This window comes from Tursiops truncatus, chromosome 14, assembly GCF_011762595.2.
Source record: "Tursiops truncatus isolate mTurTru1 chromosome 14, mTurTru1.mat.Y, whole genome shotgun sequence".
NCBI lineage: Eukaryota > Metazoa > Chordata > Mammalia > Artiodactyla > Delphinidae > Tursiops > Tursiops truncatus.
The window spans coordinates 81471630-81944508 of NC_047047.1; the positions used below are offsets into that span (position 1 = coordinate 81471630).

At 49.2% G+C, this 472879-nt stretch overlaps 5 protein-coding genes, 6 long non-coding RNA genes and 1 other non-coding gene across 46 annotated transcripts; 7 read left to right on the forward strand and 5 right to left on the reverse strand.

The window, feature by feature from the left end:
* Positions 1-9875: 9875 nt before the first annotated feature.
* Positions 9876-9948, forward strand: TRNAE-CUC (transfer RNA glutamic acid (anticodon CUC)). The gene has a single exon. It is a non-coding gene; the product is annotated as a tRNA-Glu (tRNA).
* An 8007-nt stretch (positions 9949-17955) lies between these two features.
* Positions 17956-22422, forward strand: LOC109551233 (uncharacterized). Its single transcript, XR_012325817.1, has 4 exons — positions 17956-18286; positions 18492-18562; positions 18926-19051; positions 21486-22422. It is a non-coding gene; the product is annotated as an uncharacterized lncRNA (long non-coding RNA).
* A 3924-nt stretch (positions 22423-26346) lies between these two features.
* LOC117307812 (uncharacterized) lies at positions 26347-32890 on the reverse strand. 3 transcript variants are annotated; one of them, XR_012325818.1, is made up of 3 exons: positions 32779-32890; positions 31258-32333; positions 26347-30926 (listed from the first exon to the last, which is right to left on the reverse strand). It is a non-coding gene; the product is annotated as an uncharacterized lncRNA (long non-coding RNA). The 3 variants fall into 3 exon arrangements; XR_012325819.1 differs by lacking the exon at positions 32779-32890 and having other exon boundaries at positions 31258-31327; positions 32207-32316; XR_012325820.1 differs by lacking the exon at positions 32779-32890 and having other exon boundaries at positions 26347-27267; positions 28312-30926; positions 31258-32171.
* Positions 32891-111784: 78894 nt separating this feature from the next.
* On the reverse strand, positions 111785-134431 carry RRM2 (ribonucleotide reductase regulatory subunit M2). 9 transcript variants are annotated; one of them, XM_073791594.1, is made up of 13 exons: positions 134298-134431; positions 134138-134212; positions 133636-133782; positions 133250-133366; positions 132644-132777; positions 130917-131011; positions 130668-130801; positions 129371-129475; positions 129173-129286; positions 117935-118033; positions 117330-117499; positions 114602-114778; positions 111785-111806 (listed from the first exon to the last, which is right to left on the reverse strand). In XM_073791594.1, exons 1-13 carry the CDS (start codon positions 134403-134405, stop codon positions 111800-111802), a joined length of 1482 nt encoding a protein of 493 aa, XP_073647695.1. In that variant the 5' UTR covers positions 134406-134431; the 3' UTR covers positions 111785-111799. The 9 variants fall into 9 exon arrangements, with proteins under 9 accessions (XP_073647695.1, XP_073647698.1, XP_073647696.1 ...); XM_073791592.1 differs by lacking the exon at positions 111785-111806 and adding an exon at positions 114349-114479; XM_073791593.1 differs by lacking the exon at positions 111785-111806 and adding an exon at positions 114422-114479 and having other exon boundaries at positions 133636-133779.
* A 166-nt stretch (positions 134432-134597) lies between these two features.
* Positions 134598-137110, forward strand: LOC109551212 (uncharacterized). Of its 2 annotated transcripts, none has more exons than XR_012325822.1 (2): positions 134598-134904; positions 135534-137110. It is a non-coding gene; the product is annotated as an uncharacterized lncRNA (long non-coding RNA). The 2 variants fall into 2 exon arrangements; XR_002177946.3 differs by having other exon boundaries at positions 136536-137110.
* An 18800-nt stretch (positions 137111-155910) lies between these two features.
* On the forward strand, positions 155911-181952 carry CYS1 (cystin 1). 3 transcript variants are annotated; one of them, XM_073791599.1, is made up of 3 exons: positions 155911-156803; positions 174378-174430; positions 177744-179048. In XM_073791599.1, exons 1-3 carry the CDS (start codon positions 156471-156473, stop codon positions 178075-178077), a joined length of 720 nt encoding a protein of 239 aa, XP_073647700.1. In that variant the 5' UTR covers positions 155911-156470; the 3' UTR covers positions 178078-179048. The 3 variants fall into 3 exon arrangements, with proteins under 3 accessions (XP_073647700.1, XP_073647701.1, XP_033693918.1); XM_073791600.1 differs by lacking the exon at positions 177744-179048 and adding an exon at positions 176585-177730 and having other exon boundaries at positions 155916-156803; XM_033838027.2 differs by lacking the exon at positions 177744-179048 and adding an exon at positions 179061-181952 and having other exon boundaries at positions 156165-156803.
* Positions 181953-185751: 3799 nt separating this feature from the next.
* On the reverse strand, positions 185752-195734 carry KLF11 (KLF transcription factor 11). 3 transcript variants are annotated; one of them, XM_019943293.3, is made up of 4 exons: positions 195526-195734; positions 193662-193931; positions 191420-192380; positions 185752-188388 (listed from the first exon to the last, which is right to left on the reverse strand). In XM_019943293.3, the coding sequence occupies exons 1-4, from the start codon at positions 195565-195567 to the stop codon at positions 188108-188110; spliced, it is 1554 nt and encodes a 517-aa protein (XP_019798852.2). In that variant the 5' UTR covers positions 195568-195734; the 3' UTR covers positions 185752-188107. The 3 variants fall into 3 exon arrangements, 2 of the variants coding, with proteins under 2 accessions (XP_019798852.2, XP_019798853.2); XM_019943294.3 differs by lacking the exon at positions 195526-195734 and adding an exon at positions 194875-194998; XR_002177947.3 differs by having other exon boundaries at positions 188275-188388; positions 191314-192380.
* Positions 195735-231414: 35680 nt separating this feature from the next.
* Positions 231415-277462, reverse strand: GRHL1 (grainyhead like transcription factor 1). 5 transcript variants are annotated; one of them, XM_019943295.3, is made up of 16 exons: positions 277300-277458; positions 273888-274074; positions 271307-271377; positions 269048-269438; positions 267926-268002; positions 266322-266478; positions 266025-266136; positions 264958-265052; positions 246218-246376; positions 241904-241991; positions 240530-240669; positions 239415-239452; positions 237231-237322; positions 236808-236893; positions 234252-234316; positions 231415-233073 (listed from the first exon to the last, which is right to left on the reverse strand). In XM_019943295.3, exons 1-16 carry the CDS (start codon positions 277317-277319, stop codon positions 232959-232961), a joined length of 1893 nt encoding a protein of 630 aa, XP_019798854.2. In that variant the 5' UTR covers positions 277320-277458; the 3' UTR covers positions 231415-232958. The 5 variants fall into 5 exon arrangements, 4 of the variants coding, with proteins under 4 accessions (XP_019798854.2, XP_019798855.2, XP_033693919.1 ...); XM_019943296.3 differs by having other exon boundaries at positions 241940-241991; positions 277300-277457; XM_033838028.2 differs by lacking the exon at positions 277300-277458 and adding an exon at positions 276736-277091 and having other exon boundaries at positions 273888-274028.
* Positions 277463-279280: 1818 nt separating this feature from the next.
* TAF1B (TATA-box binding protein associated factor, RNA polymerase I subunit B) lies at positions 279281-351907 on the reverse strand. Of its 10 annotated transcripts, XM_073791735.1 has the most exons (16): positions 351687-351894; positions 350208-350306; positions 346585-346672; positions 344308-344405; positions 342504-342599; positions 339557-339710; positions 333584-333740; positions 323635-323734; positions 311011-311158; positions 306218-306395; positions 305603-305649; positions 302993-303083; positions 298944-299014; positions 298170-298392; positions 280281-286881; positions 279281-279467 (listed from the first exon to the last, which is right to left on the reverse strand). In XM_073791735.1, the coding sequence occupies exons 1-15, from the start codon at positions 351702-351704 to the stop codon at positions 286863-286865; spliced, it is 1587 nt and encodes a 528-aa protein (XP_073647836.1). In that variant the 5' UTR covers positions 351705-351894; the 3' UTR covers positions 279281-279467; positions 280281-286862. The 10 variants fall into 10 exon arrangements, with proteins under 10 accessions (XP_073647836.1, XP_073647835.1, XP_019798856.2 ...); XM_073791734.1 differs by lacking the exons at positions 279281-279467; positions 280281-286881 and adding an exon at positions 292448-293055 and having other exon boundaries at positions 351687-351895; XM_019943297.3 differs by lacking the exons at positions 279281-279467; positions 280281-286881 and adding an exon at positions 292448-293142 and having other exon boundaries at positions 351687-351890.
* On the forward strand, positions 287151-298445 carry LOC141276375 (uncharacterized). The gene is made up of 2 exons (XR_012325866.1): positions 287151-287856; positions 294920-298445. It is a non-coding gene; the product is annotated as an uncharacterized lncRNA (long non-coding RNA).
* A 22-nt stretch (positions 351908-351929) lies between the features above and the next one.
* On the forward strand, positions 351930-472344 carry LOC109551213 (uncharacterized). Of its 6 annotated transcripts, none has more exons than XR_012325862.1 (5): positions 351930-352142; positions 422495-422769; positions 423355-423416; positions 427879-460559; positions 463881-472344. It is a non-coding gene; the product is annotated as an uncharacterized lncRNA (long non-coding RNA). The 6 variants fall into 6 exon arrangements; XR_012325861.1 differs by having other exon boundaries at positions 427879-457575; positions 457918-472344; XR_012325859.1 differs by having other exon boundaries at positions 351944-352142; positions 427879-472344.
* On the forward strand, positions 377893-405963 carry LOC141276374 (uncharacterized). Of its 2 annotated transcripts, XR_012325865.1 has the most exons (3): positions 377898-378872; positions 383120-405505; positions 405862-405963. It is a non-coding gene; the product is annotated as an uncharacterized lncRNA (long non-coding RNA). The 2 variants fall into 2 exon arrangements; XR_012325864.1 differs by lacking the exon at positions 405862-405963 and having other exon boundaries at positions 377893-378872; positions 383120-402938.
* Positions 472345-472879: the final 535 nt, after the last annotated feature.

The window sequence follows — 472879 nt, forward strand, 5'->3', positions numbered from 1 at the left end:
CGTCTCCAGGGGAGAACTCAAATCCTCCCTCAAATCCTCCCCCACAAAAGCACAGTAAGTGAATTCCCACTACACAGGAGGCTGCACAGAGAAATGGTGATGGGCAGCTTTGGGGGGAATTGGCTGGGAGCTGGCAGAGAAGGTGGTCTGATCCCAGACCCCTCTCTCTGCAGACAAATGATGGAACTAAACCTGCAGGGAGTTTGTCTCCTAGGGCCCTGCTTCAAGCATTAAGTGCGGTAATGACCGTTAGCAGGGGCAGTGCTGGGCTGTGATGACGTCATCGGGATCCAGCTCTGGCACCCAAGGGCTCCGTCTTTCCTTCTCAGCAGAGACCAGTGGCCAAGGTCATTGCCTAGGCTTCTGGTAGCATATCCACGCAGAGGGTAGGGTTACAGCTGAGCTGCCCTGACTCAGATGCCCAGCCCAGGCCTATCAGCCTGGGGTAGTGGGGGCAGGTTATGTTCTGCTGTGGTCACACTTAGGACCCTACTTCTCACTCAGGGTGCAGTTCAGTGCAGGTCGGGGGCCATGGAGAAGAGTCCATACAGGCACTCAGGAACCCTAGCCCTTCCATCTAGAGAGTCCACCACCCTCCTTCAGGGCTTCTGAGGCCTCCACTGGCCCCTCGGCTACCAGCCAGCAATGAGAGAAGAGAGAGCGCCAGCCGGGGGTCTCGGGGGTCCTCAGGAGCCAGCCCTGGAGGAGGCACACAGCACATCCGCCGCATTCACTGATCGGAATTAACCACCTGGTCCCACCTGAATGCACGGGGTCTGGGAATTACAGTCTCCTGTGTGCCCAGAAGAAAAACAGTCACTTTGGTGAGCTCATTGCAAAGTCTCTGCTACAAAATCGGAACACAATTTGAAGCTCAGTTACAGGGCCACAGATGTCCACCAGAGCACGGTAATCACTGTCATCAAGGTCTGAGCTGTGACCACCTACGACGACACACAAAACCCGCTCAGAAGAGGCTCACAGAGCAGGTGACATTCTTTCTGGGTCTGGAAAGATGAGGAGGGGAGAATAGAGCCAGGGGAGAAGCAGAGGCTGGAGGATGAAAAAGCCCTGGGAAGGCACAGAAGCAGACGGGGCGCATTCCTGGACTCCCCCGCCTTTGCCCAGGCTCTTCTCTCCCACAGCATGGCTTCCCCTTTTCTCCCCACCAATCTGGCACCTACCCGTCCCTTGAGGCTCAGTTCAGCTCCCACCTGGCCCTCCATCTCTCAGCTCAGATGTACTTCTCCCTTCTCTGAACTTCTAAGGAATGCATGTTCTCCCTCAGGTGAGATAAAACCAAGAATCTTCCTTTCTGTGTCTGCAGCTCCTTCAATACCCCTTATGAAGCTTCGTGGAGAGCATGCAGTGGTCACTCAGTAAGCACATGTGGGGCTTCCCTGGTGGTGCTGTGGTTAAGAATCCGCCTGCCAATGCAGGGAACACGGGTTCGTGCCCTGGTCCCACATGCCGCAGAGCAACTAAGCCCGGGAGCCACAACTACTGAGCCTGTGCTCTAGAACCCGCGAGCCACGACTACTGAAGCCCACGCGCCTAGAGCCCGTGGTGCTCTACAACAAGAGAAGCCACCGCAATGAGAAGCCTGCGTACCACAACGAAGAGTAGACCCCGCTCACCGCAACTAGAGAAAGCCCGCGCGCAGCAACAAAGACCCAACGCAGTCAAAAATAAATAAATTTAATAAATAAATTTAAAAAAATAATAAATAAGCACATGTGGATTTAATCAATAGAGCAAGAAATTCAGAGTAGCGTGTTACGTTAGTTTCCTGGGGCTTCGGTAACAAAGTACCACAAACTGGCTGGCTTAAACTACAGATATTTATTGTCTCATAGCCTGGAGGCTGAGTGTCCAAGATCAAGGTGTCGGCTGGGTCGATTCCTTCTGGGGGCCGTGAGGGAGAGTCTTTTCAGGCCCCTCCCCGAGCTTCTGTAGCCTCGGGTATTTCTTGGCTCACAGGTGGCTGCCTTCTCCTTGTATCTTCATGTCAGCTTTCCTCTGTGTGCGTCTGTCTCTGTGTCCAAATTCCCCCTTTTCATAACGACACCAGTCATCGAATTAGAGCCCACCTTCATGACCCCACTTTAATCAACTGCAAAGACCCTATTTCCAAATAAGGTCACGTTCACAGGTACCAGGGGTGAGGACATCAACATCTTCACAGGGGAACAATTCAACGCATAACGGGTGTCATACGACTTGTTTTCCATATGATAGCTGTGAAAACAGGAATGACTCTGATTATTCTTAATAATATCTGACTTTTATGATTTTTTTTTAATTGAAGGGTAGTTGATTTACAATGCTGTGTTTCAGGTACACAGGATAGTGATTCAGATATATATACATATTCTTTTTCAGATTCTTTTCCCTTATAGGTTATTACAAAATACTTCCCTTTTTGTTATCCTTTCTAAAATCTCCTTGGAGATGAAGATTACCATTCACATTCTGCATGAGACAGATATTAAATATTTTCATCTATTTGATTTTTTATGTACAAATTTTGTTTTTAGTCTGTCTTCTTTTTATTTATTTAATTTATTGGAGTATAGTTGATTTACAATGTTTCAGGTGTACAGCAAAGTGATTGTTTTTTATATATATATATATATATATATATATATATATCCTTTTTCAGATTCTTTTCCCTTATAGATTATTACAAAATATTGAGTATAGTTCCCTGTGCTATAGGTAAGGGTTAGGGATAGGGTTAGGGTTAGGGAACGGGTACTGTTTAGGGTACAGGTTAGGGTACACAACGGGTACTTTGTCCCTTTGGTCCTTGTTGGTTATCTATTTTATGTATAGTAGTGTGCATATGTTAATCCCAAACTCCTAATCTATCCCTCCCCACCCCCTTTCCCCTTTGGTAACCGTAAGTTTGTTTTCTATGTCTGGGGTATGATGTTGTTTTGGAAGCACTAACATCTAACATTCTTGAGATCGTTTCCCCCGCATTTTACAGGTGAGGACACTTCTGCTTGGAGAAATGAGGTGTGTAAGGTTGCATATTAGAATCAGTGACAGCCAGGTTTAAAACCAGACTCAGTGTCACTGTGCTGGGTCCACACAGGCATCAGAAAAAATACTATTTAAAAAAACTATCTGTACTACTTTGCTGAACTTGAGTGTGTATCTTACTAGGGAGGTCCTTTCAAATAGATGAAGTTCTAGCTCACAAACCCCTGCTCCGGAATGTTTGAGAAGGTGGAGGCCCGCTTGTTTCCGGGTCCTCTTTTTATTGTCACTGTTTCGTTGGTAACTACAGTGTGGCTGCCAGGAACAGAGCGGGCGACGGTGGCCCCTCTGGCTGCCCGCCCTTCTCCTGACCCCAGAAGCTCAGGCAAAGGAAACAGGCAGAGAACTGGCTGGCAGCACCGACAGTAAGAATCACTGGACCTGCCTCTGGTTAGTGGATGCTCAGAGGTGGGGAAATTGAACCATTTAGCCCATCTTGCTTAGCCCTGAGGTCCACCAGTGTTTGTGGCGGCCCCCAAAGATGATGCTGTGGTCCATGGGTCACCCAGGGAATGTGACTCAGGGGCACGTTCTGATGGATCCCCCTTTCCCCATCATCCTTGCAAGCTCCGGGGGGGTCAAGATAAACCAGGTTTCTGATTTCCTAATTTGTAAAATGTGGATATTAATGTCTCCCCTGCACTAAGAGAGGCAAATGTGTGTACAAGGGCCTATGGTATGAGAGAAACTCAATAAATGATCAGTACGTTACCTTCATCAGCACCAACATCATCATCACATCAAAGGCGAGCTGACTCAGAACAAAGGTATAAAGAAAATCATCGCAGTGAGTCTGTCAGGAGACCTGGGTTCCGGTCCCAGCTCCGACAGGTTTTAGCTGTGTTGCTTGGACAAGAACAGCTACCCTCTCTGAGCTGTTTCCTCACGAGTGCTCTGCCTTCAGGTGGCTACAGGGAGAGCTGCATTCAGATGCACCTCGGAATGGGAATGCCTTTGTCCTGTGTTGCAGTGCAGACCAAGGACCGAGGGTGTTGATCTTAAAGCGGTGGCTCGCAAGGATAGGCGGGCGGGTTGCTCTAGAGCCTCCAGGGCAGATGCATGTTGTTGATTTGCAGAGCAAGATGGGCCAGGGCGTGTGTCCATGCACAGCACGGCTGTGGATAACATGGTTACCCAGTGCAGGAGGAGGCATCGGGGCAGCAGCCTGCCAGCCCCCGCAAGCCGAAGCCCCCAGCCCAGGGCTCTGCCCGCCAGGCCTGACATCTTTTCCATGTCAGTGAATGAAGTGGCGAGCAGCCCAGAGTCTGTCTGGCTGCATAAGGCTCCCTCGAAAGGACAAAACCCAAAGCCAAACACAAACAGTGGCTTGACCACTGTTTCAAACCAGTTCATACTGGAAAAGGCTGCTTGCCTTTCCAGCTCTGCTCCTGATGGCTTCTTTTCTGGGAAATAGAGCTCCTGGTGCCTGAGAAATTGGTACATGCCCTGAGCAGGACAATAGGTGTGTGCCTGCAACAGTTCCACAGCTACTGTGGGGTGCAAGGAACAGCCTGCAGTCCTGTACCTTCTTGCAGCCAACAGTGTCCAAATCCCAACAGAAAGACAGCACAAGCCACAGACGCAGGCACAATTTTAAAAGTAAAACCACACAGATGAAATTAATTTTAATGATACATTTTATTTAATCCAATCTATAAAAACTATTACTTCAACATGTAATCAATCTAAAAATTATGAATGAGACATTTTGCATTCTTTTTATTTCATACTAAGTCTTTGAAATTCAGCGTGTGTTCTGTACTTACAGCACATCTCAGTTCGGATTAGATGCGATTCAAGGGCCTAATAGTCTTTTCAACAAATGGTACTGGAACAACTAGATAGTCACTTGAAAAAGAATGAAGTTGGGCCCCTACCTCACACCATTTACAAAAATTTAACTCAGAATGGATCAAAGACCTAAATGTAAGAGCTAAAACTATAAAACTCTTAGAAGGAAACTAAGCATAACTCTTTTTGACTGTGGATCAGGCAATGGTTTCTTAGCTATGACCCCAAAACACAGGCAACCAAAGAAAAAACTGACAAGTTAGACATCAAAATTAAAAACTTTTGTGCTTCACTGGCGAGCCGCAACTAAGGAGCCCACCTGCCGCAACTAAGACCCGGCGCAACCAAACAGACAAATAAATAAATAGAACTTTTGTGCTTCAAAGGACACTCTCAATAACGTGAAGAGACAACCCACAAAATGGAACAAGATATTTGCAACTTAAATATCTAAGGAACTTTTATTTAGGATATATAAAGAACACTTACAACTCAACAATAAAAAGACAACCCAATTTAAAAATGGAAAAGGACTTGAATGGACGTTTCTCCAAGGAAGATATATGCAGGGCCAATAAGCATACACCAGGAAAAGATGATCAAGGGATTTCCCTGGTGGTCCAGTGGCTAAGACTCCACGATCCCAATGCAGGGGGACCGGGTTCGATCCCTGGTCAGGGAACTAGATCCCACATGCTGCAACTAAAGGTCCCACATGCCGCAACTAAGACACAGCACAGCCAAATAAATAAATATTAAAGAAAAGAAAAAGATGATCAACATCATTAGTCATCAGGGAAATACAAATCAACACCTCGGTGAGATTACTCCACACCCAGTAGGGTTGCTATTGTCAAAAAGATGGACAATAGCAAGTGTTGGTGGGATGGGGACAACCTGGAATCTCCGTCCACTGCCGGTTGGTGGGGAGCAGATACAAAACGGTGTGATGGCTGTGGCGTCTGGCACGTCTTCAAAAAGTTAAACACAGAGTGACCACGTGACCCAGCAGTTCTACCCCTGGGTATATACACAAGAGACTTGAAAACATATGTCTACCCCAAAACTTGTGCATGAATGTTCGTAGCAACACTATTCATAACATCTACAAAGTAGAAATAACCCAAAGTCCACCTACTGAGGAATGGATAAACAAAATGTGGTCTTGGGAATTCCCTCGTGGTCCAGTGGTTAGGATTCTTCGGTCTCACTGCTGAGGTCCCAGGTTCAATCCCTGGTCAGGGAACTAAGATCCCACAAGCCGTGCAGTGCAGCACGGCCAAAAAAAGGAAAAAAGGAAAATGTGGTCTAACCATAATAGTGGAATATCATTCAGCCCTACAGAGAGATGAAGTACTGATACATGCTACAGCATATTGAACCTTGAGAACATCGTGCTGAGTGAAAGGAGCTACACAAAGTGTCCAGAACAAGCAAAGCCACAGAGACTGACAGTAGATTAGTGGTTGCCAGAGTCTGAGACTTGAGGAAAATGGAGGAAGACTGACCGCCAGTGGGCGCGGGGTTTCTTTCTGGAATTAGACAGGGAAGATGGCTGTGCAGCCTTGTGAGTATACTTGCAACCACTGAACTGTACACTTGAAAAGTAAACTTTTAAAAATCAGAGAGGAAGATATTTGCCCCAAATTATATAGATAATAACATCGAGGTGGGAGCTAGACTCTGTCCTGGACTCCTACGTAAGAGTTTTTCCCTGCAGCTTCACATGACCTGTGGGGCTACAGTTTTTTTTTTTTTTTTTAGTATTGCAAGAACATGACATTAAAAGAAACTTGAAGGGCAAAATCCTTTTATAAAGTGAAAAAGGAATTGCACAGAAGACATAATCCGAGTGGCCAATAAGCATGAAAGATGTCCAGCCTCCTCAGCAGCTGAGACAAAATAAAGCAACCACGAGAGAGATAGGGTTACTCCTTACCAGTACCAAGTAGTGAAGAGGATGTGAGTAAGGGACGCAAGTACATGGAGGGGAAATTGCGACAATCGCTTTGGAGGGCAATTTGGCAACATCTAGTAAAGCAGAGAGGCAAATACCGTTCCGTCCAGCAATTGTCGCCCCCTCCGGTTATCCACCCCAAGAAAACCTCTGTGCAGAAGCCAGAAGTCCATGTGCAAGAACATCACCGCAACAAAGGAGGAGTGAAAATTGAAAGCAGCCTCAATGTCCCACAGTCAGCGAATGAGTAAATAAATCACTTTATAGTCACACGATGGGCTCCTATAAACCGCAGTTAAAATCAACCAACTAGATGTATCTGAATTAACGTAGACAGATCTAAAACACAGCACTGAATTTTTTAAAAAGGCAAGGAATGGAAACTCCATGGTATGTTACTGTTTAGGTTTATTTAAAACATACGATACAATGTATATCTGTGTAAATATATACAAATATAGCAAAAGTATCGAAATGGACTGAAAAAGAATGTCACTAATTCATGTTAAGCATTGTTTCTGGAACAGGGCAGGGTGGGAAAAAGACTGGAGTGGTGGAAGGGGGCCTCACTGATACCTGACGTACATTATTTCTAAAAATATGAAGGGAATCCTCTGGCGGTCCAGTGGTTAGGGCTCTGCACTTCCACTGCAGGGGGCACGGGTTTGATCTTAGTCGGGGAACTAAGATCCCTCAGGCTTTGCAGCATGGCCAAAAAAAAAAAAGAAGCCACTATGTCCTGACAGCCACTCTGTTGTGGATGCATATGTATCTGATATTCTCTGTACTTACCTGTATTTTATCTTATTTTTTTTTTTTTTTTTTGCGACGCCACGTGGCATGCGGGATCTTAGTTGAACCTGTGCCCCCTGCAGCGGAAGCATGGAGTCTTAACCACTGGAGCGCCAGGGAAGTCCCAGTACTTACCTGTATTTTAAATAGTTCTCATTAAAAAGTAACATGAATAGTATCCCTTGACCCACATTTTATTTGATGTTAAGTCTCCAGTTCTGATCTATGGTAAAGTCCGGCTAATCTAAAAGTCAAAGTGCCAGGAACCTCAACTTTTTGGAATGCAACCCTCAAACCAAGGGAAGGGCCCTTGGCATGGTGGAGACAGTTGTTATGAAGCCCAGGTGCCAAATTGTATAGAAGCTTCAGCCTTAGTTGGCAAAATAAAGCAGGCTATTAGAAACAATTCTCACAACAGAGGAATGTGAGTAGCTCAGAAGGATGTTAAAATTTCATGTCTTTCGAGCAGGGTCAAAGTCACCGTAAAGCTCAAAATTAAGGAAGGGCCGGGACAGGAGGAGGCACTGCCAAAGTCAGGGTGTGCAAAGACAGCCCCTATGAGGGGAAGCTTAAGAGACAGTGAGAGAAGGCGTCTGATGCCACAGCCTCCCCGGGGAGGGGGTGTAGGAGGGGCTGTCCAGAGGGATCCAGGAGGAGAAGCGCACGGAAGGTCCAGCAGAAGCAGAGCAGACAGCTTCCTTGACAACTCATGGCCCTGCCCCCAAGATCAGGCCTCTGCTGTTCTGAGAGCTTCAGGGCCCACAGAGCCAGGCATCTGCCCCAAGAGGGACGTAAGATCTTGCTAGGCAAGGGCAAGCCGCTCGCACGCCCCTGAGTTGCCCTGAGGATACCAGCCAGAACTCGCGGTATCGTGGCTGCTGTGATGCACCTCCCAGACTCCCCATCAGACCCAAGACACGCACACCTCAGCTGCTGGGAGTGTTGGCTACTAATGGCTCTCGGCTCATCCCTCCCTGGGAACCGCCTTGAGTGAAAAGAGCTGCTTGGCCTAAGGTTCACCGCTCCCCAGGGACAGCCCACATCCAGTAACTGTTAGCTTGGGGACACAGCTCAGGACGTCTCTGAAGGTCTCCCCAGCCTCAGAGCTCCCTGTGAGGATGGCTGAGGCTCTGCTGTAGCTGCTTCATTCTGTGTCTCTTGCTTCCTGCAGAGGTGTGTCCCCAAGGGCACTCCCTCATAAACCTCCTGCCTGAAGATCTCACCTCCAAATCTGTTTCCCAGGGAACAATCAAAGACACAGGATATCTAACAATGGTCTGAAGTTATCAAAAACATGTCACATACAATGTGTTTAGGAGCCTCTATCTGAGACTGTGTAATACATCTATATTCAATTCTGCATTAGAATCAGCTGCAAATAATAAAGGCCCAAGAAATACTGGCTTCAGCAAAGTAAACATTTCATTTTTTCTCTTATAAAAGTAGACCAGGGCAAAACTAATCTATAGGACAGAAAGGAGATAGAGTAGGTATATGGAGGAAGGGGGTGGGGATTGACCACAAAAAGGTACAAGGAAACATTTGGGGGTAACGGGGATATATATATGTATCTTGATTGGGATGGTGGTTGCATGGGTATATACATACATCAAACCTCATTGAACTGTACACTTAAAATGGGTGCAATTTATTTTATGTAAATTATAACTCAATAAAGTTGAGAAACCCAGAGACAGGAAATAGCCCAAAGACAGGAAGTCTGGGATTAAAATTGTCCAGGTGACTGGGACTTGGTCTTCTATTTTTGTGTTTTTCCTCCTTGCATCATCTTTAGTCTCAAAGTCCCCTCATGGCCCAGAATGGCTGCAAAAGCTCCAACACTTACATACTTTTTCTAGGCAGAAGGATGGAAAAAGGGAAAAGAGGCATCTCCCTCCTTTCTAAAGAGAAAGTAAGTGCCACGCAACACTTCTGCTCACATCTCACTGGCCAGAACTTTGTTATAGCTACACCTTCCAATAAGGAAGCTGGAAAATGTGGAGTCCTTCAATGAGATCTTTGCAGCTCCAAATAAATTTGAGATCCTGTAGTTAAGGAACAGGAAGAGGATGACTGTTGGGGCAATTCTCACAATATCTTAGAAAGATTTCCATGAAAAAGCAGTTGAAATAAAAAATACTTTGTATACTTTAAAGGGAGAGCGTCAAGATGGAATATTGACTGGGGGCAGGGGGTGGGGGGTCTTAGGGCTTTTCCAGTGAAAGGAAATGTCAAAGAAAAAAAAAAGAAAGAAAGAAAGAAAAGAAATGTCAACGTCAGCACAGGGAACTCCCTGGTGGTCCAGTGGTTAGGACTCTGCACTCTCACTGCCGATGGCCCAGGTTCAACCCCTGGTCAGGGAACTAAGATCCCACAAGCCGTGCGGCATGGCAGAAAAAAAGGAAAGAAAGAAAGAAAAAGTCAGCATACATTCGTATCTACACTGTTAAGACAGGTTTAGGATCTGCAAAGATCTAACCTCCAATGTAAAGGCATCTTATTTTCTTGGTAGATTCGTGGTTTCCTAGGGCTGGAGGCTGTGTTGGAGTGAAATGGGCAGGTGTCTGCTAAAGGGTTTCTTTTTGGGGTGATAAAAATGTTCTAAAATTGGTCCTGGCGATGGGCTAACCCAGGCTGACTGGGCAGCGTCCTGTCCTGACTTGGGGAGAACATGGCTCCTTCTCTGTCCGCTGTCTCTGGAGTTCAGACCAGCTGCCAACAGAACCCCCAGCATTACCCCCAGCCTCTCAGGCGCGTGGTCTAGAGGCTCACGGGAGGCTCCAGGGGTACAGGGTCTGAAATAATCCCCCCACCAATGCCCCCATGTGTCAGTTACAGGTGTGGGGAGGTGGAGGCAGGCCTGGGCCATGCCCTGAGCCTCGGGCAGCTCCAGAACCTGGGTCTCCGGACCCACCCAGCCCTCCGTTGGTCCGACACGCACTGCGCCTCCGCCTCCCAGAGCAGGAGCTCTCAGCATCATTGTCTTCAGGTGGAGGGGGGCCAGGACGTCAGCGAGAAAAGGGAGCTGGAAGCGCTTTGCGGACAGTACAGCACCTGGCTTTGTCGTTCCTCTTTCGGGGTTGAGGCTGCAGTGGTGCTGGGCATTGCTCTGGGAGCGGGGGGATCTGCTGGATCGCTTCAGGGGCTCTTCTCACCTCCTCCACCTTTCCGGGAGGCTGTCCAGATTTGCCAGAAAAGACCGTCAGCTCAGAGGGAGCAGAGCACTGAGCTCACCGACCCTCTGCAGCCCCGGACGAGGGCAGAGGCAAGCAAGGGCCGGGCCTGCCTGTGCGGAAGTCAGGTGAGGCCCTGACAGGCCTGCTCTCGGAAGGGACTCCCCGTCAGAGATGTGCATTTGGGTGAGAATATACAGGGTAGGGACCTTCCCCACAGGGTTTGTGCCCAAGACCTCCATCTTCTGATCTCAGTGATGAGACACTGAGCCCTGCAAGCCGTCCTCACCACCGGCTGCTCCTGCGGCAGGACCCCTCGGCCAGCCCGGCCAGCCTTCCCTGCCCAAGAGTCCACCCAGCGCCTGATCAAAGTGGAGACGGCTGAGGAATCGGGGCCCACCGCAAGTCGGCAGGCCCCTAACAGCAGAAGTCGGCCTCCCCTCTCCCTGGCCTCCTCCGATCGGCCAGGCTGCACAGGCCACCCTGGGATCCCTCCTGCATCCCCACAGGCAACCTTGCCCACGCCACCCCCGCTGGGAAGGCCCTTCTCACCTTCTGCACTTATTTTACGCACTTTTCACCCTTCAGGCTCATCTCAAAGCTCAACTGTGGCCTCCCTGAGCGCCCTCCAGCCCTGCACTGCTCCCTCACAGCACTGTGGCGGGGCTGCACGATGATGGGTTACCTGCCGGCACGGCCCAACCTGTGAGCACGCTAAGGGGCATGGGGCAGCCCCAGCCCAGTAAACACGCAGTGACAAGTGAGGGTTGGGGCCTCGCCAGGCCCTGCAGGGGTCGGTGGGTTGGCTTGTCCGCAGCTGGCAAGGCCACGTGAACCCAGGCTGCTGGGAACCCTGGGGAGCAAAGGGCCAAGCGGTCACCACAGCCCGGGCAGCCACCTTCCTCCTGCCCACACCAGCCAGGGCCCAGAGTGACTCAGCACTGGAGGCAGGCTTCCTACCGAGAGCGCCACCGCTTCTGCCGGCTGGGCAGCCAGCAGGGAGCTCGGTGCCCGCCAGCGCCTGGGGCTGGTGTGTCTGAGGGGCCCCCCCGGACCAGAGGTCAGACCTTGAGACTTGGGCTTCTGATAATCCATTTGCAGCTGTGTAGCCTTGGGCATGTCGCACAACCTCTCCGAGCCTGGGTTTCTTCATCTCTGAGAAGCAGGGATTGGAACCCAGCGTTCCTCCCTCCGAAGCTGATTCAAGAATTAAATGTGACCCTGTGCTTCGTGACCACCTGGAGGGGTGGGATAGGGAGGGTGGGAGGGAGACGCAAGAGGGAGGAGATATGGGGATATATGTGTGTGTATGGCTGATTCACTTGCTGTAAAGCAGAAACTAACACACCATTGTAAAGCAATTATACTCCAATAAAGATGTTAAAAAAATGTAGTATTCATGATTAATGATAAAAAGGAAAAAAAAGATAAAGCAATATCACTTGTCAAAATAAATAAATAAATAAAATTTTTTAAAAATAAAGTGACCCTGAAAGTCCCGCCCCTTGTCTGCAGGCCCCGCCCTTTCTTACCTCTCTGGGCTGTTCCTGCTCTTAGTTGTGCAGACACCTCCTCCCAGCTCAATGTCCCCGCAGGAGGTCTGGCCCTGCAGCTCCCCTCTCCGTGTTGGCAGTCGAGGCACACATGGTGGCTCTCTGTGTGCTCCCCACTCTCTGCCCTGTGAAGTCTTTGCAGGGTTCCCCGGGGACAGCCCAGAGAGGTGCTCAGCAAGTTTTCCTTCTTGCAAGAGAAGCACAGTAGTGACGATGGAAAAGCAACGGACCACAGGTCCCCGCTTGAAGCTCAGACACAAACACACATTTCTGCCCATGCTGTGCGCCCCGAGGCAGCTCCCTCACCCCTCGGGACGCCAGTCTCCAGCCTCAGAAGCCAGGTTGTCTGTCTGGGCTTCACCACAGGCTGTCAAGCGGAGTGAATGAGTCCGCCCGCGGGAAGTGCTCCGTATGACGGAAGCTTCCAGATGTTAGCGCAGCTGGGATGGGACAGGTCATGAAGGTCACACGTGATCTGCTTCCCTGCAGACGTCTTGGGGTACAATCTGCTGTGGCTGGTGGTCATATTTTCCAAAAATCAGGACACCCAGACTGACGGTGGGGAAGGATGCTCATCCCGGAGGACCTGGGTCCCGGGGCTGCCGCGGGTGTGTCAGCCAGGAGTGCAGGTTGGGAGGGAGGCTGTACAGCCCCCCATGGAGCCTGGGGAGGCATCGTCCTGAGAGCTGCGCCTGTTTTCAGCTGGCTGCCTAGGGTCAGTTAACATACGCCAGAGGACACGGTGTGTCCTTGTGCTCAACCTGGCACCTGCACCAGCCTCTGACAGAGAAACGTCACAGGCCTCAGGTCCCCACACCCTAATGGCAGAGGGCCTGGAGAATTGTGTGGGGAGTCTCCACTCAGCCCCCTGTGGCTCAGAGCTCCAGAGGTATGGGAGCCCGGGGCTTCCTGAAGGGGCTGCCTCGGGGCGTCTTCTATCTCCAAGCTCTCCCTTTTCCCTGGAGTGCTGAACCACGCCCTCTCCTGCCACCCCGCTTCTATGCCTCAACACCTGGGTGATGGAGAGGTGCCTGGGGACCCTTCCCCCCTTCTCTGCAGGGCCAGCTGCCACCCTTGCCCTGGAGTCACTGGGGCCCTGAGCACCCTTCTAGCCAGCACTACCTCTGCTCTGTGACTTGGGTCTTTTGCTCAGACTCCCCCACAAGGAGTGCTGAGGGCGGAAAACATCTTATTCCCCACTGCATCCCAGGCTCATTTGGGGGGCCCAGACAACAAATGTCTGCCTGATGTGAGACAGGAAATAAACGTACAGCTTGGTTTGAAATGGAAACTACAATTTTTTTTCCTCTTAGTTTTCTTTGTTGCTTAAAAAGGATCCAGCGTTAAACGCACCTCCCAGGAGAAAAACGCAAATATTTTCCTTTACACCCAGGAAGTACATGGAAGTTAAGCTAGCCTGGCCTTTGCAGAAAGGATCTAACCGAAAGAAAAAGAGAGAGCACTTTGGGGGCGGAAGAATAAAGAGGGTGAGGGTGGAAGAGGAGAGAAGGGGTGCCGTGCCCCCAACTTCTCAGGCTGGGAGCTGGTCCTACCAGCAAGGTTCCATTTTGGAGCGGTGAGAAGGGATGAACAGCTGCTTGGGAGGGGCTGTGAGTGGGCCTTGAGAAAGGCCACTTGGGGGCAAAACTGGGGGCGGGGGGTCCAGCAGCTGGCCATGGAGTGAACCCTCATTGAACAAACCCCTCCCCACAGGCTGGTACTTACAGAAGCCTCCCCGTGATGCCCAGGATACCAGCAGCCAAAGAGGGGGCCTGGGGGCCAGCAGGGCTGGGCCGATGATGGGAAGCCTCTGAGCTGGGTGGTACTTGGTGACACCCTTTAATAACTGAATCAATGGGGAAAGGGTGGATTCCCTGGCAGTCCAGAGGTTAGGACTCTGAGCTTTCACTGCCGTGGCCCCTGTTCAATCCCTGGTTGGGGAACTAAGATGCTGTAAGCAACACAGCGTGGCCAAAAAAAAAAAAAGAATAGTGGGGAAAGGGTGGTGCAGAGAGTTGGACGTGCAAGCCCTTGGGAGGCAGCCCAAGGCTCTGTTCGCTTCAAGGTCATGGCCATGACACCCCGTCTTCCCCTACCTTTCCCAGCTCCTCTGCCAGACCATCTGGGCCCGAGGACGTCCCCCACCGGGTGTGAGGTTGAGAACCCACAGAGAGAGGGGGCCATGAGCCCTCGCTGCCCTCACTCTACATGGATAGCTCCCTCCTCCCCTGCTGCTCCCTCCCTGCGGGAGGCTGCGGCCCCGGACTCACTCGGCCCCTCCTGGGGATGCTTACACTGTGGGCTCTGGGGCCAGGCACCCAGTCAGCGGCTGTGCGGGAAGCAAAGGTGAATCCGACTTGCTGCTCATAGTTTTGGGCACAAAGCTGGCCTGTTAGTCTGCTCTAAGTGCGTCTAGGAAAAGCGCCTGTGTTCTTTCTACTCACAGACTATTCTGAACACATATGTTGGTTTTCCCATCAAGTAACTCTACAACCCCAGCTGGGTGCCCTCCAGCTCAATTCTGACACTGTCCTCGGAAGAGAGGGACAGATCCCACAGGGTGAGGGCCCAGCCTGACGAGACTACTCCCCACCCTCTTCAGATGCCAGTCGCAAGTCCAGTTTGTCATCTGTGCTTCTGGGCCAACTGCCTGTAGGTTGGAGATTCCCATGACCCCTCCTCAGCTTTGATTAATTTGCTAGAGTGGCTCACAGAGCTCAGGAAAACCGTTTCCTTACTAGATTACCAGTTCATTAGCAAAGGATATAACTGCGGAGCAGCCAGGGCAACCCGGGCATCGGGCAGGAGCTTCCCTGCCCCTTCCAGAGGTGCCACCCTCTGGAAGCTCCACTACGAAGTTCTCCAAACCCTGTACTTTGAGGATTTTCATGGACTTCATGATTGATTAAATCATTGGCCATTGGTGATGGGACTCACTCTCCAGCCCCGCCCCCCTCAGGTCTCCCCTGGGGGCTTTCCAAAGTCACTTCAGTAACATAAACTCAGCGGTTGAAAGGGGCTTATTATGAATAACAAAAGATACCTTCATCTCTCCCACGTTTAGGAAATTCCAAAGGTTTTAGGAGCTCTGTGGCAGGAAGTGGGAGGCGGGGCTGAAGATGAAATATACTTTTCTTATTCAAAATCACAAGTTGCCATAACAAAATACCACAGACTGGGTGACTTAAACGACAGACATTAATTTCTCACAGTTCTGGGGGCTCGAAGTCTGAGATCAGGGTGCTGGGAGATTTGGTTTCAGTGAGGAAATTCTCCCTAAAGCTCCCCAAGGGACCAGAGCATGCACCCTGGGTCAGGGGAGCTCCCTGTTGACGGATCTGCACCAATGGGAGGTGAGGGGGTTTGCAGAGGCATCGCCTTCCTTTGTCTCTGGGCTCTGCCTGGCACCTGGGGAGCCACTGCTGCCTCCTTACTGCCCCTTGGGGAAGAACGGTCCTCTCATTTCTGGTGTTTCCTCACCCTCACAGCCCTCGGCTTTCACTTCCCAAATAAAGAGGCAGCTCTTCAATCTTTGCCCCGTGCCCCGACTCCTAGAGCCTGCGGCTAAGGCACGCGCTGCCCCTGTTCCTGCATCCAAAGGCAGGAGGGAATCGGGGGGTGGGGGTGGGGTGATTCTGAGCCGTGTGTGTGTGAGGCACAGAAAGTGCCCAGGAGACTTTCCCGGAGGGAGGGCAGACGTGAGGGGGTGGCTGTCACTCCCACCCTGGATGGCCGACCTCTAAACTTCCCTGACAGAACAACCACACCCTGTGGTCGGTGTCAGAAGTAGTCAGCTCGGGCTGCTGTCACAAAACACCATGGCATGGGTGGCTCACACCACACACATCTGTTTCTCACACTTCTGGAGGCTGGGAAGTCCAAGGTCGTTATGTCAGCAGGTTTGGCTCTTGGTGAGAGCCCTCTTCCTGGCTTGCAGGTGGCCCCCTTCTCCCTGTGTCCTCACATGGTGGAGGGAGAGAGGGTGGGAGAGGAGAAGGGAGAGGAAGAGGACTTGGGTCTCTCTTCCTCTTCTTATAAAGCACTAATTCCCTTCTTGAGGGCTCCACCCTCATGACCTAATCAACTCCCAACCCCATCCCCCACCCCCACCCCCGCCAGATACCATCACAGTGGAGACTGAGGCTTCAACATACGAAGTTCAGGGGACCAGGCATTCAGTCCATAACAAGCTCACAGCAAACCCAATTGTAATGGATAATCACCCTCTACTATCCCCAATCTGAAAATAAAACGATAACAACAAATCCTTTCTAGAATTCCATGCTCTTCTCCATGTACTGCCCTCCTTCTCTTTCATTTCTGTTTCAACTGTGTTGTAATTTGAAAGGACTCATGGTCTCCACCCATGCACTCATGCATCTCCCATTTCCTTTTGCTCCTGGTTCAAGGTGGCATTGACCTCCACCTGAGGCCTCATGCCCAAACGTGGCCGTCATCTGTGATCCATCCCTCTCTCTTACCTCCTCTATCCAGTCCACCACCAAGTCCCCATGGTCCAGCTTCCAGAATATTCCTTGCATCTGTCTGCCTCTCTCCATTCCCATGACCACTGCCAGCATCTCCCACTTGGCCTTCAGGAAGAGCTTCTTCTCCATAGAAACACTCTCTCTCCAAGCTTTCTGGAGCAGTGCTGTTTTAGTTTATCAAAAAGTGGGCTCAGGGGCTTCCCTGGTGCGCAGTGGTTGAGAGTCCGCCTGCCGATGCAGGGGACACGGGTTCGTGCCCCGGTCCGGGAAGATCCCACATGCCGCGGAGCGGCTGGGCCCATGAGCCATGGCCGCTGAGCCTGTGCGTCCAGAGCCTGTGCTCTGCAACGGGAGAGGCCACAACAGTGAGAGGCCCGCATACAGCAAAAAAAAAAAAAAAAAAAAGATAATAGTAATAAATATCTGCTATTTTTTTCTTCCTAGAATCTACCCTATTCAACTGGCAACAGTATCTGAAACTTTCCTGGGGAAAATGAATCCTTTATAAATCAGCAGCGTGGTTACTGTGGGACGTGACCCTGCCCAGGTTCGATGCATCACACTTTCCCCGCCCAGAGAGACTGGTTCCGAGGTTGGTGCCTGAACCGGATCAGGCCAATTAGTCAATGTACTGGAACCCTTCAGAAAGAGAAGCTATGTGTCTCAGAGTTACGGCTGGTCGGATTGAAACTAGAGCTGCTGAATGGCATTTTATTACCACGTGTGGAGCGTCTGTATGAAAGTGAACCCTAGAGGGAAGGGAGCTAGACCGAGGGATGGAGGGAGTCGGAATCCTGACAGCATCATCTGAGTCTTGGAATCGAGCCATGCTTGGGCTTTTCAGTTACGTGTATCAGTCAGTACTAATCCTTTTTCTTGATACATTATTAGTTCTTCATTATTTTCATTATTATATATTATGTCTTATTAAGTCTTAATAAATAAAAGTTGTTCTTCAGCCTAAAAAAAAATTCAAACATATCTTAACATTTTTAACTTAAATCATATAGAAGTACATTCATCAGTCAACTGTGATGACGGGGCAAAGCCTCCTCTGAGCCTGGGTCACGTGGTTGGAGCACGAGTGGCTCTTCTCACACAGGCGGCCCCCACACCGCACTACTCATGACTCCTACTTCCTGTTTCTTTAAAATCTGAAAAACACTGAAAAGCATTTGTGAAACAACCTGAGTGCAGGCTCCGTTTAGATTGTTCTTCTTTTTTCTGTCGTTCTTTTCCCTGTGTGTGCTGGTTATCTACTGCTATGTAAGACATCCCTTCAGTACTTAGTGCTCGGAAGCAATGAGAATCGTTCATTCTGTCTCAGTGTCTGCGACCAGCAATTCAGGAGCAACTGGATTATTCACGTGTTGACTGGAAAAAAAAAAAACCTGAAAGTTTCGACTTACGTTTTATTTGGGGAACTTACTAAGGACCATAGCCCGGGAGACAGCCTCTCAGAGAATTCTGAAGGATGGTGCCAAAGAGGTAAGGAAGGAGCCAGGACATATAAGAGATTTTTATTGTTAAAAAAAAAAAAAAGAAAAGAAAAAAGTAATCAAAAGATTGCTGCTAATTGCAAAAAAAAACAAACATCTTGAGTTAATGATTGTAGTGCTTTTCTATGTATGGGCAGGTGCAAGAGTCAGGGCTCATTGAAATTATTCCTTTCATATGCATCTTAACTATCTAGGGCCAGTATCCTATTTTTCTCCATCCCGAATTCCCACCAGGGTGCACCGTTGGCTGATGGCTTGATGGAAGGTAATGTTCTTTTTATTTTTAATTAATTAATTAATTTATTTTTGGCTGCGTTGGGTCTTTGTTTCTGCGCGCGGGCTTTCTCTGGTTGCGGCGAACGGGGGCTACTCTTCATTGCGCTGTGTGGGCTTCTCATTCTCATGGCTTCTCTTGTTGCGGAGCATGGGCTTTAGGCACGTGGGCTTCAGTAGTTGTGGCACACGGGCTTAGTTGCTCCACAGCATGTGGGATCTTCCCAGACCAGGGCTGGAACCTGTGTCCCCTGCATTGGCAGGCGGATTCTTAACCACTGAGCCACTAGGGAAGTCCCAAGGTAACGTTCTTTGTTAACTGAAATGGCAGGCAACGTGTTTTTCATCCACACAGGTCTGCTCAAGTTTTCTCATGAGGCTGCTGCCAGACGGCGGGCAGGGCTGCCCTCACGAGAAGGTTTGGGGTGCTGCAGCGTCCACGTCCGCATCTGCTCCCTCACGGGGCTGGTGCCGGCTGGCGGTAGGAGGCCTCACCTCCTCTCCGTGTGGGCCTCTCCAAGAGGCTTGCGTGTCCTTATGGTGTGACGGCTTCCTCCAGAACAACTGACCCAAGGGAACCAGGCAGAAGCTGCAATCCCTTCTGTGACCTCACCTCAGAAGGCACTGAGTGTCACCGCAGTCTCTCAGCCTCACGCAGCAGTCTTGATTCAGTGTGGGGGAGGCTTACACAAGGTGTGAACGCCAAGGGGCCTCCTGGAGACTGGCTACGGCACCAAGCTTAATTCAACAGCAATCTATTTAAGGCAGCTCACCTAGAATTAATCATTCTCAAAGAATTTAATTTAGCATTCAGAGAAACAACTCTTTAAATCCACATTTTATCATTTTATGTATGCTTAATAACAAGCATAACTGACATAAGCGGATTTGGGGATGTAACAGACTGACGGGGGGACAGGTACGAACGGCCGTAGCAGCCCGATGACGCAGGCACACCAGGAAGGTGCTGCCCACTGGAGATGCTGCCAGTGGGCATCACCTGGAGCTGCAGAGCATCAGTTAAATGGAGCCTAATGTACTGTCAGGTGCCCCCGGAACCTTCGAGAGGGTTGAAGAGTCTGTGTGCCCAGGCCCACTCTTCATTTCTTCCATGAACCTAGGAGCTGTAGAAAGTGTGTATTTGGTTTAAGAAAAGTTTAGTTCCCTCCAATAAGCATTCCCTGAATACCTAGACATCCAGGCACTGATGGTGAGATGAATTCCTCTGCAGGGAAGTCACCATCCACAGCAGGAGATGTCAAGGTAAAGAAAGCACTTCAACATGGTGCTCGCTGACACGGAGGGAATCGGGGAGGCGGGAGAGCATAGGGGGTATGTTAGTCTCCTGGGGCTGCCATGGCAAATGGGGGGGAGCCTAATCAATAGAAATGGAGGCCAGAGGTCTGAGATGAAGGTGTCGGTGGGGGTGCATTCTCCCGAGTGTCCCCCTTTGGCTTGTAGTTGGCCGTCTTCTCCCCGTGTCCTCATGGGGTCGTCCCTCTGTCTGAGTTCTCTGTGACCTCATCTTCTCTTCTTATAAGGACACCAATCATGTTGGATTGGGGCCCATTCACACAACCTCATTTCACCCTAATTACCTCTTTCAGGCCCTTTCTCCAAATACAGTCACGTTCTGAGTTACTGGGGGTTAGGACTTGACAGTATGAATTTGGAAGGGACACGATTCAACCCTACCAGGGAGGGAAGGGCAGCCACTCCAAACTGAGAGCCTCAAATGGGCTCTGAGAGCAGGCACTGCCTCAGCTGTGTCCTGACAGATGCATAGGGGTTTTCCTGGCAAAGAGGGGGCGGGCTGGGGACATGAGCTCTGCGTGGACAGTAGGAGGAGAGGGGGGCCACAGCCATTCAGTGGGGAGTGTGGGGTTGAGCAGGAGAAGCCCTCTTTATTTTATTTTATTTTTTTTATATTATTTTTTTGGGCCGCACCCCGTGGCACACGGAACTTCCCCGACCAGGGATCGAACCCACAGCCCCTGTGGAGTCTTAACCACTGGACCGCCAGGGAAGTCCGTTTTTTTTTGTTGTTGTTGTTGGTTGTAAGCCCTCCTTATTTTAGACTGGGTCCCTGGGCCCCCTCCCCCCAGCCCTACCTTCTCCTTCTCAGGGCTCAGCTCTGGGGAAAGAGGGCTGAGGGTCCCCCACTCAGAGCCCAGCCTGAACCAGTGCTGCCACTGTTGCCTGGAGGGAGTCTCTAGTGTGTAATGTGGCCTTGAGCGTGGAAAGTTAACTCAGTTGGAAAGAGTAAAAGGAAGTTGGAAAAAAAAATGTTAACTCAACCACAGGCATGATAAAGAGATGGTGAGGTCACTAAGGCTTTTGGAAAATATGAATCTGCCCGACAGTCTGAAGGAAAAAGAGAAAAGCAGGGCCAGGCGAGTCCCTCCCCTGCCTGTGTGTGCAGCCCAGGGGGCGTGTGTGGTCTGGCCCTGCGGGACGCTGTCCTCCTTGGAAGAACCTTCCCCATCCGGCTGTGGTCTCCTCGGGCCAGCTTTGCTGCAGTTGGGCGTTTGACTCCAATTCCTGGGAAGGAGAAGGCGGGTCATACATGATCCTTCTGACCTAAGTCTCACAACAGAAGGAAGTGCTCCCAGGAAGCAGAGGGAGTGTAGGGACACACACACACACACACACACACACACACACACACACACACGCTTCCCACTCAGCGGGATACCAGGTTTGCAATATCTGGTTTGGGGTGTTTTGGGCAGGGCTGGCCCGATAAGGCTCCTGGCTGGCCTGAGGAAGCGGAGCGGTACCAGGTGGAGCCAGGCAGCCTTGAGGGCTTGGTCCCTGGGCACCTTCCTCAGGCAGAAGCCCTTAGAAACCTGGGTGAGGTCCCCCCGTGGGAGGCTTCAGACCCCACAGCAGACTCCAGCCCTCTCATTTCACAGCTGGTGGACTGAGGCCCTGGAAGAAGAAAGGACGTGCCCAAGGTCACCCAGCCGGTCAGCCACAGCACCTTCCATCCTCGGCCCTCCGTGCCCGTGTGTCCAGCCCTGCGTGCCCAAGGACCCTGGGGGTACAGAGTGGCTGGCACGGGCTGGGCTCAACCACCCCAGGAGCTGACAGGGTGGGATCCTTCTCGCTGCCAGACCTGACCCAGCTCCACCTGCTTGGGAACAGGACTGAGGACCAGCAGAGAGGAACGCCTCTGGCCTGCCTTCCGCCCTCACTCCCTCTCCACCTTTCAAAGTCAGAAAACCTGGCTCATCTGACATATGCTGGAGCTGGGGGCCAGAAAGAGGCCGGCACCTGGGCGCTTCCCGCAATAGGTGTGCGTGTGCGTGTGCGTGTGCGTGTGCATAAGAAACCACTCCCTGCCTGCCAGTGACACAGCTTCTGTAGTTTTGGCTTCTTGTTGGTGACACGCCCCTGATGCCCAGGGAGCAACGTGAACGGTGATGAAGCCGGTATTTGCAGTGTTTACAGCTTCGAAGCCACGCTCCCCTCCCCACGTTTGGCCTCCTCTTGGGTCCTGCTGCCTCTGGAGCACGCTGGATTTCCCTTTCCCCCCGGCAGGGAGGGGAGATGGGAGTCCAGAGGAACAATGTGATTTGCCCAGAGCCACGCGGGCCTGGTGCTGCAGAGCCTGCCACGAGCCCTGTCTCCTGCTCCAAGTTCAGAGCTGTCTGCAGCATCCCCACCTGACACCTCAGTAGCTTCCATGCTCTGCAGGGCTGGCTCTAGACCAGCATTCTCAAACTTTGTGGTGAGCTATTTGTCTCACCTTCCACTCTTAAAAATTGTAGAGGACGCCAGAGATACTCTGTGTATGGGGTTATATTTATCAATATATTGTAATCGAAATTAAAACTTCCAAATTTCAGAGATATTTTTATTAATTCACTTAAAAATAATAAGTCCTTTACATCATAACATTTTACATGAAAAAAACCCCTATATTTTCTAAAATAAAGCAAATTTAGTAAGAAGAGTGGCAGGCATTCTTTTACATTGTTTGCAAATATCTTTAACGTCTGGCTTGATCGAGGATTTACATACCTGCTTCTGCATTTATTATAATAGTGCCCACATCTGGAAAACTCTGCTGTACCTTCAGAAGCGAACTAGAACAATGAAAGCAAATAATGTCTTACTATTATTACGGAAATAGTTTTGATCTGCAGATCCTTTGAAAAGGTCTTGGGGAACCCCTGGGGTGCCCTTGGATCACACTTTGAGAACCGCTGCACTGCACACTCTGAGGTACGGTTTGCCTCATGCGTCATCTTCATTCACTACATCTCCTTGATTCTAAGCTGCCCCCCAACCCCCAGCCACACACACACGATAATATGTGTGAAATTCTAATGAATCTTGTCATTGCATCTGGTCTATCCCCTCCCCTCATGCTCTTTTGCAATTGCAGGTACATCTTTTAACAGGTGGCCTCTTTGAATCAGGGGCATGTATTATAATAATCATTGGCAGGAGACTCTGCAGACTGCTCTCAGCACAAGGGCTGGCACACTTAGCTGGCACGTAAACGGAGCCCAGGCTGAGGTGGGCACTGGGGCAGAGGTGGAGGTAGAGTCCTGATCTGGCCAGTGTGCACACCGGCAGCAGGAGCCGTCCGGCCCCAGCCTGGCTTCACCGCCTGCCCAGGACGCCTCTGCCCCCACCGCCCCTCCAGGGTGTGTGTTCTGTCCGGGGACCAAGCTGCTGCACTAAGTGTCTAGGAGTCTGCCTTCCCACCTGGCTGGGGGCATCTGGAGGGAGGCGGAGTATCTTTTCCATCCTTAGAGCTCAGGTCCTGGCACCGAGCCTCCTCTCAGACGTAGGAGAAAGGAGGCTGCCAGGTTCCGCCCCGACAGCTAGGGAAACTTTAGTTCCCACAGACCCATTCCCGGGAGCAGATGGAGGGCAGAGGCAGCAGAGGGATTGGTTCACGCAGGGCAGCTGTTGAAGGGCAAAGCCAGGGTGTAACCCAACACAGAGGGGAGCTCTCTTCTGGCAGCTCCTCCAGCCTCTAGAGATAAGCTGATGGTGCCAGCAGGCAGGGAGCCTCGCTCCACACAGAGGTGTTGTTTGGAAATCCTGCTGAGTTTAGGCAAGTCAGGAAGCTGATGGCTCCGGGGACGTGCAGGGGTGTCCTCCGCCAGGCAAGTGCCCTCGGGTCGCGCTGAACGGGCCCCTCCCTGCCCTGGATGCAGCCCCGCCTTCTCAGAGTCACTGGGGAGTTCTTCTCATGCGTGCGGTCTCCGGGGCCCCAGCTTGGTGCTCAACACAGCGCTTGGCACCTAATAAGGGTTTTGGGAACTGAATATTTCAAAGGCACCAGGAGACGTGTATTGAAAGGATCTGCAAGGTGACTTAGTTGCCCAGCGACTGTTTCATCTGGACCAGGAATAGTGGCAAGGGCGCTGACACACGTGGGGTTTTCTATCCTGGGTTTTCTTCAAATGGAGCCCACTGGGTACTTGTAGCTGAGGCAGCTAGAATGTTCAGGGATTCTCGGCAAATCTGAGCTAAATTCTTCCTCCAGAGGAGGTGACCAAGTGAGGAAGGCCCTGAAAGCCCAGAGGGCCGAGTCCTGGGCAAGGCCGGCACCTCTAGTGTGTGTATGTGCAGGGGGTGGTGGGATTAGGGGCAACCCCGGCTCTTCTGAGCCTGTCAGGCTTTTGTGTGGCCCAGGACCCCACAAGCATCCATGTCTTAATCCCTGAAACCTACAAACGTTATCTTCTATGAAGAAACGGTTCTGCGTAGGTCACCCCTCCACTTAAAGATCTGCCATCGTTCCCCACTGTCCCCAGAATAAAGGTCACATTCTCTGGACTTGAAATCTCAGACTACTGTACAAAGTCTCTCCTCTGTTCAGAGCCTCCTGAGAGGTCTTCCCCAGGTTTGTCACCTCTGCTCCTTGTACCACTAATGGCCTCAACTCTCGCCAATGCATCCACGTAGACACAAGCTGAGATGTCCCTAAGACCACCCAGACCATCCCTTCACACATTTCCTGCCCCCCCAGTCTTCCCTGCCTGGGTTCCCCCAAGCCCCAAACCTGGTGTGGGACAGGCCAAAAACCAAGTCTGTTGCCTCTTCTTCCTGGACACACAGTTTGGACTGTGTTTCCCAGGCTCCCTTGCAGCTAGGTGTGGACATGCGATGGAGACGGAGCCCAGGGAACTTGGGTGGAAGTGATCTATGGATCTTCTAGTCCTGGCCCATAAAACCCTCCCCCTCCTCTCCCTCCTTTTTCTTCTAGTGGGTAGAGGGCAGGGCAACCCCCAGGGTGACCCTGGGGAGCCATGTGTCGTACAGGGTGGCTCTACAAGAGGGAAGAAGCCTGGATCCCTAAGTCTCTGCTTGCAGCTAGCTGCCTATGACACCCAGATTGAAGCCCTGCTTGAGCAGGATGTAAGCTCTGCTGTGCTGAGCTGCTGAGATGTGTGAGCTGACTTTCCTTATCTGGGCACCTGGCTTCCTTCTGAACACTCCCTCTGCCTCATCTCCGATCAGAGAGAAACCAATCCTTATCCTTTCAAAGCGCTAGATGTCTCCTGATTTACTCTCTGTGTGTCCTCTTTTTACTAGTTCCAGCCTCAGTGACTCCATCCCCAACGGTCTCCAGTTTTGACACGAGAGCCCCCACTCCCACTTTTCCCCATGTTGCTATCAGTGCCACCTGCCCATCTGCTGGGGGGACCACGTCACGCCCCTCCTTAAAGCCCATGAGGGATTTCCATTGCCTTTGGGACAAACTCCAGACCCCTCCCCCTGGCCTGAGGCCCCTCTGTGATCTGCGGGCTGCCTGCCTCTCCTGTCTGTCTCCTGCCTCATTGCCTCACCACACCGCCAAGGCTGGGCTGCAGCCACTCACCTCCCTGAGCAGAGGTCTGCCTCACGCTTGCGGACAGTGGTTCCCTCTGCCTGAAATGCCCCTCCGCGCACACTCGGGGCTCAGTGTGTGTGCCTCGCTCCAGAAAGGCCTTTCCTGGCCACTCCAGGCTGCACTGTCTCCTCTGAGCTCCACAGCCCGTGTTCACGCCCCTTGGTGGCCTTTGTGCCACGGGAGCCATTAGTTGCCTTCCTGTCTGTAGAGGATGTCCGTGGGGTTTTGTCTGCCCAGCACCCTTTTCCAACTGGGGAGGTGCCCGTTTTCCTGATATTGCAGTTAGTTCTGGGGTGTGTCTGTCAGAGTGTCTGAACCTCTCCCTGGCCCTGGGATGGGTTTGTCACCTAGACCTGACCCATCACCGTGGGACGGCTGTGTCCACATGGTCAGTGCATGAGTGGCCCCAACCCTACCCACCTACATTCATGCTTTTGCCATGTGACTTCGTGGTTTCTCCCATCACATGAATCCTTTGGGTTTGGCCGTGTGTCTTAGTCTGTTCGTGCTGCTACAACAGAGATACTGTAGACCAGTGGCTTATAGACAACAGAAATTTATTTCTCACAGCTCTGTAACCTCACATGGAGGAAGGGATCTCTCTGGGCACTAACCCCATTCACGAGGACTCCACCTTCATCACCTAAGCACCTCCCAAAGACCCCACCTCCTACTACCATCACCCTGAAGGTTAGAACTGGTGGTGGTAGCCAGGGTTACTTTCTTCCTGCTCACCTTTCCCCTCCATTAGGACGGAGACCTCTACCTTGTCCAGAGGGACCCACGGTCCCAGTTTGCATGGGACTGTCCCAGTTTGAGCATTAAAAGTCTTGAGTCCCGCTGAATCCCTCGGTCCCGGGCAAACCAGGATGGTGGTTGCTTTGGTCAGCCCGTGACACATACATATATCGATATAGTAGACACTCAACAAATATTTATTGCATGAACACATAAATGCCATTCAGTTAAATTTAATACCATCTGATCTAACAGACGCACAGATACATAACAATGTGGCCTGAGTTGCAGTCTGCAAAACTCCTTTCTGTTAACGGCCGTGACCTGATCTCCTCCTGTTCCTGGAAGGCGGTTTCGGGGATGGAGAGGTAGGTATCCCTCATAAGGAAACCAAGGCCACTGATGCCTACTTCCCAGCTCAGAGAATCTAAAAGTCAAAGCGGTTCCCCGAGGCCAGCATGGTGGTGGCGACCCCAGGAGGAGGGTGAGGCCTCGACGGAAGTGTGAATCTCCCAGTCCAGGCCCTTCCTCTCTTCCTGTGCAGTTGCCTCTCCCAGGGCCTGCTCAGACCTCTGCTGTCCTTTTTCACACGAAGGTACATGTTAGTTACATTTCGTCCTCACGTTTCTTGAAAGCATTTTGACAGAGCGTGAGGTGGGAGTGGGTGCCAGAGGAAACGGCAGCCCTGCACGCTGGAGGGGAGCCAGGGGGGAGTTCAAAGTGCCGAGGGAGGTGGCGGGAACACGCATCTCACAAGTGTGAACATGACTTGTTCCCAGCCGCGTGTGCTCGTGCGCCAGGAATGTAAGTTCTGTTTTGTTTTGTTTTGGTTTTTCGTAAGTTCTGGTTTTGGTGCCAAGAGAGCTCCAAGTACAGCCCGGCCAATTCAGCTTTCATCAGAGACTAAACTGCTTCCCCTCCCTGCAAACTATGAACTCACTCACTGTGATGACGAAACCGTAGGGGCAGCAACTGTAGTCATCCCATTGGACGGAGCCTCCCTCGTTTCCAGAAGAGCAGACAAAACCTCCCTGACCACGTATCAGTCCTTCCTGGTTTGCAGAGAATCAGCCCCAGGTAGCAAGAGGGTCGCCATCTTCCTAGACACAGAGGAAAGTAAGATCCATCTTTGTACTCTGGGGGGAATATTCCGGATATCCCCCGCAGGCTGTGACGTTCCGTGAGTCCATTACACCAGCGCGCACCCGACACAAGCTTCTAAGAAGCTATTATTGGCTGGGTGTCTGGGGGCCCTGGCTCAGCACAGAAACATCGTGAGGGACTCTGGGAAGCAGTGGGAAGACCCAGAGGGGGTGAGAACAGGGTGGCCACTGAAAGGGTCTGCAGCAGAATTCTGCCCTCCCTTCTGTGCCCCTCCCCCACTGCCTCCTTCAGGACTTGGGTAGCCAGGCTCGTTTCACCGTCCTTCCCTCTCTGTTGTCACTCCATGATGTCCCCATGCGGTGTGCATCCGGTAAGGCTAAGTTGTATTGTGTGTCACTGGCCATATCTTTTCACTGTTTTGCTTTGGCCACACCTGATAAGATGTGTTTGCTGATGGGAGGGTGCAAGGCAGGACCCAGCAAATAAGGAATAAGAAGTAGAAGGTGGCAGAAGTGTTGGCGAGGACCATGGGGTGGGGAGCGCGGGGAGGGATGGAGGAGATGATGCGGGTGGTGACATAACGCTCAGGGCTCAGGGAGTTCTAGCTCAGCCAGCAGATGGAGTCAAACAGGTCTGCCCTTGGCTTTGCGGATCTGGGCCTGTGATGACGTGTCCATTGCAGACTCCAGCACATTTACGTACCCCAGCTACAGAATCAGTCACTGCCCAGCCCACAGCCTGGCTCAGTCCATCCCTTGTCAAATGCTACACGTGATCATAAAACATCTTCTAGGAAGAACATGTTTCCACTTGGGGCCTTTGGAACGACAGCGTGAGGGGAGCCTAACTTCAGAGCCTGGGAGCTTGCTGCCTTGGCGGTTAGGGGTGTGGGCGCGGAGGAGAGTGAGCGCCGGGCGTGCAGAGCCCACGCCGGGAGACACCGCAGATCAGACCACCTTCCTGCCGTTCACTTCCTGGTAATGGCCCAAGGCTGGCGGGTCCCCAAGGGCTCCTCGCCTTGGAACCCACCGTGTGCTCACCCCTTGGAGAGCCACGTTTGGGGAGAACGGGCTGAACGTTGAGCTGCCACAAAGCACATCTCTGTGATCGGGCTCCGGAGGCGCCGCCCGGCAAGCTGTCAGCGGAGCTCAGAGTGCTGGCCCATGATGCGGGTCGCCATGGCAACCTTGCCCCACACCTGGGAGCTGCCCTGTGGTCCCAGCCACGGCATGGAGTGATGGGGCAAACCCTGCAGGGGCGAGGACAGCAGATCCCCTAGGATGGGGTACAGGGGCAAGGACCCGTCTGAGGAGCGGGAAGGGCCACCTCTGCGTCTTCACCAGGCCCCGGCTCCAGCCCAGTTGCCTTGAGAGCCAAGTGCCTCTCCTGGAACCCAGAGGCTGATGGGGGAGTCTGCTCTACCAGGGTAGGGCCAGTTTTACAGAGGGAATGTGGGCTCTGGTCCGGTGATGGGGGTGCTGACAGGTGCTTCTGAACTCCTGTGTGTAACCATGGTGTGGCCTCCTGCTGGGGGGCTGTGGCCAGCTCTGTCACTAATTCCCAAGAAACGTGCTCACCTGGCTAGGGTGAAGGTTACTTCTTTTTCCTTAGAAGCAAAACAAGGTAGCACCGTATGCAGAAGAATTTATCCTTTCTAGTGACATCTCTGACTCATCCCCCCGTCCCCTGCACACCCCAACAGGGCCTGGGTGCCCTGGAACCCCCGCTCCTCCCAGCACTTACCTGGCAGAGCCCACACAGCTGTGGGCCTCTCCCACCCCATCAGCCTCCACCCATCCCGACACAATCCATCCTCCCACAAGCACCTTGTCCAGGGGACCTTGAAGGGGGCCAGACTGGGAGTCAGACAGCCCCAAGCTACATCCTGCTTCCTAGCGTGGTCACCGGAAGAGATTCCTTAGTTTCCTCAGCCTCAGTTTTCTCATCCATGAAGTGGGCTAACAGTAACGAGGCCTTGGTGCCAGGTGCACAGTGGGTGATGGTCCGCTGAGCAGGAATCTCGGTTCTGAAGCCGTGACAAGAGGGAAGGGCCAGTTCCGTCAGCCACCCCACCTCCACCTACCTTCCCTGAGCCTCTGTTTCCCTGTCAGCAGACGAAGGTTACACGCCAGCGTCTGTGTCCAGGGTGACCAGGGGACCACAAGAGACGATTCGCAGAGCCCTGAGCCAGCCAGCACTCGGGAGGGGCTGCCATGTGTCAGAGAACGGCATTCTCTGCCCAACCAAGCAGCCCCGTCATATATCTCTCAGAACTCAGCTAACGTTCCCAGCCCACATCCGCTCAGGCTTCAGGGGAGAGGAAACTCAGGGCGTCTGCTCCAAAAAGCCCCCGAACCCCTGACCTGGGAGCCCTTCCAGGCAGTGGCCTCCATGCTGCCACCTCCATTTCTCCTGCCGCCCAGGGTGGGGAGACATCCGAGAGAGTAGAAGTGGCTGCAGGATCGGCCTCAGGGACGGGGGGACAGGGCAGATACCAGGTATGACCTGGCTGTCTCCTGCTGGGGTGGCCGTGATGAACATGAGGGTGTCAAGGACAGAGGTCGGGAGCAAGGGCACAGAACCTGCAGCACCCAGGGGGAGTCCCTGGCTTGTTCCACCAGGACAGAACCTCATTCCCCACCCCGGGCGCCGCAGGACTACATGGGCACACAGGCAAAACTCCCACCCGCAGGTGCACGCCACACACGTACACACCACACACACCGCACACACCGCACACACACACACCATACACGTACACACCACACACACATCACACAACACACCACATCGTGCACACACACACACCGCACACACACACCACACACGTACACGCCACACACACATCACACAACACACCTCATCGTGCACACACACACATCACACACCGCGCACACACACACGTACCACACATGCACACACAGCCCAGCAAACAGCTCCCTGCTGGAGAATTTTTCAAGAAAAACCGGACAGTTCCTCACTCTCCTCCCGGGTCTGATCGGCGCCGCAGCCCAGCTGGTGTTAGGGCTGTTGGCAGGTGGCTGGGGGATGCCCGGCTCCCCGCAGCACGGCTGTAACTCACCCATTGCAGTTGGCAGCGGCCCTGCCCGTTAAGAGAGAGGAAAGCCATCCTGGAGGCCGGCTGCAGAGTCGGCATGGCCGGGACGGGGGGTGCGGGGTGTCCAGAGGCCACTCCGAGCCCACGCCCCACCCTGCCGGGACAGCGGCCCCCTGCCCGGCGAGGCTCCAGCCAAGTGCTCATCAGGCCTCAGGGGCTCTGCTAAGGCCCGGCTGAGCCGGGAAGGGGCCCAGAAAGCAGAGGGTTTCCAGGGGGTTCAAAACGCAGGCTGGCACCAGGGAGGGAGGAAGCAGGCTCCCTTCAGGCCGGGGTGGCCACCGGAGGGCAGGTGGGGGTGTCAGGACCGCCTCTTCCCGGGACTTGCGGTACAGATGCCGGGCGCTCCCCGCAGCCCTCTCTTTCCTTGTTCTAGACGCCACCTTCTCAGGAGGGCTTCCCCGACCGACCCCACCTGACACACCCAACTGCTCCCTCACCCCACCCTGTCCATCGCCTCGTAGCTACAGTCACAGCATGTCATCACTTGTGCGCCATCGGGGCAGAGCGCTTAGACCCTGCCAGGCCCTCAGTGAACATCTGTGGGAGCGGGGGGAGGAATGGGGAAAAAAGTGGGTGAGAAAACAAAGGAAGAAGAAAACCACCTGTCCAGTCCCTTCCTGCATCTGGAAGCTGCTGGGGCTCCTCAACCAGCATCTGGTCACAAGTGTGGGAGAAACGGCGCTAGTCCTTCTGGAGCCCGAGGCTGCTGTCGGTGGGGACAGGGCCCAGTCCTTGGAGCGGTAACGGAGGTGCCCCGCCCCCTTTCCTTGGCACGGGGACAGTGACACCTCTCACTCAGAGCAAGCAGCTTTCTGACAACCCTTTCTTCCCACTGCCAACAGGCACTGCCCCCAAGTCCCTGACTTACTGGCTTCTGGAGCTCAGCGAGGAGGGAGGGCAGGCAGCTCCCTGGCAGCGCTGAACCCTCATCTGGCCACCTGTAAAGGGTGCACAGGCTGAACAGGCAAGGCAGGTCCTGTCGCTCCTTTGCTTGAAACCCTCTGGCGGCTCTCATCTTGCTCAGACCAAACTCCCTGCCGTGGCCAACTCGGCCTGCCAGGCCCGGCCCCTGCTTGGACTTCACCCCTAACACCCGCCCCCTGTTCGTGCGGCTCCAGGCTCTCTGTGCCTCGAACTCTCCCAGCACGGCCTCCTCAGGGCCTTTGCACGTGCTGTTCCTTCTGCGGCAGTGCCTTTCCCAGATGTGCTCACCTCCAGCCTGTCTCTACTCAGAGGACCTCCTTCCACCCCACATAGGTTAGCAACAAAGCCCACCCCACCCCCCTTAGCCTGCTTTATTTTCTACTTAGCCCTTTTATCACCTGACATTATATTGTTATTTGTTTATGTACTTTCTGTCCCCTCCCTCAAATGCAAGTGCTCAGGGGGCAGGGTTTATGTCTGTTTTGCTCATTGCGGAATCCCTATCTCCCACTAGAACTGTCCTGGCGTGTAACAGGTGCCCAACCAATATCTATTAGTAGAACAAAGAGCAGAAACTGTCTACGCAGCAGAGTACTTGGCATATCAAAGGTGATCAATAGATGCTCTGGCTGGGACCTGCACATACGGTTGCCAGATATAGCAAGTAAAAACACAGAATCCAGCATCACTTGGGACACATACAAAAAAATTATTTGGTGTTTATCTGAAATTCAGATTGAACTGGATGTCCTCTATTTTATCTGGCCACCCAACCCGCATAGCCCCCTGCTCTGACTCTGTCTCCTTGCCTTTCTCTCCCTGTGGCCAGTGACCCGCGGTGCCCGTGGCCCAGCGCTGAGAGGCTCTGAATTTCCCCACCGGGACAACCACACCTGAAGAGCAGCGTCCGCAGAGGAGGTGCTGGGAATCGTGGTGTCGGGCCTGCTCTCTGGGGCCTCACGCCCGGGGGGCTTATGTCCTGCACCCAGCCCTGCAGCTGTCGCCAGCATCATCACCCTGCTTGGAATGTGGGATGCCAGATGCTCGGTTAGAGCCTTCGAGATCAGAGTGTGATGAAGCCACTGGTAGGAAAATCCTGGAAGTTGACCTGGAAGGGACCCCTCAGCCCTCCTCCCTGGGGAGCAGAATGTGGTGGCCACCCTGGAAACCTCGCAAGGCCTTTGAGGGGACTGTCCCCACATTACACTCCCTCCCTGCCCTCGCCATCACCAGGGGCTGAGGTCTCCACGTCATCAAGGGTGATGTGCTTCTCCACTAAGGATGGACACCAGACCTCTTCTCCCTCCACGAGTACCCCGCCCCCCCCCCCGGGCTGTTTCTCTGTGACCGGGACCACCCCGTGGGCCTCAGGGCTCTGACACCCTCCCCCAGGCCTCTGCAGCAGCCAGGACTGTGCAGAAAGACTCAGAAGACCTGACTCAAAGCCCACTTGCACCTGACTCACCTTTAAGCCAGTTAAGCCTGCAGAGTCCTGGGCCCACGCAGACTTCCTGGATCTGAATCCCTGGGGCTGGTGCCCAGAATGCCCCAGGGACGGTCACGCACACTAGAGTCAGGGAACCTCCAAGCAGGGGAATAGTAGCCAAAGGTAACAGGTGGATAAGGTGCCCAAGGCCAAGGCCACTTCCTCTGAGAAGCCCTCCAGGGCCCTCCCTGGACAGACCTCCCTCCTGGTTACCAGCGCCCTCGGGGCCTCTCCTCCCATGACTGCCTTGGGTCTGGCTCATTGCTGAGCTTCTTTCTCCACTAGACTGTGATCCCCGGCCAGGGTCTGTCTGGCTTCTGCCTCTCCTTGGCACCAGCGTGGAGTCGGATAGGTGGCTTGTGGGATCAACAAATGGACCAAGCACCTCAGCAGCCTGTCGGTCACTCTCCCCAGGTCCCGGGTGGGAGAGCAGCTTTGGGCACCCAGGAGTGGCCAAGCTCGAGTGTATTCACCACTACGGGAACAGCAGGACCAGTACTTCCCGTATCTTCTCGGAGCCAAGCGGGCAAAGCCCGGCCTTGGAGCTCAGCCCAGCTTCCATCAGCCTGTCCAAGCCCGGCGGGGCTGTCCTAGGCCCATGGGACACCTCTCACCAGGGCTCTGCCCCAAATCAGGGTTGGGAAAGCCCTTCTGTCCCCAGAGGGCGGGTGAGGACGTGTTCTCTCCAGCAGCTGAGAGCAGCCCTCTCGTGCCAGCACATAGGGAGGGCAACGCCCCAGAGACCTGCAGAGAAATAGCCGGAACCCCTCCAACCAGTCCTGAAATGGCTACACCTAGGCTTCTATTACGTCTCCTTGTTCGTTCTATGAAATGGCTCTCCCCTTTAGCATTCATTTTTGTATTTGAATTTGTATTAGGAAATATTTCAAATAGAGACCAGTACAGTGAACTAACTTTATCATGAAACTCAACATTGTTTTGTTACTTTCAGTGAAAATCACCCCAATACAGCTCCAGATCGTACAGCCCAGAGGGGGGAAGAGAGCTCCCCTCCATCTTCCCCCGCTTTTCTCTTCTCTCCTCCACCTCCCTGCCCCTCCCCCAGAGCCCCAGAGCCGGGCTTTCTGGTGGGTCTGAGCCCACGGGGTCTGGGGTCCTAGGCGGGTGCTCGGGGCCCACAGGAGTCCTCTCCACTCGTCTCCTGGTCTCTCCCATGTGTAGTTCCCAGGGGCAGGGCCCCAGCCGCAGGAGGAGGACATCACACAGGGCTCAGAGCCTGCACCAGACCTGGGGAGTCTGCCTGGAGACTCCTGGGCTTGTTCCCCAGCGGCAGCATTTAGGGAGTGTTCGGTGGGCTCGTGTCCCAGATAAGGAAGCCGAGGCCCAGCCCCGAGGCCTGACGCCCAGCCCTCTCCCCCGCCAGGTGAACTGCTCACCAAGGCCGGGCCCACGTGGGCTCCTGAAGAGGGGCCGACTCAGGGGAGGTTTTGCGGACAAAGCAGGAGGTGAAAGACCGAGGCTGGGGCTTCAGCTGGAGGGGCGAGACCATCTGGGCTCAGATCCAGAGGCAGCAGTCGTGTGCGGAGGGCAGGGAGGGAGCCCCGGGGCACAGCTCGAAGCTCGGGAAGAAGCAGGACCGCTGAGCCCAGCGCTGGCCTGACCCCCAGTCGGGATGCTGTCTGTGAAATGGGGCTGCTAACTGGGCTGTTGTGAGAACCGTAGGATACTCAAGCCAAAGCCCAGCCCGGTGCAGCATGTAGTAAGTGCTTAACGACAAGCACTCGCACGGCCATGGCGGCCGTGTGTCTGAGAGCCCTGCGCATCCCTCGGCCTCCCCCACGCCCCCCCCCCCATCGCCCACTCCACGCCCTCCCACCCCTCCCACACGCTCGGGCCTCCCCTGGAGGGTCCAGCCCGGTTTCTCTCTCCTCCTCTGGAAACGTGGCTCTCACGTCACTCCACGCACGGGTCAATATTAATAAGGAAAGTAACCACCGAGGTTCGTGAGGCACCTCAGATGCCAGGCTGTGTGATAAGCACTCTGTAACCACGAGGGACCGAGGGGGCGACCCCTCCATGCCCCACGCAGCCCCTCTCCTTCAGGGGGCAGTGAGCGGTGGCCCGGCCCCGGGGGTCCTTCCTACTGCTGGGCTTCTTGGAGGGTCGGTTGGGCCCACACTGTTGTCGCGGCTCGGGTACTGCCCTGTGCGTGGCCGTGGACACGTCACTGCCCACTGTGGGCAGTTTTCCTGTCTGTAGGATGAGGGATGTGGTGGAACAGGTGCTCCTTGGGGCCCCTCCAGGCCCACACCATCTGATTCTGCGACTAAAATAATGACAATCGCACAAGTGCTTCCCTTGCCTATTGGAGCCTCGTTTTCACCACTTCCATTAAGACATGCACATATTTTTAACATCCTCCAGTGCCCTCAATTTGCTTTCTCATTTTCATCCTCATTTCTATTGCCCCCTGGGACTTGGGACCTAATTTTAGTGAAGACCAATTGCAGTTTCTCAGGCTGCCCCTCTGGACACCCACCTCTGCAAAGCAGGCCTTCCTGCTGCCTGGCTCTGCGGCAGGGGCATCCAGGCTTGGCCGGGCGGGGGCTGGGTGCCTGGGAAGGAGTCGCTCAGCTCACTGCCACGCGGAGGCCTGTCTGGCGAACGCTGGCCTCAGCGTCCTTCTAAAGGGCTCAGAGCTGCGTGAGGCCCGAGCGGTCTCTGCTTCAACCCTCTCCCCTGCGGCGGGGGACCCAAGGCTCAGGCAGCGGCTTGTATAACCTGGCGAGGATTCGGCTAAAATCCATCCCACAGTTCAGCACCAAGGAGAGAGAAAGGCTCGTGGGGTCACTCCCTGTACGCATATGACAGCGATCAATGGCAACGCGTCAGATCTGCCGCTGGTAATGCTGCACTTGAATCTGAGTCTCTCAGGTACCCAAGGTCGAGTCAGAGGTGCCCTTGGTTGCCCTTGTGGCTGACAAGATCCCCGTGCCCCAAGAAGAGGCCACCTGAGTGGACGCGAAGACGCTTGCGGGGGTGGAGGGTTAAGCGGCTGCCCGCGCGGGAGGGTTCTGAGGGCACTGGTTGCATCAAGTGGCCAGTTGGGCTTGAATGTGGATTTGCTCGCCCACCGTCTACGCTCCCCCCGGTGCCCCTGTGAGCCCCGCCCCTGGCTCCAAGGCTCCCCAGCTCCAGGCTCACGGGTCCCTGGGCTTTCCCCACCTTCCTCCCAGCCCTGTTCCAGCATCTTTAGTGGCTGCGGGCCAGAGCCCCTTCCTTCTGCCCTTGCGCCTCTGCCGCCTTCCCTCCACTTTACCGGCTGCACACGTGGGCCTGGGCATCCCAGGGTGGCGACACGACCACCTTGTTTGCTGCGACGACCCCGAGGCTCAGGGAAGTTAGGGGAACGTGCTGCAGGCCCCCGGCCTCGCCTGGCCGCGAGGTGGAGGTTAGGGGCATGTGGGTGAGGGTGGGTGTGCGTGTGCGCTGTTCTCAGCCAGGCCCAGCGCTGCCCGGGTCCCTACAGGGCTGTGGAACCTGCCTGCGTGTGAGTCGAGGGCACCCAAGGGGACTATTCCTCAAGGGTGGGCTTTCTGTCTCTGTTAGCTACTTCCCCCCAGAAAGGCCATCCTCAGGGCAGGGCACGCTGCCACCTCTGACCCCTCCTTCCTGCAGGCCCCCGACAGCTTGGGGGTGAGTCTAGGCATGTGGGTGCCTTCCTGGTCCCCAGCATCGAGCCCGGCCCACCTCTGATTCGCCCCCCGTGTCGGGGTCCCCTTGCCTCCCCAGCAGGGGCAGGGCACCCAGTAGGTGGTCAGGGATTCCCATGAAAGGAAACAGAAGGAGGCTCCGAAGGGCTCCCCCCGCCAGCCGGGCCCAGGGCCATCACGCCCGGGCACCTGCAGAAAGGGCCGAGAGCCCCCCTCCCAGGGGACCCCTCACATGGACTCACACACATGGCGAGAGGAGAGCGCAATGGAGAATTCTGCCTGTGGCTTTTCCTCCCCATCACCTCCTCCCGGAGCTCTGGCCATTTCTCACAGCTCAGCCGCCTGATTGCTCAGGGCCTGTGAAAGCCTCTTAGATCTTCCGGGACCTCCCCTTTGCTACTGCTTCCCTTCCATCTGAAGGAGAATTGGGTTGGTGTGGAAAATGCAGCCTGAGCACCTTGGGGTGGTGGTGGGGAAGCCCTGGAGGCACTGCCTCTCCCTTCCCCCCGCCCCGCCCCCTAGCGTGGCCCAGGAGGCCACACCCTGCTTCCCGGGGTTGACTGGACACCCTGCACAGGGCGAGGCCAAGGAGGAAGGGGGCTCTATGGGGCTTTATGGGAACAGACCAGAGATGTCTCATCAGGCAGCTGCACTGTCCAGCAAACTGTGCCCCAGTGGAGGGCTGTAGAAAGCCCTGGTCCCAAGGCCTGGGTGGGGCTGCCACAGGAGCTGGGGCTCCGTCCTGCCTCCCACTGGTCCAGAGCACCAGGCCGTTTGACCTTCCTCTGCAAGGCAGGCGATGGAAGAGGCCGGCAAAGCAGCCCCGAGGAAATCCGGACACTCAGGCCTCTCTTGGGCTCAGGGCCGATGAGGGAGCCTTGGGAAAACCAAGGCCAACAATACAGTCCAGGCTGGGAGGATGCCAGGGCGGACACGGCCACTAATTCAACACCCACCAGAGCCCATCTCCGTTACTGACCCAGCCACAGACATACACGTCCAAGACAGCAGAACTTCTCGATGGCCCTGCCACCAAGTCTGGGAGATCCCGGGCAAGCAATCACCGACCTGAGCCTCAGTTCTCTCACCAGCAGAGAGGGGGGTGGAATTAGATGACCTCAAACATCTGAGATGCCACAGCTCTCACCCACTCTGTGTTCACACGGAGATGGGAGAGAGGAGCTCTCATTTCCGGGGAGGGGCAGTGGGCTTGGCTCCCATGTCTGTTTTCATTGCTTCACCCGGTGTTCACGTACAGCTCTACCTCCCAGCAGCACAGGTGAAGAAGAGCCGATGAATGAGGCAGTGTGTGGCCAGGCTGTGTCCACCTGCCGTGCTGTCCAGGGGGATAGAGAGCTTTGCCACTGGTGCCGTTTAGAGTCCTGCTTCTAAGGACTGGCCTCCTGCCTCTCCCAGAACATTGAGAGATGCTACAGCTGCAGGAACTGGAGCCATTAGGATCTAGAGACCACCTTGACCTCTCTGTGCCCTTCCCATAGAGGGGCCCAGAGAAGGAGATACCTTCCCGAAGGTCAGGGGCAAGGTATGTGAGAGCCAAGTCTCAGACAGGATGGTTTCCTCCATCCCGATATCCTGCCAAGGGCCCTTGAACTTGTTCTGAGAACCAGGGGCAGCCTTGAGAGGAGCCCAGCCAAGGGGGCGGGCAGCAGAGCAGCCCCTGTGTACACAGAGGAAGAGCAGGCATAAAAACATCAAGGTCGGGATTTCCCTGGTGGCGCAGTGATTAAGAATCCGCCTGCCAATGCAGGGGACACGGGTTCGAGCCTTGGTCCGGGAAGATCCCACGTGCCGCGGAGCAACTAAGCCTGTGCGCCACAACTACTGAGCCTGAGCTCTAGAGCCCGTGAGCCACAACTACTGAGCCCACGAGCCACAACTACTGAAGCCCACGTGCCTAGAGCCCGTGCTTCACACAAGACAAGCCACCGCAGTGAGAAGCCCGAGCACCACAACGAAGAGTAGCCCCCGCTGGCCACAGCTAGAGAAAAGCCCGCACTCAGCAACAAAGACCCAACGTAGCCAAAAATAAATAAATTTATATTAAAAAAAAAATCAGGGCTTCTCTGGTGGCGCAGCGGTTGAGAGTCCGCCTGCCGATGCAGGGGACATGGGTTCATGTCCCGGTCCGGGAAGATCCCACATGCCACGGAGCGGCTGGGCCCGTGAGCCATGGCCACTGAGCCTGCGCGTCCAGAGCCTGTGCTCCGCAACGGGAGAGGCCACAACAGTGAGAGGCCCATGTATCGAAAAAAGAAAAAAAAAATCAGGGTCAAGTGCTCGGCACAGGCTGATGGAGGAGGGATGCAGCCCCAGCTCTGCCCAGCACCAGATGGGTGACCTTGGGCAAGGAAACACTCTTGCTTGTAACGTGGGAGGAGACCAAAATCTTTAAACAGTACAACTGTATAAAGCCTGGCACAGGGCCTGGCACACAGACAGAGTGCAGTAAACACTTCTGTTGTGTCAATCAGGGACTGTGCCCGGGGCCTAAGAGGGCAGCCAGCCGGTTCCCGAACATTCACTGTAGTCAGCTCTTCCTCCAAAAGGCGGCGAGGGAGGGTGAGTTCTGGGTGGGGTCACAGGGCTGACCGTTCCTCGTGCTGCTGTGGGCGCCTAGCAGCACTTTATGCCGGGGAAGCTGCAGCCCACACGTCCCAGCACCTCCCAGCCTGGTGTCCAGCGCGCAGGGATGGCTGCAGGAAGGCACGCGGAGGCCTGGGTGTTTTCAGAGATCTGTGTGCAACGCCCACGCCCATCACCTGATGCTGCAGCCCACAGAAACAGAGAACGGCGCAAGAGGACGGGCTGGACCTCCTTTTACATCACACAAGGTCTCCAGCGCCCTCGCCGTTCCTTTCCTTCTGGAGGCAGGAGATATGACATCTTCTGCAATCAGATCAGTCAGCTGCACAGGCCCTGGCGGGCTGGCAACATTATCTACGAAGAGAATTGTCTGCGTATTTGGGGAATAGAACTAAAAAGCACTTGATTTGATAAATGTCACCCGCCGGAGGCATTTTCAGAAATGCATGCAGCCGCAGCAGTTTTCCAACCACAAACGATGTTGGAGAAAGCCGGCGTCCTGCTGCCTTGTAAATAATGGCTTGTACTTTTCCAGGACACTCCTGGGGATCTGTCCCAGAGCCATGTGTGACTCACCCGCACCCACGTCAGCCCATCATCTGAGCTCAGCCAGGGGCCAAGCCATCCACAGGACTCTTCCTGTTTGTGAACCTTGTTCTCTGTGGACTTGGGACCAACCACTTTCCACAACAGACAGAGTCTTGGGTTCCATTACACCCCCAACAGGCTTGGGCTGCAACCTGAGGGGCTCTCCCTTCCTTTCCCCAGCACCCCCTGGACCTAGAACATCTGTCTGGTGGTCCATCAGTGCTATGGGACCATGAGTGAGTTGGACATGACTGCAAAGGAGGGAGGAGAGTGGTACCTGGTGATGTCTGGCTGACTGGGCTGGGGGTCCTAGAGCTTGGCATCTGGATGAAGACGGGTCCCCAGTGGTGAGGGATGGAGGGTGAAGACGGATTCCCCTTACTGGTAAGGGTTGGGGATGGATGGGGATGCGTCCCCAGGGGTGAGGGATTGGAAGGGGGGGTGAGGACATATCCCTCCAATGGTGAGGGATGGGGGTGGTGCAGATGGGTCCCCAGTGGTGAGGGATGAGGGCAGGTCAGGACCAGATGGACCGTATTGATATCTTTAGACAGAGCTGTCCCTGGAGAATGCCCAGTGGGGGGCATTTGCTGAGATGCCTGCCTATGGACTCTGGGGTAGCTGTGGGAAGCAGGTGGCTAGAGCTGCAGGAAGCCTGGTGGGGGGAGGGGGGAGGAGAAGAGGAAGGGGTAGAGGGGAGGGCGGTGGTAAGAGCCGTGCACATCCAGTACTGGAAAAGGCCAGACTGAGAGCAACCCAGCTGAAGGAGAGCCAGGGGCAGCTGACCACCTGGGAAGAGAACCCATCTTCCCCTTTCCCACCCCCCCGATTCTACAGGGTGGCTGTGATGCCCCGTTTAGGCTGAACCCTTTCAAATCAACTGGGATGTAGTAGAAACTGTCATGACCCTCGTTTCAGACCATGAAATTTAGAATCCAACGGGGTATGTTTGAGAGCAAATGAGCATGCTCTTTTTTTTTTTTTTTTAATTTATTTGATTTATTTATTTTTGGCTGCGTTGGGTCTTCGTTGCTGCACACGGGCTTTCTCTAGTTGCGGTGAGCAGGGATCACTCCTCGCTGCGGTGCGCGGGCCTCTCCTTGCGGTGGCTTCTTTTGTTGCGGAGCACGGGCTTCAGTAGTTGTGGCTCGCGAGCTCTAGAGCGCAGGCTCAGTAGTTGTGGCGCACGGGCTTAGTTGCTCCGTGGCATGTGGGATCTTCCCTGATCAGGTCTCGAACCCGAGTCTCCTGCATTGGCAGGCGGATTCTTAACCACTGTGCCACCAGGGAAGACCCAAAGAGGGTGCTCTTAATTGTTGTCCTGGGTGACAGACATACACCAGAATGTCCAAGACAGCAGGTATGTGCCTGCCCTGTTCTAGAAGACCTGGTCTAACACCGACATGGCAATGGCCGGCTGTGTGTCCCTGAGCACAGCACCTGATCGCTCCAGACCTCAGTCTTCTCGTGTGTGAAATAGGTACAGTAGGGCGTCATTCGTGGGTGTCTGAGGGCGAAATGAGAGAACAGATGTGGCTTTAATCTGGAAACATTACAGCTCTAATCAGAAGTCCCAAGGCACTGCCATGTCCTCATGAGCAGGTGCTCCCAGGCGGTAAGGACTGGAAGGTGATTATGGGACGATTTTCCTACCCTTTCGGGAACGGTCCTGGGATGAAAGGGGAGGACATTTCTGAGGACGGGGGGCCGTGAGGAGCCCTTTGGAAAATGTTCGCGTTCCCCTGAGGAACCCCATCCCATCACAGCTCTCAGGACACCCCCAACAGTCCTGCTGGTACCTCCCCACTGCAGACAAGGAAACTCAGCCCCCAAGAGATCACAAGGCTGGCCTGCAGCCCCACAGCTGGAATGCAGACCTTCAGAGGCGCTTCAAGGCCTACAAACTCCACCCACGACCCCAGACACTGGGAATTACCGAGCAATTCCTGCAAGCCGGCCACTAGCTAAATGTCTCAGGGACTGGCCCATTTGACCCTAAGAGGAGGCATCACATTCTCCATTTTCAGAGGGGGAATCAAAGGCTCCCCCAGAGTTGACTCCCAGCTCCAGGGTCCAGTGGAACTAGAACCCTCTTCCACCAGACTCCACAGCCCACAGCCTCCCGCTAGGACATTTCCAGGAAAGTTGACTGGGCCTGGCCTGGAGCCCAGCTGACAGGAAGCAGCCAGAGGGACGCCTACGTGGATCGGAGTTTGATAAAACGAAGTCTGCAGGCCCTGCTGCCTGGGTTGGAGAGTCCCTCCCCTTCCCTGGGGAGACCTGGGGGCCTGGCTCCTACCTGCAAGGGTGGGGCTCAGTTGGATCCATCAGGGAAAGGTGTCTCTCATCCTGGCACAGCTGGCCTTGCCCCTCCTGTGGTAAGAGCCACTTCCCACCCCCATCTCTGCTCGTCCAGGTGGCTCCTGAGCTCACCCGCATGGGGGGAGGGGCCCCATGACTGGGGGCAGCGGCTTCGGGCTCCCCAGGGCGGCGACCCCAGCTCAGTCAGAAGCTTGGGTTCCGACTCTGCCTTTCACACCGTCGTGTTCTTGCTGCAACTCCTTTTCCTTGGGGTGAGTGTTCAGCCCCCCACGCACACTCGCTCAGTTGCCTTTATCGTGTCCCACCTTTTTCCATAACACGGATCACCTTATGTGTTTATCACGCCCCTTGTTCAGTCTCTGTCCCGCTCTCCATGGCGCTGTGAGCCCCTGGGGTTGGGGAGCCCATCCCTGGCATTTTGTAGGGATCTGAAGACGCTCGTCAGAGGCCTGTGTAGAGCTCCAGTCAAGGGCACCCCACCATCTGCGCACAGGCGGGCACACCCCTTCTCGGCCAGGGGCGGGTGGGGGGAGGCCTTGCACACCTTCCCTCCCTGGCACCCCACTTTAGTCATGACGCTCCCTTCGCCCATGGCCCTTGCAGCTTCCTGGGCTGAGCGTGGTCACATCTGTTTAATGTGCTGCTCTTTGCAAAGAAAGCTCCACCCCAATTGCCCTCATTTGATCTCCTGCAAGGAAGGCCTCAGCACGCCTTCTGGACAGACGAGAATGCTGGGCCTGGGAGACCCGCTGGCCGGCCTGGTCCGGGCAGAGCCACGATGCGGGTCCCACCCCAGGTTCCTGGCTCCCACTGCAGGGTCACTGCAAGCTGCGCATCCTCAGAGCCCCAGCGCCGCTCACCACCCCGAGGAGCCCTTCCAGCACCAGGCCCTGGCGTGCCACAGGAGCTCCTCAGTTAGCGCGAAAGCCGTCCCCTGTGCCCGTCCTGCCTCTCCCTTCCAGAATCGCGCGGCACACGGACAGGGCCCCCGTCGGCAGAGCCTGAAGACAAGCTCTCACGACCTCCTCAAGCATCCCTTCTCCAGCCTGAAATCTTCCCAGTTCCTTTAGCTTGTTCCCTGTGACCTGGTTTTCCGTTTGGTTTGCCTGCCGGACGTGAATAAGCGGGTATTTCTGGTCTTTTAGGAAGGGCCCAGAGACTCCAGTAAAACTGCCTCACGACAAGAGGGACAGCCTCAATCCGCGAGCCAAATGTATGATACTCAAGATTCAGACACCTACCTCCAAACTGCAATGTTTGGAGAGAGACGGTTTCTTCTGAGCTGGGGTGGGGTGTGGCGGTGGGACTGCTGGGGACCGTCTCGCCCCCCCTCACGTGAGAACTCTTGTGCAGAGTAACCCGCAACTGAGGGACGAGTTCTCTGAGGCATCTTCTGAGTGCTGGATACAGCCATACCTGCATGACACATTGTGAGCCCATCAGTCACTATTGGTGTATTCACTGATTGGTCAACCACTGATTTTGCTTCAGCCGGTGAAAGTGTTTTCTGTCACCTGCAACCCAAAGCTCCTTGACTGGGACGGCTTTGTGAGCACAAAGTATCCTATGGTGGCACCTTAAAAACTGGGGTCCTGACAACGCCTAAGCTTATGGTACTTATAAAATAATTATAATCGTGTATATTATAATTCATATTAATTAATAATATAAATTTAAAACAAGCTAAGCCACCAATCCAGAGTCATAGAAAAGGTCTGAGGCCATGTTTATCCACATGCTTGGGAACAATTAATATTAATTAGGAAAGAAATAAACTGACATCTAGTAAGGACCCCCCACTTTCTGTGTTCCAGGCACTGGGCCAGGCCCTTTCACATGCTTTATTTCATCTCCCCAACAGCTGTGAGGCAGTGTGTTACTTGCGATAACTCTAGCTGCTGTGACAAATAGACCGCAAATGAATGATGGCTTGATAACCACAGAGGTCTGCAAAGAGGCTGGGAAGTGTATCCAGGAAGACGAGGACAGGGGCCTGGGAACAGCCTGCAGTGTCTCCTACAACAATGTCACCTGCTCCAACATGAACAGTGAGAGACTTGGCTGGTGAGGGACGGAGTCAGGATCTGGACTCGAGTCTGTCTGACCCTATGGGTCACTCACTCGCCCTTCCCCCTGCTGCCCGAATCGGTGATTGGGAGAGCAGCAGGGGTCTTCTTGTGGGCTTACAGTCCCATGGGGAAACCCTAAACACTGGGAGGACGATTCCCAATGGAATATAACAGAGTGGGACGGGTCAAACAATGAGAGGTCAGAGGGTGAGGCCGTGCTGGGCTGGTTGGCCAGTGCTGCGTGGAGGAGGGATGGCGGCCTCGAGCTCATGCAGGGCATGAAATAAGCGCCCAGCAGGTGCCTGAGCTGGGCTCTGAAGGGATAACCTCCGTCTTACATCTGTGAATAATTCCAGAGGTAGGAAGGAGGAAGGAGGATTGGCCTTGATATTAATGGGGGTGCAGCTCTTTCCTGGGAGCGACTGCCTGTTAATGGTCAGGACTCCGTTTCCCCAGCCAAGTCTCCCACCTCGATCAGGTCACTGCAAAGAGGGAGATGGAGCCGGTCCCACCCAGACCTTTGAGGTTCTGCCAATGAGAAGGGGCAAAAGCATCCTAAATGGTGGGCTCCTGAATTGCTCCCCGAATCCTCCCGCCCTCAGAGCCCCCCATCCTTCCTGTGCATACTGCCCCTCCGAGCCTACAGTCACAGCCTTGGGGCTTCCTTGCAGGAAGCCTGAGACAGGGACCCTGGAGCCCACACTTCAGAGGCAGCGTGGTGTCCAGACCCACTGTTTGGGATGCTAGCGATCTCCTCCCCTCTCTGAGTGCATCTGCTGGAAAGGAAAACATGTGATTCCAGCCTGAGCTGTCGGCAGGGGCAAAGTTGTAACCGCAGCCCTTCCCCCCCACCCCACCCCCGCCACCAAGGGCAGAGGCCCAGGGAGGGGCAGGGCTCGCCCAAGGTCAGCAGGGAGGTTAACAAACAAGTGTGTTTGTGCTTCCCAAAGGTGTGCCCCCCAGCTGCCCGCCGGAGTTTCCGCGGTGAGATAAGAGCCAGTTAAGTCTTGGTAAACAACGGGCTTGGAGTCAGGGCTGGTCTGTGGCACGAACACACTTTCTTCAGCGAAGGAGCAGCCTCTTCTGCTCCCCAGACAGACCCCAGCGCTGCTCTGGGCAGCGAGCCGGGCCTGGACTGGACGGAGTTGGTCCATCCACCTGGTCCCCTGGGAGTGAGCGGCTCTCAAAAGAAGGTTCCAGTCTTGGCTCTCAGCCTTGGCTGGGCATTAAAATCTCCGGGGAAGACGAGGAGGTGTTGGTGCACAGGCCCTGGTCCCAGAGATTCTGATTTAGTTGGTTTGTAGTGCTGCCCAGGCAACTGACTTAAAAGACCCCAGGCAACTCCACATGTGAGCCCGGGCCGAGCCCCCCTGAGCTAGATGAGGAAGGCCTCAGGCTGCCGGAGCCCCGTCGCTGTAAACGGGCCAGACACCCCACGTGCAGCGCTCCCGATATCCGCGGTGTCGACGCTCCCACCCAGGTACCACATTTGAACAACCAGCTCGCAAAACCCCTCCAATCAAACTGGGCTCTGCCGCACGGTCTCATCACCCCAGGGCACTTGTACAACGACCTCTCCTGGCCGGCACGCGGCACAACAAGAAGGGAAACTTCCAGGCTGTCAAAACAGAAAGTCAGAAAGCCTGTGTCCTAAAGTGAGATCCGATGTTTAAAAAAAGGGAGACAGAAAGTAAAAAGTTTCCTGACAATGGAAGACAAGAGGACACACCAGGGGACGCGTCAGGGTCATCTAGTGCTGGGGCAGAGCAGCTCAGCTGGAAAGCAGGTGGACGGCTCAGCACAGCCAGTGACGTCCCGGTGGTGCCTGGGGTCGCAGGAGGAGGGGGGCAAGTTAAGATGATGGGTTTTGGGGGTTTTATTGGAATTTTTGAATTTTATTTTATTTATTATTTATACAGCAGGTTCTTATTAGTTATCCATTTTATACATATTAGTGTCTACGTGTCAATCCCAATCTCCCAGTTCATCCCTCCACCAGCTCCCCCCACTTTCCCCCCTTGGTGTCCATACGTTTGTTCTCTACATCTGTGTCTCTATTTCTGCCCTGCAAACCGGTTCTAAGATGATGGGTTTGAGGAAAGAGTCTCAGGAGACAAAACAGCTACGTTCTGGAAGGCACTCACGATGCCTGCAGGCTCCCAGGCCAGCGGGAGGTCACGGGGGCCGATGCCCTGCACACGCGTGCTGTGTCTTCAGGTCCTGTTCCTCCCCATAGACAGTTAACAGTTCCTGATGGGTTTCTGGCTGTTAAAATTGGCACCTTGACTGGATTTTTGCTGGGAGGGAGCAACTGAACCTGCGGGTGAGGGGACGGGAGAGGCAGGAGAGGACGAGGCAGGAGCTGGGGCTGGTTGGGCGATGCCGCCAGGAAGCTTGATCTCGGAGTCCTGCTCCAACCCTCTGGAAGAGGAGCTCTGGTGGCCTGCCTGTGACAAAGTGACAACAGTGTTTGTGGGGTGACTCTCCTAAAGCCAAGTGTGTCCCATGTAAAGTTCTGGCCTTGGTGCTGAGGTGCACACATGTGTCCTTTCTTTCACGAAGCGATGGGAGACTGGATTGCTGCTGCTTATTTTTAAATGTCTTCCCTTGATGTAGTGAGAAATGGGTGCCTCTCTGTGGGTCCTACCTGGCTGGGAGGGGGGGTACCATGGGTGGGAATTCCAGAGCCTCAAAACGCTGGATGTGGGTCAACTCCCTCATTTACCGGCAGGATGACTGAGGGGTAGAGGAGAGGGGGTGGCTTGCTCAAGGTCACACAGAGAAGTCCTCGCAGTCTGGAATTCGGGGTCAAGAACATAGGGCGACCCCAGGCTCTGGCTCCTCCAGCCCTGAGACCTCCCTGGTGCCTGGGCACTGTATCAGATTCCACAGGCTGCTGTGACCAATGACCACCGACAGAGTGGCTTAAGACAACACACGTTTATTCCGTGAGGGCTCTGGAAGGTGGGAATCTGAAGTCGGCTGGCAGGCTGTGCCCCTCCTGGGGGCTCCAAGGAAAAATCCACTTCCTGGCCTCCAGCTTCCAGTGTCTGTCCTGATCTTGGCTCACACCCCTGCATCACTCTGACCTCTGCTTCTGTCCTCACATCTCTGTCTCTGGCTCTGACCCTCCTGCCCTCTCTTTTCTGTAAGATATTACTTTGGACCCACCTGGATAATCCAAGATAGTCCTCCCCTCCTTAATGTAATCACACCTGCAAAGTCCCTTTCACCATGTCAGGTAACACTTGCAGGTTTTAAGGATGTTGATGTGGATACATTGTGGGGGGGGGTGTTATGGGTTGAATTATGTCTCCCCCAAAGATACATTCATCCTACAGTGATAGTTGGAGACTTCAATATCCTACTCTCGATAAAGAATAGAGCAACCATACAGAAGATAAGTAAGGAAACAGGGGACTTGAACAATCAAATAAACCAGATAGGTCTAACAGACATATATAAAGCACTGTACCCAACAACAGTAGAACACACATTCTTCTCAAGGGCATACGGGACATTCTCCAGGATAGACCATAGGCCAGGCCACGTATTAAGTCTCAGTGGATTTTAAAAGATAAATATTATACAAAGTATCTTCTCTGACCACAAGAGGATGAAGTTAGAAGTCAAAAACACAAAGAAAACTGGAAAATTCACGAATTTGTGGAAATTAAATAACAGTCTTAAACAACTAATGAGTCAAACAAGAAATCATAAAGGCAATTAGAAAATACTTAGAGACAAATGAAAACAAAAACACAACATATCAAAACCTACAGAACACAGTGAAAACAGTGCTAAGGGAGATATTTGTAGCTATAAACACTTACTGTAGAGCAGAAGAAAGGTCTCAAATCAACAACCTGAATTTACAACTTAAGGAACTAGAAAAAAGAAGAACAAACTGAACCCAAAGCTAGCAAAAGAAATAATAAAGATTAGAGCAGAGATAAGCAAAGTAGAGAATAGAAAAAGTTGGATGGCCTGCACAAAATGTACAAATTTCTAGAAACACAAAACCTACTAAGACTGAGTAACAAAGAAAATATGAATAGATCTATAAGTAGCAAGGAGATTGAATCAGTAGTAAAAAATTTAAGATCCAGGGCTTCCCTGGTGGCGCAGTGGTTGAGAGTCCGCCTGCCGATGCAGGGGGCACGGGTTCGTGCCCCGGTCCGGGAAGATCCCACATGCCGCGGAGCGGCTGGGCCCGTGAGCCATGGCCGCTGAGCCTGCGCGTCCAGAGCCTGTGCTCCGCAACGGGAGAGGCCACAGCAGTGAGAGGCCCGCGTACCGCAAAAAAAAAAAAAAAAAAATTTAAAATCCAACCAAAAAAGCCCTGGACCTGATGGCTTCCCTGGTGAATTCTATCAAATACTTAGAGAACAGCAATCTTTCTCAAACTTTCCTCAAAAATTGAAGAGGAGGGAACACTGTGGCCAGCATTGCCCTGACACCAAAGCCAGACAAAAACACCAAAGTCAGACAAAAACAATACAAGAAAAGATATCCCTTATGAACACTGATGCAAAAATCCTCCACAAAATACCAGAAAACAGAATTGAGCAGTATATTAAAAGGACCACAAGTGGGATTTATCCTAGAATGCAAGGATTGTTCAACGTACAAAAATCCATCAATGTGACATCTCACATTAACAGAATGAAGGGAAAAAAGACGTGTGACCATCTCAACTGATGCAGAAAAAACATTTGACAAAATTCAACACTCAGTAAACACTCAGTAAACCAGGAATAGAAGTTTCATGATAAAAATGCTTAATAAACTAGGAATAGAAGAAAACTACTTCAGCATAATGAAAGCCATACATGGAAAATCCACAGCGAACACCATATGCTCAATAGTGGAAGACGGAAAGCTCTTCCTGTAAGGTCAGGAACAGAGCAAGGAACTTCTACCACTTCTATTAAATATAGTACTAGAAGTTCTATCCAGAGAGACTAGGCAAAAAAAAAGAAAGAAAAGGCCTCTAAAATGGAAAGGAAGGAGTAAAATTATCTCTGTTCGATGATACGATCCTAAATGTATAAAACTCTAAATATTTCACAAAAAACTGTTAGAACGATTTAAACAAATTCAGCAAAGTAGCAGGACACAAAATCAACACGTAAAACAGTTGTGTTTCTATACAGTCCAAAGAGGAAATTAAGAAAACAGGTGTGTGTGCTTAACTCTGTGACGAGGGCCCAGCTTCTGGGGGACACCCACCCGCTGAGGTCAGAGGCAACAAGGACTGAAGTGTGTTTCAGTCCATCCTCATGGACTCCAGCTCGTGTTCCAGGGTTCCAGCTTATTCGTGTTCTCTCTGCCTGACATCCCACTTCCCTCCCACCTTTTTGTCCTGGGGACTCCAGCATCATCAGGTGAAGATAAGAGCCTTACAGAGACTGCTTAACCATCTTCCAGAGTTGCGCAAGGTCAAATCCTTACGATGAATCTCTTCGTATACATACACACACATGCACGCCCACCACATGCACACATACTACCTACATAGCCCCCCACATGCTTCTTACACACAGGCATGCATACTGCATATCTACTGCCCCTACCTATATGCACGCATGCATACCACATGCATAGGTGGTTCTGCTTCTCCCATTGACCCTGACTGACACACCTGGGGATAGTTTTAAAATTCCAAGCCCAGGTATCACCCCAGACCAATTAAACCCCAACCTCTGAGGTGAGACCCAGACATCAGTATCCTTGAAGCCCCACAGATGATTCCAGTATGTAGAAACCACTGGCTAATCTACAGAGACCCCAGGCTACAGCCCCAGAGCCTTCTGGGAGCTCAGATTGGGCCCAGGAAGGGAGAACCCTTCCCCTTACTGAAAGTTCACAAGATTGGGTTCACTGGGCAGACTCAGAGGACAAAGCCTCAGGCATCCCGGGCCTGCTCTCCTGTGGCTTCTGTTTTCATTGTAACAACTTTTGTTATTAATCTGTAATCAAAATCTCAATTCCCCCATCACCTTGGTGGGCTAGTTCACCCACTGAAACAGTAGTGACCAGGGTCCTGGGCGGCAGACAGCCCTGTTTACCCAGAGGCCGTCCAAGCCAGGTGTAGAATAGCTGGGCTTTCTCCGAAGGGTCTCGGGGTCGAGGTGAAGGGTGGTCTTGGGGTGTGGCCCAGTGGTGCACTGCCTGCTCTCACACCTGCTGGGGCTTCCAGCATGGCCCCAGAACCAGGTGATTCATCTTTACGGATCCTGCAAGAGCCTTCTGACATATATGCGTACCTATGCCCCAGTTAGCTCCTATGTACAACAGACATATGTACATTTGTGTACCAAAAATATGCACTGGGATGTTCTTAGCAGCACTATTTGTATTGGCAAGAAGTGAAATGACCCAAATGCCCCTCAGAAATAGAACAGAAGAATGGATGAATAAACAGCAGTACAATCAAGCATACAACGAAATACGCTACAGAGATGAGACAGAGTAAACTGCAGCCACGTGCAATGAAGTAGAGGAATCCCGCAAACGCATGCAGGTGAGAGTCCAGACAGAGGAGATGAACACGTAGAAAGAATACACACCGTGTGATTCCACTTAAGTTTGAAAAACAGGTAAAACTAAGCTAATGCGCTAGAAGTAAGGATAGGGGCTACTCCTGCCCATCTGAAAAAGAAAAAAGAAAAGAAAGAGTCCATGGTGAAAGAATCGAAGAGCGATCCAGAGGCCTGGCATTAAGGAAAGAGAGAGAGAGGCAGAGGGCCAGGACAAGACACACACCATTATTTCCCCAGCAGAGGCACCAATGATGGCTGTCGCAGGAGGGGGATGAGAGGCCAGAGGCTGTCCTGGAGAGTCATCTCGTGCTCAAGCTCACCTTCCACAGAGTACGCCTGTCTCGCCCCAAATCCCTCCAAGCATCTCTTTCACCAGTTTCCACTTGGCTCGTTGGAATATGTGCTCTGGAAGCCTTAGCCACCAATAAGCTGCTGGTCTACCATGAGGCCGCCATGTTGTAAGGAAGCCCAAACTCACCTGTGTGGAGGGACCCTGGGACTTCAAGAAAAGAGAGATGCCTGGTCAGCCCCGAAGGCCTTCAGCCCCTCGGCATGTCTGACTGAAGCCACATGAGAGCCTTTCAGCTGGACTCTTCCCAAATTCCTAACACATAGAAACCACGAGAGATAATAAAATGATTGGTGGTGCTTTGGGCCACTACGTTTTGGGGTGATTTCTTACGGAGCAGTAAATTTCTTACTGGAATACCTTGTTGAGTGACTTGTAGAATGCTGGCAGAAACCCCAAGTCAGAGGGCTTTGGGCAAAAGAGAACACTGGGGTGTGAGCCCTCTAGGGGCCAGATCCCACTGATGAAGGTCGGGGGTCAGAGCTGTGCTGCCGTGGGGGTCACTGCTGCTCCAGCACTGTCTGCCAGGCAAGGTGGCCCAGTGAGCAGTGAGCTGCCTCAGGGGAGGGCCCCGCGAGTCCTCACTGGGCAGAGGGGACGGGGCAGTAGCCAAGGGCTGAGGGCAGGTGATGGAGTCCGAGAGGGGCACCTGCACACAGCCCCACTCACTCTGTAAAGGGAGGTGAACAGCCGCGGTCCAAAATCGACCCGTGAAACCGCAGGAAGTCAGTGGACTCTGCAGCCCTGGAGAAGCTCAGGAGCAGATGAGATTTTAATATTTCAGAAGTTTCTGGGTCACAGCTGAAATGTTGTACCGGAGGCCTGCAAAATGCAGGGCCATACTGAACATCACCCAGCTATATACTCCAGAGGCACAGATGAGGCCGTGGGGCCGGACTCAGCAGCAGCCCCCTGACCTTCATGGGGGGGATGCCTAGGGGGTGACCCAGGGTCTGGCAAACCTGATTGGGTACCGGCCATCCTCACCTGGAGTGGAGCAGTGGCGATGGGAGTGGGGGGCTGCGGCCTCAGCCCGGGGCCTCCCGGCAAGACGGCTGGGCTGCGGACAAGGGGGGTTTGGCCTTGGAACAAAACAGCGGCCGGCAACCGCAGGGAGAGGCGAGGGGCGCAGGAGAGGTGGATCAAGCTCCTGGGGACCAGGCCTGCCACGCTATGCCATGTTCAGACACTTAGGCTTCAAACAGAAAATTGACTTAAAAACAAAAAGCAACCTCTTAATGTAGTAGAGAGAGAAGAAGACACAATGCAATGAAGTCGGACAGGCCCCCGGGGCATCTCAGGAGGAGCCATGGAAGATTCCAGGCGTCCTCCTTCACTCCCGCTCCTTTGAGGGAAGGCGCTCACAGTGAGAGAACTGAGAGACCGCGGGCCCCTAACACCACCTGGGGGCCGGGGGCCAAGCTTTGGGGTCAGGCAGGCTGCGCATGGATCTGACCAATCTGGACTCCGTCCTTTAAGCTTTGCCCAAGTTACTTAACCTCTCTGGGTGCAGCGTAGGGAGGGGGGTGGTGAACCCTCCCCCAGAGTTCTGAAAACTGAGTGGCCCTGATGGGGTGGGTGTGGCCACAGCCCCAACACGGGGAAAGACTCACAGCTCGGTGGGCATCCACTTTGGAAATTCAAAGCTAAGGGAAATTACGTTTTTTCGTCTTTCTTTCTTTCTTTCTTTCTTTCTTTTTGGCTGCATTGGGTCCTCGTTGCTGCGCGCGGGCTTTTCTCTAGTTGCTGCGAGCGGGGGCTGCTCTTTGTTGCGGTGCTCGGGCTTCTCACTGTGGTGACTTCTCTTGTTGTGGAGCACAGGCTCTAGGCGGGCGGGCTCCAGTAGTTGCAGCACGCAGACTCAGCAGTTGTGGCTCACGGGCTCAGTAGTTGTGGCTCGCGGGCTCTAGAGCGCAGGCTCAGGAGTTGTGGCACACGGGCTTAGTTGCTCCGCGGCTTGTGGGATCTTCCCGGACCAGGGCTCGAACCCGTGTCCCCTGCATTGGCAGACAGATTCTCGACCACTGCACCACCAGGGAAGTCCCTCAGGGAAATTATCTTTTAATTCAGACCACATTCTGGATTTTAGACACCACTTGTCTAGTCATCACGCGTGTTCTTCCCTCTTTGCTGAGTCAGACAAAGCTGAGGTCTGACTTACCGTGTGACTCGTGTGGCCTGAGCCTGCACCTCACCTGGCCTGGGGTCAGAGCTCCCCCCTGGACCGGAGCCCCTGCTCTCTCCCTCCAGCCCAGAACCTGCGATGGTGACACACTGTCTGTCTCCCCGGTGGCATCCAGAAGGGTCTGAGGTCAGACGTGGGCACAGAGCTTAGCACAGGGAATGCAGAGAAAGTGTTCGTAGAAGGAAGGAAAGAGGGGGGAGAAAGGAAGGAGGAAGGAGGGCGCTGAGGGGGCCTCAGTCATGGCTTCTTCATTCCCCTGCTGGCTTCCGGCAACTCGGCGTCAGCCTGGCTGCCCCCCAGCCCCACCCCAGGATGCTGTCAGCCGGCGTCCAGAGCCCTGAGAGGCTGTGCCTGGTTCTCTCTTTTCTTCTTTAGTTTTTTGGCCACCGCCGCAAGGAGTGCAGGATCGCAGTCCCCCGACAAGCGATCAAACCCGCGTCCCTGGCAGTAGAAGTGCGGAGTCCTAACCACTGGACCGCCAGGGAAGTCCCTGGTCCCAGATGTTTTCAAAGACCAGCACAGCCCCTCTCAGACCCAGCTACCCCTCCTTGCTCTGACCCTTCACCCACTCTTGACCTACTCTCAAGGCCTTCAGAATCCCTCAAACAGGGTCTGGGGAAGGAAACCCACCGAGAAGGCGTCTTGGAACATCAGACAGGCCTGGGTGAGCATCTCACTCGGCCATTTACCAGCTGCCACACCTGCCTCCGGGTGTGTGGTGCCCAGAGCCCGGCCTGGGACCTCAGACGGTCACCTGTCCTCTCTGGGCCTCAGTGGGCTCATCTGTAAAGTGAGGATAACATTCCCTGCCTCTACCCACCTCGGAGGGGCCTCAAAGATCACTATCAATAGCTGCCCCTCCCCATTACCCAGGACGTCCAAAGTTTACGGCACAGTTGTAAATGGGGAACTGCACTGATTCTCCCCTCGTCTCCAGTGCGTGGCCTCTCAAATGTGCAGAACTGGTTAAAATGCAGATTCCGGTTCAGCAGGTCTGGGGTGGGGCCTGAGCTGCTGCATTTCTCACAGCACCCGGTGATGCCGCGAGAGCTCTCTGACCGCAAAGCTGTAGAGAGAGGTCGTCCTGGCCCCATTTCCCCGGGGAGGGGCCTCCGTCTCCCTGACACGTGCCCTGTGCCCCTTGGCGCGTTTGCTTGGGGTGCAAACTAGCCTTAAATTCAGTCCTTACAGCCCGACCACGCCCCTGGCAGCCAGGTGCATGGGTGTCTGCTTAATGAACACTTGGGTATCTCTTGGGATCACAACCTCCCACCTCTGATTAATGGACACTTGAGTATTTCTTGGGGTGACGACCTGCAACCTCTGAGAGGATGCCTGAGCGTCTGGCTCCCCAGCACTGCAGCTGGGACACATCATTTCCCAATTCAAAGGCCAGCTGAGACAGGTGCCACCAGGGCTCTGGGCTGGTCACAGCAGGAACAGGCAGCGGGCAGCTGGTGACCACGTCTTCCTCAATGGACTGAGGTCACCTCCACTCAGCAGCTGAAGGACTTCACGAAGATCAGAGGAGATGACGGTGTCCATGAAAGGGGGTAGACAGTTGGGGCTCAAGTTCCTACTTGGCCACTGACTAGCTGAAGACATCAATGGGGTCCGACCTTCTGGTTCTCGGTAGCTAGACAAGGACAATAACATCTACTTGCAGCCTAGCTGTTGAGCATGAAACTACCCAGTGAATCTAAGGGGCCCAGCATGGTACCTGACCCGGGGGAAGCTTGAGACACAGAGCTGAGCCCATTCCTTCCTGCCTGCTGGACCAGGACCACCTACCCTACAGCCCCCTGCACAGGCTTCCATCATCCTTGGTACTTTGCCATCACCAGCCTCGTGGGGTTGGCCACCCAAGGGTGCTTTATTTCCCCACGGGCACTGTGATGACTACAAGAGGGGCTGGCAAAGCCTTCTTCTCCACCAGCTAGGCCTCCCCGGGGCATGCCACAGCAAGGCCACCTTTATTAAATGCTTCTCCACTCAATTAGGGTTTTCTATGGAGCAGAACATTTTATTAAAAGACCTGAAGGTAAATTATTACCAACCACTAATGATTATATTTAAAAGGGCAATACATAATTTAGAACAAGGTTTAAAGAAGTTAAAATACCTAGTGTATTTTTAGTTGGAACACTTTTGGTTGCTAACAACAGGAGCCCAGCGGCATCTAGTTACAGCAGAAAAGGGAATTTATCGGCTCGGGAAGGGCGGGGGGCAGGGGGGCCTTGGGATTCAGACTCAGCTGGATCAGGGGCTCAGATGAGCGGCATGTTTGGGTTGGTCTTCCTCTGTCAACGGCTCTCCTGGCAGCTGCTTCCGTTCTTCGTGATGGCAAAGGTATTGCCAGCCCTTCACTCAGCACCTCAGCCACCCCAAGGGAGAGACGGGCCTCGGTCCCGCCAGCCCCACATTGGGTCCCTGCCATCCTGACCCAGGAAGCAGAGGCTCTCGGTGGCCAGACCTGCTTCCGTGCCCACTTCTGGAACACCTCAGGGCCAGGGGGAATGGGGTCCGCTCGGAACAGGAACAGGACATAAGGACTTCGAGTGGGTGAGGGACCGGTCCCCGAAGAAGAGCGGGTTCTGGTACGGTCGAGCCAGGACGCTTTTAGCAGCTCTCCCCTCTCCTCGCCCCAGCACGGGATCTGTGTCGGGCACGGGTCAATGCAGTGGCTTTGCTCGTACTCAACCCAATTCCTGGAAGCCGAGGGAACGTGTGAAACCTCTCCAGGTCTCCCTGGTTTGTGAAGACAAGGTCATCAGCTCTGCTGACCCCAGCCCTGGAGGATGGCGCAGGCCGGGCTGGCGGCCAGTCGACCCTCGGCCAGCTTGTCAACGCTCCCCATCCGGCCTCTTCCCCAAGAGCCTCCATCTGTGTCACCAGCGCTGGCTCCGCTCAGCCACCCCTGTGACACCGGCTTCTACTGGAAACTTGCTTGACTGTGTCTCAGGAGGAGTCAGTCGTTTTCATCCCTTTAGAGCCACTGAGAATTGACCCACCACTGTTGTACTCCTGGGCCCGGAGCCGCATTTCCCTGAGTGAGACGATTCCCAGCACGCGGATCTGTCCTGAGGCAGAGGTGGAGGGAGCGACCCACGCCACCCTGACCTTTCTCCCATACTCAGGGCCCTTCATGGTTCGCAGCCCCCGTCCCGTCCCATCCACCGTATCTCTAGCTCCCCTCGTCGTGCCTGTCTGTGTCCCGCCGTTTTATGGAGGGTGAAAGGCGCATCACTGAGGCGCAAAGTCTCTAAACCCCACAGCCGTGGGCGGGGTGATCTCCGCCCTGGAACCAGTCGCATCGGGGTAGGGGTGTGGTCCGTACTGGTGACCAACTGGGTGATGGGTTTCTTGACCCTCTCTGAGCCTCGCGTGGAAAATCAGGACATTCCTGTGTGGCTATGAAGATGAAATTGAGTTATTGACTGGGAACGTGTGGCATAAACTGTAAAGAGCTGTGCCCCTGAAAGCGGTCATCACCAGCTTCGATGTCATCGTCCTGAGTAACAGGCCCCCCCTCAGAGGGAGGCCACAGGTGACAGCCAGCCAGCCTCTGACCTGCCAGCGAAGCCAGTGTCTCCGGAGACAGAACACACGATGGGCCCCGATTCACCCCGAGCTGACTGTTAAATTCCTGTGGGAAAAGACCTGAGCCGTGACCCCCGGAACAAAACCAACACAGCCGGCCGGCAGCTGTTCTTGAGTTCACGAAAATAAGTGCTTCAGGGCACCTCGCAGCAAGAGCAGAACACAGTCATTACTGGAAATGACAGACGCCGGCTGACTGAGTGCATTCTTCTCAGCCAAACCTGAAATTACTGCGCTATTAATGGGGGCCTAATGGGAAAGGCACAAATACCCCGCAGAGAGCCCCACCGTGGCCCCAACGGCAGGCAGAGCCCGCCGGACCGCACGGCCTGGTGCCTCCTTGCCTGCGCCGTCTCCTGGGGTCTGGGGTCGCCCAGAGAGGGCCGTGTCCTGGGTCTCACAGGCAGCAAATGCGAGATCAGGTGCCGTCAATGCTTGCTGGATTATTAATGAATTAATCTGTCCTCACTGCCAAATTTGCTACTAGGACCTGTGGTCCCCTGCTCCCACCCCCCATGTGGCTTCGGGGGAAATGGGCTACTGCCTAGCTGCTGTGTTTCCCCAGCAGGTCTGTGCTCTCAGATCCCCACCTGAGCACTGCTGCATTTGTGCAATATATCTAACATAAAACTGACTATTTCCAGATTTTTAAGTGCCCATTTCAGTGGCATTAAGTGCATTCATATTGTTGTGCCATCACCACCATCTATTTCCAGAATTTTTTTTAAATAAATTTATTTATTTTAGTTATTTTTAGCCGCATCGGGTGTTCGTTGCTGCGCACGGGCTTTCTCTAGTTACGGCGAGTGGGGGCTACTCTTGTTGCGGTGCACGGGCTTCTCACTGCGGTGGCTTCTCTTGTCGCGGAGCACGGGCTCTAGGCTCGCCAGCTCAGTAGTTATGGTTCGCCAGCTCAGTAGTTGTGGCTCGCGGGCTCTAGAGCACAGGCTCAGTAGTCGTGGCGCACGGGCTTAGTTGCTCCGCGGCACGTGGGATCCTCCCGGACCAGGGCTCAAACCCACGTCCCCTGCACTGGCAGGCAGGTTCTTAACCACTGTGCCACCAGGGAAACCCCTATTTCCAGGATTTTATCTTCCCAAACAGAACTTCTCGCATTAAACAACTCCCCATCTTCCCCTCACTCTGGCCCCTGGCAACCTCCTTTCTACTTTCTGTCTCTATTGAAGACGACTACTCTAGGTTCCCCACAGAAGTAGAATCATACAGTATTTGTGTTTTCATAACTGGCTTATTTCACTTAGCATGATGTCCTCGAGGTTCATCCAAGTTGTAGCAAGCATCAGGATTTTCTTCCTTTTTATGACTGAATAATATTCCATGTTTACTGTTTACCCCTTCATCCACTGGTGGACATTGGGGTTGCTTCTACCTTTTGGCTGTTGTGAATGATGCTGCTATGAACACAGGTGTGCGAATATCCATCCCAGTCTCTGCTTTCATTTCTTCGAGGTATGTATTCAGAAGTGGGAGGGTTGGATCCTATGCTAGCTCTATATTTAACTTTTTGAGGACCCACCCTACTCTTTCCCACAGCAGCTGCACCCGTTTACATTCCCATCAGCACAAAGGTTCTGGTTTCTCCACATCCTGGCCAACGCTCATTATTTTCCCTTGTTTGATGATAGCCATCCTAGAGGGTGTGAGATGGTATTTCACTGTTTTAAGACCGGCCTACATGCCTTTCTTCTGTTGGACCAAAATCCTGGGGCAAGACCCCTCCACACCCAGTGGGGCGCCTGCCACGGGGGTGGCCATTTGCGGCAGTGAGGGTCCATGCTGAGTCCAGCTCTGCCGCCGCCGCCTCTTCCCCACCGGCCCCCGCCTCTGACTCCAGACACTGGCTTCCTTCCCCGGCGTTTCCAGAGGAGCAGCCTGGCATTCCCCCGGCTCATACAAGCCACAATTTGCTCTTCAAATTGCCAAACTGTTTACCAACAGCAGACCTTCCTTTGTACTCTGCTGATCTGCAAAACCAGTAATTATCCCAAGCCCGGCTGCCTCACCCTGATGTGAACAATGGCTTAATAGGAAAATCAGCACAAACAGCTCAGAGGCCCAATAACTGTCCTCCGCTGAAGCCCACACCTGACCCAGCGTGGCCTCAGCCCTGCCACAGGGAAGCAGGAGGCTGTGCTCAAGGTTCCTCGAGGAGAGGCTTGGCTCCTTGCGGTGAAGACAGGCTCCCTCTGAAGGAAAATGCAGCTCATCACGTGGTACTAAGCCCTTCCAAAGGCTGGAGCTCGGGCCTTCTAAAGGCTGGTGCCCTGACGACAATGCCTATAGGCCCCTTGGCTGGCTGGAAGTACAGGGAGCATGGCCAGAGTCCCAGCCAGACGGACTGGGATGGGGTCCTATCCACATTACTTCTCAGCTGCGTGACCTTAAACGAGTCACTTGGCCTCTCAGGGTTTCAATTTCCTCACCTATGAAACAGAGACAGTAAGTGTACCCCTCTCCTAGGCTTCCGTGAGATCTCATCAGAGAAATTATCCACAAATAGCTTCTGCTGCAGCGGACACGTGCGTCAAGCAGGAGACAGATGGAGGTGGGTTCGAACCCCAGCTTTGCCACCCACTGGCTCTGGGATGCTGGGTCCTAAACGTCTCTGTGCCTCAATTTCCTCTTCTGGAAACAGGAAGACAACACCCACTTCACCGCATTTGTGCAAGGATTACATGAGTTGCTGGGCACGAAGGCCAAGTACATGGTGGCTGTGCAGCACCCCTGAGGGGTCGTTCTGGGAGATGCCTCGGCCCCCAACACCCTTACGGAAGAGGGTCAGTGCTCAGCAAGGCTCACCTCCTAAGTAGGAGCCCCTGGGGTGATGGCAGGCGGATGTCCAAGGCCGCGTCCAGTGCCGGCGCTCCTCAGTGTGACCATCTTGCAAGTTGCCATGAGGCCCGGGTCCTCGGAGAAGCGTTGCTGAAGGAGAGGCTGCCTGGGGCCAGCAGGCGGGGCTGGGATCCCGCACAGAGGGGCCAGCACGGCAGGTACAGCCGGCTCCAGGCCACACAGCCAGAGCCACCCTTCCCATCAGGACGGCCTCCTCCTGCACTGCAGGGTCCTGTCGCCTCACCCTGGCAGGGGGTGGCACTCCCAGGGGAGAGAAGCCGGATCTGGAAGAACCATGCTGACGTGGGTGCCCGGCTTCAGACCTGGAAGGCACGGGGCTGACTTGTTAGGGCCTGAGGCACAGGGTGGGTGAAAGTAAGAGACGGTCCCCCTAGCGAGCTCCCAGTCTAGCCGGGGAGGCAAACCCAGACTGATGATGACAGGAAAGGATAATTTGGGGTCTGATGGGACAGGGGAGCAGAGGGGACAGGGAGAGCCTTGCCCCAGCCTAGCGCTCCGAGGGGCTTCCTGGGGGAGGATGTGGAAGGAACTAAAAGCAAATTAAAAGAAGGGCCAGGACTTCCCTGGTGGCGCAGTGGTTGAGGGTCCGCCTGCCGATGCAGGGGACACGGGTTCGTGCCCCGGTCCGGGAAGATCCCACGTGCCGCGGAGCGGTTGGGCCCGTGAGCCATGGCCGCTAAGCCTGCGCGTCCGGAGCCTGTGCTCCGCAACGGGAGAGGCCACAACAGTGAGAGGCCCGCGTGCCGCGAAGAAAAAAAAAAAAAGTTATTGAGATAAAGCTTTGAAAGATACAAGAAAGCAAAATACTTAGTAGGGGTGTATTTCAGAGAAACAAAAACGTCCTAAGCTTAAGCCTGAACATTGCTTTAAAAATGTTTAACAAGACTCTAAATAGCCCAATCTGTCACCGGTGAGCGTATTTAAATGTTGCGTATTTAAAAAAAAAAAAAACAAGAAGAAGGGCCAGAGCGCGAGGGGCATTTCATGGGATGGTCAGGCATTTGATGAGCTTTTCTCAGACCCAGTCAGTGTCCAGCCAAGGCCCAGAGAGACTCAGAGACTGCTGGGCCCTCGGCCTGCCTCGTGGACTCTCCAGGTCGCCAGATGGAGGCTGTGGACGTGTAAGGAACCTAGGACTCCTGGGGAAGCTGCCCCAGCACCACGGGGCCGAAAGTTGAGGGGACCGGGGTTGAGTTGTGTGAAGGTCAAACCTTCCCGGAGAGTCGCATCACGGCTCTGGGCCCCGGGGTGGAACTGGGCGGTCACAGGCCAGATACGTGGCTGCAGCTGGGCTCTTCCTTCTGGCGCACCCGTCTCTCGGCGTCACCGGGCTCAGAGCAGAGCATGCTGATTGACTCTTGGTCCCAGCTGCCATGGAGACCCGAGCAGAGGGACGCTCCGTTTTCCTGCAGAATTGTGTCGCCATTCGATCATTTGTCTGCTGTGTAGGGATTTGCCTGCTTGCAGGCCTGGGAGATTCCAGAACTTCCCTTTCATCTGCATTTCCACCCCTTGCAGGGCTCCTGGTGGGCAGTGCCAGCCCCCCACTGCAACCCCATGCCCAGGGGTCCAGCTTCAAAGAAGGGTGAGCAGTAGAGGGAGCAGGGCCCCTCTCTGGGAGGCAGGGGCTCAAAAAACTACCATGATTCATCACGCCCGAACATGAACCGTCATAAATAATGGAACACATTCGGACATGGTGATTCAGTGTGTCAAAATATAGAAAGGCCATTTAGTATTGGTGACAAAATTAGATGAAAGGCTTCACTCCTTCAGATGAAGCAGCAGACCGAATGGTGCCAAGAAAGAACACAGAGCTGCACCTCCAAATGCTCTAAATGAAAATGTGAGTTTCCCCAACAACCCAACGGGGTGACCATCCCAGTCTGCTCTGCTCTCACACAGGGTAGTAGACGGGCACGCACCCAGGAAACCTCCCGTGATCGAAATGCACGTTAGAAGAGCAACTGTTTCTCCAGGAAATAGTTAAGAGCTGGAGGACTTCCCTGGTGGTGCAGTGGTTAAGAATCCACTTGCCAATGCAGGGGACACGTGTTCGAGCCCTGGTCCGCGTGCCGCAGAGCAACTAAGCCCATGTGCCACAACTACTGAGCCTGCGCTCTAGAGCCCACGAGCCACAACTACTGAAGCCCGTGCACCTAGAGCCCGTGCTCCGCAACAAGAGAAGCCACCGCAATGAGAACCTCGCGCACCACAATGAAGAGCAGCCCCCGCTCGCTGCAACTAGAGAAAGCCCATGCACAGCAATGAAGACCCAACACAGCCAAAAAAAATTTAATTAATTAATTAAGTTTTTAAAAAAAGAGTTAAGAGCTGGAGTGTTTTACAATAGCCAAGACATGGAAACAACCTAAGTGTCCATCGACAGACGAATGGATAAAGATGTGGTACATATATACAATGGAACACTACTCAGCCATAAAAAAGAATGAAATAATGCCATTTGCAGCAACATGGATGCAACTAGAGATTATCATTCTCAGTGGAAGTAAGTCAGAAAGAGAAAAATACCATAAGATATCACATATGTGGAATAAAAAATATGACACAAATGAACTTATCTATGAAAGAGAAACAGAATCATGGACATAGAGAGCAGAATGGTGGTTGCCAAGGGAAAGGGCGTTGGGGGAGGGATTGAGTGGGAGGCTGGGGTCAGCAGATGTAAGCTTTTATATATAGAATGGATAAACAGCAAGGTCCTCCTGTATAGCACAGAGAACTCTATTCAATATCCTATGATAAACTGTAATAGAAAAAATATTTTTAAAAAGCATGCATATATATATATATATATACAACTGAATCATTTTACTGTACAGCAATAATTAACACAACATTGTAAATCAACTATACTTCAAAAAAACTAATAATATAAAACAAAAAAGAGCTGGAGTGTTTCAGAGTCTCAATACCACACTCTTTTCCTTGCAGGAATTTAAATAATTTAAATGTTTTCTATAAAAGCATTTTAAAATCACATTCTAGAAAAAGTAAACTGACTGATCAAAACTCACCAAAAACAAAAACAAACCCCAAAACTCACCAAAACAGACCTGCCTCTCATTTGCACGTTCAAGCCACAAGTCTAAAGCCACAAGCCGAGGAGCCTCTATCACTTTTGGCCTCGTGTTGCAATGTTGCTCTAAGCTAAGCAGGGTTTAAGCAAAAGAAGTACTACCCCACCCCCAAGCCCTCTGAGCTAAAGCATCCTCAAAGCAGCCATGCCTCTGATGCTTTGTGAGCCACAGCCTTCCTCATCACCTGGGCAGCGTGTGTGCAGTTACTGTCAGAACAGACCAGTGCACGGTCCCGAAATGAGGGTTTTATCCTATTCAGTTTGCACTGGGAAATTTGCACTGGGAAAGAAATACTGGTATTCACCTCAGAACTGCATTCTCTTTTTTAACAAAAAAAAATTATTTATTTTATTATTTATTTGGCTGTGCCAGGTCTTAGTTGCGGCACGTGGGGTCCTTAGTTGTGGCATACAAACTCTTAGTTGCAGCACGCATGTTGGATCTAGTTCCCTGACCAGGGATCGAACCCGGGCCTCCTGCATTGGGAGCATGGAGTCTTAACCACTGCACCACCAGGGAAGTCCCAGAACAGGTTTCTTCACCACAAGATTTCTCTGAACTAATCCCATGAGATGTAACACCCACACGTGTGCATGCACACTCATGCACGTGCTCACGCGTGCACACACACACACCGATAAATATATCTGAGATATACTACATAGAATACCTCTCTCCTGGCAATTTACAATGCATATTAACATTTTAAAGGCCCTGAAATGTGCTGCAATAAGGAAACGTGATTAACTTTGCTTAACCTAACGTTTCACGAATTTAATTAACCAAGGAAACCTTTTTTTTTTAATTATCAAGACCTATTAATATATGGAGACGCCCACATGTCACAGAACACATTCGGAAGTGCTCATATATAGATAAGGAAAATCGTGTCTTTGCATTGGCTGTTCTTTTTTCCCCCAGAGAACTTTCCCAGTAACACTTGAGGGAGGTGGAGAGGTCTTACAACCTTCCTCTGACAGATGAGGAAACCAGAGCTCAAAGAAAATAAGTAAGTTATCCCAGGTTGCTCAGAAATAGATGACTTCTTAGAGAATTTAACAGAGGTTTTGATTATATACACATGTACTGTCCGGCACGAAATTGTTCCCCAGCTCATAGGACTACATGGAAATGTCCTGCTGGCCAGTCTGGGTCTCTGTTCTCTTCTCTCCTCTCTTCCCGTGTGGTTCCTTGTCTCCCTGACTTGTGGTGTCTCTGGGGGATCATTATCTGTGCACCGAAAGGGCCCTGGCCTCTTCCCACACAGCGAGGGGCTCTCTTTCCCCTTGGGGCCCAAATGCAAAGTGCATCTTCCCACCAAGAGGAACTGCATCTTCCTGGGCCTCTTGGCAAAGAGGCCTCGTGGGAACCAGCCCTACCCTGGGTACCCAGGGTTGAACTCCACACATGAGCAAAGACTAAGAAGTTTCTGTGTTGAGTGATAAGGACCTGAAGCTCAAGCTGTGTGTCCTGGTGAGCAGAGAGCTGTGGAGACATGTCCTGGACCAGGATACCACCTTCTGCCACTAAGGTCATGGGTGTTCTTCAGTCTCCAAGACGGGACGAGCCAGGACGGCCGCCAGCACGCCTGCATTTAGATGCACAGCCCCTCCCAAGAATGCCAAACTCATGGCTAGAATTCCTCAAGGGAGGTGCTGCCTCCCTGTTCTCTGCCCTCCTTTCGGGGGCCCACCCTCTGGGAAATAGGAATTAGTGCCTGCACCCTCCCCAGGCCAGCATCCCAGGTCGCCAGCCTAGGGTCCCTCACCAGAACCACTCACCAGATCAAGAAATAAAACCTTAACCAGAACCCCCAGAACTCCCCTTGTGCCCCTTTCCGAGGGTGACGAATGCTCTCCTTATCTCTAATAGGACAGATCAGTGTGGCCCGTTTTTGAACTTGAATGCAATCATCCACATTGTCGCATGCAGCTGTAGTTCACTGGTTCTCATTCTGTGGAGTGTTCCATCATATGAAGACACAACTTACCTGTTCACCTGTTGGTGAACACTGGATCACTTCCAGTCCTGGGCTATCAGGACTGGAAGTGATGGGATCACTTCCAGTCCTGGGCTATCAGGACTGTGAGCATTCCTGCACACGTGTTTTGGTGAACTTGGGTATGCATAGGTGTTGAATGTATACCCAGGAGTCGTCTTGCTGCCTCATAGTGGGTGTTTATATCCAGCTAGACTTATGTTGCCAGAAACTCCCACCAGCAATTCAGGAGAGTTGCGATTGCTCCACATCTTTTCTGCACTTGGAATTGTCGGCTTTTTAACCTCAGCCATTCTCACGGGTGTGTAGCAGTATCTCACTGTGGTTTTCATTTATATTTCCCTGTGACTAACAAAGTTGAGTGCACTTATAGGTTTATTACACATGTGGATATGCTCTTTTGTAAAGTGTTCAAATTTTTCTATTGGGTTGTCTGTCTTATTTATTTGAAGGAGTTCTTCATGTATTCTAAATTCAAGTCTTAGGTTAAACATACGTATGGCAAATTTCTTCTTCCATTCTGTGGTTTGCTTTGTGTCTTTTGTTCAACAGATATTCTTAAATTTAATGTAGTCCAATTTGGGACTTCTCTGGTGGTCTAGTGGGTAAGACTCTGCACTCCCAATGCAGGGGGCCCGTGTTCGATCTCTGGTCGGGGAACTAGATCCCACGTGCATGCTGCAACTAGGAAGCCCGCACGCCACAACTAAGAGTCCGTGTACTGCAACTAAGACCCAGCACAGCCAAAATAAATAAATGAATATTTTTTTAAAAAATTTAACGTAGTCCAATTTATCACCGTTTCTTTTATGGTTAGTGATTTTTGTGTCAAGATATTTGCGTACCCCAAGACCATGAAGATATTCTCCTATATTCTTTTCTAGAAACTTTTTGTTTTGCTTTGAAAATGTATATCTATTGATACAACCCTTCTGGAACTGGCATTTGTGTATGGCAAGAAGTAGTGATCAAAATTCACTTTTTCCTGTATGGATATCCAATTACCCCAACACCTTTTATTGAAAAGATCATCCTTACTTCCCACTGCACTAGGCTTTCATCTTTGTGAAAAATCAAGTTGACACTATGTGTGTAAGTCTGTGTCTGGATTCTCTGTTCTGCCCCATTGATCTATTTGTCTATCCTTGGCAATTACCACGCTGCCTTAATTGCTGTGGCATCATAATAAATCTTGGAGTCTGGTAGTATAAATCCTCTGGTTTTGTTTTTCCTCTTTAAGATTGTCTAATTTTTCTTGGTCCATTGCATTTAGAATCAACACACACACACAGCCCCACACACACACCCCTTCCTCAGCTCTGTGCTTTAGATCTATTCCCGTTGCTTTGTGAACATCGTGTCTGTAACCTGTAACTGTTGCATGGTGTACGTGTCAATCACTGGCCAGTCAGGGAAGAGAAACCTCACTAAATATTTCAAGCAAAGAGGAAATTAATTCAAGAAGCTCATGACAAAGGTGTGGGAACCGAGAAAAGGGGAGGGGATGTGACCTAGAGATCAGGGAGCTGCTACTCCTTCTAGGCTGGAAGCGCGGAGCAGGCAGGGGTGCTACACAGAGACAAAGCGAGAGAGTGGCATGGACATATACACACCACCAAACGTAAAATAGATAGCGAGTGGGAAGCAGCCGCATAGCACAGGGAGAGCAGCTCGGTGCTTTGTGACCACCTAGAGGGGTGGGATAGAGAGGATAGGAGGGATGCTCAAGAGGGAGGGGATATGGGGACATATGTATACTTATAGCTGATTCACTTTGTTATACAGCAGAAACTAACCCACCATTGTAAAGCAATTATACTCCAATAAAGATGTAAAAAAAAAGGAAACGTCAGCCCCGGGCTAGGGTCATGGCCAAGCTCGTCCTGCTGCTGCTGGACCCCGGCGACTACTGCCCCAGATCCACGAACAGGAGCAGACGGGCTTACACCGTTGCCACTGTCACAGTTGCGTGTGTCCCCACAAAATGTGTGGAAATCCTGACCCCCAGTCCCTGAGAATGTGACCTTATTTGGAAATAGGGTCATCACAGATGTGATTAGTTAGGGTGCGGTCAGGCTGGAGTCAGGTGGGTGCTACTCCCATAGGAGAAACTTGGACACAGACACACGCTGGGAGAGTGCCATGTGAAGACGAAGGTCGAGATTGGGATGATGCTTCTACAAGTCAAAGACCGCCAAAGATGGCAGCAAACCCCCAGATGCCAGGGGGAGCCCTGAAGCAGATTCTCCTTCCCATCCCCAGGAGGCACCAACCCTGCCTAGACTTCCCACCTGCAGAGCTATGAGACAGTAAATGTTGTGTAAGCCACCCAGTCTGTGCTACTCTGTTACGGCAGCCCCAGCTAACTAATACACCCACCTTCTAATCTGGTGCCAGGGCCTCCTGTTGGCTGACTCTTGTCAGAGCCCAGCTGGCCAGGGAGCCTACGACATGTGGCTGACAGGCTTCCAGCCCCGTGGCACAGAGAGGGAAGAAGGCCAAGTGCAATAGACGAACATCTAGCCAAGTGTGCATCCTCCAGGTGTCGCCTGGCCATCTACCCCTGTGACGGACACCAGGTGGCCACCACCAGCACTGTGATGGACACCCTCCGACACAAGGGTCTCTGTAAGGACGTGGGGACTTATGTCAAGGTGCAGAATATCTGTAATGCTGCTTCTGCAAGGCGACCTTCGAAGCCGCTCCTGACCTGGCCCCTGCTTCTCCCTGGCCTCCTCTGCTCCCACTCAGCTGCAGCCACGCTCACCCTCCTTCCCTGTCTCAGGGCCTTTGCACTTGCTGTTCCTTCTCCCAACTAAAGGGACCACCTCACTATGCATCTAAAACACCTCCCTCCTTGTTCATTCTCCCCCCCTGCTTTGCTTTCTTCATCCCACTTACCAATATCCAAAATGACAATAGATTTACTCACTGATTCTAGGATCAATCATGACAGAATCTTGTCTGACTGGTTCGTTGCTGTGTCCCCAGACCCCAGAATATAGGTCCTGGAACATATAGCAGGTGCTCAATAAATATTTGTTGAATGAATAAACACTGTGTCTTCCCCATACCATGAAACAGAGCAGGTTCACCCAGGTATGGACTGAAGGATAAAGCTGGCTCTGAGCAGGCCTGGCCTTGGGGGTCACCGGGCCGCCCCAGAGCTTGCCAGCCTTCCCTGGGCCTCTGATCTCCTACTCAAAGCAGCTCTGCCCACATCCCCTGCCTATCCTCCCAGTGGATGGGGCAAGACCAGAGTTGGGGAGACCAGGCTGGCAATCAGGCCAGAGAAGAGACAGGTCTGAGTCGACAAGATACAGTGGGTGGGAGAGAAGGTCTCAGGTGGGAGAGGTGTCAGGGGGCTTGAATGCCCCGCATCAAGTATGATGTTTGGGTTTCTGGCCTGGCACCAGGGGGGCTAGATCCTGAGATGGGGCTGCATCAGGAGGCGCAGTTGGCTGGAGGTGAGCTGAGTTTGGGGGCCTGGGGGACTCTGATGCAGAGACATCAAACAGGTCGTTGGAAATACAGCTCTGCAGCTCAGGGGAGATTAAGGTTGCAGGTGAACCTACGAAAACCATATTTTTGTTTCACCAAAATTAAATATTAAAGCAGCTCATGAAACAAAGAGTGAATCAACCACCCTTTACACATCTTAAATTAACGAAGACAAGGACCGCGTAATTACCTTCCATGTCAGACTCCGTCTCCCCAAGGGGTCAGTGAGAGTCTTGTGAGAAGAATTAGGCTTGGTTGCAAGCAACATGTGTACAGGAAGCATATTTTTTGTGTGTCTGTCCGTCTACCCAGATGTTCACTGACTTAATGATTTTATGGCTCAGAATTGTTTATTCCTGCCTCCTGGGTCTCACCACAGTCCCAGCAACATCAAGAATGTACACCTTCCAAATGGGAAAGGCCTCTGTTGATCTTTATTTAACCTGCCTGGCAGGGCTGAGCACCTCCCTTTCCCAGTCCTGTAGGGGCTGAGCGCTCTCTGCTCTGCTTGGATAACCTCAAAACCCAAACCCCTGCCATCCGCCCACTTACTCTCCCCGTGACATCCTTTATCTCCCCCAGGCTTCACTGCAGAAAGCCACGACTCCGGCTCTGCTAAGTTCTGCTCCCTTTCTTTTCCCAGTTCCCAATTCTTTCGTTTTCCAATTATTTCCTTCCACACCGACTCACAATTCACTTATACAAGAATGGTTGGATGTGAAGAAGAACCTGCATATTCTCGAATTTCACATAAGGGAGATTGCAGGATGGAATTCATAAATTCAACAATTATTTGGGGAATGTTTACTATGTGTCCACTCTTGCATTAGTCCTAGAGATATACTGATGGGCAAAAAAGAGGGAGCTTTTTACCTACTGGAACTTAAAGTCCAGTGGGGAAACCAGACCATAATTAATTACACAAACAAGTATGAAGTTGCTCCTGGGACAAGTGTCATAGACGAGGGTACTGTGGTTCTACGAGTGCATTCAATGCTGGAGAGTGGACCTCATCAGGGAGATCAAGGCAGACTTCCTGGAGGAAGTGCCAACTGAACAGAGATCTGAAGGATGAGTGTCATTAACTAGGCAGGAAAGGAAGCGAAGGACCCTCTTTGTAGTGGGAACACAGTGGCAACAGCCCATGTGGGCAAAACAGAGGTCACACATGAGGGACCCCCTAGAGAGTCCAGAGGGGCTCAGGCAGAGGCAGGGGGAAGGCAGGGGTGAGTCTGAGAAGCAGGCAGGCACCAGACTACACAGACCTTCTCTCACCTGTTAAAGACTTTTGCTTTTATCTCAAGAGTAACAGGATGCCCATCAGAAAAGTTACAAACAACAAATGCTGGAGAGGGTGCAGAGAAAAGGGAATCCTCTTGCACTGTTGGTGGGAATGTAAATTGATACAGCCACTATGGAGAACAGTATGGAGGGTCCTTAAAAAACTAAAAATAGAATTACTATATGACCCAGAATTCCCACTGCTGGTCACACTGAGAAAACCATAATTCAAAAAGATACATGCACCCCAGTGTTCATTGCAGCACTATTTACAGTAGCCAGGTCATGAAAGCAACCTAAATGCCCATCGACAGATGAATGGATAAAGAAGATGTGGTACATATATACAATGGAATATTACTCAGCCATAAAAAGGAACGAAATTGGGTCATTTGCAGAGACATGGATGGATCAGAGATTGTCATACAGAGTGAAGTAAGTCAGAAAGAGAAAAACAAATGTCGTATATTAATGCATATATGTGGAACCTAGAAAAATGGTACAGATGAACCGGTCTGCAGAGCAGAAATAGAGACACAGATGTAGAGAACAAACGTATGGACACCAAGTGGGGAAAGTGGCGGGGGGGGGGGGTGGTGGTGTGATGAATTGGGAGATTGGGATTGACATATATACACTAATATGTATAAAATGGTTAACTAATAAGAACCTGCTGTATTAAAAAATAAATAATATTCAAAAATTAAAAAAAAAAAAGTAACAGGATGCCAATTCATGTTTGACACAGAGGGGAGACAATGTCAGATTTGCATTTCAAAGAGATCACCCAGGCTGCAGAGAACAAATCAGAGGCGGACGTCTGGGTGTTGGAAGGCTGGGTGCTGGAAGGCTGGGTGCTGGAAGGCTGGGTGCAGCAGGTTAGCACAACACGGCAGCTTGGCAGCATGGAGGTGGGGCGAGGGGAAGTGGATGTATTTAAGAGATGCTTGGGAGGCAAAGATGACTGGATCTGGGGGAGGCGAAGGAGAAGGGGACCTCTGATGATTTCTGTTTCTGGCCTGTGTAATTATAGTCATCATTCACTGGGGCAGAAAACCCCAGAGGAGGCCCAGCTGAGGGGCAGTTAGGAGTGCAGTTTTGGACACACTGAGTTGACTTTGAGACACAGCCGTTCTGAAGGCTCCTCTTCCTGACATGTACTTTTTTTTTTTTTTTGCGGTACGCGGGCCTCTCACTGTTGTGGCCTCTCCCGTTACGGAGCACAGGCTCCGGACGCGCAGGCTCAGCGGCCATGGCTCATGGGCCCAGCCGCTCCGTGGCATGTGGGATCTTCCTGGACCGGGGCACGAACCCGTGTCCCCTGCATCGGCAGGCGGACTCCCAACCACTGTGCCACCAGGGAAGCCCCCTGACATACATGTTTTAGTGAAGGGCTCTTTGTAACACCTGCTCTCAGCTTTTATCTGCAAGTGGCTTGAGTGGGCCCTCATCCTTGGGGACTATTTTGGCCTGGTACAGGGTTCAAATTGGCCTTAATTTCCTTTAAGCACCATGCCTTCTATTTTTTTTTATAGATCTTTATTGGAGTATAATTGCTTCACAATACTGTGTTAGTTTCTGCTGTACAGCAAAATGAATCAGCCGTATGCATACATACATCCCCACATCCCCTCCCTCTTGAGCCTCCCTCCCACCCTCCCTATCCCACCCCTCTAGGTGGTCACACAGCACTGAGCTGATCTCCCTGTGCTATGCGGCTGCTTCCCACTGGCTATCTAATTTACATTTGGTAGTGTACATATGTCCATGCCGCTCTCTCACTTCATCCCAGCTTACCCTTCCCCCTCCCCGTGTCCTCAAGTCCGTTCTCTATGTCTGCGTCTTTATACCTGCAAGATACTCAACATCACTAACTATTAGAGAAACGCAAATCAAAACCACAATGAGTTATCACCTCACACCAGTCAGAATGGCCATCATCAAAAAATCTACAAACAATAAATGCTGGAGAGGTTGTGGAGAAAAGGGAACCCTCCTGCACTGTTGGGGGGAATGTAAATTGATACAGCCACTATGGAGAACAGTATGGAGGTTCCTTAAAAAACTAAAAATAGAATTACCATAGGACCCAGTAATTCCACTCTTGGGCATATACCCTGAGAAAACCATAATTCAAAAAGAGACATGAACCACGATGTTCATTGCAGCACTATTTACAATAGCCAGGAGATGGAAGCAAACTAAATGTCCATCGACAGATGAATGGATAAAGAAGATGTGGCACCATGCCTTCTATTTTTGCGGTTAAGAAGTCAGCTGATCTACGTGTCATCCTCTGAAGGCAATCTGCTTTGTCACACTGCTTTTAAAATCTCGTCTTTGGTGTTCTGTAGTTTCATTGTGATGTATCTAGGTGTGGACTTCTGTTTATTTATTCTCTTTGGAAATTGTTTTTGTTTTGTTTTCTTTGCCTGGGCTTTGCAAAGTTTAAAAATCCCCAGGTATTTCTAACCTGCAGGCGTGTTTAGTAAACACTGGAGTAGAAAAAAACCATCCTCCAACCCAAATGTGGCAGAGAAGAAATTGGGGAATTGTTATAGCTCGTGAATCTGATGATTGGTGTCCTTCTCTGAGAACTGCTTCTCCCCCATTCTCTGTGTTATCTCCTTCTGGAATTCCAGTTAGTGATTTATGAGACCTTCTCACGTTACCAGTCACCATGTCTTTTTACCTCTCTTTTGTATTTTTCATGTACTACATTCTAACTCTCCCCTTTCACGTATCTTTTATGGCTGAGTAGCATTCCGATCTATTCCAATCCAGGTCTATTCTTTCACATATTAATAGATGTTCAGGTTGTTTATATTTTTAATTATCACGAATAAAACTGTTATGAACAATCTTAAGTAAGTCATTTTTATGAACATGTTTTCATTTCTCGTGGATAAATTTCTAGAAGTAGGATTTTTGGGTCAACGGGTTGGATGTGTGCTTAATTTTATAGGACTCTCCCAAACTGTTGTTTGGTTTTCATCCAGCATCTGGGCCATAAGCTTTCTTCAGACCTCCAAACTCCCAGGTTCCTGAAAATGGAAGGTACACACCTCTCTTCTCATTCCCCAGAAAGCTAGGACCAAAAAAGTAAAGTAACAGACCCCTCTCCTCACCTTCACGTCCCCCAGAGTCCATGTGCACAGGAAGAAGAGGAAAGATAAGCACTAAAGTCCGTGCAAGATCTCAGTGAGCTGCACTTTTGTGTCTGCAAGTGATGAGAAAACTCTGGGTTTGCCCAAAATGCTGTTCAGAGCTGGGAAAGGCAGATTAAACAGAACATATGGGGCAGTGACGGCAGATACCGCAAACCCGATTTCATGTTCGCTCCTCTGGTTTAGACTGTCAGATGCTCATCAGTACAGAGCCTCCTCCTCCATGCTCTCTCCTCACTTCCCTCCCCTGCCATCTAGGCCTCTGATGCCTGGCTACCAGCCTGAACTTGTTGGGACAAAAGCCAAGACTGAGGAGAAGCAGAGAGACCAGAAGGGAAGGCAGAGCAAAGGAGCCGTGGAGAGGGGGTCTGATTAAAGAAGTTCGCTGGTCTACAAGCAGCGGGCACGGGGCTGCTTCTAACTGCTAGATCTGCCCTGGCTCAGGCTATACCTCAACGCTGTCAGCTGAAAAAAAATGCGCAACTTAAAAGTTGAGAATTATGTTTTATTCGGTGGACAAAACTGAGGACTTAATCCCGGGACACAGCATCTCAGATAACTCGGAGGGACAGATCCGAAGAGGTAAGGGAGAAGCCAGGATACAGAGGAGTTTTTGCAACAAAGACCAGGTAGCCGGAGGGATATCAGGAGTTAACAGATTACTGTTAATTAAAGGAAACCAGACATCTCAAGTTAAGGAATTTAGCACTTTTCTGTGTATGGGAAGCTGCAGGAGCCTGGGCTCATTGAAATCGTTCCTTTGGTGTGCACCTCAGCTATCGGGGCCAGTGTCCTGTGTTTTCTCATCCTGAGTTCCATCAGGGCTCACCATTGGGCCGGCTGTAGTGGCCGATGGCCGCAACATCCTTTGTTTACTGGTATGGCAGGTGGCATTTTTAGTTCACAACCCCCAGGACCGTTCCTCTTTCTCTAGGATACCACGGGGTCCTCGCAAGGTCTGCAACTGTTGGTCTCGCAATGCCTGTGGACGTTAGTGGCACATGTGACATCTCTGAGCTCATCAGGAGAGGCCGTGGGCTCCATTTCCAGTGCCATCTGCCCTGGAGGAGGAAAGATTCAGGGTCTGACTTCCTGCCACAGACGGAGTATCTGCATTACCACTCAGGACCATTGCATTAATGGTAATTAAGCAAATTAGCCGTTGCAGGCATGTTCACAAAGCCAGCAGACTCAATGGGGCGCGATCCATTAGAATCCTGTCCCTAATGGTCCCTGCGGCTCCTCAGAGAACGAATCCCTGCACCCAGACCAAGTTGGAAATGGTGCACACAGGGCTGGCGGGGAGGCTGCAAGCTGCCCAGGCATCTGCCAGAGCCTTGGCTGGCTACCTCGCTTACCCGCCAGTTCCTCTCACTCTGCCCTATTGTTTTCTGTGTGCCTCTACCTGGAGTCTCCTACAATGTTCTCTTCACCTGGCTAATGCCTTTTTATCCTTTAACACTTGCCCTGGAACCACCTCCTCCAGGAAGCCTTCTCTGATTCTGCAGGCTAGATGAGGGCCCCTCTTGCCTCCATCACTGGTCAGTCTCCCCTAGAGGCTGGGCTCTGTTGCCAGAGGAGGAGGCCAGATCCCAGATGGAAGACATCCACCCCCGCTTGTCTCGGCCACAGGAGGTTGTACCAGGGTTCTAGGGGTGCAAGCACACAGAAACCCACTCTGGCTACCTTTAGAATCCCTGGAAGGGTGAGCAGCGTCAGCTACGACAGGAGCAGAGTGCTCCGGGCATCCAGATGGGGACACTAATGCCTGGCCTCTCAGGACGCACCTGACGGGAGGGAGCATCTCCTATTTGGAGTCTTTGTGTCCCTGGAGGACCAGCCTAACGGGTCTGACCTGGGCCACGTGCTCCATGCCCTCGACCAGGGCTGAGCAGGGCTCCATGGCTGGCAGACCCTTGTATGTATTACTGATGCTTCATTCACTCCTCACAAACAATCTGTGAGTAGATACCACTGTTGTCCCCCATGTTACAGTTGGGGAAACTGAGGCAGGGGGCAGTGGTGACCATCAGGAAAGGAGAGCTGCCAGGCTGGCCCCCCGGCCCCCAGGCTTATGGAATAAGTACATGTGTGTTGAATGAGTGAGCGACTGCTTTAGAAAACCACACGGAGTTGGCTTCTCCAGAGCCAACCTGCTTCCCCAGCCAGGTGTGGGCGGGCGTTTGGCCCTTTCTGATGGATGGGTGATATTTTCTGGGGCAGTGACAGGATGCACACCTGTCATCGCTGAGGTAATTACTTCTCCCTCGCTGGCCTTTCGGCCAAGCTGCCGCCCTGAAAAGCCATCGCTCTTTCTCGGGCATTCTCAGCAAGAGGCAAAGGAAAGCTTAGGAAAAGGGGAGGTGGAAAATCTGTGCTGCCTTTCATCGTCGGGAAGGGAGGCCGAAGCTTCAGAAAATGGGACAGAGACTGAGGCCAGAGGCTGCGTTACGCAGACGTGGACCTCAGAGGCCGGAAGAGAGGCATTGGGTCCGGAGCACAGGTCGGGCGGACCTGGAGCAGAGCCAGAGCAGAAGGCAGAGCCCCCTGGGCGGGGAGGGCCCTCCCTCCCCACCTTCTCTTTATTTCTGGAGCTCGCTGAGCTGTTCCCCTGCATCCCGAGCTTCTTCTCAGGCAGCTGAAAGGCCGATGGCGGGGTCAGTGCTGGAGAGAGTGGGTGGGAGTGGCGGTCCTGGGGAGTGTGGTCATCGAGCACATGCTTTCCTGGGGACCCCAGTTCTGTCAGTACCACTCTATCAGCCTGTGGCCTCGGTGGGACCCTGGCCTTGGATCCCATTCGGGCCCCCAGCCCTGGTTGGTCCTCCCTGCTCCGGGCATCCTTCACTCCTCCCGGCCTCCTGGCTCTGTAGTCCAGCCCGGCTCATCCCCCTGTGTGGTCATTGCCAAGTACTTGTCTGCCCAACCTCTGCCCCAGCCTGTGAACATCTCGGCCCAAGGCTGTGGGCTGTTCATTCGTGGACCCTCAGCGCCCGCACGGGGCTCGGCCCAGTGAGGCCTGGCTGGGTGGGATAATGGTCGGTTCCGGATTCCTCAAACCCCACTGGGCAGCCAGGGTACCATGGCGGGGGTCCTGGGCTGGCCGTCTTACCTCTGGTCAAGGTTTCCTGAGTTTCCACCCCCAGGAATGGCTCCAGGCCCCTCTCCCCCAGTGGCTGGTTGCTGCAGAAACGGCCTCACAGAGGGGCCCTGGGGCTCCTGTCTGTCTGTGCCGATCACTGACATGGCTGCTTCCTAGGAATAAACCCAGTTCTTTGCAAGGAGCCAGGAGAGACACGGAAGGAAGGAAAGGGGCTGCTCAGAGACCTCATCTTACTGACAACGCCAGAGGCTGGCCATCCACGGGGGACCGCGACCCACCCAGGCCCCCTCCTGGCCGCCTCTCCCAACCCCAGCCCTCCGCCCTCTCGAGGGTCTGTCCGCGGGCCCTACTGCTTGTGCCTCCGTTGAGGACACGGGTCCAGACGCAGCAAGGGTCCTGCCCATGCGATGTGGTGTTAGAGGAAAAGCCTCAGGGCGATGTCTGTAGCAGGAATTTGCATTTTACAAGGGACTTTTAAAAATGGAAAAGAACTTAAAATTCTAAGAAATTAACTTCCAGTGGTTACCTTCCAAGGGGAAGGCAGGGACAGGGCCCTCAACACCTGTAAGAACACAGCCATTTCTGTCTCGCCCTTTCCTGAACCTGTCCCTATACACACCAGCTTCTGGTCACTGGTGCAGGCCGCACACAGTCGTGGTCACTGGTGGTGCCCTCTGACCTGCCCCTCCCCCACTGACCCCGGCTTCGGAAAGGCACCTCTGATCACACAGTTGAGGAAGCAGAATCCAAAGGGTGTGCCTCCCTAGACTTCTCCCTCTCCTCCACTCTGCAGAGCCCTCCATCACCACTTCCTGCTGATCTCATTTCCAGTATCTCTCAGATCCACCCTTTTTCCCCACATGCACCCCCAGCACGGCCATTCTGGTCCACATGTACCTTCAGTTTTCAGCCGGGCTTCTCCTCCTGGACTCCTCACATCCTCTCTGGCCCCCTTCTAATCTATTCTCCAGGCTCTGGCTACAGCAATGTTGACTGGGATTGTGTTGGATATATAGACCACTTTGGAAAGAATGGATACCATAAAAATATTGTTTTCCAATTCATGAACACAATATGGTTCTCCATTTATTTAGGTCTTCTTTAATTTTGTTCATGAGTGTTTTATAGTTTCCAACATACAAATCCTACTCATTCTTTGTTAGATTTACACCCAATTATTGATATTTCATGTTTTGGGAAACCATTGTAAATAGTGTTTTATTCAATTTTTAATTATTCATGGCTAGTACATTGAAATAGAAATGATTTAAAATTTTTATTTTAAAATAATTATAGATTCATAAAAATTTGCAAAGATAGTACAGAGAGGTCCCGTGGACCCTTCACCCACCTTTCTCCAATGACTACGTCTTATATAACTATAGTACACTATCAAAACTAGGAAACTGACACTGGTACAACTTGTGTGTATAGGTCTATGGCATTTTATCACATATGTAGAGTCATATAGTTACCACTCTCAAGATACAGAATGAAACACAATTGATTTTTGTATATTGACTTTCTATCTTGCAACTTTGTTAAACTCACTTATTAGTTCTAGTCAAAGGCACTTTTTGTAGATTACTTAGGATTTTTTACAAAGATAATCATGTGATCTGTGAATAGAAAGTTTTATTTTGTCCTTTCCAGTGTGGATGATGTTTTTCTTGCCCTATTGCATTGGCTAGAACCTCCAGTTTAATGCTGAACAGGAGTGATGAGAGCCAGCATCCTAGTCTTGTCTTGCTCTTGATCCTGGAGCAAAGCAGTCAGTCTTTCATCGTTAAGTATCATGTTAGCTGTGGGGTTTTTGTAGGTGCTCTTTATCAGATTGTGGAAGTTCCCTTCTATTCCTAATTTGCTGAGAGTATTTATCATGAATTATTGTTCAATTTTGCCAGATACTTCTTCTGCATCTATGAGATGATCATATGGTTTTCTTCTTTAGTCTGATGATATCACAGATTACACTGAACTATTTTCAGTGATATTGAGAAAGCACAAATATAATCATGGCATGGCCCTCTTTAAGTGTTCAAACCATCTAATAGCTTCCCATTGCTCCTAGGATAAAATCAAAATCCTTAACGCAATGAATCAATTACAAATATATGTGCCTATGAGAAGCACATATCTAACTAATTGTTTAAATAATATAGCCATTTAACAATAGCACATAATAAGTCTGTAGTTCCAGGGCTGGTTCAGCCACTCAACAACAGCAGTTCACCAGGTTGGCATCTCTGTCTTGCCCTCATGGTTGCAAGATGGTTGCAGCAGCTCCAGGCATCACTTTCTAGCACAGTTGTGTCCAAAACTGGAAGGAAGGATGGAAACAAAAGGATTTTCCTCATATCATCTCTGTTTTGATCAATCAAGAAAATTATTTTCTACAACTTCCTTAGCAGATTTTCCCTAATATCTCATTGGCCAGACCAGGTCACCTACTTATCTCTAAACCAATCACCTGGCACAGGACTACCATGATGGCCTTAGACCAACCACAGTTCATCCCCTGGACCTGAGTATGTTGCTATTGGACAAAGTCAGGGAGAAAGGAGATTGCATTTGGGGAGTGGCCAATGTGTCCACCATACTAGTCCACCCAAGTCTCTGCACGACATGGCTTCTCCCTCACTTCACATCCTCCGTCTCCAGATAAATATTATTCCTTCTGGAATACTCTTCCTCCCACACCCGTTCACCCAGCTGAAGGTAACTCACCCTCCAGGTCTTACTCAAGGTGTCTCTGCTCCCATTGACTTCCCAGCTGAGTCAAGTTCTCCCCCCAAATCGCCTCTGCCAGCCCTCCTACATTCACAGCACCCACCGTAGCCTGGACTCAACATTCCCTTGGACTCCTCCTGCCCTATCCCCTCTCAGAGTCCCTGCTCACCCTCTTCCTTCCCCCCATATCCAACTTTCCACCTCCAAATCCCACCCATCCTTCTAGGACCATCTGCACGCTGCCTCTTCCATGCAGACCTCCTCAACCCTTGCAGCTACAGTTCCTATCTTCCTCCTTCGTGCCCACCTGGCAAATGTCCCTTGAATTGCAGCTATTTTAGTGCAGGCCTGTCATACTGGCAAGTTCCCTGGGAGCCCATACCATGTCTCATTCCTCTCTGTAGCCCCCGCCATTGCCACAAGTGCCTTTCCCACTGTCGGCCTCAGCAGGTGGGTGGAGGCTGAAGGATTAGAAATAGATTGCAGATTGAAACAGTTACCACCACCGCCATCCCCTTGTGAGGGTTTCTGGTGGGCCGCAGGCTTCACAGACATCAGCTCTAATCCTCCCCACGGACAATGGTGTAAGGGGCAATGTTATCCCCACTCCCATGTTGAAGACCGATGCCAAGAGGTTAAATAAATAACTCTCCCAGAGGCACACATGGGGTAGAACCAGAGCTTGAACTCAGGTGTATTGCCCTGACTCTAAGGCCGGGGTTTTCCCCACCACTCCAGGGAGGCAGGGAGGAAAGGGAGGAGGTGGGTCTGTGACTGAGGCAGACAGAGGAGGGCACCGGGTGGGGGAGGGGGGACACAAAGACCAGAGTCTGGACATCAGCCCCAGCCCCTGAGCAGGAGCCCTTGCTGTCCCTCCTCCAGGTGGAGGTGATCAGGAGAGAAAGCACTTGGGCCATAAGCATGAGCTCGGGCCAGAGCCACGCTGGGCACGGGGAGAAAGCCGTGGTCCTCGCCTACAAAGGTCCGCGGTTGGATGGGGACCTGAATCCAAAACTATAAACGATGAAGCAGGACAAAGAGGTGTGCTGCTCGCTCCAGGAGCTGCGGGAGGACGTGGCTCCCTGGACGTCACTGGAAGCGGCTGCTCTGCGTGCGGCAGTGTCCACCCTCATCCACGCACACCTGCCGGGCCAGCCTCACAGCACCCAGGAGCAGCAATCGTCGTTTCTGTTCCACAGATGAGCAAGCTGAGGCCCAGGCAGGATGAGGACTTTGCCCCAAGACTCAAGGAGTTGGACCCAGGTCTGCCTTTCCCTCAGAGACCTCTCTGCCCCTTCCCCAGGCAGACTTACTCCAGACTGATTCTAGAAGCTGGCCCCGGGCCGTGTCCATCCAGGGAGCTGGCAGCCTCCTCTTCGTAGCTTTTCCAGCTCTCTTGGTTACAATCCCAAGTGATTGGCCACCATACATCTCTCTCTTCTTTTCAAAGATGACTCATAAGATGAAATGAGGCATTTTGGAGTAAATGATGAAGGGACTGAATTATTCAAACTCCTCCAGATTCTGAAATGACTTTAATGTGTTTATGTTTTGCATTAAGCACTGAAATGGGCTGAAGGGGTCACAGGATTTATCTTAATTTGGGCAATGCCTCTTCATTGCACACTTCAGGGCAGGACCAGCTGTGAGGTAAATGTCTAGAGGACATCGAAAGCAGTGCCCACTTCCCTGCTAATTGCCCCTGTGCCTTTCTTCCCGGTTGGGTTGACAACTCTGGCTTTGTTGTTGCAATCCCATGTTTGCCCTGATAAAACCCAGCTCCGTCCCTCTGTCGGAAAGGGTGTGCTTTGCAACTGCTGACTGCTCTGCTGAGATCGTGAAGCCCCAGGTCTGTTGCTGCCCATGCAGAACTGCCCACTGAGGGCGCGTGACTTGTGTAACCTGAACGTGGGTATAAAGAAGAAGACAGAACTGTTGTGTCCATGACTCACAGGGCCCTCGAGGTCCCTGGCACGTAGTAGGCACTCAGTAATGTCTGCTGGAAGAATAGTCTTGGAGCTGGACAGAGTTCCCCTGCCCCGAGTGGGGAGGACAGGTGTGCTCAGCCTGCGTTCTGAAGAGCCTACATGAGGGGAGCAGCAGAGAGCAGGGAGCCATGAGGCATGTTGGGGTGCCCGGTGTCTAGCCCTGGGGGGACCTGGCACCACCCCAGACCAACAGGAGGGAGAAGCCCCTGCCTGGAAGCAGCTCTGAGTAGGAGGGAGCATGGAACATTCCAGCCTCTGTCCCCTGAACTTGCATCTCTGACCAGGGCTTCCCACCAGCCCAGTCCAATGGGCGCTGGGGGACAGGTGAGTCATTACCAAGTCCATTCAGTCCAGCCTCCAAGACCCAGACCGGCAGAGAAGAGCAGAGAACGGACGGGAGAGAGCTGGCTAAAGAAGAAAGGGGCCTGGGCGAGTCCAAAACCTGACACCTCTGGCTGAACCTCCACTGGAGCCTCTGGAAGTCTAAGGGCTGTCAGAGCAGAGAAGGGAGTCCAGGGCAGGTCTGCATAAGAGGGACAGCACTGCGGGTATGGGGAGCACGGGGACAGAGGCCAAGAGGCTGTTCCCCCTCACGCAGGAGGACGCAGGCCATCGGTGGGAGGGGTCTTTGAGTTGGAAGTAAGTCATAGAGGAAGGACCAGGGACTGTGAAGTTGGGTTCGGGGTCTGAATGCACCACCTCTGGGCACTTCCTGCCAGGGTGGAAGCAACTCCCACAGGACGGACCCCAGACAGGCTCCATCACCCTCTCAGGCTTCCCCTGCTGAGCGGGTAGAACTGCGGAGACCAGTCCCCAGGGGCCAGAGGAGGGGGCCAGCTCTTTGGGTCTCTCCCACTTCGGCTTGGGCTTCCTCAGGTTGCTCCTACACTGGAAAGGCTAAAAACCTTGGCCACGAGCGGGCAAACCTAGGGGCCAGACAAGGACACCTCCACCCCGAGTGGTAGGGTTTCCCGAAGCGTGTTCCCCAGACCTGCAGTACCACACGTTGCTGTAGGGAGAGGGGATTCTGCAGTCACGTAAGTTTGAGAAGCACCGCCTACTCTGCTGCTGCCTGAGTGTCACAAATTTCCCGGCCCACTAAAGGTTGTGATAAGTCCTGCAAGGGGCCGGGGGCAGGGGGGCCCATTAAACTGCGTCGAGCTCAGGTTTTCACAGACATACTTGGCCACAGAAACTTTTCATCACAGAGCATCTATGCATACTTTGGGCACTGCTGCTCGAAGGAGCCCTGGGCTGAAGAGGAGCCTTTGAGCATCTAAATCCTTATCGCCCCGGCATTTGTCTCCCTTGTGTCATCCCCGAGCCTTTAGCAAAGACCCACTTACAGAATCTGGCCAGACTTGGCCTCGCAGTGAGGCTCATGGGGAGGAGATGTCTCCGTGCCTGCGTACAGGCTAAAGGGCTACCGAGGCCAGATTATAGGCAACAGCGTTTGTCAAGGCGTGGGGAAGGTGAATCTCCAGGGAATGATTAGAAAGGAGACAAGAAGCCAGCTGCCTCTCCCACGTGGACAGCCTCCGTCCTCCACAAGCCCAGCGTCTGGGTTACTTGTACTGCACAAGGAGGGTGTTATCCTGGAGGGTGGTCCATGGTCCGACTGGAGGGAATGTCGCTCTGGCTTCTTCTAGGGTCCTGCTCCCCCATTTTCATCAAGGGGTCCACCCAGACTGGCCCACCACCTGGGCAGGGATGAGGGGTCAGCCCCTGAGCCAGGCCCAGTTAAGGCCTTCTGGGACAGGGGCCCCAAAGCCATCTTTGTGGGCTCTGCCTCTTTGCCCCCCGGCTGGCAGACGGGCCAGGGTGGGATGGGAAGCAACCCCTGGGTCCTGGGAAGGAGCAGTGACTTGGGGTCTGGGCTCCAGCCACTGCGATTGTAGAGGAAGGGGGTGCCGTCCCCCAGTCTGGAATTCCCTATCCTCCCCTCCCCCTGCAGTAGGAATGGCACCTGCTTTGTGCTTCTCACTCCTTCCTCCCAAGGACCCCCATTAGAGATGGAGGGAGGGGTCGTGTACCAAGTGGCATGCTGGCTCCAGCTCGTGCATGTGGCTCCGAAGACGGAGCTCTTCTCCATGGCGCTCCCTGCCCCCCTTCACACGGTCAGGGCTTCAGTCAGCCCACTGCCTGCCCACTCTGCCTGGGGCGTCCACAGGATGGGACAAATGAGAGAAGCTCCGCTGAACAGCCCATCCTAGCCTCCCACCCTCCCTTCTTCTGAGCGGTTTCAGGGAGCTGCGGCTTCAGGGAGCTCTGTTTCACATAGACGCCTGCCTACTCCATCCTGTTCTCTTGGGGTCCACCTCCAGGTGTGTCCACCCTGGCCTTAATGAGATCCTCTGAGGATGCAGTTTTCAGGCCTGACAGTGCTATGCAGATTCCTCAGGGGTCAGGGGGTCATACAAGGTCATTTCTGCCATTCTCCTGCCTCTGCATTGTGGGGCCTCCACGCCAAGGGTGTGTCCTGCCTGCCCCTCCTCTGTCAGCACTAAGGTCCCCATCCCACACGCAGTCCCAGGCTGAGGGGGAAACAGGAGCCCCGCACGCCAACAGTAGCCGGGCCCTGGAAGTTCCGGGGGGTCCCACACCCAGGCCTGGGGAGAGCCATGGCCTCCTATCTATCCCCAAGTGCCCTGGCTTCCTGTTTGCCTTCCAGACCTGCCATAGACGCCTGGTCAGTGGGACCAGGGCTGGACACTGGTTCTAAGCCCCAGCTGTGGGCTGCTCCCTGCACAGTGTACGTGACCTGGGTCTCCCCAGTGCTCAGATGCCCCGAAGCCAAGAAGGCCCCATTCCCTCTCTCCTGGCCCCCTGCACAGTGTGAGAATCAGCCTTCCCTTTGTGGGCAGTGACCCCACCTCTGCCCATGCACCCAGCCAACAGCACCCCTCCCTGCTCTGCTCAGGCCATCTCGGGCTCAGCCTGTCTGGGTCTAGCTCACTGTCTACCCAACGCCACCAGCATGTCACAGGCCATGACGCTAAGCCCCCATCACTGACAACGATTGCTATGGCACTAAGACCTCTTACAGATATGATCTTATTAATCTTCCACAGCGGCATGGAAGGTTCAGAGAGGTTAAGGAATATGCCTGAGGTCACACAGCTCATAAATGGTAGAACCCAAGGTTCAGCTTTGATCAAGGCGACTCTGTCCTGGAGAGCCTCAGCGCTCTGTTGAGAGCTTACCCCACAGGGCTGACAAGCATAGGCAGCGTCTCAACGGATGGAAATCCAGCCATGGTACTGCCTTCTTTGCCCTCAAGCACAGCTGGGAAAGAACGCGGAGGGCAATGCCAGGGTCCTATGAGGCAGACTGCTCACCTCACAATGCCTTGTGTACAAGGGAAACCCAGTGGTTTGTTCTTTGCAAAGAAATGTCAGAATTACTTTCTCTCCACTTAGAAACAGCCCTCATGGTCATGGGTGGGTGGCCACAGTGCTGCTCTACATCAGCCCTGCTGATGCTCTGTCTGAAGACTTGGAGGTGCTTCTCTCCCGAAGCCCCTCTAAAGGTAAGGGGTGGGGGCGTGGAGATTTATCAGACCCGGTCCTGCCTTCAGGAAGCCCCTGTGGTGTGCCCAAGCCTCAAGCCAGATGTTTAAAATCATCTCATTTAATCCTCACCCTGGGAAGTCAGCACCTGCACTCTCTGGACACAAGTGAGAAAATGGGATCAGAGAGGGTGAGGGCCTGCCCAGGGTCACACAGCCTGGGACTGCTCTTCTCATACTGCTGCCTCCGAGTGGAGAGGGCGGACGGCAGGGGCTGTGCTGTGCTGGGAGCTGCACAACGGCCCCAAGGATGCTTGTCACCAGCCACCAAGGTTGCGCTTGCAGGCTCCTGTTCCAACGGGGGTCATGGGCCCCCAGCCAATCCGAGCGGACGCTGAAGTCCTGGAACATGACAGATTCATAGTGGGCACCCTTGTCCCTCCTTGCCCTTCCTGACAAGGTCACCTTCAGCCTCTGGTCTCCCGTTTACCGGCTGAGTCATTCCTCCCTCCTCCGGGACTGCCCCTCACACCCCTCTCCCGTCTCAGCCCGCTCTTCCGCCTGACCTTTCCAGCCTGCGGAATCCAGCCATCTGACCATCCCGGGGGTGGGCACTGCGGTCGGAGGGGGCCGCCCGCTTGTGCCCACCTTGGGAGACACCCCAAAAAGGCTCTCTCACACAGAGAGTGAGGGGCGTGCGCCCCAGAGCGGTGCCTGGGTTTGAGTCTCGTCCCATCGCCTTGGGCACCGCTTCCTCATGTGAGGAGTAGGCTTGTCCCCTGTGGACCCTCCCTCAGCTCAGACGAGAGCAGACGGTGTCTGGGGTGGGAGCAGTCCTCAGGGACAAAGGAGTAGATCCCAGATCAGTGGTTCTCACACTTGAGGGGGCACCGTATCCCCTAGAAGAAGCATCAGAACAGACCACTGGGTGCCGCCCCGCCGGAGTTTCTGACTCAGTGGGTCTGGGGTGAGGCCTGAGAAGTTTCATTTCTAACAAGATCCCAGGGGCTGAGATGCTGCTCCAGGAACCCTGCTTTGAGAACCGCTGCAACAGGGAGTGTTGGGGCCCCCTCTCCCTTCTCCATCCCCGAATGTCTTCACGGAGCCGCCGGGAGAGCAATGAGGTGGGCAGGGGGCTGACGTTTGTCAAGCCCCTGTGATGTGGCTGGCCCACAGTTCAGCCCATTTAATCTTCAGGAGAAACTGAGGAGGTGGGTGTTACCATCCCCATTTTACAGACAGAAACCGCTCAGAGAGGTGAAGTGACTCGCCTGGGGTCACACAGACACACAGGGGTCCAGAGCCCCTGCCTTTCCCGCCCTCCCAGTGACCCTCCACCCCGGCGACCTGGGACACACAGAGACAGCCTCGGGGCACCCGTGTCTCCCAAGACACAGATCCAGCTTCAGAGAAAGCCTTTCTCTCCGACCACTTTAGGCTCTGTTGTTTCCTGCAAGTCTCAGATGACTGGGATTGAGAGGAATCTATGGCTGCATTTTACTCTCCCCTCTGAGGATTGTCGAAATCCAGGCAGGAAGGGAAGAAAGTGTCCATGCCCGGCTGCAGCCGCCAGGTCGAGGAGCTGCGGTCCCAAAGACGGAGCTGTGCGCGGCGGGTTTCTATGACAACCAAGCTGCAGTTGTCCATAATTATAATTACCTTCAGAGTTGATCATTCTCCTGGACCCTTCCTGGGAAGGGAAGAGGCCGCACTCAACAGCAGTGGGAAGCAGGGAACGTTGATTATCTGAGCCTCTGGGTCACTCCTGGTTTGGGAGCCTTCAGGGAACGGGACTCCAGGGGGACAAGCCATGCAAGACCGGGGAGCACCACTGAGCTGGGTAAGGACCTCCCAGGGGTGGGCTGCCTGCGGGCCTTGTCAGGGGCCCTGCCACCCAGCACCACATCTACCTCCTCCGAGCTCCCCTCAGGGGTTCTGGGAGCTGGGGGCAGAGTTGTGGGCTCTGGAGCCCCTGGGTCCTTGCTCTGGGCCTGCGTGACCTGGTGTCAGAGCACAGCCTCGCTGGGACCTGAGAACACAGAGCACAGGAAACAGGTCCCCAAGCCCCTGAGGAGGTGGGGTGGCCCAAGGTGAGGAGAGGGGTAGCGGCCAAGGTCAGCCAATCCCCCTGACCCTATCCTGCCTCATTCAGGGCACAAGAAATAAAAATGAAGGCTGGGGACTTCCCTGGCAGTCCAGTGGTTAAGACCCTGCGCTTCCACTGCAGGGGCTGCCGATTTGATCCCCGGTCAGGGAGCTAAGATCCCACCTACCACGCAGCGTGGCCAAAAAACAAACAAACAAAACAACAACAAAAATGTATTTGAAGAGGGCTTCCCTGGTGGCGCAGTGGTTGAGAGTCCGCCTGCCGATTCAGGGGACACGGGTTCGTGCCCCGGTCCGGGAAGATCCCACATGCCGCAGAGCGGCTGGGCCCGTGAGCCATGGCCGCTGAGCCTGCGCGTCCGGAGCCTGTGCTCCGCAACGGGAGACGCCACAGCAGTGAGAGGCCTGCGTACCGCAAAACAAAAAAAAACAAAAAAAAAATGTACTTGAAGAAAATGTGTTACCAAAAGAGAGGAAATCATATGCCATGTTCAGCAGCAGGTACAGCTGAGCAGAAGAGGGTGACACATTAAAAGAAAAAAAAAAAATGAAGGCTGGTGTTTGTTGAGCCAGGCCGCAGGCTGAGCCCCTCAGGTGTATCTGACCCCAAGAAACCTCTCGACTGTCATCAGACCCACTGGGCAGGTGAGCAACTGAGGCCCGAGTGTGGGAGTGGAGTCCGGGCAGCCTGATCTCAGTGCCTGCTCCCCTGGACCCTGAGCCCCCCTTTAACTGTCATACACATTGGGGTTCACCCTGGCTTCAGTTAGGAAAAAAGACTCTGCTTCCAAAAACAATTGGAAAACCACTGTTATGGTCCAACGTCCCTACTTTACAGAGAGGGAAACTGAGGCTCTGGGAGGGGAAGTGACCTATCCAAGATCACACAGTGCTCGTTGATACATCAAAAGGCCAGTCATCGATTCTAACGACTTACACCTTTACAGTGATTCATGACCAATAGGATTTTTTAATTTAATTTTTTAGTGAAGTATAGTTGCTACATACAATATTATATGTTACAGGTGTACAATATAGTGATTCGCAGTTTTTAAAAGTTATACTCCATTTATAGTTATTATAAAATATAGGCTATATTCCCCGTGCTGTACAAATATCCTTGTAGCTTATTTTATACCTAAGAGTTTGTACCTCTTAATCCTCTACCCCTCCATGGCTCCCCCTTCCCTCTCCCCACTGGTAACCACTAGTTTGTTCTCTGTATCTGTGAGTCTGCTTTTTGTTTGTTATATTCACTATATGTTGTATTTTTAATTGTAGGAGTTGTCGTTTTGTTTTGTTTTGTTTTTGGCCGCCCTGCCATGCAGGATACCAGTTCCCCGACCGGGGATCGAACCCTCACCCTCTGCCGTGGAAGCGCTGAGTCCCAACCACTAGACCACCAGGGAAGTCCCCTAACTGTAGGATTTTTAAATATAAGGTTATGAAGATTTCTGCCAAGTTTAGGCTGACTCTTCTTCACTTGACTTCATAACAACAGTCAGGGTGTGTTGAACTTGTCTCTGTCCAGCTCCCCACGGCTTCAGCTCGAGAGAACTTAATCCGAGACAGAGGATGGAGGGAAGAGTCAGCTCGGCACCGGCTGGGCTGCCTGCCCCCCAAGAAGGTGGCACTGAGAGTCAGGGTGGAGGAAGACAGGTTAGGGGAGACTGGGGAGGACCGACAGGGGAGGTCGAGGGGTGAGGGAGAGGAGACAAAGGGACAGAGAGAAGAGGTGGAAAGGCAAGGAAGGGAGACTCCAGGACATAGAAACTGTATTTGTAGGAATTTCTCATCCTCAAGAAAATAGCCAAGGATATTTTTTTAATGTGTCCAGTCTACTCGAGAATATCGTCAATCATATTCACAGATGAAATGATAGCAGTGGAATGACTTCACGATAACCCAGATTTGGGAGAGGAGAGAACGGATGGATGGGATACAGATGAGACGGGACTGGTCATCACTGAGCTCTGTTGAAATGCACACGGTGCGCTGGGCTCATCATACTATCCTCTCTATCTGTGTGTGTGTTTGAAATTTCCCATGATAAAAAGAAGCTTTTTAAAAGTACGTAGTCAATATAGTGCAAACTTTTTTTCATGAATAGATTTTTGCATATAGTTTTCTTTATAAGAGTAGATTAATAAACTGGTGCTCTCAGCTGTCCCCACTCAGCTTCTCCTCTGTCCCTCCCCGAGTTTTCCCCTCCTTCCTGTCTCTCTGTCTCTCCCCTTCCCTCCCTCCCTCTCTCTCCGTCTCTGTCTCTCTGTCGTCCAGGAGGCAGCAGTAGCATACTGATTCTCCTCTTTCCTCCCCGAGTTTTCCCCTCCTTCCTGTCTCTCTGTCTCTCCCCTTCCCTCCCTCCCTCTCTCTCCGTCTCTGTCTCTCTGTCGCCCAGGAGGCAGCAGTAGCATACTCATTCTCCTCTTTCCTCCCCGAGTTTTCCCCTCCTTCCTGTCTCTCTGTCTCTCCCCTCCCCCCCCCCTCCGTCTCTGTCTCTCTGTCGTCCAGGAGGCAGCAGTAGCATATACTCATTCTCCTCTTTCCTCCAAAATACTTATTAAAATACTGGCACGAAGGAAAAATAAAAATTAGTCAAACAAAACACCACAGGAGCCTTCCAAATCCATGCTATCCTGGCCGATTTGCTACAAACATTCCAAGTTTAACGACTTGGCCATTTGTCCAGTGGGTTCAGGTGAGCCCCCTCGGGGCACACTGGCCACTCCAGTGCTGGTTCTTACGGCAGAGACAGGGCTGACCCTGAGCTTCTTTCTGGAGGCCTGTGCTATCCTGACAACCACAGATGCTACGAAGCAAAGTCGAGTTGCCATTAATATTACTTGGGAACGTCTCCTCCCTTCCTGGCTTGGCTTCCGCATCTGTCAAAGAAGTGGGAGATGGTCACTAAGCCCCTCCCAGCCCCGGGATGTGACGTCACCTGGGCTAACCTTCTTGCAGGGATAGTTGGCGTTACTTGGCTGGGGGTCCATTCTGGGAGAAAGAGAGCTCAGGGCTCCCCTTCTGGCCCTTCCCAGCCCACTGCACGGGGCCACGGAGAGAAATGGGAGGCTGGAGGGGCTGCACAGAGGCCTCAGCCCTCGCCAGGCTGGTGCCGCAAGACCAACCCTCCTTTCAACTCAGCCCTTCTGTCTGGGCCCCTCTCACTCCCATCGGCTTTGGGCCACAGGAGCAGCAGAACATTCCCGAGTGTGAGCCTCTGAGGTGAGGTGACCAGCTGTCCCAGTTTGCCCAGACTGAGGGGTTCCCATGACAGTGGACTTTCAGTGCTAAAGCCAGGACAGTCCCGGTCAACCTAGGCAAGCTGGTCACCCACAGCAGGTAGGTTGGCTACGAAATTGTTAGTGAAGAGGAATACTGGAAGGGAAGGAAGTTTAAGTTTTGTCGTGACTGTCCAGGTTTGGGAGATGAGGAAAGTGGAGGTTGTTTATGAACTGCAAGTCCTGTGATGAAAATAGCAAAACACCAGGCCTGTGCTGGTCAGCGAGACCCAATCACAAGAAGGTTTGCCTTCCTGTTGTTGCTAAACGTTGTCTGAGCCAGAAAAGGCAGCAGAGCCAATAGGAAGAATCCTGCTTCTCTGAGTCAAGCAGCCAATGAGAACCAGGGTCCTTCTCTGCCTGTGGAACAAGAAAAGTGACTTAACCAGGGCCGGGCGAGAGCAAGGCCACCCTGACCCAGAGGGGGCTGCCACCATCGACTCTGCCTGGATGCCCGCCTCTGCCCCTCCAGCTTCCAGAGGCCACGGTCTGAGGCCACATTAGTCCCATCCATCCCAAGGGCGCCCGCCAGGACCTGAAATCCTTGGGCCCAGACATGGAATGCCAAGGTGGTGGGGAGCTGGCACTGTGCCCGTCTCTGCCCACTATACTCAAAACACAGCCCTCGCTCACTTTTTTTTTTTTTTTTGCGGCACGTGGGCCTCTCACTGCTGTGGCCTCTCCCGTTATGGAGCACAGGCTGCGGACACGCAGGCTCAGTGGCCATGGCTCACGGGCCCAGCCGCTCCGCGGCATGTGGGATCTTCCCGGACCGGGGCACGAACCCGTGTCCCCTGCATCAGCAGGCGGACTCTCAATCACTGCGCCACCAGGGAAGCCCCCCTCGCTCACTTTTGAAAGAACCTGCATTTGAGTGGTTACATGAAGGCCTATCTTCTGTCATAAAGACTGGGTAATTCATACAGTTCCCTCCAATTCTTTGTTATCACCACTTCCTTTTTCCCCTGGAAAACAGGAATGCATAGGTGGTGAGTTGCTTGATCTTCTCAAATTAAGTGGACCCTGGTCAAAATGTATGACCAATGATGGCCAAAACACCAAACTTATGAATTGCTTATTTTTGTGGTAGATTAAAACAGACTCCATGGTATCCCTGTAGTAACACTGCCCACCCAGATGTCGTTGTGACTTCAGGGTGGGAAAGAAGTTGCAGGTGGCACAGAGGCACGTAACATGAGCCCACCAACTGTACCTATAAGGGTGGAGTCTGGCAACTGGGAGCCATGGTGGGACTGGGACAAAACCTGAACCATGGATCCAGAGGGAGGGACAGACATGAAAATGAATCACTCGATGCCAAAAAAAGATCTCATGGAAAGCAAGCTGTGGCACCCATCAAACGTGAGCACAAACCCAGCTCAAATCACAGTGAAAATTAGAAAATATTTTGAATGGAATAATAAACTCCTACAGAGCAAAACGTGTGGGATGTATCTACAGCAGCACTCAGAGGGAAATTCCTAGCCTTAAATGCAGAAAGGCAGAAGGATCGAAAAGTAATGAACTCAGATCCATCCCTAGAAGTTACAAAAGGAACAGAAAAATAAATCCAAAGAAAGTAGAAGAAAAGAATAAAAATAGGGCTTCCCTGGCGGCGCAGTGGTTAAGAATCCGCCTGCCAATGCAGGGGACACGAGTTCGAGCCCTGGTCCAGGAGGATCCCACATGCCACGGAGCAACTAAGCCCGTGCACCACAACTGCTGAGCCTGTGCTCTAGAGTCTGCGAGCCACAACTACTGAGCCCACATGCCACAGCTACTGAAGCTTGCGTGCCTACAGCCCGTGCTCTGCAGCAGGAGAAGCCACCACAATAAGAAGCCCAAGGACGGCAATGAAGAGCAGCCCCCTCTCGCCACAACTAGAGAAAGCCCGCGCGCAGCAATGAAGACCCAATGCAGCCAAAAATAAAAATAAATAAATAAGTAAATAAATCTTAAATAAATTAATTAAATAAAATTAAAAGAATAAAAACACAAATTAAGAAATAAACAGAATCAACGAAACTTAAAGTTGGCTTCTTGAAGAGACTGAACAAATGAATAAACTCCTACTGAGAATGATCAAGAAGAAAAGGAATGGCAGCTCCTGCCATCAAGCAGACAAATTGCAAGTCTGCCTCTTACTAGCTATGTGTCTTTGGGTGAGTTAATTAACCTCTCTAAGCCTGCTTCTTCATCTTAAAATTGAGAAGTATAATATCTGCCTCACCAGCTACTATGAGAGTTCAAGGTGATAATGTGTCCAAGTGTCCTGCAGGCATTAGAAACTAAATAAATCGTAGTAGTTATTGTCATGGTGGTGATGGTGGTGGTAAAAGTTCTATCGGAGCCCCAAAGTGCTGCAGGGAGATGGTGGATGAAGGACGACTTCCTGTTCTGTGAGGAGTCAGAGAGGAGGGATTTCCAGGCTAAGCCTCTGAGGATAGGAGTTTAGTAGAAGAGGGAGGCCCACCCAGGCTAAGAGCACAGTGGGCAGGACGCTGGAGGCCTCGAGGCCTGAGGCTGGTCACTTCCCCTTAAAATCCAGCTGGAGGGGAGGAAGGGCCACGCAACAGGGCCAAATCACTTCCGAGGACGGCTGCGTGAAGCACTGGGCTGACATTTGAGGCCAATGTTGAAAACACAAATGGGCCTGGCTCACGGGCTTCATGCATTATGCAGCAGGGGTAAATAATGAATAACTTGGAATTTTCTTGTTAACCATTTGGTTACTGATGTCTCTCCAGGACCTTGAAAATGGTCTTCCCCAGCCTGTCTCTAGAGTTAAGAGAATGATTTCATCATAATTCTCTCAGGCTAACTGAGACATTCTCACGTCTCCACTGAGACATTTTCTGCTAGAAGCAAGGGGGCAAGTTTTCAACAGACCAAGTCAGCTTCTCCCAGAGGAAAGTTCTTATGGGATTCTGTTCGCTTTCTCAAAGGGCTTCGTCTGTACAACAGGTGACACACACTCTACATTTTCCCAGGTCAAGAGAACTGGGTGAGTCTGGAGCTGGACATGTTAGCTGTAAACCTCATGGGTCCTGCCTCTGGGAGAAAAAGAAATCAACACACTGTGTCCTCTGCCCAAGGGGGGTCATCAGTGGGGACCCTCTCAGAGGGAGGCTGAGGGGGTGAAGCACCTCCCTCGCCTGAAGAGATGTCTCCAGACCTGGATTAGACAGAGAGAGGCTCTGATCCCCCAAAATGAGGGATTGCGGGGTGGTCCCCAGAGGTCTCATAATAAAGACTTCAGGGTCACAGAAAAATTTCCCATTCGAATATGTTCTCAGCAGAGTCACCTATGTACCCTGGGCTCCTCTAAAACTAGTCACGAGGAGACAGCCATCTGACCCAGCAATTGCACCCCTGTGTGAATTTATGTTCACACAAAAATCTGCACCCAGATGTTCACAGAAGCTTCATTTGCAACAGGCAAAACCTGGAAATGACTGGATGTCCTTTAAAGGGTTAATGGTAAGCACACCGCGGCAGATCCCTGCCACCAACACCCAATGGATGCAGCAATCTGGGCGGATCCCCAGAGAGCCATGCTGGGTGCAAAAAGCAGATCCCCAGAGGTTTCGTACTGCTTCAGTCCATTTACCTACATTCTTATGATGACAGAAGTGTGAAGATGGAGAACAGATTAGTGGTTGTCAGAGAGGTGGGGGGAGGGGACTGGTGGGAGGGAGGGGCGTGAGGTTATGAAAGCACAGCTGGAGGGATCCAGGGTCGTAACTGTGGTGCTGGAGCCACAAACCTACACAGGTGGTAAAAATTCATAGAACTAAAGAAACACGCACACACACAAGTACAGATAAAACTGGGGAAATCAGGGCTTCCCTGGTGGCGCAGTGGTTGAGGGTCCGCCTGCCGATGCAGGGGACACGGGTTCGTGCCCCGGTCCCGGGAAGATCCCACATGCCGCGGAGCAGCTGGGCCCGTGAGCCATGGCCGCTGAGCCTGCGCGTCCGGAGCCTGTGCTCCGCAACGGGAGAGGCCGCAACAGTGAGAGGCCCGCGTACCGCAACACAGTCTAGTGCTGTACACACATTCGTGAGTCTTCCTGATGGGATGATGAGCAAAAGAAGCCAAACACAAAGCCCACAGACCGTAGGCTCATTTAACTGAAGTTCAAGAACAGGCGAAACTCTTCTACGGTGACGCATCACGATAGTGTTGGAGGCAGTGGAAGGGTTGCCCAGGCAGGGCCTGCGGGGCCTCTGAGCACGCGCAGTGCTCTATGTCCTGGTCAGGGTTGGGGATACACGGGTGTGTATGTTTATAAAACTTTATCGAACTACACACAAGATTTGTGCAGTCCGCTGTGTGTTACACTTCAAATAAACACTTTTAAATAAGAGAAAAACACTTACGCCTTGATTAAAGAACAGAAGGCAGCACTGCGGATGCTGGCGGAGCTCTGTGTTTATGTTTGGGTTACGGGCATATTTTCCTCTGTACCTAATTCTCTCTCCTCCCACAGTAGGGGTGCTCGGGGGCCTCCATCACCTCCCTCCTCACTCTCCTTCTCTACCTGAGATTCTGGGTGAAAATCCAAGGTGCCCCAGGGGTTTGTGCTGGTGGGAAGGGCTGCGCCCCTTGAGTGAGGGGCCTGCGCTGGGCGTGGCCTCTGCCCAAAGGAGGAGGGGAGGGCGGGGGCTTCAGAGTGGAGCGCTGGAGCTGGGCCACCCTGCACACAGAGGGAAGGGCCCAGGGTGCTCCCAGGGGACTCGCTGACCCGGGTACCAGCTTTCGGCAGCAAGGACAGGTCAGCATTAGCCACTAGCGAGCATGTTGGGGATGCAGAGGGGAGAAGCGGACCCTCGAAAGAGGAAGGAAGGGAAGGAAGGGGATCAAAGGGGAGGGAGAGAGGGGGGAGGAAGGATTGGAGTCACACACTGCCTCACCCCTAGAGCCCAGGTGGCTCTCCCCGTGCCCCTGGAGGGGGAGAGGGGGGAGGAAGGATTGGAGTCACACACTGCCTCACCCCTAGAGCCCAGGTGGCTCTCCCCGTGCCCCTGGAGGGGGAGAGGCTACTACTACTGTTCTCCCTGTTTCGCAGATGAGGAAACTGAGCACAGAGAGTTTAAGTCATCAGACTCAGGACTTAACTCTAGTAAGTGGTAGAGCTGGCTTTAAACCCAGGCAGCCCGAAGGGCCCTGCACCTGCTTTAACGCTCGCTGTCGCCATCTTGAAATCCTTAATAATTTTTGAACACGGGGCCGCACATTTCATTTGGCAAACTACGTCTCCAGTCCTGGGTGCAGTCACAAAGCAAACACCCCAAGTGCCTCCTTGTCACGGGCTGACATTCTAGAGGCCGTGCCGGCGACTCAGAAGAAAGAAGGCAGGGGTCCTGACCTCAGCACAGGGAGTGAGCATCTGCTGGTCTGGCCAGAAGGGCCAGGGAAAGGGCACAGATTGTCCTTTAAAGCTCGAGAGGCATAACTCAATTCTTTCTACAATTTCATTACTGGAAAAAATCTATCGGCCCCAGGAGCACTCCACTCACAAAACTGAACTAAAAACAAAAGGACGTTCCCTGTGTCTTCCTCAGGCTCCGGGTTGAGCCGGGTTCCCATCTGTCGCTGACAAGCAGGGGAAGCAGAGCCCCTCTCCTGCTCTCACCCACCCTGGTTCCTCCGGTCCTGGAAGACGCTAGAGGAGGGGGGAAAGCAGGGCCCCAAGGGAACCAGTGTGGTGACGGCCTGCGTTCCTCACCTCTGACCCTCCAGAATGGCATGACAGAGGGGTCGGCTTCCCCACTTACAGCAGAGAGACTGTAAGCCACTTGTCCAAGGCCGCACGGCCAGTGAGTGGTCGCATCAGGATCTAACCCAGGTTCGTCTGGCTCCAGAACTCAGGCCCCATTAGCTCAGCTTGCCTCTCTCTCAATATAGTCACACTGGAGGACATTTTCATCCCTCAAAGGAGCCGTGATGCTTAGCTTCGGGCCTTGGCGCCTAACCTGGAGCAGCGTGGCTCCCCGTAGCCACAGCCCCGGCCCTCCGCCAGGCCTCCTTCCGAGCCGGCAGGCACCCTGCAGCAGGACTTTCTCCTGAGCTCTCCAGGCCCCAGCAGGCTAGGGACACCCTCGGAGCCTCCTGTGCCCTCCTCTCATCCGAAGTCCACAGGCCCAGGCTTCTGTTCTGTTTGCCACCAAGAGTCCGTGTCCGGTCGGAGCCTGACACGCAGGTGACACAACTTTCTTTAATGAGGAAAACTAGTTGAGTGATGGTGGCCTTGGGGAAGTGTCCGTGACCGCTCCTGCCTCTGACTAGCTGACCTGCTCCGATCCCCAGGCGATGGGAATGTCCTCCAGGGACCCGGGACGTCACGACATTGTTCCGGACAAGATGCCCAGGATGGCTCCTCCGTGGCTCCCGAATCGCCCCTCTGCTCAGGCCTGTCAGCGTCACAGGCCACATCTGGAGAGCCCTGGTGCCAGCCTGTGCCTGCCCAGCCCCTGCCCACTTCACGGACAGGCGCATCTTTAAGACCATTTGTAAAAATGCCAAATCCGGCAAAAGGGGCTTGGGGGCCAGACTGGAAGCGAGACCACGGAGGCCACAGAGCACACGGATCGCAGCTTCCCCATTCAGAGTCGCCGGGCCCGCCGGTTTCCGTTCCCGCTTCAGGGCATCTTCCCTGTAGAGAGCTGTTTCCACGCTTTCCCGAGCTCTATTCTGTACTGCCTCCCGTGGTCCCTTCCACAGCCCTGGGGGAGACAGGACTGAGGTTCTCTGTGGAGAAGGCCAGTCAGGCACGTGTGAGCCGTGGAGGGGCTGGGCCTCATGCCCCACTGCAGCCCCTGCAGACTCTCCGCCCGGGCTCTGAGCCCGCTGGAGGCCCACACAGATCTGCTCAGGACACAGGGTGCTCTAGGTGACCTCTTTTCCCCTGATGAGGCCTGGGCCCCGCATCTCAGAGCAGCCTGTGGTCCTCGGGTACAGCCTGTGGCTAGGGGGACTATTTAATGGAGGCTGTCTCTCCTGGTCTCTCACTTCGCACTGGCTTTTGGGAACACCTTCCTTCTGGCATCTGGTTTCTAATCAGGCGTTCATCTCCTGTGCTTTCAAGGGGCCATAGATGGGAGGGAGCACTCTCTCTGCTGCTCAGAGGCACGTGGCAGACTCACTATTCCTTCCAGCAGGAAGGCAGGCTGGAGGGAAGGAGAAGGGAGAGAAGAGAGAGAGACCCAGGCCTTAAATGACCCACCTCACAGCAGGGCCTGTGTCTGTCCCAATTACAGGCCCAAATTGACTGCAGTCACTGAGGGTAGCTGAGCTAATCAACCGCCCAGACGTCTCCTTGCATCTCTCTCTCTCTCTCTCTCTCTCTCTCTCTCTCTCTCTCTCTCTCTCACACACACACACACACACACCCCAGACAGGGAAACAAGACTGACAACACAGGCCATCCAGCTCCCCCTCCCGGCATCAGTGACTCATACTGAAACTCCCCCTCTGGTTCCAGCGCCCACGGGCTGGGCTGGGGGCTGCCTGCTTCCCCTCCCGGCTGAGATCAAAGCCAGTGAAGGAATCATTCAGCAACCTGGCCACGCGGCCCCTTTTTGGGAGGGAGGACGTGTGTTTCCGATCAGCCAGCCGACTCCCTGATCATGATACATTCACGTGCTCTATGTCGCAGCCACCTGCTCGGCCTCCAAAACAAATTCCAGGTCCCAGCCAAGGAGGAAATGTGATCGTTAACTGGGAAAAGTGCAGATGGGTCATTCTGGAAGGTGGAAAGAGTGGCAAGGGGTCCCGGCAGGCGCAGAAAATCCCAGCCGGGGAGTCTGGGGGGTTCCTGAGCCCCCCTTAGAGCCGGGAAGCCTGCAGAGAAAGGCAGTCCTCACCCCTTCCCGCCCGGAATTCTGTCTGAGCCTGGGACTCAGGGCGCTCGCCTCCTGAGGGATCAGGGGGGCTCCCGTGTCCCGTGGGAGAGAGCTGGGCTGGCAGCCTGTAGGGCGGGGCTGCGGCCGCTCCCCTGGTCTCACTTACTTTGGGTTACACTCAGCAGGGGTGGGGGGCACCCAATATCTGTCAACTGGATGTTAGCCAAGGCCCCGAGGGGCCTCAGGAGCTGGGAAAAACTGACTCGCATCTCTCTCTTCTCCCGAAGTTCAAGGCTTCAGACCCCCGGGCCCTCCAGGATCCTGCTTCCATCTCTCAGGAATCCAGGTGCGAAACTCAGCTCAGAGAACTTGAACTTCAAGCTCATCTACACAGCCTTCAGGAGCCACTGGACATCAAGGGCACTCTGGAAAAGGGCATGTGCACCAGGGCCATGCCAGCAAGGTTCAAAACAGCAGCACACAGCGCCAGTCTCAGCATGTCCTCTGCTGGGAAGGCCTTGGTCTCCGCTCTCCCTCGCCCCAGCCTGGACCACCCACAGTGTGCTACTGTCTCTGCCACAAAAACCAGACCCGTCACATGCAGAGCATTTTTCCGTCTTCTCTCTTGAGAAGGGACATTAGGCCTCCACGGGGCATACGAGGGCATCCTTGGGAACAAAGACAGTGCCTTTCTTAAGAGGAATCCTGGACCCAACAGTTAATCTAATACATCTTTCCCTCTTGCTGCATATGTACAACTATACCTAAAAAGGGGGCTTCGACTTGAGAATTTATAAAGAGAATTCAGCGTCATGGGCCCGGAAGGCTGACTGCTTACTAGAATGAAACAGATAAACAGGTACAGAAAGAAGTCTTTTCGGAGTTTCCGTTACCTGACTACAGACAGATGCTTCTGGGAGGGATGCTGCCGTAAATCCCTTCCCTGGGGGAGTTTTCCCTCCAGAAGAAGACAGGAGACCACCTGCATAAACAAGCATCAAGCTGTCTTATCCCTTAAAGCCTGTAGGTCTTTCCTAAATAAACTCATTTTTCCTTTCTGCCCCTCCCCTTCCCCTAATCAGTTAGGTGTATAAACCCCTACCTCCAGCCGCTTCTTTCGTGGGCTTATATGCCTGTGAATATAGCTATCTTTTCTCCTGTTCATCTGTCCATTGTCAGTTAAATTCGCAGGCCCCAACCACCGAACCCAAACCCGTAGAGTGAGTTTTTCCTCCCAACCGTTCGATGTGTTGCTTTCAGAGCTGTCTCCAAGAAAACCCCGGAGACAGTTCCTCTGGGCGAACAGACGTTTGGCCAAGGGGCTTAGTAAACGCGCAGAAACAGGGCTTCGGGTGGGAAGAGAAATCAGAACAGCCACAATCATCCTCAATTTGGAAAATGGGAGTGGGCAGGCCATAAACGCAGTACACTGGGAGGGAGCACACTGCCTCTGGGGCCGGGACGCTGGCCCTGATCCCGCCTCTCCCATCTCTGTCCAGCCTCACGCAGCAGCCAGACAGCCTGCCTTCTCCCGTCCCAGCCTGCACGGCTGGGCCCTGCCTTCCCCCACAACGCACAGCCGGCCTTGCTCTGCTGTGGCCTGGGGACCTGGGTGGCCTGGGGACATCGGGTGGACTCTGGTGGCAGCCATGTCTCCCCGACCACCAGCCCCGCCCTGTCGCACTCCCCCAGCCTCCCGCCCAAGCTCTCGGCTTCCATTCTGCATCCAGTTCCTCCAAGAGGCAGGAAAAGCCAAGGGAAAGAGGACATCCGCAGCGGCTGGGTCTTGTGTTGGCTACGTACAGCTCGTCAGTGGAGGAGATCAGCAAGGCGGGACCACTGCCTTCGCGGCCTGGTTTGCACCCTATCCCCTGAACACAAGCCCACAGACACACACCGCTGGCCAGGAGGACTCCACACCCTGCCCTGCCCGGTCTTGCGACCACCTGCGCAGGGCGCGCGCACTTACTTTTTGGGGCCTGGGTACGGAGGAGGTGTCTGTCTGGCCCCCTGGAGCCAGCAGGGCCAGTAGGTATCTGGCAGCTGGGGTCCAGGAGCAAAGGGGAGCGGGGATGCCTAGGGAAGACTCCTCCCAACCCAGCTGAGGGATCCATTCACAGCCAGTCATTCGTTTCTCACTCACTTGCTAATTCATTCCTTAATTTGTCTACCCTTTCCTCTAACGATCATTTGCTGAGCGCATACTACTGGGGCAGACCTGGGAAAACCAAGGCAAGTGAGACTCAGTGGTGATGGGCACAGTGGAGGGACCTGCCCGTAACCAAGTTCACAGCCAGGGAGATGCTCCAGGGGAGCTGAAGGCAAGGCCGGAGAGCAGAGACTTCACAGGGGAGGTGGAACCTGAGCCCTGCTTGAAAGAGGCTGTGACAGGCCTCCCTGACAGGTGTCAATACACGTGCACCAGACAGAATTTTACAGCCGGCTCGTGAAGGCACAGCTCTCATTCCTGCTGACGTCGGCCCCCAGCAAAGGGAGAGGTGTTCCTCGTGCAGTCCCAGGTAAGCCATCCTCCCCCAAATATCCAGGCCTCACGGGTGGGAAAGGCCTGGACTCTGGGCAAACAGCCTCCTCCTAACCAAGTGCGCGTGGGAAATGCTCAGAGCGCTACGGGGTGCAGCGCGCACTCCGCCAGGGTTTGGAAGATAACACACAACAGCAAGGTACGTCTCCCAGCCCCACAGGGCAGGAGTGTGGCGGTGGACAGGCCTGGGCTCCAGGTCAGCAGGGTGAGCCTTGGTCCTCAGCATCTCCTAGCAGGCTTCAGTTTCTTCAGCTGTAAAATGGGATCATAATTATCTAGCTCTTGGAGCAGTTTGGAGGATTAAAGGAGACCAAACATTTCACCCACTTGCCACGCAGTGAGCGGATGTGTCCCTGACCCTCGCCAACCCCAAGACAGAGGCCCTGAATGGTCACAGCCTGGTGTCCAGGGAGGGACAGAGCCTGTTAGGAGCCAGTGGCTGACACAGGTTAGCAGGGTAGCAGGAGCCTGGGGGGTGGGCAGGGGGGGAATGCAGCTGCGCGGGGGGGAAGAAGGAGAGCAGGGCCAAGGAGAGGGGTAGCAGCCCGCACCTCGGGGCTCCGACCAGACCCCGCTGCCACGCACCGCCCGTGCCTCTCTCCCCGGCCAGCCGCTCTGTCTCCGGGTCTCACTACCCACCCTCAGCTCTGCAAGCAAGGCCTGGTTAATTTAGAGGAGCAATTTTCGTCAATTAGATGAAGTGTAAAATGACTGTTCTGCTCTGCTTGGGAAATGGGGCTTGCCATCCTTAAGGCTTTATTGAAAAGGCATTAAGACAGAATTGTGTTGCCGGCAGGTAAGCAGCGGGGAGGGGCCGTGGAGAGGCTTGGGTGGACAGAGCTCCCCAAGCAGGGCTCCGTCTTCTCCAGGCCACCCCGCTACGCAGCCCACAGGTGGAAGGACCGCCAGGCCCCCGAGCCAGCCCCGCTGCCTTTGCTCCCTCCTCGCTGCCCACTGCCCTTCCCATCTTCAGACACTGCGGACTGTGGAAGGGCTTCTGTACTCGAGTCCAGCAACAGGGAAGGAGAAACCACAAGGCCCACGGCCCATGGCCCATAGTGAACACTGCCCCAACCATGCACCGAGTCCAATGGGTCACGTGCATCTTGGCCAGGCCTCTTCGGGGGAAGAATCCTCCCTGACATCGTCACCATCCCTCATACGTTGTGTTTTCAGCTCTGTCGCCACCCTGGTCACCCAGGAGAGGACACTAGTCATATAACCATGAGGGCCTGTTGGCACAGTGCTGTTTGCAGAGCTTGCTTCAAACCATTATTTCACGTAGGCGTTACACTATTTATCTCTCTTGGGTCCTAAACGAGGGGCTGGGGTCAGGAACAGTGGGTCCCCTGCGTGGTGTTGGCAGCCCAGTTAGCTTTGCACATGCTTTTCCCCAGATGGAACAGGGTCCTGGGGACATCAGCTATGGGGCTGTGAACCCACAGGCACCACCACTTGGTCTCAGCCCTGCTCCCCGCGGAAAACTTCATCCCACAGGATTCCATGAAGGTGCTCGCTGGGAAACGTGTATGGCGAGCTCCAAAATTTCCCCCAAAGTGTTGAGATTAAGGTAACCAGAAGAGTAAAGTGGCTGCCCTCCGAGTGGGGAAAACACAAGGCGTTTTATTCAAGGAGCAGCGAAAGGATAAAGGAATAAAACGAGGAAGCTTCCTCCCGTGGCTGGGGCAGCCTGTCCCCACGCGCCTGGGTGAAAGAGCTGAGGCTGGTGTAGCAGCTTCATTCTCACCCCTGGGGACCAGGGGAGTGGCTGTGAGGGCCAGAGGACCCCCGCAGGGCCCGGGGCTCCTCACAGCAGGCCTGGGTCACCTCTAGGGCCGGTTTGCTGGCCACACTCACATCTGTCCCCTCAGTCCCTGCATTTGGACATAGCCCTGAGGGTCTGTCTCTTCTCTCCAGGGGTGGTATTCAAAACAGTTAACAACTGATGTGGTCCAGCATAGACCAAGAGAACGGATGTCAGCCTGCTGGCCTTGCCCGTGAGCACTGGCTGACCCTGAGCCCTGATTCTCTCATTCAGCCACGTGGGAATAGATTCATCCCCACACTGCCTGCTGGCACACGTGGATCTTACAGTGTGACCCCGAGCCATCAAATAATAATGATGATGATGTTAAAATTTATCGAGCACTTACTAAGCGTCAGCCCCTGTTCTGAGTACAGCAACGAGTTTAATCCCCATAACTCACCTATGAAGCGGGTGTGATCTAGTTATCTCTTCTGAGAAACAAGGAAACTGGGGATCAAAGTGATTATCACACACTCAGTGAGGGGTGGAACCTGGATGCAGACTCAGGCGTCCAACCACAACGCTGGTGCTCTAACACTCTGTTGCTTCTCTTGGACTCCATTCAAAAAAGGTAGAAAAGCACATCCTCTATTCTGAAACACTGTCTAAATAGCTACACACTCACACAAGCTTTCATTACAGGGAAAACGAGTTTGCATGGACTCTTGTTTCCAGATGTAGTGGCTGCAACAACGAGCATTCATCACCCACTGGGTGTCAGGTCACTGCGTACGACAACGTATCTAGCTAAGAAATGGCTCAGAGAGGCTAAGGAACGTCCCTAATGCCACAGAGCTAGAAGAGGCAAAGCTGAGATTTAAACTGTCACCTCTCTGACTTGGAAGCTTAGTGACGCACTCGCTTTATTTGTTTTTTTAATTTTTGAATGTTATTTATTTTTTTATACAACAGGTTCTTATTAGTCATCAATTTTATACACATCAGTGTGTACATGTCAATCCCAATCGCCCAAGGCACTCGCTTTAGAATTAGAAATTTTCCTCTGGTCCAGGCAGAAGACTGGGAGGGGGAGGGGAGGGAGAGGACACAGCAGCTAGCCGGGAAGTGGCCACAGGACCAGGGTTTGCGCTTGGCTACGGGAGCCCTCTCCTCAGGCCCTTCCGGCACCGTCTGCCCTGGACCCTGCAGCTCCCACCTGCCGTTTCCATGATGGATGCGCTCCATCTGGTCCTTTTGCACAGCGCTTGTTTTGCAGTCTCAGGGAAACTGAGACCCCAGGGACTCAGTGACTTGCCCAAGACCGCACAATCAACCCCAGCAGTCTGAGGTGAGCGCTCCCCAGCTCTCCCCGTCCTGGCCTGGCCTCTGCTCCCGCCTGATGGGTGAACCCAGCCCTCGGAGGCAGGTGGGCAGACGCCCTGCTTTTTTCCTATCTCCTCTCCCAATTCTGTGCCCTTTGGTTCCCCCGGGAACAGGCTGACATTCACCGTGATTAGCTCGCTTCCCCCCTCTACCCACAGCCAAGAGCTAATTGTCCTGATTTCCTTCCAAGAACGGTCTCTCTGAATAGCCTTCACAGGCACAATTAGGCAGGTTCGGCCTGGCTTTCACACTCCAGTTCTGAAAAAAAAATCAAATCAGCCGGGAAGCCGAGGCTCTCGGAAGTTCTCTGAGAGCTCCTTTGTGTGGGGAACAAAGAGCACACACAATTACCTGCTTAGCTGAGAAGTACTGGACCCCAGAGCCCTGCTTGTAGGAGAGCAGGTCCTGCTGGCTCTCCCCGGCCAGGACCCCACCTCTCGCCCGTTGGCGGCTGTTCCTGGGAGCAGCGGGCCGAGCGCACCTGCCTCTGGGATGTGCCGGCCTGGGGGTGGCGATGCCCCAAGGCCCCCTCCCTCGTCAGGCCTGGGCAGCTGCAGCCACAGGCCATTAGTCAGGGCCTAAAGAACCCCAGTCATGAAATGCTGGAGCCCAGATGCCTCACTGTAAAGATGGAGTCCCCGCCGTCAGAGAGGAGAGACGTCCTGCCCAAGGTCATGCGGCAAGTCCAAGCAGAGCCTCCACTCGGAAACAAGTCTCCCTGCAGGTGTGCTTGCCTCATGCTGACCAAACAGCTGGTTTGAGATACACAGTCATCTTGGCCAGAAAAAAGTAAAGGCTTCCAGCCAGCTAAAGAGCATCGTTTTTCCCCACTAAACTGGCGCACGCATCCAATTGTTGACAGGCCGCGGAAACTGTTGCCAGAACTTTCCGTGGGGACACAGAGGGGGTCCTTTATCTCCATGTGGAGAAACCAAGATCCAGAAGGAGCTAGTTCATCTCAGACAGCCAATAAATGGCAGAGCCAAGACTCATCCTGTGTCCCCTGCTTCCTGGACCAGGGCTCACATCTGGTATCAGTCACCCCTGTCCCCCAAACGCTGTGTCTGCAATCCTAACAAAACAGCAGCCTGGTTGACTCAGAGAGCCCATGCCGTTGAAAGGGCGAGTCCGTACCATCCCATTAACCAACAACTTTGTAGGCCCAGCAGCTTGAGGGAGACCAGTCCGAGCGAGGGATTTCCGGCTGTCATTCGGCTCCTTTTTGAACCGTGTACCTGGGTAAGTTCCTCAGCTCTTCGCACCTCTGTCCCTCATCTGTAAAATGGAGATGGCGCTGCCCACCTCACAGGGCCAGGAAAGCGCCTGGGCCAGGCTGCTACATGGTAGGCATGCAGTGAGGGTCCTGCCCTCGTGTGTTTGGGAAATGCCCCAACCTGTACCTTTCTGTGGCCAGTAAAGGCTCTGAGCAGTCCTGCAGGAAAGAAGCCTGTTGAACCGTTTCACTCCAGTGAAGTCTAAATCTCATTCCTCCTGGAGCTGTTTTTTCTGGTTGCACTAGTAAAATCCTGATTTGGAAAACATCACTCCAAGCCCACCTGACTGTGAGATCCTCATGGAAAGACCCTGAGTCTGATCTCAGTATCACCAGCACAGAGGCTGGCTTGGGGCTGTTTGTGGAACTGAATAGGAGAAAAGCCCCAAGGAGGGCAGCCTCAGTCTCCTGAGGATTACAGACAGGAGTAGACACTAGGCAAACACTGCCCGTCAAGGCGAAGGAAGAAACAAGGAATTCGGTGTGCCTCCCTGCCACTGAAGGGCAAGGAGCGAGGAAGAGCGAGCTGTTGCCGCGGCCCCTGGGATCCCTCGGGTGTTGCAGTGTCCTCCTGGGGTCCCTCGGGTGTTGCAGTGTCCTCCTGGGGTCCCTCGGGTGTTGCAGTGTCCTCCTGGGGTCCCTCGGGTGTTGCAGTGTCCTGCTGGGGTCTCTTGGGTGTTGCAGTGTCCTCCTGGGGTCCCTCAGGTGTTGCTTCCGCCCCCTGGGGTCTCTCAGGGCTGAGCAAGAGACAGTCGGGAAGCCTTTGCTCATTGTCTCGGCACCCAGAGCAACCACAGCTCACAGCTCTTCAAACACTCAAGCCTGAACTAAGGAATCACCACTCACCAGGGAAGTGGTTCTGTCCTATTTGGAGCCACAGAACCCTTTGAAAATGTCACCTGCTCCCCCTCACCTCTTAGCACCAGATGTCACTAAAAAGTAGCACCAGAGTTGATCCCCATTTGAAACTGACCTGCATCGCTTGGCCCAAGAGTGTGATATAAATGACAAATTCATGGAAGAAGCCCAGAAGCCCAGAAGCCCAGAAGCCCAGAAGCCCAGAAGCTGCCCCATCCAAGGGGCTAAGGTCTCCACCGGGCGGGCCCCCAGGGGCACTGCTCTTTATGGGTCACTGTTCTAATTCCTAGTGGCTTCTCCGGAGGTGAAGGTGCTGGAGAGGGGCCTGCCCGGGTTGGGTCCCAGTGGCTTCAGCTTGGTCACAGCTGGCTGACCTGGTGCTGGAGGAGGCTGCTTCTGGAAGCACCCGCCATGCCCTCTGCTGGGAGCAGCCAGGCCTGCTCAGAGCAAAGCCTGGGGCCCCAACTCCAGTCACATGCTAATCTGGTTGTTATTTGAATTTAAATGAGCCTGATAGTTCAAGAGGCCCTATTACTCCAGACACAGAAAATGAAATTAGTGAGGAGCTCCCACGAGTGTGTACTAATCTCATCCTCTGGATAAGAGAATTTAGAGGAGGGAGGGCGCCAGATCCCAGGGCTGAGTCTAAACTGATCTGCTTAATCCTCGCCCAGATTACGGCAGCGAGGGGACAGAGGTGGCTCGGACACAAGCCCCCCCACGTCCCAAAGCTCGGGAGAGAGGAGGCGGGAAAGATACAGCCAAGACCCCTCCTTCACTCTCCCATTCCCCAGTGGTGGAAATGATGCCGTGGGATGTTGTAAAGTTCACAGATTCAAATCCTGAGTTGGCCACTTACAAGCTCATGACCTTGAACCATAAAGATGATGAGCAAGGGCTTCCCTGGTGGCGCAGTGGTTGAGAGTCCGCCTGCCGATGCAGGGGACACGGGTTCGTGCCCCGGTCCGGGGAGATCCCACGTGCCGCGGAGCAGCTGGGCCCGTGAGCCATGGCCGCTGAGCCTGCGCGTCCGGAGCCTGTGCTCCGCAACGGGAGAGGCCACAGCAGTGAGAGGCCCGCATACCGCAAAAAAAAAAAAAGATGACAAGCAAGTTTATTAAGCCCTTGTCTGTGCCAGGACTATGCTGACTGCTTTGTGTATATCACGTACTCATTCTCTCAACCACCTGCTGAGATCTACTGTTGCCAATTCGCAGATGGGGAAACTGAGTCCAGAGAAGGTAAATGACCTGGAAGCTCTGGGCCTTGAATCTCCTATTCATCTATAAAGTCAAGGTAATCCCCCGTCTCCAAGGATTAACTGTGGTAACATTTATGGAAACGGCCAGCACAGTATTTGACACAAGACGACAGGCAATAATGTCCTTTTCTGAAATGCATCCATGCATTCATTCATTTATCTCTTCGTAATTCGTGCACTCCTTTATTTAAAGTAAAAGGGCCAGCCATGGTGCTGAGATGCCAACAGCAGGCCCTCCGTTAGGCCAGGGCATTGCGGGTCCCGTTAACACACGTGTGTTCAACTTCACCACCCCCGCACCGACCACGTCAAGCTAGTCCCTGCAGAGTAAGGAGTAAAACTGAGCCATCAGCCCCCTCTACCAGGATTATTCATAATTCTAAAAATGGAAACAGCACAAATGCTAATCAGGAGTAGAATGAATCAACTGTGGTGTATCCGTACAATGGAATACTCTCTACAGCAACAAAAAGGATGGGCTACAGATACACAGAAACGTGGATGAGTCCCATAAACGTGACACTGGGCCGAAGAAGACATATGCCAGATCAAATGCCCTGTGATTCCATTCATATTCAGTACCAGGCCAGGCAAGACCCATCTCAGATGACAGAGCCAGGACGTGGCCACGCCTGTGTGTTGAGGCCACAGGGGCTGGGAGGGGCTTCCTTTTCCCTGATCCCAGAGCCAGCTCCCCAGTGCGTTCCCTTCGTGGAAAGGCATCCAGCGGGGCTCTTAAGCCATGTGCACCTTTCTGTATTACAAAATCTGGCTTAAAAAATGTGTATTAGACCCTACACGCAGGGAGGTGCTGTATGATAGTGAGATGCCTGCGCGCGGCAGTCAGGAGGGTCAGGACTGGAAGGTGAGTGTCCGGGACACTGGGGGAGCCAGGAGATGAGGCAGAGAGGAGGGAAAGGCTCAGCCCGGTGCCTGCAGGTGTTCGGAGGTCCAGAAGGGAAGAGGACCCAGCAGAGGGGACAGAGAAGGGGGCCAGCGATGCTGGGGGGAGCCCCGAAGGCCATGGAAGCCTCTGGGAGCAGGTACAGCAGAAGTCACGGAAGATGAGGACCGAGGGCCCGTATGTATCTCGCAATGTGAAGGTCACGTGATAAGAGCATTTCAGAGGTGAAGAGGGGACAAATGCCGGATTGAAGCCAGCTGCAGAGAAAACGGAGGCAAGAAGGGGGACAAGACCCAGTGGATGCTACTGTCTGCCCAGGCTCAGCTCAATGCCGCCACCTCCAGGAAGCCTTCCCCTATGGCCCTCTTCCTCTCAAGGCCATGCCACTTTACAGTCACTTATGGCTGTCCCCACTATGTGAGCTGGGTGCTCCCCGAGAGCAGGGACTGTCTCTTTGTCACCCCTGTGTCCTAGCACACGACAGGCTCTTCAGAAACCTTAGCGCCACTCTCTCCCTCTTCAGATCACAGAAGGAAATTCTGAGACTTTCCCAAAACTCTGTTCTCCCGTGTAATGAATCATTCCTCCCCAAACAACTGTTTCTGTATTGCTGTGCGAAGATTATCAGAATAATGATGAGACCTAATATCGCATTAATTTGGTTGCAAATTATTTGTACTGTCACAGTCATTAACTGAGCGATTGCAATTTTGTTTTAATTTAATCTAGCTCCTTGTGCATTCTGTCAAAACCTCCAAAGAGAATGTAACCCAGAACCTCGTTTCAGAACAGACTAAATGTCAAATTTATAGAACGTATGGAGATCCACCTGCAGTGCCCACCCTCTGGAGTGAGGAAACCCAGAAACAGCAGGCAGACAGGTAAGACCAGGGCAGGACCAACACTCCCTGCCTCTCACCCAAGAAACTGGTTCTCTGGCCCCCTCAGTCTCTCTAGACCCCAAGGGCCTCGAGGGCAAGAATTGGGTGGGATTCACCTCCCTCTCCCTCACAGGGCTCAGGGCAACATCCTGCATACAGCAGGTCTGTGCTCAAAAAGTGCTGGAAAAGCAGCCCAGGTATGAAGGAAGGAATGACTCAGCCCCCAGCAGCACTTATTTTCAGCCCACAGGAGGGACAACCAAGAGAACGTGTGTAAATAGAACCCACGTCCCCTGCATCCAGCTCACATCATGACCCCCGCCCCAGCCCAGGCTGCAGAGGCTTGGGAAAAGCTGGGGTGACAAGAATTCATCTGGCTTTTCACCACTGGGCTTCACAATCTTTGTGTTTGAACCAAACATAACCTCTTGCTTGCCAAGTGGCTGGTGGCTGACACTGCTACTGTCCTCCAAGAGCCTCCTGAGGTGGCATTTACCCCTCAGCTGACCCAGCTCACTGCTGTGCCAGAACCAGAGCACAGATTGGCTTGCAGGGAAGACTCACATTAGCCAGACTCATAAGACTGATGTATAAACCAAGAAGCCTTTTTTTTTTTTTTTTACTGACTCGAGCAACTGAGGTGTGACAAGGACTGGGCTACTTTCTCCCAGAGATGCAATATTCCCAGTCCTCTCTCTGGACAGGGTCACAGGGCCCGGGGGTCTCACGGCACCCGGCATAGCGCCCTCACCTGCTCGCTGCAATGGTGTGGGCTTCCCGGCCCTCCAGCTGCTGAAGCTCAGGCTCCACCTCCTATCGTTGTGGCCAAGACCACTGCCCATTCCCTTTTTACTTCTCTTCCACTGCAGCCCCTCACCCTGGGGCTTTGGGGGAAATCCCAGCACAGGTAATGGGGTGAGCTCAGAAACTCCCCTCCCTTCATTCCATTGTTGCCTCCAGAATCCAGAACCGTCCCTCATACGTAGCCAAGGCTCAGTGAATAGTACTGAATGAGTGGATGGATGACCTGGCCAGGCTTTTGCCCCTCCCTCCTCTGTTCCTGCAGGTGAGCACTTCCCAGGAGGCAAGCAGACCTGGGGGGCTGTCCCCCAGCACTCCAAATGACTCAGATGCACCACATCCCAGAGGAAACACGGCTGGTCCCCCACCACCAAGAACCACGCAGCGGGCTTGCCCCTTCCTTTGCTCACAGCATTCACTCAGCTTCCTTTAGGTCCTACAGGCCTGGGAGCTGTTCTCCCTCTAAGAAGACTGTGCATAATAGACCGACTTGGAATTTAGCTTTGAGAGCAGCTGTATTTCCAAGGTCTAGACGGGCTCCTTGGGGTGCCTTCCGGGCTCTTCCCATAGACCCAGGCAGACCCCGGCCAGAGGAATCGAGTCCTTGGAGAGCAGTGTGGAATGGGGGCTTTGGATTCAGCTGATCTGGTTTAGAACACGACCTGTGTGACTTTGGACAAGTTGAACAACCTCTCTGGGCTGCAGCCTCCTTACCCTTAAAGCAGAGCCAATGAGAACTTGATGGCATAATTACACCTCCCTGGGGGCCAGTGGGAGTCACGTAACCCTGACTCAGCATCACTCCCCCAGCTGGGTGTCTCTGGCTCTGGGAGAGCTCTTTGCAGTGTCCTGGAGGAAATTCCACGCGTTGGGGAGGGCCGGAAGGAAGAGAGCAGGTGTCACCCAGGGCAGGCCCAATGGCTCCTGGTTCGTGGCTCTGGGGCTGCTCCCAGTCAAATGAAAATCAGAGGCGTTGAGGCAGAAAGGAGACACTTTGGCTTGAAATAGAAGAGGGGAGGGAATAAGAAAAAGTGGAGGAAAACTCCAGAACCCGACTGCTGTGTGGCGTGGGAGACCAGATATCCTGCCCTACTCTTGCTTTACAGTAAGGAAACCACGGCCGGGCAGTAAGGGCCTGAGCTAGGGACACATCCAGTTCAGTCTGTTTCCAGCCCGTGCCCTCTCCACTTCTCTGGGTCGACTCGTAGGTGACCAGCTGGGTGGACAGAGAGACTGAGTTCCTTCTGTCTGCAGAATAAAGACTCAGAGAGAAGAAAACCCAGCCCGGGAAGTCTCACACGGCTAGGCTGCAATTTAACACATGACACTCAGATATGCCAAATATTTAGTCTATTTATTTCTCTGTAATTTATCTTACATTTTCACAAGACTCCACCCCGTTGGAGAATGTAAACGTGCCAATTAAAGAAATCCCAGTGGAATGGGGCCTTGTAACTCAAACACAGCAGAGGAGCCGGCATATCCCACTTCTCCTTTCAGAAAATGCATAAAAGAGAGCCATATGTAAAACAAAACGAAACAAAACAAAAAACCTTACCTTACACCATAGACAAAATTAACTAAAAAAATGGATCATGGGGGACTTCCCTGGCGGTCCAGTGGTTAGGACTTGGCGCTTCCATTGCCGGGGGCACAGGTTCAATCCCTGGTTGGGGAACTAAGATCCTACACGCCTCACAGCGTGGCCAAAAAAGAAAAAAAAAAAAAAAAAAAAAAGGATCATGGGCCTAAAGGTAAGAGCTAAAACCACCAAGCTTCTAGAAGAAAACACAGGAGAAAATCTTCATGATCTTAGCATGGGAAGAATTTCTTAAACAAGACACAAAAAACACAGACTATAAAAGAAAAAAAGAAAAGAAAGAAAGAAGTTCAACTTCACCAAAATTAAAAAACTTTGATTTTCAAGACACTGTGGAGAAAATGAAAAGGGAAGGCACAGACTGGAAAAAATACTCACAAATCATATATCTAACAAAGGACTGGTATCTAGAACATAAATAACCCTTACAACTTAATAAGACGAGGCGTTTGAATAGCAAATTAGCAAAGATGTGCAAAGTCATCAGTCATTATTGAAACATACATTAAAACTATGGGGGAGGGGCTTCCCTGGTGGTGCAGTGGTTGAGAATCTGCCTGCCAATGCAGGAGACACGGGTTCGAACCCTGGTCTGGGAGGATCCCCCATGCCGTGGAGCGACGAGGCCCCGTGAGCCACAACTACTGAGCCTGCGCGTCTGGAGCCTGTGCTCCGCAACAAGAGAGGCCACGATAGTGAGAGGCCCACGCACCGTGATGAAGAGTGGCCCCCGCTTGCCGCAACTAGAGAAAGCCCTCGCACAGAAACGAAGACCCAACACAGCCAAAAATAAATTAATTAATTTAAAAAATAATAATAATAAAATAAAACTATGGGGGATACACTTGACCCCCACTTAGGACGGTTAAAATTAAGAAGACTGGCCACTAGCTCTAGTTGTCAACGAGAACTCTCACATTGCTCTCCGCGCTCAGGGGCATGTAGAAGGGCCAGTCACTTTGGAAAACACTTTGCCAGTTCCTTAAAACTTAAACATACACCTACCACATCACCAGCCATTCTGCATCTGCGTTATTTGCCCAAGAGGAAGGAAAGCATCCATGAAACACTTCTACGTGAATGTTTGTAGCAGCTTTATTCATAAAAGCCCCAAATGTCCATCGACAGGTGACCAGATAAATACATGTGGTACGTCCATACGACGCAATACTACCCAGTAATATAAAGGAATGAACCCTGGTTGTACACAACTGGGTGAATTTCAAAATAGTTATGGTAGGTGAAAGAAGCCAGTCGAAAAAGAAATCAAGGGCTTCCTTGAGCGTCCAGTGGTTGACTCCAATGCTTCCACTGCAGGGGGCGCAGGTTCAATCCCTGGTCAGGGATGTCACGCAGGGTGGCCAAAAGAGAAATAAATTTTTTTAAATTCAAAAAACCAATCAGCTATCAGGTTCTATTTATATACATTTCTAGAAAATGCAAACGAACCTACACTGGCAGAAAGCGGACCAGTGGCTGCCTGGGGACAGGCTGAGGGTAAGAAAGAGCCTGAGGGAGAAATTACAGAAGGGCGTGAGGAAACTGGAGGTGACGGAGATGGTAACCAGCTGGACTTCGGTGATGGTTTCCTGGGTGTGTACATGTGTCCAAACTTATTAAATAGTACACATTAAATATGCACAGCTTACTGTATGTCGAGAGTACCTTAATAAAGCTAGGGAAAAACAGGAAAATAAAATCACTCCAACTAACAAGGAGAAAATCTCAAATTCCAAAACGCAGAAACAATGTAAAACATTCTCTAATCACAGGGCAATAAAACTAAAAATGTATGACAAAGCCTGGGGGGAAAAAGCTGCCATCTTGAGGGAGGAAAGTTCTGCTAGCTCGTGAGTCAAAGAAGCCCAAACCCAAACTGCAGAATATGTGGAAATAATGATAAGGAAAACACCCCATACCAGATCCAGCTAAAATAGTTCTCACAGGAAAAGTGGTTTTAAAAACTTACATTTAAATAAGCAAACCAAAAAAAAGGAAATAAATTATGTATCCAAAGTAGGAAATAAGAAAAACAAAATCAACCTAAGTAGAAGGAAAGAATACATACAAAAGTGAAAGTAATGGATTAGAAAAGCAATGCCCAGGAATGTCCTTACTCCACCTGGTGGGTGCAAAGCCCCTGCACTGCCCCCCTCCCCCTTCCCCTCTGGGCTCACCGGACACCTCAGGGTCTGCTCCATTCCTATGCCACCCCAGCTCTCCAGCACTCCAAACCTGGCCCACCTGGGGACAGGGATGGGCGATGAGCACACACCTGGGGATGGGGGGGATGAGCACACACCTGGGGGTGGTGTGTGGGATGGACGAGCTCACAGGGCTGCAAGGTCTGGGCTACCAGGCCTGCAGAAGAGGGTCCTTCTCGTGCACCAGCTGAATGGACCACCCAGCAGAGGGCAGACACAAAGTCCACTCATAACGCTTCCCTGCCCTCAAGAGCAGTGGTCCCCAGCCCTTACTGCACATTATGATTGCCAGGGAGCTTTAAATATGCCCAAGCCCTTCCCCCAGACATTCGGATTTAATCGACTTTGGTCATCTAGTTGCAAAAACCAGGAGCAAGGGGGGAGAGGAAGCTCAGGACACAGAAAGGAAGGTGGGCATGGGAGCCCCTCTGGAGTTCAAATCCCCTCTGCCTCTACCAGCTGTGTGGCCTCAGGCCAATACCTTGCCCTCCCTGAGCCTTAGTGTTTTCAAATGTAAGAAGTGTCCCTCCCAGATGACGGGTGGGGATCAGCGATATTCAGCTCAGCACAGGTACCGAGGAGTGTGTGACAAGGGGCCGCTGTCATCATCATCTCCACCTCGGCTGCCTCTGATTCCTGCAAGCCGACTGGGCTCCAGGACCAGCTGCCACATCCGGGGATTCAGATGAGCCAGAGAGGGAGAAGCCGGCCGTGTAGACAGGGCTGCCTTGGATCCACAGCTCCAGCCTCTGGGAGACTATTCTGGTTCCATTTCAGAATGCCTGGCTCCTGGCTCAATGGGCTTTGTCCCAAAGATGTAATTTCTATTTTGATTCCACTCGACATTTAATGAAATGACTTTCAGACACCACGCAGCGTGTCTGAGTTATGAAACCACATCTTCTGGATCCCCAACGCGGCACAATAACAGGCCCCCTCTTGTTGCTTCGGGAGCTGCCCCACGTCTCCTGTCTCCTGAGGGGGATGTGCTGAGCCCGGGGAATCAAGGCGGTGTGCACGCCCTGGGGCCCAGAGCCTGCCGTGCAGAACCTTCGCTCGGTCTGCCCAGGGCCCAGCCCTGTGCCCCTGCCACTCCCCAGCTGGACTCCTGCCCCCGTCTCCCTCTCGCCAATCCAGTGCCGTTCAAACTGCACATCAAAAACATTCAGGGAGGCAGGAAATCGATGGGGAGAGCTGCAAGCAGCATTGTCAGAAAAACAAATGAAAGAGAAGAGGATAGAAAACGCTGGAATGTATCAGGCGTGGTAAGAGTGACTGCTGCTTCACGACACGCTGGCTGTGGGGTGGACACCAGGCCCCTGTGACGTGAACGAAAGACTGAAAGGTGCGGCTCTCGTCCATGACCCTCAACCTGCCTGAAATGCACACCTGAGCGTGTCACTCCCCAGCTAGAACTCAGCGGGTTTAGGGAGACTTCAGGTCCCTCAGCATGACACCAAAAGCCCCCCTCATCCCACCCCCACCCCCACTAGAGAAAAGGAGCAGCCGGCCTGCCCATGCCCCCAACAGGACTCAAGGTCAGGACCCAGTGGGCAGGGCGTGACATCACGGGCGTCTCCTAGGTGATCGGGAGTTTGTTGGGGATCACGGAAGGGCCGGAATCATAAGGTCACTCACGTGTTTGGAACGAGGAAGCTGCGGGGCTCACAAGCCGACTGCTTGAGAAGGCAGGTGGCTGTCTGCAGCTGGAGCCCAGCCTCGAGGCCCCAGAAACCTCTAGAACCACAGGGATACCAAATGCTACTCTGCCAACAGCTTCATAAAGCTCGGTTCCCACCACATCCTGTGAACATCCGGACGAGCACAGGTTCCAAAGAAAATTGAGAAAGCAATACATTATGCACTAACAAGTAGATGTGAGATACATTGTGCACTAACAAGTAGGTGTGGGACCTCGTCACTGACCTTTGAGGAACCCAAGGCCTCGGGGGCTCGCTGCTTCTCCATCCCCCCTGCATCCACAGAAGGGAGCACAGCCCGGCCCAGAGCTTGGGGACGCTTGTGGAAGGAAGTCCACCACGGTTCAGGTGTCCGGCTCTAAAGACCTGAAGCTCCGGGTCATAGGACGGTCTCCACAAGGTCCTGTGAATGCAGGGGAGGGATGGCCGTAATATCCACCTAGCACCTGCAGTCACCGTTAGCGGGAAGGGAATGGGGAGTGGAGACAGCGACCACCCCCTCCAGGGCCAGCGCCTCTGCAACCATTATCTCGATTAATCCCCACTAGTGTGCCACTCACCGCCCCACTGCCCTGCTACTGGGTCACAGACAGCGGCTTCCCCCAGGTCAGTCACTCACTAGCTCCTTCATTGATTTATTCATTCAATAAACATTTGAGAGAATCCAGAGTGCCAGGCCTGTGCCAGTGCTGGCTGATGATACCGTGGACACATTAGTCCCCATCCCTACCCTCAGGGGACTCAACACCCATGGGATGGGGAGGTCACAAAAGGGACAGACAGATCCAATTCTGTATTATAAACACTCACAGCCACACGAACACAGCCCCACTGTGTCTGGGTAGCGCCCTGAGAAAGTAACCTGGAGGTTGAACCCCGAAAAAGCAGAAGTTGGACAGGTGGTGAGATCCAGGCACAGGTGGGAAAGCCCTAAGGCTCAGTGCTGGTCAGGCAGGGTGGCACGGTGAAGCCAGCAGGTGCCTTGGCTCCCGCGGGGTGAGGGCAAGGGGGACCCATCATGTGATTTGCTTTCTAAGAGATCATCTGCAGGCTATGTGGATAACGGATTGGAGGAGGGCAAAGTGCGGAAAGGCAGCCTGACCGAGTGTGGCCAGAACCCAGGTGAGACGGCCAGAACCCAGGTGAGACGGCCAGCCGTGATCTCCACTAGGACGGGCTGCCTGGGAGCATCTGGGAGCGGATCCGCAGGATGGGGCCGAGGCGGGTGCGGGTGAGGGAGAAGGGAGGGTGGGAGGCTCCCCCTCCTGGCCACATGAGGAAAGGCAGATCCCCCAGCTTGGGGATTTCTGACCTGGAGAGTTGTGGGTGCCGTTCGCAGAGCCAGGAAACGGCAGATGGTGAGCGTCTTGGGGGTGTAGTTTGGGGAGTGTCGGTGCGACACCCAGGTGGAGAAGCTTACTTGAATAACTCAACCTGCGTCGAGGTGAGAGTTTCGATTCCACAGACAGGTGTGGAGAGACCCTGGGGGAAAACCCTGCAGGAGAGAGAGAGAGAGAGAGAGAGAGAGAGAGAGAGAGAGAGAGAGAGAGAGAGAGAGAGAGAGAGAGAGAGAGAGAGCGCAGGGGGAGGGGGGGAATGGGGGAGGCAAAGGGAGGACTGAGAAACAGCCTCCAGAGCGGAGCCCAGAGGACACAGGTGAGAACTGAAGGGGCCACAAGGGGGCAGCACGACAGACGTGAAGGTTCAGAGCAGCTGAACCAGGCTGCCCCAGGCTCAAATACCAGCTCCTCCCCTTACTGGCTGTGTGACCTTGGGCAAGTGACTTAACCTCTCTGCGCCTCCGGTCCCTCGCTTGTAAAGGGATAGTGTGAGGAGTGAATAAGTCAGTATATGAAAAGTGCTTAGAATAGTGCATGGTGAGCAACATAGAAACGTTAGGGAAAAGAAAACAAAGGTCCTGGTGTCTAGGGAACGCAGTGTCAGGGTTGAGGTGGGGAGGAAGCCAGACAACACGACCCAAGAAGGATAAAGAAACCCAGACTGGGATCTGGGAAAACTCCGAGGGGCTCAGGCCCTGCACCGGACCCCTGCCTGGTGTTCTGGCAGTGCCGGCTGACAGGTCATGAAGGCTGACCCTTCCTCTGTCCTCCCCCCACCCCAGGTAAAACCACTCAGGCCCAAACTGCTGCTCCCCAGGAACGTGGATTCTCAGACCCCAAACACGCTGGGGCCCACGGGGTGGGGGAGGCGCGTGGCTGTCCACAGTTCCCTCCGGTTCACTCCGCTGAAGGCCCGACGGGCCACGAGGCCCCTTCTGACCACACGCCGAACAGCAGAGGCTGGAGGAGCTGGGCCTGGACCAGGTGGGGGCAGAGGTGCCCTTGCAGGGGGACAGACTCTCCACTGCATCCCCAGGAATAGGCGGGGGGCACCCACAGACGGCGGAAGCAGGAAAGCAGCCCAGGGAGCGGGCGCAGGCCTCGCGCTCTTCACAGCCACCCTGTCCCTCTGCCCTCGGGACCCGGCGCACCTCTCTCAGCCTCACCCACGACGCCCCCCTGGCCGCCCTGGCCCCCCTCCTCCTTTGCTGGAAGCGCCCCTTTTTCCAGTCTCGTGGGACAGTCCTTGCCCTCTCCTCTCCTCGTCGACACGCACTTCCTGGGGTTCACTCGTCCCATGACTTCAAAGACCCCCGCGGTGCTGTGTCCAGCTTAGGCCTCTTCCCTGGACTCCAGTCCCTTGTTCTCACCTGCCTGTCCAGCACGTGCCTGCGTACCTAGCAGGCATCTCAAGGGTAACCTGCCCAGGACAGGCCTCTCGTGTGTGTCTCCAAGTGCTCTGCTCTGGCACCCTCCTTCACTACCCTCTCACACCCACAGGCAGCCCCTGAGCTAATCCCATCTGCTCTGTCTTCAAAATCCAGGCAGAACTTGGCCGTGCCCGCCACCTTCCCTGCTGCCCTCCCCGAGCCGGGCACATTGCCGTCACCTCACCTGGGCAGGTGCAACAGCCTCTGAGCGAGTCTCCTGCTTCCACTGGACATCCTGGCTGATGCCTGACACACAGGAACAAGAGTGCTCCTTTTAAAATGGAAGGAGGACTTCCCTGGTGGTCCAGTGGTTAAGACTCCGTGTTTCCACTGCAGGGGGCACGTGTTCAATCCCTGTCAAGGAACTAAGATCCTGCATGCCGCACGGCCCAGCCAAATAGACAGATAGATAGACAGATAGATAGATAAAATGGAAGGCTAATCCCCCGCTTCCCATGCTTCTCATCCCTAAAACAAAAGCCAAACTCTTTACCTTGGCCTACAAGGACCCACGAGACCCTCCACGCACACACACAAACCCCACTGATCTGACCCCGTCTCCCAACCCTCAGGCTGCTCTGATCACACGAAGACAACGGAGGTTCCTGCCTCAGGGCCTTTGCACTTGCCTGGTGGTTGCTGGAAACACGCTTTCTTCCTTTAACCATGTGGTCTGTCCCCCACTTCCTCCTCTAGTTCCTCGGAGAGCCCTTCCCTGACGGCACACAACAAAGAGCACGTGCCCCGCCCCCGCCCGCGCCCCCAGGGCACCGCTACGGCCTGACTTACCGCACATCCCTGAGTGGTTGGCCTTGTCTCCCCAGCAGCACACACTCTCCACAAGGGCCTGGGCCTCATCTGCTTTGTGCTTGCTTGTCTCCCCAGCGCCTGCAGCCCAGGGGAGACATAGTAGGCCTGGAATTAATGGCCTTCCCGCCCCACGCCTCACCCCTCCCCCCGACTGCTATGTCTGCCTCGCCTGTGCTCAGTGTCTGTGACCTTGGAACAGCACCCCCACCCCTGGCCCCCTGCTCTTTCCTTCCCAAGAGCACGTAGGGGGTTCTTCTGCTCCCTACTCTCTCCCTCCCTGTAGCCAATTACACGTCCTCCCTGTGACCCTGGAGCACAAGACCCTTAACCCCATGCCCCCTTGACTCGAGACCACACGCAGACAGCAGGCTTGCTCCACTCAAGGATTCAGCTTCCACCTGCCTCTGCTGGCAGCAACCAGGGATGCGAAGGAGACGGGTCCTGCCCGGGGGGAGCTGACAGTCTCCCTGGAGAGGCCACATGAACAAAGGGACGTCATCCTAGCACAGCCCACGACACCTGTCACTGAGCGTGGCTGGCTGGCACTAGCTCTCCGAAGCCCTGTGGAGGACACAGTCGGGGGTGGAGGTGGGGGAACAGAGGGCCCAACACCCCACCTGAAGTCCGGGCCCTGACATCTGCGGACTGAACCCCTCTGAGCTCGGCCTGTACACAGCGGAGCGGGACTTAGCTGGGCTCAGTTCTCTGAACTGAAAAGGGCTTCGAGCTGACCCCTGGCCAGCCCTTACCACAGAAGCCACTGACTCCTGGTTCCCAGCCAGATCCCGAGCCTTCTAAGTAGCATGCAGAGATCACTGCAGAGGAGTGGGTGCACACACTAGTCACCAGCGTGGCCCAGCAAGTGGCATGACATCCACGGGATGCAGCCCCAGCTCGTCGGCCTCCACATGCCTGGCGCTTCCAGCTGCAACTCCAGGGCTGGGTCCAGCACCCCAGGCTCGGGGCCCACCCCTCTGCCTTGAGCTCCTCCCGGGGCTGAACAGCCATCCACCTGGTAGGTGCTGCCCTAGTTGCTGCAACTACTCTTCAACATTCATTAGAGGAAAACTGAAACAGAAAAACAGAATAGAAAGGAAAACTGCCCTCCCTCCCACCACCCTGATTTCATTTTTCCGTTTGTGATACCGCCCGTCTTTATCCAGATGTACGTGTATTTCTTTATCATTTATATCACTGTAACCAAAGTATACTTATAATTTTATGTTCTGCTATTTCATTTCCCATTACTCTGGAGGCAGCTTTCCATGTTGCCACAGAGCCTTCATGTCTACCATTTATAATGACTAGTTAGCATTCTACTGAGTAGATAGCCTGTAATTTATTTTAACCATTTCCCTCTGCTTGACACTTAGGCAATTTCCAGCTCCAACTCTAATGGGAGACAGAAGGCAGAGTCCCCTGTTAGAGATTTCAAAATGAATGGGATGATTCAGCCGTGTAGCGAGCATTCGTGGAGAACCTTCTACCTTCTACCTGTAGAGGACACAGAGGAAGCAAGTCACGGGGCCCTGCATCCACACCCCACACACAGGCACGACCACAAACCCGCAGTCAGTCAGCGATCCCCTCACCAACCTGGTCCGTCCCCCTCCGGATGGCTCCACATACTTCCACGGCTCCCCATGACCGCCAGGGCAAGCAGAACCTCCTTAGCCTGGTGCCCCAGGGCCTGCCCTACCCCCCCTTTCAAGCTCCTCTCTTCTCTCCCACCAGGTGGTTCATGCACCACCCCTGTCATCACCTCCCCCATCTCCCCAGACCCAGTTACGCTCTCCTGCTTCAGGGCTTTGCAAACCCTTGTCACCCCTTCTTCCCCCTGCCTGGCCCACCCCTAGACGATCTAAGGTGCCACTCAGCATCCCCTGGTCCGTGAAACCTTTCCTGGCTCCCCAGGGCCTGGCCTCCTCCTCTGAGCCCCGCAACGCCTGGGCTGACCTCTGCCTCGGCACTTAGCATCTCGCACCCGTGGTGTGCTGGAAAAGGTAACAATCGGCTCTCTGGGTGGGGAGCCCGAATTGTAGCATTGATCAGTTTCCATGCTGTAAATACCAAAGCTGATTCTGAGCCACCAAAGTGATGTCACTGGTCATGGAATTGGAAAGAGATGCCCAGTAACGTGCTGTTATGCAGTTATTTCCACCAGACAGATATAAACAGCCCGAGCAGCATGGATGATAGTAACAGGTAGTAAGACTTTTGAATGTTTATCATATTCCGCTTTAATCTAATTTATCTAATTATAAGTTTATGTAATTTAGTTTTTAGTAATGGCTTTAATTAACAACTAGCTCAGTGTTATGGGTTGAATTGAGCACTGCCCCCAAATTTATATGCTGAAGTCCCAACCCCCAATACCTCAGAAGTAATTAAGGTTAAATAAGATCATAAGGATGGCCCTGACCCAATCTGACTGGCATCCTTTGAAGAAGAGATTAAGGGCTTCCGTGGCGGCGCAGTGGTTGAGAGTCCGCCTGCCGATGCAGGGGGCGCGGGTTCGTGCCCCGGTCCGGGAAGATCCCACATGCCGCAGAGCGGCTGGGCCCGTGAGCCATGGCCGCTGAGCCTGCGCATCCGGAGCCTGTGCTCCGCAACGGAAGAGGCCACAACAGTGAGAGGCCCGCGTACCACAAAAAAAAAAAAAAAAAAAGAGATTAAGACACACACATAGACCGAGGGTTGACCACGTGAGGACACAGTATGGAGGTGGCCATCCACAAGCCAAGAAGAGAAGCCTCAGGAGAAGCCAAACCTGCTGACACCCCGATCTCGGACTTCCAGCCTCCAGAGCTGGGAGAAAATAAGCGTCTGTTGTGTAAGCTGCCCAGTCTGTGGTACTTCGTTATGGCGGCCCTAGCAAGCTAATACACTCCCAAAATCCCTGAAAATTTAATAACCAGCTCGAGTGGGTACTTGCTGGCTCCAGCCCACCACTACTGACCATCTACCACTTTCCCGTTTCCTGACTCGACTGTAGATCCCTCAAGAGCAAGGTCCTGTCTCACTCAGAGGACGTCAAATGCTTTCTCGATAGGGCCAAAGAGAAAATATTTCAGCCCTACACACCATGCAGCCTCTGTCGCAATACATAAACCAGTAATGTGGCCATGTGCCAGTGGAACCATCCAGGGGTGCTGAAATGCGGATTCACATAATCTCCATGCATTATGAAATATTCTTTTGATACATTCTTCAACATTTTTAGCTCAGAGTCTGTAAAAACAGGCAGCAAACCAGATTTGGCCCCGGGGCCTGGTTTTCTGACCCCTGGCCTTCGGAACGTCCCTCCCCCAGCAGAGGGAGGAGGGCTTGGTTAATGTTTGATGATCCAGGGAGTGTTGGAATGAAGGCCCACCAGCCAGCTCGCAGGCTTGGCATTTCAGTCGGCCAAGTTCCCTTCCAGGCAATGTCAGGAATCTTTTTTTTTTTAATGCAGAATGTTTTTCTAATATGCCAAGGGAAGAAGAGCTTTCTGAAACGTAAATCAAATCTGTCTCTGCGAGGCAGACCCATTCCCTCTTTGCTGCGTCTAATATTCTAAATGATGTCTTAGAAAGAAAATGCAGTGCCTTTTCCATTAATAACTTCTGTTTACCGAGCGTCTCAAAAATGTGCCAAATCAAACCGGTGGAGACAGAACTATGGATCATTGGTTCCCAAGGCTGGGGGTTGGAGGGGAAACCCGAGGGACTGCTGTTGGGTATGGGGTCTCTTTATAAAGTGGGTTGTGGTGATGGTTCCACAAGTCTGTAGTAGCCTAAAAACCATTGACACTGTATCTCCATAAAGCTGTTTAAAAAATACACCAGGCACTATAGTTACCGAGTTCTCACGGTGACAATTTCTAAAACCAGTCTTTGCTGCCACTGTCCCTGCAGTGACAGAAACAGGCTCGCCGAGGTGAGGAAATGCAGCTCAGCAACTGCAATCCCTGTGGGATTGGCCCAAGGCAGGCTGGAGCAGACCAGGGCGCCCATCCGCAAGCCTTCTGAGGCAGGAGCACGTCCTGGGGTCCTGCAGGAGAGGCTGCCCACCCCAAGGGGAAGGAGGGAAGGCACAGCCAGACCTCACACAGGCAGCCATGCCTCCAGACGCTTTCTGGAAACAGCTGGAACCTCGCCATTTTCCACCTCCAAGGTCACTCACTGCTCCCACTCACCTTGTTACTAAGTCCGTGAGTGCCCGGCTCTCTCCTCAGCCTTCCTGGTGCAGTGCAGGGCGCGTCGCTGCAACCTTACTTGGGAGACTTGGGTAGAAGCCAGCCGGCAGTGGTTCCCTGGGTCCAAAGCCTGGGCTGTTGATGAACTTCTCTGATTTACAGACAAAACAGGGGAGGCTCCTGCCCAGGCAGACCACAGGGCCACGGGGACAAGGAGAGGGCAGAGAGTAGCCTCCGCACCGCGCCAGGCACACAGGGAAAGCAGGACCAGGGGATCGAGGACACAGTCCCCTGGACAAGGTGCCTCCTCGAAGCGCCTCCGCGGGACCGGGGCGGAGGCCTGGGTGCCTCATAAAGGGGAACAAGAGCTCCCAACTAGTAAAGGGACAAGAGGGTGGCCATGGGGCCAGGACACCTGAGTTCAGGTCGGCCACTGTTTATCCATATCCACGTGCTTTCCCCAGCAAGGCATGTGACCTCCCTGTGCCTCCAGGCCACATCTGTAAGATGGGTCTAATCCTCGCTGCCCCAGGGTGGTGTGGATCAAATGAACTCAGGGCTGTGAGTTGTTGTGAATTCATTGGCTTACTTAAGTGAATAGTTTGGGGTGTGGACTTCAAGTATGGCTGGATCCAGAAAATGAAGTCATGAGGACTCTGTTTCTCTGTAAATCAGCCCTCTTTTCCCGTGTGTGGGACCCACTGTGCATACAGGCCTACTTCATGGCTGAGGGGTGGCTGCAGCAGCCCCAGATTCTCTGTACCCTAAACTCCAGGGCCGGGGAAAACAGGACCGCCCCTAGTCCAAACCAAACTCGAGTCCTAAGCCTGGCTCTGGTTGGCAGTAACCAGTTCCTCCGTGCAGGCAGTCTGGAACTCCACTGGCTGTGGTCAAGGTACTTTTGATTGTGGGCAACAGGGGTCAGTCTGGCAGGAAGAGGGGGTAGCGAGCCTTTCCAAGGCCCTACCCACTCCCGAAGCAGATTCCATCTTCCTAGAGCCGGGAGGGACGGCAACTCCCCTCCCCATTCTCCACCTGATTCAGAGGGTGCAGAGTTACAGGCCTTCTCTGGGTCTCAGGCAACCTCGGGCAGGTCCTTTGAATCCTCAGGTCAAGCACACCCAGCAAGGCTCAGCCCCAACGCCCAAACTAAGAGGGTCTTGGTCTCCATAGCCACGTGTGTCCAGCACCAGCCCCGCATGTCTCTTCACATGCTACCATCAGGGCCTCAAGCCCTCAGCTGGTTTGTCCCCAGGTCAGTGCGGCCAAATTGCAAAACTCACACCGCTCACATCACGAGCGGCCACTAGGTCACACCTGCCCAGCCCACACTGGTCCCAGAACCTCGCTCTGAGGTACCACCTGGACACGGGAGGGTGAGGCATCCTTGGACTTGGATTGTGAAGACGAGTCAATTCTGGGAAATTGCATTACTACCTTGACATTGTCCATTCCATAAAAAACCCCATTCTACGCTCCACATCTGACCTTCAGATAATTACTTCAGCTACACCCCTTCAGGTCACTAACTCATCAGCTGTGTCTAATCTTACTAAGCAGGATATTTTCTAAAGCTCTAAGAGCTTGAATTCCAGTAGTGTTGTATTCCTAGACATTCTAGCTGGTTCTTTTTAAAAATCTGCCTATTCTTTATAGTTCTGTTCTTTGGGGTTTGATTCTTTTTTAACATCTTTACTGGAGTATAATTACTTTACAATGGTGTTAGTTTCTGCTTTATAACAAAGTGAATCAGCTATACATATACATATATCCCCATATCTCCTCCCTCCCACCCCTCTAGGTGCCTCTCTCACTTCGTCCCAGTATACCCTTCCCCCTCCCCATGTCAAGTCCATTCTCTAGGTCTGCGTCTTTACTCCTGTCCTGCCCCTGGGTTCTTCAGAACCATGTTTTTTTTTTAGATTCCATATATATGTGTTAGCACACATATACGTTACACACATATATATATAGCACACATATACGTTATATATATATAACGGTATTTGTTTTTCTCCTTCTGACTTCATTTTCTTTGATCACACATTATCTTATGCACGTAAGTTCTTGAGATTCTTATACCCATTGTTCCTACAATCATGTGGTCTGTTTCCCTGCACGTTTTGTAACGTGGGAATCATGCGCAGTTTGGTTGGGAGTATGTATCTCTCGTGAGTTCCTAGACCCCAAGTCTGAGAGGCACAGGCTTACGTAGGGTTTTGATTTTTTCAGAGCCCAGAAACATGAACACCCTCAGCCTCTCCCCCAGGGCCGGTGGGATTATTTCTTAAGTCTCCATTTCATCCAGGATCCTGCTTTGTGCAACTCTTTTGGTTCTAACTCCCCCTAGTACAGATTAATCCCTCCCTCCAAACCCAAGGGTGTTTGGTCCTTCATCCTCTGATTTCTCTAAGGGCTGCTCCAAGCACAGGTTCCCACCCAGCACCTGTGGATCCCCCTTTCTCAGGAGGTCATTGCCCATCTAACGTTTGTGGCTTCTCACTGGGAGGCGTCTGGAACGGGAGGCTTTAGGGCGCCTCAGCCCACCATCTTGCTGGACCACTCTAGTCTTTAGAACCAAGCTGAGGAGGTTGTGGTTACTGAATCCACTCCAGGGAATGACAAGGCGACATCACTGATGGTGTTCTTTCCCAAGTGCCCAGAGAGTACAACACCAGGAGGGGAAGCCTCCTCTACAGAAGGGGATAGGGTTGGGTGACGGGGGGTCCTATCAAAGTCTTCTCTGGTTTGAATCGGCCAAGCCATGCAATCCTGTAGCCTCAAAGCTGCAGCCACTCACTGAGGGGCTGGGACTGTCTTGCTCTGCAGAGTTAAACCATTATCAGGATCTCCGGAAGCTCGCTGGCCAGATGGCATTTGCAAATACCCATCTAGTTCCGGCTTTGCACAGAGCCCGTCTCCAGGCTGGATCCCAGGCCAGGCAGTGCCCAGCAGGCAAAGGCAGCCTCTCACAGCTCTGCTATGGGCAGCCGGACTTGGCCACACCACGTGAGCACAGCCCCAGGGCTCAGGTGTGATGAAATGTGCCTCCTGCGTAAGTGCCAAGGCTCTATGCATCTGAAGCCCAAATCAGGAAGCGCATCCAGTTGAAACTGCGAAGTGGGATCCAGGCACTGGCTTTTTAAAGCCTGTGAATGACTGCAGTGCACACCCGGAGCTGAAAACCACTGGTCTGAACTGTGTAGGAGTCCATCCCAATCTCAAATGTCTGAGAACCTCCCAAAGGGAACTTGTTAAAATTGTGGGCTCCCTAGTTTCACCCCAAGATTGATTCAGCAGGTATGGGATGGGGCCCCTGAGCCTTTAATACCAGAGGCAATTCAGACTCAGTGGTCTGACCACACTAACTCTGACGCAGGCCCCTCCAAGTGAAGTACGGAGATGTGTCTGAGAAAGGCCACGGGCAGCTGGCACAGGTGGATGGATGGCAAGAAAAAACACGACCCTGGGCTGCCCACTGGGAGGCTGTTCTAACAGTTGATGATCCTTAGAGCACGGCTGCCTGGAAAGTACCCAATGGTGCGACCAACCCAACACTATGAATCAAATAATAAAGGCACGGAGTGCCCTTGGGGTGCAAAGGCAAAGCTGCCCACGAGACTCCTCCAGGACACAGCACACTTCTACCCAAGACACGATCCAGCCCCAAATACCAGCTCAAATTAATCACATCCACCAGCCACTCCCTGAGGGCCGATCCTTGGAGGCTGCGTGCTCCCTGAGATAGGGAGCGGCTAAAACTTGTGCCTTCTAAGGGAACATTCTCCTTCATAGAAGAAACAGAGGACTCTTTTTTTTTTTCTTCTTTTTTTCTTTTGCGGTAGGCAGGCCTCTCACCGTTGTGGCCTCTCCCGCTGCGGAGCACAGGCTCCGGATGCGCAGGCTCAGCGGCCATGGCTCACGGGCCCAGCCGCTCCGCGGCATGTGGGATCTTCCCAGACCGGGGCATGAACCCGTGTCCCCTGCGTCGGCAGGCGGACCCTCAACCACTGCACCACCAGGGAAGCCCCAAGAGGAGGACTCTTAATGCAACAGCGCAGGAAGGCAGGAGCACAACAATCAGTAAGATTCACCCCCAATCCCCACCTCTACCACGGAAAAGGAATGTCACCACGCGGCTCCTAAAGGTTCCCACCCACTTAGCATTCCCTGCGGTGCCTTCCCTGGTTTGGCTCCGAACTACATCGCCATCTAACACCAGGATTTACTTATGCATCCAGCTTCCTCCTCGAGTAAACCTAAACCGCACAGGGTGGCTGCGTCCTCGGTCCCACCTGACAGAGAACAGTGCCCAGCAAGACAGCTGCTGTTCGCTCAATGAGTAACTGCATGTCTGAAGTGATGACACACAATGAATAATTTGCTAATTTGGGAATGGACAGGTGAAGGTGGGTGGGATAGCCCCAGGAAAGGGCATTTATAGACAAGAGGGACCAACCCGAGCCCCTATAGGTCAGTTTGTGGCAGATGCTCTGGGGCATCATCTTTCAAGTGAACCTGCTTCCCACATACTTGGGCCAGGACAGGCATGAGGAAAGTCCCCTCCCCAGAACTGCTAAAAGCAAATGAACTCCTGTTCAGTATTTATGAAAACTTCCTGGCTTTTTCTTCCTGAATTGAAATGCAAATTTTATCAAGGAACTGACATGAGAACGGTTTTATTTAAATCATTGACACTTGTGCAGTACTCAATATCAGGACTTTGAAATGCTTTAGACAAAAAGTTTCCCTTTAAACAGATTAAAAAACCGAGTCTTAGTTGGCAGAAGCTAGTGCTTGTATCACACAGCTAATGGGAGGTAGAATCCGAAAATCTGCTTCCAAGTGCCACCTGTACCTGACAACGCCAAAGTGTTTATTTTTGTGTTGCACAAGTGTAAGAACCATAAAATCTAGATTAACTTTATAACAATAATTTAAAAGGTAGAAAAGGGTCCCATATTACAGAAATTTTTAAATTGACTATTTTACCATTTATATTAATACAATAAATGAAGAAAACTGACAGAACAGGCCAGTGGTCAGCCAACACACAACACAATATGTTAACAAACGTGGCCAAAGGATCGGTGTGTGTCATGCATTACCTTCCACGTAACATCTTTTTTGGAGGGGGAGGGAACATAAAGGCAGATTGATTCAAACTAGCCCTATTAAATATATCTATTAAGTCCATACTTTCTTCTGAAATTAATATTTGAGTGGAACATGTATTAATTATTCACAGAACACTAGCTTTCTACTGAAGTTTAAGAATCCAGTAGATGATGTTCACATTTAGGCAAATCCTAGGAGCAATTGCACTGAACAATATTCACTCAATCAATTATGAACTGCAAAATAATACTGGGTAACTATTTCAAAGTATGAACTACAGGGCTTCCCTGGTGGCGCAGTGGTTGAGAGTCCGCCTGCCGATGCAGGGGACACGGGTTCGTGCCCCGGTCCGGATCTCACATGCCGCGGAGCGGCTGGGCCCGTGAGCCATGGCCGCTGGGCCTGCGCGTCCGGAGCCTGTGCTCCACAACGGGGGAGGCCACAGCAGTGAGATGCCCGCGTATTGCAAAGAAAGAAAGGAAAAGAGGAAAAAAAAAAAAAAAAAGTATGAACTACAGATATGATATAAAAAAAATATAGCAGAACAACTTTCTAACTTGAAAGTAAAGTACAAATGGTTAGGTCAACAGTACCTACTTACACACAAATTAAACAAAATCAGAATAAACACTCAACTTTTAGGAGAAGCAATTTCAGTCCTGGTTTTACCACTCAATAGGAGAAAGATCTTACGTGGGTCCTTTCATTCAAGGATAATTTGAAAACCAATTTACGAAGTTAATATCTTGGATCCCAGCTAGGAAAACTCTTCAAGGATCTTTCATACTAACTTGAAGTTGAGGGACATACAATTTGAGAAATTAAATGATACCGCCCCTCAGGCACACCCAGGTTGCCCACAGTGAGTCCGGATCACACTTCAGTTCCTAATGACCTAAGAGTCTCCTTTCTCCACATCTCTTATCCCGTGATACTCAACGTGGGCTACAGAACACAGAACCAGCCTGTGTTCTCTGTGGCACCACCTGGCTGATACTGATACCTAAGTGTGCACAGGATTGAGTTCAAGAGCTCTTCAATTCATCAAAGGAAAGAAAGAATAAAAACGACACCCTTAGTTTACACAGGCTTAACCTACTTTGATCACCTAGTAAACCTTGAATTGGCTGTTAGTGGTAAACAGAAAACTTTTGTATTTGGTGTAGAAACCAACAAATGTAGGTTAAATCAAGCCTTCACCCTGACAGTACAAACTATGTTTATTTGTGTGTAAAGTGCCAGTTTTATATACAAATCATAAGTAAACTTTAAAATCTGCTTTAAAATCTGAAGCAGTGTGTCTGATGTCTTCCTACTGCCTCGTGGTAGTAACTATCTAATCCTGCTGGATCAAACTCACTTGACTCCCCACACTTTGAGGCCAAGGAAGGTGCTGTTAAGAGCCAGGGTGAAGTCACGTACAGCCAGCCTGCTTGCAAACGCCAAACATGGACAAGATCTTTCGTAAGAATCCGAGTAGCTTCTGTCTACGCTTTCAATCTAGGTGACCCCACTAGCATTAACAGGATTGATTTTGAGGTAGCTACACAGTTTTAAACATGCCATTAATGAACTTTATGGGCGATTTATGGTGTAGCTGGTTAATACAGTTCAAGTAGCTGATTTTCTTCTCTTTTGATGAGAAGGAAAAGAAGAAAAATCAGCAAACTAAGAGCACATCTTCAGTTCACTTAGAAGTCAGCATCCAAGGTAAAGGAATTCTCTGTCGGACTGGACATCACTCCCATCCTCTGATACTCGCCTACTCTCTTCTCAAAGAAGTTAGTCTTCCCTTCCAGTGAAATATTCTCCATAAAGTCAAATGGATTTTCTACTCTGAAAACCTGAAAAGGTTCACAGCAAAACATAAATACGGAACACCAGTTTCAGAAAGAACCAGAGGGCTACCCACAATACTTTACCTTGCTAAAACCCAGCTCCAGCATAAGTCTGTCTGCCACGAATTCGATGTACTGCTTCATCAAAGTGCAATTCATTCCAATGAGCTTCACTGGCAGGGCCTCCGTGAGGAACTCCTAGGGACCAGAACACAGCTTCTCAATTAAACAGAAGTATCAAGAGGTCTTCTAGCAAGCACAAGGCCTCCACGCGCCACCCACCTGTTCTATCCTAACTGCATTGACGATGATATCTTTAACTCTCTGCTCCGAAGGTTTGTGTAGCAGGTGTTTGAACATCAGGCAGGCAAAGTCACAGTGTAAACCCTAGAAGAAAAGGTTTAAGGTCACTATCAAACCAGCAGACTTCTAGCATTAACGTGGAATAGGAAACTGCTTTATGCTGGTCTGTATTCTCCTTATACATCTTGCGTGGCCAGACTAAGAAGGGAAGATGTGGAAGGGAAGATGACTCAGCTGCTGTGTCACCTAGGCAGGCTCAGTCCCACCCAGGGGCCTTAGGGCTGCCCCCTAGAGGACAGCAGGCCAGGTCTGGTCCTCGCTGCTCTGTGTGGTGGCAAAGGACTGGGCAGAACTTGCACTCAGAGCATTCTTTCTAGAGCCCTGAGCTCTACTGTCGCCACTATTCCCAGCAGGAAAGGCAAAACTCTGACTAGGCTAGTTAGTTTTTAGATTTAAAACCTAATGTCTGGGAAATCGGGAATGCAATTTCGAGTGAATCAAGTCTGCAAGTCTTAGTGCATTAAATCCCAGGGCTGGGCTTCCCTGGTGGCGCAGTGGTTAAGAATCCACCTGCCAACGCAGGGGACGCAGGCTCGAGCCCTGGTCTGGGAAGATCCCACACGCTGCAGAGCAGCTAAGCCCGTGTGCCACAACTACTTAGCCTGCGCTCTAGAGCCCGGGAGCCACACTAAAGCCCGCGCGCCTAGAGCCCGTGCTCCGCAACAAGAGAAGCCACCACAGTGAGAAGCCCGCGCACCGCAACGAAGAGTAGCCCCCGCTCGCCGCAACTAGAGAAAGCCTGCATGCAGCAATGAAGACCCAATGCAGCCAAAAATAAATAAATTAAATTAAAAAAAAAATCCCATTGCTGGTGGGACTTAACACTGGAACATCTGGGCACCTTCACTTTTCCTTCTGCACTTTAATCCAAGTGCATTCAAAGACATATACTGGATCAGAATAGATTCACTGAGACGCTCACCAACTAACTTTGAAGTACAATAGGATCACACAGAAGACCAGGTAGAAATAATAAAACTTCCCTTAAAAAAAAATCCCATCACCTATAGAGCAATACCTATGTATATTGAGAATATGAGTAAAATAATTTCAGCAAATTATCTAAAGTATTTCTTTCTCTGCCAAGCATGTATATGGTTGAAGCCACTTGTTCAATGTGCATTTAAGGCAATCTGACATCTGGGGTTCCCTCCAGTGAACACAGGGTTGTAGGTGTTTGGGGTGCAGGTCAGCCTGTCATCTGAACTAGACTCACCTCGTCTCTGCTAATAAGTTCATTGGAAAATGTGAGGCCGGGCATCAGTCCTCGTTTTTTGAGCCAGAATATCGATGCAAAAGAACCAGAAAAGAAGATTCCTTCCACTGCAGCAAAGGCTACGACACGTTCTCCTAGAGTTAACGCCAAAATATTTCTAGTGAGTATCTGTTTGTGTTCATAGGAACAAACCAGTAACATCACTTAGAAAACGAAGCTCAGGGGTAAGGAGGGCCAAGGTATCCTTACCATACGTAGCCTCTTTGTCCCCAATCCAGCACAAGGCCCAATCTGCCTTCTTCTTTACACAAGGCATTGTCTCAATGGCGTTGAAGAGAAATTCCCTGTAGGCACACAGAGCATCAACAATTCCAGCAGAGACCTCCTATCCTAAGCTTCTGGGTAAGAGCATTGGGACCAAGGCCAATTTGGGATTCAAACCGAAATGTTTTCTTTTTACTTGTTTGCTTTTTCCTCCAGTGTTTTCAAAAATCTCAACATTCATTTGGTTTATGTTAATACAAATTTAGGCATCCATTCGTTCACACTGAGCCCCAAGATCTACTAACATGAAAACTCAGTCTATTACACCAAGAGCATTTATTGGCTTAATTATTTCAAGTCCAGGTCATGACAAGGTTCAAAGGCCCTACCTTTAACTTTGAAGAACTATAAAATCTTAACTGCTAGGACTGTTTAAGCTATGCTGACCATTATCTCCCTAAATAGATGCCCACACTCTTATCATTGTGCTAATTAGTTGGGCCACAAATGCCACAAGTATATAATAAAGCAATTAAAGCCAATAAACTAAACAACCTGAGATTGCTTCCAGCTATAATTCTATGCTACAATGTTGATCCCAGGCCAGAAAAGCAAATCGATTGGCCCTACACTTACCTGGTCTTATTACTCTCTTCCTCCCCATTCCCACCTTGGGAGTCTACAGATTCCCCAGTCCAGCCTTGTCCTTCCCAGATGACCTTGTTTTCTGAAGCCAAGGTCATCAGGCCATTGGGTTCCTTTCATTCTCTTTCCATGTCAACCTGGGTCTCGCCTCTCCCTGGCTTTCAAAACTCAACCACCAGGCCGTCCTGATCCTACCTGTTCTGGTAATGTATCCCCATCATGCCCCTACCTTTACTTTCTTTGTTCATTTCTGTCTACAAACATGTTCAAATCTTTTTACCCCCAATGAATCGCCTCAATCCGGCTAGGCTTGCAAGTCACTACTCATTTTCCCTCTTCACTTTCTTCCAAGTCATCTACAAGAGGCTACTCTTCAGCTTCACCACTTCTGTTCTACACAGGCTCTTGTCCTGAAGCTGACCTTAGTATCTAGACTACTCAAACGCCCATTTCTAACTCTCCCATCCTTTCCAGTCAATCTTGAAAATGTGAAATAGGCCCGAGGCTACCTATATTTCTCCTCTATTATCCTCCAATATAAACTATAATTTCAGGCAAACAGCTGTGTGCCTAAGTTAATCTCATGGTTCACAGCTGCCTCTGCACTATCATGTAATTCCTCTACTTATACTCCTAGGTCTTATTTTCTATATTATGTTACAGCCCCTTACGAGGCAAGTTTTATGTTTTACTTTGCATCCTCCACCCTTTCCACCCTGCCCCAGGCTCAAGTTGTATGTTGACAGCTTTGCCAGACGTGAAAACTATCAGACCTAGGTTTTAGGGCATCAGACACAGCCTCTAGGGATGTTTTTTAGAAGGCATTAGGTTGGACGTTCAGCACTATATTTCCACCTCTAGAAAATGGAGTAACCTCATAACTTTGTTTTTAAGTGACTGGCTAGTAAAGTGAATTTAGGCCTCTTCTTCAGAGCAGACAGGACCATGGGTGCTAGGAATTTCTTTGACTTGGTCATTTTAGAGTCATTCTTCTATCCCTGTACGATCTCAAAAAGTAACAATTGGTAATCCTAAATATGTTGGCATATCACCACCCAAATACTCACCTTTCTTTGGAATCTTTAATGTAAGTGTCAATGAGGAGACTATACATTTCAGAATGTATGTTTTCCATGGCAATTTGGAAGCCATAGAAACAACGGGCTTCCGTAATCTGAACTTCTTGGCTAAACCGCTCCACCTAGTGGTAAAACACAAAGGTCAGTTTAAGGAAAATCTACCAGCAGCAACTCAAGTCAATGAACACTGGTTGCGTCACACTTCCTCTTTTGTATCATCATAAGGTAGAAATAGCAATTCATTCTTTTTAATTCATCGCAAGGAGGATGCACTCAACAAGACATATATGCAACCAAATTATTAAAACAGCAAAGCCACAAAAAGGAGAGCAAATAGATAGCTACCAGGGCTGTAGATCTATTACTACCACTGAACATCGTCTTTGAGCTTCTCTACAGTTGGGGGAAAAAATACCGTAAGGACGAAATAACTGCAAAGTATAGTATAGAACAGGAAATGCCATGGAATATAAATACTAGCTTACAGATATATACACATTCAGTGTGGAAAAATTTAAAAGACGAAAAAAGAAAATTATTAGTTCTCTTAAGTCTTGAAATGCATAAAAGTAGACTTTATTTTTGGAAACTCACCAAGTTTTCATTTACTATGCCATCACTTGCTGCAAAGAAAGCCAGAACATGCGAAATGAAATATCTCTCCTCAGGCTTCAGGGCTTCCCAGTGCTGAATGTCCTTGGAAAGGTCCACCTGGAGTACAGAAGTTCACAAGGGGTTCAAACGTGCAGGACCTCACACATATGCGTAATTCTTCAACTTTAAGTGTACTAGTATCGCTTGATTAATATACCCCTCACGCACTTTGCCAGGGAGAACATCTAATATCCTCCCTCTGTGGGCAAGCATTCCCAAGAGGAACACGAGGAAAGTTATAACCGGCACTGCAGGGGTCTTCCTCTAGAGTTAGGGGCAATGCTTCCAACTGCCTTTTAAGTCTCCTAGCTCCTGAATCCGATTACCTCCTCAGCTGTCCAAAAGGAAGCCTCAGCTTTCTTATACATCTGCCAGATATCATGGTATTCGATAGGAAAGATGACAAAGCGGCGGGGGTTTTCTTTCAGAAGTGGTTCCTCCTCCACACTGGGGGCAGATAGCTTAGGGTTCTGCTGGGGGAGAAAGGATGGCAAATGTTAAGTATAGGGCGAACCACGAAACTGTCTTTTTTTTTTAAGCAAAGTATGTCCAATTATCGGGAATTTCATGCGGTTTAATGTATGTCGCTTGTCACACATGGGTTCTGTACATAACAGAGCAGGACTATAGTAGAGACATAATGGGAAAATGTCCAGATGTGTAAAGTAGTAAATGATCGGGAAGAGACTTTGGCGGGAAAGCAGCGCGGGCCCGGGAGGGGGTAGGGTTTGCGAGGAGACAATGAGGCTTTGGCGCCAAGAGCAGGCTCCTCCTGCACCGCCTGCCTGCAGCGCCCCCTCGCCGGGCGCCCCCAGCCCGCCTACTCACTGGCTCGGCGGGCTCCTGGAAGATCCTCCTCGCGGTCTTGCTGGCCAGCACGCGGGTCCCGCTGAGGGACGGGGGCTGCAGGGAGACGCGTGGTGAGAGGCCTGCCCGCGTCCTTCAGGACCCCGCCGCCCTGTCCCGCCCCTCGCCCCTGCGCGCTCACAGTGTTCTCCTTGTCCGCCAGGCTGAGCCCCTTCATGGGCGAGAGCTGGAGGGGATGCTGCTGCTGCGGGTCAGCGATGGTGGCGAGAGGGACACGGACGGAGAGCATGGCTGCGTACGACTCGTCAAGATGGGGCTGCGCGCAGGTACTGGAAGCCCCTTCCCCGCGGCGCCGGAAATTTAAAGCATCCCTCACAGGAGAGCGCCGTGGGCGTGGCCGTTTCCCATTGGATGGATGCCGGCCGCTGGCCACGCCTCCCGCAGCAGATTCCGGAGCCGCGCGCGGACGCCGGTTGCCCTGCTCTCCTGGGAGCCTCGGGACCTACCCCTCCCAGACCTCTGTGGGCCGCAGGCTGGGCTGGGGGCGTCACCGCCCATATCCCTGAGAGCCCCATAGGACAAAGTCTGCAGGCCCTGCGCGCTCCGGTGGCCCTGGCGCGCGCGGGCACTCGCTCGTACCGGAAAGGTTTGGGATTGAATGAAGCAACGCGATTGGAGCCCGCCCGCCGGAGAGCGGGAGAGGATTCCCCACCCCGCCGAGCCCCACCTCTCTGAAAATGTCTCTTGAACCCGTTTCGCGGTTCCGGGTAAATGGTTTTGCAAATGAGGTTGGTGCAAATGCCAGTACAAAGCCCCTGGCTGCGAGGGAACGTGGCTGCGGCGACTTAGATACGTGTAGCTGGGCGGGGGTGCAAGCAGGGTCCCTGAGGTCGGGCAAATGTGTGGGGTGGTCGGTGGTGAACGTACCGTCCAAACGGTTAGGGGCGCGGACTGCTGAGTCACTAGGACACGTCATCTGACAAAGATTTGGTGCCCTCGTCGGTAAATTGGGCCTCGTAGCCATACCTGACCTGTGGGATTACTAATAAAATGAAAGGATTAAATGAGATAATTCACGTAAAATGCGAACTTTTCAAACTTTCAAGTTAATAACAGAGAGAGGGCCTTTGGTGCAGTTTCCCCCTGAAATCGTGTCTGCTGTCGGACTCCTGTCCTCTATGTCGACATTGTTTTAAAAATTGCAAACTGGGCAAATGTCGACATTGTTTTAAAAATTGCAAACTGAGCAAAAATTCCTGAGAAAAAGTTCAGAGAATGATTGAAGAACTGGGAATTCATTTACTGCTTATTGGGCATCAAAGAGCCTAAAGGGGGGGGTTGAAAACCTCCATTCGGATGAGGGTGGAGACATGAACTTAGTAACAGTTCTCATTTTACTTCGTACGCGGTCTTTCAGATTTGCCAGAGACGTCTGCTCTGCATCTGGCAAAACGCCAAAAATGATTGAAGAGAAAGAAGTGTTAAGATCCAGGAAAAAAAAAGATTAACCAGGAAAAGCTCCAACAGCTGTACACAGTCAGGGCTGTCTCTGAGTGAGACTGGACTTTTTACAATGTCTTTTCTATATAATACTTTAAAGAGGTGGGGGGTAGAGAAGATACCCTCCCCACAGAGGTCTATTTCTCTTAAAGTACTGTGTTTAAAGTATCCTCTAGCCTCAGAAGAAAGATCAATGACCATCACATCTCTTAGACAAAGCAACAACTAAAACTTTAGTCTGTCATTTGTTTTAAAGCAACTCGCAGACATTGTCAATTTCCCCGTCAGCATGCACCTCCAGAAAATGGATACTTTTATTGAAGACGTGATAATGGCTTTATCAGCCATAAAACTAACAAAACTATCAGTGATTCCTTGGTATCCGCTAATACCTAATAAACATCCAGTTTCGGGTAATCAATATCCGACGTACTCCTTTTGGTTGCTGTCCCAGGCACCGTGTACTTTTCAGCTCCTGCTATACTCTTTATGTACAGGAACTGTAAAGTATAACTCTGTGAGCTAGCCAGAAGCTATTACTTCATTTTCGGTTGAACTGCCACGAGGCGGGGGGGGGGGGGGGGGAAGCCACCATCCTCCCCCTCACCGCCTCCCACCTCTGAGTCATTCGGGCATGTCCCGTCCTCCCCCTACATCGGGTTTTTACTTCACAAAGGAGGAAGCAGGGGCAGAAGTCTACGTGGTTCTGCCGAGCGGTCACGCCGGGAGGAGACAGCCAGGTCGGGGTTCTGGTCTGCAGTTCCCCCTCTTTTTGCCTGGGTACCTGAGACGCAAAGGGCCCGGGCGGACCAGGCGGACCAGTCCGGGGGAGGGAGGACCCTCCCCGCAGCGGCCTAGCGCCAAGCCCTGGGATCCGCCTGCGATCTTCTCCTTTTCCTTTCGGCGCGCGTTTTGACAGCTACTCCGCTACTGGTCCGCGAGACAGAGACTCCGCCCCCAACTTCAGAGAGGCTGCGCTCTTCCAAGGCTGTGGGATCCTACGCCGAGCCACCGCAAGCTCCGCCACCGCAAGCTCCGCCCCCGCTTCCGCAGCCCGCGCTCCGGCCGCCACGCCCCCAGCAGTCGCAATTTTACCGTCTCGCGAGGGTGTGTGCGGTGGCCTCTACGGGGCCCCTCACCCCACACCAGGCGGCGTCACTGAGGCCCGGGGAGCCCAAGTGATTTTTCCCAAAGCCACTCATCCCTCTATATACCTGACATCGTGCTGGGGACTGTCACAATAATACTAATGATAACTCCACAGCCACTGGGCAACTGGACCACTGGACCAGGTTCTCTCCCAACGTTTTATTAAGAATATTTTAAACATACAGAAAAATGGAAAGAAGTCTACAGTGTTCACCCACCACCTAGGATTCAACGGTTGTTTCCCTTCCGCCATATTTGCTTTATCCCTCTTTACGGGTGTGTGAGGCTTTTGTTTTTTCTGGATCTTTTTTTTTAAATAAATTTATTTGATTTATTTATTTTTTATTTTTGGTTGCGTTGGGTGTTCGTTGCTGCATGCGGGCTTCTCATTGCCGTGGCTTCTCTTGTTGCAGAGCACGGGCTCTAGATCGCGGGCTCGGTAGTTCTGACGCACGGGCTCAGTTGCTCCGTGGCATGTGGGATCTTCCCGGATCAGGGCTCGAACTCATGTCGCCTGCATTGGCAGGCGAATTCTTAACCACTGCACCACCAGGGAAGCCCTTTTCTGGATCATTTGAACCTGGGTTGTAGATATGACACTTCACCCCGAGATATTGCAGTGTATTGCACAAGTAGCTCCTAAAAATAAGGACATTCTCTAACATAACCACAGTACCATATTCAGACCTAAGAAAACTAACATTATTTCTCTAATATCACTTAATATCTCGTCCATAATCAAATCTCCCCTGTCATTTCAAATATGGCTTTTAATTTGGTTTGTTCATTTTTGATGCAGGATCCTATTAAACGCATGCACTACATTTGGTTATTGTGCCTTTTTAGTCTCTTATTTTTTTAATACAGTTCTTGAATTTGTCACAGTTTTATTTGCCTTGGGGCATTCTTTTTTTTGGATGCGTTGGGTCTTCGTTGCTGTGCAGGCTTTCTCTAGTTGCGACGAGCGGGGGCTACTCTTCATTGTGGTGCGCCAGCTTCTCATCGCGGTGGCTTCTCTTGCTGCGGAGCACAGGATCTAGGCTCTTGGGCTTCAGTAGTTGTAGCTCACAGGCTCAGTAGTTGTGACTTGCGAGCTCTAGAGCGCAGCCTCAGTAGTTGTGGTGCGCGGGCTTAGTTGCTCTGTGGCATGTGGGATCTTCCCGGACCAGGGATCAAACCCATGTCCCCTACATTGGCAGACAGATTCTTAACCACTGCGCCACCAGGGAAGTCCTTTTTTAGTCTCTTTTAATTCAAACAACTACTCCATTTTTTCCCCCATGAGGTTGACTTTTCAAAGTTCAGGCCAGTTTTCTTGTAGAATGTCCCACATTCTACATTTGCCTAATGTGTCTTCACAGTGTCACTTAATTTGTTCTGTTAATCCCTGTTTTTACTGTAAACTGAAAGTTAGATCTAAAGGCTTTATTAGATTTAGCTTATCTTTTTTTTGTACATAAGCTAAAAACTACCATTTGAACCATTTTCAAGCATGCAGTTCAGTCGTATTAAGCACATATACAGCCTTATGCAACCATCACCACCATCCGTCTCCAGAACTTTTATCATCCCATTAAACACTAGTTCCCCATTCCTCCCTCCCATCAACTTCTTGTAAAAACCATTCTACTTTCTGTCTATGTGAATCTGAGTACCTCGTACAAGTGCGATCTTACATTATTTGTCCTTTTGTGTCTGACTTTTTTCACATAGCATAATGTCTTCAGCATTCATCCATGTTGTAGCTTGTGTCAGAATTTCATTCCTTTTTAAGGCTGGATAATATTCCACTGTGTGGATATCCCACAGTTTGTTTATAAGATTTCCTTTCTGCAATCCGTCAGCCCCTTCCCTCCATGGAGTTCTTTTGTTTCCCAACTACTAGGAAGCAAGGTCAACCCTCCTCTGAACTGAGCTACTCCCTGTGTGACTCCAGAGCACCTCCTTCTTCTTTCTGAACTTGACATTCCACTTTCAGACCTTCAGGATGCTCAGAGTTCTCCGTTAAGGAAAAAGGGTGCAGGTTCTAGACCCAGGCTGCCTGCATGTGCATCCCAGCTTACCCACTGGCTAATTTCCCCAGTTGTAAAACAGGCATAATAACAGCATCTAGAACCTACTTCATAGGGTGGTTGTGAGGATTAAATCGAGTTATTACGTGTAAAATACTCATGAAAGTTCCTGGAACATCGAAAGCAACGGGTAAATATTAGTTGCCATTATAATTTGTCCAACCAGCCCTCTGTAACACGTATGCAGGCCATCTCCAGTTTTTCACTATTATAAACAATGCTGCGGGAATTCCATGGCGGTCCAATGGTTAGGACTCCACGCTCTTACTGCCAACGGCTGGGGTTCAATCCCCAGTCGGGGAACTAAGATCCCACAAGCCGCGCGGTGCAGCCGAACAGACAAACCAAAAACAGTGCTGCAATGGACATCTCTGTGTTTCCTAGAAGCAGAGTTACTGGGTCCAAAGGTGTAAACATTTAGAACTTGGATAGGTACCATCAAGTTGCGTGTTAGAATGCTGGCCAGTCTCCACTCTCGCTGGCAGTGTCTAGGAGTGGCCCTTTCTCTGTATCCTGGCCGTTAATCTTTATGGATGGAAGCTCACACTTCCTTGCCTTAATCTGAATGTATGTGATTATTAGTGAGATTGAATATGGACATATGGACATTTATAGTTCTTCTCTGAATTTCCTGATATTGATCTATGTATTGATTGAGCTATTTATTTTCATAGTCATTTTTAAGAGCTCTATACGTTTTGGATGGTACCTCTTTTTCTATTATACATGTTGCAGTTATGTTTCCTGGTTTTTCATTTGTGTCTTTTTTCTGTCTTTTTTTTTTTTAGATTATAACTTTTTATTTTGAAAGAGTTTAAGACACACAAGAAGTTGCAAAATTAGTACAGAGAGTTCCGGTGAACCTTTCACCAAGGTTCCCTTCGTAACTTACACAACCGTGTGCATTGTTTAAATCAGGAAGCTGACATTCATTCAATCCTATTAAGTTAATTATCAACCTTATTTGGATTTCACCAGTTCCTACCCATACTCGTGTGTGCGTGCGTGCGTGCGTGCGTGCGTGTGTGTGTGTGTGTATACACATGGTTCTTGGAAATACTATCACATATGTAGATTTGAGTTCATCACCAGAAGGAAACTCCCTGTGCTAGTCCTTAACACTTATACCCTCCCACGACCCTGACTCCTGGGAACCACCCGCCTGGTCTCCATTCCCACAATTTTGTCATTTAGAGAATATCATGTAAATGGAATCCCGGTGTGTACCCTTTGAGATTGGCTTTTTTTCACTCAACATAGTTCCCTTAAGATGACCCAGGTTGCCGAGTGGGTCAGTAGTTTGTTCCTTTTCATTGCCGAGTGGTGTCCATGGTATGCATGTGCCACTTGGTGCAGGACATCTGGGTCTTCTCCAGATTTTGGCTAGGACGGATCAAGCTGTTAGGAATGTTTGCATACAGGTTTTGGTGTGAACATTCGTTTTTATTTCTCTAGGAAAAATACGCCAGGGTGTCATTGCTGCATCATGTGGCGAGGGGATATTTAACTTTACAAGAAACTGAAACTGTCTGGCAGAGTGGTTGTACCATTTGCATCCTCACCAGCGATGAACGAGAGCGCCAATCGCTCCCCTTCCTCGCAAACCTCTGGTATTATCAGTGTTTTGTTATTTTAGCCGTTCTAATAGGCGTTTAGCATTATCTTATCAGAGCTTTATTTTCCTTATGGCTAATGATATTGAACATCTTTTCATGTGCATTTATTTTCAGTCCTTGTCTCCTTCTCATGGTTGATTTCTAATTCAGTGGTTCTCGTCTAGGGGTGATTTGAACCCGCAGGGGACATCAGCAATGTCTGGGGACATTTTTGGTTCTTTTCTTCCTGTTGAGTTTAGAGAGGTGTTTTTTTTTTTCTATGTATGTCCTTCGTTGGATATATGGTTTGCAGATATTTTCTCCCAGTCTGTGGCTTGTCCATGTATCGTTTAATATCATTTATGGTGTCTATTACCATTCAGAAATTTACAAATTTTTCTGTGGTAGAACTGTTAAAGTTTTCCTTTTCGAAAGGTTTCTGGTTTTGCTGTCCTGCTCAAACACCATATAAAGATACATTTTCTCATATAACATTGATAGCTTATTTTTTATACTTGAATCTCTGATTTGCTGAATAAGGTTGAGACCAAGCTCTACTTTTTTTCTTTAATTGATAGCTAATTGTTCCAGTATCCTTATCGAATAATCCATTTATCCTTTCTATTCTAATTTTAAATATATCTTTATCCTTTAGAGTACAATACTAAATTTCCATATGTACATGGTCTATTTCTGGATTCTCAGTTATGTTTCACTGATCTATCACAGCGCTGCTCCATATTCTTCTCTTTTTTTTGATTTATTTATTTAATTAATTTATTTTTGGCTGCATTGGGTCTTCGTTGCTGCGCGCGGGCTTCCACTAGTTGCAGGAGGCGGGGGGCTACTCTTCATTGTGGTGCGCGGGCTTCTCATTGAGGTGGCTTCTCTTGTTGCAGAGCAGGGGCTCTAGGCGTGTGGTCTTCAGTAGTTGTGGCATGCGGGCTCAGTAGTTGTGGCTCGTGGGCTCTAGAGCGCAGGCTCAGTAGTTGTGGCGCACGGGCTTAGTTGCTCCGCGGCATGTGGGATCTTCCTGGACCAGGGCTTGAACCCGTGTCCCCTGCATTGGCAGGCAGATTCTAAACCACTGCGCCAACCAGGGAAGACCCTGTCTAGGTGAATCTTACAATTTATTTGTCAAGTTCCAAATTAAAACCACTAATGGAATTTAAAAATTGTAATTGCATTGATTTTATAGATTATTTGGGGGATGATAATATCTTAGTGCGTCTTCCTGTTCATAAACATAGTATACTCCTTCATTAAGGTTGTGTTCAATGACCACCAGTAGAGTTTTATAATATTCTTCTTGTAGGTTTTGCATATTTCTTGTAGGGTTTAATTCTCCGTATCTTTATAGCTTAGTTCATGGTCCTTCTTTCTGTCCTGAGGCCATTACAACCTGACTCCCACTTAGAGCTGTTGCAGTAGCTGGTCTCAGGGCCTGAGATGCCCTTTCTCGCAGCCTCTTTCATGGCTGACTCACTCTTCTCATTCAGATATCAGCCTCCTGTCACCTGCTCGGTCACGCTGTAACACACCACCCTATTTCAATGTTTTACACAGTACTTGTCAGTCTCTGAATTTTTTCCTTTTAAAATGTAAGCTCACGAGAGCCAGGACCCAGTGAGCTGTGTTTACTGCTGCATCCCCAGCGCGGGATCCCAGTATGTTCTTGATAAATATTCATTGAATGAATGACAGGAGAGTGAATCAAGTGAGTCTATGATCTGGGCTTCACTTCACTCTCTTTACCCAGCAGTATCTGTTGATGTTTGACACACATTTTTACAATAAATTTTAATATTTTCCCAGATCACAGAGAGTTTTTATAAGTTGAATTTAATCAAAAATTCTTTTGACATCTGCCAATAAAATGGTATGACTTTTCTCCGTAAATTTATTGATGCAGTTGCTTCATTGCATCCTGGAATGATATTAATGATAATAGCCAACTCATACACAGCATTTACTATACACCAGGACTGTCCTAAGCACGTTAAAAATATATTTATTTCTTTAGGCTGCACCTGTTCTTAGTTGCGGCGTGCGGACTCCTTAGTTGCAGCATGTGGACTCTCAGTTGCGGCATGTGAGATCTAGTTCCCCGACCAGGGATCGAACCTGGGCTCCCAGCATTGGGAGCTCGGATTCTTGCCCACTGGACCACCAGGGAAGCCACCTAAGCACTTTCTGCATTTACTTATTTTAACTCATAACAACCCCATGAAGTAGGTACATCATCATCCCCCTTTTACATATGAAGAAAGTGAAACAGACGGATTAAGTAACTGACCCAAAATCAAGCTGGTGAAGCCACGTTTGAACGTCCATGTCTTATTCCTGAATCTGTGCTTTTAACTACAAAGTTAGTCTGTATCTGTCATGGTCTTTTATTCTTTTATTACTCTACTAGAACCAGTAGGATTATTTAGATTATCGCATCATTCATAAATAAAATTGTTAGTTTTTTATTATGTTCTCTATTCTCACGTAGTCTGGAATCCAAGTAGTTTCATTAGAATAAAATAAGAATTTTAACATGTTTTCTTTGCTCTGATATAGTTTAAATGATCTGTCTTTGGTAAGTTTGATAGAATTTACCTGTAAAAACTATCAAGGATTATCACCTTTTTTTGGGCAGAGGGAGCTAAATATTTGACAACTTTTTCACTTCCTTCTATGGGGTGAATAGATTCAGTGTTTCTATCTGCACCTCAGTTAGGGGTCAGTTGAGAATAACAGAAACTACTATAGCCAATTTAAGCAGAAAAGGATTTACTAGAGGGAATTAGTGCTTATAAAATTATTGGAAGGGCTGGAGGGGTGGGCGCCAGGGGCAACTCCCAGAACGCTATAGAACTCCCCACGGGAGCTTCCACCAGTGCCTTGGTCAGCAGACTGGTATGAGGAAGCCAGTGCCCAATTGCAGGGTTCTGGTCCACACTACTTGTCACCAGCTGGATGCGCTATGCCCTTCCTCTTGACACCCATGTAGCTATAAACTGCTATCTTTTACTTTGAACTTTGTATTTGGGAATAATTTTAGATTTACGGAAAAATTGCAAAGATGTTACAGAAAGTTCCTGTATTGACATCTATTTAGCTTCCCCTAATATTAACATCTTACGATTATTAAAAGTAAAAAATTAATGTTGGCACCAAACTATTAACTACAGACTTTATTCAGATTCCATTAGATTTCTCACTAATGTCCTTTCTCTGTTCCAGGATCCAATCCAGGATCCCCCACTGCATTTAGCAATTTTTTAAAATGAAATCAGTAACGCCCTTGCGCATTCTTTTGAGTATCCTTTGGGCAAATCCCACAGGTTTTAGTAGGTAGTGATCTCATTTTTGCACTTTTCTAAATAGTCTGAATTTTTGGTTTTGATTTCCACCTTGATCTGAGTTACATAGAACGTCAAAAATGTTCATAATCCATGTTGGTTTGATTTCAGTTTGGGCTATCTTTTAATTTCCACTCTCTGTTTTTATTGCATTGTGATCAGAAAATGTGGCATGTTTTTCTCTCTCATTAAAAAAATGTTGTTAAGCATGGAGACTAATCTAATTTTTTGAACAATTGCCATATTGTTTCCCACATTGGCTGCATCACTTTACATTCCCACCAGGAGTGCACAAGGGTTCCAGTTTCTCTACCTCCTCACCAACATTTGTTATTTTATGTTTTTTAGAAAAAAATAACCGTTGTGGCTTTGATGTACATTTCCATCATTAACGTTTATAGGAGTATTTTAATAGGTGGACAGTGTAGAGTTTGGAATAAAACTGATACTATTATCTGCTGCATATCACATAACCCTACTTAGTGAAAAAGGTTGAGAAAGTTCAACAGGAGACCAGATTCATCTGAGGTGGGACATTGAAACGGAGGCGCCGTGACGTTAGTGCACGGCCTTTGGAGCCAGACACACCCAGGTGGATCCTGCCTGCCACATCCTAGCTGTGTAACTGAGCAAGTTGCTTTTTCAGCAAGCTTTACCTCCCTCATCTGTGAAATGGGGATTCGTGCTGTGGTAGGATGTTGTGCGGCTTGAGTGAGAATTCATGGCAGATTTAATACAGTGCTTGGCACGTTGCGATCCTCAATAAATGGTAGCTGTTATGATCATTGTGAGCTTTGCTCCAGGGGTTTCCAAGACCCCACCCCATACCCCCCATCCAAAAGCTCCACCGCCGTGTTGCTTCAGGAGACCCAGCAGAGGTGTCGCTGTTCTCTCTCTGCCTGTGCCTGATGGGAAGCTTATCTTGGCCCAGCCCCGTGCGGTGCAGGGAGATTAGACAGGTTGGTGGCTGGGCCTGGCAGATGCACATTTTTAAAAACCTGCAGAATCACATTTAGGGTGGGTTGACACACCCCAAAGTGGCAAGAAAATGTTCCAGGAAGTAGAGGGACAGGATGAGGTCATGGAGCGAGTGTGGACAGGGGGCCAAGATGCCTGGGTTCCACACTCAGCGCTGGTCCTGACGCACTTTGCCCTCATCTGTCTCGTCCCACACAGAGCAGAAGTGCAAGTCCTTCCGAGGCCCACAAGGCTCGTGAGGTTTAAGCGGGTCAGCTCCCCACCTGTCCTCCTTGCCCTTGAGGATGTGGGAGACGGACATGACCTTGGTAATTTCTAGTCTCTTGACCCATTCAGGAATGGCGACCATCTCAGACCTTCCTAAGGAAGCCCGATTTCAGGCTGATCGTGGGGGGCAGCGGGAGGGCGAAGAGAAGCTCTGACTTCTGCTGCATTTGGAGCTTGGAGAATTAAGTCTGAGGCTCTTGGGAGCACAGAGTGGGAAGTGGAATCTACGTAGAGGAAAGCAGAACAGAGATGGAGCGGGAGACTGTTAGTTAGAACTCTTCTGGCTGCAAGTGATCGACACTTAAGCATAAAGGGTGTTACTGGTTTATGTGCCTGAACAGTCCGGAGTAGACGTCCCGCCGTGTCTGCCCCCAGCACCTGCGGCGCCATCAGCTTGGCCCCGCCTTTGTCCTCCAGCCCGTCTCTGGGGCGGTCATTTGGCCGAGCCCCTGCCCCCCCCATGTCGGCTGAATTCCTGAGCACCTTCCTATGGGTGGCAGCCCCACCTTTCTCTCCCCCCTGCCCCTCCTAAGACAAGGATGTGTGGGTGAGACCCTCCAGCTCTGCTTTGACACAGGAAACTATTCAAGGAGCGCTCAAAACAGTGCAGGAAAGGTCTAAACACCACTTAATGTTAGCTTGAACAGAAAAAAAATTCAACTGATATTTAGTTCTTTAAAATCTGAACTTTTGGGCTTCCCTGGTGGCGCAGTGGTTGAGAGTCCGCCTGCCGATGCAGGGGGCACGGGTTCGTGCCCCGGTCCAGGAAGATCCCACATGCCGCGGAGCGTCTGGGCCCGTGAGCCGTGGCCACTGAGCCTGCGCGTCCGGAGCCTGTGCTCCGCAACGGGAGAGGCCACAACAGTGAGAGGCCCGCGTACCGCAAAGAATAAATAAATAAAATAAAATAAGCCTCCCTGCAATAATAGGGAGACTGGGGGCGGATATGAGCCATGCAGCCTTCTGGAAGAACGACGCAGACACAGTCAGTGGAAAGGCCCTGAGGTGCGTGTGTGTCTGGTTGAGGCCGAGCAAGGACTCCAGCGAGGCTGGAGAGAGATAAGAAAGGGCAGTGGAGGTAGTCAAAAGTGGCCAGATTCTAGATATGTAGTTGGAAGGCAGAACTAAGGGAATCTCTGGTGGTTTGAAGGTGGGATGTGGGAGAAGAGGAGTCAAGGAGGACCTGAGTGGAGTAACTGAGTGGCTGGAATAATAAAGAATTTAGAATGATGCTGCAGCATCAGGAAGAGGCCAGCTGTTCTCTTCTCTGTAGCCCACAGCCTCTGTGGACCTGTGCCCAGTGGTCTGGGTGGCATGCCTGTGCCAGAGTTATAGGGGTAAAGACAGAAGGCAGTATGACAAAACTATTTCACAGTGTACCAAGATATGGAAGCCAGCACCTCCTTTTATTTCCATGAAGGAAAGTACACAATGCTTTAAACTTTTTATTTTGAAATACTTTTAGGCTTATAGAAGATAGTACAGAGTGTCCATACTGCACACAGCTCCCCCTACTGTTAACATGTGGCATAACCACAGCACAGCTACAAAAATAAGACACTAACTTTGGCACAATACTGCTAAAAACTGCAGACTTTACTCACATTTCCCGAGTTTTCCCCCTACTGTTGTTTTTGTGATACAGGATCCCTCCCTGTGTTTTGTTGTCATGTCTCCTTACTCTCCTCCAATCTGAGACAGTTTCTCGGTCTCCTTGGCAGTTGCCAGGCAGCTCTCTCCTTTCTCCTTGGGCCCCAGGTCTGGGCAGGAGTCTGGGGCCGGGGTGAAGCTCTGGCCGCCCACCCAGGGAGCCTGCCCAAGAGAGGAGCAGCCCAAGCTGGGTCTCTCCTTGGCCTGGGCCACTGCACTGGTTCGCAGCTCACTGGAGCTCCTAGCCCAGGGACCACCGATCCACTATCCCAGTGGACCACGGCCACTTCTGATCAACAGAGCTGGGCCTGGGAGGCAGCAAAATGTCCCCCTTCTGTTGCCTGTTTCCTCAACAGAGCACAGATGGTTAAGGAAAGGGTGGCCCCTCCTGAACTCTGTCAGGATCAAAACACTGACTCTGAAATTTGCCCTGAAGCTGAAGAACACTGCAGCCAGTAAGGAGAGGCCCGTCTGCTCCTCCGCGACCCTCCCACCCTCCTCACACCCTCGCCCCCTTTCGCCCGACCAGGGACCCAGACTTCCGCAGTGTGCAGCCAGAGAGTGAGCTGCTGGAGGTACAGTTTGGAGTTAAGACCACAGTGATGCTGCTGGCACTGTTCAAGTCAGGAAGAGGCTGATGGCCCAGTTACCATGGCAACCAAAGTTTGCTTTCAGGGCAGCTGGTGTTCAGCACTTATTTGTTGTTTTTGTGTGTGGGGGGGTTGCACTTTAAAAAAAATTATTTTATTTTTGGCCGCGTTGGGTCTTCGTTGCTGCGTGCGGCTTTTCTCTGGTTGCGGCAAGTGGGGGCCACTCCTCGTTGCAGTGCATGGGCTTCTTATTGCGGTGTCTTCTCTTACTGTGGAGCACGGGCTCCAGGCGCACGGGCTTTAGGCTCGCGGGCTTCAGTAGTTGTGGTATGCGGGCTCAGTAGTTGTGGCGCACGGGCTTAGTTGCTCCGAGGCATGTGGGCTCTTCCCGGACCAGGGCTCAAACCCCTTGTCCCCTGCATTGGCAGGTGGATTCTTAACCACTGCTCCACCAGGGAAGCCCCGCGTATAGCACTTTTTTTTTTTTTTTTTTTTTTGGCGGTACGCGGGCCTCTCACTGTTGTGGCCTCTCCCGTTGCGGAGCACAGGCTCCGGACGCGCAGGCTCAGCGGCCATGGCTCATGGGCCCAGCCGATCCGCGGCATGCGGGATCTTCCCAGACCGGGGCACGAACCCGTGTCCCCTGCCTCGGCAGGCGGACTCTCAACCACTATGCCACCAGGGAAGCCCGATAGCACTTTCTGATCACTTACTTTGTGCCCTCTCCTTGTGTGTGTGTGTGTTTTTAATTTATTTATTTTTGGCTGTGTTGGGTCTTCGATGCTGAGCGCAGGCTTTCTCTAGTCGCGTCCAGCGGGACTACTCTTCATTGAGGTGTGCAGGCTTCTCATTGCCGTGGCTTCTCTTGTTGTGGAGCACGGGCTCTAGGCGCGTGGGCTTCAGTAGTTGTGGCTCACGGGCTCAGTAGTTGTGGCTTGCGGGCTCTAGCGCGCAGGCTCAGTAGTTGTGGCGCATGGGCATAGTTGCTCCGCGGCATGTGGGATCTTCCCGGACCAGGGCTCGAACCCGTGTCTCCTGCATTGGCAGGCAGATTCTTAACCACTGCGCCACCAGGGAAGCCCTGCTCCTCTTTCAAAACCCAGCTCTGGTGTTTCCTCCGTGATGCTTTATTGCCCTCTCCTAGGCTTCTTAACTCACGTAAATTGTCTTTCCTCTGATTTTGTACCTATTTCACATTTCTCTCTTTACTTTAATTGTTCAACACAGCTGTCTCTCTCGCTGGTCCCTGAGCTCCTGGAAGGCAGGGATTATGGATCATTTATTTGTATACTCCCCAAATTTACCATATGGTAAGTGCTTTGCAAATGTTTGTAGAGTTGAATTAAATTACATCTACATACAAGGGGTGTATCCTTGTTCAAACAGATTGAGTTTCTTTTCTGATGATTTCATTTTGGTATAAGTTTGCTTTCAGTTTAAATAATCAAAACATATTTGGATAAGTATTCTTTTTTTTTTTTTTTTTTTTGGGGTATGCGGGCGTCTCACTGTTGTGGCCTCTCCCGTTGCGGAGCACAGGCTCCGGACGCGCAGGCTCAGCGGCCATGGCTCACGGGCCCAGCCGCTCCGCGGGGCATATGGGATCTTCCTGGACTGGGGCACGAACCCGTATCCCCTGCATCGGCAGGCGGACTCTCAACCACTGCGCCACCAGGGAAGCCCATGGATAAGTATTCTTGAGTGGATCAAAAATAACTTTTAATATATTCCTAGTGTTGATACTTGCAAAAAATCGAAAAGATTTTTATTTGTATAAAAAAGATTTTTATTTGGGGCTTCCCTGGTGGCACAGTGGTTGAGAGTCTGCCTGCCGATGCAGGGGACATGGGTTTGTGCCCCGGTCCAGGAGGATCCCACATGCCGCGGAGCGGCTGGTCCCGTGAGCCATGGCCGCTGAGCCTGCGCGTCCGGACCCTGTGCTCCGCAACGGGAGAGGCCACAACAGTGAGACGCCCGCATACCGAAAAAAGATTTTTAAAAAGATTTTTATTTGTATCCAAATAAGAGAGTGAAGAAGGAAGGGAAATGCTCTTCATATTTTATCTGTAAGGAAAAAACACAATCTAGAAGTAGAAAAGTAAAGGTGACTTTCAGATCTAGTTTCTGGTTCATACACAAGAAGGAATTTAAACATTGGGAAGGCTGATTTGTCTAGAAGAACTTTTTTACTTTGGGTTTCGTAACTCAGCAATCTCACCTGGGGGCTCAGGTGAGCATACTGAGACAGGAATAAGTTACTAAAAATTGTAGGTGGTTAATATTAACTTCCTTTTCTTTAATGAATAAACCCTGTCATCCAGGACTAATGGGTGAAACTCAGAGCAATTTCAACTAAACCAGGGCTCCACACACTTTCTGTAAAGGGCCAGATGGTACATGTTTTAGGCTTCATAGGACAAATGGTCTCCAGGGATTGAACCCTCACCCTTGGCAGTGAAAGTGCACAGTCCTAACCACTGGACCTCCAGGGAACTCCCTTTTTTTTTTTGACAAATGGGCTCTGAAGCAACTACTCAAACCTTCATACACTAGAAATGTTAACTTTCTGAGAAATGTAGGAAAGTAAATTTGCTTCTTTTATTACTCAGAGATTTTATGTGGCTTATTGTATTGGTAAGGGTCTCAGAGAAATAGAACCAATAGGATACGTATAGAGATGCATATAAGAGGAGACTTATTCCAGGAATTGGCTGACAGGGTTAGAGAGGCTGAGAAGTCCCACAATCTGCCGTCTGCAGGCTGGAGACCCAGGAAAGCCGGTGATGTAATCCAGTCTAAGGCCTGAGAATGAGGATGGCTGACATCCAAGGGCAGGAGAAGACTATGTTGCAGCTCAAGAAGAGAGCAAGAATTCTCCCTTCCCCACCTTTTTGTCCTCTTCAGGCCCTCAACCACGTCGGTGAGGGCCTCTGCTTTACTGAGTCCAGAATCAAATGCTAATCTCTTCTGGAAACACCCTCCCAGACACACCCAGAAATAATGTTGTGCCGGCAATCTGGGCATCCCTTAGCTCTGTCAAGTTGACGCATAAAATTAACCACACATCTACCATTAAAGTAACTTTTACTAAAAAAAAAAATACGAATATATTTAAGACTAACCTTATTATTAAACTTATTCATGTTTAAAATACCCAGTGAGATAGAGTAGGGTGGTCTTTGAAAACTGCAAACCTGACTCTCTTACTCTCCAGGGCCCCGCATGGTTCACAGAATCGAGTGTCACTGTCTTTACCGTGGAGTATCAGCGAGGGTAGGCTGGATTATGCCACAGTAGGAAACGCACCCAGCAGAACTCGCTTGGGACAGCCAAGGTTTAGTTCTTACCCAGGCTCCACGTCCATCATGAGCTGGCCCCTCCAGGACCCTGGCTGACAGAGCTGCCGCCATCTTTAACACAGCCAGTCACTGAGGGGCTCTTTCAGCAAGATTGATTGCTCTAGTTCAGAAGAGACACACTCACTTTTGCTCATGAGTTATTGGCCAGAGATTGCTCCAGGACCACCCAATCCCCAGGGGGGAAGTACATCCCTCCCACACATCCGGGAAGGAATGTTCACAGAGCAGCGCTCACGACCGTCAGACGCGGGGTTCCAGATCCGTCATGGTATTTCTCCAGCTTCTTTTCCCATCTGTGACAGGACTAGTTTGTAAGAACATGATTAGGACTTTGTGTTTTGATCCTCTGTGTGTGTGTGTGTGTGTGTGTGTGTGTGTGTGTGTGTGTACAGGGATTGGGAGAAATTCTCTGGCAAGAGAGTGTAAAAAGGTCAGTTTAGAATGAAGCCGTTACCTTAATCACTGAACTACTTAAAGTTCTGGGTCAATAGTGTCAGAGGAACCAGCGGGGCCTTGGTGAGCCCATGCTGCCCTTCGTCTAGGGGGATACAGCTCTGCTCTACAGGGACAGCTTGGTGAATGGAGCGTGGGTAGACTGCAGCCTCGACTTGCTGTTTGGTCAGATACTTTTGTGCAGTGAGCAACCTGTACAACCCTACATGTAGGGCGACCTACTCATCCAGTTGAAAGTCCCATGACCTGGGAATACCCCCAGACCCAGGCAAGCAGGAATGGTTGGTCACCCTACCTGCATGGTAGCCCTGGGTACCAGAGTAGTAGTTCCTTATACTCAGAGGTCCGTTCGTCTATTCTACTAGGTTTCTCATTTATCTGGGCATAGCTAGCGTAATGAAAAGACTCTGGGTTTGAGTCCCAGCTCTGCTACTTACTAGCTTTGAGATCTTCGGTAGTTCCCCCGCTCTCCCGAGCCTCAGCTTTGCGTCCGTAAAATGGAGGAAGTTAACATCCACACCAGAAGGATGTGTTGAGCGGCTCCTTCAATGAGTTACAGCCTGTAAGGGAACCAGGGCAGCTTCTCAAGAAACGGTAGTTGATGGCACTGAGGAAGAAGGTACATTCCAGAGGACAAGAGATCCTTCCCAGCAGGAGGACTTGTGCAAACAGCTCACAGGCATTCATCAGGAACAGCTGTGAGCAGACTAGGACTTTAACTCCACTTTACAAGTTAAAGAGCTGCGAACAAAAGAGTCAAGAGACAACGTTTAACCTGAGCTTTAAGCGGAGACCTCCGTACCTTCAGCTGATTATCTCACTAGTTAATTCTTAGGTCTCCAGCGAGAAGTGGGGCTGTGAGTATCTTCCCAGCTCTCTGGAACCATAGGCTGTTTCTGTGCAGAACTGACCATCCAAACAGGGCAGTTTCCACATTGCAGAGTTGCCATTCATGGTGAGGATGTTTGAGCTTAAAGTTCGACATTTCGTGTATGTTACACACTCTTTTTTAGCCAGTGGTATTGCAAAGGTTAGCTTCTGTGATAAACAGAGCATGTTAATGGCCACATGTGCACAGGCTTCATTGCCCCCTCCTCACCATTGCCCTCTCCCCTCTCCCCTCCTGCTACACAATTTCCTCGGGGTGATAAATAACCCTAACAAAGCCTGGAATCTGAGTATGCTTTGAGTAGCCTCCACATCTCCAACTCAAAACTGTGCGTTCATGGAAAGAACACTCAGCCTATGGCTTCTGTGCAGCGGCTCTGCAAGGAGAAGAGAACGGGTTCTTCAAGGCCAGCAGCCATGGATACTGTACTGCACAGTCACGATGCCTGCCCTGTCCACAGCCCCTGGGAAGGACAGTCTTTCCACACAAGCCATCACCACAGCTCAGTGGGCAGGTGTGAGCACCTGAACCTGGAGGAACGCAACTCCAGAGCGGCCAGCAAACACCCCGTGCACACACAGCTCCCCACTCCAAGTAAAAACTCAGCAGGAAAAGTCTTATTCACACAGTAGCAGAGTAAGCCACACCAGCGACCTGGTCCTTTCTCCTTACGCGTGAACGGGGTGGGGGATGACGCACTGTCCGTAGGAAGAGTCCCAGACCTCATCTGTCAGAAGGCTGACTCCCGTTTCCTCTCCAGCCCCTGACATCATAGCTTAGGTTGTAATTTCTCTTCCTGTTTCATCTGGCAGCTCTCTACTGTCAGCTTTCCGTCTTCCAGAAGTGTGTTGAAATCTCTCATTTGTGATTTTCTCTCCCCTTTACAGCTCCTTCCCCGTCCCTTTTTTCTTTTCTGAACTTCCTTTTTTAAACTTCAATATCTTAATTTTAGGGGGGTCTCAAGTAACACGAGAAGCAAACTCTGCCTGATCTGTCATTTTGAACCAGAAGCCCGTAGATGTTTCTCTAAGCAGTGAGAACTGGTCAGCTAATGGAAAGTCCGCATCACAAATCCCACTTTCCATCTTTTGTTCAAACGGGGTATAAGTCATCCACGTTTACCGCATAGGGTGAGAATCTTTTACAATGTTATAGAATGGGCCAAATCAATCATGATGTAAACATGCCAACTCTGAGGACTTAAGATACGTTATTTCTTTTCTTTTTAAAAAAATTTTTAATTTTTGGCTGCATTGGGTCTTTGTTGCTGCATGCAGGCTTCCTCTAGTAGTGGCAAGCGGGGGCATCTCCTTGCGGTGGCTTCTCTTGTTGTGGAGCATGGGCTCTAGGCTCAGTAGTTGCGGCATGCAGGGCCTAGAGCGCAGGCTCAGTAATTGTGGTGCACGGGCTTAGTTGCTCCGCAGCATGTGGGATCTTCCTGGACCGGGGATCGAACCCATGTCCCCTGCATTGGCAGGCGGATTCTTAACGACTGCGCCACCAGGGAAGTCCAAGTTATGTTATTTCTGAATAAATCTTGCAAAGGAGTTCTGTAACTCATTAATAGTCCTTAATGAATGGTGTTGACTCTCCTTTACAACTTCTCCCACCCCTCTCAGTGGTGAAGCCATGAAACCAAATGCAAAAGCTTGGAACTTTGCAAGAAGAAATAGCAATTATATGAGATGCTGCTCTCAAAAGGTATGAAGGTATCAGCAATAATTGATAGCACTGTGGCTCTCTCAAGTTACTGATTAAGCATTAAAAATAGAAACATGGCTTGCCTACATTTCAAATGCTATCTCATTTCTCATCTGAATACAAACACTATCCTTCTGCATATTCATAATGACGGGCACCTATACACTATCTCTCTCCTATGTAATAGCTAGTGATGGGTCAGGGATGGTGGGAAATCATAGAGGTTCTGAGCAGAGAGATCTATAGGGTTCCTGAGGAAGGGCACTTGAGTGGGGCTTTGCAAGGGGGGCAGGGGTTGCCCGCCCACTGCAATGAGGGTGGTCCTCAGGCTGCGGTAAGGAAAGGACCTGCTTCATCTCCAGATGCCAGGCTAGTCCTATTGCCAAGGGAAACATCACTCAGGACACATCTCCTGCCAAAAGTATCAACAACTGTAGTTCTCTCGCAAAGTTTAATTTATTCATTGCAGGATGTTCTTTTCCAGGAGTTTAAGCAGACAGCTCCCACCCTGGGCCTCATCTTCCACCACCCTCACCAGCCACCACCCCAGTCACTGCATAAAGAAGTCCTTTAGCTGGAGAAGTGTGGCTGCCAGTATGGCTGCTTCCTTAAGAGGGATCAGACCCCATTTTCAAGGTCCCAATATTCCCGGGACTTTGCCAACCCTTTGGGACAAAGAGATTCTTGTTTATTTCTAGAGATGATCTTAGGTGGCATTGGTCACGTGGGAAAACTCAGGTTGTTTGCTTGTCATGGGAAGCTTCTAATAAAAGTAGTCTGGGTTTTTAGCACAAGTAGATGGAAGCCAGGTCCCCAAATGTAGCTGATTTTAAACGCACTCTTAGAGTGGAAAGAACAGAGGCTTTGGCCGATACACTCACTGAAGCTGAGTGAGCCAGACACGTCTGGGGAAAACAGGGTTGGAATCAAGAGCGGTCAGAAAAATCAGTTGCCCAGGGAGGTGAACACAGGGAGCTCTGGATATATTTAAACTGTGAGTCACATGACTAGACTCTACTTACGCAGTAGTAAAACATGTTTTCCTTTAAATGATTAAACTTAGTTGAACTTAGTACAAGAAAGATTTCTTTTCGCTGTGAATGTTTTTCTACCAGGTTTAAAGAGTTTCAAGATGAGATTTGTTTTCTTAAAAAGAAAACATATCAATAGCTTCCAAACTAGACACATCTGTGGAATCAGAACACCCAAATGACACCAAATAATGTATTTGGCCCATCTCCTGCATCTGGATGGTTAAGACAGCACATCAAAAAAAGGTAAAAACAAAAATAAAGAGGAGTTACAAATACTTCCTTCGTCTCTTGATAATAAAACAAATGGATATAGACTTGAAGCCCATGTTTATTCCATTGTCTTGGGCATAAAGCTTTCAATGCCTACTCCTGAAGTGATAAAATAGTAAAATTTCAAGTCTATGATAGGGAAAGTTTAGCCAAAATTTGATTTTAACAATTATTCTGCAATCCCATCTGGATTCAGGTTAATGTCAAGATGTCAGTTAAACCCAGGATGTTTGAGTTGTCTTGCTTTGGAAAGGTTAGATTTTTTTAAGTAAGTGAGGAAGGGAGAGAAAGAAGTCAAGTCTTAAAATGCAAAAGCACAACCAACAATAACACCACCGGGTTTGAATTAGACAGCTTCGGCCTTTTTCTTATTTGGGGGTTGGTTCACTTAAAAATAATAAACGTTTTTCTTTCTTTCTTTTTTACTATCCAATGACCAAAAGCTAGAATTAATTACGATCAGTACCTACTGGCTTTTTCCTTGGGGAGAGAATGCTTTTTCTGTCTCCTTTCAAATTTTTTCTTTCCCCAAAGTAGTTACTTTTTTAATGAGGCTCGGCATTCAAGCACCACATCTCCTTTGGGGCAGGAGGAGAGGGACGGGAAACCCAGGGCCCACCCCTGCCTGCTGCCGGCTCCCTTGCGGAAACGCTGCAGCTGGGAGTCCGGCCCGGGAGAATCGCCCCCTTCCCTCCTTCTGTCCTGTCTTAGGTCGCACGAGGAAGCAGGGCAGAAATTGAAGGGTGGGATGCCCGGCACCTTCATCATCTTACTCCATCCTCAGAGGTATTTTTACCGTCCGGCCCCTTCCCCCAACTTAACATGTGAGGAACAGGAGGCTGGGAGAGGTGAAGTCCCCATCGCGCTCTAAGCTCGGGAGGGGCCGGGCTGTGGAGTCACCTCCGCACTCATCACCACCCCACGCAGGCCGGTCTGGGCGTGTTGCAGGAGCCCCAGTGCTTTCAGTTCTTCCAGGCGGCGGGGACCTGGAGTGTCGGGGAGCCAGAGCCTGGAGGGCTGACCCCGCAAGGAGAGGCGGGGCCCGAGGCGGGCCGGAGGGAGGAGGAAGGAGTCGGAGGAGGAGGGGACGCCGCGCCCCAGTGCCGTCGCCATCCAGTGCCCGGATACCCGGCCCTCGCTCCCCGCCCCCGGCCGCCGGCTCCCCGAGAGCCCTCACCCGCGGCTCTCGGCCCCCACCTCCAGGCCGGGCTCAGCACCCCAGCCCCGGTCGCGCCCCCTCCCACGTTCCCCTGTCCCGGGATCTAGTGCCCCCACCGCGACACCACGCCCCACGTTCCGCACACCGGTGGCTTCGCCCCTCCCCCAGGCCCGGCTCGCGTACCCCCGCCCCCAGTCGCGTCCCAGACCCGGGATCTCCCCCTCCCCCCGCTCACGCCCGGCCCGGGTCCGCACCCCCGGCCCGGCCGCGCCCCGGCCCGCGTCCCCGCCCCCGGGCCGCGTTCCGGCGGCGCCACAGGCCTGCTAGGCGGGCGCGCCATGGGCAGCGGCAGCAGCCGGAGCGGCCGCGCCCTGAGGCGGCTGCGCAGCCCCGACAGCCGGCCGGCGGGGCCCGGCGGGGCAACCCCGGAGGGCGGGACGGGGCCGCCAGTCTCGGTGACGGCGGCGGCGGCGGCCCGGGAGGAGGCCTGGGAGGCGGCGGCGGAGGGGGCGGCCGGCCCCGGCCCCGGCCCCGCGGCGCCCCCCGACGGCGGGGACGAGACGCTTCGCCTGCTGGACCAGCTGCTGGCCGAGTCGGCGGCCTGGGGCCCCGGGGAGCTGGCCCCGCGAGGCCCGGCGCGGCCCCGACCCGCAACCGGCACCGGGAGCCCGGTGAGTGTCGGAGCCCGCGGAGTCGGTGGGGCAGCTGCGCCGGTTCCTGCCCCGGAGCCCCCTCCCCGCCGGCCCGCACGCCGCGCCCTGTCCCTCCGGGGCCCCCGCCCTGTTGCCCTGTCCCCCAGCCCCCGCGGCCCTCCCGCCGCGCTCTCCCTGCTCGCCCCCTTCCCCTCTCTGCCTCCTCTGGGTGCTGGTCTCACTGCCTCCAATTTGGGGGGTGACAGTGCTGTGCTGGCAGCAGCCTTAAAAGGCAGGGAGACAGACATCCCTTAGCAGAAATGCATCTCCCAGGCTTGCTTCTGGCCAGAGCTTGCCTTTTTTTCCTTTTGGAACTGCGGCTCCTTCCAGCCTAGGTAGGGGCTGGCCAGCGGGGCTGCTTTCTTCTCAGGTACCTCCCCCTTGGCCATTCCCCGGGCACTGTCGGAGGAGGATGCTAAGAGGTGGGACCGGTAGCCAAACAGTTTACAAAGGCCCTTCGCGTCAGACACATCAGGATCTTTGCCTTGTGGTCAAGCAGTTTGCATACTACTGGCTATTTTTGAGATGCTGTGCAATTTCTTTTTGGCTTCCCAATTCTCTCTTCCAGAACACTTGTAATAACATCCCCGCTGTTCTAGAAAAACAATAAAAGTGAGCACTCTCGCATGGCAACAGCCTTCACTCCAGCAGAGCTGAATGAACAAGATCTGTGATATCAGCTCCTGGGCTTGAGGAGGATGTCCAAGGCAGTTCCCCCCTTCCCCGGAGTCCTGCAGGCTTTGCTTAACAACTGCTGGGACCAGAGGGAGGTGTCTTCCGGGGCAGCCACCAAGCAGTGGAATCCTGGAAGCTCCTCAGTGAGGTGGGGAGGGGTGGGTGGAAAGGACTGGGCCAACCTGGGCACTGCAGGGTCTTCCTCCCCTGTCCTCCTGCCCAGCCCCTGCTGCCCTCCCAAAGTGAGCTGCAGCAAGTGGGACCCAATTATATAACAAGATTCCTTTAAGATTACATCAGAGTTCCATTATATAACCCTCAAAATGGATAAACAGTTGAGAAATTTTGGGGGAAATTCTGAGATGGCATGGAAGCAATCTTTTAGGGATCAGTTGTCAAGTGCTTTGGAAACTTCAGAAGCGAAAATGGAAAGAAAACAGAGAGAATGGATTTCCCTCCCCCGTCCCCACCCCCATTCGTTGAGTATCACAGCAACTCCTAGGGTGCATGGGCTGCCTTACTCATTCTTTCAGTCATTTCTCAGGTATTGCTTGAGCACTTACTGTGTGCCGGGCATCGCTCTGGGTGCTAGAGATGAACACTGATGGCACGCAGTCCTTGCCCTCAAGAAGTTGACAGTGTAATGGGGGAGAGGGATCTGCAAACAAAAAGTAGAATACCTGTGGGCAGCCTGTAGAGAGAGTCCACAGGAGGAGCAACTGGTCCTCTGGAGAAGTCAGGTCGGCATACCAGCAGGACAGCACTTGAGCTGGATCTGGAAGGGTCTGTGGCCCTAGCCAGGCAAACAAGCAGCAAAGGGCATTTGGGCAGAGAGAAGCCTGCGAGCAAAGGCAGTGCCGGCCGGGGCATAGGGTACCCAGGGTGTGGGTGGGAGCACGGGAGTTGAAGAGGTTGGGAAGGGTGAATGCCAGGCTACGGACATGTCACGCTAGGAGTATTCCCTGCTGAGGAGTTTGGACTTTACCGTAAAAGCCGTGGGTATCTTTGAAGGACTAAGGGGAGTGACATTTTGTGTCTTAGGAAGGTTGGACCAACAGCCATGGGGAGGATGAACCGGGCAGAGTAAGGACTAGGGGCAGGATGTCCAACTGGGGCTGCTTCAGCGGTCCAGACGGGCAGGTGCTGAGGGCAGGTGCTGAGGGCAGCAGCGCAGTGCGAGGACTGAAGGGGATGGAGTTGAGAGACTAGGAGGTGAAGGCAGCCCGCTGGGGTCGCTCTTTTGGGTGCGGATTGTTTGTAGCTTCTGTACCATAGATGTTTCTTTTTTTTTTTTTCTTGCGGTACGCGGGCCTCTCACTGTCGTGGCCTCTCCCGTTGCGGAGCACAGGCTCCGGACGCGCAGGCTCAGCGGCCACAGCTCACGGGCCCAGCCGCTCCACGGCATGCGGGATCTTCCCGGACCGGGGCACGAACCCGTGTCCCCTGCATCGGCAGGCGGACTCTCAACCACTGCGCCACCAGGGAAGCCCCTAACCATGGAGTTTTTCTGCTCTTATTGTGTATATGTTCCAAATCAAGGTAAATTTTTCCCTTACATTTTGGTAGAAGCAACTTTCAGTTAAATATTTTTTTTTTGTCTGTGAACCATAATACTTTGTAATGAAACACTAGGTAAGAGGATTTTCACTCTGGATTGTAAATTTAGGAAAAATTATGGGCAAATTTGAGGTAAGACACAAATGTGAAGGATACAGTAGTCTCTCTGCACTGGGGCTGTGTTACAAATCCCCATGTCCAAGAAACAGGATCTCAGGGAGAAAATGGGTTGAATGAGGCCAAGGCCGCTGGGGAACCCGTGACAGTCTGTGTGTGGATTTACATTCACTGAAATACAACTACTGAGACACTTCCCCAAATAAAGAGCATTTCCATGACATTCCTAGTTTCCAGTCCAGTTCCATAAACTCTTGGTACCAGTACATGTCAGCTAGAAAGAAGTCTTTCCCTTCATGCAGTTTTAAGTTTGGGTGCGTGTTCACTGCAGAGACACGCATGAGATGTTCGGTTTCCTGTCAGATGACGTGCACAGTAAAGAAGGGGAAGGAGGATTACGTCCGTTGGGCACCTGTTCTGTGTTAAGGACTAAATTAGGTACTTCCTGGTCATTGTCCCACGTTCCCCTCTTCAAACAGCCTTTTAGATAAATAGTGCTTTCGATTTTACAAACAAGGCCATCTCAGTCCCAGGAGATTGATAACATACCCAAAGCCACACAGCCAGTAAGTGGGGGTAGCAGAGTTTGTAGCAGGCCTGCCGGGCTCCAGCCCCTCCGTAGACAACCTGGAATGTTCCATGCCTTTTCCATTTTCCAGATGTCCAAGTCACAAGGCAGATCCCGCACTTCCAGTGCTCTGCTCGCAGTGGCACTAATGCCTGGCCCGTTTTTCTTTACGATTTTTTTTTAACGTTCAGTAATCCCTAGCATTCCCCAAGCAAACTCATCAAGAACCTGTATTTTGTCTGATAAAAGTACCACCCATCTTGCCCTCATAATATCCCCTGAATGTTACTTTCGGCAGCCTCCTTATTCATTCAGATGTTTAGGTGCTTAGGGGTCATACAGTTTTTACTAAAAGTTGTGAGACTCCCAATTATTCACTTAGTACATCTGTCACCAGCATCCTTTTACTTGAGCATTTTCATGAGCCCCTGCGTGTAAGCATGTTGCTGGTTGCACGGGGGCAGAAGCAGAAGAACAAAGAGGCAAAAGACTCAGAAAGAGTCCTTTCCCCATCCTGTATCAGGTTTGATTCCTGTGAAACAGAGGGCTTTGCAGTTCACTTACAGTCACTCGGAAATTGTTCAGATGTTGTAATGCAGCTGCTATTTATTCAGGCTATTCTAACAGCCGGCTCCTTACATCCATTGCTTTGCTTAATCCTCATCAGAATAAGTTCCTGCCAAATTGGTGTCGCCTCCCCGCAACTTCGTGTCGGAGGGGAGTGTACAAGGCCCAGAGAGGTAGTTCACTTGGCCAGTATCGTGCAGTTTGAAAGAGCCAGTCAGAGTCGTTCTGACTATACCTCTGTAGAGCACTGTGTATACTGGAATTTTAACTGAGTGAATTTGCCATCAGGAGGGATTCTCACTTGTTCCCTGATTCCTCTGGTGCTCAGTTTTTCTCTGAGATAGGTCTCCATACCCCGGCTTCTGTGATTGTGTACAAGATGTGTTCCAGTCTCTAAAGATGTGTTCAGCCCAGAAAAGGTTATGCTTACTTTTAAGTGTTTGTTTTTGAAGTTAGAATAGGTAATATACATGCACGTGAGAAAAAAAAATTGTTCTTGGTTGTTCTCTGCAATAAAATACTTAAAATGATCTTATTCATGAGAGATGTGGGTTTTTTTAAAAAAATATTTTATTCATTTATTTATTTAGGCTGCGCCAGGTCTTAGTTGTGGCATGTGGCTCATAGTTGTGGCATGTGGGCTTCTTAGTTGCGGCATGCATGCGGGATCTAGTTCCCTGACCAGAGATCGAACCTGGGCCCCCTGCATTGGAAGTGCAGAGTCTTACCTACTGGACCACCAAGGAAGTCCCACATGAGAGGTTTTAAATAAAAAGATAAGCCCTATATTAGCTTCACTCTACAATTGTAAAGGAATATATGCTCATTGCAGAAAAATTGGAAAACAGAAAAAATATATAATAAAAAAATATAGAGAAAAGGAAATAAAGATTGCTCATAGGGCTTCCCTGGTGGTGCAGTGGTTAAGAATCCACCTGCCAACACAGGGGACATGGGTTCGATCCCTGGTCCGGGAAGATCCCACATGCCACGGAGCAACTAAGCCCGTGCACCACAACTACTGAGCCCGCGCGCCTAGAGCCCATGCTCCACGACAAGAGAAGCCACCGCAATGAGAAGCCCACGCACCACAGCGAAGAGTAGCCCCTGCTCGCTGCAACTAGAGAAAGCCCACGCGCAGCAACAAAGACCCAACGCAGCCAAAAATAAATAAAAAAATAAAGTTCCCTTAAAAAAAAAGAGCGTAGTGTAGATATACAATTTATAGCATCCTTTTATTTAGCATTATAGTATAAGCATTTCTCCCATCATAATGTCTTCATAATTTGCCCCCCATCCAGAAGTAGTGTTATTTAATTAATCTCTTATTGTGAGACATTCAGGCTGTTTCCAGGTAGATTTTTTTGTTTGTTTATTTTTTGCCAATATTGAGAACCTTTTGTTTTTGGCCATGCCGCGTCGTGGCTTGCATGACCTTAGTTCCCCGATCAGGGATTGAACCGTGCCCCCTGCAATGGGAGCGTGTAGTCCTAACCACTGGACCACCAGAGAATTCCCGTAATGTTGAGAATCTGAAGAAAATTGTATAGGCAAAGACCATACTGCATCATTAACAGATTAAAATGTTTCCCACTATACTCTTTAACTTACCAGCTGTCACCTGTTTTCATTTCTTTTGTTCTTTTTTTTTTTTACATCTTTATTGGAGTATAATTGCTTTACAATGGTGTGTTAGTTTCTGCTTTATAACAAAGTGAATCAGTTATACATATACATATGTTCCCATATCTCTTCCCTCTTGCGTCTCCCTCCCTCCCACCCTCCCTACCCCACCCCTCTAGGTGGTCACAAAGCACCGAGCTGATCTCCCTGTGCTATGCGGCTGCTTCCCACTAGCTATCTATTTTACGTTTGGTAGTGTATATATGTCCATGCCACTCTCTCACTTTGTCACAGCTTTTAAAGATATATATCATTGAATTATAACAGTCTTAAAATTTTTTTACGTAATCGATCTCATAAGCGGCTTTTCATGCTGTTGCATGATATTCTTCATTATTATTTTAATGATTGCAAAATATTTCATCAAGTTCACGTACTTTAATTCACTAAAGCATCTATTACTGTTCTAGACTAATTTTCAACTTGTTCCTGGGCAGTCTTAGGTGCCCAAGGCAGAATTCCTTTCCCAAAGTCAGAAGAACTTCAAAATCAACAGTATTTTAGTGAGATATTGAAACTGAAAACTATTTAGGGTGGGAGAATTATGTGTGAAAATCTAAGGGTTTGGATTTGTCTTGTATTAAGTTATTTAATCAAATTGTGATTTTTTAAAAAAATGCAGCAGTATCTCTCTCAATCAGTGGTCTATTAATTAGAAAAATGTACCATCTAATATTGGTGTATCCATTCAACGTTTATTTTTTGAGCACCTACGTGTGCCAGGTACTGTTCTAGGTGCTGGTTATACATAAGTGAACTAAACAGACAAAACCTTCACTAACCTTCGGTCATGGAAGTCCAACAGTGCACAAAGTAAAGTACAAAGAACAAAACAGCAGTAGGGGCTGGGGAGAGCAGGAGTGGTGGCCTGGTGCCCGGGCAGAGAACAGGGAGCCTTGTGGCCACCGGAAGGCCTTGGCTTTTTTGGGGGGGTAGGGGGTGGGATCATACCGGTGCCCCCTGCATTGGGAGTGCAGAATCTTAACCACTGGACCACCAGGGAAGTCCCAGGCCTTGGCTTTTACTTTGAATGAGGTAGGGAAGGCTGGAGGAATTCTGAACAGCGGATGGCATGATCTGGTTTGTTTGAAGGCTCACCCTGGCTGCCCTGTTGAAGACAGCCTGGGCTGGGATGGAGGGGCCAAAGCTGGGAGCAGAGCTGGGAAGCTTTTGCAGGAATCCAAGTGAGAAGAGGGATTGGTCTGGACTAGAGTGGTAGTGAGTGAGCTGGGAAGGACCGGTTGGCATATGGACCTAGATTAGAACTAGAGACAGCCCGTTTACTAATGGATTGGCTGTGGGTTGTGTGAGAAAGGAGTCAGAGGACCCCAAAGTGTTTGGCTTGAGCAGCTAGAAGGACGTAGTTGCCATTAACTGACATGGGAAATGTGGAAGGGGCAGGGTTTGAATGTTGTGAATCAGGAAGTTGTTTTAGAATATGTTGAATTTGAGATGCGTGCTAGGCATCTACACAGAGAGATCAATTGAAAAGATCTTTGTAAGAGTTTGGCGTTCAGGGGAGAGGCTGGCTTTGGACTTATAAATTTGGCGGCCGTTAAAACATAGAAGGGTTGAGATTAGATCAGCCCACCAGTAATACTGAGGTCGGCTCACACCTGAGTGTGTGCCAGGTACTGCTCTGGGTGTTTATGTGTGTGACCTGTGTTCAGAGGTAGAGAAGATGAGGGGACATCCTAAAGGGAAGAAAACCAAGAGGATGCAGGTCTGGAAGCCAAGGGAGGCAAGTATGTCAAGGAGGAGGTAGTGACCAGCTCTTGTAAACGCTGCTCGATGGGACGAGTGAGGTGAAGTCTGAGAGCTGACCATGGAAGCTGGCGGCTTGGAGGTCCCTGGTGCCTTGGCCAGTGCCGTTTCAGTGGAGCGGTGCGGGAAGCCTGATGGGCTGGCCTTCATGGAGGCAGGGAACTGGAGAGTAGCCAAGGCTTTCAGGAAGGTTCTTTTTACAGTGCAGTGTTGGTGGGTAGCCATAAAGATGGCTCCATTAGGACACTGAATTAACCGTAAACTCTCAGTCCCAGAATGGGCTAGATAAAAGAAGTTTGGGGGATTAAACGTGCTAGTGAAATTCAAGGGTACCCTTAAAGAGGATATTCTGATTCAGTCTAATAGATATAAATTCAGTGTTTCTACTACCAGGTGATGATAATTCGTACTCCCCACCGCCACCTAATAAATCTTAGTCACTCAAGATCTAGGGAAGATCATTGTCTGTCTTCCAGGCTGAATGACTCCACTGTCCACCGTTTTTGCAAATGCACTTTTGCATTTTGCTCTAGCGAAGGAGGACCAGGGTGCCTCTTTCTTGTCTTTCACCGTCAGCCAGGGATTCCCAGTAATCCTGGCTCACAGCTGCTGTGGGATGTGAAGGTGAAAACAGGCATCAAAATGGTTCCGTGGCCGGAAAGCAGATCCGCCAGAGGACTTTGAAAGTGACGGATACTCTAATGGACTTCTGGCAAAAAGCCACTATTTTGAAGACAGTTACCATCTGTCCGCTTTCAGATCTCTCGCAAAGAACACAAATTTAAGTGGCAGTAAGTGGCATTTGATCAACCTAGGAGTCATAGGAGAGTAAAGCGCAGTGCGGACCCCCAAGGCTCATACCGTGTTGGGGGAGGGCTGTGAAGTGAGCGTTCCTCATGGAAGCCCTGGAGTGGAGGTAAGTAGGAATTATTACATACAAGGAGTTGAATAATCCCATCCAAGGCAGAAGTCTTCGCGTCCAAGAAGACCTGACATCTGAGTTGGTTGTGAAGGATCGGTAGAATTTTCCAGCCGTCAGTAAAGGAGGGAGCATTCCATAAAGAGCGAGCAGCATGTAGAAGAACCCAGAGGGACCAAGTGCTTTAGGAGAACAGCATGTTGTCCATAATGGCTGGACAGCAAGGTGATGATGGCTGGACGGAGCGCAAAAGACAACGAGATCGGTTTGGGTCATGATTTCACAACCTTCTAGGCTAAAGGGTTGAACTTTATCCTGTAGGCAACAGGGAGCTAGTGGAAATTTTGTGTTTTTTATTTTTAAATGATTATTTAAAAAATCAGAATAGGTAATATACACGCACATGAGAGAAAATGTAACAGGTACACTGAAAAGAAAGTTTCCCCTCCACCCTGTCCCCCACTCTCTCCAGTTCACTTCTCCAGAGACGCCCACCTTATCAAGTCCTTGTGTCTCCTCCCCAGCCTCTGTTTAGAAAGACAAGGGGTGGCAGGAGGGCGGAGGATGAGAGGCGATGGCGCGGGAAGCAGGGTGCCCAGGTGGGAGATTCTGCAGAAATCCAGGTAAGGGGCGATGCGAGAAGGCGAGGTGCACACTGGTTGTGGGAGCAAGGGACGGCAGGCTGCCGCAGAGGCAGCCGGGTTTCCTGCTGGTGTCATAGCGTCGACAGCCATGCTCAGTGTTGTGCAAGTGGCTTTGGGGTGTGAGGCAGACAAGTTCGTGGGCCGCCAGAAGCTCAGGTCCACTGTACAAGGTGGTTGGAGCTGGCACGTAACTCTGTGAACTTCAGCATCTAGATGGGGCGACGAGGGAGAGCATGTGGGTGGGAGGAGAAGAGTCCTGAGCTGGAGCCCTGGAGAACTCCAGGAGCCGGAGGAAGACGCTTCCTCTCAGGAGATGTACGGAAACAGCCAGATCTAAAAGTGTTTAGAAGCGCTTGCCTGGAGATGGGGTCAGAGGTGTGACCCCAGAGGGCTCCCTCCCTCCGTGGTTCCGGGATGTGGGCTTCGTCCATGGTGGGAAGCCTGACCGTAGTGAAGGTTGGAAGCGGGGTCTCCCGCGCCTTGCCTGAGGCCGGGCCCCAGCGGCTGGTGCCGAGTGCTGGTGCGGGGAGGTGGGGGAGCGAGGTGGCTTGGGCGTCACCGCAGCGTCTCAGTGAGGCGCTGAGGAGGGCTTCCTTGCCCAGGAGCTTCGGGCTCCCCCAGCGCCTGGGACGAGCCCTCGCTGGACTCCGGTGCGGACGGTCAGCAGTGGTTTTTGCAGACGGAGATCCTCAGCACCTGCGTGCTAGGAAGGCGGCCTCCAGCCCAAGGCTACCATTCAGGTTCCCAGCAGACTCGGCCGCTTCGGTTCCTTCGCAGTTGGAGAATCACAGATTGCTGGAGCTGAAGGGACCTTAGAGACCACCAAGGCTACCTTCTCATTCACATCCCAGGCCTTTGGGTCCCAGCAGGGTGATTGCCCAAATCCCCAGCAGGACCAGGATCCACGCCAGGTCATCTGCCTCCGGGGGTGAGGATCCGGCTGCCCGTGTGAAAATGCGTTTGCAGGTGCTTCATAAGGTGTTATAACGCTGTAGATACGTAATTTATCGTTATTTTCCTTCAGTCCCACCCTTTACCTTCTCCAGGTCTCCCCGGCCTTTTGTCTCTGGAAGCACTTTACTGAAGCAAGGCCTGGTGAGGGGAGGTGGGCGCGCTAGGACTGGTGGCTTCAGAGTCAGAGCCTCCTTTTGCAGAAGTCCTTTGTCACTTTAGGAACGCAAAGCAGCCCTCCCAGCAGAGTCCACTGGGCCTGCAGCGTGTGCTGCCTGGGAAGCCATGAAGTGGAGCCGTGTGGGGACAGTAGCGCCCCCGGGGGTGAGAGGACTGAACCCGACTGGGAGAGTGCTGAAACCTGCCGAGGCCGGGAGATTCGGTACCGGGAGACCGAGTTCACTCTTCTCTCCACTGCAGGTGTTAACATTTCCATAATGAAGCATAAGCAAACCTGGGCTCCACAGAAGGACAGTTCTTAGAGAGGAAGGGGGAAGTCTACTGATAAAACACAACAGGCTCGTCGTGCAGCGTGAAAGAAGCCAGGCAAAGAAGGGTGCATGCTGTCCGACCCCATGTCTTTAGGCTTCTAGAGAGGCACACGGGTGTGCGGTGACAGGGGCCGACTAGTGGCCGCCTGGAGATGGGAGGGCGGAGGAGGGAAGCAGGGAGCATCACCGGGGGTGACGGATGTGGTTCAACAGTGGACACACCTGTCAAACCTGTCAGATTGTATTCTGCAGATGCCTGCAGCTTGTTCCAGGTCAACTATATATATTATTGATATGGGTACTTTAAGAGTTAAGGGGAGAACTCTTTAAACAGAAGAAGCAGGATACACATATTGTTAAATAAAATATTCAGTGGGTTTTCTAAAGATTAACCACTGATACTTCCCTTTTTTTCAAAAAACCCTAGTTGTAAGAGTCAGAGGAGACTTTTTTTTTAATTAATTAATTTATTGATTTTTGTCTGCGTTGGTCCTCATTGGTGCACACAGGCTTTCTCTAGTTGCGGTGTGCGGGCTTTGTTGTGGAGCACGGGCTCTAGGTGCGCAGGCTTCAGTAGTTGCGGCTCGCGGGCTCTAGAGCGCAGGCTCAGTAGTTGCGGCGCACGGGCTCAGTTGCTCCGCGGCATGTGGGATCTTCCTGGACCAGGGCTCGAACCTGTGTCCCCTGCATTGGCAGGCGGATTCTTAACCACTGCGCCACCAGGGAAGTCCCAGAGAAGACTTTAAGAAATCATCTTACTGAGTTCTTCCTCAGATGTTTTCTGCTTCTGGTGTGAGTTTTTCAAAGCCCCCCTAGGATCTCGAGTGATGACACATCACATCCTGCGTTCAGCCGGGTTCCCACGGCCCCAGTCCAGCCGCCATGGCCTCCCCGGGGTCCCGATGTGGCCTACCGAGCAGGAGGGGCAGGCTTCCTGCTGGCTGGGAGCTTGTGTCTGCACTAGGCCTGGAGCAGCCGCCAGGGGCTGCTGTGTCTTTGCTTTTCACAAGCTCCCGAGCTGCTTCAGCAAGTTGGATCTTCTGGGAGGCCTGCCTAACACATTTTGCGTCTGAGAAAGTCAAGTTAAAGGCTTAAACTGACGAGAGGAAGAACCACACGTTCAAACCACAGAGAGAAACACAGGTAAAGAAATGAAAGATATAACAAAGCTGAGCTGTCAGGGAAATTAGAAAAGAAAGAGTATGGCCTTCTGTGCGAGTGCAGGCTTGGGGCGTCCAGTCCACGTACCTGATGCGCCACATCATCGCGGCCCTGCAGCTGGCAGTGTGTCCCCGTTAGTAGTGAGTAGAGCAGCGCAGAGAAGTGGAAACTGGCTGACGATGCAAATGTTTGATTCCGATTTCTTGCTCCCTCACTCAGTTGCCCTCCTGATGGGAGAAACCATATATGTAACAACTCTTACAAAACCTGGTGATGAGAGGAAAAGCCCCAGCAGGTGATGGCAAAAGCTGGTTCCAGCAGAAATGGACAAGAGGGAACTAGGGCCCCTATTGGATGACTTCATAAAAAATAGCTGAAGGGTAGTTGAGTAAAAGGATTACTTTACTTCTCTGTTGTCCCTGAGAAAATAACCAGCCTCAGTGGCTGAAAACTGCAGGGAGGAAGATTGGTGTCAATATTATACGAGAGAACTTTCTCATGTGCCCAAGAGAATTGAAAGGAGGGTCTCAAAGAGATATCTGTGCACCCGTGTTCATAGGAGCGTTGTTCACAATAGCCAAAAAGTGGAAGCCCCCCAAGTGTCCCTTGTTGGATGAATGGATAAACACAGCGTGGTATACACGTACAGTGGAATATTATTCAGCCTTAAAAAGGAACGAGGTTCTGGCACGTGCTACAACGTGGATGAACCTCGAGGACATTACGCTGAGTGAACTGAGCCAGGCAGAAGAGGGCGAATACTGTATGATTCCACTCAGGTGAGTTGCTAAAGGACCCATTTCTATCGGACAGGAAGTACAGTGGTGGTTGCTGGGGTTTGGGGGATGAGAGTTGTTGTTTAATGTGGACAGGGGTTCAGTTCTGCAAGATGAAGTTTGCGAGATTGGTTAATGTACTTCACTCTACGGAACTGTACGCTTACAAATGGTTAAGATGGTAAACTTCAGGTTAAGATGGTTTAAGGTGTGTGTATTTTACCACAATTAATTTTTTTTTGAATAAAAAAAATTAAAAAGAATTTTCAGCTAGTCTGAGCTGCCTGAGCAGGAATGGGCTGCTTCAGGAGGTGGTGGAGGTGAGTGCGTGTGTGTACGTGTGCACGCACACGTGTGCGTGCCTGTGTGACTTGCCCTCCTCTCTCTCATCTTCGTCGCCCCTCCCTACCCTCTGTCCCTCTTCCCATTGTGAATTCCTTGCTGACTTGGGAGTCATCTCCTCTTCATCTTTACACTCCCCAAAGGCACGAATATTCAAAGGAATATGCAGGGAATACTGAGTCCCCGGGGCAAGATCACTAGCCATAGCAGACACTAGCCGGCCCCACAGGTACCCCTGGGAGGAAGTTGTGCACCTTCGCTGCGCAGCCCACCTCCGCGTGGAGAGAGCGCCAGGCAGGCAGGACAGGCTCTTCTGGCCAATGCGTGGGGGTGGCTGTAGTGGCAGGTGGCTGCCGCGGCCCATGCCACAGGGCTTGTGTGGCCAATGCATGGGGGTGGCTGTAGTGGCAGGCGGCTGCCGCGGCCCATGCCACAGGGCCTGTGTGGCAGGACACACCCAGGCTTGCTTCTGCTAACCACCACTAACGAACATCTCCCAAGAAACACATCAGAACTAGGTTCTCAGGGAAGCGTATGCTGTCCTGGAACCTCTCAGGCCTTGAACACCAAGGTCTTCCCTGCGCTCTCCTCCTCACGCCTTCAGGTTCTCTTCTAGCAGGGCTGTGTCAGAGGCTACTCTGGGCTGGACGTTGGGTCAGATGTTCGTAATGGTGTTTACTGGTCGCTTACAGGATAGGCATTGTACTAAGGATGAGACAGAAGAGAAAGAGACAGATTATCTTTCATATCTCTGCAGCCCTGAAGGCTAAGTACCTGTTACACAAATGAGTAAACTGAGGGTTAAACTGATTGCACAAAGTTTATAGCCCCCAGTCTGTGCTCTTATCATTTTGCTCATTGTTAACATGTCTAAGACTTAACTTCTCTGGTGACATTGCACCTCAAAAGTATAGGGTGTGGGTCTCCACAGCAGCTGACAGAGCACTGGGCACACTGGGGTACTGATGATTGATTAATCCCTGGCGATTGATTAATCCCTGGGATTAAGCCTCAATAGGAAGATGGAGGGGGACTTTAAAAACGAATTTGGAGAGAATGTAAGCAGATTCCTGTAGGGGCAAAAGCCCAGTTCTGCCTATTGGTGGTGTAGGATTATGTGCACAGGGAGCACCGTGGGAAGGAAGCTCATCCTGCTCTACTGTTAAAAGGAAAAAACAAAACCTTTAAAACTCCCCAATGTCTGCAGACTACGTCAGAATAAGACTCTTGATTAATCATTTATTTAGGATTAGTATCTCTCTCCCATTTGTTTGTCTTTTTGTGTTGCTTCCAGAGAGACTCTCTCAGTTTGACCTTCCGGGTAACTGAGCTTCTCTTCAGCTGTGTCTAATTTACTCTTCAGAACACCTCCTGAGGTTTTACTTCCTTCCATCGTAGATGGCATTTCCAAAATCTCTAGCTGGTTATCTTGCACAACAGCTTATTCTTGTTTGGCTGAGACTGAATCATTCTCCTTTTAAAGTCACGTTCAGTCTGCTCGAATCACTTTTTTCTCAGGTTTAATTCTTTGAACTGATGAGTTTGGTTCCTGCCTCCACGTGTCACAGAGGAGGGTCAGGATATGCTCCTGGTGAGTGTGGCCATCGTTAGTGGTCTGGGAACAGTTTCCTGTGCTTCCTGGTGTCAGCGGCTGCCCATGCTACCCCCCCCTCCTGTCCCAGTCTGGGGGATGCACCTCTGTGCCCTGTCATTTGCACAAGCAGGCCCCTCCTCTCTGACCCTTGCCCCAAGGCCCTCTCCTGCTCTGGTGTCTGTCTCCTCTGAACTTGGAGCCCCCAAAGCTGCTGCTTTGTCCAGCAGCCCCCTCCTGTGTGTGCTGTGGTTTCCTCCATCGATCTAACCCAGTCTGTCTTCCAACAACCCCTACTACCGGGCTTCCCTGGTGGCACAGTGGCTAATAATCTGCCTGCTATGCAGGGGACACGGGTTTGAGCCCTGGTCCAGGAAGATCCCACATGCCACAGAGCAACTAAGCCTGGTCACCACAACTACTGAGCCTGCACTCTAGAGCCCATGAGCCACAACTACTGAAGCCCGTGTGCCTAGAGCCCATGCTCCTCAACAAGAGAAGCCACTGCAATGAGAAGCCTGTGCACTGCAATGAAGAGTAGCCCCCGATCGCCGCAACTAGAGAAAGGCTGCGTCCAGCAATGAAAACCCAATGCAGCCAAAAAATAAATAAATTTATATATATATAAAAAAGAATATGCCTGCCAATGCAGGGGACATGGGTTCGAGCCCTGGTCTGGGAAGATTCCACATGCCACAGAGCAACTAAGCCTGTGTGCCACAACTACTGAGCCTGTGCTCTAGAGCCTGTGAGCCACAACTACTGAGCCTGCTCGCTTAGAGCCTGTGCTCTGCAACAAGAGAAGCCACTGCAATGAGAAGCTTGTGCACCACAATGAAGAGTAGCCCCCGCTCGCCGCCACTGGAGAAAGCCCGTGTGCAGCAACAGAGACCCAACACAGCCAAAAATAAATAAAAATTTAAAAATTTATATAAAAAAAAGCTCTACTACTTTCTAGTCTTGCAGTACTGTTAGAGATTTGTGAGTTGTTTTGTTTGGTTTGTTTTGTTTTTTGCTTATGGCCTTTTCTGTCATTTCTAAGGATTTGGGATGAAAGCGGGAAGCGGGCCTGCATGTTTGGTTTACCATTGTAATCACGGCTTCTGATGACCCGTGCACTTGTAGTCCACACCTCGGTGTCTGGCATTGGATTTTTCTCTAGTTGTGTCATCACGCTAGTTTTTTTCTGCCCAGCTGTGAGCTGCTCTGGGCAAGGACCATATCCTGTATGGATAATAGAACATGGCGCACAACAGGGCACATGGACTTGATGAATGCTTATTCACGACCTCTGACGACTCCGTGTATTTGCATATGCAAATATGTTCCTTATCTGAAGTGCCCTTCCCCTCTTTTCCACCTGGTAAACCCCTACTCTTTCAAAACTCCAGCTAAAATGTCACTCTTGCCACTCTTCTTGGAAACCTCCCATGGTGTTTTTCCCATTCAGAGTTGGTTTCCCCTCCTCTCCCAGCCCTTTATAACTCGGCTACATAATTTATCACATAGCATCGCATTGCATTTTTATGAGACTCTCCCCGTGAACTGTGAGCTCCTTGAAGACTGGGTTCTTGACAGTCGTGGCCTGTCCTGGGGGGCACTGCTCGTGCCAATGGGAGATCTTGTGCACAAAGCAGGCTGACGTCTGGCTGGGCCATGGCCTTGCTCAGCTTCATGGGTCAAAGGCTGGTGTCCACAGTGCCCTCAAGTGCCTTATGCTGGGAACACAGTATGGAAGGTTATTCAGACCCCTCTGCTGCTGAAAATAATATACTGGATATAATTAATGTAGTAAGAGTGTCTTTGAAACATTAAGTGGCTGGTGAGATAGTGAGGAATTACCAGCCCAGATCCAAGAAAGGCAGAATCAGAGATGCAAATAAGACGTTGGGCTGCATGTGCCTCAGGTGAACTTGAGCTTTGGGGCTGATGGTGTCCAGCAGTAAAGGGAACAGAATTTAGGGCCCAATGAAAGTTATAGTAGATCCTTCCCTCATCAATCCAGGACCTTCGGGGGACGGCAAGGAAAAGTATCACAGCACAGAACAGTGAAGGAGGGAAGAAGAGCCACAATCTAGCTGCCTCTTCAGGTTTGCAGCCCCAGTTCCCATCACCCAGGTGGTCCAAAATGCCTGAATGCATGGATTTAATTTCAAGTGGCCCCAGACCAGGAGTGCCCCCTGGTGCCCGGACAGAGCAAGCTCATGTCCTCTCTGGAGGAAGGCATGTTCCTCTCAGGACAGAGACCACCCACAAAGTGTTTTCAAGGCTAATGAGCATCAAACAAGAAAAAATAACCAACCAACCAGAGAACCAAGTGAACACTAGAAGAAACAAAGACAACAAAAATAGACCAATGAAGACTTCAGTTGTTTTTTTGGATTACCAGACACAGATTATAATCAACTATGTTTATTTTATCTTATTTAAGGGAAATACCTTTGAAGGACCAGGACCTCTAGAAAGTGACCTAGCATATTTTAAAAAGAACCAGATAGAACTTGAAGAAATGAAAAATACAATAAACAAAATTAAAGATTCTGATGGTTTGGGTTAACAGGAAATTAGACAGAGATGAAGAGAAGATCAGTGCCCTGGAAGACAGAACTGAAGAAATGACCTACACAGAGAGACCAGGATCTGATAAAGGACAACTTGAGAAAAAGCCACAGCAAACCTAATATTACATTTGAAATAATGAAAACTTTTCCTTTCAATAAAGGAACAAGGCAGAGATGCCTGTTATCATTTCTTTTCAAGGTAGTACTGGAGGTCCTAGCCAGTGCAGAAGGGCTAGGTGAAAAGTGTGTTTCCCTTCTGGGACCAGAAGGGAAAAAATCAAATGGCCATTTTTCTCAGATAATGTGAACAGGAAGAAAGACAGTCCAAAAGCATCTACAAATAAGTTATTAGGACTAATAAGAGAGTTTAGTAAGACTGGTGAACACAAAATGTATATATTTCAATCATATATCTGCGGAAACAAACAGGAAGAAAATAAAATTTTATTTAAAAAAGGATAATATCAAGTATCTAGAAATTGGTCTAAAAAGAGATATCTATGACCTCTACAGGGAAAATAAGACTTCTTAAAAGACATTAAAGAAATCCTAAATGAATGGAGAGGTGTTCCTTGTTTTTAAACTGGAAGACTTGTTATTATAGATATCAAGTCTGCCTAAAATGATCTGTATATTAATTCAACCCCAACAAAATCCCCAAGGGGGACAAACTGACTGCAGTACACATATAAGGAGGTGCAAAGAACCGGGAAGAGTCCAGGCTTATTCTAAAGCTGTGGTAACTGAGACGGGGTGGTGCCGGCACAGGACAGGCATGGACCATTGGAAGAGTTTGCAGACAGACACGTGCGACGTCTGTGCACCCTTGACTGAGAACAGAGAAGGCACAGCTGAGCAGCAGGGCAGGCTGCCGGGCAGTGCTTACATGGACGTCAGGACTTCGACTCCTGGCGTGAGAGATGGGGACATGCTGGCCGTTAGCTGCCGGGGAGGTGGGGAGTCTCTTGGTGTGAGCTGTGTAGGTCACTCCCCTCTCCCAGCCTCAGCTTCCCACATGCAAAATAGGCGGATGGAACTAGACAGCAGGGGAGCCTTTCCACTTTCCAGCTCTGGTTTATTCAGCCCTGGGTTGAATGTGGTGGCCGTCTGTCAGCACAAAGCCAGGGCAAAGACAGGCTGCACCACTGCCAACCTTCTGATGCCTCCTCCTTTTGTCTTTCTCAAGGTGTCCCCGAAATGGAGCACTGAAGACCACCCAGAGAGCAGCAGTGTCTCTGAGTAAGTACAGGGGCGGGGGCGGGGGGGGGAAGCACATCTCCACCAGAGTCACAGCCACCCTACCCCCCGCCCTCCCCACGCCTCTGCATCCCCGGCCCTGGCCCCGCCCATTCACTCAGAAGCTATTTGCAGTGGCTCATCTGTAAGTGAGGCACAGTCCTTGGCCTTCAGGAGTTTCCAGCCTAGAAGGATGGCAGGTGGGTCCCCCGTGATCCCATTACAGCGTTAGAAGGAAAACACATTTAAAACCCCTGGAAAGTGTCATCTGAGGACCCCAGGCCCAGAGACCAGGCCTTCTCTGTCTGCACGGCCCTGGGCTGTGGGAGGATTCCAGGGCCCCAGGAGCAGCCAGCACCGGGAAGCTGTGCGGGGGTGACCTTGGGCCTCTGGCTCATCGTGCCCTTGGCTTTCTCGTCTCTAATTGGCTCACGGTGATCGGCCCTGGGTCACTGGGAGGTAGGTGAGTGTGATGCTCAAGACCAGAGATGTGAAAATTCTGGCTCAACAGCTATTTTTATTACCAATTCCAAACGGCTCAGGGCCAGAACTTTGCCAGGTTCCCTTATTTAACAAACATTTGAGGAGACCTTCTCCCGAAGATTGGGGTCTCTTCACACGGGCTCAAGGGAGGTCTGAAAGGGGACAGAACTGCCGAGGGCTCGTGGAGGAGCTGATGTTTAAGTGGCTCGCAGGACACGTATTTTCACCAAGGAGAGAGGGCAGGTGCGTTCCAGGTGGTGGGCTCCACAAGCAAGACACAGGTCTGAACAGGACACCACGCACAGGCTGGTGACATTTAGCACAGGGTCTGGGGGGAGAAGGAGGGCCTTGAAGGCCAAGCTGAAACCGTGGGCCACTGCTGTCCAGTCAGAGGACGCTGGGGTCAGCTCTGGGAGCTGGGACTCCACCGTGGCCGCGGAGGTGAAGCAGTGAGCACATGAACACGGGCTCCGCCCCTTGCCAAGGCCAGCGCTTCACGCAGCAGAGAGGAGCATCCCTCCCGGTCCCCCCTCACAGGCCCTGCTCTTCACTTGTTTTGCAAACCGTCACAGGCTCCGCTTAGCACAGCTGCCTCCAGGTGGGCTCAGCGCCCCCGTGCACTCCCGTGCTGGACTGGGCGCTGTGTCTCGCTGCAGTGACCGGGCGCCAGGGCCGCCTCTGCTCCGCTGACCTGGACGCCCGAGCACGTGGCGCGGCTGAGGACCTGGGCCCGGAGCGGTGCCAATGGAGCTCCGTCCCGCCTGCATATTTCTACTGATTGTAAAGATAACTGGCAGTGACTTTCTTAAGTTTTCATCACCCCAGGGACTTTAGGAGGATTAAGTTCTGCCTCGAACAAATTAGCTGTTTCTTCTTATTTTTAAATGAATAGGTCCCTTCACCTCACATGCAAACTCCAGGACATCCCTCACTAGGAGTACTTCATTCATTCATTCATTCACTCCCTCAATATACTTTAGTGGGAGGGTCCTGAGTGCCACGCTAGGCCCTGGACTCCAGGCTGGGTGGGTCCCAGGCTGGTCCTGGCTCACTGGCGGCAGAGGGGAGAGCGTCATGAAGGTGAGATCAGGGCTGTGCCTCCCAGGAGCAGGCTCTGAAGCCATACAGGCCTGCCCCAGGGTCTGGACTGGCAGTAGCCGCCCTCCTCTGTTCCCCAAACTTGGGCTCCCCTGTCTGTAGGGGAACCTCTCTGAGGAGGGAGCGGCGGGTGTCCTGCCACCACGTCCACTGTGGCCTCTCACTGCCAGCGGCCGGCCCTGGGCTCCTCCACACAGCCAGTGTGCGCCTCCCTCCCCGCCCCCCAGACTGGGCGCACACAGAGCGCAGCCCACAGCACCCTCCTCTCCTGGTTCCTGCAGCGCCCACCCTTCCAGCCACAGACAAGCCCACCGTCCCCTTCTCCACCACCAGAACCCCTCAAAGCAGCGCTTCAGGGAGAAGTGTCCTAATGCATGCAGTTTACTTTGAAATGCATCCAGAAATCAGATAAAGTAATAGACATGGGATAAAGTAAACCCAGCAAAATGTAGCAGAAAAGTATTTACTTAATTTTTGAATCCACGATTTCAACTTTTCGGTATGCTTGAAAGTCTTCGTAATAAAAGGTTGAAGAGGAAAATCCTCCCAAACTCAGTTCAAATATCTCCTCCTCAGAGACTCTCACCCTCCCCTCCCTCCGTGTCGACCTGATGAGTCTCCCTCCTTCAGCAGTGCCGGCTCCAGTTCACACCACACCTGTACGTGTAATGCAGCGGGTACCTGTGACAGCCTGTCTTACCTCTTCACTCTCAGCCGCATCTCTGGGCCCTCACAGCACCAGGCCCAGAGCGGGTGCTTCACAGATGCAGCTGAAGGGAACGTTTGGTGTGAACCTGGGCCTGTGGGCCTTGACCCCCAGTCCTGACCATCCTCGATGTCGGCCACGCCCTTTCCCCAGGGTTGGGGTGTGGAAGCAACAGAGCTGAGCCAGCCGGGCTGGCTTTGAGGACAGGGCTGGGCTGGCCTGACCTGAAGTCTGTGAGGATCCGGTAGCAGAAGCCTAGGGCCTGTGGAGGGGAAACAGGGATTCAGGAGCCTTCTGTCTGCAGCTGCTGCTGAAATTTGCTCATTATTTATTCTGTAAATGCTTGTGGGATGCCTACTATAAGCCAGGCCTAGGCCAGGCACCCCGTTTTCCTAATGAGTAAACAGATGCAAGGTATGATTTGCCCATGGTCAAAGGGCCAGTAAATTCTAGACCCAACAGACAGTATAAATGACTCACCTCATTTTGCATGTGGCTCTGTAGCCCAATTATAATTGATTTGCTCTCTCTGGGGAAGAGTAATGGGTTTTTGTTTTGCATGACTTTAGGAATCTCTGACATAGTGAATTATAATTTAAACAAAGATTCAATTCTTGACTCCTCAGTCCCTCTAGGAACCATCTCTCCCTTTTAATGTCGTGCTCCCCTCCCCCAAGTAGGGGGAGACCCCACCTCGGTCTTCAGGCCCCCGGGCCGGCAGCCCCACGGCCGCTGGTGGACAGTGTTGCCCACCAGACAGGCTAGGATGGCGTGAGGCCGAGTGGAGCCCTGGCTGCTGGGGCTGCAACACCTCCTGTCGGCCTCCCCATCAGCCTCCCCTGCTGGCCTCCCTGTCAGCCTCCCCTGCCGGCCTCCCCCGTCAGCCTCCCCTGCCGGCCTCCTCATCAGCCTCCCCCACCAGCCTCCCCATCAGCCTCCCCTGCCGGCCTCCCCTGCCAGCCTCCCCTGCTAGCCTCCCCTGCCGGCCCTGCCTCCTCACCCCCTTTCTCCCCCATGTCCCAACTGCAGGGAGCGTCGGGCGCCTAGAGAGAAAGCCCTTGCTGAGCTGTGGGACCGGGTGAGGACGGTCTGTAGCCAGGTCACCATGGGACCGTGGGCAAGGCATTTCTCCCCCATCCACAGAGAGGGGGCTGGCCTGGGTGACCCCAGAGGGCTGTGCGGGAGGCACGTGTCATCTCTGGGCTTGGGGAAGTGGAGTCCCGCCGTTAGACCCTCATCCTTGCTGTTCAGCGCTGGGGGCCTGTTAGGCGGCACACACCCTGAGGTGACAGTCAAGTGGCCCAGAGCCCAGCTCCTGCCCTGCATTCCGGGACAGCAGACAGGGCCCTGGAGGCCGCTCTGAACATGTCAGGAGTGTGACGGCAGTGATCAGGTGGGCCTTAGAGATCATCCAGCCCAGCCCCCCAGCTCACATGGCCGCACGTCTCTGGCTGGCAGGTGGGAGCTCAAGGTCCCTTAGCTGGCAGTGGGCAGCTCTGGCCTAACTCCTCCTTCAGAGGTAGCCCCTCAGGCTGGCAGCACCCAGTTCGGCCCAGGTTTCACACCCTCCCACCTGTCAAAGGTGCTGAAGGGGGCAAGGCCATGGCCAGGCACAGGTGGACACCGCCGTGGGACAGCCTGCAGGACAGGGAAGTCGGGGGCACAACAGAGTCCAGAAAGCCGGAGAGGGGGTGGGCAGCCGGATCCAGGCCGGTGGGAACCACTTCCAGGGGCCCAGGTGGCAGGATGAGGATCCGAGATTTGGTCACTTAATACACTGCCCAGCAGGTTGGGGGAGTGGCCAGGATCCTGACGCCCAATCCTGTCCCAGCGTGGCAGCTCCTGTGAGACACCCCCGCCCACCCAAGGGGCAGGCACAGGGCGTGAGTCAGGCCGATGGATAGTCAAGACACAGCTCACCTTTGCTGAGGGCTGGGCAGGGTGCAAAATTCAGTGTCACACGCTGTCCATGCATTAGCTCATTTATGCCTCAGAATGAATTTAAGAATACAGCTCTATTTTAGAGAAAATTATCACTGAGCTAGTAACTGGCAGAGCTGGGATTCAAGCTGGGTCTTCCCATCCCCGGGCCCTCACCCTTAAGCATCAGAGGCACTGGCTTCCTCACAGCGTAAGGTCTTGGGTAACATTGGGGAGATGAAACCAGAGAATCAGGCAGGGGCCTGCTGATGGAAGAGGTTGAGGAGGTGTTCCCGGGGCAGAGGTTTTCAGTTTTAGTTTTAGGATGGATCAGAATTCCATACAGGGGCCACCGTGGTTGTCCAGTAGAGATGTGGAGTTTGAAGGTAACATCTTGTTTCCCATGTCCATGTTTCTCACCCACAGAGCCCCAGGCAGCTGCCACAGGAGGCCTGAGAGGCAGTCAGCCATCACATACGACTACTCTGAGGAGGAGCTGATGGCCAGCATCGAGCAGGAATACTGCTGCTAAGGCTGGTGCTGCAGCAGCCCCGTGGTCAGCCAGCGGCCAGCGCGCCATTCCTCCCAGCCCCAGCCCCAGCCGACTGGGTCTCTTAGGAACCTAGGCTGGGTGCACACATCCCCCTGCCCTGCCCAGGGCTCTAGCTGGAGCTTAGCCACCTCCAACATGCAGTTACTCCCAGACCTTTCACAACTGCCCTCTTCAAATCCATATTCAGACAGTCCTGAACGTGGCCGGCAGCTGGCCATCATGCTTGCTGGCAAGAGGTGATCGGCTGTGCAGATCCAGGGCACAAGGAAGGCACAGGTGCTGCCCCACAGGTGCGTGGGCAGGTGACCTGCCGGATACCTGCCCCTCCTCTCAGTCTCTGGGGAGATCCGTCTACAAGGTTCTCCTGGGTCTTGAAATGCTTCCCCTTTCTGAAGGCCCACTTGCCACCTGCTCCGAAGAAGCCACTTTACTGAGCGTGGCTCAGACTGGACACTTTGCGAACTCTAACACACGTCCCAGAGGGCCCCAAGGAGGTTCCGCTCTGGAGGGCACACCCAGGAGGTATGCCTTAGCGAGCTGGAGGGAGTCACCCTCTGTTCTGCAAATGAGTCGCCTGGAGATGTTATTGAAATGCAGATTCTGATTCTGTGGGTCTCCAGCAGGGCCTGAGAGTCTGCGTTGTTTCTAACCAGTTCCCAGGCGATACCCAGGCTGCTGGATCCCAGCCATGCCTGGAGTAGCAGGGACCTTGTCTGAGCTTTAGGCCTGGCTGACTCTTCCTTCCCTGGTGCTGGAGGCTGCCCAGAGCCACGACCCACCCACCTCCCCAAAGAGAGGCCTGTGCCCCTGCAGTGGGTGCGGTGGGACAGGAGCCAGAGACCCCGGTTCTGATCCTCGCTCTTGCACTAACTTGCGGTCACTTCCCCCCTCTGGTCCTCAGTGAGTCCTGGAGGCACGCCCCGTCCCCCAGCTCTGACCATCAGGGATCACACAATCCCAGGCTTCCTCAGTCTCTCGTCCCCGTCCCCTGGGGGCACGGGACTGCCTTCCCTGCTGAGGGTGACCACTGGCCACACCTGGAAAGGGTCTTTAGGGCTGCCGGCTCTTCCCACCTGGAAGAAGGTAGAAAATCACAGCAGTGAGGCCAGGAGAGCCTTAGAACATTCCCAGCTGACTGATGAGAAAGCTGACACCCTGTGAATCAGGCAGGGCCTGGAGGCAAGTGCTTCTTGCACTAGACGTGCACAGAGGGCCTGCTGGGTGCCGAGTGCGGCCCCAGGCCTTCTCTTGGTCGCTGGGTGTTGCTTCTGAGCCCCAGCCTTCTGCTGTGGAGCTGAGTGTGGAACCTGCTCATGAAGGGGAGGGGGAGGAATGTGGCTGAAATAGAGGCAGGAAGAAAAACATCTCCATGTCGAAGGTGACAATGACACATCGATGTCTGGAAAAGTCTCAGTGCCACACGTGTCTCCTGGCTTCTGTGGTGGCGAGTTCCTCTGAGATGCTACAAAGCCCAGGGATTTAGAAAACACGCTCCGTTCCCAGCTCTGAGAAATGCTGTGCCTGTCCTCCTGGGGAAGAAGCCAGGCCACGGCCCTCCTTCTGCCCCTCGCACGAGTTCTCAAAGGGGCCCCGCCTGGCTCAGGTTCCCTCTCCTCACCTAAGGTGAGCTTTTCCAAGACACTCCCCTTTGATGTTCTGAAGTCTCAGAGCCACTTCTCACTGGGCTGCCATCCAGTGAGATAGCACCACTGGGTGGACGCCCCTGGGGAATTTCTGTTCAACCCCCCCACTCTTTCTCACCTTATGAGCCCCTGCTGCTGTGAGCCCGGCCCTCTGCTGGATGCCAGGGTTCGTGTAGCAAGATCTGGTCTCCACTAGTGAGGACATGCTGTTTCTAGAGGTGCACCTGTAAACATGGACTCACGGCTGTCAAAGAACTGTAGCCAAAAGCCCTCTGAAGATCTAGCCTCTGTGGATTGGGGATGTGGTTCTTTTTCTGGGCTGGCGATAGTTAGTCAGGAGAAAAGCCTTCTTGGTTGCTTTTGAGAGGACAAATAACGTTTGAGGCTCGGACGTCCTGCGCTCTCCCAGGAAGGAAACGATGTAAAACCAGACCTTTGGGGTGGTGACACCTGGACCCCCGGCACCAAATCAGACCTTAACAGGTGGGCGGGGCTCAATTTTCTGGTGTGATGAAACCCCTCTGGAAACAAAAAGCTGCCTTTTCTGTGACGTGTGAACCCTGGGAAGGAGCAGTGACACATTTTAAGTCCTCAAGAGGTGGATGACATCCGATGGACACCCTGTGGAGCTGGTGCCCCAGGGTGTGCACATGAGACGGAAAAAGCGTGTGGTTTCGTGTGGCACTGAGGGCACCCGGCTGCGCTTTCAAGGTCCAAACCACCAAAATCAGGGGCCTGTGGTCGGCTGTCAAGAGTGGCACCACGTGGCAGCAAGGCGTCCACACAGCAGGGTGTCCGCTTGGACTGGGTGTCTCTGTCCCTGGAAAGTGGCGGCTACAAAGACCCCAGCCTGGGATAACTAAGCCCGAGAGGTTTAGGACTATTTTCAGGGAAGGGGAGAAACTGTAGAGGGAGGGGCTGACTTTTCTACTAATCTGGTGAGGAGAGGATTTGAGTGAAAAATAAAAACAACATGACCTTAGTAGCACAGGTTACAGACATGTTACTTTTTTTTTTTTTTTAATTTATCCAACATCTACTTGAAGAGGGCGGGCTCCAGGCCAGGCCCTGTGCCAGGTGGGCCCTGGGGGATAAAATAAAGATGTGATGCGAGTGAGCAGAGTGAGGTGGGAAGAGCCGTTGCTGTCGGGGTTCCAGCATCCTCGCTGCTCCCCGTCCTTGGGCAGCTTGGGTGATGGGGACTGGGCTCCCCGGGGAGGCCCTGAAGCTTCTCCCTGCCCAACGGCGCCTCTTCCTCCGCCCCGGTCACTGGGAAGCCTGAGGGACAAACGGCCGTGCGCTGGGACCCCGCGGAGCCACGCGGATGAGAGGTGGGCGGGTCGCGGGGGTGCCGAGCCCGCGGGCGTCGCGTGGAGGGAGCTGGGGGCGGGCTCCCACCCGGGTCTGCAGACACTCAAGGGGACCCTGGCTTCGAGCCCGGCCCCATGCCGGCAGGAATCTTCCCGGCAGAGGGGCTTCTGAGGGTTCCCGGAGCGGTTTCTGCGGATTGGGTCCCCCGCGCGGGGAGCCGAGCTCGGGTGCGCCCCCTCGAGGCCGACCGCAGGCCCGCAGGCCCCCAGGCCCGGCGGGCGGGCTGCGCGGCTGCTGAAGCCCGGGTCCCGGGTTCTTCGGGAGCTCAGAGGTGCGTGTGCGGACTTGCTGCCCCGCTGTGGCCTTTTGGTAGGGGTGTCTCTCAGAAGAACCGCCTGGGCACCACCTGTCACAGCTCGCGTAATTCCCACACGCAGAGCCATCTCCCTGGGTTCCAACATCCAGCCAGGTGGGCACGGGGTCTGGGAGCGCGCACACTGAGCCCGAGGCCCCGCCAACGTCCTGACCCACCGCGTGCGCCTTCTATGCTCTCTCCGAGCGCCTTATCCGCTAGGGCGGCCCTCTAACCACGTCGGGTGGCCCTCTGAGAAGTGGTACAAGAGACGGCTCCTCAGCCCAGAGATGGACACACGCCACCCCCACCCCTCCCCCGCGCACAGGACTCGCCTCGGTTTCAGGCTGTTCTCCTCCCCCCAGGCGCCACGTCTGGAGATCTCCAGGGTTTTCTGGGCCGTCCTCTCTTTCTTGGCAGTCTGCCCCTCACCCCCAATGCCTTGGCATCCCTGGACCCTCAGCTCCATCTCCTCGACTCAGGGACTCCTCTGGGTCCCTGCTGAGTTCCTGTCCCTGCACCACAATCTGGAAACCTCCTCAAGGCAGCAAATCTGGGCAGTCACAAGATTCACTTATTTCCTGTCTTTCAGGGTCACTGTCTTTCATGACCTAAGGTCCAGCTCCTGGAAAACTCTCATTTGATACCTTTTGTCTGGATTTTTTGGGTGTGAGGGTATATTTGTTTCCTGTTACTCCATCATGGGCAGAAGTGGAATTCATATTACTATCACTTTAATGTTTAAACTGTCACAACTTGGCCAGTGGGAGCCCCTGTGCCGTTTAGCACAGTCCCTGACACTCTTGATGGCAGCCGGCAACACAGGAATACTCTAAGCCCATCCTGTTATTTCTGGGCCCTAGCTCCCTTTGATAGAAAACTAAGGTTTTCTTCCACGTACAAAGTAGAAGTGCCAGACCCTGAGACAGGCACACTACCTGCTGTCTCTACCTAGTCTTCACTATAAATAAGCAGTCTAAAGGTAGAGTACCTTTCTCAGCAACACAGAGCTAGATGGAGTCAGACCTGCACCCAGGCCTGCCTCAGGCCAAATCAACACCACCTACCAAAGCAGCCTGCCAGGAGTCTGGTAGACCTTCCCAGGCCCTCTTCCCTGGACTCCTTCAGGACTAGGGGTTCTGCCCGCTCCAGTAGGAACTTGCCATATTTTACTGAACATTGCAAGTCTAATCTACCTGCTAAAATGTAAGCTGCCCTGTGATAGAAATCACATCACATCACATCCATCCATCCATCCATCTATACCCCTACCCACCCATCCACAAGTCTTGTGGGACCCACAAGACTTACAATCAAATTCAATAAAACTGGCAAGTTCTTCCGAGTGGTTAGAACCTCTAGTCTTGAAGGAGTCCAAAGAAGGGGAGCCCTGGGAAGGCTCCCAGAGGCTACCACCAGAGCTGGGCGGTGAGAGCTTAGCTGCCACTGCCCCACCTTGTCATCATCTCACTCTGCCTGTGCATCTCCTCCCCCAGCACCACTGGACTTGTAGCAACCTGTTTCTTTTTTTTTTTTAAACACAGTCTTCTTTTTTAAAATTAAATTATAGTCTACAATATTATATTAGTTTCAAGTGTACAACATAGTGATTTGATATTTTTCTACATTGCGTAAAGCTGACCCCGGTAAGTCTAATTACCGTCTGTCACCATAGAAAGTTATTATGGTATTATTGACTATATTCCTTATGCTGTACCTTACATCCCTGTGACGTTTATTTTATAACTTGTTTCTTCCTTATCATCTTTGCTTGTTGACCAGTTTGTCTGCTGAGATGAGAACATGCTGGGGAGAGGAAACCTGTTTGCAGAGCCAGCTCTGGGCAATTCTGGGACGACTAGGCTTCCTACAGAGTGGTGAGAGGCTTTTGAGAACGAGCCTCCCTAACTTAGCAGGGACTGAGTGTGTCTCACCCCCCTGGGGTGTGGTGTCCTTGGTGCCCGGACTTCCTCCCAGGATGGGGCCTGGGTGTTAGCAACATGTCTGAAGTCCTTAATTTAAGAAGTCCCTAAACAAAGAGGCAGGTTGACAGCAAAGGAACAGTGGATGTTACAGCCAGAAAGTAAAATCTTGGTGGCACAAAGGGAGGAGAGCAGGTACAGAGTCACAGAGTTGAGGCTAACAGGTGTGTGGCCGGCACCTAGGCGCAAAGGGGCTTGGAGTTGGAGAGACTTTTCTAAGTGTATTGCTAAATGCAAAGCACATTGATCCTTTACCGCCTCCCCACACACCTGCACATACACACACGCACACACGCATAACCGGGACTAGCGTGGCTTATGGAGTCACATTCCAGAATGGTTGGCTTGGGAAGGCAGTCAGTCAACAGGGTAGTGACAGACTGGCTGTGGAGCGGGAAAGGAGCCCAGGGCGCCTCCAAGGTTTTGCACCTGAACAGCTAGAAGGATGGACTCCTTGTCCTTTTTAAAGGCAGCGGGGTCACTGTGAGAAAAGCAAGTGTGGAGGAGATGGGGAGTTCAGTCGTCTCAAGTTTGGGATGCTGGTTAGACAGGTGTCAAGCAGAGAGCTGGACACAGGAATTTGAAGCCAGGTGTGGAGCGTAAAGGAGAGACATACATGCGGGGCTCTTCATGGTAGAGAAGTTATTTTTATCTAAGTGCCAAGGCTGGAAAAGATCACCAAGGTTGTGAGGGGAATAGAAGAGGGGTCAGGGAGAGGAGGGGGACCGGCGAAGGAGCAGCGAGGTAAGAGGAGAGCAGCACGGTGCGGCCTGCAGGGGAACCCACCAACCCTGTCCAGTGCCGTTCACAGACAAGCACGACGGGCACCAGGACCTGAGCCCACGCCAATGCCTGGCCACACCCACGAGGCCTCCCCTCGCGGGACATGGATGCACAGCCCCAGCAGAGCGGGCTTGAGAGAGAACGTACTCCAGGGGCAGGAGCGGAGACTGTGGCTCCCTGATGTACCTTTAAAGCCTGGGCTGGGGGTGGGGGAAGGGAGGGAAGAGGCTGCCTCCCATACTCCCCTCTTGACACACGGAGGGCATGAGGATGAGGGTCATGGGTTACCCAGCAGCCATGGTCCTCTACTGCCAAGACCGGTCCTGACGTCAAATTGGCCAACACAGAAGCTGCTCCTTCACACATTTCTTTCACAAAGGACCCTCCAAAGAAGCCAAAGGGTGCCCTGAAAGTAGAACAGAACCCAAGAAAACAAAGAGGAGGGTCAGGCACTGGGTACACCGGAGTGCAGTTGAATGACACAGGGCACAAGTCCAGTTTGCAAATCAAAAAAGTTTTATATGATCCAAAGAAAAAAGTTACATCACACATATTCATTTAAATAATAAGTCAAAGTCTGTTACATAAAACATAATTCTGAAACATTTAACATTTTATTAACTACTTGAAAGGCTCAAAGTCAAAAAAGATCAAGCAAAACTGCTCAGGCAGTAAAGTGCACTGGGGGACGTGCCGCCCGCGCCCTCCTCCGATGCCCGGGCCGCAGCGGAAGGACTCCACGCTGAACACGCACCGCGGGGTTCTGGTTCTCACGTTGCATTTTTCAGATGAAGCTGTTTCCCAATTTACAATCTTTCAATCACAGAGGGCCAAAAATGTTGTTTACAGAAGGTATTTCAAAGTCTAATCAGGAAATGGAAGTGTAAATCAAAACTTTTTTTTTTTTTAACACATCTATCCTTTAGCAACAACACTGCTCAGAGAATGAAGTTCTAGGTGACAAGCAACCAAATACTCAAAGACGTTGTATTATCTACCAGAACTTTAGCAGGACTAACATCACTTTGTATAATTAAAAATATCCAGATTTAATGCCACTTACAGCATACACAAAGAAATGTTTATGCTGATTTAAGATATAAGTGCAAGAAAGAACTGGGTGGTGGGGAATCACGAACTATAGACATTTAATTCTGGTTCTCTTCCAACTGTAGCATGTCTCATGACCAGTAGGAATACTCAATTACAGAAGTCTCCAAAGACACGGAAGCCTACTAAACACACAGCCGGCGCTTACAGAACTGTATGTCAATTAGCAGTTGATACTTCATGGGTATCAAGTAACATACAATGAATGACCAGGCAAGCGTTATTAGACTAAAAAGACCTGAACACAAAACCTGATATTTATTCAATATTTCACCTTACCGTCATTTTAATAAAGGTAAATGCAAATAAATAAGAGGCAAAGACAAAAATCTAAATACACACGGCACAATAAAAACCTTCCCAGGCTCGAAGGGCAGAGCAACATCACTGTGTTCCTTACATGCACTCTCTTGCCTGGATTCCCAACGCTGCCCAACCAAAGCAGTCTCAGCAGCTTCCTGGACACCTGGACACTGGGGCACAGTCTCTGTAATGCTAGGACCTGTGCTCACAGCTTCAAAGTGATGCCCATGGTCTATTCTCTAGCCAGACTGCAAAATACCCCATTCCAAGTAATTTTCTGTTTGATCAAAACAATTTCTTTCAAACAAAATGAATGAAAGGACAGCTTGGTAGTATTACTGCCGCTTAGTGTAACTTGCATTTCCCGTCGTTCTTAATACTTAATAAATAAAGGAATCAGAACACTGGAGCTGGACCATACGCATGTCCGCTTCACCTTACATAAGCTTTACTTTGGTGGAAAGTTCCTCCAACTACTAAGGACATCTTTTTCTCTAAGTTACTCTACCCACAAAACACTTGGATAAGGCCACAGCAAAAGAAGTCAAACTGACAACTGACAAAGCAGCTGGGTTTGAGTGCTTACATTTTCTTTTTTGGGGGTTTGAGGTACAAACAGGAGACTCTGAATGGTCTGCTCTCAGCAGAGTACAGACACTCAGACCCTACATCAGCTCTCTGCTCACCGGGTATCTACCGAGTATTTTACGTTAATCTCTGGGGTACATTCTTCACAAGTCACACCATGGACACAGGTGACTAAGGTCTACTTAATGAAAATTTTAATTCCTTGGGCTACAGCCTTAAAGAAATAGTTGTCTGGAATTTCCCTTGGAAATGTTATGAAGAAGCTGACTGCGAAGTTTTTCCCCCCCATTTCTTTAAGAGGCCCCTATTCAACCAGTTCTGATTCTAAAAAATTCTTAGATCTAAAAGGCCTGATTACAAAGTTGTAAAGTTTTTTTGTCTGAATAATGTGCCAACTTTACTAAAAGTAGGGTTATTATAAAAACATCGTTAAACATTGAAAAGAAGATTGTAAAATCATCTATATAGAAATTGGTAATTTGAGAACCAACAATATAAATTTTTTTTAATAAAAAACAGTATAAAAATTAGTAACGTGTCTCATTTCTACAAAATAGGAGTAGGAAGGTTGTAAAAAAATCCAGATTTTGTAAAATTTATTGCCGAAATGTTTGTTTGAATGCTGGTGATTTAGATTATCAAATTTTCTTCCATTTTCCTTAAAACAACTTCTGAAACTACAAAAGATATTGAACAGGGTTCCCCACCAAAAAAGACAAGTTAACATACTTTCATCAGAACCAGCTCCCCTAGCCCTCAAGACAATTTCTTTTGGAGAGAAAACCATCACTTCCATTCCTGAAAAAAGGCTTTGAAAAATTCCCATCCACAACTCCCTGGAGGACCTTTCATGCAGAGGCTGGCAGGTGCACCAGCGGGCTCCCAGGGTTCTCTGCTGAGGCAATTCTGTTCAGTTTGCCAACCTCCGCCTGCCAGCCAGGGATCTTCTTGGTGGTCATATGGCGCCGGGCATGCTTTGTCAAGTGGTCGCTGCGCATGAAACGCCGATCACACACTGGGCATACAAACTTCTTCTCCCCAGTGTGAGTTCTGCGGTGGCGAGAGAGTTCATCTGAACGAGCAAATTTTTTATCACAGCCATCCCAGCTACAGGTGAAAGGTTTCTCTCCTGAGAGATAAGAAAACACAAAGTAAAGGAAACATAAATCCGCAGCACCTTATTGGACAGGTTAATTCATGTCGTTTTACAACTGTATTCGTCGAAACCTAAGCAGCAAGTAATATCCTATCATTCTGGTATCAGGTTATGTGGAAGTCAAGAAATCGTCCAAGATGCATTTCTTCCTGCCACACCTAAGATGTAATATGTCAGGGCCCAAAGACATCAAACTAATCTAATCCTTCTAAAGATATTTTTAAATAAAAATAAATCTTTGACTGTGAACTTGGGGTAGGAGGTAAATTGTTGAAAGGAATGACTCCTTCCCTCTCTGGAAGCTGCACATATAAAAAAAAAATCCCTCCTAGCACCTGCAAGACTTCTCAGAATCATTAATTCCATCTTCATATTTGTTATTACACTGACAAAGAGGTTAATTGCAGAACAGGTTAGAATTCTAACAGCTACCTTCTTGTTGTTACAAGCTTCAAGCATCTGTCATTCACTCAAAGTTTCAGAGCACCCGGCAGGTGTCCTGCCCATACTGTGTCTTCCTGGAGGTACAGGGGTGAGTGGGAAGCCCTTGTCCGCAGAATCCTGGGCCTTTCCAGCCAGCAGGAATGCTCCGTCTCCTGCATCCTGAAGCCCTGATCTTGACCAGGTTGTGACCACCATAGACCGCTTGTGCAACCTTGTGAAGGGATTTGATAAATGCTGTTGCGTGCTATCATGTGACCTACCTTCCCGAAGGTTTACGACTTGTCTAGTTCATCCATCTATGTACAGTTTAACCCCCGGCACAGCACTTTGTATGACAGGTGGTGAATAAATGGTTTTGAATGAATGAGTGTTGGAGAGAGATCAACTAAATATCTGATGTTTTTCAAAGCTGATTTAAAAGGAAAATTCATTATCACAGTGATGCTGTGATGGATTTCAAAGACCCCATGTTGAAAGCATAAGGTTACCTGTTCCCAGGAAACTACCACCAGTGCTGGCAGCATACCAGAAGGCCAGATGTTGGACAGAGAACCACCACCCTTTGGCGTGGGATTTACAAAGTGCCCTATGTTTTCAGCATGTCAAAAATGTAGCCTTTGCTCACTCGACCGTATCCTAATTAAACAAATTTTCATGTTGGTACAGTGAAAAACTATCTTATCTAAGGTAAACCTATCCAAGATTTCTATTTCTTATAAAAACTCCAATTTAGTGTTTATGAAATAACACAAGAATTTGATTCTTCAGAACCTTTATGGTTACTTAAATGTAAGTACTTTGGGAAACCTGAAAAGAGCTTGTATGATCACCTTAGTTTCCTACCAAGGGAAGCTGACTGAATAAACAGTAAAACCTCATTCCACTGCGCTTCCCCACATGTGGAATCTGTGTTTGGATGTGATCTGAAGTTCACCTCAGCAGTCTCAGTGAAAAGCAGGGCTTGCCAAGTCAATGAGCCCCTTAGGGGTGCCCATTCACACCGATACAGCCATGACAGCAACCCTGCATCACCAATGACTAGCGTCAGGCTCTTGGGACAGACACCAAGAGTCTATATCCAGTGAGATCAGACACCTATGTACGTAACTAAAAATACAAAGGGAGAATAAGGTGAAAAACACAACAAACCACCAGGGTCAAATAAAGAAGGAGAGATCAGGGAAGAGTTCTAAGAACTAACTTTGGGATGGCCCTTAAAGGGTTTTCAGTAAGTAGAGACAGGCAGAGGGCAGAGGGTGAAGGGCAGAAATGTGGAACTGGAGAGAGACAGTAAAGGCAGAGAGGCAAGTTCTTCACAGGCCAGGTTTGGGGCCTTAGCCCGGAAGCACACAGCCCCTTCCGCAGTGTGGAGGACAGCAGGGCTCCTTCCGTAAGGCCCGCCTTCCAGATGCGGCTTCATTCTGCAAGCGGGAGCTGCCACGATTGGAGTTCTAATGTGTTAATTAGAAACCACTCTACCAGGAAAGCATTTCAAAGTAAAGTACTATGACAACTCCCTCCAATTCAGCCTTTCCTAAACTGTATTTCACAATTCACTGCTGTCCCCCAGGCCACTAGCCGGCATCTGGGGTTCCACGATCAAGACAGCTTACGAAGCACACCTTTACTGCAGAACCTGCGTCCTGTTAACTGGGCTTATTATATATACATATGTGTGTGAACCTTTGAAAGGTGAGTTTAACAAGCAGACTATTTAACCACAGGACCCTTGAAAACAAAACAAGTGACACTAACTCAAAGAACAAGAGTGTCACAGAACACCTGAGACGTTCTGCCCTAATCAACTACAGCAGAAGTTCTACCTACCAGGCAACCTCACACCTCCGCTAAACATGGTAGCCACCAGCCCCATGTAGCTATATAAACGCAACCTTAATGAAAACGTTAAACTTCGGTTCCTCAGACACACTGTTCACATTTCAAGTCCACGTGGCTAGTGGCTACCCTCCTAATGGACAGAGAACATTTCCATCACTGCCGAAAACTCTACTGGATCTGACAGGACAATGAAGAGATCATTAAGTCATTTTAGTTAGTTTCTTGTGTGAGTCCTTCTGAATTAAAACCACATATTGCCAAAAATAAAAAAACAATATTCCTTTAAAGTTCAAATATTCTAGAATTCAAACTTTTCCATACTTTGGAGAGCTCTTTCCCCATAGTAAGCCTAAGTAAGTCACACTGATGTTTATTGAACGTGAATGGACACTTTCTAAAATGCAAAGAAAGAATGTCTACTGCAATGTGAAGAGAAAGAGGGAATGTGAGCCTCACCCTAAAAGCCTCTCAATCACAGGTTCACAATCACAGAACTATATTACATTTTAGCTACTGGGGTGACCAGATACCATGTTCCAGGAAAACCACTGACAGCTGTACTAACGTTCACCCCAAGACTATGAAGGCTTTTCAGAACCAAAGAAAGATGGTCACCTTCTCCAGCGGTTCTCAGCTTCGCTCCCACTCAAAGGCGGCTGGACGTGTGTTTCCCGATCACGGGATCCGACATTCCCTATGCCCTACCTGCTTCAGTTCTCACCTGTGTGAGTGCGAAGATGAGCCTTGAGGTGGGAACTTTTGAAGTAGGTTTTCTGGCAGCCTGGGAAGTTGCAAACATAGTTCCTCCTTCGGGAAAAGTCTACCTGAGGGGCGCAGTTCTGACTGGATGCAATAAACACTGGAGCAGGGGCAAGGGGCAGTAACTTGGTATTCCCAACAGCCATTCCACTCGACGAACACGTGGCAGGCTGCAGGAGGGCCCCCTGGGGCAGAACCAACATCACAGTTCCCTGAGGCACAGACGGTCCCACGAACACAGGCTGGGGCACTGGAGCAGCGTGGGGTAAGATGGGTTTGACAGTCCCTGCAGACACTTGGGGAGATGGCTTCAAAAAAGCTGATAACATGCCACTTTGTCCAGTCACAGGGATCATTTGGCAAAGGACAGGGGGACTAGGAATGGGGACAGAAATCAGAGGGGTGGCTTTCCTTGGCAAGTCATTTTCATAATTCTTTGGTGAGCAGGTCTGAATTGCAACGGGCCACCCTGCCTGCTGGTCTTTGGTGGGGCTCAGGCCACTGGACTTGTGCAAACAAGGCTGACAGGACGCTGAGTTAGCGCTGAGCACACTGTCTGTGAGGTGTGTGTCCTGCACAGCTTCAACGTGCCCCAAAAACTGCGCTTCTCCTTCCGCGCTGGCCGAAAGTTGGTGTGCTTGAGTCTGGGTGGTAGGAACGTGGGCAGCAGCAGGACTCCCCCCAGTGTGGCAAATGACACTTGTCACCGTGGCTCTGCAGTGAGGGCTGACAGCCGGCTCCAGCAGCTCTGCCTTCAAAGCAGGCAGGGCGCTCTCTGCCCTCCTGCTCAGCACTCCGGCTGCCCCAGTAGAGGCTGGGGCGACAGCCACGACCACAGGTGCTTTGGAATCAGTTACTTGGGAAGGAACAACTGTCCCTGTTGACGGCTCCAGGAGGTCAGGGCTCTGAGGAGGAGTCATGCACTTTAAAAAAAAAAAAGAAAAAAGTACTGTGTGAAAAGGTTGTTTTGGTTAAATTTTAAGGAACTTACTTTGATCATGTTGTCCCCAAGGTCTTTACAAAGAAGTATCTAGAAAAGACTGGTCAAAGTCTGCTCCCAATCACACCCAGTGAATATAAAAGCTGCATGAGACACTTTACTTTCTAGCTTTCTCTCCCTTTCCCGACCTCTCTCAAACCCGTCCATCTGCTCGGTTATGAGGACGCCAGCGCCATTCCTGGCCTCGCACAGCTACTGAAATGAACAATTTGCATATTAGAGCTGCAAATGAGAAATCAAACTTATATTCAAGATGAAAGCTTTACACAATAATTTTAGATTCTCAAAAATTTTTTAAAAATCTCGGTGGTAATCATTTAACACACACATATCCAATCAATCACACACGTATCCTGTGCCTATTGGATGAGAGGTAAAACCTGTCAGAATGACCCATAAAAGGCCCTGCTCTAACCAGGGGTTCTGCCTATAGTGAGCCTCTGTAACACCTCCCCCACCACTCCCACTTATCTTCAGCCTCTCAGTGGACGATCCCAACGCTGTGACGTGCTCTGGGCAGCCAGGCCCACTACCTGTACAATCCTCTCCACTACCCCCAAGTCCCTTCTCATCCCTCTCTCTCCAAGTCGGTTTTCCACACTCTCCTTCCAGGGCAGGCTTCCAGCCCAGGACAATTAGATTATAATTTTCAGTTTTGTTAGCAATTGACAGCTCTCGACTTCTCCAAGTTGCGAAGCAGTTTTCCCCAGTAACTTCAGAGCTGTAGCAAGTTAAGAAAACCAAAACCAAAACCAGTGCTTGACTACACCCAACTCACCCAAGAAAGAAGCTGGCTGCCACAGGGTGGCAGAGGCCAGGGTCTCAACGCAGCTAACAAAAGCTGTCCAGTGCCAAAGCACAGGCTTTCCCCAGCTGTGGCAGCGGATCCTGACCCTGGCCTGGGGTATCTGGGGAATCTAAGCCTCCACCCTCAGTTCCCCAGGGAAATGAGTACATTTTGCTTTCTCCCATTAATCTGTACGTTTCAGCCTATGGACATTTTCACCCCGTGGCTGCAAGCTATGATCAATCAATGGAAAGCATATTTTCAAGAGATAAAAGAAGTTTTCACCCTTAGGACCCATACAGGGGAGGGTATGAACTTGCTTGCCAGCATCGGGTGAATCTCCCCAGGAGCTCTTCAGCATGTTTACTGAAGGTACTCCAGCCATTGCACAAATCGCTCCTCTCCCCCTCCTCTTACCAGAGTTGATAAAGAATGGAAGTCCTTTGGTAACTCGGGTGTGGCTGCGTCCACGTGCACAATGGTGAAAACATCCCCAGAGTCAGAGACAGGTGTGAGGGGTCTTATCTTTAACAAGTCCCCTTTCTGGGATCTCTGACCCCAGGAGCTCATACAAACAAGAGCCTCGACAGCTTCCATGTCGTTCTGCTCCAAGATGCTGCACGTAGACCTCTCGCTGTCGTGCCGCTTCCTCTCCAGGATTGACTCGCATATGTCCATGATGTCAACCTAAAGTCGACACAACACAGTGGCTGAGTCCCTGGAAACACAGGGAGGGGGGGACCGGGACAGCACGGGGACGCGCACACCAGAAGCCTGCCCCGCCCCCGGCAGCACGCGCACGCGCTCTGGCTTCCAGGGAAGGATGCCTGCCGAGCGCCGAGGACCACTCGCTCCGAGCCAGCGTTCTGCAGCGGCGGGTGGGGGGCAGTGGGGGGAGGAGGAGGAATGGACTCGGTCCGCCAGCGGCTTCCACGGAAAATCCTGACTGTTAACAAAGGTTATTAAGCTAGCTTCTCCTTCGGGAAATGATTAATAACACTTCCAGAGGTGTGAGCTGCAGTAGCTAGTACCAAACTGTCCCCGGGGGAGGAGGAAAAGACACTGATGGCTGAGGTTGGGTAAGATGACAGCGCAGCCCTTCTGAGTCGGCGAAGCCACCAGAGCGTCCCCACAGACGCATCTGCGACAACCCCGGAGGCTCCACACCAGTGAGGCCGTCACTCAGCAGAGCCCTGGGCGGGAGAGCCTGCACTGGCTCAGCCCCGGTCCCCACACCCAGGAGCACCGATTCACGCCACAAGGCCAGCGCGGGGAGAGGAAGAAAGTGTAAGATGTGCCACAAGCCCGGGCCCCGAGGACTTTCCAGCGCAGCAGACCGTCTCTTGTCAAGCAAGAGCGGGGCGGGAAGCGACTGAATGATCTCTTCGCAGAGAAATTCTACATCTACTAAGATACACACTTCCACTCAGTTTGCCTAAACATCCAACCTGTCCTGCCCAGGTGTCCCCCAAAGCACACAGGCAACGCCGCCGCCTTTACAAACGCCGCTCTAGCCCCGCTTCTGCCCGCAGCCCGGGCCTCGGAACGAACTGCGAAGTCACAGACGTGCAGGCTACCGCCTGCTTCGCCCACAGGCGGGCAGGGACAGGGCGGCGCGGGGCTCCCACACCTCTCTCTCGGCCTCTCAGCGGTCCGCGCGGCTCGACTAGGTTCCAGGTCCAACCAGCGAACTCCTCGCAGCCCTCAGGTCCCGACTGGAGCCCGCCAGGGTTGAGGCGCCGGGGCCCGCCCCCCGCCCCGTGCAGCCTTCCCGCCGGCCTTTTCCCCGCCCCTTGCCCCGCCCCCACGTTCCCACAGCCCTTGCCCCGCCCCCACCTTCCCGCCAGCCGTTGCCCCGCCCCCTCGCCCTCTCCACCGCCCGTGCGCCGCGTTCCCACAGTCCTTGCCCCTTCGCCGGCGCCCCGCCCCCGCCGCCCGCGTGCCGCGTTCCCGCCAGCCGCGCCCCACCCAACGGCCACCTCCTCAGGGCCTGGTGATGTCATGGCTGGAAATAGCCCCGCACCTGAAGCCGGCGGGGCGGGGCCGCTGCGGGAGCGGTAGACAAAGCTGCGCAGAGAGCAGCGCGAGGCACACGCCCACTTCCCGCCCCTCCCGGCGCGGCCTCGTGCGGCCACCGCCCCTCTCGACTCCCGAAGCCGCCCGTGCTCCTAACGGTGCGCGCGCGGTTATGCCCCGCGCGCCTCTGGCCTCCTCCGCGCCCTGGGCCCGCACTGGCAGCGCGTCCCCGCCTCGCCCCTCGCTCCAATGGGAGGCCACTCACCGCGCGTGCGTCGCCCGAGCCCGCGGAGGCCGGCGTGTGCATGGTGCCGGCGGCCCGGAGGCAACAAGGCGGCCGCGCGGCGGGAGTTCAGTACAGCAGCTGCCGCACGTGCACGGCGGGCGGCGGCGACCCGGAGCTCCAGCGGCCGGCGTGCGCCTCCGCCCGCCCGCGCGGCTCTGCCCTGGCGCGGCCCTCGCGGTGCGGGAGGGGCGGGGCGGCTGGGGAGGGAGCGGCCGCAGGGGCGGAGCGCGGAAGCAAACCAAAATACACCACGCCCCGACGGGGCGGGGCCTGGAGGGCGCCAGCCAATGCGCACCTAGCCCGTGCGCCGCCGGCCAATGGGCGCCGCGGGGAGCCGCGTGATCAGAGCCTGGCAGCGGCGTGATCGGGCAGGGCGGGATGCTGCATGTATTTTGGTGGCGGCGAGGGGGCGGAGCTTGAGGCCCTGGAAAGTAGGGGAAAGGTCGCGGCGGCGGCGGCGGCCACGGCGGCGGCGCGGCCGGCGGGGACCACGCAGCTGCGGCCGGGGAACTCCCCGAGCGTGTTGGGACGGCTGGGAGGAGGATTACGCTTAAAGGGGCCACCGCCCGCAGCCTCCCGGAGCGCAGGTCCCCATGAAGTGAATCCGTCCAGAAGAGGCGGCTCACCTGGAGACCTCAACCCAGATTTTGCTTTCTTGTTTTTTAATTGGTATTAATCTACTGTCGCTCTTAGGAGTGCATCCCTGGCCTGGAAGAGTTTTGAAAGCTGGCTAGCTCCAGGTGACATCGCCTGCATCTGCTGCTTACCGCAGCTTCTAGGCCTGTGTCTGCCGCTGACCCCGGTCCCCAGGCAGTTCTGGGCTGCAGTTTCCGCTTAGCTCAGTGGGGGTGGGGGGCAAGACGGGTGCCCACCCGAGAGGCTCCTGGTGAAACCCATTCTTCCCAGGCCAGGTGTAAGCGTCACTCCCTATGGGAAGTCCTCAGGCCTGAATGAGAGCGATGCCTAGGACACCTTTTTTTCCCCCCAGTACTTCGGTTGCCTGTTTCTCAGGGTGCGGTTTATCCAGTTCTGCAGCTCCAGGTTCCTGAAGTGCAGGCTGTGTTTATGTGCACCCTCACAACCTGCAGCGAGGCATGAGACAGCCCTTCATCCATCCACGTGGCCCACATTTGCTGGGTTTCGATATGGCTCGGCACAGCGCACGGTGCAGAGGCCACAGTGCGGAAGCCTTGACCCTAAAAGCTAAGAACAGGTGAAAGTAGCGGATCCCTGCACTGTGGGGATTGGCTCTGAGCAAAAGAAGCTCTGGGCCCAAGGAACAGGCCATCAGAGCACCAGGCCCTCCCCCTTAAACTGATAAGGAAGCAGGTGGGACCCAGGGCTCTGGCCAGCTTGTTCCTCAACAGGCCTGCTCTGTTGGGCAGAGGGAGCATAGGCTGACCTGCAGCTTCTCTCCATTTCATCTTCTTCAGATCCTTCGCAGTACCTTTCATGGCCTGTAACTTCTGTTTCTTCGGTTATTTGTTAATTGTCTCTCCACCAGAAGGAACCCTCCCAAGGTTAGGGACCTTGTTTAATTCACTGTGAACCCCCAGTGCCTGGCTCGCTGCAAGTACGCAGTAACCACTGGTTGAATGAGTGAATGAAGGCCAGCACCACCTGGCCTGCCCAGTTGGACATGCTGCAGACCCCTCTACTTCAATATCCTTGAAACTCAACTTCCATTCTACCCCAGTCCAGGTTTCTCACCTCCAGAAGGGCACCACCAGATACCTCATTCCTTCACCCAGAAATCTGAGAGTCACCTTTGACCCTTCCTTTTCCTGCACTTGCTTCCTTCTGCCAATTACTTTGTGTTGTTCTTCCTAAATCTCTCTCAAACTCTTAACTTCTCTCCATCACCTACTCCTGCTCTGGTCCAAGCCACCATCTTCTCTCACCTGAATTATTTCGCTGCTTCCCAACGGGTCCCCCTACCTCTGGCTTCGTCACCTGTAATCTGTGCCTCATCTCACTGCCACAATGATCTTCTAGAAGTAGAGATGGTACCGAACCCAAACCCTCAGTTTGGAATCCAAACAGCTATGGGACTGAAACTTACTCCTTAGGTGGGAATCCATGAGTCTTCGTAACCAGGCCCCAGCCAGTGCGTGCTGCATCATTCTGGCCAGTTCCCCAAATCCCTTTCCCTCCTGCCCCCATTGCCTCCGTACGGAACCCTGTGCTGCCCACATCAGGTCAGATCACTGTCTTCTGCTTTGTACGTGGCGTTCCTTCTGTGTGGAACACCACAACCCTTCTCCACTTTTACACTGTAAGACTGCAGTGTGACTCCTCAGCAAAGCGCTTCCTGACCCCCGAACAGCAGGATGACTCAGCCAAGTGCTAAGTGCAGGGTTTTGGCGTCACACCCGGATGCAAATCCCAGCTCTGCCAATGTGGCCAGGCCATGTGGCCAGCTATGTCTCTGCAGAATAGGAGGTGGCATCGACTCTCCAGGAGTCTGGAGCACAAGCTTCTCTCACCTCCAGCTCAGTTTCTGCTCCCTGGACAGCAGGAATACCTGGAAACTTGGGCAGCAGGCTGGCTCGGGGCTCTTCAAGCGTTAAGGCCCTACCCTTCCTGCATCGGTCCATGTGACAGAGAGACAGGTCTTCGCTTATGCGTGTCCCTTCTCTCTTCTTCCCCACCTCTACCCAGATATGGCTTCTCCATGAAGCCTTTCTCCCCCGCACCCCCCCCCCCGCCTCTCTCTCTCTCTCTCTCTCTCTCTCTCTCTCTCTCTCTCGCTCTCGCTCTCGCTCTCGCTCTGTCTCTCTCTCTCTCTCTTACACACACACACACACCGGTCTGTGGTTGCTGCCAAACCCCAGATGCTGGTCCTGCCTATAGTCAGTGGATATTGACATGTTTATAAACTGAAGACAGTTACAAGTCGTTGACACAGAGCCATCCCCGAGGCCCTCATTGGCACCAGGCCCCACAGACCCTCAGGCAGAGCGCGGTCCAGCAGGCAGACTGGGCCTCGACACAGATAACTCCTGGATAAAGTAGAGCATGATGCCCCCAGCTAGACGGCCACCACTTTCTCGTGGGTCCTCCCGGAGAGTCTGTGTATATGGAAAAAATACTTTTACACAGAAGGCAGTGTTCTGTGCACCTTCTGCATCTTGCTAGCTGATTTCACAACATGTCTTGGAGCCTGTTGCAAATCAGTACAAAAAGGTCACCCTCGTGATTTATCACGGTTAGATGCTATTCTGTTATATGGACGTGTTGTACTTTATTTAACCACTCCTGCTTAAATCACTGGGGTATTTAGACTATTTCCAGTTTGCCAGGACATCATGTCCATTCATTGTTTGCCCACATGCAAAAATAACTACAAGATTACTTCCTAGAATTGGAATTGCTGGAAATGCTCTTGCATTTCTTTTCCTTTTCCCTTTTTTTCCCTTTTGATAAATTTTATCAAAGTATACCATAGATATAGGGAAGTGCAAAAACTTAGGTGTACAACTCGGTGAATTTTCACAAGGCAAGCACACTTGTGTCACCAGCATGGAGATCAAGAAACAGAGTATTAGCAGAATACTAGAAGCCCCCTCCCTAACCCCATCCAGGATAATCCCTATCATGACTTCTAACACCATAGGATGTTTTTGCATGTATTGAAACTTGTACAAAGAGTATCATATGGTTTGTTCTCTGTTGGGTCTGCCATGGAGTTACATGTAGTTGAAGATCATTTATTCTTGTTGATATAAAATACAGCACAGTGTCCATCTATTCTCCTGTCGATGGACATCAGGACTTTCCAGTCTGGGGCTATTATGAGTAAAGCAGCTATGAAAATTCTGATACGTGGGTATGTGCATTTTTAATTGAGGAAAATTGTCAAATTGCCCTCCAAACATGCTTTTGTGTCCATTTACCCCATGAACAGTGAACTGCAAAGCCAGTCCCCTCTCCCTTCACTAATACTGAACCATCTGGAATTTTTGACCTCTACCAAGCTCAGTGGAAAAAATGAGAACTCATAACAGTAGATTGCATTTCTTTGGTGGGGTTTCCTTGAGAGTTTTTCATGTATTTGAAAGCCATCGTGATTTCGGTTTCTGTGAACTCTGAAGGAATTTTAAATGACAGTACGGGAACTTGAGCGTGTTTGTACACTGAAGTGAAGGGCTCAGAGGAGGAAAACGAGTGACGCAAGAGGGAGAGGGAAGGGAAGGAGGTTGGGGAGTGGTGTCGGGAAGGCTGGGAGAGCACATAACAGGGAGGCCGGCCCTGGGCGGGAGGAAGGACCTGCTTCATCAGAGAACAGGGGAAGAAAGAGAAGGTGGCTGGGGAGTCAGGAAGATTCTGGGATGCAGAGGAGAGACGGCCAGGGTGATGACCTGTGATCTACCTTCTTGGTGACGTTAGGAGCCATCTGCTGGGGAGGGGGCCCTAGTGAGATGAGAAAGGTTTGGAACAGACTCAGCGGGAAACGTGTTAAGGACTCAGCCAGGGAGAGCGACAGCAGTTGCCCACTGCACTGAGGACCCAGTTAGGATGCTGGAGTGACCCTGGACAGGGTATTGGGTTGGTGTCCGAGCTCCTGGTATTAAAGTGCTGGATCACCTGGGCAGGTCTCTTTGTCATCTTTGAGCCTGTTTCCTGACCTGCAAAATAATCAGTCGTGAATTGTGATCAAGTTAGCTTTCAAGGTTTTGTTATGAATGAGAAAAATAAGGGCAAAGAATACATTTCTTCCTATAGTTAAGCCCAGTTTGCAGACCCTCACTTACTCAGAGAGCGTATCCTCCTATTTTTTCTTGTTACAGTGTCACGTCTTTTAGGAAGCGATGGTGATAGCAGATGGTACATCATACTCTAAGTTGTGAGAACAAAACACTGGCAACCCTATGGCAGCCCCTCAAACTTGTCCTGAAATTTTATGGTCAGTGAAATGCCCAAATCTGGGAATCTCTGTACTAGATGTTTTCGGAGGTCCATTCCATCTTGGATAACCGTGGTTCCACAAGGGTCGTTCCCTTTCCACGTTGAACTTGGAGGAGCTGATTTCAAGGCCTAGTCAGAAACAGATGGTTGGCGTGACTCCGCTTCACTCTGCCTGGGCCTGGCAGCTGCCGAGAGGCAGGGACCCACAGCGGGCAGGCAGGCTCTTTCCTCTGACCCTCAGCATCCCCTCTCCAGGTGGCACACTGGCCAGCCCGGGTTTTGCCAGCTCTTGAGTGTTTCAGCCTTTGGCCAGAGCCCAGCTGTGGAGCTAAGAGGAACAAAGCGAGTCTAGAGGCTGCCTTCCCTGCCCCGACTGCTGCCAGGGTGGGTGGGAGGGCCAGGGAGAGCTGGCTTGGGAGGGGAGAGCTGGCTGCTGGCAAGGCCTGGGTCCGGCCCATCCTTCCTGCCTTTCTCTTTCGCTGGGCTGAGCTCACTGTCTGGAAGCCACACAAGGACCGGAACATGGTGTAAACTGACTAGCTGCTTGACCAGCAGGCTGGTTGACTAAACGACCTAATCAATGATTGATTAGTGGATGGATTAATGAATCACCGACCCACCAACCCCCCTGTTGGATGACTGATCCACCAACCTGACAGCAGGCATCCGTCACTCCTAACACCCTCAGTTTCTTCATCTGTAAAATGGGGTAGTAACTGAGGACTAGAGAGATGAAGCAGCCCTGGCTGGCACAGGTGGAGCCAGGCTCCATCTCTCAGACCCACGTCCAGTGCATCTTTCTCCCAACCATCTCCTCCTGGAAAACAGGCACTAAGAGCACGTGTGAGTCCTGTGAATGGACCTGGGTGGTGGCGGGGGCCTTGGCAGCTCCCACGAGACACAAAGGGGAAGGTCAGCTCCTCCCTCTACACACACACACACACACACACACACACACACACCCACCCACCCCTTCATGGTGGCTGCGGCTGCCTCGTGGCTGCTGTGCTCTGCCTTCTCTCTGTGTGTCCCCAGGCCAGGGCACGACCTCTCTGTGTATTGCATCTTCAGACCTTCTAAGAGGGAGAACCGGGCTGTGTGTATGTCAGGTCCCCAGGCCCGGGGTAGAGGGGCCTCCAACTTGCAACATTTGCCAAAGGAAAGCTTGGGATGCGGATGTGGGCGTAGTGGGCCCCTGGAGGCTTCTCGGAGGGGATGGGTGCTCAGTGGGGCCTTGAGAGCCTGGGCAGGACAGCCTGTGGTGCTGTGGGGAAGGAGAGCCCTGCTGTGTGCTTGGTGCTAGGGGACCATGGAGGGACCAGACCAGCCCCTCCCCTTTGGTCCCACCATTCGGCAGGAGAGACTGACCTACAAACGAGGGAATGTACTGTCCACAGTGGCCACACTGGAGGCGCAGGTGCGGGGGGAGCAGAGGGGACCTGACTCCCTCTGCCTGCGGAGCTGGCGGGAGGGCCGTCTGGGACCATTTCTGCAGGAGATGTCATTGGAGCTGGTGTTAAGGGACAAGTGGGAGGTAGCCGTCCAGGGAGCGGAGGTGACATTTCAGTGTTGACGACACACCTCATTCACCTGTGCCTAGGCAGCGGGTGCCTGATAGGTGGAAATAAGCCTGGGGAGAGACCTGGGAGGAGAGCAGCCAGTCCAGCGGTTCTCACACTTGAGCAGCATTAGAACCCCCTGCAGGCTGCGTCAAAACAGACTGCTAGGTCCAGCCCGGCGCGTCTGACACAGCAGGTCTCCAAGGGGGTCAGAGAGTTTTCATTTCTAACACGTTCCCAGATGGCGTTGCTGCCACCGGTCCAGGGAGCAAGCTGCGAGAAGTACTCATCTAGTCCGTCCTCCTCTTTTTGTGGGAAGAGAAACAGACCCAGAGGAGGGGAACGACTCATCCAAATCACTCTCAAACGACCAGAACCCACGCCTCCGGGCTCAGTGCCCTCCACCACATTGTGAGGCCCCCTGGAGGACACCCCAGGGCCACTGTCCTGAGAACAGCCCCAGAAGCAAGCCCTCAGAGGCCAGTGCGGTGTTGGGCAACAGCACCAAGTACCTGCTGGCCTAGGCGGGCAGCCTTCCAAGTGTCCGCGTGGCCGCCCAGGCTGTCCGCCTGGCCAATGGCCTGTACCTGGAGGTGCTGCCAGCCCGGCTTCCCCAGTGACCCAGTGCGGTGCTGGCACCAGCCCAGGCGGGCAGCAGGGCCAGCGGGCGGCAGCTCGAGGTGCTGGCAGAGTGGCCGGTGGAGAAGCGTCTCGCAGGGGGACTTGCACGGGCCCTGCAGGGCCTGAGCTGGGACCTGCCAGGACGCCAGCTCCTCACGCCTGGCCTCTGGGGAGCGCCAGGCCGAGCCTTGGTTGGGCTGCATTGCCCCGGTGGTCCCAAGCTGGCCTGACTCAGCATAGGAATGGATTTTAAACCCTCGAAGGAGGTACCAGCTCCCAGCTCAGAGCTGAGCACAGCAGAACCAGGGGGCATCGCCCCGCTTCCCTCGGGTGGGCTGGTCCCGCTGCCCGCTGCTTCCTGGGTACCAGGGGCTCCTGGGTGGTGGCCCTTGCTCCCCGGCTCCCTCTCTGCCCTGAAGCCCCTCGTCTTCCCCATGAAGCCCCCGTCCCAGGTGCAGTCATTGCCCCTCCCTCCTCGGTGTCCCCGTGCGGCATCTCTACAGTGACGTTTGTTATATTTACCATTTGTTTATTTACCCTTCTGTCTCTACCCTCAACTGGGAGCTCTGACCTCAGAGCAGGCCCGTGTTGATTGGGCCAAGAAATGAGTGAACTGCTTAGCCAGGATGAGTTTAGAAAATGCCTCATGCCCTGATTTGTCCGGAGCCCCTGCCTGGACACCCTTCTGGCTCCGTGTCACTCATGGATCCCCGCTGGGTCCCTCGGGTCACTCGCTAGGCTGCCACCCCATCGTGGGCTCTGAGAGAGGTAGTTTGCTCGGGCTCACGATTTGGGAGCCATCTTCACTGCCCTTCTCTCTCCCTCCTGCCGGGCAGGGACGCTGAGAGGTGGGAACCTCCTTGCCAGGAGCGACGCCTCTGCTGGTGCCGCCACCCCGGGGGCCTCGCGGAGACTTGGGGCAGTAAGCCAGCAGGACCTGGCCCCTGTGCTTAGCTCCCCCAAGCGGGTGTGGACAACAGCAGCTCTGGCTTTTGCTCTTTCTGTTGCAAGGCAAGCAAGTTGATGGTGAAGCCCGGCACCCTGCCGGCCACCAGGGAGAGATAGGTGTGACACAGTTCCTGGCCTCACGGACTCTGCTCACTACCTGTGTGACCTTAGGCAGGCTGCTTAGCCTCTCTGAGCCCCAGTTTCCTCTTCTGTAAAATGGGGATGGTAATAACATCTACTTACGGGAATGTTGTGGGGATTAAATGAGATGATGCTCACACAAATACTGAGAGGTGCCTGCCGCGTAACTACTCGTAAATGATGACTAGGAAAGCTGTCCAGTGATAGGGAGGCTCACAAGGAAAGCAGTGATAACGGTATAGTTTGGTAAGTGCAACGAGAGCGGAAAGCACAGCAGGCTGTGGAAATATGGGGGGTGGGGAGCTGTCTTAGCCACTCAGCTCAACTGGAAGGAGGAGACCTGATGAAGATCTTAAAGCGGAGATCATTAAAATGCATTGTAAGTAAGCAAATGGCAGAGAAGAGACAATTCTCCCCCAAGAAGAATCCCAAATGACATGCAGAGATAACCCCCTCCAGGGACTGGAGCCTAAATCTTCTCCCCCAGAGTAGGAACTGGATGTAGTGACTCACTTCTAACACATACAGTATGGAAAGGGCAATAGAAACTTCACAGTGGAGAGAGCGGGCAGACATGATCAGGTGACGGGGGCTAACCTCACTGTGATAAGTCGTATTGACATTACAGGCCCCCGAGGTGAGGCGAGGTGGCCACTTCCCGTCTGTCATTCTTTCCTTGATTCCACAACCCCAGTCTAACCATGAGCATCCTCAGACAAACTCTGATTGAAAGATGCTCTACAAAATGCTTCACAGGACCCTTCAAAAAGGGTCAGGGAGAGACGGGGGACCATCACAGATCGGAGGAGACTAGGGGGACACGAGGACTAAATGCACCGCGAAATCCAGGATGGGATCCGGAAGTAATGAAAGGGCATTTGTGGGCAAACCGGTGAAATCTGAATAAAGTCTGCGGTTTAGTCTGTCGTGTTGTCCCGATGTTGATTTCTTCATTCTGACAAATGAACCACGGTTATGTAAGACGCTAACCTTAGCGGAAGCTGGGTGGAGGGCGTACCGGAACTCTCTGTACTATCTGCAGGTTTTCAGTAAATCTAAAATTATTACAAAGTAAGAAAAATTTTTTAAAAATAATTCACTATAAGAGATGAATCAGAGCAGGTTTTCCAGATAGCACAGGTGTGTGTGCACCTGTGCACATGTAGGTAAGGGAGTAGTGCATACCTGGCCAAGCGGGCCAGAGGGGAAAGCATGGAGTTTTGGGTAACTGTGAGTGTGGCTGGATCCGAGAGGGAGGGAGTCCTGGGAGGCTGGAGGAAGGCGGGGGCCGCTGCGGGGGGGCTTCTGTCAACCACGCTGAGGAACCTGGGTTTCCAGGAAAGGGGATGTACCACGCAGAGCTGACACCCCAATTCTTAGCGAGACCGACGCCTTGTTTGCCCAACAGCAATCTCCATCCACAGTACTGTCCGTGGCTGTTCCCAGACCCTCAGCGCTCCCGAGCCCCCCTGTTCCTTATGACTCAGCTAGAATAGCTTCAAGTGCTCACGTGCAGCCCTCATCCAGCTGGAAATCTGCATCCTTTCCAGTATCACCAGGGATCCCCCGAGGGCTCCATCTCTCCCAGGCACCTCTGGCTCTCAGACCTGTTTGTACCAATTTCTCCTCCTCTTCTCATCTCTTGGGCACGGACTCCCCTTGGACAAGCCCCTGTCCATCACGGCCAAATGTGTGGACGCCTTGAGCGAAGGTCACGCTGAAGGAGGCGGGATAAACAATGACAACATGAAACGGAACATCCCTGTTACAAAAGCCCAAGTCCTCTGTCCTCCAGGGATTGTTCTCCATGTGCCGTGCCCCCCTCTTCTCTCGTCCCCGGCTCCCTCAACCCCACTCCGTTAACTCCGTCCCACCCCCAACCCAGAGTGGTCAGGCCTTGGGGACTCTCTCTCCACACCAGTGACCCACGCGTAGGTGGCTCTCCTCCAAGAACAGCTCTGCAGCCAGCTCTGGGACTGGCCGTGTTTTCTCCCTCTACACCAATAGTGAATGGGAATACGTGTTAGGATTGTGATAAATGCAGGGATGCCCTGCAAGGGACGAGCTCCCCAACCTGAGATGTGCCCAAGCCGGAAAGGGCAGAAATCCATCAGGGGTGTGGAGTGATTCCTGCCGAGGGTACACTGGCTGCTGGGGCCCCACGGCCAGTCCTGAGATTCTGGGGGCTTGGGCAGCTCCTCCCAGGACCCCACAGTATCACAGGCCTCCAGACTGTGTGACCGCACCTGGCAGCCCATTCTCATATAGGGCATTAGCCTTCTCACCAGGAAGTCCCTCCTCAGCCCTTGCCTGAGTTGGCCGTGCTATCTGTCATTAGCTAGGTACCACAAGTCCCTGGGATGCAGTTTTAGCTTGATACCCCCATTCCAGCATATATACCAACCCGATAAATGCAGAGCCTGCCAGGGAATCATTCTGAAGCTCATGGCCCCTCATCAGGCGTCTACCAAGATGGCAGCCCCACACACAGGCTGGCCGAGGGTCCGGGAGAAAGACTCAAATTCCTCGTCTTTGGCAAATGCCCTCCGTCTTCTCTCGCCCGTATTCATCAGCAGAATTGCTTCCCAATCCTCTCTGGTGCTGGGAAGCCGCTTTGACTGGCTCAGGCAGGGGTTGACCCCCAGGGAAGGGAGCCTCAGCAGGAAGTCCTCACTCATCACACCAGCCGCCCTCCAGCGCCTTCCTTGCACTCCCACTTCCGGACTGCGTGCAGCACGCCCGTCTGCTCTTTGCCTTCCGGGCTCCTTTAACGGGGCTTCCTGGGGCCTCGGGCCCTGCAGGCGGCTGGACGCCCCGGCACTTGGGCTCAGGAGGAGACTTGAGGAGCCGTGGTAGCTGCCAGGTGACGAGGCACCTCACCTTCTGCGGGAAGACGGCTTCCCAGGGGCAGGTCCCCCAGCCTGGGCAGCGATTACGGACCCAGGGAGGCTTGACTCTCTCCCAGTGGGAACCTCTGACCTCTGATTTGTCTGATCTCAAGGCTTGACCCCAGATCTCGGGCCACCTGAGTTAAGAGTCGGCACACATGAGCCGTCATGATGCTCCCTTACACACATATTTACAGAGCACTTTTCCCTCCATTTTCTCCTGTGGTCACCCGGGCGGCGACCATTACCTTCCTAGGAGGTCAGTTTCTTCAACTCTAAAATGGGTGCAATCATACCTCCTTAGCGGGGTTGTGTTAAGAATTGGAGGTGAGGGGCTTCCCCGGTGGCGCAGTGGTTGAGAGTTCGCCTGCCGATGCAGGGGACACCGGTTCGCGCCCCGGTCCTGGAGGATCCCACGTGCCGTGGAGCTGCTGGGCCCGTGGGCTATGGCTCCTGAGCCTGCGTATCGGGAGCCTGTGCTCCGCGGTGGGAGGGGACACAGCAGTGAGAGGCCCGCGTACAGCAAAAAAAAAAAAAAAAAAAAAAAAGAATTGCAGGTGATATTCCACAAAACATGGCCCTTATAGGCAGTCAAATTATCCCCATCCCGAGCAGGTAATTTTTTTGGCTTGGTTGGGCCCAGCCTTGCCCTCATGTCAGAACCAGCTTGTGAGTTTGGGGGTGGGAGAGCTTCTTATTCTATGCCTGAGGGAGAAGGGGGCAGCTGGGAACCTCACACTGGGATGGCACCCATCACCCCGGATGTGGGACCCCCAGGAACCTTGGCAGGGACAGGGGCTAGAGTCCCACAGGGCTGGGGGAAGCACCTCCGGAACGCTGGTGTAGGAAACAAAGCCACTGAGTTTGCACCGCCTGGCTGGTGGGCCGGCCTCAGCTGGGGTGGTCCCAGGGCACGCTCAGAGGGCACCCCATCCTGCAGCCAGGCCCTCGAGCATTTTCGGACACACACACGTTGCTGCTCAGCCTTTTCAGAGCGGGGCTTGGAGACCCTTCAGTCTCCCCACCTTCTGGCTTCCTGGTTCACAGAGCTCTGGGCGGCGAAAGAAGGGAGGGACGAGGGTGTCACAGGCCCAGCACATGCTTCGGGGTGGAGGCATGTGGGAAGGGGTGCTGGAAGCTCCTGGTCCCACAGGGCCCACTGAGGGCTTTGTCTGGTACCCCGAGAGCAGGAAACGCCCCGCCCTGGGGAAGATCTCTCCCCAGCCTGTGGGTGGGCCTGGCCTGCTTCCCCTGCAGAGGGACACACCCAGGCTGTTGGCCGCCACTGGGGAGGGGGGGCAGTGGTCATGGTGAGTCAGGCTCCTTTTGGCCTCAGCCTCAGTTTCCCCTTCTTGGGTATGAGAGGACCTTGCTGGTATGGTGGTAACGGACCGGCAGAAGCACAGATCAAAGAGCCCAACCAGGCTCTCTGGGTTCCAGCAAACGTCAGCTGGGCTGCAGATGCCATGGCAGTTCAGATCAGGGATTGGGGTTGGGGCGCATTTGTTCCCAAGCCTGCCCCATTCATGTGTAGGTCCCACTCCTCATTTAGAGGGCACGAAAGGGTTAAATGACCGTCACCCCCATCCAGAAAGTGGACGTGTTATTCACTAATTCATTTCAGCAGACCCTTCCTGATGGCCAGCCCTGAGCTGGTCCCAGGTTCCAGAGACAGTGAGCCTTTCCTGCCCTCTGAGAGTCCACAGTCTGGGGCACGATGGGGATTGGGGGGACACATAGGTGACCAGGCACTGGAGTCTGGGCCAGAGGAACTGCACGGGGAAGGGGGAGCCCAGGGTAGATACGCACTTCATCCTAGGGTCAGAACCCTGCCTCATGGCCATATTTGAGCTGAGCTTCAAGGAGGAAAGAAAAAAGGAAGCGTAAAGGAGTGTGTGTGTGTGTGTGTGTGTGTGTGTGTGTGTGTGTGGATCATGAAAGCCTGGAACATGAGGGGCTGGGGGGAACTGGTCTCCGGTTCCCACACACAGACAGGTGGCAGTTGGGAACTCATTTGAAAGACCAGATTATCAAGGGCCTTGCAGGCTATGCTAAAGGGTTTGCATTTTATTCTGAGAGTGGAGAGCAGGCATTGATAGGACTTACAGGAACAGGCAATCCCATTTGCATTTTAGGACCATGCCTCTCACTATGGTGTGGAGAGCAGACTGACAGGTGCAAGGCTGGGGGCTGGGGGTCCCATCTGTGGCCACTGCAGTCGTTCCCTGCTGCAGAGAAAAAATGCGGGTCTTTTAGTTTTCTATACTGAGTGACAAATTACCACAAACTTGGAGGCTTAAAACAACACACTTTTTTTTTTTTTTTTTTTTTGGCGGTACACGGGCCTCTCACTGTTGTGGCCTCTCCCATTGCGGAGCACAGGCTCCGGACGCGCAGGCTCAGCGGCCATGGCTCACGGGGCCCAGCCGCTCCGCGGCATGTGGGATCTTCCCAGACTGGGGCGCGAACCCGTGTCCCCTGCATCGGCAGGCGGACTCTCAGCCACTGCGCCACCAGGGAAGCGCAACGCACATTTTTTAAAAATCTCAGTTTCCATGAGATAATAAAAGAGGAGTCTGGACACAGCTTAGCTGGGGCTTCTGCTCTTTGGGGTCTCGTTAATCTGCAGTCAAGGCGGCATCTGGGCTGTGTTCTCATGTGGAGGCTCAACTGGGGCAGAACCTGCTTCTATGGTCTCTCAGGTTGTTGGCAGAATTCCTTCCCTTGCGGCTCCATGACTGAGGGCCAGACTTCCTACTGGCTGTCAGCTTAGGTCCTGGAGGCCGCACTTAGGTGCTGGAGGCCGTGCTTAGGTCCTGGAGGCCGCCTACATTTCCCTGCCATAGGCAGCACAGCATGGCAGCCCTTTCTTCCACGCCGGCAGGACAGACACTCTCTCTGGTCAGACAAGACAGTCTTCTATGGGGGCTGGGGTGGGAATGTAGTCATCAGAATGACCTCATCTTTGGCGTATCCCATTGGCTAGAAGCAAGCCATGGGTCCTACCCATGCTCAAGGAGAGGGGCTTAAACAGGGCATAAGGCCAGTGTGAGAGATCATGCGGGCCATCTTAGAACTCTGCTGCCCCAGGGGCCTCCTTCTGTTTACTTGTATTCACACCCTTCAGTACCTATGGAAACCTAAAAAGAAGATTTTATATCCAAACCCACGCACCTAGCTGGCCCTCTTGGCTGGTCAGGGGCCTGGAGCTCTCCTCCCTCCCCACAAATATCCTGGGGAGTTTAGAGGCTGCAAAGCAGTTGCACAAAGCTCTTTCTCTCACATGTCTGCTCCTCTCCAGGAATTTACCTGAGGGTTGAAAGGCCTCATCAGAAAAATGTGACCAAGATCTGACCAGCCCCTCTCCCACCAAGTGGCAACAACAGCCAATCATAATTCTGCATTCCTCAGGACACAGTGATTGGTTAAAGGGTAGTATGTGGCATAAGCCAGACCAATAAGGCTTCTTCTGGGACTTGGGCTGGGGCTGGTAGGAATCACCGTTCCTTCCTCTCCAGGGTGGCTATGAGGATGTGCTGGGGCCATAGAACTACCCCTGTGCAGGGAGTCTGTCAGCAGCAGGAGAGATGGGCCAAAACAGACGGAGAAGCAGAGATGACCTAATTAGTGCCCTGATGACTCATTTGAGGCCTGGATGTCAGCAGACTTCCTAACTGTGTAAGCAGGTAAATTCCCCCTCCTTTTCTTTTTTCCTTTAGTTGAGTTGGGATTTCTGACCCTTGTAACTGAAAAAGTGTCCCAGAATTAAATCTCTTAAATTTCCCAGTGAGTATCCCTCGCTGCGGTCCAGCTGGGGGCAGGGGGAGCTGGGCTTGGAGCCTTCTCTGAAGGACTTCCCAAAAGACAGCAGCAGGCTAGTGACATGAGGGTGGTTTCACCGTGGGAAGCCTCTAACACGTTGTGGGAAAGGCTGTCAGTCCCTTTAGGAAAGTGTGTGGAGACTGGGACCATGCTCTTCAGCTATCTTTTTGAAAAAACCAACTTTAAGGTGTAATTTCTGCTCAAGGGGCTACATCCATTTAAAGTGTACAGTTCGGTGAGTATGTATTCAAGACACAACATTTCACCACCCCCAAACTTCCCTGTCCACCTTTGCAGTGAATTTCTCCCTTTGTCTGGGCCCCTGGCAACCAGCGGTCTGCCTTTTGTCACGATAGAAATTCACGTAAATGGAAACGCACAGCATGTATTCTTTTACATCTGGTTCCTTTTGCTTAGCACAATGTTTTTGATATTCATCCATGTTGGTGAATATATTGATATTAGTAATTTGGGCTTTTTTGTTTTCTGCTGAATAGTACACCATTGTATGGACGTACCACATTTTATTTATCCATTCACATTTGGGTTGTTTCCAGTTTTGGGTGTTTAGGAATAAAGCTGCTGTGAATATCACGTTCAAGTCATTGTGTGGATGTATGCTTTCATTTCTCTTGGGTAGAACCTAGGAACGGAATCGCTGGGCCACATGGTAAATGTGTTTAACTTTATAGGATTCTGCCAAACTGTGTTTCCAAATGGTTCCGCCTTTTTACACTCCCAACAGCATCGTGTGAGAGCCTCAATTGCTCCACAACTTCACCAACCTGTGATATTGTCAGGCTTTTTAATTCTGGCTGTCCAGAGGGACTGAAGTCACGTACTAGTGTGGTTTTCATGGGTATTTCCTGGTGACTAGTGATGCTGAGCATTTCTTCATGTGTTTATCGGTCCTTTGCACATCTTTTGTGAGGTGTCTGGTTGAATCTTTGGCCAGTTTGTGTTTGTTGGGTTGTCAGGACCATATTTTCAATGTCAAAGCCACCTTCTGTGTGTTTCCATGCTGAGGAGACTTGACGCACCGATTGTGTCTATGTGTGTCCTCAAGTGTGGACACACACGCACACACACACCTCAATTCTTTTCAACAGTGTGAGAGGAGTCTGACTTCCATTTCAGCCTCATTTCGGCTGTGCCGTGAAAGGACACGCAAAGGGCAGGTAAGATGTCCTCCATTTTATGGTTGGAGAACCCGAAGCCAGACAGACCAAGGTCACGACGTCAGTGACACAAACCTGAGTTTCTGAGCTTTAGGGCGATGACCCTCTGAGACACCTTCTGTGGCCTCCTTCAGAGAAGCCTTGCCACCGTCCAGGTTCTTGAAATTCAAATCCACGCCCTGCAACTACTCTCAATGTTAACCAGACATCAGGGTGGAAGGAGGGACCCACATCCCTCCTCTTCACCCCAATGTCTCTGTCTGCCCCCAAACTACCCAAGTGGCGTCTTTGCTGCTTTTCTACCTCTGATCTCAGCACCCAGCAGAGGCCTTTCCCGTCAGCACTTGCTGCAAGCCCTCCCCTTCCCCTCCCCGCTCCAGGTTCAAGTCCTCCCTGACGCCGAGTGTCGCCCTCTGCCCACCTGCAGCTTGGAGGGCTGGACCCGGCTCCTTCTCCGCTGGCCTCCGTCCACACCCAACGAGTAGTGCAGGGTCAGCCTTGCACCTGTACGTCCCTCTCAGCGTCCCCTTTCTTCCCTCCAGTCCTCCCACCTCCCAGCTCAAGGAGGTTCAAGATGGCGGCTCTGGGCCCATCGCCGGGGGGCGGGCTGCACCCAGATGTAGCCCGGGAGCCTTTCCCAAGCTCTGGATTCAGAAATCCCGAGCCCTCTCTCGAGGGAGGAGAAAGGATTCAGGGCACAAAGCGTTCATGGAGATAAGGCTTTTCTGCAGCGCTGTCTGCAGCCGCAGCACTGGGACTGCAGATCCCCTCGGGTACCCTGGGGGCAGCCCCTGCCTTACGCTCGCCTGTTTCACCCCCAGCAAGAGGGGGCACCCCTGCCTCGGCTGAGGGGCTGAGACGAGGGTCTTCTGCTATTGAGGGTCACACTCATGGTACAGGATTCTGAGCACCCCTAGTGTATCATGCAGCGTTCCACCAGAGAAGCAGAACCAGTAGGATATGTGTGTGTGTGTGTGTGTGTGTGTGTGTGTGTGTGTGTGTATGTGTATATATATGGATGTGTATGTGTGTGTATATATATATTGCAGAAGCCAATTCCTTGCAATAAATCTCTATGTATATATGATTTCCATATATAATATATATTATATAATATGTATTATATAATATATATTGTATAAGATTACACGTGTATCTGGGGAGAGAGCGAGAGAGAGAGATTTATCACAAGGAACTGACGTGCACATTTGTGAGGGCTGCTTAGGCGGGTCAGAAATCCGTAGCGCAGGCAGCAGGCTGGAGCCTCCTGGGCAGGACCGACGCTGCAGCCACGGGTGCAATTTCTTCGTCTTCAAGGAGACCTCAGCTTTGCTATTAAGGCCTTTCGCCGGTTGGATGAGACTCTCCCACGTTATCAAGGGTGACCTCCTTTACTTAGAGTCACCTGACTGTAGACATTAGCCGCGTGGACAAAACCCCTTCACAGCTACCCCCTAGGGTAGTGTTGACTGAATAACTGGTGATGAGAGCCGGGCCAAGCTGACACGTGAAACTAACCATCACACCCAGGGGCCGAGAGCTGCTGAGGTCCTGATGGCAAAGAGCAAGTCTCAGCCCTTGCTGTCCTTGCCTCTCCGCCTTTGGGCTGCTGTGTGTGTGCGTGCGCGTGTGCGTGCGTGTTGGCCGGTGGGTGGCGGGGCCGTCTGGAGCCACAGGGCAGGCTCCCCAGTCCCCAGGGCTTCACTCAGATGCATGCCCTCCGCTCCTACAGGGCTCAGGACTCGGTTGAAGGACTCCCCAGGGGCTGAGCTAAGGGCTGGTGCTCAGAACCCATCTCCTCTGGCCGGCCCTTGCCCTGGCCTTAGGGCAACGCCTTAGCCCGGCACACACAGCCTGGCTGCCGCCTCTGCAGGCCTTCACCTGCCCACATCGGAGACGAGGGGCCCCAGTTCTCCTGCCGAGGGCCCTGCTTCCACATGGCAAAGGCAAAGAAGAGGAGGCGGGTGTGTGCGTGACTCCAAATTCTTTCCGCCACCTGCTGCCCTGAAGGTAAGGCTGAGCCCGGAACTCTGAGTGCCTGTGAAAAAAATGCTTCTAGCCACACATGTCACCTGCCTTGAGCTCACTCACCACCGACCTCTGCGGGTTGTCACGTGCTGGAGGGAGGAGAGCTGTGGTGGCCTGAGCCGGCTCGCACCCTGACTCTGCACGTCCCCTCCAGCCCATGTTTAGTGGTGTCACGTTGTAGCTTGAAATCAGCCGTGATGAGAACACTGACACCACAGAGATCGGAAAAACACTACAGATTAGCCCCCCACCCTTGCCCAGAGAGCTGCTTGTTAAACACTTACCAGCACAGCACTGGAGAGACCCAGAGGGAAGGCTGGGATGCAGGGCAGGGGCGTTAGTTATCTGTCATCGAGTAAAGCGCTCCCACCCCCCGCGAAAACCGCAGTGGCTTAAAATGACAGTGGTTTATTCTTTCTCACGATTCTGCTGGTTGAGGCCGTGGCTACCCCGCTTCCCGAGTTGGCCAGCCTCACTCTGGCAGCTGCATTCAGGCCTTCCTCTCCAGCAGGATGGCCTGACTTCCCTACAGCATGGCGACTGGGTTGCAGGAGCGCAGAGGCTGCCAGGTCTCTCGAGGTCTAGGCCTGGGACTGGCCCAGCTTCACTTCTGGCCCCTTCTGTTGGCCAAATGAGCCCCCAGACTTGTCCAGATTCAGTGTGGGACGGACTCAGAAGGTCCTGAACACGGGGAGGTGCGGATCCCTGGGGTGTCAACCGGAGGGGATGAGAAAAGTGGGACTCACCCATGATGGGGAATCAGGGTTTCTAGAGAGTACACCTCGCAGCGCCCGCCTGGGTCCTGAACGACGTTGCACCAAGCACAAGGCCCGGGGGCTTTGCAGCCACCACCCCACTGGGTGCTCCCAGTAGCCCCGGAGACAGGCGGGACCAGCCCCTGTTTACAGACAGGAGGCTGAGGTTCAGAAAGGTTCAGACACTTGCTCCCGGTCTCTGCTTCTCAGAGGCCGAAGCTGGTCTGGGAGATTGAGGAAGAGATTCCTGCTCCAGACGCCTCTTAGATGGTGTGATTCTGTGACACTGGGTCTCTGAAGGAGTGACAGCCATTTAGAGGGTCTTCCCTGGACGATAAGAAGAGGAACCTCTCACGGAAGAGAGAGCAAACCCTGCTTCCCCCAAGTCAAATATCGTTCTCCCGACTCCTGTCGTTGGACTGTTGGCTCAGAGGGGGTTGGCCTCTGCCTCTTGTCCCACCTCCTCACATGCACAGCACAGCAGAGTGAGTGCTGTGACGTGAGGTCCCTGGCTGTGCGGGTCCCGATGGGTGCCTGATGCCCCAACATCCTGGCTTGCCCGTCCACACCACTGGGGCCTTAACGCAGAGGAACAGGCATTGTGCCCTTGAAAGCCACCCGCCCCACCTGGATCTCAGTTTCCCCAGCTTTCAAATGAGATATTGAACTTGCAGATCTCTCAGAGCTGCCCCATCTCCACACCAGGTGTTCGAGCCAGGCTCCAGAGACCCACGTGTCCACCTACACTTGGCCGAGTCTTGGCTCCTGGAGAATCTCTCAGGGCTTTTATCCCTGACTCTGGATAACCCTTCCTTTTTTTTTTTTTTACAAAAGTGTGGTTACAATTGGTACAACAGATGTCACTGGAATCCTGCCCTGTGCCGGGCACTGAGGATAGGAAGGTGGATAGGACATGATTCGTTGGGGAGAAGGCATGAAAGCACATATTACAACATAAGAGAGTAAGTATGGAGGGAGTGTAAGTCTGTACAAAGTCAAATGTAGAAAAGTCATTTGGCAACATGTATCAGGAACCTCAAAATGTTTATACCTTTTGAGCCAATCATTCCACTCGTGGGAATCTAACTTGAGGGCCTAATCATCAACAGGGGAGAACAAAATGCTTATTGCAGCATTAAGTAGAAATTGAAAATAACCTAAATATTCAGCAACAGAGAACAGGTTAATTGGACCATGTCACAGACATTTAACGAAATATTTCACAGTCATCAAAAATGGATGTTACAGGGCTTCCCTGGTGGCGCAGTGGAGAGTCCGCCTGCCGATGCAGGGGACACGGGTTCGTGCCCCAGTCCAGGAGGATCACACATGCCGCGGGGCGGCTGGGCCCGTGAGCCGTGGCCGCTGAGCCTGCGCGTCCAGAGCCTGCACGTCCGGGGCCTGTGCTCCGCGACGGGAGAGGCCACAACTGCGTACCGCAAAAAAAAAAAAAATACAAAACAGTATGTTACAAAGAATTTTCAGAAAATGCTATTTTGAAATGACCTCAACTGGAAAATGCAAAACAGAATTGAGGAGCCAAGGTTTGAGCTACGTTTAGGAGAAGAGAAAAAGAGAATTCAAAAAGAAGAAACTTACTAGAACACTAACAGTGATCACATTTGGGTAATGGGATGATTTAATGGGTGATTTTAAAAACTATTTTATTTCCCAACTATCTTTTAAGTTTAATTTTCCCCAGTTTTATTGAGATACAGTTGACATCCAACCATCTTTTAAAGCTCAATTCAAAAGGAATCTCCTCCGTGAAGCCTTCCATAATTCCCCCAGGAACAGGTGATCTCTCTAACCCCCCGAGAATTTGTTGTGCCTCTCTGCTGGCATCTACCATCTGCGCAGTTCTCACGTCTGTCTTCACCCAGGCTGAACTTCTCAGGGATGTGGTTGTGTAGCCCACATCTCTGGGTCCCAGTGCCTGGCTCCAGGCCTGTCCACACTGTGTACTTACTGGCCATCTTGATCTACTTGGGTTCTGGCTGGCTCTAATGCCTGAGGTCCTCTTTCTTTTGCTTCTGAGGACTCCTTTTCAATATTAACATTTTTATGGCAACTGTATCATCTATCAGTGGGGAAATACATAAGGACAAAAAGTATTGCCTGCTTGCCCCATGAATTCACCAGGGCTCCTTATTGGCTGACTTTTCTCCTGGTTATGATTCACGTTTCCCTGCCTTATCACATGTCTAATCATTTTTGGTTGGATGCTGGACATTGTGAACTACATTGCTGAGAGTCTGAATTGTGTTGTCTTCCTTTAAAGATTACCGAGCTTTGTTTTAGCAGCTAGTTACATTTTTTTGCAGGTTAGTTTTATCCTTTCAAGACTTGTTTTCAGGCTTTTAGTCTAGAGCAGCCCTTACTCCAGGGCTAGTGTCTTTCTACACTGAAAGTGCTGTTTTTTCACCAGGAGCTGGAGGAGGGTGAGAAGATGACAGTCAAAGGGCACAGGGAATGTTTTTGGGTGACAGAAGTGTTTTATATCTTGATTGTAGTGTGATTACATGCCTGTATGCATTTGTCAAAACTCAGAACTGTACACCTAAAAGTGGTGAATTATACTATATGTAAATGATACCGCACTAACCTAAATTTTAAAAGATGGTCGCTTCTCTGAGGTCACCACTGGATACCTAGTGTGTTTGGCAAGGTCTTATCACTCTGATGTCCCCATTACAGGGTGTCTTCTGGAGTCTCCCTCCACTTACCGCTCCCAGGAGGCTCTTTGACAGCTGCCCGGCACCTGTGCAGCTTAGTATTTGCTCCAAAAACTCAAGGGGACGCCCACACAACCTTCTGGGGCTCCTCCTATGCATAATTCTTGGCTGAAGTCTCTTCTCTGTTTTTCTGAGACCCCATAAATTCTAGCCACCTCAGCTGCCCTGAACTCCAGCCTCTGTTGTCTCTGTCTGGTGAGACCACCACTCTCTGGGCCTCACTTCCTGTGTGTGGTATAGAAAGTGCCTGGGCTGGCTCCAGGCAGAGGAGCTGCCCTCATGTGTGTCCTTCTCTGGGGACCACTGCTCTGCAGTGTCATCCAGTGCATGAAAACAGTTGCTTCATATAGTCTGCCCAGTTTTCTAGTTGTTTATGGTGGGAAGGTAAGTCTGATACCTGTTACCTCTTATGGCTGGAGCCGGAAAAGAGTAGTACTCTTTTTCTTTTTTTTTTTTAAGTTACTCATTTATCTATTTATTGGCCGCGTTGGGTCTTCACTGCGGCACGCAGGCTTTCTCTAGTTGCGGCGAACAGGGGCTGCTCTTCGTTGTGGTGCACGGGCTTCTCTTGCTGCAGAGCACGGGCTCTAGGTGTGCGGGCTTCAGTAGTCGTGGCACATGGGCTCAGTAGTTGTGGCTCACGGACTCTAGAGCGCAGGCTCAGTAGTTGCGGCACACAGGCTTAGCTGCTCCGCGGCATGTGGGATCTTCCCGGACCGGGGCACGAACCCGTGTCCCCTGCATCAGCAGGTGAACTCTCAACCACTGCGCCACCAGGAAAGCCCTGGGTTTCTGTTTTATTCCTCACCAGTGCACATGCATACACTCCCCACTCTGTGCTCCATGAACGATCCAGAATGTCCCATGCTCGTCCCCTCTGCCCAGAACGCTGACCCTCCCCCCACCACACACATTTACTCATCCTTCAGCTTCTGTTGAGATGCCCCGGGCCAGGGCCCATCAGTGTGCTCCTGTGTCTCCCTGTGCACCCCGGTAACATCTTGTTTGCCTCCCCCATAGCCTGAGAGGCCTGAAAGCAGGTTCGACCACCTTGGTCCCTGCTACATTCTTATGTGCTGGGCCTGTTCAGCCTCTGTTGAGCAAAGGCGTGAGGCAGCCCAACACGTGCACACACCCCCCAACATGAGTGCAGACACGCACGCATGCGCACACGCACGTGATTCGTGCGGTCTCCAGGCCCTGCCCTGCTGCTCATGGATGCCCAGGCCCCTGGCCGTGCTTCCCGCCCTGTGTGAGGTGCAGCTCCGTAGGGGAACGGCCCAGGCTCCTGGGTCCCTGTGCCCTCAGATCCTTTTGCCATCCGTCCCCTGGGTCCCAGCAACCCCTGGGTCCCAGCAACCACTGGGGAAGCCAGCCAACCCTCTCAGTGTGGCTGCGTACACAGCCTTTTCTCCCTGAGCAGAGGCCGGGGCACAGTGGGAAGTGCAGAGAAAGGCTGTGCGTTTGATGTTTTGGTTCTTCCAGGAAATCAGAGCCACCTTCCCAGAAGGCCACCTGGCCCTGAGCCTGCCGCCCAGGGCCCTGCTCTGGGGGAGGGATGTCGTGTGCGAGGGCTGCTGCCTGGACAGGCCGGAGGGACTGTCCTGCTGCCTTCCCTCCGACAGGAAGGTTTGTTCAGGTAAAGCTGTGTTCCACCAGCTACCAGTCATGGAGCCCCTCTCACGGGTGTCCCCCACCATCTTGTCTGTGTCTGGATTTCATCACAGCCTTCACAGCCCTGCCTCTGGCCTTAGTATGTCCTGTCTCTGGTCCAGCTGGACCCAGAATCCTGTCTCTGTAGCCCAGAGCGGGTTTGCAGCTCCCCTGCTCAAAGCCCCTCAGTGGCTCCACCTCCCTCCGGGCCAGTTCCAAACACACACAGCAGCAGAGTGAGAAATTCAAGTCCCAGGCCTGGGTCTGCGCCCTCGGGGTGTCCTGGGAAGCCACTGGGAAGGTGCCCACATCAGTGGGAGGGGCCCAGGGCCGAGGGGTGGACATGTGCCCAGCCCTTCCCATGGAAGGACACCCTTTAAGGGGGAGGCAGGCGGCTCCATCACTCTGTCCCTCCAGGTCTGCAGCCTGAGCCCCCGCTTGAGGCACTCCCAGCAAAGCCCGGCCGCTCCGAAGCAGGCCCGGCTCTCTGCCCACGTTCTCCATGTCTCCTCCCAGGGAGCTCCTGCCCAGCCTGCATGGTCCAGAATCACCGTCACCTCCTCTGTGAAGGCCTCCCAGATCACAGCCTCCAGGCCTCCCCACACAGCTTCTACCTCTCTAGACTCCGGTTAACTCCCCACCTTTCTGAGAGTCCTGGGATGGGGTCATGGGGGATGTGGGTATGTAGGGCCACCCTGCATCCCATCCTTCCAGAAACCCTGCCTCCAGGAATCCCTGGGTAGGAAGTCACAGAGGGGGACGGCTTGTCTTCCGCTGCGGAGGCCCAGGCTCACCTCCCTGCTCTTGCAGTGGCCAGGCCCTGGCAGTGACCTTGGTTTAGCCTTCACCCTGAGCGAGGCCCAGAGGGGAACTGGGGCCCAGTGCAGGGCCCTGCAGCCACCAGTGACGGGGTGGGTGGAGGACGTGTCCTGGGACGCTGTGGGTGTGGCCTTAGCTGTGGTTCTTTCCTGTTTCCCATGGTTTCCCAGCTCTCTGACTAAGTTAGAGTATTTTCCGTTGCTTGCAACCAGGACGCCTGCTGAGATGCCAGAATCCCCGCACCCAGCACTGTGCCCAGGGTGAGGTCAGAGCCCAAGAAAGTTAGCCTCCTCCTCCCTCTGCCTCCAGACGGGCACACCACCTGCAGGCAAACCTCCCTGGGGCAGGAACAGCACGGCTGAAAGTGTCCCGGGAAACAGGCTGGCTTGGCACAGTTCCCTCAGGAATTCCTGAGCGGCCCCAGGCGGCCCGGCCCACAGCACCTCTTCCCAGAGTCAGAGGCCAGGCCACTGGCAAACCCACCAGGCCACCCACCCTCCACAGGCACACGCACACGCGCACATCTGTCACGGCCGCGCCTCACCTGCGTAAGGCGGTAGGTGCCACTTGAGACCCTGCCCTCCCAGCACTCTCATTGCAGGGGTGCTCGAGCACCCCCAGTTTCAGGGCTGCCTTCAGTGGGGTTCTCTGACTACGCTGGACCCAGATTTCTCTCCCAGTCTTCTCATCCCTCCAACCCCTTTTGTCCCTTGGGGTTACACACCTCTCCTGTCCCCCCCATGAGGCCTTCATTGATTTGGTCACAGTTCTGTCCTCCCCCCTACAGGCCCCTCTCCCAGGCTCACCCACAGCTCTCTGTCCAGAATCTGACAGCATCCTTAGAGAGATGCTCTCTGCAGACGCCCTCTCCAGCGCGCTGGCTTTGTCCACACTGGCAAGGTGAAACGAGTACCCCCAGGATGGAGAAGCCCCTGAGCAGACGACGTCAGACTACTTGAGGAAGACGCTAGGCCGGAGAATTCTCTGAGATGTCTCTGAGACGGATGATGCCCGCTCTGGGCCTCCGCTGGGCACCACTCCCCACCCGTGCTCCACGGACTGCCCCCCCACCCTCTCAGTCTGGCGGACGCCCTCTTCGCCCCACACCCACTCTAGGCCGCTGTGTCCCCCAGCCAGGTACCAATGCCTACCTTGCTCTGCCTCCCCGAAGCTTTGGACCAAATTGTTAGGAAAGGGAGCGAAGAGCAGAGGAGGGGAGGGGAAGAGCTGTGGTTTCTTAACAGGAGGTGGGGGCAGGCGCTTGGAGCCGGGACGGGACGTCCTAACAGCATCCCTGGCTCACAGACTCTGAGCCAGCTCAGCACCCTCTCCATTTCACACACGTCCGCGAAGCTGGTTTTATCACGGCTCCTGTTTTCAAACTGCAGAAACTGAAGCTCAGGAAAGGTTCAGTGACCATGCCGTCGCACAGCAGAGAAGCGCAGCAGCTAGGCATCGGCCCCGTGGGTGTTTCTGTGTGCCTGGGACACCTCTATAAGTACCACTGGATTCCGTTTCTCACCTGTCCCAGGCCCCCAGCTCTGGGTCCTCCTCCCCTCGCACCATGTCCTTTCAAGCTCTAGATAAGAAGGGCTCGCTCAGGGACTGCAGTCACCTCCCTGCAGCCTGGGAGCCCCCAGGGGCTGTCCCTGCAGGGACAGGAAGGCAGGGGGCAGCCCACCCAGGAGCTGGGCAGCTGCAGGCAGACCAGAGCTTGCCCGGAGACGCAGGAAGGGTGCAGGCCCGGGGGATGCCACTTCCCAGTTCGCTAAGTCCCCACGACTCTCCCAGGAGCAGGTCCCCGACTCTGGGTGCCCCTGCCCAGGCAGTCAGCAAGCAGCGGGGGAGAAGCACTTTCCCAGAGCAGAGGACAAGGGTGAGCAGGGGGAGCACCGACGTCCTCAGGCTTCCATGTGGACGGGGCTCCCTCCCATGATGCTGCCGCCCTCTCTAGATGCCGGGAGTAGCCAAGGTGACCTCCCCACATTCCCGCCCAACCGGTGAGCTGCACGGTGCAGGGCGCAGGGTCGAGGCTGGCCCAGCGCCCTCCGGGAAGCGGCTTCTGCCCCTCGTGCAGGCGTGACGGGGTTGCAACCGAATCCCTCCTGCCTCCCCCAGCCCCGCTCTGTGCTCCAGGGTCCAGGCAGGGTGTGGAGCTGGGGTCACCAGGCCCAGTTTGTCTGGCCCTTGCTTACCTCTCGGTGCCTCTGTTTCCCCATCTGCGCCTCCAGCTGTGGTTCGGGCAGACCTGTGCTCACACCCGGGCCCTGCTGCCCCGTGGTGGCTCTGTGACAAAGCCCCTTGTCCCCGTGTTGTCACGGGCCTGATGGGAAGAGAACAGCTGTCTGCCTCTGTCCTGAGGGCTGTGTCTGGAGTGTGAGGGCTGAGGGAGCTCAGTGGGGCTGGGACCCTGGGCGGGGGAGCCGAGAGCCGGCCTGGGGGAGTGTTCAGGGAACTAAAAGCGGACGACAGAGGCTCGAGCCACAGGGAGGCTCCCAGGCGGAGGACCACCCACAGCGTGGGCAGCGCGAGAAGGTGGGTCACTGAGCCCCGCCCCCAGGGCGGATGCCCACGGGAGCAGGACGTCTGGGGCGGGGGCGGGAAGGAGCCTGACAGTGGTGGGGCGGGCCCTGGGCCGGGCCGGGGCACTGGGCGTGGCCCCAGCCTTGCAGCCAGAGGCCCGGCCCTCTGCGGGGCCAGAGGTCTTCCCCTGCTCCGTCGGGCGGCCTTCAGGCCGGAGCGATGAGAGGGGAGGAGCGGATGGCCTGGGAGGCCCTGTGCCAGCCGCATGTGACTCCTGTCAACTGCAGGGGCCTGGAATCATCCGGAGGCCAGAGCGGGAAGTGGGGGAAAGGTCGGAGCGTCGCTCCAGCGGCGGCCGTGCGCCAGGGCCCGCGGGAGGAGGGCGGCCGGCGGCCAGCTGGGCCTGAGACACCCACGGGCCGGCGCCTGCCTGGCTGCCGGCCGGCCCGGGAAGGCGGCACAAAGCTCGTGGAGGCCCGGCGCGCTCGGTGGGCGGAGGCCCCGCTGCGGCCGCCTCCCCGTCCTGCCCCTGACCGGGGCTTCTGCAGCCTCGGGCCTGGCTTCCCAAAGGGAGGGCTTCCTGGGAACGGAGGGCCAGGTGCCGGGGCGGCGGCCCAGGGGATCTGGTGGGTGTGAGGCCCCGCAGAGCTAACTGTCCCTCCGCACCGGAGGCAGAGGCTCTCGGAGGAGACACGAGGACTGAGAGGAGAGAGGTGGACGGGGGTCAGCTTCGGAGTTTCCTCCCTCGGCGAGGCCTGCCCACGCCAGGCCATAGGTGGGAAACAGGCAGCCCGTGGGGCACCTGTCCAGGCATCCCGCCCTTTCGGATCCACCGACCTCACCCGAGATGCCCCCGAACTGTCTGTCCGAGCACGGAGCATCCCACCGAGGGGCGCCGCCAGCCACCTTCCCGGGCCTCCAGGGTTGAACATTCAGGTTGTTTCCAGATTCTTGCTGAGTTTGTTTCAAGCAGCGGATGTTGAAGCCCGGCTCCTGCTAAGTGCTTCCCAGGGCCCGTCCGAGAGCCTCCCTGCTCCTGACAGAGGCAGTTGTACGAACAGGATCAAGGGGTGGGGCTGGGGTGCAGCGCCTGGGCGGAGAGCAGCAGTGGAGCTGCTGGGGGAGACCCGGGCGGACCCGGCCCTGGCCTGGGGAGCTCCGGCTCAGCTGAAGGGCGTGTAGATATCCACCAGGTAAAGGGGAAGCGGCCAGTCGCGGGAAGGCATGCGGGCCAGGGGAGCAGCAGGGGCAGAGGCCCAGGGGCTGGAGCGGGAGGGGAGAGGGGGGCCCACGTCCACGGGGACCTGGCCGGTGGCCTGTGACTTCGGGAGACGCACCTTAGCGTCAGCTCTGGATGCCGGTGGACGGGAGCTGTGGGGGTGGGGGGAGAAGGGAGAAAATGGTTTTCAGGTAGTATCTACTACCAGTAACTCACGTAGTCGTTACATTAAAAAAAAACGAGGTAGAATTCATATAACAAACTGGCCCCATTTAAAGGGTACAGTTTGATAAGTTTTGGCTATGTATACACCCATGAAACCATGGCCACAGTGAAGAGGACAAACGTCTCCATCACTCCCAAAGCTCCCTTGTGCCCTTTGTACCTCACCCACCCCTCCCTGCCCCCATCCAACCTCAAGCATCACTGACTTTTCTGGCTCTGTGGATTAGTTGGCATTTTCTAGGTTTCTGTGAATGGAGTCATATAATATGGTTTTTCTTTTTTTTTTGGTCATCTTCTTTAACTTGGCATAATTATTTTGAGATTTACCCATGTTTCTGGGTGTGTCTATAGCTTTTTCTTTTTACTGCAGAGTAGTGTCCTGTTGTATTCTTCGGCTCTAAGGGAGTCTTGAAAATCCAAAACCCACAGCCGCGATGACAGCCAGCAGCCACCGCAGGGGGCAGAGAGGAGCTGGAGCTCCTTCAGAGCCCCTTTCCCAGAGAACCGTTATCATCTGGCCTACCTGGGGGTTCCCTGGAAGACCCTGCTCGCAAAGCTCTGTGTATCTGACCCAACTCAGAGCCCAGCCAGTGCAAAAACTTCTTCCCCGAGGGTACTTGTCGAGAATATCTGGATGGAATTGTCCAATTTCACAGCTGCCTGAGAAGCCGGATGACAGTGGGGCAGACAAAGGCCAACCAAAAGGCTTACGGGGAAAAACTGGGCCATGACAAGGCATAGGTGCTTTGAAAGGCTCCCGGGAGCCTGGAAGGCCAGGCACAGTCTAGGGCTGTGTGCACACCCAGAAGAGACCTGAGGGGGCCCTGAGCCCTCGCCTCGGGCTGAGCTGGAGGGCTAAGGCAGAGTTGTGAGCAGCGGGACTGAGCGGGGACGCTGCACCCCAGCATCCACACTGAGCCCCTCCGCAAAGACTAGGCGATTCACTGGTTCCAGCCGTTTCAGGAAATCTCTGACCGTCGGTCAACCACTGAACTAAGTGAGCAGAGATTTCAGTGTCCATGCTCAACGTGCAATGCAGGCTCTACAGAATTAGTTCAGAAATGTCACCGAACTGACAACAACAACAAACCCTGGGAAGGCAGGAGAGTCTGATTTCCAGAGTAGCTGTGCTGCCTTATCTAAAATGTTCGGTTTCAACAAAACAAATTACAAGACGTGAGAAGAAATAAGAAAGTATGACTCATAAAGAGGCAAAAGACCCAACCAATAGAAACTGTCCCTGAGGAATCCCAGATATTGGACTTATTGGACAGAGGTGTTCAATCAATTATTTTAAATGTGTTCACAGACCTACAGGAAACCATGTCTAAAGAACGAAAAGCAAGAGGATGACGCCTCACTGGACGGCAGCCCTCGTGCTGTGGGCTCGCTCAGGGTCACCCACACTGCCCCCCAACCTGCGCCCTCTGAGGGCTGCCCGGAGATGGCTGCCCTTGGAAATCTGGGCTGGGGGGCACCAGACACCCCTCAAGGCCCCCATCCAACCCAGAGGGAGTGGGAAGGGAAGTAGCAGGCCAGCCAGCCTCCGAGGAAGCAGCTGGTTCAGCCTGAGGGGGCATCCTGCCTGTTTCTACTGAGCTGGGCACACCAGGCTTGGAGGACAGACTCCACGTGAATAAAAATGGGAAATGGGAGTCAGCTATTGGGAGCAGGGTGGACACTGAAGGGGACATGGCTGTCTTCAGACAGCGGCGCCATGCGGCTCTGGGGAGGGCTGAGGGATGGCCGGCTCTGTCTGCTGCTGTGTGATGTGGGACGGGCCGCCGAGCCTCTCTGAGCCTGTTTGTTTCTCTGTGAAGTGGATCATGAACCCCTCTCCTCCCACCTCACGGCGTTGCCTTGAGAATCAAAGGCAGACTGACTGTAAGGGCGGATTCCTCCTCTCTCTTGGCTTCTCCCCCAGGACCCTCCTGGAGAGGAGCTACTGTCCCTGGGGCACCTTCTCTTTCTGGAACCACACCCCTCAGCCTGCGTGGCCTGCAGGATGTTTGCCTGCTCTTATCACAGCCCGCATGCAAACAGACGTGGGGAGCTCCATGTGGGCGCCTGGTAACTGGGCCATCTGTGCCAGCTGCCAGGCTTACCTCGGGCTCCATCTGCGGCCACGGGGCAAGGAGGCCACGGCCTCCACGTGGTCCAGCAGGACGTGGACATGGGAGGGTGAGGCTGGGGGACAATCTGGCTTGCTGCAAGTCCGGGAACCGCAGCAGAGAGAGCTGACTGGCCTCAGGTCCCAGGAGGCCGAGAGGGCTGTGTCCACCTGGACCACCCTTCCTGCACGGCTGAGCCCAAGATCTGGGCGCACAGGCCACCTTGGGATAGGGTCACCCCAACACTGCCCAGGGATGGGGAGCCAGGACAGGCGGTCCACGCACGCCCAAAGGGTCACTCTTCAGCCTTGGCTTTGGGTGTGCAGCCAGGAGGGGAGGGCGGGCTGGGTTCTGGCCGGCTGCGCGTTCTCGGGCACCTCAGGCCTGAAGGAGAGCAGGTCTGTGCATTTGTGCGGGAAAAACATTTCTTTATTAGGACTTTATTTTTTTAGAACAGTTTTAGGTTTACAGCAAAATCGGAAGTGCAGAGATATTCCATGTATTACCCCCCTGCCTTCACACATGCACAGCCTCCCTCCCCCGTTATCAACATCCCTCGCCAGAGTGGGACGTTCGTCACAGTTGATGAGCCTCTGTGCTACCTCATCATCACCCAAAGCCCACAGTCTGTATTAGGGTCACTCTGGGTGTTGCGCGTTCTGTGGGCTTGGACACCATATACTAACATGTCGATGTGTATCCATCATTATTGTATCATACAGAATGTTTTCACCATCCTAAACATCCTCCGTGTTCTGCTTATTCGCCCCTCCCCCCTGGCAAACACTGATATTTTTACTGTTCCCTATTGTTTTGTTCTTTCCAGAATGTCCTATAGGTGAAACCATGCAGGATGTAGCCTTTTCAGATTGACATCTTTCGCTTAGTGATACGCATTTAAGTTCCCTCCGTGTCTTTTCGTGGCTTGGGAGCTCATTGCTTTTTAGCTCTGAATAACACTCTGTTGTCTGGATGCATCACAAGTGATTTACCCACTCACCTACTGAAGGGCATCTGGGTTGCTCCAAGCTTCCAAGTTTGGGCAATAATGAATTAAGCCGCTATAAACATCCATGTGCAGGTTTTTGTGTGGATACAAATTTTCACCTCCTTCGGGTAAATACCAAGGAGCGTGATTCCTGGATCATGTATATGGTAAGAATATGGTTTTGTGAGAAAATGCCAACCTGTCTTCCAAAGCGGCTGCACCATCCTGCATCCCCACCAGCAACGTCTGGGCGTTCCTGTCGCTGCACATCGTCGCCGGCATCTGGTGCCGTCAGTGTTCTGGATTTGGGCCATTCCAATAGGTGTGTGGCGGTATTTCTTGGTGGTTTTAATTTGCATCTCCTTGATGACGGATGACGTGGAGCATCTTTTCATATGCGTATTTGCCACCTGTGTATCTTCTTCGGTGAAATGTCTGTTAAGGTCTTTGGCTTCTTTTTTTAATTGGGTCGTTTGTTTTCTTATTATTGAGTTTCTAAAGTTCTTTGGAAACTGTATTTTGGATAACAGTCCTTTATCAGATGTGTTTTTTGCAAATATTTTCTTGCAGCCTGTGGCTTGTCTTCTCATTCTCGTGACATTGTCTTTTGCAGAGCCAAAGTTTGTAACTTCAATGAAGTCTAGCTTATCAATTATTTCTCTAATGGAGCATACCTAAAAATTCATCATCATACTCAAGGTCATCTAGGTTTTCTCCTGTGTTATCTTCTAGGAATGTTATAGTTTTGTATAATATTTTACATTTAGGCCTCTGATCCATTTTTGTGGTGTGTGTGTTTTTTTTTTTTTTTTTTTTTTTTTTTTGCGGTATGCGTGCCTCTCACTGCTGTGGCCTCTCCCGTTGCGGAGCACAGGCTCCGGACGCGCAGGCTCAGCGGCCATGGCTCACGGGCCCAGCCGCTCGGCGGCACGTGCGATCTTCCCGGACCAGGGCACGAACCCGCGTCCCCTGCATCGGCAGGCGGACTCTCAACCACTGCGCCACCAGGGAAGCCCCTGTGGTCCATTTTTAACTAATTTTTGTGAAGGCTTTAAGTCTGTGTCTAGATCATTTTGGGGGAGAGCTTCTGTACCCATTCTAGGGGGTAACATGTGAACTACTCTTGGCACTTTGCTGCCCTCCTTTAAGGTGGCCCAGGCACAGCAGTCTGCGTGATAAACAACCTGGTGAGTTTTAAGCTTTTGGGACCAGAAGGGATCATGCCTCACCCCTGAAGAGGGCTGTTTACAGGGAGAGGCCTCTCCTCCGGCCTAAATAGCCGGCCACCTGGAACCCTCAAGTATTTTCTCTTCCCATGATTCCCCTGGTCAGTGGTTGAGTTCTTAACATATGGGAAGGAAGGGAGGGAGGGCGGGAGGGAGGGAGGATGGAAGGGGAGGGAGGGAGGATGGAAGGGGAGGGAGGGAGGATGGAAGGGGAGGGAGGGAGGATGGAAGGGGAGGGAGGGAGGAAAGCCTCAAAGGAAATAGGGAGTAAAAAAACAATCATGTTGCACTATTTTAGTTTTTATCAGCTACGATTTTCCTGAAAATTAAGCGTGCTGTTTTTCAGCGGGGCCATGCAACGAATGGAGAGGTGACCAGGTGTGACTGTGTAACTCGCTCTCCGGCCTCAGAGTCTCCTGATGCCAGGGGCTGGTGTGAACTCGTGTGAGCAGGCTTTGGACTTAATTTTCTATAAAGAGAAAGAGGAGACCACGCACAGAAAGGAGTAGAGGCCAGAAGGAAAACTCCACCCAGATCGTTGAAATCATCTTCCTTCAAGTACACAATGAAACCCGAACACACATGCGTGCTGGTTGGAAACATTTTCGGGAAAGTCCAATTTTCTTCCCTAATCTCTGCAAGAAAACCCACCCACCCACCAGAGGCATTACCCTCCTAGAAGCCTGCCTAGCCTTCCTCAGCCTTTTATCCCTGAAAGAGAGTACGGCAGAACTCCTCAAGGAGAGTAAAATTGAGGACGGAGCCTCCAAAGGAGGAAAGAAATTAAGCTGCTGGTGACATCAAGGTCCAGGACCAGGCTGGGCCACCTTTCAGCTTCGAAAGCAACACATTTCCTTTACTGTTTAACCAGCTTGGAGAGTTTCTGATATTTGCGACCCAAACTTTCTAGCTGATATACCCGTCACGAAAGCCAAAGTAATTTAGAAGGTTTTCTTTAACGTTGAATGTCCGAGACAGAGAGAGAAAAGGGCAATTAGGTCATCGGTTACCTTGAAAAGAGCATTTGCGGTGGACACAGCATGTGACAGTGGCAAGAAACGGAGGCTTGGGGTTGGACGTACCGCTGTCTCTCCCTAGCAGTGTGATCTCCTGAGCCTCCTCTGTGAAATGGGGCGCCATCCCCCCTCACTGGTCCTGTGAGGATTAAAGGACATCATCAAGCACCCGGCACAGAGCTCCACAGGCGGTGTGGCAGGGACAGAAGTCGGGCTGCCCCGGGCTGAGTGCGTAAGAAGTGAGGAAGCGGGACAACAAACAGATTACTCCTCCGAGGAAGTAAACACACAGTTCACAGAACAAACAGCCGCTGAACACGAAGTTACGCTCACCTGCACTCAAGAGGCGCACAAATTAAAGCAGTGAGATGCTGAGAAAACAGACTCACGCTCAGTGGGCAGGAATGTAATCGGTTTACTCTGGGTGACAGTTTTACAGTCTCTACAGAATGTTTACAGACCATAGCCTCTGACTCAGTATTCTTCTGCTAAGAACTCATCCTGCAATTCTACCTCACAAGTATGTAAGGACAGACCTGCCCGCAGGTTCTTCTGCAGCAATGTTTGTAATGGCAAAATCTTGGCCTAAATGTCCATCAGCGGGTACTGATCAGATGATGGTTATTTATATAATGGAACACAAGGCAGTCATTAAAAAGAACTCACGTCTAAAGAACAGTGATAGTGTTTTTGTGAAAACGTCTGCAAAAAAATAGTACGACCCTACCTGCAAAACAGTACACCTGAGTTTGCTTCGAGGACTCGTGTGGTCTTAGAAAAATGATCGGTGGTTCTCTCCGAGGTGTGGGATTGGGGTGGCAGGAAATTCATCCCTCAGAGAGATTCTCTCATGGAGCTCCATTCATTCTAATGGCTTATGTTTTTTTCTTAGCCATGTGTTACATTTATAAAATTTTTTAAAATTTGGCTGAAAGATTTGAAGGGGGTGACGGCTAAAGGAGTTCAGGGCCAAGGGTGTGTGTGTCAGACAGAAGCGACCCGAACAGAGAGGGAACAGTCTGCGGGCCTGTTACTCACACCTGCCACGACGCCCTTGGCGAGGGGGAGGCGGAGGGGAGGCGTGGGTTCAAGGCCTGATGATGCCCCCTACCAGCCTATATTTGCTGTATCCCGGTGGCCAACATCTGCGGGTGAGATGCCACACGGCTGATACCGGACGACACTAACGTGCCACCTCCACAGGGTGAGCAGAGGACAGCCATGTCGAATGAGGGCACGCTTGGTGGCCCCGAGCAGGTGTGGTCCGGCCCTCCACACCTGCGGCCGCGTTCGCCTTCTCCTGCGACCCCTTCCCCACGATGGCCTCAGTGGCTCTGCCTTCCTGACTGCCGCCAGGTTAAGCGAACGACCCCCACTCTATCCCTACAGGTCCAGGTCCAGCCTTGCTCAGCTCTGAGTTTCTAACTTCTAAACCATCTCCCTGATGGTGTCTTGCAAGGGATGGGGCTCGTCAAGGGCACCAGCTTGGCACTTGATCGTTGCAAAATCAGTTACTGAGCGCCTGCCACGTGACCAGCACCAGGCTGGGTGCCAGCGATCCAGGGAGATGAGAGGCAGTTTTGGGTCACAATGTGCCGTAGGAGTGCAGGGCTAGGCGACCCGGGCACGTCCACTGTGGAGACTGGGGAAGCCTCTCGCCTCCAGGGCAAAGCCAAGCTCTGAGGCAAAAGAAAGAGCTAGTGACCAAGGGAGAAAGAAACCCAGAGGCGGGAAGGCAGGGGGTGTGAGGGGACCGGGCAGAGGAGTCTAGGAAGGCCCCGCAGGAAGAGGACATGTGGGCCTCAGCCCCCAGGCTCTGGAGCCGCTGGGTGACCAGGAGCGGAGTCCGCGCCGCAGAAGTTCTGACGCGTGGCCCAAGGATTAGAGTGCAAGGTGCACAGATATTGCAGGACATCTATCAGGGAGTTTACTTCCTTCACGTGATCATGTGTTCACTAGAAATATATTTTAGTGTCTATCACATTTAGGCCCTAGATTACCTGCATATGCTTACAATAGCCGTTTGACTTAGAAATTCTGATGAACTGAGACATTACTGGTAGATTTTTATTCCTTTTTTGTGGCTGCACTGCACAGCTTATGAGATCTTAGTTCCCCGACCAGGGATGGAACCCCGGCCCTCAGCAGTGAAAGCACCAAGTCCTAACCACTGGACAACCAGGGAATAGACGTTTTCTGTTAAGCTTTTAAAAACCAAGAACACTAAGGTATTAGGTCTGAAAGCGTTTCTCTTAAGCTTTTGTGGTTAAATTTTGGAAGTAGGTGAAAACTAATTCAGGGCCCCCTCAGTTAACAATTACTCGGATCATTTCAGACCCGTCTAAGGAAAAATTAAGAGGAAGGAAGAGACCCAGATATACATGTTGGGAAATAAGGAGAAAATGCTAAGGTGATTCTTTTCAGCTCTACTATTTTAAGATCTCAGATTTTGCTTTACTGACTAATGAAAAGAAAAAGTCAAACTGAATAACAGGAAATGACATATTACGAAATAGACATATAAAATTTAATCCCTTTGGTTTAACATACATCTTCAATTGTACAATTAAAAACAAGACAAAATCGATCCCATAAAACAAAACATAAAATGTTGTTTATATGACCCGTGTCCCATAATATCTTATCTTAGAAAACCAGCAATTTAGTTCACATACTTCATTAGAATATTTTAAGGTAAGAATGTAACTATCAAACCTACTTATACAAATAACCTACCTCCCTGAGCCTAAAGGTACCTGCGGTTTTAGTTCCGTTACAAAATTACACTTTTTAGGATTTTTATGTATTTCAACGTGTGTACAAAACGTTCCCCTGCCATAGTAACACAGTCTCATAAATTCATGAATGCTTTCTAGAACTGTTAGCACACTAGACAACTAAAGCTTGAAGGTTCCGGAACATGATACAACAGAAGTCATTTCTCATAACAGGAAGATCAGGAAGAACTCCGTCTTGAGTTGTGTCACCGGTTCACAGTAATCACAGTACGTGTTACGATTACTGTGTTTATTCCCTCTGTCAGGTCCACCTGACTGATACTAGCAGACACAGCAGTCATGAGCTGCAGCAGTGTTTTTTCCTTTACTTCATTTGTTAATCAGGGCTGACATCCACATAATAACATTTGCAAGAGCAAACAGAATCTCTGTCGTTTGAGAAGGTTTTGCTATGCTACCGAATGACTGCTGTGTTTGGGAAAACGCAAAGAAAGCGTCGGAGTGGGTTCCACTAAGCGCAGTATGCTATCTGCTGGGTGTAGGTGATCGAAAATAACTTATCCTCTCGTCTCAAGAAAGTCTTTAAGGTAGCCCTTATCACATCTCTTCACTATATGTACACGGACACCGCATGTATATATTATCTATTTATATAAGACAGGTATGTACACATTTACAGACACGGGCCTTCAAGACGTATTGCACTTACACACACGCAGCTTTAGCTTTCACGGACGCACACTGTAACCGTTTAGGTTCTTCATGAGAGAGGCAGTTGATATGTTGGAGAGAGTTGCAAAGGAAGACTTCGGTAACTTGCCCTATTGGAGTAAACATTTACTGGGGAATGAGAGGCCGAGGGAGAAAGGGCGCACCTGGTCCTCTTGGGGTGCCGCGCCCGTAACCTGAGGCGGTCACAGTTACACCGAGTCTGAGGTGCACTAGTGAGCAGGGCCCACTAGCACTGAAGAGACAATATTTTTATAAATAACGTAGCAGATACCTTAAGGTTCCCAGGTGATCTAGTAAATCTTGGAACAAAGTTTTCACTTTTAATGCTAAGTATTTATATCAGAAAATTCAAACATCGTGGTACATGCTTTCTCCGTCATCTGAAAAACGCCAATGCAATACAGTCAATGCTATCTCCAAGCCAAACGCAGCTCCATCTCCAACTGGAAAGGAACCCCCCTTCCACTGACATCCACCCACGTTCGGAAGGTGGCCGACCGGGGAACCTGCGGCTTGCCAACCCAAAGGCCCACGTGACAGCTTCCCTGAGCTCGCTGGGAGTCGTGGGCCGGGGCGCCCTCAGATCTCGGTGAGGGTGAGTTTGTACAGCCCCCCGGCCTCTTCGATCTGCAGCTGGAAGGTGTCTTCGTTGGAGTAATGCTTCACGATGTTGTCGTCCATGTTCACCAGGATCCTGCAAGAGGGGAGCCGAGACAGACCCACTCAGTGCTGCCCGCTCTGCTGGCAGGCCCAGCCCTCACCGTCAGCTCTGCCCCTTCCTAGCTAGGATGAGGGAGGCGACTGCCGAAACCTCCCTATGCCTCCCCCTCCTCATCTGCGAAACGGCTATTAACAGTAGTGCCCACCTTGTAAGATTACTGTCGGGATTAAACGAGGGACTCAAGTAAAACGCTTGCCACGCAGGGCATGTGATAAAGAAAACACACTAGCTTAGCTATTGTTATTATTTCAGCATGCAGTAATCATTCAATAAACAGCATTTATTATAATGAACAAAATAAGCCTACAGAGGAGCACTTCATTGGTCCAGCTTTCGAAAGCACATCAGTAAGATGAACCTACATGACCTGAAGCCAGGGCTCCCTGACAAATTATCTTCCCTTTAATTTAATTACCCTTAAGCTTTAGCTGAACTACTACTATCAAGTCCCACCGTTCCCACTAGGCCCATCTAGAAAATTCCATTTGCTTTAGAATTCAGCCAAAAAATTCTTATCCTATACCCTGCTTACCCATGCCACACAGCACAGACGCTTAAGTAAAACAGTACTAAAAATACTAACTTCTGGACAAAGAAGCAACATTCTGCCATTGAAAACATGATCCAGGGCAGGAGGATGGAGTGGGAAGGGCAAAGGTTTTGCAGTCGTCAAAACAGAGCTTGAGTCATGGCCTCAGCGCTAACTCACCACCTGCTCTTGGACAAGCCTCTCAGGCTCTCTGGGCCTCGGCTGCCTCGTCTAAAAACTATGAGTAGTAGCGCCTGTCTTAGGGTAACATGAGAATTAAATTACACACCAAGCGCCCAGCCCAGTGCCTGACTCACGACAGGGCTCAATAAACGGGGTAGCGATTGTCATCCTTAGTAAATTTCATCACGTGCTCTGGAATTTGGAGCCACTGCGCTGCAGCCAAGCATGGGAAGAACAAAGTCTCTACTTGAAAAACAACCATAAAAATGTCCTAGAAAAGTAAATCAACTTTATGGGATAATTTAGTAAGAAAAAATACATTCTTGCATTGATGCTTCTATAACTGGTTCTTGACTGGGCACAAATGCACGTGAATAACATGAACGTTATATAATATTAACACTATTTAGAGGTACTAAGAATGCCCGTCACTGCTCACCCTTTTTTACACTTCTTGAATATTTTCCCAATCTTGTCTTGGGGAACATCATATTTGTCTGAGATCTGAAAAAGTAAAAGAAAAATAATCACAAAATGCTGTTTTCATGGCTTGAAAAAACAAACAATATATATATTAATATAGTGGTTCAGACACTCCACTTTCCATTTCTCACAAATGCACATGCAAAGACACAGATGAGAGCCCGTCTGTATCCTGGGGAGGGGTGTTACCTGCCTTTGGAGAAAGCTGGAATCGGGTGTTTGTTATTTCTCGCGAGATTACAGATGTCAGAAGTCTATTATATGGCCATAGTTTTTTTTTAAATTAATACCTCACAGAGCAGTTTTACGTTTCTAGAGAAACTGAGCGGGAAGCACAGAGCTGCTCGCTGCCCCCCATACCCGTGTGCTGCACTTGCTGTGTGTGATTGAGCCGACACTGCGGCGACTCAGTCGCCATTAGGAACTGAAGTCCACCATCCACTCGGGTTCCCTCTCTGAGCTGTACGTCCACGGGTTTTGACAAGCGTACAATGACACACATCCACCTTGTCACAGGTACTTTAATCAGCACATAAAGGCCTCGCTTTGGAGTCAGACACACCGAAGGGGGATCAGTTCTGACTCACCCTCCACTGGCAGGTGACCTTTCTAACCCTCAGCCTCCTCTTATCTCACCTCGCCCACCCCAGGACTGCTGTGGGATTAAAACGTGTCCAGCACAAAGCAGGAGTTAATTTCGGGGACAGAATTATGAGAAGGAAAGAAATGATTTCACATCCCACAGCCCAGAAGGAACACCAAGGGCCCGATCACAGCAAGGCCTGCACCTCTGCCAGGGCTTCCCAGAGCCTCTCCAGAGGGCAGCGAGGCTCCGGCCAACGTGTGGCCCCTCCTCCCTTCATGACCAATGGGTGGTCCACAGAGTGTGATGAAATCAGTACGGTACAAACTTTGGAGGTTTTCCTCTCAGGGCACAGGCGCTATCTGTACAGGAAGGGGATGGATTACTACAGGACAAACAGCTGATTCAGTCCAGATCAAACGCCTTATCTGCACTGCTGTGCAGACCACTCCCACACTGGGGTCACTGCCCACCCGGCCTCAATCTGAAGAGCACAGCTCCAGGGGGCCCTGAAAACGGGGCCTCAGAAGACCAACCTTCAGATCACTTTCAATCTAACAAAAATACACATTTCAAACCAAACCCAAGCTCCCATCATACAAACAAGTTCATTTCTTTTCTGTATCACTGGATAGTAATTCTTTGTATATTTATGTAATCCCCGCCCAGGAGATGCAAGACTGTAATGAATTCCTCATGAGTTGTGAACAAGTTATATTTGGCATAGTGAGTCTTTTTTTCACATTCTCCTCTCCCCATAATCAAGAGTTTGCGTGATTCTTAAGAAGGGCCGTCAGAAGACAAGGTAAGCCAGAGGGACCCAGGAGAAATCGCAGGAAGCAGAGGGCTACGGGTGGCAGGAACGGGCTAAGAGGCGCTGTGAACGCCGAGCTCCCTGAGGGGCTGAGCGATAGCGCCCCCAGCCTCTGTCCCGCTGCCCTGCTTTAGTTTTCTCCATCGCATTTACCAGTACCTGGCAAATTACACAGTAATGTCTTCATTTACGTTACTGTCTCTATCTTCCGAACTAGAATCTAAGCTCCATTTGGCACTGTCACGTACCCTTCTAACTCCAGGGCCCCAGAACGGTGCCTGGCACAAAGCAGGCCCTTAACAAATGTTTCTTAAATGAATCCAACACACTGCAGTAGTCAGGGGTGGGGGGGGGGGTGGGAGAAACCTATCTCCAGCCCAGTTATGGGCGTGTTTCGAGCTCAAAGATCCCCATGATTTACAGGGCCCGAGGTTGATAAATATCAAGACACGGTGCTGATTCCTTGAATTTCACCCTGGGGCAAAGCCAAGATCAGCGTGGCACCCTCCTCACATCTCTCTCTGATGTCTTAAGGGCAGGCTGGGGTCAGTTTGCTGTGGGCCCTTTGCTGGGATCCTGCAGGAGGGGCTGTGGTTGTCTCTGGTCACACGTCTACATTTTCATGAATAGGCTGAGTAAGATCTTGACACAAGTTCGGTCACGCCCCAGATCAGGAGTTTCAAAGGCAGACCAAGGAGCCACTGTTTTACACGTGAAGTTTTTAAGATTTTATTCACTAGAATTAACTTTTGCCGGCTTCTAAGTCGTTTAAGTGGCAATCTCCCTTTAACCAAGTCTATGAAAATTAAACCATTCCATAGGTCATCACAAATTCACTCAATTCAGAGGATTAGACATTGCTGAGTGATTGCTGTCTACGAACCAGTGCGCTGGGTGCAGCCGTCTGAGGTGGGGACAGCCCTGCAGCCGCTGAGGACCTTGGGACGTGGGGTAAAACGTGGCACGTGCTGCAGCCACAGACAGGGCGCTGGGACTCAGGAAAGGCTTCAGTACCACACACAAATCCGGACATTCTGGTAAGGTTTGTTCCAATCAAATTCTATGTAAGTTTCTTTTTACTTTTTAAAGAGGACCACAAAGTTCCTCTTACTTACAGCTTCCATCAGGCCTTTCAAAGACGGAGTCTTGAGCATCAGGGCATCGAAGACTTCTTCCGACTCCTTTCGCACATAGAGCAGCACTGACCCCCAATTGGGAATAAGGAGGGAAAAAGAAAAGTGCACTTCATTGACAGGAGCAAAATAAGAGAAAAGACCGTGGGTATTGGCTAAAATAAAAGGAGATGTCCATATCAAGGACAGCAAACACGAACCGATATGAAATCTGTCTTAAGGAACACAGCTTTCAGCTTCTTTTAACTCTGCTGGAGGGCCCAGCTCAAGCCAGGAGCTGGTCTGACGGAGGAACACCCAAGGAAGTCAACACTGATGAGATCTGTTTGAGCAGTGTATGCTTTTGACAAATTCAGAGCTCACTTCCCACTGAAAACTCCCACGAGGAAATGTAAACCAACGCACCTCTCTTTGGTTCTTCTACCCGGCTCAGCTTAGCAGGAGGAGGGATCACAAAATCGTCTTCCGAGCCATAAGGTCCCCTTTTCAAGTTAGACCTGCAGGTGATCCGAAGTATGCAATTAGTGACTTCACCTTAAATCACTTGCAGAAACAAAAGGAGTTTGGGGGTGTATCGCTGAATCTTAGATTTAAAATGACCTTCGTTCTCTATCTGGTCCAGCTTCCTTATTTTGTGGATGAAAATCTGAGGCCCAAGGAAAGATGCCAAGTGAACCAGGCTCGCACTACTGAATGGCAGAGCTGGGACTATACTCACTCAGGCACCTGCCAGACACCCTGGCTGTTCTTACACGGCTCAAGCTGCCGGTGTGGGAACGCAGTTTCTTTTCAGGAAAACACTTATGAAGGAGGTGGGATCTGAGACATACATGAAGGTGGTAACAGAGGAGAGGGCATGTCAAAAAAGGGAGGAAGTGTGAGCGGGAAAATGCAAAGCCAGGCTGGCTGAAACAGAATGTTCCAGAAGAAGATAAATCTAATCTGGAAAATCTTGATCATTCAGCTCTGAGGAATTCTAGATTTTATGTTGCAGTTATCAGGGAATCTGAAAGTTCTGTGAGACAAGAATGCTGTAATCAGTGTGTGGTAGAGATTGGAGGGGACTCCAGGACCTACAAGCAGAAGAACCAGTTGGAGGACTTTGGAGACAATCGTAGCATAAAACTCCAAAGGGTTAAAATACAGCAGTGTCAGCGGAAATACAAAGGGGAAATGTTTACAGTACGTTTGGAGAAAGAAGTGAAAAGATCAGAGTGATTGGCTTTCAAAGTTATGCGGTGTTCAATGTTGTGAGGTTCAGAGTAGGTGAGCAAGAAAATAGTAAAAAACACTGAAAATGAAATAAGTGTTTGCTTCTGAGCAGAATCATCACTTCAAGAATAGAGGCTGGCCCTTAAGATACTCCGTCTCAGCTTCCGGCACGTAACAGGCCTCCGACGAAAGCACCCGCAGGATTTATGTCTGAGAACACAATGAGTTAAAGAGGCAGAGAGAAGGCCTGTGGCCAATTCGGGTGGGCACGGGGAGCCAGGATGGCCCAAAGAGGGGGACTGGACCCTCAACATGGTAGAGTGCTGAGCGGGAGGGCTGCTGGTGTGGGCCAAGGAGGGTGCCCCCAGGTGCGGGGAGCGGCAACACCTCAACAGCAACAAGCACACCCAGAGGCCGCCTCTGGGTTTCTAAAGCCCAGTCTCCACAAAGAACCAGGGCTTCTTGGAGAAGAGGCTGATTTGAGGGCCGGAGAAGGGAAAACGCAAGTGCCTGGAACACACTCTGCCTGAAAGTGAGGAAGTGCTCAAGCAGTGAGGACAGGAGGGTCGTGTCAAAGGGATCCAGGGGCAAGCTTGAGGGACCCCGTAGCCCCGGGACAGTGTGAGCAGAAACCGCGAGTCCGTGCTGACATAAACATGTAAATGAAGAAATGCAAAGTGGGGCAAGGAATGAGATATTTACAAAGCTATAAAGCACCTCCCCTCAAAACACTTACTACAAAAGGAGAAGAGCAACTCCACAGTGAGAAGCCTGGTAGACACCGCCTGAATCAAGCGATCAGAGCGAACGTCACCAGCCGCAGGGTGCCCTGGAAGTGTGTGCCCCCGACGGGACACACTGAGAGCAGGGCCTTGCCTGTGACGTTCCCGCCAAGACGCATCATCTACCCCAACCAAGAAGAAACGAAGGACAGACCCAGACAGAGGGATGTCCTGCAGAACAACGGGTCTGTAACCTTCAGAGGTATTAGCTCAGGAAAGTCAAGGAGAGATTGAGGCCGTTCCAGATTGAAGGAGATTAAGGAGACAGGACAACTAAATACACTGTGGGAGTCTGAACTGGACCTTTTCTTGCCATAAAGGATATCACTGGAACAACTGGCAAAGCCTGGATGGGAACATGGACTGGATGGTACTAAGGTCTCAATGTCAATATCCTGACTTCTTTACACAGGAGAACATCCTCATTTGTGGAAACATACACCAAAGTATTTAGGAATGATGCATGGGTCACTGGGTCCGCAACTTACTCTCAAATGGCTCAGGAAAAAATGAGTTCTTTGTATTATAATTATTCTATATGTTTGAGATTGTTTCAAAATACAAAGAATTTGCTAAAACAAAACATAAATCTTACCCTTCACCCTCCAATTCTTCTGAGGCAATGGGAAGGACCTAAGACCAAAAAAAAAAAAAGATTGCTTTTCAAGAATATGCTAAAATACTTTAGACCTTAAATGAATTATTCCTAAAATGAAAATAATTTTGAATGTGACCAATCTCATACAAAACCTTCTAGCCTTATTTTTCAATGCCCAGATTCTTGGGGATGTCCTGAACTCCTCTAACTCAGGGGTTGGCAAACTATAGCCCACGAGACAAGCCTGGCCCCGTGCCTGCTTATTATTGGCACACGGCCACACCCATTCATGGCGCAGCCTTTACGGTGCTTCTGAGCCCACAGTGGCACAGGTGAGTGGTCACAACAGAGACCGTCTGACCCCCAGAAGCCTACAATGTTTATTATTTGGCCCTTTACAGCACAAGACTGCTGACCCCTGCTCACCCCAAAGCTTCTCATTAGAAACTGAAGACACTGGCAGTGACTTTCCTGAAGAATTCTGAAAACTCATCTGTCTGTAGGAATCTGCGTACAAAGCGCATGGCAGATGTCTTTGGGGTATTTCTCTGAGCTCAGCTTGGCGGGCACGCTCCACTCCACCCAGTTCCTACCTCCACTGAGTTTCTGCTCCAAGCAAAGCTGACTGCGTATTTGTTAAATTTCACATTAGCCGCCCAAACACAGCCAAACATGTGCCAATGATGATCCCCTAACTTAAACCACAGGGAGAGCCCTCAGATGTTCTTTATTCCATTAAGGATCCCACCCCAGGCATTCCACTGGCTTTTCCCTCCTGTCCAGACCCATGTAAGTTAAATTCACAGGATCACTGACTCAAGCTCCAAATTCTGTTACTATTCCAGTATCCTTTAAATGAGATAAGATACAAATAGATAAATCCACCCAGAATTAACTTGCCAGGTCTTGTACTGGGGTTCCACCAACAACGCTTACACATACTTGACCGCACGGACATCATGTTGCCCAAACCGAACACTCCAAAGAGCTGACACCTAACACTGGCCAGACCTCACGACGTTTTGGCTTCTGTTTGCCATGAACGATGCCAAAGCCTTTCTTTCTGCGGAGTTTCACTTCCTTGCAGCCACCCTGGGATCCTGGTTACCTACGTGAGCGCCCCGCTGAAGGTTGGCGAAGTGCACGTCAGGAATGAAGAGGACAGGCTGCGTGTCGAGATCAATGAAGGGCTTGAAAACCGTGATATCCATTCGTTTGTGAGAGGGAAGCAGCGGTACTTTGACATCAGAAACTTAAAAAAAAAAAATGGGGACACCACAGTCAACAGCTTACATACGCAGACTGGAGGCAGGCCACAGAGCATTTCCCTCACTGTTTAAGAAACTTAAATTGTAGAAGAATATCAAATACAGGTCATGCTGCCTGAACTGAGAAAAATCACAGCTTATGTGAAGGAATAGGTTGTTTGTATTTGCACTAAAATCAACTGCGCATCTCAGGAGAGAAAAAGCCATCTTTAAGCACACACAGACACACAACCTGAGATCCAGAACAGAGGCAAAGCATGCTGAGTTTCTGCCTGAAAGGCTAAAACTTATGATTGTATAAATATAATTTGGAAGTAATTTCACCCCCGCTCTCCTCATTAGATAATTTGTTCTGACAGCGATGTACGCTTGAATTCAGAACACGAACCTCAACTTCAGACCCTCATCTTCAGAACCGAACCTCGGGGAGGTTGAGAGTCAGCATGACTATCTAACTCTTATTAATTGAATTACAGACTCCATCAGCCCCCACCCTGCGGTGCTTAGTGACGAGCTTTCCTAGCCAGTTAGCTGCTCTCTGAAGTGACGTCGTGAGGCTGCAGCGTGATGCCAGCGAGAGAACCCTGACTGTTGCACTCAGGCCACGTCTGCTGGGCGCCAGACACGAAGAGGACAGGCGCGGCCGCCCGCACACTGTGGATGAAGCGCTGCCTGCACACAGCAGCTTCCTTTTTTTTTTTTCCTTTTAGCTGAAAGCTACAGGATTTTGTGAACATGAATGCTGGTCACATTAAAAAAGAAAAAGAAAAAAAGCTTTCCCAGTGCCATGTCCAAACAGAAGCCCTACAGATTCTGCAAATGTCAGAATACTCAACATAAGACCACCACACTCATTTGGAATGAAGACAACCTGAATTCCAAAGAGTGTTATTCTTAAAAACCTAGACAAGTTCCAATTTCATCATGAGCTATTCGGGCGGACTGTGTGTTATTTTTCAGGACTGGAGCCAGCAACCTGAACCAGAACTGACAGGCAAAATCGTCTGAACTCTGGAGAAACTCAGGAATCCTTCCTGCAGTTCCCCAGAAAATGACTTAGTTCAGCCCTCACCTGTCCTTGTACCTGGTTAAAGGAAGCAAAGCTACCACCTCACAGCAGTAAAGAATATCCACTACTCTATCTTCTGCTTGAAGCCTTCAAGTCACTGTTCTGAACGGAAAAGGTCCAAAATGCTTGGTGAAAACACTTCTACTTACAGGCATTCAACTGGGAGCTGGGGTCAGTACACTTGCCTTTTCTTTTGCTTTGTTTTCGTTCTTCATCCCTGATTTTCCGTTCAGCTCCCTAGGTCAAGAGAAGACAAGACACGGTGCTGTTTATCTGATCCTCTTGAAAATATTTAACTCTTATCCTGACCTATGGGGGGAAAATATCTCCTCTTTGGACATAAGCTGCATTGCTTATTATACTCATGAAGCTTATCACAGTAGTTTCCTCTAAAAAGCCCATTCTTAAAACTATTTTTAACTATATGAAATCACAGGAAAACACTTATTCAAAAAACAAACAAATAGGGCTTCCCTGGTGGCGCAGTGGTTGAGAGTTCGCCTGCCGATGCAGAGGACCCGGGTTCGTGCCCCGGTCCGGGAAGATCCCACATGCCGTGGAGCGGCTGGGCCCGTGACCCATGGCCGCTGAGCCTGCACGTCCGGAGCCTGTACTCCGTAACAGGAGAGGCCACAACAGTGAGAGGCCCGCATACCGCAAAAAAACAAAACAAAACAAAACAAATAGAGCAAAATTCCCCTCAACAATGGACGTGGCCAGGTTAAATGGAAAGTTAAGAAAATCCATTAATGTACCACACACTGGCTTCAAAGACAAGTGACTTTTCTCGTTGTCTATTAACAAGAAAATGAACGAAAAAACACAAGTTAACCCTGCTTTGAGTGTACTTTCCTGTATGGGCAATGTGGTCACCGAAAACTGATTTTGTCCAAGGACTTGGCATCTACTAAGTGACAGATAGGACCACCTGTGACTCACAAAAGCAAACATTTAACTAGAAATCTGCAGTCACCTAAGAGAGAAAAAGCATGCTCCCAGGCCTACAAAGAGGACATAGGTACACAGTGTGCTCCAACCACCCAGAGAACGGCACTGCCACACAGCTGAACCCACAAGCCTGTTAGTAACAAGCACGACCTGAAAGTAAGCAAGCAAGTGCAATAAAAACAAAACTATTCGTTAGTCATTTTGCTTGACCTACTGGCATTTTTTCTGGATGACGTAGGTTTCTTTACAAAGTTATTCAGGTATGAACTTACTTGACTTAAGGTGACTTACTTTTCTGTAAATAAATTCCCTAATAGCAAAGAGAGGCAGTAAAAATCATCCCACTGATTTTGGCACTATTGTACAACAAAACCACATTTTAAAATACGGAATACAAAACCCCCTTCTGCCTTTTAGAAGGTGTTGCTCCACTAATGTACCAATAAACATACAACCTGCTTATCAACATTGCTACGTGATACTGACGCAAACATCACCTCCCTGACGGAGGAGAACAGGCAGACATCACCAGTCTCCTCGAGTTACCGACTGGAGTTGGTCGGTATCTCTCAGGTCCTTCTAACAGTCTAACGATAACTTCATGTAGATGGTAAGTTATATTCCCTAAAAGGAAGTTTTACAAAACAGGACACTTTCCTCCTTATTTATCAGCTACATCTACAAAGAATGAGAAGGGGCTTTTGCTTCCACTCAAGATTTACCCTCTGCTCAGAAACAACTGGCAGAACGACAAAGTGCATGAAACAAGGATTCTGAAGGCCCCAGCCACCAGGCAACAAAGAAGAGCAATTCCCTAGAAACGGGAAACCAGTGAGGCGAGACCCCCAGGTGCTGAGCACCCTCCAGAGTTTCCAGGCTGCGGCCCAGGGAGCCAGATTCCTCGGAAGGCAGAGGCGAAGCAGAGAGATCAAGGCGGCAGGCAAAGTGGCAAAGAGGAAAGCTGGGAGAGAAAGAACCCTGGATGTCTTCAGAGGGCCCCACACACTCAGCAGAGCACCGAGAGCGCACGGTGTGAGGAAGCCACCCACAGTCGGGGAGCAGAAAACATATGAAAAGACTAGGCCAGGGCCAGAAGCAGCGCCCGATGCCAGCGATCAGGCTGGAAAAACGGATAATTCACGGGCACTGGGTAGAAGAGCCAGGAAGAGCTCGCCTCAGCCGTGGGGAAGAACGGCCTGACACTGAGCGCTGCTCCAGACACGCCCAGCAGCCGGCAAACGGGACACCTGGGAAGGTCAGCCTGTTTCCAAGGAACTTCACTAGATCTCAGGACAAGGCTCAAGAAGATGCACAGGATGACAGAAACATCCAGCACCCAACAAGGTGAAACTCACACGTCTGGTGTCCAGTGAGATGCCAGGCATGCGGGGAGGCCGGAGACCAAGAGTGAGGAGGATGTGACCAAAGCACTGAAACAGCCCAGAACTGACACGGAAACCAGACATGAACACGGTCACCGGGGCCTCAGTCCACGTGTTCAAAAGCCAGTGGACGGCTTCCCTGGTGGCGCAGTGGTTGAGAGTCCGCCTGCCGGTGCAGGGGACACGGCTTCAAGCCCTGGCCCGGGAAGATCCCACATGCCGCGGAGCAGCTAAGCCCGTGCGCCACAACTACTGAGCCTGTGCTCCAGAGCCCGCAAGCCACAACTACTGAGCCCGCGTGCTGCAACTACTGAAGCCCACGTGCCTAGAGCCCGTGCTCCACAACAAGAGAAGCCACCGCAATGAGAAGCCCGCGCACTGCAAAGTAGAGTAGCCCCCGCTTGCTGCAACTAGAGAAAGCCCGGGCGCAGCAACGAAGACCCAATGCAGCCATAAATAAATAAATAAAAGAAACAGCAGATGTCAGAAAACATCTTAAACGGATAAAACTTTAATTTCTCCCTAGATTTTTAAAGAAAGAACATGGACATCGCAATAGTTTGTCTTTTGGCTAAAAAGAAGAATGTGGTATGAAGGAAAGAGATGTGACTTAGGGTCAGAAATCCCTGCTCTACAGCAGATGTAACTTGTCATTTGTAAAATGCAGCGCATGTTAAAGCACTGCGGTGGGTAGACTAACGCCCCTCAAAGCTGTCCACGTCTGAACCCTCGAACCTGTGACTCTGTCAGCTTACACAGCAAAGGAGAAGGAGGCTGCTCCCCAGCTGACTTTAAGGCAGCAAGAGTCTCCTGGGGCACCTGCGTGAGCCCAATCTAATCACAAGGGTCCTCAACAGCAGGCGAGCCAGAGGAGCACGTGTGAGGATGGCTCTGAAGATGGAAGGGGCCATGAGCCAAGGAACGCGGGCGGCCTCTGGAAAGCAGAGAAGCAAGGAAACAGGTTCTCCCCTAGAGACTCCAGAAAGGAATCAGTCTTCCAACACCTTGATTTTAGCCCAGTAAGGCTTGGGTCAGACTTCTGACCTACAGAACTGTAAGATGATGGATGTGTGTAGTTTTGAGCCACTAAGTTCGTGGTAATTTGTTAACAGCAGCAGAGGACTAATACACCTAGCACATTATCAGGCACATGGCCAGTACTCGGTAAACATCGCTGAGCCTGGGTGTTTGAGGGAGTCCTCTGGGCCTGGAGGGCCTCAGGCTCATCCACGTAGGGCCGCATGCTTGCTCTGTGCACCCAGAACACAGGCCAGGATACCAGACCCCTGATGGCAAATACACTGCCAGTTTCCTAGTACCTTCTAAAAATCTTAATAACAGAGAGGTTTTAATAGGATGAAAAGAGGAGACGGGCAAAAACAATACAGTCCGATATTTCCGAGTGGGGAAAGTCAGAGTCTTCTTCAATCTTAGTTCAGCAGACGGCTCCGCCCCATTCTTGAGGATACCACTGTCTCCAAACCCCAAACCAGCATGGGCCTATAGCTTCTCTCTGGATTTAATCCAGCTGAGCCCCTCGCTCTGCACCTGGCAAAAGTGCACATCTCTTCTCCAGAAAAAAGGGCGTCATACCAGAGAACAGAAATGACACTGACATCATTTGGGCCTGTGCTCTCTCTTCCTGCCTACCTGCTGCTGTCAAGAAGAATCTGCAGCTCACTTTCTCCTACCTTAGTGAGCTGGCTGACAACTTGCCAAACAGCCTGGAGGGAGGTGAGCCAGTGATAACACAGGCGCAGAGTCCTCAGACCCAGAGCTCAGGAAGAGCTCCAACACTGCAGCCGTGGCCTGCAGGTCCCCGTAAGCTGAGGGGCCACCAAGGATTGGGTGCAGCTGGCATGAGTCCCTGTGTGCCACCCTATCGGACACGCCTGAGAAAATAAATGTGCTCATCGACCCCTCCAGTTTTTCAGTCAAAAGGAGATAATTTTTCTCCCCTATATAATGTGATTTTGCGTGGCTAAAACATGAATTGCTTATTTAAAATAAGCTATTTTATATTATCAGCAATACATTCTTATTGAACTTAAGCAGCTCCTGGTCTTTTCCTGTGAGGAAGGGTGCCCCTTGCACGCTGTATTCTAAGTGTCCCTGCCGAGTCGGCAGCCTTACCTTGTCACAGAAGACTTTTATCTGGCAGTACGCCCGATGCACAGGCTTGTTGCTGCGGTTGTTATAGCTATAGGTGTCGATCTGAATGTTCAGAGGCAACCCCTTCACACCTTTCTGAGAAGAGAAATCTGTGCTTAAGCAGTTCACGGAGATGAAAACCTGCAAAGCAAAGAAAAGGTTCTGTAAGCACCAGGCACTGATGGTCAACCTCTGCACAGCTTGTAAAAACAGTAATGTCACCGAACCTATCCAGATATGTTCTAAATGAGAGCTCAGCTTCTTGTTTAAAAGATTTTTTAAAGAGGTAACAAAGGGTTTATTTTAAAACCACCTTTGGTCATAAGAATGCAGACCTTAAAGGGAAAAGACAGACAGCAGCTTTGACCCCCTGCCAGTTCTCCCCCAGAACACTTATTTAGTATCACACGGTGGGGCTGAGGCTGGCTGTCTTTCTTGATGTCATTTTTGAATGTTCCAAATGGTACACATTCTCTTTGCAGCTGTGTTAGAGCTTGCAACAAACTCTTTGGGGATCCGCCTGTCTTTATGTCTACACCACCTCCTAGGATGACCTGTAACATCTATGTCCAAATATTCTGGAATTTAGGTAACTGTTCCTTAGAGAGACCCAGGTGAACCTTGTACAGATCACGAACACGCTCCATTCCCCACGCCCCCGCCCCGCCCCGTGTTTGTGATCCTGGATTTTAAGCTCTCCACGCTTGGTCATAGGTTTTTGAGCTCCCCGTCAATGCTTTAGTTTTAGAATTTATTTCTGATGCATGAGCACCACATAGTGGGTATTATTGGAATTACAGTTTTTAAAACCGGTTGGCACATTTCAAAGACCCTAGACCCTTACTCTGGATTCCTGCCAGACCTGCACGAGGTGACAACCCTGAAGCCCTAACAACCAAGAACAGATCCGCCACAGTCGTGCGGGGCGCCGCTGGCTGAAGCAAGACCCAGAGAGGGAGGGAGACGTTGCAGTCAGCACAGGGGGGAAAACCTGTAAGAAGGTAAGATAAGAGAGCACAGAGTGGGAACAGAGGGTAAGGAGAAAAACATTCTAGCCACAGGACAAAGAACGCTCTCCAGAAGGTATGCAAAATGCTGAACCAGGGTTTCTATTCTTGTTCTAGTCTATATACTGTTTTTAAGTAGGAAGAGACCAAAACATCCTAAAAAGACTGAGAACTTTTCCAAATCCCTCACTCGCCCCCCCGCCACCCCCGCTCAGCCCTGTCCGCCCTCTCAAGCCGAGGACGCGCTGGCAGCGTGGCCCTGCTTCCCCTCTGTCCTTGTCCCTCTTCCTGCTCCTGTCCCCTCCTGTCCCGGTCCAGTCCCCTCCACAGCTCCTCTCTGCTGCTCTCCATCTAAAGGTCCGACTCAAGGCCCTGCTCCCAGACTGTCTGCATTCAGCCCGCACTGTGACACGGAGCCGACAGCACTGAGCTGTCGTGCTGGGCATGCACCTTACACACGTGACCTGGTGTCGTCAGCACAGCCTGGAGGGCCTGTTATCCTCTGTTTACAGGTGAGGCCTGGAGAGACTTTTTAAACTGTCCCCAGGGTAGAAAGCAAAGGGCTGGGATTCATATAAAAGACTTTCCCCCTTCACTCCTGGCTGCCTCTGTTTCCCAAACCAACTTTTTATCCTATAGACAAATCACTTGGCTTTTCTTTACTACCTGGAATGGTTTGCCATTTTTATATGTGTATGTTTTATGTCCCTGACTAGATCGTAAATACTCAGCAGGCTGGGTCCATTTCTCCACTTGACACGGTTCCTGATCTAGGACTGCCTTATCTTACCTATGATTTTTTCTTTTCATTTAAGTAATTTTCAGCAAATAAGCAAATTGCTCTAATTTTTTAAATACATAAATCTAGATATGTAGGCAAAAGTGGCACACATGAATTTCAAATCCACTACAGAAACTTCGTGCTTTGACTTTATATCTTTTCCTATACGTTTTTTAAAAACCGTTTCATATATAATCCATAAATCAAAGTTAAAAAGATAGTCTATGGAATAGATGAAAGAAGGACAAACAGAAAGGCAGACAGAAAGACAATAGTTCACGCAAACAACTGAGCACATAAAGTAACCAAACCACCACATTTTTCATTTTACAACTAAATGGAAAATCTGAAATTTTCTCCATCATTCCAGGCCACCCGGCTCGATTCCTAACTCAAAAACAGGTGCCTGGGAAAGTTACACTTTACCCTCAACAATTCCAGGAAGTCTCTGACCCAAAGTGGTATTCCCTTTACAAGAGGATTTCATGGTAATCCAACCTAAAACCTAACCTGCCCTTGCTTCCCAGTGTCAAGTTTCTATTCAAAGCAGAAAAATAAGCAGGAGCCAGATCCCAGGATCAGTATAAACACGGAGCCTTCAGAAAGGCATTACTCTCACTGTTATTCATGATCACTTACAATTGCTTTCTTATGGACATGCTTCTCCTATTTTCATATCAACTCTTTCTAAACCTGGCGGTGTTCTAAATGTGTCAGAGAACGGGTACGGGGTCCCTAACTCAGCATTAAAAAAGTGCCACCTTCTCTAGCTAAACACACAAACATACCAGTGAACAGTGAACGGGCTGTGCGGTATCTAGGCCAGGGACACGAGGTACAGCAACGGTGGGCTGAAGCCCTGCAGGAGAAAAATGGGGGCGGCACAAGAACAAGCCGGACGGTCACAGGGACAGCTGGCCCTGAGGGGGACACCAAAGGCTGGCAAGGGTGCAAGATGCCTGATATATGTTCCAGCAAGAGGTAATGTGGTCAGCAGGAAAGGCTTTGGTCTGAGAAGGAAAACGCCTAAGTTTTGGTCCCAGCTCTGTCACTAACTGTGCTGTGATGCGGGCAAGGGTCCCCCACTGTCAAACACAGGGTTGGATTAGACAACGATCTCTAGATGACTTTTAACTGCAGTCCCAGCATACTTACACTGAAAGATGATGAATCCTATATCCCTACTCTGTATTTCTAGTGACAATAATTTTGTGTAATACGTTGATCAATCAACTTTTTACAAATCATGTTCTTTTAAGAGTACCATGTGAAGTTGCCACTTAAAGTTATCTACTAGCTACCTGTATAAAATTAAGAATCTTACAAAGCAGTGGTTCTCGAAATGTGGCCGGAGCATAATCCTGCCTGGGAGCTCGAGTGCTTCACACCCTGACTCACCTGGAATCCCCGGGCTGTCAGCCTGTACCAGAGACGGTGACGGTGAGGCCACGTCTACAGTTCCTGCTCCCACGCCTGGGGTGGGTTTCGGGCTCGAGAACTGTCTTAGGTCCTCCCTGGGTAATTCTCATGATCGGCCAGGATAGAAACCACTGCCGTCAAGTAATTAATCTTCTATGTACTTACACACTTTGAGCGATCAAAGATCTCCTTTGGCTCCAAAACTCTGAGGTTATTAAAACGAGTCCCAATATATGGTTTCCTTTCTTGAAAGAGTTCCGATGTGCTTACATGTATTTATATGTATCCCATCAGGTTCTTTTTAATTAAAAAAAATTTTTTTACAGAGGTACAGCCCTATCAAATAAGAATAATATTCATTTAATCAAAGGAAAGATAAAGATGAAAGCATCTGCTCAACTTTGCTATTCAACAAGGTCGTGTAAATTCTCAAGAACTCCTACTTTAGAAGACAGAGACCAGGAAAAAACCTATTAAAAGCCTGTCAGACTTCACTTCTTATGTTTAGCCCTCACAGGACGTTTGATTTTCATGGGGGTTGACGTGTATGGATGGACTGTGTGTTCGGGTGTGAGACTGGCCGGTGGCGTCGTGCCTGCAGAGGACAGATACAACGTTCAAGCAGCCATTCCTGTTCCTGGGGCCTGGTACACAGCACACGCTCAGCACACAGGTTTTTAGCAAGAGGAGGAAGATGCCGAGGGAGCAGTGAACAAACATGACCAAGAAGAAGTTCAATGCGGACACCTAAAACAGCTTTCTCGTATCTATCTACATCAGCAGTGGGTCACCTTTTTCTGCAAAGGGGCCTGATGGAGTTTTCGCCTTTGTGGGCCATGCAACCACCCAACTCCGCAGTAACGGTGCGAAAGCCGCCACAGAAGATACGTGAACAGATGTGGGTGGTGGTATCTTGAAAAATCATTATTCACATAAACAGGCCCCTGGCTGGCCAGGGCCTGAGAGCTGCAGTTTGCTGACCCCCCGAGCTACACCATTCTCTAAGCTGCCGGGATAGTAACTGATCCTTACGACATCACAATGTGGTAAAAACAGCGAGGAAGCACTACCCCCGCTTTTTGTAGTTCAGTATTTCCACTCTCCCCACAGGTGACCTCCTGAGAAGATACCCGCTATGGACTTCCCATTAGTGTGACCTTCACCCACACACCCACACTCTTGATCAATGCAGCCCACGCTCGTGGACGGACTACACTAAGTTCTGCTGGAGAAGCTCAGTCAGTGTCTGTGGATCTTTATTTAGGAAGGTGACAATCTTTAATCAGCAGCACCCAAAAGAGGGAGAGAGCAAGTGTAGGACACGAGGCAGAGCTGTGCTCTGGGCCCTGGGGCAGCAACACGGCGGATGTCTTCTGCTCCTCACCGTGTTAACACCTGGACTGGGTTCTACCTTGGACAACAGGCCAAGTCACCCAACTCTGGATAAAACAAATGTTCAGACCATACTCATTGTGCAGAGAAATATTTTCTATAATGAGATTACAGAAAAACTCCAATATCACCTACAGAAGGTGGGAAAGAGGTGAAAAGGAAGATGGATTATTACACATCCAACTCCTCTTCTATACAATACACGTGTGTGTGCATCCACACACACAGCCACACACACATACACACTTAAAACGCCTTATTTCTGAAGTCTGAGAGTAGGCTGAAAGATACACAACCTTCCTTCTCTAGAATGACATAAATAAAGATCTTTAAGAACTCAAGTAATGACCTTTTCTCTGTTTTCATACTTCCTTGCCACTTATTTGGAGAAAAAGTTTGATTTTATTCAAATAATTGGAACAAATCTCAAAAGATGAGCAACTAGTGTTCCCACCTAAAATCACTAGAGAGAAAAAAAAACTAACCACAAAAAACCCTGCTCAACAGGTGGAAAGATGCTCGGCAAGATTCCTCTTTCAACGTCCAGCCCATTTTTCTAAGACAGTTCCTCATTCTTGGCCAAGAATTCACGCACTTAGAACTTCTCAAAAAATTTAATTTTGTTTTCATGCACTTAGAATTTTTCAAAAGATTTAATCTTGTTTTCAAACCTCAGTTTGAAAATGAGAAAAAAACAACAGAATAAAGACTTACATTATCAAAGGAGTAACTTGTATAGATTTTTTTCATTCCAAATGTTTATAAGCACAGAACCAACAAGAAATCAGATCTTGAACTAATTTATGATGATTTTTCCAGGAAGCATTATGGCAGCCGCACAATACTGTTCACCAGCCAGCTGCTGTGTCCACTGTTACTCCTCAAATGGAAAGAAAAGGAGAAGAAAGACACAGGGAACTAGTCTGCTCAAAACACAGGTCACCATCAGCAGTTCATTTCCCAGTCGTAGAGTGAAAGCAACTGAGAACAAATTTTATAAACCCTCAAGTCGCCTGTTCTTTGGGGGCTTTACCATCAATACCACAAACCAGGGCACAATTCCAGAAAACGTATGGAGTCTCTAGTCTAAAGGGAGTAGTCAGATGTATGAGCTTTGACAAGTGAGTTTCATTTGTGGGGAGATATTCTAGAAATAATTTTTCACCCACCTAATTCACAGCAAGAAAGCATTAACAATGCACTTGGAATTCATCAGGAAGAAGTTACAAAAATTATAAGCAGGTGAGTCAGAAGCTAAATGATGAAACTGACTAACTTAAATACACTAGGATAATTTTCATAAATAAAAAGGCGGTTCCTTTTCAAAAAGTTACCACAACAGTAATACTCATTCTATATTATTATTCCTGTACAAGAACCTGACAGCCAAATAATATAGTTTTAATTTTTTTCCCCACTGAGAGATTTAGGTGGAATTTTACACATTATTATAACATTGCTTCTAAAATGGTGAAAATCATTTCCTTTGACTTCCACAATATGGTTTTCTCAATGAGTGGAATAAAAAATTTCAAAATGTGAACCTTTAGATTCACTAAGAACATTATATGAACCACTCTTATGACAGTTTGGATAAAGTTTTCTTTTTAATTAAGTTTTTTTAAGGGATAAAGTTTTCTTTTTAAGGGCTCTGATGTTTACACTACAATAGAGTAACAAAGCATAATGCTCATACGAGGGAGAGGCCACAGGCGTTCAGCCACATAATGTCACCTCAGTGACCGGGACAACCAAGTCATAAGCAACCTGCAGTGCTTCTCCAGAGTCTGAAGGAAGGGACCCAAATTCTTAAGGCCCTCCAAAACCCAGCTCCAAACTCCCATTCTAGCTTCACACCTGCTTTACAGGAATTTTTACACACACTTTGGGGATCTTTATTTTCTCTGCCCCTCAATTTAAAGTAAATTTTATTCCATTCTCTACTGACATCTCTCTTATAAATAAAGACCTAGTAACAGCTGATATAACTTCTCTGAGATGCGTTCTCTAACTACCCCAAAAGAATTACAACCCTGTTTTACTATCTATCACATTGTAGTAAGTAGCCTTGCCCCCAGCACCCTGTGGCCCTACTGTGAGCTTCTATTTCAGGCCAAGGGCCTGGTATCCACACCCCCGTCACCTCTACTGAACACTTGGTCACTCTGTCACACTGTGATTATAAGTGCTCTAAGCCCCTTGATGGCAGGAATTATGTGTGACCCATTTTAAAAATTTCTTCCAGTGTTTAGTATATTTTTTGTATTCTCCTAATGCCTATTACTACTAAATGGTACTGAATTAAAAGCTGGTAATGAGAGATAGAAAAACCATAGGTATATAAAAATCCAGCTATTAACTCCAAATCTTAATTTAACAAGCTTCAAATCCTCACAAAACTTTAAATACACACAACAGTGCTCCCCCTCAAAAAAAAACAAATGAAAAGACTCGACAAAAAAAAAAGAGCTAATATAAATTTACATAAATTAACCCTTCTTTCTTCTGGCCTCTAGGAGAGCGCCCTTTAAACAGTAAAATGGCTACAGATCAGGAAAAGAAATGAAAAAAGAGAGGCTGCTTCCCTGACATTAGGCAATCACCAAACACCAGTATCACCACAGAATCTTAATCACTCATTCTTACTCAACAATTTTCAGTCGCTCACCACTGCCTATGTAATAGACTAAATTCCTCAGCAGTCAAATGCCGTATGTGATGCAATCCGCCTTTCCAGCCATATTTTCCACCACCTAGAGCAGCACTTCTCAAATGTGAATAATACACGTATCCTTTTTAAAAGAGGAAAAAAAGTTCCTCAACCCCTAAAAACATATCCAGTCCTAGTCTGAGAAATACGACTCTATTCAAACAGCTACATAATGTTTGATCACACAGCACCCTAAGGATTCACCTGGACTTTATCTATCTCAAACCTAACACCTAAGCACAAACACTAGCACTGAAGCCTCCTGGCAGCAACTGGCACCAGAATATACTTGTGATTTTAAAAGTCTAATCACTGAATTGAAAATGCAAAGAAATTCCAACCCCAATATACTTGGTCCACAGTCCCAAGGGTTTGAGACGAATCATTTACAGGGAGACGTCCAAGGTCCTCACTAGGTGCACCACAGGGCCTTCAGGATCTGGTCGCCCACTTGCCTTGGATGTCCAGCCCCGATCTGAGCTCTGTACTCACACACATCCAGTTTATAGGCTCGTTCTGGGCTCTGAATGCTCAGTTAGTTCTTGTCCTTTAGGACCCACTCAAGTGTCACCCTTGAGAAACCTTCTCTGATCTTCCTATTCCAAGGTAAGTTCTATTCCTCTGTGTTTACTTTTATCACTGTAAGTACTAGAATGGCAATCTTCTCCACTAAATTTTGAATTTCCTGAGAACTGGGCCACGTCCCACTCACCTTTACATTCCCAAGGCATCCTTGCAGTGCCTGGCCAATAAGAAATACGTGTTCACTGAATGAAGGACCCCAAATTCATAAACTCCAGCCAAATAAAACTACATGCTGCTATGATCTCTGAGTTCCATTTACTGTACTCTTGCAGTGTACTGACTCTTTGGCCCTCAAAACAACCTATGAAATTGGTTCTACTCTGACCCCATTTCACAGATGAAGTTTAGAGGTTAGGTAACTTGCTGCCCAAGTTCACAGGTTATTTATGATCACATCCTTCCTCCAAGCAGATGTGAACACCTAGGTCATCTTGGTAGAACTGAGGATAACAAGCAGCTCTTTATACATACTGGACATTAAATAAATATTTGTTGAATGAATAATTAAATGGACTCTATATACCCCCCCAATTTGGAAAAGGTTATGGAATTTAGAGGCTCACTGATGTATATATAGAGACAGACAGGTAAGTTCTAGGGCAGAGATAAATTCACATAGGGAGCCATGAGGTAATTTTCTACAGCATCTATTCACGTTTATACTTTAAAACATTACCTACAGTGACCATCTTTCCATTACAGAAACTACAGGTACCTAACAGTCTGTATTTGATAACTAAGCATGTTATCCCTTCATTGTAGCTTTGTGTCATATTGACAGGTGTGGTAACATCTACAACTTTCCTCCAAGATTAGAGTGTTGCCGCAGACAAATCCCAATGTTGCTTCCTGCACTGCAATGTCTGGGCCTCAATGTGTCACAGCACCTCTGCAGACTAAGTAAGGTGTTCCAGGTGCCTCGTTTCCACTTAAATTCACAACAGCTACTCTGTGGGGGAAAAATAAGGAAGAAAAAAGGTCCCACCAAACAGCCTTTGCAAAAATATTCTGCGGCTGCAGTCTCTCAAAGCATGGTGCCCAGTGCCATCTCTTCCATAAAGCCTTTGACTCCCTTAGCTGAAGGCACCCCTTTGCCCTGGAAATCTAAAGAGCATTTTAAAACCTCACTTAAGACCTGTATCATCACACAGAGAGTGTCACCTCTTTTGAGGACAGGCTTTCTGCTTGCATCGTCTTTTATTCCCTCCCTTATTGCCTGCAAAAAGAAGCACAGTGAATAATTTGCTGAATGAATGAACGTACAGCTGAGAAAGTCAACTCTCTGCAGCATGACTTCTAGCCGGTCCTTTCACACAGGAGCAATTGATAACTAGCCTGCAGAGAATTTCCTGGAAGGACGTTAGAAATGAGTTAAATTGATCAATAATGACTGAAAAAAATTTTCAAGGGAGAATGGTGTTTTGCTCTTTTAAGTCAGATTATATACAACAGACTTTTGGAAAAGTGTCAGCCTACAGAGCTGAGAGCATGCCTGATTACCCTGTGTCAAAATTACACGTGTGCACCGTGTATTATGGTGCACATTCAGATAGTTCAAGTGAGTTCTAATTGCTTGGTAAATATACGCAAGAAAAGAGAAAAGATCTAATAGAAGGAAGAAAAGAAAAAAGGAAAATGGGCTGATTTAACTATGGAAGACACTTCACAAAGCTGATAACTGAAAAATGTTTTATGTCCCAAGAATGCACTTATCCCTGTTGTGTTCCCTGGAAACATTTACCTTTAACACGAGCATCACATGGTTCAGAATCCGGCTACTCAACACCTTTCAATTCAAGAAAGACAGTGTCCAACTCTGGCTGAGGTTCAGGCTCTGAAGATACAGACACACGGTACACAGATGACAAAGACAAAACCAGGACCCATGCTTCCTGCTCCAAATCTGTGCTCTTGAAACCACAATGACACAATGAAGCACAGAAAGCTTGAAGAAGAACCTAACGGAAAAACTGTTCAGTGAAGTAGGGGAAAAACTGACCCCCAAATGGCTGTGAGCAGAAGGTCCCTTTTTGCTCAGGAGGCATGAGGTCAAGGTCCTATACCCCAGATCACGTGGGGAGTCTACGCCAAGTCCCTCTGTGACTTCCTAACGCGCAAGGGACTTAAAGATGGCTCGCCCCGTCAGACAGTGACAGCCGTCACGGGCACCGTCCCCGCTGCCTCTGGGAGTCTTTATCGCTCTAACCCATTTCTAGTATTAAAATTCAACTTAGTCAAATAAAGAGATCACATTCCTAACCTCATTCCTGGGATGTAACTGATCTACTAAGTTGAAAGCAGAAGCCCTAGAACAAGTTTTAATTTAACTCTCTTCCATATCAGTCAAAAAGATCACTCTAAAATATTTCTCAGTAGCTTTTCTTAGAAACCTTCTGATAAATGAAATTATAATGAGGTCAATAACATAGTTTATTCTCACCAAATCCAACAGTGCTAATTAGAATACAATCACTATTTTCCCAATATGCGTATATGAAGTTATGCCGGCTGAAACCAATGGAGTGGGAAACAGTTTAAAGGAAGAAATCAAGATCCAATTCTAAAGTCTCATCAGACAGGAACACTTATTGAGCATTATACAGCAGACACAATCTTTTTTGTTGTTGTTTTTCTTTTTTGTTTTTTTTGCGGTATGCGGGCCTCTCACTGTTGTGGCCTCTCCTGTTGCGGACCACAGGCTCCGGACGCACAGGCTCAGCGGCCATGGCTCACAGGCCCAGCCGCTCCACGGCATGTGGGGTCTTCCCGGACCAGGGTACGAACCCATGTCCCCTGCATCGGCAGGCGGACTCTCAACCTCTGCGCCACCAGGGAAGCCCCAGCAGACACAATCTTAATCAACATTCCCTCCCCCCCAACCAAAAAAACCCCAAACCAAACAAAGCCTGATTATCTTAGTTCTGTATGAGCCTTGTTGCTCCCCTACTTTCTCCCGATGTGCAGGTCTAATTAATTAATTAAGCCCCAGAAGGTATCAGAGACTGAGTCATAAACTCAGAAGCAGGATCCAGTTCCACTGCTGATTCACCAGCTAATCCTAGGAAAGTCACGCTTCCCCACTATTCTCATGACGTGAGGTGAGTAAAAAAATCCCACTACGGAATAACATCAGCACGAACGAAAAGCCTTCAAACGTGCAACTAGTATCTGTGTTCTTCCACAGACCGTCAACCAACCATCAAGAGAAAAGAACTGGAAGGCTGGGGCAGCGAGGAAAGGGGTGTGGGAAGAGCAAAGCACTAACTTGCAATCTTCTCACATGGACGTGGCATGGGGCGTTTCCCCAAAGACAAAACAAGGATGCAGTCATCACCCTTACTGTTGCCACAGTGTTGCCTTCCCACGCCGCCCACACGCAGCCTTAGTTCCTGCAAAGATTGCAGAGGGCCAGGGAAGAGTCCCAAAGAGAGAAAAAGAGAGAGGGAGAAACATTCTGGAGGCACCTGCGGCCCATCTTCCCTCTGTCATATCCTACAAGCAGGGCCTGGTGAACTTAAGGACACTTGCCAGATACCGTGATCGGGCACGTGTTGTCCCAAATAAGTAGAACGTTTGTTTGAAATACGAAAATCTGGATGCAGGTGTGACACAAGGCAAACACCGGCCACATTCCAGCATCTCTAGGCACAGAGTAGGGCAGGGGAGCAGACAGGTCATAAGGGAAGACTTGGCAGGAAGCTGACTTCCAATCAAAGTCTCTAATTAGATACTGTGAACTTTAAAAAGCTAAAGAAAAAGTCCCTGAGTAATTAACGTAGAGTTCACTTATATTTACTACCAGATTTGGAGTCTCGGATGAAGAAGATCTGCCATATAAAAACCCCCTGAACTCCCAGACCCTGCATTGCCCTGAAACCTCTATTCCAGGTAAATTCAGTTATGACTAAAAATGTCTGGGCAGGGTCAAAGCCCTCTGGTTTAGCTTACAAGTAGCAAAACTGGTTGAAATGACAGATTTAGAAAACCACTGGAGATGGAATTTCCAGGAAGGACCAGGAACAGGAGGGTTAATGTGACAAAGTGTCAAAAAGAAAAAGCTCTAGAGAGGAGCTCATTGTTTCATGACATGGGCAGGGTGGAGGATGGGGAAAAACCTGAACTCTCCCCCACCAAAAAAAAGACTGATAAAAAAGTTCAAGTGACAGCACTTTTCTAGTGGCTGACCAGACACGGTGCCTCAAATCCGTTTCACAAGACACAAGTTTCACTACTAAACCGAGGCTTTCTTCAGCTGCCACGTGTCCCCCTTGTCCAACCAGAAACATCGTGACTTGGCCCTCACCCTCAGGTGTGTGCAGCGATAAACGTGTGCTTTTGTTACCTGCAGGTTCTGAAGGTCCACCGGATTCAGGATGGACCTCTTGCCCAGACACTAGGGTAACACGTGAAACCCTTTGCAGCCAAAGCCCAACAACCCTCGCTTTAAAAGAGAGACCTCCCTCATAATCAGACCCAGAACAGGTTCTTCAAAGTCAGCTTTCCAATTGCCAAGTAAAGAGTTTATTCTGTTATCAGCTAATGAAAAGCATTCTCCACACATTTCCAATCAAGAAAAATTTCTTGTCACTTCCAATACTGATCAAACCACAACTCTAAAGACTATTCATTCCCCATAAAGGAATGTGACTATCTTTCTGGCACCAAAAGTTTTATTTTTTACTTTAATAAATATGTATTTTCCAACTGCATGGAAGGACACCCCTGGAGTAGAAAGAACGTCAGCTAAGAAGCCTCCTCGGCTACCTTGAGTTTCTCTAGGGTCTAAGGGCAGGACACACGGAGAGTCTAGCCTGCATCTGTCTGGACTCTGAAAGTCTCTTACCTTTGTTTGTTTGTTTATTTATTTATTTTGGCTGCTCTGGGTCTTGCGGCATGTGGACCTTTTAGTTGCGGCATGCAGACTTTTTAGTTGCGGCATGCGAACTTCTTAGTTGCGGCATGCGAACTTCTTATTTGCAGCAATGCGGACTTCTTAGTTGTGGCATGCAGACTTTTTAGTTGTGACATGCGGACTCTTAGTTGCGGCACACATGCGGGATCTAGTTCCCTGCGGAGGGATCAAACCCGGGCCCCCTGCATTGGGAGCTCAGAGTCTTACCTACTGGGCCACCAGGGAAGTCCTTTATCTTTGTTTTAAAAGTAACAGTGCTTCCTGGCTTCCTTTTCTAGTTAGGTCAGGGAGGATACACTTTTGTTTTAAATCTCCTGCCTATATTTAATTGCAATTGCAAGATGTTTGACTCACCTCTCCCTCTTCCCTCCCGTTCACACTGGAAATGTAAAGTTGAGAAACAAACCAAACCTGTCCCTGCTTAATGCAACCAAACTGGCAACACCTTATTTTACTGGAGCACTTGACGGCTGCTTCACCAGAATGGAATCCCTATAAATGCGAGCGATACGCTCAGTCCAAACAAATTAAAAATTACTCTCACGATGGATTCCAAATATTACGCTTAGACAAAACAACAAACTGTTACTAAACTCATAAATCTGCATCCCACAGCACACACAAAATGTCTTAAGTTCGGGCTTCCCTGGTGGCGCAGTGGTTGAGAGTCCGCCTGCCGATGCAGGGGACGCGGGTTCGTGCCCCGGTCCGGGAAGATCCCACATGCCGCGGAGCGGCTGGGCCCGTGAGCCATGGCCGCTGAGCCTGTGCGTCCGGAGCCTGTGCTCCGCAACGGGAGAGGCCACAACAGTGAGAGGCCCGCGTACCACACACACACACAAAAAAGTCTTAAGTTCAAGTTACCAACATGGTTCCACCCCTCTGACAGAATGAACTCCGGGAGCCTCAATAATCCTCGGCAGGAACCCCATACACTTTTGCTGAGACAGGAGACAAAAGGGAAAGATACCAGGGCTCCAGCCGGACCCAGGCCCCCTGTGCTCAAGCCTCTCAGTGCTCCAGACAGGCTCTGCATTCTACTCTAATCCTCTTTCTTTTGTAACACGAGCCTCTCCATGACAGAAAACATTTGGTTCCAAAGGACAATCCTGCAGAATGCCTTGGAGTTCCTCCTTAGAGCTGACAGATTCATAATTAAAAGTAAAAGCACAAAGTGCTCTCTCACTGAGGGTTTTCTCCCTCCGGGGAAGGGGATGCTCTGATTTTGTCCTATCCTTTCTCTGCAGGCCAAGGCACCACCCTGAAGGTGAAACATGTGAAGGAAGTGAACCATGAAGACATGAACAGCCTGTTGAGATGGGCTCTGTCCCGCCAGAGATACGATCCTGCCACAAGGACAAGGTGCAGTTCCCTCTGCCCGCGAGAAGGCTCATCACACCTGATCCCGGAGTGCCTCCTTCTGTGGGCTGATGAAGACATCGGGAAGCACCGGCTTCCAGCACGGCATGGCGGGACAACTCACGAGTCTTCGGGTTGTTTTAAGCCACGGGTGCAAAATCCAGTATAAAGAAACTCAGACTCCACACCTATTCCTTGTCTGACACTGCTCACTCCAGGTGGAGCTCTAGTGCGTGTCTGACGGCAAGCTCTTTTCTGCTACTATTTCAAAAACGAAATGTATGAATGGTAGCTGCACCCCAATCCACCTTCCAGTAAGGATTAGAAGTCACCTCTGGGAAAAACATGTCAGATATTTTGTATCCCTGGGGTTTCATTACATCTTTAAAAGGTCTGCTTCACACTCATGGAGATCATAGCCACACACAGACGATCAAAGCGATCTTGAGCTCTGCTTTCAACTGCACCTGTTTTCCCATTTCCCATACTGTCTAGTTAAGTATAACCATGTCCTATACCACCAAGAGATATCCCTTCCTGTGAATGCTCCCCTGGAGGCCAGGGATCCCTCAGAGCTGGCTGACTCAATGTTCACTTGATTCCATACAGAGGTTTTTTGGTTTATAATTTCCTCTCCTTTGTAGGTAAACATCACTCATCCAACAATCAACATAAACTGTTTCCCTGTAGCAAAAGTGGTCTACTTACCACGGGAATTTATATTAGTGAATCCATAATGCTGCTCTATTAATATGAATGCTGATACTTTTAAATATTCCCCCGTCAGGAACACCTTCTGTCCATTACAAGGTGTAGATTCTTACCTCCTCAGGTGATCTCATTTGGATGACCGAGCAGCAAACATCTTCCCACCTGGAGGACTAAGCACTTTCTCACGGGTACTGAGCAGGCAGCACTGACCCGTTAAGTGCGAACACAGAGAAGGCACCTCAGCACAGTGCCTGGCATAAAACCGACATTCAAAGAAGTTAATTCTCTCTCCCTAACTTCTTTTTCCTCTGTTTATTTTAGATCTTCAGGCTTCATATCACTATCCAAATCTCAAAGCTCTTGTAAACTCTTAGATTTACAATCCAAGCAAAAAATTATACCCTAGTCCACGATGTGCAGCCTATCTAGAGTTACTCACTTGGTTGTGGAAATGCTGAAACTGGTGCAGAACAGATAACCCCAACTTCTGAATTATTTGCGGCTCCAAAGTTCATTTGTAAAGTTTCTTTTCCTTAGAAACATGATGTTATATTTAGGATCTCAGGCCACAAATGCCTATTTGACACACAATACATCTGAACTACAATACCAGCGTTTCTGCCGGGATGGAGCACAGTACCATGGACACAGCAGGCACTTGGATATTTGTTGGGTAAAGTTATGAAGTCCTGCCACTGGGGGCAAGGTGCACAGCTGGCTTTGGATGAAATCTTTCTATAGTCTAAGTCTGTGTCTATCTTCCTCCCACCTTCCTGATGTCTCCTCATGCCCAACAATTTCCTAATCCTCTCTTCCCAAAGTGGCCAGTGCCCTCCTACCTTACAAACTGTAAACTTCAGCATCTCACCAGAGCACCTTATTTTAATGTTTCAAAGGGAACCACTTCTTCTCCCTGCCAAGATTACCTCAAGCAGCTGATCTCAGCCATATATCAGGAGGGAAGAAATCTGATTAAGTTATTTCTCAATGAAATGTGAATGTCAGATAAACTATAATTTGTGTAGATATTCCTGACTCTTAAAAAGATGCCCGACCACCCAAACAAATCTAATTTTGTGTGGAGTACAGAAAAATGAATGAAATAGGTATATACAGTAGAGAGATCAGGGCCACCAGGGGGGATTGCTTCTCAGATATTTCTGCTTTTCAAAGCAACTTCCTTCTCCCCTGCTGCTTTGAAGTCTAATAACTTTTTTTTAAACAAGTTTCATAACGTCTTCAAGTTTCCATGGTAACAGCAAGTATATGATTATGCTGGTGATGGAGTGTGTACAGGGACAGGATGAGTCTAGCTTGGACAGTGCTTTTCCCAACCTAGAACCTAAGCCAAGGTGTTCAAGATTCAACCTGACGCGTCCTAAAAACAATCACCTCCAAAGAGCAGCAGAAGCTACAGAGAAGATTCTCATGTTGACCCTGGGCTGGAATTCTGGTTTTACTTCTCCTGGCTTGGCCAAAAGGGTATATTAGATATCTTTAAAAAGTGGAGGAAGAAGGGAATGCCACATGTCTCCAAGAAACCCTATGTTTGTGGGGGAGAATGAACTGGAATTAAGAATCAACAAATGTGTCCTAAATGAGAACAAGAAAGTGGGTTGCTTTAAAAATAAGAAGTGAAAAAAATCTATACAGGATGCTGCATGTATATCTATTCACTCTAGTTGCCCTGGGGCATCAAGTACTTTCAGTGTGAAAACAGAAAACATCAACTTGCAGGGAAAGCAAAATATCTACAGACTCAATTTCAACACACACTTGAAGCTGATGCCTGATATCAGCTTCAAAAGGCAGCAGCCTCATTAAGAAATGACACGAGCCCCATCTGGGGCTGGCAAAGGCTTAAAAAATCAAGTCAGTGCTGGGGGTCTGGAAAGGAGAATGAAACTGAATTTCCCTGCATCAATTAACAATGCTATTAAGGCTACTTAGGACATGCCTCCGACAATACTTCTTAATACAAACAAGCTGAAGGCCTTCAAAGTAAAACCAGCCATTATCCCCACCCATCATCTGGACTTTCATTACTCCCACCCTGAAGAGTGACACATCAAACAAAGCACCCTGCCCACACGCAGGGCCTTTCCGCCAAGATCTCCATGTACCCTGACAAGTGCTTATTAGTCCTGACGACACCCCAGCAAAGAAGAGAGTTGACCACTGTGGCCTTTTTATTCTCCTAGGCGGAAAAGAGGGGGAAAACTAAGCCAGTGAATCAAGGGACCAGTCCAAGGTCACAGATAAGTCAGAAAAATGAACTCAGGACTTCGATGCGCTTGATCAGCTCCTCCACAATTTCTCCATCAGCCCCTAATGGCAAACAGGACAAATTTCCCTAGCTTGATTTAAGAACAGAAGCACCCGGGGGGCACACGGCCAACTCTTCTTACAGGCTGCTTGCACGTTGAGTCCTATTATGATATTTAATTTCAGAATAACTCTAACAACATTTGTATAAAACGAAATGTTTACTTTTCCTTCTACTAGCTTCTCTGTAGTGAATTCACTCTTTAATCAAGCACCAAACTCTGGACTAAGCAGCCTGAAGACGTTTGCATAGGATGGAGGTGGTCAGTAGGATAACTTTAAGGCAATTACAGCAACTTAAGCTTCCTAACAGACTGGCAGACCCCACTTACTACATCCTGCACTCTTAAGACACACTTTTGCCTTAGACACCACAACCATAGTACGAAAGGAAAGTAATTATAATACAAAGTTAACACGGGTCTCAAGAATCCAGTCATATGATTTTTAATAGCAAGGCTAGGTGGGAAAAAATTAAATTCTACAATACTTAGCACCTAACTCAGTGTCTTATTCCATAATTGCTAAAATTCTTGTTGAATAAATAAAAGAGAAAATAGAAGAAAGGTTGAGAAAGGACAGGAAGGTGATGGTAACTTTGTACCTGGTCCTTGATATACAAAAGCGTTCCTACGACTGCAACCAACAGTAAAGATCAGTCTGACTTGAGCAACTGCCCGAAATTAATGTGTTTCTATTGTGTTGCCTGAGCTCCAAATTTTAAACTAAGGCAAAAAAAAATACCAGAGTGCTAATAATTTAGTGAAGAGATGGGTTCTACTAAAAGGGAAGAAGGCTGTAGGAAGGGCAGCATGACTGAAAAATCTGCTTAATTTTTCTTAAAAGGGACTAAAACTTCCAAATACAATTATCCAAATGACCATCTGAATTGGAGGCAACTCTTCACTTGTCAAAGCCCAAGAGAGAAGAACCGTAAGCAAGTTGTGTTCCCAGGGTAGCGACACAAGACGGAGCACTAATGACAACCTGTACTCGAGGACCTTTCTGAAGAAACGCCACCAGCTTCACAGGCCCTGTTCCAATCACCCTTACTACACACCCGGAGGAGGGAAGAGTCAGGAACTGATTCCACTCTGCAAAGGAGGAAATGGAGCCCAGAGTGAGGAGTCAGACTCGAGGCCAGACAGTGGCTGCTGGCCCTGCTGCGGGAGAAGAGAACAGACAGGGGAGAGGGACGGTTCTGTACATCTGGGAAAGTGCCATATGTCCAGAAAATGTGAACCAGTGAAAAGACAGAAAGTGAGAACCAGCTGGCTGAGGAACAGGACACACGGACAGGCTGAGCAGGGGGCCTGTTTCGTCCTGTCCTGCTTCAAGCCCCTCATGACCATGGCCGTGACCTGCCTTCCTAGCCTCGCTTGTTCTCCCTCCTCCTTAGCAAAAGAGGGAAAACAAGTAAAACTGAAAAAAACAAAAAAAAAATCGGTTGTCCAATCACTAAGCTCCTCCCACTCCTCAAAGAGCTGGTTAACACAGGAGTCCCTGGACTTCGTTACCTACCTTTGCTTCATCATTAATGTCCCAAGTGAAAGAAATGGCATTATAAGCAATCTCCTCAATGTTACTTATGGTGTTGAAGCTTTCTTTGTAGTCAGCTGTATGAGGGACGAGAAAGAAAAAGAAAGTCGTGGTTTCTAGTTTCCAACATGAGGTTACAGCAGTTCAATGTAAGATTCAGCTTTTAATATTATCACTGCTGGATACTTTAAATTAACATTTTGTTGGGTTGAAAGAAGCTCAAAAAAGGAAGAAAAAGAATCACAATTTTTGTAATGGAGGCAAGCTTAGACATTTTTAAATTTATCCCATTTTATCAAAATTAGGACACTTAGGTCTAAAAAGTTTAAATAACTGTCCCAAGGCCACAAAACTAAGTCCAGAGAATCAAGACTGGAACTCAGTTCTTTTCATTCTTCTGAAAGAGAACATGAATATTACCACAGGCAAAGAAAAGAAGTAACACAAAGATTAAGAGCCATCTTGCGATACAGACAATGGTCTTACATGAAAATTATATACATGGCAAGAACACGGGTTTTCACAAAGTTACCTGACTAAATATGGATTTGCACAGGTCTGCTGCTCTTACTCCAAGTGATGAATCTCTGGGTCTATTTACAGACAGAAGAGACTTTCGATGCAGTTCAACATGTAACTAGGGAAGACTGTGTGTGTTGCTGCACAGCAGCAGTATCTTCTTTAACTTGGTGATTTTTTTTCCCTCCACCTATTACCATCTCCAAATAATCAGAATCTCTTAAAGAAGACACTACCCCTCAAACAATTTGTAGACTGAAAAGCAGGACACTCTTACACGAGCTGGCGCTACAGCTCCTGGCCCCAGTGTCACATGGAAAGCCACCACATGGGGCATATGTCCTCATGAAGGAAGTAATGTTAAGAGCACCGATTCCAGGAGGCCAAGGACAATGTTTGGAACAGATCAGTAGCTGGCATAAAAATTCAAATGCATTCGGCAGGAAGCTGATCACTGCCAAAAATAACTGGATTTAGAAAACTGGATGCTTGCACCTCTGGGAATAAAAGCAGGCTCCGGAGCTACTTACCTATGTCAATGCATCTTTGTTTAGCCGTGTGCTGCCGCGAGTGCCAGTATTTCCAGTGCCTTAACTGATCTTCCCTGCTTTTGTCCTCGGCAAAAACCACCATGATCACACTCTGTGAAAGAGAATGCGTCACGACGTAAAGACACGAAGGCGTGAGTATCTTTTGGAAAACTTAGTTCTCGATTTTGCGGTGAATTAAAGCTGCAATTTCAGATCTTAATTTAGATCTGCCTCAGACCTGGAACTAGTAAGCTCTGACCAGCTTTCCCAGAGACGAGAACTGACAGCAGGACTTACTCGGACTTTGCTGATGGGGTGGTGGATGCCCTCGTTGCTGCTCACTTCCCTCAAGGTGACAGGATAGAACTGGCCTTTGTTCAGGTACGTCATGGTGCTATCTCCCGGCTTCTGTCGGAGCGATTTTGAGGCTTCTAGGGTATATTCAAAGTTGTTCCTAGAAAACAAAAAAACTCACAGATCTCTAATTCACTCTCTTGGAAGCTTCTTAAATGCCTGAGCTCAAACTTGACATGCTTTAGTGTGGATGTATGCAGAGAGCAGATGACTAGAAACATCCAACTGACCATGTCATGCTATAAATAGATAGCAGTTGCTGCTTTTTCCAGAGTAAATATAATCTTAAGCAACCCAGAAATTCTCAAATCTCTCAGATGTGGGACTACTAAATGCCTACTAGAAAATCTGTGAAGTGATGTTAACAAATTAGAAGTTTGGAGGCAAAGGATATTAATGATATGAATGAGTGAAAAGCACTCCGGAAGGAACTCTCACAAGACATGCTACCAACCTGGTATTTACCCAGCAAAGGTTGCAAACAGGAGGCCGGGAGGCCTCTGACTAAATGTGATTTGGCCTGCCAGCACTTTTTTGTTGTTTTTGCTTATAATTTAAATGTACTCAGATGGCGCTCCACGGTTGTCTACATTTTCTTTTACCTTATAGCACCACGTCTATATTCCCCTGAAGTTTTTTAATAACCTTGTTGGGCCAGGGGTTGGCAAATTACTCCTATTTTTATACATAAAGTTTTATTGGAATGTAGCCACGCCCTTTGTTTACACATTACGGCTGCTTCTGTGCTTCAGCGACAGAGCTGGGCAAAGCTGGGCAGTTTCGACAGAGGCTGTATGGCCCACAAAGCCTAAAATATTTACTATCTGATCGTTTACAGAAAAAGTTTGTTGACCCCTATCCTAGATCCTGAAGGCATTTGAGTTTGTGACTCCTGTACCTTGAGGCAGGTCTATAAGGCAGTCTCAATTCCCATAAAATCCTAGACTTTTAAATAAAACTTCTATTTAAAAATACAGCACACATAAAAATGCATAAAACGAAATTACACTCCTAAAAAAACTAAAGATGTTTATATATAACTTGGAAAATATTGACATTTCCAGAGTGAGATGCAATTTTGTGACCTATAAAAGAGGTTGTCAGCCCAGTAAACAGTTGACTCCATTTATTTTATCATTAGTGAGACTAATAAAAATATAAAAGCCTTTATCCACCTGATGTTATTCCTAAATTCTCACAGAATTATACACTTTTGCAAACAGAAGGGACCTCAGATCTAATTTAATCCCTTCACCTCTTCTCTGAGATTCCATTCTACTACCACTACTACTACCATCACATAAAGAAACCGAAGGAAAGAAAAAGCACCAACACCAAGAATTAGGGAAACATGAAACACAGTTCAGAGTGCAAAACTGAATGCACTAAAGCAAACGTCCTCCAGCAAGGACGTCACCACACTGACTGCAAGGAAGTAAAGTTGAAAGCTGCGAAAGCCACCTCTGATTTTCCAAGATCAAATTAACAAAAAGGAAGTAAGTCGTACAAGCTGAAAGTTACAAATCAAATTAAAAGACAACTATTACCCAGAAACACTGTCAAAAACATAGTCCTCTGAATTCATGCCAGGCATCCGCAGACTGAGATCCGAGGGGAAGAAAACCTGAAATATCAACGTGATAAGCCACAACGATGTAACTGGTTATCAGGCTCACTAAAGACCAACGTCTGGTACAGCATCAGAGCATGTGGCTTACAGCAACCCACCACTCTTCCAAAGTTTGTCTGAAACAAAAATTTTGATGCTACAAAAAATTTTAAAAGAAAATTAAAAAGAAAAAAATATCCATTTATACATCCCTTGATTAAATTAAGACAATTTACATAAGTGCTCCCACAAAGCGCTTCCTTCTTCTCTCTTCCCATCTTTCCCACACATCCCAATTCTGTCCAAACTCTGGAATGTGCAACCAAAATCTCACGACTTTTAGGAGTTAGCTCTATCGCTGCACCAAGTTAAGATACGGTATCAAGTCGGCACCACGGCTGGATGGATCGGTGCACTCTCCCAGGAAAGGTTACTATTCTACTAACTCTGTAAGTGGAGACGGATGCTCCTTTCCCCCATAAGTCATTAAATACAGTTCCAAACGTCCTCAGTCCCTAACTTTTACCCGAGTGACATGTTCATCACCACAGAGCCCTCAGAAGTAATTGGAATTAATTGGTAAATGTCACACAATGCACTTGTCATCAAGCTCTACCCGCCTCCCCGACAATGTACCAAGCAAGAAACACTAAGCAAATATATGATAAATCATTTTATATTAAGACCAGTTGCGGGGAGCTTGTTTTGGTCTAGGACAAAAGCCGAAAACAGACTGTGTGCCTATGTCTGCTGTCCACGGAAGATTAAGTATGCAGCTCTCCTCATTCTCCAGCAAATCACTTTGCTGAAATCATAATTGTTAACTCAGCTGCTTGTAAGATTAGCCATGTGCCCTTGATAATAATTTCTGGTTTTATAGGTTTAGTTTACAAATTATACCCATGGACCTTTTCTCTTTAAGAAAAAAAGAAAAACAACTCTTTTGTTCCCAATCCACTGAATTCAGGCTGAGTTTCAAGCTTACATAACAAGGAAGAGGTGGAACCCAATACTTATACAAACACACAGCGTCTTAGGAAGATGCTTTCATTTCCTGTACCTCCTGAACGCCTTCCTTGAAGGTGTCTGAGAAGGTAGAGTCTGGAGTACGCCTTTGAGCATTTGGGGGTTGAGCACCAGAGCTGAACTGGTCAGCATTCAGGTTCCGGTCGAAAACCACCACACGCTCTGTGGGCTCAGGATGATACACTGCTGGGGGGATCCCCACAGCAAAGCCGTGGTGCTGGGTCTCCGTCTTGATGGAGTGGGTAGGCATCGCTGCTATGGAGACAGTGACCGTGGTGTCAGGAGCTGTCAGATGGCCCCTCTTGTCGATGCCCAGCTGGTTGCCATGGGGAAGGACAATGTTAAATGGCACATTTTTCAGCACTTGCACTCTGTTTTCTCCAGCAGAAATGAGGGGCTGCTCAGTCACGTTTGATATGCTATTTCTTTAAGAAAAGAAAAGAAAATTGTGTTTTCAAACTCAATGCTGATACAGTTCCTTGACAATTTTAATCTTCCTAATGGCATTGGGCTATTGGGTCCCGTGCAATAATAATACTATACTTGGTAGAAACAAAATAAATAGGAGATGGCACAACAACCCGTTACCAGAGAAAGGGAAAAAAATGCTTTATAGTTACAGGGCAAGTAAAATCCAGAAGTATCGAGTAAAATTTCATTTGAAATGCTGAGAACTCAGAGCGTTCCTCTACTATATTTTATTTCCAATAATCCTATAAAATGATCATATTTTACTAGAAGCCTGAAGCTACAAACGTGATTAACTGGAGCAGTACAGGCTGGTGGTTAAAGTACAGACTCTACGGTCAGACAATGTAGATTCAAAATCCTTCAGTAACTACGTGCTCATCTATAAAATGGGGATAATGATGGTACCTATCCTCACAAGGTGGTGATGAGGATGAAACGAGAATATGCGTATAATGATGCCTGGCACACGGGCTCAGGAAGTGTGAGGTACTTGGTCCTCAACCACCACTTCTCCCAGTACTTAGACTCACTTGCTTTCCCTATATTTGCACAAATTACTTTTGGCTTAATAAATATCCTGGGCAATATAAGATGATTTTTAGTTTAGAGTAAAATTGATACATTTTCAAAGCCCCCTCAAACCATATAGGCTGATACCTTTAAGGGAAAAAAGCTATTCGGCAACTTTGCACGTTTCAAGATCAATAAAATATTCAAACCTTAAACCATAAGTTCACTCCCAAGACTGTCTTAAAGAAATTTCTTTAGAGAAAAAGGAAAAAGCTATTTAGAAAGCTGTTCATTAAGGCTTTGTAATAGCAAAAATCAGATACAGCCTTAATGTTAAGGATAGCTAGGGTCTGCCTTAAAATATTCTAGCAAAAATAAAATTTAAAAATTAATTAATTAGAAAGTTGGAGAAGAGGGAAGAGTAGATCAAAAAGGAGGAAGTAAGTTGATAACAGTCGAAGCTGAGTAGCTACTGGCTTATACTATTTCTCTACTTTTGTTATGTTTGAAAGTGCCTATAACAAAAATTAAAAAATAAAAGCCATAAGCCCTTTTCCAAATTATGAAGATTAAAACAGCAATATGGAAAATATTTATGAAATATACTGAGTAGAAGAAAATCCTATCTGTGAATATAATCACAGCCCCATAAAATGCGCCTGCACGCCCAAACGGCAAACAACTAAACTGTGAGCACAGTGGGATTCTGAGTGATCATTCTTTCTTCAAAAATGTTTTATTCTTTTATTACTAATAGAACACAGGGCAATTTAAAAGGCACATTTAACTTTTTTTCTTCATGGCTATAAAGTCAAGGCTTAATTTGAATTTCTGAAAGTTTTAACCTAAAAGATTGCAAAAATAACCTCAACAGGAGTTTGGAATACAGCTAAACATACTTTATTAAATTTTACTCAATTAGGCAGTTATTCAAGATCATTGATACTTATTTTTTTTAATGGACCCCCACCATTGCCTTAAGACACATCCTTCTTAAGAGAACCTAAAAGACAAATAAGCAAACAGTGCACTCACGTGGTTACTAAAAACATCCCTTTGGGTGCGGAGAAAGTTATTGCTTTTGTTTTCTAGAAAAGGCAACTACACCTAAAGAAACGGGTGACTTCTCAGCAATAGAATCGTAATTATTAGTGAGAGACAAATCAGTAATGAAATCTGAATTCAGATATTAAGAGGCCAACTTACCCATCTCTTCCACCAGCGCCTGTTCATTTAAACAAACTTTTGCTTTATTTTCACAGAAACCTGGCATTTTCAAGTGTACTGTTTTATGCTCTGTATTAAACATTACCTTTTGCTATGATCTGGCTCTGGGTGCTCAACATCTGGCTTTGCTGTTGATGACCTTCTCTCTCGTGGAACCTTAGATATTAACACACATGACAACAATTGAGTTCTTACTCATGAAGTAGAGACACAGTCCTTACTTTTCAGTAAGCTCAACCATTCACATGCCTACTGACTGCCTACCGAACCCCAGGCTCTGAGGACACACGACGAATAAGACAGTATCTGCCCTCAAGGAGTTTACAATCTGGTCACCGGGTTGATATGTAAAAACCAACTTTTATTTAGTTGCCAAATAAATTCAGAATATCCAACATTTACTTTGTCATTGAGTTTGGGTTTTATCTGTTAAAAGAAATACCTCTGGTCTGGTTCTACCCATTTATCTACATAATGTAATAGAGAAGAAGCTACTGAAAACACAACTGCGCTCTTTCAACATTCTCCCTGCTCTTCTCTGCTACCCTTCCTTTCAGATCAAACGCAAAACCAAAATGATCAGCCATATTAACGGTTCACTCCAAGATCCAAATGTTGGCTCCAAATGATAAATTTCTTTAGATACGTTGGGATTCACACTGTCTGTTACCCAAAGGACAAATCAAACTCTGTTGGGTCGATTCCTTTTTTGATTCTGCTCCCCTTTGCATAGGAGGTGACAGCAGGCAAACATTACTGGGTGTACTGCAGACATCAACCCAGCTGAGACTTATTCCCAACATGTACTCCAAAACCACTAAGATGTTTGAAACTGGTTTTCAATGTGAACGTAGAAATTCTATTCCTACATTCTTATTCTACCCTTAAAGACAAAATAAATTATTGTTTTACGTATTAACAACACGCTTTTAAAGCTTTACCAAAGTTACTATATAAAAATGACTGATGGTTACACCCAAACAATTGAAACAAATAAGTCAGTTTATTTAAAAAGGAAAATAAATAACCCTACAGCTATTGCAAGAAGGCTGACATGCAGTACTACTAAGATTGCCACCCTTAATGGACAGACATGAGGATTTATCTCCTAAGATGTAAAATACTTTTAGGATGACCCTTTATTTAAAATACACACACATACAACCACTGCAATTAGTGTTATTACATAGGTCTTTCTGGCACTAAACTTGTTGGGTTTCTCCCATTCTCAAAAGTTTCAATTAAAAATATGTAACTTCAAACTTCATACTTAATACATAGAAATTTACGGCTTTACACTGAGTCAATAAAACAAGCCATAAGAAGAACAGATAATATAAGTTCTATTTGTGGCACACGTCCCAGGCAAGGGTTTCTTCTAGCATCCTCGGTTACTGTGCAAGTTTCCATTCATATTTAAGGGAAAAAAACTTACCTCGGACCTCAAACACAAGCTGGACACATGGCCTCATACCAGAAAACAATTAAATCTTTTGTTTAGGTCGCCCCCCCCATTTTGATAATCAAACTATCTTCTTTGCTTTTTACCCTCTGCATTTCTTGTATTCAGAGAAGAATACAGTGTCAGAATGTAACAGAGGGCACGCAACTGGTGAATCTGGGTGAGAGTATCTGGGAGTTAATTATCTTGTTATTCTGAGTTTTCTATGGGTTTGAACGTTTCAAAAACAAAGAGATGGTAAAAATAAGCTGTAATATATAGCCATTCCTGGGCTGTATCTTACAGTTTATATATATACGGGCTATGGGTCAGAGAGGAGAACGCCAAAGTAAAGCCAGCAAGCAGAGCCTGCCCCCCACAGGGCAGCGAGGCACACTGAGGCGGGCGCTTGGGCGCAACCTGAAACCCTGGCTGCAACACATACTAGTTGTGTGACCTGAGAATCTTATTTTTATCATCTGCAAAACAGGGATAATAGCACATATTTTCCAGGGTTGCTGGAGGGATCAGAAATCACATTCATTCTGGTAACATGGCTAGCACAATACAGGTAATCAGTAAGTGGTAGCTAGTATTATTAGGATAATGATGACGGTACAGATCAGGGGTGTCATCTCCAGATAGGAACACCATGTAAAACTCCAGGCGGAGAACAGGCTGTGTTTAATTAAGACTAATCCAAATCTCTAGGAACAGGCAACAAAATATATCCTGACCTTAGAACCAGAAAGTCCAAGGCTAGAAAATACGGGTTTTGTTTTTTTCATGAATCCCACAATCAAATCAATCAAATCAAATGCTCTGTAAGATCATTTAGGGAAAAGGAAACCACTCTGACTACATAGGAATAAAGGTTAGAGCACAGGTAAATGAACCAACGTCCACTCTTGATGGCACTAAGAACTACCTCTGGAAAAATGATCAATCTCATTAAGGCACAGGTAACATCTTTTATGGGAGCTTCACCTTTCAGATAGAGCCAGAACAGCTGGCTACTTTACACATTTTAAAAATGACCCGTTGATTCTACGATTGTAGATTTTCAGCTTTGAACCACAGTAAGTCAAAGTACTCATTAAACTATTTATAGTCACTACAGAAGCAACCTGCATTACATTCTACCAGCAAATTACTGTTTTATATGCTGTTGAATCAAGTGTGCCTTGGGCTGTTGTTAGGGTTTTTAAAGAGCAGGCAAACGCACCTTGTAGTAGTCATAGAGCAAGCCCAGCGCAGCTGCACTGTCTTCATCTCCATTGATGCTCATCATCGCTTTGGTTGCTGCAGTGAGAGGGTTTTCCAGGAAAGATTTCCAGGCTTCATCCTCACTAGTGTAGGAACGACGCTGTGGATAAAGTGCTTCATTCTGAAGAACCAACACTGGCCGTTTGCTTAGGAGAAATTTTTTTAAGAAGAAAAAAAAAATATATATATCTCTATCTCACATCTTTTTCTACTGCAGGTCATCATAAGCTAATTCTTTAAAAGGCAAACAACCAATTCCTTGATGTTCCAATAAAATAGTCCATTGTTTCATCAATGACCCTAGTAAAGTTAAATTAAGACAAGATCAGAAGACAACCCGCTTAAATGCAGCCCAGTGGGTCACCCAGTAAGCTATAAGGTATTTAGGCAGCACAGGGAACCTGCAGTTAACCTGCACATGGAACCCAGGACACACTACCTGGCACAAAATAACCCCAAAACCAAAAGTCAAAAACCCACTCCAAGAAAATGTCAGGCTATGCAAACACTTTACAAAAACAAACACAAGGACAAAGTAAGGCAAAACAGAACATTCACTCTCTTCAGACATATACATTCAGGACTGTACCCTCTTACACAGAGTATATATATGGTTCAATCACCATGCTGGTATATGATATCTCCCTCTTTCTCCCGGTGATGCCATGCCTTAAAAACTACAAACAAAGGGGAGAGAAGGAGAAGACGGAAAGAAAAAGGGCGACTTGGTTTAATCCTCGGGGGTATATGAGAGAGTTAGAATATTCTACTGATTACCAGCAGACTGAGCATGGAATGTGGCCAAAGGGGACTGTAAATCAATAAGGAGGCACAATTCTCTGGCATGGGAGTTAACTGTTTATCGTAGAGATAAACACTTAAGAATCTACAACAATAAATGCAGCCACTGAACAAAAAGAGGTTTTTAAGGAAATAAGTGGAGAAATCAGTTTTTAAAAATCTTTACTGGTTTTTCATACTGGGCAAGAACTCTTCCACTTTAACACTGTAGTTCGGTGGGAAAAATCCAGAAAAATCAACGGAGAACTTAGTAGAGTCTTATAGAAGATTTAACTTAAAAGATTAAAGCAAACATGACTGATTCCAAAAACTTGAAATGTAAACAGCCTCAGTAACTGTTCAGTGGTTCTGTTTAGTAAGTCAATAAAGAGAAAAAGTGGAACACTACCTCCAGCAAAATCAAGCAGTTTTTTTTTTTAAGAAAAGCTTTTTAAATATTCAGAACTGCTCTGAATTATCACCATCCTAACAAAGCAAATTAAAGGATCAGTTCTCATTGCAACACACAAATGAAATATGTAAATTGCCTAAAGGTGACCTACCTACTCTAAAAGTGAATGTAGAAAGATTGATTATCTTCTCAAGTAATCAACAAGGTTAGGGTTTGGCAGTCACCCAGGCCCTTTAAAAACAGATACAGATTCAGAAAAAGGAGAACATCTTTGAAAAAAAGGGGGAAAAAAAATCCTACAACTTAATTATCCTCAGTCAAAACTGTCTTATTTCAAAGCCAATGTTTTTACTCCTAAAGTCCTAGGAGCTCACACTTGGTAGGAAAAGTTTTGAGGTGGTATACTATTTTAACACAAAATAAACACGATGGGTTGTTCAAAGCACATGGTTGGTTTAAAAATGAAGACTTCCCACAAATCTCAAATTAAAAAAAAAAAATGTAATATACAAAGGGGCATTCCCTGCGCCATCAGGAGGACAGAACAACAGCCACTGAACCAGTGGTACTTTGGGGGCGATTTGGTGTCCTGCGCTATTATTAATAGTGTAATACCTACTTCCAGAAGATTATGACAGCACTTGGCTCATTCAAGTCCCATAATGCTAGTTTTTCAGCTTCCCTTCTTCTCCCACCCCCATCCCAAATCTGCACAAGCAACAGAAAATAAATATTTTTTTGCCAATGGTTTTGTTTGTGATCACCCTGAAGGTGTCTTAGATTTCCAAACTATGCCTCAGGCCAAAATTGGAGCTCTGGAAATATGCCTTATCTAAAGTATAAGTCAAGAAATAAACACGAAACCAGCTGCCTTTTTTAGTCTACTTCCTCATGACAGTCAGGCTGTTGTTAGTCCCTAAAGCCTCATCACTGCCCTCTCCCTGAGTCTTAAACCCTTCACCAAAGATCTCTGGAAGACTTCTGAAATACAGTTCAAGCAATAATTTATCTGCATATTCTACACCACAAGATTAATTGAAATTTAAGTTATCCATACATAATAATATCTAAACCTCTCATCCACAAGAAGAGCACCCTTAAACAAAGCGATCCTCAGCAAATAATTATAAAGCTGGGAGAGTTACCCCTCTGCCCTGGATTTACTGATCTCAAATACATTGACTGGTCGGGTGCGATTTACTTGGGTTTTTTTGGCGGTTTTCTGTTTCTTCTGTTTTTTGCAGCAATTTTATATTTACAGAAAGGCTGCAAAGAAAATACAGAACTGTCCCTCACCCAGTTACATTATCGCCTTACATTTGTGAAAATATTTCTTTAATCACGATCGCCAAAAAAGCACGTTAGTAAGCACAGTGCTCTCTAGTCTACCATCCTGATTTCAAAGTTCCATCCTCTTGATATTTCTGAGCATTGCTAGTTGCAATAATCTGTAATTACCATCAGTGAGGCAAGTGGGGAAAAAAAATGCAACAATTTTCTCAGCCAGGGAAAAGAAAATGCCAGGACACCGGAGCACTTCCACTTTCCCCTCAATTTCTCCTTTCGGAAGTTCTAGCAGCCTGGCCGAATGACACGGCTGAGCGACAGAGATTACCTGAGAAGCTCTCCCTTTCCAGCCGCGGAGCGCGTCCCAAAGAGCTCCACTGTCCCCCCTGAGCGAAAACGCCCCGGTGGGGACACGGGGCCGCCGGCGGGCAGAGCCCCAGCCCGCGAGCGGGGCGCCCCGAAGCTCCCGCCGCGCACCCGGGTCACCGGAGAGCAGCAGCGGGGCGCGCCCGTGGGGTGGTCCCCCAGACCAGGACGCGGAGGCCGGGAGTGGCGGTTCCTCTCAGGAGTCAAGGCCCCCAAGGCAGGGGTCCCCTCAGGGGTCTTCGGGGAAACAAAGGCGGCCGGAGGTGCGGACAGGCAGAGGCCGCGGCGGATAAGAAGGCGGACGGCGAGACGCGAGACGCCCGCCCTCCCAGCCTGGCACCCCCGCCTCCTCGCCCGGCCTCGCACAGGCGCCCCCCGCCCGCCCGCCCGCCAGACCTCGCACCCGCCCCGGCCCTCGCCTCGCCCGTCCGCCCGCCCTGCCTCGCGGCAGGTGCGGCCGGCCGGCCGGCCGGGCAACAGGAGCCCGGCCGCACGGCCGGACTCGCCTGCCAGCGCCCTCACTCACTTGTCGTACTCCTGTGTCATCGTGCTCGCTCGCCGCTGCCGGGCCGCAGAACTGGACTTTCGGGTTGGGACAGTACACCCGATCCGGGGGGAGGAGGAGGCGGCGGTGGCGGTGGCGGCGGCGGCGGCGGCGGCGGCGGCAGGTCCAGAGCGGCGGCCCCGACGGGCTGGGTTCGCTTTTCTCGCTTTGAGCCGGCTCCGCGCGGGCAGCGAGCACAGGGCGCCCGGGCTCAGCCTCCCATTGGCTGGCGGCGCTCAAGCACAGGGCTGGGCCTCGGGGCCGGGAGCCTGGCGGCGCTGCCTGATTGGCCGGCGCTCCGGGGCGCCGGGGCGCCGGGGCGGGGCCGAGCGGCGCGGGCGGGGGTCCGCCGCTCCGCGTGGCCGCGTCCGTGTGGCGCGCCCGCCGCTCGCGCCTCCCATCTGTCCGGACTGGCAAAGCCGCGAGGCTCCCAGTGCGCACCTGCAGCTCCTCGGCGGTCTTCCGCGCTCCCACTGCAGGGCGGCCAGGCGCTGAGTCCCAGCTCTGCCCCACGGTCACGGCCCTCGGCAGCCCACCCGCGGGACGGGCCGTGCCCTGGCGCCGCCTTCCCCGGCGCTGGGCGCTCTTCCTTCCTCGCCCGCCCGCCCACCCAAGCCACCCGCTGCTCCAGTAATGGAGCTTCCCCACCCGGCGGCTGTGCCCCTCACCGGTGCCCGCGGTCCGCCGCTCGGCTGCCTCGGGCACCTTCCCGCCTGGGGTCTGTGGAGCGCCCCGCCCTCCTCGTGCCCCCGCTCACCTCTCATTCCGCGTGCACTTACTTACGAGGCTCTGGCTTTTACCCGAGGAAGCTCAGATATCTCCCTGCTCGTCTTGCCCACCGACACTCTCTGGCTTTAGAACCCCCTGTTCATCCACTTCAGATTGTCCACTATGTGACAGTCACTGGAAGACTGCCACGGTCTCCTAACCCGTCGTCTCCCCCGCCCCCGGTGCGGCCAGCGTGGGTGCCCGTGGCGTGGTCGCCCCAGCCTCGCGGGAGCCGCCTCCGTCCCAAGTGCCTGCCCCTCCCCTCTCCTGGGCCCCACCTCTCTGGACGACCCCACCAGTCTCGAATTTCCATCTCTGCCTACGTCTTAGCCCTCTGGGAACCACATCCCGACTTCACCCGCAACCCCGCACTCTCCTCCCCGACTGCCGCCCCTCCCGGCACCCCTAAAGCCGTCTCACTCCTCTCACCAGCCAACTTCCATTCATTTCCACCCCTACTTATTCCTGGCCGCAGTTGTCCTTCCTGAGCCGAAGCTCCCTTCTCCAGGGTCTGCCCTTCATTCAACAAATATTCTATGCCAGGCACTGTTCTAGATGGTGGGGATACTGCAGTGAAAAGAGGGAACGAAATTTCCTGCCTTCTTCCAGAATCCTTCTTGCGGTAACAGACCGTAGACAAAATAAAGGCAGAGGCTCAGCCTTGGGGAAGGTGGGGACGCCCGGTGCGTTCGGTGAACCGCAGGAGCCCAGAAGGGCTGGAGGACAGAAGGACAAGGGAGATCCATTCAGGGAGGTAATGGGGGCAGGGAACACTCCTTGTGGGGCTTGGGTGCCCTTGCACAGTCTTTGGCATCTACTGAGTGAGATGAGGAAGCATTGGAAGGTTTGGAATAGGGCAGTGACATGACCTCACTCCTGTTTGAAAGTAAATAAGCTGGCTGTTGGGGGGTAGGGGACAAATGTGGGAGCAGGGAAACCAGGCCAAAGATACTAGTCGCTTGGCCTAGGGTGGTAGGGTGGAGTGGTGAGAAGTGGTCAAATTCTGGATCTATTCTGGAGGTAAAACCAACAGAATTTCCTGAAAATCGGATATAGGGTGTGAGAGGAAAAACAGAGAGTCAAAGACTACAAGGTTTTCAGCTGAAAACTGAAAAGAATGCTTGGCCATCATTGAGATGGGGAAGACTGCAGGCAGAGAAGGTCTGGAGGAGGTCAGGGTTTCATTTCGGTCATGTTAATTTCAAGGTTTTTATTAGAGATCCAAGTAGATGTATCAGCAGATGGTTTGATATGAGCCTGGAGTCCTGGGAGAAGTCAGGTTTGAAATGACATCTGGGAATCATCAGCACAGAGATGGTATTGAGAGCCTGGAGATGGGATGAACCTCAGTGGCAGAGACACAGAAAAGAATGGGACCATCACTGGAGGAAAAGGAAGCAAGGAGGAAGGGGTGGTCAGCCAGGTCACATACTGCCAGGAGGTTAAGAAAGATGGGCATTTAGCAACATGGAGGCCATTAGGGCCTTCATTCAGTACCAGCTGATCCCTCATCCACTCCCACCAACTTCCTGCTCCCTGTTCTCTAGGCCTCTTGGGACCTAAACCGGCAACCACAGACGCTTCTCACCAACATGCCCTTCTGCCATTTCCAGTTTCTGTCCTCTAGCCCTGGGTACCACGCTGGAGCCAGGGAGGCTGTTCTTTTTTATTCTTCACTATCTTGTTTAAATAAATTATATTTTTAAAGTGGGGTAACTTAAAAATGATTAAGTAAATAATAGTACACGTGGTCCCCAGATATGGTGCAAATCAGCAGAGCTGTGCCGCAGACGTGACTCAAGTTGGGAAACAATGTCTCTTTACCTCATCCTTCCCTCTTCTTCCTCTAATCTGTCTCCGGATGTGGCCAGAGTGACCTTTATCAAGCACAAATTTTAGATCATGTCACCTTTTACACTCTGGATAAAGTCCAGACACCTTAGCACGAGTGTGACTGAACAGCTCCGCCCGCCCTTTTGCAATTCTGCTCCTGGCCCTGCTCTGCTCTGCTAAGAACACGCCCTGCCCCCCAGCCCCTGCTCCCCCTCTTCCTGCTTGGCAAACTCCACTCAAGCGTCCAGGCTGGGCTAGGACCCCCTCTCCTTCCTCCAGCTGTCCTCCCCGGCCTTCTAGGCTGGGTTAAGTGGCCCACGTGCACCCACGGTACTTGTGCATCACCCCATCACCACACTTACCACATTCTGTTTGTAATACTCGATTTTCTCTTTGTTTCTGTCTCCACCATAAGTGGGAGCTTTTCAAGAGAGGGCAGGGATTGTACTGCTTTCATTTTACGGTCCCCAGCCTCCTGGTATTCACATAGAAGCTGTCCAGGAAGTGTTCACTGGATGGGTACCTTCCTCTGCAGGCATCTCTTCTGGCCCTCAGCCTCCTCCCATTTGGACCACATCGGGGACTGCCTTAAATGGCTTTCCTATTGCAGAAGATGCACGACCTCGTGCTTCAGTCCCACTGCCTGGTACGCGATAGGCACAAAATAAATATGGGATGGATGAATAAATATCAAACCATAAATCCAAAAACAAGAACAGTAAAGGCCCGAGGTTATTAGAACTTAGATGTACTAATAAAAAAATTGGGTCTATTTTGTAAATCTGAGCATTGGCTTATTTAGTTTGTCTCCAAGAGCTCTCTAAAATAGAAGTTAAAATCCGTATCTATGAGCTGTTGGCAATACCTTATTTAAAATTTTTTTACTATTCTTACAATTATAAAAATAATACATGCTGATAGTAAAAACAGAAGAAGGAAATGTAAGCAATACAGAGGGTTTAGAGCACAGAGTTGCTCCTTCTTCCCTCCTGTCCCTCTCCCCAGAGATAACCACTGTTACCAGTTTTCGTATAACTTTCCAGATATTTCATATGCATCCACAAACATACACATGTTTTATTTTCTTATACAGTGGGATGCATACTGTGCCCAGCCCTCCTCAGCTTGCTTGCTTTCACTTACTTTAGGGTCTTACACATTTTCCATGTCAGCACCTGTACATCTACTGCACCTTAAAAATGGCTGCATATTATTTCTTCGTATGGATGTATGATAACTAGACACTATGAGTAAGCAATCAGTGTTTTTTTTTTTAATTAACAATTCTTTTTTAAATTTTATTTATTTTTGGCTGCGTTGGGTCTTCGTTGCTGCATGCAGACTTTCTCTAGTTGCGGCGAGCGGGGGCTACTCTTCGTCGTGGTGCGCAGGCTTCTCATTGTGGTGGCTTCTCTTGTTGCAGAGCACGGGCTCTAGGCACGTGGGCTTCAGTAGTTGTGGCACACAGGCTCAGTAGTTGTGGCTCTCGAGCTTTAGTGCACAGGTTCAGTAATTGTGGCGTATGGGCTTGGTTGCTCCGTGGCACGTGGGATCTTCCCAGACCAGGGATTGAACCCGTGTCCCCTGCATTGACAGGTGAATTCTTAACCACTGTGCCACCAGGGAAGCCCCTGGGTCCTTTTTTATTTAAGAGAAGGAGGATCTTTGAGGTAACTTCCCAAGTCGTGGGCTTCAGAATAGGAAATGAATTTTGGGCCCCTCTCCCGTAGGAGACCGACCACCTGGTTTTAACAGACTTGTGGAAGTAAAGAGGCGGACCGGGAGGTGGATTGGGAGAGTCACAGACCTGTGTTCTAGTCCAAGTTCTACTGACCTGCTGGTGACCTCAGTAGAGTCACTCCTCTTTGGGCTTCCGGAAAAGGATGAAGTTGGACAGGTCATCTGGTCCCTTCCAGCTCCAGTGTCCCCCAACTCTAAGAATGGTTGCTAAGAATAGTTCTGATCTTGGCTACCCACAGTTTACAGACTGCAGTCCAAGCTCCTAAGCCTGGCATTCAAGTTCCTTCCCAATTTGGCCCCAACCTACAGTTCCAAATTTATGTCCCAGTTAAATGCCTTGGACCCCATCACAGAGTTCCCTGAATACATCCTGCAATTTCAGGCCCCTGGTTTCCTGTGCTGTTCCTTCTCTCCACCTCACCATCCCTGTCCTGCATCTTCTTTCAAGGCCGACCTCCAATGCCATCTCCTCCAGGAACCCTTCCCATCCCATACAAATTCCTCCCCCAGCTCCTCAGCTACCCCTGAATAACCACTCATCACAAGCATCTGTGCCTTTTAGTTAATTCAGTTTTGCATGAGTTTGAGGGGATGACTTGAAGTGCATAAGATCTGGATTCAAACCTCAGATCTACCTCCTGTTTTTACTTTAAGCAGTCTACTTCACTGCCAGTCCCCAGTTTTCTCAACTGTAAAATGAGGAAAACAGTATCAAGTTTTGCAGAGTTACAAAGGATAATGCAGTTAAAGAATCTCACGCGATGCCTGGCTCAAAGGCCCTGAAGGTTTTGCTTCCATCTTCTTTAGAGACCAGCAGGGCAGGAACCCTGTCCCATCCGTCCAAGCACTTGTTTGTTGGCCATGCAACCTAACTGCAGCCTGACCAGCCATGTGCAGGGCTTGTCACAGGCAGGGACCTCACCCTGAAACAGCCCATATTGAAGGGATAGCTGAAGTAGTAGCAAGATGAGGGCAGAGCCTCCATGCCTGACATCCAAGAATCTGTACCAGCCAGTTCACCAGAGCCATTGTGTCTCACCCCGTTTGCCAGTGCCTCTTGTGAGATGAAAGTCATCCACTCCGGACAAATGGGGTGTGGAAGGGAGAGTGTGGAATCTCCACCCTTGCCTCCCAGCCCTGTGATTTAGGACATTCTGGAACCTCTGAGCCTCAATTTCCTCAACTGGGGAATGTGAGAGATCCCTGTCACCAAGGGCTGATAGGTTTGTTTTGTTTCATGAAAAGTGTTTCAAACAATGCCAGACCTATTAAAACTCAATAAACATTAAATGTTCCATCTCCCCATTTTCCTCACTGTATTATAAGCTGCTTAAGGAACAGAAACTATATATCATATTTAAAAAAATCCCTCATCATCTAGCATGGGGATAAGCACATTACAGAGGATCAACGATTGTTGTTATTCAGGTTGGTAATGACAGCAACCTCCTGGAGGTAGCCAGTGCTCAAAGCAATCACGTACCTGAGTCACCTGATCCTTAAAGCAACCCTATGAGGTAGAGAGGGTTACGCCCATCTTGTAGATGGAGAAACGAGGTCCAGAGAGATCAAACAATATTTTCAAAGTCTCGTAGCCAGTAAATTCGGGACATGAACCCAGGCATCTCATTTCCAAATCCCACACTTTCCCTCTAGGGGGTGGTGCAGCTGACATGTGAGTATTTCTGCCTGATATTCTGGGGTTTCGCCTGTGGCCCCGTCATAAAGCAGCCTGGACACTTTAAATGTGGCAGGGCCGTGGCCGGGGCTCCTTGTGACAACATCTGGCTTGGGAGATGGCGTTTGATCGTTCTCTAAGTTGATTCCCAAGCACTGACTCTCCACGTTGTGTTCGCCACACACTCTGTTTTCAAATGTCTTCAGTGGCATTGCTGCAAACGTGCTTGCTCTTGGAGACTCTGCCCCTGCCTCACCTTGGCCACCTGCTGGGCCAGGATGACTGTGGTCTCAGGTGAGTCTCGTCCAATACGTGGCCCTCCATCCAGACTCTCTCCCTGTTTCTGAATGGAGGCAGAAGGAGCCATGTCAAGTTGGGTGTCACCCTCCTTCTGGCAACTAGAACCCAGACATCTCACATTCTTTTCTTATGGCTTCACTGTAGAGCAGTCATTTCAGTGAAGGCTCAACAGTTGCAACAGGAAACCTCTCTTGCCTGTGACTAACACGGAGTGAGGTGGAGCCATGATGCTTCCTGCCAGTTCAAGGAAACGCCACAGGCAGGGGGGCTGGGAGGCCCTGGCTCTGCTTGCTGGCTCACATTTGCATATTTTACTCTTAAAAGAAAAGGTGTCTAGTGGTAAAACATCTTCAGCTATAAAACAATATCCATTTAAAGCTGTAGCATCTCATCAAATTTTAGTACAAGAGATATTAACCTCATAGGTAGGAAACAGGGAAAGGGACTGTCACTTGCCCAAAGTTGACATTTCATGAACTCGGTTTTTATGTGTAGATACACTCACTTTTGTGTATCTTTTCTACACCATGAGACTATCAATTCCAGTATCTGGAATTTTGAATTGCATCTGTTGGTGGTAATTAGAGAAAGGAAGATTTAGAGATTGAAAAAAGGAGAAGGGAAAAATCAGGAGAACTTTGAGACAAGCATCAAGGGAGAAGAAGTAGAGGGCTTCCCTGGTGGCGCAATGGTTGAGAGTCCGCCTGCCGATGCAGGGGACACGGGTTCGTGCCCCGGTCCGGGAAGATCCCACATGCCGCGAAGCGGCTGGGCCCGTGAGCCATGGCCGCTGAGCCTGCGCGTCCAGAGCCTGTGCTCCGCGACGGGAGAGTCCACAACAGTGAGAGCCCAGCGTACCGCAAAAAAAAAAAAAAAAAAAAAGAGAGAAAGAAGAAGTAGAAATCAGGATTGCTTTCCATGAGGGGAAAGGGACTGGTGTGTGTTTGGTCTGAAATTATCATGGGCATCACTATGGCTGTATTACTTGGGAGCTGGGAGGCAGTTGAGCATCACTTACGTAGGTATCCTTCAATCCTTTTAATAAAAGTGCCTCAAAGCATCACAAAACTCCATGGGACTCTACCCTGGGGTCATTGTGGGGATCAGCAGATGAGGACAGCAGCTCTGAGAAAAGAAATCAGAGGCTCTAACAAGTAGATGGAGGACCAGGCAAAGCACAAAACGTGCTTTTTAGTATACATATGATCCTTAGTAAAGCAAAGCTGATGTACCGGCGTCTCACTGAAAATGTGGAGAAGAGAAATCCTGCAGTTTCTGATGAGCTATGGTGGTAAGTGGAAATTAATTGTATAAACCTCATTATCACCAATTAGATGTGTAAAATCTCCTAAATGTGCTGCTTCTATGACATGTGACATATATCATTTTATCTTTGTGAACTCTATTTTTCATATAAGGTCTCAGGTGTCTTAACCTCAAAATCTCCCACCCAGCCCCAGGTGTATAGGTACATACTCAACTCACTGTCTGGCAATCAAATTGCTCCATCTGGAGACCAAGGCATGTTAGCACGAATGTTGTAAATGCCCTAATGAGACGTGTGCTCCATGCATTGGGAAGGATGGATCCTGCCTGAGAGCTGAGGTGGGGAAAGTGGAGGAGATGGCATTTGAGCAGGGTCATCAAGGAGGAATAAAGGTTCTCCTGAGACAAGGGAGGACACTCCTGACAGAGAATACAGCACGAGAAAGGTGCCGAGCGCGAGTGTTCAGAAGCCCCTTGCCCGAGATGGAGGGAGAAGGCGCAGGGCGTGAGACAGGGAAAGTCGTGTGGGAGCCACATTGTAATGGACCCCAGGCCAGCCCATCGGGTTGCAGGCGGCAGGGAGCCATCAAAGGGTTTTGAGCCTCAAAGTGCTATTAGCTCTAGTTTTGGAAAATAACTGGCAGAGGAATGAGAAATGTTTGGAAAGGTGAGAGGTTTTGCAACCTACCCGTGGGGAGGAGATGAGGGCCTGAGGTGGGCGGTAACTGTGTCGACGGAAGATTGGACACTAGCCAGAGAGAAACTCGGTGGTGGAACTACCAGGGCTGAGTGACGGATGAGACGTTGGCGGTGACAGGTAGCGAGGGCTGGCGACATATAGCTTGGGTGGTTAGCCAACGGAGCTGTGATTGAGACCTGAGCACAAAGGACAAACAGGCTTGGGGAGGAGGCTTGGAGGAGGGGTTTGGTGAGGATACACTCTCCTCACATATGCTAATGTTTTCTTCTTTGGAGTAGCATTGCGGTTCCTTAGATTCCAAACTGACATCACCAGGGGCTGAGGTCTTCCAGACATAGCTCTGTAAGTTGGTAAAGCCCACGGATTCTGGAGCTAGGCTACCTGGGAGCAGACTGTCTCAATGTCCTTATTTGCAAAATAATACAGCACCACATCATCCGAGATGACGCAAGGATTAAAAGAGGCGATTTGGGTCAAGTGCTTAGGACGGTGCCTGGCACATTCTGAGTACTATATACTTAGTGGATGAGGCCGCAGGTAGACCGTGGGCAAAAGTTATGTCCATTTCCTTCCCCCTTCTGTCTTAAAAGTACTTCAGTTTGATTCCAAACCAACATTTGGAAGGCAGACAACTACGTTCATTCAGTAGTGATCATTGCACTGTGGTAACTGATAAGAAAGTAGGAAGCTTTTTGTAATTTTCCTTTTCTTATCATCATTACTTTCATCAAAGGCATTTATTAAACAAATACTGGATGTGGGGCTCTATATGGAGCCATGAGAAATGGCCCCCAGTCTCCAACTTCCTGCCTAGTTAGGACAACAGGACACACGCTGAATCAGGCTATACTAAATGCCAAAAACAGGAGGCGCTGTGGGTGCAGAGGAACTGAAAGAACGGAGCTCCCTCTGATGCCTTTTCAGACAGAGGGGGGACTGAAGTAGGCTGGGGTCGGGGAGGTGGAGGCAGGTGGTGGGGGGTAGTCCCTATCCTCTGCGCCTGGGGATGGGCGGTGCGGTGCCAGGGGATGAAATGCAGACTCTGAGGCCGATCCACCCACTCTGATCCTCAGGCAGTGGTGAGAAGGGGGCAGGCAGGGGAGCCCCGTCTGATCAAGACGCAGATCCCTGGGCTGCACTTTGAGAAAGACATTGTGGCTAGATGGGCGTGGCGAGGGGCTGGCCCCTGCCTGAGGGCCCCAGCAGGCTGACTGCTTAGGGTGCCAGGGACCCCAAGCAGAGACTGTCCCAGGGAGACTTTTATTGCTGGTGTGAATTTCTAAGAAGAGAAAGGCGAAAGTCAGTAAACATGTTTTATAACATTTTCTTATCCTCTAACATGGTAAAGAACACATTTTTGCTACTTTGGGAGTTTTAAAATTCAGAGACCATTTTTTTCATTTTAGGTAATGTTTAACTTAATCACTTAATCTGAATTAACGTGGACAACAGTGGTGACAAAAGATAATTACATTTAAGTGGTATTCTAACTTAAAAATTCCTTTGGGAATATCTGTGTGAGTCAGCCTGTTCAACTCAGATATCCATAAAGCATGTACCTTACATGTTTTATGGATATTTGATATTTGATAATTTTCCAGAAGGAACTCATTGTTGCAGAGGGCAAAAGGCCAAGTCAGCTGAAATAGCAGGTTCTTAATTTATAGTCAATAAAGGACTCTTTTGTAAGTTCTTCTCAAGTCGTAGTGTATTATCAGGTAAGTCCGGCACTACAATCACTTTATGCTTAAATACTTCACAAGGGAACATACACTAAAGGCTTCTTGAAAACATTTTGTGAGACAATACTGTGTGAATTTACTCGGCTTTCAAGAATGCAAAGGCATTTAAAATTTTAAAAAGTCACCGGCTAAATACTCAAGATAAAAATACACACTTTTAAACACTTCTAGCTATCTGCAATATTTAATAACTCAACAGAATTTTATAGCCACCATACTTTGGAAATTCTATTCAAGGTTTTCCTTGAGACTCGGAAGTAATGCTTCTTCTTTCCTTCTAAGCAGTATAGCTTTCTGTGTCAACATACGGTGGAATTAGTACTTCTTTTTTTTTCCCCCCTAGGTGGCTTTGTGCCAATGGAGGGAGGAAAAATCCCAAAGAGATAACAAAGGACTATAGACACTCTGCAGGTCAGTGTTCGGCCTCCTTCCTTTGGGCTATAGAAGTACCACTTCTGAGTGGCAGTGACAGGTCTGCTGCTTCCCGGCCAGAGGGAAATGCTACCCTTCAGGTGAGATAAGGCTCCTCGCCCTGTGAACAATCATTATGTTCCCATAACAATGTTGATTGATCCCATGCAAGAGAAGCCAAACCTGGCAGGTAGGAGACACTCCCATTCCTTTTAAGTCTAACACAGAATCTCACGCTGCCTAAAGAAACCTGCATTTTTTTAAGGATTAAAACACAAAAAACCCCAAACCAACAGAACTACGTTCAACATGTATGAGCTATTCCTGTAGACTAATGAACTGTTTGGGACAATGTTCTGTATTCTCGTGGGAAAAGACGCTCATTGTATTTTCACCGGATTTAAATTTTTAAAGAAAAATTTTAACACATTTAAAGTTTTTGCTTTAATCTACTGTGATGAGACCTTTAATTGCTGTAGCTGTAGATGGATAGATTTATCTAAATACATCAAGTGAGAAAACGTGTAAAATGTTCAATAAGTAGATAGGTGCTTAATGAGTGCGTTTCACAGCTGTGCTTTCCGAGATGTTTTGATGATCTAAGACAACTAAAAATACGAAATTTCACTCAATTTCAGCACATGCATGCTATCTTTGCATGGCCATGAGCTTAGACTGATCACTGAGAGACATAAAACAATTTGAAGACTTTTTTCCCAGAAGTATCTGCTGTATTCTATTTTCACCCCCTAGAAGTATCTGATTTCACACTTTTACAATGGTTACTGGATCTGAGACCATGTGAAATCCTACTTGGTTCTACTTCCCTTTAGGGTGGTCCCCTAAATTGTAAAATTATGTTTCACTGCAGTGGTAAGCAATTTAACTAAAAAAAAAACAAAACTAAATGAGATTTATTCATAAAAGAGATTCCATCCAAAGGAACAAGTATCACAAGTCCCTCTAATGGCAAGATAATTTATTAGTTCCCCTGAAAGGGGAATCAATTTGAAAAGATTTGATTCCCGCTTCTGGCAGGGGCAGCCTGCCCAGGAATCCAGTTCCTCCACGCCCACGCCTTCCAGGGGTGTAGGTCTCTTCCCCGTCAATGCTCCTTGTGGGCTCTGTTTGCACATCCATTATGGCACTTTGCCTGCTTCTGCCTTATTTCATAACCATGTTCTTTTGCAGTTTAGAAATAGCTGAGGCAAGTATTTAGGCAGAGAAGGCTTGAGGAGACCACCTACAGGGTGCCCTGTGCCAACACGGGTGGGGTGATGGCAGCACAGAAGGAATGGCTGCCCAGCCTACTAAGGTGCCCTGAGGGTGGAAAGGACCCAGAAGTAGCTCCCAGCGAGGATATGGAAGGCGGCTGTTGGAGCTGAGTGGAGCTGAGTGCCCCTGCCTGTGGACGGCCCTGAGGCCAGTGGTTCTCACACTCTAATACGAAATTTCACTCAATTTCAGCACATGCATGCTATCTTTGCATGGCCATGAGCTTAGCCCTCCCGGTGTATGAGAATCACCTGGAGGGCTTGTTAGCCAATTCAACTCTTTACTCAGCTGAAGTCCCACAGCACTTCAGATCATGGTACTGATTCCATAAAATTCATATTCAAATAATTTTCCAGTCAGATCTTTGGAAAGCAATGTTTTAAGTTATAGAAAGACATGCTTCTCATATACTCCCCCCAGTCCCACCCCTGAGCAGAGTGTTGTCGCTTGTTTCAACAGTGCATCTCTTTTTATAGCAAAGCATTCCCTTGTATGGATGTACACCGCATCCATTGGCCTGTCGATGGCCATTTGGATTGTTTACCTTTTTTTGTGATCTCAGATAAAGTTGCTAAGAATATCTGTGTACAAGTCTTTGTGTGGAAAATGCTTTTATTTTTCCTGGGTAGACACCTAGTAGTGGAATGGCTGGATCATATAGTAGATATATTTTTCACTTTTCAGAAACTACCAACCTGTTTTCTAAAATGGTTGTACCATTTTACATTCCCGTCAGCAGTTGGGAGCACCAGTTGCTCCCAATCCTTGCCAACACTTACTATGGGCAGTCTTCTAAAATTTAAGCCATTCCACTGGGTGTGTAGTGGTATCTCCTTCTGGTTTTAACTTACTTTTTCCTAATAACTAATGATGTTGAGCACCTTTCAAGGGCTTATTCATTGTCTGTGTATTTTCTTTGCTGAAGTGTCGGCTCAAATCTTCTGCCCATTTTTAATTGGGTTGTTTGCTTTCTTATTATTGAATTGTAAGAATTATTTATACAGATACGAGCCCTTTGTCAGGGCTTGTTTTTGCAAGCTTTTTTTGCAAATATTTTCCCCCAGCCAGTGGTTTAAATTTTCATTTTCATAAGTGTCCTTTGAAGAGCAAAGCTTTCTCAAAAAGAGACAGATAACCTGAATAACCCTATAGATATTAAACAAACTGAATTTATAGTTGAAAACCTTCCCACAAAGAAAACTTTCCCAATCCAGACCCAGATGGGCTTCACTTCACTATCTGCTAACAAGTTCCATACACTTAAAAATATTGAGACAGATTGCTCAAAGGTATAAAAAGTTTTCAGCACCCACAAACTGAAAAAAAATAAGATTTTGCATGCATTTCAACCTTATGAGTTACATTCAAGCCTAATAAAGAAGTGTTACTTCTCTGAGTGAGTGTGCTCACATCTAAAAACTATTCAACCACAGGAAAAGCTTATCCACCTACTGCCTGAAAGGGAAGAGGGGGATTACTGCAACAGTAATAGCATGCATTGAGCACCTCCTATATAAGAGGAAGAACCCAACACAAATGCTTCTGGAAAACAAACAAGAAGAGAAGGGGATGCTTCATAACTCATAACTCAACTCTGTGATTATAGCATTACTCTGATACCAAAACTGGATAAAGAAATCACAAGAAAAGAAAGCTACAGAACAACATTCCTTATGAACATGGATGCAAAATTTCTTAACAAAATTTCAGCAAATTAAATTCAACAGTACTTTAAAAGGATAATAGATCATGACTAAGTGGGGTTTATCCTAGGAATCTAAGGTTGGTTTAACATTTGTAACTCAGTGTAAACTACCATATTAACTGGCTAAAAAAGAAAAACCTGCATCTCATAGATGCAGGAAAAGCATTTGAAAAAAAAATCAACATCAATTCCTGACCAAAACCTCTCAGCAAACTAAGGTAGATGGGAACTTGCTCAACTTCATGAAGAGCATCTATGAAAACCTTTTCTCTCTATACTAACTCCCTAGGAGATCCCATCTAGTCTCACCGTTTTAAAATATTACTTATATGCTGATGATTCCTACATTTAAGAACTGCAGCTGATCCTTTTGACATAGGTTGGATCACATCTTTCTTTTGCTCAAAAATGTCCAATGGCTTCCTGTGACACACTTGGGACAAAAGCCAAAGCCCTTATCATGGCCTTGAAGGCAACCTCTTCCAAGCCATCTGTTATCTCCCTCCCCTTCAACCCCCAAACTCCAGCTGACCCAAACGATTTGCTATTCCCTGAATCCATCAAGCGTACTCCTGCCTCAGAGCCTCTGCGTGTTTCCTCTGTCTGGAATGATCTTCCTCTGGATGGCTACAGGGCTTGCTCCCTTCATTGTACTTCATACAGGTTGGTCTCGGCTCAAATGTCACCTCCCCAGAGGGTCCTCCTTCAATTACTTTTTACAAAATGGCCCACCTGATCACTTACCCTTTACTTTTTCTTCATTACACTTCATTACCCCAAATATTATTTATTTGTCGACTATTTGTCCCTGCCCAATTAGAATGGATGATCTTTAAAGGCCCTGTTCAGTCCTGTACCTCCAGGGTCTGGCATGTGCCTGGAACATAGAGAAGTTGCTCAGTAAGTGTTTACTGCATCAATAAATGAACTATGAATCAGAATGCCTCATTTTCCAATATCCTTACCAGGTATTATAAACCTTTATAATCTTTGCCAATCTAATATGTGGGAAATAATATCTCCATAATTTGTATTTAATATGAGTGAGGTTGAGTATCCTATCATGTTTTTTAGCTTGGCCTTTGTTGTTGTTGTTGTTGTTTTTTTGGTGGTACACGGGCCTCTCACTGTTGTGGCCTCTCCCGCTGCGGAGCACAGGCTCCGGACGCGCAGGCTCAGCAGCCATGGCTCACGGGCCCAGCTGCTCTGCGGCATGTGGGATCCTCCCAGACCGGGGCACGAACCCGTGTCCCCTGCATCAGCAGGCAGACTCTCAACCACTGCGCCACCAGGGAAGCCCTGTTGTTGTTGTTTTCAGAAAGCTATCTTTTCATATCCCTTGTTCAGCTTATCTTTTTCCTATTGCTTTGCAAGTGGCATTGATACATTAAAGGAATTATTCCTTTGTCCATCATATACTACAAATATATTTTCCCAGTTTGTCATTTGCCTTTGCCTTTGTAGTCACATTATCAATCTTTTCCTTTTGGTTTCTGGTTTTGAGACATCTTAGAAAGTCCTTCCCCAATCCAAGATCATCATAGCATTCACACTTGTTTTCTTCTAATACTTTATATATGTATATATAAAGGATTATAATGTTTAGATCTTTGATCCATCTGGGATTTATTCTGGGATATAAAGAGTTAAGGAAGTGATCTAGTTTAAAAAGAAAATTTAGCTTTAAAATACAATGAATACAAACTCCTGGATACCATTTATACAACATTATTATTTTAACAATGAGAACATTCATAATTTAAAAAATAAATCCAAACAAATTTCACCTGTTTTCTTTTTTTTTTTTTCCAGTATGTGGGCCTCTCACTGTTGTGGCCTCCCCTGTTGTGGAGCACAGGCTCCGGATGCGTAGGCTCAGCGGCCATGGCTCACGGGTCCAGCCGTTCCGCGGCATGTGGGATCTTCCCGGACTGGGACATGAACCCATGTCCCCTGCATCGGCAGGCGGACTCTCAACCACTGTGCCACCAGGGAAGCCCACCTGTTTTCTAATATACATTTTAATAAGTGGTTTGATACATATATTTGTATGTATGTACATGCTTGCAACAAAATTTTTTGTTGCAAAATATATTTTGTTGCAAAAAATATTTTTCACCATTCTCTGTAATATCATATTACAATTTGACATTACTGTCACTATTAAAATATTTTCCCCAGGAAGTTTTCATTTCATTTTTCTCAACATTTTCTTGCTTTCCTGGATCTTGAAGATTTCTTTTTTGTTGTACTGTATTTTGCTTTAAAAAGTCTCTTTTCTATTAAGCTCACTTCTTCATGGAGAAGGGAGGTCTTTATTCTTAGCAAGAAGGAGAAAAGATTTAGTATAAACTGATAACTCAGAGAGAAATTTGATTCTTCGTAGGTTGTCACATGCTTACAATAGCTAGAAGGGGAAGAAAAAGGAAGACACTACATTTAAAGGTCTTTTAGAAACGTATGCATCCATCCCTTGAACATCCCCCAAATAACTTAAAAAATATATATGGTTAGGCTTAAAATAGTACTCTGAGCTGGAAGAAAACAGAACAATCTGGAAGCAATCCTAAATTTTATAAAGGAAAAAGATTTCAGCACTGTCCCTGGCCACCATGCCATGGGACACAGGTGGTACAGAGCCAGGTCTCATGACTTCTTCCACTCCAGGTGGGCCCCCCTCCTCTTACCATGGTCAAGACAAACAAAAGCAGACAGGGAGAGATTCTGGACATATTTTAAAACAAACGAAAGAAAATAATGTATGTTGCAATTCTGTATGTATTATAGAAAGAAGAGTTTACAAAGCAATTTTGCTTATTTTAAAGTAGTAGAACCTGAATCTGATCAAATCTCTCACTACCATAAAATCTCTAAAACACTAATTAAAACTGCTAACTCTATCAATCTCTAACTATATCAAGGTATAAGCAGGGGGACAGGAGAACACCTTAAGTGGTATCATGGTCTGTAATCAGTAAAATCTAGACTATGGGAAATTGTACAGGACACATGACCTGGATTACTCAATAAGTAAACTGCAAGGGGGAAAAAAAAGAGATAAAGGGGGAATTTATGAATTAAAGCACTTAAGGGATATCTCTACCACCTGCAGTGTATGGACTTTACTTGGATTCTGAGTTATTTAAAAAATTACGTGGGCTTCCCTGGTGGCGCAGTGGTTGAGAGTCCGCCTGCCAATGCAGGCGACACGGGTTCGTGCCCCGGTCTGGGAAGATCCCACATGCCGCGGAGCGGCTGGGCCTGTGAGCCATGGTCGCTGAGCCTGCGTGTTCAGAGCCTGTGCTCCGCAACGGGAGACGCCACAACAGTGAGAGGCCAGCGTACCGCAAAAAAAAAAAAAAAAAAAAAAAATTACGTGACAATCAGGAAAATCTAGACATTGGCTACTTGTTTGACGAGATTAAGGAATTACTATTAGTTTTTTTTAATGTCTGATTAATGGTACCATGGTTTTATTTAAGAAAATTACAATGTATGGGATTTTCTTCCACATAATCTAGGAGCAGAGGGGTGAGGGAGTTGGGGCATGGGGGAAGCAAGTCTAGCCATGTAGACAACTGCTGAAGTGGGGTGGCTACGGGTACAGGGGCGTTCATGATATCGTGCTCTCTGCTTTTGAGTGCAATTGAAATTTTCCATAATAAAAAGTTTTAAAAAACAAGTGAACAGTATACAGAGGATATAAATGTATAGATATTATGATTTATATAACATATATGGCCCTAAATTCCTGAAGGAATGTTTCTATTTGCACCACAAAGTTTGCCACCCATCAGTTGTAACTATGGGTAACTACTCTTGGTTCTTTCATCTGTAAAACAGGAAAAAATAACAGTACCACCTCATAGGATGGAAAAGAGGATCGCATGAGAATATATATGAAGCACTTAACCAATGGTTGGCACACAGTAAGGGCTCAAAATTGTTCACTTTCCCTACATTCCTTTAAAATTGATTTTTAAATTTTCACCTAAAATCTTAAGCATATTTTAATAATACACAAAAAAGCTAATACCCTACTATGTTCACTAGTAGGAAACTGAAAAGCCTCAACTGTTTGTGCATTGACTGGTTTAATGGAAAAATCAAATGTAAGTCATTGATGGTGCCCTCTTGCTTTTCTTCTTTTCTAACTTTTTTTTTTTTTTTTTTTTTTTTTGCAGTATGCGGGCCTCTCACAGCTGGGGCCTCTCCCATTGTGGAGCACAGGCTGTGGACACGTAGGCTCAGCAGCCATGGCTCATGGGCCCAGCCGCTCCGTGCATGTGGGATCTTCCCGGACCGGGGCACAAACTCGTGTCCTCTGCATCGGCAGGCGGACTCTCAACTACTGCGCCACCAGGGAAGCCCTCTAACTTTTAATTTTAGCTATATTAAGAGATTCTTTCAGACAAAATATTACCAACAAAAAGGGTAAAAATATTGTTCTCTTGCCTAGGGACCATAAGGAAAACTCTGTTTTTACAACAGAAACCTAAGAAAAGGTATACGAAGTATCTGCTACAGTAAGACTTTTTATTTCTAAGTTGAATCAATAACAATATCTTTTAAGGATTACATTCCTTATCATAAACTCAGAAAGTTTAAATTTTCCCAAAGTTTTAAGTGATAAAACCAAATATAATATATAATCATTTAAATTCATCAAGATTGTTGGCTCTGCCTCAGAGAAGAAGGATAAACACCTTCCAGTATCTGAAGTGCTCTTGCGGCCTCTCTCTGCTTAGTTCTCAAGGCCTGAGTGTTCTCAAAATTATTTTATAGTACAATGTTTGTCTCTTCTGAACCCGCAAAAATGAGTCCTTCTGTGTAACAAAATTCTCCATGTAGCTGAAGATCTGCTCTCTTAAGCATCAAAACATTTCATTGTGACCATTTTGGATGGAAATCTTTTAAAACTCAGTTATACATTACTTGGTTATTATTAAGCAAAGCATATTCAGCATATTTGTTAAAGCCTTTACAATTATATTGTGACAACCTGTCCACTTTTACTGTGGAAATATTAGAAAATACAGGTAGAGAGGATGCACACAATTTGGGGACACGTTCTGTGTTAAAGCTGAGACAATGGTCTGGTTTATTTAGTTCTGTGGAGCTATTGTGTGTCATGAATGAACTTCAGACCACTGTAATTTGAGTTCTTTTGTCTGCTTCTGCTTCTGATGCTGGTTCCTCTATTGTTTGTCAAATGAATATCATTTATATTTGCTGTCAAGATGCTTATCAGCAGACACCTCTCAGTCTCCTGCCTACCCTGTTTCTTTTGATGATGAGGAATTTGGAAATCAGACAACTCAGCCTGACAGAAACACACCTCCAGGCAGAGTGAGCAGGCTCGAGTGAGCTTTCTGAGAAAAGTGTATAAGCTTTAGTCATGGACTCAGTGACCTTTTGATAGGTTAGCTGAACCCTTGTTTGCTTACTCTGTGGTTCTAGGCTATGGTCTAAATAGGCAGGTGGTTCGATGGATGATTTTGGTGCATAAAATCATGGGATCATAAAATTATTCGTCTACATGGTTTGGTGTTTAGCCTCGTAATTCCTGCAGAGAAAAATATCTTGGTTGTTTCATCTCCGACTATACCAAGGTCTATTTATTTGTAACTAACTATCTTTTATTACAGTATTAAACCCATGAGGAACATCCAAAAGTCCACTGATCGTGCGACGTGAAAAGTGTAGGGTACAGGCTCCCCTCTAACTTCCCCAGGCTGACTCTGCAGACACAACAGCACCAGCACGTCACGTCCTAACAGGCCCGGTCCTGTGTGTGGGCCCCTCGCGGGACAGGGCTACAGCCTTTTCTCCTCTTCTCGAGGAAAACTTAAATCTTTTTTTTTACATCTTTATTGGAGTATAATTGCTTTACAATGGTGTGTTAGTTTCTGCTTCATAACAAAGTGAATCAGTTATAAAAAAGCCATTGCACTGACTGCTCAAAGGCCTGCATCACCCCAGATGCGGAGCTGACCGAAGGCTGGGATTCTGGCCTTCCGTGGTTGCTGTTAAGACAGTTATATTCCTTAACCATTCTAGACTCGGCTAAAGTTTTTTTGAGCAGTAAATTTTAATACAGATAACTTCCTTTTAGTATCTTCTACTGTATTTTCTACATTTTATTTATCTTGATTGATACTCAACTCAGGAAGTTAAACTCTTCAACAGAAAATTAGTTTTGTTTAAAAAAAATGATCATAGTTATCATTTATCGAGTATTTACTATGTGACAGACACCATACATCTCATTTAATTCTCATGAACACCCTATGAGGCAGCTTCTATTTTCCATTCATTCATTCAACAAATACTTGGTGAGCACCTACCATGTGCTACGCACTGTCCTAGTCTCTGAGATTTTTCATTAAATAAGACAGAGTCCCTGCACTCAAGGACCTGACATTCTAGTGTATGTATAATAATATAAATAAATATATAATAATATGTAATAAACATATAACAGTACGTTATATATATATAATACATTCAATAGTGAGAAAAGCTATAAGCAAAAAAGATAGGCAGGGGGGTTAGAGAGTGATGAAGTGTGTGTGGGTGTGAGGGCAGAGCTGTGATATTTTAGACAGGATGGCTAAGAAAGGCCTCTCCGAGGAAGTGAAATTTGAATAAAAACCTGAAGGAAGTGAGCCTCTGTAGACACACGGCGGAAGAGCATTCCAGGCTGAAGGTACGACACGTGCCACGGCCTGCGCGGGGAGTGTGGCTGGCAAGCTCCAGGAGCGGCCAGGAAGCCGGTGTGAACCTGCGCGGTGAGTGTGGCACGCGGAGGAGCGGGAGGGCAGAGAGGAGCGGGGCTGGCGGCCCCACAGGCTCTCCTGACTTTACTCAGAAGGAGATGGGAGCTGCTAGAGGTTTTGAGAAGGGGAGGAAGGTCAGTACCATACCCTGCGTTTACAATCAGGGCAACAGAGCTGTAGAGATGGTAGATAACCTGCCCACACGAGCGAGCGGCAGGGCTGGGATATGAACAGCTGGATTCACGAGCACGTCCTCTTAACTATGGGAATGTGCCTTACAGACAATTCCTATGTCAATATGGGAATGAGATTAGTATAAAAATATAAGGTTACAATCAGAAAAGTCTTTATAATCTAAAACTTCTTCCAGCTTTATTGAGATATTACTGACATACAACGTATGTGAGTTTAAGGAGTCCGACACGATGGTTTGACACATGTGTATATTGTGAAATGATTATCACCGTGAGGTTAGTCAACACGCCCATCCCTTAAACAGCACTCAGTGTGTAATTCTGAGTGTCTTGATTCTAAGTTCACCACCTTCTAATTCCAACAAATAACCTATCTGGCTCTTACTACAGCCAACTCCTTCAGGCCAAACTAGAAGTTTCATCATGTTTTTTATCCTGTCATTTCTAAGAGCATCACATACCTTTTACAGAATTTCTGAGTACTCAGCCAATAGAGGGAATTCTTGGTCATCAGTGACTGGCCTTTCTGCTTCAGGACTCCCTGGAGGCTATGCCCATGGAAACAAGGTCTATCACCGCCCTCTTCGGTCCAGCTGAACTGAAAACTTGAAGGGCTTTGTTTTTCAACAGTTGGTGTTGAACCAACCAGTGTGCTAAACTGTTTTTGTAGACTCACGACCATTTCTGGAAATGAAGGAAAAAAGAAAAGGAATAAAATAAAAACTAATGTGAAGTCACGAATGAAGTCTCTAGTTTACTTGATAGTAATGTGCCAATGTTAGTTTCTTAGTTTTGACAAATGCACCACGGCGATATAAGAGCATAACACTAGGGGAAACTGACAGTGGATGAGGATGTCAAGGAACTACTTAAAAAGGCTTTAAAAAGGTGAATTTTATGTTACGTACATTTTATCACAATTAAAAAAAAAAAGAATGAACAAAACAACCTAAAGGCAGTTCTCCAGATAAAGAGTTCTGAAAGTCATAGATATATGGCATTTTAGATTTTGGTGGAAACTTAAGTTCTGTTTTGAATAATGCAATGTTCCTGAAATAAATAGATAAGATTCCTATGGACATTTCTTGCAGAGGATGATGTCTCTTTGGATGTACATCGGAACACTTCCTAAAGAAGTGAAGAAAGTACATACGCGTTTACTTTTCAAGTTAAGATACTTAGCTTTTCTACAACTGTATTGTTACTTGGCATTAACAAGAGGAAATGCAGCTCACCCCTTCTTTTATACACCACTGATCTGTCAATCGCTGAGTGGTAGAGTGGTTTTTCACTTTTCCATAGATACCTGTACAAGGTAGAAAAACATTTGGAGCAGGATGGAGAATAAATGGACCTCAACACATTTCAGAGAAGTTTCTCTAAAGCAGTGTCTGAAATTCGTGATACCCCGTGTAATAGCTCTGACTTAGAATGACCTACTGACACATGTCTGTATAGAGCTTATGACCTAGGAGCAGGCAAGTAGCACTGAAGGAGGCAGCAAGGCCACAGAAAGATATGCTCCTCCCCAAAGGCTCCCAGATGCCATAAGATCCCAAAGAAATGATTAATTACATCAAAATGCAGAAACAGGGGCTTCCCTGGTGGCGCAGTGGTTGAGAGTCCGCCTGCCGATGCAGGGGACGCGGGTTCGTGTCCCAGTCCAGAAAGATCCCACATGCCGCAGAGCGGCTGGGCCCGTGAGCCATGGCCGCTGAGCCTGCGCATCCGGAGCCTGTGCTCCGCAACGGGAGAGGCCACAACAGTGAGAGGCCCGTGTACCGCAAAAAATAAATAAATAAAATGCAGAAACAGCTTCCCTTACCATAAAATTCCCTTGCTGTCTGCTCTCATAAAGTGGAGCCACCTAAGAAATAACTGTTCCTCCCTGTCGTTGGCCAAATGCCCTTCTGCTGAGGATGAAGTACTGGTACTTCTGATTCTGATAACCTGTACAAAGTGAACTGTAAGTGCCCATCTTCTGATGTAGAGGTGTAATCATGGTTAATAGGTGATGGTCTTCCTGAAAATTATGGGTGAACTAAATTTTAATGAACCATACCACATTTAAAATATTCAGAGAGCTTCTCATTTTTGATTCTTTCAAATATCTTTTTGTTATTTGTTTTATCAAATAATAAGTGACAACATACTCAAGGTAAAAAATCTCTTAATAATAAAGAAGTTCCCTAAACAGTCTAATCCCACTCCCTAGATAAACCCACTGTTAAAAATTCCTTGTGAATACCTAATCTAGATAGATTTTCTTATGTATTTATAATAAACGCCCATACAGGTGGCAATTATGCTATAGTCAAGGAGGCACTCTTACTTCCTTGGGGTCATATGCCCAGGAGATGGGATAAGTGGGCGATCTAAAATGATAATACTGTTTAGATAGTCCTTCTTTAAAAATTTACTTTACTTTGTTTACCTCTTCCCAAAACTACAAAAGCTACAAAAAAACAGAGGTCCACTACAAAGTCCTAACATTTTCTCCAGGATGCCACAAAGCCCTGTATGCTTTGTTTGTCCAGTCTCCCCACGTGACTTGTTTCCCCACTGTTAGAAATTAAGGTTGAATTTACATGTAGTAAAACTGACCCTGTTCAGTGCACAGTTCCACTAGTTTGGATAAACACATACAGTTGTGTAACCACCACGATTAATCTACAGAACAGTTCCACACTCCAAAAATCTCTCATGCCTCTTGACAGTCAGCCAACCCCTCTCCATACCCGCAGCTGAACTTATCTCAGACAACCACGGATCTGTTTTTCTATCCCTATAGTTTAGCCTTTTCCAGAATGTCAAAAAATGAAATTAGACCATATGTAACCTTTTGAGTCTTTCATTAGCATACTGTATTTATGATTCACTCATATTTCTGGATGTATCAGAAGTTTGTTCCTTTTTACTGCTGAATAGTATTCCATTTTACAGATATGCTACTGTTTATCTGTTTACCAGCTAAAGGGCATCTGGGTTGTTGCCAGTTTTTGGCCACTGTGAATGAAGCATATATATCTACATATATTCATATATAAATCTTTGTGTGAAGTTAATCTTTTGCCCATTTAAAAACCTGACTTGTTTGTTTTCTTACTGTATGAGAATTCTTCATATATTCTAGATGCAAATCTTTTATCAGATATGTGATTCACACATATTTTCTCCCAACCTGTAGCTTCTCTTAACAGCATCTTTTGAAGAACAGAAATTCTTTCTTCTGATGAAGTCTAATTTATCTTTTTTTTCTTTTATGAATCATGCTTTTGGTATCACATCTAATAAAATTTTTGCCTAACCTAAAAGGCTGCAAAGATTTTTGGCAAGTGCTTTGAAATTTTCCTCCATGTTCTTCTCAACATCTCCATGGAAACTGGAAGTCATCAAAGCAGTCTCTAGAGGGGTTTTTAGGCTTTCAACTACTGTTTATTAGTGTTTTCCATAGTCCCATGCATAGGGACCCATGCTTAGTAACTTCTACCTGACAATATGGAAGATGATGTCCAGAAGAACAGAGAGAAAAATTAGAAATTTACGTCAACAATGGAGGTGGGGTAGGGTAAAACAGGTAATCAGCACGCAGTGGGGCTCTGTGCCCACACATCAGTCAGTAGTGACTTACATAAGTTACCTCACTCAGCCCAAAGCACATACTCTATGAAGGATCTTGGTAATGGATCCCCTGGACAAGCTCCTCCCTGGGGCCTGGTGTCTGTCTGGAAAATGCCATTTTGATACTAGACGTACTTTTTTTGGTCACTAAATTCTCCCATAAAGTAGCTAAAAGTCAGGAAGTCTTAGATGTGCAACTGATTGTAGCACTGCAACATGAGTTTGGGCTCTAATAGCTATGTCTGAAGTGTAAGCTGTTGCCCAGTTTGAGTTCATGAATGCCTATTCACTACTGAGACGCCCAAGTGGCATGGCCCCTGAATACCTAGCCTCGCAGTATCGGTCAAGACAACCCCAGCTGGCCCCCAAAATGAAGGTCCAATGGCTGATTCTCCAGGACAACCTAAAAACACAGGATAACCTTCCGTTCTTGCTGCTACTCTTATACCTGCTGAGATCCAATGACTTCTCCAACAAGGAAGAGGAAGGGCCCACCCAGTTCCCCGGGGGCCCGCGGCTTTCAGAAGTTCACCTCCCACCTCTTCTCCCTCATCATTATCCAACCTGAACAGGAAGAAACTGCTCATCTTCTCCCCTTTTTGGCAAGGATCCTCTCTCCCACAGCACTTTATTCATCCCTATAAGTCTGTTTCTCTGTTTAAATGCTCTCTTAAATTTAGAGGAAAAATAATCTAATTCTACCTCCAAAAACTGAAATTTAGTTGTTAGAGTATAAAGCGGGCATTACTAGCCCTATTTTATTGATGAGGAAACTGGAGCTGAATGAATTATCATTTTAACTAATTTGAGGAACATTAACTTTTCTCAAGGGATATAAAATTACTTGATCAAATGAGTACTACTGTAAATTTACATAAACTAGAGAGATGTTAACTTTTTCTTCAAAGTCTCACAGAGACTCCAAGTTCTAAGAATAGATATAAAACCGTTCAAATCAGAGATCTATAGCAATGTACCCTATATTACGTAAGATAGTGTCTCTGAAAATTTATGAGCTAACTATGTTTTAGTGCACTGAGGCTAAGAACTTAAGTCCTTTGCCCACAGTGAAACAGCTGGCTGTCATACAATCAGGATTCAAGCCCTGCACTGTCTCTAACGCTACGCTCTTTCCACTTTACCACAATGGACCTAAGTCAGAATGAGAGCTCAAAGTCAAACAGTGAGACGGACTGAATTAAGTGTACTACTTTCTTTCTGCTTTCCTTTGTTTTGATTTTTATAGGGAACTTTATTTGGGGGGAACATTCCAATTACATATGTCACAGGCCGACATTTGTAATCTTTGTAATATTGGGAAGCATAGATGGGAGATGATCCACTTTGAGAAAGGAAAGAGGCAGGAATATCAGAAATGCAGAAGAGAGTCATGCGAATCATAAACAGTTGATGACTAAGTACAATATGGTACCCTGGATTGGATCCCGGATCAGAAGAAGGACGTTAATAAAAAAGGACATTATTAGTTTAGTTAATAGTAACAGAAAGAAGAAAAAAGTTAATTTGGATAGATGGGTCAATAGTTCTAGAAAAAATGTCACAATGCTGGTGAGTCTAAACTGATGAAACTTCAGCTTTCAAATGTAAAGTAACAGACTTGAAAATAAAGTAGGTAAATCTAAAACTAGAAGAGATAACATACTTTGCCCTGGCTTCCTCCCATTTTTGTTTTTTTTCATCAACAGCTTTCTTCATAACTTGGTACCATTTTCTGAAATCAAACCATGGCTTATCTGAAAGAAATGAAATCCATGATTATTAACCAAATATGTCACATTATTATAACACACACTGTTCCTCTGAGTCTTCACTCACTGATGTGACTCAGTATTTACATACCAGCCCCTGGAGACTACGGAGGGAGATGCTGCTGTATCCATGCTCTAACACCACTGCTGAGTAATCTGCCGTCACTCCCTTCTCTGAGCTCCTACCTGTACTGTGGCCCTAACTAAATTATACCAAAACCAAAAATGTCTGTTTCTCCTAGATTTGACTATCACCCCCCTGAGAACAGAAGACATATTTTGTTTATGTAGAAGACTACACAATCAGGCCTCTTCCTCCTGACCCAGATCCCAGCACAGTGCCTGGTACAGGGTGGTGCTCCAATACGTCTAGGGATACACGAATTAAGGGACAAACGATGGCTAGATGTGTGCAATGGCACCAGACTTCTAGTTTCATCAGATCCTATTTCTGTTCTTCCTAATCCTAATCCAAATCCAAAGACTCTGGAGATAAGTAAGAAAGTGGATTGCATTGGACGGGTGGAGTGAGTGTGTGTTCAAGACGTCAGGGTGAGATAGACAACAGAATTGAATATATAGTCAAGCATAAAACTACACTCCTCACTCTTTTCTTCAATCCATGTGGGGAGATGGGAAGAGTAGGGAGGAGAAAAATGAAATTCAAGGTAAAGCAGGAAAGAGGCTTAGAGAGCGAGGAAGTCTGAAGAAAGGAAGGCTGGCAGGAGGAGGATGGCTGAGTGAGAGGCTGAATTTCTTATATATTCTCTAATGAAGACAGTCTACCTTCAATGTCTAGTTAAAAATCTTTCAACTGGCCAATATAATCATCACTTATGGCCTTGTAGACCACAGAGCAACAGAGCCACAGAGGACAGGCAACTACCAGAAGAGCTATAAGGAAGAAGGAAAACTATCACAATTAATAGAACACAAGGTTCTTTGACCTTAAGTGAGTCACAACTTCTTAAACTCCTCATCAGTAATGTGGGAAGGCAGGGGGACAGTGGACAGCTAGGGAGCAGAGAGAATGGGGACCACAATCCCTGCCCTGCTGACACTGTAGGTTTATTTTGAGGGTCACAGGAAGACAATATGTCAAAGCACCCTTTACTCTAAATGTCTGCACAGTCCATGAAGGCCCTTTAACGTCAGAAAACATCTTGTCCAACCTTTTACTCTATGTAGGAGCCAACATGAAGCAATGTGCAGAAAGAAGTACGCTGCACGCATTCTGGAAAGAACACACAGACTAATGCCACCATTAAACCTAAGCTCCTAGAGCCAACGAACATATATGTGGACTCCTAAAAAAAAAGTCAGACTCATAGAAATAGAGTAAAAAAGGGGCTGCCAGGGGCTGAGGGGTGCGGGAAAGAGGGCGAGATTGGTACAAGGAGACAAACTTTCAGCTGTAAGATGAATAAGCTCTAATGTAAAACATGGTGGCTATAGTTGGTAATACTGTATTGTACACCTGAAATGCAATAAGAGAGAACATAAATATTCTCACACATACAAAAAGGGAAATATGAGAGGTGATGGATGTGTTAATTGACTTCATGGGAATCCTTTCACAGTGCAAACACATCAAATTGCTACAACGTACACTTTAAATATCTTACAATTTTATATGTCAATTATACCTCAAAAAAGCTGAAATTAAAAATTAAACAATGAACATAAACCCTAGTGAGAACATTAAGAAACTGGAATTGAATGTAAGAATTCATGCATTTACCACACTTTATTAAGTGGATATTAGGCCAGTCACTCTGCTAAATATTAAAGATACATTAAAAAAAAGAAAGTAAAAAAGATATGGCCGCTCCCTCTAGAAGCTTGCAATCTACCTACTTGTCTGCCTGTCTGTCACTTACACAGCCGTCACTACGAGGCAGATACTCCAGGCACTTTACAAATACTGGCAGCCTAACAGGGATAGAAATGCTTAGTCCGCTAGTTACAATTCAGTGTTTTAAACAACTAAGAGAAGTCTGGACAGGAGTGGCTGTGGCAGGGTCATCGGTTCTGGTTTGGGAAGAGGTGAGCTGGGGAGTAGGTGTGAAGAGAGGCCGAAGAGGGCATTTACGTTGCGTCTTGAAGCATGAAGATGGACTTGCCAGGGACAGAAGGAGTTGGGGGGAAGAAGGAAGGAACACTTCAGGTAGAAGGACCAATGCGAGCAAAGGTTGAAGGCACTGGAATAGACGGTACACTCACAAAGCTGCCAGTAAGTTCATGGTCTAGTATGGCTGTGAGTAGGAGCTGGGAACTAAAAGGCAGGCTGGCCTTTACACACAGTAGGAAGTCACTGAGGTTTTTTAGTAGCCTTGAGATATAATTAAATAATTATACATATAAAACATTCTGGTACAAGGTACAATTTGTATATATGTGTACATATATGTGTATATTTCTCAAAGTTTCTTCCCTGCGTTTATTGTATCTTTTAATCCACCATTACAATCACTTTGAATTTGATTCATAAAAAAAGTAAGTACCTTCTTCATTCTTTTCATTATATTTCTCAGCAATATTAGACAAAGACCTGGAGATACAAATAAAAAAATCAATTTATTTAGAAATCATTTATTGGAAGACAGTTATATTTTGAATTCTTCTGAAGGAAACGTATAGAACAGTACTTGAAACTGATGCCAACTTTTAATGGAGAAGCTATCACTGAAACAGGGAAGGAGACACTATAAATACTGCCACTCTGTTGCCGTTTTAAGATTCTTTTACTTTCCAAAATAATCTTTGAAGACACATAGTGCCAGAAGCCTAAAGGTACACAGATGAAGTGCTAAATGACTCTTTAGGATTTTGTATGATGATTTAAAACTCAGGAATCAGTAGAGCAATGAGAAACACGTGTATCTACCTAAAAATAGGAAGAAAACATGATCCAAACAACCTACTAAGGGAAAATGAAATCTCTCACAACTAGCTGAGTCAAAATATTATGTACGAAGTAACTGTTGCTACTAGTCAATGTTCTAGTAACACCTGAGAGTCTCTATTTTCTACTGAGATATAGCATATGGATTCCTTTACTCTGAATAATTAGGTAAAAGCAATACAATTTTCTCCTCATAAAATTGACATACACTTACCATTCTAAATTGTCATCCAATAAAAAGAGCAGTTTCAATACCACCACAATGACAGCTACAGCTTGTACATCATATTTAACAGCTTTTGCCTTTTTAGCTATAGGATCGAATGTTAGAAAATCCACTTCTCCCATTCCAGTCACTTTTACCACGTGGCAGGTTAAATCATGCATTTCATCTGTTGAAGAATAAAAGAGTAAAATGTGAATTAAATTCTTTGGCTAACTAGACTATACTAATGTGTATATCTGTGAGATAAGCTTATCTTAAAATATGATACTATGCTAGAACTCTGAGACATACATTTTGTAAATAAAATCAACCAAGAAATGATATTTGTATAGAAAAATTAATGGTTGAACGCTAGCAAGGAGTATCTTCTCCTATTTTGACTTCCCCAAACATCTGCTATTTATAGGACACATCTTGCCACCTAATGCACAGCCACACATCATTTTTCTACTGTTTCATCCATGTTTCTTGTCTGTGTTTCTACAGCAATTTGCATTTACCTGAAACTAACTCTCCTGTAAGACCAAGAGCTTCTCTAAAAATGCACTCACTCGCCAGCAGGAAGCCTGGCTAGCACACTGGAAGCCTGATGTGCATCTCACCAGCTGCACTGCTTTCCCAAAGAAACTATATGCTCAGCACAGACTGCATCTATTATTCAAGGCTGAATAATGTGGGACTTGGAGCCAGAAAATCTATGGCTTATGTATTTAGGCTTTCTAATCATTAGCTTTGTGACTCCAAATTAGAGTCACCTAACCTGTTTTTTAATTTGTAAAATGGGTTATGGTGAGGATAAACATTAAATAAGATAGCACAAGTGAATATACTTTGAAAACTCTAAATTACTGAGCAAATTTCTTTACTCACTAATTTAAGTACCCAGGATGTACCATATTCTATTTTAATTAAATTCAAGTAGAATGGCTATTATTTATAAGAGCATAATAAATTGTATTGTATTGAATCTCCTACACGCATTCAGTCATTATATCCTGTTGATTCTATTCTCTTAATGTAGTATACTTTAATTTTATAGTAGTATATACAATATTACACACAGCATATATATTACCATATATAGTATATAGTATTATATATAGTATATATTATTATATATAGAATTATTACTATAAAGAATGGCATTTCTTGAAAACTGTCTCCCCAATTTATTTAAAATTAATTATCTTGAAACTTTCTCTTATGCCAAAAGTACAGAGTAATAAAAAAGCAAGTGGAAGAAGTTATGAGGAAGGAAGCCAGGACAGCAGAGAAAAACTAAGCAGTCCAGGATTCTGAACTGGAGCATTATGTGGAAAGAACACTAGCTCTGGAATGGGACGGCTGGATTTAAGTATGTACTCAGCCATCTACCAGCCAGGCGTCACTCAGTTTGCCTATGTTTCATCTATAAGTGAGAATACCCACCTGCCCACCCTTCCCACCTTCACAAATGAGGTAATATAGATGGGGCACTTTGGAAACTCTGTAATAAAGTTCCCCACAAATTATATACTGATTGTGAAAGCTGCCAGGAATTCTCTCTGGCAGGCTCCTCAGTCCCAGTATGAGGGACAATACCAAGAAATGTGTTTGGAGTTCACTCAAAGCCATCAAAGAGGCAGTGCTTACTCAGTAAGGGTGTGTGTGACATGCTTGCTAAAACCTTCCTACCGAGTTCCAGAGACGACACTGTCATACATAACGGCACTGAGGAGGGGCATTTGTTGCCCCAGTATGCTTAAAACCACTTTTAGCTTTCCAGGAAAGGGCCAAATACATGGGTTTCTTCTTTTTGATCAACAGCACCATAGAACTGATAGTACTATAGAGAGCAAACTTTAAATTTTGAAAAAGGCAATATTCTAGAGGTCTTCTTATAATCTTACGGGTGCTTTGTCAACCAATGACACATTTTACAATATAAATCTTAAGGTGCCGGGACTTCCCTGGCGGTGCAGTGGTTAAGAATCCGCCTGCCAATGCAGGGGACACAGGTTCGAGCCCTGGTCTGGGAAGATCCCACATGCCACGGAGCAACTAAGCCCGTGCGCCACAACTACTGAGTCTGCGCTCTAGAGTCCGTGAGCCACTACTGAGCCTGAGAGCCACAACTACTGAAGCCCGTGTGCCTAGAGCCCGTGCTCCACAACAAGAGAAGCCACTGCAATGAGAAGCCCACGCACAGCAATGAAGAATAGCCCCTACTTGCCGCAACTAGAGAAAGCCCGCGAGCAGCAACAAAGACCCAATGCAGCCAAAATAAATAAATTAATGAAAAAAACAAAATCCTAAGGTGCAGGGACTATTACATGTTAGTCTGTCGATCTATTTTGTGTGTTGTTCCCCCCCACAATTAAGTAATACAAACTCAGTACAGGACATTTACAAGATACATAAAGGTAGAAGAAAGGAAAAAAGGCATTGCCATAGCTTAGAAATAGCACTTCAATATTTTGGTATATTTATTTCTAATATTTTAATGAATATTTTAATTTTATGTAGCTATGCTTATATATAATTTTATAATTTGGCCCATTTCATTTTTATTATAACATAAACATTTGCCATGTTTTATATACTCTTCACAAACATGATTTTAAAAGCTGCATAATGTTCCACTGAATATACATAACATTGTTTACTTAAACATTACCTTTCTGTTGGACATTTATTTCTAATTTTTCAGTATAAATAAGGAGGTTAATAACATTTGTGTATAATTTTTTTTTCTATATTTCAAATTATTTCTATTGAACAGTTTGTGAGAAGTAAAATGTCTCTATCCTGGTTCTTTTTAATACAGTCTCCAAAAAGGCACTTAACATATCAGATGCTAGTAGTGTCTCTCTGCCTATTATAATGGTTTTAATTCTACTTGTTACTCTCAGGAAGACTTAGGTGAGAAATAGTATTATATCACACACAGTGGTCAGAAAATACTGCCACCCTCATCTCTGTCCAACAGCAACTACGTGAGCTAGACACTTTCCATAACCCAGCCCGTGTCAGTTACGCGTTGGTAATTCCTTGTATTCCTTCCATATCTTAGCATTCCCACTATAAGCTCAGGATTTTGGAGTATATGAGAGAACACAGGAGCTTTCCATATTTTGAAAGAACCATCAAAAAAGTAAATGAAAAAAACCAAAATCCAAAACAATAATCTGATCTATGTAACATGCCAAAGCGCAGAAATCAGACTTTACAAATTCTGGAGTCCTTTTTAAAAAAATTTATTTATTTATTTATTTTTGGCTGCTGTGTTGGGTCTTCGTTGCTGCGCACAGCACTGCTCTAGTTGCGGTGAGCAGGGGCTACTCTTCGTTGCAGTGTGCAGGCTCCTCACTGCGGTGGCTTCTCTGTTGTGGAGCACGGGCTCTAGGCACGCGGGCTCAGTAGTTGTGGCATGCAGGCTCAGTAGTTGTGGTGCACGGGCTCTAGAGCACAGGCTCAGTAGTTGTGGAGCAAGGGCCCAGCTGCTCCGTGGCATGTGGGATCTTCCCGGACCAGGGCTCGAACCCGTGTCCCCTGCATTGGCAGGTGGATTCTTAACCACTGCGCCACCAGGGAAGTCCCCAAATTCTGGAATCTTAATCAAATGGCTAGTGACTTCTGAAATCTTAACCAGAGATGTACATTCCTTAGCTTAATAAATGATATATTTGGGGCTTCCCTGGTGGCGCAGTGGTTGAGAGTCTGCCTGCCGATGCAGGGGACACGGGTTCGTGCCCCAGTCTGGGAAGATCCCACATACTGCGGAGCGGCTAGGCCCGTGAGCCATGGCCGCTGAGCCTGCGCGTCCGGAGCCTGTGCTCCGCAATGGGAGAGGCCACAGCAGAGAGAGGCCCGCGTACCACAAAATAAATAAATAAATAAACAAACAAATAAATAAATAAATGTATTTGAAAAGTTTAAATTATTTTTTCTTTTTAAAAAAATATTTTAAAAGTATAGACTTAATATTTACATTTGCGTATATATGTTACTCCAATTTATGTTTATAGTTGAAATTATACCATACATACAGTTTAACATATTGCTTTTTTCATATAACATATGTATTTTCCTCCCCTATTAAAAATACATTCAATCACATTTTTTATATTGCTTAAGCAATAATATAGTCACACCATGTTTGTATTTTCTGTTAAGAATAGAAATCCTGCATTTCTCACATTTCTAGTTTAGCAAGAAATTCAAGAATGGATTCCATCGGCAGATTCCATTCGGGTTACCTGTGTCTTGGTATATTGTGAACAACAGCTAGTAAGGCTGTCTTCACATTCTGTGTTTCATCCTACCAGACCTGGAACTCCATTTCTTTTAGGGACTGGAAATAGCAATATATTAGCGAACAACAAAAATGTTACCATAGATTAACTTCTGGGATTTTTAAAATTAGAATTCTTTATGTAATAATCACGCTTCATGCAAATGAAGAAGTGCTGCTTTTCTGGGGGGAGTGGGTGCCTAGGTAATTAATAACACATACTGAAACACGTGTTACTTTACTTGTACTCAGCAAACTTACTGTAAAAACCGAACATATTCTCTCAAAATCCCTCACACCAAAATAGAACTAATTATTTCTGAACAGTGTCCTTTTATCCATTTTAAATGGTCCAAAATATTTTAAGAAAGGATTTTAAAATTAAGCTTCATGTTACTATGGACCCTGTCAGGTGACTCTAATAGTTTCTGATTTGAGAAGATGCAATATATTGTTCATAACAATTTAGTAAGTCAAAGCTTGTTCATTATATACACCACACACTTACCAGGGAGATTGACTTCCATCAAGTATTTCATACACAAGATGTTTGGATGAAGATAGCAGTCTTCAGTTATGTCTGGAAAACGTGGCAAATCTAAAACTGTGGCAACTTCAATTACTTTTTTATAGATATCTTCATAGTTAGGCCAAGACTGGAATGAAAGAGATAGTCAAGGTAGCAATTTTTACAACACAAATTATTTTAAAAACTACTTTCTGATTTTAAAAGTAATATGGGGACTTCCCTGGTGGTGCAGTAGTTAAGAATCTGCCTGCCAATGAAGGGGACATGGGTTCGAGCCCTGGTCTGGGAAGATCCCTCATCCCATGGAGCAACTAAGCCCGTGTGCCACAACGACTGAGCCTGCGAGCCACAACGACTGAGCCTGAGCTCTAGAACCCGTGAGCCACAACTACTGAGCCCGAGTGCCACAGCTACTGAGCCCGTGTGCCCGGAGCCCATGCTCTGCAACAAGAGAAGCCACCGCAATAAGAAGCCCATGCACCGCAACGAAGAGTAGCCCCCGCTCACTGCAACTAGAGAAAGCCCAGGCGCAGCAACAATGACCCAACGCAGCCAAAAAATAAAATAAATTAAAAAAAATGTTTTTAAAATAAAAAACAAAAAAATAAAAGTAATATGTATTCATTGAATAAAATTTGGAATGTAGAGAAAAGCATTAAGGGGAAACGCCCATAAATCCCAAATATCCTCACTAAGCAGTTTTCAACAGTAATAGTGGTCAATTAAAATTCTATCTGGCTCATAAAACTCTTACTGGCCTTACCCATGGTAGAGTGAAATCATTCCTTCTTGCCAATCATGGAAGAATCTGGTATACAGCTGCAACCCAACTGGAGTTACAATGTCGTCATAATCACTCCAAAGCACGACTTCCCTCTCACCCTCCACCAGCACCCTCTCGCCAATCTTCAAATTCACAGCTAACAGATTTAGCTCAGTGTTACATGATAGTCACATGCTTCTATGTGAGAGATGACACCAGGGTTTAAGTCTAATAGATAAAAATGTGCAATTCAAACTTCTATTTTCCCACATTAATAGCCTATAAGAGTATCTTATAGAATTCAGGAAAATCTATGAGCTAATATTAATAAATTAATTCTGTTCACTTTAAGATCACCCTTGTAGTTTATTGGGTGTGCTACTTATATTTCTGCAATTTCCAAACATTCTTCTTATTAATACTACATATAATTTTTCCTCATTTACTCATCTACTCACATAAAAATATTAAATTTAGAGTCTATTCTATGCAAGATACTTTGGGCAATATAAAGTTGAATAAAGCAATCTCTTCAAGGAGTTTATACTCTAGAAAAGGGATCAGTGTACAAAAATAACTGTAGGATAAGATAGAAAGTTATCGAGTACTACAAGCAAGATTTTTTTTTTAAGGCTTATGGGATTTCAGAAAAACTAACATTTCCGATACGGCAGGACCCCATTAAAACTAGGCCTGAATACAAACATTCTGGAAACCTGTTTGGCCGTATCTGTTAAAGTTGAGTGTGGACATATTCTACAGCAAAGCAGCTCTAGCTACATATACCCAACAGAAATGTGCATGCATGTCCATGAAAAGACATGCACTAGAATGTTCATAACACTATTTGTGAAAGTCCCAAGCTAGAAACTACCCAAATGCCATCACCAATAGAGTAAGTACAAGAATAACTATCTAGTAAATTTTGATACAGTCTCACAGTGGAACATTATACAGCAAAGAAATGAATGCTCTACATGCAACAGTATGAATGAATCTTCAAAACATAATGTTAAAAGAAGCCAGATGCAAAAGAGAATGACTCCATGTATGTAAAGTACAAAACTCAGCAACTCAGCACCGAGCTTCTAGTCTACACGGTTAGAAGTCAGGAGAGTGATTGATTACTCTTGGAGTCGTGGAGGTAATGACTGCAAGTGAGCATAAGGGTGGAGCTCCTAGGGTGCTAAGGTTGTTTCCTGATCTCGGGGCTGGTTCAGGTTATGAAAATTCATCAGGTTGGGTACATTTGTGATATGTTCACTTTTCTGTATGCATGCCTATTTAAAAAAAAAAAGTGGTAAGAGAGAAAGATAATATCAGCTCAACAAACTATTTTGTGTAACAGAATCACTTCATACATCACCTTGTAGGAGAAATGATCTAATTGGCAAATTCATAGTTGGAAAGACCTTTAAAAGTATATGGTCTAACTTTACAAAATCCCCAGCAGGTATATGTCTAGCCCTTCTTGTAAATCTCCAGTGATGGGAACTCAATACCTTTCCTGAAGGTAGTCTATTCCATTTTTACTGGGTTTAATCATTAAAAAGTTCTTCCTTATTCTAAGGAAAAATCTGTTTCCCAACAATTTGTGCCAATTATACCATTATGTCATGTCTTGCCCATTTTCTAAATGTGTGAAGGTGTTTGGAAGCCAACTGAAGGAACGAATATTTCTCTGTTAAATGTTTCTTTGGTACATTCAGCTCATATGCAATTATAAAGCACAAGGAAATGCTTTATAATGGTACAAGGCTATGCTTATAGGGACTTCCCTGGTGGTTCAGTGGTTAAGAATCCGTCTTGCAATGCAGGGGAAGCTGGTTCGATCCCTAGTCTGGGGACTAAGATCCAGCACGCCGTGGGGCAACTAAGTCCACGTGCCACAAATAGAGAGCCCGCACACCGCAACTAATGAGCCTGTGCACTGCAACAAAAGATCCCGCGGGCCACAACTAAGACCCGATGCAGCCAATAAATAAATAAACAAATATTTTTTAAAAAGAGTATGCTTATAGAAAACAATCAAAGTGTTAACTATGCCTGATTTTACTTTGCCTGAGGTTACAACCTTCTTTGTATTGTATTTATTTTGATACCACTATTTCAATGTCTAAACTCCAGTTTTATCAGGAAAAAACAGGCTTTCAATTAGCTATATTATTAACATATGATTAATCTGTAGCTCAAGAATACAAAGTAAATTTCTGTCAATCCAAAATAGCAATGTGCCCTTTCAAGTCTTTTTTTAAATGTTGAGATACAGTAATTCTACTTGTACGCTAAAATACTATTAATTGTATTCTAATCTGTGAATTTAAAAGAGAAAAAAGGAAAACATATATTCTCAGTGACTTTTGGCAAAAGCTCTTTTTTCTTTATAAAATTAACTTATTTAGACATCTGCTGCATTTCGCACAAAATCTGAAGCATCTTTTCAAGTTAAAACAATTAACATTACTGACAAGATTTATGGCAACCCTAACCCTTTCAAATAATGAAGGTAGGAGATGAAATTAAGTACTTTTATCTGCAAACAAAACAAACAATAGAGCAGTGAATGTTCCCCTCTGAAAAATAACCATCTCAAAAAACCAATTTAATGGATGATAAATTCATGACAAGTAATTGCAAGGTCATTAATGAAAAGGAATCTGGTAAGCTAAAACACCCACAATAACATCCACTCCCTTCCGCCACGGACATCACTTGAAGTGGTGGCCCAGCTGTCCCTACAGGGCTGGCTATGGACTAATCTCCCTAGACATCTGTTCCTATTTCAACCAAGGCAGCACTCTTGAACCACTAGCTCAGCAAAGTATCCAACCTTGGGCAGAAGGCTGGGAGTACTGTTACACAGCATTGTTTTAGAGAATATGATCACAGTGTCACATTTTTCTTTCTGTCCCATTGTCCTTAGCCTGGAGAGGTGAATCAGGCTCTAATTTTGACAAGATTGCAAAACATGGATATATAATAATTACAGTGAACATTTAATGACTGCGTTAGAATAGTCTTACTTTGACTTTTAGAAAATGCATGCATGTACAGAACACACCCAAGGAAAGGGTCTCATACAAGCTACTGGGTCTTTGTATTTTCATTTGGCGTGGGGAATCTCTGATGTATTAAGTAGAATAAGAGGACTACCAGAATCCTGTTTAAAACTTTGCATATTTAGTTAAGGTATAATAGCACTTTGTTTTACACTGGTTTTTGGTTATCTGCTAATTAGTCTACTTTTTTTTTTTTGCGGTACGCGGGCCTCTCACTGTTGTGGCCTCTCCCGTTGCGGAGCACAGGCTCCGGACGCTCAGGCTCAGTGGCCATGGCTCACGGGCCCAGCCGCTCCGCGGCATGTGGGATCTTCCCGGACCGGGGCACGAACCCGTGTCCCCTGCATCGGCAGGCGGACTCCCAACCACTGCGCCACCAGGGAAGCCCTAACGAGTCTACTTTTTACCTCAAATTTTTTGTGGAATAAGATGTAATAACAAAAGAATGACAGAGGCAGAGATAAGAAAACTAGTCTGTACTGCTCAAAGCACCATTTCTATCAGTACCACTTGCAAGGTGCTTGCATAAAATATTCCTAGATCCCACACCAGACTTAATAAATCCATCCCTGACACTAGGACTAAGAGTCTATAGTTTAAACAAGCTCTCCACAATATTCTTATGCAAAAAAAAAAAAAATAATAAAATAAAATGAAGTGGCTCTCAACCTCATTTTTCTTGTCGCCTGGAAGAGACCCTCAGATGGTTTTACTTCACAAGCTTGACAAGAGAAGCACACCCACAAATTCCAGTGATGGTTGAGACGCTGTGGGAAGCCAGGAACAAAAGAACACATCAGCTGGTTTCTATTCAGGTAGTCTGGCAGTAGTAATTCTGGAAGGGAGTGGGAGTGAGGGAAACTGAGAACACCTGTTATCATTACACTCGCCTTAATTTCCCTCAGGTAGATTTCAAACCTGTTAGATTATTACTCTAACAAAGATTGCACAAACAATCCCAAGAGCTACACACGGCCTACAGAGTAAGATGGTGAAAAAATCTAGAGTTTGAAGACTCAGAGTGTTATCAAACCTTGATCCAACAAGACAGTCATTTGGAGAGGCTGAAAGAGTGACTGACAGCTCTGGAGGAGTCTTTTTCTTCCTTCAACCGACGGGACCTAGTTTCACAAAGGGTGTAAGTTGCTCCAAGGCAAAGTGAATCATCATGGCAAAGTGCCACTCAGTGGGTCTGGCTGAACCAGCATTACATCTTTTCTTTTTACTCATTCAGAGAGGATGCTGTTGATCAACATTCAAAATACTGGAGATGGACTTTGGAATGAATTTCCAGTTTCCTCTTTATTACTTCTTGCTGAGTCTAGTGAGGGATGATGAAATGACTAATTCTTGAGAGGATTTAGAATTACTGTCAAGGACCATGGCAGAATAACATGTATGTTACATATTAACTGTTAAGAAATTGGTCTGTGGGTTTTAAAATACATAAAAATAAAGAAAATCAAGGCTGAAAAGATAGAAGTATCCCTACTGTGTGTTAAGTCATCGGCAGAATAAATTCTATCTGTAATAGAGATAAGTGTGTCTAGGCCCAACCTTGGTTCAAGCAGCAATTTGACTATTTGGTACTCCATATGGAGATGGTATCCCTGAAAAAGAATAGATTTTTAGTTTATTCTACCAGATGAACTGAAAGATTTTTGCTAGAAGTAATTGATGCTTCAAATCAGCACCACACTTCAGAAACGACTCAAAAATAAAGCAGCAGAAGAGGCAGAGGCAGAAAAGGGAGGAGGAGGTTATCTTTAAATTAGAACACGGACCTCCCTCGTGGTGCAGTGGTTAAGAATCCTCCTGCCAGTGCAGGGGACATGGGTTCGAGCCCTGGTCCAGGAAGGTCCCACATGCCACGGAGCAACTAAACCCATGTGCCACAACTACTGAGCCTGTGCTCTAGAGCCCAGGAGCCACAACTACTGAGCCCGCGCACTGCAACGAAGAGCAGCCCCCGCTCTCCGCAACTAGAGAAAGCCCGTGTGCAGCAACCAAGACCCAACGCAGCCAAATAAATGAATTAAATAAATAAATAAATTTATTCTAAAAAATAAAAAATAAATTAAATAAATGCGGAAAATGAAACAGCTACCTACCGGGAGTTGGGAATCACAACTCAGCAAAACGAGATGGCTGGAAATACTAAAACTTAATTTGCACACCTGTCTCCTCTCCTGAACTTTGCTCTTAAGTCAGGGTAATGGCAGGAAGACTCAAACTCTTATGGCCCGCTTGTTAGAAGAAACAAACCACATCAGTACTCCGTACTCTGTATTCCATTACCCTATGTTTTAAAGTGAGTTTTGTCAGATTTGCTGTTAGTGGGACAGAGGGGCCCACTTAAATATTAACAGAACAATTTAATGGAAAGAAACAGTTCACACAGGATAATGGTTTAAGGGTCTTTAAAGCTTTTTCCCCCCCTTCCCTTTGATTTGTTTTTAAGGTGTGCTCAACTTTCTGGAATAACAAAAACAAAACCAAACCAAACACAGAAGAAAAACAGTCCCCAGCAGCCCACACACACAAAACCCCACTGGCATTATCTTCATCACCATCTCCTAGAACAATTGCACCTTTTTTCATTTCTGGTGGAGGTACAGCTGCTGAAGAAGCCAAGACTTAGTAGAGAAAGCTAAGACATGGAAGGAGGAAAGAAAATGCTTCCTTTGTTAATGAAAAGCTGTTTCCACTTAAAAGTTTCAACATACTATGGAATAGTGAATGCACTTTTGTAAGCAAAGGCAAAGCATACAATGAAGAAAAGCTGCCTGTCAATTAAGTAAACAGTCATTTGAAGACATCCCAAACCGCCTCCATTTTTCTTGAAAAAGTGGGGGAGGGGAGGAAGGGAATATGGACATGGGAATACTAGACATGGCTGAGGATGTGTCTAAAAGGTATAGTAAATATGACACATAGGGCTTCTAGAGTGCTATAGATTCATTTAATTATAATACTAAGAAATCACAAGGCTAATATGGTTTTTAGAAGACCACAAGGCTATAATAAATTGTTCTAGCATGCATTAAAAACGAGTGCTTGGGAAAGCATTTTATTGAATTTCACAAATATTCCAGTGAGTTTATTTTCCTTCATGAAGCAATGCCTTAAGACAGGTAAGGACAAGCTAGAGTTTCTGTTACACAACAGCAGGCTCTTGTGATAAACCTGATTACAATACCCTGTCAGAGGTGAACTTCCTGCTTTGCTATTAAAAAAAAAAAAAGTACAGTGCCTCACCCTTACTTATTCTTAGTGTTGTTTTGAAGCAAAGATTCAGCTGAGAAAAAGCTAATGCTACATGCACCTGTTAACCCAAACTTAAAATAAGACTTCCTATTGCAAAGGAAAATTAACAAGGAATAAAAATGTCAGAAGAAATGACAAAGCACTGTAATATATTATTCATGAAGGAAGGATAAAATGAACTCCACATGCCTTATGATTCACAAAACAGTTCAATTCGCATTTTTAGTCTGCTGGAATTATCTTAATGGTTGTAAATCTATCAGCAGTAGCAAAAAATACTCTTTTATGTTCAAAGTCTAATCTTCTGGAAGTTTGTGGTGAATACATTATTTTATGTGAAATACAGTCTTGGTCCTGGGGATGAGGTCATTTCAGAAACATGCTGTCGACTTGCACAGACCAAGGTAAACCTTATGAATAAACACGAATTTATGAACTGATGACCAGCTGAACAGGAGGCAGTTATTCGTTTTGGCCCCAGGATCAGAGCTGGGAAAAACCTATCCGAGTCCTCCTTCTTAAGATGTGCCTGTCCTCCAAATATTCTGCTGAATGTGGAATACCTATGTTCAAATTTCACATATCTGTACTAAAGGAGGTTAAAAGCTGGTATCCAAAGAGTAGACAATCCCCAAATAATTTTGATTCGATTTTGGCAGGGTTACGTGATCATTTTTGTAGCAGGCTAACCTTTGTCATTATTCAGTTTTCCTTAGATGAGCATAAACCTTGGTTCTCATTCCTTCTCTTGGGAAGCAGAGGTAGGGGGAGAAGTGGACTGAGCATGCTGGGTACTAGGGGTGGGCACTGGCAAGGGATCAAACTAAATCACAGACAATTCACATGAAATCACTGGTTTCACTCAGCAAACAGGAGGTATGATTCTCCTAAAACAAATATCATCAATGTAGCCTCAAACATACATTTTCTGACTAGAGTAATTTACTATTGGTTTCAGTATACTGGTGAACAGTACAAATAACTGATAAGATTATTTATCTCACACACTGGTTTTCATGAGTGATACTGACACACCCATAACTCAGCTTTTTAAATGTCCTTGCTTATAAGCAGAAGTTATATCCCTTACACATTTACCACTAAAATATCAGTGGAATGCTTTTTAATTTTCTCAGTCAAATGCCACTACTGAATAGCCTCTGGGTATATTATGTAATAAATACAAAAGAAGCAGTCTGGATGTTTACTACTTAGGTGGAAAAAAATCCCCAACAAATCTATTTGAAATCTTCTCTAAATAAAGCATTTAAACTAATTCTGTTTTTCAGCTATTTCAAATCATTTAACCAATAAATACAGAGTTCTTACCATGTATACATAATGATTATATATTAGGTCTTATGTATGATAAAATAGAAGCATTACACATGATCCCTACTCTCAGAGTAGTTAGGGATGCAAGAAATATACAAACAAACCCGACTGTTACATCTACCAGTGTACTCCTTCTCTAGTCCCCCCTCTGTGCCTCCCCTTCCAGAGGTAACTAGTATCCTGAATTATGCTTACCATAAACTTATTTTTTTAAAAATAGTTTTATCAGGCACATAAACATATTTACATAAATATATTTAGCTTAACTTCTTTTGTGAGCTTAACAAAAGTGATTTCATATGTATGTAGCTTCCTAAGTCTTGCCTTTTACACTAAACAGAACATTCCTTAGAGTCATTCCTGTTGCTTGTGGCTGTAGTTGATTCGTTTTCATAGTTGTTTACTATACCATGTCTGATTATGTCACATTTTATCCATTTTCCTTGATAGACATTCAGATTGTTTTCAGTTTTGTTTGTTTTGTTTTTTCATTACCTAGCTGCCTTCTTTAGCCTTTAATCCCCAAACACAAAACTCCATCAATAGAAAACTAGTCAGGTAAATTGTGGCATATCTATACTGTGCAGCTCCTAGAAAAATAAAAAGTTAATAAGTAAATTGCAGTTATATAAGAGAATATCCCTACTCTTAGAAAATATACACTAAAATATTTAGGGATGATGGGCCATGATAAATGTAACTTACCCTCAATGATTCAGAAATAGAATTACATAGATAGATACATAGATAGGGAAGAACAGCACAAAGGATAAAAGAAAATATTAACAATAGTTGAATCTGGGTAAAGGATATATTTTTATTTTTGCAGCTTTTCTATAAATCTAAAATTATTCCAAAATAAAAAGTTTATTTAAAAAAAAGCTAAGATACAAGTGAAAAAGGTAAAGTACAATAGTTACTGTTACCAAGACATAATCTCATATATTTTTACGCTTATACTTTCTATCAAAATCTCTACAAGAAATCACTCCCCTATTTTACATAGCCCTGTCCCCTCAACTCAAGATTAATTTAAAAATAGTCAACAAAAGAGATTATTACTAGGCAGGTATTTCAAAACACTCAGCTAAAAACCATCTGAATATTGACTCTATTTCTAAATGTCTAAAAATGAGTATTTAGAACAATTCTGTTTCTGCCCTTAAAGGATTAACTACAATGGGAAACTACTACGGGAATTTACTTCCCATGATAAACAGAGAACTGGGAAAAATATATGAAACAACAGTTTTAGGCATCGGGTAACAGGAGGCACAGGACTATATAATCGCTGAGAGAAGAGAAACAAATGGCCCCAGATTACTGCCTGGAGGCAGTCTCCAAGCTGTAGTGCAGGGAGCAGGGAGTGAAACAGGGCCCAGTGGTCTTGCTGAGTTAAGCAGAGAGAGATTAGAGTTCCTGTTAGCTGAGGTGGCTATAATTTGCAGGCAGAGTACCAATGAGGATAAAACTGCAGAGAGAGAACTCTGGAGGTCTGCAAAGGGGTCCTCTCAAGTCTTTGGCTGAGTACCAATCTGTGCATGTGTGAGAAAAAACCTGAGGCCAGGGGAGAAAAAAAAATCACTGGATTTTTCCAATGAATGCAAACAATTCTCAGAGTTTGCATAAGGCCCCAGCTGGAGTGGAGAGACTTCACAATACTGGGGGCTCTGGGTAGAGTCTCCCAAAGGGACATGCCTTAGTAGTGGGGCTTCCTTAGCCTCACAATATAGGCTCTGGAACAGCCATTAAAAGAACAAACTTCTAAATGATCAAACTGATATCTAAGTTACCTAATCATACACCAGAACAAAAATCCATGAGCAACACAAAATTCACACTGTCTGCATCCAATCAAAATTACCAGGAATGCAAAGCAGGAAAATATGGCACATAATCAGGAGACAAATCAATCAATAGAAACAGACCCAGAAATAACTGAGATAACAGAATTAGTAGACGATAGCCTTAGAGCAACTACTGTAAATATTGTCAATAAACTGGAGGATGTAAAAGAAAACATAATGAAGGAAACGAAAAAGATGAGACTAACATGGAACTTCTAGAAATGAAAAATACAGAATCTGAAATGAAAAAATTACTAGATGGGTTTAACAACAAATTAGACATTCAAGAAGTAAAGATCAGTGAATCTGAAGATATCATCGTAGAAACTATCCAAAACAAAACACACCGAGGAAAAGAAAAAGAACAGAAGCCTTAGTGAGCTGTGGTCTAACATGTAGTTGGAAGGAAGGAAGGAGAGAAGGAAGGAAGAGATGGGAAGAGAAAGGAAGGGAAGGGAAGGGAAGAGGAAGGAAGGGAAGGGAAGAGAAGAGAAGAGAAATCAGACAGTCCTGTAGAAAGAAACATTTTTAAAGTGCTGAAGGAAAAGTACAAACCCAGAATTCAATACTAGTGAAATGTTTTTTCAAAAATGAAGGCAAAACAAAGACATTTTTAGACCAAAAAGTGCCAAAAGAATTCACTGCCAATAGATCTGTACTATAAGAAATGTTACAGGACATTTTCAGGCAGGACGAGTGCCAGAAATGGCAAAAGGTGGGTAAATATGAAGTAGTTCTTCTCATTTTAATTTCTTAAAAAGATAAACAACTTTTTAAAGCAAAAATAATTCCAACGCATTGTGGAATATCTAACAGGTAAAGATAAAATGTTTAACACTAAGGGATGGGAGGAGGGAAGTGGAAGTATATATATTCTTGTAAGGGTCTTACACTATACATGTATTGGTATATTATTGAGGCAGACTGTGGTAAGTTAAAGATGAATTTTATAAACTCTAGAACAACCTCTTAAAAAAATAGAGGTATGGTTAATAAATCAATAGTAGAGATAAAGTGGAATCATAAAAAAAATCTTAATTCAAAAAAGGCAGAAAAAGAAGAAACAAGAAATTAAGACTAGATGGGACAAATAATAGTAAGATGGTACAAAAACAGAACAAAAGACCATACAATGAGTAAAAGGCCTAAAGCACTGTAGTTCCAAGTCTGAGACTACCATCTGCATGACCTTGGCAAATCATTCTACCTGTCTGAGGTGTTTACTCACATGTAAAATTGGGAAGATGGTGAACCATACTCATGCAGGGGTTTAGTAAGGATCATAAATGTCTCTTGAATTAAACTGAAAACAATGTGAAGGTTGTGAAGGTTAGGAAAGCCTATGAAAATAATTCCTTAAGTGGGTAAATGGAGGATAATATTTAATATTAATATTTAGTACACTGAAAACCTTCTGATGAAGAGCACAGGGAAAATAACCTTTGAGTACTATAAATAGTGATAAAGACTCATAATTAAAAGGACAGAAGCGCTGCCATTGGAGACAGCTGAAAAGAGATATAGAAGAAGAATAACACAAGCAAAGGACTTAAAATAGTGCCTCTTGAGGGACTTCCCTGGTGGACCAGTGGTAAAGAATCCACCTTCCAATGCAGGGGATGCGGGTCTGATCCCTGTTCAGTGAACTAAGATCCCACATGCTGCGGGGCAACTAAGCCCATGCGCTGCAACTACTGAGGTCATGCGCCTCAACTAGAGAGCCCGCGTGCCACAAACTACACAGCCCACGCACCCTGGAGCCTGCGCCACAACTAGAGAGAGAAAACCCACACGCCACAATTAGAGAGAAGCCTGCGCGCCGCAACAAAAGATCCCGCATGCCTCAATGAAGATCCTACGTGCCACAACTAAGACCTGACGCAGCCAAAAATTTAAAAATAAATAAATAAATATATTAAAAAAATATATGCCTCTTGAAACAACATAATAACTTTCATCTCTTCTCTCCAAAGCAACATAGTGTGCAAATAACAACAAAAAATACTGTTTTTTAAATTTGAAATTACCTAATGGTCTCTATATAAAACTTTTAGTCTCCACACTGCACCTATTTGCAATGCACACACCTAACATTACAGCTGTATTTTGAGGATCGCGCAACCTAAAGGATTAGAGGTAGCCACGTAAGGAAAACAAAAAATAACAATTCTACTCTTCATTAAATTATGACTAATGTCCATATTTGAATAGAACAAACACTCGATGACATTTTTTAAAACTCCAACACCAAATAAGTCAGGAGAGGAATATAAATCACCAAATGACTCTTGCGTCTTATAAGTGACTACAAAGTAAAAGGAAAATAACATACCTCTATAGCAAAGATTCCTTTGTCACGCCCATATAATTTCATCTCTTCTGGAAAATGCTGAAAAGCATTTATATAAGGAATATGTTCCTCTTCAACGAATCTATATTTTTAAAAAGAGCTTCAGTAAAAGATATGTACTGATTTGGCAAAGTAAACAAAAGAGGTAAAAATGTATTTCAAAGACAAGGTAAGAATCAGTTGAGTATACCGTATATCCTACATATATGTAAGGATAATTAATCTGAAAATATCTATTATTCTCTGTACCCCTGTGTGGAGAAAACATTTAGTTGATTAATAATCTCTTAAGTTTCTGCACAAATAGACAAAATATTTCCAAAAGGTGTGTTTATCTAATTTGTCAATTTACCACCAGGCTTGCAGACATGGCATTCCTTCCTCCTATTCCTAGTTCCTCTCACATGATTAGCTCCTACTAATCTCTTAAATCACTTCTTCAGCGGGACCTTCCCTGATCCCTGTTTTCCTTGTTAGAATACCTCCTTGCCCACCATTCAGTCTCCAGTACCTATGACAGTGCACGGTAGGTGCCTGTCACTGGAAGAACAATTAAACAAAGGAACATTTGTTCACCACTCCATCTCAATGTCTGGTACATAATAGCTGATCAAATATTTTGAGTAAATTATTGAGTTTAAAGAAACTAGCACATATATATAAATAAACACTCATACATACTTACCTACAATTCATTCATTCGTTCAACAGAAATTTATTGAGTACTATATACCCAACACTATTCTAGGCTGGGGGATACAGCAGGGAACGAAACAGTAAAATATTCTTGTTCCCATGGAATTTACATTCTAATGAAAAGAGAAAGATGAGAAAACAAATAAGTGAAATTTACAGTATGTCAGACAGGAAAAAATGGTAAGAAGAAAAATAAAGTAGAGAATAGAGAAAGAGGGATGGACACAGTCTAACAGCATCCCATATACCCTCCGAACCAACACACCACTACTCCAGGCACGTCCCCTGGAAACACTGTCTCTGTTTATAATATTATTATACTTTTCAAAAGTTTCAATCTGTGACAGACTGGAAATTTAACAAATTGGTTCTTCATTACGGGTAATTTAAGAAGCACTGCATTAGAGGAAAGTTGTCTCTACCTGTAAAACATATCCTGAACCCCTTCACCTCATTCCATTTCTATTACCACCACCCTAACCCAAGCCACTACCCTCTTGCTTTGAGTACAGAAAAGATCGCCCGGTCTCCCTGCTTCCACCTGCGCCTACCTAGAATCCACTTTCCTCACAGTTGCCTGAGTGACCTTGAAAACATTAATCAGATTATGTGTCTCCTGCTAAAATCTTCCAGTGGCTACTATCACACTTAAAGCCAAACTCCCAGTGGGAATGGGGTTTCCTTTTGGAGTGATGAATATATCCTGGAAATAGAGGTGATGGTTGCACAACCTTGTGAATATACTGAAAACCACTGACTTGTACACTTTAAAAGGGTGAGTTGTATTGTATATGAACTATACCTCCAAAAAAAAAAAAAAATCCAAACTCCTAACTTGGCTTACAAAGACCTACGTCTGGCCCCTGTTTATTATCTCCCTGTCCACATCTTCCTACTCCTCCTTCAAGTTCTTACTCCCATCACTTCAGCCTCCTCTGCTCCTTGATCACACAGAGCTTGAAACTGCGTTAGAGCCTGGCACTAGCAGCCTCCCTCTACCTGGAATGCGAGTACTTCAGGTATTCAGCTGCTGGCTCTATTTTCAGTCAGAGTGCGGCTTAAACTCCACCTTCTCAGTGAGGCCTTCCCTAATAACCCATCTAAAGTAGCCATCTGGTCATTCTCTATCACATCATCCTACTTCTTTTTTTTTTTTTTTTTTGCGGTACGCGGGCGTCTCACTGTTGTGGCCTCTCCCGTTGCGGAGCACAGGCTCCGGACGCGCAGGCTCAGCGGCCATGGCTCACGGGCCCAGCCGCTCCGTGGCATGTGGGATCCTCCCGGACCGGGGCAAGAACCCGCGTCCCCTGCATCGGCAGGCGGACTCCCAACCACTGCGCCACCAGGGAAGCCCCATCATCCTATTTCAATCTCCTGAACAGCACTTCACTGTCTGATCATTTTTTAATTTATTTGTGTATTTGCTCATCTAGTCTTAAACGTCACGAGAGCCGGGACTTGATCTATATATGGTTCACAACTGTATTTCAGGCGTCTAGACTCTAGAACAACACCTGTGTATAGTAGGTATTCAATGAATATTTGTGGAACAAATACATGTTAGCTATTTTTATTTATTATCATTGTTATTGTTAGGGAGGTAGGGTTCTTTAAAGGCTATACAAGGGCTATGAATTTATCCTAAGGACTGTGGATGCTGCTAAAGGATCTAAACAGGGAAGTGACATGCAGGATCAGTATAAATGTATGGGTACTGGGGCCAGGCAAATAAGGTATTTCCCAGGCAAATAACGTATTCCCTTCAAATCAATGTGCTTTAAGTAGTTTTTCAATAGTAGTTCTCAAACTTTAGCATCCATGAGAATCCCCTGGAGGGCTTATTAAAACAGAGACTACCAGGCCCTGTCCCCAGAGTTTCTGATTCAGAAGGTTAGAATGGGTCCAAGAATTTACATTTCTAACAAATCACTGGGTGACGCTGACGCAGTTGTTCGGGGGCCACACTTTGAGAAGAGCCTGTGATTTAGAGCTCTTTTCCAAGAAAAGCAGAGAAAGGGGATCAGTGGTGAAGTCTCTTTTCCTACTGCTCCAAGCAGTTAAACTGGGTCCCAAATTTGTATGTCCCACAGGGCAAAATAAAAGCCCTCCAGCTAACTAGATCTAATCTCCTTGAAGGGAATTCCCCTTGGAGGCGGAAGGGAGGGAAGAGGGAGGAAAGGAAAGAGGGAGACAGAGGGGTGGGGAGAGAGGCAGAAGGAGAGGGGGGAGAGAGAGAGACAGATAGACAAAGGTGCAGGATCTTATCCCATCCTTCCAACCACATACAATATTTTCCCTGAGAAGAATTTTCGGGCAGATATTACTTTCTCCAACTTGTGAGATTTCTAGGAGAGTTGCATTACCCCCTTACAGACGGCCCTGCGTAGGATGGCTAACCCTGTTATCCAGCTCCAGTGACATGATTAGACTGCTGTTTCTATTAAGATCCCTCTGGTTTTCAGGAGGAAATGGACAGGAGTGGCACAAGACTCACTTGGAAGGCTGCTAAGTAACCCAGGTGAAGAGAGAGGGAATCGGGGAAAAATCGTTTGAGAGTTATTTTGGAAGTATAATTGAGAGGACATAATGATTAACTCTATTAACTATATGTAGAGAGAGGAAGGAGTCAAGGATGAGCCTCAGGTGGCTGTATGGGACGCAACATGGCGCAGGTATTTACGAAGAAAGGAAACACTAGAGGAGGAGCTGGAGTGAGGAGAGAGATGATGAAGGAGTGCCCAGAAGGCAGGTGAATATATGAACATATGGGTCTGGCCCTCAGTAGACAAGTCTGGGCTGGAAATCCAGATTTGAGAATCATCATCGTATAGATGGTAATTAAAGCCTTGGGAAAGGATGAGATCACCCAATGAGGGCATACAGAACAAGATGAGGTTTATAGTTATTTATTTTTGGCTGTGTTGGGTCTTCACTGCTGTGCATGGGCTTTCTCTAGTTGAGGTGAGCGGCGGCTACTCTTCGTTGCAGTGTGCAGGTTTCTCATTGTCGCAGCTTCTCTTGTTGCAGAGCACGGGCTCTAGGCACGCAGGCTTCAGGAGCTGTGGCACGTGGGCTCAGTAGTTGTGGCTTGCAGGCTTTAGAGCTCAGGCTCAGTAGTTGTGGCACGTGGGCTTAGCTGCTCCGTGGCATGTGGGATCTTCCTGGGCCAGGGCTTGAACCCGTGTCCCTTGCACTGGCAGGCAGATTCTTAACCGCTGCGCCACCAGGGAAGCCCCAAGGTTTTTAGCTTAACAGTAAAATTCACTGAATCATGGACTCTCTGCATGTACTGCTTTTTGTGTTTTCTTTTAAACATCTTTATTGGAGTATAATTGCTTTACAATGGTGTGTTAGTTTCTGCTGTATAACAAAGTGAATCAGCTATACTTACACATATAAGCCCATACCCCCTCCCTCTTGCATTTTCCTCCCACCCTCCCTATCTCACCCCTCTAGGTGGTCACAAAGCACGAGCTGATCTCCCTGTGCTATGCGGCTGCTTCCCACTAGCTATCTATTTTACATTTGGTACTGTGTGTGTATATATATATATATATATATATATATATATGTCCATGCCACTCTCTCACTTCGTCCCAGCTTACCCTTCCCCCTCCCCGTGGCTTCAAGTCCATTCTCTACGTCTGCATCTTTATTCCTCTCCAGCCCCTAGGTTCTTCAGAACCTTTTTTTAAAAATATATATTCCATATATATGTGTTAGCATACGGTATTTGTTTTTCTCTTTCTGACTTACTTCACTCTGTATGACAGACTCTAGGTCCATCCACCTCACTACAAATAACTCAATTTTGTTTGTTTTTATGACTGAATAATAGTCCATTGTATATATGTGCCACATCTTCCTTATCCATTCATCTGTCGATGGACACTTAGGTTGCTTCCATGTCCTGGATATTGTAAACAGTGCAGCAATGAACATTGTGGTACATGACTCTTTTTGAATTATGGTTTTCTCAGGGTGTAAGACCAGTAGTGGGACTGCTGAGTCATATAGTAGTTCTGTTTTTACTTTTTTAAGGAAACTCCATACTGCTCTCCATAGTGGCTGTATCAATTTACTTTCCCACCAACAGTGCAGGAGGGTTCCCATTTCTCCATACCCTATCCAGCATTTATTGTTTGTAGATTTTTTGATGATGGCCATTCTGACTGGTGTGAGATGATATCTCATTGTAGTTTTGATTTGCGTTTCTCTAATGATTAGTGATGTTGAGCATCCTTTCATGTGTTTGTTGGCAGTCTGTATATCTTCTTCGGAGAAATGTCTATTTAGGTCTTCTGCCCATTTTTGGATTGGGTTGTTCGTTTTTTTGATATTGAGCTGCATGAGCTGCTTGTATATTTTGGAGATTAATCCTCTGTCAGTTGCTTCATTTGCAAATATTTTCTCTCATTCTGAGGGTTGTCTTTTCGTCTTGTTTATGGTTTCCTTGCTGTGCAAAAGCTTTTATGTTTCATTAGGTCCCATTTGTTTATTTTTGTTTTTATTTCCATTTCTCTAGGGGGTGGGTCAAAAAGGATCTTGCTGTGATGTATGTCAAAGAGTGTTCTGCCTATGTTTTCCTCTAAGAGTTTTATAGTGTCTGGCCTTGCATTTAGGTCTTTAATCCATTTTGAGTTTACTTTTGTGTATGGTGTTAGGGAGTGTGCTAATTTCATTCTTTTATATGTAGTTGTCCAGTTTTCCCAGCACGACTTATTGAAGAGGCTGTCTTTTCTCCATTGTATATTCTTCCCTCCTTTATCAAAGATAAGGTGACCATATGTGTGTGGGTTTATTTCTGAGCTTCCTATCCTGTTCCACTGATCTATATTTCTGTTTTTGTGCCTGTACCACACTGTCTTGATTACTGTAGCTTTGTAGTATAGTCTGAAGTCTGGGAGCCTGATTCCTTCAGCTCCATTTTTCTTTCTCAAGACTGTTTTGGCTATTTGGGGTCTTTTGTGTTTCCATGCAAATTGTGAATTTTTTTGTTCTAGTTCTGGGAAAAATGCTATTGGTAGTTTGATAGGGATTGCATTGAATCTGTAGATTGCTTTGGGTAGTATAATCATTTCCACAATGTTGATTCTTCCAATCCAAGAACATGGTATATCTCTCCGTCTGTTTGTATCATCTTTAATTTCTTTCATCAGTGTCTTATAGTTTTCTGCATACAGGTTTTTTGTCTCCTTAGGTAGGTTTATTTCTAGGTATTTTATTCTTTTTGTTGCAATGGTAAATGCGAGTGTTTCCTTAATTTCTCTTTCAGACTTTTCATCATTTGTGTATAGGAATGCAAGAGATTTCTGTGCATTAATTTTGTATCCTGCTACTTTATCAAATTCATTGATGAGCTCCAGTAGTTTTCTGGTAGCATCTTTAGGATTCTCTATGTATAGTATCATGTCATCTGCAAACAGTGACAGTTTTACCTCTTCTTTTCTGATTTGGATTCCTTTTCTTTTTCTTCTCTGATTGCTGTGGCTAAAACTTCCAAAACTATGTTGAATAATAGTGGTGAGAGTGGTCAACCTTGTCTTGTTCCTGATCTTAGTGGAAATGGTTTCAGTTTTTCACCACTGAGAACACTGCTGGCTGTGGGTTTGTCATATATGGCCTTTATTATGTTGAGGAAAGTTCCCTCTGTGCCTACTTTCTGGAGTGTTTTTATCATAAATTGGTGTTGAATTCTGTCAAAAGCTTTTTCTGCATCGATTGAGATTATCACATGGTTTATATCCTTCAATTTGTTAATATGGTGTATCACATTGATTGATTTGCGTATAATGAAGAATCCTTGCATTCCTGGGATAAACCCCACTTGATCATGGTGTATGATCCTTTAATGAGCTGCTGGATTGTTTGCTAGTATTTTGTTGAGGATTTTTGCATCTATGGTCATCAGTGATATTGGCCTGTAGTTTTCCGTTTTTGTAACATCTTTGTCTGGGTGTGGTATCAGGGTGATTATGGCCCCATAGAATGAGTTTGGGAGTGTTCCTCCCTCTGCTGTATTTTGGAAGAGTTTGAGAAAGATAGGTGTTAGCTCTTCTCTAAATGTTTGATAGAATTCGCCTGTGAAGCCATCTGGTCCTGGGCTTTTGTTTGTTGGAAGACTTTTTTTGTTGTTGTTGTTGGAAGACTTTTAATCATAGTTTCAATTTCAGTGCTTGTGATTGGTCTGTTTATATCTTCTATTTCTTCCTGGTTCAGTCTCAGAAGGTTGTGCTTTTCTAAGAATGTGTCCATTTCTTCCAGGTTGTCCATTTCATTGGCATATAGTTGCCTGTAGTAATCTCTCACGGTGCTTTGTATTTCTGCAGTGTCAGTTGTTACTTCTCCTTTTTCATTTCTAATTCTGTTGAGTCTTCTCCCTTTTTCTTGAGTCTGGCTAATGGTTTATCAATTTTGTTTATCTTCTCAAAGAACCAGCTTTTAGTTTTATTGATCTTTGCTATCATTTCCTTCATTTCTTTTTCAGTTATTTCTGATCTGAGCTTTATGATTTCTTTCCTTCTGCTAACTTTGGGTTTTGTTTGTTCTTCTTTCTCTAATTGCTTTAGGTGTAAGGTTAGGTTGTTTGAGATTTTTCTTGTTTCTTGAGGTAGGATTGTACTGCTATAAACTTCCCTCTTAGAACTGCTTTTGCTGCATCTCATAGGTTTTGGGTCATTGTGTTTTCATTGTCATTTGCTTCTAGGTATTTTTTGATTTCCTCTTTGATTTCTTCACTGATCTCTTGGTTATTTAGTAGCGTATTGTTTGGCCTCCATGTGTTTGTATGTTTTACAGTTTTTTTCCTGTAATTGATATCTCGTCTCAGAGCGCTGTGGTCAGAAAAGATACTTGATACAACTTCAGTTTTCTTAAATTTACCAAGGCTTGATTTGCAACCCAAGACATGATCTATCCTGGAGAATGTTCCATGAGCATTTGAGAAGAAAGTGTATTCTGTTGTTTTTGGAGTGAATGTCCTGTAACTATCCATTAAGTCCATCTTCTTTAATGTGTCATTTAAAGCTTGTGTTTCCTTATTTATTTTCATTGTGGATGATCTGTCCATTGGTTAAAGTCCCCTACTATGACTGTGTTACTGTCAATTTCCCCTTTTATGGCTGTTAGCATTTGCCTTATGCATTGAGGTCCTCCTATGTTGGGTACATAAGTACTTACAAATTGTTATACTTCTTCTTGGATTGATCCCTTTATCATTATGTAGTGTCCTTCTTTGTGTCTTGTAATAGTCTTTATTTTAAAGTCTATTTTGTCTGATATGAGAATTGCTACTCCAGCTTCCTTCTGATTTCCATTTGCATGGAATATCTTTTTCCACCCCCTCACTTTCAGTCTGTATGTGTCCCTAGGTCTGAAGTGGGTCTCTTGCAGACAGCATATATACGGGTCCTGTTTTTGTATCCATTCAGCCAGCCTATGTCTTTTGGTTGGAGCATATTTACATTTAAGGTAGTTATCAATATGTATGTTCCTATTACCATTTACTTAATTGTTTTGGGTTTGTTATTGTAAGTCTTTCCCTTGTGTTTCCTGCCTAGAGACGTTCCTTTAGCATTTGTTGTAGAGCTGGTTTGGTAGTGCTGAATTCTCTTACCTTTTGCTTGTCTGTAAAGGTTTTTTTTTTTTTTTTTTGCGGTACGTGGGCCTCTCACTGTTGTGGCCTCTCCCGTTGTGGAGCACAGGCTCTGGATGTACAGGCTCATCGGCCATGGCTCACGGGCCTAGCCACTCCGCGGCATGTGGGATCTTCCCGGACCGGGGCACGAACCCGTGTCCCCTGCATCGGCAGGCGGACTCTCAACCACTGCGCCACCAGGAAAGCCCGTCTGTAAAGGTTTTAATTTCTCTGTCGAACCTGAATGAGATCCTTGCTGGGTAGAGTAATCTTGGTTACAGGTTTTTCCCTTTCATCGCTTTAAATATGTCCTGCCACTCCCTTCTGGCTTGCAGAGTTTCTGCTGAAAGATCAGCTGTTAACTTTATGGGGATTCCCTTGTATGTAATTTGTTGCTTTTCCCTCGCTACTTTTAGTATTTTTTCTCTGTATTTAAGTTTTGACAGTTTGATTAATGTGTCTTGGCGTGTTTCTCCTTGGATTTATCCTGTATGGGACTCTCTGCGCTTCCTGGACATGACTGACTATTTCCTTTTCCGTATTAGGGAAGTTTTCAACTTGCATGTACTGTTAATCACATCTGAGAAAAGCCTTGTTATTTGGTTGATGTGGCCAAATTCAAAGGCACTGTCCTCATTTACCAGAGGCATTTTATTTAATCAAAGGGCCTAGTGCCTATGATGATGATGAAGAAAACATAAACAACAATAACCAGCATTGAGTTCTTATTACGTGCCAGGCACTGTGTGCTTTTCATGTAGTACTAATTATTGAAAGTAGTCTCAAACCCTCTGAGGTAGATATTCTTATTAGCCTCATTTTACCAATGAAGAAACAGAGGCAGAGAGAAATTAAATAACTTACTCAAGGTCCTATAACACATAAGTGGCAGAGCCAGGATTTGAACCCAGGAGTCTGGTTCTAAATCTGTGCTCTTAAAATCACTCTACACACTAAAAAAAACTCAAATGTTATTATTTAGAACACACATTAAGCAAGGGAAAATTAACGCATTAATGATTTTGGCACATCTTCTATTTAATGAGAAATTCTTACACAGAACGCCATAATTTATTCATTAACTATAAAACGCGGCAGATTACCTTGAAAAATGTAAATGCTGACTATCTACGTAACAGGTTCTTTTAATAGCTTTGTTTTTAATTTTGGCTTATAAACGCAACCTATATTTTAGCTCTTAACAATACCAATGTATACTTTTGTGTAACTACTACTAACATTTGCCAATGTAAAGGTCATCTGTTCATCTTCTCTGTCAAAAATGAAAAACACTTAATACTACTACTCAGTTAATTAAATGTCAGTTTTCATCTTCAAAGCACTTTACTCACATTAGATAATTAATTTTCTAATACCCCATTGTAAGATAAATAGTATTATTTCCACTACATAAATAAGGAAACCACGGAGATGAATTATTAGCCCAAGGAGAATTAAATTTCAGAGTTAGAATTCAGACTGCCCAATCTTTCCCTTCCTTAATTTAAGCCTCCTTGTAAAATCCAAAATACCCAAGGTTGTCTCCTAGTGCACACAGATAGTCAGTAGAAGCATCATTATACGAGAGGCCCAGCTTACCTCAGAAGATCCGCAAGAGTGATTGTCTCCCTCTGCCAAAGCAATGACAGGTAGCAGAAAGCTAGCGTCCGTGGCACAGTCATCTTCACAATTCCCTTCTCCTTTCGCAGTGAATACTCAACTCCGTCAAGAGATCCAGAACAGACAGATGCTGTTTCTAAAAGGACAAAGGGAGATTTTTAAAAGCACAAGCAACTATTTTGGACAACAAAGAAGAAACCAGCAAAATCCAAAGAGGTATTTTAAATATCTTTAGGTTACTGATATGATCTTTACAAAGAACAATTTGGCAATAAAGAGCAATAACGATTCAGAAGAAAATTGGCCAAAAAGGTAACTGCTGGTTCTTTGTTGGGAGTCGGATGAGCTGAGATTCCAAGGAGGGATTTGTCTTGTTTGAATTTTTGTATAGTTAACAGGAACAATTTTTCAAATAAATAAAAGGACAAACAATTACAAAGCAAAAAATGTGTAATTCCTTTGAGTCACGCCTCAACTCACGTGTCCCCTTCTCTGAGAGGCTCTCCAAACACTAGCTAAGGCAGCACCCCCTCCCACTCCCATCCTCCAGGCATCCTCCCCCACGGGGCATTATTCCATCCTCAACTCATTCATTCCACAAATACTTATCCACCTCATTCTTTGTGCCACTCTTCTACCTCTGGGGAAATGACAGTGTACAGTCTCTCATCTCTCCTAAAACCTACATACTAGTAGTGACAGACAGTAAATAAACGCCCCCCCCCACACACACACAAAAATTTGCAGACAGTGGTTAAGCACAACACAGATGAATAGCACTGGAGCGGCATACAAAATGATGGAAGGGAAGAGACATGTGCTATTTTACACAGGTGGTCAGAGAAGCCGCTTTGGGGAAGTGACATCTGAGCAGAGACCTGAATGAAATCAGAGAATAAGTCTTAAGGATCTGGAGAGGAACACCAAGTACATTAGCAGAGTCAACCTGAAGGAACATCAAGGAAGCCAGTGTGGCGAGAGCACCACGGGTGAGGGGCAAGTGTTAAGACATGACAGGAGAGAGTAAGAAACCATATTGCTAAAGGGCTTTGTTGGTCATGATTTGTACTTTAGATTTTCTTCTAAGTACGTAAGAAGTTTCTGGAGAGTTTTAAACAGAAGAGCTACATGATCTCATTTATGGTTTTAAAAGGTTCCCCTGGCTGCTATGAAGAGTGGAGCTGGGGCGGGCACACGGGAGACCACGATTCCAGGTGGACAACGACGGGCACTTGTACTGGAGCGGCGACCCTACAGATGGTGAGATGTGGCTGGATTCTGGACATATTTTGAAAGCAGAGTCAAGAGGATTTACTGATGGACTGGATGTGAAGAATGAGAAAAAAAGAGAAGACAAGTAGGATTCTAAGGGTTTTGGACTGAGCAACAAGAATGGAGATGCCAGTCACTGAGACAAGGAAGATGGCAAAAGATCAGGTTTGACGAGAAATCAAGATATCAGAATTGCACAAGTGTAAGATTTTATTAAGCATACAAACAGAAATGTTGAGGGTAGCTGAATATAAAAAATCCTATAGTTGAGAGGATGGGCAAGAGATAGGAATTTTAGGGTTGTCAGGATATAACTGGTGTTTAAAGTAAGGAGTGAGGGTAGATTTAAAAAGCAGGATGAGAAAAAAAAAAAAAAAAAAAAGCAGGATGAGGAATGACCCTGAGAAACTCCAAGTTTTCTCGGGCAAAAACTCTCCAAATTATCCCTCAAAATCCCCTTTTCCGGGCTTCCCTGGTGGCGCAGTGGTTGAGAGTCCACCTGCCGATTCAGGGGACACGGGTTCGTGCCCTGGTCAGGGAGGATCCCACATGCCGTGGAGAGGCTGGGCCCGTGAGCCATGGCCGCTGAGCCTGCGCGTCCGGAGCCTGTGCTCCACGACGGGAGAGGCCACAACAGTGAGATGCCCACGTACCGCAAAAAAAAAAAAAAAAACATGCAAAGATTCAGGGTCAAGGCATGTTGTGGCAACACTGTTTATAATAAGACAAAAATTTCAAACAACCAAATGACTGGAATAGAAATGTAATTAAATAATTCCATGCAAGGGAGCAGTGCATAACAATTTACACAATGCTTTAGATCAGTGGTTTTCAAGGTGCAGACCCTGGAGCAGGTATATTAGCATCATCTGAGAACTTACTAGAGCCGCAAATTACCGAACCTACCAGTCTGTGGTTTAACAAGCCCTCCAGGTGATTCTGGTGGATGCTAAAGTTTGAAGACTACAGTTTTAAAGAAATATACAAGGACACAGATTTCCATAAAATATTATGTTAAAACCTTCTATATATATTATATATATAATAACATGTAGGGACTTCCAGTTAAGATGGCAGATTGAAAACATACATTAGGCTCTGTTCTGTCCCACTTCAATTATAAAGAAATTTTCAAAAGATATAAATACGAGAACAAATAACATGGAAAAGGAGACAATGGTAATAAAATTTTAAAAGCTGGAAAGCAAATGGATGGCTGATTATTGCCTTAGCAGTGCTGAGAAAGCTGGATTCACAGCCAGCAGTAGGGAAAGCCAGAAAGCAATCTAATTTTCCCCTGGGGACCTCTAAGGAAAGCTCAGGAATCGATTAAACCAGGTACCCCTGGAAACTGAGTGAAGTAGGACTAATACTGGGAGGAGAGCTTGAAAGTCCGATTAAGAAGAAGTTAGGCACCCAGACTTCTCCCCAAACTCCATGCGGCCAAATGACTGCTCCCCAATCTTGCCAGAAAATTGGAAGTTTCTCCTCTAGAGACAGTAAAACAAAGGGCTCTCTGGGATAGGGCGTCAGTCACATACACAGTTGAAGTAGGGGTATCTTACTGAAAACAGGAGGATTAAGTGAACGTTTACATATTGAGTATTGAGACAACTCCTTCCTCCCCTGAGGCCTTTTTCCCACCCAGTTCCCAGAACAGGCAGGTTTACAACCTCCAAATGGAAAATCTGATCAGCTAGGGGGGAAATAAATTAAAGATGACAATGCTGAAGGTTCACTAAGAAAAGAAACCAGAGCAAAGCTGACAAGATTAATCATGGGTAGAAAGTTTCAATCAACTTTTCAATCTCCATTCTCAAACAGGACTAGCCTTCTTAGGCTTGCTAAACACTTAAAGAAATCCTCTAATATAAACAGGCAAGGCCAAAACAAATTGTCAAATCCGTGGGAAATAATATTAATATCCTCAGCAAAATAAGAAAAGATGCTCCACAAAAATGAGGGCGTGAACCAAGAGGGAAGATGAAATGAGATCAAGGCAATAAGAAATTTAACAAGAGAGAGGTGACAGAATCCTTGGAATGGTGGTAAAGAGATCCCAGAGACAGCTGGGACACAGGTCTAGAAATACATCATTCTAGATCAGAGCAGCTCAGAAGCTCCAGAAAGTCTATTACAGAAGATGAAATTGACAGAATATCTAAGGAATTGAGAGATTTTCAGAACTGAGGGGAAGTGTGGAGATACATTAGTAACAAATTATGGATTAGTAATAAATAAATAGAAAACTAAACAAATAACAAGACAATTATCAACTCTGGAAAAACCAAAAGATATACAGAAAAAGTAATCATAGTAAGCTATGTGGTTCAGTTCTGACTAGCATTTATACACTTACAATTTAAGCACCAAAAGTTGATCCAGTAAAAAATTATATTGGAAAGATAGAGAATGAGAAATTCATAATTGTGTGTTGGTAACTACATGGGGAGGGGGGCAGTGAAGGATAAGTGAAAGAGCTAAGGCTTCATCTTCCATAGTGGGAATTTAATCGCTAATGTCCAAAACCGGAAATCAAGATGTAGTACTAGAAGCATGTGATAGGGATACGCAGGTTGCAAAAGAGTTGAAAATGAATGCCTCTTGGAAACAGGACATTTCGGGGAGACAATGGACTGCAATTTATTTTTATTTGTTATTTTTGTAATTTATTATAACAAGTCATAAATTTATTTGAATTAACATGCATGTAGAATTCTGATTAAAAAAATTTAAAGAATGATGAAATAGCTCACATTTTTGCAAAACAAAATAATAAAACTCTTTCCCTTTCTCTCTATATATACATGAATAAAAAACCTGAGCTACGACGAAGTGAGAGAGTGGCATGGACATATATACACTACCAAATATAAAATGGATGGCTAGTGGGAAGCAGCTGCATAGCACAGGGAGATCAGCTCGGTGCTTTGTGACCACCTAGAGGGGTGGGATAGAGAGGATAGGAGGGATGCTCAAGAGGGAGGGGATATGGGGACATATGTATACTTATAGCTGATTCACTTTGTTGCACAACAGAAACTAACACAACATTGTAAAGCAATTATACTCCAATTAAAAAAAACAAAAACAAAAAAACCTTTTGGAGTATAGTAGAATTCAGTGGCAGTGGTTACTCTGGGGTGATACAATAACTGGTGATTTTATTTTCTTTATGAATATCTGCATTTCTTTGGCCGCACCGCACAGCTTGTGGGATCTTAGTGCCCCGACCAGGAATTGAACCTGGGCCCCGGCAGTGAAATCCTAACCACTGGACCGCCAGGGAATTCCCATGAATACCTCCATTTTATAGTTTTGTAATAAGAGTTGTCTGAATAGTTACACTTAATGTAAAAATGAAAATAAGGCTCTAAGGATCACCATTTACTAAAAAACAAACATGCAAACAAAAATCCCTAACATAGGTAAATAATCACGATGCTTTCTTTAGAAGGCTTGGATGGGGGTACTTTCCTGGTGGTCCAGTGGGTAAGACTCTGCACGCCCAATGCAGGGGGCCTGGGTTTGATCCCCGGTCAGGGAACCAGATCCTGCATGCATGCCACAACTGAGAGTCTGCATGCCGCAACGAAGATTCTGTGTGCTGCAACTAAGACCCAGCACAGCCAAAATAAACAAAGAAACCAAATAAATAAATATATTTTTAAAAAATAAATAAAAGGCTTGGATGGTTTAGAGTCGTAGTCCTCTGGGACTATCTGAGCCAGGCTTGCCTGAAAGCATGGAGAAGGAAACTCCAGAGACTCCATGCAGCCCAATTGTCCTAGGATTCTAACTTCTTTGGACACAAAATGTAACTTAACTGATATCTGTGTCATTGTGCAGTCCAACAAGAAATGTAGATATGCTGAAGAAAACAAAACAAAACAAAACAAAACCAATGAGGATATGCTGATAATAGGAATTTTTAATCTCTGGAGGGCTAGGGGCTTGCAAATAAGCACTCCACACTTCTGAAGTGTTTTGCTGAAAATGTTATATGACCATGCTTAATGCAGATTTCAACAACCCCTCACACCAGAGGTTTGGGAAGCTCTCTCTCAAAGAACTCTATCAGCACACGTCAAGGTTCTAGCAATCTATAATAAATTCTTGGTCTGTTCTTTGAGCTCTGTTTTCCACCACTTTTTCTTTTTTAAAGGAGTGTGGAAACTAATATGAATAAATGCTTTCAGGAGGTCTATATCTGTAACCTTAAATATATTCCTCATCTACTTTAAATTATGGAATTAAAGCAGAAGGTAAGACACATGTATACACACACATAATATGGTACGTTTTATTCAGCCTGCTATGCTGAGAAATTGGGCGACTTATCTTTGACTCTTGTCTGTCTTACCTTATAGCTAAGTTCTGCCATTTCTCTGCTGCAACTTTTCTCTGAAAATTCTGAGCCCACACCTATCCTTACGGAGCTAGCATCCTTTGTGGATCTACTTACTGTTTAGCTCCCTTTAAAAATCACACCAAAAAACTCACGTAGAGACGATGTACCTTTTTAAAAATCGCACTAAGATTTCATTTAGTTTACCTTTCTCCTTGCCATATGATTCAACAAGTCATTCTTCCTTGCTAGGCCAAGTTTCCCTCCTTGGAATATGAAGAGATTAGACTATTTTTAAGATGCATTGCCAGCTAGTTTGATTCTCATCTTACCTGATTGCGATGCTTTGATGATGGGGAAAGGCTTTTGAGTGTGGACATCAGGCTGAGATTCTGCTCCACTTTCAACAAAAGAAGGACAGCTCAGGTCACTCAGCAGCTCAGGCTCACTGTCCCAGTCTGAATGACTTGGATTATCTTCTAATACCTATTTTGTAAAATGTATAAATTATGATTTTACAGGAATTTACAACATAATTAATTTCCACAAACGTCAACAATTCCTGAGCATCACAAACACCAGAAAAGGACCCCTCTAGAGACCTGCAGCCGTCCGCCCAGTCCCCGCGACTGGAAGAGCCCGACTTCCGCACGTGCTCCCCAGCACCTCCCGGCAACGCTTCTTGGAGAAGGGCTTCAGTCAAGCGTGAGCAAGGAAACAGGCAGACATGTCAGGCCTCCTTCTCTCTGTAACTAACACCTCTCTTGCAACACCAATAAAAACATCAAGTGTCAATAATGACTCCAGGCACACTAAGGCTTGACAAGGATATACTATCTCTTACCCTTGTTTAATTTTTCACACATGTATTGTTGGAATGGTGGTCAGAGTGTCCCTAAGAAAAGTCAGCGGGCTGGCTACCTAAAGGCCTCACTGACTGACATTACCTTGGGGAACTGATCACAGTCAAAAAGCCATGCTCTCAACCACGCAGGCCAAGAAACTTGATCTTATTATGAAGAGATAAAGCTCATGTTAAAGAAAACCACAAGAGAATGAGACAAAAAAAATCAGGGACAGGATAATGCTTGCGTGTTCTGTCAAGCACATCCCCTCCGACAGGCGAGCCCACGAGGGGCCAGGCAACCATAAAGCTGGCTGATAAGCGGAGACTCTGAGAAAACCGAAGCAATCCTGAGGAAACGTCCACAGGCTCCCGCAGGCAGCCGTCTGCCGGCAGCTCCACCACGCGCTCTGCCCTCCATCGGATTCTTCTGGTGTGCTCTCCACGCTCCCCTCTAAAGCCAGTGTCTCCCTTTGTGCACTCGATCCCACCCACCTTCTACTCAAAGGTTAGCACTCACTTCTATTCGCTCTCCATCAAGAATTTCTTCTTTCTCCTGTATCGTTCCTATCAGTGCACCATCATGAATTCCACTTGAAGAAAAAAATTCCCCTTGACTCCAGCTACAAGGCGATTTCTCTGTACTTCTTCGCAGCAAAGTGCCCAGAGAGAGCTGTCCAGACTCGCTGGCTCCAATTCCTCTCCTCTCCGTCCCCCATTCCAGGCGGAGTTTTGATCCCACTGCTCCGCTCTTCGACTGTCAGCCCTCTCCCTTCCTGAGCTGGAGGCAGCATTTCTCCCAGTGGATCACTCCCCTCCTCTTGAAACACTCTGTCCCTTGGTTTCTAGAATGCCCCCTTCACTCCCTAGGCTTTCCTCCCACCTCACCAGTGGCTCCTCAGGCTTCTTTGCTGATTCCTCCCTCTTTTATCCCAGACACCTTAACCCTAGCGTGGCCCAGAGCTCAGTTCTTGGTCCTCTTCTCTGTCTTCACTCCTCAGGGATGTCATCTGGTCTTGTGGTTTTAAATACCATTCACTACATATATTGCTTTCAATTCTAAAATGCGCTCCCATGTCTCCGCATTCTAACATCCCTGAAATCAGGATGTGTCTTACAATCAGAGGCATGTCATGATTTAATCTGCAGCATTATCTTTTCTTGGAAGTACTTAAAATAATGGTGCATCTTACAAACAATGGCATTTTAGTTTTGATTATAGTGTAAGCTGCCAGCTTCTAAATTTACATCTCCAGCCCAGACCTCTCCTCTGAGCTGAAGATCTGCATATCTGAGGACGTGACATTTCCTTTTGGATGTCCAAAAGCTGTCTCAAATTTATGCCCAAAACTGAACTATCATTATTCCTGCTCCACCTGCTACTTCTTTTCTTTTTTATTTATTTTATTTTTGGCTGCATTGGGCCTTCGTTGCTGTGCGCGGGCTTTCTCTAGTTGCAGCGAGTGGGGGCCCCTCCTCGTTGCGGTGCACGGGTCTCTCGTTGTGGTGACCTCTCTCGTTGCGGAGCACGGGCCCTAGGCGGGCAGGCTTCAGCAGTTGCGGCACGCAGGCTCAGTAGTTGTGGCTCGCGGGCTCTAGAGCACAGGCTCAGCAGCTGTGGCACACGGGCTTAGTAGCTCCACGGCATGTGGGATATTCCCGGACCAGGGCTTGAACCCATGACCCCTGCACTGGCAGGCGGATTCTTAACCACTGTGCCACCAGGGAAGCCCCCACCTGCTATTTCTAAACTTCTTGTTCTTAGGACCTATTTCTTTCACTGCTGGGTCACTAAATTCTGCATGTGGAACCTACGAGACCCCAACCAAAGAAGGAAACACTGGGCCAAGTTTCTAAGCTCTTAACAAAAGTCTGTCAAATAGGTTCAGAATCTCTTCCCAGCCCTGGAGAGTAAGTATCACACATAAAACACATCAAAGCTTACCAAACCCACGTTTCTCAGCAGTGGAATCCGCCCCTACCCCAAATAAAATGATCCATGGCACACTTACAAAGCACTAATAGCAAACTGCTAAAAATCTAACTGCTTTGACGGATGGGGGTGCGTGGTGAAACACCCAGATGATAACTGAGCTGAATCTTGAAACACCGAGTAAAGGAAGTAGGTGTTCCAAGCAGAAAGAATAATATACGCAAAAAAGCTTTCAATAGCACAACGGTAGAAATTCCTTAAGCTTCTGTTTAGAAACTTAGCCACAAATTTCTTTGTTTTCAACTGGCCAAATAAGACATCAATGTCTTATTTGGGGTCAGTGTCTAGATCAGTGACCCTGTCCTTCTGGACTGTAAAGGAAACCTCTTCACTGAAAACCCTCTGACAAGCAACATAAACCCAGGTAAGGCTGAACCTCATCTTCATCTCTACCCTTCACTAGACATGTTTTCTGGTCCCACTTTTCAGATTTGTGACTTACCGTAGTTTTCCTTCTACTGGTATAAACTGGGTTTTTACAATATGCCTGCTTGCTCTTCTGAAGGTAGCGTTTCCAAAAATTATGTAAAACTTCATTCTAAGGTAGAAGGGAAATGAGCGGTGCTTCAGGTTATGATGACAAATATACTGGCACATCTACACCACAGAATCGCTACTCTCCTGTCCTTTACATACTGCTTCCATCTGTATGTATTCTTACCTTTCTTACCTAAATTTCCTTAAGAAGAATGATCATTTCAATGTCAGGTATACGGGAAGCATGGAATAAATTCTTCTTAATCTTAGATTTTAGTTCCTTATGGTCACCTAGTTGAATCCCTTCCTTTGACAAGTTAAGCAAATTAAGATTCAGAGAAAGAAAGTAACTTACATGTGACTACACTTCCAGTTAGGGGCAAAGCTGCTCCTGGGTCCAGTGACCTATTGACACCCCTCCCTCTTACTGCCCCCACCCTCGTCCAAGTGAAAGTAAAACAAAACAAACAAACAAAACAATTTTTCCATTTATTCATCACCTACCTGCTAGGTACAAGGCATCCATAAGCTTTAACACAATCCTGCAAGATAGCTACTATCTCTTATTTTACCACTGAAGAAACTGAGTAACTTTGCCAAAATGACCTAGCCAATAAGTAGAAAGGCCATGAATGGGATTTGGAGTCGGTCCTGATTCCAGAGCCTGTGTTCTGGCTGTGCCATTTAACTGGTCAGGTCTAAACGGTTATACTCATGGGTTAATTTCAGAGAACCTGTTTTCAGGATTAATCCCGATGAAGCAGATAGAAGGCTACACAGGTATAAACCCTACTGAAGCTAGTTGGTGTAACTAATAGAAACCACTTATTGAAAAACACTTATACACAGGATGACTGCAAGGAGAAACCAGATTCACAAAGCCCAGACTACCAGTAATCTTACCTGACGCAGTGACTGTCATGGGTAAGGCTCAGAGTCCACTTAGGCCATGCACTGGCCTACGGGTCATCCTGCCAGCCTGCCGCAGACACTGGTTTGAACAGCAAAGGCTGCTTTACGAATCTCTTCTTGGTGACTTCAGGAGACACTGACCTTTCTCCCTTTTCTTTTTGCTCTTATTTTCATTTATGAGCATACTGCTATATACCGTCGTGTTTACTCACGCCACATATGCATGAAACCCTCTCTCCAGCTACGCTGAATCCAGCAGCATCACTGTCATCTGGAAACTTGTTAGAACTGCAAATTCTTGGGCCCTACTCCAGACCTACTTAATCAGAAACTCTGGAATGAGGTCAAGCGATCTGTGTTTTAACAAGCCTTTTAGGTGATTCTGATACACACACACTCAAGTTTAAAAACCACTGGTTGAATGTATCACTCCACAAAGCGCATTCTCTGGAACTCAAGTCCCGATGGATGCTACCCACACGTATACATGCCAAAGGATTTTGCTCTCAAATTGTGAATACTGCACACGACATCCCCTAGGAAATTAAAAAGCACGCTAACACAAAAAAGGCACCAATAAGTGGGCAAAGTTATTTGTTTTACTTTAACCCAGTGTTTCCTAAATACCTGAAGACTAAAACCTTATTTTCTTTTGGACGTATTACTTATTTCTATCCTGTAGAACACACTTTAGGAATTGCTGGTCTAGTAAAAGGATTAAAGCAAAATCATCAGAAAAATGATTCTTTCTAGTAGGCCTAATGTTATTACTGATAGCCCTCCTTAGTATCACTCTAAGTCTACTGTTCTTCAAACAACAAAATGTAAAGCTAACATCTAGGCACAAATGGACTTACCTTTAACTCTGGGCCTACTCCAAGGGTCTGTAAGGCTTTTGCTTGTTGATAAAGTATGTGCTGAAAACCTTCGCACACATACCAATCCCAGCCTTTCTCTAAATGACAAATGACAGGTTTCAGATATTTGCATTCCCAACTTACTAAATGTAATGGTGCTACATAGTTACAATTGTGTTTTATACACTTCAACTGGAATTTTTTCATACCCCTGAGTAGAGTTTCCATTCTTATACTCTCTTGCTTCCCATCTGGCAAACCTGTACATAAATGCTAAAGCTAAACAACATATTTATAATTTATCAGATTTTAAATATTTTAAATTATCTATAGTTTTTCTGAAATGTTAATGTTCAGAGACAGAAAAATGAACAGTCACCACATTAAAAAAATGAAATAAGTTTTATAAATGTATACTGTACTGAACAATGGCCAGCAGAATCCTAAATGAAAGGATACTCAACACTCAGCCACTGCTTGTATGACTCCTCTGTTCCAACTCACATGGAAAGGGAACAATGAGTATTTGGAGAATGAACGAACAAAAGTGAAGATGTGAAGCTCCAAGATCGCAGGAAAGGGCAATAAGAATATACAAAGAAAGTAAACTGCTCAACGGCATTCTCCTTTTCTCAAGATGGTTCTAGGTTCTTGGGTGAAACTGAAAGCAAGGAAGTTAAGATTTATTGAGCTCAGCCTAGTTACCAGGTATTTTAAGTAGATTATTTTCTTCCAACCTCAAAACAACCTTAAGAGATTGTGACGAGAACTGCCACTGCAATGGACAAAGCTACATGTTTAAATAAAACTACCAGTTGAAGAGAATGTTAAAATCTGTTAAGACCCTTATGTTTTACCCCTCCCTACTGGACAAATACTGTAACTCTTTGAAAAATATGTTATGAGCGCACAGCTTCTGAAGTCTGTTACCATGACTCCAAGAGGTTCTCTCCCCTCAGAATGTCACAGGACTCCTATGCCCTTCCCTTACCTCAAATGTCACAAGGCCTTCCCACCCCTGCTGACTAATGCACTTTCTGGAAAGGGTCTTAGCTTGTATAGGAGTAAAATAGGAAGCCTGTAATTTTGACGTTTTCCAAAGGTGAGGGAGTTTAAACTCTCCAAGCTCTATCCATGTGTGCTCTCTCCTTCCTGCACACTGCTCTGACAAACTGATAAAGTCGTATTTTAAATTCTCAGTCTGGGTTCCTATTCTATATAATAAATGGTATTACATTCTCACTTTACAGATGAAGAAGCAACTAAGGACAAAGAGGTTGAATATAAGACTCAACATTTAATTTGAAGCACCTGACGTTCCTTCAGCAATTTAAGTTTAAAATATACAATTTTAACTATTAGATAGGTCAAGTCCAAATTAATCAGGTTTTACTCTAATAAAATTTAATTAAAATTAATCAGGTTTAGCCTAATAAAAATAGTCACCACTAAAGGTTAAACAGGAACATGAGTTGGCATTTTGGCAGTCTCTCTGTTATTCATCTAAGAACAGCAATGTATTTCATATAGATATTTCATTAACATTTATATATATAATGTATTTCATGTGTGTATCCTTAAAGCTACCTCAGATAGAAGAGTCCACCATTACCATTAGCCTAGTTTCAAACCTGAGAATCTGGCCCTAGGCAATTAGTCACAGAAATAAAAAGCATCAGCTAAACTTAACCTCAGATTCTTCTCAATAATGGTTAATTATTATGTACTCACTGGATTAATGAAATAGAGTACTTTTCAAAGCACACCCATGCTGAGCTTATTTTAAGGGAAAATAATTTTCCCTATTTTAAAAGGGTGTGTTCAAAATTCAGTGTGAGAAATGGATTTCTGAAAGCTGAATATCATGTTTAACCTGACTAACCTGACAACTCCACAGCTGATTCATTTCAGAAAATAAGCATTTTTCTTTAAAAGCACAGAAAATCATATAATAGATAACAGATACAAAACAGAAAAACATACACCAACACACAAAAAGAAATATGCTACATTTGCTAAGATTATTTTTGGCATAATAGTTGCTCCACTGGAAAATCAAGTCATTAACAATAAGCAGAATAAAAAATGGACATGTTTTAAGACATCTGCTTCCAATTTTACCATCAACAATTATCCACTCTAATTCTACTTTGGATTACCTGCTTAAAATTCTGGCAACTTCTTTAGAATCTATTTAAAATTCCATTCCACATCCCCAAATCATGAAAGTGAAAACATGATTGAAAAATGCTAAGCACATATGAAGAAAGAGCTTACCAAGTTTTCGTTTTCTTTTAAGTCCCCGGTTGATGGCTTGTATTTTAGTATTAGGAATAGCCCCAGTGTTTATAACTTCCCTAGATCTCTGCAGGAAATAGAAGCAGACCATTAAAAAGACCATAAAAAGATAGTTTTACATCTCCTTAACTATACTGCCAAGCATGTTCTGGGATGTATAATGAACCAGATTGTGAGTGCCAGGACCAATGATGGTAATATTTTGGGAAAATTAGATAAAGTGTAACATTCTGGTTAGCCTTTATATTGCTTTTTTTTTTTTTTTGCGGTACGCGGGCCTCTCACTGTTGTGGCCTCTCCCGTTGCGGAGCACAGGCTCCGGACGTGCAGGCTCAGCGGCCACAGCTCACGGGCCCAGCCACTCCGCGGCATGTGGGATCTTCCTAGACCGGGGCACGAACCCGTGTCCCCTGCATTGGCAGGCGGACTCTCAACCACTGCGCCACCAGGGAAGCCCTATATTGCTTTCTGATTCAAAATTTCTCAGTACCTAAAACTGTGCCAGGAACACAGTAAACACTAAATAAATGTATGTCAAATGAATAAACTTTTATTTTAAATCGATTTTTAATTGTCTGAAACCAATCGTAAAGTCAAATTTATTCACTTTTTTCTCTATCCAAAACATACTTTGAAATTAAAATAACTTCTGTATTCACTGTAGTCAGCAATGCCTAAGCTACATACAGATTAGTTTCATCCTACTTTTCTATGTGTTTGAATAATACTCTAAAACAGCTTTATTTATGAAATTATAAAAGTGCTACTTTTATTCTTAATCAAACCTATAGGATTTTAGAATGACTAAATGCTGAGTACAGTTCATCCCAAAGTCTTCAATTCTAAGTTCTCTCAAGGGCTGGTATCTAAGATTCTGGCTCTCTCACAACCAAAATATAAAAGAATTAGGTCTAAATGATGGGGAAAAGGTGAACATTTTTAACCAACAGGGAACATTTGTCCAAATTTAGAGATTTGGAATGAAATTTATCTTCAACTTTCATTAAGAACAAAAGAAATGTCTCTAACAGGATTTTTGGAATACATCCTCTCTTGTTAAAGAAACCACATTCAAAGCAGTTCTGGTGGACTGGGTTGGCCACACTGAGAAAATAAGACATGTCAGAATACACACCAAAGCAGTTACCCAGCAAAAACAGGTAAAACCTATAAACAGTAGGCAAGAAAAAAAAAAAAAGGGCTTAAAATCTGGATTAGACAAAATGTGAAATAACTAAAAGGTAGAAAAAGCTACATATACAAACTGAAGCTGTAACTAATTAAATTACTGAATAGTTATATTGTGGAATATTTATACAGTCAATTAACACGTCCACAAATGTTCAGAATAACACAGGACAATATTTATTAAGACAGAACATTCAGTGGTACTCACCCACATCCCCTTTCCCTTCTCATACACAGAAAAAAAAAAAAAAGAAGACTAAATGGAAGTTATGAAAAGAAATGTTGTATGTTGAGATCACTGATAATTTTAGCTTTCATCTTCATAATTTCTAAATTTTCTACAATAAATCTGCTCTTATGATCATAAAAATCTATTAAACTCACACAATTCTAGCATACACCTTTATTAAATACCCACAAAATACTTCCGAGAATGTCTATAATATAAATTGGCCGGATTTAAGACCTGAAAATTTTTTTCCTGTATAAAATCAATCAAGATAACATTCTAATTCCTTTATCAATTCAGAAGGCCTTCTTCCAGACAGTGGAGTATCTAAAACATGAGAATTATATACAGAGTGAGTTGAAGGGCAATGAAAGGAGCAGAAAAACAGGGGAAGTTGTGCCACAGCCTCCACTCTTCGCAGGTGCAAACCACCATCTCATCGGCCGTTCCCCACCCGCTGGATTTCCACACCGCCACGCCACACCCCCACTCTCCAGGAAGGACTGATTGTGTCACACTCTATATGAAGACAATAAAGCCAAGAGAAACCACTTAAGTTGTGCAACACAGAGCTCTGCCTATCACATGGGAGGCACTGAGACAGGTTCTGCGTCTGTTTAAAGATGGTGCCCACCCTCAAGAATGCTGCATTCTTGACAAGTTATTCCATACAGGCTGATATCTTTCAAATGTGGAAACAGTGGCCTTAGGGGCTTTCAAGTTAAAAAACGACTGCAGCAGATTTTATCAGACAGAAACAAACAGAAACATTATCAAAGACAGAAATAAAAGAAAGCAATTAGTTAACGTAGTTTAATTTCTCCAAAAATAGTATATGCTGACTTCATCTGCTAACGATAAACAGTCCATTTAGACACATCTTCCTTCACCATGTTTACATTTGCACTGCTGGTACAAAAGCAAAAACTATTAATGCCTCAATATACATCAAAGCAAACTGCACATATTTAAAGTGTACAAGTTGATGTGTGCGTATGTATGTATATCCACGAGACCATCACCACAAACAAGGTAATGAACATATCCATCACATCAACAATTTCATCGAGTACATATCTTCTTTTTTTTTTTTTTTTTTTTTTTTTAGTACATATCTTCTTAATACTCTGTGTGACCAAATGGGAAGCAGACTGAAGAACAAAGACTGTCTCAAGGAAAAGCTCTTGGGTGATTGAGTCGCAAGCGACATTAACCACTTTTCTCCAGAAAACTATTTTTTACTTCATACATTTTGTCCAGGCTTTTAGTTGTTTAAGGTGGGCTCCTGTTACTTCATCCTGGCCAGAAGAAGTTCACACAGTTACTTATATTTGTCCCAAATTTACCTTTCTTATATAGGCCTATACGGCAAAGGTAGTATATCTGTTCCTTCCTGGCTCTGTAGACTTTGAGCAAATCCTTTTCCAGAGAGCAGAATCCTGGCATGTTTAGCCTGTCCCAGAGGACCTAGCGCTCCCAGTGTGAAGGTAGCCTCATTTACCAAGGTTCCACAGCACAGTAGGCCAACCTCTACCTTAAGAGACAGGTGTGGTGGAATAAAATGACCACTGACGTTGGAAGCCTGAGGTTCAAGTCCTGGCTCAGCACTCTATCCATGTGACTATGGCAAACTCACTCAACTGATGAGCCTTGCTTGCCCCATCTACAGATAGGTGTAATAGTATACACATCTCACGGGTTGTTATGAGGGGATGAATTAATGGATGAGAAAACACTCTGTAATGTGTGAGGCACTGTACAAAGATATAATGACGATGAAGCACATTTCTCATACTCCCAACAGTCTTTCTAACATTCTGTCTTCCAAACCTCTAAGCTACCACAATACATTAAAAACTCTTAAATAAGTGGTAACTAATAAAAATAAATGCATCATCTTGTAAGTGCAATTTTAATTATTTCCCCTTATATACATACCACACAGTCTGAATCAGGAAAACATTTATATATGTGGCCCAACATAATTTCAAAAGCTCATCCTAAATCTACCTTACAAAGTCTTCAACCCTTGTGTAAGCATTTGAGGACCGCTTACATTTTTCATATTTGGACATTGCCTGAGTAATAAAAATAGATCAGTTTTGGGGGGACCTATGCCACACGTTAGGCTGAAACTGCAACTTTTAAAGCACAAGCAAATTCATAAATGAGGTCTGTTACTTACTTCTGTAACATTGTGGCAAGAAGTGCAATAATATTTGCCTTCATCAGTGAGACCCCAAGAGACAGCAGCACACTGAGAACAACGGTCTTTGAACTCTTTCTGTAGGAGAAAAGGAAAACCACATTCAATACATTGTACCTAAACGCTGCAGTTCTACTTAGAGGGTTCCCTACAATTTTACTCTATAAATAAAGAATCACTGAGAATAGAAAATATACCAGAGGGATTATCTATAAACAAGAAGAACAGTTCAGTCTGAGCCATCTGAAACTGAATTAAACTATTAAATGTTTCTAAAATATGCAGTGTGTGAGGGTGAAAAAAAAAAAGACAAAGAAGACAAGGTGGTAGGGGTAAAGTGGGAAAAAAAGATGAGTAAATAAAACTCCTTGAACATGCTGTGAGGAAAAAAGATGATAAGATTCAAGAATAGAGAAGATTTAAAAAATAGAAATAGCATACCATTTGGAACTTCCTCCAGGACACTAAGAACACATACCCACCACGAAGGAGCCACAGTTTTATTAGGGTTGTTTCAAGTTTCGATTTGTTCACGCAGCAGTATAATGTATAATGTATAATGTATGTACTAGGCACTTAACTAGGTGCTGGGGATTTGAGGGTGAGCAAAACAGACAAGATCCCTACTCATAACTATATACGACGCTGATGGTGAGTTCTAATTGCTAATTTCATTAACCTAGCATCTACAGACGTTAACCCTCATTCAGTAGACATTTATTGAGCGTCTACAATGAGTAAGGCCTTCCATCACCATAATGCTTCTGTACATACATAGACTGGCACCAAATTATCCATTCGCAACTCTCTGGTGCGTGAAATCTTATTATTGTTGATCTAATTACCGACTGTTCCTCTAACACCATCAAAGAGTGGCATTTTATGAAGTGGGTCAAAATGCATGCCAAATCTACTTCAACAAGTTGGTCAAGTTTTCAGCGACTCCATGTGGATAACTATTGTAATCTTGGAGTGTCCCCAAACCCGAATTTGGAATTCCTGCACAGGCCATGGCTAAGATTCGCAGAGACACCAGCAGGGGTTACTTGGGGGCGTTCTGGTTCCAAGCCCCGCCTCCCTCGCCTAACCTCCAGCATCAAAGGGAACTTCTGGGTGGTCCCGTTTAGAGATGAGACACGTGGGTGGCCACCCCACAAAACCCACAACTTCAGCCTCCTCCCGAAACATACCCACATCGACGAACACCCCACCGTCCCTTCACCCACAACCTCACCCAGCCAGAAACTCCAGCCTCTTTCCCCAAAGCGCGGGCACACGCGGCCCGCCAGCCCCGCCAGCCCCGCCAGCCCCATCCCTGTCCCCACGCCGCAGCCTTCCGCCCCGTTCCCCTTCGGCCAGTGGCCGCCCCCACAGCCAACCGGCGTCCTCCACCCCTACTCCTCAGCCTCCCTCCCCTCCCGCCCCGCCGTCCTACTGCGCGGCACTCGGCGCCCTCACCGCCTCCTCCAGGTCCATGCCGCCGCCGCCGCCGCCGCCGCCGCCGCCGCCGCCGCCGCCGCCGCCGCCGCCGCCGCCGCCCGTTACCCCGGCAGCGAGAGCAGCTTCCGGGAGCGGCGGGAAGAGCCCTCCGGGCGGAAACCGATACCCTTGACTTTGGATTTCCGTCTCCTGCTAGCTCAGGGATGAAGCGCCACTGATCCTGCATCCCCAGGCAGCATCCCTTTCCTAGTCGAGGTAACTAAAACCAATCAGTAAAAAAGTGGGCGGTGCCTACTGCTGAGAGGATTCAGTCTCTGTTCCGGCAGCCGTTCCGGCCCGGCAGCTCTCCTGCTTTCGGGCTGCGAGGGGGGAGCGGTGGCGTGGACTCAGAGCGCTCGGGGCTCTCCACCTGGTTCTGGCACAGGAGAGGCACCGGGTTCTGGAGAAAAGAACACGTGGTTGAGTTAGACCTGGGTATGTAATCATGGCTTTTCTGCTTCTTTGTGCCTCAGTTTCCTCCTCTGTAAGAATTAGGTGTTATCTGTGGGTCCCTCGCGATGGAGCCGCACATGGTAAATGCTCATTAAATTTAGCTTTATTGTTGTCCCTTCATTGGGCACTTTCATTTCATTAAACAGGCGCTGTTTTAGGTCTTGGGGATTAAGCAGTGAACAAAGTAAACAAAAATTCCTGCCTTTATGGAGATTATAATCTGGTGGGGAGAGACAAAAATACATAAGGAGAATATGTGGTATGTTAAACGGGCATGAGTGCCAAGGAGAAAAATAAAACAGGAAAGGAGAATGGGAGCCATACTGTGGTTTCAGTTTTAAATGGAGTGGTCAAGAAAGGTCTCCCTGAGATGGTGACCTTTGAGGCAAGGGAGCAAGAACCATGTTGGGAACCTCATTCCCGGCAGAGGGAACAGTGAGTACCAAGGCCCTAGTCCTGAACCTCATGCCGGACCATTTAAGGATCAGCAAGGAGGTGAGCGAGTAGCTGGAACAGTGAGCTAAAGGGAGAGTAGAAAATGAGGCAGGGACAAATTACAGCTCTAAGCACTTAGACTTGGAGAAATTAGAGACGCCGTTGGGGGAGTTACACAATCTTACATGTTTAACAGATTACTTTGGCTGTTGTGGGGAGAGTAGACTGCTAGGGGGCAAACGTAGAAGTTGGGAGGCAAGTCAGGAGTCTGTTACAATAACCCTGGTAGCTTGAACCAGGTAAAAGCAGCGGAGACAGTGAGAAGTAGACAGATTCTGGAAATGTACATTTTGAAGGTAGAACCATAAGGATATCTTGATGGATAAGAAGCCCATCAAAGCAGCTGTCGAGGATGAAGGGAGTCAAGGATAACTTAAAGATTTTTGTCCTGAGCACCTGGAAGGGTGAAGCTGTATTTGACAGAGTAGGGGCAGACTATGGGTGGACGAGTTTGGGAGGGGGGTAGAGGAGGAATCAGGAATTTGACTTTGGACCTGTGAAGTTAGAGATGCTTATAAGACCTCTAGGTAGGATGAGAAGGCAATTGGATATAGCAGTCTAGCATTCAGAGGCAAGTTCTGGACTGGAGATATATATTTGGGATTTATCTCTGTCTAGATGGTATTTAAAGTCATGAGAGTAGAGAAGATCACCAAAATCTCCTTATTCACCTGTCAATTCATTTCTTTTGCAAAGTCGTTAAACACGCACTATGTGGCAGGCACTGTGCCAGCAATTGGGAAATGAGAGATAAACAGGACAGTGTCCTTGCCTTCAAGAGGCACCCGGTCCAGTGGAGCATTCAGTCTTATTATTTTAATCATGGCATTAGATAAATGCTCTTCTCCAGCTGTGTCACCCAGGTCATTTACCACGCTTGGCTCTGAAACTTCAAACTCTTTCCAAAAAACCTTACCCATCTTCAAAGCATTATGAACAGCTTGATTATAGGCCTGTAATTTTCTAGACAAACCCTGATTTCAAATGTTGAAATTTTACAATGGGAAGGGGGCACTGCTGAATGCCCAGCTAAACTGGAGTTAGTATGTTGAACTGAAATACGAGCACCATAGCATCAGGAAGTTTTGTCTTTTTGTTTATTGCTGTATACCCAGGGCCTAGAACAGTACTCAGCTTATAGAATGTGATCAGTAAATATTTGTTAAATGGATAGATGACTTTGTAAGATTTTTACATATATGCAAAAGAGTTTAAAGAGATGACGTATCTTGATTTGAGGCTTTGGACATGTGGTTGCACAGAAATGAGTCACAGATTTTCCCAGCCATTCCTTAACAGAAAATTGAGTGTTTTGAGCAAAGTCAGACTCCTTGGAAGAAAATGTCTTCTTAGACTGTAAGACTTAGATGACTATTTCAGCAGAGAAGCTTTAATATGCATTTCTTAAAACTGGTTCACATGCCATTGCTGACCTGTCAGATTGGCACAGATGATTTTTGCTTAATGGAAATAATCAGTGGCAGAAGGGCTCAGTGAGATGGACTCTGTCTTGTACTGCAGGTGTGAGTGAATGTGGGCATATTTCTTGAGAAAAATTCAGCTGCATAACAGGTGATATGGTGGAGCAATATTGAGGCAATGCCAAGAAGAGGAAACAGGGAAATAAAATTAGAATGGAGATAATAAACCCTTACAGGGATTGAAGAGTACCTGGGCCAAGATTTGGTATAACACCAAAGCCTGATTGAAGGTATTAATATATCTAAAGAAAGAATGTGTAATCAGCAAGAGATGTATTTAGCCCTTCAATCCTAACAAAAGGAGGACCTAACCATAGTAAGGACCCCCACACCACTCTTATGCCCACGCAGTTAACGTCCCCAGGGAACCATACCTCTTAAGTGACAGATACAGAATCCAACACAAACTATTATTCAATTCTGCCTGTAGGGAGAGAGGACACTGAATATAAAGGATATTTTCTCTGGGTGTAGATTACTAGATTAGCAGTTGTTCTTTCAGTTCTCTGAAGACATGGTTCCATTTCTTCTAACTTTCATTGTTTCTGTTGAGAAGTCAGCTGCAAATGTTATCAACTATATGCTAAGCAACTAGAAAATTCCCAATTGTTTGGAAATTAAGCAATAAACTTCTAAACAGCCCAATCAACTGAGCAGTCACAATGGACTGACAGAACATTTTGAACTGAATAAAAATGGAAATGTATCATAGCAAAATTATGAAATGCACTTAAATCTGGAGGGCAATTTATAGCCTGAAATTCATGGATTAGAAAAAAGAAAGGCTGAAAATCAATGATAGAGACATACATCTCAAGAAGTTAGAAAAAGAAGGTTAAACCAGATAATAATAATAATAATAATAGAAGGAAGGAAATTAAAAAGAAGAGAGATTAATAAAAGAAAAAGCAAACATTCAGTGGGGGTGGTCCACAAACTAATATTAGCTCTTTAAAAAGAATCATAAATTCAGTAAACCCTGGAAAGACCAATCAAGAAGAAAAGCAAAATTAACCAATATTAGAACAATAAAAGTGACATCACTACAGATACCATAAACATTAAAAAGATCATAAGAGGATACAGCTCTAAGACAATAAATTGGAAAATGTTGATGAATGGACAGATTCCTAGAAAAACACATAATCAAGAGCTATGCAAGAAGAAATACAAGATTTGAACAATCTTATACCTATTTAAGAAACTGACTCTATAAGTAAAAAAAAAAATTTCTCACAAAGAAAACCTCAATCTCAAATGGCACAGCTGGTAAATTCTACCAAAATTTTGCGAAAGAAATAACACCCATCTTACACAGACTATTCCAAATAATGAAAAAAGAGAGAGCAGTTACCAATAAATTTTGTGAGGCTACCTTAAACTTGATGCCCAAATCTGACAAGGATATTTCAAGAAAAGTAAAAATTGAAGTCCATTCTCTCCTCAGGACAAATGAAATATCAGCAAACTGAATGCAAGTCCTTTGCTGTATTCAACAATATATAAATAGAACAGTACATCAAAAGGACATTGGGTTTATTCTAAGAATGCAAGGTTGGTTTAACATTGAAAAACAATAACAACAACAATTTAAATAGTAATCCAGATAGTGTGGTGCAAGGATAGACAAAAGATCAATGGAACTGAATACAAAGTCCAGAAACTGACCCATAGATACACATAAGATAACCTGATTTTCAACAAAGGTGCTGCTAAAATTCAGTGGGGAAAGGATTGTTCTACAATAAATGATTCTGGATCATTTGAATTGAATTCATATGAAAATTATTGACCCCCTATCTCACACAAAAATTAATTTGAAATGAATCACATACCTACACGTGATAGGTAAAACCATAAAGCTTCTAAGAAAAAAAAAAAAGTAGGTAAATATCTTTATGGCTTAGGATAGGATAGATTTCCTTAAAAGATCACAAAACAGCACTATCCATGAAAGGAAAGATTGTTATATTGGACTTCATTAAAATTTAAAATTTTAGTTCATCAAAAGACATTGTTAAGGCAAACAAAAGACTGAGAGATGGTATTCATAATTCATATATTCAACAAAAGACTTATCTCCATAACAAAGAATTCTTACAAATCAATTAAAAAATAATTAAAAATAGGCTAGACTTGAACAACTAGTTCACAAAAGAGGACAGCTAAAAGAACAATAAATATATGGAAAGGTGCTTAACATCATGAGTCATCAGAAAAACGAAAATTAAAACAACAATGACAGGGGACACGGGTTCGTGCCCCGGTCCGGGAAGATCCCACATGCCGCGGAGTGGCTGGGCCCGTGAGCCATGGCCGCTGAGCCTGCGCGTCCGGAGCCTGTGCTCCGCAACGGGAGAGGCCACAACAGTGAGAGGCCCGCCTACCGCAAAAAAAAAAACAAAAACAAAAAACAACAATGAGATGCCACCACACATCTACCAGAACGACTAAATATTTTTTAAAAATTGAAAGTATCAAGGTTCGCCAAGAATATGGATGAATTGGGTCTCTTCTACTTTCCTGATGGGAGTATAAATTGAATATTTTGGAAAAGTCTTGGAAGTTATACTAAATCTATGCTAATTATGACCTGGCAATTCCACGCCTAGATATATACCCAAGGTAAATTAGTGCATATGTTCACCAAAAGATATGTACAATTATTTTCATAAACCTTTCTTTATAATAGCCAAAAATTACAAACAACCAAATGTCCATCAACAGGAGAATGGACAAGCAAATGTGATTTAGTCATCCAATGGAATACAGCACAGCAATGAAGAAGAATGAACAACTGCTACATAAAACAACATGAATGAAACACAATGACATGCAGAAGAAGCCTATGGTGAATTTAAAATGGCCTTAAATTTTTTTGCCATTTCTCGCATTGGTTCTTGAAGTAGAATATGATGTAATAAAAACCTGGGACTTCCCTGGTGGCTCAGTGGTTAAGAATCCACCTGCCAATGCAGGGGACATGGGTTCGAGCCCTGATCCCACATGCCACGGAGCAATGCACCATAACTACTGAGCCTGCGCTCTAGAGCCCACGAACCACAACTACTGATCCTGCATGCCACAGCTACTGAGGCCTGTGCGCCTAGAGCCCATGCTCCACAACAAGAGAAGCTACCACAATGAGAAGCCCATACACCACAACGAAGAATAGCCCTCGCTCACCACAACTAGAGAAAAGCCTGCGCTCAGCAATGAAGACCCAACGCAGCCAAAAATAAATAAATAAAATTTTTTTAAAAACCAAAAAAACCTAAAACATGTGCCCAGATCTAATCCTATCCTAACACATACCCCTTAGACAGCAAAATACCAGAGAAAAATTTTGAGCACGCATACCCATTATACAGATATGTATTTTTGTGTATATTATATACATGCAGGACTGTTCTAGTGATGTATATTATAGAACACTCATAAATATATAAAATAAATGTTTATATGTTTATTGATAAAATAAATAAAAATTTAATTTACTTATTAACATAATAAATAACTTTCCTTTCAGTGAAAATACTAGTAAGAGTTATGTAATTAAAGAGTTCACTAGTTTTTAAATCTTGGCTTAATACTGTAATACAGTGATTTGTAGTTTTTGTCCTAAGTTCAATTTAATACTTCTTTTTAATGGCAGTCATAAAAGAAAAAGATACCTCACAAAGATGCATAGAACCAAGTGTTTTCATAACAATGGACACATGTGCAAACATCTAGTCTCAAAATGCTCTCTCCATAGCATGTTACTTCGAAAAAAGCAGTAACTTTTTTTTTTTTTTTTTTTGCGGTACACAGGCCTCTCACTGTTGTGGCCTCTCCCGTTGCAGAGCATAGGCTCAGGACGCGCAGGCTCAGCGGCCATGGCTCACGGGCCCAGCCGCTCCACAGCATGTGGGATCTTCCCAGATCGGGGCACGAACCCGTGTCCCCTGCATCGGCAGGCGGACTCCCAACCACTGCGCCACCAGGGAAGCCCCAAAGCAGTTACTTTTTTATGCATTAAACAACTGAGTGCCTAGCTTGTGCCAGACACTTTTTGTTTTTGTTTTTATTTTTGGCTGCGTTGGGTCTTCGTTGCTGTGCGCGGGCTTTCTCTAGTTGTAGCGAGCAAGGACTATTCTTCGTTGCGGTGCGTGGGCTTCCCATTGCAGTGGCTTGTCTTTGGTGCGGAGCCTGGGCTCTAGGTGTGTGGGCTTCAGTAGTTGTGGCTTTCAGGCTCAGTAGTTGTGGCTTGTAGGCTCAGTAGTTGTGGCTCGCTGGCTCTAGAGTGCAAGCTCACTAGTTGTGGTGCACGGGCTTAGTTACTCCACGGCATGTGGGATCTTCCCGGACCAGAGATTGAACCTGTGTCCTCTGCATTGGCAGGCAGATTCTTAACCACTGTGCCACCAGAGAAGTCACCAGACACTTTTTAGATAAAAGGAGGAGATAAAGCAATAAACAAAAACATCTCTACCTCATGAAGCTTACATTCTAGCTGAGGGAGACACATAATAAGTAAATAAATAATTATAAAATATGTCAGATAGCAAAACACTGCCACAAGGAAAAAGAAAGCAGAATGTGAAGATTGGGGGTGGGTGGGAGTTGCTATTTTAGACAGAATGGCCTAGGAAGGCCTCTCAAAGGTGAAATTTGAGAGAAGACATAAAAGAACTGGGGGACTGGGACTTCCCAGTGGTCCAGTAGTTAAGATTCCGCTCCCAATGGAGGGGGCCCCGGTTCGATCCCTGGTTAGGAAACTGTATCCCACATGCCGCAACGAAGATCCCGCGTGCCGCACCTAAGACTTGGCCCAGCCAAATAAATAAGTATTAAAAAAAAAAAAAAAGGAACTGGGGGACCTAGCCATTTAGATTTGTTGGGGGTTAGCACTCCCGGTGCAAAGACCTTGAGACAGTAAGGTGGTCCTTAATAAGCCAGGAGGAGGTGGCAGAGGGCAGGAGGTCAGAGAGGTGGCCCGGCCAGGTCATGAGTAAGTTCTTGTGGATAATAATAAGGACATTAGAGTTTATCCTCGGTGAGATGGAGAGCAGAAGAGTGACGGCAGCTGACTCATAGTTTAGAAGGATTGCACTGGGTGTCTGGAGAGTAGATTGGAAGGGGCTGGTGGAGGGGCAGGGAGATCACTCTGGAGGCTACAGAAATGACCCAGGTGTGGGCTGCTGGTAGGGTGAGGGTGGAGATGCTGGTGAGAAGTGGTCACCTTCTCCATAAATTTCAAAGGCAGAAGTAAAAAGCCTTTCCTTACGGGAAGGGGTGTGAGGAAAAGAGAAGAGTTAAGGATGACAGCAACGTTTGGGGTCTGAACCTACATAAGAATGCAGTTGCCATTTTACTGAGACAGGGAAGACTTAGGTGCGGGCTTATGGTAGGGTTTGGGGAAAAAAATCAAGAGTTCAGTTTAGAAGATGTTTAAGTTAGTGATGTCTATTTGATATCCAAGTGGAGATGCTGAACGTGCTGTCACATAGATGTTTGATGCTCAGGGGAAACGTAGGAACCGGAGGTATAAAGTGGGGAGTCCAGAGCCTGGCTAAGTCATCAAGGGTCTGAGAGTAGACAGAGAAAAAGGTGTGAGATCTAAGACTGGGCGCTGCAGCGTGTGCACGAGGAGGGGCCAGAAGGAGGACCCGGAAAAGGAGCCTGAGCCAAGTGCCTGGGGGTAGAAGGTGGCCAGGAGCATGTGGTGTCCTGGATGCCAAGTGAAGAGAGTGTGGCCAAAAGGAAGAAGCCCTCAACTGTGTCCAGTGCTCCGGAGAACTACGGGAGGACAGGGACCGGGGGCCCACCGGCAGATTTGGACAATGGTACCATCAACAACAAGAAAGCCAAATAGAGTGTGTTCAAGAGCGCAGACCTCACCTGTCAGGAACTCTGTTGCAGACAGAGGCGGGGGAGCCGTAGCTGGTAGGCGATGTAAAGTCCAGAGAGACTTTGGTCTGCTTTTGTTTCTTTGCTTGCTTAAGACGTTTATAAGCTGATGGAAACGAGCTGTCAGAGAGGGAAAAATGCTGATGCAGAAGAGACAGGGCACGATTTCAGGGGGCTCTCCCTGAGCTGCGAGAGGGGCGCGGGATATGCGGCCCAAGCAGAAGGGTTGGCCTTGTAGGCAATTCATCTGTGAACTGAGAGCATGTGAGCAGGCTCAGGCACTGGTGGGAATGGCTGGAAAGGCTTTCCTGAGTGTTCCAGTGAGATGGGAAGCAAGTCATCAGCTGAGTGGGGTGGGGGCTTGTACGAGGTCTAAGGAGGGATGGGAGGTGTAATAGCTCTTGGAAATGGGGGAGTTACACCAGAAATCTAATAAATTGTCAGGCAGCATTAGGGGCCCCCTGGGCGTCTGTGGTCGTAAATATAGAGATAAGGCCACTCAACACATCCAGCCATTCAGCTGCTCGCTTGGTTAAAACATCCCATTTACTCCAAAGGGACAAGTGAGGTGTATTCACAATTCCAAAAATATCTGCCAGGCAGTATGCCCCTGACAGCCACTTGTTATCACATGTCCAAATCTGATACTTTCATTTTGTGTAAAAAGAAAAAAAAGACAACTCATCTGCAAGTCTGACAGGTTTTTTCAGTATTTTGCCATGAGACAACCAACAACCTTCGAGGTGGAAAAAGGACTTTCATGGGTATTCAGCCCATTACAGGTTAGGGTGACAGTCCTGTGGCATCTGCAAGGTCTTGTGTTTATAAAATTAGCCAGATCCGTGGCATCCTGCAGCGATGTGCACACTTCTGCCTTCCACCTTTGCTGCCACTTCCTGCTAGTGCATGAGGCCATGGATGGATTTCACCCACGGCATTCTAGGCAACCTTATCTCAGAGTCCTTTTATTATTCTAGTCAAAGCAGCCACTCTTTCATTGGTTATATGGACACAATCTTACCCGAAATATTGCTTTTATAAAAGAAATTATTTACTGTTGAGAATATATGCTCCCTGGTGCATCTTCCCATTAGCAGCTCCTCGAAAGTAATTCCTTCCATATTTCATTTTTGAAACAATCTAGTGACTACCATGAACAGGGACTTGTTAGAAACATCTGTATTTTATCCAACTATATAGCAAACCTTCAAATTGCAAACCTGTGTAATTTGTTCTCATACTTGTTTCTTCTAAATTTTCAGCACTTTCTACGTCTTCCAACATTATTTGTTGTCTGTTATTTCAGCCATATTTATTACAACAGAATAGAAAACTGATAACTATAAAATATAACTTTAGGGAGTAGATAGATGCTTTAGAAAACGCAGCTGGGTAGGTAGGTACCATGACTAGGTGGGGTAAGTGCACAGAATTTTTATGGGGTCATCAGGGAAACCTCTCTGAAGAAGGGCCAGATGAGCCAAGGTGGCAATGCAGTGAGAACCATGCAGGACTATGGGGGACTGTGTCCCAGGGAGAGCGACAAGTCCCGAGACGGAACCGGGCTTGGTGTGTTTGAGGAACAAAAGGAAGCCTGTGTGTCTGGAGGGTAACAGGTGAACAGTAGAGTCATTGGCCTCGGGGTCAGATGCTGGGCAAGGCCCAATTGCTGAAGGTCTCCTGGACCCACGGGGCTAATACGAGGCCAGTACACCCTTACAGCCCCTTCTACGTGTTACACCAGGCGTCCCTGGTGGGTCCTGCCTCCTGGCCACCATCACTGGCTCGTACCAGGGAGGCGAGAAGGGACTCCTGGTGGATCAGCTGCGGCTGCCTTGTCCTGCCCACTTAGCCCAGACCTGTGTGTGGGGATAACAGGCTTCACAAGATTCTGACTCAGAGAGAGCAGGGAGAGCCTGAGGGAGCAGAAAAATGGGGCCCCACATAGGCATAAGCCAGGTGTTGGGGCTTCACTGGGAGGGCAGATACTCCCACCCCAGGAGAGGAGGAAGGAAGGGCCTGAGGACACCAGGGTGCAGCCCCCGCTTCTCACTTTTCTTGCTGAAATTCACTTCCGCCTAAGGGCGTGCATTTGTTAAAACCCTCCACGAGTCTTCCGGCCAAGGGCGCTAACAGCGCTGCTTTCCTTGGTGAGTGAGAGCCAATGCGTATGTAACGTCTTCTGGGCCAAACACCAGTCTAAACCTGTGAACTCCTTTGAATATTAGCAGCAGCAGCAGCCCCATTTTACAGACAAGAAAACTAAAACAAAGAGATTTTAAATTTCTGTAAGTGGCCGAGCCAGGAGTCAAAACCAAGTAGCCTAGTGGAGAACATGGTTTTGGCCACATGGCCCTCTCTGGAAGGTCAACCTCATGAAATACGGCAAAATACGGCCCTCCACAGTGGGTCCCTGTGGCTTAGCCAGTAATAAGATATTGACTACGTTAAGAACCTCAGATGATATTGTAAGGCTCAGAAAATGTTTGAATATAATTACTCTTGGTTCAGCAGAAGCTGAGGGACAATTCAGTACTGCAAACAATATTGTTTTATTAAGAGAAATTCTGTATTTCAAGACCACAAGTGACCTAGTGGCTACTGATTTAATGGGGAAGTTATTGGAGGAGTTTGATGTGTTTCACTCTGTCAAATCCTAGCCCCAATAGGGACATTATTTAATTAGTGAGACTGTATCAAACCAAAGATCACACAAAAACCAGAAATGACTTAGAAATTATTACACTGATTTGATGAATGCTCTGTGTTTCAACTTACATCATCTGTAAGCAGTTTTATTATATAAACAGATATAGTTTGGTTTATTTAGAAAATAGAAGGGAATGTATTTTTAAATTGTGATTTACATAGAAACTTATATATAATATATATTTCCCTACCAGTTGCTAAATATGAGTATTTTGAATATTTCTTCTGAGGCCACAGAAGGTATTTCAATTTAATTCTAAATGTGTTGCGAAGTCGTTGAAGGGATTTGAACAGAGGAATGACAGGCTCTAGTTTCTTCTTTTAGTTGTCATTCAGGTCTCTGTATGGGGAACAGCCACAGACCACAAGGGTGGAATGAAGATGGTTAACTGGGAGTGTCGACTGAAAAAATGCACCACCTAAAAGTTGGGAATCATGTTTTATTCAGCAGACATACTGAGGACTTGAGCCCGGAGACAGCCTGTCACGTAGCTCTGAGGGATTTCTCCAAAGAGGTAAGGGAGGAGCCAGGATATATAGGAATTTTTTGCAACAAACAAACAAAAAACAAAAAAAAACCCAGGTAGTCGGAACGTCAAAAGATTACTGTTAATTAAAGAAAAACCAGGATCTCAAGTTAATGCATTTAGCACTTTTCTGCGTACGGGCAGGTGCAGGATGCTCATTGAAATCGTTTCTTTGATATGCACCTTAGCCATCTGGGGCCGGTATCCTGCTCGCTCCATCCTGAACACCCTCCGGGTGCACCATGGGGACGTGGGGTGCCTGTGGTTGCTGAGGGCTCGATGACCGCAACAGCCTTTGTTTATTGATATGGCAGGCGACATTCTCTGTCCACAGGAGGCTGTTACAGGAATCCAACCCAGACATGGGTGTACTTGGATAAGAGCACGGTCGTGGGCAATGGGATATAGATATACTTTGGGGGTGGAGCCAGCAGTGGATTGGGTGTAGTTGTGAGAAAAATCCTAGGGATCTAGGATAACGTTGTGAGGTGAATGGTGGAGCAGAGATGGTTATGAGTGGGTTTGGGGTGAAAATCAAGATTTGGGACACCTCAGGTTTGATATGTCTCTTAGAAATACAAGAGGAGACATTACATTTAAATGAATCTGGAATTCAGAGATGTTCTGGCCGGAGACGTGGATTTGGGTGTCCTAGTGTCAAAATGAGATTTAAAGCCCTAGGACTAAATGAGAACACCTGGGGAGCGAGAGTAGCGAGTGAATGAGGCGAGAGCCCCGGGCTGAGACGCGGGCTCTGTGACCTTTAGAAGTCAGAAGGGCAGACCAATCTAGTAAAGGGAGTACAGAAGGAGCGGCTAAGGGGAATGAGGAAAACGGGCAGAGTATGGTGACCAGAACCACGTGAAGAAAGTGTCAAGAAAGAAGAAACATCAAATGCTATTAAGAGTTAAGCATAAAAAAACCCGACAAAAATAGTTAAGCATAGAGTTGAGCTTAGCACAGGACTTAGCAAGATGCGCGGCACTGACAAGACGGTTTTAGTAACGTGTTAAGGATGACAGTTGAATTGGAGTGGGCTCAAGGCAGAGCCGGAGGAAAAGGTAGACCGTCAGTAAAGGCCTGTAAGGAAGAGCAGGGAGGTACAGAGAGGGTAAAAATGTGAACTATTACAGCGGGTTTGTATGTGAATGGAAATGAAACATTGACTGGGGTGGGGGATAGAATTACAGGATCAAAGTCCTTGAGTGGATGAGAGGGACGGATCTGACCCCAGATGAGGCCACCCTGAGGGGCTGCATTATTCTCACCTGACCAGGCCATGGAAATTCCTGGAAGGTGGCCACCTCTCAGCCAGGCTGGGGCCCCTGTCTGCCGGGTGTGGCCACATCTGAGCATCGGAGCTGGTTCCACCGCCTCCTCAGGACCTTCCCCCCTCCCCTGGTGTTGCCAACATCCCAGGGCTTGGAGCCCAGGACAACTCAGCTAGATTTTAGTTAAGAGGTTCTGCTGAGTGTGGAAATAGCTAAATACTATTTCTAGGAGGCGACAGAGCAGAGACTCTGCAATCAGGAGAGTAGATTTGAATCTTGGCCCTGAAACTTCCCTGCCAGCTGTGCGACCTGGACAAATCACTTCTCTGAGTCTCAGGTTTCTCATCTGCAATGTGGAGATGATAACTTTACCAAGACGCCTTCTGAGATTGTGAGGTAGAAACGGGATAGTGGGTGTGAAAAGGCTCCGTCAAAGCTCTGTAAGCTGGGCCGTGAGACGCAAATGCCGTAAATTGTCACGAGGCTTCATTCGCTCTATCATTCCCCCACTCATCTCTCAGAACAGGCACAGCTTGTAGAGGAAGCATTTCTTGGGACACATTCCTGGGCACTCCTCTCTGTGGGTTTAATTTTCATAACTAGACTTTTAAGCTTTTTTAAAGATAAGAGCAAGTGCTTGGCTCCTTGTGAGAGCCTCCAGATTTCACTACAGACATAAATATATCACGTCAAGATCACCAGCTGAGAGGGAGGGGAGACGTATTATTATCTTCAGAGCTTTCTGGGAACCTATTAAATGCTAATAATAAAGCACTGGGATAGTCTAAAGTGCAAACACCTGTCACATGCATGAGGCTCCTTTCTCCTTGGGCGCCCATCAACATTTCTGCTGGAGGAAGAGAGAATCAAGTGTGTCCCCGAAGAATGGACCCTCCGAGTGCTCCAGGACCTGCTAGCGGCCTGGCCTATCCACACCTGAAGCTGAAACCCCCTGTGTTTTGCGTAGTGCTAGGGAGAAAGGTAAAGAAACGAATACGGGCTGGGTACAGAGTGGTTAGAGCCATAAAAGGCCCATGCCTCAGGTTATCTCATCACTGAGTTGGGAGGTAATCGTTCTCTCCTCATCAAACTGGGAGGGAAATTGAGGCTCACTGGCTCACATGGCCAACAAGAGCCAGAGGGGGACACGGTAACTCATTTCTCCCTGCTTCAAAGCCCACTCGTTCTGCTAACAGAGTAGGTGCTTCCTAAAGGTTTTCGTAGTGAACGAGCGAGTGGATGAATGAATAAAGTCCTCTGGATGCAAAATTGCCTTTTGTCAAAGGACATCAACAGCCATAGGCACAGCCCCGATTACACAGAAGCAAAACCGCCTTGTAAGATTCATGTGAGGTCTCAGAGTGTGGCCTGAAAAGCTCAGGAGTTTCCCAAACTCTCGAGTGATAAGATCACAGGCAGGTTGCAGAACCTGTTGGGGGCTGGTTTCTGCATTTCTAATCTTGGGGCAAACATGTCTTGCTCCTCCCTCCCTTCCAGGAAGCAGAGTTAACAGAACACAGGTGTTTGTAGCTCTGGCCACGAGCCTTAAAGTCCTTGAAAGATGAGTCCTGGCGCGCGACCCTCCCGTGGCCAGTACTGGCTACGTAACTCGTGGGGCCCAGCACAAAATGGAAATGTTATGCCCGTGGATTGAAAATTAATAAGAACTTCAAGGCGGTGGCCTCAGAGCAGTAAATCGAGGCTGGGGCCCTTCTGAGTATGGGGTCCCGTGTGACTGTACAGGCCGCACACCCACGAAGCCAGCCCTACCTGTGGCTGTTGATTCTGGAGAAGGGAAGAAAAGATCTTAAAAGGAGATTGGTGGGACATCTTGGGAGCACCCAGAATAGGACAAATCAATAAAGTCACCATGGAGATCAGGTTCTAGTTTCTTGAAAGACACAATTTCAGACTAGAAAGAGGGTTAAAATTCATCTAGTAAAGACAAATATCATATGATATCACTTATTTGCGGAATCTAAAAAAATAGTACAAATGAACTTATTTACAAAACAGAAATAGAGTCACAGATGTAGAAAACGAACTTACGGTTACCAAGGGGGAAAGGAGGAGGATAAACTGGGAGATTGGGATTGACATATACACACTACTATACATAAAATAGATAACTAATGAGGACCTACTGTATAGCACAAGGAACTCTACTCAATACTCTGTAAGGATGTATACGGGAAAAGAATCTAAAAAAGTGGATATATGTATATGTATAACTGATTCACTTTGCTGTACACCTGAAACTAACACAACTATATCAAACTAAATCAACTATATTTCAATAAAATTTTTTTTTAAAGTATTAAGTCCATAAGGACCAAGGAAATGGGAAGAGAGGCAATGGTAATTGAAGAGGATTTGAAAGTGGGCATGTGGGGTAGGAGGACGCACAGACCAGAAATGGGGGAATTGAGTGAAAATCTGAATACTGCCCCTCCCCCTTCCTAGAATGCCAGTAGCAAGTTTTATATCCCCACCCAAGGCAGGAGATAAGAATCTTCTCTGAAGTAAATCCCAGAGACTACCATTTGGGATTCTTTACAATGAGCTGGTTTGAAGTTCTGTCCTATTAGACTGAAGCCCTAGGACCCAAGTCTGGCTTACGTGCAAAGAGATTTCTAGGCTCCCAAGTGAGAGCCGATGGCTAAGTACCTCCAGACACAGGGGAAATCTTTTAACTTGAAGACAGAAAACAAACAAACAAAAAAAAAAATGGGAAAAAGAATTGGGAGGATCAGAGACAACCTCAAACTGACAATCTCCCTGAAAAGAGTAGGGATGATCTATGAAAGAAGAACCAGAAAGCTTTGGGGAAAAAAAAAAAATCCACTAAATAAGGAAAACCTCTGGAAAGTTACATATACGACTCAAAATAAAAATTCAATATAAAAAGTAGGGCTTCCCTGGTGGCGCAGTGGTTAAGAATATGCCTGCCAATGCAGGGAACACGGGTTCAATCCCTGGTCCGGGAAGATCCCACATGCCGCAGAGCAACTAAGCCCGTGAGCCACAACTACTGAGCCTGTGTGTCACAACTACTGAAGCCTGTGCGCCTAGAGCGCCTGCGCGCCTAGATCCCCTGCTCCGCAACAAGAGAAGCCACTGCAATGAGAAGCCCATGCACCGCAACAAAGAGTAGCCCCCGCTCGCCACAACTAGAGAAAGCCCGTGTGCAGCAACGAAGACCCAACACAGACAAAAATAAATAAAAATTTTTAAATCTAAAAAAATAAATAAAGCAAGAGGATAAGTCTAAGAGGTTAAAAGCCAACTACTAGAAATGCCAGATAGAGAGCCAAGGGAACAAAATTATGAAGGAAACTTCTCAGAACTAAAGCATGATTTTCCAACTCAAAAGAGCTAGCTCAAGGGATGGGCCTAGCACGGAGAATGAAAAAGACCCATGGTCAGGTACACCACGGTGAAGTTTTTGACTATCGGGATACAGAGAAGATATTATAAACTTCTAGAGAGAAAAAGAAGAGGATCAGAATCAATGGACCTCTCAACAACACTTTGGGATCTAGTGGACAATGGGCCAATGCCTTCAATATTCTGATTTATATCCTACACTTCTATATTCAACCAAACTGTTCATCAAATGAAGATAGAATAAGATACTTTCAGACAGGCAAGAACGAAAATCATTTACTTCCCTTGTACCTTTAGTGAACTACTGGAGGTAGTGATCCAATAAAACGAGGGAGTAAACCAAGAAAGGAATACATGGAATCCAGGAAGCAAGGGATCCAAAGCACAAGAGGCAACATGAATTCCCACGATGATGGTGAATGGAAATTTCTGGTTGACATTGGTACCGCATACAGTTTAAATTGGAGAACTTGGAAGGAAGGCTCTGAGAAGAAGGTCTCTAGGAATAAGATGAACATGATATATTTGAGATTACGGAAAACATTATTAATAGAACTGAAGCAGGCTTTATTGGGATATTAGGAAAAATTAAATGTGTAGAAAATCAGGCACATGAGAAAATGAGTAACTCCAGTAAAAGTGAAGGACTGAATAACTAAGGTGTTATGGGGTGGGCAGAGAGTTCGAGTGATGCTCTAGTGAATGACATTTGCACAATCATAATTAAATATGTCCTGACTATAACTACATTGGGGGGAGAGGGAAGTGGAAATGGGAAGGTGAGGGAGATCTGAGTCCTTATTTATCATTGTAGGGACTCAGGAGTAGTGTCTCAAAATGTAAATTAATGATTAAGAAATAGGGATAGCTCCAGTCCATGGTTTTTAATATCATCTGTAAGACTTCCAAGTTTAAAATGGTGAAGGAAAGGTGTTCCCACTTCTTTTTTTGCTCAAAAACAACCAAGGAAAATAACAAGAAACACAAACTCTATTCTTGACACTTAGCAGACATTGCAAATCTGAACCATTAAATGTGAACCGCTAAGTGGCTAGAAGAATGACAAAAAAGTGAACGAAGATGAATCCAAATGCCAATAGAAGCATAATTTATTTATAATAGAATTGACCAATTTTAAGTCTACATGATGAATTTTGACATATGTCTTTAGTAGTGCAACTGCTGTCAAAAATATGATTTAGAACATTGCAGTCAGTCCCCGCCCCCATCCCTGAACCCCTAGCAACAGCTGATCTGCTGTAACCACTCCAGGTTCTCCTTTTCTAGAACTTCATATGAATGCATATAGTATGTAGTCTTCTGTGTCTGACTTTTTTCACTTAGTAATGCTTTTGTGATTCATCATGTTGTTGCATGTATAAGTAGTTTATACCTATTAATTGCTGAGTAGTATTCCGTTTAGGTATAGATTTTTCTTTATCCATTTACCAATCAATGGACATCTGGACTGTTTCCAGTTTTTAGCTACTCTGAACAAGGCTCTTATAAATGTTCACGTACAGATCTTTGTGTAGACATATATTAAATATTTTCACTTCACTTGAAAAATACACAAGAGTGGAATTCCTGAGTCATACGGTAAGTGAATGTTTAACTTTGTAAATAAATGCTAACCCATTGCTCCACCTTCTAGCCAAACTTGGCATTGTCTTTTAAATTCTATCCACTGCAGTGGATATGTAGTGGTATCTCCATTTGGTTTAAATTTGCATTTCCCTAACAACTAATGATGTTGAACATCTTTTCATGCGCTTATTTGGCGTCAGTGTTTCTGATAAAATGTTCAGATCTTTTGCCTGATTTTAATTGTCTTGTCTCAATATTGAGAATTCCTTACATATTGTGGACATAAGTCCTTTATTTTGTGTATGTTTGCAGACATAGTCTCCCAGTCTGTGGCTTGCCTTTTCTTTTCTTTCTTTTTTTTAAAAATTTATTTTATTTATTTATTTTGGCTGTGTTGGGTCTTCGTTGCTGCGCGAGGGCTTTCTCTAGTTGCAGCGAGTGGGGGCTACTCTTCGTTGCGGTGCACGGGCTTCTCATTGTGTTGGCTTCTCTTGTTGCAGAGCGTCGGCTCTAGGGTGCGTGGGCTTCAGTAGTTGTGGCACACGGGCTCAGTAGTTGTGGCGCATGGGCTTAGTTTCTCTGCGGCATGTGGGATCTTCCTGGACCAGGGCTCAAACCCGTGTCCCCTGCATTGGCAGGTGGATTCGTAACCACTGCACCACCAAGGAAGTCCCACCTTTTCTTTTAACTAATTGTGCTTTCAAAGAGCAGACATTTTCAATTTTGATGAAGTCCAAGTTATTGATTTTTTAAATTTTATGTGTCCTATTTTTTAAATCTTTGCCTAACCCAAGATCACTAAGGTTTTCTCCTATTTTTTTAAAGGTTTATAGTTTTAGCTCATTTTCGTACGTATAGCCACCAATTATTTTAGCACCTTTCGTTAAAAAGATTATCCTTTCTTCCATTTAATTGTCTTGGCACCTTTGCTAGAAAACCAGTTGACCACATGTATGTGTGGATCTATTTCTGGACTTTCTATTTTGTTCCATTGGTCTATATGTCAACCTTTACTTGAATACCATTCTATCTTGATTTCTGTCAGCTTTATAGTAGGTCTTGAAACTGGATTGGGTGAGGCCTCCAACTTTGCTCTTTTTCCATGTTGTTTTGGCTATTCTACATGCTTCGCATTTCCACATAAATTTTAAAATTTGCTTACTAAATTTTTCAAAATAACCCTGCTAATATTTTGAATGTCATTGTGTTGACTCTATAGATTAATCTGGGGGAGAATTGGCATTTTAACAATACTGAATCTTCCAGTCCATGAGTATGGTATGTCTCACCATTTGCACTCACCTTTAATTTCTCTCAGTAATGTTTCATAGTTCTCAGAGTACAGTGATTGCATATATTTGTTAACTGTATCCCTATTTCATAGTTCTGTGCATGTGTGCTTGTGTATGTGTTTGAGAGAGAGAGAAGAAAAGGGAGGGAGGTAGAGAGTTTCCTTTATGTTCCCAAAGTTGAGCAAAAGAAAATTGGTTAATTAAGGATTGTGGTTAGCTGAATTCCAGTTAAGTAAGATTTTACTGTATTTGGCATTCACGCTAATAGCTCTGATTATGTCACACCCCATGTTCAGAAACCTTCACTGGGAAATAATTATGGGATGTGCTCAAAGAATGTAGTATCAATTTACAAAGGGAAAAATTGGAAACAACTGAGCAAGCTGATTAAGTGATGCTATGCTCTTACCTTGCAGCCATAAAAACGACATTAGGCAACAGTGTTTTTCAGAACGGGGTCAGGGTGTCTTACAGGGTCAGGCGGGCATCAGGGCTCCCACCCATGTTCTGATCACAGTAGTTCTACTCGCCAGCTCCTTAGTTGTGGCATGCATGTGGGATCCAGTTCCCTGACCAGGGATGGAACCCAAGCCCCCAGCATTGGGAGCGCGGAGTCTTAACCACTGCGCCACCAGGAAAGTCCCTCCAGCTATGTTCTTAGTCCAGAATTCCCTAATCACAGACCCACTGGTGTTTAACCCATTCAAAGAAGATGTGATAAAATGTACATTAAAGGGGAGAAAAAGACAATTCAAAGCCATATAGAGAGTATGATTTCAACTAGTTTAAAAAACACAAAGAAAAAACTGGAAGGAGCAATGTAAGTGATTTATAGAGGCAGCACCTCTGTATCAGGATTATCGATCTTTTGTTTGTTGCATTTTATTACACTTTCCACATCATCTACAGTGACCTATTAAAATAGGAAAAAAGGAAAATAATCATAGCCATTTATAGACCTATATCAAATGCTAATCCCTCCAAGAGCTTTTCACAGAATAATAAATTTTTTAGATTCTCCGGCCTGCGTCTCCTAACAATTTCACTGTATCTGTGTGTTGCATGGTATAGTATGAAGTGACCTGAATCTGTAGGCAGAAGACCTGGGGTTAATCCTGGCCTCTCCACTTGCTGGCCTATACTTGGCAAATTGCCTTACCTCTCTGAGTGTCTGATGCCTCCCAGGGCTGTAGTAAGGATTAACTGAGACAACATGAATAGGCTCTGTAAACTGTAAAGTGCTTTTCAAATGTATGCTGTCTGATTCTCCCACGAGGCTGAAGTTCGGTCATCCCAAACTATCCACCATAGGCGACACTCAACAAAAGACTGTTGATCTAAATCTTCCCACCGTTCCAAAAGAGAGCAAAAATCTCTTTGTATCCTGAAATGTTACCACTAGACTGGGATTTAATAAAGGCCTGTGCTTCGGAGAGACTGTGATTTTCGTTTTGATTTCCCTTTGCTGTTCCCAGGACCTGTGGCCTTAATGAGCCATCCAGTCATCAGTGGGCTCCAGCACAGCCTGGGGGTGCTAGTCAGTGTCACTAAAATAAGAAATTACAGGCCAGAGCAATACTTACCCTGAACATGGCTCTGGGTTTATGACACCTACCCCCAGGAGTTAACTTCAAGACCCTAACCAAGGGGCTTCCCTGGTGGTCCAGTGGTTAAGACTCCGTGCTTCCACACACTGCACAGGACATGGGTTCCATCCCTGGTCAGGGAACTAAGATCCTGCATGCCGCAATGTGGCCAAAAAAAAATAAAGAAAAAAAACAAGACCGTGACCAAGAATGTTACAGAGATTAAGCATTTGTATTTGTGAGCTCAGAATGAACATGTCCAGATCGAAGCCTGCACTTACTAGAATATTCGTTCCAAGGGCAAGGTGTGGGAGAAAGAGTATAGAACTGCAAACCAGAATTCCAGTCCCAGTGTTGCCACCAGGGCCATGTGTCCCTGAGTAAGTTCTTTCTTTGCTCTGGGCCTCAGTTTCTCTATCAACAACGTGAGCATCTGGACCAGCCTGCTTCCAGCTCCGGAGTTCTGAGATGTTAGCATCCCTATCAGCTTAGCTTCCCAGTGCCCCAGCTTGTGCCCTGCTATGGGGACCCTGCCTGTGTGACCTGCTGCTGTCACATCCTAGCCAGGGCCTCTGCCTTGTCCCCAGGCACACGTGACCCAGGCGGGCTGAAACGCTGATGGAAGCTCAGTGAGAAGGATGGCCTGACTTCGGGCTTGAATTGATTTCTCAGGCTAAAATCAGACAGACGGGGGAGGCAGATGAGTACCAGCCAGATGGAGGTTCTGTGGAAAGTAGACCCAGGACCTTTGAGGCTTTGCTTTTGTAGGGGAGCAGGGTCTTCCTTCTACGTTCCTAGGGTTTTTCAGCTGGCCTGAGAATTAAATTGACATAAGACAGGTCAGCAGGAGAAAAGCATACAGATTTATTTAACAGAAGTTTTGTGTGACACAGGAGCCCTCAAAGGACATGAAGACCCAAAGAAGTGGCAAAATCTCTGTGCTTTTATACGAGGTAAAACAGAGAGAAGCAATGGTGGAAAAGAAACTAAAATAAGTGGATCGGCTAAAGGAAGATAAGAGTTATTTTAACAAGGCACAGAACTCTGTGGTCTCACCTGACCATTCTTGACGATATGCATGTTACTGTCTCTCTGGTGTAGGGAGGGCATCTTTCACATGGGAGTTTCATCTCTTGCTTTTAAGAAAAAAAAAGGAAAGTCCGGGTGTTCTTCTTGTACCTGCTGTTTTTTTTTAAGTGCCTTTAACTCAAAATGGGCGATATGCCAGAGTGGCGTGTTTTTGGGGTGGCGTTTGGAGTGGCGTTTTTTGGGGTGGCGTGTTCTGACCTCCTCCTTGAATTGATGGTGTTGGACCAGATTTTTTGTAACAGCAGTCATTGTATTGGGCCCTGGCCTGTGCTTGGCAGTCCACAAAGTGCTTCCACACACATTGCCTCGTTGTGCAATGAGTCTCCTTACTCTGAGGCTACAGGTTGGGAGACAGGCTGTGAGATTTCCCCAAAGACAGAGTCACCTGTGGGGAGTCAGGGCCTGCACCCCTGCCTCTCCCCGCAGTATTGTGGGCCATAGTGATCATGTGTTCACATTGGGCCTACCATCGGGCAGGCACTTTTTGCCTTGAGTCATTCAATCTTTACAACAACTCTGCAGGGGGATAGGTTTCACTAAGGAGGAAACCAAAACGGAGCAGTGGAGTAACTTCCCTAAATTCATGCAGCCGGTAAATGCATCTGAGGGCTGGAACCTGGGTCCATGTAAGTCGAGTCTGAGCTCTTAACCCCTCTACCCTGCCCCCACCCCCCAGTGCCTGGAAGAGCAGGAAGGTCTGTCCAGGAGCCAGGTTTCTGGTTCTGTGACTTCATGACATTTCAGTCTGGGCTTCTGGAGGACGAGCCCTCTTAGGTTTGCTCTCATGATCTCACCTTTTCTCTCCTAACCCCAAAGCCGGAACCACGTGGCATGAACTGACTATCCTCTGCGTGACCCTGGGCAGGTCCCTTGACCTCTCTGGACGGGGCTTCCTGGTCTGAGAAGGCAGAGGAGAGGCACGAGATGCCTGCTGAGGGCCCTGTGCTCCTGTGTGTGCTGGTGTGTCCCCCTAAGACCAAAACCTGTGTGAAAAACACAACCCCAAATCCCTGCTCTGCTTCTGAAGTATCATTGGAAGGATTAAGGAAGAACAAGGATCCAGACTGGCTAGGAGTCAAGTAGGCCCTTGAGACCCATGAGGCCTGCATTCTAGAAACTTCTAAAAGTCCCAGAATTCACAAATGCCAGTAGAGCGCACAATTTCTCCTAACAACAAATGCTGAACACTAGAACTGAAAACATTCCCGGGACCACTTGGACCTTTAGGGAGCACAGTGGTGCTGCACAGGAGCCCCCTGGGAGACCCCCAGCTCTGTGCCCAGCCACCCAATGACGTGTCAGAAAAAGGACACGTTACCACGTGTGGTGGCTTCCAGGGTGGCTCATGTAAGCCAGACTCTGAAGGCCAGAAACCACCTGGGAACCTTTGGGCCCCAGAGACTGAACATCCTCACTGCTAGCAGCCAGGAAGCCTTTTGCGATACTTCTGTCAACTTCAACATCTTTGCACTCTTCCCTGGGAGACACTGCAAATGATGAGAAGACATTTCTGGGGTCTCTCACCATGTAAACTGGGTGACCCCAAAGAGGGAGTTTCTTTTCCCCGCACGTGGAACTGAGAGTGAATCACAGGAAAAAACATTATGTGCCTCAACACAAGGCTTTGAGATGAAAACACACACGTGAGATCCAGCTGCCTCGTAATTTCATCCCGTTCAGTTTGACAAATATTTATCACTGCCTCTGCACAGAGCTGTGCAAAATACCAGTGGGAACCACCCCAGGGAGCCTCTAGATGCTTTTTCATCCCATCATCACCTAATCTTAGGTGCTTGTGATGGTTCCGACTTTTCAGAATGAGAAAACGGAAGTTGGACAAGAGAAAACGACTTGTCCAAGATAACACCATTCATAAAATGGTTAATCCAGAATTTTAACCCATTTCTATGTGTCTCCAAAGCCTGAGAATGAGTGGAAAGGAGAGGGTAGTTTTCTATAGATATAGAAAAAAACACTAGAAGGAAACACAGAAATGTGAGCAATGCTTCTTTCTGGTAGTAGGGCTACAATCATTTTTTGTGTATCCTTGTGCTTTTCCACCTTCCAATTTTTCTCTGTCCTTGGACCTGAGGTGCAGAAGATGGCTCTAAACGTACTCCTCAGTCCCTCTCTAGCTTTATTTATAATTTTTAAAAAATTTTATTTATTTTTGGCTGCGTTGGGTCTTTGTTGCTGCACGCAGGCTTTCTCTAGTTGCGGCGAAGGGGGGCTACTCTTCGTTGCGGTGCTCGGGCTTCTCATTGTGGTGGCTTCTCTTGTTGTGGAGCACGGGCTCTAGGCACGCGGGCTTCAGTAGTTGCAGCACTTGGGCTCGGTAGTTGTGGAACACAGGCCCTAGAGCACAGGCTCTAGGCACGCAGGCTCAGTAGATGTGGCACGTGGGCTCGGTAGTTGTGGCTTGCAGGGCTCAGTAGTTGTGGCACATGGGCTCGGTAGTTGTGGTGCACGGGCTTAGTTGCTCTGCGGCATGTGGGATCTTCCCAGGCCAGGGCTCGAACCCATGTCCCCTGCACTGGCAGGCAGACTCCTAAGCGCCACCAGGAAAGCCCTGCAGGTTTATTTAAATGATGAACCAATTCCCTTTATCCCCAGACCCTACTCCCGCTCCTCCAGACAACAACTCCTCTACGTGTTAGATGTGTATTGCTTTGTTAGTACTCTTGTAAAATGTGTTTTGTTTTGTGTATTATATATTTAATTTACCTAAGAGAAAATCTCATTTTGTTTATCACTTTTAAAAATACTCAGTACTCAAGAAAGCAATTTTTTATTCCAGAAAATGTCCAGCTTTTAACAGTCGAGAGGATAATATAGCACCTTGTTTATCCATCACCCAGCTTTGGCTGTCGCCAGTGCGTGGCCAGTCTTATTTATCTATACCTCCTCCCATTTCTTAACTCTTCGGATTATTTCAAATCAAATCCCCCACATATTATTTCACCTGCAAATATTTTAGTCTATATATTTAAAAGATAAACGCTCTTTAGAAAATATAAAACTATTATCGCACATGAACAGAATTAAAAATAACTCCTTAATATTATTAAAAACCTAGTCAGTATTCATAGTTTTTGTCTTAAAATTTTGGGGGGTTAAAATTTGTTTGTTTGAATTGAGATCAATGAGGTCCATACATTGTGATTGTTTGCTATGATTCTTCAATCTCTTCTAATCTAGAGGGGTTTCCTCTATTTTATTTTCCTTGCAATTTTTTGCAAGGAAACAATCTTGTCAAATTTCCTGCACTGTGGGTTTTGCTGATTACATCTTTCTGGTGTTGGTTAACATGGTCCTCTGTCCCTGGTATTTCCTGTAAATTACTAGCTACATCTAACAGACTCCAGTTGTTTTGTGGGGTTTTTTGTTTATTTTGTCTGGACAACTTCCTAGGTGGTACCATCAGGAGGTGTGTTTGTCTGGTTCTCTCTCTTTGGTGGTGTCAGCCATTGGAGATCATTGCCCAGATCCATAATTCATTAGGGGTTGCAAACTGGTGCTTGTATTAGTCTGCCTGGGCTGCCATAAAAGATTAACACAGACTGGGGGCCTTATACCACAGAAGGTTATTTCCTCACAGTCTGGAAGTCCAAGATCAAGGTGCCAGCAGGGTTGGTTTTCTGGTGAGACCTCTCTACGTGGTTGCAGATGGCTGTCTTCATGCCATGTCCTCACATGGCCTTTCCTCTGTGAGCCTGATGAAAAAGAGATCTCTGGCATCCCTTCCTCTTCATATAAGGACACCAGTCTATTGAATTAGAGCCCCACCCTTATGACCTCATTTAACCTTAATTACCTCCTTAAAGGCCCCATCTCCAAATACTGTCACACTGGAAGTTAGGGCTTCAATGTATGAATTTCAGGAGGACAAAATTCAGTCCATAACAGTGATATTTTAATTTCTATCATTCTTTCTTTGTGTATTTGTTGGAATATATATATAAAGAGAAATGTTCCTTCATCACCTATTTGGTTTAACTCTGAAGTACAGTTCATTTCAGAAAAGCACGATAATTACTTGATTCCTTCCCCTTATTTATCTGCTTTCAAAATAATGAAGCAGTTTCCTGGTATTGTCTAAAAGCAGTCAATCCTTTTTTGTTTGCTTGTTTTTTGGCATCATTATGAACTCATGAATATAAACACGTTCAGTTGGTTTCCACTGTGGTTATTATCATTATTGGTGCTTGAAGCATCCCATCTTTGGCCAGTGGGAGCGTCTTCAGGTTGGACACTGAGTTCTTTTAACATGACTTTAGTGTCCTCATCTGGTTCCCTGAGAATCTGATCTGACCTATTTAGACCTGGAGTCAATCAATCATGATGTTCCCCAGAGATGCCTCCACAAAGAAAGTTCCTGTGGTGGGATAGGGAAGGGGGGGGGAGGGGGGTGGGGGAGGGAGATGCAAGAGGGAAGAGATATGGGAACATGTATATGTATAACTGATTCACTTTGTTATAAAGCAGAAACTAACACACCATTGTAAAGCAGTTATACTCCAATAAAGATGTAAAAAATAAATAAATTTTAAAAAATTAAAAAAAAAAAGAAAGTCCCTGTGGGTGTCCAGGGGTGGAATTGCTGAGTCATGTATTAGATTAGATTAAATTAGATTAACCTAATTGGTTAATTGCTGGACGAGTTCCTGCTCCCACTGCACACTTCGAGGGGCCTCTCCCTGCTTCCTGCCTCTCCCCTCCCTGGCTCTTGGCTCATTGAGCCCTTTGCTGTGGGAACCCAGCCTTTTGTTATTCTGGTTTCCTTTTCTGTGGTTATTGATGTTTAACAGCATATGTTTGCTTGCCTTTCAGATATCTCTTGTGTAAAATGTCAGTGGATCTTTGGGATGGGTTATGTTGTGTTAGGTAAGGAACAGTTTTATTTTTCTCCTTAGAGTGAGCCAGTTTTCCCAATACCATTTACCTTTAAAAAAAATCTATCTTTCCCCTATTGATTAGTGATGCCAAGTTATCTTATATTAAATTTGCAAATATGCACGAGTGTGTCTAAGTGCTCTGCTGTATTGCATTGGTCCATTGGTCTCTTTTAGGGCTATTTTTATTACAATGGCTTTGTAGTAGGTCTTAACTTCTGGTAGGGTAAATCCTCCCTCTTTGCTTTCCTTTTTAAAAGATGACTTACCTAGTCAAGGATCTTTTTTACTTCTATGTAAATTTTAGGGTAAATGTCTAAGCTCCTGTAAAAAAAAAAATCCGATTCTTTTAACCTGGAAATTTCTCCGCCTTTCTTTGTCTTTCATGACTGATGTATTTGAAGAATACAAACCCACTGTTTTGAGAACCTCCCTCAATTTGCATTTGTTGGATTGTTTCCTCAAGATTTGATTTGGATGTCTCAGTTTTGGCAGGACCCGTGCGTAAGTGCCACTGTGTTCTTCTCAGCGGGTTACACCAGGAGGTACCTGATGTCAGAGTGTGTCATCACTGTTGATGTTTACTTAACCACTGGTAAAGGCAGAGGCAGTGCACTCTACCTTCTCCACTGTATTTCTCTAGCATAAAGATATCCGTCTTTTCTCTTTGTAATTACTAAATAATCTCTGGGGAGCTACTTTGAGACTGTAAATATCTGTTTACCCAACGATCTTTTACTCAATGGTGTGAATATTCTTGTTTGAATCAGTTACTCAGTGATGGTTGCAGAAGGTTTGTTTTCTAACTCTCATCCCTTCCACATTTGTCATCTTTCTACTATAAAGAAGAGCCTTCCCATCTCCCCCAGTTTATTTGTATGTTGGTTTAATTTTTAGGATCACTGTGGACTCATGCATTCTTTTTGATTCAATATGTTATAATTCATTATTGTCATCATTTTTTTTTTTTTTTTTTTGCGGTATGCGGGCCTCTCACTGTTGTGCCCTCTCCCGTTATGGAGCACAGGCTGCGGACATGCAGGCTCAGCGGCCATGGCTCACGGGCCCAGCCGCTCCACGGCTTGTGGGATCTTCCCGGACCGGGGCACGAACCCGTGTCCCCTGCATCAGCAGGCAGACTCTCAACCACTGTGCCACCAGGGAAGCCCGGATTCATCCACTTTTAAAAAGGGGGAACTGAGACACATACAGGGAGAACAGCACATGAAGACAAAGACAGAAATGAGGGCAATGCTTCTATAAGCCAAGGAATGCCAGAGTTGCTAGCAAACCACCAAAAGCTAGGGGAGAAGTCATCTCCCTCACAGCCTCAGAGGGCACCAACCTTGCTGACACCTTGATCTGGGACTTCCAGCCTCCAGAACTGGGAAACAAAACAGTTCTGTTGTTTTAAGCCACCCAGTTTGTGGTACTTTTTACAGCAGCCTTAGGAAACTAATACACTCACCTTTCTCTGTTCCTTACTTATGCCTCCTTTCTCCCACAATGAAAACTCTGGCTCCTAACAATATCTCATTTTCTCAGTCTTATGATACACAGAAATTGTCTCAGAATTGTTACACTCCTATCTCTACCAACCACAAAATTATTAAGTAAAGTTAAAGATTCTTTGCAGTTCTTTTTGTGTTTATACGAAGGGTATAAAGTCAAAGTACTGCATTCAAAGCTACCTGGATTAGTTCTTTTTTTCCCTCCTTTTTCTTATGCGGTTATCTTATCGATTGGATATATAGTTCAGTTTATTTGTTTTGGTTTTATTCAGTTTTAGGGGTGGTGAGCTCCCCATCCATACTGATGGAATTTTATTTACTCAACATATGACACATTAACAAAGTTCCAAAAGTTTGTCAAAACTATGCAGAAAAAAGTATATTCAGAGAAATATCATTCTCTTTCCTTTCCCTTTCACTCCATTCCTCCCCACCCCTGTGGGTAATTAAATGTGGTTTCATTCGTTTCTAGTTTACCCTTCTTGTGATTTGGCAAAAATAAGCAGATTTGTATGTATTTTCTTATTTCTCTTTTTACACAAAAGATAACATACAATGTATCACTCTATTTTTCTACTTAACAGTATATTCTGGGAATCGTGTTCCATAAGAACTTTTAGAACTCTTTCTCATTCCTTTTTTACAGCTGCCTAGTGGTGCATTTCGTGGGTGTACCGTGTTTAATTCATGCTCTCTCTGATTATGGGTATCGAGGCAGTTTCCACTATTTTGCTATTACATATAATGTTGCAGTGAAGAACCATGCACATAAGTATTTTCATAAAGTTGGAAATAAATCTTCAGGATAAATTCCTGGAAACGGGGTTGCTGGGGCAAGGGTTAAATACACGTCTAGTTTCATTCGGTATTGTCACATCATCCCCATAGGGCTCTACCCCTCTGATTTCCACCAGCAATGCCAGAGAACGCCAGTTTCTCCACAGCCTCTCCATGTGGTGTGTTGTCAAGCTTTTGAATTTTTGCCAACCTGATGGGTGAAAATGGCATTTCAGTATAGTTACAATTTGTATTTCTCTTATTATGAGTGAAGTTGAACATTTTTTTACTATGTTTAAGGGCCATTTATTTCATTTTTAGTGAATTGTATATCCATGTTTTTTGCCCAGTTTTCTGTTGGAACTTTGGTCTTTTCCCTCACATTTTAAAGAGTTCTTTAAATATTAATCATATTCGTGTTTTATCTTTGATATATGTATCACAAGTACTTTCCTTCAGTATGTCATTTTGACTTTGCTTATAGTGCTTTTTGCCATGTAAAAGTGTCTTTTCTTTCTTTTTTTAAAAAACTTTCCTTGGATTTATCCATTTATTAAACTTGGATTTATCCATTTTTTAATTGAAGTATAGTCGATTTACAATGTTGTGTTAGTTTCTGGTGGATTTATCCACTTTTAAAACTGCATCTGGATCACGTTTGAAATGTTAATGGCTAAACAGTAATAGCATCCCTGTTGAATCCTAAGCAATCAGAACACTTGCTTCTCTAGATTTTGCCAAATGCCAATCATACTGGGCTGAGCTAATCTACCCCTCTTTCTGAAACTATTATGGCAAATAATTAAAATAAGACTTCCTCTTATTTTCTTTAACTTATTTATTTGGCTGCGCCGGGTCTTAGTTGCGGCACGCAGGGTCTTCGTTGTGGCGTGTGGAATCCTTTAGTTGCGGCATGCATGTGGGACTAGTTCCCTGACCAGGGATTGAACCCAGGGCCCCCTGCATTGGGAAAGTGGAGTCTTAACCACTGGACCACCAGGGAAGTCCCAGGACTTCCTCTTACTTCATCTTGCTGGGCCACAAACTGTCCCTTGCTCCGAGTTCAAACTGTAACCACCTTCTAGCTACAGTAAGGGGGGCCTGGGGCAGAGCCAGACGCTAACGGTGGACCAGCTGGTCGACGTATTGTCACTGTGAATTAAGCAGGAGACGGCCTTGGGAACCAGAGAAGAGTCCTAGGGTCCAAGGGAGCTGATTTTACTGGTTATGATGGGGACCTATTTCTCTCATATGATTTGAGGCACTTCAGAAGGCTCCTACCTTCCATATTTGGTCATCTCCAAATACGGGCCTGCCATTCTGCCTGAAATTTCACTACGGGTCCCCCCTTTGGGCTAAGACATTGAAACAGAAGGATTATGTGTGTATACATACCTGCTAGTCCAGAGGCACAGAGTGGTCGTGAGCTTATCAGCTCCTTCTTAGCAGAGCTTGGAAAGAATGGGACATAGGAAGGTCATGCTTTGATAGGAAGACTGAGCCTGGGACCAAGGGTGGCAGAGGGCATTGAGGTGGGAGGACGTGCCCTCGTGTGACCATGTAGAGAAGGATGTGAAGCTGAGGGTGCAGACACGGGGCAGAAGTGTCAGGACAAGGGGTACCATCTCTGGGAACGGTCCATCTCTTCTCCACTTCCTTGCCCAGGTCCCCAGTGCAGGATGTGGCTTATTCCCTAGTGACCCTGCCTACTCCCCTCACATGCAGCCAGAGTGGTCTAGAGCCTTCCAGAGGCTCCCTGTCACCTTCTGAGTCCTAAACAAACCCCTTACCCTGGCATTCAAGGCCCATCTCTCCAGGTTCCTGTCCCTCCAAGTTTGCCCACAGACCCTATGAGTCTTCTCTGAACAAAAACATTGGAATGTGCAAGGTGACAAGGACAGAGTATTCATGACAACTGGGGAACTGTGATGTAAAACTAGGACGTTGCTCGTAAATCTGGGTTCAGGTGCAGCCAAGGTGGGAACTGTCTCAAACACACTCTCAGACCTCCAGGTCCTCCCTCCGTCTTGGGGGTCCTTTCCCCATCCCTGGCATCACCGAGGCCCCGCATTCTGAAAGGCTCCAGGGTGCCCCTCTGGCAGAAGCTGTCTCTGGTCCCCCGCAGCAAGTGCCCCAGCTGCCTTGCTGAATTCAAGCTGTCTGAGCTCTTGGCCCCGAGGGAGGGGTGCAGGCGCCACCTTGTGGCCCCAAGCGTTTATGGCACTGAAAGCTGCCCCTGGACGGGAGAATTGCTGTGGATCCCAAAGCTTGAGGGCCCAAGACCGTGGGTGGGAAGACCGCATGCTCCCAGCCTGCCTGTCCTGACACCCCAACCCCGCTAAGATGGGTCACCGGGGTGCCCCGGGCCTCCTGACAGGGAAGTTGCTTTTAGCGCTTGGAAGGGGAAGGTCCCACTGGTCTCATTCCTACAGGTCCTTATGTTTCTCCATCCCCGCCCCCCAGGTCTCACCAGCTCTGAGGCTGCCAAGTGGGGCTGCAGCAGGATGCTGCCTTGTTGGGGTGCCGTGCGGCGTAGGAGCTGAGGATGAGCTTGGCGTGCAGAGAGGCCCGGGCTGAACAGCCCGCCGTCACAGGCACACCACTTGATCTCTTGGGGCCTCCGATTTCCTCTTCGTAAAGAGGGTAATGATTTGCAGCACGGACGTTCCTGAGAGTTGGAGATATGGACGTAGACTCTGGGCACTTAACAGGTGCTAAAAATGGCAGCTTGGGAACTTGAGTGGCGGCCGGCACCTTCTCCAGGAACGCACTCCCTGCCCTGTCTGGGGGACGTCTCCCCTCAGTGGCCCCTGGGTGCCCTCATCGCTACCCTCAAGCCCCTGTTGGGCATCACTTACTTGCTGGCATGCCCACCATCTGGGAGATGGTGCATGGCAGGCAGGTGCAAGATCGTCTGCCACAGTGCCAGGCACCTGGTACGTACTCAGATGGACACGTGGGTCAGATGTGACTCCTGACGTGGGGGCGGTGAGACCAGCGTAAAATGGACGAGAAGGTCGCCCTCAGGTCTTCTAAGATATGGTCAGTGAATGAAGAAGTTGGGGGGAAAGCACTCCCTGAGTTTCTCTCAGGAGGACTTGAGTGCCAAGATGCCAACCAGGAGACCAGAGCTCTGCCCCACCCAGTCAGAGCAGCAGGGCGCCCACTCCATCGTGGGAAGGGAGCTAGAGAAGACAGAGCTGCCCCCGCGGCGCCCACAGGCTGCGTGAGGTGAGGCCTGGCGGGACGAGCGCGTGGGTCTGCGCTGGCTCCAGGAGAGAGGAGCCTTGAGCTGGGGCTCTTTTCCAGAGCTTTCTGGAAAAGGGGACTGCACTCCCTTCCTGTGCAGAGCCTTCTGAGTCCACAGGATAGAGGAGAGACCGTGGGGTGGAGGGCGGACACCGGCTGGGCTGCAGGGCTCTCGGGCCTCAGGTCACCGAGCAGGTTGACCTCTGGGGGAGCTGGGTGGGCTGAGCCGGCCGGGCCTCCTAGCAGGAGCACCGAGCTGGGTGAGGCCGCAGCCTCACCTTCTGCATGGTGCCTTTGCCACGGTGCCCAGACGTTCCCGGGGCCGGGCAGGCTGCGGGGCTGGGGCTCCGGATGCATTCTCGGGGCAGCTGGAGAGCCACACTCGGCTGGCCTCCCTGTGGGTGCTGCCCGGCCATACAGCCCTCTCCGGCCAGCCGCCTGGTCCCTGGAGGAGATGAGGGCAGAGCTCTAGCAGGCAGCTCAGATACCCCTGTCCTGAACCCCAAATGTGCTGGACCGTTCCCAGAACTCTCCACAGAGCAAAGGGGAGGCCTCGGTTAGCCAGGAAGGAAATCGCCTTCCCTTCCTTCCTCCTGCTTTGATTCACCTCGACAAATACTTACCATCACCTGCTCTGCGCTGGGCCCTGTGCTGCCCCGAGGGCTCCCGTGATGGCAGAGTGCAGACGGGCGGGCAGGTCCTGCAGTGCAGCCCCCTCCTGGCTTGGTCTGAGCCCACTTTCTCCAGGAAACCTGCCCGTGCACCCGTGCGAGGTCGGTTGGTTTGAGAGCAGGAAGGCACCTCGGGCTGGGGTAGAATCTCACTGCCGCCTCCCAGGGCCGGGGGGCATAAGAGGCTTCTCTGGGGTCTGGTCTCTCGCCCCTCAGTGGCTTCAGTCCTTGGGTCCGAGGCGGGCGGAGGGAGCTGCGAGTCTGGTCAGCACCTTCTCTGAGCTTTCAGGCTGCGTGATCCCTGTGGCCTCCCCGGCTGGCGCCCCGGGGCATGGCCTGAGCTGCGTCCCTCCTCCTGGGCTAATCGGGCCTGCCACTCGGAGGCCCAGCTCCCCTCAGACGGTGGCCAGGATGTGGATAGTGCTGGTACAGTTACCCACACGTGATAGCAGGACAGTAGCAGTGGGCATTAATCACGACACAGGCGACATCTGCCAGGAATGGGCTGGACCCACAGGAGATGGAAACTGAGGCTCCGAGTGGCAAAGTGACTTGCGCATGGCTGCACAGCTGATGGGGCAGGGCCTGGGGTGGTCACAGGTCTGCCAGCCTTAGGGCTTCCCACACTTTTCTAAGTCAGGGAGTGTGTCAGTTTCCTAGAGCTGCTGTAATGGAGGGCTTGAAACAACAGAAGTTTATTCCCTCCCAGCTCTGGGGGCCGCAAGTCTGAGATTAAGAGTACCAGGGCTGTGCTTCCTCTGAGACTTTTCCAGCTTCTGGTGTGGCCGACGCTTGGTGCTCCTTGGCTTGCCCTGTGTCACCTCAGTCTCTGCCTCCGTCACCTCTCCCTCTGTGTCTCCATCTTCACGTGGCATCTCCTCTTCCTAGAAGGACATCAGTCATACTGGATTAGGGCCCACCCCCATGGCCTCACCTGCAAAGACCCTCTTCCAAATAAGGTCACATTCACAGGTACGAGGGGTTTTGGACAAGAACATATCTTTGGGGGAAAGGGGGACAACTCAACCCACAATCGAAAAGAAACAGATCAGGGGCAGAGCCTGAAGCCATGAGTTCCCGGTTTGAAATTTCTTTAGAGTCTCAAGTTTCATCTTAAAAATTCTTGCATTTCATACATTATTCTCTATTTTAAATTCATGTTTGTTTTCATAGGAAATATTATTTCTTCAAAGCTCTGACACTTTGGTGAGGAGGAACATGTATATCCTATGGCTTCATGAGCCTTCAGGACATTTCTAAATTTCCTCAGGGGAATTTATATCCCAGTTGGAAAAGTATCAACCAGCAGAAATTCATTTAATTCCCTTAAAAACCCAGAGAGGCAGATATATTTAAACAAAGCGGAAACTGAGGCTCCTAGAGGTTCATGATCTGCTGAAATCACCCCATAATGGAATTCGGTTCTTCTGGCTCCTTGATCGGCTCTTCTGCTGTAAGCGTGTGACCCGGGGCGGGGGGTGGGGGGATAGGCGTGTGCCCTTCACCACACGCCCACATGTGCAGGGAGGGATTTTTGTACCTGTTGTGAAGTTCAGTTACATGAATTCTGGAACATAAACATAGTTTGCTACATAAAACCATAAATTTTTCAGTAAGATAGAAAAGAAAATCTACCCACACCGCATTCAAACGTTATATTTGCAAATACTCATGTTAGAAACGCCCTTCAGTGTTTACTGAGAAGGGGCGGTGTTCTTCATCAGCTCTGCTGGTTATTTAGAAGGTCGTTAGTGGACTCTGCATGGAGAGAGTTGTTTCCAGCAGCTGCTGTGAGAGGCTCTGAGTGAAAGTACTCGTGTTAGGTGGGTGCCCACCCGGCTTCACCCAGCCCCGCCCGTTTACCCGGTCGCCCACCCTCCCTCCACGCAGCAGACCTCTGCTGGGTATCACTGGGTGACACACGCCTCTGCCCGCAAGGAGCTCGTGCGCTGGAGCACAGGGGCCCCTGACACGAGACTTCCTCGTACCCGGGAAGGAGCAAGGGGGAGCCTCGGGGGCTGGGAGAACAGCCCCGTCCGCGTGCCAGGCGGGCCGAGTGTGCGTGTGCACGTGCGTGCGAGTGGGCAGGTGGCAACCCCAGAGCTGCCCATTGGCTCGGTCTCACCTGGCATCCATGGCCCCGCCCTGAATCCGCCTCCTCGCCTCCGGGGGTGGGTGAAGCCAGGACACCCGTTGCAGACGTGAGCACCTGCCCAAGCCAGCCCCGGACGCCAGGCTGGGACCACTGACACCCCTGCCCTGCCCAGGCATTGCGCAGCCTGGTCCTGGCCTCCCTCCCCTGTTTGCTCCCAGAGGCCGTGGCCCTGGTCTGGGGCTGTGTGAGCATCTCCTTGTGTTCACCCACAGATCCCAAGGGTTCTCAGGAGGATCTGCTGGAGGAAGGAGATAATTTAGGCGACACCCATGCAGGGTGAGTCTGAGGTCTGCTCGGGAGGCTCTCGGGTCTTAGTCCTGCCACCCCGTTGGCTGAGGGATCACCAGCTACTACTTCTGAGTGTCATGGCGCAGAGCGCCATGCTGCCTCCCCAGGGACACTGTTGTAATCCTCTCTGCAGGGATCGCTTGCTTCCCTCCCCAGAGAGGTTAGGTGACTTGCCCAGTGTCTCCCAGCCAGGATCGGTGGAGCAGTACTGCCTGCCGTACCCTGTGGCATCTCGGTGTTTCCGGCCCCTTGGTCCTGGCCTGGGGGAGGATCCCGGGACGCAGAGCAGACGTTTCTCATGGAACCAGCCAGCGCTGCGTGTCAGTGAGAGAAACTGGACGGGCCACAGTGCCCACATCTCCCAGCTGCCTTGTCTGGGTGCCTGAAACTTCTCCACTTTAGCACCTTTCCTCTGTGTGGAGTTAACCGTGTCAGCATCCTTGGGGAAGCAACCCACGCCGCCACCAGCACCGGTACAAACAAAACCTGGCGTAGATGTCCAGGCTGGTCCTGGGTGGGAACGGCATCCCGGGTCCAGGATCTCGCTGAGTCCTCATCTCTATTGTGAGTCTGAGGTTCCAAGGTAGGAAACTGAGGCCCAGAGGGGCTCCCAGAGGTGCCCAAGGTCACCCCACAAGTAAAGAATTGATGTTCAACTCTTTAACGTGTGGTGATGACAAGGACATTTGTAAGTGTCTGAAATTGATATGCTCCTGTCACACCAGCACTGAGGCTAATCTGGGAACAAATTCGAGTGAGATGCCACCTGCAGGCTGGTAGCAACTCTTTATGGCAAGGGGAATACAGCAGTAATAATACTCACCGCCGCCTTCAAGGGCCCTCTCGGCACAGTGGTGATCCCAAGCGCTGAGCACAGAGTGATCATGTTTGATCTTCAAACAACCCTGCAGACAGGCATTCTCATTTCCCAGTTGAGGATGTGATGGCGGCAGAGAAGTTATTGATCTGACCGAGACCAGCCATTGGTGTGGGGAGGATCTGGTCCTGACCCCAGAGCTTTTCAGTTGCACCCACTCGTTTTCTAGAAGTTTCGCTACATGATTAGGAACGTCCTTTGCAAACATGATTATTTGTATCTGCCCTTATACCAGATGCTAGGCTGAACCAAGGGAAGAGGTTTTGTCCACACCAGGTGAGCATGGGGTGCTGCAGGGGGCAGCAGTCGGGTGCCCGGCCGGGAACGGATGTGGGTCCTCCCGCCTCCCGATACGGTCCCACCTCTCCCTCAGGCTTGCCGCTCAGCAGGCCAGTCCTTCCACCAAAAACCCCGACGGGGGCTGCGCCAGCCTTTGTGAATGAGGAGGGAGAGGGGTCGACAGAGTCTCGGGGGCAGAGGGACAAGGAGAGGCCCAGGCAGTGGGCCTCTGGGGTGGAGGGTGGCAGTGAGGAGGCGTGCCCTCTGGGTAAGGTGAGTGTACCTCGGGCCAGTCTGGGCAATGCCCGGAGCCTGGGGGGCACTGGGGTCAAAGGCTCCCAGAGGAGCAGGGAAACTGAGGCCTTCAAATGTGTCTTCTGTGGACCCATCCGCTCAGCAGCTCCCCCTAGAACAGCCGCGTGCGCAAGCACGGTGGCCCCCGGGCTCTGTGAGCCTCTCGCGGGGGAGCCGGGCTGGGGTGAAGGGCACGGAGCAGGGCGTCCACTGGGGCTTTACAGGAGGCGGCACCAAGCTGCACGCACGGCGGGAGAGCAAAGAGATGGTCTTGTGGAGAAGAGAAGCCGTAGAAAGAAGAGCTGCAGCACCGAAAGGGGTGGGGAGGGGCTGCAGCACTGGAGCAGGGCTGGCGCACATCATCGTGTTGCTGGGCTCCTAGCTGCCGTCAGGAGCAACCCAAGTTTTAAAGAGAGAGCGAACCTCTGAGAAGAGAAGGTGACGTGTGTAAAGAGATAAGGACGCGGGGTCAGGGACGATGGCCTCGGCGGCCGCAGCTCCTGAGCCAGTAGGGAGCAGGCGGCCACTCCAGCCCCTCGAGATCCAAGCCACAGTGACAGGGCCGTGCTACGTCCAGCTCGGAGGGCTCAAAGGGAAGCTTCTAGATAGAAAACTCTGTTGGAACAGCCACCAATCAGTCACTGGCCGAGGGCCACCCCAGGGGACTGAGCAAGTGCTGACCAAGTGGCTTCAGGAGCCTGAGGTCGGTGCTCCCAGGAGAGCTGCGGGCGAAGCCACAGGGAGCGCCGGCAGCTGACGCCCAAGAGGGGTGCCCGGAAGGAGTCCCAGGGACCCGGGTGTCTGGGTGGAGCCAGACAGTGTCCAGCGTGGCGAGCGGAGGCGAGGGAGGCCCAAGGGCCGCCCGGAGCTCTGCGGGCGTCCGTCGACTTGCTTCCACTCTGTCTTCATCCTCTTTCCCTCCCAGCCTGTCTCCAGTGCTGGGCGTCTCAGGCTCAGATCCTCCAGACAGTCTGTCTGTGGCCCCCAGGGATGGGAGACGATGGTCTCCTGGCTGCATGGGGAGTGATACGCACTGCGGGTCCAGGTCTCTGAAGAAAGACTTTCCATCACTCCCCTCTTACCAACGCCAGGCCTCCTGTGCTTCATCAACTTCGAGAGCTTCAAGGGCCTGCGATTCTGCAAGGCAAACTTGACCCTTACCGCCGCTGACCTGCTCTGCAGGCCCTTATGTGTAACTTCAGTGCTGCTACCTCCGTTACCTTAGCTCCATGTGCTTCCGGACAGTCCGTGAACTCTCACTGCTGTTGCCCCTTTGTCTTTGAGCCCCCATCACTCTACGGGGCTGGGGGAACCACAGGTGATAAGCACACGGGCCAATCTGCCATTGCACCGGGAACCAGGCTCTAACTATTCACCCATCAGCTTGCCTGGGACAGATGCCAGCCCCGGGGTCAGAGGCAGGACTGGCGTTGGGGCTTGGAGCCAAGGTTCTGACTCAAGCAGAGACAGGGCTTCAGTAAGAAGTCAGGGTGGAGGGCGGAGGCTCCAGGGGACTGCCAGGCCCGCTTGCGAAGTGGCTGTGCAGGCTGGCCAGGGCAGGGCACACATAAGCTGGGGCTTTGACTACAGCAGGGTGACCGGGCAGGGCTGGCCTCAGAGGGTCAGGAGGCCCGGAAGTAGATGGTAAGCAGCAGAGCTCCAAGGGCCCCGGAGCGGAAGGCAGGGCATCAGAGAAGACCAGAGAGATGGGCTGGTGAGGCCGGTGGGCATGGCAGGCAGTGTCCAGGCACCAGGGCAGGGCAAGTGGCACCTCCCACTGTGGTCCGGGCTGAGGGTGGGCCCCGCTCTGGACCAGAAGCTCTCTGTCCGTGGCCCCCGGTCAGGATGGGCCGCAGCACCGTGGCCTGGGGGGGAGGCTAGGCAAGGGCCCTGGGTTAGGGTGGAGAGGCTAGTGGGCCCAGAGTCACAGAATGGAGAGAAAACAAGACAGACCCTCCAAGGGCTGGCGAGAGTATCACTCTGGAGGAAGCCGCCCAGTAGCAAGTGGATAAAAAACACATTCCTGGAGGAGCCCAGAGACAAGGGGACTTGGGGGAGGCTCTCAGAGGAGGGCTGACTGAGTCAGAGTGCCATTAATCCTCATCTCTGCGGGTGCCACGTGGGGAGGGGCGGCCTGTGGTGAAGGAGCCTTCAGCCAACGCCATCGCGGGTGGGTCAGGGCGGGGCAGTGCCCAGCAGGCCCCTCCGTCCCAGAAGGGTTGCTGCAGGGCCTGGGCCTCCGAACCCTAAAGGATTTATGTACCCACCAGGCCTCTGGATGTCAGCCTTGCAGGCTCGGAACCGGATTTGCCAACTTGGCAAGATGGATCCATCTCTGGAGGAAGGGCTCACGTGGACCAAGCTCACGTGACTGATGGATAAAATGTCAATTTATCAATAATGAATGTCATATGGACCAACTTTTTGCTTTTTGGCTGTGTTGGGTCTTTGTTGCTGCACACAGGCTTTTCTCTAGTTGCGGCGAAGGGGGGCTACTCTTCGTTGTGGTGCGTGGGCTTCTCATTGCAGTGGCTTCTCTTGTTGTGGAGCACTGGCTCTAGGCACGTGGGCTTCGGTAGTTGTGGCGCATGGGCTCAGTAGTTGTGGCTCTTGGGCCCTAGAGCATAGGCTCAGTAGTTGTGGCGCACAGGCTTAGTTGCTCTGTGGCATGTGGGATCTTCCCGGACCAGGGCTCGAACCCGTGTCCCCTGCATTGGCAGGCAGATTCTTAACCACTGCACCACCAGGGAAGTCCCTTGTTGAAGTCTTGAGGAGAATTCCTTCTTCTTGCATTTTAAGTTCTGGAGGCCAGAAGTCTGAGATCAAGGTGTCAGCAGGGTTGGTTCCCTGTGAGAGGTGTGAGGAAGGGCATGTTCCAGGCCTTTCTCCTTGGCTGGTAGATGCCACCTTCGTGCTCACATGGTGTTCTCACTATATGCAGGCCTGTATCCAAATTTACCCTTTTTATAAGAACACCAACCGTATTGGATTAGGAGCTCACCCTGCTCCAATATGACCTCATCTTAACTAATTACATCTGCCAGGACCCCATTTCTAACTAAGGTTGTTTTCCGAGGTCCTGGGGATTAGGACGTCAACATATGAATTTTAAGGAAACACAATTCAAACCATAACAGAGACTGAATTCAAAGGAGCGTAGAAAACCAGGTCTGGGCATAGCCAACAGCCATGGCAGTTCTCGAGGCTTCAGAGCAGGAATTAAAAGATCTGATTTAGAGCCCACACAGTTGGGCCAAGCAGCTAGCTGCCCCTTAGCCTCTCGAGAGGACTGGCTCACCATGCCCAGGTGCTGTGTCTCTCTCTTCAGAATTCGAATCCCAGCAGGGAGCAGCTGGCTGGTCTAGTTGAGCCAAGAGCCTGACCCCTTAGCCTGCAAGGGGGCGGCAGGAGACAGTGGGGAGCTGAGGCCAGGGCCCTCCGAGGTGGGCCCTCCAGACCGTGTCCCACGTGGAGGAGTCACTCCAGCGTGTACTGGGGGAGCGGCAGGGAAGAGGGAAGGGGCCTTCCAGCCCTGCCTCTTTTAAGTGGCTTTCACACCTCTGCTGTGATCTGTGTGCATTGATGTCACGGCCTAATTCTCAGAGAAGGTTCACAGATGCGGACTCTGAAGCTCAGAGGTCTGGCCAGGAGCCTGGAGACCCAGGTGCCCCTGACTCCACCGGGGAGCCCTGGGCCAGCCCTCTTTCATGGGGAGCATTTGGGCCAGGTGAGCTCTAAACACCTTACAGCCCAAATGTCTGCACAGGTAGTGTGTGTGGAGCAGTTTCTACAGCGCCTGCGTCCTCTCTTCCTCATCTCCTCCTAAGAAACTGAGGCAGCAGCCTCCCACCATCGGGGAGGGAGCTGGGGCCATATTTCCAGGAGGGCTGGCCAGGGGAACGTGCCAGGCTATTTTTGCCAAAATCTCGGCTTCTGTACACTGGTGCCGAATAGAAATATGAAGACGGAATTTAGGAGGAAAGAGAAAGTGTAACTTTACTCTTTGCCAGGCAAAGAGGGAACACTGCAGCCTAGCGCCTCCGAAGACTGTGCCCCCCACCCTTCCAGAGGGTAGTGAGAAGTTTTATAGCAATAGTTCAAAGAGGGCGTGATCAGCTCATGGACATTCTTCTGATTGGTTGGTGGGGAGGTAAGTGGGAGTCGGCATCATCAACCTTCTGGTTCCAACCGGTCTGGGGTCCACGTGCTTGTAGGCAGCATTAACTTCTCCCACCTGGAGGGTGTTTCAGCATCTGCAAAACAGCTCAGAGATACTGTTGCGTGTATCCATTGATGGGGCACCAGCACTTTGCCCCAAGGCCGAACTATTGTTCTCTTGACTTTGTTTCTCCCTTGTCTTGCATTCCCTCCCTTCCCTAATTAACAACTGCTTGAATCTGCCCCTTGGAACTCAGGGAAGGTTATGGAGGCTGAATGAAGCCTGTTTCCTGTAATCAGAGAAATGGGGGACACAGACATCATGCCCAGGAGCCCCACAGGGCCCTGCTCGGTATCATTATCTGTTGGGACTTCCCCGCAGGGCCCGAGAGGAGCCAGTGGGCGTCCCTCCTGAGTACACGGACCTTCCACCCGCTGGCTCAGGCCAGGCCTCCCGGCAAGGTCAACATCCCGTGCGGCCCGGACCCCCATGCGGTCACTGATGGGAGGCCTGGGCCAAACTCTTCTGAGTGGCGAGCTACCAACATGCAGATGGCGTTGGGGAGTGAGAGATGACCTTGCAGTGGAGGTGGGATAGAGACCGCCGCCGCCAGCCCTGGGTGCGTTCCCGCCTCTGCCCGGAGGGGCCTCGGCTGGCAGCCAGCTTGCCACCTCTGGGTGCAGCCACAAGCTTGAAGCCCGGTGTCTGAACGGCCACAGGGACTGGGATGTCTTTGAGGAATCACAGAGAGAAGGATGTCCAAGCTACAGGAGCCTTCAGCTAGGAAATGAGGCTCCGAGAAAGGCGGTACTTGGACAACTGGACAAACCAGACACTGAGCTGGTTCCTGACCTTCAAACTTCTGCTCTCTGAGAGTTCCTCAAACTGGGGTCCCCTGGGTCTGCTTGGGAGTCTAGGAATTCTTTACAAAGAAGACTTTTAATTGGGTGTTTGTAACCTAAGAAAATCTAAAAGGAATACGATTTGCATATCCTGGCTCATCCTGACAAACGTCTAATAAGTGGGGGACAGCCATGCGCTGTCTGGGGCCCAGATCACGTGGGGGCTCTTTGAACTACTGCAGGCTGGTGAGAGAAGGACCCAGAGAAGCTGGATGATGTCATGGCCCCCGGCTGGGGAGGGCGGGCAGCAGGGAGGGAAAGGCGGTCAGCCCCAAAGAGGAGCCAGGCCTACGGCTCTGCAGGTCTGAGGTCTGCGGTTCCCGCCAGCCTCCGGCAGCTCCAGGGCGTGCAGCTCCTCTGACACAGCCCCGTGATTCATGCCTCATCTTGGCTCAGTAACTGGAGCCAAGCCAGAGGCAGAATTTTCTAGGCTGTGTGGCAACAAGATCAGCCATCCTGAGAGAACTGGGTGTGCCAAGGTTGGGGGGCGGGGCTTGCAGCAGAAGTTGGGAGGCTCTGAGTGATCCCCAGGGCAGCAGGGACTGTGCAAGAGCCATAAAGAAGAAACCGGCCCCAGACACACGCAGAGCCCCTCCTTCCAGGCACGTAAATTGCATGCCTCCGTTGGGTGCTGCCCGCCTCCTACCCCTTACCCACTACCTAACACAGATCTTCACTCACTGCCCTGAGGACAGCCTTGCAGGGAGGGACAGAGCCAGGCTGACACCAGGAAGCCCACAGGTGGATAGGCAGGTGTCCGCCCACGGGTGGGTAGGCAGGTGTCCGCCCACGGGTGGATAGGCAGGTGTCCGCCCACGGCCGGTCAAGTTTCTGCGATATTGGTCATGGATTCTGTTTGGGCCTCTGAGAAGCTGCGCTTTGCCCTGCCCTGGAGGTGTTGACAGAGTGGCCTGGAAACCTGGGTCAGCAACGGGCAAATCCCGACAAGTGGCCCCAGTGCCAGGAGAGACTTAAGAAAGCATGAGCTCAGCTGGGGACCGAGAACCCACTGTCATGACACATCTCGTTTCCGGGCCCGCCCAGAAACCCTTTCTCTGGAGGCAGCGTGGCGTAAGGGAAGGGCCGGAGCTTGGAAGGCTCGCTGTGGGTTGTCACAGAGCCCTCGGTTCCCTGGGGTTTGGGCTGGAGCATCTCGGGGTCCCCCTGGCTGACCCTCTGGCCAGGGACTTCCTTGGAAGCCGGCTGACTCGCGCTGTAGCCAGCCTGGGACGAAGGAGTAAAACCCTCAGTTAGTAGAATCCTTACCGCCCACCCCACCCCCCGCCCTGTCCCCAGGACAGCCTAGACCAGGGCCATTGGTGCCCTAGGGCCACCACCAGTGGGAAATCCCAAAAGGACAGGGAGCTTCAAAAGGGGGACAGGCTCGCAACTGACTTCATTTGGAGCCAGGCTCCAAGAGGCTTAAGAAGGCTTTAGGGTTCTGCTGGCAGTGGGTATGAAAATCCCTTTGCTACAAATGCTCTGAAGCAAGTCTTGAATTTCTCTCATCCATCCGTCCATCCCCACCTGCTCGTCTGGCCCAGCTGATGTCCGGCGAGCATCCTAGCACAGATGTGGCTGCGGCAGCTCCTGGGCTGGAAAAGGAGTGGTCCTGCCAGTCCAGCCACTTCAGCCAGCCCCAGGCAGCACCACAGACTCAGACCTGGAGATACCGTCCACCAGGGATGGAGCAGGAGGCCTGATAAGGACACAACGTACAGCAAGGGGGACACGATTCTGCCTCAGCACAGCCTGGACCTCCGCCCTGAGAGCAGGGAAGGGCCAGGCTGAGGGAAGTATAGCCTTACACCGAGGATCCCAAGTCCCTAGGTAGGAGAAACGCGCAAAGGCTGAGATGAGGAAACCAAGACGTAGAGGGAAAAAAGTGCCTGGCCTAGAGTCACTCAGAGTCAAGGTTGACCCAGGAACCTGGAAGGGGAGGGAGGAGAGGAAAGAAGGAGGGGAAAGAGGAGGGGAAGGAAGAGAAAAGGGGGGCTCTGGAGCTGAGACTGGAATTAGCAGGGGAACTGCAGAGATGTCCTAAGCCCCAAGCCGGCTCGCCTGGCCTTCTCTTGTCCAGAGGTCCAGTCGCTGGGCGTTCAGGGACCCACACAGCCCCACCTTCTCCCAGTGGCTAGGCCTGTGTTCCCGCTGCTGTGTGCGCCTGCCCTCTGGTGGCAAGATCTGCAAGTGCATCACCACTGTAGGATGCAAGTCCATTCAGCACCTACTGTGCCCCAGGCGCAGAGCTGGTAGTCAGAGAAAAAGGAAAATGGCCCCAGTTCTGAGAGCGCATGGATTAGGGTGGAAGACAGAGGAGAAAACAGGCCATGATAATACAACGAGGAAGGGACTTACACTGGGGAAGTTTGGGGTGTTACAAAATAGGGCTGGTTTAAAACAGGACAGCCTCAAATCTGAGAGTAGGAGCCTTTCCCAGCAGGAGGCACCGCCAGGTCCGGGAAGATGTTGCCAGCCTCCACTCCGGAGGCCCTAGGCTTCCCAGGAGGGGTGGGCGGGCGCCAGGGGTACTCTCCAGTACTGGTCTGTCTGCGGCCAGAGCCCCAGAGCCAGAAGGGACGCCTGGAAGAGGTTTGTGACCATGTCTGCAGACGAGCCTTGGGGCTGTGGCGTGAGGGGTGGAGAGGATCCCAGCCCTTCTCCCTGTCTGAGCCCAGCCTCACACTAGAGAGGCCTCGGGGCCAGTTAGTTAAGTACCTGGGCTTCGGAGCCAGACTGTCTGGGGCCTCACGGCACCATGTGACCTTGTGCAATCCCTCTCTCCGGACTTCAGTTTCCCCATCCGTAAGATGGTAGTAAGAAGGCGAGTGCCCACCTCAGAGGGTGGCCATGGGAGTAAAGCACATGGAACGGCATGTGGCACGTGGTAAGTGCTGTTTACACCGGTCCTTTCTTTTAAAAGTGTCCCCTCTCGGGACTTCCCTGGCAGTCCAGTGGTTAAGACCCCACCTTCCAATGCAGGGGGCGCGGGTTCGATCCCTGGTCAGGGAACTAAGATCCCACATGCTGCGCGGTGCGGCCAGAAGTTTTAAAAATAAATAACTAATAAAAGTGTCCCCTCCCTCGCTCTGATGCCAGACAGTGCCCATGGGGCAGAGACCCCAAAAGAGGTGTCCCGCCCGAGGACGCTGGCTCTGCTGAGCCTGGAACCAAGAGCCGGGCACAGGCCTGGGTGCTGATTCCAAGCGCCCTCGTTTGATTCCCCGAGGCCCGGAACTGCTCCCCTCTGGGCGGGCTGCTCTGGATTCTCCCAGGGGCCCTGTGAGCAGCTGCAGGCTTATTTCTGAGCTGCATCGTCCAGTTTGCATGAAAGCATTGGCTACAAGCCACACATCTATTGAACTTGTCTTTCTGGGGGCGAGTTCTCAAGCCTCACCACTCAAAACGTGGTGTCATGCTAACCAGCAACATCGGCGTCACGTGGGAGCTGGTTGGAAGTGCAGACCCTCAGGCCCCGCTCCTGACCTACAGAATCCGAACCTGCATTTTAACCAGAGCCCAGGTGACTCACGTGCCCATTACACCTCGAGGAGCGAGAGTGTCTTAAGCAACGGGGCTCAGGGGGCAAAGGCATTGCAGGGTGATGCACGTGCCCACTGGGCCTTCCCTGGGCAGCACCCCTGCCAGGGGCCAGAAATTCCAGGGATGTTGGCCAGGTTCAGAGCGTCCTGGCCTCCACACAGCCCGGGCAGCGCTGACCAGCAAGTGCTGAGAGGGACAGAGGCACACAGGCCCCTGTGAGCCCAAGTCTGCCCAGGGGGAGTCAGGAATCTGAGCTGAGACTTGAGGGGAAAATTGCAGTTGGCCAGGCAGACGAGTGGCAGAGGGCGTTCCAGGAAAGGGGACAACCTGTACCGATTCCAGGGCTGGCGTTTTCAGAGGAGAGGACTTCGCAGACCTCATCCTAACACCGTCAAGCCCTGGGGCAATCGGAGGCCCACATCCTCTGTGGCTAAATATTTTAAAGCTATAAATCAAGCTCATAAACTATTAAATAAAGTATGTTCCGGCCTCTTACCTTGACAAATATGCCTTCACGAGGGCCTGCAAGGCCAGGTTCAAATTTAGAATTTTGGGCCTCCTTGGAGTTAGACACCAAAACGTGATGGTGCGGGGGAGCCAGCTTTGCCCGCCCCTTCTGATCCCACCCACCCTGCACCACGAGGACACATGCATACGGGCACACGCGTGCAATCGGCCCAGGCTGCCCATCCTCACACCCCTTGCCCCACAAACAGCTGCCTCGGGTGGCCTCCAGGAGGACAGACCCCAGGAGCAAGCCCTCGGAGTTCCTGGAATTGGAGGAGGGTAACCCTGGGAGGGCGTCTCCTTGACCCCATCGGGGGCACGCCAGCTGGAGAGGCTCTGTGACAACGAAACTATGATACCCTCTATAAGATACACTCTAATTTCAGGGATGTTAAAATGTCAACAAAATGTGCATTTTTTTTAATTTAATTTTTTATTGAAGAATAATTGATTTACAACGTTGTGTTAGTTTCTGGTGTACAGCAAAGTGATTCAGTTATGTGTATATAACTGATATATATATATTTTTTTCATATTCTTTTCCATTATGGTTTATTACAGGATACTGAATATAGTTCCCTGTGCTCTACAGTAGAACCATGTTGTATATCTATTTTATATATAGCAGTTTGTATTTGCTAATCCCAAACTCCTAATTTATCCCTCCCCCACTGCCTTTCCTCTCTGGTAACCATAAGTTTGTTTTCTATGTAAGTCTGTTTCTGTTTCGTAAATATATTCATTTGTGTCAGATTTTAAATTTCACATATAAGTGATATCGTATGGTATTTGTCTTTTTCTGACATACTTCACTTAGTATGATAATCTCTAAATCCATCCATATTGCTGCAAATGGTGTTATTTCATTCTTTTTTGTGGCTGAGTAATATTCCATTGTATATATGTGCCACATCTTCTTTACCCATTCATCTGTCAATGGACATTTAGGAGGCTTCCATGTCTTGGCTATTGTGGATAGTGCTGCTATGAACATTGGGTGCATGTATCTTTTTTTTTTCCTAATAGATTTTACTTATTTATTTATTTATTGGCTGCGTTGGGTCTTCATTGCTGCACGTGGGCTTTCTCTAGTTGCGGTGAGCGGGGGGCTACTCTTTGTTGTGGTGCGAGGGCTTCTCATTGCGGTGGCTTCTCGTTGCGGAGCACAGGCTGTAGGTGTGTGGGCTTCAGTACTTGTGGCACGTGGGCTTCAGTAGTTGTGGCTCTTGGGCTCTAGAGCGCAAGCTCAGTAGTTGTGGTGCACAGGCTTAGTTGCTCTGCGGCATGTGGGATCTTCCTGGACCAGGGATCAAACCCGTGTCCCCTGCATTGGCAGATCCTTAACCACTGCGCCACCAGGCAAGCCCCGTATCCTTCTGAATTATAGTTTTCTCTGGTTACATGCCCAGGAGTGGGATTGCTGGACCATATGGCAACTCTATTTTTAGTTTTCTTGAGGAACCTCCATACTGTTTTCCATAATGGCTGCACCAACTTACATTCCCACCAACAACAACAAAAAAAATTGTGCATCTTACATTGGATGTCCAGCAGCCTTCTGATTCCCTGGCTGTGAGAGTGTTTTTAAGCCTAATGTTGCACTGAATCTATAGGTCAATTCACATAGTATTAGCAATATTGACAATTTTAAACCTTAATGATGTTAAATCTTCTGATCCACAAACAAGGGATATCTTTCCATTTATTTAGGGCTTTAATTTCTTCAAATGGTGTTTTGTAGTTTTCTGTGTAAAAGCCTTTTTACAAAGTCTCTTTACAGTTATTCCCTCTTCAGAGCCTTGAAAACCCTCTGTGAAGTAGAGATCACACTCTGTACATCAAAGATGCCTCAACTAGTAAGTGACAGAGCTGGGATTTAAATCCCTGGCCCGCCAGCAGAGCTGGGCCTAGACTTGCTCTGCTGGGGGCCGCTCGTTCCAGCCCCTAACTGCATAGGGACCGAACATCTCTCCTCTGTCTGGGAAACCTGCTGACCTGGTGACAGTCCCTCTGACTTGGAGGGGGGGTTGGAGGGAGGGACAGGGGCAGGACTGGCATGAGATGCTCAGGGTCAGGGAAGGAGGGTCCAGGGGAGGGTCCCACACACAGGCTACAGGCAGGGAGGGAACCTGTTTGGTTGAAACAGTGTCCCCAGCCCTTGGCTTCGATGAAAACCACCTGGGCGCTTAAAAAGTTCCCAGCGTCCAGGCTCCACCTCAGACCAATTAAAGCCGAACCCTGGGAGCAGGGCCAGGGAATCCGTGATCTTAAAGTAACCCAGGTGAGGCTGCAGCTCGGGCGGGGAACCGCCGGGTCAGGTGGTGAAGTTGGCCGTCAGTCCTGACCCATCAGCTCTGCCCCAGCACACACTGAGGCCAGCAGAAGAGTCCAGACTTTAGATCAGACAGACCAGGCTACAGTCCCGGGTGTGGATCTCGGTTCCATGTCACAAGTTCTGTGACCCTGGGTGCTTGACCTCTCTGACCCTCAGTTGATGAATCTGTGAAATGGAGACAGGTATACCTACCTTGAGAGACGGGATCTGTTTCTCCTCTTCTTGAGCCTGGACTGGCCTGTGACTGCTCTGACCAGCAGGGTACAGCAGAAGGGACGCTGCACCAGCTCGGGGTCTAGACTCAAGAGGATTGGCAGCTCCCCCCTCCATGTCTTGGGCCTCTTACCTGACTTTTCAGGTGAGGAGAATATGCGGCTGAGAGGTGACTTGCCCAAGTAAAACTATCAAGCGCTCACTGCTTTCCTGGCTCTGAGGGAGGAAAAGGCAACATCTGGGGCAGCAGATTTGACCAGACTTTTGGAGTTTTGAGTCCTGGCTCTGCCACTCCCCAGCTGTGTGACCTTGGGCTGCTAGATAACCCTCTCTGTGCCTAGGCCACTGCTTTTGTAAAATGATGATAAATGGTTGCACCTCAGGGCTGTTGCAGGGGTGAACTGAGAGTACCCTGTCTTGACACAGCGGCTAACAGCTACTGTTAGCAGGGAGGCTCTGCTAGCCCCGGCCTGGAGGTCATGAGGGGCCTGGCCACAGCTGTGCTGATCTGGTGGCTTATTTTTGAGGAAGAAGCGGGACCCAGCACGGAAGCGCCTGGGAAAACCCCCTGTTTCCCACTGGTCCCCTCTTCTCCCCTCTGGAGACAGCAGAGCCATCCAGGGGGTGTCAGGGTGGGGCAGGATTTCCCCTCTTGTGACAGACCCCCACTTCCTCGGCTTGCGTATCACGGCCAGGGTTCAAGTGTCGGGCAGGGCTGGGGAGGCAGCGTAAGTTTTGCCCTCCTCCTGAAGCCAAGGGCCCGTGACCCCACCTTTTCCTAGGGGTGAGCCAGATGCCAGGTGGGCCTCCTGGTCCCTGGATGCACAGGGCACCTCCTCTGGGCGCTCCTGGTTCTGAGGCCTGTGGAGGCACATGGTCCTGCCCAGGTGTGCCCGGTCCCCAAGCGCCTCGGGGTTCCTGTTCCTCACGCGAAAACCTCAGACCTTCTCTGTGCTTCTCCCTGGTGAGCGCGTCTCCCCGAGCAGCACAGACCACCCCTGCGTGGAGTCCGTCTTCTCACTGTAGTGCATCGGTCACATCTCAGATGACAGTGGACAGAATCTGGGGCCAAAAAGGGCCTCAGAGACGATCTGATCCAGCCCTTGATCAGAAAATCATTTTTATTGTAGTCAAATATAACCGTGATTTACCATTTTAACCATGTGTAAGTGTACCGTTCAGTGGTGACTGATTTTTATAGCTGAGGAAACATTCATTCAAATGAAATTCTCAGCAGAAGCCTGATATAAAACTTTCCACGTTTTGTGGCCCGTGAAGGGCTGGGCCTCCACAGCCCCTGCAGGAGCTGGGAGGGAGCAAAGTGCAGGGCACGGAGGACAGAGGCGGCCCTGGCCGTCGTTCCCGCCACCGCCCCTGCTCTCCATCAGGCATTTGGCCCCCTCGTCCTCGCCCTCCAGGCCTGGTCTGACCCGTGAACACCCCGTCCACTCGGGGACTCGTGGCCTGCTCCCCAGTGCCCACTGGGACCTCCAGCCACAGGTCAAGGCACTGTGGACAGTGGCTTATGGCAGGTCTGGGTGATGGACGAGGGGATGCTGGGCCTGAGCCTACCAGATAGGGACCAGGACGGCGAGATGCTGTCTAAAGCACTAAGGGTGCCCATTCAGTGCCAGGAAGGACCTGCTGGCTGGCAGAGCCGCCCACAGAGGCACAGTTCTGAGATGACTGGGCAACCGTGGAGCTGTGAGCTCAAGACACAGGCCCATGGAGGAAGGAGCCTGGCCATGGGCCAGCCCCCAGGATCCCTGTCAGGCGCGCTTGGACTGGAAGGGACACATTGGCTCCGTCCGTGAGGTGTTGGCACGCTGCCCGTCTGGATGCATTTCTTCTGAGTGAAAAGCGGGTCACGAGTGAACCCCTTGGATGAGGGCTTGCGGTCCTCTGCCCCCGCCCAGCGGCGGGAGGCACAGCGTGAACAAGGAGGGCCCTTCGGGGACGGAGGGAGGGAGGGAGGAGAAAGGAGGACCCTGTGTCCCTGGTGGGCAGGAGGGCATCCAGCTGCAGAAGGAGGCTTTAAGTCAGGAGATGTGATGATTTTGTCCTCCACATAGAGGGCCCACCACGCTCCCCTCCTTCCAAAGGCTTGAAGGAGGAAAACAAGGAATATAGGAGACGTTCTGTGAAGAAAAGCAGATGAACAAAGCACTTACAGTTCAGATGAGAAGCCTCCAACGTGAGTGAGCATATCTGCAGCCTGAAATCCCACAGCTGGACGGTGAGGTGCCGGAGCCGCCACCGAGACCTCACATCCTGCCTGCACCTCACCCAGAGCGAGTGCTGGACCTTCGCAGAAAGGCCGCGGAGGGGGGAATTTACTGCGCGGAGGTAGAGAAGAAGCTCCCCGACGTGCGTGGAAACATCAGCCTCACAGTCACTGGAGTGACCTCCTGCAGGAGGAGACGGGAGAGGAGACAGGAGAGAACAACCTCCTTCCCTGCAACAGAAACGTCTTATCTCTTCTGAGAAGGAAGCTAGAGAAAAGTGGGCGCCAGCTCTTCCCACTGAGGGGAAGCCCAGCTAGTGAGAAGCGGGGGGGACGCGGACACCAGTCGTGGAGCAGAGGCCCGGGGCCGTGGGTCAGCAGGTCCCCGGGGCAGGAGGCCGCTGAGCCTCCAGGACTGAGGGACCCGGCTCACTTGCGGGGGTGATGCCACATTCGCAGCAGCAGCCCCGCGGGCCCAGAGACCTTTACCCGTTTTCTCTCCTAAAAGCAATTTTGATCAATAGTTTTTAGTTTAATTGATACCGCACCTGCTCTTATTGAAGTTTAATAAAATTGTGTTTCCTAAGACAGTGTTCTTCAAAGATGGATGATTTTGATATAATCATTACGAATACATTATTTCCACTTCATTGGACCCTCTAGAGCTAGATGGGATAAGTATTGCATTTTGATTGAAACACAAGGTCCACTATTACTTAACCTGTAATTGAACTTGGACACGCCAAGATGGAGACGCGTGAAAAATAAATCCATTTCTATATTCTGGGGAAAAAACCGATGAGAGTGGGCTCCTGCCCAGGATGTCTACTGAGGGGAGCCCTGAAGCCCCGGAGCTTTTCCACGGATTTAACCCTTCACGTTGCAGGTGGGGAAACAGAGAAGCGATTTCCCTGGGTAACCCTGGGAAATTCACGGCAGCACAGGTACGAGCGCCATGTCTCTTTGTTTCCAGTCCAGCTTTGAGCCGCGAGTTGCTCAAGAAGAATAGGCTTCTCGGCCCCCACCTGTAATTCTAAGAAAATTTAATCAGCTTCCTGGTGCTTTACAAAAAGAGCCAGCTCTTTCTACCTGTTTGCAGCCTGGCCTGATGTTACCTTGGCAACAGCTGTCAACAGAAATATTGCCTCCCCCCGGGCCTGTCACGTCCTTTATACCAGACATGTGTGTGCCCAGGTGAAGGCGCAAAGCAGCTGGGCCTCGTAGACCCGGCCGCGGGGCTCCTTTCCGCTAAGATCTGCTTACTTATAACCCAGAGGAAATTTGTCCTAAAAACAGGATTTCCGTGCTCGCTTGGCTAGTTTTCTTTTTGTACTCTATAAGGACTTAACGGGGAGAACCTTGCCGTTTGAAGAGGTTATTTTTAACAGCAGTATTAGCCTGACATCCTAAACATGGGACGTTACAGATCAGTAGGAAAACCTACCGGACCTCACCGTCCAGAGGAGAAAAGGAAAGCCTCTCCAGGAGAGCTGATTGCCCAGAGTCTGTGTAATTTATTGGCGATGCAGGACTTGGACTTGGCTGGAGTCCTGGTTGCCTTTTAGGGGTTTGGCGTTACTGCAGGTCTGGCTTGCTGACAGCAACGCCGTGTAGGTGCTGCCATCCCACGGGATGGGCACAGGCTTGTTCGTGGCCTGTATTAGAGATGGGGCACATTCTGGGGGCTAGATCCTGAGTCATCTTCTGGGAACCCCATTCTCTTGCTCCCAACTCTCCCTTCCCTTGTCTCCCAACTGTCTGCCACGGGCTGGAGACCTGGAATCTCTAGGGTTTGGGCAGGGGACGGACTGAGTGAGGTGGGCAGGGAGGGGCTGGTGAACTGGTCATCTGTCCCCACTCGGCCTGCACGACACCTGGGGCCGGAGCTTTGTGTCTGTTCCGTCTCCCCTCAGTCAGGATCCGAGGTCCATTCTGCTCCCAAGGCCCCTCCTGGACTTCCACAGGCTCCACATGCGCCCCTGGCGTCTGGCTGCACCCCCAGGAGGGAGGAGGGCTTGACCTCTCCCCTCTTAGGTCTCCAGCTGGGCCTGAGGATTCAACTGACCTAAGACAGATTAACAGGAGAAAAGCATGCAGAGCTTTTGCACATGGGGGCCCTACAGGAAAACGAAGGCCCAGAGACGTGGCAGAACCTAAGTGCTTATATACTAGGTTGGATGAAGAAAGAAAACTGTGGAAAAGGAACGAAAACATCTGGAGAGGCTACGGGAGGAGAGTTAGTTCAACAAGGTCCGTCTGCACGGCATCCTCCCTGGCTTGACTCCCTGTCTCTGATGATGAGTGTTTCTTCCTCCTGAAACAGGGACCCCATTTTGATCTGCCGGCAGCAGGGATGCTTTCTGCGTTGGGGACATGTGACGAACCACAAAGACCCCTTCATGGGGGACACATATTAAAATAGGCAGGAAAGTAGATTTCCAACCGCCATCATGGTCTGCACCCCCGGGGAGAGCTGTGGACCCCGCTGTGGACCAAGGACGGCGCTTGCTCCTGGTCACCCAGGCTACCAGCTGGGTTCCTCGTTTTACTAAAACGCTCACCTGTTCGCTGTACTGCCTCCCCGCCCCCCCACCAGAGTGATCTCATGTGCGTGGTTGTCTTTTCCATGACTTGCAGGATGCAACTCAGGCAGCATCCCCCCTGAAGGCAGCCTTGCTCTGAGCTAAGAGGAGATGTGCTACAGGGGAGGGATGGGTGCAGAGAGTCGGGCTGAGGTTACTCCAGAGTCACACTTCAGATCCCATCGAACCCTCCATTTGGACTGTCTGGAGGGGCTCACGCTCACCAGTTGCCAAGGGCTGTCCTGCTCAGAATACCTTCCCCATGCTTGTCCTGGAGAAATTCTGCTCTTGCTTCCAGAACCAGTAGCTGAGGAGCCATTTCCATAGTTGAGTTGGGTTCCAGTACTAGACAGAGGTCCTGTTTTGGCTTTCCATCATGAGTGTCCCTTTCATGTAGAGTGGTCCCCACTTCCTGCCTGCCTCCCGCTATGGGAGCAGGGAGTCAGAGTTCCCCCTCTTCTGCCCCCGACTGCAGGGCTCGCGTTGTGGTCCAGACCGTGACTGTGTCATCAGTGGTGGAGGTAACCGTGCTGGGGCCCAGAGCCGGAGACGCAGGCTGTGACAGCAGCAGGTGTGCCTAGGTGTTCTGACAGCAGCGGGGTCTGCCTAGGTGGTCTGAGAGCAGCAGGTGTGCCTAGGTGGTCTGACAGCAGCGGGTGTGCCTAGGTGGTCTGACAGCAGCGGCTGTGCCTAGGTGGTGTGACAGCAGCGGGTCTGCCTAGGTGGTCTGACAGCAGGGGGGTCTGCCTAGGTGGTGTGACAGCAGCAGGTGTGCCTAGGTAGTGTGACAGCAGCGGGTCTGCCTAGGTGGTGTGACAGCAGCGGGTCTGCCTAGGTGGTGTGACAGCAGCAGGTGTGCCTAGGTGGTCACCACTGCCTTTGGCTGATCTCACTGTGGCTCATTTGATTTCTGCCTCTGACTTGTAGCTTCCTATCTATTCTGTGAGCCTGCAACGTCCTTAAAAAAGTAACAGCAACAAAACGAAAAGCAAAAACAAAAACAAAACAAAAGCCCTTGTTTGCTGCAGGCGGTCAGAATTGATCTCCGTTTTGCAGCCAAGAGCCCTGATGGATGGAGAATCCTGCCCGGAACTCTGGGATCCCGTGTGCTTCTCTGAGGTGGTTCGTACATGCAATGCTTCAACAGCAATGATGGCTGATTCCTCAAGCCCTTTCTGGGAACTGGGACCTTGACAAGAGTTCTCGCATCAGTTCTCGGAGGCCTAAGATCTACAGTGATGTCCGCGGGCTCTGATGGAGCAAGTGGAAACGGACCGGAATTACTGGAGGATTTCCCAGCACGACAGTGTGCAGTGACGCGCTGCCTGGGTGCCTAGATCCCCCCGTCTGAGTCCCAGGGCGAGAGTGCTCAGTCCCCAGCGGCCAGGAGGTCAGGTCCTGTCCCCAGGGCAGCCTGCATCTGTGGTGCCGAAGCCATGGCCAGGCATCCTTTGGCATTTCTTCCATCGAGGCGTGAAGTCTGCATCCCCTTCCTTGAATCTGGGCATGTGCTGGGACTGCTTGGGCATGGATCGCAGCAGGAGGAAGGCTGCCCAGGTGTCTGCGCCGAGCCTGGAGAAACCAGTGGCTTCCGTATGGCCCTCGTGGTGCCCTCTCTCCAGGAGCCCTGACGGCCCCATGAGAAGACCAGTCGTCCTGGGTCGGCGTGGCTGTGGTCAAAATAAACAGTAGATATGACTCAGGGCTGCGTCTTCTGTTTTTGTTTATGTTAAGTGTGTTTGTTGGCCCCTCCGGGGGGAGCAGGGGGAGATAGGATGGGGTGTGTCAGGTGTCGCAAAGGGCCTCGGCAGCCAGGCTCAGGCCTGGGGACTCATCCTATTGACAGGAATGAACCTGAGCCCTTTCTGAGCGGCGGGTTGGGAGCGATCCCCGTGGCTCTGAGTGGGAAGGTCACGGGGCCGGGGCAGCAAGGGCCAGGAAGCCAGGTGGGGCCACTGGAGATCTGGGGACACGTCTGCGGAAGAGACCGGGAAGGAGGCACCTTCCCCGAGCTGTGACGGGCTCAGCCATTCTCTTAGCCTGAAATCCTTCATCCTAGTGAGTCCTGAAGTCCCCGACTCAGTGATTCTGAGAATTCATGATTCCTCGATCCCACGACGTGAAATGCCCGTGTTTCTCCAGTTGTGTGATCTGGTGATTCACAGAAACTCTCACCCGGCAGCTCTAAAATTCTCTGATTCACACGCTCTGCTGAATCAGCCCTTGCAGTTCCTGCCAACCCCTGGCCCATGGCTTCTCCTGGGAACTGAGGAAAGGCTGTTTGTTTCTGTCTTTTCTATTCAGACAGGTGTCTCTGGGGGCCTCTACCTTCCTCTGAGGTGGCTGACATGGGGATTGTGCAGGTGGGGAAGATCCCGGAGGCAGCTGGAATAATGCGGAGTGTGTGACCCCCGTGTGCCCCGGGTGCCCGAGTGCTGAGGCGGGAGCAGAGCCCCACCTTTGGGGGGAACTGAGAGGTGCTCGTGACCCAGGGCCCATCACCCACTCTGCTCACGCCCACCTGCTGGAGCAGCACCCCCAGGGCTGTGGTCTCCCTGAAGAGCCCTCCAGAGACAAGCTTCTGGGGTGGGGTCGCACCTTGTCTTAAGCCACGAGCTGGAGTCACCCAGTGGCATCCATAACCACTGGAGTTGACAGGAGGCCTGAGGACATGGGAGACAAGCAGAGTGGCCTGTGGATTTGGGTGACAGGGATTATGGGGGACAGGTGAGCGGTGCTAGTGGCAGGGCCACAGAAACGAGAAGCCTGGATCGGGGACTTGGATAGGCCTGCTGGCCCAGGGCCCACAGTGCCATGAGCTGGTCTTTATTCTTCTCCCCCTCAGCCAGTCTCTCGGCATCAAATCCAGGAGATGAGGCCCCGCGTGCCAGGTTGCTGTGAGGCCCAGTCAGGGAAACAGGGAAAGCTGTTGGCACCGCGCCTGGGACTCTTGCTATCAGTTTCTAGTGGCTCTTTTCAGGGCCGTGCGTGGCCGTCTCTGCCGGCCAGGCCTCCCTGGCCCTCGTGTGCACGAGTCTCCCTGCAAGTGGGGGTTGCTCTGAGACGGTATCAAGAGAAGGAGGCGGTGTGGGCGGGAAGCCAGGCCTACCTCTAATCCACATGGCCCTCCTGGTCCCTCCTTGGTCAGCCTTGGGGTTTGGGGAGCTGCTCTGAGTTGGAGATGAAATGGGCCACAACCATGGTCACTGTTGGTTATGAAAAGTGGGGGAGACATGATCCAGCATGCGTGTACACATCCATTCATCCATTCATCTATCCATCCATTCATCCATCCTTCCATTCAACTGTCCATTCATCCATCTATCCTTCCATGCATCCGTCCGTCCATCTATCCATTCATTGATCCATTGTTCCATCCATCCATCCATCCACAATTTATTAAGTGCCTACCGTGTCTGAAAGAGTGCACCCCACCCCCTTGGATGACTTTCTATGCCCCTATCCTGCTCTGTTATTATTATGCCTTTGTTCATCTGTTCACTCTCTTTCTCCCCCACTAGAATTTTAATTCCATGAAGACTTTGTCTTATTCACCACTGCATCCACACATCTAAAATCAAGCCTGGCACTTAATAGGTGCTTGAAAGCATTTCTTCAATGTATGAATTTAACCCCCCTCCTGCAGCAACCCTGGGAATAGGTGTTATTATCCTTCATTTATAGATAAGGAAGCAGGCCCAGAGAGGCCAAGTGACTTGCCCACGGTTTCATTATCAGTAAGTCGTGACCTGGGAGATGAAGCCAGGTTTCCAGAGCTGGGTCTAACCCTTCATGCTGCTCCATGCTTCGTGAGGAGGGAGAGAAGGGCACAATTAGTTCTCACTGGGCAATCGAGGGAGGCTTCCTGGAGCAGGGGGCCATGGGCAATGGAGGGTGGGTGGGACGTCCCCAGGCAGGGGAGTAGGTGAGGACAGCCAGCTGAGGAGACTTCTTTGGCCAAGGCCTGGGGGATAGGAGTGTGGAACCAGCCTCTGGGGTGAGGAGGGAGGCCTTACAAGATCCAGCCAAAAGCCTGCCAGACTTCTCGGAGCTAGAAGCAATCCTCCATCCCTGCTGGTGGCACTGTCATTAGGACATCGGTGCTGAGTCTGGCCTGTCCTTGTCAATCAACTGACAGCAAGACATGTCCCCAAACACCTCGCTGAAAGGGCCTTTCTCCCAGGTTGTGGGCTCAGGGGCACCTCTGCCGTGCAAAGTGGGCTCCCCCTGGGCCCAGGAAAAGGGTCAGCTTAGCCAAGCCTGGCAGACAGCCGGCCGGCCTGGGAGCCCTGGTTACACTCTCCCTACCTGCTGGACAACCTCTTCCCCGCCCTGGACCTCAGCATCCCCATCTGTAATCGAAATGGTTACTGCAGCCCTTTGTCACCTGTGATGCTGGTGACCTCACCCAAAGCTGACTCTCCTGTGCATCTCGCTGCAGGTGAGGTATCTTTTCACATTGGACCCCTCCTTTGATCATCAATAACCCCGTGAAAGAGGCAGGGCGGGATCAATATCTCCATTTTCTCAGATGAAGGAACTGAGGTTTGAGAGAGAGAAAGTCGTCGGTCCAAAGTCGCTGAGTCAGTGAGTGGCGTGTCCTGGTCTGGAATCCCAGCTCATCCCTCTGCGGCCACGAGGCCGGAGACTGCAGTCAGAATGGTGTCATGTTCTGATTCTGCTGGGGTCCCTGGCCAGGGTGTCCCTTTTTGAGTTCTCCTGTCATGCCACCCTCTGCCCACCCCCAGGGAAGAGGCAAAGGGCCCCCCTAAATACACCAGAAATGACTCCCCTCCTCTGATCTAAACCCCCATCCGCGTTTGGGCCACCACACTGGAGCCTTCTAAACTGCCCCGTCATTGGGGCCGTCCTGCGGTTCCCACACTGCCCATCCCAGGGAGGAAAGCTCGGGTGAACTTACAACCTGACCTCATTTCCGGGAGAGATTTCTTTAACCCAGAGAAGCTAGCCTAGCTGGCGCTGGGCATGGGGGCATTCTCAGGTGGGGACAGCAGCTTCTTGGGGCCAGGCTGACTGCACCAGCAGCGGATTCTCAGGGTAGATGCAGGGGGACCACAACTCTGGCCCCTGGTGGACAAACAGCAAGCCCTCGTGGAGGCCAAAGCCTTTGTTCTAGAACTCTGGGCTCATTACTTCCCTTTGCTAGGCCTCCCTGCCTACAAAGCGCGGTAATCCCCCTTCCCCAGGCTGTCCAGATCCAACAGGACAGACGAGGCAGGGAGAGGGGGGAAGGGTGCGGGGTTCTAGGTGGCGACGCAGACCTAGATTTCCGCCCTGGTTTTGCCACTTACTAGCCTAGTGGCCTCGTGCAGGTTACTTAATAATAAATACCATTCACCTGCTAGGATTGTTTGGGGTCAGGGGGGTTAATTTGATAGAAAGCACTTTGAAGACTGCTGAGCTCCCCAGGGGGCTGCTGTGTTAGGGGTTATTGTGACAAGGTCCCAGCAGTGGAACAAGCAGAGGGATTAAGGCTCTGAACAGCGTGATGGTTCAGGGCCGGACAAAGGCTCAGGGCATGAAGCCCTTCGGAGATGCAGATGCTAAGGACGGGCTCTGGGTTGTAGGGTGGCAGAAGGAGCCAGGGCCAGATGGGGGTGTGTTCTGGTTTGGGAGGAGACCTTGAGCTGTGGGTACGCTTTTGGGTGAGCTCCAGGGAGGGGACCAGATGTGAACGGTCGTTGGATGAGTCGGGAAAATGCACAATGCCGGTAGCTGAGAGCCTCTGCAAGGCTGCCTGGGCCTGTGCGGAGGGCCGTATTCTGAGACATCACCTTGGCTGGCTTCCCTGCAAGACGCTGGTCCTGGGGGAGCTGTGCTTTGTGAGGTAACAGAGGAACAAGGTGGGGGCTGTCGTGGGGTGGGGAGAGCCCCCGAATGCTCGAGTTTTAGGGCACAGGTGGAGACTCGAGAAGCCCCGAGATCCCCCAGGAGGAGAGTAGGCCTTCCCTCACCCTGTGCTCCCTCCCTCTGTGCCTCTCAGCCACCTGGTTCCTGCCTTTTCTCTAAGGCCTGTCCCAGAGGGACAAACATTTCTGTAGGTTGTGGGCCCACTGTGTGTCAGGTCTGGACACGGACACGGGACCACCGAGGACGCAGACTCGCTGAATTCTCTCAACAGCTCCGAGAGGAGGTGTCATGACCCCCGTGTGCCCACGAGGAAGGAGAGGACTTGGGGGATGGGGCTCTGGCCGTCGCCCAGGGCCCCGGGGCTCTGGCCCAGCTCTCCCAGCAGGTCCTGTCCCCTCATGCAGCAGATCCGAGTACAGGTGGGGGTGCTCAGGGTTTGTGGCCTGTCCGGGGGGCGGCTCCCACAGAACCCTTCAAAGGCCCTTGCTCTGGCTCCTGCTACGTGTGCTACTTTAAAAAAAAAATCTAGAATGAAAAAGAAGAAAGTTTCTATTTTTGATGAGACACCAACGAAATGAAGGCTTTTAAATTATTAAAATCCAGAAATAAATTATTTATTCAGGTCAGCCTTTCATTTCACGCACATTAACCCCACCAGCACACTGTCACGAATTTGCTGAGTGTCCTGGCAAGTCATTTACCCTCCAAGGACCTCGGTGTTCTCTTCTGTAGGATGGGTCAGGGGCCGGCAGGGGGCTGGGTTTCCCAGGTGCTGGAGGAGCCTGCCGGGGGGAGCCCAAGACCGGCCAGAGCAGGCCTGTCTGTTCCCTTCATCTCTCTTCGTCCTGTATCCTTGGCCTTCACGATCAGACCTTCCCTGAGCAGCTCAGGTGGGTGGGAAGGGGAAGAGCTACTATTAGTAATAATAGTACGGGCCAGCCCTGCACAGTGGTTTATACATCCAACTTATTTATCCTACAACAACCCTCTAAGGTGGATAATGTTACCATCTCCAGGTTACAGATGAGGAAATTGGGCACCGAGTAGTGAAGTGCCTTGCCGGATATCACCCAGCTTGGAAGTGGCACAGCTGGAGTTCAAGGGCAGGCAGCCTGATTCCCGCACTGACTACTGCAGCACACGGCCTCGCCTTGGGTGTGAGTGAGGCCCTCAGGAACCTCCCGAGATGACTCTTCTTGCAGGTGCCGTGCCTGTTCTCTCTGCCTTTGCACTTGCTGTTCCCTCTGCCTGGGGTGCCCTCCCTGCCCCAGGACAGCAAAAATGTCACCTCCTCCAGGAAGCCCTCCCATCCTCCCTCTGTGCTTCCACAGCATTCTCCCACTTCCCTGTGAAAGCCCTTACCCGCCGAATCGTCCTCATTTACACACCTGTCTCCCCACCAGACTGTGGCCTTCTTGAGTTCAGGTACCGTGTTGGATGAATTTCCACAACCCCAGCATGGTGCCTGATGTAGACCAGCTGGTGTTTGTTGAATGAATGAGCGAGTGAGTGTTTGAAGGGATGTGACTCCCTTGCCCGTGGGGGAGGGTTGCGGGTTGCCTTATGGCCTGGCCCTGGGAAGACCCCTAAGTTTGCCATCCCTGGCATCCCTGAGATTGTTCTCCCACCAAGAGACTCAGCTTGGCGGAGAAGACATTGGGTTTCCATGTCTGCCCGAGCAAACATTTCCACAGAAATCCCAATAGATGCCAGTGGGTGCAGTGGGCACTGCCCCTCCTCCCACAACCTGCACCCCTCCCGCCTCCGCAGGGCTCTGAGCCCAGAGCCAGCCCTTCTTCTGTGGGTTTCCACTGGGTTTCTCACAACTGCCCTATCTGAAGCTGCTTGCTGCCGTGCCATCTTCGCCCCACACCCTCTCTGGGTGATGAAGGGGCGCCCTGGCCCCAGGCTGTCGGCGTTAGGGAGTCCAGCCCCACCATCCTCAGACGGGAAACCTCGGCCCAGGTTGGGGAAGCAGAGGGCTCCCACCCCCTGCCCTGGCTTTGCGCTGCCGTCTGCAAGCCCCTCCTCCCCTCAGACATGGGCGCCTGCACCTCCCCCTCCCCCAGGGCCCTGGGGTCAGGGGGCCTCACAGGGCTCACCTGGCGGAAGCTGAGAGGCCTGAGAATTACAAGGTGTCCGGCCTCAGACCCTGCCGAGCACCGGACCCACTGCCCTGCGATCCCGGTTGAGCCTCTGGGGGTGGGGAGGAAGGAAAGGCACTTGGTGGTAGAAGCTCAGAGAGGTCCGTGGCTTTCCTGAAGACACGTGGCAGAGTGGCAGAGGCAGGATCCGAGCTCTGGTCCCTCCGGTGACAAGGCCAGCCTCTACCCACTCTCCGGCCAGGAGGGAGCCCACTTTCCCTACCTAGATATGGGGTGGATGGCCCCTTCTGGAAGCACGGGCAGAGCGCCTGGTGTGCATGTGGGGCACCGGCTGGTCAGCGGAGGGTCCAGCCCGAGGACTGAGAGCTCACTTGGCCCTTGAGACCATCAGACCATCAGAGAGGTGAAGTGACTTCGCCCAAGCTCACAAGTGGTGGCCCAGGGGACGGATATGGGACCTGTCAGACTCTGACCACTTCCGTCTGTCCACGTCCCCCCCTGCACGGCTGTTTTCCCAAAGCCAGTTATTACCTCTCACTGCCAGGTCCCTGCTCTGCTCTCCCTGTGGGCTTTGCCTCATCTGTGGACTCGGCACAACTGCCGGTGAGGGAAGAGGGCCAGGGGTGCGTGGCCCTGAGGCAGGGACAGAGGCCTCATGGTCTGGCTTTGTGCAGCCAGCCAGAGACCAGCTAACAAGCTCATTGTTTCGTGCCCAGGCCTGCCACGTGGGCAGCTGGTCCTGCCATCCCGGATCACCTCAGACTCCCACTGGACCCCAGGAGTCTGCCTCCCAGCCCAGACCCTCAGACACCCGCCCTCCCTCCCTCCTGTAGTCGATGGATCTGTGCTTGGGCCTATGGTGTTCCACCACCCACACGGACCGGCCCAGCCTGACATGTCCAGCTCTCATCACCATGGCAACACTCACCACCCCCGTGCGGGACCACTGTGCTCAGCTAACCCGTGGCCTGTCTCCTGCCACTGGCCACCCATTTGGGTCGGGAGACACCCACACACCCACTCAGGCCAAGACCCGGAGCTCACTCGTGTTCCTGCCTCCCCCCCACAGGCCAGAGTGACGGTGTGCATGGGTGTGCACAGGCATACGTGTGCACACGTATAGGCGCAGGTGTGGAAAACACTGACAGCTCATCCGACTCTGGTCTGTGGGACTCGGGGGCTGCCGGCAACGCCTAACTGTGTGTCGTGGGCCCTCTGGGGGGGTAGTCTCTGTCTGTGTACCTGCACCTCATCAGCTTCGCGTGTCTGTCTGTCTGTCTGTCTGTTTGTGTCTCGGCAGAGGCCAGGGAGGGGAAGGGAATGCGTCAGAGATTCTGGACAACAACTCCTTTCACTACATTTCTCCAACCGCTGGAGAAGGACACCCTCTCCTCTGGCCCGTTCTCCTAGGACGTTCAGGACCCAGCAGTGGCTGATGGGGGCGACCCACTTACCATCTTTGCTGGGCTCTCCCCTGGGGCCAACAGTTACACTGGACTTTGGCCCTTGGAATCCACATAATCTTCTCTTGGGGCACCACCTGATTCCATTTTCCTGTGCAAAACACAGAAGCTGTGGAGAGGGGCCCGGGCAGGACATTGGGAGAAGGGAAACGTAGTCTTGGTTCTGTTGACAGCTGGCCCTGTGACCTTGCGCAGGACACCGTGCCTCTGGGCCTCCGTTTCCCTGCCTGTTAATGATTTCTTGTGGACTTTCTATCCGTACCATCCAGAATTCCATCAAATGGCAACTGTCCCAATACATCTTCCTCTCGTCTTCACGACAGCCCTGTGGGTCGCCTGTTATTATCCCTGGACGATAAGGAGGAAACTAAGTGCAGAGGATGCTGGTGGGATGGGGGCCCAGCCGCATCACCCTGACCAGAGCCTTTGCTCTTTCTCTCACCCACTGCCCCCCGTGCTCTGCCCGCAGGTTCCAGGGCCAGGATGGGCCCTCTGTGCCACCTGCCACAGCACAGCCAGCCCCTCACGGGCAGGGGGCTGCCACTGACAAAGGGCACCCACCAGCCCTGCTGGGAGACCCCTCCTCACCCTCACCGTGGACAGGGCCAGATATCAAAGGGGGGAGTGTGGGAAGGCAAAGGAAAAAGACAAAGCCGTCAGGCTGCCCGGCGCTGGTGAGTAATGACGCATGGAGTTCCGAGATCAACAGGCAGGGCTCGGCTCCAGGGCCGTGTGGGGATGAGCCTCAGAGCTGGAGCCGGCAGGCGGGAAGGGCTGGCGGGCGCTGGGTCAGGTGGTGGAAGGCGGCCCGGGCTCCGTGCAGGGCAGTAGGGCAAAGCGGTCACCGGACCCTTGTTTAAATGCGCGTCCTGGTCCAGCCCGTCTGGGGTGGGGTCTGAGTTTCTGCATTTCTCACGAGGTCCCAGGTAACGCTGCTGCTGCTACCCATGGTCTGGGACCGCCTTTTGAGCGCCTGAGTGTGGGCTGAGAGGTCACACGAGCCGGGTTTGAACTTGGATCTGGCCCTAATTCGTTGTATGAGTGGGCATGTGAGTTCCCAACTCAGCAGGCCTCCGTTTCCTCACCTATAAAGTGGGGATCATAATAGTACCTGCTTCAGGGAAGCGGTGGTGAGGGTTCAGAAGTTAATCTGTGTTAATCTGTGTCAAAGCCTGTAGATGGTGCTTGGTGAGTGTGTTATTATTCTACAATGCCGGGCTGGAGAATATGTGCTTTTCTGCTGTGGAGAGTGGGTCGCTGTTAAGTGGGGAGTGACGTGACCGAAGTCTCACTGGAAAGACTTCCTCTGGGCGCTGCTGGGAGTTGAGCTGGAGGTGGCGGCCGGGCCTGGGGGAGCCGCGTGGGGCTGTCTCAGGAGGGGTGTGGGTGAGAGGGGAAATGGAGTCTGGAAGTGGTGGATGGGAGGGACAGAAGGAGAGAAGGGGCAGGAAGGATGGACGTTTCCGGGGCAGATCTAACCGGAGGTGGCCGGGGAGGGCCTGGTAGTTGGCATTGCGGTCCTTGGGTTCTGCTGTGTCCGCTCACCGCTTCCACTCCTCAGCCCGGCCCAGCTGACTGTATTTGACTATATTATTTGGGAGCACAGCAGGCAGAATTCTGAGAGAGACCTGCCTGCTGGTTTCAGCCAGTCTGGACACTGTAACCTTGACTCCAGCTATCGAGAAGAACCCCCCTGTGCAGAGAGCTATCTGTAACAACACATTCGGGGGATTCGCAGGGAATGACTGGACCAAACTCCAGAAGGAAACATAAGAGTTTGTGCGTGTGGGTATGAATATGTACACACATCAAGAGTATAACAGGGCTTCCCTGGTGGCGCAGTGGTTGAGAGTCCACCTGCCAATGCAAGGGACGCGGGTTCGTGCCCCAGTCCGGGAAGATCCCACATGCCGCGGAGCAGCTGGGCCCGTGAGCCGTGGCCACTGAGCCTGCGCGTCTGGAGCCTGTGCTCCGCAGCGGGAGAGGCCACAACACTGAGAGGACCGCATACCGCAAAAAAAAAAAAAAAAAAAAGAGTATAACAGAGTGGGCCTTCCCTGGTGGCTCAGTGGTTGAGAATCCACCTGCCAATGCAGGGGACATGGGTTCGAGCCCTGGTCCGGGAAGATCCCACATGCCACGGAGCAACTGAGCCCGTGCGCCACAACTACTGAGCCTGCGCTCTAGAGCCCGTGAGCCACAATTACTGAGCTCGCGTGCCATAACTACTGAAGCCTGCGCACCTAGAGCCCGTGCTCCACAACAAGAGAAGCCACCGCAGTAAGAAGCCCAAGCACCGCAAGCAAGTGTAGCACCCGCTCGCTGCAACTAGAGAAAGCCTGCGCGCAGCAACGAAGACCCAACGCAGCCTAAATTAATTAATTAATTATTTAAAAAAGAGTACAACAGAGTGAATTTTGTTAGCAATTCCTGATTTTTCCCTTCAAAAGAATTGAAGGCAACTGTAGCCAGTGTGGTGAAACAGGTGTTTTCTCTTCTACATGCAGCCCTGTTCTGATGTCCCACATTTTGTTGGTCCTGTCCTGGGGGTGTTTTATTCTCTGTAAGTCTTGGGCCCCAGCTAGCCCACAGGGGCCTTTTGTGTGAATTAGGGAAGGGTGTCCCCTCTGGACAGATACAGCCTCATGGGCACATAGTGTAGTGAGTGGAAGGCAGACTGGATTCTAGTCCCCACTTGTCCCTCAGGTGGGCGCCCTTGTGCAGTGGACAACCTGCACAGCTGTATGTGCTGTCTCTGCACACGGACCACACAAGCTGTTCAGGAAACGGACGCTGTAGAAAATTCTTTAACTGTAGAAAATGCTTTATCTGGGCATCAAGCTCAGCCCTTTATCCCAGGTTCTTTCTTCGGGTGATTTCTTCTGGGCCTAGGTCTCCCCTTGTTATTCTCTGCACCCTGCATCTGCTGGCTTTAGCCTTTAACTCAGGGAAAGGCTACCTATTGCTGCAGCTTCCTGGGCTGCTCTTTGGGGTGAGGGCCCCGAGTCCTCATTTTCTTTGTTGATGGTATTATCTCCCCAAGACGCGTGCTTAAAATTGCTTCGGGCTGGACCAATGATTCTAATAGGGGGTCTACACCGAAATGGCATTATTCTGTTGTGCAAGGCTGTGACTGCCTATTGTAACACCAGTCAACATCACCACCATTCAGAAGGGTTACTCTGCACCTCATGCCAACACCATGCCAGCCACAAAGGGAAACCTTTATTCTTTTCTCCAAACTTTCTATAATGCCATATAGCTTTTCCAACATGAATTATTTTGACTAAACCAAACAAAACATAAAGAAATACCCTTTTGGGGTAGGGTTGTTTAACCAGAAGAGATCTACCTAACTGCACCAGAGTTGTCTAGAGCCAGACTGCCTGGGACCAAATCCTACTCTGCCACTTATTAGCGGTCATCTTGGAGAAGTCATTTAACCTCTCGGTGCCTCCGTTTCCTCATCCATAAAATGGGGATAATAATAGTACCTACTTCAAAGGCTTGTTGTGGGGACAAAGTGAAAATACGTAAAGCTCTTGAAACCACTCCAGGAACAGGGTCAATGCTGTGGGCGTGTTAGCTCTTGCTCTGGTGACCAGACCAAGAGGAGAAATTGGTCAAATGCCTTGCTGACAGCCTGATTCCGCCTCTCTCCAGCCTTCTCTGGTTTCCACACTCAGAATCAATTCCAGTGTCTTCTGGGTTTGTTTTACATTTTTTCTAGTGTCTCTATCAAAGCTCCCAGGACAGTGTCCGTCACTCTGTGGCTCTAATGGTAGCCCATGCCAATCTGCTCAAATAGAAGCGCTCCCGGCAGGCAGGGACCCCCTCCTTCATTTTTGCATCCTTCATGGCAACAAAAAGCCTGGTACGAAGCCAATGCTTGATCAAGGACTGTCGGCGAGTCGGTGGCTGCATGACCAAGGGCATCCTTTCTCGTCTTCACCCCCCACTTCCCTCCTGGCACCAGTAGGTCCTCAACAATTTTGTTTGAATCAAACTGAATATATTCTGGAAGCTTGAGACCACACATCCTCACTGAATGGGTGTCTTGGAAGCCCCGGAAGGTTATGGGATTTTTTTCCCAAAGGGTGCAGTAAAATCCTGAAGGCGAAGGGGTCCTTCTGCCTTTCCAGATGGACTGAATGCGAGGTAGAGATGTGTCCAGGAGTCTTCCACCCACTGCAAGGTGTTCCCAAGTAGTTGGCAGAGACGTTTCACATTTCGATTACCCTGCCGAGATACCCACTGCCCACCTTTCTGGAAGCATCTAGAGTTTCTCTCCGGTGCACTGTTCTTCTAAGTGATAATTCTAGAAACCCATTCCTTTGTCTTTGGCAACAACAACCCAATTCCCAGCACTCCAGCTGGAAGATAACAGCCTTAATTCCCAGACCCCTGGGGGGAGGAAACGACAGACAGAGTCCTCCCAGCTGTTACGGTTCTGTCTGCACCAGGCCACATGCATCGAGCCCAAATGACTACTTGAAGCGTTATTAGAATTCAGGTTGCCCCGTCATCACGATTCTCTCTGAGCTGGGAGGCTGGGAAAAAAATAAGGCAGATTGTGTGCTGTGTGCAAAAGCCGGACCAGGGAGCCTCTGAGATTAATTACACCTGGTGAATGCAATGTCTGGGAGCCCCGGGGAAGTGCTATCTGGGGGAAGCATAAACCAGGCTCCCCAAAAGGAAGTAGAGATGAGCTCCATTCCACTGTGCAGACAAAATTAATGCTGCTTATCAAAGCCCTTCCTCATCAATATAAAGTTGGATTTCTATTAGTCACCAAGGGCCATTTGCCTAGATGCAAACGGCCTGACCGAGCTGGACGATTTTAGCGCAACGTCTGATGGAGGTTGTGGGGAGCCGACAGCCCGTGCCAGTAGATTTAACAAGCACTGGGGCTTTTTCCTTTGGCTCTGAGGCTAAGCTCATTATCCAAGGAACAAATGGAATATGAAGGCTGCATCGGCGCTGCCAGAGACCATAAGAAATTCGCTATGAAACAAAGTTGGTGCATTGTTCAGCTGTGCAGAGAAGAAACTTGGAAGCAGAGAAGGTAAAAACAAGGGTGGAAACCCAGTTACACGGCTCGCTCTGTGATTTTCTGCAAGCTCACGTTCACGTCTCTCACCACCTGGTGCTCAGCCAGCACACAGACTTCCTCAGACAGTTTCCAAAGAGCCCTCTCTGACCCCCATTGCACAAAACCATCCTAATTACAAAGCAACTCCCAACCAAAATGTCCAATTGTGTATCCTCACCTTCACTCTTTAAGCAACAAACAAGAACCATCTGACATCTTCCTTTCTCAATTCATATGCCTCAAACTCAGTCAACTCAGTACCTTCTGAACTGCTTCTCTCTCCGACTCTCCCAAACTCGCTCTCCCTCCTGTGTTCTCTCTTCCAAAGCCGGAACCCTCGGAGCCCTCATAAACCCCTCACTCGGTCAGTGCTTATCCATCCTGCCTGCACGGGAGGGTCACCTGGGTCCTTTTAGGAATTACCCGTGTCTCCTACACCACCCAGACCAATTCACTGAGACTGATTGCCGGGCCCAGGCGTCAAGACCCCTCCAGGTGACTCTCTACTTCTCTTTACTTGCCCACCCGGGCACCAGGTCACATAGACCTTACCTCCTGGGCTTTTCTCCTCTCTACGTCCCCTCCCTCCCGCCTCTGCCTCTGCCGTTCCTGTAGACAGTTTGCACTTTTCAGTCCCTCCCAACCCCAAGTCACACCTCTCTGCCATCTCTCCTCTATTTGCTGCCAGAATGATTTTTCTCCAGTGCACAACAGATCTTGTCACTGCCTTTCTCTCCCTCCCTACCTTCCCCCCATTTTCTAACCATCCACTATAACCAGGACCTCTTCTAGGTCTAGAGAATTATAGGGTGGAACAAAAAGACATCTTAGTCTCTGCTTTCTTAGAGATTATATTAACATTGGCTCGGAGGAAATGCTAAACATCAAACTATATCAGTAGGTTTTTTGTTTTTGTTTATTTTTGCTGCGCTGCACAGCTTGCAGGATCTTAGTTCCTGGACCAGGGATCAAACCTGGGCCACGGCAGTGAAAGCACCATGTCCTAACCACTGGACGGCCAGGGAATTCCCAGTAGTTGTTTAATAACAACTGTGTTGTTATAAAGCAGAAACTAACACACCATTGTAAAGCAATTATACTCCAATAAAGATGTCAAAAAAAAAAAAACTGTGGTTCATACCTGGAAGAAGTAAGGGGTAATATGAGAATGTTTTCCCTGCTTAAAATCTCCCAGCAGCTCACATACAAGACTCCTGGCTGAGGGTTAAAGCTCAGCTGTTCCCATTCTTACTGGGCTACTTAAGGGCCGTCTCACCAAACAGCCCCTCCTCTGAGTACACAATGCTCTCGTGCCTGAGCCTCTCTCTGCTGCCTGGATTTCTTTCCTCCACTTCTCTCGTCCAACTCAGATGTCACCTCCTCCAGGAAGACTTCCCTGATATGCCCAGCATGGATTAGTTGTCCTTACTCTGTGCTTCCAGACTGCTTCTGCCTTCCACTGTCCTTACACTTTCCCTATCACATTGTAGAGGTCTGTTATGTGTTATGTACCTGCCAGGGCCCCTGAACCACCATTGGACTGGGAGTGCCCCAGAACAGGACAGTCTTTCAACCGTGCTCCTAGCACAGGGCCTGAAATACATTCAGTGAATTAATGAATGCAGAATAAAGCTAACAGTATCTGATTAGCGGGAACACTGAGAAAATTCTAAGGAAAGGGGGAAATTTTGTTTATTTATTTATGTATTTATCTATCTATCTTTGAGACTTTACTGAAGTTCTGGAGATTGGGAGTCTCCTGGCTCCCTCTGCCTCTAACAGGAGTGCTATAGTTGAACCCTGACAAGCTCTTAACCAAGATGTGAACTTAACATAACAGAAGGGAGTAGAAGTATTGGGCTGGAAAAACCCGAATGAACTTTTTGGCCAACCCAATAATACTCTAGTAATATTTGTGTCTTGGATCTCATATTACTACAAGTCATATTTATGATAAGTAAATAGAGTTATTAAAAATCAAATCCAATGTAAATATTTCAGAAGCCTTGCTCCCTGGTTTCAAAGCCCTGTTGATGTAAAGAACCCCCTAGAATAGGAGCCAGACAGTCCCTTTATACTCACAGTCCGTGACACGAGGTTACCACGTATGTGGGAGCAGTTTGTAAACCATGGGCACTAAACAAATGTCATTTGTGAAATGCAATCCTAAAGCAAATAAGTAAGCACACCTCTTTTGCGTACTTACCCATGTTTAACCTTAGGAGCTGCTCACAGCCAGGAACACCCGTTGCCCTAACCTGCTGGCTAAGTCACCCAACCCCAGGTTCCGCCGCTTGCAGCTACACCCCACCTCTGCAGCCGGTGGGCCTGACCTCAAAGAATTCTGATCAGATCGCAGTGACACAATGTCCGTGAGAGGTAAATCGAGGATTATTTAACCAAACTAGTATCTAGAGGTCAAGAGGGATAGGAGCCCAGTGGCCCAGCTGGTGTCACAGAGGCTGCTGAAGGGACACAGGACGTCAAAGGCGGGCCACCAAGGGAAGTGCTTCAGGTCTCCGTCTGTGTCTGGTTGGAGAACCTCAAATATGGTCACGATGGACAAGGCACAGTTGTGCGGACGAGGCCAACCTGAGCGTGAGCCCCAGCTCCATCCCTCCATCACGGACCAGCTCCGTGGCCATGAGCAAGCCGTTGGGACTGGGCCGCCCTTTCCTCACCTGTGATAGGAGAGACGAATACCGCCTACTTCCTGGGGCTACCTCGACAGGAAACAAGAGAATGGCGTGGAGGCCGGCCTCTCTGCGGGACCACGTCAAAGGTCCAGTCTTTCTGTCTGGTCCCTAAGAGATGAGGGCCGGGGAGGGCACTGGAAGGGCAGCCACGGCTGAGGCGGGCACTTTAATCACAGCTCTGCTTCTCACAGCCCGTTGAAACAGAATCTGTGCTCATGGCCTTGGAGGTTTCAGCTGCCCTCCCAGGTGGATGCGCCAAACCTATTTCTCATGGGACTGATTTAGGAGATGCTGCTAATCGGTCGCTATGGTTTCTTTATTTTCTCTTGACAGAGAACAAATTAACCCGGCTTAGGAAGAGTTCTTTCAATTATGTCCCAGGGAGAGAAAAAGTAGGAAGAGGAACCAGTGCTTGAAGCACGGAGGAGCTGGCCGACCTCAGAGGCAGTCTCGTGTCTTCGGGGGGACGGCTGGAAGAGCTATCGAACCCACTGCCAAACCCGGGGACGCTGATGCAGCCCCTCCAGCTGGCCCGTTGTGGACCCACTTCCTGAACACTCCTCCCCAGGCCTCCCAGTCTCCCTTTTCACGCGTTCATTCAGGACCAGGTACTGACTTAACGCTATTGTACCAAGAAAATAAATAGGGCGGGCTGGCCAGGGAACATGGGCGGGGGGTGAAATCTTCAGTAGAGCTGTGAGGGAAGGCTGAGTTAGGAAGCGACAGCTGAGTGAAGGGCCGAGGGAGTGGGGACAGAGACAGGAACGACTGTCTTTGATGAGGCCAAGTCCCTGGGAATGGCCTCGTGGAAGGGCTGCCCCTTCCTCCCTGACTGCTGAGGACTTAACATGTATTATCTCATTAAACCTGAGACCCTGTTGAAACCTCCATACCAAGGGGGAAGAGGGGGAAGGGATAAATTGGGAGATTGGGACTGACAAATACACACTACTCTTTAGAAAAGAGATAACTAATAAGGACCTACTGTGTAGCACAGGGGACTCTGCTCAATACTCTGTAATGACCTATATGGGAAAAGAATCTAAAAAAGAGTGGATATCTGTGTATGTATAACTGAAGCACTTTGCTGTGCAGCAGAAATGAATACAACATTGTAAATCGACTATACTCCCAAAAAATTAATTTTAAAAAGTAAAATCAATAAAATAAAAAATACAATCTCCATTTCACAGGGGACTGTGATGGGGGACTAGAGCCCAGACAGAAGAGGAACCTGCTCAAGGTCGCCTACCCGGTAAGGAGCAGAGCTGGGATTTGTCCACTTATACCCTTAGCACAGCACTGCCCCCAGAGCCTGGGGAAAACACACCTCCTGACTCCCCATGCCCGATGCCACACTTGGCAAAGACAGGAGTGGAAACCTCTTCTGGTTGAGGTTATCAGGGAAAGCTTGCTAGAGAAAGAGGCATGTGGGACAGGCCTTGAAGGCTGTGTAGCATTTCAGTGGTCAGGGATAAATGAGGTACAGGGAGAAGCAGACAAATGCATGAGAAAGGCCTGAGAAAGGCCTGTTCAGGGCAGTGAATAAGCCCAATAACGGGAGTCACAGGGGAACTGAGCAGGGAAGCGGTGGGCCAGAGTGGGAAAGGCTTGAGCGATGCAGACACAGCAGATCCGCTGTTGGTTCCGCATCTGGGCTTCGCTCCCACTGCTGCCTGAGATCTCTTTTGTCTGTGAACGGTGGCAGCTCCCGAATTTCCACAGGAGGGTTGCCCTGGCCTCTACCTGCCCTTCAGCGCTGCCACTGTCTGTGGGGAGGGCTCTGTGCCCAGACTCACTCTAAACAAGGGCGGGTTCCTCGGAGCATTCAGGGCCAGGCAGGCTGGGTTCAGAGGGGTCTGAGCGCCTGCGTGGGGTCCAGTTCCCCGCCTCTGCCTTCCTTCCCTCACTCCTTGTTGGGAGCTGGGGTGTGGACAGGTGTGTAGTGGCACAGGTAACAGCAAAGGTAAAAAATAAAAGCCAGCTGTGTGTGGGCAAGTTGGGAAAAACGAGGAAGGTTAGAAAACGTGGTGTCCGGGGTCTGCACGGGGACCTGCTGAGGGCTGGGCGCGGCCTGGGTCCAGATTTCCTGAAGATGGAACTTCTGGGAGCAGGTGTGATCCTGGACTGATAACGTGGCGGGCAGTTCTGGGGGTGGATGGGGCTCGGGCCAGCCCTGAGAAATGTAACTCAGCTGTCTGTGCTTGAGGGGCGGTAGCGGACAAGAACCAGGAATGGAAGAGAAGAGAGCCCTGGAAGCTCATCTCCAGCCATCTGGCGTCGACACCATAGCCTTGTGCTGCCGTGGGCAGAAAACCTCTCGCTTTGATGAACTTGTCATAAAGTAATATTTTTTTTGTCTCCCATCCTGTATTAGTTTTCTAACTCTGCCGTAACAAAGTACCACAGACTGGATGGCTTAAAACAACAGAAATTTATTGTCTCATTTCCCCTTCTCATAAGGACACCAGTCATATTGGAATAGGGCCCATCCTACTGACCTCATCTTAACTAATTACAACTGTAATGACCCTGTCTCCAAATAAGGTCACACTCTGAGGCGCTAGGGGTTAGGACTTTGTATTAGTTTTCCAGAGCTGCCATAACAAAATACCACAACTAAAACAACAGACATTTATTTTCTCACAGTACCTGAGGCTGGAAATCTAAGATCAGGGTGTCGGCAGGTCCGGTTTCTCCAGAGGCCTCTCTCCTTGGCTTGCAGACAGCCGTCTTCCCTCTGTGTCCTCAAGTGGACTTGCTTCTGTCTTTGCATTCCTGGTGCCTCCGTGTGTCCTAATCTCCTCTTCTTATAAGGACACTGGATTGGATAAGGACCCACAGAAACAGCCTCATTTTAACTGAATCACCTCTTTGAAGGCCCTGTCTCCAAATACAGTCACATTCTGGGGTACCAGGATTAGAGCTTCAACATGAATTTTGGGGCACAATTCAGCTCATATCAGGCTTTAACGTATCTTTTGGGAGGGACACAGTTCAACCCATGACATATATCATGTAGCACGGTCTCTTTTTTCCTTCTAGCCTCAAACATTTTCTCAGCTCCCATTCTGTGCCAGGTCCTGTGCTAGATGCTGGGGATACACAGAGAGAAGCCAAGAACCAAAGTGCTGTCCTTCAGGAGCCCCCAGTTTGCAGGGGGAGGCAGACCGGTCATGATTGTGGCACGGGTGATAACCCCAAACTAGAGGCCCAAATGGAAGGGACTATGAGAGCCCAGGGCCAAGCTAGCTCTACCTGGGTCAGGGAAGGGCTGGCTGGGAGTCAGGGCTGTGCCTGCAGATGCTCTGAAGCACCAGGGAGGCTGGTGCATTCCGGAAACTGCAGGTGGTGACATGATGGAGCACAGGGGGGGAGCGTGGGGAGAGGAGTCCAAGCAGGTCCAGCTGTTGGGGTTTAATGGGTGACCGTAGGCCTGGGAGTGAGCTGGTCTGATCTGACAGGTGATCAGTGTTTGAATGAGTGAATGAACAGATGAATAAAGAAATGAATCCATTAGGCTCACAGACCATGCTAGACATTATAGATGATTCAGAACAAATGAAAACAACAGCCAGTCTCCCAGAGGCCAGGAAGATTAAGTACTGTGCCCAAAGTCACCGTGCTAGGAGCGGGCAGGGCCGAAATATGAAACCACACAGATGGGACCCTACAGGCGGCCCTCTACGCTGTGCTACCTACACAGCCTTATTCTCCACCCAGATTCATTTAAGACCAGCTTACGGTAAGGGCAGGGAATCAGGAGGGGAGCGGGAATGCCTCTCTCCCGAGACAGTGCCACTCTGTGTGCTCATGGCCTTGGGCTGGCCTCCGCTACCACTCTGACCCACAGCTGCTTCCTCGCTGTTGTTTCTCAATTGTGGGTCAAAGGCCTTTCTCTGGGGCCTTTTCAGGCTCCTGTGTGACCATCCATACTCAGCTTTCCTTCTTCCCCGCCCGGCACTCCTGCAGGAGCCCCTCCCGCCTGCCCTGAGCTCCCGCAGTCCTCCTTGCAGAGCAGCATGGCCCAGAGCCGCGGCTGCTGTGACCCCGTCAACCTGGATGGCATCTCCGACAGGTTCTCCTGGCTAAAGCGTCTCTTCTGGCTCCGAAGGCTGCTTCTCTCCCTGCAGGAGTCTGCTCTGGTCTCCATGCCCACGCCGTCTTTCTCTGAGCAGGGGGTGCCCGGCATGACAGAGTACCTCCCGCCCTGGCTCCCGGTCCCTCTAGCTGGACATGCTCCCATCTTATCTTTCCTGGGATCCGTTCTTCCATCCTGCGCCCACGTATCTTCGTCACTCCCCAGCCCGTCCTCCCCAGCCCATCCTCCCCTATCCTCCAGCGTATAACTGGATCTAGCAAAGGAAAGGGGTTAGTATTTGTGGTAATTACACCTCACGTAGGCACGGGCTCTAGAGTTCATACATCTCAGGTGAGACTCACCGCAGTCCTGTTAGATTCGTGCGCTCAAAGAGCGCCACGCTCTGTGTGTGTGTGCACATGTGAGCGGTAGAGTATTGATGTTCACTGAGCACCTACTGTGTACCAGGTGCCGTGCTAAGCCCTTTCCTCCATGCATGTGTGTACATGGGGGCAGGTTCTAGCCTGAGCCAAGAGTGCCCTTGCTACTCAGAGCACACTTCAGAGACTAGACAGGCAGCTCCAAGACGCACCTGTTTGGCAGGAGGGATTGAGGAACCCCTGGATCCTGAGGGAACCCCAACTAGGCGGTCAGGCTTGGCCCGGAACAGAACTCGGTCTTTGGGAAGGACTGACTCCAAGCCGGGGTGCAGTACAGCTGCACAGCGTGGCCTCCAGCCCAGGCTTTGGGGGCTCAGGTGTGAACCCCGTGGATGTAGTGACCTTGAGGAAGACCCAAATGTCAGTGCCATGGTCACTAACAGTTCTTCAGGGCCAGAGCCGATATTGCTTTGGTCCCCAGTAGAATGCCAGAGAGGGCAGGGGCACTGGCCACAGCATGCCGACCACCCCAGAGGATGAGGCGCCGTCGGCCTCGGCACTGGGACCTCCCACCAGCAGCCCCAGATGGTGTCCAGAGGGGAAGGAGCCTCTGGGGGAGGGGGAGGGGAGGAAAGGGTCCGAATGTGAGCCTCAGAGACAGGGGCTGGGAGACAGAGGAAGACTGGGCACCAAACATCACTGCGGGCAGCCCGAGTGGGCGCTGACAGATCTCCTCAAAGGGTCTTGAAAGGTGTAGGGTGCGGGGGCTCTTACAAGTGTCAGGCAGCTGTGGTTTAGCACGCGGGGCCTGGCCCAACTGCAAGCTGGCTCATTTCCACAGCAGACCCAGGACATGGGCATCTTCCCTTCCACTAAGGCTGGGAGAGGCTCGGTCACCTGTACAAGGTCACTGGTCTGACAGGTGGGCAAGCTGGGATTTGAACCATTTGGAGGCTTAAAGAGAAAGAGGAAATTCTTTTTTTTTTTTTATTGGTGTATAGTTGATTTACAGTGTTGTATTAGTTTCTGCTGCGCAGCAAAGTGCTTCAGTTATACACATACATATATCCACTCTTATTTTAGATTCTTTTCCCATATAGGTCATTACAGAGTATTGAGTTCCCTGTGCTATACAGTAGGTCCTTATTAGTTATGTATTTTCTATAGAGTAGTGTGTATATGTCAGTCCCAATCTCCCAGTTTATCCCTTCCCCCGTTTTCCCCCCTCGTAACCATAAGTTTGTTTTCTACATCAGTGACTCCAGCAATCCCACTCCTGGGCATATATCAGGAGAAAACCATAATTCAAAAAGATACATGCATCCCAATGTTCACTGCAGCACTATTTACAATAGCCAGGACATGGAAGCCACCTAAATGTCCATCAACAGATGAATGGATAAAGAAGATGTGGTACATACACACAATGGAATATTACTCAGCCATAAAAAGGGAACAAAATAATGCCATCTGCAGCAATAAGGATGGACCCGGAGACTGTCATACTGAGTGAAGTAAGTCAGACAGAGAAAGACAAATATCATACGATGTTGCTTATACGTGGAATCTAAAAAAATGGTACAAATGAACTTATTTACAAAACGGGAAGAGGAAATTCTTGAATAAACTGTCCCAGGCAAGGCCGACGAGCAGGCAGACAGTCAGAGAGGCAGCACTCGGAGCGGAGAGAGGTCATCTCTCAGGGTCTGGAGTGTAAGCTGGGCCAGCCTTAGAAACAAGGCCCCTCCGACCTGAAGGGGAGCCCACCATGGTATGCAGATTCCATGCTGCCATCGCTCCGTCTGGGGTTGGACCTGTGAGAACCACGACGAGTGAATGAACAGACTTAGTGAGAATCCAGGCTCGTGCCAACTAATCAGCATTTACTAAACAACCGTGTATCCCAGATGCTTCCCTTTTTTGTCTGTCTTTTTTCACTGTGAAATATGTGCTTCGATGTCCAAGACTTTTTTTCCGATATGTCCTCGTGGAGGTATAACTGACATTCACTGACCTGCACACATTCAAAGTGCACAATTTGACGAGTTTGACATACAAACACCCATGAAACCATGAGCACCAAAATGTCCCCGTGCCTCTCCATCACTGGTCCCTCTCGTCCCTCTCCACCCCTCCATTTCCAGGCGGCCACTGGACTTCTTTCTGCCACTATACATTAGTTTGCATCTTCCAGAATTTCAGACAAATGGAATCGTGCAGCATGTGCTCGTCTCTGGCGCCGGCCAGGTGATGTCTGACTTTTTAAGGAGCCGCCAAGCCGTATTCCAAAGTGGCGGCACCATTTTCCTTTCCCGCCTGCGGTGTGGGAGGCTTCCAGGGTCTGCACGTCTCCGTCAGCCCTCCAGATGCATCAGTCTTGTCCATCTCGGCGCCCCCGCAACGGGCATGAGGTGCACCGGCCGCATTTCCCCGGTGACCCGGGGGTCGCGGAAGATGCTCCGCCGTCACTGTCCGGCTTGACCCCGCGGCTGGCCTGCGGGCTGGGCGGGCTGACCCCGTCAGGCACGGAGGCAGCTCCGGCTCAGCGCCCGTGGTCGCCAGCGGCTGCGCGGCAGAGCCCCCTTCGCCCCTCTCGCTCAGCTCCTGCCTCCTGCGCCGGCGCGTGCTCCGTGACCCCGTGAACTCTGAGCCGCGGCTGGGCCTCCAGTCAGGGCCGGAGCACGCGAGCTTCTGGAAGGGATCCGTCTGCGGGGACGAGTCAGCCAGGCCCCCCGCGGCTCCGTCTGCAGGAGCAACACACACGTCAGCACTTAGCACCGAGCCCGGCCGGCTGCCTCCCTCCGCGGAGAAGGGCTCCCTCGCCGCTGCGTTTCCGCACACTCCGCCTCCGGGCTCGCGAGCCAGGCCTCCTGGAGCTCAGGCCGCTGGGACGTCTCCGGAGGCCGCGGGTCCGCAGGCGCGCGCGGCCCAGGTGTCCTCGGGGTGTAGACAGGCCTCCTCAGCCGGCGGGCCACGTCAGACCCGGCTGGTGGCGGAGGAGGAACCGCGGTCAGCTGGGCCAAAGGCCCCTGAAGGTCTGAGGGAGATGCAGACAGTGGGTCGGGGAGGTGGGAGGAGAAAGCGCACGGCGCCTCTCCCCAGCCAGCGGCCTCCTACCTGCGGCAAGGGCTCAAGGCGAAAGGCGAGAGGTGCCCATTTTAAATCAAATTCAGGCCTGGACCTTTGAAATTCCTGGACTGAGCCCATTTTGTCAACTAAGAGCCACCAGAAAGGCCACAGGACTGGAGTGTTCAGAGGGAGGAGACGCTGCCTGGTGGTTTCGTCCCACGAGTCCAGCTCATGCGGCGTGTTGGTCTGCTTTGGTCTGAAGGAACGAGGCCAATCGAAGAGCTCCTGACAGGTGTGCCTTGGTCTCTTACCTGTGCGACTAGCCTGGCTGGTAAGTGGTGGAAGGATGTGACCCAGACCTGTCCAACTCAAAGCTCCCACGTGTGTCTGCCTCGGAGGGAAGCTTCCTGTCCGGTAAGAGGAGAAGGCCATGAATGCAGCTAAAATAAAGTAGGATTGAGTAAGTGCTACCATAAAACCCACAAGCTGGAAGCTGCCCTAGAATAGAAGAGGAAGCCATGTCTGAGGGTGCTGGGGAAGAGTAGAAACCAGGGAAGGCTCCCCTGAGGAGGTGGCGTCTACACTGGGCCTGGAAGGGAGAACGTCAATAAGCAGAGAAAGGAAATAATTTTTCATGGGTTTTAAAAAAAATTTTGTTGATTGATGGATTGAGTTTTGGCTGCGTTGGGTCTTTGTTGCTGTGCACGGGCTTTCTCTAGTTGCGGCGAGCGGGGGCTACTCTTCGTTGCGGTGTGTGCGCTTCTTATTGCTGTGGCTTCTCCAGTTGTGGAGCACAAGCTCTAGGTGCACGGGCTTCAGTAGTTGCAGCACACGGGCTCAGTAGTTGTGGCTTGCGGGCTCTAGAGCACGGGCTCAGTATTTGTGGCGCATGGGCTTAGTTGCTCCGCAGCATGTGGGAATCTTCCCGGACCAGGGATCGAACCCGTGTCCCCTGCATTGGCAGGCGGATTCTTTTTTATTTATTTATTTATTTACTTACTTACTTACTTAACGGCTGTGTTGGGTCTTCGTTTCTGTGCGAGAGCTTTCTCTAGTTGCGGCAAGTGGGGGCCCCTCTTCATGGCGGTGCGCGGGCCTCTCATTATCACGGCCTCTCTTGTTGCAGAGCACAGGCTCCAGACACGCAGGCTCAGTAATTGTGGCTCACAGGCCTAGTTGCTCCACGGCATGTGGGATCTTCCCAGACCAGGGCTCGAACCCGTGTCCTCTGCATTGGCAGGCAGATTCTCAACAACTGCGCCACCAGGGAAGCCCCGGCAGGCGGATGCTTAACTACTGTGCCACCAGGGAAATCCTTTCATGGGTTTTTAATTTACTTCTTCCCGTAACTCTCCCCTCATCCCCCTTTAATGGACTGTATTGGGAAGGAGCTCGAACAAAGCGGGGCCTTTCCTTATCTAGATTTTGCCATTTCACGTGAAAAAAACCCCAAATCACCTCTAATTTTCCTCCTTGGGAAGCTTTCTTCTAAAACACTCATCCGTTCAATGCCTATTTATTAAGCACCAACTACATACCAGGCACTAGTAGCTCTTCATGGCTTAACCCACTTAACCTCGACAATCCTTTGAAGTGGGTACCAGTATTACTCCCATTTTACAGATGAGGAAGCTCAGGGACACAGAGATTAATTGCCCAAGGCTCCTGGTGAGTAACTGGCAGAGCTGGGATTTGGGCCCAAGTAGTTGGGCCCCTGAGTCTAAAAGCTGGACCATCACCCTCTATTGCCCTTTCTTTAATAGAAAACTCAGGGTGACTGGCCATTTGGAAAGGGGGAGAAAATGTGCCACCACTATTCAGGTGGTCTCCCATAAACTGACGCAATACTTCCCCGTGTCTGAGGCAGCTCCTTCTGCGCAGCCACAGTTAGCTTCATGGCTCCAGCCTGTGGTCAGAGCATCTGCTCCCACCACTCATGGGGCGAAATTGTCAGAAGAGGGAAAAACCATACAGCAGGTGTGGGGCAAGGAAGGGCTGGTCTCTCCCTAGGCACCAGGAGCCGCCTGGGGAGCTTGGGCTCCAGAAAGGCCTCTAGCACAGGCCAGCTTGACTTCCCCTGAGGGACCTGCAGGACCCAAGGGATGAAGGAACCGAGACTCCCCACGGCCACCCTAACATGAGTGTAGCTGATCATGTCAGCCTCCCGTGACCTCTCCCTGGCCCAGATGCTCCACGGGGTCCTCCCAGCCCTAACCCCACACACGCAATCAGTCGTCCGGCTTCTGCCGCGCTCCCTGCATGCTAACCTTCCGGCTCCCACCCCATCACCTGAGGCCCTCAGCATGTCTTACCTGAACAGCTGCAATAACTTCCTAATCAGTTTTCCTGTCTCCAGGCCTGCGACCCCTTAAGTCATCTTCCAGCTCCCAATTCACTTCTTAAAGTGAAACTCATTGTATTGCTTCCCCACCTCAAGAGCCTTTGGGGGCTCCCCAGTAACCTACTGAAATAAGCATTAACTGCTCAACTTGGCAGTCAAGCTGGCACGCATCCATCCCAGGCCACCAGCCTTCACCGGCACAGAGGAAGTGAGAACAGTGTGCTGCAGGCTTAGGGGTCAAGTCCTAGCTCTAGCACTTGCAAACAGGGTTACCTGGAGTAAGTCCCGTAAAGTCTTAGAGCCTCACTTTCCTCATCTGTTAAGGGGAGATAGGAAACAACCTCCCAGACTTGCTAGGAGGCGTAAATGGGGAGATGCATGTAAGTGCTCAGCAAATGTCCCCTCCTTCCCTCTGTAGAGAGGTGTCCATTGGCTGAGCTGCCTCGGAAGCAGGGTGAGGACAAAGCAGGTGGATTTGGCCAGGGGAGATGAGTTCCCCTCTGCGCTTTCATATCTACATAAAGAATTTCACAGATGTTTTCCGCAGTGAAATTAGATCCTGACACATATTCAGGGGACTCCCAGCAGGTGTTTCTCCAAGAACAGAGAGTATGGGGTGGTGGGGACACACCTCCAGACCATCAAGGCCGCAGGCGCTGAGTCACCAGCCCGGCCCAGACATAACCGGCACCATGAGGAAAAGCAAACAGCATCAAATCCGCGAGAAGACCATTTACAGAATTCATGGGGGCAGGGAGCACAAGCCTGTTCCTTTCCCACCTTGGCAGTAGAGATGGAAGGGCTGATTTGCCCAGTAAGACATGAATCATGGAGGAGCCAGTGCAGATCCCCTGGCCTCAGCAGTCCTGCCCTTTTTGTGCCACGGGCCCCTTTAGTAGTCTGGTTACTGCCAATATTATTTTTGAATGAATGAAATAAAATACATAGGATTTAAAAGGAAACCAATTATATTGAAAGACACTTGACAGAGAATGCGCAGTATGGTAGCATAGGAGTGTCATTAGGGAAACATTAGATAACAGGATAGCAGCAGACGTCAGCCTTGGTTTGACTGTGTGATGATGCACGTACCCTAGATTTGGAGCCGCCCATAACAACTGTCATGTTATCTGAACATATCTGTGACTGCACGGTGATAAAGACACTAATAATGCACTATTAAGTGCTTTGGTTTGTTGCCCACATGTATGATTGAAAGAAATGACAAATTTCAGTTTGAGATTAGGGAAATTACAGATGCTTTTTTTTTTTTTTTTTTTTTGCGGTACGCGGGACTCTCACTGTTGTGGCCTCTTCGTTGCGGAGCACAGGCTCCGGACGCGCAGGCTCAGCGGCCGTGGCTCACGGGCCCAGCCGCTCCGCGGCATGTGGGATCTTCCCGGACCGGGGCATGAACCCGTGTCCCCTGCATCGGCAGGTGGACTCTCAACCACTGCGCCACCAGGGAAGCCCCCAGATGCATTTTTTCTGAGTAAGGTTATAGAAAATACTATGGCCCCTGTTCTGTTCTGTCTCCCCATCTCGTGCACCTATACGCACACAGATATCTCACTCTGGGGGAGCCAGTTGTCCTGAGAGACTCTACGTGGAGTCTGGAGGTGCTCAGGAAGGAACTGAGGACTCCAGCCAATAGCCACTTGAGTGACCCTTTTGGAGGTGGGTCCTTGAACCCCTTTCAAGACTTTTGATGATGCCGGTCTGGCCCACAGCTTGACTGCAGCCTCGTGAGAGACCCTGAGCCAGAACTACCCAGCTCAGCCACTGCCGGATTCCTGACCCTCAGAAACGGTGGGAGAGAATAAACTGTGGATCAGTAGATAATACATCAGCCTCTGATTTCTCACTACCCCGGCCGCAGAAGCCCCGACCACTCGGGAGTGCCGGGCCACCATCCCTGTGTGCGCCCAGCACGTCCAGGCACAGGCAGACATTGCTAAGGGCCTCTGGAAGTAACCGAGGACGGGCGTCTTTGAGGATGCTCGGGGGCCTCCAGGTGAAGGCAGACCAGAGAATACGATTTGCTACAGAACGGTGCTTGTGATCATTTTCGCCAGGTGCTCTCTGGCCAGGGAGAATACGAATCTCACATCTGCTAAGTGCACTTCTCAGTGTAAATTCTCCCAAAGGTAAATATTATGAACTTTTAATAGGATCCAGGTTTATCTAATATTTGTGGAGCACTTACTAAGTACCACGTACCTAATCCTTACCAAAGCCCTGTGAGGGGTGGCTGTTCATCTCACTTTTGGATGAAGAAACTGAGGGTCAGAGGTAAAGGAATTTGCCCAGTTTCAAAGCTAGTGAGTGATAGAAAAGGAATTCAAACCCAAAGTCTTTGGATTCTAAGTGGCCTTTCCACCGTACCATGCTGCTTCCCTCAGGGCAGGAGGGGTCAGAGAGAGGGTGGGGACGTAGCACAGCCCTCCCCAAGGTGCGGGGAGGAGGCCACGGTTCTGGATTCATCAGGATCTCTACTGGCTCCCTCTTGAATCCTCTCTTCTGCTGCAGGAAAGAAGACAGGAAACTCACAGGTGCGTGGAGGCCTGTCCACGGTGGGCTGAGGGAGTGGCCCTGGAGATCACAGCAGGGGATCCCCAAACGTTCAAAACATTTTTATTTATGTTAAAATAATACTTTCACATAGTTCAAAAATTCATACTGTATACCTTTTCCACTCCTGTCCTTCAACTAACTATTCCCCTTTCCCAGAGGCAACTAAGAAACCCAAGGTTTCCTGGGTACTTGTATTAGTGTCCTCTTGCTGCTGTAACAAATTGCCACACGTTTAGTGGCTCAAAATAACACAAATGGGGCTTCCCTGGTGGCGCAGTGGTTGGGAGTCCGCCTGCCGATGCAGGGGACACGGGTTCGGGCCCCGGTCCGGGAAGATCCCACATGCCGCGGAGCGGCTGGGCCCGTGAGCCATGGCCTCTGAGCCTGCGCGTCCGGAGCCTGTGCTCCGCAACGGGAGAGGCCACAACAGCGAGAGGCCCGCGTACTGCAAAAAAACAAAACAAAACAAAACACAAATTTATTACCTTTTAGTTCTGTAGGTTGGAAGTCTGACACAGATCTTATTGGCTAAAATCGAGGTGTCATGCATTTTAATTTAAAACTTAAAAAGCAATGTTGCACGTTCAAATGTGGTATATACCTAATTTTAACCTACTGAAAATGTGCAACCTATTAATTGCCCTGCTTCATGACCATCATTTATTTTTAAGGAAATAGGATGCATAGCATATAACAAAAGTAACTATCGCTTTGTGAAAAAATAAAAATCACAGCAGGGGGAAGGGTGGGATCCAGGAGGGAGCGTGGGACGCTGGTGTAGTGACGGGGATACAGTCAGATCCAGTGTGACTTCAGGCTTTCCAAGAGCCAGAGCTGACAGCGCAGGGGCTGCCTTGGAGGAGGGGCTTCCAGCCCGCAGGGCCTTCTGCCGGGGTGGGGAAAGGGAGGTGAGGGTCGCAGAGGACATCACCCTCCAGTGGGGCAGGCTCCCCACATTTTGAGCGTGGAGACCCTTTTGAGACATTTTATAACACTGTTTTACATCAAAGCCCCTCGTGATGATGATTGTGCTTTTAGTATCCATCATCTGAGGAAATGTGCGAGGATGAAAAGCCATTATAAATTTAGGAATGCCTTTAAAAAACTATCTTTTATTAAACACGGCAGCTTCTACAGATGTGTTTAAAAATAATAAGTACAGAGCCAGGCTTGGAAATATGCCAATCCCTCAAATGTGTCATTCTCTTCCCTTGGGAAGAGAACCTGGTGGCAAACACATCACCCACCACTGGGTACCACCAGACCAGAAGCCAAGCATCTCGCTGCTGAAGTGCTGCCCCTTCCCTGGGTGGTCCAAACCCACCTCAGTTACTCTGCAGTGCCAGAGGCTCCCTCCACGAGGGAGGTTGCCCCAGGAGAGCAGCTATTCCTGTAGTACATTTAAGGTTCCCAGGCAGCCCTCGACTAACTCAGGCCCCTGTGGATACCCTGCACAGCCTGCTCAGCGGGAGAGGAAGCCCAGAGCCAGCTGGACTGGCCACCTGCTGCCATCGCCCTGACCCCCTCTTTCAATGCTCACTAGTGACTTCCCTGAGGCCCCTTTCAAGGCCGGCATCACTAACCTCTCCTGAGGTCCGCAGCTCAGAAGCACGTGTTCAAGGCCCCCAGGAAGAGGGGTGATCTGACTGACTGGAGAGATTTTAAAAATACTGGAAAGGCAGAGCCCCTTCTTTTTTAAAAAAAAATTTATTATTTATTTAATTTATTTATTTTTGGCTGCACTGGGTCTTCGTTGCTGCACGCGGGCTTTCTCTAGGTGCGGCGAGCGGGGGCTACTCTTCGTTGCGGTGCGCGGGCTTCTCATTGCGGTGGCTTCTCTTGTTGTAGAGCACAGGCTCTAGGCACACAGGCTTCAGTAGTTGTGGCACGCGGGCTCTGTAGTTGTGGCTCACGGGCTGTAGACCGCAGACTCAGTAGTTGTGGCGCACGGGCTTAGTTGCTCCGCGGCATGTGGGATCTTCCCGGACCAGGGCTCGAACCCGTGTCCCCTGCATGGGCAGGCGGCTTCTTAACCATTACGCCACCAGTGAAATCCCAGAGCCCCTTCTTAAAAAGAATGCCCTGGCTTCACTTTGGCTCAATCCTGGAGAGACCACCATTAAATTGTCCATATTTGTGTATTCATTTTGCAGAGACCCAAATTCAAACACAAATGCCCACAAGGGAATTAAAACCTTAAATACTCACGGGCTGTGGAGCGTATCCCCCTGGAATGCAAGGTTCCTGGTGGGGCAGGAACCATGTGTGAGTTGTCTTTGTATTTCCATGCCTGCCCCACAGCAAGGGCTCCGGACCTGTTGGACGGATGGATGGATGGATGGATGGATGGATGGATGATGGATGGATGGATGAACAAGGAGTGAAAAATACACAAATAGAGGGGAGAGGAAAATCAAAAAAGTCTGTGTCCTTGCTTGTTTCTGGGAAAGAAGCACGCTGCTCCGGACCTCCCACCATGTTTGTGCCTGGACAGTGGGTCCCGGGACCTCCTCAATGGCGTCGGCCATCTGTGCAGAGAAACAGCTACCTGGGCCCACAGGCCCGAATAGAGGTCAGGCTGCCTCTGCTTCCCGAGCACGCACGTCACCTGGGGAGGGAGAGGGAGCCCCGGGGTGAGATCAGGCCCCCCTCCTTGGGAGGAAGGGGCATATGGGTCAGTGAGAGGGCTGATCCCGTCCTGGGGCTAGGAAAATCAAAGGTGCCGGCAATCCTAAGAGAATCAGAAAGCAGAGCAGCCGGTCTGTAAAAGCAGGGCCTGGGGCCACCTCTCCACAGGGGCTTTCTGGAATGGGACCGCAGGCTTATCTCTAATCTGCAGAACCAGGCTTGCAGATAAGGGAAGCCTCATGCCAAGAGATGCCGCCCTCCCTGGCTGCACAGCCACAGGAGGGAGCTGGGAGAGCCTCTCTTTCCCCTGCTGCTCCCCTGGGGCCTCCACGTGCCTACAAGCAGAGCGACATCATGTGAGGATTCCTCTGGTTGTTAAACGGATGCAGTCACTGCAAAGGGACAGCAAGAGAGCCGTCTGACAGGACCATGAATCTTTCAGTGCCGTCCGTCTACGATAGGAAAGGAGGCTTTCACTCCCAGGCCTGCCAGGCTGCCTGAGGATGCGCTGAGGGTGCAGACCTATTGGGTCACCTAGGCCAGCCAACTGGTTCCCTCTGAGTCTTAGTTTCCTTACTTGTAAAATGATAATAACCCCTTTCTCGTAAGGTTAGGATGAGAACAAGAAATAAGGTGGGTGTGTCAGGCCCACATGCCTCTGGCTCCCCTTCCCTGCCAACAAACCAGAAGCCAGCTTCATTCAGGTATCCCCGTGCTTCAGGAGAGGCAGTGCGTCTTCCCAGCTCAACAAGCGTGCGTCCTGACTGCGCTAAGCCAGCTATGGCAAGCCCATTTCATCTCAATGGGTAGTTTATGAATAGGCATGTAATTTTATTCTGGCTAAGGGGCCAGGAGGGGAAGCATCTGGGGGAATTTGCAGATGTTTCCTTCATCTTAAAAAGAACCATAAGGAAGGGACTGGCTCTTTTGATGGCCTTTGGGTGTTGTTAGATAAGGATGTGATACTTGGAGCTGCTGCAGCCATGTTTTAACATAAAGGGATAATACTGAACAAAAAAGCCAAGAGGTTAAAGATGGCGGAGCACAAAGATGAAAAGAACCCCGGTGCTTGGTGGCAAAGTTGAGCTGTTGAATTAATTGCCCTTGGAATGTTCCCACCTTGGGACATCTTGTTAAGTGAAAGAATCCTATCCTACGGTTCAATGCACAGTATAGTGGTGGTCCCGAGTGTAGGCTCGGAGCTAGACTGCCAAATCCAGGCTCTACCACTTACGACTTTTAGCACGCTTATCTCTTTCAGTCTTCCCATCTGTAAAATGGGCATGGAGATAATAACTATATCTACTTTATGAGATTGTTGCAGGATTAAAAGGGTTAATATGTTGGCCATTATTATTACAAGCCATTTGGGGTCTTTTCTGCTTTTTATAGCTGAAAGCATCCTGATACATTAAGCGCCGAGCACTGAGTAGGTATCCAATCAGTAGAAGCTGTGTCCACTACTTACTAGACTGAAGGAATGTGTGCGTGTGTGTAAAAATGGCAAAAATGATCAAATGAGCTTCTCAAGGCACCAAGGCTGGCACTGGAGAGGCAGGGGGTCGAATAAGGGGCAGCTCAGGAGTGACATGTGAGGAGTAGCAGAGGACAGTCCTGTGCGCGCACCAAGAGCAGGTACTGCTGGCCAGGACTTGTTCCCTGTGCGTGAAGGCCAGACAAGATCAGACAGGAGCAGAGATCATCCCAGAAACAGATCCAGGCCTCTGTGGACCTGGGCTGGGGGGGCGGGATAGCCAGTGCTGAGCTGGAGCCAGAATAGGGAGTGAGGGCCCAAACGAAAAAGCCTTGGTTTCCAGTGAGAGGAATACTCTCGCACTGAAGTATGAGAAGGGTTGTAAGGTGGACTAGAAGGGAAGCTGGGAGCAAAGAGGAAAGCTTCTGATTACGGGGGACACCCCCCCGAATCAGAAGGAACTGAATACTGAAAAACCCTCCAGGTGACGGGAACCATTGCGGTTGAGTCCCCAGTGGCCAGAAAGCCAGCAGGGGGGCCATTATCTTGGACTTGGAGGAGGCTTTGGAGGAGCACAGGAGAAGACAGTGCAACGCAAAAGACCTGTGCAGCGGCAGCCCGGGCCAGTCCCCGGCCCAGCGTGCGATTCAGGCCAGCCCTGGACTCAAGACTCAGCCACGTCGAAAGTCGCAGAGAGGTTTCTGGCAGACTCTTGGCTGTTCAAGGAGTCCCAGAGGTTCATATCTTTTCAAGGAGAAGGAGGAAAAATGTGACCCCGTCCCTGCTCTGCACCCTACATTCCCCCACAGATCAATCGCTTTATAATGCACAAATACAGTAAACAGTGACCGTCTCTGAAAGAGAAAAATGAAATTTCCTTAAATCCTTCTTTATCTCTGGCATTGGAAAGACTCAACCCCAGTGTGGTTAGTTAAGGAAACACTCTACGAACCTCTCTGGGAAGGACATAAAGAAGGTGGCGGCCCAGCAAGGCCTCCTGTGGACTGGGACTCATCCAGTGACAATCAGAAAATTTCAGAGAGTATGGAATTTAGGACCAGACTGTTCCTGAGTCATCCAGGTCAGCACCTTTGGCTGCCATGTGGGAAGAGGAGCCCCAGAGAAGTAAGCACCCCAGGAGCCCAAGTCACCCTGGGGGCATCTAGCCCAACTGGCTCATTTTCTAGTCGAGGTAACTGAAGCCTGGCCAGCTTCAAAGATTGACCTCCAGCAGCTCAGCAGACTGGGGCAGAGGATGACCAGGTCTCTGAGTCTGAGGCCCTTTCTTCTTTACATTCCTCCTCCCCAATTCCCCACCTTCCTGTATTGTTGAGAAATCAACCCACAAATGCCTGTCTCCTTCCCCATCCTATGCAGACAGTATTCCAGACTGTTACAACCTCGAATAACAGCCCCCTCGGTTCCCCGAGTGAACATTTCCATTTTTTCAAAACTCTGCATTGATGCAGTGGTTTCACAACATCTGAATTATATGTTTTCAAGAGCAACTCTTGCAAAACATGCAATTTCGCGAAGAACACTGTTTGGAGCTTCAGCGATGACTCCCCTACCCAATTAGAAAAGCAGAGTTTGGCTCCAGGGCAAGTCGAGATTTTTAAACCTTCATGACAAATTTGCATAAACACTCTCTTTTAAAATGAAAATTGCAAAGGAAAGCCCAGGCTTCAGATGACAGGCTCTGCTGTAACGCAAGGTTCACTGAAACTCAGCTCTAATTTAAATGTTTCTCTTTCCAGAAGATGGGTTTGGAAGAGCCTTCTGGCCATACCGGACCCTGGCAGAGATAAGGAGGTGGATTTTTGGAGCCAAAGCTGGATCTTGACCAGCCTCAAGTCTCAGATTCAGTCTTAGACCCCGACGGGCCTCGTGGGCCCCTGGAGCACAACCCAGCCAGTGGTTTCTGGGCAAGGAAGAGCCCGAGGACTCACCTGGGGGGCTGCCTGGGGGGAAATGGGGGACACGGTGGCTGCTGACAAAATAGCTCATGGTTTGAGCCTGTCCAGGAATGAACAGAGTTGGCCAAAGACAGGAGAAAGATCATGTTCTTGGATTTTTGCGAACCTAAGGTCAAATTATCGGCTAAGGCCACCTTATTGATGTGTGACCCTGGGCAAGTCACTCATCTTCCCTGAGGCCTCATTTAGCACCTCTCTTCAGTGGCACTAACAATATACGCTGTGGGCATGTTGTAATAACAGAGGTCACAGAGACTTTGCCGTTGCAGGGAGTGGACAGCATGATTTGGGGGAAAGTGGGGTGGCGAAAACTCTCAAAGATTGGAAATTAGTGAATTCTGCTATGGGGACACCAGAATTCCCAACCTGCTCATTATTTGACCTGAATTCTGTTCCGAACGTATATGAGTGTGATGTATTCCTCACTGGGCTTAGTAGCACTGTGATAAGGACCAGATGTTAGACTCTTTTTAGAGGGTCTTTTTAGAGGGTCTGTGGAGGTAGGAGGGTAGCAGTGTCCTGAATTAGAAAGAGCACTGAACCGCGGGTCCAAAGAGCAGGTGTGACATCCACTCTGGTCTTAATAACTATGGCCTAGACCTTTCCCATCTCTGGGGTTCACGCCCACCTCTGGGGCTGGAACAGTGGTTCTCTATCCTGGCTGCACGTTAGAACCACTTGGGGGGCTTTAAAAGCATATCAGCGCCCAGGCCTCATTCCCAGAGGCTCTGATTTATCTGATCCAGGGTGGGGTGCAGGCATGCGCATTCCCCGCTGATTCTAACGGGCAGCCGGGATGGAGAACCCCAAGACCTCCATGCCTTTGCGGCCTCACCTTCTCTGATGCCCAGGAAAGATAAGATGCAGAGCACAGTGGAACAGGCCCTCCGGGGGTCAGTAGACTTCAACACCATTGTCTTGCTGTGTGGCCTTGGGAAAGTCACCCGTCCTCAGTGGGCAGCAGCTTGTCCCGCCTGCAAAGCGGAGAGAGGGAGAAATTCAGGGCCAGTTTCAAATGACGTGAGGCAATGCGTCTGGCGGCTCTGTGATCCTGAGACCCAGACCCTCCACCACAATAGAGACCGTCGGGCTCAGTTTCCCTGGAAACCCAGGCCCAGAGGTTCCGAAGACCTGTGCTCTATGAACTCCCGTTGATCTTCCCCTGAGCCTGGGAGAGACTCGAAGGGAAATTACGAATAGTGCTGCTGTAAACATTCTTGTGCGTGTCTTTTCATGAACATAGGAACGCATTTCTATCCAGGAGTGGAACACCTAGGACGCAGGATATGCGTGGACGCAGCTTCAGAGGGAAAAGCCTCCTGAGAAGGCAGCGTTTGAGTCAAGGAGGGAGGGAGCTGCCCTGTGATGTACGCAGAGGATGGTTCAGGAAGGAGCGGCCAGGGCAAGAGCTGGGTCCTGGGAGCCTGGCCATGTGCCCAGGAGCCACAAGATCGCCAGCGCCTGGAGGGAAGTGAAGGCAGAGAGCTGAGATGGAGGAGGGGCCCGGGTGACTCCAGGCTGCCGGCTGAGGTTAGCCTGGGGAGGACACGGTGAGGGTGAGCTCAGCAGTGCTGCTCTGAGCAGGATATGCTGAGATGCCCACTAGACCGTCCAGTGCGGCGTCTGCGTACGCTGCGGAAATGAGTCTGGAGTTTGTGGGAGGGGCTGGTCAAACAGTGACAGCACACGTACATGCTAATGGGAATAAAGCACTAGAGAGGAAAAGTTGATGCAGGTGACAGAGGAGAGGCTGGGATCTGGTGCACATCTGTACCTGAGAAGGAGCGTGCACAGGTCGTGGAATAAGGCTGGCGGAGGAACTGATGGAGATTTGGAGGGAGGAGAGGGCTGAATTCATCACCAAGAGAGTGGAGGAGTGACTGGGTAGGGGAAACGTTGGGTTGCCAGGAAACTCAAAGATTTAGTGGTTGTGAATGAGGGTCATGTGTGATTCAAGTTTGGCGGTTGTAGATTACAGCTGTGATGACCGAGAGGTCATCACCACTGGTGGTGACAAGGCTAGATTTTTTTTTTTTTTTTTTTTTTTTTTTTTTTGCGGTACGCGGGCCTCTCACCATTGTGGCTTCTCCCGTTGCGGAGCACAGGCTCCGGACGCGCAGGCTCAGCGACCATGGCTCACAGGCCCAGCCGCTCCACGGCATGTGGGATCTTCCCGGACCGGGGCACGAACCCGTGTCCTCTGCATCGGCAGGCGGACTCTCAACCACTGCGCCACCAGGGAAGCCCCGACAAGGCTAGATTTTGACCATGGAAACAGGGGCTAAGGTAGGGTTCATTCATTCAGCAAACATGGATTAAGCACCTTCTACAGGTATAGACCCTGTGTAGACCTGTGCAGATTAAGCACCTGTGTAGCCCCTCGGTACTGAGTGGTGACTAAAATAGACACATCTATTTCCAAGTCCAGAATTTTCTGTCACATGAGTTTCCATTAATCACAGCCTGGCATTGTACTAACAACTACCATTTACTGAACGATTACCTCATGCCAGGATCTAAGCTAAGAAAATGTCCATACTTTATCTAATTTAATTTTTACCCCAAAGAGTTTTCACTTCCAAAATGTTACAACTTGGGCATTTGACCTGGACTACTTAAAGCTGTTTCTAGTTTGCCTGTTTTTTGAAATAGAAGTGGGGTTGGATTAAAAAGTTGGTGGAGAAACCAACCACTTTCTACAGGTGGCCCTGGAGTAGAAGGACCTTTCGCTGCAACGAGTTCTCATCCTGGAAGCTCCAGGCCCTTCATGATGCTGAACCAAGCTGGTCTCCCCGCTTGCGAATTATTTTCCTTCTAGGAGTTTTTCACTGCAATGTCTTATTTCTGTTTCAACTCGTAAACTTTGGGAAATGTCCTGTATTTGGACCTGAAAAAGAAACCCAACTTTATGTTCTTCCTCTCTACTGAAGAGGAAAAAATAGGGGACACTAGTGAGCTGTGTGACTTTGGACAACCTCCCTACCATCTCTGAATCGATTTTCTCTCACCTTTTCCTGGACTTGGCCATGCCCCCTTTGCCCTTCTCCTCTGCATAACTCTTCCTACGCTTCCGGTTAGATCATCCCCGTCAGCACACAGCATGTGCTGTCACCTCCCATAGTATAATTTTAAATCCTATAAACAACAAAGACTGACTGTATAGCACAGGGAAATATATTCAATATCTTGTAATAACCTATAACGGAAAAGAATCTGAAAAGGTATATATATATATATATATATATATATATATATATATATATATATACCGAATCACTTTGCTGCATACCTGAAACTAACACAAGATTGTAAATCAACTATACTTTAATTAAAAAAAAATCTCTCTGTAGCTTCCTTCTCACTCTCTAGTCCCCTTCAAGGCAAACGTCCAGAAAGTGTTGTCTAGGCAGGTGTTTCTACTTCCTAATCCTCTAATTCACTCTTTGGAGACCTTGCTTCCCCACCAAGCCTGCTCTTGTTGAGGTCGCCAGTGACCTTCACATTGCCCCACGCAGTGGACAAGCCTCCGTCCTCTCCCACCTGGACACTCAGCCCCACTCGGCACGGTTGACTGAGTTCCGGGGTGCCGCCCGCTTGGAGCTTCCCTTCTGCTTCTCTGGTCCAGGCCCCGTTTATTGGCTGGATCCTCCCCTCTCCTCTTCCTCTAGATATTGGGGTTCTTCAGATCTGGTCCCAAGCTTGCTTCTTTTATTCCTTTTCAACTCTCACCCTAGGTAATCTCATCAATTCTCACGTCTCAATTCCCATTTTTAGTTTTAATTTATTTTTTGGACTAGGTGATACACACAGTACAACATCTTTAAAGTACACAAGGCTTACAATGGAAAAACCATGTCTCTCCCTTTCCTGTTGGCCACTTCCCAGAGGCAGCCACTGATCCTAATTTCCTGTGCACCCTTCCAGAGATGTCCTATACATTACAGACAAGTGTATATATTTCTCCCCATGTCCGTGTTACACAAAGGTCCTGCGTGTGGTGGCCAGGAAAACGTGCTCACCAGCCTCCTGCTGCAGGGAGTACAGCTGGCCGACAGCCCAGCTGCTGCCCTCTGGATCCACTGCCTTTCTTCCCCGAGGCCTGGCTTCCTTCAGGGCATTTCCAGCTCGTGACTGCCAGCAGGGGCACCTAGGCAGGCCTGCGCCTTCTGTGAGACAGGAAACTCCCCTGGACAGGCCGCTTCGACGTGGGAACTCCCCATTAACCTGGTGGAGACTTTCTTGCCCTGAGCTGCCATCAAGATGCTTCCTAACTTCTCACCCTCCCTCCTTCCTGCTCTTCTCCCACAGGTGTGAGACCTGCACCCAGTCCAATGGCTGCCGCCACCCCTACCTTCCCCTGATCCCTCCCCCAGTAAGTGTTTTGTACTCTAATCCCATTTTGGAATTGGCTTCTAGTGGGACCAGCACTATCACATTGCTGAGCTATCATATTTCTCCCTTAAAAATATTTTTAGAGAAATTTCCTTTTTTAGTATATATAGAGATTTCTCATTGTTTTCTCTGCCCCATCTTATTCTCTAACTTATTTAACCAGCCCCCTACCAACGGGCACTGAAGTCGTTTCCAGTCATTTGCTAGCAAACAGTGCTGTGGTGAGCACCCTTGTGCACACATCACCCCCCCAGGCGCGAGTTCAGCTGGAGGACAAACATGCAGTGACAGCGGCAGGTCACACCCCAAGTGTGACAGGGGTGGCCAGTTGACCTCCTTAGACGTGGGAACAAGTCACACTCTCAGAAATACAGGAGCTCGAAAACTTGGCCGCTCCGTCTGTGTCCTGGCATTCTCAAACGCTTTGATCTTTACCAACCTGAGAGATGAGAAATGGTATCCCTTGTAGTTTATTTTCCATTTCTCTTATCACAATGAAGGGACATCTTTTCATATTTTTAAGGTCCATTTGTGTTTCCCTCTTGTGCAACTGGTTGTTAATAACCCTTACCTAATTTCCTATAGTTTGTTAGTCATTTTCTGAATGATCTGTAGACGTTCTTTGTTGATTTATTTTAGCATTTGTTCATTATGCCACTTGTTTAGCTGTTTTTTTAACTGAAGTATAGTTGATTTACAATATTGTGGTGGTTTCAGGTGCACACTTGCTTAATTATTTGTTGTTTGGGGTGGGGTTTTTTTGCTATAAATGATAAAAACAGTGTCAATTTTACTGAAAGTTTCTGCCTTGATTTGCTCATTTGCATAATGAGGATGGGAGTGTGACTCGTTACCCACGTGGGCTCATGGGCCCCAGTCCAGGGGCACAAGCACCTCACCAGCCTCTGGGAAAAAGTCCTTTTCTTTCTTTTGCTCCTCTAACCCCCACTCCCTTTGTTTTTTTTGTTCTTCTAACCCTCCCAACAGCTGGAAACCAATTCCCTATATTAAACTCCCTCTGAAGTGCCTAGAATGGTTTCTGCTTCCCTGGCACTGGACTGGACGCCGACTGTCTTTGTCAGCTACAGCTGCTGTAACAAAACATCTCAGAGACTAAGTGGCTTAAACAAGAGAAAATTATTTCTCACAGTTCTGGAGCCTGGGAAGTCTGAGTTCAGGGTGCCAGCGCAGGCGGGCTCTGGTGAGAGCCCTCTTCCCGGCTTGCAGACAATCACCTTCTCACTGTGTCCTCAAACGGTGGCGAGCCAGCGAGCTCCAGGCTTTCTCTTCCTATCCGAGCACTGATGCCACCCGAGGGCTCCACCCCCATCACCCTGTCTATACCTAATTACCCCACCTCCAAATATTACCACTTGGGGATTAAGGGTTCAGCATACGAACTTGGGGATGGAGGCAAAAACATTCAGTCCATAGCGTTGACTGATATACTTAACTGAGAACAAAACGTTCTTTGTGATTCCCCGACTTCATCACTTTGCACATGCTAGTCATACTGCCTAAGGTGCCCTTTCCCCTATTCTTTCCCAAGTGACTCATTCTAACCATTCAGCCCTTTAGCTGAAACGTCACCTCCTTTGAATGACCCGCCCTTATCCTACAATCTAGGTAGATTTACCCCACAGACACATTAATCTCTACTCTGCATCCTTTGTTCTCCCTTCACTGTGCTTGTCACAGTTTGTAATTATTTTGTTTCTTTATTTCCATGGCTCCCCACAACCCTACACTAAACCATAAGGTGCTTGAGGGCAGAGTCCGCTTCATCATTGAAACTCCAGGGCCTAGAACAGTTCCTGACACAGGGTAGGTGCTACATGAATAAATGACTGGAGGAAACGCTAAGGATGGTAGACATAAATTGAGATTGTGGATGTGGAGTGCTGTATGAACACAATATAATTTTGATATTGCTTTTAGCATAATTATTATTGGCCTTGTATCATTTCTTTCCACTCCTTCCACGGTTCCCTGGGCCCGATGACTGCTCTAAAGATTGGTGAAATTGGTCAATTTTTTCCAGGGACTTCATTTTCTCGCATGCACACCTCTCAGGGCTGAGCTGGAGGTGCAGCTGCCAGAGGTTACCATGGCAATGGCTTGACAAGAGAGTCTGGTAGCTGCAGCCTCATGTCTGTGCTGGTGGAAAGGGCAGCTTTGGGTGACAAGGGCCTTGTCCATGGACTTTGGGGTAAGGGGACAAGGGTGCTACAATCTCCTCAGGGGAGCCTGGCCCCAAGCCTGTGGTCTCCACAGCTGGGTGTGTGGTTTTTTGAGAAATGGGAACAGAATACCTGTGCTTTAGCAATTAGTGACTGATGAGAAAATACAGAAGGAAGCTAGAGACCTAGAATCAAATCACTTGACAGGCAAATAGTTACCGGGAGGGCAGGAGTCAGCCAGCTCCCTCAGCCAAATCTATCCCTACCTGTTTTTTTTAATTCAGTTAAAGATTCTTTCAGTTCTATAGTGCTTTACAATTTTCAAAAGCTTCACGCACATGATTTCACATAAAATAACCCTTTCCCCCACTACCTCTATATTGCCCCTCCCCCCTCGGTAACCATTAGTTTGTTCTCTATATCTGTGACTCTGCTTCCTTTTTTTTTTTATTTATTTTCGGCTGTGTTGGGTCTTTGTTGCTGTGTGCAGGCTTTCTCTAGTTGCGGCGAGCGGGGGCTACACTTCGTTGCAGTGCGCAGGCATCTCATTGCGGTGGCTTCTCTTTGTTTTGGAGCACGGGCTTTAGGCACGCGGGCTTCAGTAGTTGTGGCTCATGGGCTCCAGAGCGCAGGCTCAGTAGTTGTGGCGCACGGGCTTAGCGGCTCCGCGGCATGTGGGATCTTCCCAGACCAGGGCTCGAACCCGCGTCCCCTGTATTGGCAGGTGGATTCTTAACCACTGCGCCATTAGGGAAGTCCTCTACTTCTTTCTTCTTTTATTCACTAGTTTGTTGTATTTTTTAGGTTCCACATAGCTGAGTAGTATCCCATTCTATATATATGTACCACATCTTCTTTATCCATTCATCTCTGATGGACACTTAGGTTGCTTCCATACCTTAGCAATTATAAATAATGCTGCTGTGAACATTGGGGTGCATTATCTTTTCATACCTCTGCCTGTTTTTGTAAATAAAGTGTTATTGGAACTCAGCCATAACCATTTATTACATATGGTCTCTTTGCTGTTTTTATGCTGCATGGAAGAGCTGAGTATTTGCAACAGAGACTTAATGGCCCACAAAGCCTAAAATATTTACTAACTGGCCATTTACAGGAAAAGTTTACCAACTCCTGGGTATGAAGTTTTTGAAGGTCGGGGAAGGAGAGAACCAGAGATAGTTTATATGGCCTTCTGCAGGTGCTTGTGTTTTCCTTCGGAACGCTGTTTCGCGGTGGATTCTTTAATACATTATCGAAGTTACTCCTCACAACAGTTCCCTTTTACCTTTTAAACTTAGAGGAATAATTAGAGTTGCCAGGTGTCTTAGTTTGTTCTGGCTACTGTAATAAAATACCAAAGACTGAGTGGCTTACAAACAACAGAAATTTATTTCTCATAGTTCTGGAAGCTGGAAGTCCAAGATCAAGGTGTCAGCAGGTTTGATGTCCGATGAGGACTCACTTCTTGGTGCACAGATGGTTCCCTTTTGCCGTGTCCTCACTTGGCAGAAAGGGCAAGGGAGTCTCTTTCATAAGGGCACTAATGCCATTCACAGGGCTTCACCTTCATGATCTAATCACCCCAAAGACCTCACCTAATACCGTCCTCCTGAGGGTTAGGATTTCAACATATCAATATTGGGAGAGACACCAACATATAATCTGCAGCACCAGAGTTAGCAAATATTGCGTGGAACATACTTATTCTAAAAACACCTATTCACTGTCTACCTGAAATTCACATTTAACTGGACGTCCCTTATTTTAGCTGGCTGTTGATAACGCGCTCAAGATTACACAACCAGTAAGTGGAAAAGCCATTCTTTCACCCAGGGCTTAAAGCTTTAAAAACTATCAGCATGGGTATGGGCAGACTGTGAAAAAGCCACTGGCTTAGAAGGCAGAACCAGAACTCCTGGGCCCACCACAAACAAGCTCTGACTAGGGGAGAGCCATTTAACTCTCCAAGCCTCAGTGTGTCATACTCATAAAATGGGATAATAAACCCATCTTCCGTATCTCCCTGGTTAAGAATAATAGTAAACTTCTCTAGTCCTCTGAAAGATGACAGTGTAAGAGAGAAAGCATCTGGGGGCCCACAGAGGGGAAGTCTCTTGTCTTTCAGAAATAGCTCCAATTCTCCAAAAACATCTGGAAAAATTTTCCCCAGAAACATTCCCCAGAGCATTCTCTGTCTTCCAAATCTGCAGGGCTCAGCAAGGCATCTGCTAACCATGTAGGTGTGGACCTCATTCTTCCCTGATCGCTGTCGGATTCCTAAGTCGAGGCACCCCTTGTGCGGGGGAGGTTGAAGTGACCCCTGACCTCAAGGTCGTTACAGCACTGACCCAAGGGCCAGAGAGGAGTCAGATGCCAGGCCTCCCCCTGCGCCCCTCCCTCTGAGGGGGGAATGCGCTCTCTCGGGTGGATATCCCTCAAGCTTGGCCTTGCCCACTGCAGCTGAGCGCGGGGAACCCCGGTAGCGGTAGTTGGCGGGAACGAGTCCCTTGGGATTCTGCCTGGCAGAATCACCTGTGGAGTTTTCTTCCATTGGAATAAACCTCAGCCCCTTAGTGTGGCCTTCAAGGCCTCCATGGGATAGAAAATGTTATCCCCATTTTGAAGCTGGAGAAGCTGATGCTCCGCGAGGCAATCGGACTTGCCCAACGTCTCCCGCTCATGCTGGGCACAGGCAGGGCAGGCCAAGGTCCCCACCCAGAGCTCAGCCTCCCAGAGGATCTAGGGCCTGGAAAATTCACATGTACCAAACTGGTTCCTGGGGGGCCAGGGTGGGCTGCTTCGGGCCTCCGGGAGCCACAGAGCTCCTGGCGGCAGGACCATGTGTGATGGGTTCTAATGAGGCTGGTTTATTATTTTTTAAGTTTATTTTGGCCACGAGGCTTGTGGGGTCTTAGCTCCCCAACCAGGAATCGAGCCTGTGCCCCCCGCAGTGGACGCGTGGAGTCCTAACCGCTGGAGTGCCAGGGAAGCCTCAAGGCTGGTTGAAATAGAGCGCCAGAGGGGTGCCACAGTCACCTTCCACACCTGGCAGGGAAGCATCTGGAAGCTCTCATTGCTGGTGAATCAGAGAGACGGCCCCTTTACCAAGTGCACATTGAGGGTGCACGTTGAGCTCAGGGGACACCAGCTTTGGAAGCAGGTGACCCCGAGTCCTTCCCCAGCTCTGTTGCTGTGTCCAGCTGTTCCACCTTTGTGGCCAGCTGACTGCTCCATGCTTCTAGTTAGGATCTAAGACAACGTGGAGGGAAACCACTCCGCCGATCAGAGGACTCGCAAACGCTTCCTTATCATAGAGATTTTACATGTTCGCTGCAGATAAACTACAAAAATAAGGATAACCAAAAAAACACCACGTAAAAGTCGCACATAATCTCACACCTAGAGATTAACCATGTAACGTGTTTGTGTATACCTGCTAGAATTGTGTGTGTGTGTGAGTGTGTACACTCTGGAATATCACTTTGGCGGGCACTTAAGTAACCCATCAAAAGAGCACGAATCCCCTGCCATTAGTTCTGTGGGTTACATGCAGTCATTTACTCCAATAGCCAATGCTATTAGGGGTGAGCATTCTTGTAAATAAATCTTTGAGCTTATTCTCTTAGAAGTAAAGTTTCCGCGGCAAAATGTCCTTTTATGACTTTAATGTATATTTCCATATTCCTTACTTTTGGTTTTATATGCAAAGCTGTATTTTCTTGTTCCTTTTAATTTGCATTTCTTTTCTCTCTAATGTGGTTGAGGTTTTATTTGAGTGCTTACGGGGCGTTTACATTTCTTACCCTGGACATTCTGTCCATTTTGCTATTAGAATGTTTTTCCTGATTTATTTCTTCTTTAAGTGTTCTTTTTTTTTTTTTTGCGGTACGCGGGCCTCTCACTGTTGTGGCCTCTCCCGTTGCGGAGCACAGGCTCTGGACGCACAGGCTCAGTGACCATGGGTCACAGGCCCAGCCGCTCCGCGGCATGTGGGATCTTCCCAGACCCGGGCACGAACCCGTGTCCCCTGCACCGGCAGGTGGACTCTCAACCACTGCGCCACCAGGGAAGCCCCGTTGTTGTTTATTAAAGGCTTCCAGGCAGGAAAGACAGGAGCGGAGCCGTGCATGAGGCAGGTTCAGATGACGCTGACTGTTCCTGCAGACGTTCCCTACAGGCCTCTGGGAATATCATTAAGCACTTTCAAAAATAAATCCCCCTCCTCTTTCTGAAATGACCAAGATGACTTGCCAAGAAGGGCCCAGGCAGCAAGATGCAGAAAGCAGAACTGGAAATAGCAGGTGCAGAGGCACGTGCTCTGGGCAGCCAGGCTCCTGGCCGTGTCCCCATGTCCCCATGTCCCTGTGGCTCTGTGGTCCTGAGCAGCGTCCTGGCCTCCCCAGTGCCACCTCCCACTTCGGGCTGGGTAGGAGGGTCACGCGTTTCTGGGGGACCAGTTCTCTTTCCAAAACTGCTGACTAATAAGGAGCATTTGAAATAAGAAGCCTGCTTCTTAAAACAAAGCTACAGCTGAATTTATTGAGCCCCTGCACCAGTCCCTGGACATCCCCTGGGGAATCAGAGTGAGCAAAGTAGAGCCCCTGCCCTTGAGAGGCCCCCAGGCAAGACGAGAGTCAATAACAAATACCGGACACCGGTGCCTGTGATGGGTCTAAGAGGAAGGGACACGTGGGAAGGAGCATCCGGAGCTGGGCAGTCAGAGGGCTAATAGCAGGCAGTAGACAAAGGGAATAGGAGGCAAGGACGCGGGTGTACCCCAGAGGTGCAGTCCTGCTGGAGGCTGCAGGGCGAGGCGGCAGCAGGGGGCAGGATGTGGGTCTGGCGGGGCCGATGGGACCAGAGGTCCAGGGCCTGAGGTCAGCAAGGACTTAGGCACCAGGGAACCACTTGAATGTAAAGCAGGGTCAGATTTGCATTTCAGGACTATTGTACCAAGGGGCAGTGTGGGCTGGACCCAGGGGGCTGGGCAGGAGATGCTCACTCATCTTGCCCTCTCCCTAGACCTGGAGCCCCCCCAAAGGTAGGACAAGGCCTTTCCTGTTTCCTCGATACCAGGTCACACCCAATCACGGAGCAGGTGATGGGTAAATATTTACTGAATAGACACATGAGTGACATGAGTGAATGCATCAAGTACACACTTAGACCGATATTTTCTAAAATAAATTCCCAAACCAGAAGATTAATTGCTCAAGGAGGGACAAACTTGCTAGATACTTACTTACTGCTAGTCTGGGCCGGGTCCTCACATACGGGATCGTGTCCAGTTTCACACAACAACTCTCCCATCCGCACTTGACAAATGCAAAATCCGAGACTCAGAGAGTTTACTCTTTTGTCGGAGACCTTAGATGTCATGGCGGAGACAAAATTTGAAACCAGGTATTTTTATGTCAGGTCCACTGTTCTTTCTAACACAGAGCGCACACCTGCATGTAAAAACGTGTATTCTGCCTCTCCATTGTGTGGGCGGGAATGTGTGTGTTCACCAGCCATCCTCTGCGAGTTTCCGCTGAACCGCTGTGTAAACGGAGGTGGCTCAGCCCTGAGGGATTCACGGGAAGCCCCCGCCTGAGGTGTCATCAGAGATAAAGCCAAACGCACACCCAGAGGACCCGGGCCGGCTTGGTTTGCTAGGAGCAGAGGCTGCCCGGCTGAGGGGAGCACGGATGCTCCAACGGTTGTCTGCAACTGCTCTGCATCTGGAATGTTTTTAAATAGAGTGATTTGCCCTCTAAACATGCGTGCTTCCAGCTAATCTCCTTTCCAAGCAGAGCGTGTCATCACCGGGGGATGCCAAATCCCAGCAAAGTCCAAATGGAAGGGGTCACTCGGGCCCCTCTGGGCCACTCTGCAGGGCTGTCACGGCAGGAAGGTGGAGGCACTGCGGTGACAGGGTGGTGGCCGGAGCGGCCTCTGTGACGGGAACAAGCTTTTGTCTCTAGGGACGCAAAGCTCCTGCGAGCGTGAGGACAGACTTGTAGCCTTGCACGCCATCTGCCCCGGGTTCTCGGAGACTTTCCAGAGAGCACCCTGTGGTGACATTGTCAGGGCCCCAAGTGGGGAGGCTGAGGTAAGCTGTCACCCGGCACCTGGCGCAGAGCAGGCTCCGGCTCCTGAGAATCCTCCCCACGGCCCTGAAGTGGCTTTGGCCCCCTCATGCTACACAGGGGAGAGCTGAGACGCAGCAGGACCTGGTCACTCGCCCAAGGTCGTGCAAGAAGAAAGTGGCAGTCAGGACTCCAACAGGCTTAGCTGGGTCCCAGGCCCTGGCTTCTGGGAGTCGAGTTAGAGGGCTAGGTCCGTGCAATCCTGTGCCGAGTTCACCCGCAATATACTCACACTCCGTGGAGGGCCACAGTCTTTTATCTCTTTTGCTCTCTGCTGTGTCTCAATTTTCTAGAAACATTCCTGGCACATAGTAGGTGCTCAATACGTATTTATTGAATAAGTAACTGGTGGTTATCATTTTTCTTGTTCTTGTCGTTTGGTGAAGAGTGTGGGAAGAGAGCTGATGAGGAAGGCGCTTGGTCTTTCAGAATTCCCAGAAGCGTGGAAAGAGGTGGACGCTGGGGGAGAAGGGGAGGCGGGGAGCGTGGCCTGGGCTTCCTGTTAGCACATCACCCAAGCTGGAGTCACAGGCAGCAAGTCTGATCATGGTCCTCCTGCCGAAACCCCTTCGATGACTGTGGGCTCAGTGACGGCCCTTACTTCGCACGACACTCAAGGCCTCTGCAAACTCAGCTTTACTGACTCTCTTACTCACACGTGAGCGGGAGCCACGCGAGGTTACTCTCGTGTCTTCCAAACACAGTCACGCTTTTCTGGCTTTGCTCACTCTGTTCTCTACTTTGCTTTGCGTCTGTCTGGTGAACTCCTACTCATCACTCAAGGCCCAGCTCAAATGTCCCCTTCTCTGCCACATTTTCTGTCCTATCATCTGTTGGTGCCTCCATGTCCCTCTGTTCCAGCCCCCATCCTACTATGTAGTAGCTATTTGCTTCTTCTGTCTCCCCTTCATAGCCTCATTCATCCTCGTGGTCACAGAGTATGGGTTCAGTGAGCACCTGTTGAATAACTGGGCGAATAATGTCATGATGGGAATGCCTGCATGGCTGGGAGGGGGCGAGAAGGAGAGTAAGAAGGGGCCCGTTCCCGGTGGGAAATGCTATGATACATGTTGCTCAGATATTTGAAAATTTTGTGCACATCCTTTCCACTCCAGCTGCCATCTGCCAAAGCCAGCTCTTCAAGGTTTGAGTTATCGGATGGACCAGGCAAACCCAGGAGCAGAAATAGATGTTAAAGTGATTTACAGGCTGCAGAGACAGAGCCTGGGGGAAAAATTAAAGGATCCAGGAGTCATTAGCCCAGGAAGGGGGAGCAGAGGGGGTTCCTCCTGGAGATAAGGAGCCTCCTTCACAGACAGCTCGGCCCCTGGGGATGCAGCATGAAGGCTCCCCGGCAGACCAGCCTTCTCCCAGGGGCTGTGCTTCCTTCTGCTGTACATCTTCTCACCCTTCCGTCCTCCACCCTCTGGGCCCTCCTAGCCTCTAAATGGGGCTGTGGAGGAAAGCATGAGGACAAACTTTACATCCTGGCCACCACTTACCAACAGGACAAGCCACTTCACATGCTGGCTCAGACACAGGCTCAGTAACGGCCAGCTTCTCCCCATCTCCTCCCTCCTCACCACTCCACCCCCAGCCCGCCTCTCCCCGCAGCTGAAGAGGAACGAGGGCAGCCTGCCTCCCCGCAGGCCAAGCCCCAGAGGCCATCGTTTCAGAGAAGAGGCAGAGAGGGCCGGGGCAGAGCGCACCGCAACACCCTCCTGGGCCCCCAAGCACCCAACACGTATCCACCTTCTCTCCATGCACACATGTACACGCATGTGCACACGTATGTGTGTGTACACACATGCAGACATGTACAGGCATGTGCACACGTACACACGCGTGCCTGCTGCTCCTCAGCTCACCGAGCTCCCTTGTCTCCCATCTAGACCAGGAGGTCCCTGAGGGTAGGGACCGTGTCTCATTTTCTGTTTTCCCCATGCCTGGCATCCGACAGGCACCAGTACATGTTTGGTGAATAAATTAATGAGTGCGAGGGACGAGCATCTTGCTCCGTGGTGGTCGCGGTATTTGATGTGTTCTGTGGGATGAAAGGTACATTAAAAACTTTTAGAAAAGAGCTGGAGAGTGCAGGAGGCAAGTGGAGGTCTCTAAATCCCATGGCCTTACGGGTGGCGTCACGGAAAGGGGCTCTGGGTTTCTGGGGACGGAAATAAGGGTTTTTCTCCCTGCATTATCCCCCTCCCTCCCCCCAGCAGAAGAGCCAGCAGCCTAGGTCCCAAGCTTTGGAGGCCTTTGTTACAGGCCCCAGAGTCCTCTCCTCCCTGTCCTTTGTCTCCTAGTCTGCTGGCGGAAGGTGGAGAAAAGAGGGCCCCAGGGGCCAGGGAGGGGTGGGAGCCAGCGAGGGTCATAGGACTGTAGGGTCCTGAACCGGCTTGAAGACCCTCGCCCTCAGAAGGGGGCACACAGGGAGGCTGGGCTCAGGGCCCAGGACGCCAGGCTGCAGGCTCAGAGGCAGTGGGGCCTCGGGCTGTGCTGTGCAGCTGGGCCAGTGGACATCTCAGCAGGAGCAGTGGGGAGTTTGCACATTGCAGGGTCGGGATGAGGGCCCAGGAGTAACTGACAGCGCATTTCTCCGTGCGTGGCAGGTGGGTTGAATTTGGTTTAGGAATACACATGCTCTTAATCAGGCCTCACACAGGTCACCCACGATGGCCTCTGCTGAACAGGCGGGAGGCTGGGTGTGGAACAGGACCCTCGCCTGGATGACAGCTAGAGAGAAGCAGGGTTTCTGTTTCTCCTCACTTTGCAGGCACACCCTCCCTGGCAGCAGGGCAGGCCCACATTCCCAACCTGATTCTGTCCAAACTTGAGACTTTCTCCTAGAAATGTCACCAAACTCCCCCTAGAGTCACCCTCCCTGTCCTGCCCCAGGAGCCCAGGGCATCCCTGGAGGAGGTTTCCTGCCCACTCTTCTCCGATCCTTACCTGCTCCTGGAGCCCAGAGGTGGCAGGTGGTGGGTGGCATTCAGAGGAGCCCTTCCACTTGTCCGAGGCCAAGCAGGCTCTCAGCAGTGGGCCAGGACTCGACCCAGGTCTCCAGACTCCGAGGTCTGGCCCATCCTGCTGCCCTGGCCTCGACTGCTGGGCAGCTCAGGTTGCCCCAGAGAGACCAGTGAGCTGACCAGTGAGGATGGGGAGACTGGGGGACACTTGGCTTTCCAGCTCTGGGCGTCAACTGCTAGTTACACTTTCCACTGGTCTTACCACTCCGGGCAGACCGTCTGTGTCTGTGTCCCTGGTGGGAGAGGGTGTCAGTCAAAATGGGACGGTAAGGGGGGCTCAGGGACCCTAACACATGGGTGTTGGCAGTCAACTACCCAAATCCTCCCTGGAGCTAGTTGCTCAGAACTCAGTGCCAAGAGCCATGGGTGGGTGGCACTCAGGAACCAGAGGTAGTGGCCTCACCCCAGGCAGCTCCCTCACCCCAGTGAGCAAACACAGTATAGGAGCTTGTGTACATGTGACTCTGGCACAAAGAGGCCAACCAAAGCCTCTGAGCTGGGTGTGGTGGGTGTTGGCGGCCCAGTGGTGGTGAGTGGTGGTGACAGGATTCCTCGTTTCCCTGGCAACCTAGTGGAGGCTGTTCCACAAATACCAGCCAGTGGCTGCCGCCGCTGGGCGGCTGGGAGGACTGAGATCTGAGATCCGAGTCTGCCCGGCTGCCACCAGGTGCAGGGGGGCCCTGGCCCCCTCCTCAGCGGCCGTCCTCTGTGGTTGGTTCTGCGTATATTTATTTTTTCATTCAGCAAATCCCTTACATCTCTGCGTACCCATCTGTGCATCTTGGTACAGTCTCTGCCAGCAGTGTCCTTTCTCCTTTGACTGGTGAACTCCTCCTCCAACCTCAATGTCCACTTCAAATAGCCCCTCGTATGGTCACATGACCATCCCGAGGTAAGCTCAGGACAGTCAGTGGAAAAGATAAGCTTTATTCAAAAGGCCTCAAGGAAGGTCTAGGCGAGCAGATCAGGACAGAGGGAACAGGTCAGGTCAAGGACAGGACTTCGGGGTGAATAAACCGTTAAGACTCTCCATCAACTGTCTTTAGAGGCATCGCAGAAGGAACACTATCTTGCCCTGACTGGGTGGCCTGGGACAAGCCCCTTTTCCGCTCCAAGCCCCAGAATCGCCTTTCCTAAAATGGGGACATCAGAGAAGGTAATTCTTAAAGACCCTCCCAGTGCTGACAACTTCATGACTCTGTGATTCTGGGGTGCCCTTTCCTCTCTCTCTGAGTGTTACCTATCTTCCTGGGGAGCTTACATCCTACCTGTCTGTCTCCCAGGCCGGCCTCTGTCCCACTGGCCTCAGCCTGAGGCAGGGCTGTCTTTACTAGGTTTTCTAGCGTGGGATCCACCGGCCGCTCTCCCCGGAGAGTCCCACATATCTCCCCAGAGAGTCCCACATATCTCCCCAGTCTACCTGGGGTCTCTGCCACTTCCACCCTCACTCTTGCCAGGATTTTCTCTACAACAGCTACTCACTTCCTTTTTTTCTCAGATTCTCTCCAAACTCTTTCCCCGGCCTCAAAAGGATTTTACTCCTTCTGTGGTAGGAAAACCACCGTGTGGTTAATGGCGTGAACTCCACGCTCTGAGGCCTCTGGACTTTGCTCATGTTACTGAAACCAGCCTTCCGGGAAAAGACGGCAGAAAGAACATCTAGTCTTACTCTCTCCCAAAACCTCACTAGGGCTATGGTAAAGAGATCCACGTATGCACGCGCACGCACACACACGCGCGCACACGTGCGCACGCCAGGAGAGCAGACCACAGCAAGGTTTGAGAAGCTGGGAAGCAGGTGGAAGAATGGAACTGACTTAGCAGATCCCAGAAAGTGAAATCTCAAACCCACAGGGAAGAAAACTAAGAACTAGAGTTGTGCGTCTCAGAATTCTCAAGGAACTAGGAGTATCAGGAAACTTTAGAACTCGGAGTAAAGGCGTGGCTGAAATGAGGAGGGTTAATCTAAAGTAGCCAAAGAAGGAGGTGGGTCCTGGGGTCCCCTCCACTCCTCACTAATGGGCAACTGCCCATTCCCACCCCAAGGGAAGACTGGAGATTTACACCCTGGAAAAAGGTAAAAAGTGACCCTTTGGATTGGAGGATATGGGGGTCTCACCACAAACGGCGGGATTAAGTTAATGTGGGAACTCTGAATGCTAAGGTCATACCCCCAGGCCCCCTGCCTAAAGCCTGGGGGCTAAGTCTTCACTCTGGGGGTGGAAGGGGGCCGCTGGAAATGTCCTCTCTGGAGAAAGGAGCCCTGGTGAGCGTCTGTTCTCACTCGTGCATTCAGACCACACCACGACCCATCACCATGACATTTCAGTTTACTGTGGCCCAAGAGAAGATCCTACCGGCTTCCAGAGAGAGGAAACAAGTCACATTCAAAAGTCGAGGCACGAGTTTGGGTTCTTACGGAGGCCCTGGAAGCTAGAAGACCTTTCAGAATTCAAGGGGTAGTGATTTATGATCTAGAATCCTATAAACAGTGAAACACTTCGTCAAGTGAGAAGTTAGAACAAGGATGCTTCCAGACACGCAAGAACTCAAAATACTTGCCTTCAATAACCCTCTTCTTGGAAACCTCTAGAGAATGTGGTCCCTCAAAAGGAGTAACCCAAGAAAGAAGAGGCCACCGGACCCAGGAACCAGGTGTTCCGACACAGAAGAGCAGCAGAGGAAGCGCCTCTGCAGAAGCCAAGACAGAGGCCGGGCCACAGCTGAGCTCGGGACACAGGGTGGCAGGTCCTGATCAGGGCGGTGCGGAAGCACTGGAGAGACGGGCTTCTCCAGGAAGATGAAACCGAGAGAGCCCCAGACACAACTGAATGTCTCGGGAAGACCCTTTGACAACTGGCAAAAAGCCTGCAGTGGAATCGGTGATAAATACACGGAGAATCAGGCTATGAAGCAACACGGTGATTAATTTCAGGGATAACAATACTCTGCAGAGAAGGAGAAGGAGCCATAAGTCATACTTCACCACACTTTTCAACTATAGAAAGTGTTTCCATGGCTTAATAATATAAAGAGTGGCTGGATCTAAGCAAAATTGCATCACAGTTCAACGGGGACCAAGGGGTATGGGAAGGGCTCACACGTCCCTGAGGAGCAGCGGGTGGAAGTCAGGAGACAGTGTCCACACGGAAAAATTAAACTGTGGGTGTGCACGCGTGTATCTGAGACGCAGAGGCCAGCCCAGATCCTCGGGGAACAAGATTGGGGGTGACTGCTTCGGGGCGGGAAACATGGGCGGAGCGTCCGGGACTCCTGTTGTGTTTTCACAGCCCACCATCTAGAGCACTCTGCCCCCTTAGTAGATGCAGCGCGTAAAACTGAAAGCACAGGGGAGCGCAGGGTGGCTGAGGCTCCTCGCTCGGGTGAGGTGAGCAACGGCCTCGTGGAGAGCCCTGGACAGCACGGAGGGGCACGTGCCTGTGGACCGGGATCTACTTCTGGAGCCTGAGTGGCCAAATTACAGGCTTCCTGAGGCAGCCTACAGCGCAGAGGCCCAGAACCAGTGAGAATCCCGAAGCTTCTCAAGTCCCACCCTCCGGGACAACGACGGGAACGCAGCAGCAGGCAGTGGCAACTTTCCAGCCTGGCCTCACCATGGACGGCGGTCACCCACACCTGATGCAGCCCCAGGTCCCAACCCCCCCCCGGCCTGGCGCCCCTTGGGTGCTCTGAACGTTTGTTTGAATTCATGTCATGGACAAAATGTTGAGCTAAATTTGATCTCAAACCTGGTGTGGCGGGGGGAGGGTAGGGGGGTGGTGTAAGTCTTTTTAAGGCCATCTTCAGGCTGTAAATAACAAAATAAATACACATGTGTGTTCTGGCCCCGGACTTACCCCTTCTGATCCTCACATCCTCTAAGGATGTTATAAGGGAGGCGTTTTAATTTTTCTCTTTGCGCAGAAGGCAAAACTCAGAGTCTGGGAGGTTAAAGCATGAACCCAAGGCCGCGGGGCTCCTTGTGGAGCCTGAGAAGATATTCTCAAACTCCCCCAGCTGTGCACGGGGCATTTTATTTATTTGTTGCCTTTTATTTCACCTTTAATTTCTGTTTCCATCAGGCCTCCCAGAACCCACAGCAGGGAGGAGGGAGGCTGAGGCGTCCAGGCACTGGAGACGGTGCGTACAGACCCCAGTGGAGTGATCAGCTGGCCTGCCCAGCTGCACCTTCTCTCCTCACACAATTCATCTGAGACAGGCTCAGGAAGCAGCTGAGGGAGGGACTTCCTTTACACAGCCAGGGGGCATCAGATCTGGAGGGAGAGCAAGGGGAACCCATCCTGGGATCTGAACCCTCCAAGAGGGACTGAGCAGAGAGGAGGGTCAGGGGAAGCGGGAGACGACGTGGATCAAGCCCTGGGCCTGGGTTAAGCCCTCCACCCAGGCTCTCATTTAATTGTCACAACAATGTTATACATAGGAAACATTACCCCCACCTTCCAGATGAGGAAACTGAGGCCCAGAGGCTCCTGACAGGCCAGGCTCACCCAGCTGGGAAGTGGGAGGTGGCACAGCAGGGCCCTTCTCACCTGCCCACACGGACAGACCAGAGTGAGGTTGCTGGGAGTCAAAACTGCCACGTGGGACCTGTCCTTGGTGTCGCGAGGCACACCTCAAACTGCAGAGGGATTGACTCAAGAGAGGGCGTTAGCTGGTGGCGGGCCTGTGGGAGCTCGGTATTTTTAGTCATTTTGTCATACAGACCAGGATGGAGAGATGGGAAACCACAGGGGCTGGCACAGGCCTCGGGATGAAATCATGAGCCCAAAATAGGTGGAGCCGCAGCCCTCCGACGCCTGTCGTGGAGCCTCTGCGCTGACAAGCCACAAACACACTGGGTCCTTTTTTTATTTTTGTTTTTGTTTTTTGTGGAGGGCCCCAGACCTCTTTTAGAAGGTATTAAATCAAAGGATGTTGGAGCTGGCAGGAACCTTAGAGATTGCAGAGTCTGATCCCTCTCTGCGTGATTGGGGTCACTGAGGCTGGAGAGCAGGGAAGTTTCATCTAAGTGAGCGGCAGAGTGGGGACCCATCCAGGCCCCTGGGCTGCATCCTCTCCCCCGTGCCCTACTGCCTCCGCACCAGCCTCCTGCCCTGGCTGCCACCCCATCTCAGGGGCGGGATGAGGCAGCGTGTGGAGCCTACAGCTGCCACACAGGGAGTTAGAAGGCCCTGGGCTTGGGGACTGTGGACCCACCGCTTTTCTTTTTTTGTGATGCCCATTTCTCAGATCAGAATGTTGTGGTTTTTCATGAGATTCCAAGGATACAGCATGTAACCACGACTTCCTGCTCCACCGACCTGGGGGTGTTTCTGGAAGCAAGGTGGTGTACAAGGTGGCATAGGCATCCCTGCTGGAAGCCCCCAGTCCCTCCTTCCTCCATCCTAGCAGAACCAGATGGTGTCAGGTACCCGCTCTCACGAGTTGTCAGCCCCCAGCACCAGAGCCTCAGGACCATGGTAGTGACCTCATTCTCTTGGCTGGTCACTGTTCAGCGTGGGCTTGTGACACAGTTCTGGCCAATAAAAGATGAAAGGAAGTCTGCAGGGGGCTTCCAGGGAAGGCTCCTTCATGATTAAAAGGGATAAAAAAGCACATGGGAAGAAAGAGTCCCTGGACACTGTCATGAAAACGTGACAACTGGGTCCATTATAGCTTTACCGCGAGGGGCTCAACTTGAGGGCAAAAGACAGCAGAGCAGAGAGAGGAAATGAACTTGGGTCCTTGTGGCAGATCTTGCCTCTGACTGCTTGCCATGTGAGCTCACAGGTGCGTTTACCTTGGGGGCTTTTAACATTTGAAGCCCAGATCATACCAGATGCTACCGATGAGTCTGAATGGAAGTACACGGTAATTTTATTTTTAATGCCAAGGCTGACTCAGGACTTGGATCTCCTTGTGACCCTTTCAAATGATGGTGCAACCTCATTTATCCAGCAGCTTCCCTCTTTTATTTGAACTTCCTGATGCAGACTTTTAGCCTCTCACCTGCTCCCAGGGCCTACGTGTCTTGTTCAAGGTGTGTCACTCTTAGACCATGAGGTCAGGCGTCATGACGATGCCAGCAGACATGGTGAGTGCGTTCTGCATGACCCAGCATTGCTGCTAGTCCTTGGCAGTGCTGGGCACCAGACTGGGGAAATCTGTCTTCTGGTCCATGCTGTGTGATCTCCTCTCCCCACCTGGAAGATGGGGAGAGGAAGATGGTTCCAGCATCTTCCTCGTGTTCTCTCGCCATTCCTCACCTGGTACCTGCCCTCAGATGGTGGGCGGGATCGAATTCCATGCAGGGGCTCAGAAGGCTCAATTCTGACTCTGCCACAGATTCTCTGGGGAGGAGCCATGTCTCCAGTCCGAGCCTCAGTTTCCTCACCTAAACCATGACGGGGTTGGGTTATAGCAAGTCCTGCTTCAACCAGGACAGCTCTGTTTATGCCTCTGGGTTTGATCTTATATCTGCCCCCAAAGATTTAAATTCACTGGATGAGATTACCTTTAAGGGTCCTTCCAGATCTGATGTCGTTTTCTACCCCACGTGGGAACAATCTAATGCAAAGCGTGCACCACAAGTATCCACAGGGCAGGGCAGGGGATGTGAACAAGTGAAGAGGGCCCAGTGCGGGCAATAGGGAACGGTGAGGACTGAGGTAAACGTAGGAGCATGGACAGCTAAACGGACCGGCTGTATTTTAGTTGTTGCCTTGAGGGAGTTCATAATCAGGGCTCCCAGAGTTTCTGATTTTTTGAGAGAAACCAGAAATCTGACCTTCTATGGGAAATATTTGGGCTCAAGCCAAATGAAGGAAATCCAGCGTGTGGGCTACCAATTAGCAATCCTTTGTGTGCGGAGCAACTCCCGTGCAGAAGAACTGTTGAGCCGAGGGATGAATCGAAGTGTAATTGGAGTGACTGTTTACTCAGTGTCCCTTGAGTGCAAAGCCCTGGGCTCCGAGCTTCACGGGCAGCATCTCATTCCCTCCCCGCCACGACCTGCGACCTCTGGGGACCTTGCCAGAGTCTGCCTTCCACCCCGCCCCCTCCCTCGTGAGTCAGTTTTAGCCCCTGTGAAGCCCTGCAGTTTGTCCCTCCCAAAGGCAGCCAGTCCTGAGCTGAACCACAGAGTTTAATCTGGGAGAGGGCTGGAGTGGGGGCCTGTGAACACGGGGTGGAGGTGGTGCAGCAGTGGTAGGAGGGAAAGAGCGGTGACAACGCTGTCAGCGCCTGTGTCGTCAAAGCAGGGGCCCACCTGTCAATGGCCTTGACTGCACTCTTTGCCCTAAAGGCCCAGGTGAGTAGGTGTAGTTTGAAGGCAAGAAACTGGGAAGGGAAAAAAAATCAACAGTTACTGAACACCTCCTGTGTCCCAGGCCCTGTCCTTTATGTATGTTACTTCATTTAATCCTCACAACGACTGATGAGGGTGATATCCCCATTTTACAGATGAGGAGACCGGGGCTCAGCAGGTGGAAAACATCAAATCCAGGCCAGAGGTCTGGTCCATTTAGCTCCAAAGCCTGTGCTTTCCACAGTACGAGCTGCCCTTCCACATCCTATCGCAGACAGGCGGTACGGTTAACTGGACTAACTACAGCTCCTGTGAAGACAGATCTTACTGCACTTGGCTCTTCAGGGGGGCAAAACAGCGTGGCCTGTTCCATATGTCTGCCCACCAGGAACAGCGAGGCCGCAGCTTACAGCCTCCTGCTTTCCCGGACAGTGTGTTTCTTCCCACTGTTCTCGGCGAGGAGTGGCCCCAGCCCTGTTGGCTCCTGTCATTCCTGGCTGGTCCCCCGTGATCAAGCCGGGAAAGGCAGGTGGTCGGAACAGCAGCGTGTGTGTGTTGAGCTTGTGACTGTAACTCTGGGTGCGTGTGTCTGTCTGTCGGTCTGTGTGTAGTTAAACCTGATGGGGAGGGGGTGAAAATTAAAATGTGTATGTGTATTTATGTGGCTAAGTGCCAGCTTGTCTGTGTGTGTGTGAGAGAGAGAGAGAGAGCGAGAGAGAGAGAAACCTAAATTTGTGTGCATGTCTCTGTCCTTCTGTCCTTCTGTGTGGCTGAATTTCAGCTCAGACCCCTGTCGCCGGAGCAGCAGCTCCTTCGAGCCAGCGTGAGAAGGTTGGCAGCCCTACCAGGCTCCTCATAGGAATCCTCCAGGATTAGCTGTCAATCTCCACTGCTCTCCTCCCAGATGGGTCCGGACAGGTCTGGATGAACATAAATTCTGAATCTCCTGGGGGCCACGTTTCTTCCATAAGATTCCCCTCTGTCTGCTGGAATGAGCAGAGTGAGATCAGACTGAGGCCTCATTCTGGGGGCTCCCCTCTAAATCACAGTGCCCCGAGGCTGCCTTAGAGCCCTGTGCTCCTGGGGCATCAGGGTCTTGGGAAGGCAACAACACTCTTCCTGGCAGGGATGGAGGTCCTCCTTAGCCCCTCCCCACTGTGGCCCCATCCTGGAAAGACCCCAGTGTTCAATGGACACGGATCCCAAGGGGCAGACATGACATCCCCCTCTGTCTCTCTCCCAGGTGTCACTAACTAAGGGACCCTGGAGCCAGTGCCTTTCCTGCTCTTGCCCTCATTTCTAACGACCCTCAAGTTGTACCTGTGACAGGGGCCCAGAGACCCACCTTCTCTGTAGATTTCAAGCCCATTCCTTCCCAGGAAGCCCCTCAGGCCTGGGGAAGCATCTGGGATGTGGAAGGAGTACTTGCCTTCACCTCCAGACCTGCCTCCGCACTCACTGGCTGGGGGGTCTGTGGCCAGTGGGCTCCCCAAGCCCCTCTCCTCCCCTAAAGCAGAGGTTAGGTTCACGTCCACCTCAGCTGAGACAAACAACTGAGTTCTGTGCAGTATAAACTCTTGGTGAAAGAACTTTGCCCAACTTTTTCTCTATCGTGTATGTAAAATACCTTTTGCTTTTTGTTATCTGTACAAGTTTCTTCTGGTTAAAGGTAATATATCCTTTTTCAGTGTTTACTTTCAACATTTCTGAACTCTTATGTTGTAGATGTAAATGGAATAGAGTGGAATTTTGTCTTTTATCCAGTCTCACAATCTTTAACACGATTATTCAATCCCCTTTAACATAGTTTCTGATTTATTTCTGGTTAAATGTAACATTTTTGTCATAATGGTATTGTAGTGCTATATTTTTAAGTCCTTATCTGGTAAAGATACATCCTAAAATATTTATGAATAAAATGATGTGATGTCTGGGATCTGTTTTAAAATACTCTAAGAAGAAAAATGAGGGAGAGAATTGAAACTCGATTATTAAGTGTCTGGGATGATGGGTACATGAGGCCCATTACACTGTTAGGTCTATTTTTGTACATTATTTAAATTTTTTATAATAAAATATTTTATTTAATCTGCCATCTTATTTTATAGTTTCTAATTGTCCTGCCTATTCTGTTTCCTTTTCTCTCATATCATGCCTTCCTTTAGATAGATTATGTTTTAGCATTCTACTTGTTTCCCCTTACTCATTGGGAAATTACATATTCTGTTTGAATGCATTTAGCGTTTACCTTTAAAATTACAACCTGCAATCCTAGCTTAGCCGTCTTTTTACTCTGCTCCCTCCTTTTAACTCCATTTACTTCTCCGTCAGTTTACAGGCAATTGTTGTCATGTATTTAAAACCCTACAGGACATTGTTTTCATTGCCGGATACAGTCCGTCTTCATTTAAATTTATCCACATATTCCCTAGTTTCTTTGTTCCTAGTATCTTCTTGCACTTCAGTCTTTCCAACTGGAGTTATCTTTCTTCTATCTGAAGTAGATTCTTTGGAATTTCCTATAGTGTAGGGCTTTGTGTGACAGACTCTCTTAACTGTCCTTGCATGAAAACACCTTAGTCTTTATTCTTGGAAGATATTTTGTTGAGTGTACGATTTGAAGTTGGCAATTATGTCAGCAGATTGAATTCTGTTGTCTTCTGGCTTCTGTCGCTGCTTTGAGAAGTCAGCCCTCAGTCCTGGTGTCGCTCATGTGAGGTTTCCCTCCAGCTGCTTTTCAGATGATCGCTCTTGGTGGTTTTTCTGAAGTTTCACCACGATATAGCTAAGTGTAGATTTCATTTTATTTTTCCAACATGAGATTCATTGTGATTCTAAAGTTTGTGGATTAATGTCTTTCTTTTATTAGTCGTGGAAAATTCTCAACCATTAGGTCTCAAATATCACCTCTGCCACATTCTTTTTCTAGGATTCCAATTTTATATGTATTAGACTTTTCCACTCTTTCTCTTGCCTTTTCACCCTGAATTTTCCATCTTTCTGCTCTTTCATGTTGCTCCCCGGAAAGCTTCTTCTAGCCTATCTTACAATTCATGAATATTCTCTTCAGCCATGTACATTCTGCTATGGAACCCATTCTTATAATTTTGTGTGTTTTTTTAAACCTGCATTGGGTCTTTGTTGCTGTGCGCGGGCTTTCTCTAGTTGTGGCGAGCAGGGGCTGCTCTTCGTTGTGGTGCGCAGGCTTCTCATTGCGGTGGCTTTTGCACGGGCTCTAGGCATGCGGGCTTCAGTAGTTGTGGCACATGGGCTCGGTAGCTGTGGCTCGCGGGCTGTAGAGCGCAGGCTCAGTAGTTGTGCTCCACGGGCTTAGTGGCTCCGCGTCATGTGGGATCTTCCCGGACCAGGGCTCGAACCGTGTCCCCTGCATTGGCAGGCAGATTCTTAACCACTGCGCCACCAGGGAAGTCCCCATTCTTATAGTTTTTATTTCAGTTATTGAATATATTTATTTCTATTTGGTTCTTTATCAAATTGGCTCCATGACTTTTGATAGTTTCCTATTCCCTGAAGATATTTTCAGGCCTGCCTTTATTTTGTTAAACATAGTCGGCATAGTTGCCTCGTAGTCTGGTTCTTGCACGTGGAGCCTAGTTTCCTTGAAAGCCTCGTTCTCTAGGACTCTTCTAGTCATCGTATTTTAAAAATTACTTGTGGGAATAATTTGCCAACCATGATAAAGATACCTTCCCCCAGAGAGGATTTCCATTTGCTTTTCCCACACCTGGAAACATTACCAAGTTCAAGGCTTGAAAGTTTACGACCCAGGGGCTTTTCCACTTCCAGATTTTAATTCTGTGTCTCTCACCTCAAGAATCTGTCAAACTTGGGTTTTAAACTTCTGGGTTTAGCAAATGACCTTGGTGCCAAAACATCTTCAATTGAGGCTTAGCTCTCCAAATGCATGTTCCTTTCATTTTGGATATGGTTGTTCCTCGCTGTCTTGAAATCTCTTTAATGCTGTGATGAAGATGCATCTTAACCATATGTTTTTGGTTCCTTTCAGTAGCAGAATTAACCCAGATGAGCTGCCAACCGTTCTGGAAATTAGAAGTCCTTTTGAATTTTAGACTCAAGATTCTAAATGTTTATCCTAGAGCAGTGCTTCACAAGCGTTAATGTGCGTACAAATTACCTGGAGATCTTCTTAAAATGTAGACTTTGACCTAGTAGTCTGGGGTAGGGGTCTTGGACTGGCATTTTTAACAAGCTACAGAAAATGCTGTTGCTGCTGTGGTCCGTGGACCGCTACTCTGAGTAGCAAGGCTATAGAAAACGCTTTCCCAGAAAACACTGGGAATCTGTAAGTTCCTAAAACAGGGCTCCTGAGTTTCCTAAATGGGTGTTATAAAATCAAGTGTCTCTACTCTCCTTCCTCCTTATTTGGAACCTATGGACTTAAATTTATACTTAATTTTAACAAACCTTTATCTGGTTTCTCAGGAGAGAGAAAATCAGGAGTATGTGTGTGTGTTGGACATTGAGGAGGGTCTGTGAGACATGGAGATAATTTAGATCTTTGGTCCTTGAATGACCTTGAGCTGCCTCTTCTGGCCAAAGCAGGGTCAAGTATAACAAGTAGCCTCCAGGTTTAAAAGCTCATTATCTACAGCAACAGTCTTCAAATTTTTTGGTCTCAAGACATCTTACTCTCTTAAAAATCATCAAAGAACCCATAGAGCTTTAAATTATGGAGGTTGTATTTATCAATATTAATTCAATTGGAAATTAAAACTGATAAAGTTTTAAAATATCTCTTAATGAATTTTAAGTAATAGTTACCCATTACTGTGAAGGTAAATATGTTTTTAATGAAAAATAATTGTGTATTTCAAACAAAAAAAATTTACTGAGAAGAGTGACACTGTTTTATATTTATAGCTGGAGTTTTACACCATTTTGCATTCAGTCAATTGTGATATATTGTTTGGTTGAAGTATTTAAAGAATAGCTGGCCTCACAGATACGTAGTTTGAAAAGAGGAAGATTTTAATGGTCTTTTCCAGGTAACTGTGGACATTCTTCTTCAACATTACGTAAATTCTCAACAAGTGGTAGTTTCTTAAAGATAGTTGCAACGTGGAATCTGAATCCATATCGATACACTTTTTCTACTCTGTTACATCAAAATCCATTATTCTGTCTTGTACTTTGAATGGATCTTTTATCTATGCGTGATTCTGTAACAATGCCTTTGTTGTTTGGAAGATATTGGTTCGTTGAGTTATACAGAGCTTCCAAATGTTGACACATTTCATCATATAATATTAAAAAAAAAAACCCACGTTAATCTTTAACCACATCTCGTCAGTCTTTAAGTGCTAGGAGGCGATCAGCTTAAGGTGGCAGATACAAATTTTCCAAATTCTAATTTCACTGGAAAACTTGAATCTTCTCATCGGCAACAAATACTGTCAGTTGCTTTCCTTGAAGTGACAGGCCACTTTGTTCATTTTTGTGGAAATGTTTGCCAAGCATCCAAGTCAGAATAATCAATCATCCCTTGCCTATCAGTTGTTCTTTTCAAGTAAAAATGATGTCCCATGGAAAAGGCAGCCCATTCAGCTCGCAGCTCCATCACACAAGTGCCTTTCTCCGGACGACCGCCGCGTTTCAGTATGCATAAAAGTGCCTTACGATTATTTCCCAGTTCTTCCCACAGAATGCTGAAAGGCCGTGTCTTTAAAGGTTGAGATTTAACAAAATGAATAATTTCTACTGCCCCTTCAGGGACATTCTTAAGTGCAACTGGTTTCTGTTTTCCACTGTGAGTGCAAGGTGGTGAACAATGGCCACTAGAAGAGTTCGGGGTCTCTGTCTGCTTTGATCTGTGCTAAGGCACCCGCAGATCACTCAGCACTGCTTTTGCATCCTCAGGGCAACTGTCAGCACAGAGAAAAAGGCAGAACATCTTAGTATTTGTATGACAAAGTCTTGTATGACAAGACTTTTGATTTCAAGGACTCCCTGAAGGGTTTCAGATTTCCCTAGAGATTCAAGGACCACAATTTGAGAACCACTGATCTGAGATTTTTTAAAATGATGGTTAATCCTACTGTAAAATATGCCATTAACAACATAGAAACAATGAAGTAGAACTGTATATTCTCACATGGAATTTTTTCCAAGTCAAATTTAATATGTTAAAATTTAAAAAGTCATGGGATAGTAGTATTTTATATACTACAGCATTATCGCATTATGTTAAAAAATATATACGTGGTCTATATGACACATATACCATACTGTTTGTAATTATAATTTGAAATTAGTAAATGATAAATAGTAATTAGTTATAGATGTATGACACATACCATACTGTTAGTCATATCTTCTGGGAAGCTTCAAGCTTTCATTGATATGCCTGTATTTGAATCTATTATAGTAACGTATTCACATGTTGCTTCTTTCCATGACTAAACAATTTTTTAAGATGAAAGGGGGGGAAGAGCTCATTATCTCAGCTTAACACCTCCTCCCTTCAAGCCTTGAGTCTGGCAGGCCTCAGGAGGCAAACCAGCCCGATTCTCTGCTACAGCAGCTCTTTCCCAGGAAATCTCCCCACATTTGTTCCTTCAGGAGGATGAGGTGGCCCAGGGGTTGGGTGGCAGATGCAGAGCTGGTCCCCCGGTTGTGTGATCCTGCCTGGAGGGCCTCTAAGAGGCCAGAGGGATGCAGCACTTTCTCTTTCAAGGTTTACAAACAGCCTGGCTTTTCTCACTTTGGAGAGGAAGGGAGCCATAGGGAGAGAACTGGATGCTTTTTCCCTCTTGTTGTTTAAAACATTTGCAGAATCTGTAGGGACAGAGGCAAAGTGACTCTCCCACCTCGACCTCTGACCTCCAGATGGCAGCAGGTGGCTCAGGGATTGGCGGGGGAAAGGCTGGACTGAACTACCTCCCTGGGGGTGGAGCCATGGGAGGCCCTGGGAGGAAATTTGCTCTACAGGTGGAGCCTGATGCCTGAAGGGGCCTCAGAGTCCCCAGGTGCAGAGAGAGACTGGGTCGAGGTCCTGACCCCACCCCTCCGAGATGGTGAGATCCCAGACAACTGACCTCATCTCCCTGACTCTCAGCTTCCTGATTGGTAAATGAGGATACAATACTCTCAGGCTCTGTTGGTGAATGTAAAGGAGGTACTGTGTGGACAGCATCAAGCAGAGTCTGGCGCATGGCAGACAGCCATTAACTTATGAAGAATATGCACTAACATAACGTGGGGAGAGTCTCACTGGGGTCTTGTCATAGACGTGCCACTTTGGGGGGAAGAGGCCAGAGGCTGGCAGGCAGGAGCAGGGCGACGCTGGCAGGCGCTGGGGCTCTCGGCGCAAGTCTGGGGTTGGGACACAGAAGAGCCCCCGTAGAAGGTGGAAAGACGAATGCCTAGAGGGAACCAGAACAGGAGGAAAGTCACCAGGAAAGAACCTGACGCAGGAAACCAGAGAGCTCGGCAGGCAGCCCGTCCTGCAGGTGGGCAGGCAGGGCTGGCCAGACTCTCCGAGTGCTGCCCTGGCCTCAGCATCTCCAGTGTGGCCATGAAGGCAGCAACGCAGCGTCCTTCCCCGTTCCCAGCCCTGAGCCCGGGGGCTGTAAGGAAGGCCAGAAGGAGGTGTCAGTGGAGGTCTACCATGTGTCTGTCCTGTGACGTCCCAGTCCCCACATGCTGGGCCACAGCTCCCCAGATTCTCCCAGCCTCTGACCCAGACTGGCCCTAAGGCCTGGGCTGGCTTCTCCTTCCTTCTCAGGACCCTCGCTGTATGCGGAGGGTACAAATAATGAGTGCCACGGGTGTTTGTTTATTCTTTCATTTATTCACTTTTTTGTTTTTTTCGGCCGTGCCGCACGGCATGTAGGATCTTAGCTCCCCAACCAGAGCTCGAACCCACGCCCCCTGCATGGAAACCCAGAGTCTCAACCACTGGACCTCCAGGGAAGTCCCTTATTCACTTCTTTTTAAGAAGTATATATTCTCAGAAGCTGGAATAGATGAGTAGATTTGACTACTGTATTTAAAAATTTGTGTGGCAAAGATAAACAATAAAGGAAGAAAGGAATAAAATACAATAGTAAGAGATCTCAAAAAAAGGAAGGAAGAAAGAAGAAATAAATAAAATTAAACAACAAACTGAGGAAATTTTATAATATATATGAAAACAGACTAATTTCCTTAAAATATAAAAGACTTCTACAAATCAATAGAAGACTTCTACAAATCAATTGAAAAATAAACAAATATGAAAATGGGCAGAGGACATTGTAACTAAGCAGTTCATTACGAAAGAAATTAAAATAATCAAACTACAAAAAAATACAACTTTACTCATAATTAAATTAGTGCCAGTCAGAACAGTGAATTATATTTTCCAGACTGATAAAAAATCACAAGGGTTGATTATATTGTATGTCATGATGGTAAGAGTTTCTAGAAAAAGACACTTACACCCTGTACCTAGGAATTTAATATGTTGCCATCTTTTTGGAGAGCATTTGATAATTTCCAAATACTTTTTCTATGTCCTAGCAGTTTCATCTCTAGAAATTTATCTTATAACTATCCCTGCACAAGAGCAGAAAAGTGCATATTAAAAGGAAGACTATTCATGCTGCATTCTTTTAAATATCAAGGAAAAAATCAACTTAAATATTCATGAACACAGGATTGTGTAAATACATTTTTCTACACTTACATTATGGTATGTTATGCTGCCGATAGAAAGACTGAGGTGGATCTATACACACTGACGTGGAAAGTTGTCTAAGATACATCAGTGAAGCGTGAGAAGCAAAGCCAGGGACAGAGTGCATCACATGACCGGCAGTATACGCATCTGCTCACAGACTGTGCTCCTTCACACCGTAAATACCCGGAAAGGCCTCTGAGGAGCAGGACTGAGAAGTGACAGAGAGCATTACTTAGTTTTTGCTTTAGACCCTTCTGCAATGTTGGAATTATTTTAAAAACCAGTTTGAAATTGGTGCTGAGCACCAGTTCTGGACCTGGCACCATGTTAGACCCCGAAAGAACAGAGATGAAGGTCACACATGCTGACCTTGAGCAGCCCCACAGTTAGGACAGGAATGCAAACAGACAGGTTGGGTACAACGTGTTGAGAGTGACAGAGTGGGCACAGCCT

Coding starts and splice junctions, on each gene's coding strand:
- GRHL1 (XM_019943295.3), bottom strand. CDS start 277,319: ATGACACAGGAGTACGACAA. Junction 266,479..267,925: donor GTTTTTGACAGTGTTTCTGG/GTAATAGTTGTC, acceptor TTTGTTTTCTAG/GAACAACTTTGAATATACCC. Junction 246,377..264,957: donor ACATTAATGATGAAGCAAAG/GTAGGTAACGAA, acceptor TTTGCTTTGCAG/GTTTTCATCTCCGTGAACTG.
- TAF1B (XM_019943297.3), bottom strand. Junction 333,741..339,556: donor CATCAAAGCATCGCAATCAG/GTAAGATGAGAA, acceptor TTGTCCTTTTAG/AAACAGCATCTGTCTGTTCT. Junction 293,143..298,169: donor ACTCAGAAATTCTGTAAAAG/GTATGTGATGCT, acceptor TTCCCCTTCTAG/CTATTGTAAGCATGTGACAA.
- CYS1 (XM_073791599.1), top strand. CDS start 156,471: ATGGGCAGCGGCAGCAGCCGGAGCGGCCGCGCCCTGAGGCGGCTGCGC. Junction 156,804..174,377: donor CAACCGGCACCGGGAGCCCG/GTGAGTGTCGGA, acceptor GTCTTTCTCAAG/GTGTCCCCGAAATGGAGCAC. Junction 174,431..177,743: donor GAGAGCAGCAGTGTCTCTGA/GTAAGTACAGGG, acceptor TCCCAACTGCAG/GGAGCGTCGGGCGCCTAGAG.
- KLF11 (XM_019943293.3), bottom strand. CDS start 195,567: ATGCACACGCCGGCCTCCGCGGGCTCGGGCGACGCACGCGCG. Junction 193,932..195,525: donor GCTCGGGCGACGCACGCGCG/GTGAGTGGCCTC, acceptor TGTCGACTTTAG/GTTGACATCATGGACATATG. Junction 192,381..193,661: donor TCCATTCTTTATCAACTCTG/GTAAGAGGAGGG, acceptor TTTTTTTTAAAG/TGCATGACTCCTCCTCAGAG.
- RRM2 (XM_073791592.1), bottom strand. CDS start 134,405: ATGCTCTCCGTCCGTGTCCCTCTCGCCACCATCGCTGACCCGCAGCAG. Junction 130,802..130,916: donor GGACAAAGAGGCTACGTATG/GTAAGGATACCT, acceptor CGTTAACTCTAG/GAGAACGTGTCGTAGCCTTT. Junction 129,476..130,667: donor AACTTATTAGCAGAGACGAG/GTGAGTCTAGTT, acceptor CTTTTCTTCTAG/GGTTTACACTGTGACTTTGC.